Source organism: Ornithorhynchus anatinus, chromosome X2 (genome assembly GCF_004115215.2).
Source record: "Ornithorhynchus anatinus isolate Pmale09 chromosome X2, mOrnAna1.pri.v4, whole genome shotgun sequence".
Classification (NCBI taxonomy): domain Eukaryota; kingdom Metazoa; phylum Chordata; class Mammalia; order Monotremata; family Ornithorhynchidae; genus Ornithorhynchus; species Ornithorhynchus anatinus.
In genome coordinates this window covers 25,076,542-25,627,004 of record NC_041750.1, presented here as the reverse complement: position 1 = coordinate 25,627,004, position 550,463 = coordinate 25,076,542, and the positions used below count along the sequence as shown (strand labels likewise).

The following is a 550,463-nucleotide window of genomic DNA, read 5'->3' as shown; positions in this document are numbered from 1 at the left end:
ACGTGGGACAACCTGATTACCCTGTATCTACCCCAGCGCTTAGAGCAGTGCTCTGCACATAGTAAGCGCTTAACAGATACCAACATTATTATTATTATTATTATTACAAAGAGTTAATAAACATAATCGCTGCCCTCGACCTGTTTCTTCCATCCCCATGTGGCACCCTGAAACCAGTCAGTCAGCCGACCGTATTTACTGAGTGCTTACTGTGTGCAAAGCATTGTACTAAGCGCTTGGGAGAGTACAATACAACAATACAAGAGACGCACGGGGGTTGGGGTACTTGGTTTGACGTCCCCCAGTGGAAAGAGCACGGGCTTTGGAGTCAGAGATCATGGGTTCGAATCCCGGTTCTGCCACTTGTCAGCTGTGGGACTTGGGGCGAGTCACTTAACTTCTCTGTGCCTCAGTTCCCTCATCTGGAAAATGGGGATTAAGACTGTGAGCCACGTGGGACAACCTGATTCCCTTGTGTCTACCCCAGCGCTTAGAACAGCGCTCTGCACACAGTAAGCGCTTAACAAATGCCAATTATTATTATTATTACCCATGGAAACAAGCATTCAAACACAACCTGGAGGATATTTGCTTTAAGAACCAATGAAGCCAACATGAGTCACCTTAAATCGGGCTCAATCATGAGATAAATGAAATCAAAGTTCTTACACTTCTTCTAGTCACCTCTTTTTCATTTCGTTCCTTTGTGCAAATCGCATTTTATTCTTGCATTAGGTTAAAGGGCCCTCTAGTGCTCACCCGCTGAAAACGTCCAGAGAAAATAGAGGATATTTAAATTAATGGCATTTATGGAGCACTTACTGTGTGCTGAACACTTAAATAAAATATAATTAATGGTGGTATTTGTTAAGGGCTTACTATGTGCCAAGCACTGTTCTAAGAGCTGGGGGATACAAGGTGAGCAGGTGGTCCCACGTGGGGCTCACGGTCTCAATCCCCACTTTACAGAGGAGGGACCTGAGGCACAGAGAATAATAATAATAATGTCGGTATTTGTTAAGCGCTTACTATGTGCAGAGCGCTGTTCTAAGCGCTGGGGTAGATACAGGCTAATCGGGTTGTCCCACGTGAGGCTTCCCAGTTAATCCCCATTTTACAGATGAGGCAACTGAGGCCCAGAGAAGTGAAGTGACTCGCCCACAGTCACACAGCTGACAAGTGGCAGAGCCGGGATTCGAACTCATGACCTCTGACTCCCAAGCCCAGGCTCTTTCCACTAAGCCACGCTGCTTGACTTGCCCAGGAGACAGCAGACAAGTGGTGGAGCTGGGATTAGAAGCCCTGGCCTTCTGACTCTCAGGCCCGTGCTCGAACCACTATGCTTTTTGAGCGCTTACCGTGTGCAGAACACTGTACTGGGCGCTTGGAAAAGTACAATATAACAGACAAATTCTCTGCCTACAACCAGCTTACTGTCTAGAGGATGAGCGAAGTGAAGTGACTTACCCAGATGTGCTCTGCACACTGTCAGCGCTCAATAAATACGACTGAACGAAGGTCACACAGCAGGTAAGTGGCAGAGCTGGGATTAGAACCCAGGCCCTCTGATGCCCAGGCCCGTGCTGCTTTCCTAATTCTAGGGAATCGGATCTCTGATCGGAAGAGTATAAGCTATTTTTGAAACCGAAGTGTCAAATCCCAGCTGAGTCACAGCCCTTCCCCAGCTGCCAAGGCAGGCAGATTTGTTTATATTTATTTTCTATGTGGGTCTAATGTGGTGAGGGCCAGCTAGATGCTGCTTAGACACGGGAAGTCCTTGAGATCTGATCATTTTCCCTAAAACCAAATCTTTCCTCCTTCGCCCTGTTTGGTTCCAGCCTCGATCTAGGGGTGCGACTTCCTGTGCCAACCAAAATTCCTCCCCTACTCTCATCTCTCCTCCTGTTTTCGCCCTTCCCAGATAACATGATCCCAAACAGCCACCCAACTGAATTCCCTGGTTCCCTTCCATCACCAGGCTCCATAGAGCCAATTTCCATCCTTGTCGAACCCACGGAGGTAATAATAATAATAACTGTGGCATTTGTTCAGTGTTCGCTATGTGCTAGGTGCTGCGGCGGGGGAGATAGACAAGCAAATCAGGTTGGACACAGTCCCTGCCCCACACTGGGCTCACAGTCTTAATCTCCATTTTACAGATGAGGTAACTCAGGCACATGCCCAAGGTCATACGGCGGACAAGTGGCGGCGCCGGGATTAGAACCCAGGTCCTTGTGACTCCCAGGCCGGTGGTCTATCCACTGGGCCACTCTGCTTCCCAACTTACTGAGAAGTTTGCAAGTATCTCCCAGTACAGTGATACCAGCTGTTAATTTCTGACCCTGTCCTAGCCCCAGGACAAAAGGAGAAAAGTTACAGTGGTGTGTGCGGTGGGGAATTTAGCTGCTCACCTTTTTCTTCTCTTTCCTCCCACATCTCCCACCAGGATGATCAGGTCCATTTACGTCTTTGCAAAAGACACATCAAATTCAACCGTACGCTGTTTCATTCTTCTTAGCCAGACCAAGATCACAGATTCTGAAAAAGCACCAACTTGTTGGTTTCTACCATGCTCGGTTCGCAACAGGGAACATTTAGCGGAAAGAATGGAAATCGGAGATTTTTCAGCCCACTTGACAAATGCAGATTCTGGTGAAATGGGGGAATTCTGTGGCGTCCTTAGAGAACACTAGATTTAACAGATTTTCTCTTCAGTGCAGCTCAGTGAGCTTATAAAATGAATTGCTCCATTTTATGGAAAAGCCTCCCATTATCAGTTTAGGTCATGAGGTTTACGGGGCTCCAGGAAATTTTCCTTGCTAGCTTTGCTTCGAGCCCAACCTAAAGCTATAATTTAAAATTAAGTGGAACCCAAAGGAGCATTGATGACTCATCTTTTTTTTTCCATGTTTCCAATGCCAGAAGGTTCTATTTTTCAAAGGGAAATCTGACTTCTTTTACAAAAACAGTTCAGACCAAAAAAAAAAAAAAAATCCACACCAATCTTACATTAGATTTCTCCTCGATTCCAAAGTTCTCTCCCAAATGTTACCTGCAGCCTTACCAACCTAGCCCTTAACTAGTGCTTACAGTTTTCCCAACTGCCGACAAAACGGAATTCTAATCACTCTCCCTGTGTTTTCAGCAGGCTGATGTGGTCCTAACCCCAAGATCGCAGCACAGTCTTTGAGTACCCAGAGAAATTAAGCTAATGGAGCAAGTCTCTGGGATTTTAATCCTTTCTCCCCTCCCCTTTATCCAGTCCTTCGTTGGTATCGATTAGTTCCCAGCTGATATAAGTGCTCAGTACAGAGCTCTGCACATAGTAAGCGCTCATTAAATACGATTGAATGAATGAATGTAATTCCAGACACCCAAGAACTTCCAAGAAGACTGGGTGGGAAGATGGGAAGGGACTGAGGCCCTGAATCTGTCACTACAGTGAATCAGGATGAGCCAAATATTGACCGTGAAATACTATACTCTTTCAGAGGCCTGAGTGCCACCTTTTGGAGAATTAACTCTGATACCCAAGTGAGTTCTTTTATTTGGTGTGAGTAGAGAAGCAGCATCGCCTAATGGAGAGAATATGAAACTCTAATGGGTTTCTAATGGGTCTACTTGCCTGCTGCGTGATCTTAATTGAGTCACTTCTCCATTCCTCAGTTTCCTCACCTGTAAAACAGGGATTCACTACCTCTTCTCCCTTCCCATTAGACCGTGAAAACTGTATGGGGCAGGGACTACGTCTGATCCAATTATTCGGAATCTACCCCAGCACTTAGCATAGGGCTTGGCCTGTAGTAAGGCTTAGCAAAGACTATTCATTCAATCATATTTATTGAGTGCTTACTGTGTGCAGAGCACTCTACTAAGCGCTTGGAAAGTACAATTCGGCAACAGAGACAATCCCTACCCAACAACGGGCTCGCAGTCTAGAAGCGGGGAGACAGACAACCAAACAAGTAGACAGGCATCAATAGCAGCAATATAAATAGAATTATAGATATATACACATCATTAGTAAAAGACATAGAATAATAAAATAATAAATAGGTACATATATACACAAGTGCTGTGGGGAGGGGAGAGGGGTAGAGCAGAGGGAGGGAGTAGGGGCGATGGGGAGGGGAGGAGGAGCAGAGGAAAAGGGGGGCTCAGTCCACAACTATGATTAAGACTACGATGATGTGTATAGGGGTGTTTCCCGAATCGAGTTTCCTGACCCCAGTTCCCCTTAGGTTCTGATTCTCTGAGTAACCACACTAGGATTTGGAAAATGACAAAAGAGTCTGACTATTAATATGCTGCCCATCCCTGATTGAAGATTTACTCAGAATGAGGAGAGAAGACGGTGCAAGGCATAATGGAAAGAGCAAATAATGCAATTTTAAGGCTAATGCTGACTTCAAAAACTGGCTTAGGAGACAGATGCTTCCCCATTCTTCAGCCGCCAGGAAGGATCTCGGTGGACTAGAGCCCTCATCAAGATGGTGTGAATGAAATCACAGAATTGGACAAGAAAATGGGACTCTCCCACATTTCAGCTGATTGTAACGACTTCCCGGGCACCTTAGAGCCAAGCCGATGATCAAGATCTTCCATGCTGAAGACCGTGAGAACCTTTATGGATGTTGAGGTTGTAATTCAATTTCCTCTTCAAAACGACAGAGAAATGGGAAGAGTTATGATCAGGCTGGCAGCTGTGCTCCAGGTAGGAATTGAAGATCAAAAATTTTACCCAAATATATCTCGACACCCCTCCCAGAGGGCAGGGGAAATACCAAGCCATTGTGACTGACTGCATCTAATAGCTAAAATAATAGTAATAAAAATAATTGTGGTATTTTTATGCTATGTGTTAAGCGCTCACTATGTGTCAAACACTGTTTCGGGAGCTGGGAGGTAGGTGCAAGTTAATTAGGTCAGACACAGTCCCTGTCCTACGTGGGGCTCACGGTCTGAGGAAGAACAGGAGTTGAATCCCCATTTTACAATTGAGGAAACTGAGGCACAGAAAGGTTGAGTGGCTGGTCCAAGGTCATGCAGAGCAGACAGGTGGCAGATCTGGGATTAGAACTCAGGTCCTTTTGACTCCCAGGCCCATGCTCTTTCCACTAGGCCATGCTGCTCCTCATTTAGGCCAGGCTACTTCTCATATGTTAAGTGCATACTATGTGCCAAGCACCGTGCTAAGCTCTGGAGTAGATATAATAAAATCAGATTAGACCCAGTCCCTGTCCCAGACAGGGATCATGCCCCAAAGGGAGGGAGAACATCTATTTAATCCCCATTTAACAGATGAGGAAATCGAGGTACATAGAGATTAAATGACTTGTCCAAGATCACACTGCAGGCAAGTGGCAGAGCCAGAATTAGAACCCCGATGATCTGACTCCCAGGCTCGTGCTTCTGCTCATGGATGTCCGCTTCCAGGGAGGAAGAGAGAAGCAGCATGATCTAGGGGAAAGAGCCCAGAACTGATCTGGGTTCTAATCCCGGATCTCCCAACTGCTTTCTGTGTAACTTTGGGCAAGTTACAGTGTCTCTGTGCCTCAGTTTCCTCAACTGTAAAATGGGGATTCAATACCGGCTCTCCCTGCTACTTAGACTGTGAGCCCTGTGTAAGACAGGGACTGTGACCGACCCAATGAACTGGTACCTATCACAGTGCTTAGAACAGTGCTTGAAACATAGTAAGTGCTTAACAAATACCAGAAAAAAACCTTTCTCCACACTCCTCACTCACCCCCAACTTTCCCCCTCACCCCATGAACCCACACAAAGATCAGTCCGGAGACCTTTATGTTGTTGCTGTCTGGGATAGTAATTAAAACGATGTTACTTCACTTTTCTAAGGATGGAGTAAATTTGCCTCATTACAGCTGAATTTAAACTAAACAAGAAGCGGAGGATAATTGCATCCAGGGGTGCCAATTTCTAAAAGTTTGCTTTTGTTCTAGTTTTCGAAAAAGCCATTTAAAGGGCATTCTAAACTACATCTTCATTCAGTGAGCACAGAAGCTGATGTCAACATGTCCATCTCAAGCTGACATTTCACAAGCAGCTTGCACGAAGGGATCAGATTTTCTTAAAGTCACGGGGGAATACTCCTCTTCCCGAGAAGTTGGGGGAAATGAGGGGGAAATGTGGAGGAAGGAAGACTCCGGGGTTGGTTGTCAAGAAGACTTGGCTTCTGGAAAGGGAGAAAATAAAGGGGGAAGAGAGGGAGGTGAAATGGAGGGAGGGAAAGAGAGGAATAATAATGATAATAATATTTAAGCATTTACTACCAACAAGTGCTATTCTAAGGGCTTGAGTAGATATGAATTAATCAGGTCAGACATAGTTCCTGTCCCACACGGGGCTCACACTCTGAGGAGAAGGGAGAACAGGTATTGAATCACTATTTTACAGATGAGAAAACTGAGGCACAGAGAAGTATCTTGCCTAAAGACTCACAGCAGGTAAGTGGCAGAGTCAGGATTAGAATCCAGATCCTCTGACTCCCGGGCCTGTGCTCTTTCCAGTAGTTATAATAATAGTAATCATCCAAGCGCTGTTCTAAGCACTGAGGTAGATGCAAGGTAATCAGGTTGTCCCACGTGGGGCTCACAGTCTTCATCCCCATTTTACAGAAGAGGGAATTGAGGCACAGAGAAGTTATGTGGCTTGCCCAAGGTCACACAGCTGACAGGTGGCGGAGCCGCGATTAGAACCCACGCCCTCTGACTCCCAAGCCAGTGTTCTTGCCACTAAGCCACGCCGCTTCTCAAAGGAGAAAGGGAAAGAGAAGGAGAAGGAGAAGAAGAGAGAGAGAGACACAGATAGAGAGAGAGAGGGTGGGAAGGATTGGAAAAGAAAGGTGTTAGACACACATACACAAATGAGGTATCCTGGGGCTCATAGCAGAACTGAATTCCTGCACCCATTGTGTCTCTTCCCTTTGCGCAACAAAATTCAATTTAAACACCCCTCGAAGAACAGCGTCTTTCTAATTCCCATCCGGATCCTCTCCCAGAAGTTAGTACAGCACTGTGCATGCTGAGTACTTAATAAATAATCAGTTATATTTATTGAGCACTTATTATGTGTGAGGCACTGTATTAAGTGCTTGGGAGAATACAACACATCAATATAACAGACACATTCTCTGCTCATAACTAGTCTAAGGGGAGAGACAGACACTAATCAGTCGTATTTATTGATGGCTTACTGTGTTCACGGCACTGTACTAAGCGCTTGGGAGAGTATATTATAGCAGTGAACAGGTCCATTCCCTGCCCACAACAAGCATTCAGTCTTCTGGGGGCGGGGGAGAGAGACATTAATATAAATAAATACATTTACAAATAGGTACATAAGTTTTGTGGGTCTGGGGGTGGGAATAAAGGGAGCAAGTTAGGGTGACGCAGAAGGCAGTGGGAGAAGAGGAAAGGAGGCCCGAGGGAAGGCCTCATGGAGGAGAGGTGCCTCAGTAAGGATTTGAGAGCAACTGTCTGTGGATATGACAGACAGGGTCCTCTTTTGCGGTTTTTCTTCCTCATGAACTCTGCAGGCCCGATCGGAGAGAAAACAGTCCCATTTGTGTTTGAAAATCCCTCGGCAGCAACGAGAGGAAAGGAAACACAGGAGGTTGGGAGAAATGTGTCACTGCACCAGGCTAAATGCCGTTCCGGCCAACTGCAGCAATCATACGGGAAAAATCAGAGACGCACATCCCTGAAGACTCAGATGCTAGCCACACCCAGAAGGTCCTGCTGTTCACTATCATCCATCGGCCAGAACCTTAGAGCCCAAATTTGCCCTGATCCCCTGTGCCCCAGCAACTGTAGGCTGTGTGAGCTTATGAGTTTACACTTTTTTGTGGTATTTGCTTAGTGCTTGCTATGCGCCAGGCAACCGTACTAAGCATCCTATCCCGCCTTAATTACTGCGTCAGCCTCCTCGCTGACCTTCCTGCCTCCTGTCTCTCCCCACTCCGTTCCATACTTGGCTCTGCTGCCCGGATCATTTTTCTACAGAAATGTTCAGGCCACGTTTCCCCATCCTTCAAGAATCTCCAGGGGTTGCCCGTCCACCTCCACATCAGACAGACACTCCTTATCATCGGCTTTAAAGCAATCACCTTGTCCCTTCCCACCTCACCTCGCTACTCTGCAATTGCAACCCAGCCCGATCCCTTGGCTTCTCTAATGCCAACCTACTCACTGTACCTCCATCTCGTCTCTCTCACCGCCAACCTCTCGCCCACTTTCTGCTTCTGGCCTGGAATGCCTTCCCTTTTCATATCCAAGAGACAAATACTCTCCCCACCTTCAAAGTCCTATTAGAAGCACATCCCTTCCAAGAGGCCTTCCCTGACTAAGCTTTCGATTCCTCTTTTCCCGTTACCTTCTGCATCACCCTGATTCGCTCCCTTTATTCATTCCCCCTTTCAGCCCCACAACATTTATGTCCATATCTGTAATTTATTTATATTGTCTGTCTCCTCCTCTAGACGGTAAGCTCACTGTGGGCAGGAAACATGTCTGATATTGTTGTGTTGTACTCTCCCAAGTGCTTAGTACAATACTCTGCACGCACTAAGTACTCAATAAATTCCACTTATTGACTGATTGATCGGGAAGTGGGGAAGGGTTAGTGACAGACGGATAAAGAAAGATGAAAATCAAAATAGAAAAAAAAACCCTACAAAAAAAGGATAAATTTCAGCCGAACGATCTTATTTCTCCCTAATGAACACAGCAAGGAAATTCAGAGAATGTGGCAGAGAAGCAAAGATTTCCAAACTCTCAATCCTCTTTCAGTTCTCCAAGGAAAAGAGCTTTTCACCACCTCCCCCAATTCACGCTCCAGTTTGTTCATTTGCCGGCATTAACATGGTGGCTTGGTTTAAATGCACAATGAAGGAGCTTTGGAGAATGAATTCCTGACAGGATAAAAGTGGAAATAATTAATCTTAGCAGCTGTTTGTTGCTTCGGTGTGCTTCAAAATCAACAGAGATGATCCCGGGGATCGTACTAATAAACGGAAAAATTTATCTTAGGTAACTATTTCGCCTAGGTATCTCATGGGTATCTGAGTTTTTCCCATCTGTGGACCAGATTGGAAATCTTGTTCAAAATTAGTAAAAATGCATATGCGTAATTAACTAATTAAAATGCTCTGGGGCTGCAGTAGAACGAGTATAATTACAACGAAAAAGAATTACATTATTGTGCCATTTTGTGTGTAAATTTAAGTCTATAAGTCATCTGAAAACAAGTTACTTTGTCCTTTATACTTACCCAGTCACATAGCATAAATATTCTAGAAACATATCAAGCAATGTCATTTAATGAGCCCTCACAGCGCAGAGCACTGTACTAAGCGTTTATTAGAGTACAATACGACAGAGTTGATAGACTCGTTCTCTGCCCACAAGGAGCTTACAGTCTAGTAGGGGAGACAGATATTAAAATTAATTACGGCTATGTACATAGGTGAGGGTGGGAGGGAATAGCAAGTGCTTAAAGATACGGGCTCAAGTGGACTTCGTAGGAGGAGATGATTTTAGGTGGACTTTGAAGGTGGAGACCACTCCAGTAGTAAGTATTTTTATGCTGTACTCCCTCATTAAAGAATAAGCTCCTTGTGGGCAGAGAACATGTCTCTTCTTTAATCTGGATTTACCAGGCAGCTAGTACAGTGTATTGATAAATGCTACTACTATTAAAGAGCCTGGGCTTGGGAGTCAGAAGGAACTGGGTCCTAAAACCTGGCTCTGCCGCTTGTCTGCTGTGTGACCCTGGGCAAGTCAATTCACTTCTCTGTGCCTCAGTTCCCTCATCGACAAAATGGGAATTCAATATCTGTTCTCCCTTCTTCTTAGACTGTCAGCCCCATGTGGGACCTGATTATCTTGTATCTACCCCAGCCTGTACAGTGTCTGGCTCATAGTGTGCACTGAACAAATTCCACAGTCATGGCTACTATCATTCTTTTAATTTGCCAACTGCAAGAGTGCTTTATTGCCATGATCCTCTTTACTTTAAACATAGTTTCAAATCAGTGGGCCTTAATGAGTTTCATTAAAACAGGGGTGTCCAGGTTCCAGGAGTTACCACTCGCTCCCTCTTATATCACACTAAGATAAGTGAAGCAGCGTGGCTCAGTGGAAAGAGCACGGGCTTTGGAGTCAGAGGGCATGGGTTCGAATCCCAGCTCCACCACTTGTCAGCTGTGTGACTGTGGGCAAGTCACTTCACTTCTCTGGGCCTCAATTCCCTCATCTGTAAAATGGGGATGAAGACTGTGAGCCCCACGTGGGACAACCTGATTCCCTTGTGTCTACCCCAGCGCTTAGAACAGTGCTCTGCACATAGTAAGTGCTTAACAAATACAAACATTATCATTATTATTATTATAAGTCTGGCAAATCTAGGCGGAATCGTTGTTAACTCCTCGTTCCCACTTGCGCCATATCAATTAAGCAACTTTCGAAAAAGCTGGATTTTACCCCATATTTATACTTTAACCGTTTCTACAAAATGTTTCCCAGTGATACCTCATCCGTCTCTCCCCTCTGCCCTCTAGATTGTAGCTGGACTCAAAAATGAAAAAAAAAGGAAGAAAAACTGAAATCAATCAATGGTATTTACAGAGGGTTTACTGTGTGCAGAGGACTGGACTAATCGCTTGGGAGAGTACAACACAACACGAGTTAGTAGGCACGAACCCTGCCCACAAGGAGAAATGTGTGGAAAGATGATTTCTTCTACACATTTAAGACCGTGAAGGTCTGAGCAAACATGGAAAAGATGAAAAAGTGATCAGAAAATTTTAGAAAATGTGTCTGTGTTCAAAATCACTTGAGCAGAAACTAGTCCTCTGAAAGTCAATTTGGTGTCTGCGGCTTTCCACCTTCTAGAAAATTTCAGCCACAGAGAGCATAAGACAGATTTCTGGAAATCACTTTTTGGGGAGTGTTAGTAATGGAGAGAAAAGATTTAGCATTTCCTTTACAAATAATCTTAACCATCTCCTAAATGAATTTGGCTTTTAAAGACTTAAAAAGTAGGCTAGCGTCAGCTGGTTCAAAATTCAAGAGACAGACGCCGTGCCATAAATTTAGTTTAAAGTCTGCTGCTGTGATGTTTGAATACAGTATAAATTTCCATGGGAATGGTCCTGGGGCTTGGCAGAAATTTTCCAGAAGGAAAACCTAACCAGGCCCGATCCAAGTTTTTTCATTTAATCCTGCTCTGCAAAACATTATCTGGTGCCATTTTCCAAGAATGTCTTCTCTACCTGCTTCCGTCATTGACAAATGGTTCTCTAGAGAGTGTCTAGAGGTATAATGAAGAAAATATTTTAACGAAGACCTTTGTTTATTTTAGAAAATCATCTGAAAGAGTGTCTAGGAAGCAGTGCGGCCCAGTGGAAAGATCCTGGGAGTCAAAAGACTTGGGCTCTAATCCTGGGTCCGCCACTTGTCTGCTGTGTGACCTTGGGCAAGTCACTTGACTTCTCTGGGCTTCAGTTTTCCCATCTGCAAAAGGGGGATTAAATCCTACTTCCCCCAATGGTGAGCTCCGTGTGGGACAAGGACTGTGTCCAACCTGATTCCAACCTGTGTCCAACCTGTGTCCAACTCGTACCTATCCTAGTGCTTAATACAGTGCTTGGCACACAGCGAGCACTTATTAAACATCACCATTATTATTACTAAGGGTTGGAAATGTTAACGAGGAAAAAGCTTGCAAACTTAAAGCAAATTCCCTGAAGTATTTATCACACGCTCCTAAAGACAATCCAAATCAATCCTCCTTGCATGTAGGAAACGATAAGATGATCGAAGTGCTTTCGTGGGTTTTTTTTCAAAACTTCGTGGCCTCAAATATATTCATTTTGGAGGACTGTCTCAAGAAGAACTGAATTAATAAGGGTCTTAAACCAAGAGAAAATGAAAAGAGGCCTACCCTGATATGTACAGATTGTTTCCTTTGAAATAGAAATCAGTCAATCAAAACCGTTCACTCGATAGCCTAGTCCTCGATCAAAGTGAGGTTGTTCCCCAAAACCCCAACAACACAAAGTGCAGCATTGAGAAATACCGGTGGTTCAGCAGTGCATAGACACAGGCTACATAAATAAAACTGCACTGACTGAGAAAATTTAACCTCACCAATCTTCCCTTCTCAGTCTCCGTCAGCTGTTCCCTATATGCCTTGCTCCAGGCTGTGTCCCAGGGGGAACTATTTCTTCCTGGGGAATGGAAGGTGGGAATTATTGAACATCATCGGTTTTCGAGCTTGTGAAGACAGTAGAGCCTAGTGGGAAGTGCACTTGTCTGAGAGGCAGGAGACCCAGGCTCTGGCCCCAGCTTTGCCACTGGTCTGCGGGATGACTTTGGAAAAGTGACTTAACTCCTATGGGCATCAGTTTCCTCATCGGTAAGATAGGGAGAAATCTTGATCTCCCGGCTCTTAGGCGGTGGGACAAGAGCCGTGACCGATCTGATTATCTTGAAGAAGTGTGAGCTAATTTTGGATGATAGGTGTTTGCCCAGTCTCACACTGGGTAGTTCAATCCTGCAAAAGTTGACGTTTAGGGATAAAATTCCCCTGGCCACCGCTAAGACTCTGATAAGGAAAGCTGCTTCACCCACTCATGTTCCCAGTGACCATCCAGGACAGACACGTTTCCTGCCCACGCTGAGCTTACAGTCTCTACAGAACTCTCTTTTCCCTAGCCTTTTATCTTCAGGAATAAAAACTCCTGAACTGGATCCAGACAAACTCAGAATGACCAAAGAAACACAATCAGCTTCTCAATGATAAATGGTGAGTTGAAATTCCATGTGCGATGAACAAACATAGCAGAGGAGGGAGAGAGTTGCCGAGATGAAACATCAAACAGAAACAAACCAAGAGATGGATTAAAAGCACCACATATGGATCGAGACATGAGCCTTTATACGCTCAATTAGCCAGGGACAAATTGCTCTGTGAACATACAAACACCGCCCTTTCAAAGATATTAAAGCATTCTCTAGACCCACCTTCTCTCCAACGAAATGAATACGTGATCACGAACAAGTTAATAATCAAGAGAAATCCGAATCTGAAGGTTAGGCAAAACAGTACAGGTTCCCTAGTTGCACAGATAGGCTCCCAGGAGGTAAAATTATTATTATTAATAATAATAATAATAATAGTGTTTTTTGTTAAGTGCTTACTATGTGCGAAGCGCCATATTAAAAGCTGGGGTAGATAGTAGATCATCAGGTCCCATGTTGGGGGTCACATCCCAGTAGGAGGGAAAACAAGGAATCCCCATTTTGCAGATGAGGGAACTGAGGCCCAGGGAAGTTAAGTGATTAACCAAGGTCCCAAAGCTGGCTAGTGGCAGAGCCGGGATTAGAACCCAAGTCTTCCGACTCCCAGGCCTACGCTCTTTCCATTAGGCCAAGTAGTAGAAAACAAGTTCCCTCTCCCTTCTAAGACAAGGGACCTTGAATCAATTGGTCACTCCCACTCTGTTGCTTCTGGTCAGTTAATCATCATTATCATCAGTGGTATTTACTGAACGCTTACTATGTTCAGAGCACTCTACTAAAACACTTGGAAGAGCACAGTAGTGGACACATTCCTTGCCCGTAAAAAGCTTTACTGAGCACCTATTGGGAGCAGAGTTCTGAACCCTTGGGAGAGAACAAAAGTGTTAATAGCAGTAATAACCCCAGCACTTAGAACAGTGCTTGGCACATACCAAGTGCTTAAATACCATAATACAAAAAAATAACAGTAACGGTGTGTATGAAGTGCTTACTATGTGACAAGCAGTAGGGTCGAAACAAAAAATCAGCTCAGATACCGTTTCTGTTCCACACGGGGCTCCCAACCTAGGAGATGGGAAAGGAAGCGTAGGGGGAGAGAAGCAGCATGGCTCAATGGAAAGAGCCCGGGCTTGGGAGTCAGAGGTCACGGGTTCGAATCCCGGCTCTGCCACTTGTCAGCTGTGTGACTGCAAGTCACTTAACTTCTCTGTGCCTCTGTTACCTCATCTCTAAAATGGGGATTAACTGTGAGCCTCACATGGAACAACCTGATTATCCTGTATCTACCCCAGCGCTTAGAACAGTGCTCTGCACATAGTAAACGCTTAACAAATACCAACATTATTATTATTATCTCTAATTTACAGGTGTGGAAACAGATTCAGAGAGTTTAAGTGACTTGCCCAAAGTCACACAGCAGGCCCACAGCAGGGCGGAGATACAACAATTCAGTGCTCTACACAAAGTAAGCGCTCAATAGATACAATTTACTGACTGACTGACAACTGGGGCAACAGCCCAAGTTCTCCTGACACCCAAACTCGTGCTCTTTCCACTGGACCTCATTTCCTCTTTTGTCTTAGTAGACACAATCCCTGCCTTCAAGGAGTTTACAGTCTAGTCACGAATTTAACAATAAAGTCCTTACCTTTCACAACAGAGATCTCTGAACCCCCTAGCTGGGCCTTGGGAGCATGAGGATTTTTCAAAGTTTCAGCACTTCAGAGGCAAATCCAGACAGCTTTCTCTCTCTTCAAAACACATTTCCTCTCATCTAACTCCTTTTTCCTTCATTTTCAAAGCTTTCTCAGGATCGGATCGATCTTCTGGGGGCTACACACTCACCCTAAGATAACATCTTTTTAAGCCTGCCGTTGAAAGTCTTTCTGGTTCAGAATACATCTCTGTGGAGTTATTTCCCTACAGCGTTGTTCCTGTCATATTAAAATTTCCACTGAGGAAAGAAAATCAAAACCGAATGCTTATAGCTTTCCACCACACAGAACAGCTCTGTGGCTTTGGCTCCTATTAAAAACATGTGCTACATGTATACACATAATTATGCAAGTTCCAGGCCGTCAACACAGAGAACGGCCAGAGATCATATTTTACCCAATTCATGCGGGTGTGCGCGTGTGCACGAATACACACACACACACACACACTGAAACATTCACCGACCTTAGGAAAATAATGGTAAGAGTTTTGCCTAGACACACAAAATCCAGGAAATAATATTGCAATCCTCTCCTTGGCTCACCCCACGAAGGCAAAATAGTGCAAGGGTCAGCAAGCAATGACTAGCTTGACACATTACACACAGTAGGTAAATCTAAATACAATGGGGTGAGTTAAGGACACTTCTTTTTCAGGGACTATTTTGTGGATTTGGTTGACTTTAAATTACACTGTTGCCATATGGATGTGTGCGTGGAGAATTCCCCTCGAGGGGTGTTCGTGTTTGAAAAAAGGAAGGATAAAATGTAAGAGGAAAATCAATCCCCACAACGCTCATAAGAGGTGAGTGACAAATACCATCTTTGCCGAGGCCTGTAGACAGCGCGGTCTAATGGAAAGGGCTCAGCGGACCGGAGACTCTAATCCCAGCCCTGCTACTGAATGACCTTGGGCTTAATCTCTCTGGCCTCAGCTTCCTCATCTGTAAAACGGGATGAGTCCTGTGTGATACAGGGACTGTGTCTAAACTCATAACTTTGAATCTAGTATGAGTTTAATAAATCCCGTAATGACTATTATTGCAGTTGAATAATGGTAGAAAGACCGAGCAATTCTTTGAGGGTATTTGGGTGTGTGTTGCCGGCAGGGATCGTCTCTGCTAACTCTGTTATACTCTCGGAAGTGCTTAGTATAGTGCTCTGCACAGAGTAAGTGCTCAGTAAATCCTATTGATTTGTTGAACTGATGCCTAGCCTCCGCATTTATGCTTATGTTTACTCAATCGTTTTGTTATGACTATTCTGTTTGCAAATTGTTTATGTCTGAGTGTCAGCTCCTTATAGGCAGAATATGTCTCACTTCTTGGTTTTGAACTTTCCAAGTGTTTAGTACAGTGGATTGCAATGAGTAAGAGTAATAATAATTGTAGAATTTGTTAAGTGCTTACTAGGAGCCAAGTACTGTACTAAGCAATGGGGTAGCTACAAGCTGATCAAGTTGGACACAGTCCCCCGTCCCACGTGGGGTTCACAGTCTAAGTAGGAGAGAGAACAGACACTGAATCTTCATTTTTCAGATGGGGAAAGTGAGGCACTTAAACGGACCTGCCCAAGGTCACTCAGCCGGCCAGTGGCAGAGCCAAGATTAGAACCCAGGTTCTCTGACTCCCAGGGCCAGGTTTCTTCCAGTCGATCAATCAATTGCATTTACTGAGCACTTACTGTGCGTGGCTCAGTGGAAAGAGCCAGGGCTCGGGAGTCCGAGGTCATGGGTTCTAATCCCAGCTCCACCAGTTGTCAGCTGTGTGACTTTGGGCAAGTCACAACTTCTCTGTGCCTGTTACCTCATCTGGAAAATGGGGATTAAGACTGTGAGGACAACCTGATTACCTAGTATCCCGCCCCCACCCCAGTGCTTAGAACAGTTCTTGGCACACGCTAAGTGCTTAACAAATGTCATCATTATTATTGTTCCTGTGTGCAAAACACTGTTCTAAGTACTTGGGAGAAAACAATATAACAGAGTCAGTAGACAGGTTCCCTGCCCACAAGGGGCTTCAGTGGGAATCATTTAAGCGCCCAACAGCCAAGACTTCTTTGCCCAGGTCCCAACCCTGGACAGATTCCTACCCAGGCATATAATAACAAAAATAATAACAACAACAATACTTGATAAGTGTTTACTATGTGCCAAGCACTGTACTAAGCACTGGAGTAGATACAAGATAATCAGGTCCCACATGGGGCTCACAGTTCAGGTACGAGGAAGAAGAGATATTGAATCCCCATTTTGCAGGTGAGGGAACTGAGATCCAGAGAAGTCAAGTGACTTGCCCAAAGTCACACAGCAGTCAAGTGCTGGAGTCAGGATTAGAACCCAGGTCTTTCTGGCTCCCAGGCCCATGCTCTATCCACTAGACCACCCTGCTTCTCGGGAACCGGGGGGCCCTCCCCAGCTGAATCTTCCAGCTGGGGATCATCATTCAGAGATGGCAACGAGCCGCTTCTCCCAGCACAGGCCTGGGAGTCAGAAGGACCTGGGTTCTAATCCCCCCTCCACCACTCGTCTGCTGTGTGACCCTGGGCAAGTCATGTCACTTCTCTGGGCCCAGCTCCCTCATCTGTAAAGTGGAGATGCAGACTGTGAGACCCCGTGTGGGACAGGGACCGTGTCTTAACCCAATTTGCTTGTATCCACCTTAGCGCTTAGAACAGAGCCTGGCACATAGTAAGTGCTTAAATACCACATTTATTACAATTATCATCAAAACCGCACGCCTTGTCAGGTGCCCGCACCCCAAATGTTGTGGCCCTGCCAGAGGGCTTATAAAACCCTCCGCTTCTCCTCTCTTCCACCCTTGCAATCCCAACACAGTCAAGGAGAGAAGGAAACTCCAGCGTTTGAGACACCGCTGGGGAAAGGTCCCGCTCCCAGCTGCCAAGTGGAACACAAGTTGTGCTGTAACGCACACATCCACCTTAGCTACCAGGGCTGCCGCCAAGAGAAAGTCCCGACACCCGGCTGGGAGAGTTTTCCCTGGCTGGAAAATTCTGGGGCAGTTTTAAATCTGGCAACAGAAAAGGGAGAACTGTCTTCTCTGCTGCTTCTCCTCTTCTGTCTCCTCAGTGTCACCCCAGGGAGGTTTTCCCTGAGAAGGGACAGGGCTAGGGGCAGCGGGAGGGGAGGAAATGGGGTGGGGGGTGAGTGGATATGGATGGGGAGAGGGGGGGGAGGACTGGGAGGACAGTGGGGAGAGGAGGAGGGCAGGAATGGGGAGAAATGTGGGGTAGATTAGGGAGGAGGAGGAGGTAGAGTGGGGAGAGGAGGGGGTGGGAGTGGGGAGGATTGGAGGGAGGAGTGTGAGGTAGAGTGGGGAGGAAGAGAGGGGAGAAGGGGAAGGGGGAGATGGGGAGGAGGAGGAGGAGTGTGGGGTAGAGAGGGAAGACAAGGGGGCAGGAATGGGGAGGCGTGTGGGTAGAGTGGAGAGGAGGAGGAGGATGGGGAGAGGATTCCCGGGGAGGGGGGTGGGTGGGGGGGAATCTTAGCTCCCGCAGCCACAGCAGCGCTCCCCGCTCCGCAGAAGAGGGTGCCCGGTGGCCGGGGGGCCGCAGGGGGTCCCGGCCGTGCCATCCTGCCCCAAGGGGTGCCTACCTCACCACGGGCTCCAGCTGCAGCTCCAGCTCCGGCACCGAAAACCAAATCCTTCTACCACTCGCCTCCGTCCTGCACAACCCCTTCCCTCTCGCCTCTCCTTTCCTCCTCCCTCCTATCCAAGCCCTTCCCTCCTTTCTTCCTCCCTCCTACCCAAGCCCTTTTCTCCTTTCCTCTCCTTTCCTCTTCCCTCCTACTCAAGCCCTTCCCTCCTTTCCTTCTCCCTCCTACTCAAGCCCTTTTCTCCTTTCCTCCTCCTTCCTACTTAAGCCCCTTTCTCCTTTCCTCTCCTTTCCTGCCCAAGCCCTTCCCTCTTTTCCTTTCCTCCTCCCTCCCCTCTCCTCTCTCAGTTCATTCTCATTTTCTCTGAATGTAGCCCTTCCCTCCTCCCTCCAAATCCCCCTACCTGCTCCCTACTTACTACTACTAATAATGATGGTATTAAGCGCTTACTCTGTGCCAAGCACTGCTTTAATCGCTGGGGGTAGATACAAGGTAATCAGGTTGTCCCAGGTGGGGCTCACAGTCTTAATCCCCCTTTTACGGATGAGGGAATTGAGGCACAGAGAAGGGAAGGGGCTTACCCAAGGCCACACAGCAGACAAGTGGCGGAGGAGGGATTAGAACCCACGTCCTCCGACTCCCAAGTCTTTCCTCTTGCCGTTAAACCACGCTGCTACCTATCTATCCCCAACCTCCTCCCTCATCACCCTTTCCCACCTCCTCCTCTCCATTCCCCACCTCTCCTCCCTCAATCTCCACTCTCCCTCTCTCTTTGCCCCACCCCCCCTCTCTCCCTCCCTCAACCCCCTCCCCTAAAATCCTACATATTAGGCGGCAAAATTGGGTCCAGCTTCTCCAAAGGAGCAGCATCAGAAGACCATGGGTTCTAATTCCGGCTCCGTCACTCATCTGCTGTGTGACTTTGGCAAGTCACTTCCCTTCTCTGGGCCTCGGTTTCCTCGCCTCTAAAATGAGGATTGAGCCTGTGAGCCCCATGTGGAACAGGGACTCTCCAACCCGATTTTCTTGCATTCACCCCAGCGCTTGGTACAGTGCCTCGCACGTAGTAAGTACCTAACAAAGGCCATTATTATCATTTCTACTTGCTCATTAACTACAGTAATTTAGAGGCAGCTTGGCCTACTGAATACAGAGTGGGTCTGAAAGTCTGGAGAATGGAGTCCGAATCCCAGCTCTGTCACGGAGACCGGTGGGCGATTTGGGGCCTGTAACTTTTCTGGGTCTCAGTTTCCTCATCTGTGAAATGGGGATAAAATGCCAGCTCTCCCTTTCTCGAGACTCAGTCCCAGGAGGGACAAAGACTGTGTCCAATCAGCTTATCTCGTAACGACGATGGCATCTGTTAAGTGCTCGCTATGTGCCGAGCACTGTTCTAAGCGCTGGGGTAGATGCCAGGTAATCGGGTTGTCCCACGGGGGGGTGCGGGCTCGCAGTTTTAATCTCCATTTTACAGGTGAGGTGACTGAGGCACAGAGAAGTTAAGCGGTTTGCCCAAGGTCACACAGCAGACAAGTGGCAGAGCTGGGATTAGAACCCATGTCCTCTGACTCCCAAGCCCGGGCTCTTTCCACTACACCACGTGTCTTCCCTACCGACCCCAGGGCTGAACAGAGTCTTTGGCACATAGTAAGCACTTAATAAATCCTATTACTGTTAGAGAGTTGACCACAATTGCCCAATTGGAGCTTTAATTGCAGTTCAAAGCTTTCATTTTTACTAAACTGATTTTCATACCCCTCCATGGAGAAGAAAACAAGAGCCAGTTAATTTAGCTAAAGATTGCCAAATGAGAGAAATTCAAAGCTCGTCCTGAACGGCTTCATAATCCATTTGACTTTTTGAATTTTCGATTATTATATCGCCAGATACCGCATGGGTTAACAAGGCAAAGCGGGCGAGGCTGTGGATGTCTTGGCAAGGCAGCTGACACAAGATGAGGTGGAAAGCTTTTATATTAACTGATTGAAGGATGCTCAGTCATTGGCAATTCTCACTTGGATTCAGCAGGCAGTTCATAGGTTCAGCAGGGTGTGACTATCCCTAACCCTCTTCAGAGTCATTCAATCGTATTTATTGAGCGCTTACGATGCGCAGAGCACTGTACTAAGCGCTTGGAACGGAGGCAACAGATGGAGACCATCCCTGCCCAGTGACGGGCTCACAGTCTAAACCGGAGAGACAGACAGCAAAGTAAAAACAAGACAACATCATCAAGATAAATAGAATCGAGGAGATGTACACCTCATTAACAAAATAAATAGGGTAAATAATATTCAGTCATTCAATAGTATTTATTGAGCGCTTACGATGTGCAAAGCACTGTACTAACTGCTTGGAATGGACGATTCGGGCTTGGAATGTGCAATATCTGACAGATGATCACCCTCCTCACCTTCAAAGCCTTGTCGAAGGCCCGTCTCCTCCAAGAAGCCTTCCCGGATTAAATCCTCATTTCCTCTTCTCCCACTCCCTCCTGCATCGCCCCGACCTGCTCCCTTCATTCAACCCCAAAGTGCGTATGTACCTATCCGTAATGTATTTATTTATATCGATGTCTGTCTCCCCTTCTAAGACTGAAAGCTCGTTGTTGGCAAGGAACGTGTCAACCAATTCTGTGGTATGGTTTTATTGTGCTCTCCCAAGCGCTTAATACAGTGTTCTGCACACAATAAGCGCTCAATACATATGATTGGTTGGTTGATTGAAGTCACCGGTCAGGAGTTTCGGCTTGATGAAGAGAGGCATGGATAATATGGAAATAATAATCATAATGATTATGGTGTTCGTTAAGCACTTACTATGTGCCAGGCACTGGGATAGTTTCAAGGTAATAATAATAATGATGATGGTATTTGATGAGCGCTTACTATGTGCAAGACACTGTTCTAAGCGCTGGGGAGGATACAAGGTGATCAGGTTGTCCCACGTGGGGCTCACCTAGTCTTCATCCCCATTTTACAGATGAGGTAACTGAGGCACAGAGAAGTGAAGTGACTTGCCCACAGTCACACAGCTGACGAAGGACACGGTCCCTGTCCCACATAGGCCTCACAGTCTTCATGCCCATTTTACAGGTGAGGAAACTGAGGCTCAGAGAAGTGAAGGGAGTTGCCCAAGGTCACACAGCAGACAAGAGGCGGTGCCGGAATTAGAACCCATGACCTTCTGACTCCCAGGCCCGTGCTCTATCCATTAGGCTCTTAACAGGTACCGAAACTGTTATTATTATTACAACACAACCATATGACAGACCCACTCCCTGCCCACAACAAGCGGCCGAGGGAGAGTCTGGGAAAAGAGAAAGAGAAGGAACAGCTCCAGTAAAATTAGAAAAGCTGAGCGGAAAAGGTTCTGAACCAACACATTCCAAGGAGTCACATAGATAAGGGAAGCAGCGTGGCTCAGTGGAAAGAGCCTGGGCTTGGGAGTCCGAGGTCATGGGTTCGAATCCCGGCTCCGCCCCTTGTCAGCTGTGTGACCGTGGGCAAGTCACTTCACTTCCCTGGGCCTCAGTGACCTCATCTGTCAAATGGGGATGAAGACTGGGAGCCTCACGTGGGACAACCTGATGACCCTGCCTCTCCCCCAGCGCTTAGAACAGTGTTCGACACGTAGTAAGCGCTTAACAAATACCAACGTTATTATTATTATTCCGGAAGGGGAGACCTGGATATCGGGAAGACCAACGATTAGGAGAGGAAAAATAGTGACGAGGAATGGAACACACAGAGGCGGGGGCAGCAGGTAGCTGTGCAGAAAGCCAAGGTCTTGAATTCCCAGCCAATTTTTCATGGGTTCGGCTCCTGTTAAACCGTAGTTTGCGTTTCCGCAGCACCTTCCATTTGCCTGGATTATCCGTTTTAGCTCCCTGGTGGCACAGAGCCACGCGGAGGGTGCGGCAGGGGTGGCCCCCGACAGAGGCTGGATGCTGAACCTCATGCTTCAGACGCAGATAGAGCCATCTGTTAAATTCAGGGTTTGAAAATTGCCGCCTGGGGTGAGATTGAGGAACCGGAGAACGAAAAATAGGAGGGACAAAGAAAGGAGCCCTCCCTGGCACTCTGCATATCCCTCGGTTTCTCTTTCTCTCCTCAAGACTCCCCCTTTCTCTATTAAATAAATACAAATGTTGGCATTTGTTAAACGCTTACTATGTGCAGAGCACTGTTCTAAGCGCTGGGGTAGGTACAGGGTCATCAGGTTGTGAGGCTCACCGTCTTAATCCCCATTTTCCAGATGAGGTCACCGAGGCCCAGAGAAGTTTAGTGACTTGACCAAGGTCACACAGCTGAGAATTGGCGGAGCCGGGATTAGAACCCATGACCTCTGACTCCCAAGCCCGTGTTCATTCATTCATTCACAGTCTTCTTCCCCATTTTACAGAGGAGGGAACTGAGGCACAGAGAAGTGAAGTGAACCACATGGGGTTCGCAAGGCTGCTGCTCCCACTACCCCATGCTGCTTCCCTTCCCCCAGCGCTCAGTACAGTGCGCTGCACCTAGTAAGCGCTCAGTAAATACAATTGAACGAATTGAATGAATGAATGAGAGTGTGTGTGTGTGTGTGTTTTTTCCAATTGCGACATTTCCCAGTAGCTGTTGCATTCGGATTCGGTGCATTGGACGGGGCGGGCGGGAGAAATCCCCAAACTTTGAATTTATTTATTTTCCAGAAGAGAGGTTTTTCCAGGCTTCTTCTCTCCACCTCATTATCGCTTCAGAAATGGACATTCCCGCATTTCGTGTGCAATTCGTCTGGGAGTCAGGAGGAGCTGGGTTCCGATCCTGACTCCGCCACTCGACTGCTGCGTGACCTTGGGGAAGTCACTTCTCTGGGCCTCAGTTCCCTCGTCTGCAAAATGGGTTTGAAGACTGTGACCCCCCCCAACGTGGGACAACCGGATTACCTTGTACCTGCCCCCAGCGCTTAGAACAGTGCTTGGAACATAGTAAGTGCTTAACAAATACCATCATGGTTATTATTGTTTGTATTCTCTGTGCCTCAGTTGCCTCATCTGTATTCATTCAATCGTATTTACCGAGTGCTTACTGTGTGCAGAGCACTGCACTAAGTGCTTGGAAAGTACAGTTCGGCAACAGAGAGACAATCCCCGCCCACAACGGACTCGCAGTCCTGGGGGTGGGTGGGAGACTGGGAAACTTTGGGTATATATAATGATATACGATATATTAACATTGTAATATAATTATAATTGTATGTGATATTAACATATACAATAGATTAAATTAATGATTATATAATTCTAATATACTATAGAGAGGCAGCGTGGCGTAGTGGAAAGCGCCCGGGCCTGGGAGTCAGAGGACGTGGGTTCTAATCCCGGCTCTGCCAATTCTCAGCTGTGTGACCTTGGGCAAGTCACTTCACTTCTCTGGGCCTCAGTTCCCTCCTCTGTCAAATGGGGATGAAGCCTGTGAGCCCCCATGGGACAATATGATGACCCCATATCCTCCCCCCAACCCCGGCGCTTAGAACAGTGCTAAGCACTGATTAGACTGTAAGCCCGTCAAAGGGCAGGGACCGTATCTGTTACCGATTTGTCCATTCCAAGCGCTTAGTACAGTGCTCTGCACATAGTAAGCGCTCAATAAATACTATTGGATGAGTGGGTGGATGGATGGATGGATGGATGGGTGGGTGGATGGATGGATGGATGGATGGGTGGATGGATGGGTGGGTGGGTGGATGGGTGGGTGGATGGATGGGTGGGTGGATGGATGGATGGGTGGATGGATGGATGGGTGGGTGGATGGATGGATGGATGGATGGATGGATGGATGGATGGATGGATGGATGGATGGATGGATGGATGGATGGATGGATGGATGGATGAGTGGGTGGATGGATGGATGGATGGATGAGTGTGTGGATGGATGGATGGATGAGTGGATGAATGAATGAATGGATGAGTGGATGAATGAATGAATGAATGAATGAATGAATGAATGAATGAACACCCAGGCCAGAGCCCCGCCCCCCGGTCCCTCTGTGACCTTCGCAGCGGCTCCGCCCTCCGGCGCCCCCTGCCGGCAGCCGGGGCCTCGGGGCCCATCGGCGCGGCGCCCCCGGGGGGGGGGGGAGGAGAGAGAGAAAGAGGAGTCCCTCGGGCGCATGCGCGCGTCGTCCCGGGCGCCTTCCGGCCGCGCCCTCCCATTGGCTGGCGCCTTCCCGCCGCCCGCCCCCGCCGCCATTTTGAAAACCCGAAGGAGGCGGACGACGGGGTGGGGGGGGCGGGGAAGGAAAGAGGTCGCGGGAGGCCGGGCGCCCCGAGGATCCGGAGTCGTCGTCGTCGCCGCCATCGTCGTCGTTCTCTCGCCAGGTGAGGGGGGGAGGCGCCGTTGGGGGGGGGGGGGACGGCGCGCGCGCAGCCACTTCCGGTCCCCGCCGGACTCAGCCGCTTCGATCCGGTTTCCCGCGCCGGGCCGGAGGCTCCCACCCTGCGCCCGACGCTCGGGCCCCGCCTCGTCATGGCCGCCGTCCGACGGGCGAGGCCTTTTGGGGGGGGGGAAGGGGGAGGTTCGGGACTCCGGACCGCCCGGCCGCCCCCGCTAGCTTCGCTCCTCCACTAGGTATCGATGGAGCGCTTCCGCGGGGCAGACCGCCCGGAACGCAGGGCGAGCTGGCGGGACGGTTTGGCGGCCTGGAAGGGGCCGCGACGCGTGGCCTAGTGGCATCTAGGACATCCGCGTGCCGGGATGGATGGTGTGTGGCGTTTAATAGACGCCGCGGGGCCGGGATGCGTGGGCTGTGCCTATAGTGCATGCCGTGAGGCCGGTTATGTGGCATATAATAGGTGCTGCCGGCTGTAATACGTGTTCTGTGCATATAGTGCGTGCTGTGAGGCCGGTTATGTGGCATATAATATATGCTGCAGGCTGTGATGCCGGTTATATGCATATAGTGCATGCTGTGAGGCCGGTTATGTGGCATATAATATATGCTGCAGGCTGTGATGCCCGTTATATGCATATAGTGCAGGCTGTGAGGCCGGTTATGTGGCATATAATAGGTGCTGCAGGCCGTGATGCCGGTTATATGCATATAGTGCATGCTGTGAGGCCGGTTATGTGGCATATAATATATGCTGCAGGCTGTGATGCCGGTTATATGCATATAGTGCAGGCTGTGAGGCCGGTTATGTGGCATATAATAGGTGCTGCAGGCTGTGAGGCCGATTATATGCATATAGTGCATGCTGTGAGGCCGGTTATATGGCATATAATAGGTGCTGCCGGCTGTGATGCCGGTTATATGCATATAGTGCATGCTGTGAGGCCGGTTATGTGACATATAATAGGTGCTGCCGGCTGTAATACGTGTTCTATGCATATAGTGCGTGCTGTGAGGCCGGTTATGTGGCATATAATATATGCTGCAGGCTGTGATGCCGGTTATATGCATATAGTGCAGGCTGTGAGGCCGGTTATGTGGCATATAATATATGCTGCAGGCTGTGATGCCGGTTATATGCATATAGTGCATGCTGTGAGGCCGGTTATGTGGCATATAATATATGCTGCAGGCTGTGATGCCGGTTATATGCATATAGTGCAGGCTGTGAGGCCGGTTATGTGACATATAATAGGTGCTGCCGGCTGTAATACGTGTTCTGTGCATATAGTGCGTGCTGTGAGGCCGGTTATGTGGCATATAATATATGCTGCAGGCTGTGATGCCGGTTATATGCATATAGTGCATGCTGTGAGGCCGGTTATGTGGCATATAATATATGCTGCAGGCTGTGATGCCGGTTATATGCATATAGTGCATGCTGTGAGGCCGGTTATGTGGCATATAATATATGCTGCAGGCTGTGATGCCGGTTATATGCATATAGTGCAGGCTGTGAGGCCGGTTATGTGGCATATAATAGGTGCTGCAGGCTGTGATGCCGGTTATATGCATATAGTGCATGCTGTGAGGCCGGTTATATAGCATATAATATATGCTGCAGGCTGTGATGCCGGTTATATGCATATAGTGCAGGCTGTGAGGCCGGTTATGTGGCATATAATAGGTGCTGCAGGCTGTGATGCCGGTTATATGCATATAGTGTATGCTGTGAGGCCGGTTATATGGCATATAATATATGCTGCAGGCTGTGATGCCGGTTATATGCATATAGTGCAGGCTGTGAGGCCGGTTATGTGGCATATAATATATGCTGCAGGCTGTGATGCCGGTTATATGCATATAGTGCAGGCTGTGAGGCCGGTTATGTGGCATATAATATATGCTGCAGGCTGTGATGCCGGTTATATGCATATAGTGCAGGCTGTGAGGCCGGTTATGTGGCATATAATATATGCTGCAGGCTGTGATGCCGGTTATATGCATATAGTGCAGGCTGTGAGGCCGGTTATGTGACATATAATAGGTGCTGCCGGCTGTAATACGTGTTCTATGCATATAGTGCGTGCTGTGAGGCCGGTTATGTGGCATATAATATATGCTGCAGGCTGTGATGCCGGTTATATGCATATAGTGCGTGCTGTGAGGCCGGTTATGTGGCATGTAATAGGTGCTGCAGGCTGCGATACGTGTTCTGTGCATATAGTGCATGCTGTGAGACCGGTTATATGGCATGTAATAGGTGCTGCAGGCTGTGATGTGTGTTATATGCATATAGTGCATGCTGTAGTGCCGGTTATGTGGCATATAATGCATGCTACGTGCTATGATGCATGGTATATGGCATACGGTGCATGCTGTAATGCCGATTATATGGCATATAACGTCTGCTACGTGCTACGATGCGGTGTATGGCATACAGTGCGTGCTGTGATGCCGGTTATATGGCATATAATATATGCTGCAGGCAGTAATGTGTGTTATATGCATATAGTGCATGCTGTGATGCCGGTTATATGGCATATAATACACGCTGCAGGCTGTAATGTGTGTTATATGGCATATAGTGCGTGCTGTGAGGCCGGTTATATGGCATATAATGTCTGCTACGTGCTACGGTGCACGTATGGCATACAGGGCATGCTGTAATGCCGGTTATACGGCATAGAATATATGCTGCAAGCTGAAATGCGTGTTATATGGCATATAGTGCATGATATAATGCATGTTTATGGCATATGATGTCTGCTACGTGCTATGATGTGTGCTATATGGCATATAATGTCTGCTACGTGCTATGGTGTGTGTTATATGGCATATAATGTATGCTACATGCTATGGTGCGTGTTATGCATATTACATGGCCTGTAGTATATGCTGCATGCTATGATGTATGTTATATGGCATATAGTATATGCTGCATGCCACAGTGCATGTTATATGGCATATAATATATGTGGTCTGCCATGATGCACGTTATATGGCATATAATGCATGATGCGTGCTCTAATGCATGTTATATGGCATATAATACATACTGTGTGCTCTAATGCATGTTATATGGCATATAATATATGCTGCATGTCCTGTGGGCTACATGTCACAAAATCATGTCATGTTATATGCTGTATGTCATGTGATATATGCTGTGTGCCATGACATATGCTGTGTCGTGTGTGCTATGTGTCATGATGTGTGCCATGTGTCATATAATATATGCTGTGAGTCATGTGATATATGCTATGTGTCATGTGATACATGCTGTGTGCCGTATGCATGTTATATGTCATGTGCTATTTGTCATGTGGTTATGCACTATGTCACATAATGCATGCTATGTGTCATGTAAAATGTATGCTCTATGCCCCATGCATGCTATATGTCCTATGCATATATCACAGAATGCATGTTATATGTCGTACAATGCATGTTGTATGCCATTGAATGCATGCATCATATACCATAGAATTCATAGGTCATAGGGTGCATGTTGTGTCATGTGATGTGTGTTATGTGTCATGTTGTATCTTATATGTCATATAATGAATGTTGTATAATTTGAATGATCTGTTATAGGATGTGGATTAGGTTATGTGGTGTATGTTAAATGATGTGCATATTGTGTGTTGTATGTTAGATGATGTATGTTGTGTGTTGTGTGTGAGATAGCTGTAGTTGTATTTCTCTTTCTTGATGCTATCGCTGCCCATCTGCTTGATTTGTCATCTCTTTCCCCCCTTCTAGACGGTGAGACCGTCATGGGGCAGGGATGGTCCCCCTCTGTTGCCCTGTTGTCCGTTTCAAGCGCTTAGTCCAGCGCTCTGCACATGGGAAGCGCTCCATCAGTACGATTGGATTGAAGGAATGCGCTTAGTCCGGTGCTTTGCACGTAGTAAGCGCTCCATAAATACGATTGAATTGAATTATTCAATCAATAATTTGAATTATTACAAAGTCGGCTGCCTGACTTGGGGCAAGTCACTTCTCCGTGCCTCAGCTCCCTCATATGTACAGTGGGGATGAAGACGGTGAGCCCCACGTGGGACAACCTGATCACCCTGTATCCCCCCAGCGCGTAGACCAGTGCTTTGCACATCGTGAGTGCTCAACAAATACCGTCACTAGTATTATTTGTGGCCAAATGGTACTTTCCAAGGGCTTAGGACTGTGCCCCGCACCCGGTAAGCACTCGATAAATACGACTGAATGAATGAAGACGGGGATGATGACGATGGTGATGGTCTCCCCGCAGGCCGCCAGCATGTCCACTGTGGTTCCCGCGCCAGAGGAGGAGGAGGAGGACCGGCCCGTCCAGAAAACTCCCCAGGCCGACCCCCAGCCGCCCAGCAAGAAGGAAGAAAGCGAAGAGGAGGAAGAGGACGACGATGAAGAGGAGGAGGAGGAGGAAGAAAAAGGTGGGGTGACCTAGATGAAACCCGGGCCTGTGTCAGTAACCCTAATCAGTCGGAATGGGTACATTCCAAGCGCTTAGTACAGTGCTCCGCACACAGTGAGCGCTCGATAAATACGAATGAATGAGTGAACGATCTAATGATCGGGGCATTTGTTCAGCGCTTACTCTGTACCAGACGCTGTCCTAAGCAGGCCTATTCATTCAGTCCTGTTTGTTAATAATAACAGTGATGGTATTTAAGGGCTTACTCTGTGCTGAGCGCTGTTCTAAGCCCTGACACTTCTGTCAAGCACTTACTAGGGGCCTGCCACTGTTTTGTTAAACTCTTATTATGTGCCAAGCACTGGCACTGTTCTGTTACGCACTTACTGTGTGCTAAGCGCTGTTCTAAGCACTGACGCTTCTGTTAAGCACTTACTATGTGCCTGGCGTTGTTCTGTTAAGCTCTTATTATGTGCCAAGCGCTGTTCTAAGCCCTGGCACTGTTCTGTTAAGCACTTGCTATGTGCCAAGCATTGTTCTGAGCGCTAACCCTGTTCTATTAAGCGCTTACTATGTGCAGAGCACTGTGCCGGGAGGGCCTGTTCGTTCAATTGTATTTATTGGGCGCTTACTGTGGCGCTTGGGAAAGCACAACAGTAAACAGTGACATTCCTCGCGCACAACGAGCTCACAGTCCAGAGATGTGTGATCCCCAAATCAAGCTCCCCAGAAAGCCCACACCCTTTCACGGTCCCGGATCGAGAGGAATCGAGGGCAGAGAGGACCGTAAAAGCCTGAATGAAACGCGGAAGTTGGCCTATTTTTTATGTTTGGCGGGAACCCAGCATCGTAGCTGTGTTTTCGGGAGATAAGTTGTCTAAGGAGGGACTGATTGTGCGGTTTGTGACTCAGCCAGTCCTCCTGTGCTGTCTTATGGCTGGTTTCTCTTTTGGAGAGTTATGTGGGTCTTTAGGGCCAGAAGGGAAAGGGATGAATTGAAGGGGATGAGGAGAAAAGTGGTCTCCCTTGCCTTGGAGGGCCCCTTGTATTAAGGGAGGCCATCAGTAAGCGTTTGGTTTTGAATAGTTCATCTGGTTTTGAATAGTTCATCTGGTTTTGAATAGTTCATCTGGTTTTGAATAGTTTCGGCTGGTTTTGAATAGTTCATCGGACAAGGGTTTTCGAATGAGAAAGCTGAAATCTGCTGGCCTTTTTAGTGATTGTTTTGGAAGATCAGGTGCCTGGCTGGTGCGGAATTTATTACTAAACATCCGGTGTTCCGAGTTCCAGTTTGGGGGTCACACTAGAGAACTCTCTGCTGTGAAAACAGTTGGGATGTAGTAAGAGCAGATGCCCAGATCGCAGCTCCTCTCTAGGGTTGGAGGGAAACATCAAGGTGTCTGTTTAACTTCTGCGCTTTCCAAAAAATAATTAAGACCAGCTCTCTTGAGGAGATCTAAAACCATGATTTTCCTCCTAGAGTATTTCGCTCCATGTAGTGTTGGCAAACTTGCATCTTGTAGGTTTGTGATCTTGGAACCAAACACCACCGCCAGTTGACAGGGCCTTGTTTATAGGAGGGCTGTTAAAGTCCAGAGGCCCAGACCCCTAAAGAAGCGGGTTAGAGTTAGGCTGTCACAGTAAGACAAGTGAGTGGAAGAGGTGGGGTGGAGTGGAATGAGAAAAGAGAAATCGGAGAGGACACCACCGGCCATTCCGGCAGTGTGGGGGCTAACAGGCAGACTGAAGCGGCCGTGACTCTTTAGAATTTAAAGATGTGGCGAAGCAGCCTTCTAAATGTGACAGAGCCGTGTCCTTCTGGGAGACCGCAGGAGCCGGACCCACCTGGGGAGCAGAAATCTTGGGAGGCATTGCCCTCTCTGATCAACTTCGCGAAGATCTGTTTTGCCAAGAGGTAAATCGGAAACCAGATATAGGCCGATTGTGGAACAGACCCATTAGCGCAGCAAGGATCCGTCTTTAATTGTAAAAATTGCTGGAGGAATCAATCAATCAGTATTTATTGAGGCCTTACTGTGAGCAGAGCTCTGTACTCAATGCTGGGGAGAGGACAGTAGAGTCAGTAGGCACAGCCCCTGCCTTCAAGGAGTCTACAATCTCTCAGGGGTTGGAGACAAAAAAAAATTACAGGTAAGGAGAAGTTACAGAGACTAAATATTCTCTGTACTATAGGGAGAGTGAGTACCTATTTGCTGAGAAGCTAGGACTCAAGGGCAAAGGTGTCAACAGGGGTGGAAATAGGGTGGAACTAGAGTTAAGGGATTAGGCAGAGAAGGCTTCATGGAGAAGATGTGTGATTTTAGTAGGGCTTTGAAGGTAGGGAAGTCATCTGTATGTGAAAGGGGAGGTTTGACTCCATATCTGCCTTTCCAGCCTCACTTGCATAAATGGATAGGACCTCATAGTCAGATGCATCACCTTTAAAAATGAACGGGGGGGGGGGGGGGAGTGGGTGTGGGTGTGGGCGTGGGTGTAAAACTATCCTTTGCCTTCTGAGTCAGTGGAGGACTAGCCAGCCAAGTTTTTTCATCCTGGTTCCTACAGAGACCCCAAAGGCAGCTTTTTGCTGCTGAGCTCAACATCTGTTAACACCCAAAAGGTCTTTTGACACCCAGATGGGGGATTGGCTAGTCTGAAAAGAGAAGCCAAAAGGCGAGCCGTAATTCTGATGACGATGGGAAGAGCCCTTAGAAGGAAGCTCAGGCCCATTTAAACCGGGCGGAGGCTGGAAGGAGGGACTGGGATTGAATGTCTAGGGGCTTGTCTGGTGCTTGGAAACTCTTCAGCCCTCAGGATGCCTCCCCAAAGGGGGATCTGTGGGCTTTCTAAGCGTGACACAGGACGTATCTGGGGTAAGTGTCCAGATGCGCCATTGCGAGATTGTCCACGGGCTGTAGAAGCGTGTTGCACAAGGGAGGAAGTTGTAGGACCGAGACTTGAAAGGTCCCAATGGGCATTAAATCTTAACCTCGCCACTTCTCCCTCTTGGCCTCCTGGATTTGACTGTTAGTCATCCCTCTCGGCAGTGAGGTAGCCCGTCCAAGTTAATCGACGCAAAGACTAGTGTTTAAGTAAAGAAAAGGGAACTGTCAAAGCCATCGAAGCGGGGATGGTGTTTACCAACTCTGTTGTACTCTCCCAAGCACTTAATAGAGCGCTCTACACACAGTTAAAACTCAGTAAATGCCATGCATTGAATGATTGGTGGAACTTTGCCTTTTGCCCCATTTGGAGCCTCGGAGCAGCCAAGAGCCTGAAATTCAAGACCACCCGAGTCCGGGTGGGTTTTAAGATCAGCGACAAAGTGACACTTTCCAGGTTTTCAGACGTGTGAGGTTTTATTTTGCCCCCACATTACTGAGAAATTGAAATTTTTCTGGGCATAGAAATTATGACCTTGTATTCTCCCCAGGTTTTATGCAGTGTATTATTCCTCAGTAGATTCCAATATCACTAATAGACTCTGTCCCTAATTAATATATTTGGAAAACAATCATCTCCTCTGAGGATTCCCCTCTAGGTGCCTTGGGACACTTCCATATGTAGATGTGCGTGTGTGTATATAGTTCATGGGTGTCTCACTGGTAGCTCATGCAGGCTGAAATCAGCTTGTACAGTGCCTGGAATATAGTTAGCAAGAAATTAACTGGGAGGAACTGAGGCTAATAGAATATTTTCCAGTGGAAACCTGTAGTGTTCCAGCTTGAGGTGGAAGTTTGGAGCAGGCAGACAGTGATAGAGTAAGACAGTATTCTGGCGGGCTTTACTGTAACGTTAAATCCCCAGAACCTAATCTTGTTTGTTTTTTTAAAAAGAGATGGTAATATATTTGGGATCAGGTTACCTCTTGGAAAAAGAAGACACTTAATAAAACCTTGAAAATAAGCAAATTTCTAAGTGCCCGTGGCCTGAAGTAAATTTGTCCCAGAACCTGAAAAATATGCTCTGCCTCTCCTTTCTCTTCCCTTTTGTTTGGTTTTCTTGGGGATCTCTTTGCTGCAGGTAATTTGAGGAGCAGTAACAGAGCGATAGGAGGAAGAGGCACAGTTGACAGGTAGGATAAGGATAGCTAAATGTGGCCAGAGCTAATGCCTAAATGTTTTATTTTTCCAGGCCTAATGAATTTTAAAACTTAGTAGGCTAATTGAATACATTCAGAATTAGATTGGAGTCTTCAAAAAAATTTGGATTATTTTTTTCCTTTATTAAAGAGTCTTGCATGGTGGGCTAGAAATTTGGCCTGCCCAATTTTGGTCATTCCCTTGCCAGGTCTGAGAGCCGTGTTCTGAATGGCGGTTTCCGAATCTAGGTTGCTCCGTGGCCGCCCCTCTCCCCCTACCCAGAATAGGGGGGCATGGGGAGGGAATATGAACCTGGCCAAAATGGGTTTGGGCCCACTCACTACGGAACTCTTGGCTCCACCAAAAAATTCCTTTACCTTTTAACAAAATGGAATCTTTTTATTTTCTAGAAAAGAGTCTCATCGTGGAAGGCAAGAGGGAAAAGAAAAAAGTGGAGAGGCTGACGATGCAAGTGTCTTCTTTGCAGAGGGAACCATTTACAATTGCGCAAGGCAAGTTGGTCCTGCTTATCTGGCTCCATTCTCTCGACCCTGCAACTCAGTTGCAGATCAAGTCTGTCAGATGCCTGGCTCCCGGGTGCAGGACGGCTGACCACACCTGGACGAGACATTTTGGGCACCCATTCCCTTGCCTTTGTGCTGAGGGGGAAGATGTGGCCGCTGTCACTGCGCTCCAAAGTTTTCAGGGATCTGGGAGCCTCGGTTCTTGCTATCTCCATGCCCCGAAGGGCTTCAAGAGCCGACACAACAGCCTCGGCCCAGTCACCCCCTTCATGGCTTCTCGTGTAGCTGCTTTCGGGGGGGCGGGTCCGGTGATAGAAGCCGGGAGCATCTCTTTCATCAGCGTCAGTTCCCTGGCCTCTCGTCTGGCATTTGGTCGCCTTGTCTCTGTCCTACCCGTCTCTCCCTTTCCTGCCCTCCTCAACTCAGGAACTACTGTCCCCATCCACCAACTCTATCGGGAAGATTGGAAGTAGCTGTAAATCTCCCAGTTTCTTTTCTTTTCATGTTATTTAATACCGTGCTCAATCCCTTAGTGACTTTACAAAGACTTAATAACTCGTAGCGCTTCTAAAAGTGTGGCCCGCATAGGAATCAGTAACCACATTTGCGGCTCAACCGCAGAAAGGAGTTTAACGTGCCTGGCGTGGAGTCACTGTTTCTGTTGGTGCAGGTGAGCCTGCTCTTCTGAAGAGCAGCTTTTACCTCTTAAGTTCTCACTTCCCTTGAAGGAGTAAAACTTCTAATGTACATGCTCTCGGGTGTCTCCAAATATTTAGGGGTGTCTAGTATGTGTCTGCCTAGTAATCCAAGATGTGGTCTTTTTCCCTGAACGTGTCCATTGAATTTTTGTGGGGGATATTGTAAGTTTTCCATTTTGTTTCCCTTCGTATTAATTTGTAGCCAAGTAATGGACCTGTAAGTTGCAACCATCCACTTTAAATCAGTGTTGTTCCTTCTTAGGCAAGGGACAGAAACTCTGTGAAATTGAAAGAATACACTTCTTTTTGAGTAAGAAGAAAACGGATGAACTTAGAAATCTACACAAACTTCTCTACAACCGACCAGGCACAGTAAGAATTCTTTAAGCTCCCTTTATCTCTTCACACATCGGCATTTTTGAGTTTGGGCATCTATTTGATAGCCTGACGAGTAAACTGAACTAACAGTAGAATAACTGCTCTGTTGCACAGGTACCTTCTGTCGTTTCCGCCGTTTCTCTCCCTTCCCCCTACCTACTGCTCCTCACAGCCTGCTGTCTTCCTCCCCCGACTCCATCCCCACGATGACTAACTCAAGAGAAAGGGGAACTGGTTTCATTGATATGGTTCTGTCCTTTTCCCTCACTGACCCTCAACCTGACCTCACATCCCAACCTTGTGACGTGATTTTGCCGGGGACATCAGTTTGCAGGCCTAATTACCTCCTACTGGGGGGCTTCAGATCGTAGGTTGGAAGGAAGCAGGCAATTATGTGAAGGACCCCCGTCTCCAATTAGGTCAAATAATCAAGATTCTGCTGTAGTTCAAATCTGAAATTTTAGTGTCCTCCCCTGTGTGCAGCTATTTGTTGTTGTTGAACTGGTGTTTATGACTTACCCCTTAGCTCCTATACAGCATACAATCCAAAATAAATTCAGGCGCTTAGTACAGTGCTTTGTGCAGAGTAAGCGCTTAGTAAATGCGATTGAATGAATCAAATTGTTAAAATTTTCCTTTGGTCGAAAGTACAGTGTTATTGATCCAGCTTTTACATTAGCATCTGAAAAGTCGTGATTATTTTTGGATTATCATTATTTACCATGATCAGTCATGGGTTCCTTAGGCCAACTGGGAAAATGGAAAGAGTTTTTCTTTCCCTACCACCCCAAATGGAAGAATCTGATACACGTTTAAGCAGGTTTTCAAAATTCCCTGTTATAAGCAGTTGCCCTAATTCAGGTCAGCAACTAAATCAGCTGAATGCACTGAAAATGTATATGAAAAATTAAAGGAATTTAGTGAAAACCCTGCCTTGTTTAAGTGAAGTGGTATTAATTTCAGCTCAAAAAAAACTTGGGTGGTGGAGAGTATGTGGGCCTAAAAAATTTCAGCAACATTTTGTGTTTTTCATATGCCACCTAAAGTGTGGATCGATTTTTTAACAAAATGCTAGTTACTCTGAAAAAAGTTTGAAGTCTAAGAGGATAACACAGCAGAGAAGTTAATGGAAAGAATTTCACTAAGTTCTAAAAACAAGAGTGAACAGATGAGCAGGCGATCATTGAAGTATTCTAATTCTGAAAGTATATGAGATGGTGAACGTTGGCTGTAGATTTGTTTCCGTCATGTGCTGAGGTCTGTCAAAAAATAATCTATGGAATGTATTTAATGTGCATATATCTTTTACCTAAGAAAAGAACAGTAATTGACACTATTTCTAGGTAGCCTCGCTGAAGAAGAACGTGGGACAGTTTAGTGGCTTTCCCTTTGAAAAAGGAAGTGATCAATATAAAAAGAAAGAAGAAATGTTGAAAAAGTAAGTGGTAATTCTAAATATGCCATATTGTTTGTGCTTCCTAGACTTGTATTCGAGTTTAAAAGGTTTCTGTATGCCGGAAATTAACGGGACTTAAATACCAGAGTTCGACTTTTCACAAATGGAAATTGTCACTGAGAAATCTTTAATGTCAACTAGGCATTAAGGGCATTTTAAACAATTCAGTCGGAATCATTGCTGAGTAAAAGTTAACCGCTTGCTTTAAAGCAGTTTAAAGACACTGGACTTGACAGAAACATAAAGTCAAGCTGAATACACATCTTCCCAGTAAGCGGGGATCTTCTTTAGGGGTAGAGGTATTAAGTCAATCGTTGGTATTTATTGAGTGCTTACGGTGTGCAGAGCCCTGTATTAAGCCCTTGGGAGAGTACAACCCAACAGAATTAGACACGTACCCTGCCCATACCGAATTTGCAGCCTCTGAAAGCTCTGCACGTAGTAAGTACTTAATAAATACCATTGATTTATTGATTATAAGACCAGAGCAAAAGGTTTTCTAGTTCAGTCAGTGGCATTTCTTGAGAACTTACTGTGAGCAGAGCACTGTACTGAAGAGCATGGGAAGATATACTACATCAGATTCAGTAGATGATCTCCGCTTACAAGGAGCTTACAATCTACGGGGGAGACAGACATTAAAATAAATTACAGATAGGGAAATGGTAGAGTATAAAGATATTTACATAAGTGATTTAAGAGCTACGCATTCTCCTTCTGGAAGTATTTGGAGGAAAAGGCAGCAATTAAAGAACTTAATTCTTCCTAAAAACTGTATGTTAACGATGGCTTGTGACTGATTTGAAACTTAGGTTTCATTATCCAGGAATTCCAGTAAAAATGTTCGGGGTCTGGAAAATAAAGCTCCGTTCCTTACGTGTATGTGACTGAGCTCACCTTTCCTCCACTTCAGCATAACCTACTCTCGATTATGGGGTTACTCCTTTCAGTACCCCATGACACATAGTGAAATCACGTAAACTTAATGTTATTACTGTCTTTGACACTTAGGATCTGCAGTAAAACTTCAGCTCACTATCCGCACCTTCTGTTGGTCTTTCCCTATTTCTCCTTTTCCCCATTTTTAGGTTTAGAAATGCCATGTTGAAGAACATCTGTGAAGTCCTTGATTTGGAGAGATCTGGCATCAACAGCGAGCTGGTGACCCGAATCTTGAATTTCCTAATGCACCCAAAGCCATCTGGCAAGGTGAGAGTTTCTTCTGTCGTCTCTTAACATCTGCTTCCCGGCCGAGGGGAGAGGAACCAGGGCGATGCATCTGACCGAGGCCACCATCAAAATGGCGGTAACTCTCTTTTCGTCCCTTCCAGGTGTTTGGAACCCTGAAAGCAGCAGGAATTAATGGTGACCAAAGCCTTTTCTGCTCACTTCCTTGACCCTCTCCTGGGTTTATGAACCCTCCCCCTCTGAGCCGCTAATCTTGTTACGGACAGGGAGCGTGACTGCTAATTCCATTGTATTGTACTCTCATTTGATGGATGGCTTTTATTGAACACTTACTATGTGCAGAGCACTGCCCTAAGCGCTTGGGAGCAGACAGTACAAGAGAATCAGCAGATATGTTCCCTGCCCATAACGAACTTAGAGTCTAGAGGACGAGCTTTCTCTCCCAAGCGCTTAGTACAGTGCCCTGCACATGGTTTGCACTCAGTAAATACTGTGGACTGAGCCGTGTTTGGAGAGGAGCTGGCTAACTTGTCCCCAGTCTTGCTTTCCTACCTCCCCTACTTCTGGGGGAGTTCAGGAGTTTAGCTGAGTGAGATTCTGGGTAGGCAGGTGGAGATTTGAGAGTTGGGGCATTTGGAGTGGACTTGAATTTATTTACCAATCTGTAGGGGATCAATGCTGGAGAAACAAGATGAGTGTTGGAAATTGAATTGGAGTGTTTATCCCCTGATTTTTGTTAGGGGACAGGAGAGAAAAAACAGTCTCTCTTGTACAACTACGGAATTCCCGTAACAGAAAAGAGCTTTCCAAGCGAAAGCCAGGTTTAAAACTCTTGGATGTTTAAGTCCGTGTTGTGTGATTGAGGCCTTTAATTTACACAGCCTTTGCCCAAGTCCAAAAAAACCCCCAGCAAGGGGAGCAAAAAGGAACGGAGCAGCTCGGGAACAGCCAGGAAGGCCAGACGGACCAAGTGCCCTGAGATTCTGTCAGACGAATCAAGCAGTGAGGAGGATGAGAAGAAGGAAAAGGACGAGTCTTCCGAAGAGGAGGATAAAGAAAGCGAAGAGGAGGTAAAAAATTTCCTTTGTGAAATTCCTAGGCTTCAAGTGCTGTACAGGATGCCCGAAAGATCATAAAAGCTGGTCTTAAGTACCCTGATAAAAACTCGTAGATTAAAAACTAACATTTCATTAAATCGCTCTTACTTCAGCTTGGTGATGGTGTGCAGGGGTGTGTTGCTCATTGAGGCAACCAGGGCCCAGGGGCTTGGTTGGGAAGCCTAAACTTTGTCATCGGGCCCTCCCTATCCATAACTCCTTTAGAACTCGGGTCCTTCTAACTCCCAGGCCCGTGCTCTACCCACTAGGCCGTGCCGTTTCACGCTCCAGGACTCAGAGTTTGCACCGTGTAATTGTAGTGTAATAATAATAATTGTGGTGTTCGTTAAGCACTTACTATATGGAAGGCACTTATACTAAGCGCTAGGGTAGGTAGAAGGTAATTGGGTTGGACACAGTCCATGTGTGTCCTACATGGGGCTCACAGTCGTCATCCCCATTTTACAGTTGAGGTAACTGAGGCACAGAGAAGTGAAATGACTTGCCCAAATTCACAGAGCAGACAAGTGATGAAACTGGGATCAGAACTCAGGTCCTTCTGACTCCTAGACCCGTGTTCTGTCCATGAGGCCGCATCATTCCTCCAGCTCCAGTTTCTAAGTCTCTAAGCTCCCTCAAAGAGGGTAAAGTACAGAATCCTCCCCGATTCTTGGTACCCCACTGGACCAGCAGAACAATTTAAGAAAAGAGCGACCTTTTGAGAATTAGCTTATATTGTTTTTAAAATATGAGTCTAAAAGTTAATAGCCATGAAGATTATGGATTATGCCCCAGACATCTGCAGAAGTTCTCTTAGCTGTTCTAGTGTTGCTTTTTATGGAAGGGTCAAGTTGGTAGGAATTGTGTGTGTTTGCTTTCCTGTCTTTTGAGGGTGCACAAGTTTAGTTGAGAACTGGAACTTCTAAGATGCAGTTTGGAAACGGTTCTGAAAGGTTTCAGCGTTACGGAACTATAAACGAGGGCCTAAAATTCCATTTCTTTCCAGACATACACCTAACAACTTTGTACGTTTCTTGCAGACAAGGTTAAGAAGGTCTTAAGGTTCAGAAAAATTTTGTGTTTCATTGGAAGATGTTTTGTATTTTGCTTTGAGGGGAGGTTTTAAGGTACTTGTTAAGCGCTTACTATGTGTCAGGCATCGTACTAGGCGCTGTGATTATTGGTTTCTGAAATGTCAGTTTTCTGCAACTAGAACAGGAGAGCAGTTGCCTTGGCAAGCAGAAGCTAAAGTTGTGGGCTTAACCCAGATGTATTTGTGTGCCTTTTTTTTTTCTCCGATAGCCACCTAAAAAGACATCTAGAAAGGAAAAGGCAAAACCAAAAACTCCTAAAAGCAGAAAAGCTGTAAAGAGTGCTAACGTCAAGAAAGCAGACAGCAGCACTACAAAAAAGAACCAAAACAGTTCCAAAAAAGGTAAAGATTTTTCTTTATAAACTTCGGAAATTACAGAGCCATAAAGACTTTCACTAAACATCTATCTTGCAAATTTTGAGGGGATTAAATTTACAAAGGTGGGATCTGTGAGCATGCTGCGAACAAATTCGATTTGTTTGAGACTAAAGTCTGACTAAAGAAAGTAACGGTAAAGCTGTGGGAAAATAACAATTAAGCAGATAAATCAATGCTTTTTGAAATGCCACTGGACTGAAGAGAAGCTCATTTTGTTATCCGAGAAGACCTTTCCATATAACGGAATACAAATTCTGCCTTTAGATTTAGAAAGTGAGTCTGAAGACAGTTCCGATGATGAGCCTTTAATTAAAAAATTGAAGAAACCCCCAACAGATGAAGAACTGAAAGAGACTGTGAAGAAGCTATTGGCCAATGCTAATTTGGAGGAAGTTACCATGAAACAGATTTGCAAGGAGGTAAGTAGCTGATGCTCACATTTTAAAAATACGTATGGGTTCATGAATTCATCCACCCGTATCCTTCAGTTGAGCTCTTTTGGGGTTTTTATGTTGCTGTTGGAATTTTTCATCAACTTAGAGTTTATAACAGCACAAGTTGAGGCCTTTGATAGGTGAATTTTAATCACGGCTGTCTCCGAAATCAGCTTCTTAGATTGCTCTTTCAAGTGGGGATAGTCCTTGCTCTGCGCTTCTCCATTGCGTGGTTTGACTAAGCAGCTCGAGGGTGTCCTTTAAAGACAGGCCAGATTTTAGTGGGATGACTCCAGTTATTTTGAATTGGCCCATGAGGTTCTGACTCTCAGGTCGTCCCACGTGAGGGTCACAGTCTTAATCCCCATTTTACAGATGAGGGAACTGAGGCACAGAGAAGTGAAGTGACTCGCCCACAGTCACCCAGCTGACAAGTGGCAGAGCCGGGATTCGAACCCATGACCTCTGACTCCCAAACCCAGGCTCTTTCCACTGAGCCATGCTGCTTCCCATAAATACCATTGTTACTAGCGAATACACCCTGAAAGCTGTCTCAAGTGATTTTTTTTCCCCATGTGCGGCCTTCTGAAATTCACATTCTAGCTGAAGGAGTCACAGACCATCAGTAAAGTTGCATACTGGGTAACAGAAAACGTAGTATATAGCCCAGCCCATTTGTATTTATTAATGCAATACCTTTTACCTGTAAATGAAGTGCGTTCTCAGAGATCAAACCATTTAGTCTTTGCTCACTCTTGTCATATGCTGTTTCTAAGGTGTATGAAAACTATCCGGCTTACGATTTGTCTGACAGAAAGGACTTTATCAAAAAGACTGTTAAAGAGGTAAGCCGTGTGCCTCGGTCCGTATGTGTTCGCGCGTAGCTCACCTGTAAACACTCCCGTCCTACTTCTGCTCCTACTTATTCTCTTCCCCTTCTTTCCTTTCTCTTGTCACAAGCAGTTGTGGTTCATGCAGGCCTGTCTTTCCCCCATTAGACCGAAAGCTCCTTGAGGGCAAGGACTGTGGATTTTTGCCTCCGCTGTACTCTTCCAAGGGCTTAGTTCAGGTGCTCAATAAATACAGTGGATTGATAGGTACGCATGGGTGTGCGGGTCTTTAAAGGGTTAGGAAGTGGTTGGGTTTAAAAAAAAAAACAAAAACCGACAACTCTCCGTCCGGTTTGAGCTTCTCTTGAATTGGGTGAGGTAATTTGAAAGATGTGTGATTTATTGCTATTGTTCTTGTCCCTCCCTCTCCCCCGATTAGACCGTAAGCCCGTCAAAGGGCAGGGACCGTCTCTATCTGTTACCCATTTGTACATTCCAAGCGCTTAGTACAGCGCTCTGCACATAGTAAGCGCTCGATAAATACTATTGAATGAATGAATGATTTTAGGGGAGCACCTATAGGTTTAAGTTGATTTTCATAGGGTGATGATTCTTCTAGATGTAAGCGCTAATATTGTCCTTTGCTGGACAAAAACAAACCACTCTGAAGCTTGAGCTGAGGGACCTGTGGGTTTTGCCTCCTCCCTAACGCACACCTTGTAGGCAGGAGATCAGCTCGTTGTGGGCGGGGAATGTCGTAGTGTTTTCTTGTCCTCTCCCCAGCGCTTGGTACAGTGCTGTGCACACAATAAGCGCTCGATAAATACCATTGACCGACAAAAGTGTCGAGTGCGTGCGTCCCTCTTGAGAACGCAGAAATTTCAGCCGAGGAAAACTAATGGACCTCTCTCGTTTCAGTTGATTTCCTGAGGCAGAAGAGGTTTAGAGACCGCCGATTTGGCCTGTTCCCACGGGAGGCTGAGATCTGATATACACCAGCAATAAGAATGTATTTCCTTTTCTAAATCCTTATTGGAGTAATATTAAGCAGACCTGACTGCTGACTGTATCCTGAGTGTTCTGTATATTTTTGTTTTCTCCTTTTAAATTGCATCTTTATGCAGTTTTATTAGTTGGATTTTTTTTTTTTTTTTGGCATGGCAATGGATGTCCCCTGCTTTTTTATAGTTGTGTATTTTGTACATTTTGGATTTCTTTATATGATGTCATAGATCTTCGAACCAATGTAGCTTTTAGTGTGCTTAAGCCTGCTTATGAAAACTTTTAATAATCAAATAGAACAAAAGCTGTTAACTCTCAGCATGTGCACATGAAGAGATCACTGGACGATTGCAGTATTTGGTATATAGAATATTTTGAATACACGTCCAACTCTGAAACTCCCCGACCCAGCTTTACGCCGGCGTGTTCATTATATTTGAAATATACGATCTACGTGCTACAGATGGCCAGACTTCTAAATCTGAACTCTCATTCTGCATGTGCGCGCGCACTGTGCGGATTTTCAGAGCATGAGAAACTAATCGGCGTAGATGTTATTTTTGTACTTTTAAAATTTCGTTGTATATAAAATTTTCATATTTCTTTTGTCAAACCAACTTTTTAATCTAGTTCCCCGTAGACCTCTAACGTACAATGTCAGTGTTCAGCCAGTGGGCTGCGTTGGGAAAGCGAAAGAAGCAAGCGCAGTGAGAACAGTCACATCCTTGACTTTCCCCCGTTTGGCCGTGGGAGCGTAATTATAACCACCTGCAGCGGGCTCCGTCGAGAGGCGTCTGCCGATGGGGCCTGTCCCGGGGTTAAGTCGGCCTCGCAGCCACGTGCGGGACGTCCGCAGGTGCTCCGGGGAGGGCCGCAGAGTCTCGTCTCCACTTCCCGCCTCCGTCGGCGCACCGAACGTCGCAAATGAATTCTCTAAGGACGACGAGAGGGTCCCGTCGGACAGTGGGAGACGGCGCCTTTTAGCTGGCTTTACGAGCTCATTCGAGTCGCGGAGCCCGTTCCGGGGTCTCGAATGATCCCCGCCGACCGTTCCGGGCCACAGATCGACCCGCCCCCTCCTTGGCTCGAGCGGGCCGCATCCTCAGATCGGCGTGTCGTCGCGTTGGTTCTGGCGGTGACTGCCCTCTCCGCTGCAGCCAAAGTATTGCTCAAGAGCTCAGAGTTCATTTGTAAATGCCACTTTTTTATACATCGAGCGGGAGTCTTCGTTTTAAACCTCGATACTAGGATTTCAGCCAGTCAGGGTGACCGTTGATCTCCGTACTCTAAAAATTACTGCGTTGCACACGGTCCTCCGTAATGAAACCGAAAGGATCGCACGGGCGGGGTTTTATATCGAGTACCTTTAATGCGTCCGTCTTTAGCCGTATTACTGTCTCTGATGAAAACCAATTTATTCTCTCTGGTTGGAGAAGAATCCCGGTATTGTCGTTTGGTGTTCAACTGTCCTCGCACCGAGGCGCGAGGGGCGGGTAAAAATCCAAGACCTCGATTCGACCCTTTCGCCGGCAACACGGACCGTTTGCGTTTCCTTCCGTGGACGTCAGATTTGACACGGACAGAGTTCTCAAAATAGGTAAAGGCGTGCCTAGTTATCGGTCTCCTTCAGGTAGGAACCAAGATTGGCTCCTGATTTTAATGAAATTGTCAATGAAAGAAATTAAAAATTGTGACTGCTTTAACCCTCTCTTAAATCTGGTCTCTCGCTTTTGATTTTCATAAGAGTTTCCTGTTTCCTTTTTGGAAGAGTGAAATCACCGAAAGCGAAAGGAGGTTAGCACGGTAGCCATTTGCATACCGACAGCCCTGCTAGAAATCAGTAGTGGGGCAGAGACCACCCGTCCTCGCCAGGACTGAGCTTTGAAACCTTAAGCTGCCCCACCGCTGAGCTAGGAGAGCGGAAGTGTTTCTGAGAGAGAGAGAAAATCTCTGTTTCGTACCTCATCACTGAGGTAGCCTAAGGAAAAGAGCAAAAGCCTTGGGTTCGAAGTGCTCAATACATACCACTGATTGATTCTACTGAGATGGTGGGCAAATCCCTCCTCTGTAAAATGGAGGTGAAGTGCCTCTTCTCCCTCCCCCTTAGTCTGGGAGCTCCCCGGGGGAGTTTCTCAAATAGCTCGTAGCGATTGACGTACGGTAAGCATAGAATTTTTATCATTTGTTCCGGCTCTGAGGGTGGGAATGTTTGTGTAAAGGAATGCCCCAGGTCCTGCCTGATTTTGGAGACAAGTCTGCAGCTCTTCTCCTCACCCCACACCCCTCAGGTGCTTCCAAGAGTGCGAATCAACTCAAGATCACCTTTTTACCGTGTTGGGTGTTCGTGAAAAGGGGCAGAGAGATGCCGACCTTTGCTTATTTTTCACCCCGACGCTGTTAAAAATTGGAAGGGGCAGAGGTGGGGGCAAAGGCAGATGACGACGACCTTTAAATTCTGCTAAAGACCATCTCAGGCCACGTAGCTTCGGTGCTTACCACGGCTCACCTAAAGACCACATTACCACTTTGTGGTCCCTGTCAGGATTCACGGAGGAGAAATGAGAAATAGCATTCTTTCCAGTTTTATTTTGCATCCTTATTACAATCACAGTTACGATTTAACAGGTCATGCTGTGCATTCAAACAATAATATTCCATTTTCCTTTTTTTAAAAAAAGCATATCCCTTGCTTATTTACAAAAAAAGTCTTTACAGACAGGATGGAAAAACATGCTCAAAATGAACTCTGAGGTTTATGCTAAGGGATCTTAGTATTTTTCCTTAGCTGAGGAGGGCCTCACAGTCAGTTCCTAGCCCTTGAGGAGCTTACATGAATATTTAAATTGTAGTCATGTGCTATACCTCCCTCTAAGCATGTTTTCCCCACATCAGAACTGCCCCAGAGTGCAGTTTTAAGTGCCTTTATACCAAAATAATAATAATTTAGTTATTTATTATGGATTACATTTTAGTATTGACATAATGCTTGGCATTTATCTCCCTAACATTCATTTTAATGCTAAATAGCTTAAGGTGGAGTACATTCTGATTTGGTACCAGTGATTTCCCATTTAGATTTATCTTCTACGTATTATTCTTTAAGTTTCCCACATAAACTTTGGAGAAGAAACTGAAACAGTTCAACCTCAATTGCCCCTTTCCTGGGATAAAGTCAAAGCCTAGTTAAAACCATTTACAAAATGGACTGTTTTCCACAACCAGCTTTTATCATCGTCTCACCTCAGTTTCCGAAAACAACAAACCAGAAGCAATTAATCGTCGATTTAAAAACCCGAGAGCGGAGTCACGGCCGACACTGACCGATGTCTCTTCCGCCGGTCCGACGGAGCCGTGAACTCGCTCTAAATCACAACTGCATTTTTCAACCGCGGCTGACGGCAGAAGAACGGTAATTCGAAGGCCCGCTTTGTCATTTAACTCATCTTGCTGGGTTCCCGAAAGCGAATTCTTTTACTTTGGAAGGTTATAGAGTTAAAAAAGATCCTAGAAACCAATCGTCGTAACAGTTTGACTCGATTTCCTAAGATTAAACCATACGTCCCGGGAAGGGGAAAAACAACCCCAGGGTTTTAAAAAAAAAAAATCTGTAAAAATGGCCGGGAAAGTCTTCCACGTTTCTTCTGCCGTTTTCCACCGGCCCTGCCCGTGGAATACTCCGAGCTGTTCTAGCTCTAGTTCCTTCAAAAAGCTCCGTTACCCTTTTATTTAAAAATCACCACCGCCGTCACCTTTGGTGACCCTTCTTCGCTCTAGGTCGCTTCAATAGTTCTCTCCCTACTTAATGTTTCCTATCTGCCCGTGAACCTCCCGAATTGTGCGTGTTCAGAGAGGCAGAGGGCCCCCCCCCCCCATCGCAGTGGAAACCGTCCCCGCTATCTCCAGGTGGCAAAGCAGAGAAGAGGTCTTCGGGCCGGCTCCAAACGAGGAACTTTCCGCCCCGTCACCCCCGACGCCGAGGATGGGGGGGGGGGGGGGGGGCGGCTCCGACCCCTCCCAGGCTGGCTCGGCCCGGACGGAAGCGTCCAGGGCCTTTGGGTCACCCCCTTGCCTCTCCCTGTTCTAGCCGGACGATTCCCCCCCCCCGCCCCCAAGCCAGCCAGTGGTTTGGGAAACGTGTGCTTTGGAATCTCCCATCGCCGAGGAGTTTGAAAATGCCGTTCTTTTCCTTCTTTCAAACCACAGAAGGCATAAGCTGAAAGGTACGCTCCCTCCGAACGAGCAGCCGAGAATGAGGTGGTTCAGAGGGTTTTCGGCCTGTTCCCCCGAGCCAAGATGGGCGTCGGCTCCGAAGAGCGGCTCCGCCTGCCCGAGCCAACCCGGCCCGGCCGGGGAGACCATCCGAAAAGGCCCGGCTGCAAACTGAGGATTCACGTCCCCGAAGAGGACGTTGGGTTGCGCGCGGTCTCCGACTGCCTCGGCCCCTCCTCCCTTTTCAACGATTTTACTCCCTCCCGTGGGCAGCGGCCCGAGAGCCGAGTCCTGGGGCGAGAGGCGGAGGTGGGAGAGAGGTGCGAGGCCCAGCCCGGGTGCCAACGGTCCCTCCCGAGGTCAGCGGTCCCGCGCGTCGGGGGCCTCTCGACTCGGGACGTCCGGGCTCCGAGCGGGAAGGGGGCCGGCGGCCAACGCCGAGGGGGGGCCGGCCGGAGGAAGAGACCGCGGGCGGGACGGAGGGGATCCGATCTAAAAGGCCGCTATCTTGCTGGCTTCTCGGACGCCGCTCAGATACGCTCCCGTCACGGTCTGTGGAAAGTGCCTGTTGGTAGCCTGAAACCAATGATACTTCCGTTCACCGAGATCCTGCCGCCGGCGGGGATTCCAGGCGGGGAGGGGCCCGGCGGGAAAGGCCTCGAGGGACGGAGTAGCTCCCTGAGGCTAGAAGTTACCCCGGGAGAGGAGAGGAAGAGGGGAGGGCAGGGTTAACGAGAATAACCGTGCCACCTGTTGAACGCTTACTCCCGGTGCTGTACCCAGGCCCTGGGGCGCATCCAAGCAAATGGGGTTGGACGCCATCCCCGTCCCCCGTGGGGCTCCCCGTCTCGATCCCCATCGGACAGCCGAGGTAACGGGCACGGAGAGGGGAGGTGACCCGGCCCGGGGCACGGCAGAAAGGTGACGGAGCCGTGCCGGCGGGGGCGGAAGGCCAGGTGTCCGGCGGGGGGGGGAGAGGTATGAACGGAGAAGAGAGGAGGGGAGGGAAGCGGGCGAGGGAGTTGCTCGCTTGCCTGAGACCCAACCTCAGGCGGGCAGGAGACCCAGCTGAGGGCCGAGGCGAGGGAGCGGGGCCGCACGACTCCCGGCTCCGGCGAGAAGGGCCCGGAGCCGCCCCGCGCTCTCCCCCGGAGCCTCGGAAACCCGGCGGCCTGGTAGGCGCGGTGGCTCCCGGCCCACGGCCGGGTCAGGTCCGGCGCCGGAGAAGCGGCCCGGCCCGGTGGACGGAGTTCGGGCCCGGGAGTCAGAAGGACCCGGGTCCCAATCCCGGCTCTGCCGCTCGTCCGCTGGGTGACCCTGGCCGAGTCGCTCCCCGTCTCTCGAAGCAGCGTGGCTCGGTGGAAAGAACCCGGGTTTGGGAGTCGGAGGGCGTGGGCTCTAATCCCGCCTCCGCCACTTGTCTGCTGTGTGACCTGGGGCAAGTCTCTTAACTTCTCTGCGCCTCAGTGGCCTCATCTGGCAAATGGGGATTGAGACTGGGAGCCCCTGGTGGGACAGGGACCGTGTCCATCCCGCTGATCTCCTATCCACCCCGGAGCTTAGTACAGAGCTTCGCCCATAGAAAGAGCGTAACAGATACCACAATTATAATTAGCCGATCCTCTCGGCGCAGCCTCGGAGGGGAGACTCAAATCATCGGGGAGAGAAACGAGATACAGACCTCGCCGGCGAAAAAGATTGTCCCTTGGACGTCCTCGGCGAGGATGTCGTAGGCTTCCCCGCTCCCTCCCGTCTTCACAAAGCTGTAGGCCATCTGGATCCACGGGTCTTGGCTCCAGCGGGTGACGAAGAACTTCACGGGATCCGGAACTTCCTGAGACGGCCGGGGGAGGAGGAGGAGGAGGAGGAGGAGGAGGAGGAGGAGACGCACGGCACAGTTTACGGATCGACTGCCGCGGCCCCTGCGGGGGGGACACGCTCTGCCACTCACAAAAGTAAGTGGCTCCGCCTCTCGTCTGCCGTGTGACCTCGGCCAAGTCACTTCACTTCTCTGGGCCTCAGTTACCTCACCTGTAAAATGGGGACTGGGACCGTGAGCCCCACGTGGGACAGGGACTGACTGTATCCAACCCGATCGGCTTGTAGCCATCCCAGGGCTTAGTACGGAGCCCGGCACGTGGTAAGCGCTTAAATAGCATCATTATTATTAATGATCAGGGTATCCGGTAAGGGCCTGCTCTGTGCTAAGGACTGTGCCAAGCGCCGGGGTAGATACCGGACGATCAGAGCGGACGCGGTCCTCGTCTCACGGTCTGAGAAGGAAGGAGGGCGGGGATCCTACCTGCAGTCCGCGAGAGGAGAAAACGGGGGCCCAGAGAGGTGAAGTGACTTGCCCGTGGTCACAAAGCAAAGGGGGAGAGGTGACAGGGCCCAAAAGCCTGTACTTGGGCAGCCCTCAATCAATCATTTATTGAGCGCTTACTTGTGCGCAGAGCACCGTACTGAGCGCTTGGGAGAGGACGACAGTTAGTCGACGCAATCCCTGCCCTCGAGAAGCTCGCGATCCTCTGGGTGCCGAGCAATGAACTAAGTTAATGGATATTTACTGAGCGCTTACTGTGTGCAGAGCACTGCGCTAAGCACTTGGAAAAGACAACAGAGTTAGCAGACGTGATCCCTGACCTCAGGGAGCTTGCAGTCTACCGTGTGCCGAGCACCGCATCACGTCGGTCGCATTTACTGAGTGCTTACCGCGCGCGGAGCGCCACGCTAAGCGCTGGGGAGAGGCCGCTCGAGTGAGCAGACGCGATCCCCGCCCACGAGGAGGTTGCGATCTCCTGGGTACCGAGCGCCTGGGGGAGCGCGGCCGGAGAGCGAGGAGGCCCACTCCACCGAGGCCCCCCTGGGCTTCCCGACCCGCCCGACCAGAGAACCCGGGGCAGGAGGGCCCCTGACCTGCTCCTTGAACAGCTCCCGGAGGGTCGCCATGCACTCCTGCAGGACCTGCTGGTCGTCCAGGTTCCCGATGGAAGCCACGGCCTCCCCGCTCACCACGGACATCAACACGCTCGTCTGACTCTGGAAAACCCAACGGCGGGAAAGCGAGCCCGGGACGCGCTCTCCCTCTCCTTCCGGCAACGGGAGGTCCCGCGCCGCCCGGCCCCGCGTCTCCCCTCGCCCGGACGCTCACCTGGGGATCCATGTCGTAGAACACGGCGAACAGCCCGCGCTTGCTGGAGTTGGGGGGGACGTGCCCGAAAAAATCAGCCCCCTGGATCTTGCTGTCCCAAAATCGGTACGGAAACTGCAGGGCAATCTAGGGAGGCGGTCGGGGAGGGGGGGAAGAAAGACGGGGAGAGAATGCCGAAGGAGAAGAGCTGTTTGGGACGTGCATTTTTACACATATATATATATATATATATTTACATATATATACGGTATCCGTTAAGTGCTCACTCTGTGCCGGGCACCGTTCTAAGCACCGGGGTCGATACAAGCTAATCAGGTCGGACACGGTCCAAGTCGCCATACGGGGCTCACCGTCTCGATCCCCATTTTACGGATGAGAAGACTGAGGCCCAGAGAAGTGAAGCGACTTGCCCAGAGTCACACGGGGGACAAGTGGCGGAGCCGGGATGAGAACCCCGGTCCTCTGAGTGCCGGCCCCGTGCTCTATCCACTAGGCCACGCCGCTTCTGTATGCAGCATTTCGCTAAACCCCACGGAAGCGGGCCGGGAAACACAGCGGTCCAGCGGAGAGAGCCTGGGCCTTGGACTCGGAGGACCTGGGTTCTGATGCCAGATGCCAGACAAATGCCAACATTATTATGCCAGCTCCGCCGATCAGCCTTCCGTGTGGCCTCGGTCAAGTCACGACACTTCTCGGCGCCTCATTCTCCTCACCTGTCAGATGGGTTTCCCTCTTTTTTCGACTGCGAGCCCCACGTGGGACAGGGACGGCGTCCAACCCGACGGACTTATATCTAGCCAACCCCAGCGCTTAGTACAGCGCAAGGAACATAGCGCTGAACAAGTACCTTAATCATCATTAGTATCATCGGAAGCTCCCCGGAAAATGGCCCCAAATAAACACCAAAAGACTATCCTCAAACGCACGGGGTTTGTCCTTCGCGAATCCTCCCAACTGCGACCTCCTAAAGCATACACGCTTACACAGACTCTCCTATGTAGTCTTAGGAGTAGCTGTAGCAAGCTTTACTGAGCGCCCACCTAATGTGGTGCACCATACTAGGCGCTTGAGAAGTAGAGAATAAAGAGGTGACCCGTTTCCTGCCCACGGAGAGCTTTCACTCTTCACGGGGGAGACGCACACGCACACACGAAAACCGGAGCGGTCAAAAATAAACGAAGCAGACGGCCATTCACGAGCGTGAAGGTGGGTGGAAATGATTTCCCAAGCGCTGGAGTCGACTGACAGGGTGTTGTAGCTCCGAGTGGAAGGGAAATGAGTCGGGGAGGGCTCATTGGAGGAGGAGGGATTCGAACGCGGGGAGAGCTCCGGCCTGCCGGCTGTGCGGAGGGTGGGAGTCCCAAGACGGGGGGGAGAGCGCGAACGAGGGGACGGGGGCGGGAGATCGGCGAGCGAGGTACAGCTAGCTGGGACGTGGCCGGGAGGAACGAAGACGGCGAGTCGGGGAACCGTGGGAGAAGGGAGCAGATAGGTACAGCGGGGTCAAACGGCGGAGAGCCTCGACGCCCCGTGGGGTGATTCGGACGTCACGTCCCAACAGAAACGCACCGACACACGTCCTCCTCTCGCTCGGAATCGTTTCCGCTAGGGAACGGATTTCGGCCTCCCTTCTCGCGTCCTGTTTCTCTCCCTTATTTACTTATGTATTTTTTTTTTTTTTTTTTAAGCTCCACCAAAGGACCGATCCTGAACGGTGTCATACGGACCTGGCCACGGATGAAAGGTAGAAGACGTCTCCGTCCCCTCCGAGCCCACCGATTGGCTCAGGGGTGGCTCCCGGATGGGGATCGGTACGGCAAGGGGGGTGGGGCCAACAGGAGGAAGAGCAGTTGGGGGAGAGGAAGCAGGAGAGGCCGGAGCCGCCACGTCGCCGGAGGCACAGCTGGCTCTGGGGAGAGGAGAGAGCCGGGCGGCAGAGAGAGCAGGGGCCCCCGGGGGGCGGGCAGCCAGGGCGGGGAGGGGGCGGGGGCAGAGAGGGGCCATATCGGTTCCTCCCAGAACGAACCGATCCGGACGCCGTCCGACGCCATGAGATCCGAGTTCGGCCACCGTCGACGTTACCTTCTCGATGACTCCCGCCCCTAGGTTGTTGATGGCCTTGGCCTTCCGCTCCGGCAGCGGCGGGGTGAACTGGATGGCCCCTTTCTGAAGCAGGGCCAGGGGCACCGTGACCAGAACCTGCGGGAGGCGGGGAGAGCCGGTGAACGGCGGGGGCCGCCCCGTCGGCCCCGGCCCCCTCCTCGGGACGCCCTTCTCTCCAGTCGGCGAGGGAAGGCCCCCTGGGTCTGGTCTGGCCACGGCGGGATCCGATCCCCTCACAGGAGACCCTGATCCCACCCTCCCCGTTTCCCGCAACCTTTCCTCCTGCTCTCCGGGACCGTCACATCGGGCCGGCCTGCTGTGCGGCCTTGCCCGACTCCCAGGGGGAGATGCAGCTCAAATAATGATGATGATGATGATGATAGCAATTGTTAAGCGCTTACTATGTGCCAGGCACTGTACTAAGCGCCGGGGTAGATACGAGGTAATCAGGATGGAGAGAATCCCAACCCCACGTGGGGCTCACGGTCGCAATCCCCATTTTCCAGATGAGGTAACTGAGGCCCAGAGATGTGACTGATCCGTCCGGGGTCACACAGAGCAGACCGGTGGCGGAGCTGGGATCACAACTCAGGTCCTTCCGACTCCCAGACCCGTGCCCTAACCACTAGGCCACGCTGCTTCTCTACTGAGGTTAGCAGGCCACTCAATCGAGGCCCGCCCCAAAGACGCCTCCTTTTCCGCTTCCCGGCTAATAACAATTACGGCTTTAAGCGCTTACCGCGTGCCAGGCACTGTACTGAGCGCTACCAAACTGTGACCTCCGGAGCCCGGGCTAGCATTCTCTTTTTCCACGCGCAAGTGACTGGAAAAAGACTCAATCACTGAGCGCTTACTACGTGAAGAGCACTACACTAAGCACTCGGACTCCCTCGCTCCCCGCCACGTGGCCCCGGCCTCCCCGAACCGGGAAGCCCCGGCGACGCTCCCGGTACCTTCTGAGCCGTCCAAACCGTGCCTTCCGCGGTGGTGACCTGGACTTCTTCCCCGCTGTAGTCGACGCTCCGGACCTGCGGTGGATCGGCCGCAAAGGAGGACCCGCGTCGGCTGAGCCCCGCCGGAGCCGAGGACCCCCTCCCGCCCCCGGCCCCTTCACCACGGCCGAGGCTCTCCCGAGCCTTCCCGCTCCTCGCCCGGGTCAACGCTGAACCGACCCAGACCGGAGAGCCTCGGGGAAGGGAAGTCTCACCGGGTCAACGGGAAAACTCGGCGTCACTCCTCCACGGCCTCCGCGCCGCCGTCCCCCCCGGCCCCCCGCCAACCTCCTCCACCGTCAATGAAAGCAAATCCAGAAACACTCCCGGCGTGGCTGACACTCACTGGAAATTTAAGCCTAACGTCCAGACCTTCAGCCAATTTATCAATAATAGCAGAATACCCTGGTGTCAGAAGTGTGTGGTCTCCAGCGAACTGGGCAAAGAACTCGTTGTGGTCCCACGAGCGGGCAGAGACCTGAGGGAGACAACGGATGAAGCTGGGAGCTCGGCGGAAGTGCTCAATAAATAGTACCGATTGCTTAGTCCGGTACCCTGCACGTAGTAGGCGCTCGGTAATTACTACTGATCGAGGATCTAACTCTCAAGAACAGACGGGAGCCGGGGCGGAGGAACGTATAGGACGGCCACTCCGCAACACGATCCAAAAAGATCCAACTGGGCATCCCCCTCTAGACCGTCGGGCAGGGCACGCGTCTGTTATATTGCTATATTGGACTCTCCCAAGCGCTTAGTACAGTGCTCTGCACCCAGAAACCACTCGATAGATATGACTGACTGACCGACATTCTTGTCGAGGAGGGAAGCTCAAAAAAACCCGACAAAATAGAGGAATTGATATTTAGAGAAGGGCACGGTGATAAAAACCCCACTTTTATCACCGAGTCCAGATAGACCGATTCCCTACGGCAAGGCGGGAGATGGCTGAAAAACCCGATATTACGAAAGCAGGTGAATGGTGGGCCACGGAGCTAATGTGAAAAAATAAAACCACAGCAGGAGGTCAGCTGAGAGCCCGGCAACGGCTGAGTGAAAACATCGGCTGCCGTGACGGAGGGGGAAGTCATCCTTTCCACACCTGGGAATTCTTCCGAGACAGAACGACAAGACGGCCATAAAGAGCGGCGGGTGAGCTAATATGGGGAAATTAGATGAGCCAAAGAGAAGGAGATGGAAAATCCCTCAGAAGATTCTGGAACAAACAACGGTCCATTTCTCAACTACACCAAAATCAGGACGCTGAGTAAAGAACCAGCCAGGACATCAAACATCTCTTCTCCAATTAAGTCCTCTTTCGCCAGCTCGCTCTCTTTTCTGCCTCATCTGCGCGCTTGGACCCGGACCCTTTGGGCACTTGGTATTCGCCCCGCGCTCAGCCCCACGGCATTTGTGGGAAGAGCGGGTGTCTTATCCCCGTTTTGCCGAAGAGGAAACTGAGGTACGGAGAGGTGAAGTGACTTGCCTGAGGTCACACAGCAGACAAGTGGCAGAATCGGGACCAGAACCCAGGTCTGATTCCCGGTTTCGGGTTCTTCCCAATGGGCAGAAATTCAGGATTTAAATACAAATTTAAAATTTTAGTTTATATTGGAAATTTTAAGTGCAAAGTGGAGTTTTATTACAACACCCTCAGAGTAGTCCTACGCCTAAATTTCTTTAGACTCTTCCTCTTGGGACTGCCCACTTTCTCAACTTACCGAATAGATCCACCCCACAAACCCACCTGGTAGAGGTTGCTGCCACAGGCGTATTCCAGGTTACTGAGATGAAATTGAAGCACCTTTTCCTCCAGTTCACTGAACTGGATGCCCGACTCCTGAATGAAGGCTTTGTAGATCTCCTGGATCTTTTCTGGAAAGAGAAATACGCCAGCGGTAAAGAGGTACTTTTTTTAAAATCACCGAATCCGTCAGTGATCGCTCATCCCAACCGACCGCTTCCCCTATCCGTAATTTATTTGTAATTTCCTCTCTCTGTAATTATGGGGAGAAGCAGCATGGAGTAGTAGGGATAGAGCACGGGGCCGGGAGTCGTAAGGTCATGGGTTCTAATCCCGATTCCACCATTTGTCTGCTGCGTGACCTCGGGCAAGTCACTTCACTTCTCTGGGCCTCAGTTACCTCATCTGAAAAATGGGGATTGAGACTGTGATCCTCACATGGGACAAGGACCGGGTCCAACTCGATTTGCTCGTATCCATCCCGCGCTCAGTACAGTGTCTGGCACATAGTAAGTGCTTAGTAAATACCATCATCATTACTATTATTATTATTTTAAAGTCTACCTCCCCCTGTAGACTGTCAACTCCTTGTGGGCAGGGATCACGTCTGCAAACTCTGTTCTACTGTACTTTCCCAAGCGCTTAGTATGGGGCTGTGCACCCGGTCTGCACTCAATAAGTACCACCGATCGACTGAACGAGATTCTCCAAAATGGTTCTCCGGATTGCTCTCTGGCTCCGGCATCGGTGAGGGAAGAAGCAGTAGCGGAATTCACTGTCTTCTAGGTGCAGCGCACCTTACTAAACGCTTGGAAAGTTCAAAAGAATGGTCCCAGCTCATAGCGAGCTTCCACTCTTCTAGGGGAAGATGGGCATAAAAAAAAATACTTACAGCTAGTGGGATCAGAGTTCTTTAGAAAGCATCCCAGTAAGATCTGTATTAATGTTTCTTTCCTTCCCTAGATTCTTAACCGAACCTAAATCTTGTCTACAATTTTCAGCGTCCGTCTCATGACATGACTCCCTAAGGTAGAGTATAAAAGAGAAGAACTTCACCTTATTTCATTCATTCGTATTTATTGGGTATTTACTGCGTGCAGACCACTGTACTAAGCGCTTGGGAGAGTACGATATAACAGTAAACGGACACATTTCCCGCCCACGATGAGCTTACAGTCTAGAGGACTGTCGTAAGCTTCCTGGGGCAATGACCCGTGTCTAGTTCAGACTGTGCCACTAGCCTGCGGTGTGATCTCAGGCAAGTCACTTCACCTCTCTGGGCCTCAGATTCTGGCCTTCCCTCCCTGATTTGGGACGGGGATGGTTTTTACCTTGCGTCTACCTCAGTGCACATAGTAGGTGCTTAATAAATACCCTATTACTGTGCCCTGAGGGGGGTGGAAACGACTCCAGGCTGGATAAATCCCTCCTTGCCCAACTGTCACCATTTTGCCGGCCTGTGCCCGCCTACCTCCCAGAGGGACGTCCTGAAGCTGAGTCTTGTCTTTCCTCCACTCGGATACCACATCCAAGATGGCGTTAAAGTGGAAGTCCATGCGCTTGTCGAGAGTGGGGTCAGTTATCCGCCCTCCTTCTTGGATCAAATCGCACCTTTCCCCCAGTTTGTGCATCTTGATGCCGAGCTTCAAAATAGAGAGACGGAGAAAGAGAGAGAGAACAGGAAACCGATTTCTTCAGCAACACGGTCCTGTTTGGGGACTTTGCGGAAAAACGAAACCATCCCATCCGTGTGAGCTGTACAGAGGAGACCACATCTCCGTATCTTTCAAGACACTTAAGTTCCCGAGAGGAGCCTTGGGTTGATGTTCGAAAGGTGTGACTATGAGGAAGATGCTTTATGAAGCGGTAATGGTTCGTACTGAACACGGTGAACTGTATTAAGTGCTTGGGAGGTGCCACAGAAACATTAAGAGAAGCAGCGTGGCTCAGCCGAGAGAGACCACAGACGTGGGAGTCGGAAGGACCTAGGTTCTAATCCCGTCTGCTTGTCTGCTGTGTGACCTCGGGCAAGTCACTTCGCTTCTCTGTGCCTCAGTTCCCTCGTCCGTGAAACGGAAATTAAGACTGTGAGCCCTGTGTGGGACGGGAACCGCGTCCAGTTCTATTAGCTTGAATCTACCCCAGCGCTTAGAACAGTGCCTGGCACGTAGTAAGCGCTTAACAAATACCACAATTACCATTATTCTTATCAAACGTGTTCCCAGCCCATAAGGAATGTCCTCTCTGTGGTTGCTGGAGAGGGAAGTGCCGTACGGTGGCGTAGAGTTTGTCTGCCCTGTCCATGCCTAAACGCATTTTAGAACCCAGAGCTTGACTGTTGCCCTCACCCATCTGTTGGAAGAAAGACAGAAGGAGAAAGGCCCCCACCGATGTGTTGCGGGAATTTTAAGCATTATTCTAGCCTTTGCCCACTGCCCCAGCTGAAGTCTTCCTGGCAAAGAGGTCAGTAGCCCATCTCCTCGGGGTGGGAGGGAGGAGAGGGCGGTGTTTCAGTAGCCACATGGCCCCTGGACTGGGATCTCCGCGATCTGGAAGGTTTTGCTGGTGGTGCATGTGTTGGACTGTAAGTTCTTTGAGGGCAGGGAATATGTAACCTGTTACTGTCGCACCCTCCCAAGCACTCATTACAGCGCCTCATCTTCGGCAAGCATTTGCTAAGTGCCATCGACTGGCTCTGAAAACGGGCGGCAAGAGTCCGTCCGGCAAATCCCAGAATGTCCCAGTTCTCGGTCATCACTTCTTGGGAGCTGATCAGTGTGTAACTTAGCTCTCCAAAGAATCAAAATCTTTAGGGGAAGGTTGAGTCGTTTCTCTCGTCTACCCCGACGGGGGTGAGGCGGAGTTACGGCTGGTCCCATCTGACCCCCGGCAGGAAGTCACTCGTTCGGATGGGAAGCGTCACCTTTCCCCCGTCCACGCCCCACCCAGATGGATGGGCCCCTCTTCTTTTTCCTCAGAAGAAGATGGCTCTCCCTCAGAACCTACCTGCTCGCACATTAACGCCACCGGGTTGTTGACGCAGCCGTTGACGATCTGGGCCCCCCGTCCCACCGTGACCCCGATGAAGGATTTATCATCCCACACCCGGCCGCCAATTCTGTCTTTCGCTTCCAGGATCATGACCTGTGGGGACACACCCATGCCGTTCAGGAGACTGGGAATTCTCAAAAATCAAATCCAAAATCTTCCGAAGGGTCGATAACTCAAACAATCGTTCGGTTTAAGGGTTTCTTTCTCGATAAAGAAAGTGCTGTGGAAGGAGCTAGCAGGTAGAAGACTTTCATCATTTAATTCTGTCCAGTCCTGACCGATTACTTAAGGATCTTAAGATGTTACTTAGGTAACAGAGGTTACTTATACACCAGAATGTCTCCACATTACATTCAAACATTGAGAAGCGGCGGGGTCTAACGGAGAGGGCACGGGCCTGGGAATCAGAGAACCTGGGTTCTAATCCTGACTCTGCCATGTGCCTGCTGTGTGACCTTAGGCAAGTCGCTTCTCTTAGACTCAGTTCTCTCATCTGTCAAATGGGGATTAATACCGTGAGGCCCATATGGGGCATGGACTGTATTCAACCTGATTATCTTCTACCTACCCCAGGGCTTAGTACAGTGCCTGGCACATAGTAATCGCTTAACGAATACCATTAACAACAAAACAACAACAACAAATTGCTTCTCTCCGAGGACAAGCTTCAGCACCATTAGGTCTTGGGCTCAGTGGTGTTTACCGAGCGTTTACTGGGTGCCCAGCACTGTATTCAGCACTTGGGAGAGCACAATACAGCAGAGCCGTATCGGTGAGGTGGCCCCTCAACCAAGGGCTCTGCCATTCGCCGAGAGGAAGGGCCCTGGAGGATGCAGGCCCAGGGATATCGGTCCTGATCTGGTTGACCCTGGACCACGGCAAATGAGAGTCCACCGCTGGCCCCCGTGACGCGACGATCCCATCCGGAACGCCGCTTACCTTAATGCCGAAGTTTTGCAGTTGCCTAGCAGCCGCTAATCCCGAGGGACCAGCCCCGACGACGATGACGGATTTCTGGAAAAAGGAAAAACCCTCGTCAGGCTGGCCCGGGGAGAATTTTTCCACAAGGAACTAACTGCTGACTGGAGAGCTGCTTCAGCTCTGCTTTTTGTCAAATCTTTGCTAAATGTCTATTTTCCTCTGGCAGACGCGGCTTCATCGAAAACCTTTCCGATCATGGCGGTGTCACCTCTTTCCACAGACTGAGAAGATGCCGTCTGCCGTCTCCTCATCCTGACACATCAACCAGTTCCTCGGGAATCTCTCTTCGCGATGAACCTATTTACGTATCTCATTCTGACGGCGGGGTGGAGGCTATGCTTAGTTGTGATTGTGAGTACGTTAATCTATTGCTACTTATTAGTAACTATTATTAATATATTGTAATCTATTAGTAAAGCTTAGCAGCGTCACCATGTTCTGGTACGGTGTGCCCCGTTTTTACACAGCGTAGTCCCACCTTGACCTTTAAATCTCCCCCCAGGAATTCCCAGCAATGGGCTGCTGGAGTCGGAAAACTTCCTTCTCTCCCTTCCTTGTCCTCCCGCCTCTAGGCTGTAATCTTGTTGTGGGCAGGGAACCTGTCTGCTAGCTCTTTTGTACTGTCCTCTCCCGAGCGCTTAGTACAGTGCTCTACACATAGTAAGCACTCAAATATCAACGACTGATGGATCGATCCCACTCTCTCAAAGGCAAAGAGGAAAGGGATTTCAATCTCTGTAAGGGAAGGGGGCCTAGTTCCAACCCACTCCTAGCGCGAACACGGACCGCACGTGCCATGTTTTAGCGCGTGTCCTAGGTGCCAACTTTTCAGTGTGAGAATTGGGATGGAGAGGGGGCGGGGATTTTTTGGAGGATGGGCAGGGAGAGGGGACAAGGGACCAGAGCGGGTAAAACACTGCAAACAAATGGGAGGGAAAGCAGAAAACAGTCTTTTCTTCTGCCTGCCTGCAAATTCCCAGGAGAAACCCTGCCCCCTTACCCCACCCCACACCCTCTCCTTCACTAGCAACGCCAAAACCGAGCCCGAAAAAAAGACTTGAGAAAGGGGGTAATTTGGGGGGAAATCATCTGCCAAAAATAGGGATCCCGGTCCATAATATAGGTTCATAAAAATAGGGGTCCCTCTGTCCTGTCAGAGATCGGAGATGAGCGCATCTCGGTGTCCAGCTCCCAAAGTTAAGGGGGACCCAGTGCCAGAAAGAGGGGCTCCCACGCCGCAGGCCTCCCTACTGGGGTTCAAATAACGGCCACCTACGCTGTGGTAGTCTTTGGGGAGGAGATGTTGGTCGGGGCCGACCGACAGAACCCCGGTATTGATGAGCCCTTTCCTGGTCATAAAATAAAGTATTCTTTCCACCTCCTGTACACAGCGAATGCGCACCAGCCCTCGGACGATGATGTGGTGAGTGCACTTCTGTGGGGTGAGGGCTTCCTGGGTTGGGGAACAAAACAGAGCCATTAGAAGGGCCACACCCGATCGCACCAAGGGGTTGCCAATGGGTCACCACGGAGGAGAAAGGGGAGGGAGACAGAGACGGAGGGCACAGGTTCCTCCATCCTCTGCAGCGGCAGCAGTGGCGCTTGTTAAACTCCCCCTAGGTATAATGCCGTGCCGTACTAAGCGCGTGGGAAAGTACAACGGCCAAAAGTGACATATTTCCTCCCCGCCGGGGGCTTCAACTCAATGGAAGCTTTTGCTTCACTGGAACCCTGAAGCGATTCCATTCCCTAAAAAGTACCCTCAATCCCATCGACCCTTCTGTTGCCTCTTGCACGGGTGTATTTATTTCTGCCCACCTTCAGCATTTGTTTATATGGGTGTATCTGACTGAACAAGCCACTGTATTTATTCTGATTCCACAGTTGGGGGACTACGTCGTTGCCTGGCTCCGCCATTTAATAATAATAATAATGTTGGTATTTGTTAAGCGCTTACTATGTGCCGAGCACTGTTCTAAGCGCTGGGGTAGACACAGGGGAATCAGGTTGTCCCACGTGGGGCTCACAGTCTTAATCCCCATTTTACAGATGAGGGAACTGAGGCCCAGAGAAGTTAAGTGACTTGCCCACAGTCACACAGCTGACAAGTGGCAGAGCTGGGATTCGAACTCATGAGTCCTGACTCCAAAGCCCATACTCTTTCCACATTTAAGCGGAACGTGGACAGGGAACGTGTCCTGCATTTCCATTGTGCTTCTCAAGTACTTACCGCGGTGCCCCGCACCGAGGACGTGCCCAATAAACACCGTCATCACCGTTACCACCCCGACGCCGATGCAAATCTAGCCCAGTGCTCGGCACACAGTCAGGGCTTGACAGATGCCATCCTTACTGTTATTACGACGATGATAAAGAACAAGTACCGTAAAATCCATTCGGGACCCGGGCTCTTGGCGGCCGGCGCCGCTTACCTTGCAGTTCGTATACCACAGAGCGAGGATGAGGTTCCTCAGGGCCAGATAGAGGGTCGGGTCGCGGGAGTACTCCGGGAACTCATAGAGCTCGTCCAGTTCCATCACGTCGGGCCGTACGCAGAGAGCCTTCCCACACTCGTTGGGCTGGTAGAAAGGCTGAAAGTACCGGTTCATCCCTGCAACTGGACGCGGGCCCGCCGGGGGTTAGCTGAACTCGGCCGGCCCCTCGGCGGCCGCCGGGGCCCCGGCCCGTCGCACAAACCCGACGGTCCCTCGGCTCAGAACTTCCCGCCCTCCCTGCAGAGTCTCGGGCAGCGGGGAGGAAACCCAGACGGAGCGAGCTGGAGATTCTCGACATCTTTCAGCCGCTTAATCAACTAATGAGGCCTGAGGTGAGCAGCCGGGTCACGAGAGGGGATCTGCCGCTACTGGGCCCAAAAGGTGGGCTCTAATCCCGGCTCCGCCACCTGTCTGCTGTGTGGCCTTGGCCAGAGTCACTTCACTTTTCTGCGCCCTGTAAAATGGGGATTGAGGACTGTGAGTCCCATGTGGGATAGGGACCGTGCCCAACCTAATGAGCTTGTGTCTACCCCAGTGCTTAGAACAGTAATTGACACACAGTAAGCGCTTAACGAATACCGTCGTCATCGTTAGTGTTATTAGATCTGATCTACACGGGGGACAGAGGTGCGGTGTGGGAGAACGGGTCCGGGCGGAAGGAGATCGGCCGGCCAGAAAGGAGGGCTTCCCGTTCCGTTCCCGGCCGGGGGGGGGACCGACGAACCGGAGAGAGGGGAAGGAGGGCGGAGGGAGGGCTCCGGCCGTGCCTCTTACCGACCACGTTAGGGACGGCCTTGCAGTGCTCCAGCTTGATGGGGTGGCCCTCGCCGAGCAGCCGGTTCGTGCTGGTGCAGGAAGGGCTCATGCCCACGCAGTCGGGGTAGTAGGCGGAGAGGAAGGGGGCCGCCACGCTGTCCTTCAGGAGAGGAGGGAGGATGAGCATGGAGTACCACCAGTGGTCGGACACTTCGGCCACGCGCTGTGACGGAGGGGGCGGGAGGGAGGAAGAAGAGAGAGGGAGTGTGGGAATGAAAGAAACCCACCTGAAAATGCCACCTAGAATATATGCGTAACAGTTTTCCTCATCCGGACCGTCCTTCCTCCCCGTTTTCTTCTCTTTACCCCAGACCCAGACTTAACACGCCCACTCAAAGCAGTGATAGAACAACAACAAAAAATCAAACAATAGCATTTTCTGAAGGCCCGATGAGAGTACAGGACCGTACTAAACACATGGGAGATTACAACAGAATGAATGGGCCTGATCCTTGTCCTCAAGGAGTTTCCAATCTAGCAGAGGAGGCAGGTGCTAAAATAAATCCCAAGTAGGAAGAAGCATGAGAAGCAGCGTGGCTCACGAGAAGCAGCGTGGCTCACTGGAAAGAGCACGGGCTTTGGAGTCAGAGGTCATGGGTTCAAACCCTGGCTCTGCCACTTGCCAGCTGTGTGACTTTGGGCAAGTCACTTAACTTCTCGGTGCCTCAGTTCCCTCATCTGTAAAATGGGGATTAAGACTGTGAGCCCCACGTGGGACAACCTGATTCCCCTGTGTCTACCCCAGCACTTAGAACAGTGCTTGGCACATAGTAAGCGCTTAACAAATACCAACAAAAAAAAAAAAAACAACAACAATAATAACTGTAATATTCGTTAAACTCTACGTGCCAGGCACTGTACTAAGCACTGGGGTGGCTACAAATGTCAGGTTGGACACAGTCGCTGTCCCACATGGGGTTCACAGTCTTAATCCCCATTTTACAGATGAGGGAACTAAGGCACAGAGAAGTGACTTGCTCAAGGTCACACACAAGACAAGTGGCAGAGCCGGAGGTCCTTGTGACTCCCAGACCCGTGCTCTATCCACTAGGCCATGCTGCTTCAGGGACTTCTGATATGGAGATAGGCTCCCGTTTGCCATCCCAATACTTCCATCCTTCCTCTCCCAACCCCCAACCCCACCCCCCCCATGACAACCGATAGACGTCAACGGCCGAGGGCTGTTTCTCGATTTGGAAACTGAGTCGGACAGCGGTGAGACTCCAACTACTAGGTGTGTGAGAAGAGCAAATTTTGAGCCTGAATCGGGATAGGGAGAAGCAGCGTGGCGTAGCGGATAGAGCACGGGCCCGGGAATCAGAAGGTCAAGGGTTCTGCCACTGGTCTGCTGAGTGACCTTGAGCAACTCACTTCACTGGGCCTCAGTTCCCTCAGCTGTCAAATGGGGATTGAGACTGTGAGCCCCACGTGGAACAGGGGCTGCGTCCCACCCCATTTGCTTAATTCCACCCCAGCATTTAGTATAATGCCTGACAGAGTAAGTGCTTAAAAAAATACCACAATTATAACTGGGAATTAGACTGGGAAGTTCGGATAGTGAAGCCCAAAGTGGGACAGGGATCGAATCCCATCTGATCATCTTGCATTCAACCCCACCGGGTTTAACACCCCAGGGCTTAGGCACACAGAAAGCACTTCATACTGTTATTAATTTTTTGCATTATCATCGCTATTAATAGGGAACATCAGATGGACCATCAATGCAAATCAAGAGGACCGGCGGACTCGACGGGCAGATCACTTACGAGATCCTCTGGGAGAGAACACTGGTCAGGCCCCTCGATCTACAAAAGAAAATGACGACGGATTAACGCCAGCATCAGACCTGCAGTGCGGTCACAGGGAAGACTTGGTCAGTCTGGGAAACAGCGTCTCTAAAGAGGTGAGTTGGCCCTCGGACCTTTTCGGAAATCACCCTAGGGAACGAGATCCCAGGACGCACACCTGTTTCCCGCACCCAAGTCCACAGGCTGAAAGCTAACAGGCCACGGACGCGATCGCCACCCTCCTGTTACACACTCTAGACGCTTTTGCTCGGGAACCTTAAATCCTCCCGCCAATGGTGAAAGGCAGGCGAGGAGGAAGAAAACGTTGCGCTTAGGATTCGACGGGCCCAGGCACGGATTCAGCTGGCCTGCTAAGTGGCAAATTTCTAGCTGGGTGGTTCCGTGCCGTAACCGTGACCTCTCCAGATGTTGTACCCCGCTGAAAAGGGCTCACCTTGTGTTACTTGGATCCCCAACTCCGTCCCCCGATCACCACCACCGCCAAATTTCTAGCCTCCCCGGATCCCTCCTTCCCCTACATCGCATCTCCCTCAGTCTGTGCAGTTCCAAGGCGGCGGGATTCCCGGCCCTCGGCTGGGCTTACGTTCTTGAACCCCCTCCTGGAGGTGTGAAGGATTATTACTCGCTCTCTCATCATCATCATCCTCATGAGGTATTTATTTAGTGCTGATGAGGTGCAGAGCACTGAAAACAATCGTATTTATTGAGCACTTACTATGTGCACCACTTTACTAAGCGCTCAGGAGAGTACAATAGAACTGCATCTCCCCGCCCCCGATCCCACAGCATTTATGTACATATCTGTAATTTATTTATATTGTCTGCCTCCTCCTCTAGACTGTGAGCTCGTCATGGGCAGGGAATGTGTCTGTCTGCTGTTATATTGGACTCTCCCAAGCGATTAGTACAGTGCTCTGCACACGGTAAGCGCCCCATAAATACGATCGAAAGGAAAGGAAAACGGAATTAGTAGTCGCATTCTCTGGCCATAACGAGCTTACAGTCTAGAGGGGGAGGGAGACATTAATCTGAATAAAATGCTTGGGAGCATACCACAGAGGCAGACAGGAGGAAACAGCCTGCCAGCCTCCGATTCATTCATTCAATCCTATTTATTGAGCGCTTACTGGGTGCAGAACACTGTACTAAGCGCTTGGAAAGTACAATTTGGCAACAGGCAGAGACAATCCCTACCCAACAATGGGCTCACGGTCTAGAAGGGGGGAAACAGAGAACAATACAGAGCAAGTAGACAGGCATCAATAGCATCGAAATAAAGAGAATTACGGGTATATACACATCATTAATAAAATAGAATAATAAATATGTCCATATATACACAAGTGCTGTGGGGCGGGGAGGTGGGTAGAGCAGAGGGAGGGGAGGAGGAGCAGAGGAAAAGGGAGGCTGATGCCATGTAGGATCCGGTAGCAAACCCCTCTTTTTAAATGACCAGTTGTGAGCGTTCAGGAAAGCGCCCATCTCCTCTATTCCCCTTGAGAAGACAACTAGAAAATGCCCAGGGAGAGGAGAAAACCACCTCCGCGACTCCCTTCCCCACAGAGCTCCCTGAGCGGCAGCAAGCGAAGCCGGGGCGCGCGGCGTTCACCTTGACCGACGTGTTGGGTTTGGTGCCGCATCGGTACGACTTGGCCATCTGGGAGGTCAGCTGGATCTCCTTGGTCAGTTGCCGCCATTTCCCACACTCGGGTCTCGTGCACTGCACCTGCAGGGGAAGGGAAGGAACAAACCGACGAGAAGGGGAGTACTTCAACCTTCCCTTCTTGCTTCTCCCCTGAGCATCTCTTCGAGGGCTCGCGCTCTCCAGGAGCCTTGTTTTGGACCCTGCCCCCATGCAACTGGCCCTCCATCCATCCTCCCACAGTGACCCGCTTTCCCCCAATTCAACATCAGACAGGGAGCCAACAGGAGAAGTCTTCAGGTGGAGGCAAGGAGGGCTTGTTCTAGCAACAGGGCTCACCGAAATCTGCCCCACCGTGCTTCCAGAACACGGCCCGGAGCGCCACGCTCCTTACCCAATATGGAAGCTGCTGGTCAGCCATGAAAGCTTTGGGGCTGGGTTCGCTTTTGCCATTACTAGTCCAGATCCTCTTCCACGAAGTGTATTTATCATAACCGTCTTTATGGCTGAGGAGAATCCAAGTCAAATGATCAGGGATTGGAATTCTGACATGGGACACGCAGTGCTGCTGGTGTAATAAGAATCGTATTTAGCAAGGGCTCGCTGGGTGCCAGAGCACCGTGCTAAGCGCTGGGGAACCCGAGAAAATCAGAGCAGACGGTCCCGGCCCCCAAACGGGGCTCGGAGTCTAAAAGTTAAGGGAGCCGAATTGCTGGAAAGGGAGGGACGTTGGCTCCAACAAACGAAAAAGTTGGGAAACAGAAGTTAGTTGTTATGTGAACTGCTCCATGGGGGCAGGTACCACATGGGGCCAGTGGGGGATCACGGTGAACCCTTGACCAGACCCGGTGGTCCAGCACCCAAGGAAGAGATGTATTAATAATAATAATAACAATAATAATGAAAATAATGAAAACTATAGTATTTGTTTAGCACTTATTCTGTGCCAGGCACTGTTCTAAGCGCTGAAGTGTATACACGCAAATCGGGTTGGACACAGTCCCCGTCCCACACAGGACGCCCAGACTTAATCCTCATTTTACAGAGGAGGTAACTGAGGCACAGAGAAGTTAAGCGACTTGCCCAAGGTCACACACCCAACAAGTGGCACGGACTAGATTCTCCACTCAAGTCGGGGCCCAACACTCCCTAGCAAACGTTCACCAACCGATTTGTCCATTCCGAGTACTTAGTACAGTGCTCTGCACATAGTAAGCGCTCAATAAATACTTTTGAATGAATGAATGAACTGCGATCTTTGAGATTCAGATAAAAAGATCTTCGATATTCAGATGGACAGCCAAAGGCTTCTTGTTAAACTGCAAGCTCCTTGAGGGCAGGGATGGTGTCTTTTACCTCTTCTATACATTTCTTTGCTCTGCTCACAACGGCGCTCAATAAATGCCCTTTACTGGTTGATTTATATACCGCAGATTATCGGAGTCGGGAAGGATTTCAATCGTGGGCTTTGAAAATTCACGGGCGGGGAACGTGCCTGCTAATTAGGTTGTACTGTAATAGTTTGGTGCTCTGCACACAGTAAGCGCTCAATACCACTGATTGACCGCTTCACCCAGCCTTGCTTAGTCTATCTAGGGAGAAAGGCAACGAGTACACGTACCTTCGATAATAGTGGTCAAAGCATTCGTTGCAGAAGTGTTCCCCACAGGACAGGTGATACCACCGCGAGGTGTAGCCATTTTTAGCACACCTGGGCCAAGAAACACACAGACACACACACACGCACACGTGTATGCAATTAAGAAACAAAGAGCAATCCTCTCCCAGGCCAGATTTGTTTATTTTAATTGGATTATAGCAGAGCCGGTAAGACATTTTCATATTTCCCCTAATAACAAGGGAATAGAGAACGGGAACTGATAATTCGCTTGACTGCAACAATATGATACGATGAATTTTTCTACATAATTCTGCCTCAGACGACGGGCCCCGCTTCTGAACTGCTTTCCCAAGAGGAATGGAAATGTGTAGAAGTATATTCTCTCTTGGAGAGTCGCCCGGGGAGATGATTCTGCCGTGGGCGACGGTCTGATGGAACCGACAGTGGCCTGGAGAGCGGGCTGACTTGGATTCCAGCCTTGCTCATTTGTGCTCTCTGACTAAACCTGAGGGTTTCCAGTCAGGGCTGGAGAGACTCAGAATGGCGGCCGCCGGGCCTGCTTGCTCTTTGAAGCCTGGGCTCACGAATGAATACAATAATAATGACAATAATAATCCCCTCTAAAATGCTTGCGCCCTCCCCGCCCCCACACTCAAGGTGAAAAGCTGGCCCCTAAAGGAGGGCACGGGTTCTTGACAAAGTACCGTACGCTCCCAAGCGCTCAATAAATACGATCGATTGATTTCCCGCCAACCTTTCGGCCGCACTAGCGAAGCAGACAGGACACGTTGCGGTGCACCCCGCCTTCTCACACTTCCTGTACTTCTTCTCCGAGGCGTCGTCCTCGTCATCCGCTGCTTCCGTGGCTTTTTTCTTCACCTGGGGAATAGCCCGGGGAAAGAAAACCTCTCAGGATTGGGGGATGAAGGTTCTACGCGATTTTCATCATCCGATCGTATTTGTTGAGATCTTACTATGTGCAGAGGACTGTGCCAACTGTTTTTTTTGACCGGGGGTGGGGGGGGGGAGCTGAGCACGAAGATCTACGCGCTTCAGTTTCTGACCTCTGGTCTTCCAGACCCCAACCCCACAGCACTTTGGTACCTATCTTTAAAATACAGACTATAAATGACTTACTTATTCATATTAACGGCTGTTTTCTCCTCTAGGCTGAAAGCTCATTATTGGATGGGGAACGTGTCTGCTCATTCTGTTGTACTCTTCTCTCCCAAATGCTTAGGACAGAGTTGTGTGCATAGTTAGTGCTCAATAGATACGACTGAAGAGACAAAAATGAAGGGGCTCTGCAGCATGGCCAGCAGGTCGGGGCAGTTGGGGCACAGTAAGTAGGACGATTCAGGCTGCCGGTCGTCGTTGGATTGGCGACACGGTGGGCCTCTGAAAAAAGGCACTTCCAATCAAAATACTTTAAGTCCGAACTGATTTTCTCAGTGGAACAAAGGTAAAAATGCAGGATTGGTTCCTAAAACCAAAGTCCGATACCCCACTTGTACTAAAATCACCCAAAACTGTCTACTGAATCAATTACAGATAATAGAGCCACATTCAAGTATTTGTATCGTGTCCAAATGGTTCCACAGTAAGGTAGTCAACTTTTGCTTTATTGAAAGTAAAATGGACACGTTAACTAAGGACTCCGTCTGGTGGACCGGTAATCCCGCCCCTGGTCTCTCCCACTCTTCCCACCCTCCCCCTTTAAATTTACCCGCTTCTCCTAATCCTCCCACACCACAACTTTTCAAGTCGTTTCCCCATTTTCCTACTCCTGCCCCCTCCCCCATCTGAGAGAGTTAGTACCATAAAAGACTCTAGAGTTGCAAAGTTGAAATCGATGGGTGTAATGTTGAAACGGGATGTGAATTTAGAAACGCAGTAAGTGTTGCTGGTCCTGACTTGAAACCTAAGTCATTCCTTCATTCGATCGTATTTATTGAGCGCTTACTATGTGCAGAGCACTCTGAGCGCTTGGAATATATAATTCGGCAACAGGTAGAGACCATCCTGGCCCAATAACAGGCTCACAGTCTAAACGGGGAGACAGACAGCAAAACAAAACAAATAGTCTGGAGTAAGAGGTCACTCAGAAGGAGAAAGTATTTCCATTGTGAATTTTATTATGCCAGGAATTACAACCAGACTTCTTTTTTGAACTAAACTGTAATCTGACTCTGGATTAGAGTGAGTTCCGGGAACCATAATGGCGAGTCGCTGACAGGACACTCACTGGCCTGAAGGATCTGTCACACAACACCTGCAAAAAGTGACTCTACCTGTCTTCCGGAACTCCTCAATGGAAGATTGTCAGGAGACTGGTCAAAAGGGGCTGGTTTTTTCTTTGTTCGGACCCGAAGGGTTGACATTGTATCCCAGAGTCTGCAAAAACAGTTAAACGAAATGATTAAATATATATTTAATATAAATATATTAAGTGTATATATGTATGTGCGTATGTGCGCATGCGTATACACACACATGCACAAAAATATATTCATTCAATCTTATTTATCAAGCGCTTACTGTGTGCAGAGCACTGTACATGGTTGTCTTTTATTTTCAAAGAGGACAGCACTGAACGGGGTGCATATGTGATTGGAAAGGGTCCCGTGCAGAGGCCTGGACCCACCGTACACACAAAGGACAGTCCCGTGTTGTTCAGTCACGACACTCGACCCATTCGAACTCTTGAGAGGAAAGAAGGGCTACAGATCAAAAAGAAAGTATAAGTGTAAATGTTTTCTAAGGATTCTCTCCCCCCCCCCCTTGGGGTGTAAACTCCTCGTGGCCAGAGAACATGACACTTCTTTATTCTCTACTTCCCAGGGTCTTTGCACATGCTGCTGCTTTTTTTTAAGGTTGAATGGCAACCACAAGAAAGAGAGATGCTAACTGGAAAATAAAGAAGGTGGAGGACAGAAAGGAGGGGAGAAGAAAGGTCGGAAGGAAAAAGAAATGAAGGTGAGGGCACTGCACAGTAAAAGGCTAACGCAAACCGCATCAGCTGCCGGGCTCTCCGAAAGCGGGGAAGCCTTTGGGTGACATTAGAACTGTACTGGGACAGATCTATTAATTGCTTCGGCCTCTCCTCGCCCCCCTCCCTGATATGAAGGTTGGGTAGGATGGCATTTTTTTCCACAGCTCCCCCCGAACAGCTTACAAGCCACTGCACTGAAGGATCCTCGAAGGCAGGGATCAAGTGTGTCATCCCCGTTGTACTCTCCCGACACTTAGAACAGAGCTCCGTTCGGGTAAGTGCTCCCCAAATACTACTGAACGATAAGAGAGCAGAGCCTTGAATGCCCTCCCGCTTCACGTCCTTCAGTCCACCACTCTCCCCACCGTCGAAACTCTCCTAAAATCAGCGGCCTTCCCTGAGCCCTCATTTTCCCTACCCTCTGCGTCACCAATGCACTTGGCTGGGCACCACTTAAGCAATTTGATAATCACCCCAGACCCCAGCACTTAGGTACGTAACCTTATACTCTGTTCTCCCTAACCGTAATTTATTTTTACGTCCGTCTCTCCCTCTATACTCTAAGTTCCCTGTGGGCAAGGGTCGTGTCCACCAACTCTGTTAGACTGTACTCCCCCAAACGCTTAGTACAGTGCTCCGCACACAGCAAGTGCTCAGTAAATACTACCGACTGGCTGGCAGACCGCTGTTAGTCCACACGGGTTAGTAGAAACCTTAAAGTCCAATACTCTTTCTATCCTGCCAGCAAGACAAACTCTTTTGGATGGTCTGTGCTCAAAAATTCCTGGTTTCTAGATATGTTTATTATACCCTGAAAGGTCGATCAGCAGAATTTATTGAGCACCCTCTGCGAGCTGAGCACTGTACTAGGCATTTGGGAGAGTACAGAGGAGGTACTAAACCTAATCACTGCCCTCAAGGATCAGACATTCTGGCAGAATGTCATAGGTTCATGTCGCGGGTGTGGATTGTATTTATCCATTTTTAGAGAGATTTTGTTAACGTTTCCCAGATTAAAAAGCCCTCGAAGGCCGGGATTCTCTCTCCTAACAGTTTAATGCAGTGGTCTATACAAGTAGGCACTCAGTAAGTACTTCTGGTTGATGCAGTGAGGCCTCGTGGAAAGAGCACGAGCCTAAGACTCCGAGGACCTGGGTTCTAATCCCAGTTCTGCCACTTACCTGCTGTGAGATCTTGGGCAAGTCACTTAACTTCTCTGGGCCTCAGTTCCCTCATCTGCAACATGGGGATTCAAGACCTGTTCTTCCTCCTACTTGGTCTCTGAGCCTTATGTGAGACCTGATTATCTCCTATCTACCTAGCGCTTAATTCGGCGCTTGACACATAGTAAGCACTTAAATTCTCTAATAATTATTTTTCTTATCATCACTGATCGAATGAAGGCTGCCAGCAAAATGAAGATGTCTCCCCTTCACGCTTTTTATTTCAATACCTCCACACCCTAGTCATTCTTATGATACTCAGGAAGGACTTAATTCCACATGAAACCGTAGCGGGATGTAAATAGAGACTAAACACAAATTATCCTCTTTTTATTTTCAGTGTTACCAACTGCTGGACTCGGGCCAAAAATCACTGACTATATCTGCACATACCAGCAAAAATGTCAAACAAACAAGAATTAGCACAGGACAGTAACACAGAGGGGGTTATTTTAGAAGCACAGAGCTTAAGCAACACTGGAAATTCAAGCCCTTACAAAGAAAGTATCAGCACATTTCAATTAAGCCTTCAGCAGCCATTTCAGCTCCCTGTAGCATGTTATCTGTTACAACATAAACAATAATACATTTCAAGGTTCGCTTAAACAGGAAAAACAGGAACAGAAAATATCAGCCACACATAATGGGGCCAGATGAATGTCTTCCTGGGAAAACATCTTCTGATTCTCTAGTTGTTAAATTTTCAATCTTACGCTTTACTAATGGAGTGCTGGATTTTTTAAAAATTATTACTAAAGTAGTTCCCTTGAACGCGGTGGGGGGAGGGAGGTTCTTTTTGTTTTGAAGAAAACAAGCAGGTGATTTTGACTAGAAACTGAGCAGTCCCTCGGGAACTTCTCAGCCAGTCTTACTCTCTTGAGATGCCCAGGGGAATCTGACCTGGCAAATTCTGACACTCTCCTAACTTTTCACCAATTTGAAATGACCTTTCCCTAAGCCCGCCTTTCTGCCGTACTTTAAGTTTCCCCCCACACCCTTCGGCTATTGATTTAAAAAAGAGAAACGACAAAGAGAATCACCTCAATCCCCAGTCACCACCAGAAGTCGAGGCACAGATTTTTGAGCAGCACCTGCATCTGGCACAAGATGGAAAAACTAGAAACTTCCTCTAGAATTGAGCTCCTTGTGGCGAGGGAAGGTGTCCACCAACTCCGACATACTGAACTCTACACCGTACAGGGCTCTGCACACGGTAAATGCTCAAGAAATGTGACTGATGACCGACCGGGAGTAGGAAAAGAAAATCGATAGAGAGGCGGATAGACAACGTGGGGGAGAGAAATGCAAGTTATGAGCCACAGGAGGAAAAAAATGGGTGCCCGTCACTGCCCACATCATTTCAACAGGCTCCAGCTCTCTCTGTTTGGGTAACACCCAACGAGTCAAGAAGCTGCAAACAGCACCCAACTATATTGAGAAACAACAGCTCGGGTCCCGGGACTGCCCCTGCCCCATTCTTGCCCCCCAGACCCCTGACCCGTCCCCTTTGCAACCCTGTCCTGCAGACCCCCAGGCCCGTCCCAGCTCTAACCCTGCGCAGTCTCCAGACCCCCGCCCCCACGCTGCCCCCCCAGACCCAGCCCCATTCCAACCCTGCCCCAGCCCTGCCCCCCAGGCCTCCGACCCTTCCCAGCTGCAGCCCCGCAGACCCCCGACCCGTCCCCCTGCCAACGCTGCCCCCCAGAACCCCACCCCAATTCTGCTCCCCAGACCCCCCAGCCCGTCCCAGCTCCAGCCTCGCCCCAACGCTGCCCTCCAGACCCCCCGGCCGGGCCCGGCTCGATCCCAACCCCTCCCCGCTGACCCACGCCGGTCTTGTCCAGCCCTGGCCTGTCTGGTCCTGTCCGGCCCTGTCTAATCTGGCCCTGTCTTGTCCTGTCCGGCCCGGTCCTGTCCTGTCTGGCCCTGTTCTGTCCGGCCCTGTCCTGTCTTGTCCTGTCCAGCCCTGTCCTGTCTAGCCATCTTGTCCGGTCCGCCCCTGTCTGATCTGGCCCTGTCTTGTCCTGTCCTGTCCGGCCCTGTCTGATCTGGCCCTGTCTTGTCCTGTCCTGTCCGGCCCTGTCCTGTCCTGTCTGGCCCTGTCCTGTCTGGTCCATTCCGGCCCTGTCCTGTCTAGCTGTCTTGTCCTGTCCTGTCTGGCTCTGTCCGATCTGGCCGTCTTGTCCTGTCCAGTCCGGCCCTGTCTTGTCCTGGCCCGGCCCTGTCCTGTCTAACCCTGTCTTGTCCTGTCCTGTCCAGTTCGGCCCTGTCCTGTCTAGTCCTGTCTTGCCCCGTCCTGTCCGATCTGGCCGTCTTGTCCTGTCCAGTCCGGCCCTATCCTGTCCAGCCCTGTCTTGCCCTGTCCTGTCCAGTCCGGCCCTGTCCTGCCTAGTCCTGTCCTGTCGGATGTGGCCCTGTCTTGTCCCGTCCTGTCCGGTCCAGTCCGGCCCTGTCCGCTCTAGCCCTGTCTTGTCTTGTCCTGTGCAGTCCGGCCCTGTCCAGTCCGGCCCTGTCCGATCCAGTCCGGCCCTGTCCTGTCCCGCCTGGTGGGGTCCTGTCCTGTCTGTCCTCCCCGCCCCCCACAGGTCCTGTCTGACCCTGTCCGGTCTAGCTGTCTGGCCCGGCCCTGTCTTGTCTGCTCCGGCCCTGTCTTGTCCGGTCCGGCCCTGTCTTGTCCGGTCCGGCCCTGTCTGGCCCTATCTTGTCCTGTTCAGCCCTGTCCTGTTCAGCCCTGTCTTGTCTTGTCCGGCCCTGTCTTGTCCTGTCGGGCCCTGTCCGGTCTAGCCCTGTCTTGTCCTGTCCGGTCCTATCTTGTCCTGTCTGGCCCTGTCTTGTCCTGTCCGGCCCTGTCTTGTCCTGTCCGGTCCTGTCCGGTCTGGCCCTGTCTTGTCCTGTCCGGTCCTATCTTGTCCTGTCTGGCCCTGTCTTGTCCTGTCCGGCCCTGTCTTGTCCTGTCCGGTCCTGTCCGGTCTGGCCCTGTCTTGTCTTGTCCTGTCCGGCCCTGTCCGGTCTAGCCCTGTCTTGTCTTGTCCGGCCCTATCTTGTCCTGTCCGGCCCTGTCTTGTCCTGTCCGGTCCTGTCTTGTCCTGTCCGGTCCTGTGCGGCCCTGTCTTGTCCTGTGCGGCCCTGTCTTGTCCTGTGCGGCCCTGTCTTGTCCTGTCCGGCCCTGTCTTGTCCTGTCCGGTCCTGTGCGGCCCTGTCTTGTCCTGTCCAGTCCTGTCTTGTCCTGTGCGGCCCTGTCTTGTCCTGTCCGGTCCTATCTTGTCCTGTCCGGCCCTATCTTGTCCTGTCCGGCCCTGTCTTGTCCTGTCCGGCCCTGTCTTGTCCTGTCCGGCCCTGTCTTGTCCTGTCCGGTCCTGTCCGGTCTGGCCCTGTCTTGTCTTGTCCTGTCCGGCCCTGTCCGGTCTAGCCCTGTCTTGTCTTGTCCGGCCCTATCTTGTCCTGTCCGGCCCTGTCTTGTCCTGTCCGGTCCTGTCTTGTCCTGTCCGGTCCTGTGCGGCCCTGTCTTGTCCTGTCCGGCCCTGTCTTGTCCTGTCCGGCCCTGTCTTGTCCTGTCCGGTCCTGTGCGGCCCTGTCTTGTCCTGTCCAGTCCTGTCTTGTCCTGTGCGGCCCTGTCTTGTCCTGTCCGGTCCTGTCTTGTCCTGTCCGGCCCTGTCTTGTCCTGTTCGGCCCTGTCTTGTCCTGTCCGGCCCTGTCCGGTCTAGCCCTGTCTTGTCCGGCCCTGTCTTGTCCTGTCTGGCCCTATCTTGTCCTGTCCTGCCCTGTCCGATCCAGTCCCGTCCAGCCCGGTCACCTCCCCCCGTCCCCACCAACCAACGGAGCGGGGTCCTCGGGAGGGGGTGGGGAGGGGATGGGGGGCACCGGCGGGGGCCATGGGGCAGGGGCACAGGACGGCCGCCTTTTGTCCCGCTGGCCGGTCCTGCCGCCCCCGGGGGAGGGAGGGAGGGAAGGGGGAGGGAGGGAGGGAACCGGGCCGGCCCCGCCCCCGGCAGCGTCGGCAGGACCGGCAGGACCGGCGGCAGGGACCCTCACCTTCTATCCGGCCCGGTGAGGAGGAGGCGGCGGCCGCCCCTCGTCCCGCCCCATCGGGGCTCCCCCTGCCCCCCTCTCCTTCCCCCTCCCCGCTCGCTCCGGATGGGCGCTGCCCGTCACCCGCTTTGGGGCGGGCGGGCGGGGGGGGAGGGGGAGGGAGCGCGCCCCCGCCGCCCCGCGCAGCCGCAGTCGCGCCCGGCCCCGGCTAAGGAGGGGAGGGGGAGCGAGCGAGCGCGCACCCACCTCCCCGCGCAGCCGCAGTAGCGGCCGGACCCCGCTTGAGGAGGGGAGGGGGAGCGAGCGAGCGCGCACCCACCGCCCCGCGCAGCCGCAGTAGCGCCCGGACCCCCGCTTGAGGAGGGGAGGGGGAGCGAGCGAGCGCGCACCCACCTCCCCGCGCAGCCGCAGTAGCGTCCGAGAGGCGAGGGAGGGAGCGAGCGAGCGCGTACCCGCCGCCCCGCGCAGGCGCAGTAACCCCCGGCTTCAGGGGAGGGGGAAGCGAGCGCGCGCATCCCCCACCCATCCATTCCATCGTATTTATTGAGTGTTGACTGGGTGCCCTGCACTGTCCTAAGCGCTTGGAAAGTACAATTCAGCAAAAAGAGAGACACCCCCTGCCCTATAACAGTCTAGAAGCGGGGAGACAGACAGCAAAACAAACAGGCATCAAGATAAATAAGTAATAATAATACTGGTGTCTGTTAAGCGCTTGCTATGGGCCAAGCACTGCTCTAAGCGCAGGGGTTGACACGAGGTCATCGGGTTGTCCCACGTGGGGCTCACAGTCTTCATCCCCATTTTACAGAGGAGGCCACTGAGGCACAGGGAAGTAAAAGTGACTGGCCCGAAGTCACCCAGCTGACAAGTGGCGGAGCGGGATTAGAATCCGCGACCTCTGACTCCTCAATCCGGCCTCCATCCACTAGGTCACACGGTTCTTCTCAGTTATCCTATTTACTCCAGCGAATTGGAGGGAGGATTCGTGGATAAGAGCAGCCTTAGCTGCCGTGCATAATTTTATTCAGAGGTTCTCTTGCTTATAAAGGCAAAGAAAGCAACTGGTGCCTTTATCTCCCTTTTTTAGAGAGGGGCCTAGGTAGGCCTTTCCTTATTAAGGGTGGCTGGATTGCTATAACTGCTTACTGATTAACACACTGCAAATGTCTTTCCAGGAGGTGACCTCAATGGAGGATACAAGTTCAGAGAGCTTCGAGCCTTCCATGGCTGGGCCCAAATTCCAAGATCCGCCCGACACCGGAGCCCAGAAAAACAGGGTGATGACTCTAGATGAATGGCATAAGAAATGGGAGGACCACAGCATTGGATTTCACCAAGAAGAAGGACATCGGTAAAACAAAACACACCAAAAAACATTCTGGGCCCTTGCCTTGGGTAATTCAAGAATCAGGAAGCTAATCCTTGCGTACAATCCAGAATGTCGATTCGTTGTCCGTTAAATAATAATAATGATGGTATTTGTTAAGGGCTTACTATGTGCCAAGCACTGTTCTAAACTCTGGAAAAGTCCAGTTGTGCAGAAGAAGGGTCAAATTGGCTGCTAGTTCTCACTGGATCCATCAGCGGTATTTCATGTGCACCTACTGTGTGTAGAGCACTGTACTAAAATCTTGGACACTACCACAGAGTTGGTAGACGTGTTCCCTGCCCACGACGAGCTTACAATCTACGGGCTGTGTTCAGATTTTTAACTATAACTGAAATGTTTATAATTTTCCCTTTCCCTCTTGAGAATTCCCCCCAATTAAGTTGTTCCCCTGAAAAAAAGAGCTGAAAAAAGCAGTACTTTTACAATGGAGGAAATGTCAGAGTAGTAGGTTTTAAAAGGCTACAAAACAGAGGGGAGAGGGCATTGGTACAGTGCTCTGCACACAGTAAGCGCTTAATAAATACGATTGAATGATTGAATAATTTCCAGGGAAATCTGTGCCCATGTTCCCCCTCTGTGGTAGTCTGCAGGCAGGAGGGCTTTTAAGAAATTAGCATTTAAAGAACAGTGCAAGTAAAGAATTAGCATTTAAAGAACAATGTATTGAGGAAGATTAGCCTAATTTGTTTATCTGCTTTTCTTTTTCAGATTATTAAAGAAACACTTGAATACTCTCCTTAACGATAAGAATGGGCTCAGGATATTTTTTCCTCTTTGTGGAAAAGCGGTCGAAATGAAGTGGTAAGAACAGTAAAACACTAATGAATTTGTTTTTCTCGATAGGAGAATTAGAGAATTTGGGCCTTTCATACGCACAAATGTTTCATGGAGTAGATTCATTCAATTCATTCAGTCGTATTTATTGAGCACTTACTGTGTGCAGAGCACTGTACTAAGCCTTAAGCTACATAGGATACTGAAAAAACGGGAAAGCGAAAAGGGGAATTTGATATGCAAAGAGAGCCACGGGGCATGCTCGGCCAGAAAATGCTTGTCCAGAGCTTCATAAGGAAGTTTTATGGTAGTTATAAAAACTCCCCTCCTCTTGGGAATGAAGATTTGGGCTGGAGTTAGGGAATCTGGATTCTGTTCTCTAACTCTGTTACCATTTTACACCTGGTACCATTCTCTTAGCCCTGTAAAATGGGAAAAATAATGTTGATGCCCGATGAGATTTAGAAATCCGAGGTTTTCGATCAGTCGGTCGTATTTATCGAGCTCTTTCTGTGTGCCGAGAGCACTGTACTGAGTGTAGGGAGATTGCAGTATAATAGAAGGTAGATAAAAGTTCACCCCTGTGGCCCGTCTTGTTCCACTGTGAGCAGTGTCGTGGAGGAGGCAATAAGTTAAGAATAATCTAAATGGAATACACATAAAAAGTCTTAGTACGTAATTGCCCTCATTGAAAAAAAAATGCTCTTTCTTTTCAGCTTTGGTCACTCGTGACCACCGGGGTGGGGTAAGGCAAAAAGAAATTGTGGTTAGTCTGGAAATATGGAAGACTGTCATGCGTTTTTTCAATCCCAAAGAAATGCATTTAAAGCACTAAACTCCCAGTTGTTGTTATTGTTACTAATAATCATTCGTTATTATTATTAATCATGAATATTGATTAAGTGTTTACTGTGTACCAAGCATTGGGATAGCTGCAATCCAGTCGAGTCAGATACACTCTCAGTTCTAGAGGGAGAGTCTAAGAGGGAGGGAGAACAGGTATTTCATCCCCATGTTGCAGATGTGGAAACTGAGGCACAGGAAAACTAGGCCACTTGAGCAAGGTCACGCAGCAGGCAATTGGCAGAGCTGGGATTAGAACCCAAGTCTCCTGGCCTCTTTGCATTAGGCCTTGCTGCTTCCCGATCTGCTCTGACTTTCCCTGCCACCTCTAGCAGAGCCTGATATGAAACCTCTCGGGTGGGCTTGTAAGAAATCCAATCTAAACCACAAAAAAAAAATTCATGAAGACAAAGTCTACCTCTCGTGGTTGCGTGCAGGTTTGCTGACATGGGACACAGCGTATTTGGAGTGGAAATCAGCGAGCTTGCCCTGCGGGAGTTTTTCACTGACCAGAACCTTTCTTACACAGAAAAACCCGTGGGAGAAATTCCTGGAGCCAAAGTTTTTCAGGTTTGTGTTTAGGTCCCCAAGGGGACACTCCTCAGGGAGAAATGATCCTGGTAGACCTGTCTTTGGATTTGTTTAGCCCCTGCTGTGTTACAGAGCAGCAGTCAATCGATCAGTGGTATTTATTGAGCGCTAATGAGGTGCAGAGCTCTGTACTAAGTGCTTGAGTGAGTACAACAGAATTTGCCAACACAGTAAGTTCTTGAGAGCATACAATAGGAGAAGAGATAGTCAAGGAATTTAGACTTTAATAGGGAAGACAAGCAGACACCAATTGCCAAACATACCCTGAGTAAAAGAATGAGAGCGTAGTTATAAAGGATAAAAGCACTAGTGAGTAATTAGATAAATATCAGCCTGGTAATAAGACTAAGGAGGCTGGTGGGGGAGGAATGACTGGGAAGGTTGGGAAGTTCATCCAGGAATGCCTCCTGGAGGAGGTGACTTTGAAGAAAGGGATACAGGCGGGGGGAGAGGGAAGGGACTTGTCCAAGGCAGAAGACAGAGCCCCCTGAGCTGGGTGTGAGACTTGTTGCGGCAGCAGAATCTCCTCTGCCATTCCCAGATTCACTGGTGACTACCTCAGAATTACCCAGGGAGTCAATCAATCGGTCACTTGTATTTATTGAGCGCTTACTGTGTGCAGAGCACTGTACTAAGCGCTTGGGAGAGTACAAAAGAACAATAAACAGACGCATCCCCTGCCCACAACGAACTTACAGTCTAGAGAATTGGGCCCCCTGGTTTTCCAAAAATAGAAAAAAAATGGAATCAAGCATGATCTTCCCCTCCCCGTTCCTTTCCTCCCTGTATCTGCTCCCCCTCTCTCTGCCACCGTCGCCGAGAAGCCCTGTTTTGATGAAAACATTTTCATTGCAGAGCACATCACTGAACATCTCGCTCTTCTGCTGCAGCATTTTTGACTTTCCCAGGTAATTATGATCAGGAGGTCTTTTCTTTTTTGTGGTATTTGTTAAGTGCCAGGCACCGAGGTAGATACAATCAGGTTGGACACAATCCAAGGCCCACATGGGGATCACAACCTCATTTTCCAGATGGGATAAAACTGCGGCCCAGGGAAGTGAAGGTCCCAGAGCAAAGTGGCGGAGCCGGGATTAGAGGCCAGGTCCTTCCGATGCCCAGGCCCGAGCTTTATCCACTAGGCAACTCTGCCTTTCCAGACCTCACCTGGCAGCTGGGCTCCCCAGAGCTTTTCCCACGAGCAGGCCGTCCGCTCCTCGAGCGTCGCTATGGCCCTGGGGTGAGCCTCTCTCCCAGACATCCCAAAATTGGGCTCGGCGCTGATCCGGGTTGTTGTGGGCATGGGGAAGCTGCCCTGCCACGAGGCCTGGGCCGGCAACCATCTTTGTAAATGACGGAGCTGATGAAGTTACCGGGTCGGAAGGCAAACCGTCACACTGGGCGTGAGGATTCACAGTCCGCCGTCCACCATTTTCTATAGACTAGGAAGCTTCTGTCTTATCACACCTCTGAAGCATCTCAGATATTCATATCGTATTATAGTCATATTATAGTAGCGACGGGCAGGGAATGTGTCCGTTTCTTGGTATAGTGTACTCTCTCAAGCACTTAGTGATAATAATAATGATGATGGTATTTGTTAAATGCTACGTGACAAGCACTGTTCTAAGCGCTGGGCTGGGATCTGTAAAATGTGGATCAAGACTGTGAGCCCCAAGTGGGACAACCTGATAACCTTGTATCTATCCCAGCGCTTAGAGCAGTGCTTGTCACGTAGTAAGCGCTTAACAAATGCCATCATTATTATTAGTAGTAGTACAATGCTTGGCACACAGTAAGCGCTCAATAAATACGATCCAATGAATGAATGATGGTAGTTATTAAGCGTTTATTATGTGCCACGTCCTGGGGTGCTCAGATTGGTCCATGTCCCTCACAGGGCTCTCAATCAATCGGTCAGTTGTATGTATTGAGCGCTTACTGTGTGCCGAGCACTGTAGTAAGCACTAGGGAGAGTACAGTTTAACAGAGTCGATAGACACAGGCCCTGCCCGCAATGAGCTTGCCGTCTAGAGAATCTAAGAACAAGTATTTTCTCCCCATTTTACAGATGAAGCACCGAGGAGTTGATTAGCTTGCCTCAGGTCACAGGGCAGACCGGTGACAGAGCTGGGATTAGAACCCAGTTCTCCTGACTCCCCGGCCTGTGGTTTTTCTAGCCCAAGCGGTTTCTCGCTTTTAAACCCATGAGCCAATGCTGAGCCTACTGAAACCCTACAACCTTCCCTCTACAACCCAAGTGAAATTTTCAGTTTGGGCCTAAGCACTGTGACTGATACTAGATATGCAGGCCGCGTACCGTCCCCGGTACCTGGGGCTCGTAGTATAAAAAGGAGAGCATTTTGCAGATGAGGAAACTGAGGCACAAAGAACTTAAGTGACTTCCCCAGGGTCTCCCATTAGGCAAGTGGCAGAGCTGGGATTAGAACCCTGGTCCTCTGACTCCCAGGCCCGTGTGCCTTTCCACTGAGCCTTGTTGCATGTTGAAGCTTTGTGCTATTATTTTTCTTTCTAAACGTAAATGTTTTGTTTTCCACTTTGCAGAACCAACGTTGGTAAATTCGATGGCATTTGGGATAGAGGAGCGTTAGTTGCTATTAATCCGGGTGATCGAGAACGGTGAGCAATTTGACATTTTGGAGGGTTTTTTTCCCCAAATTTGTGGATGTTTTTACTGCACTTCTATTACTTTCTACACTTAGTTTTGCATCCCCAAGCTCTGGCCTGTGGTTTCTGATACTTGTGAAATTGTTTGAATCATCCTTACCAGGAAGAGGGCAAATCTGCGATGGTTACTGACTCAGATGCGTTCACTCCCATATTCAGATAGTGTCCATACGTGAGCTTATGTGAACGTAGAATCACTGAAAACAGTTGCACTTTCCATTGTATGATTACTAAAAGAAGTATTTGTGAGCTTGGCCAAAAATGGGTTAATTCACAGAACTGTAGACACTCCCACAGCCTCATGGAAAATGTAGTTTGTTTTTTTAAAATGGTATTTAAGTGCTTAGGATGTGCCGGGCACTATACTAAGCGCTAGGTTAGAGACAAGCTGTCCCACGTGGGGTTCACAGTCTTAATCCCCATTTTACAGATGAGGAAACTGAGGCACGGAGAAGTAACATAGCAGGCTAGTGGCGGAGCTGGGACGAGAACCTCGGTTCTTCTGACTCCCAGGTCTGTGCTCTGTCCACTAGGCCACTGGTTCTCTCCATCGTGGCTCCCGGCATTCCTCGAATCCCTCAGGTGTTTCTTCTTTCCCCTTTCCCCCGACTTTCTCACTGTGCTCCTGTGCCTTCTCTCCTGGGATTTCCTGTCCTGCCTGTGGCGTGTCCATCCTATGTCCTCATCCTCGCTCCGCTTCGCCCACCCTGAACCTCGCTCGGCCTATTTCCCACGCTCCCGGCGAGGAAGGGTGAGTCGGGAGGTTCGCCGGGGATCGGGCTCGGTAGCCACAGGCCCGCAGAGGCCAAAACGGGGGCCGGAACCCAAGACAAGCGACAGAGATCTCCTCCCCTCAGGCCGAACCACCGTTTGGGAAGAGCACAGATCACAACTCTTCCCTCTTCAATCTGCCGCTGCCTCGGTCTCTGAGTGGCTGAGACATTGGAGGATAAAAGATTTAACCCCACAGCCTGTTGAACCCCGAGATGGCTCTGCCGGGGAGCGGACCCTTACTCTACCAGATGCTCCCCTTCCCGCCTCCAAGGGGTTTTCCTTCCAGAGGCCTTTTCCTGAGCCAAAGACCAGGGAAGGAGAGCTCAGACACCCCTCTGAGTCAACCAGCCGGGGTGCCTCCGTGCCGGGGCAGTGGCGAGACATGCCCGGATGTGTTTTCTTGCGTGACTCACAATCCATCACCGTAACTGCAGGCTCCCCTGGGCTCAAGGCGGGGAGCTCCCTCTGAGAGACCCACCCTGTCTTCCCTTCTAGGGGGGGCCCTGTTTTAGCCGCCAGAGCCACCTTTTCTCGGGAACATCGCGTGCCATGTTTCTACCCGTCTCTTCTTGTGGGAAAACGCCTCCCCGGGCAGGCCCGAAGGGGCCTGGAACCAAGTAAAGGACCTACAGGAGAACGAGATGCAGTGTGGTCTAGTGGATAGAGCCCGGGGCTGAGAGAAAGATGTGGGTTCGACTGCCGGCTCCGCCACTCGTCTGCTCTCTGCCCTTGGACAAGTCGTTTCACTTCTCTGGGCCTCAGTGACCTCATCTGTAAAATGGGGATTAAGAATGTGAGCCCCATTTGGAACAGGGACTGTGTCCAACCTGATTTAGCTTGTATTTACCCCGGCACTTAGAACAGTGCTTGGCACAGAGTAAACACTTAACAAACACCATAATTATTATTATTATCAAGCCTGGGCCTGGGAGTCAGAAGGATGTGGGTTCTAATTCCAGCTCTGCCACCTTATCTGCTGTGTGACCTTGAGCAAGTCACTTCACCTCTCTGGGCCTCAGTTACCTCATCTGTAAAATGAGGACTTAGACTGTGAGCTCCATGTGGGAGTCAGTCAGTCAGTCAATCATAATTACTGAGGGTTTCCTGGGTGCAGAGCACTGTATTCATTCAATTCATTCAATAGTATTTATTGAGCGCTTACTATGTGCAGAGCACTGTACTAAGCGCTTGGGATGAACAAGTCGGCAACAGATCGAGACAGTCCCTGCCGTTTGACGGGCTTGCTGTACTGAACGCTTGGTAGAGTACGATATAAGAATAAACAGACCCATTCCCTGCCCACAAGGGAGTGGGACCGTGTCCAACCTGACCATCTTCTGTCTATCACAGCGGTTAATATAGTGCCTGGCACATAGTAAACACTCAGCAAATACTATTAAAAAAAGAAAAACAAACTCTAGAAGGCCGCAGAAGCCCTCACAGATTAGACAGTTCGTGGAGCGCGATTAGAACCCAGGTCCTCTGATTTCCAGGCCCAGGCTCTTTCCAGGAGGCCACACTGCTTCTCTGCATAGGTTGCTTCACATAGACTCGGGGGTATAACCTGTACTCTTTGTTATCTTTCCAGCTATGCCAATTTAATGTTGCCGCTCATGGACGCAGGCAGTCGCTACCTCCTGTCGACTCTTACCTACGATCCAACTCGGCATGGAGGTGAAGTAGTAATAGCATTTATTAAGTACTTCCTGCATGCAGAGCACTGTACTAACCGCTGGGGAAGAATACCAGCGTGGGATTTAGATGTGGTAAAGCGCTTTCTTCTGCAGAGTGAATTATAAATGTGGAAAGTGGGTTTCCTCCTTCATTCATCGCTTGCAATCAGCCAGAAGCAGCGTGGCTCAGTGGAAAGAGCCTGGGCTTTGGAGTCAGAGCTCATGAGTTCGAATCCCAGCTCTGCCACCTGTCAGCTGTGTGACTGTGGGCAAGTCACTTACCTTCTCTGTGCCTCAGTCACCTCATCTGTAAAATGAGGATGAAGACTGTGAGCCCCACGTGGGACAACCTGATTCCCCTGTGTCTACCCCAGCGCTTAGAACAGTGCTGTGCACATAGTAAGCGCTTAACAAATACCAACATTATTATTATTACTTGATTTCCCTTAAGATGGGGACGAGGATGGAGTGGGGTGGGGGGGTCCTTACCCACCCTCCCCGCCTGTGGTCTCCGGTAACACGGCCTGCGTGCTCACCTGGGGCCGGGCGGGAAGGCCTGCAGCCTCGGCTTCTATTCCCAGCCGTGGGGTGTGGTCTCCTTCCCGCTCACGGCTCTGGAATGCTGTGTCTTGTGCGTAATTAATTGGCCTGGGCTCAGGGAGTGAAATGATGATAATTATAATGATGGTACTTGTTAAGCGCTCACTGTGTGCCAACCGCTGTTCTAAGCACTGGGAGTGATACAAGTTCATGGAGTTGGACACAGTCCCCATCCCACGTGGGGCTCACAGTCTTCATCCCCATTTGACAGATGGGGGAACTGAGGCCCAGAGAAGTGAAGTGACTTGCCCACAGAAGACATGTGGCAGAGCCGGGATAATAACGTTGGTATTTGTTAAGCGCTCACTATGTGCAGAGCACTGTTCTAAGGGCCGGCGTAGATACAGGGTAATCAGGTTGTCCCACGTGAGGCTCACAGTTAAGCCTCATTTTACAGATGAGGTCATTGAGGCACGGAGAAGTTGTGACTTGCCCACAGTCACACAGCTGACAAGTGGCAGAGGTAGGAGTCGAACCCATGACCCTGACTCTGAAGTCCGGGCTCTTTCCACTGAGCCACGCTGCTTCCCAAGGTGGACGCAGTCCCCATCCCATGTGGGGCTCACAGTCTTCATCCCCATTCGACAGATGGGGGAACCGAGACCCAGAGAAGTGACTTGCCCACGGAAGACATGTGGCGGAGCCGGGATTAGAGCCCAGGTCCCCCTGACTCCGAGGCCCTAGCCACTAAACCGTGCTCCTTCTCCGATCAGACCTGGTTTTGCGGGGTCGGGCACCGTGGACACTGATATAAAGGGTTCCCCGATTCCGGACCTCCTGGGTTAAAAAAGCCCCCTCAGAGATCGGCCTGCCTCCTTCCACCGCCGCCACGGGACAGGTGTTTGGGGGTCCGGAGAAAGCGGGCGCGGGGGGCGGGGAGGCGTTCACGTGGAACAGAACCTCCAGCTCTAGTTCTGCTCCGTCAGCTGCCCCCTCCCTGGCCCAGCCCGCGGTGGTGAGGGATCCGAGGACGCCCCTCACGGGCCCGGGTGTTGGGGAGGGACCACTGAGGGAGCGGAACCGTAAATAAAAATAGTAATAATAGTATTTGTTAAGCGCTTACTATGTGGCAGGCCCTGTACTAAGCGTCGGGGTGGACACAAGCAAATTAGGTTCTGCACTCAGTTGGTACCCAGACCTTTCATTCATTCATTCAATAGTATTTATTGAGCGCTAACTATGTGCAGAGTACTGTACTAAGCGTTTGGAGTGTACAATTTGGCAACAGATAGAGAAAATCCCTGCCCAGTAACGGGCTCACAGTCTAAACGACCTGCTCCGAACACTTACTAGGCACCGGCACAGCCCTCTGCCTTTAGTATTTATTCATTCATTCAATTGTATTTATTGAGCACTTTCATTTATTCATTCAATCCTATTTATTACTGTGTGCAGAGCACTGTACTAAATGCTTGGAAAGTACAATTCGGCAATAAAGAGAGACAATCCCTGCCCACAGCGAGCTGGCAAAGCACTGCACTGAGCGCTTGAGAAAGTATAATATAACAATAAATAGACACATTCCCTTCCCACAGTTTAGAAGACTGTAGGCACCTTCCAGAGCTCTGTGCATCCGGTACACACCCGGGACAGTGCTCTTCGGGCAGCAGACACCCAGCACAGTGCTCTGCACTCAGCACCCAGTAGACTGTACACACAAGCAGTTAATAAATAGTCATGAAAAAGTGAATGAATGACCTATTGGAGGGGGAAATGGTGTCACTCTTCAAAAACCCGCCCCCACCAAGTGGAATGTGAAATGGCCGTTTGCCTTGGGTTACCAGACTACACCCTCAATCTGTTTGTCTCAACTAATCTGAGAATCAGAAGGTTCACTTTCCCCTCTCCTCATGGCATTTTTCTTTTACCTCTCTGTTTTAGGTCCCCCATTTTACGTTCCTGACAGCGAAGTGCAGAGTTTGTTTGGTGAGTTCCTGGCCTTTGAAGAGTCGGGCATATATTTCTGCAAGAAAGCATTTGGGGGAGAAGTTGAGCTTATATTTCTTCACAAAAAGCATCTGGGTAGGCCAAAGGGATAATGTCGTGGTGGCCCAGGGAATTAGATGCTGATACAGACTGAAGCGAGGTGGAATCTGCGGACCCTGGAGACCTTGGAAAAGCGATTAGGCCACCTGAAGGTACAGATTTGCCTGGAAACAGGGGGTTGGACAGGATGACCTCCTAATAATAATAATAATAATAATAATAATTATCCTGGTATTTGTTAAGCACTTACTATGTACCAGGCACCGTTTAAAGAGCTGGGGTAGATACAATATAATCAGGCTGGACAGAATTTTTGTTCTACATAGAGCTCACAGTCTTAGTCCTATTTTACAGTTGAGGGAACTGAGGCCCAGAGAAGTAAAGTCACTCGCCCAGGGTCACACAGCAGACACGTGATGGAGCCGGGAACCCATGTCCTCTGACGCCCAGGCCCGGGCTCCACTAGGACACGCCGCTTCTCATAAGTCTTAGGGCCCCTTCCAGGCAAAGAGAAACAGTTTACCCTAGTGGAAAAATAAAATATCAAAGGTAAAACACTGCACTAAGTGTAGTGAGAAGTGGAAGTTGAAGTGTTCAGAGAAATGTTAGATTTCTCCAGTCAGTCAGGAGTCTTTTTTTAAGTACCTAACACTGAGCTGAGCACTTGTGAAAATACAACAGAGTTAGTAGACACGATCTCTAGCTTCATGGATTTTACAGTCTAGCAGGAAAACCCGACGCTGAAATGATTTACGGATAGGAGGAAGATTCATTCAATAGTATTTATTGAGCGCTTACTATGTGCGGAGCGCTGTACCAAGCGCTTGGAATGTACAATTCGGCAACAGTTCCAGAGACAATCCCTGCCCAGTGACGGGCTCACAGTCCAAACGGAAGATGGAGCAGTGGATAGGTTTTGGAGTTAGCGCTTAAGTAGAAGGGTATGCAAGTGGTGGGTAGATAGATGGAAGGGTGGATTAAGGTACAGAATTGGTAGGGAAGATTAAATTAATTGGGAAGGCTTCGTAGAGGAGATCAGAAGGACTTTGAAAATGGGCCTAGTGGAGGGAGAAGGAAGGGAAGGGAGAAAACATTTTTTTTCCCTCGGAAAAATTCAAATCTTTATCACACGTGTTATATCCTACTAGACTTTGAGCCCATTGTTGGTCAGGAATTGTCCTCTCTTTGCTGCTGAATTGTACTTTCCAAGCCTACTTTACAATACTACAAGTCCCAGAATGCTCTGACGGTCCAACTGGCCCAACTTAAAGCAGTTTATCAGCCTTCGGGAACTTCAAGCCCCACGCGTCAACAGATTGGAAACAGGACTCAACCTAGAGAAGAAACAGGGCACTAATTCCTCCTCGACATACGTATGAAGCAATGCTGAAAAGTTAATTCACTCCGAGGGGTGGCCGTAACTCACTGTCATTTTGAGAAAATAAGGGGCAGCTTCACTGTTCTGAAAACCTTCTCTCGAAAGTCTTTTATTTGTCATTCTGAAAAGAAAGTTTGTCTCTGAGGATTTTTTTATCTTTGGAAAAAGTGGCAGTTTTTCATTTGGAGACACATTTCGCCAGTCTGTCCAGCGCTAACTAACCCCGGTAGTTTCAAAATTGCTCTTGAATCTTTCACTTTAACTCCACCCATTTCCATCCATTACACATTCATGTTTAATCAAATTTTTGAGTATCGCCAATTTCACGGGCGATTTTGAGTCTCACTTTCATTTGTATACCTGACTGTCAAGCTCAGTTTTGCCTATAGTTGAAAGGTTCTCAATTTTGCCCAAATCCAATGGTCTGGCCTAGGATCGTTTTGGATGCCTGTCTCCCTTGAGCTGGCTGAAGTTCTCAAGAGAGGAAAACAGTGGCAATTGGAACTTGGAACTCTCTGTGAGTCCTTTATTTAACTGAAAGACGTTCTGCATCTCCCATGCATGTGACTTTGAGACATAAGTCTGAAGCATTTCAAATATGTCTTCATATATGTCATTTTAATGGGGGATTTTTCGCCAGGCATTATGACCTGCCAGCGTTTCAAAGCATCATTCTTGGTCATTTTTCCCAATTTAACTTGCCTCTCTCATTTCCAGGCACAGCATGTAACATTCAGCGTCTTGAGAAGGTCGATGCTTTAGAAGACCGACACCGAAAATGGGGAATCGATTATTTAATCGAGACTTTGTATCTATTTACAGTGAAATAAATCAACGAGAATGGTGTCTGCACAAAACCAAGGCATCACCAAAATACTTAGCTGGATTTTTTTTTGATTGACAAATCTGGGTCATGTTAATGGAAAATGTGAGTACTTTAAAAATGATAATCTTCCAAAATAAATTACCTATCAATAGTATTTAATGAGCACCTGTTGTATATCGGCCCCTCTCAGGATGGCACCTGGGGAGTTTCCAGTACTCTGCCGGTCTTCGCTACGGGAGGGAGAGTCAAGCAGAGGCCCACCCTTCCATTCCTAGCTTGGGCAGTGGCTAGCGAGCGGAAGGCCATCTGTGCTGGGCAGCAGTGGCACGGGAGAGATTCGAGGACAGAGACTCAAAGTTTACTGTCTGGAAGAAGGCAATGGTGACCACTTCCATATTCTTACCGAGAAAACTATGGATCCACTACCAGAACGATTGCAGATGGAGGTGGGGCGTTCTGAGAGAGATACGTCCATGGAATCGCTACGGGTCGGAGACGACCCGACAGCGTAAGACGAGACAAGACCGTATAAATGGGCACTGAACTGTATTGTACGGAGTACAATAGAGTTATGTCTAGAAGGTTAGAAGAAGAAAGTGACTTTTCTTTTTGGTAACTCCTCCATGTGTTTAACATTGAAATAAGATAAAATACTTTAATCGGGAATTGTATTAGTGAGATAGAGCTAAATAACCTTAATGCTTTGTGTGCAATCTTTAGCAATGTTCCCCAAACCGTACTTCGGAAGATTTGGCATTAATTCAGGCAGATGTGAGAAGCTTAAAATCAACGTAAGCTTCTGGAGGGCAGGGAATGCGTCTACCAGCTCTCCCAGGTGTTTAGTACAATGCTCTGCACACAGTAACAATTAGTACCATGGATTGATTACTTAGAACATATTTAAGCTTTAAGAGACGTGTTATTTTGGGGAAACCACCTGTAGACCGTCAACTCGTCGCGGCCAGGGAACGTTTCTGCCAGTTCTGTTATATTGTATTCTACCAAGCTCTTGGTACGGTGCTCTGCACACAGTAAGTGCTTAACAAATAGGATCGATTGAAAAGATAGCAGTGCCGGTGGGGAAGGATTATAAACCCAGAGGAGAAGCAGCCCAGAGGACCTGGGTTCAAATGCCGACTTTGCCCTCTGCCTGCAGTGTGACCGTGGGCAAGTCAGCTTCTCTGTACTTGCTTCTTCACCTGTAAAAAGGGGATTAAATACCTTTTATCCCTCCTACTTAGACTGTGAGCCCCATGTGGGACAGGGACTGTATCTGACCTGACTGACTTGCATCTACCCTACTACTTAAAACAGAGCTTGGCACATAGTAAGTATTTAACAAATGCCATACTTATTATCAGTGCCAGTTAGTGCCCCAGACTGGCAACCAGATCATAAAGGGACTATAAAGAGCAGAGTCCAGAAGCTGGGCATACAGCCTTAGTGATTACAGCGGAAGCAGCGTGCTGGTTCCGGAAGGCAGCCGGGAGTCTGGGCTCGTTTTCCGCTTTCTCCAACCCCTGTGCCCAAAACGGACCCCCATGCTTCCCCTGGTGACCAGTTCCCTTCAGCCTTGCCTCATGGGGCACGTCAGTAGCAGGCGGGCATGCCAATTTAATAATAATAATAATAATAATAATAATTTTGGTATTTGTTAAGCGCTTACTATGTGCCGAGCACTGTTCTAAGCGTTGGGGTAGACACAGGGTAATCAGGTTGTCCCACCTGAGGCTCACAGTTAATCCCCACTTTACAGATGAGGTAACTGAGGCACAGGGAAGTTAAGTGACTCGCCCACAGTCACACAGCTGACAAGTGGCAGAGCCGGGATTCGAACGCATGACCTCTGACTCCCAAGCCCGGGCTCTTTCCACTGAGCCACGCTGCTTCTCAATCTGTGAGCGGTGACTCGGTTTACTCTGGGACTTCCAGCCCGGCATTCTGTCCCTGACAGAGGCAAAAGGATGGTCAAGCTAACACAGGGTCTGTTATTCTCAGCCAGTTTGGGGATCTCTCACAGTCTCCTTAGCGGTCTAAGAAACATGCAATTACATTCTAAAATATTGAAAATCCCCTCTCCCTTCCTTTCCATCTGTGGAATGGGGGAAATGCGGTCCTACCTGATGGGAGTGGATTGGAGTAAACCACCTCCTGTGGTCTTACGGCCGTATTTTGGCCTCGTGGCATTTTTGTGCTGTTCCACTGCTGGGAAAAAACCAGGGTCCTTCCAAGCCGGGAACCTGTCTCTATCGGGAGCCCGGCCCGCTTGCAAGAAAAGTGAGATGGCTGTTCTCCAGGACAGGGATCCCGAAAAGCCCCTTCAGCCCAGAGTCTGTGCATTTCTTAGGTGCTCTAGACTGTGAGCTCCTTCTGAATGGGAAAAGTGTCTCCCATCTCTATTGTAGCGTACTCCCCCAAACTCTGACAACGGTGTTCTGCGCACGGTAAGCGCTCAATAAGTATCGAGAAGCGCCGTGGCCTAGGAGTCAGAAGGACCTGGGTTCTGATGCTGGCTCTGCCACTTGCCCGCTGTGAGACCTTGGGCAAGTGAGCGTGAACTAGTGGGTAAAGCACGGGCCTGGGAGACAGGAAGACCTGGGTTCTAATCCGGACTCCGCCACTTGCCTGCTGTGTGACCTTGGGTGAGTCACTTCTCTGTGCTTCACTTACCTCATCTATAAAATGAGGATTAGGACTGTGAGCCCCATGTTGGATTTTGTTCAACATCCTGAACTTGTATCTACCCCGGTGCTCAGTACAGTGCCCGGCGCACAGTAAGTGCTGAAGAAATACTATCATCGTGACCTAGCGGATGGAGCACTGGCCCGGGAGTCAGAAGGTCATGGGTTCTAATGCCGACTCCTCCACTTGTCGGTTGTGTGACTAGGGCAGATCGCTTCATTTCTCTGGGCCTCAGTTACCTCAGCCGTAGAATGGGGATTAAGACCATGAGCCCCACGTGGGACGGGGACGGTATCCAATCTGATTTGCTCGAATTCCTCCCCCAACCTCCCAGTGCTCAGTACAGAGTCTGGCACGCAGTGAGGGCTTAACCGACACCACAGTTATTAAAAAAAAAAAAAAAAAATGACGGCCGGATGGACGTGAGCTCGTCGTGGTCCGGGAATGTGGCTGTTTATGGTAATGTCGTAGTCTCCCAAGTGCTCGGGACGGTGCTCTGCGCGCAATAGAAGAAGCAAATAGAAGTTGAGAAGCAGCGTGGCTCAGTGGAAAGAGCACGGGCTTTCGAGTCAGGGCTCATGAGTTCGAATCCCGGCTCTGCCACGTGTCGGCTGCGTGACTGTGGGCAAGTCACTTAACTTCTCTGTGCCTCAGTTCCCTCGTCTGTAAAATGGGGATGAAGACTGTGAGCCCCACGTGGGACAACCCGATTCCCCGATGTCTGCCCCAGCGCTTAGAACAGTGCTCGGCACATAGTAAGCGCTTACCAAATACCAACATTATTATTAATATCATCACTATCAAGTGCCGTCGAGTCATTTCCGACTCACGGCCACTCCGCGGATGTACTCTCTCCGGCACGTCCCGTCCTCCGGCGTAATCCGCCACCTTTCTAACGGTTCCTCCGCCACCGTCGTTCTGGTCTCCGTGCGTCTAGCCGCCGGGCTGCCTCGTCCACCTCCTCCCTGGCCTTTTCCCGGCTTTAGCGTCTTCGCGCACGCTGAGCGCTCGGTAAGTACGACAGGGTGAGCGGAGGGCTGAACGGAAGGAAGGCCGGATGGGTTTCGCGGGTGGCCGGCGCCCAGAAGAGGGCAGCAGATGCCAGCGCCGGCCCGGCCCCCCGACATCGGCCGGGCCCCTCCACTGGCCGGCCCGGCGGCCGGCGCCCGAGCACCGCTCGGGGACCGGCCCGGCGCAGGCCGCGGCCCTCCGGACCCCGCGGCCATGGCCGCCGAGCCTTCCGACGACGTCCGGCCGGCGCCCGGCCCGCTCGGGGAGATCCAGGTCCGCCTGCTGGAATGCCAAGTGTGCTTCGAGAAGCACGGGGCCCGCAAGGAGCGCAGGCCCAGAAACCTCCCCTGCGGCCACGTCGTCTGCCTGGAGTGCGTGGTCGCCCTGGCCCACCCCGAGACCCTCACCTTCCTCTGCCCCTTCTGCCGGAGGCCGTGCAAGAGCTCGGAGACCGGCGACTGCCTGCCGCTGCTGCAGCTCCTGGAGATCCTGGAACCCCGGTCCGCCCGCCCCGCGGCTCCCCCGGCCGAGGCGGCGGTCACCCTCCGGGCCCGGCCCCGCGCCCCGGGCCCCTTCGTCCTCCACCGCACCTTCGGGGGCTGGGGGACCCTGCTGAACCCCACCGGGATGGCCCTGGGCCCCGGGGACGGCCGGGTGGTCGTCGCGCACGACGGCCGGAGGCGGGTCAGGGTCTTCGACGCGCAGGGGGGCTGCGTGCGCCAGTTCGGGAAGAGAGGGGAGGCCGGCGGGGACGTCCGGTACCCCCTGGATGTGGCGGTCACCCCGGACGGCTGCGTCGTCGTCACGGACGCGGGCGCCCGCGCCGTCAAAGGCTTCGACCCGGCCGGCCGGCCCGGCCTGGTGGTCCGCGCCCCTTTCCGCCTGCCCTGGGGCGCGGCCGTGACCCCGGGCGGCGCCGTCCTGGTGACCGACCTCGAGGCCGGGGCCCTCTTCCGTCTCGAGGCCGACGTGGCCGCGGGGATGGTCCGGGAGGTCCGGAGGCTCCGGGCCGGCCTGCTCGGGCCCCGCGGGGTGGCCGTGTGCCCCCGGGACGGGGCCGTGGCCGTGCTGGAGCACGGCGGGCCGGGCCTCCGCGTCAAGGTCTTCTCGGCCGCCATGAGGCTCCTCGGCCAGGTGGATCCCTTCGGCCTGAGCCTCCTCTTCCCCGCCGAGATGGACGCCACCGCCGTGACCTTCGACCCAGAAGGCGACGTCGTCATCGCCGACGCCCTCCACGGGGCCGTCGTGAGCCTGGGGAGGCCGGGGGCCGCCCTGGTCGTGAGGCCCCTCGTCACCCAGGGGCTCTCTTACCCCGTGGCCCTGGGCTATTCGGAGGATAAGTCACTCCTCGTCCTTGACGGCGGGGCTCATTCCGTAGCGGTATTTAAAGCCAGCCGCCCGCGGTAGGCGAGTGATGGTGGAAGTCTCAGTTTTGCCCTTGCGCCATTCGAAGAGAGGAGAACGTCTTAGTGATCATCCCGGTCGGAAAAATAGTGGTATTTGGTTGTCAGAGAAGCAAACGTGGCGTAGTGGATAGAGACCGGGCCTGTGTCAGAAGGGCACAGGTTCTAATCCCGGCTCTGCCGTTTAATAATAATAATAATGATGATGATGATGGTGTTTGTTAGACGCTTATTGTTCTAAGCGCTGGGGGAAATACAAGGATATCGGGTTGTCCCAGGTGGGGCTCACAGTCTTAATCCCCACTTTACAGATAGGGGAACTGAGGCACAGAGAAGTTAAGTGACTTGCCCAAAGTCACACAGCCGAGAAGTGGCAGACCTGGGATCGGAGACGACCTCTGATTCCCAATCCTGCTCTTTCCACTAAACCACACTGCTTCTCTGTGTGACAAGAGCTGGGTTCCCTGCCCACAGAGAGCTTCCACTCTGATGAATAGTGTGGAGGTTCAGCGGACTGGTTCGGATGACCCTGGGCCTGGCGGGGACTGCCGACGTCCAACGATAGCTTGTGGCGATGCTGTCTCTCGAACCGTGTGATCTTCAGTAATTTGTAAACGCCGACTTCTAGCTTGTTTCTCGCTACTGGTTGCTCGGGCCGTTCCCTGGGTGTTAGTGTTACCATCCTGTTATCCTGATGATAATAGTAATAATGATCTTAGTGGCGTTAAGCTCTTTCTATCGTCAAGCACTGTACTAAGCGCTGAGATAGATGCATGATAATCAGGTCCCACATGGGGCTCAAAGTCTAAGTAGGAAGGAGGACAGGTATTGAATCCTCATTTCTCAGATGAGGGAAGAGAGGCCCGCAGAAGTGAAGTTAATTGCCACAACAGATAAGAGGCGGAGCCGGGTAAAGAACCCGGGTCCTTCTGACTCCCAGGCCCGTGCTCTATCCACTAGGCCACCTAACGAATATCTCCCTTTGGCCCCCAGCCCCCAACGAACAACCTACTTCAGAGGCTTCCCCCTGTTCATCACCGTCCTGCCATTGACAAGGGCTCGGGGTTCATGGGCATGAGATGCCACTCTCAACACCCCATTAATCTTGTTTTTCGCTCCGAGGGTTAAGGATCCCATAGAAAACAGGCTTGGGGGTGATTAATGAGGTCCCCAGGCGGGACGTCTCGAGATTTTCCCTTCTAGTGGGGCTTCACTGACAAACCACCCGCGCTGGGAAGAGCCTGGCAAGCACCCAACTCTCCCATGCTCACCCAAGGGAGCGGATCCATCGGTGGGACGCATCGTATTTTGGAAACCTCCACCGCAGCAGGGAGTCCTAGGAATTGGGGTCGACAACCAACGGGTTCTGGCTAAAGGACACTCTGAAACCCAAGCCCGGTTGGTTGTTATCTTGCTTTGTGGTTCCCGCCGGTTTTGTTTTTTTAAATTGGTATTTATTAGGTGCTTACTATGTGCCAGACACCGTATTAGTGGCTGGGGTAGGGTCAAGTTAATCAGGTTGGACTCAGTCCGTGTCTCCCACGGGGCCCGCAGTCTTAATGCCGATTTTACAGATGAGGTAACTGAGGCACCGACACATTAAGTGGCTTTTCCAAGATCACACGGCAGGCAAGTGGCGGAGTGAGGATCGGAACTCGGATCCCCCGACTCCCAGGACTGCGTTTTTTTCCGTTAGGCCACTCTACTTCTCTTGTCAGTTCCCCCTCCTGAGAGCGGCCTTCCTTGAACTTTCCGTCGTCTCTGCTGTACGGGGAAGAGGCAGGTGCCTCTGCAGACCGAGGGGTGGGTGGTCCTCTACGGGGGAAAGATCACACCGCTCGATGAGGGAGGGTCTCCTCGGGCCAGAGGAATGTGATAGGGTCTCAGACATTCCTAGCTCGAATACTTTTGGGCTGAAATCAATTGGTGTCTCTTTTCACCAAGGGGAGTCTTGGGGTAATTTGTTCCACTCTGAATGTGCTCTCATTTTACCTCTCCTTCACTGGGCATCCAAAAAAGGAAACCAGGAAAGAAGAGAGAGAGAAAGAGAGAGACACCCCCCTCAAAAAACACACCCCTTCCCCGATCCCCAACCCAAACCCCTGCCACTGTTTTAGTCGGTAACTGCCGGTAAGAGGCCATTTGGCCTAGTGGGTAGAGTGTGTGTCTGGGAGCCAGTAGACCTGGGTTCCAATCCCGGCTCTGTCACTTGCCCGCTGTGTGTTATTGGACAAGTTACTTAACCTCCCTGTGCCTCAGTTTCCTCCGCTGTAAAATGAGAAGTCAATCCTTGATCTTCCCTTTTAAGCTGTGAGCCCCATGTGGGTCAGGGACTGTGTCTGCCCTGATGAGCTTGTATCTACCCCCGCCCTTATTACAGTGTTTGGCACAGAGTAAGTGCTTAACAAATAACACAATTATTATTACTGTTATTATGATCTGTGAAATCCCTGTTGTTGGTTTTTTTTTTTTAAAAAAAGGCATTTGTTAAATGCTTACTATGTGCCAGGCTGTACTAAGCACTGGGGTAGGTAGAAGGTAATCAGGTTGGACCCAGTCCATGTCCCACATGGGGCTCACAGTTTTAATCGCCATTTCACAGAGAAGTTAAATGACACACAGCAGGCAAGTAATTATTATTACGCAGTTAGTATTATTCGGATGGCATAATCATAATTTATGATATAGGATTTGAAGATATGTACATAAGCACTGTGGGTTCGGGGTCGGGGTGAATATCAAATGGTGGGGTTGCCGATGTCCATTTCCTTTAGATAAATCATTGCTCGCACATCGGCTGGACTTGGCATTTGGTCCCAACGGTTTTCCACTCTGGGAAACAGTGAGAGTAATAACAGTAACTGTGACATTTGTTCGGTGCTTACTAGGCGGTAAGCCCCCTCCTAAGAAATGGGGCAGACACACCATCAGCCGATGTTCTGTATTCCATGCTCAGCAAGGGCTCCCGCGGTCTCCTCTAGACTGTAAGCTCGTCCTCTCGACTGTAAGCTCATTGTGGGCAGGGAATGTGTCTGTTATAGTATTGGACTCTCCCAAGTGCTCAGTACAGTGTCCGGCAGGCACAGTAAGTGCTCAGTAAATGCCACTGATTGTTCATTCCTTTCTGCGCATCTGAAAATGCCTTTAAGAGGACATTTGATTTGTTTTCGGTATGAAAACGGCGAAGGTTATCATTGTCTGAAGAGACGGAGGGAGTGAGAGAAGAATGAGACGGGCCGATGGTGGCAGGGGGTGGAGATTTTATGATTAAGTGCCGCCTGGTTTAATCAAGAAAAATACCCTTGGATTCCAATCAGAGCCTCAATCAATCAATTGATGGTATTTATTAGATAAGCAGTGTGGCTTAGTGGTGGATAGAGCACAGGCCCAGTACTCAGAAGGACCTGGGTTCTAATCCCAGCTCTGCCTCAGGTCTGTTGTGTGACTTCAGGCAAGTCACTTCACCCCTCTGTGCCTCAGTTACCTCATCTGTAAAAAATGGAGACTAAGAAGGTGAGCCCAATGTGGGACAGGAACTGTGTCCAACCGTGAATACCTTGTATCTACCCCCACGCTTAAAACAGTGCTTGGCACCTAGTAAGCGCTTAACAAGTATTATTATTATTATTTATTGAGCACCTACTGGGTGTAAAGTCCTGTCCCAAGTGCTTGGGAGAGTACAAAGAGAATACAATCCCTGCTCCCGAGGTGCTTTCAGTCGGAGAAGCAGCGTGGCGCAGTGGAAAGAGCATGGGCTTTGGAGTCAGGGCTCATGAGTTCGAATCCCAGCTCTGCTACTTGTTAGCTGTGTGACTGTGGGCAAGTCACTTAACTTCTCTGTGCCTCAGTTCCCTCATCTGTAAAATGGGGATTAAGACTGTGAGCCCCGCGTGGGACAACCTGATTCCCCTGTGTTTACCCCAGCGCTTAGAACAGTGCTCTGCACATAGTAAGCGCTTAACAAATACCAACATTATTATTATTATTTACTGTGTATACAGCACCTTACTAAGACCTTAGGAAAGTTTAAGAGAAGATATCCCCGCCTTCAAGGAGCGTACATCTAGCCCCAGCCTGGGAAAGCCCCCCTCGAGGAGGACAAATGGACATGAAGATAAGGACACCCTCCTTGGGGTGGAATTTTGGCATTTGAACCTGGTCTCTTCTAGATCAGGCCAAGCCCAAAGCCGTTGCCAGCCCATCTTTTAAGCATGAGCTCGTGAGAACACTTTTCCGTCAGCAGCAATCTGATATTTCTAGTGAAGATGAACAGAAGAAAAAGAGCAGCCGGGTCCGTGGAGATTTCCGTGAAGCCCTACCTTCAAGTTCACGATTCGTTAGAAACGAGGCAGGAGAAAAGCCATCGGGAGGAAGCCTGGGACATTTTCACTTGTGGCTTATGGCACCGATGATATACAGACCTCCAAAGGGGCCTGGTCTATTAAACTTTAAGGAGTAATTAATGAGCCAGGCTCCAAACGGAGACAACCCAGTAGGAATCCAGATACTTGCCAGCCAAAAAGAGAGGCAGGAATTGCCCACCATCTGACTTCTTTACCTCTTGAATTTCCAGCAACTTCTCTTTATTCAAGAAGTAGCCCTGAATGACATTGATTGAAGTAAATGTACAATTTATTTAGGAAAAGACTAGCCTGTATTTGAAACGTTCGATCGGATGTTTCAGAGAATGCCACCTGAATCGATCAGTCAATCAATCGATGGTATTTATTGAGCGTTTACTGTGTATTTATTGACCACTTGGGAAAGTACAATATAACAGGGTCGCTAGATGTGATCCGTGCCCACAGCGAGCTGAATACAAAGAAGAGTGGGAACGTTGCTGTTTGCTGTCGGTCAACTATATTATATTCGTATATCATTATATTAATGGCTGTCTTCCCCTTTAGACTGTGAGCTCAGTGTGGGCAAGGAATATATCAGTTTTCTATTGTTATGTTGTACTCTCCCAAGTGCTTAGTACAGTGCTCTGCACCCAGTAAGTGTTCAATGAATACGATTGACTGACCCACAATCCACTAAGCACTGTGCTGTGCAACCATAAGGATATTTCAAAAGCATTACAGATTTCTTGATGCAACTTTGTTCTTCATTACTCCACCCTTAAATCTTGTTTCTTGGGTAGATTCTTGGTTGACAAAGGATTAGTATTATTTTCATTCATGATCACGACAAAATTCAGTGATACCTGTCTACTAGGTTGTTTGGAATCGGGAAGACAGGATAAGTACATAGAGGGGTGGATTTGAAGACGGTGATTTAAAGGATGTGGAGGGGTGGTTTCTCCTCGTAAAAAGGTCCAGGTTGGGGATAAAAAAAATCTAGAGAGGCAAGAAAGGATCCCATCTGTGGTTCAAATTGCCGCAGCTTTCCCAGTGTCGTACTCCAACCAACGAAAGGGGAATTAGTGTAAGCTCCTTATGGGCAGGGAACATGTCTACCAAATCAGTCAGTTGCATTTATTGAGCGCTTACTATGTTCACTGTATCTGTAATGTACGTCTAAATTTGTGTTCTGCCAAGGTTTTCTAATTACCCAGTTGACGTGGTCAAGATTAACACCACCGATAGATTGTAAACTCCTTGAGGGCAGGGACCGTGTCTAGTAACTGTCGTACTCCCCCAATTGTTTCGTACAGTGCTGCACCCAGAAAACACTTAATGAATACCACTGGATGATTAGTACAGTGTTCTGCACTAAAAGGTCCTCGGGGGCAAAGACCATGTCTGATAACTCTATCGTATTTCCCAAATGCTCAGTACAGTGCTCGGCACACGGCAGGTGCTCAGTAAATGTGATTGATCGATGGATTGTTTTACCGATTGATTGAATTGGATCATTCAGACCCCGATGTGAAGTTTTGGACTTAAGCGATCTAGTTTGACTCGCTCCTCGGTTCACACTAACTGGAAAATTGCCAATTTGAGTCATATGGACCCAGTTGTGATAAAAAATAATTTTTCCCAAACTACCTGTCATCCAAACTCCTCCTCCTCCTCCCCGCCTCATACGAGTAAAGACCGATTTCTCTAAGAGCAGTGAATTCCCCTAGTATCGTCTGCTTCAGATCCTTTGTACAATTTCCCTGCCCTCTACTCCACCCTCTCCGCCTCCAACAAGCTCTTGTAACAAACGCCCTACACCACTGGGAAGCGAACTTGGCAAAGACAAACCCCTGAGAATTTGTTTAAACAAGTTCTTCTCTAAATAAACAAGGAACAGCAACCTATCCAGATCCTGCAAAACACCATTTGGCTTTGATTCTGAGCAAGTCATGTTCTCAGTAAACTCTCCTCTTTCTCTCTTTTTTTACAAGGACCAAAGTCACTTGGCGGGCTGTCTCTGTATTTCCTGGTGGGAAGGAAACTGTGGTCCTCAGACATGAGTTTGGATGCTAAGGAAACATCTGAGATAAAAGGCAGTGAGGCCTGATAGAATGAGGTAAAGCCTGGTAGGTAAGGTAGGGTCAAGTAGATGAAGAAGGGCCTCGTAGAACGAGGAGAGGCCTGGTGGATGGGATGGGGCCTAGTAGATGACGTGGGGTTGTGGATTAATGTATTTTTCCAGATCTAGGGAGGAGCAAGGAGCTAAACTTTTTTAGTTTAGGGCCAGTCACTTGTGGCAAGGAGAGAGAGGGTCTAAAGCTTTATTTAACCTATTCCCTTCCCTAGTAAAATTATCTGGAGGCGTTAGATGTTCACAAAACACATCGGTAGGTGAGGTAAGACCTGGTAGATGTGGAAGCCCAGTGGTCTAGGCCTCGCATTAGCCCCTCTCATCCAACCCATTCCCTCTGAGCTGTTTTGTTTTCAGGCCTGTCTGATTGTCTCCTAGCCACCTGGTTTTAGTGAACAAGAATAACTCCAGCGACTACCCTAATCCCCATTTTCCAGAAGAGGTAACTGAGGCCCGGAGAAGTGAAGTGACTTGTCCAAGTTCACACAGCAGACAGGTGGTGGGGCTGGGATTAGAACACAGGTCCTTCTGACTTCTGGACCTGGGCCCACACTGCTTGCCCTGAGTGGCCTTGATTGGGAAGGAATTTTACCGGGAATAAATGTGCTGGGGAGAGAGGAAAGGAGACAGAAAGAGAGGAAATTTCAGAAAAAAATCCGATGTGTTTTGTGAACATCTAACGCCTCCAGATAATTTTACTAGGGAAGGGAATAGGTTAAATAAAGCTTTAGACCCTCTCTCTCCTTGCCACAAGTTACTGGCCCTAAACTAAAAAAGTTTAGCCCCTTGCTCCTCCCTAGATCTGGAAAAATACATTAATCGACAACCCCAGCAGTGTTCGGATGTCAACAGCCAATCTGTCGACCTCAGCCGACCCACGAGATTGCTAAACCTCTGTTTGAGTTCATTTCTCCCTCCCAGTTCTGCCAACACAAGTTCTTTGGGTTCATCACTGCGCTCTGGGCCGTGGTATTTGCTTAGCACTTACTCGGTGTCAAACGCTCTTCTAAGCGCTCTCCATCTCCTTATATTCTGCCGTGTCCCCTACCCGAAATTTATTTTAACGTCTGTCTCCGCCACTAGACCGAAAGCTCCTTGTGGGAAGTGAAGATGTCTACCAACACTGTCATATTGTATTCTCCTCAGCCCTCGGCACAGCGCTCCGCACAAAGTAAAGTGCTCGATAAATGCCAGGCCTTCACAGGGGCCTGGGTCTATTTCCAAGATAACGGGAGTTTTCAGTCGAGCAGGGGACTTGGAAATAACTTTCGAAGAGACTTTGAACCTGGGTCATTGGAGACTGTTGCTCTATATAGTAAGCATCCTCTAGATTGTAAATTTGCTGTGGGCAGAGACCACGTCTACTAATTCCGTTGTAATATGCTCTACCAAGTGCTTAGTTCAGTGTTCCTCAGAGAGGTAGCGCTCAAAAAATACCATTGATTGGCCGGGAGGGCTTCCTGATATGTACTGTTTGCTCTCCTTTTATCTAGTAAAGCAGCAACGTTTGTAATAAACATCTAACAGATAATTTGAAAACCGGATTGGAGGACAGCAAGGAGCAGAGGCCCAAGCTTCAGAATGAGGAGTGGGAAAATCATTCCAGAAATGGGCCTCAACCCCAGGCAAGGCCTACAAGTTGTTCCCATAGGAATCAATATTAACGTTAGGTGGAGACTCGCTAAATATGACCTTTGATTAGATCTGGGACAGGAAGGGATTCGATTACTCTTTCCGTTTAAAAGCCTCAATCCACACCCAGGAGTTCCTTTGAAGTCCAAGATGGGAAGCCACACTGGAAGCTATCTGGAAGCCTCCAGGTTGGAGGTATGTTGTGAAGCTCTGAATTTTATGGCCGCTATAAAGCTTAGGGCTCATACTTCCATTTTCCAGTTTGGTTATTAAGGGGTTTTTTTATGCAGTTGATTAGATATGGACATTTAATCCCGGGATAGAGGAGAAAACCAATGGCGTGCAAGTTGTCGGATGGGTTTTCTTTTCAATCCCGGCTCCTCGTGTTTCCTTCCTGTCGGGACTCTGCCTTCCCTCCAGAGAACTTCCCTCAGTAGCGAATCAATTCTTTGATTTTTTTGGAGACGTGCTTTAACCAGGCCTCAGCCAGCTCGGGATGAAAAGAAAGGCCACAGGAATGGAGGGATGTGGGTCAGTAGGAGTGGGAGAAATTGGTAATGATGATGCCCACAGTTCCACCCAAGTGCCAGGATGCAGGCAGCAATTTTTTTTTATGGTATTTGTTAAACTCTTACTGTGTGAACTCTGGGCTGGGGTAGATGCAAGGTATTCGGGTTGGATACAGTCCCTTTCCCATGTGGGGCTCACAGACTTCATCCCCATATTACAGATGAGGTAACTGAGGCCCAGAGTAGTGATGTCACTTGCCCAAGGTCACACAGCGGACAAGTGCCAAAGCTGGGATTAGAATCCAGGTCCTCTGATTCCCAGACCCGTGCTCTACCCATTAGGCCACGCTGCTTCCCTATTGGTATTGGTGCTTTGGGATTGTCAAGCCCATTTCCCCGACTTTTACAGAACAGCATGACGATATCCAGGGTGGGGGACAGAGGGAAACATTGAAGGGAAAAGAGACTTACTGAAGTCCACTCATCCTGCCAAGAGTTTTGTCCAAGCACGAACAAAAAAGTTGCCTTAAACCCGGGGCTTGAATGCCAGGGGAGGGAAACCTACTTCTCTTTGTTAAACGAAAGTCATTAATTCAACGTATATTATTAGTGGGGAGGAGGAGAGAGCTCTACTGGTTAAAATTCAAGTCCCGAATTTGCCTCAGTCAGATTACTAATCTCACTTGTTTTCAAACACAAAATGGCACCTCTCAGTAAGGGTGTCTCATGGCTAAATCATTTCCTTCATCTGGGTTCTCAAGAAAAAACAGTTCAGTGTTCACCTAATAAGCACATTTCGATGGTTCAGAGGGAGTGCTGAAGTAGCGTCTCTATGGCTCTATCTTTTATTTTATTTATTATTTTCCCCAGTTTCGAGCAATGATGTCTCTCAGGACAACATCAATCCAGCTGTATAATAGGAGGCTTAAATCTCTCTTCTCCTCCCCTTCCTGTCCCCTCCACTTGTTTTTTTAATGGCATTTGTTAAACACTTAAACTGTAAGCTCACTGTGGGCAAGGATTGTGTTTACCAGCTCTGTAATATCATCTGCTCCTAAGCATGTAGTACAGTGCTCTCTATACATAGTAAGTGCTCATTGATCGATTGATTACCTATTTAACCTGGGATTCAAATATACCCACTGATTTTCATACCACCCTCTTTCTAGGGTTCTGGGTGACAGAGCTGGAGCCGCCTTAGGCGAGTCACCACTTCTCTATACCTCACTTAGCTCATCTGTAAAATAGAGATTAAATCAGTGAGCCCGTGTGGGACGGGGACTGATAAGCTTGCATCCACCCCAGCGCTCAGTACAGTGCCCAGCACATAGTAAGCACTTAAATAGAAAAACAAGAAAGTACCTCAGGGGGTGGGGAGGGAGAGAGGAAGGGGCTCAGACCCCCTTTTGCATTCTGGTCCTGGAGACAGGGGGCTTGGGCAACCATCCAAAACAGATTCTCTAGAAACACATTTTTGGTCCCAAGCCAGTTGTCTAGGAAGAAAAATCCTCCCGCTGGAAGAACTCCAAGGAAGGGAGAGCAGTGTCTAGGCAGTGCCTTCTCCCAGTGGGGTGGGAGAATCCGAGGTCTGGGATTTGGATGGGTAGGCTGTCTCTGGCACTCCACCCGCTCCTCTCCATTCTAATTTGGAGGCTGCGGCGGAGGCCGGAGACGAGTAGCAGTTCCCCATCCCGAGGGCTCCAGGGAGTGACGAACAGAAGATTTAAAACAGCTTGTCTGAAAGTTGACGGACGGGAGCAATAATTGTCGGCAACTAGTGGAAGGGTTGGAAATCCCACAGAGAGATGTGGAGAGAGAGGAAAAGAGACAGCCAGCCAGCCAGACAGAAGGAATTATTATTAATAATAATAATTGCAATATTCATTAAGTATTCACACTATGCCAACCATTATTACTCACTGGGATTGAGCGAAGATAATCAGGATGGACAGAGACCCTGCCCTACATGGTTCCTGTCTAAGCGGGAGGGAGAATGGGGATTGAATCCCCATTGTACAGATGAGAAAACTGGGGCTCAGAGAAGTTCAACAACTTGTCCGAGGTCACTCAGCAGGTAAGAGGCAGAACTGGGATTAAAACCCAGGTCCTCTGACTCCTAGGCCCGTGCTCTTGCCAATACAGCGTGGCTCAGTGGAAAGAGCACGGGCTTGGGAGTCAGAGGTCATGGGTTCTAATCCCGGCTCTGCCGCTTGTCAGCTGTGTGACCTTGGGCAAGTCACTTAACTTCTCTGTGCCTCAGTTACCTCATCTATAAAATGGGGAATAACTGTGAGCCTCAGGTGGGGCAACCTGATTGCCCTGTATCTACCCCAGCACTTAGAACAGTGCTCTGCATGTAGTGAGCGCTAAAATACCAACATTATTATTAATGGGCACCCAACATGCTGTTTCTGTATCAGCAGTGCCATCATAATATTGGCATCCTGTTACTTCATCCTTCACTCCATTGGGATAGTGGGAAGATGAATGGCTTCCCAAGGAGAAACCCTTGGATTTTAGAGAGAAAAGCACTAATAAATATGATGAATTTTGTTTGCATCACGGGCATATTCTGTAATCCTCAGTGGATCGATGAGCCCTCAAATATTAAGTCAGCACACTCTAACTACGTGTGGTGGAAACATGAATAAACACGTCCACACCATGTAAGGTGTTACAGGAGTATTCCATAATATTAGGCCATCATGTGACCTTGAAGAGAAGCTGACATGGTCACTTTTGAGCATGAAGAAACTCTCCAATTACAGTAATTGTTTCTCCAGCGTTGAGCAGGACAGAGTCATTAATATTTGAGGTCTTTTCGATTTCTGATAGCCACGTTTCTTAGGGCGGGGGAAGAAATCTCCTGGCAGAGATCTTAGAGCGATCATGCAGCTTCTGTTTCCTTGACGAGGTTAAAGTTAAGTCCTAATCCCCATTTTACAGACAAGATAACTGAGTTAAGCGACTTGCCCGCAGTCACACAGCAGGCAAGTGGCAGAGCCGGGATCGGAACCCACATCCTTCTGACCCCCAGGTCCGTGCTCTATCCACTAGTCCAGGCTGCTTCTCTTCCACTGCCCTGTTCAGTTGGCTTCACATACCACTCAATCCTTATGACAGTGTATTGAACTCTCCCAAGGGCTTAGTACACTTCTCTGCACATGGTAAGTGCTCAATAAACACCATCGGTTGATGGATTGATTGATTGATAATGTCAGTGAGGAGGGCTGTGTGACCTTGGACAAGTCACTTCATTTCTCCGGGCCTCGGTTCCCTCACTTGTAAAATGGGGGTGAAGATTGTGAGCCCCATGTGGGACAGGGTCTGTGTCCGACGCGATTTGCTTATATCCACCCTGGCGCTTAATTACAGTGCTCTGCGCAGAGTAAGTCCTCAGTAAATACCACTGATTGATTAATTAAGTGGGTGAGTCGGGGCTTTCCACTAGGCCACGCTGCTTCCCACTGACATTGCCGGCTCTGGAATCCCTGCCCCAGGCTCAAGCAGGCTCTGACCGAACAGAATCATGACCAATCTAGCCCAGAGGACAAGACTCGCCTGCAAAAATCACCGTTAAAAAATGTCAACGCCTTTGTACACCCTCCATGCCAGCCTCAATTACTCAGCTGGGGCTGAGTGAGGCAAACAGCTCATCCTTGAACGATTTAAGGGCATTTAGGCAATTAACACTTCCCAGCTCCAACCCAGCTCTTAGTACCGGTCTTGGTGGTTCTTGAGCACCTACCGAGTGCAGTGCACTGTACTAAACACTTGGGAAAGTACAAAAGAAGCCCGAGATATGTTCTCTCCCCACGAGGAAGTCAGACCCTAACTGGGGGAACCCACTGGGGTTCTGGAGAGAGAGTCGGAAGGACCTAGGATCTAATCAATATGTTAGTCAATCAATTGTATTTACTGAGCACTTCCTGAATGCAGAGCACTGTACAAAATCTAACAATAGAACAGACATTCCTTGCCCACGGCGAGTAATCCCGGCCCCGCCGCTTGTCTGCTGTGTGACTCTGGGCAAGTCACTTCGCTTCTCTGGTCCTCAGTTATCTCATCTGTAAAAAGGGGATTAAGACTGGGAGCCCATGTGGGATGTGGACTGTGTCTGACCTGGTTAGCTTGTATCTACCCTAGTGCTTAGTACAGCGCCCGGCACAGAGTAAGTGCTTAACACATACCATAAAAAAAAAGTAAATGTTTGAGCTGAAGGGTCTGAATCCCCAAAGATGAAAACCAGGAGGGGGTCAAAGGTGAATTTCTTGAGGTCAGGGACCTTCTTCAAAGAGCTGGGGAGTAGGGATGGTGATCTTTTAGCTGAATAAGAGGGTAGTTCCTTCCAGGATTGCATTAGGACTGTGCCTGCGACACCCTAGACAAAGTCAACAGTGTAGTGCCTTGACAGGGAAAGTTAAATTTTCATTTTCCTCCCTTTCATTTTTTTTTTTTTCAGAGGCAGGGGCTTGATGCTTCTAAACGGCAAAAACCCCTGGGTGAAATACAGTGAATGGAAGTTGAGTGGCTCTCAATCCATGTCTCCTTATCTTTTCCAACAGATTGACAGCTCTCTCGGAGGGCAGGGATTACGCCTCATCCTTGCATTATCTCCCCAAGTGCTGAGTGTAGCCCTCTGCCCAGAAAGGGCACAGTGCCAGAAAGCCGGGAGAGTCCGATCAATCGGAATCAATCATTCATACATAGCGAGAGCTTAACTGTGTGCACAGCACTGTACAAGCATTTGGGAGAATACAGTGTTACAGAGTTGATAAACATATTCCCTTTCCAGAAGAAGCTTACATTCTACAGGATGGCCTACCTCCGTGGCTATAACACCTCCAACTTACCACATCCCCTTGGTTAACCTAGTTGAAGTTACCTCTTTTTCAATGGTTTTTGTTAAGCGCTTACTCTGTGCCAGGCCCTGTACTAAGCGCTGGTGTAGAGACCAGCTAATCAGGTTGGATGCGGTCCCGGTCCCAGGTGAGGCTCACGGTCTTAATCTCCATTTTGCAGATGAGGAAACTGAAGCACAGAGAGGTTAAGCGACTTGCCCCGCGTCTCACAGCAGACCAGTGGAGGAGCCGGGATTAGAATCCACGTCCTGGGACTCCCAGGCCTGTGGTCTTTCCACTAAACCACGCTGCTTCTCGATATGAAGAGGCCAGAGGCAGGATGGGGGCGGTGAACGAAACAAAGAGCTGAAAGCAAAAATGATTCTTCACACGAAACCAGCCACCACCGGTGTGTCCAGCTCAAACAGCTGTGGGTGGCATCAAGGCCCAGATCTCTCCATCACGCCCCCGGAGCTGGCATCTCTGCTCCAGCCTGACGCCGGGATCCGGGTAGCATCTGCTCAAGGAACAGAGATCCAATCTGCCGTTCTCCCACAGGGGAGACGAAACCCACCCCACGAAGCAGAAAAAAATAGCTTCCTTCAGCAACTGTTCCATATGGAGAGTTGAATTCCTCTTTGCTCGCCTGAAAACATTTCCCCCAGGGGGGGAAAACAGAATATTCTTATTTTCCTTTCTGCTGAAAACTTTGCAGGAGGGAAACGGTTCCTGGGGAACTCACTAGAGTTTCCCTGGAGGATAGGAGGTGGGGGAGAAGAGAAGAGGATCAAAAATGGGGACCCTCCCCCCAAAAGAACGGCATCCATAGTCGTCAGAGACCTGACAGCACCATGGATTTCACTGTGGTCTTGGTCTTAGCTCCTTCCTACTTCTTCCTTCACCTCTTCTCACTCAATCAATCGTATTTACTGAGCGCTTACTGTAGACAGACTGGACTATCCACTTGGGAAGGTACTGTATAACAGATTTGGTGCATACATATATATAATTGGGATTTGTTAGATATGTTCCCTACCCACAAGTAGTTTATAGTCTAGAGAATCGTTCCAGCAAGGTAGGATGCTCAAGGACTCTTCCCTCCAAGAGTTCATTCATCCGTTCGTTTATTCAATCGTATTTATTGAGCGCTGACTGTGTGCAGAGCACTGGACTGAGCACTTGGAAGGTACAATTCGGCAACAAATGGAGACAATCCCTACCCAACAATGGGCTCACAGTCTAGAAGGGGGTAGACAGACAACACAACAAGACTTCTGTTTAATCTCTTGGATTTACATCCTTTGTTTTACAGTTGGTTTTGTGATGATGGTGGCTTTATTTCTGCTATCGTACTGCCGGCCTGTTTCCTCCCATTTAGACCGGAAGCCTGATGGAGTCGGAGCTTTTGCTTTGTATTTATCCCAGCCCTTAACACTGAGCTTCACACTTAGTAGACATTTAATGAGTGGCGATACGACTACACCAAGAAACAGCTACGAGTGATGGCTTTTTCTATGATTTCCAGAAATAGCTTCACGGTCATAGTAGTAGTAAGGCTTAGTGGAAAGAGCCCGGGCTTGGGAGTCAGAGGTCATGGGTTCTAATCCCAGCTCCGCCAGTTGCCAGCTGTGTGACTTTGGGCAAGTCACTTGACTTCTCTGTGCCCTCAGTTACCTCCTCTGTAAAATGGGGATGGAGACTGTCAGCCCTACGTGGGACAAGCTGATGACCCTGTATCTACCCCAGCGCTTAGAAGAGTGCTTGGCACATGACAGATACCCAGCACTTAGAAGAGTGCTTGGCACTTAGTAAGCGCTTAACAAATAACATAATTATGATTGTTATTATTATTCGGGCTCCGAGCTGAGACTTGGGGCTTGGCTTCGAGCTCCGAACTGGGACTTCGGGCTCGGCTTCGGGCTCCGAACTCTCTTCGGGCTCAGCTTCAAGCTCCGAGCAATGACGTCGGGCTCGGCTTCGGGCTCCGAACTCTCTTCGGGCTCAGCTTCGGGCTTCCGAGCTCAACTTCGGGCGCGGCTTCGGGCTTCCGAGCTCAACTTCGGGCGCGGCTTCGGGCTCCGAGCTCAACTTCGGGCGCGGCTTCGGGCTCCGAGCTCAACTTCGGGCGCGGCTTCGGGCTTCCGAGCTCAACTTCGGGCGCGGCTTCGGGCTTCCGAGCTCAACTTCGGGCTCGGCTTCGGGCTCCGAGCTCAACTTCGGGCGCGGCTTCGGGCTTCCGAGCTCAACTTCGGGCGCGGCTTCGGGCTCCGAGCTCAACTTCGGGCGCGGCTTCGGGCTTCCGAGCTCAACTTCGGGCTCGGCTTCGGGCTCCGAGCTCAACTTCGGGCGCGGCTTCGGGCTCCGAGCTCAACTTCGGGCTCGGCTTCGGGCTCCGAGCTCAACTTCGGGCTCGGCTTCGGGCTTCCGAGCTCAACTTCGGGCTCGGCTTCGGGCTCCGAGCTCAACTTCGGGCTCGGCTTCGGGCTCCGAGCTCAACTTCGGGCGCGGCTTCGGGCTCCGAACTCTCTTCGGGCTCGGCTTCGGGCTCCGAGCTCAACTTCGGGCGCGGCTTCGGGCTCCGAACTCTCTTCGGGCTCGGCTTCGGGCTCCGAGCGCAACTTCGGGCTCGGCTTCGTTCGGAAGATGGCGGGCAGGGCGCGCTAGGCCTCGGCGGGTAGAGCGGTGCCGGCTCCGCCCCCCGGTCCCTCCCCGTCCCTCCCTCGCCCTGCCCGGGCCGCTCCCGGGGCTTCCCCGAGCGGGGATGGACGCGGCGGCCCTCCCGCCTCCCCTTCCCCCTCCCCCGCCGCGGCAGCGGCTGCAGCGTTCGGTGCAGCGCCTGCAGCGTTCCATGCAGCGGGGCAAAGCGTGAGCCTGCCCTGCCCCCCTTCCCTGGAAACATGTCGGATACCAAGGTGAAAGTTGCCGTCCGAGTCCGGCCCATGAACAGACGGGGTAAGCGGGGACCGACCCCGGGGGATGCATGCAACCCTTCCTTCCTTTCTCTGCAAATATAGATTTCGAGGTCCTCTTTTCTGCTTCCCTCCAGAGCTGGAACTGAACACCAAGTGCGTGGTGGAGATGGAAGGCAACCAGACCATCCTCCACCCGCCCCCCGCCGCCAACACCAAACAAGGAGAAAGGTAAGGCCGCAGCGGTCAGCAGCAAGTGCCGCCCCCCAAGACCCCCACCAGTGCGTGTCTGCGGGGGTTTTGTCCCCCAGACCCCGGGGACAGGGACAAGGACCCGGCCGGCTCCTTTTGTTAAAGGACAGGCTTCAACTTTGGGCCCAACTCTGGTGCCAGGACACTGCCAGGCCAACGTCTCCGGCAGCCTTTGCATCCCCCTCTCCCATCCATCCTTCCCTCTGTGCGGAGCACTGTACCAAACACTCGGGCGAAGCCCCGCCAATTAAAAGTATTAAAGCGTTGCTGGGGGCAGAGCACTGTACTGAGCGTTTGGGGGAGGCCCTCCAAGTGATCGTATTGATGGACCATTTGCAGTGTGCAGAGCGCTGTGCTGGGCACTTGGGGGGAGTCCCCCCCAATCGTATTTATGGAGCGCTCGTTGGGTGCAGAGTACTGTCCTAAGCACTTGGGAGAGTCCTCAATCGTATTTATTGAGCGCTTGTTGGGTGCAGAGTACTGTCCTAAGCACTTGGGAGAGTCCTCAATCGCATTTATTGAGCGCTTGTTGGGTGCAGAGTACTGTCCTAAGCACTTGGGAGACTCCTCAATCGTATTTTAATTGAGCGCTTGCTGGGTGCGGAGCACTGTCCTAAGCACTTGGGAGAGTCCTCAGTCGTATTTATTGAGTGTTTGCTAGGTGCGGAGCACTGTACTAAGCACTTGGGGGAGTCCCCCTTGGTTAATCGTATTGAGCACTTGCCGGGTGCAGAGCACTGTACTAAGCATTTGGAAGAGTCCCCCTCAATCGTATTTATTGAGCACTTGCTCTAATCACTTGGGAGAGTCCCCCTTGGTTAATCGTATTGAGCACTTGCTGGGGACAGAGCACTGTACTAAGCACTTGGGGGAGTCCCCCTCAATTAATCATATTTGCGGACCACTTGCTGTGTGCAGAGCACTTGTACGAAGCACTTTGGGGGAGTCCCCCTCAATCATATTTATTGAGGGTTTGCTGGGTCCAGAGCACTGTATTAAGCACTTGAGAGAGTCCTCATCAGTTAGTCCTATTTATTGAGTGCTTGCTGTTTGCAGAGCACTGTACTAAGCACTTGGGAGAGTGCAGTAGAGCGGAGTCGGTTGACATGTTCCCTGACCCCAGCTAGCCGACAGTCTAGAGGGGAATCTGTACCGAGATTGGATACCCAGGCTCAGACCGATGCTTTGGGCAGAAGCATCAGCTGGGAGCCTCGGGAAGGTTGTTGGATGTATAGAGGTGTGTTTAGGATGGGAGATTAGGGGTATTTATTGAGCGCTTACTGTGTGCAGAGCACTGTACCAAGCGCTTGGGAGAGTTCAAGACAGCAGTGGTAATAGACGGGTTCCCTGCCCCCAACGAGCTTGGAGGCTGATGCCTTTTGGAGCCTGGCTGGTGCTTATCGGATGATTCAGTTTATTTATTTATTTCTTTTAGCCCACACGGAGTTAAGAGCATGTGCCAGTTTTGATTTGTGTGGCAACAAAGTCGTTCTCCGAGCCCTAGTCACCGGAGAAGTTGTTTAAGAGAGGGTCGGGGTTTACCAGATTGCAACATATTTGCATTCGAAAAGTGGTAACTCTCCGTTGCCTTGTTAATGATGGGCCCGGCCCGTGAAGCGGTGTGGAGAGAATGAGCCAAATCCGGTCGGGAATCTGGCATTTTAGCCGGGAAGCTCCTGAAAAGAAAGCTGTTGGACCTCCGCCAAAATACCAACGCACCAGACTGTAAAAATAGAAGGGGATAAAAATTCCCCGTCGGGAGAAAGGGATAAGAAGGGGTTCGACCGTGAGTGCGTGGGGTACCTGTGACCTGACCCTTGGTGGATTTACTTGGACAAAGTTGGTTGATAAAGAGAAGTCGGGATGGAGTAAACTCTCATGCCTGTTGGCAGAGGGAAGACATCCTTCCTGGTCTGTAATTATGTGGTGTTCGGAGGCTTGTTTTTCTAAACTCTGAAAGTGTGAGGAATTGCGTTCGCGAGGGGGGATTCTAACCGCAAAGTGGGACCTGTTTCCTCCCTCCAGACAGAATGTTTAAGAACACCCTCTTTTTTTTTTCTCTCTTTGTAATGGTGCTTGTTTATGTGCCAAGCGCTGTTCTAAGCACCGGGGTAGATACAAGATCATCGGGTTGGACACGGTCCCTGTCCCACATGGGGCTCACTCCAGTTCTTTTATCTGCACCTGAATCTTGTGGTATCACTCCGAAGCCAGACTGGAGACTATTTGGTTAAGTGGTCTTAGGTTTCCAAGACGCTTCCCTCCTTGAGCACACAAGTGATAGATAAGTTTCTTTAAGAAAAATATCTTGAGGTTCAGAATGGTTGCTTTTCACCCCCCTCCCATTGGCAACCTTTGAGTAAATTCAAGCGTTTGCATTCATTAACAAAAAGCAAGTTACGTCACGTGTGTTATGGTGGCGGTGAGCTCGATCAGTGGTATTTATTGAGCGTTTAGGAGAATACAGTGCAAATAGAGTCGGTAGATGCCATCCCTACCCACAAGAAGCTTACCGTCCAGAGGGGGAGACGGGCATTAATATAAAATGTGGAAAGGAGATATGGCAGAATGCAAGGATGTGGACATAAGTGTGGTGGGTTTGGGGGTGGGGATGGATAGTAGGCGTTTAAGGGGTACAGATCCAAGTAGAGGGGAGGCCAGCGGGGGAAACGAGGACCGAGTCTAGGCTCAGTTCTGCGGTCCCTCGTGTCTTTCTTCCTGCGGCTTCTGGGTGGCACCTGTGTGGTTTTTCACACTTACCAAGAAACCCCAGGAAGTTACTGTGTAACGTGACAGAGCCTTACCTTCAGGCAGAATTGAGTATTCTGAATGTGGAGAGAAAGGAGAGCTGTGGACAGTTTGGAAGCACGGTATTCATTCACTCAATCGTATTTATTGAGTGCTTAGTGTGTCAGAGCACTTTACTAAGCACTTGATAATAATAACGATGGTCTTTGTTAAAGTGCTGTGTGCCGAGCACTGCGGAGAAGCAGCGTGGCTCAGTGGAAAGAGCATGGGCTTTGGAGTCAGGGCTCATGAGTTCGAATCCCAGCTCTGCCACTTGTCGGCTGTGTGACTGTGGGCGAGTCACTTCACTTCTCTGTGCCTCAGTTCCCTCATCTGTAAAATGGGGATTAAGACTGTGAGCCCCACGTGGGACAACCTGATTCCCCTATGTCTACCCCAGCGCTTAGAACAGTGCTCGGCACATAGTAAGCGCTTAACAGATACCAACATTATTATTATTATTATTATGTTCTAAGCGCTGGGGGAGATTCAGGGTAATCAGGTTGTCCCAGGTGGGGCTCACAGTCTCAGTCCCCATTTTCCAGATGAGATCACCGAAGCACAGAGAGGTGAAGTGACTTGCCCAAAGTCACACAGCTGACAGGTGGCGGAGCCGGGATTAGAACCCACGACCTCTGATTCCCAAGCCCAGATTCTTTCCACTAAGCCACGCTGCTTCTTAATCACTCAATATATAGCAGTCCGGCAATCAGTCGTATTTATTGAGCGCTCACTGTGCGTAGAGCACAGTATTAAGCGCAGTGGCGAGTACCATGTAACAGAACTGGCAGAGATGTTTCCTGCCCATGAGTAGCACTGCTTGACTGATTGATTAAAGCCTTCTGGTGGTAAGCATCTCTTGGAAAGACCGATTTCTTTTTTTCCCCCCTCACATTCCTCTGGACAACATTTCTCCCCTTATTTGTCAAGGTGCTTTTATCCAGAGTCCGAGGAACAGAGCTGATTCCTTGATGAAGCCCGTGTCTCTGGTTGCATTCATTCAGTCGTATTTATTGAGTGTTTATTGTGTGCAGAGCACTGTGCTGAGCCCCGAGAGAGTGCCCAATAGCAAAAGACAGACACATTCCCTCCCCACAAGGAACTGAGAAGCAGCGTGGCTCAGTGGAAAGAGCACGGGCTTTGGAGTCAGAGGTCATGAGTTCGAATCCCAACTCTGCCACTAGTCAGCTGTGTGACTGTGGGCAAGTCACGTCACTTCTCTGTGCCTCAGTTCCCTCATCTGTAAAATGGGGATGAAGACTGTGAGCCCCACGTGGGACAACCTGATTTCCCTGTGTCTACCCCAGCGCTTAGAACAGTGCTTTGCACATAGTAAGCGCTTAACAAATACCAACATTATTATTAACTGAGGTTCTAGAGAATTGCATCTGATCTCAACCCTCACCACTGCACTAGGGTGTTCCAGGATTAATGTCTCGGCAGGGATCGAGACGGCAAATGCATTATGGTTTTCAGAATCCATTCCCGTTTCCCTTTCTTTCCCTTTGAAGCCACAGGGCTTTTCAAAATTAGATAGAGCACTTTACTTGCTGGGCTGTTGGTTTGATTAGTTGCGTTATTTGTTCAGAATTTGGGGGTTTCAGTTCCTTACTTTTTATTTGATTATAGACGCTGTGTGAGTTTCCCTGAGCAAGAGAGGATACTCATCAGTCAGGGGTATTTACTGAGCGCTTTACTGTGTACAGAGCACAGTACTAAGCGCTTGGGAGAGTGCAATACATCAGTGGTACGGTCTAGAGGAAATGCTCTCATTATTTGAGGCACTTGTTTCGGAAGCAGGAGGGTCTCTGAAGTAGTCTGGCAACCGCGTTTGCAAAGAAATTTAGAGTATTGTAAATGAAATCTTCACATTAACCATCGTGAAATATTAAGTGCTAACCATAGGACAAGCATTGTAATAGGCGCTGGGTAGATGCAAGGCCATCCAGGTTGGGCATAATCCCTGTCCCTCGTGGAGCTCACGTTCCAAGCAGGGGGAGAGGGAGAACGGGCATTTAATTCCCATTTTACAGATGAGGATACTGAGGTACAGAGGAGTTAAGTAACTAGCCCAGGGTCACGCAACAGGAAAGTGGCAGAGCCGGGATTAGAACCCAAAGTCTCCGATTCCCAGGCTGGGAATCTTTCTAGTAGACCACACTGCTTCTCTAGTGAAAACAGGAACCTCTAGGTTGAAGTGATTAGGTTCTGGAAGATTTTCAATCTTTCTCTTGGTTTCCAGGAAAAGGAACAGGCAAAGTTTTGCGCCCAAAGGTACTTTTTATGGCGTTAAAGCCAAGGATAGGTAGTGAGGTCAAAATGGATCACAGGACATCTGAGATTATCTTATTCTTGAGGTCCCCTCTTAAAATTCCCTGGGCAGCTTATCTAAGGACTAGCTGGGCTCTGTTCTGCGCCTCTCAGTGATATAAAGGAGAAGCAGCGGCAGAAGAGAGTTCTCGGGAATGAAAGATAAAGACACCGAAGGCAGGATCCACAATTTTTGGGTCCTTGGGGAACATGGACTTGGTCTTGGAGAGAAAACGGACAAGGGACAAGCCTGAATCTATCTCAGCAAATATCGCGGTGCCTGGCACTTAATCAGCGCGTAACAAATACCATAAAACAAACAAAAATAGTAAGCGCTTAACAATACCATCAGAACAAAAATGTAACCTCACTAAGGAGGTGGTCCTGGGAAGTGAAGTTACCGTCCAGGGCTTTGCTCTGGACTGGGCCTCAGCTTGGGGGAGAATCGAAGAGGCGGCCTTCCCAAACTTTGGTCTCTTTTCTTGCAACTGCCGGAAAAAAAGACCCAAGTGAGCGATCCTCAGAGATGAGTTCGGGGGGAAGCAACACGGAGCAATCGGATGCCCCCAGCGTCTCTTGTTTCCCGACCTACTCTTGCAGTCAGTTGTATTTATTGAGCGTTAACTGTGCGCAGAGAAATGTACTGACCACTTGGGAGAGTACACTAGGACAACATAACAGATTTCTTGCCTTCCACGAGTTTAGCCCTCTGCCTTCTCTTCCCCAGCTACACATTCTAGTAGTCGTCGCGTGTGAAAGGCCACGCACTGTACTAAGCGCTCAGAAGGTACGGCAGAAACCCAAGACGAGTTCCCCGTCCCCGAGGGGCTTCTACTCAGACCCCTGGAGTCCTATCAAGGCATAGGACAAGTGGCACAACGTCCTCAGAAGTTAGCAGGTAGCAGTTGAAAGCCATTCAGGGAGGAATTACTCTCTGCTTTAGCTTGCTCCCTGTGATATCAGGCAGGGAAAATGTGTCACAGAAGCGGGTGCGATTTCCATAATTAATGAACTAGAGTAGCAGCGTGGCCTAGAGGATAGAGCACGGGTCTGGGAGTCAGAAGGACCTGGCTTCTAATCCCAGCGCCAGCCACTTGACGGCTGTGTGACCCCGGGCCGGTCTGGGCCTCGTCTCCTGCAACTGTAAAATGGGAGTGAAGATTGTGAGCCTCGTGTGGCAGAGCTGTGTCCAACTTATCATGTCTCTACCTCAGCGCTTAGTACAGTGCCCAGCACCTAGTAAGCGCTTCCTGAATACCACAATTATGAGGGTGATGATGATCAGTCGAGCCATTGATACTTGTACCTCGTGTCTCCGTTGCATTTGGTGGCAAGTAGGGCTGAAGTCGGTGCCTGTTTTAAGTGGGCCCTGCTCCTCGATACCGGCTTATAATCGGGCCCGGGGCGATGTCCATTTCTGATGTACGTTTCATTGACGTGTCGTCTACAGCAGAAGCTGGTCTAAGTTGCCCAGGGTTAATTTCTTTTTTTAACCAGTAGCAATGAATGAATTCCTACTGTGTGCAGAGAATAACTACTGTGGCCTCCCCGCTAGGCCACGCTTCTTCTGTACTTCCTTCGACTTGGTTATCGCACAGTTCTGTGGTCACGGGTGTTTCCCTCCACACTTTTGTCCGTTGTGGGAGTTAAGGAATCGACCACCTCCTGACGAGGCCCGTCTATCCTCAGCTTGGCATCCGGAAGAGCGGCTTGGGCTCAGGCCGGCTGCCTCCGACACAGGTTTTCCTCTTGCCGGAACGTGGCTTCCCCCTTCTAGGAATTTTCCTTCTGGCGGATCCCAGTGATTCTGCAAGCCAAGAAAATCCCCCCTCCGGGCTTTTTACCGGCTCGGTGTTCCACGTGATCGTTCTGGGGAAGAGTGGTATTTGTTAAGGGCCTTCTCGGGGTCAAGCACGGTGTGAAGCGCTGAGGTGGAGACAACCAGGTCAGACACGGGCCCGGTCCCACGGGCTGAGGAGGAGGGAGGAAAGGTATTTTTAATGCCCATTTTACAGACGAGGAAACGGAGGCACAGGAAAGGGACTCATCCGAGATCACAGCCGAGTTTGAGAGACCAGACTCTTTCCAAAACAAGGTCAGGTCCCATTTGCCGTAGACTCGGTTTTATCGTAGCCTCCCAAGCCCTTAGTGTAGTTTTCTGCACACAGTAAGCGCCCACTAAATACCATTGATCGACTGGCTGGTGAGGAGTGTTTTCAGCTTTGGTCTTGAGCAGGGCCGGTGGGAAATCATGACTCCACTGAACTGTTAACAAGGCAGCATTTTCAGCCGTCCAGATCTCCAACTTTGATTTACGTCTCGTCGGAGGAGCCGGAGAGAAGGGGAGGAGCAGGTCAGGGCTGTAGGGAGTTTCTCTGTTTTCTTGCGGTAGCAAGTGGCTCGAAGACTCCTCGAAGGGAGTGTCGGGCGAAGGAAGGCAGCTGTGCTCGCTGTGCACATTTGGAGGAACTGTCAGTTCGGCCGGGGCTAAAGGCAGGCCTCCTTGAGGTGAGGGGTTTTGATGGGGAGAGCATTGTTTCCGAAGAAACCAAGGGAGAGAGTGTGGTCTAGTGGAAAGGGCGCGGGAACGGGTTCTAATCCCGGCAACGCCACTTCTCTGCTGTGTAAACTGGGGCAAGTCACTTAACCTCTTAACCTCTCTGAGTTTGTTGTTGTTCATTCAATCGTATTGTTCATTCAGTCATATCTATTGAGCATTTACTGTGGGCAGAGCACTGTACCGAGTGCTCGAGAGAGTACAAAATAACGATAAACAGACACGTTCCTTGCCCACAACGAGCTTACAGTCTAGTGGTTTTTGTTGTTGAGGGCAGTAAATGCTCAATAAATAAATGAGTAGGCATGTCTAGGGAGGTGAGGAAATGGCTTCCAGAGTTGGCTTGGCTGCTTGCTTCCGATTCCCTAGCCGTGTCCACGTAATAATAATAATAATAATTGTGGTATTTAAGTGCTTACTGTGTGCCAGGCACTGTACTAAGCCCTGGGTGGATATAAGCAAATGGAGTTGGACACAGTCCCTGTTCCATATGGGGCTCACAGTCCTAATCCCCATTTTACAGATGAGGTAACTGTGGCATAAAGGAATGAAGTGACTTGCCCAAGGTCACACAGCAGGCAAGTGGTGGAGCCGGGATTAGAACTAATGAGCTTCTGACTCCCAGGCCCAGGCTCTAGCCACTACACCAACCCCCCGCCAGGCGCTCCTCCCTTGGCCGCCGTTGGACGACCGGGAAATAAAACGGGACGTCCTGCCTTCTGTTGCCACAGCCCAGCCCCTCCTCTGCCCCCTTTAGAGGAAGGAACTCAACCGGGAAAGAGGAAGGAAGCCCTGGAGGAAGAGAAAACGCTCGCCCTTCGCCGTGTTGTCTTAAGAGGAGACACTCCCTGGTCCTCGGGCGAGCCGCCCGCCGAGGGGACGGGATGGAAAATCGGCCCCAGCGGAAGAGAGCGAGTTTGTAGTTGTAACTTATCGCAGATTCATTCATTCAGTTGTATTTGAGCACTTACTGTGTGCAGAACACTGTATTAAGCGCTAACAAGTAGAGACAATCCCTGCCCCCAACAGGCTCACAGTCTAGAAGGGGGGAGACAGACATCCAAACAAGTAAGCAGGCATCAGTAGCATCAATATAAACAAATAGGATTATAGATCTATACACAGCATTACTAAAAATAAATAGAATTATACTTATAAATATGTACATATATGCAGAAAGTGCTGTGGGGCGGAGAGGGCGGAGAAGAGTCGCAGGCGATAGGCACACAAGTAGCCCGCTGAAGAGATTAGACTTCAGATGAGTTTAACTCATGTACTTAGTGGGAACAAGTGGTCCGAATTGATGCTTGTAGCTACTTATTATCCCAACTGCACCGAGTGGACAGCACGATTTATGTTTCAGCGGAGTTTGGCGGTTGCTGGCCTGTTTTTTTTGTAGCGGTGTAGCGTACGGGCTACCCTGTGCCAGGCAGTGTTCGTTCATTCATTCTTTCAGTCGTATTTATTGAACACTTACTGTGTGCTGAGCACTGTATTTAGTGCTTGGGAAAGTACAATACATCAATACAGACAATCCCCGCCCAGTGGTCACAGTCCATATTCAACATGGGGCTCATAATCTTAATGCCCGTTTTACTGAGGAGGTAACTGAGGCACAGAGAAGTGAAGTGACTTAACCAAAGTCACACAGCGGGCAAGTGGTGGAGCCGGGATTAGGACCCAGGTCTTTCTGACTCCCAGGCCTGTGCTCTTTCCACTAAACCATGCTGCCTCTCTAGACCTGGGTTCGAATCCCAGCACCTCCAGTTGCCGGTTGAGTGGCCTTGGGCAAGTGACTTCACTTCTCTGGGTCTCAGTTTCCTCACCTGAAAGATGGGGATTAAGTGCCGGTGCTCCCTCCTATTTAGACTGGAAGCCCCGTGCGGGTCTGGGACCGATGCGATTAACTTGTACGTACTCCACCAGTTCTTGATACATAGTAAGCATTTAACAAATACCTTAATGATCATTTTAGGAGGGGGTGATGGGGCTGTCAGACTCATTGGCCTCTTTAGACACCCCCAACCCACCCCTCGCCTTCACATAGGCCAACCAGTTACGGGAGTGGAGACCTAACAGAGGCTTCTTGCTTCTGAGCCTGTTGGGGCATCAGCTCATGACCCAGATCTTTCTCGTTATATCTGAAGATGCCAAAATACGATGAGCCAATCTGCCAACTTCCTGCCTCTAACTTAATTTAGGAGCAACAAATGACACGAGCGTGCATTTTGTTGTCCCCCTCCCCACCACACGTCTGCCGAGCCTAATTTAAAATCACGTGTAACGCGGCAGATGGCTTCCAAACCGCCAATATACCGTGTTTTATGGAATGAGCTTCATTCGGAAGTAATGAGCGGAGAGAAACGGATCAGTGTTTCATAGCCGGATACACGGCATTATCATTTTACACCCTCACGCCTGTTTCTTTATCGAATGTATGGAAGGGCCCCTGTCGTAATTAATCCGAGGATGGGGATCCGGGGAAAACCCTTGGGGAAGACATTTCCAATCTGAAATATTCCGCACAGAGTAGCAGGAGTAGCTGAACAATCCATTGATTTGGGTGGGCGGGGAACGTGTCTACCGATTCTGTTATATTCTTCAACTTGATCAATGGAGGGAAGTTTTCCCAGAGATTTCTGGGCACCCTCTCTGGATAGAGATGGAATCGGTTTTAGTTTCTCACTTAATAAAAAATTCTGTGTTGAAGGTACTCCCCACCTAGTAAATCAGTCACTCTGGGAGGATCCTTAACTCTTTTTATCAGGGGGATTTACTGTCCCCCACATGGCTCGCCACTGGTCTGAAAGAGCCAAAGCTTCTCCCCAAGTGGCCAACCTCCCCCCAGGGACTAACCGGAGGCAGTGGGAGAATAATAATAATGTTGGTATTTGTTAAGCGCTTACTATGTGCCAAGCACTGTCCTAAGCGCTGGGAGAGATACAAGGTGATCAGGTTGTCCCCCATAGGGTTCGCAGTCCTAATCCCCATTTTACAGATGAGGGAACTGAGGCACCGAGAAGAGCAGTGACTTGCCCAAGGTCACACAGCTGACAAGTGGCAGAGCCGGGATTGAGCTGGGTGCGTTTAGGAGTGAGGTAGATATAGGAGTTTTGGGGGGTTCCTGGCTTAAATTCCTATAACCCTCAGGAAATCTGAGGTAGCTCTAGCTTTTAAATAATAATAATGCTGGTAGTGATAATAATAACGGTGTTTGTTAAGCGCTTACTATGTGCCAAGCACTCGTCTACTACTACTACTAATAATAGCAACCACAGTGGTATTTGGTAAGCGTTACTATATGCCAAGTACTATACTAACCGCTGGGGTAGATGCAAGACAGTCAGGTCCCCCGTGGGGCTCATGGTCTAGGAAGGAGGGAGAACTGGCTTTGAATTCCCATTTTGCAGATGAGGGAACTGAGGCTCAGAGAGGTGAAGTGACTTGCCCAAAGTCACTCTGCAGGGTTGTGGCAGAGACTCAGGTCCTCTGACTCCCAGGCTCTTTCTCCACTAGGCTTCTCTATCATTTCCACCTTTCGAATCCCCGGTTTCTGAAATCCTTTACCTTTTGGATCTCTTTTGCCAAGTCTCTTCCTCCTAAATCCAAGAGAAAGGCACGGGAAGGGTATCCTGTCTGGGGACTGCTGAACTGGAGATGAATTTCTTTTTGTCTTTAAATGAAGCGTGCATTTTTTTTCAAGAGTGGTGATTCCTTGGCCCCTTTCAATGACAGCACCAGGCAACACCCTTCTCCTCTGGTCATTTGGCCCGTTGGCTATTCTGTGCCGAAAAGCCTTCATTGGGTAGTATTTCTTGAGCGCTTACTGTGTGCAGAGTGCTGTGTTAAAGGCTGAGGAACGACGCGGCCTTGTGGTGAGAGCACGGACCTGAGAGTCAGGGGACCTGGATTCTGATCTCAGCTCTGCCACTTGTTTGCTGGGTGACCTTGGGCAAGTCACTTCACTTTTTTGGGCCTCAGTGTCCCCGTCTGTAAAATGGAGTTTCAGTGCCTGTTTTCTGTGCTACTTAGATTTTGAGCTCCGCTTGGGACGGGGACAGAGAAGCAGCGTGGCTCAGTGGAAAGAGCACGGGCTTTGGAGTCAGGGCTGATGAGTTCGAATCGCAGCTCTGCCACTGGTCAGCTGTGTGACTGTGGGCGAGTCACTTAACTTCTCTGTGCCTCAGTTCCCTCATCTGTAAAATGGGGATTAAGACTGTGAGCCCCACGTGGGACAACCTGATTCCCCTATGTCTACCCCAGCGCTTAGAACAGTGCTCGGCACATAGTAAGCACTTAACAAATACCAACATTATTATTATTATTATTATTATTATTATTATTATTATTATGTCTGACCTAATTAACTTGTATCTACCCCGGCACTTAGAACAGTTAAGAACTTGTTAAGCACTTACTCTGTGCCAGGCACTGTTCTAAGCGCTGGGAAAGATGCAAGATCATCAGGTTAGATGCAGACCATGTCCCACGTGGGGCTCACAGTCTTAATCCCCATTTTACAGATGGGGTAACTGAGGGACGGAGAAGTAAAGTGACTTGCCTAAGGTCACACAGCAGACTAAGCGGCAGAGCCAGGATTAGAATTCAAGAGCTGTGACTCCCAGGCCTGTATTCTAAATAATAATAATAACAGTAATGGTTTTTGTTCGGCACTTACAATGTTCTAAGCACTGGGATAGATACAAGGTTATCGGATTGTCCCACGTGGGGCTCACAGTCTTAATCCCCATTTTACAGATGAAGTAACAGGCCCAGTGAAGTGACTTGCCCAAAGTCACAGCTGACAAGTGGCAGAGCCAGGTTTAGAACCCACGACCTCTGACTCCCAAGCCCGGGCTCTCGCCACTAAACCATACTGTAGTGTTGTTAAAACGGATTCAGTGAAGAGAAGTGAAAATGGACCCTCTGCAGATTATTTAGCCTCATAGGGGCGTGTAGAAGTTGGGCTTGGGTTGGGCGATGTGTTTCTCTGGGAATATGTGGGCTAAATAGACATGAAAAACCTTCGGGGAAGGAATCCAGTGAAAACAGTCGGTGATGGAGAGGGCAGGGGGCGGGGGGGAGGGGGTGACCTTTAGAGAATATTTCCAAAGCTGTCCTAAGGTTCACTGGTGAATTTGAATTGGAAAGGTATTTTAATTTCGCGGGTTTGCATTTTGTCAGATTCCTTGTGAGTGTATTTCCCGGATTTTTAAGGAAAGATTTTTGTTTTTTTCTCTGCACAGTCAGGCATTAAAGCATCAGGGCTTTTCTTCTCTCCCCCTCCTCTGACCTCTTGGTTATCGGGTTTTGGAAAGCGCCCCCCGGTTTCTTTTTGTGAAGATACTAGTGAACGGGGCGAGCAACTTCGCTTTTGTGAAGGAGATTGTTGGGTCGCTCAGAAAGCCAGCCGTGGACGGCCCGGTCCCTTGTTCCCTTCCTGCCCCAGAGTAACCCTTTGCTGACCTGGCTCTTTGTATCGGTCTTAGGAGAACTAAGGTTGGATGGGGCTCCTCTGTTATGTAATATTCGGTTTGTCCCCACTTTCTCCCTGAAGGCCACCCCACCCCCCAGCCCTCTAGGACCCTGGAGCCCCCCTTTCCTCTTCTCCCATCCCTTCTGCGTTGCCCGACTTGCTGCCTTTTTCATCCCCCGTCCCAGCCCCACACCACTTATGAAAATATCTATAATTATTTCTATTACTGCCCGCGTCCCCCTCTAGACCGTAAGCTCGTTGTGGGCAGGGAATGCGTCTGTTGATTGTTATATCGTTCTCTCCCAAGCGCCTAGAAGAGTGCTCTGCACACGGCGCTCCATAAATACGAATGAATGAATGACCGTTGTTCCCTGCGTCTTTGTGATCTCAGGCGAGTGAACAGAGGCTACTGTGTCGCCAAGGATCTGTAGTGGTGAAGTGCCATAAAGCAGAGTTTTAATTAGATGTGATTCTTCCGCTTGCTCTGCCCCGAATCCCCAAGCCCACGATTTTGATTTCTGCCCTCTGGTTGGAGCTTTCTTCTGGGGAAGAGGAATTCTGACCTCCCCTGATCCGGGGCGTTTGATGATAGACAGAAACTTTTCATTTCTGTCTAGCAATCAACTCGCAGTGTGGCCTAGTGGATAGAGCCCTGGGCCTGGGAGTCAGCATCCGGTAAACACTCAATGATTACTACTGTGGTATTTGTTAAGCATTTATGTGCCAGGCACTGTTCTAAGCGCTGGGGTGAAAACAAGATAATCAGTTTGCATGCAGCCCCATGGGGCTCATAGTCTTAATCCCCATTTTACAGATATGGGAACTGAGGCCCAGAGAAGTGAAGGGACTTACCCAAGGTCACACAGCAGAGCTGGGATTAGAACCCAGGTCCTTCTGACTCCCAGGCCTATGCTCTTTCCACTAGGCCACGCGCTATGCTCAAAGTTAATCTTCGAACCAGGAAGGAGGCATTAAAAACAAATCTGAAACCTGTATTTAAACCAGCACTTTCCAGCCTGGTTTAAACAATCAAAGAACACTTTCAAAAAACTTTCAAATATAACTTTCAAAAAAACCAAAGGAAACACCTCTAAATCTGCAGTTTCTATCTCCTAGATAATTTAGCCTTTTTAAAAAAAAAATGCACACGCATTTCCTGAGTGACTTCTTTCAGTCTACCTTTTGTAGTGACTTTACATTTGGATGTTGGTTAGTGGTAGGTAAGGATATTTGATGTTTCACAACCTGGACTTTGAATCTGTGGCCAGATAAGAAGGTGGTGTCTAAATCAGCCTTACTTTCACAAGCAGCGAGGATTGTGAGCAGCTCATGCTACCAAGGAAAGTGACAGAAATGGACAACCTTGTTTTCGATATGCGGTCACCCTTTAGTGACGGCGGCGTATGATATAGGCGCTACTGTATTTAACTCTTCGGGATTTACAGAGAAACTGGATGGAGTTGGGGTCCCAGCTAAGAAGAGGAAGAGAAGCAGCTTGGCTTAGTGGGTAGAACACAAGCCCGGAAGTCAGAAGGACCTGGGTTCTAATCCTGGCTCCGCTGCATGTCTGCAATGTGACCTTGAGCAAGTCACTTCATTTCTCTGGGCCTCAGTTCCCTCATCTGTAAAAAAATGGGGATTAAGAGTGTGAGCCCCATGTGGGACAGGGACTAAATCCAATCTGATTAACGTGTATCTACCTCAGTGCTTTGAACAGTGCTTAGACTAGGTTTAGCGCTTAGGTTGGCATTAGAAGAGTGAAGTGTATGGGCTGGGTTGTCTTAGGAGAGCAGAGAGGTAAGGTAAGAGGAAGCAAGGGGTTTGAGTGCTTTGATTACTCACCCTCCCCCAGCACTGGAAAAAAGTCCATATCCTTATACTTTGGGGCTTCCCGTCTCTGTCATTTATGTAATATTTATTATTATTGTTATTCTAAATAATGAATATTTATTTATTATTAAAATAAAATCTGTCACATCGTCCTCCGAAGACTGTAAACTCTTTGAGGGCAGGGATCGTTTCTACCAACTCTGTTGTACTCTCCCAAGAGCCTAGTAGAGTGTTGTGAATTGATTGATACAAAGCATTTCAAATGGTGTTAAGCATTCAGTAGATAAGTGCTCCATGAGTACCAATAATTGATTTCCACAACCCATCAGTGAAACGCAAGGGGAAGTTAGAGATCACAGGGCAAAATGGTAAAATTATTTGGAAAGTCCCACACACAGGGATGGAATTTAGATAGCCCCTTCCTAAGGAAGAAGCAAATCTGAAATGCGTTTCAATGGATGGTGTTTTTTCAAAGCCAAGACTGTAAATGGTGGAGAATGGAATGAAGTCGTAAGCATCCTTTTGAGTGGAATTAAGCTATTGTTTTTGCACTCATTACAGCTCATTATGGATGTAAACTGATCGAAATGAGCTTTCAGTACCAAAATCCTATTGCTTGGTTACCGCCTTTGCACTTGAAGAGTATTCTTTAACATTTTAGCGATCCCAATTGGGAAGATTCTCCATTATGAAGCTACTCCTCACGAGCATTCCACGTGGACATTCATTTCTTCTGATGGTTAATTAGCTGCTCTTCGACCCTAATGGAAAGGACAATCCCTAATGAGCAGTGTCAGCAGTGCCATGAGAACGATAGAAACAGCGTGGCCTCCTGGATAGAGCCCGGGCCTGGGACTCAGAGGTTCTAATCCCGGCTCCGCCACCAGCCTGCCGTGTGACCTTGGGCAAGTCCCTTCACTTCTCGGTCCCTCGGGTTTCCTCACGTGTATAACGGAGATTCGATATCTGTTCGCTCCGCTACTTGGACCGTGAACCCCTTGTGGGACCGGAACTACGTCCAAACTGATTATCTATCCCAGCACTTAGTGCAGTGCTTGGCACACACACAGTAAGTGCTTAACAAATATCATGATCATTGTCACCTTATTATGATAGAACCTCCTCCGCAGAACCTTTACTCGCGGCCTAAGGGAAAGAGCACAGTCCTGCGAGTCAGGAGATCAGGGATCACTGGCCTGCCGTGTGACCTTGGACAGGTCGCTTCACCTCCCTGGGTCTCAGTGCCAACATCTGGAAAAGGGGAACGTGTCCACCCTCGAGTCCCATGTGGGACGGGGACCTCGTCCGACCCGATCACCTCGTATTTACCCTAGTGCTCAGCACCGAGTAAGTGCTTAGTAAATGAAGCAGCATGGCCTAATGGGTAGAGCATGAGCCTGGGAGTCAGAAGGACCTGGGTTTAAATTCTGACCCCCCCCACGTGTCTGCTGTGTGATCTTGGGCAAGTCACTTAACTTCTCTGTGCCTCAGTTCCCTCATCTGGAAAAAGAGGAGTAAGACTGTGAGTCCCATGTGGGACGGGGACTTTGTCAGCCCTGATGAGCTTGTATCTTCCCAGTACCGTAATTATTATCGTCATCATCAGCTGTGGTCAAGGATAGACCCCTTGTCTTCAACTCATTCATTCAGTCATATTTATTGAGCGCTTAATGTGTGCAAAGCACTGTACTAAGCACTTGGGAGAGTACAGTACAACCACAGACAGATTCCCTGCCCACAACAAGCTCATCGCTACAATCTTTCTTAGAGCGTCCTCTGTGCCGAAGCCCTAAGCCAACCACTAGGGTAATAATTCAGACCGGACACTGTCACCGCCCCACACGGGGCTCACAGATGGAGAAAAAGGTGGAGGGGGTATCTTATCCCCATTCCACAGGTGAGGAAACTGAGGCACAGAGAGGTGAGACAAGGTCCCCCAGCATGTATGAGTCAGAGCTGGGAGTACTGGTCACCTGACCCTTAGTCCCGGGCCCTTTCCAACAAACCCCACTCCTTGGGCCATTTCCCACCCCCATCCCCGATTTTGATGGCCACAAGCCGTTAGTTTTACCCACTTCTCCTTTTCACTTTGTTTTTATTTTGTTGAATACATGATCAACTTTTCAGGAACCCTGAGATCCTTTTTTTTTTTTTTTTTTTTAAAGGCAGGAGACTCCTATTTGACCAGAAGAAGTGGAAGAGACACACTCCCTGTTTGGAAAACTGAAACTGCCTCCTGCCTTCCCCCATTTAAATTTTTTTGATTTTTTTATGGAATTCCTGATGCGCTTACTATGTACCAGGCGGTGTGATAGGTACAAACTAATCAGGTTGGACCCAGTCCCTGTCCCACATGGGGCTCACAGTCTTAATCCCCGTTTTACAGATGAGGGAACTGAAGTCCGGTGAAGCGACTTGCCCAAGGTCACGCAGCCGACGAGCGGCGGAGCCGGGATCAGAACCCAGGTCCTCCTGCCTCCCGGGCCCGAGTTCTATCCACGAGGCCGCCGCTGCTCCTCCTAAACAAGCTCAGGACCTAAAGACCAGCCGAGCGAGACGCCAGCGTCACCAAAAGACGGCTTGGCAGGTCGCAAACTCTCCAACGATTTCCTTCACCTCCCTCCGGGCAGTCTTGCCACCCGCCCCCACCGACTCTGTTTTCCTGACTTTCTTCCATCTGAGAGAAGGAGTCAGGAATGTAAAAGCAAGAAGACGTTTTGAGCAAGTGCCCAGCACTTGAACGAATCTCAGTCGGGATCCGTGACCCGGCCGGAATGGACGTAGGATGCTTCCTTCCTCTGGGTGACGCGGATGGGCCGGGCCCCTGGGAGGAAGAGCGCGAGTTAATGCCATGAAGAAGTCAGGCAGAAACGAAGGAAGCGGTGACTCTACCAAGGCAGCGTGGCTTAGTGGGAGTCAGAGGACCTGAGTTCTAATTCTGGCTCCGCCACCGGCCTGCTCTGTCATTCAGTGGTAATTTCTTGAGTGTTTACTGTGTGCGGAGCTCTGTACTAAGCGCTTCGGGGAGTACAGTACAGTAATAAATAGCCTGCCTAAAGCAGCTAGGGAAAATCCCCACAGCACTTAGGTAAATATCTGTAATTTTATTTATTTATATCAATATCCGTCTCCCCCTCTAGACTGTAAGCCCTTGGGAGTGTATCTGTTGTACTTTATTCCCCCAAGTGCTTAGGACAGTGCCCTGCACACAGTAAGTGCTCAATAAATACGATCGACTGCACTAGGCCTCAACTTTCTCATCTGTCAGATGGGGATTGTAAGCTTTTTGTGGGCAGGGATCGTGACTGTGCAACTCTTGTAATCCAGGTGCGTAGTACAGTGTTCTGCACATAGTAATCGCTCAAGAATTACCAGTGATGGGGATTAAATGCTTGTTCTTCCTTCCCCTTTGACTGGAAGTCTTCTGTGGGACTTTCTGCCTGAGCTGATCGTTTTGTGTCTGCTCCAGCACTTAGCACGATGTATGATGCGAAGTAGGTACCTAACAAATGCCATAATTATTGTTTTGCTTAGATTTGGTTTTAGGAAACCCTCAGGGTTCATGTCCTGTGATTATATCTGTAATTTAATCAGTAAATATCTGTAATTTATATTAATGTCTGTCTCCCCCCAGACTGTTGTGGGCAGGGAATGTGTCTGTTTATTGTTGTATTCTCCCCAGGGCTTATTACAGTGCTCTGCACACAGTGAGCGCTCAATAAATGCAATCGACTGACTGACCGATGTCCTCCTTTGGGTAAGCCCTGCTGATCGCAGGCAAGAGAGATGACTATTCAATTCCCCTCAGCGCAGAAGTGACCGAAAGGTCAGGAACACCCAGGGTGGATTTCCACAGCCTTCTGTGTCTTTCTTTTCCGAATCTCCACTTGGCATTCTTATCTAAATAGAATTTTCTTGTAAATACAGGCAAATATTGTTTTAATTATCCTGCCCCCAGAAGTTTACGTTATGCGAAGAATCCCGTGCAGTCCAAGAAGGATTTTGAAAAATACCTCACAGGGCCCTTAAAATACTTTAAATATCAAGAAAGCAGCGTGGCTGAGTGGATAGCGCCTGGCCTGGGAGTCAGAAGGACCTGAGTTCTAATCCCGGCTCTGCCACATGACTACCATATGGCCTCAGGCAAGTCACTTCTCATGCCGTGGTTGCTTCATCTGTAAAATGGGGATGAGTGTGAGCCCCATGTGGGACAGGGACTGTGTCCAGCCTGTTTAACCCTAGCACTTAAAGCAATGCTTGGCACATAGTAAGCGCTTAACAAGTACTATTATTATTAATCGTAAGAAGAAGAGGTAGAAAGGCAGAGTTAGGGGCTAGGAACCCGGAGGAGTGAGTAATAATAATGATGGTATTTGTTAAGCGCTTACTATGTGCCAAGCACTGTTCTAAACTCTGGAATATCTACAGGGTAATCATGTTGTACCACGTGGGGCTCGCAGTCTTAATCCCCATTTTCCAGATGAAGTAACTGAGGCACCGAGAAGTGAAGTGATTTGCCTAAAGTCACACAGCTGACAAGTGGCGGAGCCGGGATTAGAACCCAGGACCTCTGACTCCCAAGCCCGGGCTCTTTCCACCGAGCCTCGCTGCTTCTCTAAGGGAATTGAAGCCGGGAGGATCACAGGGAGTATTTCGGACAAAGAAAGAGGGTGAGGTCTAGATTGTAGAATGCAGGAGTAAGGTTGGGGGCGGATCTTCGCGGACGGTTTTCCGTCCATTATTTAGGAGTTCCCGCAGGTGGGTGGCAGCAGGGGGAAGAGGTCGTCTAATCCTCAAGTATTTCTTGGTTCGACTGGAGATCTCTTAAGCAAGCAGCGATGTGTTTCGAGGTCTCTGCGGAGGGAAGACGCATTCCCAAGGTTTAGGGAAACTTGTGGCTTTGTAATTCTGTCAGACACTTGATTCTTGAGTCAACACAAGCTTTTCTCCACACTCCACGGGGGCACTCAGCAGAAGTCTGGGGCGAGAAAGGAGTCCATTCTGTATTTTTTGCCCTGTGGGATTCCTGAAGAGGGAGAGGGAAAGGGAGAGCTTTGGCCCACTGAAAGAAGTAATTACAGTGCTTTGTTTGGTGATCCATTAATAAACAATTTTAGAGCACCAGAGGAGCGTCTCTGAGTATACTTTTAGTCTCCTGTCTTACCGGCCTAGACTTTCCAATATGCAGTCGTGTCTTTTCCCCTCGGATCTCAATCAAGAGATTAATAGCTGCTCAGCCTGAAGGAAAGTGTCCTTCAGACGAGCAGAGTGGAAAGATGAAGTGTGTACTTTCCTTGACTCATTCTAGGTGAATTTAGGAAACACAGAAAGTAGAACAGAAATCTGTACCGACCGCTTGGGGTAGTACAATAGACTTAGTAGATGTGATATTCCTGCCCTCAAGGAGTTTATAATAATAGTAATGATGATGATGATAGTGTTTGTTAAGCAGTTACCGCGTGCCAAGCACTGTTCTAAGACTGAGGTAAATAGAAGATTATCGGGTTGTCCCACGTGGGGCTCCCCGTCTTAATCCCCATTTTACAGAAAGGTAACTGAGGCCCAGTGAAGTGACTTGACCAAAGTCACACAGCTGACATGTGGCAGAGCTGGGTTCAGAACTCACCTCCTCTGACTCCCAAGCCCGGGAAGTCACTTCACTTCTCAGTGCCTCGGTTGCCTCATCTGTAAAATGGGGATTAAGACCGGGAGGTGGGGCAGGGACTGTGTCCAACTCGATTTGCTTGTATCCACCTCAGCGCTTAATACGGCGCCTGGCACATAATAAAACAAGCTAATCAAGATAAGTGCCAGGCACCACATGGGGCTCACAGTTTTCAACTCCAGTCTACAGATGAGGGAACTGAGGCAGAAAGAAGAGAAGTGACTTGCCCACGGTCCCGCAACAGATAAGTGGAGAAGCCGGGATAAGAATCCTCTGACTGGTGAACCGGAGAGGATTATAAATTCCTCCCTCGGGGCCCGGGGGGCAATGAAAAGGTCTGGGGATTTCAGCAGGGTGGGACTTAATTCTGACTCCCCTCTACCCACCCCCAGGCATCAGAACCCCTAAGCCTTGGTCCGGATCAGAAACGGCAGCTCTGCACCATCCATTCACCCCCCCTAAAACAAGGGGCCTTGTTCCTCAGCTCGCCGCTCCTTTTCTGCCCCGCCTCGATGCGATTCAGTTAGAAACATGCACAGACACGTGTGATTGGCAGCCTCAGAACCAAGGAAATAATCTTTTAACTAAAAAAAAAAAAGGCAGTTTCAAAACGCTATGGAACGATCAGACCAACCAGATTTCAGGAGACATTTTCCCTCTCGGTATACATGGGGCAGTGGGCTATTATTCTGCTAAAAGAAACCTTTCCGTGCATTGTTAGAATAGTCAGTAAAAAGATAGGAAAATAGGGCACCAATTTTGAGGGTCACCTTAGCGCCTCGATCCCTGGAAAAGAGCTGTGTACCTCAGTTTCCTCATCCATAAAATGGGTGCTTAGTACCCGTTCTCCCTCCTACTTAGGCTATGAGTCCGGTTTCTGACCTGTCTGATTATGGTGTGCCTACCCCAGTGCTTGGCACACAGTAAGTAATAAGTGCCACAATTATTGCTATTATAATAATCGTCATTATCAGACCAGGGATGACTCTACTGAAGTGGGGAATAGTGAATAATTTCTGTTCTGTATTGGGAATGGATTTCAAGTTTTAGAGTCTTTGCTGTTGTCGTCATGTAGCGATCGAATTAATTTTGCTTTTTCTGTGTTATTCCCTTCCTGTGTATCTATGGTCTGTTCTCTCCTCCTCCCCCTTTTATGCTTTGAAGCCCCTGTGAGTTAGAAACTGTGTCTGAATTATGATCCATTAACTTTCCCCAGCTCTTATTACAGTGGTTTGCACACGGGGCTCAAAAAGTAATAATAGAAACATTCTGCTGTTTTCCATTTTGGTCCAAATCCACCTGAACTAGGGAGAGTTTCCATCCTGAATCACTCTGGAATAGAATCATCCTTCCAGGAGGAAGACCCAACCTCGGTCCTCTGTTTCGGGCGGGGATTAATAATGATAGCCGGATGACTTCGATAGTGAGTCACACGGCCGAATTAGATTCCCGCGTGACGGAAAGTGATGTAAGATCCAGGAACAAATCATTAAGGGATTTTAATTGTTCTTTTAATGGGGATGAGAGCTCCTTTTATGAACTGGGAAGGTGTCCTAGGACAGGGGAAATTGTACATTTTAAAACAAATTTAAGACTGGAGTGAGGAAAGTTAAAAAGGAGGGAGTGCCCTTCAAAGCTTCCAACAAAAACCCTCCCCAAGATGCGCTCGCGAGCCAGCTGACGTATATACGGACGGTGCATTTTAATTTTCTCTGGTCGAGTCTGGCTCTTCAATTACGAAACTGGGCCTGGCGATTTTCCGCTAATTGTTATTTCATTGATAAGAATGGAATGGAAGTAGGTTGATGATGGGCATTTCGCACTGTTACGGAGGAACTGACCTGCGAAGGTGATTTTGGCTGATGGAGATTCAGGGGCAACCAGTCAACAGTTGGTATTTGTTGAACGCTTACTGTGTGCAGAGCACTGTACTGAGCGGTTAGGGAAGGACAGTAGGGTTAGTAGGCATGATCCCTGCCCTCAAGGAGCTCACGGTCCAGTGAGGGAGTTGGACCACGTATTCATGGTTGGAAATGAGACTTTTTACTGGGCCAGTGGTGAACATACCTCAGAGTGTGGAATTTGGGACTGAGAGTAGGACTTTTTTGTGGCTTCAGGGCTGAGAAGCTGGAAGAAGAATTGATTCTAGTGCTCGTGACTTGTGCGGTGACATCTCACTGTCTGGTCCCGCTGGTGATTCGGGAGCAGTGAGCGAGCAGGAGGGCAGGAGCAAAACCAACTGTGCCCGGAGGGAAGCCGCTTGATCTAGCGGATAGAGCACGGGCCTGGGAGTCAGAAGGGCCTGGGTTCTGATTCCGGCTCCACTACTTGTCGGCTGTGTGTCCTTGGGCAAGTCACCTCACTTCCTCTGTGCTTCAGTTACCTCATCTGTAAAATTCATTAGTTCAGTAGTATTTATTAAGCGCTTCCTGTGTGCAGAGCACCGTACTAAGTGCCTGAAATGAGGACTAAGACTGTGAGCCCCAAGTGGGACAGAGACTGTGTCCAACTTGGCTAGATTCTCTCTACCCCAGTGCTTAGAACAGTGCCTGGCAAATAATAAGAGCTGAACAAATACTATTAAAAAAAGGAGTTTACCATCTAAAGGGGGAGAGGAACCTTAAGATGGATCGGGGATGGGTCTGGGGGAGACCTTCATCCCAAAGCGTTCCGTGTGCCAGACATTTGATCTCTGAGGGCCGGACATCTGATGGTTTAATGGCTTTCATGGGGTTGATATATTCTGGAGAATCAGATACTCCCTTCTGCTGGTAAATACAAAGGTCAGAGAGGCCGGGGAAGGAAATAGAAATAGAAATATTGTGGCGCGTTCACAAATCAAGAAACCCCCGTTAGCTGCCGGAAAAGAGTGAACTACATTTCAGTGGACTTGAGTTACACACTGGAAATTTCTGAGCCAAAGACTGTCATCTTGCCGATAAGGACGTTAACGACGCTGTCCCTGTGAGAGATAGGTGCGAGACCAAAGACCCATGAGGGAGAAATCGGAGGTGGTGTAGCCCTCAGAAATGCAATTGGAGTTGCTCTGAGTGCAGCAGAGATCAATTGCAATGACCTGGAGTAAAAATCATTTAATGATAAGGATGGTGGTATTAGGTGCTTACCGTGTGCCAAGCACTGTGCTAAGTGCTGGGGTGGATATGATGCAGTCAGTACCGACGCTGTCCCTGTCCCACATGGGGCTTAGAGTCTAAGGGAGAGAGAGATTTAACCCCCATTTTACAGATGGGGAAACGGAGGCATCGAGAAGCCACTTGCCCAAAGGTCACGCTGCAGGCCAGTTGCAGAATCCAGGATTAGAACCCAGGGCCTCTGACTCCCAAGCCCGTGCTCTCCACTGCTTCTATTTCCAGTCAAGATACTGTGTTTCAGAGGCAGGCTATGGGACATTTGGAAGTGTCCAGATGGCTGAACTTGACAAAATATTTCTCTTCTCTGAGTCGGTGCCCACAGACAGCTCTTTCTCTGGTTCATTAGGTGGCTAATTAGTCAGGAACCATTAAAAGGTTTCCATAAAAGCTTTGTGACCTGCTTGGCTTATCTAAGCCTCTAGCCGAGTTGTCTGGTGATGTCTTCACCTTCTCTGAGGAGGAGAGGAAAACTGGGGGGTGGGAGGGAACACTTGCTTCAGGAAAAATCTGTCTGGGAGCAGGGGGGGCTGTGTGAGAGGTGCTGGCCATTCTCCATCTTGGCTTCACAGTGGCTTGGCCTAGTGAAAAGAACCGAGGCCTGGGAGTCGGGAGGACCTGGGGTCTAGTCCTGGCTCTGCCCCCTGTCTGCCGTGTGACCTTGGGTAAGTCACTTCACTTCTCTGTTGCCTCAGTTACCTCCTCTGTAAAATGGGGATTAAGATTGTGAGCCCTATGTGGGACAGGAACTGTGTCCAACCCCATTATCTTGTATCTACCCCAGTGCTTAGTACAGTGCCCGATACATAATAATTGCCTACCAAATACCACTATCATTATTATTATTATCATTCCCTTGGATCAGCCAGTATCAGAGAGGGTATCGCCTGCCCTCTGAGCCGGCCCAAATTCGTAGTTCACCTCTGACCCATGGCCTCTCCCTCTTGGAGGTGTAATGTGTCCCAAGGATGGCCAACTGCATTCTCTGCCTTTTGTTTCGGCCCAGAGGTTGGAAGGGAAGAGGGAGCTCAGAGAGGACCTCTGACTCCCAAGCCCATGCTCTTTCCACTAAGCCACTTAACCTTAGTTAAGTCACTTTTGTATTGGACTCTCCCAAGCGCTTAGTACAGTGATTTGCATACAGTAAGCGCTCAATAAATACGATTGAATGAATGAATGAACTTCTCTGGGCCTCAGTTCTCTCATCATTAAATGGAAGCCTCCAGTGGGACAGGAACTAAGTCCAGCCCGATTTGCTTATATCCAACCAGTGCTTAATACAGTGCTTGGCACATAGTAAGCGCTTAACAAACACCACAATTATTATTATTATGTGGGACAGGGACTGCGTCCAACCCCATTTGCTTGTATCCACCCCAGAGCTTAGGTCGGTGCCTGACACAGAGAAAGCACTTAACAAATACCACAATTATCGTTATTATTATTATAGTAAGCCCTCAGTAAATACGATCGATTGATACCAAGGCACTCTGAAAATTTTTTATCATCTTGACAGTTGCATTTAAAAATAAAGCTCCCGTCCATTCGCACATGTTTTAGTTGGTTTGAGCAGGAGATGATGGATGAGGGCCCCTTGCTCAGGACAATTGGAGATTTTAGTGTCATGTTTTAGGTCGTATAATGCATCTCTCCTCCTTATCCCCCCTATTACTTCCCCGCCTTGGACCTTTTGTAGCTAATCTCTTCCAGGGGATTTTCCTGACCAGGCACGTTCTGTTAATCTCACTCTGATTTATCTGTGCATTTGGAGAATCAAGGGATTTAAATGGTGCCCCAGAATTTAACACCTGTACTTGAGGGTTAAGCGGAACCAAAATGGATTTATTTACCAAAATGGATTTATTTATTTATTTATTTATTTACCCTCTGATCCGGTTGACTTTTGTCCTCCCCAAAGAGTGGATTATTGTCAGAGAAAGTGGGCCACTTGGACAAGTTAAGACAAGGATTTAGAGCCGAACGAAGGTCATTGTGCAAAATGGAAACATCCTGGCCTGCCCAGAGAAGCTCACGATCGAGGGGTCCGTTCAGTCATTCATTCAATCATATTTATTGAGTGCTTACTATGTGCAGAGCACTGTACTGAGCGCTTGGGAGAGTTCAGTATAACAATAGACACAATCTCTACCCAAAACGAGCTTTCAGTCCGGAGGTGTGAGCAGGACTCAGCTTTCGGGATTTGTATTTCCAGGGTTCGTGGTGTGTGTGTGTGTGTTTGCTGGGGAAGGATGGATCTGAGGGACTGAGGGATCAAGAAGCGAGACAGGAGGGTCAGGAAGTGATGCAACTATGAAGCCTGCTTCTTCCGACCTCGCTCTGGCTTCTCCGGTCCCTCTCCCGGCCTCCTCCCTTTGGTTTCCATTGGCCGAGTCTCTGACGCTCCTTCCTGTAGGTTTCCTGAGATTTCTCCCGGTTTCATCTCCTTTACCCATGGGAAGAGGGAGGCATAAAAGGGAAATGGCAGGCGGGCGCTGATCGGTCAGGAATTCCCAAAGTAGTTTCCGATGGCCAACATCTTCACTATGTTAACAAGTATACACTATCCTTCAAACAAGAAGGCGATGCTTCACATGGGGATATACATTGGCGTCTCTGCCATCTTGATTCCTTTTTCCACATCGTTGTCTGCTAGTGCACCATTGGGTGGGGTGCTATCAAAGTAGAAGAATTGGGTGACAGATTTCACTTCTAGGTGACCAATGGAGAGACTTTGAATAATTTGCCCTCAAATACAACATCCAGCCTAAACACTGCATTAGTGTCTAGACTGTAAGGTCATTATGGGCAGGAAACATCTGCTAATTCTCTTGTATTCTCCCAAGCACTTAGTACGGTCATAGTAAGCGCTCGGTAAATATCACTGATGGGTTGATTAGTGGTGTACTCTCCAATTGCTTAGTACAATGCTCTGCACACAGTAAGCACTCAACGAATACCATTAATTGATGAGTAAATTAATGTAGTATGTTTAGAGGCAGTAGAACAGGGTGTTGAATAGTAAACCTTAAATACGTTAGCCTTGAAAAATTTCCTGGAGTAACCAATTGAGCAATACTCCCGTAAGACTTTAGCTTTTCTCTTAAAGCACAGCAGTGTAGAATATCCCTGCTTCACTAATATATGATACTTCCGATTAATTAAATCACCCATTAAAAAGATTTGCTCCAGAGTGGATCATTATCTTCTTTCTAAGAAATGCTGTTTATGAATGTCTTCTGTCATGTTCATGTGATTAATTTGAGGCAGGTGTGGAATAAGTCAGATTTTGTAGTATCTTGGTTTGGCTCTGGTTTGAACCTGAGTTCGTTGCATACAATATATAAGGAAAGGTAATGTGGAATTATTCAACAAGCATCAACGGGCTAACTACTTTTAAAGAAGGATTTACTGAGAAGTGGCATCATAGAAGGGACTAAGATGGTTCTTGTGCGATTAAGTGGCTAATTCTGGGATAGAATGAGTGGTTGTTTAGTCAGCTTCTCAGCTGAATGAGCTGCTACTAGACTCTTTAATTCGGACGGGAGCAAATGGAGGTCTCAGCGCACTCCTCTTTGGGATAAACTGTATCCCGAGAAGAAGTAAAATGCCGAAAAAAATAAATATGATGCCCAGGTAAAGTTACTGAGAGAAATCAGAAGGAATATTTTCAATTTTGGCCCTGCTAGTGCGACTCGGTCAGACTTTGTTCTCCTTAAATAAATGACTCCAAGACCACTCTGTTTAAGGAGAGAGACCCAGATTATTATTATTTTTAATAGGAGCAGAGCAATGGTGACCAAGCTGTTGGAGCCATTTTTTCTTCGTTAGTTGTGGTTTAAGTGTGGTTTTTGTTAAGTTTTGTGCCAAGCACTGTACTAAGACCCACATGGGGTCCCAGTCGAAGTAGGAGGGAGAACAGGTATCGAAGCCTCAATTTGCAGGTGAAGGAACCGAGGCTCAGAGAAGTGAAGTGACATGCCCAAAGTTACACAGCGGCAGAGCCAGGATTAGAACCTGGGTCCTCCGACTCTCCACCGGGCCATGCTCCTTCATTCCCTCCCATGTAATGTTCAACCCCCTCAAAAAAGAGAGAAATGAACTTCAATCCCAGTTGGACCCTAGCTGAGATTATTTGGATAGAATTGGGTCACGGGAAGAATTGGGTCAGGGAGGCAGCAGCAGTCTCCATTTGTGAGAGAAACTATCACTCGGAATCATTTCATTTTGTAATCGGGTTGAAGTCTAGAGAGCCCAGAGTAAGAAGGAAGGGCCTGGTTAGACAGACACTCCGGGAACTCACTGAGACGGATGGGGGTCGGGAAGCTACTCTGAAGGATTTTAAAGCGAGGCAGGCAGCTCTAGACTGAGCCACCAACCTGGGAGAAGCTTTCCATTTTGAAGATTGTGGGTCGGAGGGCGCAGGGAGGCGGGTCTCTGCGGCTTTGTGTTTCAAGTAAGATAAAAAATGGACTGAGAAATCCGCCACTGTGTTTGGTCTTTAAAGCAGCTTATATTTTTCCAATACAGTGTAATTTGCGGAAGTAATTTTTCATCTACTCGTAAAGCAGTGGGTTTTACCCTTATCAAGGCTCGTTTTAATGATGGAGGTGGTGGTGGTTTAAGCATTTGCTATCAATTAATCTGTTGCCAAATTGTAATTTCCAAGTGCTTAGTACAGTGCTCTGCACACAAGCGTTCAGTAAATACGACGAATGAATTGAATGAATTAATCAAATACCACAACATACCAAAATTATTATTATAAATAATACTCAATCGTAGTTATTGAATGCTTACTTTGGGCAGGGCATCGTACTGAGCACTCGGGAGAGTACAGAGCAGCGTGGTCTAGTGGGTGGAACATGGACCTGGGAGTCAGGCTCTAATCTCCTGTGTGACTTTGGACAAGTCACTTTACTTCTCTGTGCTTCCATTGCCTCATCTGTAAAATGAGGATTCAGACTGCAAGTCCCATGTGGGACAAGGACTGTGTCCAACGTGATTAGCTTCATTCATTCAAGCTTTCAATTGTATTTATTGAACGCTTACTGTGTGCAGAGCACGGTACTAAGTTTGTATCTACTCCAGCGTTTAGAATGGAGCCTGACAGAGAGTAAGCGCTCAACAAATTAATTTAATTTAATTTGTCTTAATTTAATACTCCATACCTATCTTTTCCCAAATCCACATATATGTCAACTGATTAGATAGGTGCCATGACACAAATGCTGATTTTAGGTTAGTGTCCTTTTAGGAATATCTCTCAAGGAAGAAGGGATGGATGTTTGTCCTTCATTCGATGAACTGAGCAAAATCAAGCAGCTTTTTTAAAAATTTGGGCTATCTTCCTCATCCTTCATGAGGCTCCTTCCTCCTTTTTAACGTAGTTTAAAACTCTAGCTTGGTGATGTGTTACCAGACTGCTGTTGGGTTGTTTGTGTGTGTGCTACTCTCTCCCACCACACTGTAAGCTCCTTGAGGCCCAGGGTCACTCAGCAGGCAACACTCTGAAGTGTTTCAAGGTCCCTCCCCAAAAGCCAGAGCACAAATAGCCGACTCTCTGTATTTTCCTCTTCCAAGTACAATTGATTGATTTTCGTGTGTGTTGTGTGTCTATGCACACATGCGTTTTGGCAAAAGGGCATCTAGGGTTCTTGCTTGCTGACAGTGGCCACCTTACTTCTATGTGGGGCGGTGGTTTTGTTCAATTGCTTTGCTTCTCTCTCAGACAGGAAATAAAACCAAGCAACCAGGCAGCGAGGGCGGAGGAAGTCTTCTGAGATTTCCAGTCGTGGTTAACCAAGCGTCTGTGTGGTGAAAGATCACTAAAAGGAGAATATTCTAGGGTAGGGAAGTGGGTACTGAGGGGTAGTCCTGAGCGGTGGGGGAAGTGTCAGCATCCAAAACCGTGGGGTGCTGTTTTCAGTTTTCAGTGGGCTGAGGAAAAAATCCTCAGGGAAGCAAATCCTTGGAGAGCAGCATGACCTAGTGGAAAGGGCACAGTCTTGAGTGTCAGGGGACCCGAGCTCTAATTCCCGCACTGTGCTTGGCACAAAGTAGGCACTGTGAGTTGGGAAAGATGCAAGATAATCAGTTCAGATGCACCCCCTGTCCTCACAGTCAAAGGAGGGAGCCCCCATTTTACAGTTGAGGAAACTGAGGCTCAGAAAAGTGTAGTGCCCTGTCCTAGGTCACACAGCAGGCAGGGGGAAGAGCTTAACTAGAACCCAGGACCTCTGCCTCTTCGGCCTGTGCTCTATCCACTAGCCCGCACTGCTCCTGAGTGTTGCCCTCAGCAGGACTCTCCCTCCCCCAAGAACTCGGCAGTTCTTTGCGCCTTTTTGAGTGTTTGAAGGAGTTCTCCTTCCTCCGTGGTTTTCTGCCAGGCACTGTGGCAGGCTTGTGTGGCTCTGGAATTATCTGGGATAAGGACCAAGAAGAACATGGGGAGAAAACCCTCTTTGCAGTGTATTTCAGGGGCTTGGACAGCTTTCGGCTGCTTGAGGAAATGAGCGCACAAATCACAGCTCACTAAGATCCGGTGAAGGGATTAAGATTTTGTTTTTCACCTGCTCATGATGTGTGGAGAAAAAGGGAAAAAAATAAAGCGTCCAAGTAAAGTGGTTTTATTGGTTAGAGGAAATTTTTCCCAGGTTGGAGAATAATAAAATTTGTCCTTTAGGACTTATGTTACTTTTTTCCCATGGGAAAAGATGATTTTAGAAACTCAGTCTGAGTCTAATATTGTACGGCAGACATTAGTAGAACAGATGCCTGATGTGGCCATGGATTTTCACATACATGCAGTGTGGCTGAGAGAAAAAGCATGGGCCTGGTGGTCAGGAGACCAGGGTTCTAATCCTGGCTCTGCCACTCTCCAGCTGAGGGAGCTTGGGCAAGTCACTTCCCTTCTTTAGGACTCAGTTTCCTCATTTGGAAAATGGGGCTTCAACACCTGTTTTCCCCCTCCTCCAGACCGTGAGCCCCATGAAACCCAGGGGCTGTCTGGTCTGACAGCGTTTGACCAATAGTAAGCACTTGACAAATACCATTTCTAATAAAATAATCGTTATCATCATTCAATTATTGGTATTTATTGAGAACTTACTATGTGCAGAGCACTGTTCTAAGTGCTTGGGAAAATACAATAGAGAATATGCAGATATGTTCCCTGCCCATAATGAGCTCACGTGATCATTATACTGTATATCTGCAGAATAGATGCGTGCTGTAAAATACAAACCCACAGACATATCCATTCAGTTGTATTTAACTCAATCGACCAATGTTATTTATTGAGGGCTTGCGGTGTGCCAATACAGTACTAATGCTTGGTAGAGAACATCTCCTTCCAGACTCTCATCTAGTGGAAGATACAAGCAGACATATTATTTGCAAACAGTGGTCGTAAGAGTAAGAACAACACTATGACTGCCTTTAGGAATATGATAGGATAGATTGATGAATATGTGTAAATCAATCAGTAATATTTACTGAGCAGTTGTTCCAGAGCACCGTAGTAAGAACTTGAGAAAGTACAGTTCAGTAGAGGTGGTAGACACAGTCCCTGCCCTAAATGAGTTGGCAAGTGTAGAGGGGGAGACATACATTCAAATAAATTATGGATATACGCAAAAGAGCTGTGGGGCTGAGGGTGGAGGGAATATCAAGTGCTTAAAGGGTACCGATCATCCAAGTGGAGATGAGATTTTAGTGAGACTTTAGAGCAGTCCTCTGCACATAAGTGTCTAATAAATACCATTCATGAATTGATTAAACTGTGAGCCCCACTTGGGAGTGGGTCTGTGTCTGACTTCCTTGTCTTGTATGTCTTGTCTTGTAGAAGCAACTTGACTTAGTGGATAGAGCCCGGGCCTGGGAGTCAGAAGGTCATGGGTTCTGATCCCGGCTCTGTCAAGTGTCTTTTCTGTGGCCCTGGGCAAGTCATTTCACTTCTCTGTGCCTCAGTTACCTCATCTGTAAAATGGGGATTAAGAATATGAGCCCTTTGCGGGACAGGATCTGTGTCCCGATTTGCTTGTATCCACCCAGACGCTTAGTACAGTGCCGGCACATAGTAACTGCTTAACAAATGCCATTATCATTATTGTTGTTATAATTACCCCTTCACTTAGTACAATTCTGGCACATAGTAAAAGCTGGATGAACGGCACATTTAAACACAAATCACCAATCAGCTTTAGTATTTCAACACCTTTGGCCCTTCTGCTCCACAATCTGCAGCAAAATGTGGGCTACTCAACTCCTTTGTACTTAGTTGCAATAGGAAGCCAAACGGCCTTTGTGTCAGTACTTGAGGCTTTCAGAAAAGTCTGGTCTGCTTCTTTTCCGGAGTCACATGGGCTGATTTAAATTTTGCTTCGTGGCTCTGTGCCATGCTGATCTAGACCTGTGGGCCTGGCTCAGACTATTGCCGCCAGCTCCAATCCAGATATCTCTAATTAATAATAATAATAATAAAAACTGTGGTCTTCGTTAAGTGCTTACTATGTGCCAAGCAAAGTACTGAGCCTTGGGGCTTAGATCATCTGGTCCCACAAGGGGCTTCCAGTCTGAGGGAGAAGAGGGATTGAATCCCCATTTTGTAGATGAGGGAAGTGGGGCTCAGAGGATTGAAGTGACTTGCCCAAAGTCACACCGCAGGCAAGTGGCGGAGCCGGGGCTAGAACCCAGGTCCTCTGAGTCCCAGCCCTGGGTTCTTTCCAACTAAGCCATGCTTCTGCTTCTCCTGCCTTATCTCTGTGGGTGCAGGTTCCCACTTCTCTTCTTGGAACTAAACATGGCTCTCAAAGCGGATCAAAGGGAGCGAGGCGTTTAAAACCATTAGATTCACAATGAAATATGCTGCGTAAACATGTGACTCAGCTGTATGATTGGCTCTTTCCGCATCAGTTTTTGCATTTTTATTTTAATGGCATTTGTTAAGTGCTTACTATGTGCCAGGCACTATTCTAGGTGCCGGAATTGCTCTTAGGCTTCATTTCGTTTGGCTCTTCTGCACAAAGAGATTGCCGAGCGAGGGTTGTGCGGGGACTGTTTTAGTGCCTGCCGACTGGAGGCTTTGGAGAGCGATATGTTTAGGGCAGGAATGTTTGGAAGTCAAGACAAGTTTCCAAACAAGTTCCCCAAAATAGATTCATGGCTCAGGCACAAGAGAACACAGCTAGTGTTATTGGGATGTTCTTCTGAGCGACCCTGTATACAGAAGGTCTGGCATCACAGGCTCCTAAAGATCTCCCCCGAGCATAAATGGAGGTGTATTAGCAGAAATAAATCCCCTCCATATCCAGCGGGCAGCCTCTGTTCTGGCTGGCGGTCGGGCGGGAACACTACTTTGATTTAATTCTGTAAGAAATTTGCTCTAGGCGATCCTCTGTAATTTATTTATTTGTACTGATGTCTGTCTCCCCTCCCTCCAGACAGTGAGCTCGTTGTGGGCAGGGAATATGTCTGTTTATTGTTGTATCGTACTCTCCCAAGCGCTTAGTACCGTGCTCTGAACACAGTAAGCACTCAATAAATACAACTGAATGGCTGAATGTATGACTTCTAGGGGAGAATTCATTAGTCCACCTGAAAGATTCAGCTGAGTCGTTACAACCCAAAGATCTCGTAGTTCTCAAAGGTCTGGGAATAACTGGGTGGTCCCGTGACTGACACACGACGAGTTCATTGATCAGTCTTTCACGTTTATTAATCACTTTGTGCAGAGGACACTAAGGACTTGGGAGGGTAAATATAACAGGTTTTTTATGGAATTTATAAAGTGCTTAGTATAGTGCCCAACACAGTAAGCTCTTAACAAATACCACATTATTAGTATTCTCACTCCCCCACCTGCCTGCTGTGTGATCTGGGAAGCCACTTAACTTTTCTGTGCTTCCATTTCTTCAACTGTAAAATGAGGATTCAGGACCTGTCCTCCCCGGTTAGACGGTGAGCCCCATGTGGGACGGGGACTATGTCCGACCCGATCATCTTATATCTCTGCCAGCGCTTAGTACAGTGCTTGATACATAATAAGTAAGTAACAAATGCCACTATTACTATTATTGATTTGTTCCTACTCAAGAAGTTTGCAGTCTAATGGTGAAGATAGAGAAAAATGATTTAAAAATAGAGCAGGAGGAAGAAAGAGGATAAAGTGAGAAGTAGCAGAAATGATCAGGATGGAAATGCGGAGTGTGTAATTGAGTGTAGGTAAGTACGTAGAAAGGCACGGAGGAGGAGAAAGCAATACAATCTTTGCTCAGTGGCTCCTGACAGGTAGAGGAGTGGGTCAGCGAAGATTAAAATAGCAGCGACAGAGTGAGCCAGGTCACTGGGAAGCGTTTTCCAGACCTGGACACTTCATGCTGATATTTATAACAGCCACTGAGTTGTTAGAGAATTATGCTGGTCACATGGACCTGGTCTCTCCGAGGTGCTTTGTGGGGGATATTCCTCCGTCGGAGTCAAGATGCCCGTGGAACGCTAACCCCATCGTATGGTCGGTAGCTGGTACGTCCGGCCCCGATGTTATTTAGACTGTCTCCTGTTTCAAGAGCCATCGGGAAGTGATTCCAAATCCTACTGAAGCTGACGCAGAGGAGCCTTTGACTTTGAGGCTCACCAGAGCGTGTGGGCAGAAAGTTAATTTGATTGGATCGGTGACTGTGATGGATGATCTATTGGAAAACATTCAGAACGTGTGTCTGATCGTCTCCTGGGAAAAGTGCCCTGGCTATGAATGGCATATGACGTAGCCTAATTTATTCATTCGTTCAATCGGATATACTGAGTGCTGACTGTGCAGAGCACGGTGCTAAGTGCCTGGAAGGGTATAGTAGAACAATAAACAGATACATTTCTTGCCCACAGTGAGCTGACAGTCTGCAGCAGCATGGCATAGGGGATAGAGCACAGGCCTGGGAGTCAGAAGGTCATGGGTTCCAATCCTGACTCCACCACTTGTCCGCTGCGTGATGCTGGGCAAGTCACTTCACTTCTCTGGGCCTCAGTTACCTCCTACTAGATTGTTTCCTTTATCGGTGATTCATTTTAACATCTGTCTTCTCCGGTAGGTTGTCAGCTACTTGAGGGCAGAGATCATGTCCACCAACTGTATTGAACTCTTCCAACTGGTTGAACAGTGCTCTGCACAAAGTAGGTGCTCAGTAAATACCACTGCTAGATGAAGTGATTGGGAACAGATGTGGATGAGCCTCTTGAGGAACTGCTTGGAGGAAGTGATTCTAATTGATTGTGTCTTTCCCAGTACCACTTACACAGGGGCACCAAACACAAGCAAGCAAGCAGGCGGAGAGGAGTGCTCCAGATGATAATTATTAATTATAATAATGGCCTTTGTTAAGCACTTACTATGTGACAGGCACTCTGCTTAACGCTGGTGTGGTTACAAGCAAATCGAGTTGGACACAGTCGTCGTTCCTTGTGGGGCTCACGGTCTCAATCCCCAGGTGAGATAACTGAGGCACAGAGAAGTGAAGTGGCCTGCCCAAGGTCACACAACAGACAGGTGTCAGAGCTAATTAGAAGCCATGAACCTTCTGACACCCAGGCCTGGGCTTTAGCCATTAGGCCATGCTGTTTCTCATGTGGTATTGCCACATGCCCTCAGAGATTTTTTCCAGAGAGCATCCACCTACAACCGAGTGACCATGGCAGAGTGCCTGGCCTGTGCCAGAATGCCATGACCCAGTGGGCAGTTCTTAAAAAAATATTTAAATACTCTCTGTGAACTGGTCACCAACAGCAGAATTGGATGGGGCAGAGGTGGAATCAGTCGGTTGCATTTACTGAGCACCTGCTCTGTGCAGAGCAATCAACTAAGCACTTGGGAGAGGACAGTGGAGGTAGACACCATCATCATCTTCAGGGCCCTTCCAATCTGGAAAACTCTATTATTTAGGATGGCTTTCTTTTAGATTAAAACGATGCAAATAAAGGCCCAGAGAGAAGGAATTTCAGGCAGATATGTTATATAGGTGTAGAGGTCATCTACAGCTTCAGTTTATCTCCTTTATACGGGTTTCTGCCTAATCTCAGGCCAACAGAATCAAAAGAATGGCCCATTCAGAGAGTCCTCCCCTTTTTGTTATTGATTCATTTGGAAATACATGCAGGCCTGAAATATTTAGCAACTCAATCCACACCGGGGTAACCTCAGAAGGCGGTTAAAAGCTGTTAAGAAGATCGTACCCTGTGGCCTTATTGGCAAAGACAAAAAAGAAAAAAACAAAAATAAAAAAGGATTAAAACTTCACCCCTGCCCTTCAGCATTTCAGAAATGCGGTTTGAAACTATTTTTCCATCTTATTCAGATGTTGGGATGATAAAAAGAGGCCCCAAATCCATCTCCCCGCTGACAAGAACAGCATAGGTAGGTGTCTTTGTTTTTCTTTTTAAAGCAATCAATCTACCTGAACAGAAAAAAAAATAGAACCCCTGGACACCATTCCCAGTAACATGATCAGACGCATGTTCCGAGTGGCTCCCGATAGATCATTCGTCATCATCACCAAAACAATCAAATTCAATTTCTGTCCACCCACACACCCTGGTGAAGACTCCACCTCAAAGGCTCCTATGCCTCAGCTTCAGTAGGATTTGGAATCACATCCCAGTGGTTCTTCAAACAGGAGACACCCTACTAAGCCCCACTTTTCCTCATCTCCCACTCCTTTCTGTGTTGCTCTGTCTTGCTCCCTTTACGCTTCCCCCCCTCCCAGCCCCACGGCCCTTATGTACTTATCTGTCTTTATATTTATTTGTATTGATGTTGGCCTCCCCCTCCTTCTAGACTTTATGCTCCTTGTGGACAGGGACTGTCACTGTTGTACTTTCCCAAGCACTTAGTACAGTGCTCTGCCCACAGTAAGACTGTGAACAGCCCCATGATGGGACAGGGACCCAATTAGGTTGTATCTACCCCAGCACTTAAACTCTTAACAGATACGATCATCATCAGATAGTGCAGTGAATTTTGACTTCAGATCCAAAAAATGGTGAGGAAGTGGGAACTCTTCCAATCCACCCTACCAGAACGAAATTCTTCTTGTTGCCACTCTCACAGTATCTGTCGGCATTATCTTCTGGTTAAACATGCGTGAAATCCACTGCTTCATCTTGACGGGACTTGCCTCGTGAAGGTGGAGAAACCCGTGCTTGAGATTTGGAGCATTTGGGAGCTTGTGTTTATTTGATTTTTTTTTTAACTTGGGAAATCAAGGCAGATGTTAACTCTCAGGAGTTCATTAACGTTGCGGGATCCTGGCGAGTCAAGTTATTTTTCCATGTCGAGAGGAAGGAGGTGAACCGTGAAATGGTTTATGTTGTCACGGCTATTTTGTGTGCCCTGTGCCTTCTTCGACATGTGTACACGTGATCCGGTCGATCACCCCCTCTCTCGACAAGCAAGTGTCGCTGGTAATGTCTTCTTGGAATACAAAAGAAGGATGACGGGATGATGGATGGATGTTCTATAAAATGACTGTAATTCTTCGTTGAAAAAGGCACCACCAGCTTATTTCCGCCAATAAGATAGACGTGTTAGAGTTGATGGTGTTTAGGGTTTGGGTCTGGGAATCTGGAGGATGGGGCTCTGGCCCCCGGTAATAAGAGTAATAATAATAATTATGGTACCTGTAAAGTGCTTAATCAGGTCAATCAGTTAATCAGGTTGGACACAGTCCCTGTCCTATACGGGGCTCATAGTTCTGCAGCTGGCCGCCTGTGAGACTTGAGGCAAATTACTGAATCTCTCTCTGGGTCTCAGTTTCCACCTGGGTAAAATAGGCATATCTCCCTTGGAGAGATTCCTTTTAGGCAAAAATTAAATAGTTGGTATGGAACCCGTTTTCAAAACTAAGGTGCTATACAGACTCATGGAATTATGATTACACTTATTCCTGAGAAGCAGCATGGGGTAGTGGATAGAGCACGGGCCTGGGAGTCAAAAGGTCATGGCTTTTAAACCCAGCTCTGCCGCTTGTCGGCTGTGTGGCCTTGGACAAGTCACTTCACTTCTGAGCCTCAGTTACCTCACCTATAAAATGGGGAGTGAGCCCCACATGGGACGGGGACTGTGTCCAACCTGATTTACTTGTGTCCACCCCAGCGTTCGGTACAGTGTCTGGCACGCAGTAAGCACTTAGCAAATACTATTATTATTACTATTATGTAATAACAAAGACCTAGTTTACATGGAAATGCTTGTCCTAATTTCTTCCACAGCTGGAGGGGGGAGTAGTAGTAAAGTCAGGCCCAAAATAAGCCTCGGCTAAAGCATTTCACTCTAATCTGGTGGACACGACCAGCACTGGGAGTTAGAGTTTGTTGTTGGAGAGTTTGTTGTGTGGAACTAGGAAAGTTAGATTATGTCAGGTCATCCCATGGGGATCTGTTGTCAGGGAGATGCGTGTCTGTTTTGTCCGCGGAGGAAGAGGACTGTAAGTCGTCATTAACTGAGTGCCCACTGGTTGCAGAGCACTGTACTGAGTGTTTGGAAAAGTACCTGCCCGAGAAGTGGTGTGTTCCCTGCCCACAGGGACGCTACACGCTAAAGGAGGAGACCCACAGAAAAAGATTGTCAGAGAGTCATCAAAATAAATAATTGAATGTACAGTTGATGAAACCTATGCCCAAGGGCCCTGAGGATTTTCCCCGTCTGCAATGTATGGTATTTCCTGCCTTCCCCCCTCTAGACTGTAAGGTCCTCATCAGGAAGAATCTTGTACAATAATCTTCACACAGTCAGCACTCAATGGATACTGTTGACTATTGATTGATTTATTAATTGACCGAGAATTAGAAAGCCCAAAAAAAGCACTAAGAAGTGGCTGCTGGATTAATTCGTTGGGGGCATTGTACTCTCCCAACCACTTAGTACAGTGCCCTGCCCGCAGTAAGTGCTCAATAAATACCATCGATTGATCGATTGATTCAACTCGGAATGCTGAAAGTTAGCATGGCCATCATCGTTATTATTATTATTACTCTAAGCGCTCAGTAAATCCCAGCTTCTCTCAGCATTGCTCGTCCTCTAGACTGTAAGATCGTGGTGGGCAGGCAATGTGTCCGTTAATTGTTGTATAGTACTCTCCCAAGCGCTTAGTACAGTGCTCCGTACCCAGTAAGCGCTCAATAAATACAAATGAATGCTTGGATTCCCAGGTTTGGGTTCACATATTTGTCGCCCTGTGGGGGTATTGTAGCCATGGCAACTCAGGCTGCACCTCCAGGAGCCCCCAGAGGCTCCGGCTTGAGATCCGTCACCGGGCACGGCGGCGGTAGAGAAGGCAACCGCTCTGTGCTCTCTCTGGGGATGGGGCGGGGAGTAGAATCTGGAGCTGTTCGCCGGCTTGCGGTGTTCAGGTTGAATAAAGCTGGGGATGTCCGTGGGCACGTGTGCCCGGGTTCCCGGGCAGTGAACGTGCCACGGGTCCACTGATTTTTTAGGAGTTCCCTGCAGGCGTTCACCAGACGTCTCACGCCATCCGCAGGACCCGGCGGCCCCAGAGCCGACCGGACGGTCCGGCCGCCAGTCGATCCCCGTTCTGGACTTGCGGCCCTCCCGCCGAAATGCTTCAGGCCCAAAAAGAAGGAGAACCACGGTGGTCCCCTTTCGTGGCCCGCCAGCTCTCTGAGCGGTAAAGAGGAAAGCCGTCTCTCCTTTTGAATGCGATTAAGAACTGTGAAATTGGATTTGTTTGCCCAGAGGAGAGAAGGGAAGGAAACACTATTGGAATAGCAATGAAGGGAGGGAGGCTTGTTTCATTAATAGACGATGGGGGAGGTAGAGGCGGGCCTGGCTGGCTTCCAAACTCGCTCCTTACCGGTGGGATCGGCCAGCTGGTGGTGGTGAGGAGAGGAGAGGCCTGAGGACCCTGAGGTGGTTTGTGCTGCACGTGGGGGGTGGGATGGGGGACGCAGCCTCGGCTCACGGTGTGTCAAGCACTGTTCCAAGCGCTGGGATAGGTACAAGCTAATCAGGTTGGACACAGTCCCTGTCCCACATGGGCCTCACAGTCTTAATCCCCATTTTGCAGAAGAGGTAACGGAAGCATAGAGAAGTGAAGTAACTTGCCCGAGGTCAAACAGCAGACAAGCGGCAGAGATGGGAATAGACCCCCCGGTCCCGGGCCCTATCCATTAGGCCACACCGCTTCCAATATCGTCTGGAGGCACCCTCCGCCGTTTCACACGACCTCGCCGTTATCTTGAGGATCTGGTTACGCTAGAAATGGGGGCCTCTCCCTATCTGGGACATCTCAACATTAACCTTTCCTTCCCCAACCAGGGCCCGAAGTCCATCGCAGCAAATCTGTCCAGTTATCTGCTTCCCCACCAGGCCCCACTCTTGGTCCCCAACAGTCACCCCTGACACTCACCCCTTGACCTTCACCCCCTCTGCCCTCCTGACGCCCCGACACTCATCTGTGACACCACCACTCCCCGACTCCCCCTTCCATTCCCCTCTCTACTCTCTCAATGGCCCCTCCCCCCCGACTCATTCATTCATTCAGTCGTATTTATTGAGTGCTGTGTGCAGAGCACTGTACTAAGCGCTGGGAAAGTACAATTCTGCAATAAAGGGAGACAATCCCTGCCTACACCAGGCGATCTCACCCTGTGACCCCGTAACCCCCCTGGATATTCCCCAGTGCTCCTTGATGAACCCTCCTTAGGGCTACCCCCACAGCCCTCCCCTCCTGGACCCTCTGCCCCCTAAAATGCTCACCTTGTGTGTCTTTTCTCTTTCATGGCCTCCTCCTCCTCCTGCGATGTGGCTGTCGGGGTGGCCGCCCTCCTTGCCGCTGCTGCTCGTGTGTCTTTTCATCTCGTTCACCAAGAAAACCACCCAAGGTAAGTGCCGACGTTTCACTTGCTGGGCGCGTCGACTTGGAGCCCAGGCGATTTGGAACAGCGTCTAGCAGTGGCCCGCTCTTGCCCGATTCAGTCATTTCTCCTTTCCTCCCTCCCTCCTTCTCTTCCACCCTTTTCTCGAGCATCCTCACTGGAGACCGAGACACAGAGCATTCTGATGACTGGCACAAGGTCGGTCTAATGAGCCGGGATTAGAACCCAGGCCCTCTGACTCCGAGGCCCGTGCTCTATCCACTGGGCCAGGCCGCTTCCCGATCGACTGATTGATTCTCCCTGTTTGAAACGTAGCGACCGACGTAAAGAGGTGGACCCACTCTAAAGCTTCCCCTTGACTATCTAAGAGTTTAAGTGAGGAGGAGAGTTTGAAGTCAGACAATAAACGCCGCAAGTATCATTATCATCATCGTGAAAGGGGAGAGAGGGACAAAAATGTGAGGAAAAGTGGAGGAAGAGGGCCGGCTTTCAGATAAGTCGGGGAAAGCCCAGAGAGGGATTCGGAAACACGGGAAGCAGCAGGACCGTTCGAGGCAGCTGTGGTTGCAGATATGAAGAGTGGCTGGATTGTGGGCGGGGACGGAGGAAGGGGAGGGTAGGGCAGGCTCGGGAGAAACCAGATGTGTCGGGCTGACTGGAGCCAGTCCACGGAGGCTGGGGACAAAAAAGAAAGGCGGCCTGATCTGGCCTGGGCAGCGGGAAGCCGGTTGGCTCGAGCCCAGCCTTTTCTGTCAGCTTTTCGGTATTGAGAAATCTCCAAAAAAAAGAGAACAGAGCTGGGCAGATGGCGTGGGGTTTGTCGGGCTGAGGGTTCATTCTACGAGGCCTGGGCCGCCGTTATCCTAATACACCGTGGGACTTGGTAGTTTTATAAGAAAGAACCAAGGGATCTTAGAGCAGCAGGGCAGTGGCAACACCGTAAAGACTTTTAGAGGAGTTGAGGTTGTCAGAATGGACAGTGGCGGGACCTGAAGGGGAGGAAGGAGTACAGGGGAAGCCGTTCCCTTTTTTTCCAACAGCGCTGCACCCCAGTTATTGCTCTTAATTGGCATCGTGAAAGTAATATTGAGCAAAGATTGTTTAAGCCTGCAGCTGAGAAGCAGGGTGGAGTAGTGGATAGACGCCAGGCCTGGGAGTCATAAGGAACTGGGTTCTAATCCCCAGCTCCACCACTTGTCTGCTGTCTGACCTGGGGCAAGTCATCCCACTTCTTTGGGCCTCAGTGACCTCATCTGTAAAATGGAGATTGAGACTGTGAGCCCAGTGCGGGACAGGGATCGCGTCCAACCGGACTCGCCGGTATCCACCCCAGCGCTTAATACAGTGCCTCATTCACAGAAAGCGCTTAACAAATACCACAATTATTATTATTATTACAATGTAATAGAGTTAGTAGACACATTCTCTCCCCACTCCCAGCTTTGAAGATCCAGTAATTCCATGACTTTGAGGCCCAATATCTAAATGCAGCAACTAGGAACATAATCTGAAATAAATCTGAGCATCAGCCCAGCCCTCCGTAGAGGCAGCAGGGTCTGTGTTGGAGCAGAGTAAGCCTGGTAGACCTTATGTCTCTTTCGGCGTTTATTGACTGGAAAATTCTCTCTTCCCTTTCCTCAGGTGTTTGCCTTTGATTACTGTTTCTGGTCCATGGATGAATCCAACACTACAAAATATGCGGGTAAGGCAGTGCTGGCTTTTTTGTTTATTTGTTTTTGGTTGTTTTTTTTAAGAGAAATAGTTTTGTCCTTACTCCATTTCTGTCTTTCCTTTTAGTTTCTGACTTCTCCCTCTTCTGGTTCAGATTTGGTCTGGGGTTACTCATCCTGGCGTTGTCACTGCTATCAGAGTTTCTTTGAGGGGGTCCTTGGTCCCAACCAGAAGGGATATGAGGCATCAGACGCTCATCTCTTGCTCCTTCCTCTCCACTGCTGGCAGGTGCGAGGGGAAGTGAGACGGATTCTTCAGGGGCAGCAGTGCTATTTATTGAGCGTCTACTGTCTGAAGGGCACCGTACTAAACCCTTGAACAGTATCACCCGTGGTATTTATTGAGCATTTCCTACGTGCAGGATAGCCAGTCAGTCGTATTTACTGAGCACCTGCTGAATTCAGAGCACTGTACTAAGTGCTCGGGACAGCAACAGACACATTCCCTCCCCACACCGTGCTTACTGTCTAAAAGATACCACGGAAACACCAGATGCCGGCTCTGCCCACAGTCGTGGGCAAGGAACATATCTGCCAACTCTGTTAGAGTGTTTTATTGTGCTCTCCCAAGTGCTTAGAACAGTGCTTTGCACATGGTAAGCACTCAGTAATTATGGTTGCTTGAGTGATTGACTAACACAGACTAAAGCTCCCCTCTCTGTAAGGCGAGAAGTATCGATCCCTCTGGTTCTCACCCCCCATCCCCCATCATCTTTCTCCACACAACTTTGTGTGCAGAGCACTGCGCCGATGTTGAAGTGTGTCTTTTCTGGCTCATTTTCTGCCAGCTTATGACCGAACTATCACCACTTTTATGCCGCTAGTGGCATTGGTGTGAATTTCACCAAGTATCACCCTCATTTCAATTTCTGGGTGTCGCTCGCTGTTGCCGGGTTTCCTGAATGTTGTTTCGGGGAACGGGGGCGGGAAGAAGTCTGGATTCTCTTCACACTCGAGCACAGAGATGCAGCTCTGCCCACACCCTGGCAGGTGGACACGCAAAGATGGACTTACTCGTGGGGAAATCACATGCAGATTTAGACACGCGTGAGTGGATACGTGGGGGAGAAAAATGATAATAGTAATTACAGTACTTGTTAAGCACTTACTATGTGCCAGGCACTGTGCTAAGCACTGGGGTAGATACAAGATAAGCAGGTTGGACACATTCCACATTCATTCATTCATTCATATTTATTGAGTGCTTACTGTGTGCAAAGCACTGTACTAAGTGCTTGGGAGAGTACAATATAACATCAGACACATTCCCTACCCACAGTGAGCTCACAGCCTAGAGATGAGCTCTCACAGGCTTAATTCCCATTTTACAGATGAGGTAACTGAGGCAACAGAGAAGTGAAGTGACTTCTCCAAGGTCACAGAGCAGACAAGTGGCGGAGCCGGGACTAGAACCCAGGTCCTTCTGAGTCCCAGACCCGTGCTCTGTCCACTGAGCCACCACCCAGATGGGAATACAAGTCCAAATAATGCACAGGATTGGACACTCTAAGCACCACAGTGCCTTCAGAACACGCGGGAGGAAATGCAAGTTCGTGCTTGTTGCATCCAGAGCCCTTCCAGACGGTGGGCTTCAAATATGAGGACAGAAAATCAGAAATTTCCAGTTAGAAAGTTTCAAGCCTGCTTCCATTTTCAGTCCTTTCCACTTGGAAAAGGTTAAAAAAAAATGCATATTTTGGAGGAGCTGGTTTGAAGGTGGCATTAGGGGAGAAAGCCCTGTAGAAAACGTGGCCAGGTTTCGATTATGTAGGTTTTTTCCATAATCCATCGTTGCTTGGGATCCTGGTTTGGTTTTGTCTCCACGGGTATTTTCTCCCATGTTGACTTGTCAGTTGGTTTCTGAAAGTCTTGGCTTTGAATACTGATTGGCCATTCCTCTTTGAAGAAAACCCCTACAGACAGAATCGTGAATAGAAAAATCTGAGATAAAAGCCATGATTCATTGATAGGAAACTCAAGGAAGTGAAGGGGAAGTGTATATTTCCTGAAACGGGAGCTGGTTTGGGCAATAAGGAATAATGGCGTCTTTGATAACGAATTAGTTGGGTCTCTCAGTGCTGCATTCAAGGCGCCGTGCGTGTGTGTGTTTGTGTGAGTCTGTGTGAGTGTGTCTGTGTCCAATCAGAGAAAGATATGAGGCGAGAAAAACAGGGAAGGCCGTTCTGTTATTTTGTTGTTAAATTTCACCCAGTTCCCCCATAACGCAGGGACTGCGTTTTTGCAAAAACCCCACGCTTAGGAAAACGCACACTGCTTCAGTCGCCAGATGCTACACCTCACACCCGGGCCCGTCTGAACGGACAACGTGCGGAGCCCACACAAGCTCACGTCTCCTGACTAGCGTTTTCTCACCCCCTAACAACGTGCTAGCCCAAGAGCCTAATGAAGACACAAGTTGCGGCAGAGCTAAGGGTACTGTCATCTTGAAAGTAAATCGCTCCTTAAAAAATACACGAAGACCATGAAGCCACCCACCCCAGAATTGTTGGTAAAAATCAGGTTTGGTGGGTAAAGACTTTTTAGTTCCTAAAGCTAGTAGGAGAGCTCTCTGGGCTGTGATAATGATAATAATTATAATTGTGGTATTGGTTAAGCACCTACGGCGTGTACCAGGGACTGTAATAGTGTTGGTATTGGTTAAGCGCTTACTATGTGCAGAGCACTGTTCTAAGCGCTGGGGTGGATACAGGGTAATCAGGTTGTCCCCCGTGGGGCTCACAGTTAATCCCCATTTTACAGATGAGGTCACTGAGGCACAGAAAAGTGAAGTGACTTGCCCACAGTCACACAGCTGACAAGTGGCCGAGCCGGGATTCGAACCCATGATCTCTGACTCCCAAGCCCGGGCTCTTTCCACTGAGCCACGCTGCTTCTCACTGTACTAAGCGCTGGGGTGGCACAATCCCTGTCCCACATGGGGCTCCCAATCTCAATCCCCATTGAACAGATGAGGTGACTGAGGCGCGGAGAAGTGAAGCGACTTGCCCAGGGTCACACAGCAGACGAGTGGCAGAGCCGGGATTAGAACCCACGACCGCCCAACTCCCAGGCCCGTGCCGTACCCAGTACGCCATGCTGCTTCCGTCCCTGGGATCCAGCGAGATGAGGCTTCCCCTAGAATCGTAAGAAGCAGCTATTCCGGACTCAAGCGTCAGACAGATGCGGAGGGGCTGGTGGCATCTTCTGAGCTCCACCGTGGTGCGGTGTGTTGTACAACGTGTTTGAGTGGTACGGAATAATCAGTCAGTAATATTTATGGAGCGCTTACTGTGTCCAGAGCACTGGACTGAGCTCTTGGGAGAGGACAGTATAAGAAAACAGACACTTTCCTTACTCACACCGAGCCTACGGTGCAGCCGCATTCCGTCTCACATCAGCCAGCTCTTTTTTCAAGAAGTATCGGTGGTGGAATGCGATCTCTAGATTCACCCGTTACTCACTGATTGTTCTGAATTGCTCTGCCGGGGGCTGTCAGGCAAACTGACCCTGTGATCAGGAGAGGAGGAATTAGGTCTCCATTCCTCCTCCGGGTTCTAATCTCAGCTCTGCCGCTTGCTGCTGTGTGACCATGGGCAAGTCACTCGGAAGCAGCGTGGCTCAGTGGAAAGAGCACGGGCTTTGGAGTCAGAGGTCATGAGTTCGAATCCCAGCTCTGCCACTTGTCAGCTGTGTGACTGTGGGCAAGTCAGTTAACTTCTCTGTGCCTCAGTTCCCCCATCTGTAAAATGGGGATTAAGACTGTGAGCCCCACGTGGGACAACCTGACTCCCCTGTGTCCACCCCAGCGCTTAGAACAGTGCTCTGCACATAGTAAGCGCTTAACAAACACCATTTTTTTTTTGACTTCTCTAGGCCTCAGTTTCTGCATCCGGATAATGGGGATAAAATACCTGTTCTTCCACCCCTTTTACTATGAGCTCCATGTGGGACAGGGACTAGATCCAGCTAGCACAGGGCTCAGCCATAGTAAATGCTTAATATAAATACTACTGTCGTTCTTGCTGTTTATTATTATCATTCCTACAAATTATTATTACTTTAAATACTACTATCGTTATTTCTATTTATTGTTATTATTATTATTATTATCATTACTACATGTACCCCGGGCTTGAAAGTCAGAAAGACCCAGCTCCATCATTTGCCTGCCGCGTGACCCTGGGCATGTCACTTCACTTTTGAACCTCAGCTACCTCCTCTGGAAAATGGGGATTAAACCAGTGAGCCCCATGTGGGACAGGGACTGTGACCAACCTGATTAGCTTGTATCCACCCCAGTGCTTAGTACGGTGCCTGGCACATAGTGGGCACTTAACAAATACCATTAAAAAAAACCCCAAAATACACGGTTCCACTTTCACTTCCCACCCAGATCTCCCTGCTCCTTTTGCACCTGGGGCAGATTTGGGGGAAGGGGTCGCCTCATTCTGACTTAGCGGATCCCAGTGCGAAGCGTAGCTGCCTGACTTGCGGTCCCTTGTAGACTGTAAGCTCTGTGTGGGCAGGGATCACATCTACCAACTCCATTGTACTTTCCCAAGCGCATAGTACAGTGCTGTATATACAGTGCGCGCTCAGTAAATACCACTGATTGATTCTCAGAAGGAAGTGGCCGGGTTCTTGCATTCTAGGATCAGTGGAGTTCTTTTTATTTTAAATGGTAAACATTAAGCGCTTACTATGTGCCGGGCACTGTTCTAAGCTCCAAGGTAGATGCAGAGTAATCAGGCTGGACACAATCCATGTCCCACAGGGGGCTCACAGTCTTAACCCCTATTTTAAAGATGAGGGAACTGAGACCCAGAGAAGTGAAGTGACTTGCCTGAAGTCCCACAACAGGCAAGTGGCGGCGTCGGGATTGGAACCTAGGTCCTTCTGACTCCCAGGCTCACGCTCCAACCTTTAGGCTGCTTCTCTTTACTGACCCAAGCGCTGTGTCTCTGGGCCTCAGGCAACTTGGAGTGACTTAGGCTGACTCACACCGGGAGGCACCAGAGGCCGTGATGAGAGAAGTTTCAAGAGAAGTTTCAGAGCCTGCAGGAGGCTGCCAGGATTGTTTTGTTTGAGCTGGGTTAGTCACTGTTTCCCTGCACTGGGCACACTGCTATTGTAAGGGTTGGTCCCCCGGCTGCCTTCCAAGGGTCCAGGTAATAAACCCCCCGGGGGGAAACGAGTGGTGTGGTCACGGCCATTAGAAGTGAGGTCACGCTGGCTCAGAGGCCTCCCTGAGCTGGAGCTAGGGAGGGGCATCCACGGCCCGGGTCACCAGGGACGGGCCCCACCAGCTTCCCACTCTTGGCTCTTAGGAATAAAACGGGGGGCGGCGGGGACCCTGAGAGACAAGCGTCACATTCCTCGGGGGTCGTCAGACAGAATGACCACGCTCTTTCGTTTCGGACCGTTGGGTGGAGGTATGCGATAGCCATCTTCTGAGGCAGAGAATCTGTCTCTCCCTGTAGACCGTAAGCAAACACCACAATTACTCTTACTGTTCAGTCCAGATCCCTTTGGTTTTGGTTTTTTTTTGGTGTTGGAGAACGGATCGCTTTTTGCATCAGCCTCTTTGAGAGGCAGTGTGGCCCAGTGGAAAGACCTTGGACCTTGAAGGCAAGAGATCCAGGTTCTAATCCCAGCTCTGCCACTGGCCTGATGTGCGAATCTCCGCCGATAAATCAGTTAACCAGCTGTACTTGTGTGGCACTTATTGTGTGCAGAGCACTGCACTAAGCACTTGAGAGAATACAGTATAGCAGAGTCGGTAGACATGTTCCCTGTCCATAAGGAATTTCGGTCTAGAGGGGGACTGGGAAACACCTGGAGGAAAATTAGTAGTCATGGTCTTTAGAAGTGAGATCAGGCTGCCTTTATTAACAATAATAATTATGGTATTTGCTAAGCATTTGCTATGTGCCAAGCACTGTTCTAAGTGCTGGAGTAGATACAAGGTAATCAGGTTGGGCACAGTCGATGTCCTGGCTTAGAATCTTGATCCCCATTTTACAGATGAGATAACTGAGGCACAGAGAAGTGAAATGGCTTGTCCAAAGTCACACAGCAGGCATGTGGCAGATCTGGGATTAGAACCCATGACCTTCGAGTCTCAGGCCCGTGCTCTTTCCACTAGGCAGGAAAGAGAGAGAAAAGAAAAGAAAATGAATAGGCACACACGTAGGTTGAGTAAAACGAGGTGGAAAGTGTGATATTTCCGTTAGTCCTGGCTTTACCCTTGTTCCAGAAACGTCTGAGCACTCTTAGTTGGGGGCCCTTGAGCGGCCTTATCCTACAGACTGCTTTGGAGGCTGTTAAAACCAACAACGTGGACTGAACAGAAAATAAAAACAAACATCGGAGAAGCCACAGTTTAGGCTGTGTTATTGTTGCCAAATGTAAATACAAATCATTCTAATCCTGTGGGTTCCGGATGGCGGGGGACTTCGGAGCAGGAGTCGACGTTTTCCAGAATCCACTGGGAGGGCTGGCTCGGGGCCAGAGGGGGAACCCGGGCTGCACAGCTACTCCTGAGGCTGGCAATTTTCAGGGGGATCCATTGAGGGAGGTGGTCGGGGGGCCGGTCTGAAAACTGGCCCTCTCCCTCCCAGTCTGGCACCTGTTTGCCGCCAAGAATGAAAAGAAAGGAGAACCAAGCTGGAGGGTCGGAAAATCCATAAATCACAGACAGACTCTGGAGAGGTTATCAATACGGTACCTCTGGTTCTTATTTCAAGGGCCGGGGTGGAGCCGGGTATATGAGAACGTGTTAATGTCCGTATGTGTGTATGGTGTGAATTTGGAAGTGTTAATAACATCTGTGCATGTGTGTTGTGTATATTTGAAAGTGTGTGTGTGTATTGTGTGTATATGAAAGAGTATGCTAATAACGTTTCTCCGCCCCACTAGACTTTAAGCTCCCCCTGGGCAGGGATTGTGTCAATGACCTCTATTTTTTTCTCTTCTCCCAAGTGCTTCGTAAGTGGTCTGCACACAGTAAGCGCTCAGTAAATTCCACTGATTAGTTATCAGCATCTGTAACCTCCAGATCTAAGTGGTTACAGTTAAAGAGCTCCACTAACGTTCTTTTGAGAAGCAGCGCGACCTAGTGAAAAGAGCGGAGGCCCGGGAGTCCAAATGGGTTTTGATTCGGCCCTGCCACTTGCCTGATGGGAGACTTTGGGCAGGTCACTTAACTTCTCCCTGGGCTTCGGTGTCCCCAGCTGTAGAACTGGGGATCATATCCCCATCTGGGGCAAAGACCGAGTCCCATCTGATTAAATTGTATCTATTCCAGCCTTTAGCACAATACTTGACACGTAATAAGCATTTAACACATGACTCTCCCCACCTTCAAAGCATTATAGAAGGCACATCTCCTCCGAGAGGCCTTCCCTGACCGAGCCCTCATTTCCTCTTCTCCCACTCTCTTCTGCCTAGTCCTCGCACTTGGATTTACTCTCTTTATCCACCCCTCTCTCAACCCCACAGCATTTATGCCTATGCCCATAATTCATTCATTTCTATTAATGTCTGCCTCCTCTAAAGTGAAACCTCATTGTGGGCAGGGAACTCGGTTTTATTGTGTTCTCCCAAGCACAATAATACAGTGCTCTGCACACAGGAACCGCTCACTAAATATGATTGATTGATAAATGGAAGAGACTATTATTGTAGTATGTTTCTTCATATCCAAAACAGAACGCACCCTTTATACCCCACTTCGTGGAGACTGCGATTAAAATCTCTACAAAAGTGGCTGTTGCTTGAAGCTGATCATTTAATGCCCTTATATTGCAGGACAAGATGTGGTGTTCAAATGCCTTGGAGATGGAATTCTTGAAAAGGCCTTTCAGGGATATAACGCTTGTATTTTTGCCTATGGACAAACAGGTGAGAAACTGGTTCGTTCCTTTCCCTGATAAAGACTCCTGTCTCTTTAATTGGATCATTAGAAAGTATAAGCAGGCAGACAAAAGTCTGATGATAAAAGGCCTTTGGCTTCACTTGAGTTGAAGAATGTGCCTAACCCCTGCTGTTCTCTCCATTTCCTTCTTTAGCGGATTTAGTGCTGATGAGCAAGTGACAACTTTTATATTTCCTCTAAGTAAAGGACAGCCCTAGTGTTGAAAGGTAGGGGTAGGGAGAAAATATTTTTTCTACTATTTGAAGGGCAGCCATGAACATTCCATGTGGGGCTGTTAGAAATAAGCCTGGGATTGAGGTAATTTTGGGGATGTATTGTCTTTGATTTTTGTATAACAACTTATTTATATTAATGTCTCCCTCTCCACCACTAAGCGTGGGCAGGGAACGTGTCTACCAACTCTGTTGCACTGTACTCTCCCAAGTGTTTTGTACAGCACTCAGCACTCACTAAATGCCTTTGATTGATGAATTGATAGATTGATCATTTATACCCTCCTTGTGCAGGAAGTATGAAAGTGTTTTGACCTCCAAAAATATTTTCCCAGTCTGCTATACGGTTAGCAAAATCCCTGCTCGTCTATTGATAGCTCCTGACCTTAAAAACATAGGGCCTTCTTACCCTGTACGTAGGGGTGTTTGTTAGCATGAGCCTGAAACTCCAAGAAGGAAGACCATGATCACTTAGATTCAAACTCAAAATTCGACATGACCCAGGCTGTTTGAAAAGCTGCATGTAGTGAAATCCAGGAAACTCTGTGTTAACTTTTATAGCGTAACCGCATTTAGTCTCTTTTTTTTTCGATGGGTGTGAGTGGGGAGAAGAGAATGAAATGACTTAATTGAAATCCAGATCATCTGTTTGAATGCATCTCCAGCATGTCCCGCTTTGTCCGGATTGAGATCGTCTGGTGGCACCCTTTGGACCAGTATCACTGACTGTATATATGAGAGTGGGGAGGGGGAGTGAGGATACATATGACCAAGGGTAGGGGGTGGTGGATGTGTATAATGGAGTCTCCCATCTGAAGAATCTTACTTGGATCTCGTCTGTCTCGTATTTATTATGTTTACTATGTGCCAGGCACTGTACTAAGCGCTGGGGTTGATACTAGCTAATCAGATCAGTCGTGGTCCGGGTCCCACATGGGGCTCACAGTCTTAATCCCCAGTTTGCGGATGAGATAACTGAGGTGCAGAGAAGTGAGGTGACTTGCCCAAATTCCCACAGTAGACAAGTAGCGGAGCCGGGATTAGCCCTTCTAACTCCCAGGCCCGGGCTTTATCCACAAGACCACGGTACTGCTCATAAATTACTCAGTAAATATGATTGATTAAATAATTGTGACTTAGTTCTCCTTCCCATCTCCTTTGTCCCCTCTCCGTTTCCAGGTTCGGGAAAATCCTTCTCCATGATGGGCAGCTCAGAGCAGCTGGGACTTATCCCCCGGCTGTGCTGTGCCTTGTTCCAGAGGATCTCCTTGGAGGAAAACGAATCCCAAAACTTTAAAGTCGAAGTATCCTACATGGAAATCTATAACGAAAAGGTCCGGGATCTTTTAGACCCCAAAGGGTGAGTCAGTGCGTTGAAATTAGCACTGTAAAAGGGCTTGACTGGGGATGATCTAGTACTCCCAGGAAGGTTAAAATCCCACTGGTAATTGAGTAAAATCCTGGTTAAAGCCCCTTTCTTTCAACACCTCTTTCAGGGTGGGGCTGGTAGATTTTAAAGCCTTGTAGTTGAAGAACTTTCCCTTCCTTTGGAGTATTTAAACTGCCTTGATGGGGGGGATTAAAGCCCACTGAACATTATTAGATAGTGACAGTGGGTCGCTTTAGCATAGATCCTGGAAGATCTTTGCCTGAATGTGCCTGAGGAGGCTTTGAAGAGTTAGGTGAAGCCTTTACGTATGTTCACAAAAAATCCAATGAAAAAATCTTTCATTATTGACACTTATTTGCCTTGCCCTTTGACCAGGTTCCTGTATTTAGTAGTGATCTCATCTTCGTTTTTTTAAAATTCTTATATTGTTTTGGTCCAATTTGTGGATCTTGGGAATGCACGGTTGCACTTAACACCTTGTTTACAGGGCAAGCGGTATGGACCTTAATGGCTGGTGGAACTGCAGAGAAGTGATGATGATGATGATAGTATTTGTTAAGCACTTGCTCTGTGGCAAGCTCTGTACTAAGCCCGGGGTAGAAACAAGATATCAAGGTGTACACAGTCCCCGTTCCACATGGGGCTCATAAGCCATAAGAGGGAGAGAGAGCAGGTTTTACGGATGAGGAAACTGAGGCCCAGAGATGTAAAGGTGGGGATCACACAGCAGGCTGGGGGGAAGCCGAGATTAGGATCTCAGTCTCCTGACTCCCAAGCCTACACACTTTCCACAAGGCCACCCTGCTTCTCCAGGAAGGGGAGGGGGAGCGAATCTGAGCCGGTGCTTTCTCCCCCATCACGGACCTCCAGAAAAAGACTTCAAGGATGTAAGGGAGGGGACTCTCCCAGACACCCTGGAGACTTAAAGTGAGCAGGGAATGTGTCTATTATATCGTTCTATTGTACTCTCAGCTATCCCTTTTGTTTCTGGATGTATTTGAAGTTCATCTACCGAAGCAAAAGTTTGGTTGGCTTGGATAGAGATTTGGGTTTTTTTGGTTTTGGTTTGGTTTTTGGTTTTGTTTTTTTGAAAAGAACAGGGAGCCATTCTGAATATGGAATGGCGTTCAGTTTGATTCGAATCTGATAAGATTTGGTTAAAATCAGAAAGGCAAATCAGGTGTAGAAGGTGTTTCAGATGGCTTTCTGTTATTCCTTTTTTGAAACGGATGCTTTAACGTGTGTTTGTTTTTGTCTCAGAAGCCATGAGGTCTGCAAAACCTGAAGTACTCAAAGTTGTTTGTTTCTTCCCAAGGAGTCGGCAGTCTCTTAAAGTTCGAGAGCATAAAGTGTTGGGTCCCTATGTAGATGGCTTATCTCAGCTGGCTGTCACCAGCTTTGAGGTAAGTGTGACCTGATGTCCAGAAAGCTTAAACCCTAGGGGGCAAGTTCCTTGAGTTTAGAGATTTAGTACAGTGCTCTGCCCACAGTAAACACTCAGTAGATACCACTGATTGATTAACCAGGTTCTAGCAGAAAAACAAATAGAAGGAGAGGAAAAAGTGTAGCGCTCTGACAAATCAGCACACGGTAGAATTGAGGATACTGACAACCCAGAACCCGTAGCTTTCTTTTCGTAACCCTGTGTGACCTCCCTAGAGGTATCTTAGGATTTCAGTATGAGGAGCAGGATTTTTGATAATGAAGAGCGTAGACATGCTCTCTAAAGATTATGCTTTAGCCAATATTATATGGTGAGAGCCACCGTGATAATTAGCTCACATTTTTTCCCTCCTCAAAAAAGCAAAAGAACAATATAGTTGAGAGGGGGAAAGAAAGCCAGATGGTGGGCTGCATATTTTTGATCCCCTGAAGACGGTGTTCTGTTGCTCTGTGAAAATCAGTTTAATACCTGGATCTCCTCCTTAGCATTTGGAGATATTTAAACACATCTAGTAGGTAGACTTGTTGGGGATTCTCTAAAAATACTGGGGGGAAAATCATCAATAATCAGAATAATAACCGGTATTTATTGAGGGCTCGTTAGGTGCCACACGCTGGTCAGGTCAGACACGGTCCCTGTCCCACATGGGGCTTCCAGTCTAGCTAGGAGGGAGAGCAGGGGTTTCACCCCCATTTTACAGATGAGGAAACCGAGGCAGAGAGAAGTCAAGTGACTGGCCCCAAATCACACAGTGGGCAAGTGGCAGAACTAGGATTAGAACCCAAGGGTCTGTGCTCTTTCCATTAGGCCACACTACTTCTCTTCAAGGAGTGGAACATTAGTCAAGGTGAACGAAAATTAGTTTACCCAACCTGTGTGTCGAGTCGGGAAGTAAGGGTGAATTTGTTGTAGCTATAACGATCGCTTGTCTAGTGGAAAGAACCCAGGCCCAGGATTCGGAGGACTTGGGTTCTAATCCCTACTCTGCCACTGCCTCCTGTGTGACCTTGGGCAAATCACCTCACTTCTCTGTACCTTAGTTACCTCATCTGTAAACTAGGGCTTAAACCGTACTGTCTCCTTCTTAGACGCTGAGCCCCGTGTGGGACCGGGACTGTGTCTGACTTGATTATCATGTCTCTACCCCAGTGTTTGGTATAGTGCTTGGCACGTAGTAAGCGCTTAACAAATACCGCTACTGTTATTATCATTATTATTAGAAGAAGGGCAGCCAGGGGACGGGGAGGAGCACGATGTAGCCAGCGGCTCAGCGAAATACCAGGTGGGGCAAGGAGCCAGGTGGGAAGACAGGATCGATGAGAAGTCAGCAAGGTCAGGCCAAGCGAATGTCTAGTGTCCGCGGAGGAGGAGGAGAAGGGGGCCATTCCGGCCCGGAGGGGACGGGCGCGAGACCGGAAGAAGCGGAGACCGTTACTCCTGGCCTTCGGGATTTTTCCCTTCAGGACATCGAATCGCTGATGTCAGAGGGCAACAAGTCGCGAACCGTGGCCGCGACGAACATGAACGAGGAAAGTAGCCGGTCCCACGCCGTCTTCAACATCATCGTCACCCAGACGCTGTACGACCTGCAGTCCGGGGTAAGGGGTGAGCCCAGGACCCCCAGGGCTGGCCGGAGGATGGGGCGCTGCGGTCCGCTCGCGGAGGGTGGAGAGGGCGCAGGGCTCGGAGGGTCTCCCGGTGACCCCCTCAGTAATCTTTCATCCACATCGGAAAGTGGTCTAGTGGAAAGAGCCCGGGCCTGGGAATCAGAGGACCTGGGTTCTAATCCCAGCTCTGCCAGTTGCTCGGGCAAGTCATTTCACTTCCTTGTGTCTCAGTTTCTTCAACTGAAGCAGTGTGGTCTAATGGATAGAGCACGGGCCTGGAAGTCAGAAGGACCTGGTTTCTAATCCAGGCTCCTCCACTTGTCTGCTGAGTGACCGTGGGCAAGTCACATCACTTCTCTGTGTCTGTTATGTCATCTATAAAATGGGGATTAAGACTGTGAATCCCGTGTGGAACAGGGCTGGGTCCAATCCGGCTTGAATCTACCCCAACGCTTAGTACAGTGCCTGGCACATAGTAAGCGTTAAATGTCACAGTGATCATTATTAAAATGGGGGTTAAAATACCTGTTCCCCCTCCTGCTTAGACTGTGTGCCCCACGCGGGACAGCGACGGTGTCCAACCTGATTATCTTATATCCACCCCAGCGATTAGAATAGTGCTTGGCACTTAGTAAGCACTTAACAAATACCTTTAAAAAGAAAATCCCTCTGGCTTTGGGTGCCGGGTGCTCCGGTTCCCAGTTGCTGGGGTGGTTGGCTGAGACGGCGCCGCAGATTTGGGATTTGGCCATGTAACAGTGGTTCCCCGACCACAGTGTATGGGTAGGCACCAGGGGCGTTCTGGAAAATGGGTTCCATTGAGGGGGCCGGGCCTGCGAGTGTCTCCTTTAGGCCGTGTCACTCTCCTCAAGCCCGCTCAACTTGTCGGTCTGTCGGCGGGGTTGGGATGGGCGGGGAAACTTTGATACTTGTCACCTCTCTCCCATCTCTTTCCAACTAGAACTCGGGAGAGAAGGTCAGTAAGGTCAGTCTGGTGGACCTGGCTGGGAGCGAGAGAGTGTCCAAAACGGGAGCCGCTGGGGAGCGTCTGAAGGAAGGCAGCAACATCAACAAGTAAGTCGGCCGGCACGGGCCACGGCCGTTCGCCAACGTGGCTCCCCGTCCAGACCGTCAGCTCGTGATGGGCAGGGAACGTGGCTGCTAGTTCTGTTGGGTTGGACTCTCCCAAGTGCTTAGTACAGTGCTCTGCACACAGTAAGCGCTCAATAAATACCGTAGATGGATTGATTGATTGACCTTGGCAGCGCAGCAGCCTGCTGGAAACCCGTCTTGCCAGTGATAGTTCCTCTGGGCCGGTGGTCAAGAAAGTGACATAATTGTGGTATTTGTTAAGCGCATACTATGTGCTAGGCACTGTACTGAGCACTAGAGAAGATACAAGGTTATTGGGTTGGACACGGTCCGTATCCCGCGTGAGGCTCGCACTTCTTAATCCCCATTTTACAGGTGAGGTAACTGAGGCATAGAGAAGTTAAGTGACTTGCCCAAGGTCACACAGCAGACACGTGGCCAAGTCGGCAATCCACCCGTGCAATAATAACAGTGATAATGGTAATGATCTTTATTAAGCACTTTGTATATGTCAACTGTTATCTAAGTGCTAGAGTAGGCACACAATCTCAGAGGAGGGGAGAGCGGGTATTGTCCCCATTTTACAGATGAGGAAACTGAGGACCAAAGGGGTCAAGTGACTTATCCAAGGTAGAACCCGGGTGTCCTGACTCCTTGCCCCGCGCTGTTTCCACTAGGCCCCTTTGCTTCCACCTGCGGCTTTGGAGACCCGTTGTCGTCAGAAACTTCTGAAACCCAGGACTGGCCGGGTTTGAATCCTGAGCTTCGAAGGGTCCGGAGCGCCTTTCAGCCCACGGGGGTTCACAGACTGTCCCTCAGCAATGAGAATTTAGTCAGAACAAGAAAAACATGGTCGAATTCAACTGCTTTTGCAGTATCACCGTCAAATACATAATTACCTGTCGCTCCTCGGAGGGTGCAGCCTTAAGGTACCTCGTTTTTTCAAGAAAGTCACCCGCCCAACCGTTCCCAGAGTTTAGCAGCAGGGCCTAGCGGATAGAGCACGGGTCTGGGAGTCCGAAGGACCTGGGTTCTAATTCCGGCTCCTCCACTCGTCTGCCAGACGGTGTCGGGTAAGTCACTTCACTCCTCTGGGCCTCAGTTCCCAATCCGTAAAATGGGGAGGAAGCCCGTGAGCTTCACGTGGGACAAGGACCGTGTACAGAGTGATTAGCTGGTATCTACCGCACCACTTAGAACTGTGCAGGCCGCGTAGTACGGGCTGAAGAAAGCGCTTAGTACAGTGCTCTGCACAAAGTAAGCGCTCAATAAATACTACTGAATGAATGAATGAACAAATACCACCATTATTATTTGCAGCTTCTGCCTCACCCCGGCCCCAGGGCAGAGCCGAACAGTGCACTTGGGAAAGTGAGTCACTTGGGCACTGGCTTCTCTCCAGCCCAGTGTGAGGTCACCACCGATGAATCTCTAAGGGGCAGGATTCTCTCTTTGTGTTCCTAAGGAAGAAATACATCCAGTGACTAAAATTCTGACTCAGCCTATGCCTCTTGAATTCCTTATTCATATTCGTATCTGTCTTCCCCCTTTACACTGTAAGCTCATTGTGGGGAGCCAACGTGTCTACTGACTCAGTTGTATTGTGTTTAGTATAGGGTTCTGCACACAATAAGTGCTCAATAAATATGACCGATTATGCAGGCATGTTTTGTCGGAAGGGTGATTTCTCTGCCTGTTCTTCCTGAAAGATGGGAGAGCGTTAAAGGAAGTCATTTCACGGCCCCGGAATGCTGACGTCCAAGCAGGGAAAGCAGCGTGGCTTAGTGGGAAGAGCCCGGGCTGGGTTCTAATCCCAGCTCTGCCACAAGTCTGCTATGTGACCTCGGGCGAGTTGCTTAACTTCTCTGTGCCTCAGTTGCCTCATCTGTAAAATGGAGATTAAGACCGTGAACCCCGTGTCGGACAGGGACTGGGTGCAACCGGATTACCTAGTATCTACCCGGTGCTTAGAACAGTGCTTATCACATAGTAAGCGCTTAACAAGTACCACAGTAACTAAAAGCATTTTCCAGGGACAATCTGGAGTCGCCCTCCCATTTCCGGAGGTTCTCCATCAAGGTGGTCAGCCTCTGGCCAGTAACCCTAGAGCTGGAGTGACCACTGTGTGACAGAAAGCGCTTCTCCCCTCTCCCCACCCCCGTTTCTCCTCCCCGACCCAGAGGCAACTTGCTTCCAGGAGACCGTACGGCTTCTCGAAAGTACTAAGAACTGGGGTAAATCGGGATAAACCGGATAGACTAAGTCCCTGTCCCACATGGGGCTCACGGCCCAAGGAAGCGGGAAGGAGAAAAAAATCCATCAGCGGCCGCAGTCCGGTTCCTTTGGAAAGTGCTCGCCGTTACGATCCGGGCTAGATTCCCCCTGTTTAAAAATGCCTTCGGGCCCCGTACTCGAACATCTTCAGTTAAAGAATCGGTGGTAATTATTGAGTTTGTACTCTGTGGAGGGGACTGTAGTTTGCATTTGAGAGTGGACAGCGGGGTTAGTGGACATGATCCCTATCTCCAAGGAGCTTGGAGTCTAGCGGAAGCGACAGACCCTGAGATAAATTACAGCTAGAGCTGGAAAATACGGATTTGAGTGCTGGGAGGATGCCTGATTCCTCCAGGGCTAGGGTGATCCCCGGTGTTAGGGTGACATCTCTTTTGGTGAGATACCTATCACCGTGGAAAACGGAAGGTCGTGCTGCTGGTCAGAGGTGAGACGGGCTTTCCTTTGGGACCCGCTAACCAGGAATTTGGGGATGTTCTAAAGTGAACCATTTTGATGCTTTCCCTTGTTCTAAACCCTGTGGCCCTCACAGTGGCGTGAACTCTGGGCTTCTACTGCTTGTCCGTGATGTGGAGATGGTATTAGACGATAAGAAAGAGAAGCAGCATGACGTAGTGGGAAGAACGTGGGCCTGGGAGTTAGAAGGTCAAAGGTTCTAACCCCGGCTCCACCGCTCATCTGCTGCGTGTCCTTGGGCAAGTCACTTTACTTCTCTGGGCCTCGGTTACTTCATCCGTAAAATGGGGAATTGAGATTGTGAGCCCCACGTGGGACAGGGACTGTGTCCAATCCGATTTGCTTGAGTCCACCCCAGTGCTTACTATAGTGCCTGGCACATAGTAAGCGCTTAACAAATACCGGAATTATTATTAAGGAGAGGAAACCCATGCCTCGCTGCGGTTGAATTCTCCCAAGCGAATAGCGCAGTGCCTGGTCCTCAGTTAATACCATTGATTTGTTGGTTGATTGATTATTGGCATTTCTGTGAATTGCTCATAATTGATCAAGTCATTGTGTTCCCTTCTGCACCTTTGGCTCACAGTGGAGTTTTTTTTTCTTCCTGGAAATTTTCACGCATACTCTCTCTCTCTCTCTCCCTCCCTCCCTCCCTCCCCTACAAATGCACCCCCCCCCCCCCCCCCCGCACACACTATTTCATTGTTTCCCCTAGGTCTCTCACAACCCTGGGACTGGTTATCTCATCACTGGCCGATCAAGCAGCCGGGAAAGGGAAGAGTAAATTTGTGCCTTATCGGGATTCAGTCCTCACCTGGCTCCTCAAGGTAAATTAACACTTCTTGGCATCTTGTGCCCCTTACTTAGACCGAGCGGTTCGGCCGGGACGTGGAAGCACAGTGTGCTTGCTTGGGTGGGTGTGTGGGTGTGTGTGTCGGGGACGGGGGATGAGTAGTTTCATCCTTGCATTTCCACGTCTTCCTGCTTATGGACTGTACCATTGGCTGCCCCGGGTTGTGGAGAAAAAGTCCCGTCACTCAGTCGTATTTATTGAGCCCCATACTGTATGCAGAACGCTCTACTAAGAGCTTGGGAGAGGACAGTGCAACAATAAACAGACACATTCCCTGCCCACAACGAGCTCACAGTCCTGAGAAATTATGGTATTTGTTAAGTGCTTACTACGCGCCAGGCACTGTACGCACGGGAGGGAACAGAGGTTGAGTCTGCTTTATTCCCGACACGCCCCCTTCCCACCCCACTCCCCCCGTCTTGCAGGACAACTTGGGGGGCAACAGCCAAACTTCCATGATCGCCACCATCAGCCCGGCGGCGGACAACTACGAGGAGACCCTGTCCACGCTGCGATACGCCGACAGGGCCAAGAGGATCGTCAACCACGCGGTGGTCAACGAAGACCCCAATGCCAGAGTCATCCGAGAACTCCGGGAGGAAGTGGAAAAGTTGAAGGAGCAGCTGTCCCAGGCCGAGGTAAAGTGGGGTTCCGGATGCTGCAGCCGGCTTCGTGGGGAGGAGGGGCGAGTGTCCGGGTGAATTAGGAATGGGTTGGTCTGTGGACATCAATCACCCGAGAGGTGTGGCATTTAAAGGCTCAAGTGTGCTAGATTTGGGGGAGTGGAGTCAAGGATCCCAGGTCTGATTCCTCCTCCTGAGTGGGGATGGCCAGTTTCAAGACAGTTTCGAGGAGCAGCGTGGCCTAGCGGATAGAGCACGGGCCTGGGAGTCAGAAGGATCTGGGTTCTAATCCCGGTTCCTCCGCTTGTCTGCCGTGTGTTGTTGGGCAAGTCACATCACTTCTCTGTGCCTCAGTTCTCTCGTGTGTAAAATGGGCAAGAAGACTTTGAGCTCCCTGTGGGACGGGCCCCAAAAGGCACCCGGCCTCCTCCCTCGGAGACCGGCTCCGCGAAGCGGCGCAGCCTAACGGAAGGAGCACGGGCCCAGAAATCAGAGGGCCTGGATTCTGATCCTAGATCTGCCTCTTGTCTGCTGTGTGACTTTGGGCAAGTCACTGCACTTCTCTGGGCCTCAGCTCCCTCATCTGTAAAACGGGGATTCGTTACCCCTTTCCAGCCAGGCACTGACTCCAGATGCTCCAAGAGGGCTCTCTAATTCTTCAACTTATTCTAGAGTTGCCCCTTGAAGCCTCCTGGTATTCGTTTATTCTACAGAGGTCCACATTCCTGTGGGGAACTAGAAAGTGTCTTCCCATCAAGTGAAAAGAACATCTTGAGTTTTTTTCTTCTTTTTTTTTTTTCCTAAATCACCGTCTGCCATCATTTAACACCCCCCAGAGTGTTCTCAGTGAACAAATTCAGGCTCAGATTACTGCCCCTCTCTCCAGGTGTCTGGTTTCTAAGTGAATAATAGCTTGCCAGTAACACCGAGTTATTACAATGAAGGGCCCAGACTAGTTTCTGCAAAGAAATTAAAAGTATTTAAATCTGTAACTGGAATGCCTTTCATCAGTAACATGTGGGTAATATCTGTCCTTGCTTAAAAAAAAAAAAATCATTCCATGTTACCTTTTTTTTCTGCTTGGCTTCTGTCCCCGCAGAGATGAACTCTCTGCATTTATCTTGGAGAAGCAGCGTGGCTCAGTGGAAAGAGCCCGGGCTTTGGAATCAGAGATCGTGGGTTCGAACCCCGGCTCTGCCACTCATCAGCTGTGTGCCTGTGGGCAAGTCACTTAACTTCTCTGTGCCTCAGTTACCTCATCTGTAAAATGGGGATTAAGACTTGTGAGCCCCACGTGGGACAACCTGATTCCCCTGTGTCTACCCCAGCGCTTAGAACAGTGCTCTGCACATAGTAAGCGCTTAATAAATGCCACCATTTTTTTTTTAATCTTTCTTCCCCTGGTCTTTAAAATAAGTGTGAAATTGAAGCTCTCTCCTCACCTTTGTGTTTTGGAATTTTTGAAAGGTAATTTTAAAATCAGGGACTAATTTCCTCCCCTCCGAAAGAGGACCGAGAAAGTTATGTAATTCGGTAGTTCTCGATCCTCGCCCCGCATTGGGTGAAGAAAATAGGAAACGGCACCTAGAAATTGAAGTCACTGCCCGGGATAAGGTGGAGTATCGGCCCCCTAACTTCCCCCGCCCCCCAGAAGAGGGGAGAGTGCTTTGTTCCTCATCGGATGACGGAAGGAAGATTTGGAGAGTGTAATGGCGGCTTTCATCTTGTCCTTAAGGCCATGAAAGCTCCAGAGCTGAAGGAAAAGTTAGAAGAATCCGAAAAGCTGATCAAAGAACTGACGGTCACCTGGGAGGAGAAGCTGCAGAAAACGGAAGCCATTGCACAGGTAAGCCCATTCCACAGGCAGCCTACGGTTCCATTTTTGAGTTTTTCTCTCTTGGACTTAATTCCCCCTCAGAGCTGTGGTGGTTTGGGTTTTTAGAATCTCCCCGACTGACTTCCAACACAGCCTCCCTGCTTGCCAGCACCTCTTGGGGCCTGTGGTCGGTGTGATTACCTCAGACCTCGTAAATACTACCAACCCTGTCATCACAGGGACAAAAGCTTACTGGGTGGTCTCAGAAGAGATAGCAATAGTAGAGGGAAGGGAGTTTTCCAGGGCTGTCTGCCAGGTTTTCCCGGATTTGCATTATCCCCCGGGCTCGTAAGAAATGGCATCCCCTGCCCTGAATGAGAAGGAAGAGAGAGATCGGCAGAGGGGCGGCGTGTCGGAAAGACCTGGATTCTAATCCCGTTTCCCGCACTGGTCTGCTGTGTGGCCTCGGGCAAGTCACTACACTTCTGTGTGCCTCAGTTACCTCATCTGGAAAATGGAAGTGAAGACTGTGAGCCCCATGCAGGAAACGAACTGTATCCAACCTGATTAGTCTGTATCTGCCCCAGTGCTTAGTACTAAGCGCATAGTAAGCCCTCAACGAATACCATTAAAAAAAAATGGGAATGAAGACTGTGAGTCCCATGTGGGACCTGAAGTCTGTCCAACCTGATTAACTTATATCTGTCCCAGCCCTTAGTACAGTACCTGGCACATAGTAAGCGCATAAAAGAAACCAAAAAGTGGCGGAGGAGTATGACTAGCTTTCACTTAACGTGAACGAAAGAAAGCTGGCATCTGGAGTTGACCCATGGCCCCCATGCCGTGCACACAGTAAGCGCTCAATAAGTACCATTGATCGACTGATACATTGATCGAATGATCGGTCCCCGCGGTCGGGTTCCTTGTGCCCACGTGCCAGTGAAAGCTTGGAAAACGTCGCTGAGCCCCAGCTCTCTCCGCCAAAGCCCCTTGCCTCCTGGATCACGCGCGGACGGGCGGACTGCCCCTTCCCTGGCACCCGAGGGTGGTCGCGTCCGCCCGTCGTCGGGGGTCCCGCCCACCCCCCGACGCGGGAGTGTCCGTCTGGCTTGTCCACAGGAGAGGCAGCGGCAGCTGGAGAGCATGGGGATTTCCCTGGAGACTTCTGGCATCAAGGTCGGGGATGACAAGTGCTACCTGGTGAACCTGAATGCGGACCCTGCTCTCAACGAGCTCCTGGTCTACTATTTAAAGGTAAGGAGGCTCTCGTCACGGAGGCCGTCCGTCGCCTCGGTTCCGTTTGGTTTGCGAGCCCAGAGCGGGGCCCGTGTAGAGGTGTCGGGCATCTGTGCCATCCAGAGGACGAACTGGGGCCCCGGGCGGTGACTGTCCCTTACAAAGCTCCCAGCTCCGGTCGCCCCCGAGGAAGCAGGAGCCGAGTTTGAATCCTCACCCGGAAATGAGGGGGCGGTCTCCAGCAGGTGCAGGGGGAAGGAGAGTGTCGTCGCGGAGCCGGTCTTAAGGCTAAGCAGAGGGTTTGGTGGTTAGACTGGTGCCCCCCTTGTGGAGGCTGGAAAAGTTTCCTCCGGGAGGTGAACGGAAGCACAAGAATCAATTTTCCTGCCAGCTGGGGGATGGGGTTTCTTTCAGAGTCCAGCAGTGTGCCCCAGACCACCGTGTCGCCAGGCTTTTAGTCGAAAATCCGTGGCCGCACCCATTCCGCTTATTCGTCGGGTAGAAAATGTTCATTTTTATAATGTCAGTGGTATTTATTGAGAGCTTACCATGTGCAGAGCTCGGTACTAAGCGCTTGCGAGGGTGCAGTGCAGCGGAGTTGGCAGTCACGTTCCCTACAACGAGCTCACAATCTGGAAGGGGAGGTATAACAAGCCTCTTCCAAGGAAACGGTGCGGAGACCGTCTGATCTGATCACCGCGTCTCCGCTCTTTTGTTTAGCATAGAATGCATAATACATTCCATTACTCTCAAACCCCGTCCCCGTCAATTTAATCTCCTCGGTTTTTGCCAGTTTATTTTCAAACCCTGCAGATTTCCCCAGGCTACTCTAAGCTAGAGTGTAGACTACTCTAGATTTTAAGCTCGTTGTGGGCAGGGAATGTGTCTGTTGTATTGGACTCTCCCACGATGGATTGATTGTAACATATCTACTAACTTTGTTCTGCTATACTCTCCCAGGCGCTTAGTATAGTGTTCCACAAACAGCGCTCAGTAAATACAGCTGAGAGTCCTGTTCTCCCTCCTGCTTATGACTGTGAGCTCCCACGTGGGACGGGGACTGTATCCGACCTAATTAGCTCGTACCTACCCCAGTGCTTAGAATAGTGTTTGACCCATAGTTAGCGCTTAGCAAGTACCATAAAAGCAACAAACAAATGCGATCGATCGATCGAAAGGTTTTGGGACAGCTTGGGTTCAGTCGTTGGATGCCGCTCCTGGACTGTAGACTCTCCCTTCTCTTCCCAGGATCACACCAGGGTCGGGGCAGCTACCTCTCAGGATATTCAGCTCTTCGGTATAGGAATTCAGGCGGAGCACTGCGAGATAGACATTGCACCAGATGGTGATGTTTCTCTCACTCCAAAAGAAAACGCAAGGTAAGAGAATGAGGGAGCAGATCAGCGATGCTGGGCCGTGAGAGAAGAGGTCACAGTACTCTGTTTCGACCAAGTTTGACGCCTAGAATGTCATAGTATCATTTTTATTATTATTATGGTATTTGTTAAGCGCTTACTGTGTGCCAGGCACGGTACTAAGCCCCGGACTGGATACGAGCAAATCGAGTTGGACGCAGTCCCTGTCCCACTTGGAGCTCACAGTCTCGATCCCCATTTTCCAGATGATGTAACTGAGGCATAGAGAAGTGAAGTGACTTGTCCAAGGTACACAGCAAACTAGTGGCAGAGCCTGGATTAGAACCCATGACCTTCTGACTCCCAGGCCCGTGCTTTATCCACTACACCATGCTGCTACTTCGTATCTGCTGGGACCTGAAAATAGAATTTCTTCTAATTTCATGGATTTGGAAGAGGCTGGGTCGTTGTGTGAATTTTTTTTCTTTTCAGTGGTATTTGTTAGGTGCTTATTCTGTGCCAGGCACTGTATTAAGCTCTGGGGTAGATACAGTCTAATTAGGTTGGGCAGTCCGTGTCCCACACGGGGCTCACAATCAATCCCCATTTACAAATGAGGTAACCGAGGGCCAGAGAAGTAAAGTGACTAGCCCAAGGTCACACAGCAGAGTAGGGGCAGAGCCAGGATTAGAACCCAGTTCCTTCTGACTCCCAGGACTGTGCCGTATCCACTAGGCCATGCTGCTTCTCTGAAACTTGGGATGTGGAAAAGAGGAGGGCCATTGTATAGTCAGAGTTAAAATTTGGGAACATACTAGGTGAAGGAATGTGGCCTAGTAGAAAGAGCCCAGGCCGGGGAGTTAGAGGACCTGGGTTCTAATTCTGGCTCCATCACTTGCCTGCTGTGTGACCTTGGGCAGGTCACTTCACTTCTCTCGCTTCAGTTTCCTCAACTGTAAAATGGGGATTCAGTACCTGTTCTCCCTCCTATGTAGACTATAAGCCCCATGTGCGACAGGGACTGTGTACAATCCGATTATCCTGTATCTACCCCCAGCACTTAGGCTAGGCCTTGACACATAGGAAGTACCGAATACTGTAATACATTTTAAAAATGATGACATTTTGTTCTTTAGATGATTTTTTTAGTGAAGTGATTTTGAAAGTATTCAGGTAGCAAATGTGCTTCAAAGGTTAGAGAAATAAAGTGCATGACTAAAGTCAAAAATATGGTCAGGCTAAAAGTTTTTTTAGAGACAGGGTGCTTCTAGTTTTTCCTGTTTGTATCCTGTTACAGGCTGGGGTTAGCTCTCGGGAGGAAAAGGGCGTCTGAATATTGAGATGAAAGACAAAAGAGAGAGGAGGTGCAAAATGAAGACTTATAAGTCTGAGACGGTTATGGGAAGAGGGAGGAGAGCATTTCAGAGTGAAAACACCACCTTCATTTTTCCATTAGTTACATAGATTAGTCCCCCTAATCAGTCCCTCTTCCTAAGTGGAAACTCCTTGTGGAAAGGGAATGCGTCGTGCTTCTGTTGAACTCCCCAAGCGCTTAGTACAGTGCATTTCATTGCATGAGCAGCAGCGGTGGCTTAGTAGACGGAACCTGGGCTTGGGACTCAGAAGGTCATGGGTTCTGATTCCGCTCTGCCACGTCTGCTGTGTGACTTTGGGCAACTCACTTCACTTCTCTGGGTCTCAGTTCCCTCATCTGTCAAATGGGGATTAAGAGTGTGCTCCCCATTTGGGACAGGGACTGTGTCCAACCTGATTAACTTGTATCTACCTCAGCGCTTAGAACAGTGCTTGGCACATGATAAGCACTTAACAAGTACCAATATTATTATTATTATTCAATAGGTGCTCAATAAATAGGTAAGACAAGTAACAACCCAAATGGACTGAAATTTCCCACCTAATGCATAATACCTTATCTGCCTTGGTACAGTGCTCTGCACACAGTAAACGTTCCCAGGAAGGGCTCAATAAATAATAATAATGTCGGTATTTGTTAGGCGCTTACTATGTGCAGAGCACTGTTCTAAGCGCTGGGGTAGATACAGCGTGATCAGACTGTCCCACGTGAGGCTCCCAGCTAATCCCCATTTTACAGTTGAGGTAACTGAGGTACAGAGAAGTTAAGTGACTCGCCCACAGTCACACAGCTGACAAGTGGCAGAACTGGGATTCAAACTCATGACCTCTGAATCCCAAGCCCGTGTTCTTCCCACTGAGCCAGATAAATAATATTCATTTGTTTTTTTTGCCTAGCCTAGCTTCCCCTACTTTCCCAACATCCATTACATCTCCTAGGTCCAGACTGTAGTCAGTCAGTCAGTAGTATATATTGAGCACTTACTGAGTGCAGAGCAGTGTACTACTAAGCATTTGGGAGAGTAGATTACAAGAGAGTTGTAAGACGTGATTCCCTCCCTCAAAAGGAGGAGACGGACAATAAAATAAATCACAGAGGAAATGGCGGAATATGAGATTAGGTTTATAAGTGCAGCGGGGCTGAGGGTGGGGTGAATATCAAGTGCGTAAAGGGGGATAGATCCTCTCCAGATACTGAAAACTCTAAAACAAGAGAGAAAGGGAAAGTTTTATTAAAATTTCTTTCCGACTTCCTGTCCAGTCTTCTTCAGACTGAACACGTGGACTTGTGCTGGAACTTTGTGGGAATACCCGAAGCAGTTAATAGTTTGGGTCTCAATTCCTTCCCCCTCAGACCACCCTGCCTCCACCCCTCCAGTCAACCATTGTCCAACCAAGTTCTCCCGACTTAGTCCAGAAATGCCCTCAGCTCTTTCCAAGTAAGGTCAGCTTTCAAATCAGTGGATAGAAAGGGGGGAAAGTTGCATGCTAGGAGGAAAATTCTACCCTGAACTTTCTTTAAAAAAAATATTCCCATCGTGTTTTGTACCGCTCTTCCCACTAGTAAAATGAAGTGCACAATTTCAAACAGATGGGACCCAGGCTTGGGAGGATAGAGTTACAGGGCTGGGAGTCGATCGTTTTGACTGGCAAGAATATAGGAAACGTGTCAGTGGAAAACTTACCTGGCAAAATACATTTTTGTCTTGGGGGTGACTTCACAGAGGTTGAGCGTGGCCTTGCAGGGGTATTTCTCATCAATGTTAGCGTAGTTCCTGGCGTTTCAACGCCATTTGATCTATCTCTTCAAGGTGAACCCTTGCTAATTGTGCGGTATTTACAATATCCCTGTGGATTTCAGAATCCACAAGAACGTCTTCTTGGGGAAAATAACAAATAAGATATTCAACTTCCCACACGCCTCAGAAAACATAGACTCGGAAGTCTGCACCCCCCCGTTTGCTGCCTTCAGTTTGAATTATTCTGGGCACAGGATAGAATTTTCTGTCTAATTTTTTTTATCAGGAGAAAGGACTCATTTCCTTAGCAGAAGGAAAACAGATGTATTGGGAAACTAAATTTGAGACAATAAGCCAGTGGAAATTTCTTTATCGAGCACATTCCGACTCTTGAATAACAATGCCTCGAAAAATCAAAGGGACATGTAAAGTAAAGTACTTAAGCATCTCCTGGGTTGGTGGTGGGGCCGTGTGGTCAGCTTCCGGACAGGCCGGGATCCAGTGGGCAGGACGCACAGAAGCCAGATTTCTTTCGCTTCAACAGCCGCAGGCCTCAAAGCTGGACACTGCCCTCCTCTTGGCTTTAGCACAGAATTGCATTTCCCTCTGCAGAGCCCAGGCCTGGATTCTAATCCCGGCTCCTCCAATTGTCTGCTGGTTGACCTTTGGCAAGGCACTTGGTGACTCTGTGCCTCGGTTCCCTCATCTCTAAAATGGGGATTAAGACTGTAAGCCCCACAGGGAACAGGGACAGTGCCTGTATCCACCCCAGCGCCCAGTACAGTGCCTGGCACATAGTAAGCGCTTAACAAATGCTACAGTTATAACTATTATTCTCGGACTCGTTCGAGAAGCTAAATTAATAGCCAGTTCTGTTGTAATGCTGCGTTTTCAGTATACAATTTAAATAGCCCCCGGTGGAAGAATTAGAGAGCATTCTGCCCAAAACGAGAATCAGCTCTGGCTCCATAAATGCCATTTATTGACTTTTGCATTTTCGTTTGTCTCCAGGTCCTGTGTGAATGGCACTTTGGTGCGCTGTGCCACCCAGCTCTGGCACGGAGACAGAATCTTATGGGGAAACAACCACTTTTTTAGGTAATCTCTCAAGCGGGGAGCTGAACCTCGATTTCTCAGGTCTCTCGCCTTGCTCTAGTGGGTAACGGGCTGACCGTTTTCTCCCTTCCAACAGAATAAACCTGCCCAAGAGGAAACGGCGAGATTGGCTGAAAGATTTTGAGAAGGACACCGGTCCTCCAGAGCAGGATTTGGATGCAGCGAGCGAAGCTTCCTCGGAGCCGGATTACAACTATGAATTCGCCCAGATGGAAGTGATCATGAAGACCCTAAACAGTAATGGTAAGAGCCTGGACCACGGAAAGGGACCGGAGCGAGGTTTGCCCCGGGAGATCCAAGGTTTTGGCAGTGAGATCTCAGATATGGGCGGGAGCGAGGAGCTGGCTTCTCTCCCCTTTCGACTGGAAGCTCCTGGCGGGCAGGAAATATGGTCCTGCTTCCATTGGACGCTCCGAAGCACTTAGTACACTGCCGGGTGCTCAGTAAATAGCACTGGTGGATCGACTGACCCAAGCCAGGAGCACGGCACAGCCGGGCCCGGCATGTCCGAGATTCTCCTTGTCCAGTTTCCTCTCGTTGAGCTGCTTTCGTTCTGGAATCGGGCGAACCCTCAGCTTGAGGTGAATCTAAAAATATCCCCCAAGATCCGCTAGGGTGGCAGAAATGCCAGTTGTGCCGGAGATGTCATCGGTCACTCGGCAGCTCTGAGTTGACACTAGGACAGCTTTTTGCTCGCAGGGTGCAGTGCTCTGAGCACAGTAAGCGCTCGATAAATGCAGTCGATTGATTGAAGGTGACATTTCCGATCTCAGTAACGATTTCCGGGCAGAGCCCCTGAGGCCATTAGGGCAGAGATTCCTACTTCCCAATGATGTGGTGTTATACTCTCCCAAGCGCTTAGTACAGGGTGCACGTAGTCAGCGCTCAGTAAATGCCAGTGATTGATGGATTGATTGAAAGCGAGTCGGGGACCCAGAGCCCTGAGCAAAGATTAGAGCCTCTTTTTCCATGTGCTTAGCAGCCCCCAAAGTGTTCTCCCCTTAGTGGTAGTGATAATTATATTTAAGTGATTATTGTGTGCAAAGCACGGTACTAAAACCTGGCTAAGAATAAGAGGAGAAGGAGGCTGGCAGCAGACAAGGAAAGATGAAACCAAAATAGCACGGAAGGAACCAGCTACAGGATTTCAGGGTCCTCCGGCTCAGATCTTCACTGATGTCCCAGCCATGGGCTGTGAGCTTTTTTTTATTTTTATGGTATTTGTTAAGCTCCTTATGGGCGGCGAATGTGTGTGCTAATTCTGTGGTATTGTACCCTCCCGAGCACTTAGTACTCTGCACTATAGTAAGCGCTCAATAATTACCATGGATCTGTTAAGCACTTACTGTGTGCCAGGCGCAGTTCTAAGCCCCGGAGTCGGGACAGAATAATCAGATTGGACAAAGTCCATGTCCCCCATGGGGCTACTGTCTTGATCCCCACTTTTCAGATGAGGAAACTGAGGCCCAGAGAAGTGAAGTCAAGGTTAAGGGCTTCTTAACTCTGACCTGAGTTGTCCCTTCCTGTGCCGCTCCCTGACCCATAAGCGAGAGGTCCCCGGTCAGAGTCGCGCTTGGAGTCGTCGTCGGGGGTGGGAGGAGAGTCATGGGGGACTTTTAGTTTTTTCTTTTCCTGGGCCTGGGCCGTTGACCCCCGCCCCGGGGAAGAGAAGATGCGCTCCCTCACCGCCGCCACCCTGTACCGGTAGATGTGTTCCCGATCCGCCTGTCGGCCTGGTGGTCTTCCCCGTGGTGGTCCTACCTGAAGATGCTCTATCCTCTCCTGTGGCTTCAGACCAAGTTCCTGCAGGAGCCCGGGGAGGAAGGTCTTTTCACCGATTGGCCCCGGCTTGGTCCAGCGCTCTTGGCCGGTGCTTGAGGGCCTGTCGTCTAACCCCGGGTGGGAAAAAGCTGAGGCCGCCTGCCCGGAAATTGCTGTGTGGGGGGGGATTAGGGTCCTTCCCTTTGTACTTACTCCTCCCCACCCCCGCACGCCTCACCCGTCTCTCTGGATTCAGGCTCAGGGCGTTGTCACCGTCAGGCTCTGTGCACAGGAAAGCGGGGATTAATCGTGGCATAATTTGTTAAGCGCTTACTGTGTGCCAAGCACCGTACTAAGCGCTGGACTAAAGGCAGCCGGCACCTGGGATCAGGCCTTTGAAGCGGCCCAGTGCGGGGATCTGGAAACAGCATTAGTTGGGGTGGCGTGATGCCTGGTTAGTACTTGGATGGGAGACCGCCTGGGAATACCGGGTGCTGTATTTCTCCAGCGCTTAGAACAGTGCTCTGCACATAGTAAGCGCTTAACAAATACCAACATTATTATTCTCCCCACTCCGCCCCAACCTCATGCCCCCCACCTCCAGCCCCCCAAAGTGATCATTGGTTGAGAACAGGCCAGCGGGTTCTCTGTCCGGAGTGACTGCCTCTTAAAGGGGGCAGCGCCCCGATAAAACATCCCACTTCATTCCGTCTTTTTTAAAGATCGTACAGTATTCAGAGCAGGGACTTCCCCAAACTTTTGTTCGCCGATTGGCTTATAATATTTTCCTGCATCTATGGAGAACTGGATAGGAAACAGCAGTGTTCAGTGGAGCCGTGTTCTGTGGAATTCCTCTGGATCCGAGCGCATGCGTGTGTGTGTCTACATGCTTCCTCGCGCTTGACTAGGAAAATTTAAGAGCAGTGAATGGATCCGGGCTCAAAACTGGCGATCCAAACTCGGCCTCCCAGAAGCCACTCGGAGTCGCTTCCTTGGCCCCGCCGGCCCCAGAGGTCACCCGGGATCGGCTCCAAAATGACGGAAAATTTTCCGAGAACCGGCGCTCCCTCCCGGGTCTGTCCAGACCGCGTCCGTTGTTTGTGCCGGCCAGCCTTAACCCGAATGCTGCGAAACCTGGAGGGGGCATCGGCTGGGGACAGCGGGTGTGTCTTAGCCCAAAACGGGAAGGGGGGGTGGTCCTCCTTGGCCTCCCCTTCCCCCTTAACCCCAGAGCATGGTCCTAACTTGTTTCCATCTCTCGACTCCCCGTCGCCGGTGTGGCGTGTGAGTCTGGGTGCGCGTCCCGTCCCGAGAGGTGTGGGCGGAGAGAAGCGGAAGAAGTTGCCCGCTAGAAAGGTGGAGGTCTCCAACTTGTGTATACCCGGGATGCTCAGCTACCTTGTGGGAAGGGAAGGGTATAAGGAAGTTCCGTTACCGCCTGGCAGAGTCGGGGTGTCTCCTCGACGCTTGTGGCGTGGAAATGAGTTCTTTTCAACTTTCCCTCACGGAACTCGTTGGACTGTCGGTCTTGTGCCGGTATTTAACCTTAGATGGAGTTCGCCGCCGGGCCGGGGTGTCGTGGCGCATCTGTCTGCCAGGACGAGGGTGGGGGCGGGGCGGGGGAGGCGTCCCCGGCCCCCGCTCACCTCCCCGCCTCCGCTCCGCCCGTGCCCCGAGCCAGACCCGGTGCAGAACGTGGTGCAGGTGCTGGAGAAGCAGTACCTGGAGGAGAAGCGCAGCGCCCTGGAGGAGCAGCGGCTCATGTACGAGCGGGAGCTGGATCACCTGCGGCAGCAGCTCTCCCCCGACCGCCAGCCCCAGCCCGGAGGAGACGACCGCCTGCTCCTCACGGCCCACGCCGCCCGGCACAAGGTGGCCCTGTGGGCCGAGGAGAGGTGAGGGGACACCCGGGTCCTCATCCCCTGGAAGACTCGCTCCGCTCTTCTGGGCTTCCTCTGGCTGCCGTCAGACTCCAGGGAAGGGAGGTAGCGTCGGGGAAGAGGTCGAGTTGGGGAGGACCGGGTATGCAGAGTGGTTCTTCGAGACCCAGGGACCCACACGACTTCGATTCCTTGCGGAGGAGGAAAGGCTGTGAGGGAAGGGGGCGTGGGAGAGATGCACACCCAGAACAATGCTGGGCTGGGAGAGGTGTGTGCGGGTGAAGGGGGTGAGACCCCAGTTCCGCAGCTCTACCATCATGGAGGCTCCTCTTTCTCACTCAAGGCAGGGGACAGAGGCCACAAGAGTAGATTTCCCAAGTCGGGACAACAGTGGAGCTCTTAAACACCAGGAATTCCCACTGTTCTCTGTAATAGAGAAACTGTGAGTTCTTTGTGGGCAGGAATCCGCTACTGGAATCTCCCAAGCGCTTATTTCAGTGCTATGCACCCAGCAAGCACTCAGTAAATACCACTGATCGATCGGCAGAGATGACAAAACTGGGGCTTGTGGGTAATGGGGAAAGGGGTAATGGGGAATAGAGAAGCAGCGTGGCTCAGTGGAAAGAGCGTGGGCTTTGGAGTCCGAGGTCATGAGTTCGAATCCCAGCTCTGCCACTTGTCAGCCGTGTGACTGTGGGCAAGTCACTTAACTTCTCGGTGCCTCAGTTACCTCATCTGTAAAATGGGGATTCAGACTGCGAGCCCCATGTGGGACAACCTGATTCCCCCGTGTCTACCCCAGCGCTTAGAACAGTGCTCTGCACTTAGTAAGCGCTTAACAAAAACCAACATTATTAGTTGTGGTGGGAGAGGGTCGTTCTGCCCCTGCGGCTTGGGATACCAGCAGCACCGGGATCTTAGGGAGAGGCTTCCCCTTTACACTGTAAACTCCCCGGGGGCGGGGATTGTATCTTTGACCTCTGCCTCACTCTCTCTAGTGTGCGGTGCGGTGCTCCTCACACAGGGCTCAGGGTTGGTGGACATCAAGCAGGGAATTGATGCCAGCCTCGCTCAAAGACCGGAGATTGGTCCCGTCCCTCTCTCGCCCAGCCCGGAAAGCCCGTGATGTCTCTAGGACCCAGGCCCAGGCGCCGCTGTCCTCTGGACAGTCACTTTGTGTCCGGTGGCCCCGTCCAGGCCGGGATGCCGGGCAGAGTAGGGTCCCCGGTCTGACGTTCTCGCCCGCTGTGCTCTCCGCAGAGACGGACTGTTCCGGCAGAGTCTGGCCAAACTCCGGGAGCAAATTGTCAAGGCCAACACGCTGGTGAGGGAAGCCAACCTCTTGGCCGAGGAGATGAGCAAGCTCACGGATTACCAGGTCACGCTCCAGATCCCAGCCGCAAACCTCAGCGCCAACAGGAAGGTGGGTAAGGGGGAGAGAAAGAGGATAGAGAAAGAGGAGAAGAGAGGAAGTAGAGAAGGGGGGAGAGAGAGGAGAGAAGTAGAGAAGAGAAAGAGGAGAGAGAAAGGTGAGAAAGAGAAGGAACAAGAGAGAGAATCTGTCTATGGACATGGATGTGGAAGGGGATGACTGGGCGAGGAAGGGGTGAATGTGTATTGTGCTGGGGGAGAGGTGTGTGTGTGTGTCTGTGTTGGTTCAAAATTCATTTTCTTTCCCCCCTGCATTTTCCTTTCTAGAATTGTGGAGGGCGGGGATGGGGTTGGTCTTCTTGAAGGGCCATTTCTCATCATCGTTTCCCATTGGGCTGCTGTGAGCCACGGAGCCTGAAGCGGGACGGGGTCCCTTCCGTGGCCCGGCCAACAGAGGGTGGGCAGACCAGCCGGGGTCGGGGCCGGCTCCCCGCCGGGCCCTTGGCTCTGGGGACCGTCCGGAGAGAATGGGGAGAGGAGAAGGCCCTGCCTGGCCTGGCACCCTCCTCGTAACGACTCCGGGCCGCGGGGCAAAAGTCATGGCCTCAACACCCGGGGTCTTCAGCCACTTCACTGTGCTCTCTGTCTCTCTCTCTGTTTCTCTCCTGTTTTCCCCTCGCTCATCCTCTCTTCTTTTGCGTCTTCTTCACCTCCCTCTTTCCCTTTCTTCCTCCCTCCCTTGTCCCCCCTCCCCTTCTATCTCTCTCTTCTCCTTCCTCCCCCCCCCATCCTCCTGTTCCCCCTTTGTCTTCATTCTCTCTCATCCCCTTCATTTTCCCTCTCCCCTTACTCTCTCCTTTTCTCCTTCTCTCTTCTCCCTCTCTTCCTTGGTTCTCTCCATGTCTCCTCTCCCCCTTCCCTCCATCTCTCCCCCGTCCTTCCGTCCCCGCCTTCTCACCTCTGCCAAGGCAGAGGGGAGCGATAGTGAGCGAGCCGGCCATTCAGGTGAGAAGGAAAGGAAAAAGCACCCAGGTGTGGACCATCGAGAAGCTGGAGAACAAACTGATCGACATGCGAGACCTCTATCAAGAGTGGAAGGAGAAGGTCCCCGAGGTGGGTTCCGGCCGCCCGGAAGAAGGCGCCCTGCCGCGGCCTGGGTCCGAGCTGAGCGGGCGGATTGGGGCCGGGCCCGGAGAGAGCCACCCTGCGAGAAGCGGGGTCGAGGGGAGCGGGAGAGGGAGCTCGCAAAGCCGGGCTGACCGCTCTGGGCCTCGGTATCCCGAGAAGCGCAGAGAAGTGCAGACATCTGCACGGGGCACTTGGACGGTACATCACCCTCGGCGATTTCCCTAGGGCAGTGGGTTTGCTCGTGAGGCCACCGGCCCGTTTCTGGGGTGAGCCGAGCGAATCTCCCCCCATCCGACGTCCTTCGTCTTTGCCCCGTTTCCTGGCCGAACCCAAACAACAGGCCACAAGGCTCTTTGGGAAGCGAGGGGACCCTTTCTACGAAGCCCAAGAGAACCACAACCTCATCGGGGTGGCCAATGTGTTCCTGGAGTGCCTCTTCTGCGACGTCAAACTTCAGTACGCGGTGCCCATCATCAGCCAGCAGGGAGAGGTGAGTGCACACAGACTCTGACCTGACCTCCCTTTTTGGTCCTTCCTAGTGGTATCTGTTAAGCGCCTACTCTGCGCCAAGCACTGTGCTAAGCGCCGGGGCGGATAGAAGCTCATCGGGTCGGACGCTGTCCGTGTCCCACGTAGGACTCACGGTCTTCGTCCCCATTGTACAGATGAGGGAACTCGGGCACAGAGAAGCCAAGCGACTCGCCCAGGGTCACCCAGCGGGCAAGCGGCTGAGCGGACATTAGAGCCGTCGTGGCGTGAGAGACGGCGTGACGGAGTCGCTAGAGAAGCAGCGGCGTGGCTCAGTGGAAGGAGCCCGGGCTGGGGAGTCAGAGGTCATGGATTCGAATCCCGGCTCTGCCACGCGTCAGCTGTGTGACTGTGGGCAAGTCACTTCACTTCTCTGGGCCTCAGTTCCCTCATCTGTAAAATGGGGATCAACTGTGAGCCTCACGTGGGTCAACCTGATGACCCTGTATCTCCCCCGGCGCTTAGAACGGTGCTCTGCACGTAGTAAGCGCTTAACAAATACCAACATTATTATTATCATTATAGAGCATGGGCACTTAGCAGATGCCACGAGGAGGAATCGATTTCAGCCCTGGCAGTTTGCCCGGCACCTCTCGCTCTCTCATCCTTGCCCGTGGGGTTCCCTCAAGGCAGGCAGTGGCACAGCGCAGGATGAGCGGGGAGCAAGCGTTCGGGGGTCCCATAGCTGACTCAGCTGACTCCGTCGAACAGTGGATTCATTGAGTGCTTTCTGTAATAATGATAGTATTTCTTAGGCGCTTAATGTGTCCCAAGAACTGTACTGAGTCCTGGGGGAGATATGAGCTGATCGAGTCGGACACACCGTCTGTCCCACACGGGGCTCACGGTCTGAGGGGGAAGGAGAATAGGCACCGGATCTCATTTTACTGACGAGGATACTGAGACCCAGAAAAGTGAAACAGTTTGCCCGAGGTCACACGGCAGGCAAGTGGCCAGAGCCGGGATTAGCACCCAGGTCCTGGGACCCCCCCGGGCCCATGCCCTTTTCACGAGGCAACACGGCTTCCCACAGCACTAAGGTCGCGGGAGAGTACAGTAAAATAGAGGTGGCAGGCACGGTCCCTGATCACACCTTCCCCATCCTCACTCCGAGATCAGAGAGTCAAGTCTAATGGCTCTGCCAGAGAGGATTTTGTTAGCGCCTACTATGTGCCAGGCACTGTGCTGAGTGTTTGGGGTAGATACAAGCCAGTCAGGCCGGATACAGTCTGCATCCCACATGGGGCTCATAGTCTTAATCCTCATTTTACAGATTAGGTAACTGAGGCACAGAAATAATAATCATGAAAACAGTTACGGTATTTGTTAAGCACTTTCTATTTGCCAGGCCCTCTATTAGAGAAGCAGCGTGGCTCAGTGGAAAGAGCACGGGCTTTGGAGCCGGAGGTCATGGGTTCGAATCCCGACTCCGCCACTTGTCAGCTGGGTGACTGTGGACAAGTCACTTCACTTCTCTGTGCCTCAGTTCCCTCATCTGTAAAATGGGGATGAAGAGTGTGAGCCCCACGTGGGACAACCTGATTCCCCTGTGTCTACCCCGGCGCTTAGAACAGTGCTCGGCACATAGTAAGCGCTTAACAAATACCAACGTTATTATTATTATTACTAAGCGCTGAGGTGGATACAAGCAAATGGGTTTGGACACAGTCCCTAAGTAAAGTGACTCGTCCAAGGTCTCACAGCAGACAAGTGACGGAGCCGGGTCTTGAATCCAGGTCTTGTGACTCCCGAGCCCGTGCTTTATCCACTAGGCCACGCTGCTGCCCGAAACAGATTATAGATTCTGTCCCGCTGCCCGGATCCTTGTTCTACCGTAACCCCCTCCCCACTCCACCCTCCCCCGGCAGTCCATCCTCGAAGTGGAAGTGGCGATTTTTAGCCCGTGTTTGGTCGGGGAAACCCCCCGTCACACTTTCATCGCAGATGCTCAGTTCCGTGCCCGGGTTCGCCGACGGCGGGGCCGGTCGCCCTGCTCCACGGTCCCCCGCGTCTCCTTCGTTCCCCCCAGGTGGCCGGCCGTCTCCACGTCGAACTGATGCGGGTCACGGGGGTCGTCCCGGAGCGGGTGGCGGAAGGGGACGACTCCTCGGAGAACTCCTCGGAGAGCGGGAGCCTGGAAGTCGCCGACGGCAACGGCGAAGTCCTCCACCGAGCCAGAAGGCTGACCTGCAGGGTGAGCAGCGGCCGCGCAAGGACGCGAGGAGGGAGGCTCACCCTTCCGACCGCTCCCCCGCCTCCTGCTTGCATTAATGTCCGTCTCCCCCTCTAGACTGTAGCACACTGTGGGCAGGGAATGTGACTGTTTACTCTGGTAGTCTAATAAAAATAATACTGTGGTATTGGTTAAGCGATTACTACGTGCCACTCACTGAACTAAACGCTGGGGTGGGTACAGTCAGATCAGGTCGGACAGAGCCCCAGTCCCCCTGGGGCTCACGGTCTCATTCAAATCAACGTCTCCTTTTTGTTTTTTGGTATTCGGTCAGTGCTTGCTATGTGCCAGGCGCTGTACAAGACTGTGAGCCCCACGTGGGACAGGGACTGTCCAACCCGATTTGCTTGTATCCACCCCAGCGCTTAGTACGCTTCCTGGCACGTAGTAAGCGCTTATTAACAAGTACCACAATTTTTACCATCGTTATTCTAAGCACTGGGGTAGATACAAGCTTATCATTTTGGACGAAGTCCTCTCCCAACAGGTCTCTGCTCACAGTGAGCGCTCAATAAATACGATTGACTGAATGAATTTGCTTGGTCCTTACTCTGGGCCAAATTCTGCGGCATCCCGTCTCCTAATTCTGCCGGTCTCCCCAGACAGCGCTTAGTACGGGACTCGGTGTGGAGTAGGCACTCAGTAAATATCACTGATGGATCGAGATCAATCCATCGTAGTTATTGAGCAATTACTGGATATTTTAACCCCACTTTACAGGTGAGGAGACTGAGGCACAGGGAAGTCAAGTGGCTGTTCAAGTTTACACGGCAGGCACGTGGCAGAGCCAGGATTAGAAATCAGATCTCCTGACTCCCAATCCTGGCCCTTCCCATCCACACTGTTTCTCCATGTTCTTTTCTCTTATAGCAGAGACACCGGTCGATCAGTGGTATCTCTGCAGCGCTTACTGTATGCGGAGCACTGTGCCGAGCGTCTTTTATTCACTCAGTCGTATTTATTGGGCACGTACCGTGTGCAAAGCGTTCACTCATTCATTCGGTCGTATTTATTGAACGCATACTGTTGCAAAGCCCTGTACTAAGCGCTTGGGAGAGTACAATAAACAGACACATTCCCTGCCCACAACAAGCAAAGCGCTGTACTAAGCGCTTGGGAGCGATTACTAAGCGCTTGGGAGCGATCAGTACCACAGAGTGAGTAGACACGCTCCCCCAGCCCACCGGGGACATCTAGACTGTGAGTTCCTTTTGGGCAGGGAACGTGTCTGTTTATTGTTACATTGTACTCCCCCAAGGGCTTAGTACAGTGCTTTGTACACAGGAAGCGCTCAAGAAATACGATTGCGTGAACGAATGAAGGAGCGTGTGGAGAAAAGAGAATTTGCACCGAGACTTTCGCGGAACTGAAGGCCGCCGGTTGTGTTTTTGCTTCTCGCCCTTCAGGTGACGATTAAAGAAGCGACGGGGCTACCGCTGAACCTGTCCAATTTTGTCTTCTGCCAATACACTTTCTGGGACCAGTGCGAATCCACGGTCGCGGCCCCGGTGGTTGACCCGGAAGGGCCCTCCACTCCCAGCAGAGAGGCCCAGTTCACTGTGACGTTCTCTCACTGTAAGGTAATCAGCAGTGGCATTGGAATCGTGGTGATAATCAAGCGCTTACTGTGTGCCAAACACTCGTTAGTAGAGTGGTGGGTATCCCCGCCAGTCACGCGGGGAGACCGGGGTTCGATTCCCTCACGGAGAGTGATATATTTCCCTCTAGACTGTACGCTCGGGGCAGTGCAGTATAACGATAAAGACACATTCCTTGCCCACAACGCTCTGTAGTCTACGATGATAATGATGATGATGCTGATGGTATTTAAGTGCTTACGATGTGCCAAGCTCTGTTTTTAAGCGTTGGGGTAGAAACAGAGTAATCAGGTGGTCCCATGTGGGGCTCACAGTCTTAATCCCCATTTTACAGGTGAGGTACCTGAGGCACAGAGAAGTTAAGTGACTTGCCCAAAGTCACACGCAGCTAAATGGCGGAGCCGAGACGGTCTGCAAGCCGAGTTACCTGGGGGGGGAGGCTCAAGGGGAGTTTGAGGGCAGCTGGTTCCCGATGCCTCCGCCTTAAAGCCGTGACGCAGGCGAGGCTTAAAAAGCAGCTTACCGGAGGGAAGGGTCAGGAGGCGTTGAGATGCATCAGCAGGGTAGGAAGCAGATAAAATGTTCCCGGCGGGTTGTTGGAGGGAAATCGCGAGGCGCCTAGACGTCCGTGGGGTCGGCAGGGAAACTACAGTAGCCGAGGCCTTCCCGAAGGAGGATGTTCAGACCCTGTCCCACCGTCTCATCCCCAAGCCACTGCAGCCTCAGGAGCCTCTGCTGCTTGACGGCTCCTGACCCAGCTCCCAGTTGGGGAGGACGACCACCGGATGGGGAGGCCCACGTGATCCTCTACACCTTGAGCTCGTTGTGGGCAGGGAATGTGTCGGTTTATTGTTGTATTCTACTCTCCAAGCATTTAGTACGGTGCTCCGCACACAGTCAGCGCTCAAAAAATACGATTGAGTGAACTGAAATGAACGGTCCGGCCCAGCGTTTACCGGCTGAAACCCGGCCCGTCTGCCGCATGTTGCTGTCTTTCATCTCCTCCCTCTGATTCTCCCCCCTCGCTCCGCCCGCCTCCGCGGGTTCCAGGACTACGTGGTGAACGCCACCGACGAGTTCTTGGAGTTCATTTCCGAGGGGGCCCTGGCCATCGAGGTGTGGGGTCACAGATGCGCCGGCAATGGCAACGCCACCTGGGAGGTCGATTCTCTGCGCGCCAAGACCAGGACGCTTCGGGACAGGTCTGTTGGGGTCGGTCCTCCCCCAAATCGTAATCGTTGTCGTAATCGTTTAGCCCCTCCTTTGTACCGAGCACCGTACTGTACTAAGCCCTGGGGTAGATACGAGATAATCAGGTCAGACACGGTCCCTGTCCCACAGAGGCTCTCGTTCTAAGGCCGGGGAGTACAGGGTATTTTATCCCCGACGTACCGATGAGGCCCTGCGAAGCAAAGTGACTTATCCGGGGTCATATACCAGCCAGGTGGAGGAGCCGGGATTAGAATCCAGGTCCTCCGACTCCCAGGCCCGTGCTCTTTCCGTTAGGCCAGGCCCGGGTTCTCCGAGGGTCAGGATCGGGTTTCATCTCCTCCCACAGGTCTCCCTCTTTCTCCTCAGGTGCCCAAAGTGTTCTCTGACACAATAGGGCCTCCGTCTTGGGGCGGTGCTGGTTTGGGTTTGGTTGTGGGGCGGGGCCCGGTGTGGCGGCCGGGCCTCTCGGAGCAAACCCCGGGGGTCAGGGAGGAAAGTCCAGGCAAATGAGGGAGACGGGCGAGCGCATCGGACGCTCCTTCCGGTCCGTGCAGGTGGAGCGAGGTCACCCGCAGGATAGAAATGTGGATCTCCATCTTGGAGCTGAACGAGATGGGGGAATACGCGGCGGTCGAACTTCACCAGGCCAAGGATGTGAACACCGGGGGGATCTTTCAACTGAGACAGGTGACGCTCTTCTTCCCCCTCGTCCCCCCCCCGCCGACCCGCTGCCCACCTGCTCCCCTCCTCCTCCCTCCAGATAACTTTTGTCCCCTCTGGGCTACATCTTAATGTTTCCCACACTCTTCCTCCCGCCCATCCGGACAGGGTCATTCTCGGCGGGTTCAGGTCACGGTGAAGCCCGTGCAGCACTCTGGGACGCTGCCCCTCATGGTGGAGGCCATCTTGTCCGTCTCCATTGGCTGCGTGACCGCCCGATCCACCAAGCTGCAGCGGGGGTTGGACAGCTACCAGGTGAGCCACCCTGGGGGACCCGGGGAGCGGGTGAGGACTGAGCCGAAGGCCGCACGTAGCCAATGCCGAAGAAATTCGATTTGCCAGCTGAATGAGCTTTACCGGCGCCACGCCTCATCGTCATCAGCGGTACTTATTGGGCGCTTACGGTGTGCAGAGCACTGTACTTTCTAAGCGTTCGGGAGAGTACAGTGCACCTGAGTTGATAGACACGTTCCCTCTGTCCATCTTGAGCGGCAGAAGGAAGCCGCTCGAGGCTGACAGGTGCTACTCGAGTCCGGCCGCCAATCAAACAGCTTTGCCAAGGACCTTCCAGGCGCGGGGAGAGGCGGGTTGGGACCGGGACTTAGAGGGAGACCCAAGGGAGATCAATAACCACGATGAGGGTAGTAATCCCTGTCTTTCGTAGAGCGGCGGGACACGGCGTGGCCCAGTGGAAAGACCAAGGGCCTGGGAGTCGGAGGGATCTGGGTTCTAATCCCAGCTCTGTCTGCTGGGTGACCTTGGGCAAAAATCTGGGCCTTGGTTTCCTCATCTGTAAAGTGGGAATTCATTACCTGTTCTCCTTCCTACTTAGACTGTGAGGGACAGGGGCTCTGCCCAGCCTGATTGGTTTGTATCTACCCCAGCGCTTAGAACAGTGCTTGGCACATAGAAAGCGCTTAACGAATACCACAGTTAAGGGGCTGACATTCCAGATCAGAATTCAGAGTACCCAAATCGATTTTTGTCCTGAACGACACCCTGGAATTAACAGGTCCGATCCTGTTAATTTGACTTTTCAGAGAATGGATGCGCCCCTTTAAGAACGTCGTGTGCTTGCATTAAAGATTTTTCTTCTCTCCCCCCACCCCCGCCCGTTTGTCCTGTTTGAGAAAAATGCATGTCCTTTGTGTTTATTTTCTCCTACCAGAGAGAGGATGAGGATGGTCATGATATGGATAGTTATCAGGTATTGCCGCTGCCTCTGCTGCTGTTGCTAATGCTGCTGTCAGTCCTCCGTGGCATGGGGCAGGTCTCTAGGCGTGCCAGCAGTTGCCGAGGGAGAGGGGCAGGGAGGAGGAAGAGAAGAAAGCAACTCTCCGATGCTTAGGGCTTTGGGCAGCTCTGGGCTCGGTAGCATTTACTGAGCGCTTACTGTCTGCGGAGCACTGTACTAAGCCCTGGGGATTTCCCTGCCTGTTCATTTTAACCGCCAGTTCAGAAGGGCCGGTTAGGGGAGACAGTTACCCCTGTGAGCAAACCAACGAGCCCTGGAATCAGAAAAACGGAAGCGTCTCGACGTCGGCTGCCCCGGGGTCTTTTGTGGATGGTGGGAAGGTGCATCTAAGAGAATGGGTTGTTTTTTTTTATCCCACAAGTCGGGCTGACCCTCCAAAGACAGCGTAGCTTGACAAAACCCGTGTGGGACCTGGAAACTGGAAGGTCCTGAGCTCTTGGGGTTACGCTCCCCGATTCGGAAAAGGTGGATTTTCCTATACCAAGTCGGTTTTAAGACCTGGGCGATCCAGATGTGAAAAAGCGCAGCACTGAATCGTGAAGTGTCACTGACGACTGGCGTTTATCGATCCCGTCCCGTTGGGGGGAGCGGAGCAGAACCAGGGTGCTCCGTGGGGTTAGAACAGCCCAAGGAGAACCAGAGACCTGGATTCAGTTCTCAGTCACGCTCTTTCTCCTCCATTAGCTCCCGGCAAGTTACTTTGCCATTCTGAGCCTCCTTAGCTGAGAAATGCAGGTGCCATCACTGGGGGAAACTGCTGGAGCCCATCTGGGGTCGGGTAGAGAGAAGGCGGGCCCGGCAAAGCATTCTGTGGGAATCTTTAGCCCAACTTAGGAGAGAAACCAGGATACCTTAGAGGGACACACCAGCGGCTTTCTGAGGGTTCGATCATCTCCGCCATACCAGTTAGACCACTAACTTCCCATGAGCTGCTTAGGCGTCATGGAGGACCTTCAGGCAGATTTCCTCAAGCATGACTGTGCGTTGGCTTTTGCATGGCAAGATTTGGGGTGGCCCTATCGGGAGCGATGGGGAGTGGAGTATTGGGGGCTGGTGTGAAGCATCCCCTGGCTAACCCGCCTTCCCCACCCGGGCAACATGAGAACCCCCTCGGCCCCACACAGCCCTCCATCCCTGGCCGCTCTGTGATTTTTGCACCCGCCATATCTGCTTGCTTGGAATCTCAGCTCCTGCACACAAACAGCTAGCTACACCTCGATCATTTTCCTAAATGAAAAGCTTAAAACCCCCCCGTCCGCCGGCACCGTTTGGGTTTTCCAGTTCTCCGGTCTAATTGTCCGTTGGAATTAAGGGCGCTCTGATTTGCAGGAAATTGCGGTCTCTGATCAGCGGGCATCGTTAATGACGCCTTCTTGCTCTCGTGCACATTAATCCCACAACACTGTTTCTCGCCTTGTCTAACGAAGAGTCTTTGCTTCAAATTACGTACGTCCCCTTACCTCCAAAGTTGATTGCAATCAACAGGATAGCGTTTTCCCTCCCTTTCCCACAGGAAGAAGATTTAAACTGTGTGAGGGAAAGATGGTCTGATGCGCTCATTAAACGCAGAGAATACCTAGATGAACAGATTAAAAAAATCAGCAATAAAATCGGTAGGTGAGCTCGAAATGATGCCCTTTCGCGAAAGGGGGCGGTGGGAATCTTTCTCCTCTGTCGGACAGTGGGATAGCATGAACCACTAGAAAGCTAGATGAATACCGGACGCGGGTGTCGCGCGGGACACACCCAGAGCTTCCGATCGGAGCGTGTGCGTGAGGATCAGAGGTTGGGGAGAGAGGCGGGGGAATGACAGGCCTGGGGGAGAGAGAAAGAGAGTAAGCAAGCGCACACAGTAAGCGCTCAATAAGTACGAATGACTGACCAGAGAGAGGTGTTGATAAGAGGCAGTAGCGGTGGGAAGGAGCAGGTCATCGGGAGAAACTAGGTGCCGATTTTGGGTCATTTTCCAGATAAGGTTTCTCTTGATGACTGGGGACAGTCCAGTAGTTCAAACGAATGAAATCTAAACCCCGGATTAGTTCAGCATCAAATCAGCCGAGTTTCAACCTGTAATTTTATCTGCGTAATAGTAATATGAGCATATGGCCATCCAGAGGGGAGATCATCCAATGATGTTCATTCATTCAGTGGTATTTATTGAGTGCTTACTGTGTGCAAAGCAGGGTACTAAGCGCTTGGGAGAGTTCGCTGCAACAGAATTAGCAGACAGGTGTCCCTGCCCATAAGGAGCTTACAGTCTAGAGAGGGAAAGCAATGTAGAACTGGCACCGTTTGGAGCTTAGAGATAAGATTCCTGGCCTTGACCCTGACTCACCCTGTCAGGGTCTTTCCTAAGACAAACAAGACTCTTGGAAGTGAAGAAAACATCCCCTGTCCCAGGCTCCTCCGATGCTCATGGGTTAGTTAACTGGGCCAGTCTCTCACTAGATATTGAAAACTTCCTTGGGCTGAAAAAGACAGCAAAGACACAAAGACAATCTGGGAGCCAGAAGTTCAGGTGTGGACAGGGGCTGTTGCCAGTCTAACTAAGAGGTGTTCCCATTCGGCCGATTTCTTACCTTCACTGAGCTTTGGTTTGCCCGACCCTCAGTGGGAGGCTGGTGGCTCGGTTGTTTCTGTCAGTGGACTAAAGGGTCTTTTGGTAGTTGTTGACTTTCGAACCGACTCGCTGATGCCCCATTTCCTGCCCCCCCTCCCCCCCCCGGCCATCTTGCCCCGCAGAGAAAACCGAGGATGACACGGAGCGAGAAGCCCGGCTGGTGGAACAGTGGGTGGGGCTGACGGAAGAGAGGAACGCCGTGTTGGTGCCCGCTCCGGGCAGTGGGATCCCCGGGGCCCCGGCGGATTGGTAAGTGCCAAGTGCCAACGGGCAGCCTCCCGCCACGGAGCCGTCCCCGGCCGCCCCCTGGGCAGTGATGACCGGAGGGAGAGCTAGCCGTGGGAGGTAGCGGAGGGGCCTCCTCGTCTGAGGTGGGAGAGGCCTAGGGGGAAGGCAGAACGATCAAAACTAGGGACGGGGCTCTCCGTCTCTGCTCCCTGCCCTTGCTTAGTTCATGTGCTGCCTGATCTTCCCGCCCTAAAGCAGAGGGAAAACTTCCAAGGACACAGAGTCCTGTCGTACACCTTCTGGGGGTCCACAGTTCAGATAAGGTGGAGAGGAAGCTCTTATTTTTCCCTTTTTCTCTCGCTCCCCCCCTTCCCTCACCAAATATATATAGATGGTTAAGAAAATACATTGCCATGTTACCATGAAAGCATTGAGGCCTAGTGGATAAAGCATGGGCCCGGATGTCAGATGAAACCGGGTTCTAATCCCAGATCAGTCACGTGTTTGCTCTGTGACCTTGGACAATTCATTTCACTTCCCACCTCAGTTACCTCATCTGTAAAATGGGGATAAAGACTGTGAGCCCCATTTTGGACCGGGATTATGTCCATGCTGAATACCTTGTGCCTGGCATATAGTAAGTGCTTACCAAGTACCATAAAAAATATATGTCTCTATTACTAGCAGCAAAGAGTGAGCAGAATACACTTACATATGTATCCACGAGTACGTGTTCACGTGTATATGTAAAATGGGTATGATGCCGTATACCCATTCACAGACCCTAGTTTAAGTGAGTGAAGCCAATCATAGCTGTCAGTAGTGGGTCTAGATGGTGGGTGGGTGGAGTATTGCTTTTCATTCATTCAACTGTATTTATGAGCACTTTTTGTGTGCAGAGCACTGTACTAAGCACTTGGGAAAGTACAGCACAACAATAAACAGTGACAGTCACTGCCCAGAACGACCTTACAGTCGAGAAAGGTCTATCTGAGTACATTAGGAACAGCGAAGTCAAGACCCTTTCGTTGTGGGAGCCAAAGCCCATAATCTTCCTAAATCCATTCAGCGCCAACTCCGCCCCCCCAAGCCTCTCTCTTCTCCCTCGTGGAACCTGTCTGCCCCTCCCCATGTTTGATATTCACCCCACCCCCACAGCACTCACCATACGTCTCTTTAAATCGTATATTATAAATCATTTATTCATATCACTGTCTCCCCCTCTAGACTGTAAGCTCGTGATGGGCAGGGAACGTGTATTCTCTCTTAGTACCTGTGCCGTGTACAGAGTAAGCGCTCAACAAATACCATGGATTGACTGATCTTTTTTCCCCCCCAGGACTCCACCAACTGGAATGGAGACCCACATCCCCGTGCTGTTCCTTGATTTGAACGGTAAATCCATAGACACTCCCTTCCCCGGGCCCCGTGGTGATCTTGCGATCAGCCAGTGCTTTGGGGAGAGTGGATGGAAGAGAAGAGAGAAGGGGAATTTTGATCCTTTCACTCAAATAAATCCCTGAACCAGCCGAGCGGGACTTGGAAAGTCGTGTTTTGGGTGACTGATCTGAGGGGTGGAGTGAGGTCAGGGGTCAGCGAGAAGCAGGTTTCTGCCGAGAATAAGTAGAGTATTCGTTCAGCACCTACGGTGCCAACCACTGTGCTGAGCATTGGGCCGATAGAGGATAATGTAGTGACAGTACTTCCTTCCAGAACTGTTTCCAGGGGCATTATGTTCGTAACGTTCCCAAAACGACACTTACGTATCTCACCACCTAGCGAGCACTTTTTTCCTGTCGTCGTCGTGGTCTGGCCAGGCCGACTAACTTTCGCTTCCCTCCTTGCCCCTGCCGCGGATCGCGTCAGCCGACGACCTCACGGCCAACGAGCAGCTGGTCGGCCCTCACGCCTCAGGGGTCAACTCGATCCTTCCGAAGGAGCACGGGAGTCAGTTCTTCTACCTGCCAATCATCAAGCACAGCGACGACGAGGTGCTACAGCGGGGAAGGTTCTTTGGGGAGAGCTGGGGAAGGGGAGCGAAGGCCTGGGCTCGCCCTCCTGGGAAGAACTGCAGTGTATCTGCAGCTGAAGTCGTCTGCCCCTTTGCCCTTGGGTGTGGAGGGTCATGGAGGTTTTAGAACGGGCCGACTCCCTTAGGTCCCGTCTCCTCGGTTCCCATTCTTCCATCTTGGACGTGGAAGTGTCGGTCGGCGGCCGGGCGACAGATAGGATTGGTGGCTGCTGGAGCTAAACAGGGACTGTGGGCAGGGAGTGTGTCTGTTACATTGTTAGAACAAACTCTCCCAGACGCTTAGACGGGGCTTTGCACGCAGTAACCGCTCAATAAATTGGACCAACTGACGGACGGCAGTGGAAGCCCTATAAGAAGTGCGGGTTTTGCCCCGGTGCCTTCTCCTCCCCTCACCCACCCTCCCGCCCAAGGGTCGTTGGTTCATTCATTCACTCAGTCGTATTTATTGAGCACTCACTGTGTGCAAAGCGCCGTACTAAGCGCTTGGAAAGTACAACTGGGCAACAGGTGGAGACAATCCCTACCCAACGACGGGCTCACAGTCTAGAAGTGGGGAGATAGACAACAAAACATAACAAGTAGACAGGGATCGAAACCATCAAAATAAATAAAAAGAATTATTGATATAGACACAATTATAGATATACACACACCATTGCGCCTGCTCCTAGTCGCCTCCCCTGTAATTCTGAGAAGCCGGAACCGGGCCCCAAAGCATCTGCCGCTCCAGGACGGAGGCCCAGCCAGCCTCGATGCCCACCCGGGCGCCGGTTTGGGGATGCAAGTCCTGTGTCAGGGGACGGTCCCACCCACTCACCGGAAACCGGCGGCTTCTCCCCGCCCCCTTCACGTCCCTCTCCCCAGGTGTCAGCCACTGCCTCTTGGGACTCGTCGGTCCACGATTCGGTGCACCTCAACAGGGTGACGCCGCAGAACGAGCGGATCTACCTGATCGTCAAGGCCACGGTCCAGCTGAGTCACCCTGCCGCCATGGAGGTGGTGCTGCGGAAGAGGATCGCCGTGAACGTTTACAACAAACAGGTGAAGCGGGGGGTCCGTCCCTGCCGCCGCCTTCGGGAGCCTCGGCTCTCCCTGAGGGGATCTTGGAGCCGAAGCTCCTTAAGGGCAAGGAACATCATGATAATAATAATAATTGTGGTATTTGTTAAGCGCTTACCGTGTGCCAGGCACTGCTCCTAGTATTTGGGTAGATACGAGCTCATCCGGTTGGACAGAATCTAACCATTAGGCAGCACCGCTTCTCCAATGTGCCTACCAGTTCTATTCAATCATACTCTCCCAAGCGCTTTTTTAATTTTTTAAATGATGTTTGTAAAGTGCTGCCAGACACGGTCCCGCGTGGGTTGTGGACTAAGTCCAACTTATTTTGTATCTATCCCAGCGCTTAGAACGGTGCCTGGAACCTAGTAAGTGCTTAACAAATACCATAAAAAAAAACCAACTGTACTAAGCACTGGAGTAGGAACAAACTAATCAGGTTGGGCACAATCCCTGTCCCACAGAGGGCTCACATTCTAAATCCCCATTTTACACGAGGCAACTGAGGTACAGAGAAGCGAAATGACTTGCCCATGGTCACATGACAGACAGGTAGCAGGGCCGGGATTAGAACCCAGCTCCTTCTGTCTCCCAAACCCTTGCTCTATCCACGAGGCCACAAGTAAGTGTTCAGTAAATACGATTGATTGATGGATTGATGTGGACAAGACTTTTCCTTCCCAGGCATGCTTAGTTAGTGTTGGTATTTGTTAAGCGCTTACTATGTGCTGAGCACTGTTCTAAGCGCTGGGGTAGACACAGGAGAATCAGGTTGTCCCACGTGGGGCTCACAGTCTTAATCCCCATTTTACAGATGAGGTAACTGAGGCCCCGAGAAGTTAAGTGACTTGCCCAAAGTCACACAGCTGACAAGTGGCTGAGCGGGGATTCGAACCCGTGACCTCTGACTCCAAAGCCCGTGCTCTTTCCACTGAGCCACGCTGCTTCTCTAATCGGATTTCTCATGGACCCAATGAGTATGAGTTAGTCTATCAAATCAGTCGATCGGAGGTACTTATTGAGCGCTCACTGTGTGCAGAACACTGTACTAACTGCTTGAGAGAGTACTATAGAGTTAATGGACCTGATCCCTCCTCACAAGGAGCTTACAGTCCAGAGGGGGAGACAGACATTAAAAGAAGATAAGGGAAATGGCAGCATTTATGGGCATGTATGTAAATGCTTTGGGGCTGGGAATAGGGTGAGTGTCAGATGCTTAAGTGTTCAGTCAAGTGCGGAAAGTCTCAATTGTTTGGGGGTGATATGGGCAGGAATGGCCTGGGTGAAGGGAATCCAGAGATGATTCCCAAACCCACTTCCAGAGTTGCAGAATCGAGTGGGTCAAGGGCCTAGTACAGTGCTCGCCACACAGTAAGTGCTCAGTAAATACCATCGATCGATTTCTAGAGTTACTGCCTTTTTCCCCTCCCCTTTCGGGGGTCCCTGGGGGGAGATACCAGAGAACAGTGAGTGAAATTCCCAGAAGGCAGAAAGGGTGAGAGTAGCTTGAGGTAATCTACTGTGCTCCCTTTGGCCAGGCTCAGGTCAGAAGTCTGTATACATTAGGTGCTCAGTCAGTCCTGTGAATTGATTAATTGAAAGTAGGAGGGCAGGGGAGGTGAAGCAACTGAGAGTTGACTGTCTTAACTTCTAGTTGCTAAGCAATTGGGTTGAGTCGGTGTCTCCCCTCCGCCCAGTGAGCGTTTGGGGGCAATCAAAGAATCTGAACTGCTTACGATTTCCACGGTCACAAATCTATAAAGCTATATGTTATATTTTGTACTTGTTCAGTGAAGGACAGACAGCGTGACCTAGCAGAAGGAGCTCAGACCTGGGAGTCAGAGGACCTGGGTTCTAATTTCGGCTCTGCCAGTTGCCTGCTGTGTGACTTCGGGCGAGTCATTTCTGGGCCTCGGTTTCCTCATCTTTAAAAAGGGGATTCAATACCTGTTTTCCTTCCTGCTTAGACTGTGAGCCCCATGTGGGACAGGGACTGTGCCCAACCTGATTAACTTGCATCTACCCCAATGCTTAGGACAGTGCTTGACACCTAGTAAGCTCTTAAATATTATAATAATAATAATTATAATTTGTGCCACTGAAAACTCTCTCTTCTCTGTCCCTCCTTGTCTCTCTCTCCCCCACCCTCCTTTTCTCGGTCTCTCTCCATCCAGAGCTTTACACAGAGTTTGAAGAGAAGAATATCCTTGAAAAATATTTTTTATTCCTGTGGTGTGACGTACGAAATCGTATCCAATATACCAAAGGTAAAATTCAGTCCCACTTTAAAGCCGGCTTCGTGCAAAATCCCTGTTCGTACACTGAGTCCCTTTTAGACCGTAAGCTCGCTTCGGACTGGGAACGTGTCTATCAACTGTGTTATATTGTACTTTCCCGAGGGCTTAGTATAGAGCTCTACACACAGTAAGAGCTCAGCGGATACCATCGATTGATCGATGGATCTGAAGTGGCCCGAAAGGCGTCTGAAGTTGATACACGGCAACCACCAATTTAAATAATTATCCGAGCAAAAGCTCTTAGTGTAGTAGACGAGATTCATCTGAAATTCGATTTTCCCAGCTGGGAGCAGTGTTTAGACTTCCCCATTCATGTTGGATTTAAGTTCTCTGCCGTGTCTGATCAGATTTTTCAGAAATGGTTCAAACCCATGTTCTGGTTCCGACCCACAGAGAGACACCGGAAACTCCGTGTCAGTTGTAATTCGGCAAAACGGGCTCACTAGAAGAAGGCCCAAATAATGTCCTCTGATGAATTAGACTCCACCGGTGCCCTACAAAAAAGCTACTCGGTCCCGTCGAGAGGGAGATGAGGCTGGGGGCTCCACTTCTGCAGAGATGGGCATTGTGAGATGGCTTAAACTACACCAATCCCGTTCTCTCACCCCGGCAGTCATGTTTCCGCTGGGGCACGGAGGGCGACGAGCGAGTAGGCGGTCGGGGGTGCAGCACGCTGCAAAGAGCCCGCAGAGGTCTTCTTTCACGAAGGACTTATTTGCAGCCTAAGCGCCCGCAACCCAGCGCCGATGGCGTTGCAGCGAGCCGTGACGTGGACCCGGCCGGCGGTGGCTTGAGCGGTTTGGCCGCTGCTGGCCCAAAAACCCGGGCTTCACCCCAACGCTCGCTGCCACCGTCATCTCTCTGACCCTTGTAGGCGACGGAAGAGATCGAGGACCGGGAAACGTTGGCCCTCATGGCGGCGAGGAGCGAGAACGAGGGTTTGTCGGATGGGGAGACGTACATCGAGAAGTACACGCGCACCGTGCTGCAGGTGGAAAACAGTCTGAGCCTTGAGCGGCTCCGGCAGGCAAGTAGCGGGGACTGATTCGGCGGGGCAAAACGATCCCCCCGTCAGCCCCTCTCCTCCCGTGAGCCGGAGGCTAATTACCCAAACCCCTCAATCGCCTGCCAAAAGACAGGCTAAACATGAGACCCTGGCAAGACTGTGGAAGCAGTCTTCCGTCCAGATGGACGGAATATGTTCACGGATTTGCCAGACGATAATGAGAGTGATGGTTATGATGATAACTGTGGCATTTACTAGGCCCTTTCCGTGTACCAAGCTCTGTGCTGAGCACTCGGTACAATCACATGAGACACGCCCTCCAGTCTCACCTGGGGCTCACAGTCGAAGAGAGAAGGAGAACATGGCTCTCATCCCCATTTTACAGATGAGTAAACTGAGAGGAGTCAGCGGGACTTGCTCCCTTTATTCATCCCCCCTCCCAGCCCCACAGCACTTATGTACATATCCGTAATTTATTTATATTAATGTCAGTCTCCCTCTCTGGAGCGTAAGCTCGTCGTGGGCAGGGAATGTGTCTGTTCTCTTGTTATACTGTACTCTCCCACATGCTTAGTTCAATGCTGCTCACACGGTAAGCGCTCAGTAAATATGATCTACTGACTGACTGACGAAGAGCAGGAATTTGTGCCTTAAATTATGAAATTGTTGTTTCCATCCATAACAAGCTTGCTCTTCTGCATTTACAGGCGGTCACGGTCAAAGAAGCGCTCTCGTCCAAAGCCAGGCATATAAGGAGGAGCATCAGCACACCAAATGTCCACAACGTAAGCCCCGGCCTCCGCCCCGCCTTGGGCCAGCCTGAATGGGGACGGCGGGGGGCTGCACCAGCCCCAGGAGTAGAGGGAAGGACCCGTCGGGGATGCTGTGGGAGAAGAGGTGGAAACCGTCTCCTCCCCAGGCCTCCGCTCCGGGAAGAGAGTAGAGGAGGATGAGAGAGGAACTGTGGGCTCTCGGTAGGAGGAGCGGGGGCTACCTTCAAAGCTGGTGGCCACGGGGTAAAGCCGTGGGTCCTCCAGGCCACGGGAGAGGGATTTCTGGACCCTCCCCACCCGGCCCCAGGCTCCTCTCTCCTCCGGACCGACCTCACTGCCCTGCCTGACTCCACACCAGTTTTGTAAAAAGGCGCCGGGGGCTCTTTGGAGGGTGGGCTTTCATCTCTCCTGTCCCCGGGGTGGGGTCTTGTCGGGGGGGGGGCAACCACGGTGAGGGACCCGGCGGGCTCCCCGTAGCTTGGCGGGGCCATCGATAGCCCACACCAGCTCAGTCGGAGCCGTTGCTGTCTCCCACAGCTCGGCGGATGCAGCTAGGGAGGGAAAATGGGAAGCGGGGCTCAGCGTGTCGCTGGTAACGAATCGCGGGGTTTTCCGAGGGCCGGCCGTCAATCAGTCGTATACATTGGGCACTTAACTGTGTGCGGAGCACTGTATGGGAGAGAACGGTATCACAGAGTTGGTAAGACTCGTTCCTTACCTACAAACATGCTTCAGTAATAGTACTTGGAGGTCAAGGATTGTGTCTGCTAACCATTATATTCTCCCAAGTGCTCAGTGCTGTGCCCAGAGGAAGCACTCAATAGATACTGTCGGTGGTATTTATGGAGCACCTCCTGCATCGCAATAGTGCCTGGGAAAATACAGCAGAAGTGTTCACTGCCTATAAAGAGCTTCCACTATACCAGTGGAGATTTATGTACGTTTGTGTGAATTAAATCCAGGCAGTCCACCCAGTCCTCCCCGAAACCGAACCTGGGCCGTCCAGGGATGCATTCGTATTGGGGCGTTTCAGCTGCCCGGCGGTGTTCCCAGTCAGTGGTATTCACGAAGCTGTTGCTCTCCCCTAGGCATCTTCCGGTCGGTTGGACCTCTCCGGCTGTGATGAAGATGAGAAGGTGAGTCGAGGCGGTTGTGGGCGAGAGTCAAGCGTCCCGGGGCTCGTCCCGACCTGGGTGTTGGGTGATGGGATCGGAAGCTTTTCCCTCAGCTCCCCTGTATCACCTGTGTGTTAAATTACATATTATATATTATAAATTATTTTTTAGGTATTCATATTAATGTCCGTCTCCTCCTCGAGACTGTAAGCTCGTAACGGGCAGGGACCCTGTCTGCTCATTCTGTCGTATCGTACTCTCCCAAATGCTTAATACAGTGCTCTGCACGTAGGAAGCGCTCAATAAATACAACTGATTGATTAGTTAAGGAAGACCCCCTCCCCCCCCACCGCCTTCCCAGGATGGCCCGCAGTGCTTGCTGACAGTGCCTCGTGCCGTATCCCGGGAGATCGGTAGTGTCAAGAAGAGAAGCGGCGCGGCCTAGTGAAAAGAGCACGGGCCCGGGAGTCAGTGTGGGCCTGGGTTCAAGTCCTGGCTCTGCCACATGTCTGCTGTGTGACCTTGAATAAATCACTTCACTTCTCTGTGCCTCAGTTCCCTTATCTGTAAAATGGGGATTACGACTGTGAGCCCCAAGTGGGAGGTGGACTGTGTCCAACCTAGTTAGTTTGTATCTCCCCCGGCGTTTAGTACAATGCCTGGCACATAGTAAGCGCTTAACGAATACCATTAAAAAAAAGAAAGAAAGGTCTCCCCTCATTCCCCGGCAGAGTTCAACTCTTCCCGCTAGACCACACTGCTTTCCTGGGTTCTCAGAGGGCAGCAAGTTTCGTGTGCATGGCTAACAGGGTGGTTTTAGTGTCTGCCAACTTCCACTGAAGCTCGGAGGACACGAGAGAAATTTTTAAGAGAAGCGACAAGAAGGACCCTCTCCTCTTTTAAGTTGCTGTCTCGGTGCTTGTTCGTATGCGGCCCCTCAGCCCGGAGCTGTTCGTCTTTGCACTGGGGGAGCTGACCCCGAGGTCCCCCGTTACCTTCGTTCCGCAGGGGTGGTCGGAGAGCCGTCTGGACTCGTCGGAGTGCACCTCCAGTTTTCAGGATGTCTCGTGCTATGGCACTTTACCCCGGGATTCACCACGCAGGAGTAGAGACGGCGGTGGTGAGATGGGCGGGGGTGAAGGCTGGGGGAGCGGGAGGGGAAGCCCTGGATTTTAAGGGCGGTGAAAGATGGGAAGGGTCAGGCTTCAAAGAGTCAAGCTAACAGGCCAGGATGCCACCATTTTGGAAGGTCTTTTGAGAGATAAGGGCGGGGGCCGTCACCCCATCCCTCCGGTCCACTCTCTCTCCGGTCCACTGAGGTCCCCTCCCCTTCGTCCCGCTCCTCCCCTCCCCTTTTCCTTTCCTTGTACAACACAAGCCATCCGTGTCTTGCAGTCTCAATCGGCTGGCGCATGAGAGGAATCACCGCGGCTTCCCAACCTCTGCTTTCGTCCTTCTCTTAGGTGCCCCGTCAGAGACTCCTCACGCCTTAAACATCAGCCCCTTTAAAGCATTCTCTCCTCAACCACCCAAGTTTTTCAAACCCTTAATGCCCGTGAAGGAGGAACATAAGAAGAAGACTCCCCTTGAAACACGGCCTCTGCTAAGCCAAGAGGTAAATGCATCGTGTTTCGGAAAGGGGGCCCAGCGCAAGCGGGCCCGAACCGTGGCCCATCAGTGATGGGGAACCTGTGTGTGTTAACTAACACGCCATTTACCGCACGTGTCAGGGTGGGCTTCATGTCCACACCCGCACGTGGGATTTGGAGTGGGGAGGACGTGCCTTTGAGAACAATGGGAGGGTGCCAGTGTTTTGAGAATTGCCAAAAGCGCCGTTAATCTTAGGTCGGGGCCGTGGCGAAATCGCCCTCGGCTTTGACATTATAAGCACCCTCGTCGGTCACGTCAGTCTCCCGTGGATGTCTCGTCAATCTGTAGACTGCGAGGAACGGCTGCCGCTTGATTTAGGCCAGTCCCGCTCGGCTCCCGGTGTACCCGTTTGGCGGGTGCGCCGGCCATCCCCGCCTTCCACGTGTGATGTGTCTGTGTGTCTTAACCTTTGCAGAGCATGTCTTCACCTCAGTTGCGTAAGGCTGGCTTGGTTGTGCCCTCGGGACGCAAGCCCACCAGCATGCCCGTAGAAAACAATAGCGTTCGTGCGGAGAAGACTGTAAGTTTTGTCTCCGTTTCTCTGTCGTGATGTCTGGTGGTGGGTTCCGGCCCTTTCCCGGGCCATTGTGCGAGAGCGCAGGCGATGAAGGTGTGCGTCAGGTGGCCGCTCTTCTCCTTCGGTCCTCCCGAGGGGCTTTTGCATGGTGGCGGCTTCCACTGGTGACGGGGACCGGTCGGGCAGCCGAGAGAAAACGGCCATGGCGGGGTCGACCTCTTCACGGGCTCGGTCCCCTCACGAAACAGCTTGGCCTTCTGGTTAAAGCCCGGGCCCGAGAATCGGGAGGACCTGGGTTCTAATCCCGGCTCCGCCACTCGTCTGCCGTGTGTGACCTTGGGTGAATCACTTGGCTTCTCTGGGCCTCAGTTACCAGATCTGGAAGATGGAGATTAAGACCGTGAGTCGTACCGTGGGACATGAATCGTGTCCAACCTGGTTAACTCGTATCTACCTCGGCGCTTAGAACTGTGCCCGGCAAATAGTGAGCGCTTAACAAATGTCATTTTTAAAAAAAGGCAAAGGAGAGAGAGCAGATGAAAGCCGGCCATCTGAAAAACCAAACCTCTCAGCGACCAAAGAATCCGAAAATTGAAATGGGGCTTTCAGCCCCGGCGGCTGCCTGTCCGGTCAGTTAGTCTTCCAGCATTTCCGACGATTTGGCTTTAGCTGCTTGGCTTTTGGTGGTTTGTGGTCAGACCGAAAAGGACAGTGGATCCTTAGGCGGACAGATGCCGGAAGTTTCTAACGAACCCGTACCTGTACCCAGGTTCTGAAGTTATTCTACCTAGAGGACTTGAGCTTCCTTGGAGTAAGTAGCCCCGCATCGAGCTGGGAGTTGGTCTGAAAGCTTCAGGCTGCCGTTTGCCTTGGCCGTTGACCCTTCCGTCCCCCCGCCAGGGTCTCCTTCATCTGCAGAACTCGGGGGCCTCCACTTCAACATGGCTGCAGGATGACTCCCGGGACTTTGGGGTGCAAATCCCCGATCCGGATGTCATCCTCTAGACCCGCCCCCGGGAGTGGGAGCCATGCTTTTGATTGAGCTTTGCTGTGTTCTTTCCCGTGTGACTACCAGGGGGAGAAATGGGCGTGGGGTCGAGCTGGCCCTTACTAAGGGGGGCTTGGCCTGCCGTAAGTAGAGGCCGGTTTCCGGGGGGGACTGTGCCACACGCTGAGCCCATGACAGGACCCTAGGCTGGATTGTTGGGAGGTCATTTTAGCAGTCCTGGGATCCGCTGCGCTGCACGGCGTTGTAGATAAACTGACGTGTGTGACCTCAGGGTGCAGTTCGGCTCCTCGGACGTTCCCAGCGACAGGGGTGGGGAACCTGAGGTGTTGGGTGGGGAAAAGAGGGGTACCGTGTCCCCCCCCAACTCCACCCTGCCACCATCATTCTGGGAGAGAGGAGCGGACGAGGCTCCATTCCACTGGAATACCCTGCCTCACATCCGCGGCCCCTCCCTACCTTAGTCAGCCCCAGCTGCCTAATCCGTCCCTCAGTCCTGACCCGGCTCCTTCCTGCCTGAGCAAACGGGCGAGGCCGAGGGGGCTGGCTAACGGAGCAGGTAAGTGGGCTCGGTCTCTCTCTCCTCTCTGCCCTCCCACCTCCACCACTCCATTCCCTCTATCTGTCTTACTCTTCCTCTGTCGCACACTTTCTCTCTGGAGATGTGAATTCATCGGGGTCAGAACCTGTACCTAGCATGGCACCCTAAAACATGGACGCTAAATTAAAACTGATTTTTAAAATATCTCATGGCAGGAAAGGTGGCGCAGCGTCAGCTCAACACCGTTGTGTCCTATCTACCATAACCTTTTTTTAATGGTATTTATTAAATGCTTACTATGTATCAGTCACTGTACTAAGCGCTGGGAGAGATAAAGATAATCGGGATAGACACAGTCCCTGTCCCATATGGGGCTCACAGCCTTAATTCCCATTTTACAAAGTAACAGGCCCAGAGAAGTGAAGTGACTCGCCCAGGGTCACACAGCAAACAAGTAGCAGAGCTGGGATTAGGACCCAGCTCCTTCTGACTCCCGGACCCATGCTGTATCCACTAGGCAGCACTGCTTCTGAGCAGCTTCCTTTAAGAACTCATTCCCGTGGGTTCTGAACTACCATGGTGGCCTGGAAGAACCTTCCTTAGAAGTCCTGAATCCCCCACACTGCAGTTTGAGACCCTTTGCTTGAGTTCCGACTCGAGTCATCCTCGGTTAATGGATTATACGCATAGTAAGCCACATAGTAAGCGCTTAACCAGTATTATTTTTTTTTTTAAAAAGATATATTCTGAATCCCCCAGACTGTAATTTAAAGCCCTTTCCTAGAGTTCTGAGGATGACTCAAGTCAGAACTCGAGGAAGGAGCATGAAAACTGCCATCTGGGGGGATTCAGAATATATATATATATATATCTATCTATAGATATATAGAGAGAGATATGTATATCTATAGACATATATAGAGAGACCTCTCTCTATGTAGGTACAGATGGATACGTTTGTCTATGGATAGATCTTTCTTTATATATTGATATGGCTAGATATATCTCTCTATAGATAGATATATCTATATAGATCTCCTCTATATATATCAGTATATGTCTTTATATAGAGATAGATATTTTAAAATGGTTCTCAGAGGATGACTCATCCTCTGTATGATATATTATACAGAGAATGACTTGTCAGAATTTGAGGAAAGGGCCTTAAACTGCCTTAATCTGGGGGATTCAGACTATATATATATATGTATATTTTTAAATGGTTAAGTGCTTACTATGTGGCAGGCCCCGTTCTAAGCACAGGGGTAGGTACAAGATAATCGGGCAGGACACAGTCCCTGTCCCACATGGAGCTCACAGTCTGAAAGGGAGGGAGAACAGGTATTGAATCTCCATTTTCACTGATGAGGTAACAGAGGCCTAGAGAAGTGAAATGATTTGTCCTAGGTCCCGCAGCAAGCAAGTAGTCGGACTGTGTTCAACCCAATTATCCTAACTACCTCACACCGAGTATACAGTACCTGGCACATAGTAAGCGCTTAACAGATACCGCAAGTATTATTAAGTGGCAGAACTGAGATTAGAACCCAGGCCTGTGCTCTTTCCACTAGGCCAGGCTGCTTTGAATTCTGTTGGATAGTTTTCCCTCAACTTTTTCTTCCCCAAGCAAAATTGTCCCAGCTCCTTTAACCGTGCCCCAAAAGCTATTTGTTATTTTCCAGCTGTCTGTGGGACTCCCCTCTAAACCCTCCTCTAACCTTGTGGCTACCCCAGCCGGGCCTGGTCGACCGGTAAGGATGGAGCCAGAGTTTGTGGGTTTGAAGGAGTGTCTTCACTGAGGTGACGCTTTTCCTCGACATTTGGATCTGTGACATTTGGTCACTTGGTATTCACCCGACCCTCAGCGAAACAGCACTCCCGGGCGCATCCGTGACAAATTTATTCATAGTGATGTCTACCTCCCTCTCAAGACGGTAAACTCATTGTGGGCAGGGAACATGTCTACCGACTCTGTTGTGTCGTATTCTCCCAAGTGCTTAGAGCAGTGCTCTGCGCACAACAGTGAGTGCTCAATAAATGAAAATTGACTGATGGATCGATTTGCCCCTGACTCTTGCTGTATAACGACTGCAGGCTTCCTCTCTAATGAAGAGCATTCCTTCGACGACTAGTGGTCTACGGTGATGCTGCCCTTTTTTTCTGCCCATAATCATAGTTTGCTGCTCATTCCACCGACCTTGAGGCATTTGCACCCAGGTCATCTTGACTCCCTGGCAGATGCTCTTCCCCTAGGTCATGCTGCTTTGCGCATGACAAAGGAGAAATATGTCATGCGCACTCCTCCCTCCAACCGTACACCGACCCCCGTTCTAATTAAAACGCGAAAAAGGTAAACACTGAAATGAATGTTGGCAAATCCCTTTAAAACTTGTGCTAGAAAAAAATCGGCTGTAGGGAGCTAATTCATTCGTTCAAGGGTATTTATTGAACACCTACTAATAATAATGATTGTGATATCTGTGAAGCGCTTACGGTGTACTGAGTGCTGAGGTAGAGACAGAGTAATCAGGTCAGTCCCTGTCCCTCATGGGGCCCCGTCTAAACGGGAGGTAGATCGGTTACTCGATCCCCGTTTTACAGAAGAGGAAACCGAGGTACAGAGAAGTCAAACGACTGGCCCGAGGTCACCCAGCAGGCAAGTGACAGAGCTGGGATTAGAACTCAGTGCACTGAACTATAGGGTCCGGAGACCGTAAACCCACAGGGAGTTTACAGTCTAAGGAGGGAGTCACAGACAGTAATCCCTTAGTAGTAATCTTCTAGTGACAGTAGAAGGAAATAATGGGATTTATAATAATGGGAGCAGGAGGAAGGTGTATTTTTTTCCCAGCGCTTAGGACAGTGCTCCGCACACAGTAAGCACTTACTAAACACTGTTACTACTATTGCTCGGTCAGGATGAAATAGCGAAATAAACAACTGAAACGAGCTAACCACCACTCTGGCCTCCCCTCTCCAGGACTCGGAAGAAGAAGACAACGAACTGGAGGCGATGAACAAGAAGCTGAGCAGCCCCCAGGGTTCCCCCCACTTCCGGCCTTACGTCCCCGAGGAGTTCGCCGACTTCAGCGTCTACAACGCCGGCCTGGAGAACCGAGAATGGTTCTCGCCCAAAGCAGACTTGGCGAACTGTCGGGCCCTGGAGAAGGAGGTCTCCCGGAGCCCGACGGCTAGCAGCATCACCAGCGGCTACTTCTCCCACAGTGCCTCGAACGTCACCCTTTCCGACATGCTGGTCCCCTCCAGCGAGAGCACGGACCAGCTGGCCGGCCACCCGGCGAGGGAACCGGACTCCACCGACCATCCCGGCCCCCCGCTCGCTCCCGACTCGAGACCTTCCCCGAACAAGGAGCCGACGGAGCCGGAGAGAGACTCGGCGCAAGGGCGGGCGAGCCCGCCGCCCCGCGGAGAAAACAGTGCCTTAGTGCCGCCCCGAGGTGCCACGGAAAAAGCTCCCACGACGCCCTGCAGGACCGCCTGGGGTTCCGGGCCGGAGCCCCGCCCCTGCCACAGCCGGCACGCGGCGGTGGGCTTCCCCCCCAGGGGAGTGACCGTGGAACGCACCTCGGACGTGGTGGAAGACCATTCGTTCACAGAGTTCATGGGGGCCTCGGACGCCAGAGGTTTTGACCGGGGGGTGGGCCCGGGGCTCCCCTCCCCCAGAGAGGCTCCAGCAACCCCTGAAGCTGAGGGGAGGCCTGCCTCGGACGCGTCCCGTCCCCCCGGTGCCTCCCCCTCCGTTTGTTCCGGTCATCCGGACCCCGGGGCCGACAGGAACCGGCTCTCCGACGCAGCCCGAGAGGCCCCCGAGCCCAGCTGGGCGACAACGGTCCCTGCGGCCCCCCGCCCCGACGACTCCCTCGGAAGGAACCACGAGGACGTCTCCGACGGGGAAGACGGCCCTGCGGAGCAAGCGCAAGCCCTCCCCGGGTGGCTGGCGGTCGGGGAGCAGGTCTGCCTCGGCGGGAACAAGAACGGAGCGGTGCGATACATTGGGCCCGTGGATTTTTTATCTGGCACGTGGGTCGGTGTCGAACTGAGTGTTCCGATGGGTAAGGAGCGGCAAATATTCGACCGTGGGTCTTTTAAGCCCGGTGCGGGGCACTGGGGTAGAGACCAGATAATCAAGTCACACGCAGTGTCGGTCCCTCTCGGGACTCACAATCTGAGGTAGCCCCATTTCACAGACCAGGAAACTGAGGGGTTGAGAGGTTAACCGATTTGCCCAAGACCACCCGGCAAAGCCAGTGGCTGAAGGACAGCAGATTTTCTGCTGGGCAAGTTGGCAGGATCAGTATGTGCTATTTTATAATCGTCTGGGGCCCGGGTGGCATTGGCTGACATCCCTAATCAATCGATGGTATTTATTGAGCGCTTACTGTGTGCAGAACACTATAGTAAGTGTTTGGGAGAGTACAATGCAACAGATTTAGCAAACACATTCCCTGCCCGCAACGAGTTTACACTCTAGAAGGTTGAAAGTCAATCAGGGGTATTTACTGAGCACTTACTGCGTGCAGAGCACAGTACTAAACGCTTGGGAAGCTACAATATAATGGAGTTAGTAGACATGTTCCTTGCCCACAACGTGCCAGCTCCATTCTGCCTCTCCTACCCCACCTCCCCACCACCGATCCTGTTACTGAGCTGGAGACCCCCCCCCCCCCCCGCCACATATCTGCTGGGTGACCTTGGGCAAGTCACTTCACTTCTCTGTACCTCGGTTACCTCATCTGTCAAATGGGGATGAAGACTGTGAGCCCGATGTGGGGCAGGGACTGTGTCCAATCTGATTAGCTTGTCTGTAGCCCAGCGATTAAGACAGTGCTTGGCACATAATAAGTACTTAACAAATGTCGTGGGGAAAAAAAGATGCCTGAGGAGCTCCCTCTTCCCCCCAGGATCCTCAGGTAGAGGGATGTTCTTTTTTCGTCACCGAGTTCCCTGGCACGAGCCGGGCTTCTCTCCCCAGGCTGGGTTGGGACAGAAGAATCCCCCCGGCCCTTCCCTTGAGCTTCCAAGATGTGCCCTTTCTCCTTAGGGAGCTGCCATCCCCGCGGCCCCGTAAGGTTTCTCTCTCCACCCCCAAAAGAGGCAGACGCCGTGTGTCCTAGTGGAAAGAACACAAGACGGGCAGTCGGCAGACCCGGGTTCTGCCGCGGGATCTTAGGACAAGTCATTTGACCTCTCCGGGCCTCAGTTTCTTCGTCGGTAAAGTGGGGATGAAATACCTGTGAACCCCAAAGTGGACAGAGATTGTGTCTGATCGAATCGTCGTGTATCTACCCGAATGCCTATTAAAAATAATAATAATAGCTTTATTATTGTTGTTGTTGTTAAACATTAAGGTAGATACAGTGGTATTATTTTTATTAGTAATAATAATCATTTATTGAGCATTTACTGTACTCCTTGGGAGAGTACAGTGTAATATTAAACACATTCCCTGCCCACGGCGAGCTCACAGTCTCTCTTACGGTAGCACTCAAATACCGTAATGCTAATATGTACCCCAATATTTAATAATAATAACGATATTTTAACTATAATCCGGTCACGGTATAGGTATTATTATTAAGCATTAGGCTAGATTTTATTGTTATTATTACGATGATATACTTGGGTGCGTACTGTGTGCCAAGCAGTGTACTGAGCCCTGGGGTAGATTCAAGATCATCAAGTCCCACATGGGGCTGACAGTCTAAGTAAGAGGGAGAGCGGGCGTGGAGTCCCCGTTTAGCGGATATTGGAACTGAGGCCCAAGGAAGCGAAGCGACTTGCCTAAGGACACCCAGCAGGCGAGGGGCAGAGCCGGGAGTAGAACCCAGCTCCCCCGACTCCCGGCCCGTTCCCCTAGGCCACGCTGCTCTCCCAAGTCCCACCGTGCCCAGCGCAGTGTCCGGCACCTGGCAAGCACTGAACAAAAACCACTCATCACTGCCCCTGGGAGAAAGGTCGGGGGGCGGGCGACCCTTGTGCGGCAGCAGCTGACCCGCCCTGGACCTCTGCCTGTTCGTTGCAGGGAAACACGACGGGACGGTGAAAGGGAAAGAGTACTTCCACTGCCAGCCCCAACACGGCCTCTTCGTCCGCCCGGCCCGCCTCGCCCCGGCCAAGATGAGGAGCGGCAAAACCCCCCGACCTCAGGGCCCCCTCGGCTCCGAGAAGAGGAAAGACCCCTCGTCCCCCGGGCCGTCCCCGGCCTCCTCCGGGGCAGGGACGGCAGCACTTAATCCATCCGGGGACACCGCCGCCTCTGCCTTCTCCAGGAAGCAGGAGAACAGGAAATCCTGGATCAACTAAAGTCCTCTCCTTCGCACTTAACTCCACCGCGCCGGACCGCTCTGACCGACTTCTCCTCATACGTTTTTAATCAGTCCCGACTGAATGTGTCCTCGGTGGAATCACGGACCCGACGCTCTAGTCTTTTTTTTTTTTATAAATAAGATATATATATATTATATATATATATATTTGAATCTGTGTATCTAGGGTTTGTCAGGAGGCAGACGAGGCTGCACGCTAAAACGCAGATAGAGCTGATCTGTAGATAATCGTAAGGTACCGGACTCTCTGTTCCAAGGCAACTCTGGGAGAGCTGTTTTAAACGAGCGAGGCAGCGGCAGAAAAAAAGTTTTTATTGCCGAAGAGAAGGGGCGCGAAGTCCCCGTGTTCGGAGACGGCGACGGTGTGCCGTTCTTTATAACCAAAGAACTTGTGTTCTGCCGAGACCCGTGCCGTCCCGTCTCATTTCTCCTGTATATATCCGTTTGAACTGCTGGCCGTACTTCTCTTCAGCAGAGCACCACACGACCTTATCTGCCCTCTGTTTAAGCACATGGAAAAGAGCTGACTGCTTTTTTATGGGGGGGTGGGAGAGGGCGGGCGAAGGGTGAAATGGGGGGGTTTTTTAAGCGTTTTGTCACCGGGCCGGCCGGGCCCCATGTGGCGTGGTTGGACGACAGTGCCTGAGGTCGCGTGTTGGACGTATGCGCTAGTAGGAATCCGGGCAGCCCAAATGCAGAGAGCGGTATTCCTCAGTGGAGGGAGGTAGGGGAGACCCGCTGTTTGGGATTTGTTGGGGGGTGGGGGTGGGGACTGGGGAGAGATAGAGACGGAGGTAGCGGTTTTTGTTTTGTTTTTGTAGTTGTTGAAGCGACTCCGGGGGGGCTGGGGGAAGTGTCAGGGCGGGGGATTGAATCAGCATTAAAATTACCCACCGGCCCCCGCTGCCCCCCCGGGCTTTGCAGGAAACGATTGGGTACAAGCTGCATCGCCACCTGGCGTGGCTTCCGCAGGGAAAATCCTTTTGGAGATGGGAATGCAGGATGTGTGCGTGTGTGCGTGTCTGTGTGTGTCTGTGTGTGTGTGTGTCGGGGCCAGCGTTGGCTAAGATTCCTCCGTGTATCTGTTCTGCGGATAGCTGTAGAAACGTCCCGAGTGTCAAACTACAAATGTCTTGCGTGTGTGTCTTTTTAAAAAAGAGAGAGGGCGAGTGTATCCTGCTGTGTCTTTCCCCGACCTCCCTCCGCCCCCGATATTTTTTCTTATAACAGTAAAATGTGTGCGATACCTGGGACCTTACTGAAAAGCTGCTGTCTGTCTTACTGATTTTGGGTCGAGCAAGATGACCGTAGTATTCTACAATGCTGTAAAGAACTGTAATTTATATTCCATTTCAGCCATACCGTATTTAATTGGTACAGAAATTTTGTGTTTTAGAATACAGTCTGTTTTCTTCAGATTTTACCAAGGTGGTTTGGTTTTTCTTGATAACCCTCCGACCCCAGGTAGGAAAAGTTTTCACGAGTAGGCTGATTCACGGTAGGAGAGAAAGAAGGGAGGTGTGAGTGGTCGGGGGAGGAGGAGGGATTCTTTCCGTGCCTTTCTTCAGCGTTCTTTGCCTTTCGACAGAAGAATTGGGTGTCTGAAACCGTGATCAGTTAATCAGTGGAATTTATTGAGCGTTTACTCTGTGCAGGGTACTGTACTAAACGCTTGGGAGGGGACGGTACGTCAGAATTAACAGACGTGTTCCCTGTCCATAACGAACCTAGAGGGGAAGGCAGACATGAATATGGAAAACAAGTAATTTATAATATATAATTTAAAGATGTTTACGTAAGTGCTGCGAGGTTGGGGGTGGGGAGAGTATCAGGTGTCCAAAGGTCGCAGATTGAGGGGCAAAAACGATGCAGAAGGGAGAGCGAGCCGGGGAAAGTGGGCTTAATGGGGGAAGGCCTCTCGGAGGAGATGTGATTTTAATGATGCTTTGAAGGTGGAGAGGGTGCTGGTCTGGCATATATGGAGAGGGAGGGAGCTCCAGGCTAGGGGGAGGATGTGGGAAAAGGGTCGGCAGCAAGATAGACGAGATCGGGGCACAGTGACTAAACCGACGCTAGAGGAGCCGAGTGTGCGGGCTGGGCTGGAGCAGGAGGTTTAGTGAGGTGAGATAGGGTGGGACCAACCGATTGAGTGCTTAAAAGGCAATCCAAAATAGAGGCTGGAATAAGGCCTGCATGCATAGGGACACTGCACTTAAGAGCCGCAGCATGGCTCAGTGGATAAAGCACGGTCCTGGGAGTCAAAAAGACCTGGGTTCTAATCCTGGCTCTGCCGTTTGTCTCCTGTGTGACCTTAGGCGAGTCATTTCACTTCTCTGGGCCTCAGTTACCTCATCTGTAAAATGGGGATTAAGACTGAGAGCCCCACGAAGGACATGGACTGTGTCCAACCTGATTACCTTGTATATACCCCAGCACTTAGAACAGTGCTTGACGCATATTAAGCGCTTAACAAATATTATCAACACTATGGGGCGTTACCTAATCAGGAGATGACAAACTTCATAAAAGTTTTTATCCAACTGTGGGTTTATTAGGGTGCTTAATTTATTCCTTTGCAAAGCGTAGGGCTAGTTCTTTCTTCCTTCTACTCAATACAATAATAATATAAAGGAAATGTGTTCAATGCTTGCTATGTGCCAAGCACTGACTAAGTGCTGGAGAAGATTTAGGATAAAATCAGATCAAATGAAATGTTTTAATCGTCTTAGCGCAAACGCCGCCGTTTTAATAACCGCGAACATTTTTTTTCCCCCATAGCACCTACCCAAGACCCGCTCAGTGCAGAGAGGATCGGCAAGAGGAGAGAATTGTCCCAGGTTTTAGTGACGGAGCCGGGAGCCGAAGTGAAGCCTAGTTATTCTGAGCACGTGCTACGCTCCCTCAGAGGCTTGAAAACCGGCTTCGGCCTCTGCTCATCTAGGCAGCTCGACCTGCCCCGGCCCGGCTCCTGGGCCAGAACGGTCACCGGCCGGCGGTTGAGGGGGGGCAGAGTGTCCACTCAGAGACAAGCCCCCATCAACGCGGGACAAGAAGCCAACGATCGGGGTGAGAGGGTGGTGCGGGCCAGAAAGTCGATCCCGGGGTGAGGAAGCCGAGGTGGGTGGGAACAGGAGTCACTGGCGATTGAAGCTCTAAGTTCGGACCGGCCATATTTTAGAGAAGGCGACTGACCAAAGTCCCCTCGAGTTCAGGAAAGTCACGTGAAGACGTCCAGGGCCCCTCTCCGGAGTGTCCGTAGAGAAAGAAGCCGGTTCTCCCTTCTCAGAACAGGGAGCGCCTTGGAAACTAGAGGCTTCTTCCAGTGAGGAGAGACGGATCCCCCGGGGCCCACGTGAAGATCAGATGCTCCGTTGCCATCCCAGTTTTCGATGCCTATTTTGTCACGCTGGTGCGTCAAAAGCATGCACGGCCCTAGATTCCTCTCCGGGGAGGCTCCTGACCCCCTCTTTGCCTCAGGTTCATCGCGGTCCCCTCAAAGGCCCCTCTGAACACGGGAGCCGCTTCCAAGCCGTGCGACTGGCGGCAGGAGACGACGAGAGGCCGGGTGCTACAGGAGGCCCCAAGTGCCAGATTTGGACCTCGGGGATGAACGGACAGATGCAAGTCAGAAGATGTGGGATCCAATACCGGCTCTGCCACGTCGTGTCTGCTACGCGACCTTGGGCAAGCCACTTTAACTTCTCTGTGCCTCAGTGACCTCGTCCGTAAAATGAGGATTAAGAATGTGAGTCCCCTATGGGGGCAGGAACTGTCCCACCTGATTATCTTGTAACTACCCCAGGGCTTAGAACAGTGCTTGGCACAGAGTAAGTGCTTAAATATTATTATTATTACTCTTAGTGAGGCACTGGTTGGGAGTCACTGTTCTAAAGAATGCCTTCCCAGGGGAGCCCCATGGGAAGGAGAAGCAGTGTGGCCTAGTAGATAGAGCACAAGCCTGGGAGTCAGAAGGACTTAGGTCCTAAACCCAGCTCTACCACTTGTCTGCTGGGCGACCGTGGGCAAGTCACGGTAAAATGGGGATTAAATCCTACTCCTACGTAAACTCTGAGCTCCATGTGGGACAGGGACTGTGTCTAACTTGATAAACCTGTATTTATGGAATAGTGCTTGTCATATAGCTCTTAACAAATACCTTCAAAACGGGGGTCAGGGATTTGGGGCAGGGGGTACTTTTGGCTTCGATGCGAACAGGTCAGACAATCACCATCTTGGGACTTTTCGGTCCTGATGGGAAACTTGTCAGAGACCGGGATGAATAAGGCTGAAGGTCCAGGTTAGGGATGGGGAACCAGGGCTAATGACTGTTATGTAAGCGTTGGCATGACCAGGGGTGGTGGAAATGAGCCAGGGAAGGGTTTTTTTAATGGCATTTGTTAAATTCATTCATTCGATCGTATTTATTGAGCGCTTACTGCGTGCCGAGCACTGTGCCGAGCGCTTGGAAAGTACGGTTCGGCGACAAATAGAGACAATCCCTACCCAACAGTGGGCTCACAGTCTATGTGCCAGGCTCTGGGGTAGATACAAGCTAATCAGTTTGGACACAGTCCAAGTACCCACAGGGACTCAGAGTATTAACCCCCATTTTGCAGATGAGGTAACTGAGGCACAGAGGAGTTAAGTGATGTACCCAAGATCACACAGCAGACAGGCGGTGGATCCGGGACTAGAACCCGAGTCCTTCTGACTCCCAGGTCCGTGCTCTATCCGCTAGGCCACGCTGCTTCTCCTGCTGGAGTAAGGGGCTCTACAGGAGGGCTTTGAAGAGGCAGAGAAAAATGGTCTGGAGGATTTGACTCTTTCACTCCCAAACTCCTGGTAAGTTATTACCGACGATGGTATTTACTGAGCGCTTACTAAGTCATCTAGGCATCTTGAGCATTTAATAATGATGATGTCAGTGGTGATGGTATTTATTAAGTGCTTGACGCAACTCAGTTAGATCAGACACAGTCCCTGTCCCACAAGAGGCCAGAATCTGAGAGGGAGGAACCTCACACCCAAACCACCCCACGTTTGGGAGCCGCTTCACCCTTTTTTGTCCCTCCTCTTCCTCCTCCTCTCTCTTTCTCACCAGGTCCTCACCACCCGCCCCAGGCCCACCTACTGCCCCTGGGCCCAGACTGTAAACCAACCTATAGCAGATTTTCTGTAGTAGCCCACTCCCCTAATGGTAACAGGCTAATCAGAGAGCCTGGATGCCGTTAACAGCTCCTTCACGGCGTCTGCAGTAAAAAGCCTCGAATGCAACCCACAGATCAGCTACAAGAATCTTAAATTTAGCAAATGATTTTCACCTCTTATCCACTTGTAATGAAGCCAAGTGGGATCATCACATTTCCCCTCCCTCCTCATCACCACTCTCTGTCCCACAGAGCAGTGAACAGAGGGATTTCCAAAAGGCAAGGAACAAGAGGAGAAAAGAAGGAGCCTGCAAAACCAGCAACCGGACCAACGAGAAGCAACGTGACCTAGTAGTGGCACAGACCTGGGAGTCAAAAGGACCGGGCTTCTAATCCCGGCTCCGTCACTTGTCGGCTGTCTGACCCTCGGCAAGTCACCTAACTTCTCGGTGCTTCGGTTAACTCACCTGTAAAATGGGGATTAAGAATGGTGAGCCCCATGTGAACCCTGATTTGTTTGTAGCCACCCCACCACTTAGTAGAGTGCCTGGCACTTAGCGCTTAAATACCACAATAATTATAATTACTACTTTTTAAAATTATTATCATCGTCATCATCATTGAGGGTTTGGTGGCTGGAGTCACAGGTTCCCCCCCGCAGCAACTCCTGGCCTGCAGAAACACCTGATTGTCACTGTCGGAGTTGCACTTTGGGGATAGAAAACCAGATTTCCGTGTCTAAGGGTCCAAAATCTCTTTCATCCCCATTTCGATAGCCCCAGGTCCTCTGACCTTTGCTTAAATCAACTACCTCTAGTATTTAAGCCTTGATTTACCCCCATCTTCACCTACTGGGGAGTTGTGTCTATATAACCGAACACTCGATTGTTCAATGATTTCGTGTCTGTTTCCCCAGGTAGAGTGTAGGCTCCTTGTGAGCAGAGAAAGTGTCTTGGGTTTTGGTTGTACTTTCGCAAGCTCTTGGGCTACCTACCCCTTTAGTCCCTTAGTACCCCTTAGTCCCTTAGTCCCTTAGTATCCCTACCTACCCCTTTAGTCCCTTAGAGAAGCAGCGTGGCGCAGTGGAAAGAGCACGGGCTTTGGAGTCAGGGCTCATGAGTTCGAATCCCAGCTCTGCCACTTGTCAGCTGTGTGACTGTGGGCAAGTCACTTAACTTCTCTGTGCCTCAATTCCCTCATCTGTAAAATGGGGATTAAGACTGTGAGCCCCACGTGGGACAACCTGATTCCCCTGTGTCTACCCCAGCACTTAGAACAGTGCTCGGCACATAGTAAGCGCTTAACAAATACCAACATTATTGTTAGTAACCCTCCTCGGGGACTCTGGTGGCTAGCGAAGTTTCTCTCTGATTCTTGATTAGACGACACCGTAAGATAATGTCATGTTTCATAAGGGAAGTAGCTTAGCCTAGTGGAAAGAGCACGGGTCTGGGAGTCAGAGGACCTGGGTTCTAGTCCTGACTCTGCCGTGTGCCTGCCGTGTGACTTGGACAAATCGTTGAACTTCTCTGTGCCTCAGTTACCTAATCCATCAATCAGTTATATTTATTGAGCGCTTACGAGGTGCAGAGCACTGTACTAACCGCTTGGGAGAGTACAGTACAACAGGATTAGCAGGCACTTTTCCTGTCCATAACGAGTTTACGGTCTAGAGGACTCTGTAAAATGTGGACTAAATCCTACTCCCTCCTAGTGTGAGACTGTAAGCCTTGTGTAAGGGACTGTGTCCAATCTGATTAACATGAACCCCAGTGTTTAGAACAGTGCTTGGCACGTAATCATAATTATGCTTACTATTATAGCCTCCATTGTTGAGTTCACCCAAACCTAGAGCTGGTTCCCTGCCAGGGCACTTTGAACTCCCAATTGCTCTGGAGTCTTTGCGTATTTCCTAAGCGCTTAGTACAGTGCTCTGCACACAGTAAGCGCTCAATAAATACAATCGAATGAATTCTCCCAAATCCTGATGGGAGGACTCCTCGAGATTTGTAAACTAATCCTGTGGGCAGGGAAGGGCTTACCAACGCCGTTATATTACACTCTCCCGAGTGCACCGACCACACTAAACACTAAATACATCTGAGTGATTGAGAAGTCAGGTGGAGCATGCAAGCTGTGGAACTCGAGGTGCCAAAAAGGAGGTTAAAAAAAAAAAGGAAGGATTTAAAAGTAGCTGGGACCATAATGGACAAGCCAGCCGAAAACCAGACAGCTGCTCTTCTTAGCGTCAACCCTGAAAAAGCAAAACGGAGGGAAAGGAAGAGCGATCACGTCACGAGGAGCGTCTTGGGGATTAATTAGTTGCTCTTTGCAAAAGGCTTTGGAGACCAGCTGGGCCGTGGTGTAGTTTGAAGGGGTGAGCGGGACCAGAGAAATCAAAGGGACTTGGGTCAGCAAAACGGATTTGGCTTACAGGTAATAAACCGGAGAATAAATGGAGTATCGAAATTTGATATACTGCACTGCTCATAACGTGGTGCTGTTCTTTAGAGGTCTAGTAGTGTGTTTCACTACTAGAGAAGCAGCGTGCTTTAGTGGAAAGAACCTGGGCTAGGAGCCAGAAGGTCCTGGGTTCCAATCCCCATTCTTCCACTTGTCTGCTGTGTGACCTTGGGCACATCACTTAACTTCTCTGTGCCTCAGTTACCTCATCTGTAAAATGGGGATTAAAAATGTGAGCCCCAAGTGGGACAACCTGATTACCCTGTATCTACCAGCGCTTAGAGCAGTGCTTGGTACATAGCGCTTATCAAATGCCATTATTATTATTATTTCACCGAGGAGAAGAATGTTACGTGAATCTCACGATGCTTAATGGAACCTAAACTTAAGTTCTCCGGGGAAGCAAGCTTCCACAGAAGGTCAGGTTTCCAAGCGCGTCCTGGGACCTGTTTGCGTCCCTTCGGATTTCCGGCCCTGCCTCTCCCCGCCCTGCCTCCTTCCTCCCGGTTATTACTGGGGCAGCGTTGCGATGATGTAATAATAACTCTTGACGCACCACCCGGTCATCTGGGCGAGACGGTCCGATTTAAAAACATCGACAATCATCCCAGTGGGTGGTTCTTGGTAGCATCACTTCAATGGAAGTAGCCCCATGTGTCATATAAATCACCAGCTAAACCCACCCCTCCTGTTATTACTGGAGCAGCATTGTGATGATGGGATAATAGCAACTGATGCGCCACTGAGTCACGAGGGCAAAACTGGACTGATTTATAAACCTCAACAATCACAGCCGGTGGCTCTTGGTAGCCCCACTCCAATCGGAGTAGCCCCCTGTGTCTTATAAATCACGGGTTAGGCTCCCCTTCCCCGCTCCCTCAACGACCACTGATAAAAATAGGGGTTTGACTGAGCACTTCTAATCTCTTTTGGAATGACGTGAAAATGCGAGGAATTGCGTCTTAGCAGCCATCATTATTCCAGGAGAGATCTTTAAATTTTCCAGCACATAATAATTGTGGTATTTAAGTGCTTACTATGTGCCAGGCCCTGTACTAAGCACAGGGGTGGATATAAACAGCATGGTGTCGTGGATAGAGTCTGGGCCTGGGAGTCAGAAGGTCATGGGTTCTAATCCCCACTCCACCACTGGTCTGCTGCGTGACCTTGGGTAAGTCACTTCACGTCTCTGGGCCTCAGTTACCTCATCTGTAAAAGGGGGATTGCGACTGTGAGCCCCAGGTGGGACAGCGGGTACCCAAACCTACCCGATTTGCCTGTATTCACCGTAGCGCTTACTACAGTGTTTGGCACATAGCAAGCACTTAACAAATACCACAATCATCATTATTAGGGACTGAGCCCCAGGCTGCACGCTGTTATGTCGTCCCCTCACAGGAGTCGCCATGGCAATAATGGGTGCTGGGGGGGAGGATTTACTTATTATTTCTAATTATTTATTATTTATTATATCCCCCTCTAGACCGTAAACTCGTAGTGGACTGAGAATGTGTCTATTGTTGTATTCTACTCCCCCGAGCGCTCAGTACAGCGCTCTGCACACAGTAAAGCGCTCAATAAATACGACCGACTGACCGACCGAGGGAGGCGTGAGAAAACTGTACCTTTGAGAGAGAAAGTCTCAGAGAGGGGCAGGAAGTGCTGGGAGCCAGAAACGACAAGGAACAGAGGAAGTTACTACAGGGAGACTCACTGAGACCTAGTTCCTCCTATAAATAAGTTATTTGTTGTTACCAAAAGGCTCGGTGACCGACTTGGTTGTGAGCGAAGGTTCTGAAAGGCGGGGAGGGGGAGGAAATGGCTGCCAGGGATGGGATGAAATGCCAGAGAAGTGGAACGAAGTGCCAGAGGAATTTTCAAGTTAGTTCCTCAGGACTAGGGCCAGGGAGGCTGCGCCCTAAAATAACAGCCGGGGCCTCGGCCTAGGGAATCCCAGAGGTGCACAAACTGAGCAGTTGAGTCTGCCTTGTCCCCACGTCTTGGTGGGGTGGGTGGAGAAGGAGAGATGGGAGGTAGAGGGGAAGAAAGGAGCAGGGAGGGATGGACAAGAGTCCTTTCCACACACTCCTAGACCCATGATAGTAATTGTCATACCAGTTAAGCGCTTTCTATGTGTCAAGCACCGTACTTGGTGGTGGGTTGGGTGGTGGGGGGGACATATGGGGCTCACAGCCTAAGAAGAAGGGAGAACACATTTGAAATACCCATTTTAGAGATGGGGAAACTGAGGGCCTAGCGAAGTGACTTTTCCAAGGTCACTCAGCCGGCGAAAGGCGGAGGCAGGATCAGAACCCCGATCTCTGCCTCAAATTACATTGAGGTAATTGGAAGTCCCCCTCCCGCCCCCCCCCCCCCAAATTCTCCCTCCAAATATGTTCCTGAGGCCTTTCATGGCTTAGTGGAAAGAGCACGGACTTGGGAGTCAGAGGTTGTGGGTTCTAATCCTGCCTCCACCACTTGTCTGCTGTGTGATCTTGGGCAAGTCATTTCATTTCTCTATGCCTCTGTACCTCATCTGTAAAAGGGGGATTAAAAATGTGAGCCCCACGTGGGACAGCCTGATTACCCTGAATCTACCCCAGCGCTTAGCACAGTGCTTGGTACATAGTAAGTGCTTAAATACCACAGTTGTTACTTTACATTTGAGCTGATGAGCCGATACGATTGATCTGTGAGTCATTTTCTGAGCCCTCCACTGGAAGCGAAGCGTTTCTTCCTTAACTTCAGCATCTGCTTTTTTTGGCTTCATCCCTCAGAGAAAGCACAAGCTGAACATTTGCAGATTGTTTCCTCCCAGATGATTAAGAGGCCACCAATTCAGCACTTTTCCCCCACCTCAGGGGTTGGACCAAGGAGTAGGAGCAGATGGGTTGAAGGCTGCTTTTAAATAAATCAGCTACCGGGTTGGGGAGGGGCGGGGGAGGGAAAGGTTGGAATTAAAAGTGTGTGCGAGGTGAAACCCATCTAGTATCCTTGACAAGTTTTAACAGATAGTATTCAGAAACCGTAACAAAAAACGTTCGCACGGCATAATCAACCAACCTAAGGCAGGGTTAGGGGAATAAGGGATTTAGACGTGCAAAGTCCCTACAGTTCTAAATTGCAACGAAATCACCAGTTGGTAATAGTGAGGCGCTTGGAGCATTAGATTACTTACTGGGCTCTTCATTATTTATGGTCTTGGTAAACAATACTCTAAGGTCCAAGAGCAGAACTGACTCATCTTCCCCTGCTTTCGCCTCGCTGTGGTGGGGGCCCGGGAAGGTGGTCTGACTTAGCCTGAGAATTGGAGTGGGGGAAATGTGAGCGGTGAGTTTGGGGTCGAGGGTCGTTTAACCGGGAGAGGGTCTTTCAGGGAGCAGGATTGAGGCCCGTGAGTTTTGACCTTTAAATTTCTTGATCTTCCTCGCTGTCCTCTCTTCCGTGTAATGCCCTTCCCTATCCCTCCTTTACTTTCAAGTTAGACTAAAACCCTCCGATCTGTCTATAAATCCGGCGTACTCCCCGAGTCAGACTTTTCTCTTTCTTTCAGTTTCCTCAGCAGCAGTGGGGTGAAAAGCGTCTGCTCTCCTCACCGACACTGTGGCCTCTTAGAAAGAGCACGGAGCTGGAATCAGAGGACTTAATAATAATAATAATAATAATAATAATGTTAGCATTTGTTAAGCGCTTACTATGTGCAGAGCACTGTTCTAAGCGCTGGGGTAGACACAGTGGAATCAGGTTGTCCCACATGGGGCTCACGGTCTTAATCCCCATTTTATAGATGAGGTAACTGAGGCACAGAGAGGTTAAGTGACTTGCCCACAGTCACACAGCTAAGTGGCAGAGCTGGGATTCGAACTCATGACCTCTGACTCCAAAGCCAGGCTTTGCTTCGTAGGAAGCTTGCAGGGGGCTTGGAGGCAATCAATCAATCTGAGAAGCAGTGTGGTCTAGTGGATAGAGCACGGGCCTGGGAGTAGGAGGAGCTGGGTTCTAATCCCGGCTCCACTGGTCTGCTGCGTGACCCTGGGCAAGTCACTTTACTTCTCTGTGCCTCAGTTCCCTCATCTGTAAAATGGGGATTAAAGCTGTGAGCCCCATGTGGGGTATGGATTAATCTTAATAATAATGATGGTATTTGTTAAGCTCTTAGTATGTGCCACACACTGTTCTAAGCGCTGGGGTAGATGCAAGGTAATCAGGTTGTCCCATGTGGGGCTCAGAGTCTTAATCCCCGTTTTACAGATGAGGGAACCGAGGCACAGAGGAGTGAAGAGTCTCGTCCAAGGTCACACAGCAGAGAGCCGGCAGAACTGGGATTAGAACCCAGCTCCTTCTGACTCCCCAGCCCGTGCGCTATCCACTAGACCGCACTGCTTCTCGGATCGATCGATCGCCTCCAAGCCCCCTGCAGGCTTCCCATTAGGCAATGCCTGGAGGTTTTGGTGGTTGATACCTAACAGCTACCATCAGGAGCCGATATATAATGACTTCCTCTCCTGCTACCCAATTATTTCCTCCCCAGAGTTGCGTATGTTCTGTTCTCACCCCTGGGGCTGCCCGCTGGCCAGATGGGCGCCGGATGATGTTAAACGGGGGCTGCGAGGGGGTCTTTGCTCCGTCTTGGGAGAGATGGAGGTGAGCGTCTTCCCGGTCATGTGGTTCTTCTGGGCGGGGAGGTGGATGAGAAGTGGGTTTTAGTCGATCCCCAGAAGAGCGGGGTCTGTCCGCTCGTCGAGCCATGTGATGACCTGTTGGAAGACAGTAAGCTCCTTGGGGGCCGGGAACGTGTCCCTTGCCAGTTTTGTACTTCTCAACCATGAAAGTGCAGCTTGTTTTACCCAGCGGGCACTCAATAAATTCAGCCACCTCTACTACTAATAATGAATGATAGTTATGGTGGTATTGATTAAGTCTTGCCATGTGCCAGGCACCGTACTAAGCACCGGGGTAGATACAAGCTAGTCGGGTTGGACACAGTCCGTGTCCCACACGGGGCTCGCAGTCTTGGTCCCCATTTTACAGGTGAGGGAACTGAGGCCCGGAGAAGTGAAGTGACTTGCCCAGGGTCACACAGCAGACAAGCGGCAGAGCCACGACTCTCAGGCCCGCGCTGGTACTAATAAGCGGGTCCTGGGAAGCAGCGTGGCTCAGTGGAAAGAGCCCGGGCATGGGAGTCAGAGGTCAAACGACTCCCGGCTCTGCCACTTGTCAGCTGTGTGACTGTGGGCAAGTCACTTCACTTCTCTGTGCCTCAGTGACCTCATCTGTAAAATGGGGATTAACTGGGAGCCTCACGTGGGACAACCTGATTACTCTGTATCTCCCCCAGCACTTAGAACAGTGCTCTGCACATAGTAAGCGCTTAACAAATACCAACATTATTATTAGAACAGTGCTTTGCACATAGAGCTTAACAAATGCCATCATTAATAATGACGGCATTTGTTAAGCGCTTACTATGTGCCAAGCAGTTACCTTTATGGCTTTTCTTCTAGTTTTGAGTCAGAAAAAAGGTGAGGGAAGCTATGTATTGCTTTGTTTGGGTCATAATGGTGTGTTGCCTTGTGGGACTAATTACATTTCTTAATGACTGATGGTGTGCATAAAAGGGTGTTTGAATGTAATCAAGGCTTGTGGGCTAGAATTAGTTTTAGCTACCTGTGACTTTGACCTGTCTGGGGTCACCTGACCCAACTTCCAGATTAAGACTCTGAACCCCGTGTGGAACAAGCTGATCTACCCCAGCGCTTAGAACAGTGCTTGGCACTAGACAAACACTGTCATCGTCATTTATAATGATTCTTCTTCTTCCATGGCTAGCAGGTTTAGCTGAGTTCTTGTCACTGTTTTATAATCATTGGTTTAATCCCGGCTCCACCAAGTGCCTGCTGTCTGACCTTGGGCAAATCACTTAACTTCTCTGGACCTCGATCCCCTCATTGATAAAATGAGCATGAAATACTTGCTGCCCCTGCCCTTTAGACTGTGAGTCCGTAGAGAAGAGGGACTGTGACCCCGTATCCACCCCAGTGGTTAGAACAGTACCGGTACTCAGAAGAGCGCTTGACACATAGTAAGCGCTTAGCAAATATCATCATCCTCATAATACTGCGCTTAACAAATACAGTCGTCGTGATTATCCTACTTTGTGGCTGTCTCAACCGTACCGTTCCAAGATAAATGAGGAACAGTAGGACTTCTTATTTCCAAGATAAGTGAGGATCAGTAGGACTTCTTATTTTCCCACCGAGCCTGCAGAATATGCTTCTCCCTCCTGAACTAATCCAAATCCCCATCACTTATTTTCCCACCAAGCCTGCAAAATACGCTTCTCCCTCCTGAACTAATCCAAATCCCCATCGCTTGCAGAACCCAGAGCCGGTTTTACCTTGTCAGGGATAAAACCGACAAATTCCCAACACCTGTGTCACGCCAACGTGACAGCCACCCTTGGCTCTTTGGCGTTTTATATCCTCACCTCCGAATGTAGATACCTATGCGTATTTCTTTGTATAGTCAATCATTCGGCTATTTCATCGTGACGTACCTGCGAATATACAGGCGTACAGCCGACTTCCATCCATTGCCCCACCCCTCTCCTACTCACCATCCTCTGCACCAGCCTCTCCTTGCCTTCAGTTGAACCACTGGTATCCACTCTTCCCAACTGCCTTGGCATCCAGCCTGCGATGATTTCGAGGGACCCTTTCACGCCCGGCAGATAAGCATCGATTGGACGGTTCTTTCATCCGGGAAGGAACCCAGGCAGCATAGATCAAGGAGACCTACAAAAGAAACCAATTCAAATGAATCCAAGATCCGAGTGGGCCAAAATCTCCCCCTCCGCTCTTAACAGACAGTTGCAAAGGGATGCTAATGGGAAGCATGGAAGTGACTTCCTGAGAGCTTTTGTCCCCTCTTACTGTCTCTTATGGCGATTCTGCTGGCAAGTGGAATCGCTGGAGATCCACAGCACTCTACTAAGCGGTCGGGAGAGTACAACAGTTCTGACAGGCCCTTTCCCTGCCCACAACGAGTTTACAGTCTAGAGAAGTAAATAAGGCCCCTCTAGGAGCGGACAGAGAACGTGTCTGCAAATTCTGTTGTAGCGTACTCTCCCCAGTGCTTAGTACAGTGTTCTGCGTGTAGTAAATGCTCAGTAAATACCGTCGATTGATCGATTGATGATGAAGCGGAGAGGTGGGTTACTCTGTTGCTGGAATAGGCCAAGTGGATGGGAGCTCTTACGCTTTCCACATTTCAATCGATAAGATTTTTTTTTTCCTTCTCCTGCCTAGAGTTTTCCAGGAATGGGATGTAGGGTTTAGGAAATTATTTCCTTCAGCTTTTAGATTGGGTTTAGATGAAGTGCCATAATTTTCCTCAGATGACGGCGGGTGCATCTGTGTGCATGCTAAGAAATCTGTACCCGGTGAAGAGCTGCTCCTGTTCACTTGGAGTGAAAATCAATTAATACATCCGTGAAATGGTGGAACACACAATGGAAGTTGGTCAGTGGGTTAGAGGGGAGGGTTATTTAGTATCTAAATGAGATAGGGTGAGGAGAAGGGCGAAAGGAGCAGTCAGGTGAGGAGCAAGTGAACCCCAACTCAAAAACCAGATCAAAATCACCCCTTCTAAGGTGCTCTCTCAAGGGAGAGGACCTTGGTCTATGTCACGCCTGTTAGAGTGGAAATTTAGTGGAAAGAACACGGGTTTGGGAGTCAGGGGACCTGGGTTCTAATCCCGGCTCTGCCAACTCTTCAGCTGTGTGACTGTGGACAAGTCACTTAACTTCTCTGTGCCTCAGCTACCTCATCTGTAAAATGGGGATTAAGATTGTGAGCCTCACGAGGGACAACCTGATTACCCCGTATCTACCCCAGGGTTTAGAACAGTGCTCTGCACACAGTAAATGCTTAACAAATACCAACATTATTATCCCGGCTCTGCCACTCGTCAGCTGTGTGACTGTGGGCAAGTCACTTAACTTCTCTGGGCCTCAGTTACCTCATCTGTAAAATGGGGATTCAGATTGTGAGCCTCACATGGGACAACCTGATGACCCCGTATCTCCCCCAGCGCTTAGAACAGCGCTCTGCACATAGTAAGCGCTTAACAAATACCAACATGATTAGCATTATTATTATTATTAAATCCCTGGGAGAGTTAGAAGATTCGATCCCTGCTCTCATGGAGCTTAGAGCGCTCTTTACCCCGGAGACGCTCAGTAAATACTGGTGGCAGCCAGCTCAGTAAATGCAATTCATTCATTGAATAGTATTTATTGAGCGCTTACTATGTGCAGAGCACTGTACTAAGCGCTTGGAGTGTACAAATCGGCAACAGATAGAGACGATCCCTGCCCACCGACGGGCTTACAGTCTAATCGGGGGAGACGGACAAAAACAAATGCAGTGACTCGACTCTAAGCTTGTTGGGGGCAGGGAACGTGAGAGCCAACTCGGTGGTATTTTACTCGCCCGAGCGCTTAGTATGGTGCTCTGCCCCTAGTAAGCGCTCAATAAATACTGTTGATGAGGACTGGGGCTTGGGCGGGAGGTTCATTCATTCAATAGTATTTATTGAGCGTTAACTATGTGCAGGGCACTGGACTAGGTTTAGAATGAGGCTGGGCAATCTCTGCCTCTTCTCTCCGCACAGCCCAGCAGGCTGATGTGCTACATAATAATGATAAAAATGGTATTTGTTAAGCGCTTACCGGGTGCAGAGCACTGTTCTAAGCGCTGGGGGAGATACGGGGGAATCAGGTTGTCCCACATGAGGCTCACAGTCTTCATCCCCATTTTACAGATGAGGTCACGGAGCTGCAGAGAAGTGAAGTAACTTGCCCAGAGTCACAGAGCTGACACGGTGGTGGGGCAGGATTAGAACCCACGAAGCAGCGTGGCTTAGTGGAAAGAGCCCGGGCTTGGGAGTCAGAGGTCGTGGGTTCTAATCCCGGCTCCGCCACTCGTCTGCTGTGTGACCTTGGGCAAGTCACTTCACTTCTCTGTGCCTCAGTTACCTCCTCTGGAAAAATGGGGATTAAAAAATGTGAGCCCCACGAGGGACAATCTGATTACCCTGTATCCACCCCAGCGCTTAGAACAGTGTCCTGCATCTAGTAAGCGCTTAACAAATACCATAATTACTATTTCCCAAGCCCGGGGTCTTTCCACTGAGCCACGCAGCTTCTCCACTTCTCCATAGCAGTGGTTCACCCTCTTTAGCAAATACGTTAAGCACTCACTATGTGCCAAGCACCGTCCTAAGCGCTGGGGCGGATACGTGATAATCAAGTCTGACACAATCAGACGAGGGCTCGCTAGTCTAGAGAAGCAGCACAGACTTTGGAGTCGGAGGACCTGGGTTCTAATCCCGGCCTCTGCCAATTGCTTGTTGTACGATAATAATAATGTTGGTATTTATTAAGCGCTTACCAGGTGCAGAACACTGTTCTAAGCGCTGGGGTGTGCAAGGTAATTAGGTTGTCCCACATGAGGCTCACAGGCTTCGTCCCCATTTTACAGATGAGGTCACTGAGGCCCAGAGAAGCAAAGTGACTCGCCCCCAGTCACACCGCTGACAAGTGGCAGAGTCGGGATTCGAACCCATGACCTCTGACTCCCAATCCCGTGCTCTTTCCACTGAGCCACGCTGCTTGGGCAAGCCTCAGTTCTTTGTGCCTCAGTTTCTTCAACTGTAAAATGGGGAGTAAATCAATCCCTGTCCCCCCTTCTACTTGGAATGATTATAATAATAATAATGTAAGCGCTTAAATGCCAACATTATCATTATCGTCTATATGTATTTAGAGAAACGTGTAGCTCTATAATTCTATTTATTTATAGTGAGGCCTGTTTACTTGTCTTGACGTCTGTCTCCCCCCTGTTAGACCTGGAGCCCGTTGTGGGGTGGGGTTGGTCTCTCTTTGTTGCCGAACTGTAGTCTCCCAATAATAATAATAATAATGGCATTTGTTCATTCAATAGTATTTACTGAGCGCTTACTATGTGCAGAGCACTGTACTAAGCGCTTGGAATGAACAAATCGGCAACAATGTCGGTATCTGTTAAGCCCTTACTATGTGCAGAGCACTGTTCTAAGCGCTGGGGTGGATACAGGGTCATCGGGTTGTCCCACGTGAGGCTCCCAGTTAATCCCCATTTTACAGATGAGGTCACTGAGGCACAAAGCGCTTACTAATGTGTAAAGTACCGTTCTAAGCGCTGGGGAGGATACAAGGGGATCAGGTTGCCCCACGTGGTGCGCACAGTCTTCATCCCCATTTGACAGATGAGGTCACTGAGGCTCAGAGAAGTTAAGAATGATAATAATAATGGTGGTAACCGTTAAGCGCTTACTAGGTGCAGAGCACTGTCGTAAGCGCTGGGGAGGATACAAGGGGATCAGGTTGTCCCCCCTGGGGCTCCCAGTCTTCTTCCCCATTTTCCAGACGAGGTCACTGAGGCCCAGAGAAGTGAGGTGACTTGCCCACGGTCACCCAGCGGACAAGCGGCTGAATCAGGATTTGAACCCTTGACCTCTGACTCCCCAGCCCGGGCTTTTTCCCCCGAGCCACGCTGCTCCTCCCAACGCATCCGTTGGCAGGCGGAGACGTAGTTAAGCAGTGTCATAAAGCTGGTCGTGGGTTCGAATCCCGCCTCTGCCACGCGTCAGCTGTGTGATTGCGGGCACGTCACTTCACTGCTCGGGGCCTCAGTTCCCTCATCTGGCAAATGGGGATGAAGACTGGGAGCCTCACGTGGGACAACCCGATGACCCTGGATCTCCCCCAGCGCTAAGTACAGAGCTCTGCACACAGTAAGCGCTCAATAAATACTATTGAATGAATGAATAGTAAGCAATGTTATCTCTCTGTTGCCGAATTGTCCATTCCAAGCGCTTAGTCCAGTTCTCTGCACGTACTAAGCGCTCAATAAATACTACTGAATGAACAAACCCCACCATTAGGATTATGAGCTTCTCTAAGCCTCAGTGACCTCATCTGTCAAAGGGGGATGCAGCCTGCATCCCCCCCAGCGCTTAGAGCAATGCTCTGCACCCGGCAGGCGCTTAACAAACCCCACCATTAGGATTTCTAGCTTCTCTGAGCCTCAGTGACCTCATCTGTCAAAGGGGGATGCAGCCTGCATCCCCTCCAGCGCTTAGAGCGGTGCTCTGCACCCAGCAGGCGCTTAACAAGCCCCACCATTAGGATTACTAGCTTCTCTGAGCCTCAGTGACCTCATCTGTCAAAGGGGGATGCAGCCTGCATCCCCTCCAGCGCTTAGAGCGGTGCTCTGCACCCGGCAGTTGCTTAACAAGCCCCACCATTAGGATTACTAGCTTCTCTGAGCCTCAGTGACCTCATCTGTCAAAGGGGGATGCAGCCTGCATCCCCCCCAGCGCTTAGAGCAATGCTCTGCACCCGGCAGGCGCTTAACAAACCCCACCATTAGGATTTCTAGCTTCTCTGAGCCTCAGTGACCTCATCTGTCAAAGGGGGATGCAGCCTGCATCCCCTCCAGCGCTTAGAGCGGTGCTCTGCACCCGGCAGTTGCTTAACAAGCCCCACCATTAGGATTAGTAGCTTCTCTGAGCCTCAGTGACCTCATCTGTCAAAGGGGGATGCAGCCTGCATCCCCTCCAGCGCTTAGAGCGGTGCTCTGCACCCAGCAGGCGCTTAACAAGCCCCACCATTAGGATTACTAGCTTCTCTGAGCCTCAGTGACCTCATCTGTCAAAGGGGGATGCAGCCTGCATCCCCTCCAGCGCTTAGAGCGGTGCTCTGCACCGGGCAGTTGCTTAACAAGCCCCACCATTAGGATTAGTAGCTTCTCTGAGCCTCAGTGACCTCATCTGTCAAAGGGGGATGCAGCCTGCATCCCCTCCAGCGCTTGGAGCGGTGCTCTGCACCCAGCAGGCGCTTAACAAGCCCCCACCATTAGGATTATATAAAAAAAAGGAAACAGAGGGGGGTGGGTGTGTGTGTGGGGTTGTGGGTGGGTTAGTGCCATTGTTCTTGTCTGTCCGTCTCCCCCGAATTAGACTGTAAGCCCGTCAAACGGCAGGGACCGTCTCTATCTGATGCCGACTTGTTCATCCCAAGCGCTTAGTACAGTGCTCTGCACATAGTAAGCGCTCAATAAATACTATTGAAAGGGAAGGGCCTCTGGGCGTGTGTGTGTGTGTGGACTCCAACTCCCGGCGGCCCCCGCGCGCGGGCGGGAGCGGACTCCAACTCCCGGCGGCCCCCGCGCGCGGGCGTCTGCGGACTCCAACTCCCGGCGGCCCCCGCGCGGGCGGCGGGCCCCCGCGGGCGTCTGCGGACTCCAACTCCCGGCGGCCCCCGCGCGGGCGGCGGGCGGGGCTTCCGGCGGGGGGGGGGGGGCGCGTCGCGGGCCGCCGAGCGTCGGGGCGCCGGGCGGTGACGCGGGGGCCTGGGCCGGCGGCGGTCGGAGCGGCGGACGACGAGGAGGAGGAGGAAGAAGAAGAAGAAGCGGCGGCGGCGGCGGAGGAGGAGGAGGAGGAGGAGGGGGTGGTTTCCATAGAGACGGGGGCGCGCCCAGAGGCGGGCGGGGGGGCCTGAGGGGCGGCGTCGGGGGCGCGCGCGCGCTCCCGCCCTCTGTCTCTCCCTCCTTCCTTCGCTCCCGCCGGCGCCGTCGCGGCCGCCATGGCCTCCGGAGGGGCGGGGGCCGGGCCCGGGCCGGGAGGAGGTGGAGGAGGGAAGATCCGAGCCCGCCGCTGCCACCAGGCCCCGGCCAAGCCCTACCCGCGGGGCCGCCGCCCGCCGCCCGCGCACCCGCCGCCGCCGCCGCCGCCGCAGGTGAGTCCCCGCCGCCCCCCGACACGTGCGCCAAGGGCGGCGCCGCCGCACCGCGGGACACACGAGGCCCGGACACGTGGGAACGGACGCCCTCCCCTCCCCCTAGGCCGGCCGGGGCCTTCTCTGGGGCCCCGTGGTCCGGCCCGAGCGCTTAGCCCAGTGCCCTGCTCTTAGCGCTCACTCAAAATGAAGGAATGAATCCCCTCCCCCTAGGGCGGGATGGGCCTTCTCTGGTGCCCCGTGGTCCATCCCCAGCGCTTAGCCCAGTGCTTTGCACTTAGCACTCAATCAGTACGAATGACTGAATGAATCCCCTCCCCCTAGGGCGGGATGGTCCTTCTCTGGTGCCCCGTGGTCCGGCCCGAGCGCTTAGCCCAGTGCTCTGCTCTTAGCGCTCACTCAAAATGAAGGAATGAATCCCCTCCCCCTAGGGCGGGATGGGCCTTCTCTGGTGCCCCGTGGTCCATCCCGAGCGCTTAGCCCAGTGCTCTGCACTTAGCGCTCACTCAATACGAATGAGTGAATGAATCCCATCCCCTTCCCCTAGGGCGGGGATGGGCCTTCTCTGGTGCCCCGTGGTCCACTCCGAGCGCTTAGCCCAGTGCTCTGCACTTAGCACTCAGTCGATACAATTGATTGAATCCCATCCCCCCCACCCGCCGTGGGGCAGGGATGGTCCTTCTCTGTTGCCCGATTGTCCGCTCCGAGCGCTTAGTCCAGTGCTCTGCACTTAGCGCTCAATCGATACGATTGAATGAATGAGTGAATCCCATCCCCCCCCCCCCCAGTTAGGACGGGAAGCCCGCCATGGAGCAGGGATGGTCCCTCTCTGTTACCCAATCGTCCGTTCTAAGCGCTTAGTCCAGTGCTTTGCATTTAGTAAGCGCTCAATCGATACGATTGAATGAATCCTATCCCCCTCTCATCCCATCCCTAATTTTCCCCCCGTCCCCCGTTAAGACGGCGAGTCCGGCGTGGGGCAGGGATGGTTCCTCTCTGTTGCCCGATGGTCCTTTCCAAGCGCTCAGTCCAGTGCTCTGCACAGGGTAAGCGCTCAATCAATACCATCGAATGAATGAATGAATCCCCCACCCCCCGATCGCTGATCTCCCCCCCACCCCCCCAATCCCCCGTTTAGACGGTGAGCCCGTTGTCCCTCTCTGTTGCCCAATGGTCAGTTCCGAGCGCTTAGTCCAGTGCTCTGCACTTAGCAAGCGCTCAACAAATACGATTGAATGAATGAATCTCCCCGCCTCCCCCCGATCCCTGATCCCCCCCCCGCCAATCCCCCCCCCCCCCCCCCATCCCACATTTGGACGGGGAGCCCATCGTGGGGCAGGGGTGGTCTCTCTCTGTTGCCCAATAGTCCGTTCCAAGCGCTCAGTCCAGTGCTCTGCACAGGGTAAGCGCTCAATCAATACCATCGAATGAATGAATGAATCCCCCACCCCCCGATCGCTGATCTCCCCCCAATCCCCCATTTAGACGGTGAGCCCGTTGTCCCTCTCTGTTGCCCAATGGTCAGTTCCGAGCGCTTAGTCCAGTGCTCTGCACTTAGCAAGCTCTCAACAAATACGATTGAATGAATGAATCTCATCTCCCCGCCTCCCCCCGATCCCTGATCCCCCCCCCCGCCAATCCCATCCCCCCCCCCATCCCACATTTGGACGGGGAGCCCATCGTGGGGCAGGGGTGGTCTCTCTCTGTTGCCCAATAGTCCGTTCCAAGCGCTCAGTCCAGTGCTCTGCACAGGGTAAGCACTCAATAAATTCGATTGAATGAATGAATGGATCCTATCCCCCCCCCCAAAATCCCTAATTTTCCCCCCGTTCCCCGTTTAGACGAGTCCGGCGTGGGGCAGGGATGGTCCCTCTCTATTGCCCAATTGTCCATTCCAAGCGCTTAGTCCAGTGCTCTGCACAGAGTAAGCGCTCAATCAATACCATCGAATGAATGAATGAATCCCATACACCCTCCCGCCCCCCCGGATCCCTGACACCCCCCCCCCCCCCCCAAATCCCTGATCCCCCCAATGCCCAGGCAGCCAAAAGATTCACCCGCTCTGTCATCTTCCTCCAGCGCTCACTGTGTGCGCAACACTCGACCGGACCTTCGTCCACTCAGCCTTACTTATTGAGCACTTACTTGGTGCAGAGCACTGGGCGCTCGTCCATTCAGTCGTATTTATTGAGCACCTACTCAGTGCAGAGCCCTCGGCTCGGCAATCGGCCGTATCTGTTGAGCACTTACTCGGTGCAGAGACTGGGCATTCATTCATTCAGTCGTATTTATTGAGCACTTAATCGGTGCAGAGCACTGGACATTTATTCATTCAGTCATATTTATTGAGTACTTAATCGGTGCAGAGCACTGGACATTCATTCAGTCGTATTTATTGAGCACCTACTCGGTGCAGAGCCCTCGGCGTTCATTCACTCGTATTTATTGAATACTTAATCGTTGCAGAGCACTGAGCGTTCATTCGTTCAGTCATATTTATTGAGCACTTACTCGGTGCAGAGCACTGGACATTCATTCAGTCGTATTTATTGAGCACTTAATCGGTGCAGAGCACTGGACGTTCATTCAGTCGTATTTATTGAGCACCTACTCGGTGCAGAGCCCTCGGCGTTCATTCAGTCGTATTTATTGAGCACCTACTCGGTGCAGAGCCCTCGGCATTCATTCAGTCGTATTTATTGAGTACTTAATCGGCGCAGAGCACTGAGCGTTCATTTGTTCAGTCATATTTATTGAGCACTTACTCGGTGCAGAGCACGGGGCATTCATTCAGTCGTATTTATTGAGCACTTGATCGGCGCAGAGCACTGGGCGTTCATTCAGTCGTACTTATTGAGCACTTAATCGGTGCAGAGCACTGGACGTTCATTCATTCAGTCGTATTTATTGAGCACCTACTCGGTGCAGAGCCCTCGGCGTTCATTCAGTCGCATTTACTGAGTACTTAATCGGTGCAGAGCACTGAGCGTTCATTCGTTCAGTCATATTTATTGAGCGCTTACTCGGTGCAGAGCACGGGGCATTCATTCAGTCGTATTTATTGAGCACTTGATCGGCGCAGAGCACTGGGCGTTCATTCATTCAGTCGTACTTATTGAGCACTTAATCGGCGCAGAGCACTGGGCGTTCATTCATTCAGTCGTACTTATTGAGCACTTAATCGGTGCAGAGCACTGGACGTTCATTCATTCAGTCGTATTTATTGAGCACCTACTCGGTGCAGAGCCCTCGGCGTTCATTCAGTCGTATTTATTGAGTACTTAATCGGCGCAGAGCGCCGCGCGTTCATTCGTTCAGTCATATTTATTGAGCGCTTACTCGGTGCAGAGCACGGGGCATTCATTCAGTCGTATTTATTGAGCACTTACTCGGTACAGAGCACTGGGCAGTCGTTCACTCGGCCGTATTTATTGAGCACTTACTCTGTGCTGAGCACTCGACTGGATATTCATTCATTCAGTGGTATTTATTGAGCAGTTACCCGCTGCAGAGCCCTGGACTGGACGTTCGTCCACTCGGTCGTAATTATTGAGCACTTATCCGGTGCAGGCCACTGGACCGGGCGTTCGTCCTCTCCGTCGTTTTCCTCGAGCGCTTACTGTGGGCAGAACGCTGTACTGGGCATTCCATCGTTCTCTCAAGTGTATTTATTGGGCGCTTACGCCGTGCAGAGCAACGTACCGGGCAGTCATTCACCCCGTTGCGCTTAAGGAGCAGTTGGTGCAGAGCAGCGATCTGGGCATTGATAAACTCAGTCGTATTTATCGAGCCCACGCTGTGTGCAGAGCCCGTGGGCCGAGTGGAAAGAGCCGGGGCTTGGGAGGGAGGGATCTTGGGTTCTGATCCCGACTCTTGCCAGCCGTGTGACTTGGGGCAGGTCCCTTCTCTGTGCCTCAGTGCCCTCATCTGTCAAATGGGGATGAAGAGTGTGAGCCCCACGTGGGACAACCCGACGACCTCGTATCTGCCCCGGCACTTAGTGCTTGGCACGTGGTAAGCGCTTGACGGATAATACCTTGATCGTGTGCCGAGCACTGGGGTGGGTACAAGCGGATCGGGTTGGACGCAATCCCTGTCCCACGTGGGGCTCACGGTCTCGACCCCCATTTGACAGATGAGGAAACTGAGGCCCAGAGAAGCGACTTGCCGAAGGTCACGCGGCAGACGAGGGGCGGAGTCGGGATTAGAACCCTCGACCTTCTGACTCCCAGGCTCCAGCCACCTCGCCGGGCTGCTTCTCTTCCTGCCTCTGTACTGAGCGCTTGGGAGAGTACCAGGTAACCGTTGGTAGACCCGTTCCCTGCCCCCAAGGAGCTTGGAGTCTAGAGGGGGAAACGGGGAAGGGAGGATTTGGCAGTTTTGTGTTCCTCTGGGCAGGGGCAGCGTGGCTCAGTAGCAAGAGCCCGGGCTTGGGAGTCAGAGGTCGTGGGTTCTAATCCCGGCTCCGCCACCTGTCAGCCGGGGGCAAGTCACTTCCCTTCTCGGTGCCTCAGTTCCCTCATCTGTAAAATGGGGATGAAGACCGTGAGCCTCACCTGGGACGACCCGATGACTCAGTAGAGTGCTCGGCACAGACTGAGCGCTTAACAGATGCCAGAATTATTAATTGTTAGAACAGCGCTCGGCCCGTAGCAAGCGCTTAACCGATACCCTCGGTTCCCTCATCTGTAAAATGGGGATGAAGACTGTGAGCCTCACGTGGGACAACCTGATTCCCCTGTGTCCACCCCAGCGCTCAGAACAGTGCTCGGCACATAGTAAGCGCTCAACAGATACCAACATTATTATCGTTACTGACATTATTATATAGGGTGCATTTCAAGAAGCCGCTGTGCTTGGGCATCTCGTGAGCGCGTGCGGCCTAGTAATTTAAGAACCATCCGCATTTCCTGATGTTCGCGATCCCGGAGTGGGAAAACCGGGCAGACAGACAGCTGTTGGGTGCCCCCCCCCCCCCCCGCATCCCCGGGGAAACCAGTCTTCTTTCTCTCGGGCCTGAGGGGTTGCCTTTAGGCTGTTGGCCTCGGGGACCGGACCGTAAATTTTTATAAACCCGGGCGCGGGGTGGGACTTGGTGCGGCGAGGACGGTATCGCTCTGCCCTTTCCCGGCCGTTGAAGTCGTCACAGGCCGGCCGGAGGTGAGATGTCTACGGAGAGTGCCTCGTTGTCAGAGGCTCGGCTTTCGGGTCTAAGTAATGCGTTTTCGTCCTCGTGACTCAGTTTACCTAAGCCCCCCCCCCGGACCCCCTTAAACCCATCTTGGGGGGAAGTGGATGGGAGGTAGCAGTTGTTTTTGACAGCGAAAGAACGGAGGGGCACCGCGAGAAGAACCGGGGTCCCGGGCCCTTTCCCCGTCCGGTCATTTTGTAGCCGGTCATTTTGTGGCGAGCGGGCGGTGTTCATAAAGAACCTCACGACGCAGAAAGTTGCACGGTTCTAGCCGCGCCTCGACCGGTGACCCGCAGCCGTGCGAAGCCATTTTTTTGTCGTCCCCCCCACCCCCCCGCCGCCACATCACGTCGCGTACGCAGAGTTGTGGTTGGTGCAGAAGAGTCACCGAACCCCCCGACAGCGCTCCGGCTCAGGCGTGCGACGGAAACCCGGGCCGTAGAGGAGCCGGCTGTAATCTTAAAATCGCAGGCGGTGCAGGTGACGGCTTTTCTGAAAGAATTGATGGTGGAAGTACCGAACAGAAGGCAGCGAGGGAGACGGCCCCCTCCCCCAGCCCTCGATGTTAGGAAAAAGGAGGAAACCTTTCACGAAGCGACTCGCCGGCTCCTCGCGGCCACTAGAGGATTTCCATGTCACCCATGCAGGGAAGAACAGAAGCCGAGAGACCCCGAGACGCGGCCTTGCCGCTTCTCCGTTTGTCGTTAAGATGCCGGCAGCGTTTCAAGCCGTGGCTACCAAAATGTTGTGGCCACGGCGAGATTTTTTTTTACTTTTTATTTCTAAGAGCCGCCGAATCTGAAAGGTCAGCGTCGCGTTTGAGGTTCAGAGAATTTGCATATCCTTTTTTTAAATGATTGAATCGTTTCCGCTCTCCACATTTCGTGGGTGCTTCGCCCACTCAGGAAAATGGCAAATCTTCATTGCAGATGGATAACAGAGAGGGCCACCGGCCCGGGGGATTTGTCCAAAGCCTCCAGGTGCCTCCGAGAAAGCAGCGTGGCTCAGCGGAAAGAGCCCGGGCTTCGGAGTCAGAGGTCTTGGTTTCGAATCCCGGCTCTGCCCCTTGTCAGCTGTGTGACTCTGGGCGAGTCACTTCACTTCTCTGTGCCTCAGTTACCTCATCTGTAAAATGGGGATCAACTGTGAGCCTCACGTGGGACAACCTGATGACCCTTGTATCTCCCCCAGCGCTTAGAACAGTGCTCTGCACATAGTAAGCGCTTAACGAATACCAACATTATTTAATCGTGGTCTGGATGGCCTGACTCAGAAAAATAACCTTGCTTCTGTCTTTAGAAAGGTAGTGGACTAATTGTTGGGAGGGGTGGATTCTGACTTCACCCCTGTCACCGCCTCACCCCGTGACCTTGGGGAAATCACTTAACCTCTGTTTTTCCCTCTCCCATCCACAAAATGGGCATAATTTAGGCTGTGGCCTGTGGCCTGCGAGGTGCTGCAAGCGGGTTTTGAGGGTAAAAGAAAACCTTTAAACTGCTTTCGGAAAGAGTTAGACTCTCCGCCCCCTGCAACGTGTTACTGACTTTTTCATTCACTTCGTGGATCATTTCTTAAATTCTTTTGTAATCGAAACGTGGTTTGAAACTCCACACAGACCCGCAATCCTGGACCCGGCCCACCCGGATTGATCCTTGTTTGAGCCTAGCCCAGGCCCAAACGAGCTCTGGCATCCTTCAGTCAATTAAGGGTGTTTATTGAGCGCTTAACTCTGCGCAGAACACCGTACTAAGCGCTTGGGAGAGGACAGTTCAGCCGGGGGTGGGTAGACATGTTCCCCGCCCACAAGGAGCGGACAGTCTAGAGGAGGGAGAGAGACATCAATAAAACATCGAACTGGAGAAGGCCCAGAACCTCTTTGCGCAGGTGAAAGCTCCTGAAAGGGAAGATTTTTTTCATTTCCGTGAAGTGCAGCGCTTAGGTTCTGGACAAGCCCCTGCCTCAAGGAGAACTTGGTAGGGTGCATACCCGGGACGCCGCCGCACCCCTGTTTGCGCACATTTTCACACCACGTTTCCTCCAACACCAGAGTCGGGCTCTGCCCAGGCAGACCCTTGGGCTCGGAAGACCCCCAGGTTCCCGACAGAGTTCTGTCCGAAAGGCCCAAGGAAACCAGGCGTTATGGTCGCTGTCTTTACTAGCGCAAATGGGGGAGGAGGGTATTGCGTATGAAATCAGCGTTCGCCTCCCCTTCTCTATAAATCGATGAGTGATTGCAATGTCTCTTGAGGCGTTGGCTGGAAAATCTTGCTTTAATAAATTCCCCAAGGCCTGCGGGCGTGTCATTTCTTATAAGACACTTTCACTACAGTTCCTCTAGACCGAAGGACATTACGGGCAGGGAGCGTGTCTGCCGATTCTCCCGTATTGTACTCTCCCAAGCGCTTAGTAATAATAATAATGTTGGTATTTGTTAAGCACTTACTGCGTGCAGAGCACCGTTCTGAGCGCTGGGGTAGATACGGGGTAATCAGGTCGTCCCACGTGAGGCTCACAGTTAATCCCCATTTTACAGATGAGGGAACTGAGGCCCAGAGAAGTGAAGTGACTTGCCCACAGTCACACAGCTGACAAGTGGCAGAGCCGGGAGTCGAACTCATGACCTCAGACTCCGAAGCCCAGGCTCTTTTCCACTCTGCACGTAGTAAGCGCTCAGTAAATACCGTTGATTGAATGATTCGTATGAGAAGCAGCGTGACCTAGGGGAGAGAGCACGGGCCTGGGAGTCAGAGGACCCGGGTTCTAATCCTGGCTCTGCTCCTTGTCTGCCGTGCCCTTGGACAAGTCCCTTAACGTCTGTGTGCCTCGGTTACCTCATCTGTGAGATGGGGATTTTTTTTTTCTGGTTTTTGTTAAGCGGTTACTACGTGCCAGGTACTGAACTAAGTGCTAAATGCAAAGTGAACAAGGCAGTCAATCCTATGTGGGACTTGGACTGTGTCCAACCTGAGTGCATGGCATATAAGCGTGTAACAAATATCATTTTATATATATATATATATATAGGTGTGTGTGTTGGAATACTCTACTCAGAATCCCAATGGCTTAGTTCTTTGGTCCTTGGTAGCATCTTTGCAGATACCATCCGATGACCATATGAACTACCTTGATGGTTCCTTTGATGGCCCTTCGTGGGCATGAATAGCAAGGTGCTTCATGATGTGGCATGTGCTTCAGGAATTTTAAACTCAACCGTGTCATAGAGTCAGGGAGTCCCGGAGTTTCTAAGTCCTTACGTTGCGGGGGAGGTGGACGGCGCGGTTGGAGGATGTTGTCCGTCTTGCCGTTATCCCGAGAGCCAAGACCAAGGAGCCCGATCTTTCCGTCCAGTCGGTAGATCCAAAAAGCCGGAGACTTCTTGAGGTTGTTTTCTAGAACTCGTGTCTTTACCACACAGCTCCAAGCACTTAGGGTAACTGCCTGGACTACCACAGCAGCCTCCTCATCGACGTCTCTGCTGCGTCCGGTCTCTCCTCTCTGGTCCATACGTCACTCTGCTGCCCGGACCATTTTTCTGAAAAAGCTTTCAGCTTATACGTCCGTACTCCGACCGATTGCCCCTCCAACTCAGTTAAACAAACTCTTCACCATCGACTTTAAGGCACTCAATCACCTCGCCTCCTCACTGATTTCCTTACCTCTCTGATTTCCTACTATAAGCCAACCTGCACACTTCGCTCCTAATGCCAACCTTTTTTTTTTTTGTGGTATTTAAGCGCTTACGACGTGCCGGGCACTGGTCTAAGTGGTGGATTTATTCTCTATCTCAGTCTTCATCTATGCCACCGCCGACCCCTTGCTTCCCTCGGTCAGGCCTGGAACTCCTGACAATCCAGTGCTCCCACCTTCCAAACCCTCCTAAAATGGCATCTCCAAGAGGCCTTTCCTGATTTAAGCTCTCGTTTTCCCCTCTCTGCCCTGCCCTTTGCGTCGACTATGCACTTGGCTGGGTACCCCTTAAATACTTTGGTACTCACCCCGACCCCACCACACTTTTATGTACTATTTCCCCTAGCTGTAGTTTATTTTAATACCTGTCTCCCCCTGAAGACTGTCAGCTCCTGGTGGGCAGAGGTGACATCTCCCAACTCTGTTGTATTTTGCTTAGTACGGGGCTGGGTGCAAAGTAGACCCTCAATATATACCCATGTTGGATTGATTTTTGCTCTCTTGAGCATGTAGAGCCACGGGACTCTTGTTACATTGTACTTTCTCAAGCGTTTAGTACAATGTTCTGCGCACAGTAAGCGCTCAGTGCATACAGTTTATTTACTGAGTTTTTCCCCATGGAAGATGCATGGTAATTCAGGATTTCTCTTACTTTCAATAGCCTTCCAGATAGAGAGTAGTTAGGCTTCTAGTGATTATCATGGTCCATTTTTCACCTCCTGCCTCTATTGACCGCAGAGCTAGAAGAACAGGAGATGAATGGCGGGCGGCCAGCGGAGACGGTCACCTCTTTTTTCCCGGCCAGTTGAGTGTAGTGACCGCGCCGCTCGGAAACATAATGGCAGTCTTTCTGACGAGGGGGATGAGGGGAGCTTCCCCGGAATTGGAGAGCTCCCTAAACCCCTGCAGAACGTTTTGTTTGGGAAAGGGGCCGAGGACCAGCAAAGTGGGGATGTGGTCGCCACTAAGCCTCCTCCTCTAACCCTTTGGTATCGTAATTAGTACCGTGCTCTGCTCACGGTAAGCACTCACTAAATGCCGCTGATAAGCTTGTTGCGGGCAGGGGATGTGTCTGTTTTTATAATTATACTGTACTCCAAGTGCCACAGCAAGCGCTCGGTAAGTACCACTGATGAATGATGGTGTAGGGGAGCTTCCTCTGCAGGAAAGGTCAGCAAGCAGAACTTCATTTACTGAAGAGGAAAGTCCCATGGGACAGCGGCGGCTAAGGACCTCCTTTATGGAGACCGGCCAGGCGGAAACTTAACGACGGGAATCGTGGAGGGGCTTTCTCTCTTGTTCCCTCCCGTTTGACCGAGGGATTCAGAAAGGTTCCCCCAGCTGCAGGGAAGAGATGGTCCTGTTAAGCCGGGAATGGGGGCCTGAGGAAATTGTTTGCAAAATGCTTTAGGCTTTCCACTCAGTAGGGCCACCCCTATGCCCCCCTCCACCTCCCTCCTCCAAATCAGTATTCTCATTTTAGGGGAAGTGAGATCCAGAGAGGTTTTTGAAGGCCAGCTACTAGAAGGTGGGAGATCGCGAGGTTCTAGGTTTTGGAGTTTTGCCCCACAAAGAGGCCACAGAGATGAACTATCCTTTCCTTGTCTGTAGGTGCTTCCTTGGGCTTGCTACTTAGTGGAGCATTAGAGTAGATGGGGCTTTATGTGGAATCTGACCTGACCGTTCCTTAGGTTTCCCTTCAGTCCACTCATGATGAGTGGTAAGAAAAGGACCTAGCTCCTGTTTAGCCATGTGTTCTCTGTTATTTTTGGTCGCGACCCCAGTTGTAAACCATATGTGTTTTCCTCCTACACCCAGACCAGTGGCCGCATCATTTGTGGCGAGCAGTTGCAGGCATCTGGGAGAGAATTTGTGAGAGAACAAGAGAATAGACGCCCGTACTCTGCCCCTAAGGAGCTCTATCGTGAATTTTTGTTTGCAGGTAGATTACTCTGAAAAAAGAGGCAAAACCAGGTTAAAAAAAAAACAGTAATCAAATCAGTGGTATTTATTGAGTGCTTACTGTGCGCAGAGCACTCTACTAAGCATTCAGCAGAGTACAACACGGCAGAGTTCCCTGCCGTCGACGAGCTTACAGTCTACGGGGGGCAGAATGGTGCTAAGCCTTTGGCAGGATGGCAATAACCAAACCATTTATATTTAAGTTTATGTGAAGAGAGTTTGGAAAAGTTGGGGAATCGATTTTGTAAAAGGGACTCTTAGTTCTTGCTTATTTGGAGGATTTCATCATTCAGTTGTATTTATTGAGCGATTAATGTGTGCAGAGCTTGGGAGAGTACAATACAACCGTAAACAGAAACAATCCCTGCCCACAAGGAGCTTACAACCTGGAGGGGGGAAACGGCAGTCAATACAAATAAATAAATTACAGATGTTATTACTATGGTATTTGCTAAGAGCTTACTATGCGTACATAAGTGCTATGGGACTGGGAGGGGTGGGAAGAACAAAGGGAGCAATTCAGGGTCTTGCAGAAGGGAGTGGGAAAAGAGGAAAGGAGGGGTTTAGTCCTGGAAGGTCTCTTGGAGGAGATGTGCCCTCAATAAGGCTTCGAAGGTGGGGAGAGTCACTGGGGGATTTGAGGAGTATTTGTTAGTTTGGAAAGCGTGACCTTTCTGGGCTAAATTACTCGGGTCAGCCCCTTATTTTTAACCAGTGTGTGTGTGTGTGTGTTTTAATATTCATCTGAATGCAGATCATTCCTATCCTGTTTATGAGTTGTTAGATTTTTATTACACCTTTCCTATAAAAGAACTTAGGGTGTGATATGGGGAATATTTAGTAGTCAAAAAATGAATTATAAGTCCAGTATTGTGAATGAGAAAACACTCACCTAAAAAACTGATCCTAGAAGAAAATGTCTGAAGCAATTCCATTTCGGTTTAAACGTGCAGTGCTTATACCTAGATTTGAAACATATTGAAAGGATAAAAATCTCTTAAATGGTTTTTTGTAATTTTAGCATTTTTGCCTCCCCCAAGGAAAATTACTGGACGAATGAAAGAACCAAGCCCTGTACTTACCGTTTCGGTCAGCGTTCGTCGACGACGAATTAAAGATCAGAACTAGTTCAAGGCTTCTCATTATTTAGTAGCTAAACTGTATGTGGAAATACAGAAGTTAGTTAAATCACAGCCTAGATTCTGTCCCAAGGCCTCAAATACAAATTTGGCAAAACAGACTCTCCTAGCCATTGGAGAAGGTTGCTCAAATCTCGGAGGCTCGATTTCTTCCGATCTGCCCTTTCTCTTTCCCTTCCCCTTTTGTGTGCGTCTTTTGTTGGGAAATGCACTTGAAATACATCTCTTCCACCCCGCCCCCCTGATCCCAGGGAAACATATGGACCGAGGAGATGTTCAGAAAGATTCTGGAGGGAGCGGGTGGCGAGCAGTGTGGGGTTTAGAGGGCGGTTAAGTGTGAGCGACAGCAGAGGCCCGAAAACAAAGGGAGCCAGCAGGCAGGGCAGGTAGGTGGGGAGGAGGAGGAAGACATCACAGTAGGAGTGGTGGCTGGGACAGTGGGCTCCAGGGGGACGTCCCCTGGAATAAGCAGCGTCACGGAGAGAAAACGAGGGGATTTGAAGGAGAGGGGGAGAATGCTTTGAGGTCCCCCCTTTCAGAAGAGGCCAAAACGTAAACCAGGGGGAAAGGGGGAGGTAGCCGGGAGAGGCAAGGACCATCTTGGGGATGTTTGAACTTTGCACCCAGAGGAAGAAAGGTAGTTTTTTTTTTTTTTAATAGAAGAAACGCGAGGCGGTGTTCGTGGTATTTGAAGGCGGGTGGAAAGGGATCTCAAATCGCTGCCATTCTTAATGAGGGGTAGAGGGGAAAGGGGGCGGTTACCAGCGGCCATATTTCAGCTCATTTGACAGCAAGTCAGGTCTGCCTTGTCTTTGGTTGTCATTGAGAACGTAAAAAATTAATCGGGTTAATGAATTCAAGGCTTTCGAGGGTCCTCAAATGGTTGAAATTGAGCCCGGAGAAGGCAGTGGAATTTCGTTAAGGGGGAAGGGCTGTGGTGAAGCTGCGGTACCACCCAAAGGTAATTAGGGAAATAAAAGAAAGAAAGCCACCGGGCTTATCGGAGAGGCCTTCCAGGGAGGCCGGGGACGGCAGCTATGAGAGGAGGGGCTTTAAAGTTTCTCGTGGAAGGAGAGGGTCCGCAAGCGCTTACTACAGTGCCCCGCACACCGTAAGCGCTCAATAAATGCGATTGAATGAATGAACCGAAGAGTTCACCTCTAAGTTGTTCAGCCCCGCGAGCCGTAAAGTGTCGACATTTTGACGCACCTTCCCTTCAAGGAGTACCAGTCGAAGGGCTTAACCCAATCAAGATGTGGTCGAGGGGAGGGTGAAAGGGGACAGTTAGTTCATTCTGCCGAGATTAACATCGGTGTGATTTCCTTCCTACGAGCTCCAGCCGTGCATATACAGTTCAGGCTACTGGCAGTTGTCTGTCTGATACTTCTCGTTCCCTCTCCCGCTCCCACCTCCCACCCTAACCAGCGCCCTGGTTTCGCTTGGTTGCTGGATGGCATCGTGAGTTTGCTTTTTCTGTTCGCTGGATTCATCATCAGTTTTGGTGCAAAACACGCAAATAGCATCATCAAAAGATTTTCCCAACAGTAGGATTTGAGGTGTTTCCCCTTCCAAATTAGTTAGATGAACATCACCCCTCGTGTCGACAGTTCATATTTATGGAGAGCCTACCGTGTGCACACCACTCTACTAAAAGCTTGGGAGAGTACGGTATAGCAGTAGAGAGACGCATTCCCTGCCCACACGAGCCAGACTTCAGAGCCTCAAGGAATACATTCCTCTGATTTGGTTTTGATAGCCCGAGAGAGGTTTTAAAACTAATTTGTTGTTTCTTTTGGATTTTGAAACTGGGGACTTTTGGAAATCCAGGTCTGAGCACTTTCCGGGGAAAGACGATTCAAGTGTTTTCGGCTCCCCCGCCATTTCTCGGACCGCAGTGTTTGTGGTGCTGCAAGATTTGTTGGTGGGGAGAGTGGGTAAACAATTTGAAAGGAATACAGAGGGTAATGGAAAGATTAGGCAAGAACTCTTCGGGGTAGCCTCCTGTCTCATCGTTCTCGGCCTGCCATTTGCCTGCCCCCACCCCCCCCAAACCAAAATGCAGATTTGTTTGCAGTTTTTCAAGCAAGACTTGCTAAGTCTCAGCTTGCTGCTGGAAAGCTTCATAGTAAATGGAAAACAGAACATGTTATTTAAAGGGGAAGCCGTGCTAGATTGACTACAACATACTGCTTTTGTCAGCCTCGAATGTTCACGATAGAATCCAGAACCGTTATCGCCATCCATGCCGTGGAAACTGCCGTCATCAGTTGCCCAGAATTGGGCGGGGAATGAGGGCTTATGGTAGGAAACCAGTACTTTGATTTAGGAACGTGGTTCTGAGGATAGCTTGGATGTTACGGGCCTTTGTTTAAGCCATTTAATGTTGTTTCCTTGTTAAGGAAATAGCGACAGTAGTGGCTGGTACCTCACAGAGATGGGGTGAAGTCCACATAGGCATATATATATATATATACATATATATATATATATATTCTGTGATGGGATCAGAAGTGACTGAAAAGTGCAAAATATAGTAGGGTTGAAAGTGGAGCGGGGGAATTAAAACCGCACAAGTCACAGACATATTCTAAACCTGAAGAATTGGAGAACGTTTTGAGATTTTGATGTTTAGCATTCTTTAAGGATGGGTCGGTACTAGCTCAGTTCATTTTGGCAGCCCCAGAATTGTTTTACCCTGTCATTAGGGCCCAGGGTCCCATAGAATTTGTGGGAAAACTATGGGTCAGTATCCAAAAAGGCGTCAAAACCAAACCCAGATTGTGTGGGGAATATAAAATTGTATTTACTGTAGATGATGGAGTGTGGAGCCAGTCTACCTGGTGATCTATATTTTTAAATGCAAGTTTAGGATGAAATCATAGTTCCCATTTTCCATTCCAGTTATGATATAAGACATTTTAAGTGTGGATTTAAAGTTGGTTTATTTCTTTTTTTAATTGTCTTGATTCAAGAGAAGCAACGTGGCCTAGTGGATGGAGCACGGGCCTGGGAGTCAGAAGGACTTGGGTTCTAATCCCAGCTCTGCCACTTGTCTGCTGTGTGACCTTGGGCAAGTCACTTAACTTCACTGCGCCTCAATTACATCATAAAATGGGGGATTAACTGACTGAGCCCCTTTGTGGAGCAGGAGCTGTGTCCAACTTGATTAGATTGTATCTACCCTACTACTTAGAACAGTGCTTGACACATAGTTAGGGTTCAGTACCATCATCATATACTATAGTTTCTTGGTTTGGTCTTTGGAGTTTCGATTGTGAAAGTTGAGAAAAGAAAGAGCATTTTTTTTTCAGGGTTTTGCCGTGATGCAGGGTAAGTTTTTTTTTTTAGCTGGCATTAGGGTGAGGCCCGTGAGCTGTGGAAGTATCTTAATGAGGCTAAAGAGTTTTGACTAAAAACCCAGCTTTGTGTATATAGTTAAGTATTTATATAATCAGTCTAACACTAATAACACATTCTAATTTAAGGACTGCTTGCCTCTGAAAAGAGTTGTGCTAACTTTTTATTTGGGTGGACTTCTCCCCTCATTTTCAACAACTAGAATGGATTTTGAAAATTTGTTGATGAAAAAGGATGCTTTGAGGATCCTCTCTAAGCCAATTCACAGACGGAAAAATTCTATTTGAAAGTTATTTCTAGAACATCTTCGTCTGCATTGTGTTAACTGCAGCAGTTCTTACAGTGCCTACAATAATATACTGCCGTGCCAGATTTTTCTAAACCTGATTTTCTCAAGTCAGTGAGGTTCTAGCGGAGGTAGTGGACTCTCCTTTGAGAAATAAAACTCCAGAAATGTAAATGTTCCATAGTTTTTACTGGGACATTGCTGCATTCATGATGGGCATTTTTGGGTCTGTACTTTCATCTATGTTGACCCACTTTCATTTGGAAATTCAGCTGTCATTTATCATTTCTTGTGTGTTTCTTTCACACACACACACACACACAATTGTCTAGTGACAAGAACAATTTTTGGCATACATTTCTGAGGGAACTAACCAGCATCGCTAGCCCTGCTCTACGGGCATTTCTTTTTTAGAATTTCGAACTCATCTCAGGAACATTGATCTTGAAGCCTGACGCTTTCACTTAAAATGTATTTGTTTCTTTGAGTCTGTTTTTGCCCAGTGAAAGAAATACAGTTTCTTGTTCCCTTTCTCTTCCCACGTAGCTCAGTCATGGCCGCTTTGCCCAGCAACGCTGATTTAGTGTGAGGTAGTAGGTTCATTCATTGTCGTATTTATTGAGCGCTTACTGTGTGCAAAGCACTGAACTAAGCACTCTGATTTTTTTCTTTGAATAGGTTTTCTTAAAACAAGCAGTTTAAGCATCATCAGGGTCGATCGGCAGGTGCTAAGTATAGGTCACAGTTTGATGAAGAAGTGTAGATTGCAGTTCACTGCCAGTTAAGCCTGCACTGCTTATTAACTAACTGTTTCAAGTTGGAAATAGCAGTTTCCTTTTGGAGCTTTTAGCAACTGCCTAAATCCAGGAGTACAAGATGAGGGACGCCCCCCCCCCCCCCCCCCGACCATTATCACCTAGAGGCTTGGGAGTCCCCGGCTAGGCGACGCCCCTTTTGTGTTTGGGGGGGGAAGAGGCTCATCGTGGGCAGGGAATGTCTGTTGTATTGTACTCTCCCAAGCGTTTAGTACAGTGCTCTGCACACGGTAGGTGCTCATAAATTCGATCAACTGAGGCTGCGGGGGGAATGCCAGCCCAGTCCAGGCCTCCTGGGGACCCGAGCTCTTGCCCCTCCCTCTAGAGCAGGGCCGAGCGAAACTCTGAAAACCAGAGCAGAGATGATCCATCGTTCACTTGGTGACAAAGTGCACCCGATTCAAGCTAATGCACTGACTGTTGTTCTTGTGGAAGTGCCTGCCCTCTGCCCGAGTGGTTGGGCGTTCTGCTTATTCTCCAAGTCTTTCTCTGCTTTTTGCCGAGGCCTCCCCCGCCGACCTGTCTCCTTGGCTCCTCGTGCTGGTCTGCGTACGTGTCCTCGGCTGGAAACCTCCATTAGAGCCAGAGAAGAGTCTCGTAGGGCTCGGCCGGGCTGTGAACAGTTCAGGCTGTTGGTGGTTGTCCGTCTCATGCTTCTTTCTCCGTCTCCTGCTCCCGAATCCCATCCCACCCAGCGCTCCGGTTTGAGCCAAAGAAGAGAGTCTTTAGGGTTTGGCGGGGCTGGTTTCAGTGCTTGACCCAGTCGTGTTCCAGTGGGTCTCAGGCAGAGGACTCCTCTTCCGTCCTCCTTTCTGCCTTTCCTGCCTTTCCGTCCATCCTCCCTTCACCACCCCCGACACCCTCCTCCCCGGCCTGGAGAAGAGGGATGAAGGAAGCCTTTACCCCTCCTTTGATCTGCTTCCTTCATCCACCGAGCCGACCCAAACGAAAGTGGAAACGAATGCTCCGCTGCCTGCTGCCGCTGCCTTCTGAATGGTCAGTGGCAGGGCAAAGCACCGGAGAGATGGTGGAAAGGGTCACAGCCCCGCTAAAGTTAGCCCACCCAGCTGTGCGAGCTAATATGAAAAACCTCAGCGGGGCAGGTTGTCTCTCCGGGCTTCAGGTGCCTTTTGGACAGGGAGGGCCTGGGTTGGAGATTCTTGCAGAGCTCTGGTCTGTCACTGCGGACGATTCAGCACGTCTGAGCGTGCGGATGCCCATTCGTCACCTGGGTGGTCCCGACGGGGTGGGAGAGGACTCTGGACGTCCAGCTCGTTGTGGGCCGGGACTGTGTCTGCTGACTGGATCGTATTGCTTTGTACTCTCCCAAGTGCTTAGTCCAGTGCCGTGCACTTGGAAAGCGCTAAGTAAGTACCAACGGGCCTCATCCCCCCCCCTACACAAATGGGAGGTCGAACAGTATCGAACAATAGTTCTGACTGAGCGCTTGCCGTGTGCAGAGCACTGGTCTAAGCACTTGAGAGAGTACAGGGCAGTAGAGTTGGTAAGCACGATCCCTGCTTGGGTCAGCCCCTTGATGGGAGGCATTGGGAAGCTGAGGGAAGGGAGGAGGGGATTTGAGAGCGAGTCTTTGGTGCCCGCTCAAGGGAGTCTTTTCCATATCCCCCAAAAAGCGGCAGGGAACCTCTGCCCTTCTGGGGTTTATATCTGCCACAGGCCCCGCACGGGCGATTCTGGAGAAGGATATTTTCCCACTTGGGAGTCCTCCGTGTTTACAGAGCTGAGGGCAGGCGCTTCCTCTCGCCTCCTCTTTTGACCAGGGAATCCGGTGGTCATTCCCGTTCCCAGGACTTACACCTGTTTCATCTGCTTCCCGTTGTTTCGTCCTTTACCTTCTTCGCTCCCTCATCCATCCTTTCACGGGGGCTTGCACCTTTCACCTAGATAGTCTGAAACGGACAGCTAACCACACCTCAACATCAATGCAGCAAAGATGCGGGCCTTTTGTAAGTCCCTGCGGCCCGGCAACCTTCAGTTGCCAAGGGGAGGTGGCTCTTGAGAGCTAGTCCCAGCCTTCGTTAGCTTCCCATTGTCCTCTCCCTGTCTCTGCTCTCCGCTAGTCTGTCCACTCTGGTCAAATCCTGTTGCGACTCGGGTTCCCTTTATTATCCCTCTTCAGAATGAAACCTCTCATCTCCATAGCAACGGTGCCATCCATTTGTCTTTTATAAACCGAAAGCCGTGGTTCTTCTTTTTCTTTTTTTTTTTCCTAACGGTATTTAAGCACTTACTGTGTGCTAGGCACTGTATTGAATGCTTGGGTAGATAGAAGCTTATCGGGTCAGACACAGTCCCTACCCACCTGAGGCTCACAGTCTTAATCTCCATTTTAGAAGCGAAGCGACTTGCCCGAGATCTTAGAGCAGACAAGTGGCGGAGCCAGGATTAGAACCCAGGGTCTTCTGACTCCCAGAGCAGTGCTCTCTCCACTAGGCCTCACCGCTTTCCCAACTTCCCGAGCTATTCTGGGGGGATTATTTTCTGGAGAAACCTTGTAGAATTTTGCATGGTTGCTACTTCTTCTGAGTTTAGATCACAACTCGGTGGGGTCCCTGCATATTATTTAACTGTGAGCGTCCGTTAGACATTTTGCCCAAATGGTGCGTGTGCCAGTTTGTGAAGTTGTTTTTGCCGCATGGGCACCGAAGGAAGAAGCCAGTAGCAATTAAAATAGCTCTTCAGGACCCACTGGTTTTATCTTTTGTCGTGGTTCTGTTTGCTGTCGAGGCTGCAAAGCATGGAGAATACAAGCCTAGAGATCATTCTTCGTTGCATTAATACGGAAGCGCCAGCCGAGTTGAGCCGGAATTCTTCTAAACGGCAGAGTGCTGACACGGCACTCCTTAACGGTGGCTGCCCGGAGAAACTTAATTGTTTCTTTTGCTCAGCAGCTGCTGCTCTGCTGCCTTAAGATCTTTGCCGACTTGTTTTTTTTTTTTTATTGGAAGTTTAAAGTTGAAGCACATCTTTTAAAGCTCTTGGCGATGAACCCACTTTGCGATTTCTGTCCGACAGGGAATCCTCAGCAGAGTGACCGAGTCTGTCAAGAACATCGTACCCGGGTGGCTTCAGCGGTATTTCAACAAGAACGAAGATACCTGCGTGTGCCCCACCGACACGGGGGAATCTAGACTTTGGCCAGAGAATGCGGAAAATGACCACCTCATCTACTCAGACGAGGAAAGCCCTGTAATACATGATGGCAGGATCACTCCTGAACCCGCAGTCAGTAGCGAAGAAGGTAACCGAAAAAAGCGTTTTTATATTTTGCTTGTCAGTGCTGGAACGGTTTTTTTGTGTGTGTTTTTCTGGTATATTTTAAGCGCTCACTTTGTGCCAGGCACTGCGATATTAGATACACGCTAATCAGATTGGACACGGTCCATATCCCTCATGAGGCTCACAGTCTTAATCCCCATTTTACAGATGAAGAGACTGGGCACAGAGAAGTGAAGTGACTTACCCAGGGCCACACAGCAGACGAGTGACGGAGCCAGGATTAGAACCCTGGTCCTTCTGAATCCCAGGCCCTTGCTCATCTGTACTAAATCCCTGCTGCTTTATTGTGTTGCTGTGTTATGCAGAGCGGGTGTTGGGTATCAGAAAGAAACTCCTGAGCATGTGCAGAAGTTGCAGGAGAGATGGGGTCAGGGCCATCTTGGTTCTGCTATCTCTCCTCCCCCATGTTCCTCATGTTCCCCCATGTTACTCCCCTCTCTGGACACAGTTTTCCCCTCTGACCCCTTCCAGAGAGCAGTTTCTAGTGGATGTGGTCTTGGCTAGGTTATTAACAGGAATTAAATAGAAATGGTTTCTTGGCATCAAAATTAGGTGTGCGTTTCCTGAAAGCCATTCTCTGAAAATACCATTTTTTCCTAGGCATTTTTTACTGTCTTCTTCACGAGGTGTAATTTTTACGCACATATGTAGTGATTGCTGACTTCGGGTTTTATGAGGTGCTAAAGCCAGGTCAAGCCTCTCCCTTGGGGTTCGCGTACACTAATGATACAAACCCCCCAAGTTTTGCTTCTCCAAATGGGATGGGATCGTACCATTTTGTCAGTGGGTTCTGATTCCACTCAGTGATAAGAAGCCACCCCGGTCAAATTGTGGGTCTCGGAGGAAAGGTTCTAGTCCCTGCTCTGCTCACGGATTTTGAGCAAATCTCCATTCCTCTTTAGGTCTCGGTTTTCTCAAAGATAACAGGCGGGTACTATCTGCCCCTCATTTATGAGGACAAAATGAAGGAAGTAATTGTTAAATAGCATTTGAGGAAGTGAAGGTCTTGTGCACATTCGCCATTCGTTAGAAGCAGGTTTTAGGGTTGCTCAGCCAAAGGCGAAGAGGAATGCTCTTCTCAGCTTCTGCGGCCTTCCTTCGCCCAACATTTTCTGGAAACGACCTTTTCAGAAATTTCTCCAAATTCATAGAGGTGCTAGAAGAAAGAGGGGCAGTGGTTGCCTCTTGGCCTCTGGATAGACAGTAGCCCCCAAGGATGCCCAGTCCGTGGGGATAGAGGAGTGGCGGAAGGGACCTGAGGTGGCCGTCTGCGGTTTCCTCCTTTCGCCCCCCTCTTTCGGGGAGGATGGGCCACCCGGAGCTTCCACACAGCACCCACGTGGGCATAGCTGGTCCATCCGGGGCCGGACCTCAGCCATCTGGACCTACCGGTGGTGGGAGTAGCCGACCGTGGATCGGAATGGCTCGCCCTCCGTCATTAGGTCGTATTTATTGAGTGCTTCCCATGTGCAGAGAACTGCACTAAGCTCTTGCCACGGCCGGGTGGGGGACCTGCTGTTAAGGGTTGAGCGTTTACTCTTTGTGAAACTCCGGGCTGAGCGTCCGGGGTAGATGCAAAACAACCGATTCAGACCCCTCCCCCACGTCCCCTTCCAGACTCCCAGTTGGAGAGGTAGGGTAAGCAGATCCCCATTTTGCGGAGGAGGAGAGGTGGGGTGACGAGCCCGGCATCACCTGGCAGGCAGATGACCAAGCTGGGATTAGAATCTGCTTCTCCCAATTCTCATTCCGGTGTCCTCTCTGCTGGGCTACCCCATTCTACCTTGTCACGTGACGTAAGTAATTCATTGACCTCCTGCTGTGTACAGACCACTGGGAGAGTTCAAAAAGAAGGAAAGGGCAGTTTCAAGTGCCCTCTGACCTTCCTCTCTCCCTTCCCCTATCTCTCTCTCTCTCTCTCTCTCTCTCTCTCTCTCTCTCTCTCTTTCCCTCATCTCTCCCCTTCTGACCCCCTCTCAACGCCCTGCCCTGCATTCAAAATGCAAAGTCCCAGCCTCCCATCCCGTGGTGCGTTTGGATAAATCCTGGATGAGAGAGATCTTAGTGCATTACTATGAGGGTTTGGGACGTTAGCTAGGACACGCAAACCCACCCGTGAGGATGGAAGACCAGGAGGGTGCCCGTAATACTATTCTTCCGAAGCACCCCGGTGCCGCCGTCAGCCCTGGGCTCTGGGAAACGGTTTTTGATGACTGTCCATTGTCCGTGACTGGGGAAGGGACAGGTGACTGCCACCTAATCAGTGGTATTGATTGAGTGCAGTCAGCGCGAAGGTCAGCACGAACACCGTAACTCAAACTATACGAGGCAAACCGCGAAGGGGGCTGTTCCATTTTTCCACCTCTGGTCCCGGGAGAAAGGGTGCTGTAGTGGAAAGAGCATAGTACTATGAATCTGGAAGCCAGGGTTCTAGTTCCAACACAGCCCTTGGCCTGCTGGATGGCCTGGCACAAGCCATTCGATATTTCTAGGCCTTAATCCTGGCTCCGCCGCTCGTCTGCGGTCTGGCCTTGGGCAAGTCACTTCACTTCTCTGGGCCTCAGTTACCTCATCTGTAAAATGGGGATGAAGACTGTGAACCCGGGGCAGGACAAGACACTGTGTCCAACCTGATTTGCTTATATCCGCCCAGCGCTTAGTAGAGTGCCTGGCACCCAGAAAGCACTTAACAAATACCATAATTATTATTATTATTGGTGTCATCTTTAAAATGGGGACTGGCTACCTGCTCACCTTCCCTCTTAGATGGAAAACCTAGTGTGGGATGGAGATTGTGTCCCATCTAGCGATCTCGCATCTGCCTAAACCCTCAATTCAGAGCTCGGCACCTAGTAAGCACTTAACGAGAGCTCTGATGGTAATGTGTTTCCTCTAGTTCCGTGCTTCAGCTTTAAAACTTCAGGGTTTGCCCCAGCCTTATACGCTACTCACCTGTGCATTAGATTCTCCTCCAAAAGAAAGGGTCGGAAAAGGCGTTTAGGTTCTTGAAGGCAAGATACTGTAGCGTGCCAGCAGTTGATTTTATGACAGAGAGAGTTCCTGTCCGAGTCGCCTCTTTGATGATAAATCTGGGGCCGGGGTAGGCAAACGAGCTCCTGAAATAGGCCAGTGAAATCAGGGAGAGAAAGAAAAATTAAACCCAGTTCCGGAGCCGCGGTTGCTAGTACGCGTTTGGAAGGACCTTTTGGTGTGATTGCATGGAGTCCTTAATAAGCTGCGAGCTAACTGGGAGGGTGATTTTCCTTTTCAGAACCCTCGACAAGTAGGTCTGCTCTAAATTTCCCCGATGTGTTAACGAGGCCATCCCTTCACCGGAGCCACCTGAATTTCTCCGTGCTGGATTCCCCGGCCCTGCACTGTCAGCCTTCCACCTCCGCTGCATTTCCCATTGGCGGTTCTGGGTTTTCCCTCGTAAAAGAAATCAAAGATTCTACCTCTCAACACGATGATGATAACATCTCAACAACCAGTGGCTTCTCTTCTAGAGCTTCTGATAAAGGTAATCTTCCTTTCCAAGCAGAGTTCGTTGCTTCCCTTTTGCAGTTGATCTCCTGCCCCGTCTTGGCCCAGAACCCCGGTGCCTTATGTGCTGCGTTTCTGTAAATTGCTAGACGTTCGACAGGTACGCTTTCTCAATCCTTGCGAGGCCAGTGGTTGGGGGAAGAGTAACGTTATTCTCATTTTACATTTGGAGAATCCGAGGTAGTGAAAACGTATCCTTTTTTCGGGTGGCATTTCTTAGGCGCTTCCTCTGAGCCTAGCACTGTGCTAAGCCCTGGGGTCAGGACAATCAGATGAAACAAACAGTCTTTGTCCCACAAGGGACTCACCGTCTAAGAGGGAAGGGAAATGGGTGTTGACTCCCCATTTGACAGATGAGGAAACCGAGGCACAGAGAAGTAGTCCCTGCCACGGTCACCCAAAAGGCAGGCGGTAGAGCTGGCATTGGATCCCAGGCCGGGGCTCTTTCCACTGGGCCATCGTGGTCCAGCGTGACTCCTAAGATGTAAATCAGTGGTGAAGCTCCGTGGAGAATGTGCGTGTTTGGGCTCTCCCGCCAAGGAATGGACGGGTCCCAGCCCAGAGTCTTCCGGACGGAGAGCCTGCAGAAGGAGGAGATGATGACAGTGAGAGTGGCTCACAGGGTGCCACTCTCGTTGTCTGGCCACCGCCGGATGTGTGTCCGCCGAGGCCTGCTGAGTGCGGCGAACGAGCAGGCGGGGAGGCCTCGCAGGTCTTTGCGAAGCCCCCGTTTAAAGCCCAGAGGATTAATCGATAACTGTGCCCCCCTGCCACAACCCACTAGGTGTTTGCTTCGAGAGTCTCTGACATCCCCGCGTGGTTCTTCGGTCAGAAACTTTCACCCCCGAGGGCACGACGGCAGTAGCCATTCCCCTACTTGCGGAGCCGAGGCTCGAAGCAGCATGGCCTAGTGGGTAGAGCCCGGGCCCGGCAGTCAGAAGGTCACGGGTTCAAATGCCGGCTCTGCCACCTGTCTGCTGTGTGACCTTGGGCAAGTTGCCTCACTTCTCTGTGCCTCATTTCCCTCATCTATAAAATGGAGATTGAGACAGAGCCCCATGTGAGACAGGGACTGTGTCCAGCCCCATTTGCTTGTAATAATGTTGGTATTTGTTAAGCGCTTACTATGTGCCAAGCACTGTTCTAAGCGCTGGGGTAGACATAGGGGAATCAGGTTGTCCCACGTGGGGCTCACAGTCTTCATTCCCATTTTACAGATGAGGGAACTGAGGCACAGAGAAGTTAAGTGACTTGCCCACAGTCACACAGCCGACAAGTGGCAGAGCTGGGATTCGAACTCATGAGCCCTGACTCCAAAGCCCGTGCTCTTTCCACTGAGCCACGCTGCTTCTCTGTATCCACCCCATCGCTTAGTACAGTGCCTGGCACATAGTAAACGCTTAACAAATATTATTATTATTATTATCATTAGAATCCAGGTCTCCCAGTCTGCCCAGCCATGCTCTTAGGACCAACAGTTGGGCTCTTAGTTCAGGAATACCTGGGTCTTGTGCTTCTTTCTGCGGAGACCTTAACTCATAGGTCGAGAGAGCGCATTTTGCCCTGGCTCCCGGTAATTTCACATTATCTGTATTTAATCATTCTCGTCGTGCATCTCTTGGCCGAAACCTTTAATAATACATTTATTTTCCAGATCTAGCCGTTTCAAAGAATCCATCAATGCCACCCCTCTGGTCCCCCGAGGCTGAACGTCCTCATACGCTTTCACAACATACTGCCGCCAGCTCAAAGAAACCAGCGTTCAACTTGTCCGCCTTCGGAACCCTCTCCCCGGTGAGCATCTATCTCACGGCACGGTTGTAATCGCGTTAACCTCGTCTGTTGTCCTCTTGGCTCATGGGCTCCCGTTGTGTTTTCCTGCAGTCACTTGGAAATTCTTCAGCCCTGAAGTCAAGTCATTTTGGCGATTCTCCTTTTTACCCCGGCAAAACAACTTACGGTGGTGCAGCCGCAGCAGCGAGGCAGTCTAAAGTTCGAAACACACCCTACCAGGTAAAGACCCCACGGTGGGGTGGCAAGCTGTGGATGACGAGGTCGGTCTGTGTAACCGATCGCCATCTAGACGGCCTTTTGTAGCTGCAAGAGCCTTAAAAGGAAAATCAAAGCCAGGTGCTCGGTGTTGTAATTGGTTTCGGTGCAGATGGCTCTCTGGGTCCTACTTAAGTCGTGGTTCAGGAAGGGACTTTGGAATAGAAGCCACGAGCGGGAACCCAGGTGAATTTAGAGGGATTTTCTAGGCAGTGGAAATTTGGGTAGAGGGACGGGGGAATGTTCGAAGCCACAGGATTCCTAGCTAGGTGTTTGAAGACCGATACTTCCTCGGCTACTGAAAGGCGTTTTCAAACTGGGCTTGGCCATCGGCGTTCCAGATTTTACGGTCCTATTTATGATTTGGCCTGGCCCCACATTTCCTAGAGAAAAAAAGCAAACAAAAGCCTCCAATATTGGTTCTGTGTGTAATTGCCAGGGTTGCATTTTGTCTGTTTGCGTTTTAGATTCCATTATTGAGCTTTTGGAAATAGATGTGGGCGGATCAATGTTTCCGTCTCATCGAGAGAAAAGCCAAGAGTTTGAAGGTGTATGTGGGAATCGCTGTGTATGTGGGAATAGCTTAGGAGTGATTTTGCACACTAGAACGTTTCCTGATTTCATTTTTAAGCTTTCCCCAGAGAAATTCGTTACCGTCCTATAAAGGCCGGCAGCTGGAAGAGGCAGTTCTGGTGGGAGAGGTGGGTTTCCTGACGGCGGACTCTCAGACTGTGAATATCTTGATTCGGGGCGGATCCTGCATTTCTAGCCTGAATTCTCCAAAGCGTGGAGTCGGACAATAGTTCTCCAAAGGGAGGTAGAAGGATGAGCCGGAGGGTCACTAGAGGCACTTACCTTGAGGACCTTGACCCTCCAGAGCTGAAAGGAGCCGGTAGGGGGTGGTGGGAAGGTCTGGGGTTTGAGTTGGAGCTCCCTGACGGACTGAGCCCGCCCCAGAGCCGCAGCATCGAAAACCACCCCCAAAAGCGCAGTGTCCCAGGACCCCCATTGGTACGTGGGGCATCTTCGGGTCCTCCTGCTTGGAGTTTCATTATACAACAGATGACTGTGCTTCCCACCTTCAAAGCCTTATTAAAATTACATCTCCAAGAAGCCTGCCCTGACTAAGCGCTCATTTCTCTCACTCCCTCTCCCTCTGCCATTGCCCCATTGCCATTGCCATTGGATCTCTACCCTGTTCAGTCAGTCAATGAATGGTACTAATTGAGTGCTTACTCTGGGCAGAGCACTGTACTAAGCGCTTGGAAGTGTGCCAATAAACAGAGTTAGTATTCCTGGCCCATAGCGAGCATACAGTCTAGAGGGACTTCATATCAACCCATCCGTACCCCTACAACACTTACCTATATATCCATTTTTTTTTTGGTGCCTGTCTTCCCCCTCTAGACTGCAGGCTCTTTGTGGGGAGGGAACATATCTACCAACTCTGTTGGATTGTATTCTCCCAAGTGCTTTAGTACAGTGCTCTGCACACAGTAAGCGCTCAGTAAATATCTTTGATTGAGTAATTGATTGGCCTAGTTGCAAGCACAAGGAGCTGTAGGCAAGATAAAAAAGCAAACCAAAGATGGTGGCCCACTCCTGAGTTGAGGTACTTTAAGGCCCCAATTTAGGAAGAAAATCATCAGTCAGTAGGCATCTTATCAATATGTCAAACAGAAGGATCAAGGAGAGTTTAGTAAGCGCTCAGTAAATACCTTTGATTGATTTCCAGGCATAGTTGCAAGCACATGGAGCTGTAGGCAAGATAAAAAAGACAGACGAAAGGTGGTGACCCACTCCTTAGTGGAGATACTTCATAGTAAAGCCCCCATTTAGGAAGAAAGTCATCAGTCAATAGGCATCTTATCAATATGTCAAACAGAAAGATCAAGGTGAGTTTAGGTAAAGCCATGGATAGTAGTTATGATATTCATTGAGCCCTGACGGTTTGCTGAACACTGCTAAGTCCTGGGGTGAAGAGAGAATAAAGAAGAACAAATTCAGACCCAGTCTCCTGGTACCCCCAAAGGAGACACACCCTCCTAAAGCCATTTCTCTCCCTGGTTCGGGTAGACTGCAGTCGGAGAATTAGGAAATCCTCTTCTGACCAACCGCTGTCCGGATCCCGAGTGACGTCACGTTGGAAGATACACTTTGCACGCTTGCTTGTGCAAGTGGGCTTTCCTTAGCATGGTGTTCTTTGAGGAAACCGCACTCACTTTAAGGAAGATGGGCGAAAGTATCCTCCCAGGCCTCCCCTTCCCTGCCCTCCATAGCAAGACAGGGTTCCAAGAAAAGCCCTTACTTTGCTTCTGGACCATTTCAAGGATTTCTCACCTTTCATGCAAGTTGACATATCCTGGATTTTGGCGGGGGTTCTGCTAGTAACAAGAGTTCTTTTTCAGGCCCCAGTGAGAAGGCAGGTGAAAGCCAAGCCAGTCAACTCGCAGTCCTATGGAGTGACCAGTTCCACCGCCCGGCGAATATTGCAGTCCCTGGAGAAGATGTCCAGCCCTTTGGCAGTGAGTGACTTGTATGTCTGAATCTGTTTTCGAGAGTCCGGTGAAACGATCGTTTATCTGATCCCCGACTTTAATATTACTTAACAGGATGCAAGACGGATTCCGTCTGCTATTTCTTCTCCACTGTCTTCTGTAAGTTAACTTGTACCTTGTTTTTACTTGTGATACGCCTGTGACTGTGCTTTGAAGAATTTTCCCCATCTCTGATGGTCTGGTCTTTTTTCAGCCCTTCGACAGGAGTGGGTTGGACACCGCGGACCTGCAATCCAAAAGGAAAAAGGTACGCCCTCCGAATCGATCAGCCTTGGGAGACGTTCATTTCTAATTCCACTAATTTGATAGTTCTACGGTGTTGAAACACTGGGAGAAAAATTCCTGCCAAGATGCTGCTCGTTAGAATGTATTTAAAATGGAAAAACTCTTTATAACCATTTGAACAGAAGAGGACACGGGGCCTCTTCGGCTAGTTTTTTATGTGATTTCTGGGCTTCCAGAGCTTCCAAAGGAAGCTTTGTGGCTGTTTGGGGAAGACAGTAAAGGCAGTTGAGGGAAGGCTGCCGGAGGGCTGTCATCCAGAAAAAAAGAAAATTGCTTCTTGTACTGACTCAGGGGTCCGGTCTCGGGGTCCAGCTGCGGACCTCGTTGACCTGCCCAGCCGGGTCACTTTGCCCTTCGGCTCTGGAGTGTGAGCGGGGTACCGATGAGCCCTTCTGGGGCCACACCTCGCACAGCACCCCCCTCCCTCCCCACAAGTCCCACCTCTCAGAAAAGCGGAGGGAAAAGAATTGAAAATGGGCACCCCATTCTCAACGGCAAAAATCGGCAGTTGGGGGAGACGTTGCCTTTGTCAGCAAAGTCAAGAGGTGAGTTGGGAGTGGGTGGTTTCCCCCTCACCCCAATCTCCACTCATGTTTGTGGCCTTAGCCTATACCACCCTGTTTAGATGGGTAGATTAACCTGATAGAAGGCACCCCCCTGGTTTCACTGGGAAATTTCAGAATTTAGACCTTCTCTGCCAGAAAGAGTAGATCAGAACTTTATAGCCCTATTCTAGCCTCCAAGCAAACCAAAGAAGAGCCCTTTTTCTTCAGCCCCTCCCTTTCCGCAAACATGCACTCTGCCTAGATGGGGGGATGGAGGGTGGGGGGTTGGAATTGGAAATTGGATTGGGGAGGTGTGCAAGACCAGGAGGCAAGTGTTTGTCCTGACCTCCCTGATGCCCCCTTCCGCCTACCCACTTGCTCTGTGGTGACTGCTTGGATGTAATATGTTGTATTGTTCCCTCCCAAGCGCTTACCGTAGTGCTCTGCCCACAGTAAGTGCTCAGTAAATAGCATTGAAAATTCCATCGATGATGGTATAATTGCCCACCTCCCCACTTCTCACCGCCAGCCCCCAGGGCACCAATCCAACAACCAAGATGATTGAATTTCTAAACTGGGATTAAACCAACCCGAAAGTCTGGCATTATGTTGGAGGAAGCCACATGAGCAGATGGTTTCTGTTCTACCCAGCCTTCCCAACAAAAGGGACCGGGCTGATTTGCTATTGCTGGAGCCTTAGGAGAAGAGGCTTCCGAAGAGTCGGCCGCTTTGTGTCCCTTCCTGAACTCACTTCAGCCTCGTTTCACAAAGTGGAACCACACTCCCGGACGTCGGCAGAGGGCTCGAAATTCCTGAAGTGGTACTCCAGATAGAAAGCCGGTCCTCCTTCAGTGGGTGGGTCCAAGCAGCTGCCCGTCGGAGATAAGAGGCAACTGGCTCTCTGGGCATCCTGGCCTAAGGACGGCATAGCCCGCTCTGCAGAGAGGGCTTTGCTGCGACGGAGCACCAAACCCGTGGCGAGGAATTAGGAAAAAGCCATGCAGCTTGACGCAGAGCCCAGGACCTGGGCCCGAAAACCAGGCTCCCAGCTGTCTCTGGGTAAAAGGAGCCTATTCATGGCCCCTTCAGTCCAGGCCAGAGTGGGGAGGCCCGGGCTGTGGTGATCTTTGGCCAACACAGTACTTTCTTCTGTGCTTTGCAGATGGAAGTGGACTGTTGACAGAACACTTGTGGACTTAGATAAAGCCAATTAGTCTGCGGTTGATAGAATATGTTGGTTCGTGTGGAGGTCTGTCTTCCTCTTGGGCCCGGTATCGTCCTCTTATCATCGGTGCCATGTAGTAACATTAACCCGGGAGAAAGTTTTCTCAGAGATGAGGACCACCATTATTTCCGCTCAGACCTCAGAAAATGAAACCCAGGCCCTGGCGTATTTCTGTAGATTTTTCTTATCGATCCCAAAGCTGGGTCGATCTAGGTCTCAGCTCTAAAACTTCTATAGTCTAGGGGCAGCATAGGCAGCAGCAGCTCTGGGCCCTAGTTTTCACTGGGCCACCCAGTGACTCAGTTTCTCCCTGTAAAGTGGGAGTGACAGAAACTGTTCTTCCAGCCTCACGGGCACATTAAGGTTAAAGCGAGATCATAGATGAGAAAGTATTTTGGGAAATGAAAAGTGGGTGGTAGAAATTGGGTTCCGGGAGACAGTGAAGGGGGAGCCAAACCTGCGGTCTGGTTTCCCAACCTGGAAAATGCAAATTGTAGACCAGTATCCACTTGGGCCGTCCCCTTCTCCGCTCGGTGCTCTTGGTCCGGACCAAACGGGAACAAGCGTTGGATTCAAGTTGTCTCTGCTTCCTCCAAAGGTGGACTCCCGCACGCCGCCTGTTCAGAGACTAATGACCCCAAAGGCAATTTCTATTGCAACCAATAGATCTGTGTATTTTAAACCGTCTTTGTCTCCGGCCACCGAGTTGAGGAAGACCAGTCAGAGAATAGATCTGAAGCACAATGTGAGTATAAGCTCGTTTTTACTAATCTTCCTTTCTCTGAGGAACGCGTGAGGTCGCCAGGTCGAGTAATATGTTGCATTATACTCTTTTCAAGTGCTTATTACAGTGCTCTGCACACAAGCGCTCAATAAATACCATTGATGATGGTATAATTGACACCTACTGAAAGAAGCCAGCCATTATAGGTTTTCAGCCCGCTGGCTGTATTATCTTTTGCTTCTGCCTTATCGTGGGCTGGAGTTGGCAGGAAACTGCAGGGGCCACCGGGTTTTAAGAATCTTTGAGGCCTGGTGTGCATTAAGAGTGGGGCAAAAATTTCCATCGTTTTACGTTTGTCATCTTTGGCATACTTTTCAGCTAATGTAGGCTAGAAAATGCAGACTTTTACTCAGCAGAGTCAATTGGAAAGCTGATGGGGTCATTTTGAAGTTACTAGGTGGAAAAGAATCAAGCTTTTCCGTGTACTGTGACTGGGCACGGGGAAAGTCCGTTTTAGGTGGAGCCCAGCTTTCTGAAACATCGGGTGACTGACAGAATTCAAGGTGGAAAAGACCTCGCCGATCTGTTCATTCTGGGGCGGAGGGTAGGTGTGCTCTAGGGATTGTGTTTTAGTGGTTTAGTTGAATAAATTCCAACTAAAATTAGGCTTAGTTATGCAGATACTGTCATTGAAATAGTTATATACCGTTGAGGAATTTACACGAACATTTTCAAATCTTTAACAGCACTTAATTGGAAACATTAGAATGTTCAATTACTCGAAAATTTGATTTTAATAATTTCAAGTTGTCCTGAAGAGGCTTCTGCCAAGAAAAACGTGTGCCGGCAGCTGCGAAAGTAATTCAGTGTAATAAGTTAATTTATTTTAATGGAATTGTGCTTTAGGCATTGGAAGTATTTTCCAAATAGAAACCGATGTTTGAACAGATCGAGAAGGCTAGAAAGAACTCTTCCCCCCCATCTTCTCCCTACGAGGTAGGAGTAGGACTCGTGAAAATGATCCTTTGGTGGCATAGGGTCTTTTAGTGGTTAAAGTTTTTTAAAAGTGCACACGCTTACACGTACACACGAACAAACATGTACCGTATATCTCTGGGGATGAGCTCCAGTGATAAATGATTTCCATATGGGTGAAGGGAAAGCCAATGTTCTTTAGAAGCATGAGAAGCCATAATAAACAATATTTATTGAATGTCACTTTTTGAGTGAAATCCCGTACTAGGCACCAAAGGAACCCTGCCTCTTCCCCCGCCTCAAAAAAAGTAAAAAAAAAAGATACGATCTCAACTTTCAATCTTAGAATTACATGCTGAAATTAAGAAATGGAAGAGCCAATCCCTTTGACAGCGTTTGCCTCTAGCAAGCTGTCAGTTGAGATGTGACCGAAACTGGAAGACCAGGCGTAGGTATTTTGATCTCATTTTGGGAGTTAGCTAGTCCGAGGCCGTCCACAGAAATAGTGAAGGGATATTTAAGGAAAGTAAATCTTCCCTTTTTGGCAGGTGGGGGAAGTGTCGGAGAGAGGGATAATGTTCTGAGTAGGAGTTCTAACCACACAGGCTTCTATTCTGGTTTTATTAGAAATCTCCTTTTATTGCGAGCTCCGTGGGGTGACCGGGACCTGTGTATTCTCTCCGAGCACTGAGTACAGTGCTGTTCACACAGTAGGTGCTTAATAAAAGACTCCAACTCCTACGGAAGTTTGGGCAAGATTTTAGTGAGCTGAACGTTATTAGAATTAGAGAAGCAGCATGCAGTAGCACGGGCTTGGGAGTCAGAGGACCCAGGTTCTAGTCCTGGCTCTTGCCAAATGCTCGCTGTGTGACTTGGGGCAAGGAACTCAGCTTCTCCATGGAGTCGCTATGAATCGGACACGACTCGACGGGACTTAGTAATAATAACCTTTCCTCACGTCCCGGCATCCCCTCTACCCCCTCGGGCTGCTGACCACCCAGTAGGATAGCTTCTCAGGAGCTGGGTGACTCCATCCCGTTTTGGAAGGAGTCCAAGCTAGACGAGCAAAGGATGGCTAGTTGGAAGAGAGTAGCGTGACATAGTGGATGAGGCACGGGCTTGGGAGGCAGAAGGACCTGGGTTCTAATCCCGGTCCTGCCATTTGTCTGTCTGTGTGACCTTGGGCAGATCCCTTCACTTCTCTGGGCCTCAGTTACCTCACCTGTAAAATGGGGATTAAGATGGAACCCTCTGTGGGACAGGAACTGTGTCCAAACCTGATCAACCCTTATCCCAGCAGTTAGTACAATGCCTGGCACATGTAAGCACTTAACAAATACCATTAAGGGAAAAAAACAGTAAAAAGCCACCCCCTTAGTAGGATTGTAAACCACGACCAAGTCTCGATCATGGACAGCGGAAGTTTCGTGTCCTTAGGGCTTCAGAACCAGCCCTCTAGTCACCTACACTGCAACATCTGCAGTCTGCCAAAAAGTGGAAGTTCTTTCCAATCGTGATTTACCTTACGAAGCCTGGTCCCGCCAGTCGCTTTCCTTGCACCCCCTCTTCTATTTTGCAGGCTACTACTGTACCCCCTTTATTAGCTTGGAAATTAAGAGTTTGGTTGAATAGAAAAGTGCTCCCCGAAACCTGGTGTTGCATTTGCCTGACATCACAAAAACCAAAATGTCCTTTATCGTGCCCGACGGCAGCAATCTGTAGCCGTGAAAAGTCGGAAGGAAGTCCAGCCTTTCAGAGAACCGTACTAGGAGATTTTGGTTCTTGGAAATTACCATATCTGTCCAATCAGGTAAAAAGTGGAGGAGTATAATGCAGTTTAAAAAAGGGTGTGTTCTCTTGTATTGCAGGTCGGGCGGGAAAAAGCTCTAACCCCGGGGCAGAAAGCAGAACAACACGAAAGGTAAAAATGACTCTGGAGTTGATGTAACCTAGCTACTGTGCCCTCGTGGGTTCCTAACCGGTTTCTGAGAAAACAATCCTAAACAGCAACCTCTTTCACCTGTTGTGAGAGAGAGGCATCTCCCTCTCACCGCTGACCTCTTGCTCACACCCTCCTTTCTGCCTGGAACTTCCCCTTCGCATCTGTCACCACTGTTCTCTCTATGTTCAAGGCCCCTCTCCTCCAGGAAGCCTTCCTTGCTCAGTCAGGCATCTCCCCACCCTATTTCTCTCTCCCCTCCCCTGCCACTTGAGCATTTCCCTATCTAAGCATTGGCAACTACTCTGTACTCTGCTAACCGCCCCCACCCCCCCACTTGTAATTCATTTTAGTGCCTGTCTTCCCCCTACTAAAGTATAAACTCCTTGAGGGCAGGGATAGTGTCTACTCATCCTCTTGTGCCCTGCTCGAGAGTAGGTGCCCGGCCGATGCCATTGATGGATGTTGCAAACCTTTCCCATTCAGTATTTTTCTTCTCTGACTCCTGGCAGCTTTTTGTCTGTGAATCTCAGAGCCACTGGGTCCGAACAACCCAGCTGGGTTCTTCACCCCTCTGCCATGGGGTTAAATTACTGAAACGAGAAGAAATTGGACCGAGGCTTTCAAGGTATCATGTCTTCTCCCCCTTAGTTCAGAGAGAGTGTCTTTTATTTGTTTTAATGGTACTCGTCAAGCGCTTACTGTGTGCCAGGCACTGGACTAAGCGCTGGGGTGGGTACAAGCTAACAGAGAGCTGAATTTTCCCTCTGGTCTTGTTGCTCTGACTGGTTAAATTTCCCAAGGGGTAGACAGAACTGGAGCCTAAGATGTGGAGCCCACCATTTAATCCTGCTTTTCCTTTCCTCCATTCAGCAATTTCTCCTACCCAGACATCAGCACGCCAGCCAATGGACTATCCTCCGGAGCAGGGGGCGGCGGCAAGATGAGGCGGGAGAAAACCCGCCCGGGGACGAAGCCTCAAGCGCCCGAGGTGAGACCGCCCACCGTTCTTCCCGTCTCTGGTGGAGGGTGGGGCAAGCTGAATGTGTGGGGAAAGGCAGAGGCAAACGCCGATTGCTTGTTGGCGACCCTCTGTTACGACGTTTAGTGTTTAAAGGGAGAGTGTGGATTTAATATCTAGCATAAGCAGTCGTGGGGGACAGTTGGCCTTTCGAAAAACTAATTGTAAATTCCAGATGCCTGGTAAAGAAACCCCTCATTGGAAGTTCTGGGTGAATGTTTTGGCGTTGCTCTAGATTCGCGGCAGGATGTTTAGGGTTGCCTCCATCTGGAGGTGGGAATATAACTGGGTTAGCGGTTGATTCGGAAATATAAGATGCCCTCAAAGTAAGACGTTTAGCCTGGAAGGAGTTAACCTCTCACAGCCTGGCATATGTGTCTGTGGGCTAAGGGATCAGGCAGTGGTATTTATTGAGCGCTCACCACGTGCTGAACATTGTGCCTAATTCACTCTTGGGGATTTTTTTATAGTGCTTAATACAGTGCTTTGCATACAAAAAGCACTTACTATCACTACTGCCGTTGCTACTCGTCCTACAACTACGTGTGTGAGTTCATTTGTAGTGAGGATGAAAAACCAATTCCAGAGGGCCAGCCTAGAAATTACACTTTTGATATCTATCACTAATAGAGTAATTTTGATCTTTACGGAGTTGTGGCTTTGTCACGGTTTTAAAATTGTCATAGGGAGGTTGCTTTAAAGTAGACCAGTTGACGTGTACAATCGAAAGCAGATTGAAGCGTGGAGAGTTTCTTGAAACCCAGGCTGGGGGGGCTCCAAGATGTTGGAGAAAAGTAGTGAAGGAAGTATTGAAAATAGGATATCTAGGCAGATTGATCCAGATCATATAGTCATCTATAGAGTCTTGACAGTTAATGTAGATAGCTCTGACTTTGCTCTTTCTTCTGCTCCAGGAAATAACAATCCAACGGGGAGAGTGCCTAAGAATGTTTAGTTAAACATGGAGGGACACTAGGTTAAATTGATCTTAATTTTAGTTTTTAAGCACATCACATGAGTTAGGACTTTTGCAAAGGCTTCTATTAACTGGAGCAGTTTTGCAAAGGCTTCTATTAACTGGAGCGGCCCCAAATTCTTCCTCTGTTTTTCGGCGTATTTGTATAAACACTGTTTACCAAAGGAAAGCTCGCTGTGGACAGGGAAAGTGTCTGCCAACTCTGTTGTGTTGTGCTTTCCCAAGCGCACAATATAGTGCTCTGCACATGGTCCTCAATAAATACCATTGATAGACATTGATTTACTGTGGAAAGGTCACGTGTTGGTCTGGAGTAAAAGGAAACTTTTCAGCAATTAGAAGATGGAGCGGTGGGGTGGGGTTCCTCTTACAGGATAGCTGAAAATCCTGGCCTGTGGAAAGTCCTTGGGTGATGTGATCATCACTCTCCCATAAATTTATTTGATGGCCTCAGCTTTTATTCGGTTCTGCTGCTTGAACTCATTTTAACTAGTGGACTGGTTATTGGAAGTTAAAAACAGGAGCGATGATGATTGAATCTAAGTAAATATAAATATATTTATACGTAAGTAAATATATAAATAAGTCAATATAAAAAACGATGCAATGAATAATTATGTTATTTCAGGATGTGGAGGTACCAGTGCTACCCAAAATCTCTCTACCAATTAGTACAGCTTCACTGCCCAGCTTCAACTTTTGTTCCCCTACTAGTTCTACTGCCTCTTCATCACCCATCAGGATGGCACAACCATCGGCAAATAAGGTAATCTTGCACACCTTGGGTGAAAAGACGAAGCAGAATAAAGCTTACCTTTCTCCCTCCCCCCCCTGCCCCTTTTATCATATATTTTTTGAGTCACTCTGAACAAAAGAATGTTTCACACTTTTATTTCAGTGAGGATCAGTCCAAATAGGCTCTTGGGAAAGAGGAAGCGGGAGGGTTTTGGTCGTATGTTCTTGGTTTTGTTTTGAATTTTTTTTTTCAGCGTGTGACTTGGGTCGTACTTTAATCAGCAGTGGGGTAATATTGGCTAGGTACTCCTCACTTCCTCCTGGGAGTAAATCTAAGAAAATTAAAACAAGCTAGTGAAAAGGGAAGCCAGTCTCGAAACGGTACTCAGAGAGGTAGGGTACAGACCCAAAGTGTAGATTCAAAATGGTAAAAGCAGGAGTTTTGCAAGCAATTCAGTTTTAAAAAATTGAGTGGGAAACATTTAGCTTTTGGGGCCTCCATTGTCTCTGCTCTCTCTTGAAGAGATAACATAAGGATATATCATTCGCAGAGCATTGATGCACTAATGCAGCATGGCCTAATGGTAAGAGCCCGGGCTTGGGAGTCAGAGGTCGTGGGTTCTAATCCCGGCTCCACCACTTGTCTGCTGGGTGACCTTGGGCAAGTCACTTCGCGTGGAGAAGCAGCGTGGCTCAGTGGAAAGAGCACGGGCTTTGGCGTCAGGGCTCATGAGTTCGAATCCCAGCTCTGCCACTTGTCGGCTGTGTGACTGTGGGCAAGTCACTTAACTTCTCCGTGCCTCAGTTCCCTCATCTGTAAAATGGGGATTAAGACTGTGAGCCCCACGTGGGACAACCTGATTCGCCTATGTCTACCCCAGCGCTTAGAACAGTGCTCGGCACATAGTAAGCGCTTAACAAATACCAACATCATCATCATCATCATCGTCTCCAGGCCTCAGTGACCTCATCTGTAAAATGGGGATTGAGACTGTGAGCCCCACGTGGGACAACCTGATTACCTTGTATCTGCCCCAGCGCTTAGAACAGTGCCTGGCCCGTAGTAAGAGTTTAACAAATACCGTTATTATTAGTAGTAATAGTATTATTAATGGACCACCTTGGGGGATTGCTTCTGAGCCGAATCCTACATGCCAAAAGTGGTTGGGAGATCAGGCTTCTGACCCCTAAAAGTGAACAGTGCAAGGTAGTGCTGTCTGACTCAAAAGGTGAGGTTGTACTCCTTGCACTGGTCAATCAGTCATTCAGTGGTATTTATTAAGCACTTACTGTGTGCAGAGTGCTCTACTGAGTGCCCGCACTCCTCCATCCTCTCTTCGTACTGCATACTGGATGCCAGCGACATTGCCAAGTAGCTGGAAGATGATAATCTAATTATCGTCAAAATTGAAAAACTCTCCCACAGCTGAATCACTCCCAGGGGAAAAATGATTCCTTCCAGGCACTGCTACGTTCCCACGAAAGGGCCATCGAACCCCGGCTGATGAACTTTCCAATCCAAAAGCGCAGATTATTCCACTGATGGACTGGGCAGAGCCTTACAGCATTTTGCTATTCCAAAGAACTCTTACAGCAGACATTCCTCAAAGCCACAAAACGAATGGTCCCTTTGGCATGTTCTTTCCTACATAGTTTCCTCCCCCACCCCTCATAAATTTTTTATTCCTTTTGAAACCCAGGTACAGGCAACCCCTCCAAGTAATCCTGGCAGTCCTGTGTTCAGATTTTCATCTCCTATAGTAAAATCCACCGAGGCAGAAGTGCTACCTCCGTCATCTGTAAGTAGCGGTTCCCGGAGCGCAAGCGATGGGGAAGGGAGAGAGATTTGTGCCAGCTTGGCTCTTGGCAACCAGCTTAGCACTTTTCCCTTCTCTTCTTCCTCGTAACCTGATTGATTTTAGTATGTCTCGTCCCTGCTAGTTCAAGAAGCTTAAGGGCAGTGATCAGTCTACTCAGGCTGTTTGCCTCTCCCTAGCACCTAATACAGTGCAGAGCAGTCAACAGGCTCTCCGCAAATAGAATCGTTTGATTTTTTTTTCCATCCACCAGAAGTTGTGCCAGCACCATACCTTCCTTGCCACTTCTCCACCGTCTTCCTACTTCCTTTAGCATGGCAATTTGAACAGTGTCCTGCCTGCCCTTGGTGTGTGGTTTTTGTGGCTTCATTTGGAAGCATTTTAGAACCTATTCGTGGTCAGTCAGGCGCACCGAGACTACATGGTGTGGGTGTGTCTGCGAGGAGGCATTTAATATGTGCCAAGGGAGTGGGTATTTATGAGCTGACAAACTGGTACTTTGCCCTAAGGGAGGGGTAGTCCTGGCCGATCCTTTCCCTAGTGAAGGGTCCTGATAACTTGTGGCGGGGATGGCGGAGAAGCAACCCACCACCCCTCTCAAAGGTTTACCATTGGACGGGTTTTTGTCATGCCCTAAGGTGGTCCCGTGGCAGATGGGGACTCCGCTCAGACTTTCATTCATTCATTCAATAGTATTTATTGAGCGCTTACTATGTGCAGAGCACTGTACTAAGCGCTTGGGATGAACAAGTCGGCAACAGATAGAGACGGTCCCTGCCGTTTGACGGGCTTACGGTCTAATCGGGGGAGACGGACAGACGAGAACGATGGCACTAAACAGCGTCGAGGGGAAGAACATCTCGTAAAAACCGATGGCGACTAAATAGAATCGAGGCGATGTACAATTCATTAACAAAATAAATAGGGTAACGAAAATATATACAGTTGAGCGGACGAGTACGGTGCTGTGGGGATGGGAAGGGAGAGGTGGAGGAGCAGAGGGAAAAGGGGAAAATGAGGCTTTAGCTGCGGAGAGGTAAAGGGGGGATGGCAGAGGGAGTAGAGGGGGAAGAGGAACTCAGTCTGGGAAGGCCTCTTGGAGGAGGTGATTTTTAAGTAGGGTTTTGAAGAGGGAAAGAGAATCAGTTTGGCGGAGGTGAGGAGGGAGGGCGTTCCGGGACCGCGGGAGGACGTGACCCGGGGGTCGACGGCGGGATAGGCGAGACCGAGGGACGGCGAGGAGGTGGGCGGCGGAGGAGCGGAGCGTGCGGGGTGGGCGGTAGAAAGAGAGAAGGGAGGAGAGGTAGGAAGGGGCAAGGTGACGGAGAGCCTCGAAGCCTAGAGTGAGGAGTTTTTGTTTGGAGCGGAGGTCGATAGGCAACCACTGGAGTTGTTTAAGAAGGGGAGTGACAGGCCCAGATCGTTTCTGCGGGAAGATGAGCCGGGCGGCGGAGTGAAGAATAGACCGGAGCGGGGCGAGAGAGGAGGAAGGGAGGTCAGAGAGAAGGCTGACACAGTAGTCTAGCCGGGATATAACGAGAGCCCGTAATAGTAAGGTAGCCGTTTGGGTGGAGAGGAAAGGGCGGATCTTGGCGATATCGTAGAGGTGAAACCGGCAGGTCTCGGTAACGGATAGGATGTGTGGGGTGAACGAGAGGGACGAGTCAAGGATGACACCGAGATTGCGGGCCTGCGGGACGGGAAGGATGGTCGTGCCATCCACGGTGATAGAGAAGTCTGGGAGAGGACCGGGTTCGGGAGGGAAGATGAGGAGGTCAGTCTCGCTCATGTTGAGTTTTAGGTGGCGGGCCGACATCCAGATGGAGACGTCCCAGAGGCAGGAGGAGATGCGAGCCCGAAGGGAGGGGGAGAGGACAGGGGCGGAGATGTAGATCTGCGTGTCATCTGCGTAGAGATGGTAGTCAAAGCCGTGAGAGCGGATGAGTTCACCGAGGGAGTGAGTGTAAATGGAGAACAGAAGAGGGCCGAGAACTGACCCTTGAGGAACTCCAACAGTTAAAGGATGGGAGGGGGAGGAGGCTCCAGCGTAGGAGACCGAGAATGATCGGCCAGAGAGGTAAGAGGAGAACCGGGAGAGGACGGAGTCCGTGAAGCCAAGGTGAGATAAGGTATGGAGGAGGAGGGGATGGTCGACAGTGTCAAAGGCAGCAGAGAGGTCAAGGAGGATCAGGATGGAGTAGGAGCCATTGGATTTGGCAAGAAGGAGGTCACGGGTGACCTTAGAGAGAGCAGTCTCGGTAGAGCGGAGGGGACGGAAGCCAGATCGGAGGGGGTCTGGGAGAGAATGGGAGTTAAGGAATTCTAGGCATCGATCGTAGACGACTCGTTCTAGGATTTTGGAAAGGAAGGGTAGTAGGGAGATAGGACGATAACTGGAGGGGGAAGTGGGGTCAAGAGTGGGTTTTTTTAGGATGGGGGAGACGTGGGCATGTATGAAGGCAGAGGGGAAGGAGCCCTTGGAGATTGAGACTTCACTTTCTAGCTTCAGGCCTGGGTTTCGTATTCATTGATGCGTTTTCTGTTCTAGGCTTTCAATTCTTATATCTACGGAGACTGAGAATGGTGCCCCATATCGTTACTTATCTGCTCTCTCTCTCCCCCCCCCCCCCCCCGCCCCCACCTTTCTCACAGATTGGATTTACATTTAGCGTACCCGTTGTGAAGTCGGCCGAACTTCCTGGCTTCGGGAATTCGTCACAGCCAACTAGAAGTAGTACAGGTAATTGGAGAAAATCCTGCCCACGTCCCCATTTGAAGCCCGTCGGAAAATAGTTTTGGGTACTTAAGCAGTCGATCTTCCTCTCTTCCCGACCCAAAAAATGGTTTTGAGAAATGCTTTACCAGCCAGAGCTTTACTAGGCATCCACCTCGGAGGCGAGTCAGTCTTGGACGCCGTAGAGCTAAACGTCCGTCGGTAAATGCGTGGTAACCTTTCTGGATGTAAGGACCGTCGGTGAAAACAGGAGTCGTACAGCCACGGATTTCCTCCCGGTGCTCACGATTGAAAGCCGACGTGGCATTTTCCCTCCCTGAGAGGAATCCATCACTTAATGCGTTTACGGGCAAGCAAGGAGCAAAGCGCACTGGCCTAGGAGGTTTTTTTAATTTGGCAGTCACCGGAGTCTGCTGTTTTTCCCTCGGGGTCCCCGCGAAGGTCTAGGGAAGCAGTGGTGGGGTCGTCTGTGGTGTTCATGGAGGTGAGAGGTGAACACCAAGTCCTGGCCTTCTGGCCCACCTGGGACTCCTCATTCCTTCGAATCTTGCAGAAGCCTCATTCTACTGCCCCAGGGCTTGAAATGCTTTCCTTCGGGGATGCTCCTCTCATCGATGGATGAGATGGCAAGTGGAGCGGCTCATTCCTAGGACTGAAAAAGAGACGGGGGACCTCAGTCTTTCCCATTTTGCAGTGGAGTGATGGGAGTATTTTTTGAATCCGTTCATAGGTTCCATCCACTTGCACGTGTTATTCTACGTCTAATCGAAAATTCTCTTCTAAAGTGACCTTGGTGTTCAATTAAGCCCCTTCCCAGCAGGCTTCTGGACCTCTTCCTGTGGATAGGTAGTCCGAAAAGTTACATCCCTCTGGAGAGTCGTAAAAGAACCCAATGGCCTTTGCGGGAAAGTGGCGTAAATGGGAGCCGAAGGGTCAGCGTTGTCTGCTGCTGCCGCTGTCCCTCTCTTAGACTATCCGCTCGTTATGGGCAGGGAACGTGTCTACTAATTCTGATGGATTGCGCTCAGTACGGTGCTCTGCACGTAGTAAGTAAAGACTGTCGACCGACCGATTGCAGAGGGGGTGCAGAGATAGCCCCAGGCGGCACCTCGAACCTGACCAGCCATCTTGCAGAACATGCAAAGAAACAGTTCCTCAAAAAATATCCCCTGAAACTTGTTGTCTGCCTCACTCTATTCCAACCTTTATTTTGCGAGGAAGGGAGCGTCACGTTCCAAAGGCGTTGGTCACTCAGCCGCCCTCTGGCCACACTTACGCGCAAAGATGGGCTCTCCCCAGACGTACAAATGCTGTGTCATACAAATGCTTGTACAGTCAGCTGTGCCATCCCGCTTCTTCTCACGACATTTTTGGACTAGAAGGCGGGCAGAGTTAGGAAGACTTGTTCTGATGAGGCACGCCTGCCAGGATACAGCGTGAGGCAGCGGCAGAAAAAGAAGAAAGCGTGCACGAGCAGACTCCCCAAGATCGCAACCCGAAACTGTGGGGCTCTGGTTGTGTGTGTAGATAGTTCAGAAAGAATGAGGTGTATGTACTACTAAGCCCATGCCTGTGAAAGAGAAAGTCAGTTCAAATCATTTCCGATCTTCGGGGAATATCAGAGGAATGATAACTGAGTGAGTAATGCTCATTAGTCTAAACAGCTGTGTTCCATTAGAACTGGGATCCTTTCCCAGATTCTTTAGGAACTCATGATGAATGGCATTTACAGAGCTGCGTGTTGCTGCCATGACAGCTCTGATTCTCACCATTTCCGTCAGTGAGATGCTGCTATAAAATATCTGGCAACGGTGTTTGATAACTCTGTGAGCGGCGAGTCCAATCCCTCCATATCCCTCCTCTCTTCTGGAGCCTCCTGAGTATAATTCTGTAATGAGAGTGAAAAGTCAGCGGATTGTTTTAACCATCAAGACTTTCTAAATTCATTTATTTTCACAAAGGGAAGTCAGAATGACTCCAGAATATCCGCAGATGCCAGGTTTTTTAGAAAGTTATTTCCCAATCAACCTCGAAACAGATTTTTTTAAAAATCATTTTTATGGCTAAAGAGATGCAGTCGCACGCCCAGTGATCAGGTTGCTTTGGCAGCAAGAAGCCGTCCAGATCTTTTGAGACACCTTCAATGGCAAAATCTGTTGGCATTATCAACCGCAAACCAGGATAAAGATCCTTTGCAATTCCTTACCCGTCCCGACTGCCCTCCTTTTCCTCCTCCCCTTTTCTGCTTCTCCTTCAATCAGTCGTGCTTATTGAGCGCTTAGTGCAGAGCACTGTATTAAACACTTGGAGAATACAGTATAACTGAGATGATAGACAGGTTCCCTGCTCACGAGTTCTTCAGCGACGTCTCCCACTCCCCCTTCCTCTCCTCCCTATACCTGAAAATTTGATGTGATGCTGGCCTCGCCCGCCCTAATTGAAACCCAGGAATCATTTTACTGGGGACAGTTCTCTCTCACCTTCTGCATCCGTTATTGCTTTGGAAGGAAGGCCAGGCAGATTCTGTGTGTCAGAGAGGATCCCAAACAAAATCCTTCCCTCTGTCTAGAGGGAAGCTCGTTCAAGCTCGTTGTGGGCGGGGAGCGTGTCTAGGGGAGCGTGTCTACCGAATCTGTTGTACTGTACCCTCTCTCCACACAGTAATCGCTCAGTAAATGCCCTTGATTGAGTCTAGGAGGAAGGTGCTTTTATCCTGATACCGTTTGGTTAAACCTCTTGAGCTCCCTGCCTGTGACAGTTCTGGAAATCCCCATCTCTTCCCGCTCCTCCTCTCCCTCCTCCGATTCATGCCCTTTAGTCAGAGGTTAAGGTTAATTACTGCAGGTAAAGGAGTAAAACTCCAAAAAGTTCACCCGCTGAAAGGCCCTCAGGGTCTGGAATAGAACTACATTTTGCATAGTGCAACGTACGCCTGCGTCTGCTGTAATTCTAGATCCAGGCCTTTCCCATTTGGAGAAACTAAGGGCAGGATTCTTTGCTTTGCAACTTTTCTTGAAAGGTCTGAGAGGGAATGTAGTTCGCCCACCCATCCCCCGGGATTTTGTGTCTTTCTCACAATCAGATTTCCCCTCGTCGATAATATTCAGTTCCCTTTCCGGGAGCTTTTGTTCCCTGCTCAGCTCTGTAGTATGGGTTTTCCCCTCAGTATCCTTGCCGCCTCCCCGCCCCAGGCCAGGGTGCTCTGTAACCCGGAATCTGCCCTCGGTTTCTCACCTCTGCCCGAAGACCTCCTCACCACGGTTCTCCACTGGTCACCTGCTAGCTTTAGCGGGTGATTTTCCTTGCAATCTATAAGCGTGTTTCCATTCCCGACAGATGTAACTGCTGTAAATAGCACAAGCAATAAGAAAGAAAATGAAGATTATGAGGGGCCTTTCAAGCCTGCAAAATCTCTGAAAGAGGGGAGTGTGCTGGATATTCTGAAAAGCCCAGGTAAGACCCAACAAAATGGCCTCGGTGATGGAAAATGCTTATATTCAGAAGTGCACTAATACAGTCCTGTACCTAATAAAAGCCACCCATCCAACGGGGTCTGGCCTGGAGTTGAAGCAGTGTTTTGCGAAGTGGGTACCGTGGTACCGTCTGTTTCTAGCTACCTGTATTCGAGCATCTTCCCGAGAGGACACAGATGTCGATCAGGGTGGGAGAGAGGAAGCCATTTGAAGAATAGAGAAGCAGCGGGGCCTAGTGGATAGAGCTCGGGCCTGGGAGTCACGAGGACCTGGGTTCTAATGCCGCTCCCGCCACTTGTCTGCTCTGCGACCTCGGGCTAGTCACTGCTCTTCTGTGCTTCAATTATGTCATTTGTAAAATGAGGATAATGATTGTGAGCCCCAAGTGGTACGAGGACTATCTTGTATCTACCCCAGCGCTTAGTACGGTACCGGCACATAGGAAGTACTTAAATATCATTTAAAAAAAAAAATGAAGAACGGAGGAGCGGATTCGGGGAGGTTCACTGGTGCGGGGAGGGGGTGGGCTACGGTTGGGGGAAGTTGAGCCTCGGCTGGATGGAAGGGTCACGGGTGCCTTACCCTACGGTTCCGTTTTCAGGCTTCACCTCTCCGAAGGCGAGCCCTCTCCCCACTGCCCAGCCCCCAGCGACAAGCACAGTCGTCTACACGAGACCCGCCATAAGTAGTTTTTCTACGAGCGGAATGGGTTTCGGAGAGAGCGGAAAAGCCGGCGCTCAGTGGCAGTGCGACACGTGCCTGTTACAGAACAAGGTCACGGACGGGAAATGCGTCGCCTGTCAGTCTGCCCGAATGCCCCCGAGAGATCCCGCCAAGCCCGGCGGAAGCGCCGCTCCCAGCAGCGAGGCCAAACCAACCCCTCCCGCCACCGGGACGGTTGGCTTCGGAGACCGATTCAAACCAGCGGCCGGAACGTGGGATTGCGACACCTGCTTAGTTCAGAACAAACCCGAAGCCACCAAGTGTGTGGCTTGCGAAACCCCAAAGCCCGGGACGGGTGTAAAACCCGCCCTCACGTTGCCGGTGGCTTCGGAGAGTTCGGGGGCCGTGACGACCTCATCCCCCAGGTGCACGGTAACCTCCGGGACCTTGGGGTTTGGAGACAAGTTCAAGAAGCCCAAGGGATCTTGGGAATGTCCAGTGTGCTGTGTGCAGAATAAGGCAGAAGACAGCAAATGCGTGGCCTGTAGTTCCGAGAAACCAGGTAAGTGGTCCGGGCGCCGTGGTGTCTAATCGGTTGGTCAGTAGTGTCGATTGAGCGTCTGGCGGGTGCAGATCACCGTCCCGAGCGTTCGTATAGCAGAGCTGGGAAACTGTCCGGTTTATCGTCAGCAAGCCTTTTGACGCCCAGTGTTCTGAGCTCCTCCAAGAGACACTGTAAGAAATGTCGAGTGGACTCTCTTCCAGCCTGGAGCTACCGGCCAACAGCAAGGAAATTACGTGAACGGGCTGGGAGCGGAGTGGTATAAATCACTCGCGGTCAATAGCTAGTCGGATTTCTTTACAGCTTGTGAAGGACTCGAGTAGAGGCCAGGGTTCCCCCGTGCGCAGCCAGCCAGAAAGAAATGTGCACGGTGGAGTGATTCATGAAGAGACCTTTGCTTTTTATTAGCAAAGTGAATTCCACCCTTCCAGCGGGAGAATGGTTGGAAGTCAGAGCCGTGGCAGCCAGCGTTCGTTTCCCTCCGCGTCCTTGGTTGGTGGGGGCGGTGCCCTCTCTTTTTCGGAGCCCGAATATGAGTCGTTTAACAGAGAACTTTGCCAGTCCAAGGGCCAGGGGAATGCGGAGGACCTCCACCTCGGGAACGGTTAACCTAGCTCAGTACCCTCATCGATCAGTCGTATTTATTGAGCGCTTACTGTGTGCAGAATACCGTACTGAGCACCTGGAAGAGTACAGTGTGACAGAGTTGGTGGACATGGTCCCTGTCCACAGGGACTTTACAGTCTAGAGGGGGAGACAGATCCTGGCTCCACCACTTGCCTGCTGTGTGACCTTGGGCAAGTCACTTTCTTCTTTGTCCTCTTCTGTAAAATGGGTGTTAAGAGCGTGAGCTCCACGTGGGACAGGGACTGTGTCCAACCTGATTATATCGTGTCCACCCCAGTGCTTAGAACGGTGCCTGACACATAGTAAGTGCTAAACAAATGCTATTATTATTATTACGTGTTAGGGATATGTACATAACTGCTGCGGGGCTGAGGGTTGGGGGAATAAAGGGTACAGATCCATGTATAAGGGCGCACAGGAAGGAGAGGGTGTAGGGGAAGTACGGGCTCAGCGGAGGAAGGCTTCATGCACCCCTTTCCATTGAGGAGGAGAGACGTTCTGATCCTGTCTCGATTTCCGAGCGGGTCAGCAGCGGGAGGTCACTTATCTGTGTCTTTGACGCCTGGCACTCTGCCACGCTACTCACATTGGGCGCCCCCCGGTACCAGGCGGTCTCCCCTGTGAATGGGAAAGCGGAATAAGGAAAGGTGGACGGGTAGCGGCCGGCGGAGGGCACGACTGAAGGAAACCCCTTCTGCCCTAGTAATATGCAGCGTCGAGGGGATCCAACAAAGCGAAGCCGGTAACCGAAAGGAGACAGACCCAAGAAACAGGAGAACGGTGGGTTCCTTCATTTGTAAGGGAGCCCCTTGGGACTTAGTGCTCGGCAGGGGCCGGCTTCTGCCCCTTGGCTCTCCGGGACGCTTTTAGGAGATGTTGGAAGTTCAGGGGTGGAACAGCTGGGAGAAAGCAGAATGGCTGGGCGGGACCACCTGGAACCACAAGTCTGTGACGAGCCGCCTCACGCGGGAAGGGGTCTTAGGGCTCTCGGTTCGAATGGGACCTGTGAAAACTGGCAGAGGGAGGCATGAAATGGAACGGAAAAGAACGAAAAGAATCCATTCATATCGAACTTATTCCAAACGCCAGGCGGAGCAAGTAGTTTTGCCACCCTAGTGCAGGAAGTGCCTCCCTGAGGCTCTCCCCCCTTCTTCTAGTTACCCCATGGGGTAGGAGGAGGATGGAATGTCGGGTGCCGTGAAGCCCCCTCTCTTTTCCAGAGAGGTAGCCGGTGGTGTTGCAGTGACGGCCCCAGGCCCAGTCAGTCATCAGAGGTCTTCACATTCTCAGAGTTTTGAAAGTTTCAGCAGCATCATCCTTTATCAGGAGAGACAAAGATCAGTTTCCAGATTTTCCGAGCTGGCAGAGTCCCCGTGAGTGGAGCTGGCGGGCCGAGGGGAAGCGGCAAGTGGCGTCCAAACGACCCAAAAAGAAACGAGATTGCTATTTTCCATGAGCAGATGTCTTGCAGGACAAAGCGGACTCCAAATTCCTCGTGCGGAAGGGCACGGGGAGCTCTTTGTTAACCGGTGGTATTTAATGAGCGCTTACTGTGTGCAGAGCACTGTTCTAAGTGCTCTGGAGAGTACAGTAGAACAACAGACAGACACATTCCCTGCCCACAATGAGCTTACAGCCTAATTGATGTGCCCTGTCATTAACACGGCACTGCTCCCTTGAGTGTGTGGTGTTGGTTGTCAAATAATTATGGTATTAAGCGCTTACTACGTGTCAACTTCTGTACTAAGTGTCGGGGTAAATACAAGCTAATCAGGTTGGACACTCTCTCGCACATGGGACTCACAGTCTTACAGATGAGGTAACTGAGGCACAGAGAAGTGACTTGCCCAGTAGTGGAATAGCAGACTAGTGGAGGAGCTAGAGATTAGGAGCCAGGTCCTTGTCACTCCAAGGCCCGTGCCCTATCCACTAGTCCGCGTAGCTTGTCTCGAAGCAGGGAAAGCAATCCGGTGGGAACGCCAACCTCCCGATCTACCCGCTTTTCTAACCCAGGCAGACGTCCCGACGCGCGTTTCATTTCTCCCCTTCTTTTCCTTCAGGAGGGTCAGCCCCCGTGGCAAGTAACAGTTCTCCTGCTGTGTCCGCCCCTTCTGGAGGATTTCTAGGATTCGAAAAATTCAAGAAACCGGAGGGCAGCTGGGACTGTGAGGTCTGCCTGGTGCAGAACAAAGCGGAGGCGACCAAGTGTGCAGCATGTGAAAGCGCAAAGCCGGGCACGAAGCCCGAGGTTAAAGGTAAAGAGTTGACAAGGCGCCGGTCTCTCGTGATTGACTGCCCGCCCTTTGGTTGGGACAGGGTGAGGCAAGAGACCGGAACCTTTTCCCTGCAGTTTCCTGGGGTGGAAGGGCAGTCCGTGGCTTGACGCTCCCTCCCTCCTGGCAGCGGGAAGACAGGATGAGGCAAAACTCTGGAAAACCCACAGTTAAGACCGGTGACCTCCATGAAAGATCATGGAAAGGCAGTCGTTGGCTCCGAGCCACTGACCCGCTGCTCCAGGGCAAGGGCTCCTTCATGTCGGGCCAGCTGCGAAAGACACGCGCTGCGTGGATTTAACTTCCTGTTTATCTCCGCGGGAGGGGAAGGGAGGGGAGTAAAGGGGTTTCTTGGTTCTCTGAAAAAAGTCTGAAGGCTTGGTAAAGCATTTGAATTGTCTGCAAGGCTCCTGGAGACAAGGCAGCGAGGCAGTCAGACTTCTTGCGTCTCTAATTTTTTGCTTTGAAGAAGGGTGCGTGGGACTTCCTGCCCAGTTAGAAAAGGGATTCAGATTTTGATCGCTGTTATACTACTTTTTCGTCCCTCCTTTTTGGAAAAACTTTTTTCTGAGCTTCCCGGATGTACGTATCCCTTTCACGACCAGTTTCCGCCCCGCTTAACGGTTCCCGAAATCCCCGTCTTCAGTATCATTTCAGAAACCGCTTCTGCCTGCATTCTGAGCCGCACAGAGCGCCCCAGCTACGCCGCTCTCTTTCCCCTTTGGAGAAAACCAAGCGGCTCGCTAATCAATTTGGCCGTAGTTTTAACATCCTAGACCGGTTAGGGTCTCGGTGCTGTCGGAAGCCAAACAAGACCAAAAGTCATCCGTGAAATGATGGGTTACCCAGCCCGGGCAGGCCTGAAAATGAAAGACGGGAGGGTCCAGAGGGCGCCTCGTGGCTAATGACCTCGTTGCTGGCAAGTTGCCATCTTGGTTGCCGCTTCCTTTAGGATCTGGCACGAAAGGGCCTCCCTCCCCAGACCCGCTTCCCGCCTAGCAGAGAATGTTGGGGATGCGATTTGGTGCCCTTTTATGATCACTGCCGGTCGGATGAGGGCCGGGAGCGGGGAGGGATCGTTCTCCGTATCGAGAAGGGTGATTGTGAGCGCCTTCGTTCTGACCCATTCGGCTGAGCGTCCATTTGTTTTTCCCCTCCGAAGGCTTCGGCACCCCCACGACCTCCTCGGCCTCCTCAGCCGCCCCGGCCCCGGCCTTCAAGTTCGGACTTCCGCCGTCGTCCTCGGAGCCGCCGCCGCCGCCTCCCACAGCCCCCGCCAGTTCGACCGGGTTCAAGTTCGGGGACCCGGGGGGCTTCAAGTTGGGCGCCTCGTCGTCCGACTCGGCCATCTCCAACCCCATGAGCGGGGGCTTTAAGTTCTCTCAGACTGTCGGGGACTTCAAATTCGGGGTCTCGTCCTCCGACTCGAAGTCAGAAGAGGTGAAAAAAGACAGTAAGGGGGACAGCGGCTTTTCTTTCGGACTGGCATCCGGATTAAGCAATCCTCCCCCCACGGCCGGGTTTCAGTTTGGGACGCCCAGCCTCGGGCCGCAGGAGAAGAAAGAGGAGCTCGGCAAACCGGCCCCGGGCGGGTTCGCCTTCGGGACGGGGTCCGTCTCCGCCGCCCCCGCGCCGCCCACCGAGAACAAGACCGGAGGGGGCGGCTTCGGCTTCGGAGCGGCGGAGGCCAAGCCGGCGGCCGCGGCGGCGGCCACCACCCCCTTCTTGTTTCCGAAGTCGGAGGGGAGTAAGGACGGAGGCCCCGCGGCCCAAGGAGGCTTCAGCTTCGGCGGCCTGGAGCCCGCCGCCCGCCTGCCCTCGGCCCCCGTGTTCGGCCTGGGAAGGACAGAGGAGAAAAAGCCGGAGCCGGTCACCTCCGCCACCGGTCTGGTGTTCGGGAAGAAGACGGGCGGCGAGGAGCCCAAGTCCCAGCTGCTGTTCTCGTTCGGGAAGCCCGAGCAAACCAAAGACGAGAGTCCAGCCAAGCAGGCGTTCAGTTTCAGCCTGGCGAAGCCCGCCGAGAAGGAAGCGGACCCGCCCGCCAAGTCCACTTTTGCTTTCGGGGTCCAGGCCGCCGCCCCGGCCGGTAAGCCGCCGCGCCGCTTGTCGAGTAACGACCGCGGTGCCCGCCGAGGATCGAGCCAACTGCCAGGGTGGATGGCGGGACCATCGAGTCGGATGATTCTAACGATTGTTATTTGTTCAACGTTTACTATGTGCCGGTCACTGTACCAAGGGTTGGGATGGAAACGAGCGAATCGGGTTGTCCCGCATGGGGCGCTCGGTCTTGATCCCCATTGTACAGATGAGGTCACCGAGGCGCAGCGAAGTGAAGTGACCTGCCCAGGTTCGCACAGCAGACAAGTAGTGGAGCCAGGATCAGAGCCCAGGTCTTCCTGACTCCCAGGCCCGGGCTCCATCCACTAGGCCACGCGGCAGTCCCTGTCCCACGCGGGGCTCACGGTTTACGAGGGAACGGAGAGCACCTGTTGAACCCCCATTTTACAGATGAGAAAACCGAGGCACAGAGAAGGTCGACGACTTTGCCGAGGTCAGGAGGCGGGCAAGCGGCCGAGCAGAAATGAGAACCTAGGTGTTCTGACTCCTAGTACTGAGGCCTTTCCCCATCCTACTGTGGAAGCATCCCGGGATTGGTGTTCCCCATCTTAGCTGTAGTCAGTCTCCCAACCTGGGATCAGATGTCGGGAAGAGGGAGAGGGTACGGTCCATTTTCCCGAGAGAAGGTGAACGGATAGGAGAAGGATTTCTGACATGAAGTCGATTTGGCTTTGTGGGGGGGACGGGAGGTGCCGTCTTCAATCCCCCTCAAATCAACCAACCGTGACCACCCCAAAAAGGGGAAAAATGACCCCAGAGAGCCGGGAAATGGCCGGATGTCTTCCGGGCAGGCAAATACAGGAAGTGTGCGTCTCCGGGTCGGGTTCCTCAGTCTCTTTCTCAGGCCCGCTGCGGACACCCGGTGGCGTGCTGGTGCCGGGGCGGACCGCGAGAGCCCGAAGAGACCCGTTTTTTCAGAAGCGCTGGGCCTCTGGGCTGCGCGGCGGGGCCGTGCTTAGTTCCGGGCTGGTGACCGTCGAGGTCAGAAGTGGAGAGAAAGCAAGCGTCCCTCCTCCGTTCACGTGTCCCGTGGTCGTGACCGGGGCCTCTCCGCAGTCTCCTGCGGGTGGATGAGCAGGTGGTTGGGTTGGGTCTTTTCTTCTACCAGCCCGGCGGGGATCTCTGCCCAAGAGGGCCGGAGGCCTAGTGCGCTAAAGCCTCCGCTTCCCGCCGAGAGACCCGCTCACTGCCCGACGGGTGGGCTTTAGAGTAGGAGCCGGAAAGGCAACCGCACCAGAGTCTCCTCCGTAGTGGGCACCGGCCCGCGGCCGGCTGATGGGATTGCTCCTCCGAGCCCTCGGGGGCCACGGGAGGAGAAGATCCTGCCCGGGGTGAAGAGGCAGACTACCTGCGGACCCGCGCTCCCTGTGGACAGGCCCTGCCTTTCCCTCGTCTGTCAAAACCCGGGAGGGCCGGGGCGTCCAAGGGCCCGCGCGAAGCACTTAGGGTAGCCCGCGCCTGTGCACAGCCGCTCCAGGTGTGCCCCCGGTGAGTCCCGGGGCCGCCGGCCACCAGCCGTTAACACGCTGCGTCCTCCCTTCTGTCTTGCAGATCAAGGAGCGGGAAAGCCGGCGTTAAGTTTGTTGAGCAGCGGCTCCTCCAACCCCAGTGTCCCGACCACGGGGGCCACCGGCACCGGCGGCGGCAGCCTGTTCGGCGGGGCCGCCTCTGCCTCCAACCCGCCCGTGGCCACCTTCGTGTTCGGACAGACGGGGAACGCGGTGAGCGGCTCCGCCTTCGGCAACCCCTTGGAAAGCGGCGCCCCGCAGCCCTTCTCCTTCTCTCAAGAGAGCAAACCGGCCGCCGCCCCGGCCGCCGCCGCCGGGGCCGCGGTGGCCCCGTTCGTCTTCGGGCCGGGGGCCGGGGGCGGCGGTAACCCGGCCACCTCCACCTTCAGCTTCGGCGCCTCCACCACGGCCAGCGCCGCCGGTACGTCTCCGAGGATTGGGGGTTGGGCTAGGTTGTGGGGGCCGCCCCCGGGGTGGACGCCCAGCCGGGGCACCGGCTCCCCGGGAACAAACCACCTCGCTTCTCGTGCGCTTGGGTTTTTTTTTTATGGTACCCGTTAAGCGCTTACTGTGTGTCAAACACAGTTCTAAGCACAGAGAGAGATTCAAGTCGATCAGTGAGTCGGTCGTATTTATCCAGCGCTTACTGTGCGCAGAGCACTGAACTAAGCACTTGGGAGAGTACAATATAGCAGTATAACACGTTCCGTGCCCACGACGAGTTTACTCTCCCTCTTGGGGGCTCACGGTCTTAAGTAGAAGGAAGAGCGGGTGTTAAATCCCCCGTTTCACAGTGTGAGTGAACGTGTACGCCGTGTTGTTTGCAAGGAAAGGGGGATTTTAAAAACATTAAAGGGCCCGGGGGGGGGGGGGCGGTGTGTGTGTGTGTTTCCACCTAAGCATGCATCCTTTGTAATAATTGTATTATTTAAGTGCTTAACTGTGTGCCAAGCATGGTTTAATCCCCGGAGTAAATACGAGGTCCCACGTGGGGCTCACAGTCTAAGTAGGAGGGAGAACAGTGTTGAATCTCCACTTTGCAGATGGGGGTATCGAGGCCCAGAGAAGTGAAGGGACTCGGCCAGAGGTCACAAAGCAGACGCGTGTCGGGTCCGGGATTAGAACCCAGGTCCTCCGACTCCCAAGGCGGTGTTTCTCTGGGACGTGGAGCGGATTGTCCGTATTAAGGAGTTCACTGTCGGGCGCGTCACCGCACGATCTCCTCCCTTCTGGGTGCTCCGGTGGTTTGACCGAGCCCGAGGGGCGGGCGGGGAGGCAGGCGGGCAGGTCGGCAGAGACGGGAGCTGACCCCGCAAGCTCCTCTCTCCGAGAGCCCGCCGAGGGCCGGGAGCGGGATCGTGACACCTCTCGGCTCCTCGCTTCCCCAGGTTCCTCCTCCTTCGTCTTCGGTTCCGGGACTGCGGCGGCTTCGGCCAGTCCGGTGTTCGGCGCCGGCCAGACCCCGACCTTCGGACAGAGCCAGGGGGCCGGCCAGCCCAGCGGCCCGGGCTTCGGGGCGCTGCCGTCGTCGACGTCGTTGTTTTCGGCCGGCTCCCAGCCCCCCCTGCCCACTTTCGGGTCCGTGTCGAGCAGCGGCCAGCCCCCGGTCTTCGGACAGCCGCCCAGCCAGCAGGCCGGGTTCGGGTCTGGCTCGGCGCCTTCCGGCTCGGGTAAGCGAGCCCCGATTCCCCTTTGGGTCATCCGGGGGGCAGGGAAAGGGAAGCGGGGGGCGGCCTTCTGGATTTCGGCACCTTCGGGTTCGGAGCCGTGGGTCCCGCTTCCGGTCGGAGCCGGCTTTTTTGGCTCCAGCCTTCTTCTGGGGCGGCCCGCTTCCTGTCGGGGGGCCTGCCGCTGGGCTTTGAGAAGAGAGCCCCGATACCCAGGGGGTGGAGCCGAGGGTTTACAGGGGAAGCGTCACCGAAGGCCCGAGGGTGGGGAAGGGAATGATGGGCACGCCCCTGCCCTCCCCCGAAACGGGTAGGTGGCGTTCGGAGCGAGTTTGTCCGGGAAGCGGGGACGCGATGCCCTTCGGAGAGAAATCAGAGGGGTCCCGGGCCCAGAGGGATTCGTCGTTGCTGGGGAAAGCTAGCAGTGCTAAAACCAGGCCCCCCGAGTACCGAGATTCCGGAGGGAAGCCATCTCGCTGCTCCTCCAAGACCACTTCGATGCCACCCGCTGGGGAGGGGGTCCCGGGCCGGGAGGGGCGTCGAGTCGGCCGGATGCGCTGTGCGTTCTTCCCGTGTCTAAGGCCCCTCTCGGGCGTTCCCCGAAGCACGGCTCTGCTTCTACCAGCCCGGCCCGCTTCCGTCTGCCCCCCCCCCTTCGCTAATTCGAGGGCTTCCGCGGGACCGGGGGACTGTATCTTCAAAGCCGGGGACGGGGCGTCCCAGTTCGTAAACCTCAGAAGGGCAAGGCAGGGGATGCCTTTTGACATGGTGAGCTCAGCCCGGGCGGGGCGGTGCCGTGAGCCCGGAGGAAATTTCTGGGTTATTCTTCCGTCCCAAGAGGCCGTCTGAGGCCTGATGTTACTTCTGCAGAGGCCCGGAACGTCCGTTCTTGGACCTCTGTTCACTCACTGTCGTATTTACTGAGGGCCTACTGTGCAGAGCGCTGTACTAAGCGCTCGGGAGAGTAGAGTATAACAAGAAACAGACACATTCCCCGCCCGCAGCAGGCTTACGGTCTCAGGGACCTTGAGAGCAACACAGTGGACCGGGCCAGCGACTGCCCGGGGAAAGCAAAACCTGCAGCGCTTCTGCCTGAACCTTCCGTAGGTGGCGTGTTCCAGTTCGGGAGCAGCACGACGAATTTCAACTTCACGAGCAACAACCCGACAGGCGTGTTCACCTTCGGTGCTAACGCCGCCCCGCCGGCCCCCTCGGCCCAGCCTTCCAGCACAGCGGGCTTCCCCTTCGGTCCGGTGCCGGCCTTCGCTGTAGGGTAAGGGGTCGCCCAGCCCGGGGGGGCAAAGGGGCACCGGTGATGGAGAGCGGGAGTGAGGAAGCGTCGTTTGCTTTTTTTTTAATGGTATTCGTTAAGCGCTAATTCATTCGATAGTATTTATTGAGCGCTTACTTTGTGCGGAGCACCGTACTAAGCGCTTGGAAAGTACGAAGGGGCGACGGATAGACAGTCCCTGCCCACCGACGGGCTTACGGTCTAATCGGGGGAGACGGACAAAGACAGTAGCAATAAATAGAATCGAGGGGATGTACATCTCATTAACAAAATAAATAGAGTAATGAAAATATATACGAATGAGCAGATGAGCACAGTGCTGGGGGGAGGGAGAGGGGGAGGAGCAGAGGGAAAGGCGGGGGGGGGGGGGAAGGGGGTTTATCTGGGGGGAGTGCGGAGAGGCGGCAGAGGGAAAAGGGGAAGCTCAGTCTGGGAAGGCCTCCTGGAGGAGGTGAGCTCTCAATAGCAGCGCTTACTACGAGCCAGGCGCTGTCCTCGGCACCGGGGCAGATACAAGCTAATCTGGTCGGACGCAGCCCGGGTCCCACGCGAGGCTCGCCGTCATAATCGATTAGACTGTAAGCCCGTCAAATGGCAGGGACTGTCTCTGTTGCCGACTTGTTCATTCCAAGCGCTTAGTACAGTGCTCTGCACATAGTAAGCGCTCGATAAATGAATGAATGAATGAATAATCCCCGCTTGACAGATGAGGTAACCGAGGCCCGGAGAAGTGAAAGTCTCCTGCCCCAGGTCACAGAGCAGACGGGCGGCGGAGCCGGGCTGAGAACGCGGTACTTTGTGACTCCCGGGCCCGGTTTTATCCACTAGGCCACGCTGCTCAGGTTTCTTCTGAGGACTGGAACTTGTCCGCGTTCACTTAGTTACTTACACACACGCACAGACGCTCTCCGTCTCTCTCTTCCCTCCTCTCCCCTGGACCCCTTTCTGACTCCGCCTTCTCTCCCGCAGGACGAATGGCAAAAACGTCTTCTCCGCCTCCGGAAGCTCAGTCTCTGGACGGAAGATAAAGACTGCCGTCCGGCGCAGAAAATAAACGTCCGAGCTTAGCAGAGACAGCCGTGTCGGCCACAGCCGGTGCCCGCGTCCGCTCCGGGCGGGGGGGGGCCGCCCAAGCCTCGGCGGCCGAGGACGTCCTTGGGGTTCCCCGCCCGCGCCCCGCCTCCCCCTTTTAAGTTTTTCTTTTTTTTCTCTTTTTTTTTTGGGATTATGTTCTGTTTTTAAATAGCTAGAGCCGGTGACAGGAGGTTCTTAAAGCAGAGTTCTTTTAGGATCCAGCAACTTTATTCACTGACTCGGCACGGCGTGGCTAGAAGCGACCGTAGCCCGAACAGCGAACGGCTTTGTATCATACCTCTTGATGTGCGCCCGGCCCCGCGGGAGGCGCCGACCGCGGAGAAGTTGTAATTATATCCGCGAGGGATTCTGTATAGACTTAGCGAATGGGGAAACGAATGGTTTCTAGGCTGCGTCCGTGCTGGTGTATGTGTGAAGTGAGTGAGGTGGATGTATTGTGCTCTACACTTTTCCGATCGAGGAAGACTGATTTAAGGAGAGCGACCCGGGCCCCGGCCCCGTTCGCTCTCGTGGCCCATTTCCTGATTAGACGCGATTTCTATCTTTTCACTCTTACGGCTCTCACCTGTCTTGCCTTCTCGTTATTTTATTATGAACTTCGTGTAAATACGATTTGGTTCCGCTGCGTCCGATTTTTTTTTTTTTTGGCATAACATAAATCTGTGAACTTGAAAAATTTAATTTTGTGTGTTAATGACATATTTTTTTTTTGTTTAGTATTGTCTCAGATTTTATTATGTAAATCCCATTATTCAAAGTTGCCTAAATCCATTTAGAAAATCTTTAAAGAAAATTGGGAATTCTTAAAGTGAGTTTATTGGCTTTTCTGATCCATTTTTGTTTGGACCAAAAACCAGTATTGTACAAAGTATTAAGTATATATTTTTATATTTACTGAAATGGACTGTGGTGACTTTGGATAATAAGGAAAAGTTTAATATTAAAGCCATGTTTATTACAGTATAATTAACATGTTAAACCATGGGATAAATGCCATCAATAAAAATTATGAAATACTTTTTGGTGAAGTTTTCACTCGGGGCGGAGTTGCCAGGCACCTCTTCGCCCGTTGGTTTTCGGAGGCGCACCCGCCCTCCCTGCCCCTGCCGGGCTTCGGCCAACGCGGGTAAGTGACCGACAACATTCATCAGAAACTAATTCTGACCCAAAGTGACTTAGGTGAGACGGCGGATCGTCCCGCTAACCTGACCCGGCTAAGCGGAGGATTCACAGAACCCCGGTTTCACGCGATGAGAGGATCTCTCCCCATCCGAGGTATTTATTGAGCATAGAACTGCACCTCAGATCCTGCAAAGAGGTTCTGCCCGCTCCAGGAGGCTGTCGTCCCCGACTCCACCTCAGAAGATTACCGGGACCCGTTCGACTTTTAAACGGTGCGTAATTTCCGTCTCTTTTGATTCCTCCGAACGGCAGCCCCGTTTTCCCCGACGGCTAGATCTTCCTAGAAAACGGGCAATTAAGACTTTTCTTGTATTAGAATCGGAGCCGGCTATTGCTTCCAGGGAGAGGACACACGCAGAACGGCTGAGGTTAGATGAGAGTTTTATTGACACGGGGTGGGGGGATTTAGTTCCAAAGCCGGGGCCCTTGGAAGGAACACTCACTTGCCTAAATCTTGGGTGCTCTCGCATTTTTTTGCAGGCTCTAGTCAGAGCAGATTCAACTGCTTTTAAGTTGACTACACACTCATTCCCTCCCCCACCCCATTTCAGCCAATTTTCAGTCTCTCCTCCGCCCTCGCAGGGGAGGCAGCTGAAGGGTTTCACATCTTTCACCTGTCTGTTCTGCGATGCAAATGTTAGCGTAAGAAAAAGTAACCGTTTGACACAACACTCCCTCTTCAATACTAGGTGGGTGATGCGTGTCTACAGTAGAGGAATCAGTCTGGTTTTTTATTTAAAGTGAACGTGACCTCGCTTAGGTTACGGTCTGAAGTTAGAGCTATTTAAAAAGTTTTAAGGACATACTGCAACTGGGGGGGTGTGGGGGAGAGACTCGGTGCTATTGTTCTTACCGTTCTTGTAATACTGGCAGAGTGACGGGATGCTGGGAAGTGGATTGGCAGGGTTTTCTCCTTGAGGGTTAGTAAAGGGCCCTAATGGTAAAAAAAGGGAGATAGAGAAAGGACGCCTTTTCTTCCTGGACCTTGGTCTGCCTCTGCACAGGCTGTTTCCAGCCCTGCCTCAATTGAAGCTTGTCATTTATTGAGCGCTTACCGTGGGCCGAGCACCGCCTGGAAGCGTACCACAGTGCAGAGTCGGTAGACGCGTTCCCTGCCCACAAGGAGCTTACAAATCGGGCGGCCTGCATCCGGCCAAGATCAATCGAACACTTGGTTGAAGAGGCTGGGCCCTAGGTTAAAAGGTGGCGGCTGCCTCTCGGGAATACGCTTATAGCGCGGGGTTTAGGGAGTTGCAGGCATGTACTTCACTCACCCGGGCCCCTTCCTGCAGAGGGTGGCAGGCTGGGGTAGCTGGTGCTAGCGGAACCCCTCTAATCACTCGCTCTACTGACCCATCCATCCCATCCTGGATCTTCCCCGTAGCAGCAAAGGACGTAGTGAGCGACCCTGGAGAAATCAGATTGTACGGACGGTGGGACGAGCTGACCGAGACAATCACAAAAAGGAAGTAGTTTAAAAACAGATTATAGATCAGACACGTGGACTTGGGCTCCCGTGAAGCTCTGGCTGCCGCTCAGTTCTGAAGCCAAACGGGGATTAGTTTTATACTAGAAAGGTTACAGAAGAGTTCGATATGCCTATCGAGGGCTTAGAAAAAATGTAAATATTTCAAGTTACATTAAACGGATACAAGTCACCTCTTCAAAACTGATGCAGTGGAGTTGGCTCGGAATTCATTTGTTGGTCACCACATACGAGGTTGACCAACAAATCAAAGTTTCTGGGGGTGAGAGAGTTGCCAATCCGCCTGGTTGCTACAACTCAATTGCCAAAAGGGGAGTAAGGAAGCCCCACCACCACGTGACCCATTTTGTCACCTAGAAATGCCTTTCAACTGCAGTACAAAATGCAAGCATTCTGGAAATCGCTGTCCTTTAGTAAGTGTGAAACTCTGTCTTTATTCAACATCGATGCAGGTCAACTGCGACTTTGACTAGGCAGCTATATAGAAAGTAAAGCTGCCTGTTTCAAATGCTGAAATGCATTAAGAACATTTTCCTCGTGCTTCAGTACACCCTTGAATATTTTATGTATTAACGGTATTTTTTAGGTGCATCAAAAGTAATTCACCATTAAGTACAATCCTTAGTGTTCATTTTAGGGCCCAGAAAACACTTGTACATCAATTTAAAATTCGGCTCAAGATTTAAGTTTACTTGTCCTCTAAAAAAGTCATCGATAAACGTAATACATAAAGTTTTGATCAGTATCATGCAAAACTCCTCCAAGTACATATTTGGCAAAAGTGTAGAGAACAGTGGTAAAGGTACACTCGTTCTGGAATAAAATGCTTAAAACTGCTTTCGGGTGAGGTAACGGGCTCCCTCTTTCCCTCTCTTGGTTCACCTTCCTCCCCTCCCACGCCCCACGGGACAACAAATACTGGCTTTAACACAATCTTCTCTGTTGGCATTTACCTTTTTAGGCGAATTCTGCAGGTGTTTACGAAACACAACTGGGCCAGCCTCCATCATTTCTTCCCAGACACCAAAGAAACTGTAGAAATTTCACCGAGTTGAAATTCCTTCCAGATAATTACCAGTTCTTAGACCGTGAGGAAGTAGGGCCGTAAAGGATTGCGAATCCACCGTCCGACGGCCCGAGGCCCGCTGCTCTCCTAGGGGAGAGTTCTTTGGCATTCCTAAATGAAATCAATACTTTCGGACAGAGCCCGGCATCACGTGGGAGTCATTTGAATTTCAGAGCTTTCCGCCTAACCCCCGGATACTGAGGACCACGTGACAAAACTGGAGTTCTGCAGCTAGTCCAAGAGAGTGGAGTTTGGGGTCACTAGGGAGGGTTGGCATCATCTAACCCCATTCCTTTTTACCACGATGGTTCCTGCCACGATGTCATAGGCTGTTCGGTTGTGCTGGAAGAACAGCAGTGTGATGAAAGCAGGAAAAAAGGAAGCAATAGAAAAATTCTTGATCAAGGCTCGTATTGTGGACCTAAATGAGTAAAAAAGAACAATTAGGCGACTCGGCCTCCTCCTAGCTTCGTACCTGCAAATGCAATTATGACTCACTGAGATTCTCCTCAGAGGATCCCAAACAGGGTTAGTTACTAGACCATCGCTATTAGTCGGTTGGTGATTTGAATGGATTTTCTCATCTTGTAGAAAGGCCAGGGGAACTCCCAGTAAAAGGATTAGGTGGCTGAACAAACATTATTAGCATTTCACAGTGTTTCACCTGATTGTTGCGTGTCTTGGCCAGAGCTATTCTTCATTTCAGGGGCTTTTAGCATCCCTTCCTGGAGAAAGAAAGCAGCCCCGCAAGCAGCCCAGGCTCTGACTGCTGCATCCAGTGCTTTTATTCAATGCCACCCTTGAAGGCAGGCTTAGAAGGAAGAGACCAGACCCTGTCTTTGGCTGCGTGATTTCTGCTTTTACACTTAATGCTGACTGAAGGTACAATTTTGGGAGCTCGTGCACTTCCGGGCAGGGCCCGGGGATGTGCCTTTTCTTTCTCATTCTGGCACAATAAACACAGCCTTCGGTTTGGGCTAATAGGGCATTTTCTATATTATCTGTCATCTATTGAGCGCACACTGTACTTCAAAGCGCTTGAGCATACAATAGACACGGTAGACACGTTCCCTGCTCACATTATACCGAAGAAGCAATTCAATTCAGCCTGAAATTGAACCAACCGTCAGAATTAATTTGAAAGTCTTGCGAATTAAACTGTGAAGATAACAGGAGACAAGTAAATGGGAATTCATTTTAAGGCCAGACTATCTCCTTTATGTAATTTATTTTAATGGCCATCCCTATGGACAGGGATCACATCTACAACCTCTACTGGACTTTCCCAAATGCTTAGTAACTGTGCTCTGCCAACACTCAATAAAAACACTTCACGCCAACCCCAAACTGCAAGCTCCATTCAGTTGTATCTGTTGAGTGCAGAGCACTGTATTAAGTGCAGGGGAGAGTACAATATAACGATAAACCGACCCGTCTCGCCCACCGTGCCGGACAGTTTGGCTTTACTTGTACCAATCTGCGAACGTTCCCCTTTCGTGCTGCTGCCCGATCTTTATCTTGGATGATCCTTTTACCATAACACTACTTACCTAGGGCTAACCACCCGCTCTCCAAGCATGGCCATGAGCCCAGGGAGGAGGTTTTCAGTCCCTCCATTATGGACCCAGACTCAGTTTCTGGCAGCTTCTGGAGGCTGGCGCAGCAGGCCTAGCTCGGGGACTTACGTTTGCTGGCTGCCTACTCTGTGTGTCTTTCCACTCTGCCATGAACAGAAAGAAATAGCTGCAATCTGGCAGGGAAAGAAGCCATCATGGTTTTTTTTTTACTGCTGTTTTGAGATGGTATAATAAGCACGTAGATCATCCTTCCTCAGAGTTCATTGCAGAAAAACTGCAGCTTGCACAATGCACAGTCCTGCCTCCTCTTAGCTTTAAATCAGAGACAGAGGACATTATGACCAAAAGGCTCCACCAAACCAAGCAAGTGGGTGTTAATCCTGAAAAACGTGTTTGGCAAATGCCCATCACACAGTTTGATTAGAAGAAAGGTGTTTCCTTAATTTACACCTTCCCTGATGTTTATATTTAAATAACTTCCATCTTTTCCCCAGTGGGAAAAACAACTAGAATGAGGAAAGACAATCCCAACTAATGGTTACGATTCACTCCATCCCAAAACATCAATGGATGCGGAACTAGAATGGATCATCTCTGTACTCTCTCCGACCTAATTAGCACTTAGAACAGTGTTTGACACAAACAAATTTGCCTAAGGAAACAGTGCTCGGCACATAGTAAGTGCTCAAGAAATACCATCGAATGATAATTAGACATTTGATTTTAAGGGCTTAGATTCAAGGTTTGTTTGGGAGGAGGAATTTGATGGGTCAAAGATATGCCAGCCAAAGACTCAAAAAGAAAGGTGCTACAGCATTTGCATAACAATCTTCATGACTTGGAACTGCAGGGCCCTTTCCAGCAACTAGGTGGTTCTGCTAAGAGATGACAGCTTTCCTCTATGAGAAAGTCACTATTCTCACAGTTTACTATTGTTTTCATCAATGATGTGTAATTTATTTTAAAGTCTGTCTCCCCTTTCTAGACAGTAAACGTCCTGTGCGCAAGAAAGGTATCTACCAACTCTGTTTTAGTGTACTCTCCAAAACATTTAGTACAGTACTCCGCAAGCACTCAACAAATACCACTGATTGATTGGTCAACAAGTATAATGCAAAGGTAGGAAGAGAGGAATCTTACGTTGTTATGGTAACGTTGGAGGAAGGAATCACTAGAACCCGGTTTGGAGCGATCAATACAGATGTGTCACACGTCACGACGCGAAGGCCCAGCAGAAATTTCCCTGGCGTGGCTCCTCCTGCTCCCCATATGCAGATGATCTGAAAAGAAAGAAAAATCTAAGCTCTGCATTTGTTCTAATGCTTCTCTCAGCTGATTTTTGACCTCAGCCATGCTGTAAAATATTTGGCCAGTATCACCTACATAATATCCCATCATATCTCAAAGACTTAGGTCACCCCACTTCAGCCAATAAATCCCACATCATTTCCTCCTTCCATAAAGCCTTTGTAAATCCTCTCCCAAGTTCTTCCACATCCCTTAGGGTACAGGGGACTAAAAATGTGCTAGTGTGCACCTGGCCAGAGCCAGATGTGGAGTTCTTCCCAAAAATATTCTGCAGATATCAAATGAAAGCCTAATGTACCATTTCTTACTCATTACTAAGAAAAAAAAAAGTTTTAGCAATTCTTTCTAGAAGAATCAAGTGCATTTAAAATTCATTTGACAAAGCTTTGTAGAGGTTTCCCACAAGTTTATAAAGAGCCTCTCCACCCTGAGACCCAAAATGGAAAGAGTATCAATAGGGTAAAAATGGCAAAAAAAAAATGGGGAAATAGATAAGGATCAGGGGGAAACTACCAGACCTTTTATTTCAGAAAAGAACATACTTGACACAGTCTCAGTTCACCAACACTGTTGAAATGAAGGGAGAGTAAATGCTAGGCACAAGGTGGCAAATAGATTTTTTCTCTCAGCCCTGACATGGAAATTGCAGGGGCCCCAGTAATCACAGAAGGTACTAATTCTGTTGTATTGTACTCTCCCAAGTGCTTAGTACAGTTCTCTACACATAGTGAGCACTCAATAAATACAATTGACAGATACCAAAGTAGGGAAAGGTAACTACTTAAAGGGATTTAGGAACCAAATATGGTGGGTGGGGACAGTACAATGAATTGGGACAGATCTGCAGTTCTGTGCTCGTGGTTCTGCCCCACCCAGATGAGCTCCTCCAGAAAGCTTTTAGCCACTGGTTCCGTACCACTTCGGAAAGAGGGATACGCCGCCTCTTTGACACCAGGAAGTGTTCCCAAACAAGGAGAGAAGTGTTTGACCAAGGGATAGCAGCAGGGAAAAAGCAGGGTGTAATGTTTATGTCTTAAATGTCCCTGATCTGAAAACATTCAAATGAGCATTTAAATTCTCATTTTTAATTTGGAGCCAACGAAATTTTACCCTGTGCGAATATTCATTCATTCAATCATATGTGTTGAGCGCTTACTGTGTGCAGAACACTGTACTATGCGCTCGGGAGAGTACAATATCACAACAAACAGACACATTCCCTGCCCACAATGAGCTTTCAGTGGGGGAGACGGACGATAGAAATAAATATGGCAAAGACTAACCATCTTTGGACATCTTGGTAACTCACCTCGTAGAAGCAAACTAGTAATCGGTATATCAGAGCCACCACCATCATTTTCTGCAAGTCTTCCATTGAAGTGTCTTCATCGATTTCTTCTATTATATAATGCATAGCGAACTTGGAAATGTCCCTGCAACAAAAGAAAGGGTGTCAATCGGGGACCAATGAGGGAACCTTTTCCCATTCCATTCTAAAAGATGACTCTCTGACCAGTTCCAGCTACCTCTTCTAGGAAATTAGGGGGCTCTCCAAGGGCCTGGGATAGGGGTGGGAGCAGCAGGGAGGAATGTGCCTTCTTCCCCGCTACTGAGGCAGCGGGGCCTAGTGGGAAGAAGGTGGGCTTGGGAGTCAGAAGACCTGGGTTCTAATCCTGGCTCCACCAACTACTTCCTGTGTGAGCATAGCCAAGTCACTTAACTTTTCTCTGCCTCCATTTCCTCCACTGTGAAATGGGGATTAAATCTTACTCCCGGCTACTTAGACTGTGAATCCTCCAAAGGAAGGGACTGGGTCCAACCTGATTACCTTGCATTTACCTCAGCATGAAGAACAATGTAAATGTAAATGCTTAACAAGTACAACAAGAATAATAATACAATTCTTATCCCAAGTCCACTGCAGACCCCAGCAGCACCTGGCTGCCATGCTGGTCCCCAGAGTTTAGCAAAATCTTCCGCTTCGGCTTCATCCCCACCAGAGCCGGCAGTGGTACCCTGAGCATGAGAGCAGGGAGACTGGAATAACAACAACAACGGTACTGACTGTGGTCTTTGTTAAGCACTTACTATATACCAGGCACTGTAACAAGCGCTGGGGTGGATTCAAGCAAATCGGGTTGGACACGGTCCCTGTCCCTCAGGGGGCTCACAGTCTCAATCCTCTTTTTACAGATGAGGTAGCTGAGGCACAGAGAAGTGAAGTGACTTACCCAAGGTCAAGTGGCGGAGCCGGCATTAGAACCCAGGTCCTTCTGACTTCCAGGCCTGAGCTATCCACTATGTCATGGTGCTACCACTGGAAGTTAGTAGGCGCTCACCCCACCTAACTGGGTCCCAAGGTAGGGGCCTGGGCAGGTGGTGGTGGCAGGACAGCATCGATCCAACAATCGGTGGTATTTATGGAGCCCCTACTGTGCACAAAGCATTGTTTTGTGTGCTTGGGTCAGTACAATACAAAGGAGTTTAAAGACTGAGGAGCAGGAGATTATCCTGGTCAGGTTGCAGCACTGAGCTGACAATGGTTTCGAAACAACTGCTTCTGGGCAGCAACTCTTTCTGTTCCTTTCCACCTTCTCACAATTCCTACTTCTGTTAGTGAGTTGGTCAGCCATATTTACTGAACAGTGGAGGGGACGGAAAGATACGAGGAAAGGTATCTAATGGTTTTCCTCCTTGGGGAATATAGGTAACATCCCAAAAGGGAAAGTTTGGCTGTTGGGTATAATAAGAAAAAAAACAACCCAAAATTCCTATCCTGTTATATTTGCACTTGAGACTCGGGGCCTATTAATTAACGAAAAAGCAACACGATAATTAAAGCCATGGCAGCTTCTAAGGAAACAAACTAAAGGATACAAAATTTGTGATTATGTACACACTTAGGCCTCTTATAGATATGTTGAACCAAAATGGCCTAAGGAAAATGGCCTAAACTCCTCTAACATTGACACCAAAAACATTGTTTTCACTTCCTGACTGGGGAGTTTAACATAATTAAGATGTGCTTGAGAAGGTGTCGTGTTTATAATAAACAGGCCTACTGGTTCAATTTAACAATTCATTGAGTTGACAGGCCATATGAGTCACAAACTATGACCATACTATGTGATTCTTAGCTACTGCTTTAAACAAAAGGCCCATTTCTCCAGCTACAGAGCTATTCTCTGTAGTCCTCAGGAAAAGAAAATAGCCACGAAGAGTAATTATATTACATATTATCATCCTGACCCTTCTTTCCACCTCCAATTCATCAACCAAAATGATAAAGAGTGCTCTCTGGAAACCTCTAGTAGATTTCAAGAATGAACTAGTTTTTACACACTCCTTCGACTTACTTTATCCCACTGAGATGCATAATACTTAGGACAATACTGGCTTTTACGAAGAAGAGAATAAAGAAATCCACCATCTCTGCTATGAATCTGTGTGCCAAGGACGGAATAGCATACTCTCGACCTGCAAATAGAAAAATACTAGTTAGGAAAATGGAATTATTCCTCTAATAAACACCTATCTGAACACCCCAGACACCTTAAATTGAGGGGTAGGGAGATACCAAATAACCCTGCTACAGCAGAGCCCCAATTTTCTAAACTAATTGGGACCAAGTTCAGGTGATACAATGTTGCTATTGACCTCAGCTGCGCAAGAGGGAACATCTTGGTGTCTGTTTCTTCCTCTCTACAAACCCCGGGTTTGTTGGAAGCAATTTCCTCTCTCTCATTTGGCTGGCAAGGTTGTTTGGTCACCTCGAAGTTTCACTTTGTAAAGGAAGTGGCAGAGAGGGCTAGAAAACTTCAGATTACGGCTTCCTCTTCCTTCCCTGTTCTGGTATTCTGCTCCCATGAGTGACTGCTCACCTATTGGCCAGGTTGTTTAAAGCGCTTTCCCTTTTGCTTACAATGTCCCCTTTGTAATTTCATTCTCTAATGTGCTAAGTGTGTCCCCCAGAGTTCTGGGCAGGCACTGATCCCAATAACACAATGCACCTGTGCATTCGGCACTTCAGCACACCTGGGTTCAGATGTGCTACTTGAGTTTTGACAGATCATAAATTCCACAGATAAATTAACTACATCTCAAGTGGATACCAGTAATAGTGAATGACAACACGAGTTAAAATTCTGAGTTAAATTCAAAGATGTATATGCATTTACTGACACCTCATATTTGTGCAGATCAAGGAATGAATTCTTGGATGAGACAACTTTGGTGTCTCTGAGAGGAAGTTCTGCAGTGTGAGTTGGTTCTCATACAAAAGAAAAAAAATCACAAGCTGGGACATAAAAGGCCACGTACAAGTGAAAGCCAGTTCCACGATGGTAACCACTAGGTTCTCACACTTGGTTGTCAAGCTCTTAATTTATTCTACCAGTGCATCTCAAATTTTTCCAAAACCCCGTTTTCAGAAGATATGTTTCTCTAGGGTTATCACCCTTAGGCCACCAAGTTGTGCCAAAACTGTGAGGTGCATGGTTTTCCTTTCGCGGACACTTTAAGAACAGAAAGCTTAATTATCAGGATGCTGAACTATTAAACAGCCATGGTGCCCCCTGCCCCTCAGGAACTCAGTGGAGAAGTGCCTTGGGGTCTGCTGTTTCCCTCCCTGCTCTCCCTCATGTGTATCCTGTGTCCTGAGCTGTCCTGGGGAGGGTTTTTTGAATCTCTAGTTCAGATTTTGAAGATCAAGCTTGGGAAGCAGGGTGGTCTAATGAATAGAGCCTGGGTTCAGAGGGCCTGAGTTCTAATCCTGCCTCTGCAATCTGTTGTGTGAACTCGGTCAAGTCACTTCAATTCCCAGTGCTCCGGGTCCCCCTTCTGTAAAATGGGGATTAAGACTGTGAGCCCCATGTGGGACATGGACTGTGTCCCATCTGATTAGGTTGCATCTACCCCAGGGCCTAGTACAGTGCCTGTAGTAAGCACTTAACAAATACCATAAACGAAAAAAGAAACATGGACTGTGTCCAATCTGATTAGCCTGTATCAACCCCAGCGCTCAGTCCGGTGCCTGGAGCATAATAAGCACTTAACAAATACCATAAACAAAAAAAGGAAACATGGACTGTGGCCAACCTGATTAGCCTGTATCTACTCCAGTGCTTAGTACAGTGCCCAGCCCATAGTAAATGCTGAACGAACACTATAAACAGACAAAAAAGAGATACAGACTGTATTTGACTGATTAGCTTCAATTTACCCCAGGGCCAGGCACACAGTAAGCACTTAAATATCAAAAACAAAAAGAGACACGGATTGCATAGAGAAGCAGCGTGGCTCAGTGGAAAGAGCACGGGCTTTAGAGTCAGAGGTCATGGGTTCAAATCCCGGCTCGGCCACTTGTCAGCTGTGTGACTTTGGGCAAGTCACTTAACCTCTCGGAGCCTCAGTTACCTCATCTGTAAAATGGGGATTAAGACTGTGAGCCCCACGTGGGGACAACCTGATTCCCTTGTGTCTACCCCAGCGCTTAGAACAGTGCTCGGCACATAGTAAGCGCTTAACAAATACCAACATTATTATTATTATTGCGTCTGACCCGATCAGCCTTCATCTACCCCAGCGCTTAGCCCAGTGCCTGGCACATGGGGTGATGGATACAGCATGGGCTTGGGAGTCAGGTGGTCATGGGTTCTAATCCCAGCACACATCGGCTGTGTGGGCAAGTCACTTAATTTCTCTGCGCCTCAGTTCCTTCATCTGTAAAATGGGGATTAAGAATGTGAGCCTCACGTGGGACAACCTGATTACCCAGTGTCTACCCCAGTGCTTTGCACATAGTAAGCGCTTAACAAATACCAACATTATTATTCCCATATCTGTAAAATGGGGATTGAAGCTGAGCCCTATGTAGGACAGGGACTGTGTCCAACCCAAATACCGTATATCTCCCCCAGCGCTTAGAACAGTGCCTGGCACATAGTAAGTGCTTAACAAATACCGTAATTATTATGGATCACAAATACCACAATTATTATTATTAGTGAGAAGCAGCATGCCTCAGTGGAAAGAGCCCGGGCTTGAGAGTCAGAGGACGTGGGTTCTAATCCCGGCTCCGCCACTTGTCTGCTGTGAGACCTTGGGCAAGCCACGTAAGTTCTCCGTGCCTCAGTTACCTCATCTGTAAAATGGGGATTAAGACTGAGCCCCAAGTGGGACCACCTACCTTGTATCTACCCCAGCGCTTAGAACAGGGCTTGGTACATAGTAAGCACTTAACAAACACCACTGTTATTATTACAAGCGTCGAGCAAACACCTTTAAAGAACCAGCAGTAACTGCTTGGTGAATATGAGATGGGGCTCAGTCTAGGGGGCAGGCGGGGAGGAATTTTATCCCCATTTTACAGGTGAGCTAGCTGAGGCGCAGAGCGGGGATGGGAGGCCACGCATCCGGTCCCCGCGGCCGCTCTCACCTGCCGGCTGACCGCTGGAACCCGGTTGGGGTGAGGGCCGGGGGTGGCCGGCCGCCCCCGCCCGAGTCCCCTGGGGGAGCCTGGCGTCCGGGCCCGTCCAGCTGGGGGGCCGGGGCCCCGCGGCGGGCTGGCCGGAGGGCCGGGCGGCGGGCGGCGGCTCGGCCGGGAGGAAGAAGAAGGGGTTGTAGTAGGGGGTCTGCGGCGGGTCCGGGGGGCTGCAGTAGCTGGGGGGGAAGGCGAGGAGCCCGCCGTGCCAGGTGAGGTAGCCGCAGTAGGCCTGCCACAGCCACTCGTGCACCTGCCGCGAGTACTCGCGGGCGCTCAGACGCTCCTCGGGACAAGGCCGGACGCCCTCCTCCGCCTCCGGCCCCTCAGGCCTCGACGCCTCTCGCTCCTCCGTGTCTGTCCCCTTAGGCCCGGACGACTCCCGCCCTTCCTGCTCCTCCGTGTCCGTCCCTTCAGGCCTCGACGACTCTCGCTCCCCGTGCCTCGGCGGCTCGAGCTCTTCCGATTCCTCCGCGTTTGACCCCTCGGGCCTTGACAGCTTGCGCTCCTCACGCCTCGGCGGCTCGAGCTCTTCCGGTTCCTCCGCGTCTGTCCCCTCAGGCCTTGACATCTCGCGCTCCCAGGAGCCCTCGCGCCTCAGCGGCCCGCGCTCCTTGGGGTGCTCCACGTTTGTCCCCTCAGGACTCGACGGCCCGCGCTTCTTGGGGTCCTCCATGTCTGTCCCCTCAGGCCTCGCCGGCTTGCGCTCCTCGTGCCTCAGCGGCTCGTGCTCTTCCCGCTCCTCCATGTCTGTCCCCTCTGGCCTCTTCGGCTGGCGCTCCTCGGGGTCCTCCTTGACGGTCCCCTCAGACCTCGCCGGCCGGCGCTCCCAGAAGCCTTCGCGCCCCTCCTTGACCGTCCCCTCAGGCCTCGCCGGCTGGAGCTCCCGGAAGCCTTCGCGCCCCTCCTTGACGGTCCCCTTGGCCGGCGCTCCCAGAAGCCTTTGCGTCCCTCCTTGACAGTCCCCTCAAGCCTCGATGGCCAGTGCTCCCAGAAGCCTTCGCGCCCCTCCTTGACCGTCCTCTCAGGCCTCTCCGGCTGGAGCTCCCAGAAGCCTTCGCGCCCCTCCTTGACGGTCCCCTCAGGCCTCGCCGGCTGGAGCTCCCAGAAGCCTTCGCACCCCTCCTTGACGGTCCCCTCAGGCCTCGACGGCCGGTGCTCCCAGAAGCCTTCGCGCCCCTCCTTGACGGTCCCCTCAGGCCTGGCCGGCTGGCGCTCCCAGAAGCCTTTGCGCCCCTCCTTAACCGTCCCCTCAGGCCTCACCGGTTGGCGCTCCCAGAAGCCTTCGCGCCCCTCCTTGACGGTCCCCTCAGACCTCGATGGCCGGTGCTCCCAGAAGCCTTCGCGCCCCTCCTTGACCGTCCCCTCAGGCCTCGCTGGCTGGAGCTCCCAGAAGCCTTCGCGCCCCTCGGGGGTCCTCCCTGTCGGTCCCCTCGGGGGTCCCGAGGCGCGGGGGCAGCTGTCCCCAAGGGCGGAGAGGAGGAGGAGGAAGAAGAGGGGAAGGAGCAGCGGGGGCGGCGGGGTCAGCAGGCTCGGGCCGGGGCTCCCTCAGGCCCCTCCGCCATGGTGGCCGAGGCCGTCTCGGCCGCGCGACCTGTCAAAGCGCGGCCCCGCCCGCCGCCCGCGTGACGTCATCGAGGCACGCCGGAAGCGGAAACCCCGCCCCTCCCCGCCGTCCTGGGGGGGGGGGGGAAGGAGCAGGCCTCTAAGCCTATTCTTGATTTTTGGCATAATAATCATCAAAATAATGATGTTGCAGGCACTGGCCTAAGGGCTCTGTGGTTGTAATAATGGCATTTGTTAAGTGCTCACTATGTGCCAGACACTGTTCTGAGAGCTGTTGTGGATAATGCTAATAATAATCATGATATTTCGTAAGCGCTTACTATGTGCCAGCCACTGTACTAAGGGCTGGGGTGGGTAATAATAATAATAATGGTATATATTAATAATAATAATAATGTTGGCACTTGTGAAGCGCTATGTGACAGCCACTGTACTAAGGGCTGGGGTAGGTAATAATAATAATGGGGATATATTAATAATAATAATGTTGGCACTTGTGAAGCACTTACTATGTGCCAGCCACTGTACTAAGGGCTGGGGTGGGTAATAATAATGGTATTTATTAATAATGATAATGATGGCACTTGTTACGCACTTAGTATGTGCCAGCCACTGTACTAAGGGCTGGGTAATAATAATAATGATATTAATAATAATAATGATGGCACTTGTTAAGTGCTATGTGCCAGCCACTGTAGTAAGGGCTGGGGAGGGTAATAATAATGGTATATATTAATAATAATAATGTTGGCACTTGTGAAGCGCTATGTGCCAGCCACTGTACTAAGGGCTGGGGAGGGTAATAATAATGGTATATATTAATAATAATAATGATGGCACTTGTTAAGTGCTATGTGCCAGCCACTGTAGTAAGGGCTGGGGAGGGTAATAATAATAATGGTATATATTAATAATAATAATGTTGGCACTTGTGAAGCGCTATGTGCCAGCCACTGTACTAAGGGCTGGGGTAGGTAATAATAATGGTATTTATTAATAATGATAATGATGACATTTGTTAAGCACTTAGTATGTGCCAGCCACTGTACTAAGGGCTGGGTAATAATAATGGTATTAATAATAATAATAATAATGATGGCACTTGTTAAGTGCTATGTGCCAGCCACTGTACTAAGGGCTGGGGTGGGTAATAATAATAATGGTATATATTGATAATAATAATGTTGGCACTTGTGAAGCGCTTACTATGTGCCAGCCACTGTACTAAGGGCTGGGGTGGGTAATAATAATAAAGGTATTTATTAATAATAATAATGATAACACTGAAGTGCTTACTATGTGCCAGCCACTGTACTAAGGGCTGGGGTGGGTAATAAAAATAATAATGGTATTCATTAGTGATAGTAATGATGGCATTTGTTAAGCACTTACTATGTGCCAGCCACTGTGATAATAATAATGTTGGTATTTGTTAAGCGCTTACTACGTGCAGAGCACTGTTCTAAGCGCTGGGGTAGATACAGGGTCATCAGGTTTTCCCACGTGAGGCTCACAGTTAATCCCCATTTTACAGATGAGGTAACTGAGGCACAGAGAAGTTAAGTGACTTGCCCACAGTCACACAGCTGACAAATGGCAGAGCCGGAATTCGAACTCATGACCTCTGACTCCTAAGCCCGTGCTCTTTCCACTGAGCCGGGTATTGTACTAAGGGCCTTGTGAGTAATAATAATAATAATGATCATGGTATTTGTTAAGCACTTACTAAGTGTTAGGCACTGTCCTAAGGGCTGGGGTGGGTAATAATGAATGACTTAATGGAAAGAGCATAGGCTTGGGAGTCAGGGGTCGTGGGTTCTAATCCCGACTCTGCCACCTGTCAGCTGTGTGACTTTGGGGAAGTCATTTCACTTCTCTGGGCCTCATTGACCTCATCTGTAAAATGGGGATGAAGATGGTGAGCCCCACGTGGGACAACTTGATTACTTGCCCCACGTGGGACAACTTGATTACTTTGTATCTATCCCAGCACTTAGAACAGTGCTTGGTTAACAAATACCAACATTATTATTATTACCCCAGTGTTTAGAACAGTGCTTGGCACATAGTAAGCGCTTAACAAATACCAACATTATTATTATTACCCCAGCGCTTAAAACAGTGCTTGGCCACATAGTAAGCGCTTAACAACTACCATTATTATTATTATTATCCCAGCGCTTAAAACAGTGCTTGGCACATAGTAAGCACTTAACAAATACTATTATTATTACAAATCCAACCCACAATAAAATCCTCTAACACCAACCTACCTTGATCTCATCTTACTTGCAACTGACACCTTGCTCACATATTCCTGCCCGTAATTCCCTCTTCCTTCGTATTCATTCAATTGTATTTATTGAGCACTTGCTGTATGCAGAGCACTGTACTAAGCGCTTGGGAGAATACAACAATAGACACATTCCCTGGGGCTCCACAGCACTGGTGCTCACGGCCTTACACTCTGCCACTGCTCCAACTGTAATTTATTTGCGTCTCTTTCCCCCACTAGATTGTGAGCTTCTTGCGGTCAGGGATTGTGCCTCCCAACACTACTGTACGTTTAGTACAATGCTGTGCACTCCATAAGCACTCAATAAATACGACAATGAATACTGCATCGTAATCTCTAAAGCGCTTAGTACGGTGCTCCACACACAGTAAGTGCTCAGTTAATACCACTGGTTGAAACACATCACAGAGAAGCTGAATAATTGAGTGAACAGATGCATATCTACCTAAAAAATACACCTGTACATGAATAAAGTACACAAGGGCTACGGGGTGGCATTGGGCTTTTATGTACGAATCTTTTCATTCTGTTGCTTCCCCCATCTGTAATTTATTTTGGAGCTTGTCTCCTCCACTGGATTGGAAACTCCCTGAGGGCAGGGATTGTGTCTGTCTATTGCAGCCTCTCTAACACTTAGTGAGATGCTCTGCTCAGAGCCGGTGCTCAATAAAAACGACTGATGGATCGACACGACTGAGGGGTTGTGAATTATTTGGGACAGGTTTCTGGGCCTTTGCTGTGCTGTCTGCCTCTCCATTAGACAAGGAACTGCTTCCCAAGCACTTAATACAGTGCTCTGCACATAGTAAGCGCTCTATAAATACCATTAATCGATTGACAGGGGTCCATCCTAGAGGGTAGGATTGCAAAAGTGAGTGAGCCCTGTGGTCTAGTGGAGAGACTACAGGCCTGGGAGTCAGAAAACCTGGGTTCTGATCCCAGCTCCGCCACTTGGACAAGACATTTAACTTCTCTGTGCCTCAGTTATCTCATCTCTAAATGGGAATTAAGACTGTGAGGCCCCATGTGGGGCAGGGACTCTATCCAACCTGAGGGACTGGCTTCTTAACATATAACTTCAGGGACCACACACAAGAAAATAAAATACAGTGCCTGGCATATAGTAAGTGCTTAATAAATCCCATTAAAAAAAAAAAAACGCAAAACTGTGGACCTGCTGTCTTCAGAACCTCTGCCTAGTTTTCCCAGTCTTATAATTATAGTAATAGTTTTAAGCACTTACCATACGCCAAGCACTGAGGTTTATACATGGTCATCAAATTAGGCACAGTCATACCAATATGGAGTTCACAGTTTTAAGAAGGAGGGATAATTGATATTTCACCCCCATTTTACAGATGAGGAAACTGAGCTACAGAGATGATAAGTGACCTCCCCAAAGTCACCCAGCAGGCCTGGGACAGATCTGGGATTAGAACCCCGGTCCCCTGACTCCCAGTCCCGTAGCCCACATCCCTTTCATGAGATTGAAAACGAGGTTAACACTAGTTTAGACGTCCGTGTTTATCTGTTTTGCCACGATTGACAAAGAAAGACAGGGAAGGGATCAGGTGTGGTGATGAGGATGCCCAAGCAGAAGAAAGTCATTTTCAGTGTTCTGGTTATGCAGGGAAAAGAGAGCAGATTCACTTTGTGGGAATGGAGATGTCCTAGTGGGTAAGGAGGAGATGGAGGTAGAAAGGCTGGGGAATAGCGGTTGACGGTGGGGTTTAACTTCATCTTTGACAGTCGGAAGCTACTGAAGGTGTTTCTAAGAGGCGGGATGGGATCAGCAAAGATGTTTGAGGTAAGTGGGGCAGGTAGGATGGTTTAGACTGTGAGTCCATCACTGGGCAGGGATTGTCTCTATCTGTTGCCGAATTGTCCATTCCAAGCGCTTAGTACAGTGCTCTGCACATAGTAAACGCTCAATAAATACTATCGAATGAATGGAGGGGAAGGAAGCTAGACGGGAATCCAGGTACAAGATGATGAGGAGTTAGGCCAGTAATACGGCCTTGACGGCTTGGGATTGGAGCCCCAAAATATTATTGACCTCGAAATGGCCGGGCTTGGTTTGTGGGTGATGTAAGAGAGGAACTCAAAAAGGCTTTAAGCCATAGGGGCGCGTGTAATTGGGGCTTGGTGCTATTGCAGTAATTGGTGCTATTTTTTGAACACCATGTTCAGAGCACTCTATTAAGCACTTGGGAGAGTACAACACAACAGAATAAGCACATTCCCAACCTCTTCCTTGAATTATTTCATTACTGACCTGGTAGTCGTCTCAATGGTGTGGCTGACTCCAAAAAGCGGGTTGGCTGCTGAAAGCTTCCTTTCGTCCTGCTTGCCCTTTGCCTATTTAATTCTTCGACAGAGGTAGTCACACGCCTCTGGTCTCCTTGTTTCCACCAAATGCACAAAACACTGAGAAGCAGTACGCCCCAGTGGATGGAGCACAGGCCTGGGAGCACGGCTCGGCTGTGTGACCTTGAGTAAGTCACCTCACTAGGCCTCAGTTTCCTCATATGTAAAATGGGGATTAGTACCGTGAGGTCCGTGTGGGACGTGGACTGTGTCCAAGCTAATTAGCTTATACCTACCCCAGTGCTTAGTATAATGTCTGGCACATTGTAAGCGCTTAATAAATACCATCAATTGATCCCGACTCTGCCCCTTGTCAGCTGTGTGACTGTGGGCAGGTCACTTCACTTCTCTGTGCCTCGGTTCCCTCATCTGTAAAATGGGGAGGAAGACTGTGAGCTTCACGTGGGACAACCTCATTCCCCTGTATCTACCCCAGCGCTTAGAACAGTGCTCTGCACGTAGTAAGCGCTTAACAAATACCAACATTATTATTATTATTATTATTATTAATAAATATCATTTAAAAAAAATCCATCCAAATGAAACCATCCAGGGCAGTCACCCCTAGATGGCAGCGCTTCCTAAAAAGTATTAATAATTGTGGACTTTAAGTCATTTGATCTTATTTATTGAATGCTTACCATGTGCAGAGCACTGTACTAAGCGCTTGGGAGAGTACAATAGCATAATAAACAGACCCATTCCCTGCCCACAACGATCTTACACCAAGCCTCGAACTAAGCCCTGGGGCAGATACCAGATAATCAGGTGGGACACGGTCCCTGTCTCACATGGGACTCAAAGTCAAGGTACTGAAAGCCAGCTGAACTCCTATTTTTCCCCACGCTACAATAAATAACAACTGTGGCATCTTTAAGCACTTATTATGTGTTAAAAGCTGGGGCAGTACGAGGTAGATGAGACTGGTCACTGTCTCTGTCCCACATGGGGTTTATAATCCATTCATTCAATCGTATATGTTAAGCACTTACTGCTTGCAGAGCGCTGGGTTAAGCGCTTGGGAAAGAACAATACAATCTGATTCCCATTTTACAGATGAGAAAACTGAGGTCTCGAGAGGATAAATGACTTGTCCAAGGTGACACCTTAAGCTTTTGAGGAGCTGGGACTCTAAAATCCAGATCTCCTCACTCCCAGCACCAGTATTTAGACAAGTGAAGGAGAATTTACTTAAAAATCTACAAAAATAGAAAGGGCTGGTGTACCCCTTTTTACTGCTCTAATTCTACTTTGATGGGGAACTGTGGACCACTGGCAAATTTTATAAAAACAATTTTCCTCACATCTTACCAGAACTTAGCAGAGAAGCAGTAGTCTAGTGGAAAGAGCACGGGCCTGAGAGTCAGAGGACCTGAGTTCTAATCCCAGCTCTGCCAGTTATTTGCTGTGGGATCTTGGGCAAGACACTAAATTTCTCTGTCAGTTTCCTCAATTGTTAAATGGGGATTAAATACTTGTTCTCTCTCCTATTTGGACTATGAACCGCATACGGGTCAGGGGCTGTATCTGAAATAATTAATTTGTACCTAACAGTGTGCATAGTAAGCACTTAAACCCCATAAAAACCTCTATAAAATCCCTAACAAAAACCAGGTGTTAAAAATACCCACCACAAGAGGCTACTACTCCCTACCAGAAAACTCCACTTTAGTTCCCCCGCAATATTTCTGCCCTTTGGGGATTTAGAGAAAACAAAATTAGTAATTGCAAATCCCAGTGGCAAATTGGGTCCTTCCCCTTCACCCTTCATGTAGCCAAACCCCCAAGACTTTGGATCCATAAAGAGTCCTTTGCAAGAAGATATTTATGATTACTGGTCCAGATGACAATATCATCATCTCACAAATAAGGCATAAAGGGGGAATCCTCAGACATGTTTTTGAGAAACCACCGGATGTAGTGAAATGCTTCATTGTTGCCCTTGGGTTCCAATCTGGAAATCAAGGGCAGTTACCACATTTTCTTTAACTCTGCTGTGGGGAGATTGGCAGAGAGTGAGGGAATTTTTTTGAAAGTAAATAGGTCCTAAATTTTATGAAAGCTCTGAGTCTAACTGCAGGTTTGGGACCCAAATACAAGACTCAGAGAAAAATTCTTGCATCTAGTTTAGAAGTTAAAGACTTAGGATCTAGTCGATTTTCCTGGTGTTCTCTGCAGTAAACAACAAAGTCATTGATTGGGGATCTTCTTTTTAGCTCTTTGAAGTTTCTCCATCCTAGGCATGGGCTTAAACAGGTTATTTCCTCCTGCTTTCTGAGCCCTAAGGGCAGACCGCCATGGCACAAAGTGTTTTGTGATTCTTGGAAGAACCGAATACACCAGGTTTTGTTACCCAATATTTGAGTTGTTTTATCCTGGACTCTACAACCAAGAGAGAGGTCATTGAAGGCATGAAAAATGGTGACTTTTTACGTGAAGTGGTCCGAAGAGTTTCTGGGGTTCTGGGTCTTTGTTCTACTTCTAGTTCCATTCCAGAAAGCTTCCTGATTTGGATGAGAACAATAATAGTGAAAATGATAGTATTATTATTACTACTAATAATGATGATGATATTAAGTGCTCACTGTGTGCTCAGACCCAGTCCCTATTCTACACAGGGCTCACAGTCTAAGCCGAAGGGAGAACAGGTATTTTATCCCCATTTTACCGTAGGGAACTGAGGCACAGAGAAGTCAAGTGACTGGAAAAAGGGGAATTTTCCTCATTTTCCCAACCTGATTCCTTGCAAAAAAAAAAGAATAAAAGTACAGTACCTGCATTTACACAAGTATAGTTTCATTTTTATTTCAGAACAAGTCTACTGTTGAAAAATGGTATGTACTAAAGCCACAACATAGAGACAAAGCAGTTAGTAAAACTTTGTTAGGTGATCACGGGTTGTGGTTGTTTAGCTTAAATCGTGATGATATTTAAAAACCTGAAGTTTGAACTTTGGGGCAGAATGTATATTCACTTTAGTTTCTGAAAGCAGAACATCGTGATTTCAGTGCCTCAAAGAACTGCATGTGAGCCAAGATGTTTGTAGATTTTCAGGATTGAGTCTCAATGTAAAAATGCCTATCATCTTGTCTAGTTTAGGCCTAAACAAGAAATAATTCCTTTAGTTGTGAGAGGAAATTTGGAAGCAAAGTGTATGGCTTTTGTGTGTGCTTTTGAAGATTGTTCTGCAAGTGGAAATGCAAAATAATTCTCCAAGCAAATCTAATCAACAACATGCAAATCTTTCCAAAATGTCATTTTCAAGGCATCTAATAATTAATGGGTACCAAATAAGACAATCCTACCTTATTCCTTAGAGGGAGAATTTAGATGTGGTAAACAAATGAAACTCCCCCTATGCATAATTAAAATCTTCAGGTGATGTTTTAGAATGTTTTGTTTTGAAAATACTTTCTAGAAAAGCCCACCCATTTTAAGTCTCCTAATCAAGCAGTTTAAAGACAAAACAGTGAAGTATAAATGCAGGCTTTCCCCACATAGTGAAGATGAGAATAACACGGCTTTTATTTTCCACTGGCAGATATGCTGCTAAAACTGGTGTTCTCGTTACAAGAGAGGAAAAGTTCAAACAATCAATAGCCACACTTCCTAGGGCAACGGTTTCACTGCATCATATATAAACTGCCTAAAAGAGGTAAAATAAACATCGAGTTCTCTCTTTTTCTTTCAGCCAGCAGAAACAAAGGAATGCAACAAAACATGATTGAATCATGCATTATTCTGGCTTCTTCGTTGCTGGGTGAAAGCCAGCCATGGGAGAGGAGTGGAATTCTACAAAAAAAATAAAATTCTACTCACATGGCATGATGTAGAATCAAAACTATAAAAGAAAGCAAATTGAGGGGAAATGGAAAGGATTTCAAAATGCTCGGTGGAGCGGGCCAGAAAACCCTCACTCCTTGGGGTGTGGAGCGGGTTCTTAAAGTCCAAATACCACCCAGCTGATGCTTGTTCTTTAACACTGTTCTTTCTCGACTGGGGCAGGGCGGAGGTGGGGGGCAAAGGGGGCTACCCCACAATTTCTGCAGGTTCGGTGACCAACTTGGATCCATCCCATGCTGTCTTGAACTGTTCAGGAACAGGAAATTCTCTCTGGTAAGAGGCAAAGAAAAACAGCACCGGTTGAGTAAGCAGAGGCTTTATTAGGGAAACAGGCACAGGGTTATTAGTGAGACCCTCCCTGGACAAAGCCTTTCTGACTTGGGCAAACTGGGATCCCAAAGAGAATAATGGCCCACCCTTTGTAAAGAGTGAATTATAGAGCTCTTTGAGTGTCCCAACCGGGTCCGTTCCCTAGCAAGAGAAGATTTGAAAAGGAACCACGATGGTGGTGATTCCAGGAGGAGAGCTTGACAGGAAATAAGCAAAGATGTTGAGAACAAGGAGCCCAGGCATCATATTTACTTCTTAAAAAAAGCTACCCCAACATTCGTGACTTCTCTGGATTTAATCAGAGTAACTAGGGCAAACTCTAAGCTGCCAATCCCAATGGAAGAATTTTCCAGGGAGAACTCTCATCTCCAAGAGCCTCAGACACAGACATGGGAATTTCCTACTGAGTGGTAATTTCCATCGGGAAGCATCTCCTCCTCACAACAGGGTTTGCAGCTCCACACAAAGCAACGTGGCACAGTAGATAGGCCTGGGAGTCAGAGGGACCTGACTTCTAATCCTGACTCTGCCACCTGTCTGCTGTGACCTTAGGCACATCACTTAACTTCTCTGTGCCTCAGTTACCTCATCTGTAAAATGGAGATTGAAACTGTGACCCGCAAGGAGGAAAAGGACTGTATCCAACTTGATTAGCTTGTATCTGCCCCAACACTTGATAGAGTACCTGGCACAGAGTAAGCACTTAACAAATAACATAAAAATGCAAATTTGGAGGGGTTTGGGTGCTGACTGAGGGCAAAAATCTGAAGACTCCACCTTTGATCCATCAAAGTTCACTCTGAGACTGGGGCCATGATCTGATAGAGGCTACCAATGATGATCAATTAATCACTTTTTGATTGATTGATTACTGTGTGCAGAACACTGTACTAAGTGGTTGAGAGAGTACAACACAACAGAGTTGGTAGACATGTTCCATACCCACAGTGAGCTCACCGTCTAGAGATGATAATCATATTTAAGTGCTTTCTGTTTGCTAATCACTGTACTAAGCACTGGGGCAGACACAATCCCTGTCCCACAGAGGGCTCACAAAATGAATTTTCCCTGTTGAAAATTCCAGATGATTCTGTTTCCTCTTGATATTTTGGAAGAAAAAGCTATCACTAGGTAGATCAGATACAGTGGGGTTCTTTAGGATATTTCCACAGGGGTTCTGTCTCCAATCAATAAGTCGAGGGTGTTTATCGAGTGCTTGCTCTGTATACAGCACTGTACTAAGCACTTGGGAAAGTAAAATATATCTGCCTTATCTGCCTAGCTGAGGGAATGACCTGAATGAATATGTTAGCTAGAGCCATATGATAAGCTTATTTAATACCAAGTTGTGTCCAGTGGTTTTTTTGGAAGCAAAAGTTGGCCTTGTTGCCCATGAAGGTGATTCCTCAATAAAAGACAACTCTTTTAAAGCAGGACCTGAGCTGTTTGACTTCTGCTTTTGACTCAGTCCCTTGATCCCAAGATCACCCTTAAATCAGTCAGTCAGCCAATCATATTTGTGGAGCACTTACTGTGTGCAGAACACTGTACTAAGCACTTGGGAGAGTACAGTAGAACAATCTAACAGATTCAGTCCCTGCTCACAATGAGTTTACAGCCTAGAGGTCAGCCATTTTACCTCTCCCATTTCTCCTGCAGAAACTGGAATGACTTTTGTGTAAAATCCTTCGAAATGCTGCTGCTACTAAGGGTATTTGTCAAGCACTTACTGTGTACTAAGCGCTGGGGTAGATATAAGTTAATCAGGTTGGACACAGTCCTTGTCCCTCAAGGGGCTCACAGTCTAAGGGAGAGGATGAACAGGTATTGAATCCCCATTTTACAGATGAGGAAACTGAAGGCTAGAGAAGTTGCCCAAAGTCACCCGGCAGGCAAATGGTGGAGCCGGAATTAGAACTCAGGTCCTCTGACTCCTGGGCCTGTGTTCTTTCCCAATAGGCCACACTGATCCTCTACGGAAGAGCTCGGATGATTCATGCAGTGTTGATAGCAGCTGTGCTGACTAGAAAAGAATATGGCAATCCTTGTTTGGCACGTGTTCTGTCTGGGAGGAATTATGTTACTTTAGCTCTTAGCTGAACAATTGATTAGTCAGATTTGCACAAAATACAATTGACGAAGAGGGAAGGCAAGAAAAGCCTTGCCACCTTTTGAAAATACACTTACATAATCACCATCCTGAGGGATAAGTATGTTCATTTCAGATGACTTGGCGCTCACAAACTCACAGTCTAATGATTCTTCGCTGAGGTAGATGTGACAGCCTTCTGTTTTATTAATTGAAATCGTTGGCACTTTCCCCATAACCTGGAGGAGAAAAAACCCCAAAAACACTTAGTTCCCACGCTAATGTGTAGCTGATAAATACAGCCTTATCAGTTCAATCAATCAATAGTATTTATTGAGCACTTACTCTGGGCAGAGTACTATATTAGGCAGTTGGGAGAGTACAATAGCTAATAGACATGATCCCTGACCACAAGGAGCTTTCGATGTAATGGACCACTGCTCGCACCATATTCAACATCCTTCTGAAATCCCATCTTCTCTGGGAAGTCTTCCCTGATTCATCACCCGTCTACCCACCCTTTAACCCTTCACCAACTGCTACCTCAGTACATCCTCACCCCCTCAACCTTTGGGTACTTAATCCCCACCATAGCACATATGTCTATATCTTTAGGTGAGAAGCAGGGAAGCCTAGTGGAAAAAGCATGGTTCTGGGCCTCAGAGGACATGGGTTCTAATCCCAGTTCCACCACTTGTCTGATATGTGACATTGGGCAAATCATTTCACTTCTCTGTGCCTCAGTTCTCTCATGCGCAAAATGCCCGTTCTTCCTCCTACTTGGACTCTGAGCCTCATGTGGGACCTGATGATCTAGTATCTATCCCTGAGCTTATTAAATACTAAGCACTAGGGTAGATACAGGTCCCGCATGGGACTCATAGACTAAGAAAAAGGGAGAACAGGTGCTGAATCCCCATTTCGCAGATGAGGGAACAGAGGCCCAGAGAAATTATGTGACTTGCCCAGGGTCTCAGAGCAGATAAGTAGCAGAGCTGGGATTAGAACCCAGGTCCTCTAACTCCCAGGTCTGTGTTCCTTACGCAAGTCCGGTTCAGTTAAAAATATTTTTACCAAAAAAAAAAAAATCCTCTGTGATGATAAATGAGTTCTTGAAGACAGTTTGAGTCTCTTGGGAAGAAGGAAGAAGAGAACTGTGGGACAGTGCCATAATGTAAGAGAGACCTCCCTCACAACTGCAGATGAAAGTCTGGTGAAAAACTGAGATTTTTCTGCCTCGAGATCCTGGGAATCAAGTTTTCGATCAGCAACAGTTGGCAGGATGGACATTTTTACCTTCCGCTCACACGGAACTCTGTCCGTCTTTCTCCCTGGGGTTGGGGCTCACCTGGATTTGAATATCCTTGCAATTGATGATTTCCACAATGCCAACAACATTATCAAACACGAGGCCAAACTTCTTGCAGTTGTCTAGGAAAGCAAACAAAAACACACAAAAAATATGCAATTGAATGCATGAAATCAAAGCAAGGAAGTCCGATGAATTATGAGGTGTGTGTGGTGGAGGTGGAGGTGGGGATTCTGCCCCCACCTTGTTCTCATACATAGGGTCTTTTTTTTTAAATGGTATTTGTTAAGCGTTTACTATGTGCCAGGTACTGTTCTAAGTGCTGGGGTAGATTCAGATCAGGTTGAAAACAGTTCAAATCCCTCATCAGGGCCACAGTCTTTTTTCTCCAATTTACAGATGAGGTAACTAAGAAATGAAGTGACTTGCTAAGAGTCACATAGCAGACAAGTGACGGAGTCTGGATTAGAACTCTGATCCTTCTGACTCCCAGGTCTGTGTTCTATCCACTAGGCCACACTGCTTCCCAGGATTGCTAAGTGGCATTTCAAGCCAGCTGCCCTTTGACCTTTCCCAGGGGAGATGGGTGACTTGTCCATGCTGACGGTGAAACCGTCAACACCGGGACAGCAGTCTCCAAGATTTTGCCCATGAGACTTTTTTTTTTAATAGTATGTGCTAAAGCATCTATGTGCCAGGGACTGTACTAAGCACTGGGGCAGGTACAAACAAACCAATCAGGTTGGACACAGTCCACGTCCCATGTGGGACTCACAGTCTTAATCCCCATTTTCCAGTTGAGGGAACTGAGGCCCAGAAAAGTTAATTGACTTGCCCAAGGTCAGACAGCAGACAAATGGTGGAGCCAGGATTAGAACCTAGGTCTTTCATTCATTCATTCATTTATTCATTCAATAGTATTTATTGAGCGCTTACTATGTGCAGAGCACTGTACTAAGCGCTTGGGATGAACAAGTCTGCAACAGATAGAGACAGTCCCTGCCGTTTGACGGGTTTACAGTCTAATCGGGGGAGATGGACAGATAAGAACAATGGCAATAAATAGAGTCAAGGGGAAGAACATCTCGTAAAAACCGATGGCAACTAAATAGAATTGAGGCGATGTACAATTCATTAACAAAATAAATAGGGTAATGGAAATATATACAGCTGAGCGGACGAGTACAGTGCTGTGGGGATGGGAAGGGAGAGGTGGAGGAGCAGAGGGAAAAGGGGAAAAAGAGGGTTTAGCTGCGGAGAGGTAAAGGGGGGGTGGCAGAGGGAGTAGAGGGAGAAGAGGAGCTCAGTCTGGGAAGGCCTCTTGGAGGAGGTGAGTTTTAAGTAGGGTTTTGAAGAGGGGAAGAGAATCAGTTCTGACCTCCAGGCCCATGCTCTATCATTAGACCACACTGCTTTTTGTAAAGCCAGACTCCCAATCATGGCTTGGAGTCAGCCCACCCCAGATTTCATCTCCTGAGTTGGGGGTCCCTTCTGGAACACAGAGCCATTCAGATAAGCCATTGCAGAGCTGAAGCTGGGTGCAGGGCTGGGGAGGGGGAAATCCAGCTCAAAATCGAATCCAAAACCACACACCACCTTACCAATTGTGATGGAATTAATCTTTCCTTTCAGTTGAAGGGTCGACTTATTGCACTGGAAAATGTAAGCCACTTGCTTCAGCTCCGTGTCTGAGATCACAAGGTCGTTTTTGTCCTCTTGATATTCCTGAGAAGAAAATAAACAGAGGGTGCAGATAATAAAGGGTGCAGAGGTTCCCATGATCCTTGGCACTGTGGTCTCTCTGCCAGAGACATTTCCTTCCCCACCTGTAAATTACTAAGGCAAATTACTATGGCAAATGACTTATCATCACTGACTTAGATTGCTAGCCCTGTGTGGAACAGGGACGGTGTCCAACCTGATCAGCTTTTATCTTCCCCAGTCCTTAGAACACAGAATAAACGCTTAACAAATACCACAGTTATTACTGTCATTTTTAGAAAAGCCGACATCATTTTAGCCTGACTCCAAAACGGGACACTGCCAGTCCTGCAGGGAGCGACACTGGCATGGAGATCCAGCTCAAGGCCGGGATTCCCGTTGATTCTTTTCCCAGAGCTGCAGGGGCCCTCTCGTGGCTAGGAGAGGAAAGGAGAAGGAAGAAAGCAGGACAAGTCCAAAATTTCCGGAAGATTATTATTATTAATAATTTCATAATAATAATAATAATAAGGTATTTGGTATGCGCTATGTGCCAGACACTGTATTAAGCGCTGGGGTGAATACAAGCAAATCGGGAAGGACTCAGTCCCTGTCCCATGTGGAGCTCATGGTCTCAATGCCCATTTTACAGATGCGGGAACTGAGGCAGAGCGAAGTGATGTGATTTGCCCAAGGTTGCAGAGCAGACAAGCTGGGATTAGAACCCATGACCTTCTGACTTCCAGGCCCATGTTCTATCCACTACACCATGGATAACTAATGCCACCCTCTCCCATCAAGATCGGCTACAAGTGGTCTATAACAACAAACTGTGGTTCTTACTGGATTTGTCTTTGTTTATTTGCTCTTTTCGATCTGATACCTGTCCTTCCTATCTCCATTTAGTTTGAAAGTCTCTTGCGAGCCAGGGTGGGTGTCTGAATCAATAGCCTTGTACCTTTCCCCAGTGCATTATGCAGCTTTCACTCAACCCTGCAATAAATAATATTAAAGTCTCCACAGTGAGTTTGAGACGGTGGTGAGGTTCCATGCTGGGGGAGAATCCCTGACAAGACCTGACTCACCAAGAACCTAAATTTTTGAGATTTAGGAAGTGAAGGACTTTTTCAGACAGCCTGGCATTCCCCTCCTAATTTTTTTTTATGGTATTTTTCAAGTCCTTCCTTTTTTTCAGGCACTCTACTTCGCCCTGGAGTACAAGTTAATCAAGTTGGACATAGTCTATGTCCATGTGGGGCTCACAGTCTTAGTCTCCAATTTATAGATGAACTGAGTCACAGAGTCATGAAGTGATTTTTTATGGTATTTTTCAAGTACTTCCTTTTTTTCAGGCACTATACTTAGCCCTGGAGTACAGGTTTATCATGTTGGACATAGTCTGTATCCCATGTGGGGCTCACAGTCTTAGTCTCCAATTTATCGACTAAGTTACTGAGTCACAGAGTAATGAAGTGACTTTTTTATGGTATTTTTCAAGTGCTTCCTTTTTTTCAGACACTCTACTTAGCCCTGGAGTACAAGTTTATCAAGTTGGACATAGTCTATGTACCATGTAGGGCTCACAGTCTTAGTCTCCAATTTATAGATGAAGTAACTGAGTCACAGAGTAATGAAGTGACTTGCTGAAGGTCACACAGCAGACAAGTGGTGAAGCCAGGATCGGAACCCAAGTCATCTGACTCATGGGCCTGTGTTCTATTCACTAGGCCTCACTGCTTCTCTAAACAAGACCCTGCTAGCTATTTCCTGAGCTGACAGAAGAGCTTACGACTGGGAAGGGACTCGGCCCTGTAGAGACCTGGGCTCAGTTGACGTTGGAAACAATCCTCCCATAATCCTACCTTTTCTAGGCTGTAGGTTGGACTGAGCCAGTTGTCTCCTGGTGGCTGATGACGGCTGACGGGCTACTTGCCCTCTGCTCCCTCCATTCCTGAAGCACAGCTTGGGTGTATTGGTCCGGGGTCAAGGGAGGACCGGGGGAAACTAACTAAACCAGGGCCGGGGTGGGGGATCCTGTCCTGGTACGGTCTGCGGCTCCTCCCCTGCCCAACTCCCACGATCCTCTGCTCTAGCCTGGCTAGGACTTTCAGACTCAGAGTTGGAGGTAGGATTGGCTATGGGGTTGACCCCGTTAGGCTATACCTACCCCAGCACCCTGTCAGTCCTTCCTGACCCGCACCACCACCTCAGGTAGAAAGCTTTCCTCGAGATACTCACCACTCTCCATTTCTTGCCTTCCAGCTCCAACACAGGGGGATGGTTCTGCTGAGGAGGAGGCTTGGGATTAGTGGGGCTCGGAGTGTGACTCTTTGTGGGGGTTAGGGTTTGTCCTTGAGCCCTCAGGTTAGGATTCTTGTGGGTTTTCTGATCGTCAGAGACATGCCGGAGGCCTAAAAGATCAGAGAGAAAATCAGGGGCGTCGGGTCCCGTGGGAAGGAGGGGGAAGGATGGCTCCCCCAGCTTGGGGGACTTACAGGGAGACTCACATTCGAATAAATGCATCTTCTATGATTGAAAACAAGTCCCATAAAACTTATGTACATATATGTAGTTTATTTCTATTAATGTCTGTCTCCCCCTCTAAACTGTGATCCCTCCTGTATAAAAGATTCCCAGATTTATGGACCTATCTTGGAAAACGAAGCACTAAAAATGTGCTTTTTAGCCTTCAGCAATCTTCAGGTCAGAGCAGAAAGGTCGGTGTGGGTGTACTACTAAACCGGGATATGCTCACTGAATAATTCCCCCCCCCCCAAAATCCTGCCACTCTACGGTCAGTCAATCACATTTACTGAGCAATTACTATGTGCTTGGGAGAGTTACTTCACTTCTGTGGGCCTCAGTTACCTCATCTGTAAAATGGTGATGAAGCTGTGAGCCCCATGTGGGACAGGGACTGTGTCCATCCTGACTGGCTTATATCTATCCCAGCACTTAGAACAGTGTGTAACCCAAAGTAAATGCTTAACACCATTATTAAACTGCAATAGATATAAACTGCAATAGATACACGGAGACTTTAACGTTTTCCCCATAAAGTTTGGTCATGGGAATGAATCCTGCGGCAAAGGTTTCTGGGTCCTAGATTTGGGGAACAGCCACTAATGAAGACTTGCCCACTGAAAGGAATAATAATGGTGCTAGGGGAATTCCACAGGGTTGGGGTATGGGGCATGAGGGGTTCAACAGTTGCCCAGCACATGGAGTGGAAAAATTCAAAGTACCCCATTGGCCCACTGGCCCCATCGTCTCATAGATACTGAATGATCTTTCTTGCATCCTCAGTGGGGGCTGGGGATTGGGGAGAATGAGCTGTTTTCTTTCACCCCCTGGGACTGGGGAGCAGGTGTGAAACTCCAAGTTCTTGCCGCCCCCCACCCAGGGATTACTGTCTCTGTTCTCTCACCTCTAGTGATTGCTTCTCCTTGGTTGAGCTGAGCAAACAGCGCAGAGCGGGATGGAGAGGACTGATCTCTTCCATTTTCACTCTCGAACAGGGGAGGTGGTCCTGGAGGTGGAGGAGGAGGAGGAGGAAGGCCTGGCCCACCAGTGAGGGTCGATAAAGCGGAGGCCAGTGATGCAACTGGACCCTGAAGAACAGAGAGATGAAGGGGGAGAGAGCGAGAGAGAGAGAGAACACATTGAACACAGTTTGCATTAAGCAGCTCTAACGAAAGGTCATCCTTGTCTGATATTTTGACGTCTTCATCTTTCCGACATGTTTGTTGCCCTTACTCTTAAACTGTGAGCTCCTAGGGGGCCAGGGACTGTCTCTATAACTCCTCCCTGAACTTTTTTACCCCAGCACTTTGTATCTTCTTTATTAGTGTCACAGTTGCTTTCGGCTAAGAAGGATTTCTTTGACTTGTGGATGTTAAGAATGGTTGGAGACATCCAGACACTTGGAATCTCTGCTCGGGTTCTGAAAAAATAGAGTCCAATACAGATTCTCAAGGCAAAAGGAGTCAGTTCCATCAATTCAGAGGTGTTTTGGGGGAGCATGAGGAAATACTGGAACAATTCAAATTCTCATAATGAAGATGCTTTTTTCAGTGGTATCTGTTAAGCGTTTAGTCTATGTCAAGCACTGTTCTAAGCACTGGGGTAGATACAAGATAATCAGGTCTGACCCAGTTCTTTTCCCATATGGTATTGATCAAGCACTTACTGTGTACAGAGCACTGAACTAAGCTTTTGGGAGAGTACAGTACAACAGAGTTGGTAGACATGTTCCCTGCCCACAAGGAGCTTACAATCTAGATGGGGAGATAGACATAAAAATAAATTATGGTAAAATGGGGATTCGACATCTGTTTCCTCTCCCCTCCAGACTGTGAGCCCCATGTGGGATAGGGACTGTGTCAGACAACTGTCTTATATCTACCCCAGCACTTAGTACGATGCTTGGTACATCGTAGGCACTTAAATACCACAATTATGAAGCTGATGATGATAACTAGTTAGCAGACATCAAGCACTTCAAAAAAAGTTTTTAAAAGATATTTATTAAAGTGCTTACTATATTTCAAACACTGTTCTAAACGCTGGGGTAGGTACAATTTAATTAGGTCTATGTGTCACAGTCCCTATCGGACAAGGAGCTCACAGTCTAAATAGGAGGGAGAACAAGGATTGAATCCACATTTTACAGTCAAGGAAACTGAGACATAGAGAAGTTTAGTGATTTGCCCAGCACTGTGCAAAGACCTAGGACCTATCACAAATGATACCTTTTAGACTGCAAGCTCCTTGTGGGCAGGGCATGTGTCTACTAACTCTGTTATATGGTTCTCTCCCAAGTGCTTACTACAAAGCTCTGCACACAATAAGAGCTCAGGAAACGCCCCATTGATACCTAGAGTGGGCCACAGGTCAGCATAAGAGGACGAAGAGAGAAAAGGGATCTGCCTTCTTTCTCTGGATTCTGCTGCAAATGATGTGGAGATTTGGCCCCAACTTGAATGGAGGAATTTTGCCCAAAAGTTCAGATTCTGCAGGCTGGCAAAGCTTGTGATCATACTCTAACCCTAGGTCAAAACCTTTAATGCATCTCCTCCCCACAAAAAATATACTTGCCAAATACTAATCAGTGATCATGGTCTAAAATTATTGAAGGTCTTTTACAAATGATAGTTTAATTAGTTTAAAAAAACCCAACTGTACTGCTAACCAAGTTCCTAAGAAGAAAACATTAAAGCAAGAGGTCTGTTCCCACTCAAGATAACAGAGAATTTAATTTTTCTGGGCCCCAAAATTGAGAAACAATTCCAAATACATTCTTACACACACACCCCCCACCTCTTAAGAGGGAACATAGCCATCTTTCTAAGCTGTGTCAGGGGCTATAAGATATTGTTTGAAAGGAATCCATTAGGAAAATTCATATGCAAATACAAAGATACAACTCTCACCCTTTATATCATCACCACGGAGTCAAAATAACACCTAAAAAAGAATCTGAGGCAGAATGAGCCCAAGATAGAATGAACCCAAGGCGGAGACTGAGATCAGGGGAGATTGAGAAAGTGGGAGATGGAGACAGGGAAGGCTGAGATGGAGGGAGACTGAGGAAGAGTGGAGGGGTATAGGGACATAAGAGAAAATAACCGCAGGAGACTGGAACTGTGTTATAACAGGCTCAGGGAACAGGTGGGTAATGACACAGACATTAGTCTTTTGTTAAGGTGTCTTTTCTGTAAGAGTAGCTTAATGGCAGCCCTACTGCCTATAACATTTTAAGCCACCTGTCTCTGAAAATTCAAAGTGCCCAGAGATATAAGTTACAAGAAGAAACAGCTGATACACACAGGCTGCTCCTTTTGTGACTTTTTTTTTGGCTTCCCCCCCTCCCCGTTTCTATTTCCCAGTCAGACTTTGTGTGTAACTCTCAATCTCCAAAACTTTCCCTAAACATTGGGGTGGAGGTCACCTGTTCTGGATTTAATGTGCTATGATCAGTTTTTTAAATGATATTTGTTAAGCGCTTACTATGTGCCAGGCAGTATCCTAAGCGCTGGGGTAGTTACACATTAATCAGATTGGGGACAGTCCCAATGTGGGGCTCACAGTCTTAATCCCCATTTTACAGATGAGGGAACTGAGGCATAGACAAGAGAAGTGACTTGCCCGAGGTCACAGAGCAGACAAACGATGGAACCGGGATTAAAACCCAGATCCTGCTGACTTCCAGGCCATGCTGCTTCTCATTTCCAGGCAGGAGAGCCAGCTTTGACTAAAACACTTACCATTCTTAAAGGCCCAATTAAAAAATCAAGGTTATTTCAATCACCACCTCTCTTCTTAGAGTACTAAAGTGCCTCACTGACTATCACCAAATTCCCAGCTCTGATCTTGGATTGTAAGAATTCAGCTCATCTTCACTCCTCTCAGGAGAGAGAAAAATAGAAGAGCAAACAAGGATTTTCCCCAAACCTTTTGGAGCAATGTCCCCTTCATTCTCTTCTCACAAAACTATTTTCTCTGCAGCCTTTTGCTTAGTTGAAGGTTCTGGTTTTCCATAATCAAAGTTAAGCATAGACTCAAGGCTATTTTCCAAATAAATCAGGAAAACAAGTTGAAGGCAAAGAACCTTTTTTCACCCAAATTAAGACTTGGCCAAGGGGTATTTTAATCCCATTGCAAATAATGCACTTACTGGAACATGTCATTAGGTTATTATAGTTTCAGAATTTTCAGATATCCTTACCCGCCCTGCCCTCTGCTGCTGGGCACTAGCTGTCAATCACTAAGCATGATGATGCTCATTTTTAAAATATTTAGAGCCGTCCGATATTCACAAGGCCAGCCTGATGAACTCAAAAATATCATGGCTCTTTGTTCTGAACCACTCATCTCTCTTCCCTTTCATATTTAATCATGAACAGGACTGCGGACACTGCCACGATTAAGCAGCGGGTGGGCAGCTTAATCAGTGGGCAGTTAGTGGAGAGGGCATGTGCCTGGGAGTCAGGAGGAGCTGGGTTCTAATCCCAGCTCGCCACATGTCGGCTGTGTGACCTTGAGCAAGACACTTTACTTCTCTGTGCCTTAGTGACCTCAGCTGTAAAATGGGGATTAAGACTGTGAGCCCCACGTGGGACAACCTGTTTACCTTGTATCTACTCCAGTGCTTAGAACAGTGCTTGGCACATAGTAAGCGCTTAAAAAAATACCATCATTAAATGGCACGTTAAGTGACTTGCCCAGGGTCACAAAGCAGGTAGGTGGCAAAGATGGGATTTGAACCCAGATCCTGTCTTCCAGGCCCGGGCTCTTTCCACTAGGCCATGAAGTCTTTGGGCCGTCTGTGTGACCCTGGTTAAGTCTCACATTTAAACTAATATTGCTAGGGAATAGAATTTTGTAAACTGCTGTCAATCAATCAACAGTATTTATTGAGCACCCACTGAGTACAGAGCACTGAATAAACGCTTGGGAGAGTATAACAGATTAAGCAGACATGGTCCCTTTCAAGGAGTTAATCTAGTGGGGAATCCAGAGAGGGAAATAACTTTCAGTTAGGAAGAAGGAAAGTGGATATTACGAATAAGCTCCTACAAAAGAAGAAAATTGCATTTTCCAATGCGTTATTTTCCCCATCCCTAACACCCCAGTCCATATCTTTACACTCTGACATTTCCCCTACCTGTAATTTCTTTTAATGTCTGTCTCCCTCAACAAGATTAAGTTCTTTTTTTAAAAAAATGGTATTAATTAAGCACTTACTTTGTGCCAGGTACCGTATTAAGCAATGGGGTAGATTTAAGCTAATCAGGTTGGACACAGTCCATGTCCCACCGTCTTAATTTTACAGATGACGTAACTGAGGCACAGAGAAGTTAAACCCAAGGGAATACAGCTGACTAGTGGAGGAGTCAGAATTAGAACCCAAGTCTTTCTTACTCTCAGGTTCTCTCCACTAGGTCACGTTACCTCTCAAGCTCCACGATGGCAAGGATTTCTATCAACTGTATTGTATTGCCCTCCCCCTAGATCTTAGTACGGTGCTCTGCACATGTTAAGTGCTCAATAAATACCCCTGATTGATAGCTATCTTATGTTCTCTGGCTGAAAGGGAAGGGGAGAAGACTAAGATTTCAGCAAGTCTAAACGTTTAATAATAATGTTGGTATTTGTTAAGCGCTTACTATGTGCCGAGCACTGTTCTAAGCGCTGGGGTAGACACAGGGGAATCAGGTTGTCCCACGTGGGGCTCACAGTCTTAATCCCCATTTTACAGATGAGGGAACTGAGGCACCGAGAAGTTAAGTGACTTGCCCAAAGTCACACAGCTGGCAAGTTTAGGAGACATTCCTCTCGATTATCCTCCAGCTGTTTGTCCACTTTGCCAGCTCACTTATGTATGTGTGCACACACCCACCCATGTCCCGTCAACATTCTGAGAGATCATTCAGAAAGTGTTACATTTCAGCAGCGACAAGCAGCAGCAGTTGCTTGGGGCAGCTGCCGATTTAATGTAAAGGACGAGAGGCAGTTCCAACACTTAACCCCTCCAAGAGGTCGCGAGTTAGGTGACATATTAAACTAATCAGTCGGTCATATTTATTGAGCGCTTACTGTGTGCAGAGCACTGAACCAACCTCTCTAATCTCCTCAGGTTATGTCCCCTAAACTGCCACCTAAATACTGGGATACTCACAGCCTTCTACAGCATTCCTGTACCTATCTTACACACTCTATTACTGAACCATTCATTCTTATCCCCTTTTCCTTCTGCTTTCTGTCCATAAATACCTTTAGCGCCTACCTTCCCTTTTAGAACGTAAGCTCCTTGAAGGCAAGGTAAGCTAACTGCTGGCAGGGAACGGGCCTACCAACTGTTAAACTATATTTTCCTAAACGCTGAGAACAGTGCTCTGCACACAATAAGTGCTCAGTAAATCCGACCGAATAACTGATCAGTGAGGGATCTGTTGGAGTCTTCCAAGTGGTTGGTGCAGTGCTTTGCATAGAGTAGGCACTCAGTAGACACTATTGATTGATTAACCGGCCACGGTACTCACAGTTTTGCTCCAGACCAAGCCTGTGGTGTGATGCTCCTTGATGTATGCTTGAAGCTCAGTCCAGATGTTCAAATACGACTTCACCCAATCAACATGGCGCAGATCACTTTGGAAAGAAAAACACATAAGAAGATGTGTATATAGGAGATGCTGATGGAAGCCAACGTCTTCCTCCGCTCCTAAATGGCAGTGATTCCTGCCGCCCGGGCCCCGTGGCCGGTTTTAAACTGGTCTTTGCGTGACATTGGAGAGATAAGCAGCACAGGCTCCCACCAGCAGCAGACAGAAAGAGGGCTCAACTGGACCTCCTTGTTGGCCAATGGAAAAAAGACAAGTAATAAAAGGAAGATGCAAGGAGAAAGAGAGGGAACTTAGATTGTGAGCCCCACGTTGACAGAGACTGTGTCCAACCTAATTAACTTGTACCTATCCCAACGCTTAGAACAGCGCTTGACACCTAGTGAACACTTAATAAATACCATAAAAACAACAACAAAAAGCAAGATAGGCGAGGCCCAGGAGGTTGGAACCATGTCCTGGCAAAATCCAAAAACATTGGCCCTTGTGGCCGGTGTAAGTTCTGGTATGAACATTCTCTCTGTTCCTCGCCCCCAGCAAGTCAGTGAACAGAGGCGGAAGTGGTAGAATGGGAGAGGTGGAGCCTTGATGCTCAGACAGTGATGGGGAAAATGGCAGCAGAACTAGTGAAGGCAGCTGGGCACCCCCCCAAATCCCAAAGATCCCAACAATTACTCCTCAGAAACCCCCTCCCCCTTTCCCGTGGCCCTGACCTTGCAAACAGATAATAGTCATGGCGTCTATTGAGCTGTAGTAAACATCGGGGTAAGGACAAGATAATTACATCATTTCAATCACTGAGAATCAATCAATAGTATTTGCTGAGTGCCTACTGTATGCAGAGCACTGTATTAAATGCTTGGAGAATACAATGAAGTAAGCAGTTATGATCAGAATCAAGGTTGGTACAATGTCTGAAATGAGTCAATCTATCAATCTGTGATATTATTGAGCACTTACAGTGAGCAAAGCACTGTACTAAGCACTGGGGTTAATACAGTTGGTAGAAATGATCTTGTTCTCCAGGAACGGAGTCACATTCAAACTTTTTTTTTAAAAAAAGAATAGATTTCCAGGGTAGTCAAGCCTAGCCCAGCTCGCAAGTTTCAAGGAGGCTGAGGCAGAATAGTCTCAACACTTAGTACAGTGCCTGGCAAATAGTAAGCACTTAATAAATACCAGAAGAAAAAACCGGTAGTGAACAACACTGTTTGAGCTACTGTAGCTATCTACCAATTCCTTAGAGTTTAGAGAAGTCCCAGGCCCATCTACGAGCGATCATGGCTCATTTCAAGTTGATTGAAATTGCAACCTAATGAATAACTGTACAGTTATTCTGACTACAAGAGCGAAGCTACTATCAACTTCAACCTATGCAGACCGTAAAATATCACAAACATACCTGTGCTTGTAGTCCTTTAAAACCCTGTTAGTGTAGAAGGTAGCCGCATCATTCATCTCCTTGACATAAGGACCTGGTTTGGGGGACTGAGAGAACAGGACCAGCCCACATGGACAGAAGGAAAAAAAAATAACATGAAACAAAAGAGAGCCAAAGGAAGAGATAAAGCAGTGCCAGTGGGGAATGTAAGGGAGAAAAAAAAGGTTATGTAAAAACTTGCTGAGAACTACATCAAAAGCGCAGCCCATCACCGAAGCAGGGATTATTTCGCCAAAGAATTCAGAGATGGGCCTCCAGCTTTACGACTGACTGAAGGGATAGTGGTAGGAGCGAAAAGGAGCAACTGAAATCTCCGACACAAGGGGCTTCCAACTGGGGCCATCCGTTGTGGCTCGGACTCACCACGGTTATCCACCCTAGGGCAGGGATGCTTTCGCTGACAGCCGACAAGTGATTGAACATTTGACTTCCACGGTTTCTCTCTCTGAAGGTCTGGATGTCGTGGATCTTTTCTGAGATTGGTTTGAGAAGTGTTGCCACATCATTCTGGAAGAACAGCGACAAGAGACGTGATAAATGCTGGTAGGACAGAGTCATGGCTAACACGGTCCTCATGGACATAATAATAATAATAATAAAATGATGAAAATGGCATCGATTAAGCACCTACTATGTGCTAAGCTGAGGGGCAGATACTAGGTTAACACACTGGACACAACCCTATCCCATACAAGACTCACAATCTATCTTATCCCCATTATACAGAAGAGGAAACTGAGGTCCAGAGAGCTTCAGTGACTCATCATGGTCCCCAAATAAACCGGGAGCGGAGCTAAGATTAGAACTCAGGTCTTTGGATTTCCAGACCCATGTTTCATCCACTCAACTAGCTGCCTCCCAATGTTTAAAACATAAACATCTCCCTCCATCTGGAACAAGTGACACTCAATTTAACCCACAGTCCAAAATCCCCCCCACAGCATTCTCCAGGAGAGCCAAAATTCTGATTTCAGCCAGGCTACTCAAAAGTGCTTCTCATCCCTCAACTTGCCAGGCCGTGGTATTTTAGTATAAATGCCGTTTTGAGAGAAGCCAGGGCAGCTGAAATATTAGGAGCAGAGCAGGCAGGCATTAAATAGATTTAAAGTCATCCTTCTTTATCTACAACCTCCCAACAACAGCAATAAAGACTGAGAAGGCAGTGCATTCTGCAAGATGCCTTTTTTTAAAAAAATATTTAATCGGTTATGGGACTAAAACCCCATAAAGATTGGGAAATCTCATTTTTGCTGGGGTTTGCAATTGTATGTAGACGATCTGTGACTAGCCCAATACAAACAAACCATCTGGCTTTCATTCAGTGCCAACAACTTTCTCCTGTCCTTTCAAGGTTTTACGTCCTTCCTCTCATCTTGAACTTTCACAGCGAGGGTTGAAAATAGCTGGAGAATATTAGTGTGATCCTAAGAATCCAGTGAGGTTGTGCAGATATGGAGTCAGAAAGTCAGTCAATCGTATTTATTGAGCACTTACCGTGTGCAGAACATCGTACTAAGTGCTTGGGAGAGCACAACAATGAACACATTTCCTGCCCACAAGGAGCTTCGAGTCTAGAGGGGGAGACAGGTCCTTTCTCTTGGCCTGCCCGAGGAATTTTCCCCTCCAGTCAGGGAGGCCAGAATTAATCCATCAATTGTGTTTATTGAGTGCTTACTATGTGCAGAGCGCTGTACTAATTGTTTGGGAAAGTACAATAAAACGGATTTAGCGGACCCATCCCCTGCCCATAATGAGCTTAGAGTTGAGAAGCCGGCAATCAGTTGCCCTCTTTTATGAGAATGTGGAGAAAGCATCGGGGTAAATGTGTCCATCCAAACCAGGGCCTGGGTGTGAGAGAACCTGGGTTCTAATCCCACTTCTGCCACTTTCCTGCTCCATGAAGCAAGTCACTTCACTTCCTGGCCCCTCAGTTCATCACCTATAAAATGGGATTAGAAGCCTTAAGTGCTTAATATACTGCTCTGCACTCAGTAAGTGCTCAATAAATACTACTGAAGGAATGAATGGATGAATTTTCTCCCTTCTAAGACCGAAAGCTCCTTATAGGACAGGGACTGTGTTTGAACTAATTGTCTCAAATCTGTCTCAGTGCTTAGTACAGTGCTTGACACACAATACTGCTTAACAAACACCACCTATCAGAGCCCCAGCCTATTTCCCAGAGGCCAGAAAATAGGCATTCCCACTTGGCTTGCCCTAATGGTGTAAATTAGGGAATTCAGTTGCCTCGGGAGTGGGACCAGGAGAGAGTTGCCATGTTCAAGGAAAAGAAAATGAACACAGGCAGAGGGGGAGTGTGGAGAAGCCTCTAAGGAATTTGGAAGCTGGATGTGGAGGCATACTGAAAAACTGGGGCGAACAGTGCTAAGCGTTTAGTACGGTGCTCTGCACACAGTAAGAGCTTGAATACGATTGACTGAAAAATAATAAGAATAATGATGACATTTGTTAAGTGCTTCCTCTGTAATAATAATAATGTTGGCATTTGTTAAGCGCTTACTATGTGCCGAGCACTGTTCTAAGCGCTGGGGGAGATACAGGGTAATCAGGTTGTCCCACGTGAGGCTCACAGTTAATCCCCATTTTACAGATGAGGGAACTGAGGCACAGAGAAGTTAAGTGACTTGCCCACAGTCACACAGCTGACAAGTGGCAGAGCCGGGAGTCGAACTCATGATCTCTGACTCCGAAGTTCTGTGTCAAGCACTGTTCTAAGCGCTGGGGCAGATACAAGATAATCAGGTTGGACACAGTCCCTGAGTTCATTAGCCACTAGTGGATCACCAGAAACACTAATATCAAGAAGGGTGTTGTCCCGAGAATCTGAATCCATTAGCCACTAGTGGGTCACCGTAAACACTAATATCAAATGATGGTTTGGTCATGTGATCCTTCCCACAGCACATATAAATATAGAACATGACCATAAAGAGTAACAGATCGTGCACTCTGCTAAGTAATTTATTACAGCGGATGCAGAATCACTCCTCTGCCAGCTGGCAATTACCTTCTCCTCTCCTGTTCTTTTCACATATACAAGTTGTTCAGATGATAGAGGCTCCGGGGGAGGGGGAGAAAGCCCTCCGAGCAGGAAAATGCTGAACTTATTAGCACGGAGTGAGTTGTAGCCAAACTCCAATTTTTAAAGGTCATAACCTTAAATGAGTCGGGGGCCTTAGGGAGCAGACTTTTCTCTTTCATTAATTTCTAGTCATTTTCTAAAAACAAGACCTCTTATTCTTCCAGCACCTTGGAACTGCTGAGGTCAGATTTATCGCAGTTAACAAAAAAATACTGGGGTCAATGATAAATGTTCCTTAGCTTAAAAAAAATACAAAGTGACCCCAACATTAGGACAGATGAAGACGAGAAAGATGTCCATTTGCAAGTGTTCTCTATCTGAGTAGCATCCATCACCATTCTAGCTGGCAACTTTGACAGGTAGTCACAAAACAATGCAAAAGACAGGGAGGAATCTTTCTTTAGCATTTTATTGGGAAGTTCCTTAAGTTTAACAGACATTACACTTCCCCTAGCGATCACTCATTACCCAAGTCATGTCTTGTGCAAAGAGAAGTGAGCCAATGCCCCTCACTTTTTTCTTTTTTTTGTTTTACTTTAAAAAAAAAGGTTGTCCAGGGACACTCTGACTTGACAGGAATTTAGTAAATCCACTCAAACTCCACAGTGCTGTTTGAATAGTTGCACAAAGTGACTGTGCCTTAATCACAATTCAATCACAGCTTTCTATTGCTAAAACAACGAGTCTAGACTGCAGAATTACGGCATCGCGCTCTATTCTCTCCCATTCACAGATACGCTGTCATCTTAACTTTTGTATTTCCCACTCTCACTGGATAGTCAGATAAACTGATGGTTGGATTTCCTGTTGGATTTCAACACTGGCTTTGTAGCCTTAGGCCAGAAAAACAAGTCAACCTGAATGTCATCTCACAGATCCTCGCCTCATCTCTACATGTTCCGGCTTTTATACTCTGCAAAGGCAGAAGTTACTGGGGTATACAGCTGTCAGTATAAATTGTTTTTTGGACTTAGGCGGACTGATGGAAAATAGAAAATTTTATTTCTAGTAATAATAATAGTAATGATAATTAAGTGCTTTCTATATGCCAAGCCCTGTACTAAGCAATGTGGTAAGAGGGAGAACAGGTAATGAATCCCCATTTTGCAGGTGTGCACAAATGTATAGGGGTTAACCTTTATACATTATGTCTTGCCAGAAATCTTTGCTAATAGCAAACCATAACCTTTCTCAATCAATCAGTGGCATCTAGTGAGTGCTTACTGGGTGCTAAGTACTATACTAAGTGCTTGGGGATTAGGCCCAAGATTATCCTTCAGTGGTGACTCCCTGTGGGGATTTCTGTCACTTGTTTTGGGTTCCCTGGCAGTTTGACCTCTGTTTGGGTGCGAGACAACCCAGCAGAACCCCAACCAGCTTCTCTGGCCGGGGACTTGCCCTTCCTTGCTGGGAGTTGGGGAAATAGGCCTAGCAGGGTTCAGGGTGAGGGAAGCGGAAAGAGGACGAGGATGTCAGACAGAAATGCCATAGACACGGGAGGAAATCCCAGGAGAGAAGCCACAGGAGTACAGTGAGAAAGTGGGGGAAAGGAGAAACACCTCAGTGATTCAGGAAGTGCAGGGAGCAGGGAGTGGAGAGAGAGCCACATTTCCCATGAGGTTGTGGGAGGGAGATCCTGCAAACTTCTCCACAACTAACTTCTAAATTAACCCATTTAGGACCCCACACTTTTTTAATTCAGGAGGAAAACAACTGCTATGGACCTGCCTTTCTCTCTAAACCTCATCCACTCTTTCCAGGATGGTTACCTTTACAGGTCATTGTATAACCCTCAACACACCTGCAGATACCCCATCTCACTCTCCTCTCTCACCCACCCCTTCCCCTCTTCCTCTTCACCCCAACACTTAATCAATCATATTTATTGAGCACTTACTATGTGCAGAATACTGAGAACTAATCTCTTGGGAGACTATGTTTCCTATTACTCAGGTGCTTCCCCTACCTGTAATTTATTTTAGCATCTGTCTCTCTGCTAGATCATAAACAATTTGAAATGCAGTGTGGCCTAGTGGAAAAAGCCCAGGCCTGGGAGTCAAAGGACTCCCGATTCTGCCATTTGCCTGCTGTGTGATCTTGGGTGAGTCACTTCACTTCTCTGAACCTGTTACCTCATCTGTAAAATGGGGATTAAGATTGTGAGCCCTATGTGGGACAGGGACTGTATCCAACCTGATGATTTTGTATCTAACCCCAAAGCTTAGTAGAGTGCCTGGCACATAACAAGTGCTTAACAAATATCATTTTTTTTTTTTTTTTTAAAAAAGCTTCACGTGGCCAGCCTTGGGGCATGACAGGACAGAGCCAGGGTGAAATAATATATCCCCCAAGGTAGGGGGATTAATCAGAATCTGCATGTGCATATATTCCATTTTCACCAGATTCCCCCTCACGCCCCAGTACTAGCAGCTTCGGAAAGAGGATGCGGGATAAAGGGCAGGCTGTTGTTCCAGGATAACAGCTGCATAGTCACCACCTGCTTTCATGCTTGCCATCTGCTCCTCTAAGCCAAGCAGATCTAGTTAGGGGGAGTCATTGGCAGGTGGGCTGGAGGGGAGGGAGGTACCACCCAAGACCACCCCATCAGGGGACTGGACAAGATGGAAAGCTCATTTTTTTAAAACGGTATTTGGTAAGCGCTTACTGCGTGCCGGGCACTGTACTAAGCACTAGGATAAATACAAACTAATCAATTTGGATACAGTGCCTGTCCCACATGAGGCTCACAGGCTTATCCCCACTTTGTAGATGAGGAGGAGACAGGCATCAATATAAATAAAAACAAATTATGGGTATGTACCTAAGTGCCGTGGGGCTGAGGGAGGAGAGAATAAAGAGAGCAGATTCAAGGACAAGGGTGACGCAGAAGGAAATAGGAGAAGAGGAAATGAAGGTATGAAAAGGAAAGCAGTTCCCCCCACCAATAAAAGGGCATGATATCCCAAATAAGCCTGCAGGAGGTATGATCGATTGCCTATACCAGAAGCCTGGCTTGGGGCACGACTCACTTCTGTGTAAACAGGAATTTAAGAGCTGTTCCCTTGGAAGCCCTAAAAAGCCACGCAGACATTTCCCCCACAAAGCATTCTCCGCAATGGGACAAGCGGGCCAGAGTGTTTACAAAGCATGAGATAAATTTGGAGATGGAATTATTGTAGCTCGGAACCTCAGATGATCCTGATAGAACAGCCGCATTAAAAAAAAAATTCGGCATTTGCGGACACCTTATCAGTCAGTAAAAACTCCACAAAGGGTGAAATCCGTCCAAGGTAAACAGCTCTGCTTCAGTTTCCCGTTATTTCTCTAAAAGGCAGGTTCTGTCGTTTCTAAGAGGACCCTTAGCATCTTTTCTTACCTCTTGGGGCTGCTGGTATTGGGATGCTAACAGGAGGAAAGCTCGCTGGGCTTCGAAAGCGCTGTGGACCATTTCTGCCTGGAACAGGAAGAAGAGGAAGGCACGTTACATCTATTTATATTAATATCCATCTCCCCCTCTAAACTGAGCTCCTTGTGGTTTGGGAACATGCCTACCAATTTTTTTTTAATGGTATTTGTTAGCACTTATTCTGTGCCCTGCATTATACTAAGCGCTGGGGTAAATACAAGCTAATCAGATTGGATACAGTGCCTGTCCCACATGAGGCTCACAGTCTTAATCCCCATTTTACAGAGGAGATAACTGACTCACAGAAGAGTAAAGTGATTTGCCCGAGGTCACCAGCAGACAAGTGGCAGAGCTGGGATTAGAACCCAGATCCTCTGACTCCCAGGCCCATTCTCAAAGTGTAGTGGATAGAGAACGGACCAGAGAGTCAGAAGGTCAAGGATTTTAATTCCAGCGCTTCCACTTATCTGCTGTGCAACGTTGGGCAAATCACTTCACATCTCCGTGCCTCAGTTACCTCATCTGTAAAACGGGGATTGCATCTGCAAAATGGGGATTAGAGAAGCAGCATGGCTCAGTGGAAAGAGCACGGGCTTTGGAGTCAGAGGTCATGAGTTCGAATCCCAGCTCTGCCACTTGTCAGCTGTGTGACTGTGGGCAAGTCACTTCACTTCTCTGGGCCTCAGTTACCCCATCTGTAAAATGGGGAAGAAGACTGTGAGCCCCATGAGGGACAGCCTGATCACCTTGTATCCCCCCCAGCGCTTAGAACAGTGCTCTGCACATAATAAGCGCTTAACAAATACCAACATTATTATCTGTGAGCCCCATGTGGGACAGGGACTGCATCCAAAGTGATGATCTTGTAACCAGCCCAGTGCTTAGTGCAGTCCCTGGCACAAAGTAAGCGTTTAACAGATACCATAATTATTATTATTTTTATTATTACTACTGCCAGGCTCAAAGGCAGATGCCCTGGTACTTCAAGAGATTCAAGACATCTGGCTCACTCTTCAGGCACTAAAGAGGCCTTCCAAACCATGCCTTTTTCTTCCGTCACTTACTTTTCCAGTGCCTGCTAACTATGCCACAGAATTACCATAAATTCTCTCCTTAATTTCAAATTTAAATGTCCATCTGTTAGTCTGTCAAGAGATTTTGCTTAATTCATTTTTTCTCTCTATGAAGAAAATATAAACTCTCATGGGGGGGGGTAGGCAGGCACTTGTGGGTTATTCTTAAAATATACATATACACAGGTCTTTAATATATGCATATATTTATTTATTCTAAGTTTAGTCCATTCTGCCATAATATATAGAGAAGAAACATGTCTAGTGGATAGAGCACGGGCCTGGGAGTCGGAAAGACCTGGATTCTAATCCCGTCTCTGCCACTTGGATGTTGTCGGACCTTTGTCATGTCACTTTTTTTCCGCTGTGCCTCAGTTACCTCAACTGTAAATTGGGGATGAAGACTGTGAGCCCCTTGTGGGATAGGGACTGTGTCCAACCTGAATAACTTGTAATTACTCGAGTGCTCAGTACAGTGGCTGACACATACTAAGCACTCAACAGATACCATTAACAAATGCATGCTTTTTACTACATGTTTTGGCTAGGAACTGGCCAGAGAATTAGGAAAAATTGGTCCACTGGGGAGAGTCTGATGGAATACAGTTCATGAGGAACTGGAAAAATCATGGCAGGTGAGTGCAATAGTAAGAATTTTCCTTTACCAGCAGTTTTGTGAGGATGCACCCCCCTTGTTAGAGAAAAGCTGTATTGTAGTATATGCAAACAGAAGATTCAACATTTGCCTTGCAATGATAATAATAATTGGGGTTTGTTAAGAGCTTGCTCTGTAACAAGCACTGAACTAAGTGCTGGGATAGATACAAGACAATTAGGTCCCACAAAGGGCTCACAGTCTAATAAGAGGGAGAACCGGTATTGAATCTCCATTTTGCAGATGAGGGAACTGAGGCACAGAGAAGTGAAGTGACTTGCCCAAGCTCACAGAGCAGACAAGAGGCAGAGCTGGGATTAGAACCCAGGTCCTCTTGCTTCCCAGGTCCGTGTTCTTTCCACTATGTCACGCTGCTTCTCATGCTGGTTGGGGGAAGGTAAAATGAATGTAGTACAGTGCCTGGTTCCTAGTCAGCACCTAACAAATACCCTTTTTTAAAAAAGTACCATTAGAACAACAAGAAATCCACCAATCGCCCATCTCTTCTCCCTGCAGGCTTAGAGGTCTCAGGATTCAAATGGGTTAGTACTTTTCTAAAGAGCCTGGGGATCAGAGAGAACATGGCTTCCCTCTGACCTGGCTCCATCCCAGATAGGCTGGATATTTTTGTCCTGGCCATTTCTCCCCAGTCCTTCTTCTACTGTTCAGGGGGTTTATTGCGTCTATCCTGGCCCTCTAAACATCAAAGACAAACAGATGCCCCTTCTGAAAAGTTCAGTTCTCACAAGCAGGATAAAGGCACTTGCCCATGCATATTAAAGGCATCACAGCAGGAAGTCAAAAACTACAACTGTTGGGAGAAGTCACAAGGGTCAGAGATGACATTAAAGGTTCTTTTGCACTACAGAGGGGTGAGGGGGCAAGTCTGATCAATGAGGACAGTTCATATCATTCATTTAGGACTTTTTTTAAACAAACTCTACTTTCTGCACGGGCACTTTGGTATCTTCTTTTTTGTTCTAAGTTTTGCAGATCAATTCTTCATCCCTCAAGATAATTTTGGGGAGGTTCAGTTTCAGAGATGGATTTACAAAGTCTGACTCTTACCAGGAGAGGGGAGTAGGTATGTCCAGGTTTAGATAAGAGTGGATTTACGCTTGTTACTATTTCAACTCTTCCGTCTTTCCATGCTATTTTTCCTAACAGTGGCATTTATTAGTCAATCGTATTGATTGAGTGCTTACTGTTCGCAGAGCCCTAAAGGATATTTTAGAAGCTACTTCTTGGAGTGGCCTAATGAAAAAAGCCATGACACAGTAAATCAATGAGTGGTATTGACTGAGCCCTTATAGAGCACTGTATTAGCACTTGGGAGAGGAGGATACAACAGAGCTGATAGGAATGTTCCCTGCACACATGGAGCTTACAGTCTAGCATAATAGCAGCTATTTTCCTACTTTCTGCCTTCCAAGTTGAAGGTGGACCTAACTGTAAAGTTTAGAAGTCAGAAGACAAGGCTGTTCTCCATGTTCGGTTCCCTCTTTCGCTGAACCAAGCTCTTTGCTAAGTCACATTATATAAATCGGACAAGACTGCATTATGAACTTTCAACTCGGGTCACCGGGCAGTATTGTGATGAATTGTTGGAAAAAGACATGAATTAAAAGTGCTTAGGAGTGAAATCATCTCATTCAATAGCCGGCTTTCGCCAACTGCTGAATTCTAAAATTCAGCCTCCGAGCAAAATCCATCCTCTTTTCAAACCCGGCCTACTGCTATCTGCCTGGGATGGGGAGAGAAAGCACAGTATTGACCCCATTTAAGATGTTGCAAAATTCACCCAGATTGATACAAGCAATTTTTCCTTTCCTGCCTCCTACTTGGATGCTTCCAGAGAAGCGAGATAAGTCTCCCTCAATAGACAGCTAACATTTTAGTTTGGAGCAAATAAAGACAATAATAATAATGATGATGATGATGGTATTTGTTAAATACTTGCTATGTGCCAAGCACTGTTCTAAGCGCTGAGGTAGATACTAGGTAATCAGGTTGTCCCATGTGGGGCTCACAGTCTTAAGTTCTCCTTTAAATCCATCTGGGTGAAAACAAAGCAGCACTACCTACTGGATAGAGTACAGGCCTGGCAGTCAAAGAACCTGGGTTCTAATCTCCTCTCAGCAGACAATGTGACCTTGGACAAGTCATTTCACTTCTCTGGGCCTCAGTTACCTCATCTGTAAAATGGGGATGAAGACTGTGAGCCCCATGTGGGCCATGGACTGTGTCCAACCTGGTAAACTTGTATCTACTTCAGCATTCAGTACAGGGCCTGGCACGCAGAAGTTTTTAAATACCATTTTTTAAAAAAAGACAAAACAGAGAAGCCAATTCTAATTAGATGGAATGTATTATTTCTGGGCAAACAATTCCTGTCCATGGAAATACAGAAGAGCAGTGGTTTGGGGCAAGCCCTGGGATAGATTGTTTGGCTTGATTCCATATTTTTCCATATTCCATGTTTCGTTTTGTTGTCTGTCTCCCCCTGCAAGACTGTGAGCCCATTGTTGGGTAGGGATTGTCTCTGTTGCCAAACTGTACTTCCCAAGTGCTTAGTACAGTGCTGTACACAGAGTAAGCACTCAATAAATAGGATAGAATGAATAAGACATATAACCATTTCTGTAGATTTGGCATCTCTGAAATTTGAGCTCCTGTGGCACAAAAGAACAGTCTAAATATAGTAAGGTCAGGTGGAAAAGCTGGGAACAGAAATAATCAAATCTTGGTTTATTTAAAAAAAAAAAGTTGGCCAAACCAAAATAATCAAAAAGAGTAGAGGATTTAAAGGCCCTATCTCACTCAAATAATGAAAAATAAAAATAATAATGATATTTATAAAGCACCCGGTGTAGAAGTTGAAGTTACAATGGCGGAGGCTTAAATGGATGCTGTCTGTTGGAATAAAAAGTGATTCTCACTGGTGAATCTTTAATGACTCTTCTTTGGAATTCACCAGATTCCCTCTAGAATGTAAAGTCTTTGTGGGCAGGGAATGTGTCTGTTACATTGTTGTATTGTAGTCTCCCAAGCACTTAGTACAGTGCTCTGCACATAGCAAGAGCTCAGTAAATACGTTTGATTGACAGGTGCTAAGTGCTCTGTCAGGTACAAGATAATCAGCATCAGTGGTAATTATTGAGCCCTTTCTGTGTGCAGAGCACTGTACTAAGCACTTGGGAGAGTATAATACAACTGAGCAAGAGTGGACAGGGTTCCACACAACATTTTATTTCCATTTTACTGAGGCTCAGAGCGGGAGACTTGACAAAGATCACAAGGCCAATCAGGGGGCAGGGGTGACCCTCAACCTCTCCTCTGTTCTGGTAGAAAGTGCGTAGCAAGCATCAGTAGGTACTAAGAGGAGACCAAAATCTTCCTTGGACTTGCGACAGTCTTTTCCCATCAAAAGACATCCCCTCTTTCTTAGAAAGCACTTCCGCCTCCCACAGTTTTCTTCATCTCCCTCTTGAAGGATTTATCATGTTTCTCAAGGCTCACAGGGCTCAGATAGGGGAAGAAAAACACAATGCATTTATAAATGATCAACATTAAACCAGCCACTGCAGTTTCTGGAACCCAGCATAAAATCTACTTTAAATAATGAACTGAATTTACTTATTCATTTATCTACAGGTCAGAGACTTAACAGAGATGGGATCATGGACATTTTCCAAGGAAGGAAAGCAGAGAGAAGCAGCATGGTGGTCTGTTCTATCTCTTTCCCACAATTTTTTTAAATTTTTCATTTTCTTACAGCTGGGAATATTTAGTTACTTCAAAGTTACTCATCAAAATGATTATCTCAACATTCCATCATTATGCAGGTGAAATACATAACTCTGTACTTACAAGCCTTTTTTCCAAGCTGCTATGATAATAATGTTTGTGCTATTCTTTAAGCTTTTACTATGTGCCAAGTACTGTACTAAGCACTGGGATAGATTCAAGCTAATAGGGTCAGACACATGGGTCTCACAGTCTAAGGGGAGGGAGAACAGGTTTTGAATCCCCATTTTACAGATGAGGAAATTGAGTCACAGAGAAGTTAAGTGGCTTAGCCAAGGTCTCACAGCAACTCCTTTGAATTTACAGAACTTCTAAGGAGTTCGAATCACTCAAACGTTTTCTCAGAAAACACACGGGAAGCCTTCTGGAGTAAAAAAGACCAAATGAAGGATTTTTGTCTCCTCGAGGGGGAAAAATGACAATTGGTTTATCAAAGACCATCCCAGAAGTCCATACTAGAAGGAGGTCCTAGGTCTCCTGAAGCCAAGGTCCAGGAAATATGACAGTACCTTTTCAGCAGGGAATGTGGGGCAGAGGGAAATGGTGGTAGGGATACCCAAAGACCCAATAGGACATTTTATTCAGTACTTTCTATGAGCCTAACACTGTGCTAAGCACTCCGGTAGGGAGTCACGGGACCTGGGTTCTACCGTGGCTCTGCCATTTGCCTCTGGGTGATTTGTGTGACAACTTTGCTGTGCCTCCGTTCCCTCATCCGTAAAATGGGAATGAAATACCTATCCTCCCTCCCCTTTAGAGTGTGAGCCTTGCAGGGGACGGAGATAATAATGATGGTATTTAAGTGCTTACTATGTGCCAAGCACTTTTCTAAGTGCTGAGCAATGTTCTAAGCGCTGAGCAATGTTCCAAGCGCTGGGGATGGCGTATCCACCCCAGTGCTTAGTATAGTGCTTAGCATATTGTGAAAGCTTAACAAAAACCACCCTTATCATAATTATTAGTAGAAGATAATCAGATCAGACTTAGTCCCTATCCCACACAGCACTCACAAACAAAGAGGTAAGGAGCCCACATTACTGTACCCTTAGATTTTGGATATCAGTAACAAATGCCACATTATTATTAGTGGCAAGCCCCACGTGGGACTCTCAAGCCCGACAGGACTAACACGGCAGGGGAAATTGGCGAAATGGTACTTTTTACTTTGAATAATGCGACCACTTAATGGAGTTTGTACTAACCCTGTTATAGTGTACTCCCCCGAGCACTTTCTGCAGTGCTCTGCACAGAGTAAGCACTCAATAAATACCACTCAAGAAATCCACTCTTGCCCTGACTCCCATTTCACCTCTGGAAAGGAAACATCGGCCCAAGTGAACACCTTCTTATTTATAGCAGTGTTTGATTTTTCAAGAACTTATTCTTTTAAAGCACTTTGAAAAAACCGTATGATGCCAAGGAGAAAAATTCCATTTGCCACAGATCTAGGCGCATATTTAGTTCCTGAATGATTTCTTCCCTCCCTGACCCTGTTTCAAGAACCTTTCTTCTGAGTGTTTCATTGCCATAAGAACAAACGCAGATTCGACTTGATTACTCACGCCCCAGTCATTCTAAATTGGAATTAAAAATACCAAGCTACCGAGCTGAAGATACATTAGAGTTGTTTTCAAGGCTTTGGAAGTGAAAGCTCGTTCTGGTCAGGGAACATGTGTACAAATTTTGTTTTACTGCACTTTCCCAAGTGCTGAGTACAGCGCTCTGCACATAGTAAGCACTCAATAGCATTGGTTGACTGAGGGGAGAAGAGTATGGAAAAAAAAGCAGAACGGAAATGCATTCCCTCCCCTATTAATATATGCTGTAGGTGAGAAAGCAAATCTTTGCGCAGGGCCTGATGTTTGCTATTTAAATCCAAAGCCACGTTGATAATCAGACTGACAAATGCTCCCTAGAGCCAGAGTTACTTGGGCTCACAGAGTCAGGTTGGGTTTGCTCTATTATTCTACATAGCTGGGTAGTGTGTGGAACTGTAGGGGAAAAAAGCGGCGGAAATCATCTAGGTAAAATAAAACTATCAAGAAGCTATTCCCTTTAGATGGAGTTAGACTTTACAGATGATGAAAATGGGGACAAAGTGGGGATAAAATACCCATTCTCTCTCCCTCTCTGTGAACCCACTGTGGGATAGGGGCTGTGTCCAACCTGATTACCTTGTATCTACCCCAGGGTTTAGCGCAGTCTTTGCTACAGAATGATAATTGGCATTATTCTTATTATGATGACTGATAGCTCAGAACTATGAGCACAGTTGGTCTTAGTTTCCCTGGTTCCGTCGCCTAGCACTAGCTCACAGTTCACTGTTTGAAGTTTTTCATCTGGCACTTTTCTGCCCATCCGCTCAGCATTCGGAGACTTTCCTGCAGTTCCTCTCCATCAGCACATTCCACCACACAGAAGAGCTTAGGGCCATCTATCAAACTGGGAGATTATTTAAATCACTAATGAAAATTCTAAATAAAATGGATTCCAGCATCTGATTCTGGGAGATTCCCCCTCATCCCCCACCCACTACTCTTTATCCTTCTTCATCCAGAAAAGCAAACATTTATCCCTACCCATTGTGTTCTTTCCAAAACCTCGATTTAAAGTCTTTGGAAAATCTAAATACATTTTGTCCACATGTTTACTGAACCCTTCCAAAACCACGAGCAGATTAACAAAGCGTGATTTTCCCTTATAGAAATCAAATAGTCTTTCTTCAGTAAGTTATATTTGTTCTCCCCTCAACAGCTTTTGTCTAAATGTTGTCTAATCGATCATCAACTAATCGATCAAGTAACTAATCACTCTTCCAAATGCCTGGAAGAGTAAATACAACAGCGTTGGTAGACAGGTTCTCTGCCCACAACAAGCTTACAGTAGAGGGGGGGAGAGAGGCATTAATATCAATAAATAATCAATAAAGGGCAATGTACTAAGTGCTTGGAAGAGTAAATACAGTAGCATTGGTAGGCAGTTTCCCTGTCCACAACAAGCTTACAGTAGAAAGGGGGAAGAGAGGCATTAATAGCCATAAATAATCCTCAACTTTATTAGCTACTTTGCCCTTTTGGCCTGAAGGAGGGAGATGTCACTTAATCCCTGCCCTGCCACTGCCTGCTGTGTGACCTTGGGCATGTCACAATCTTTCATCTGTAAAGTGGGATTAAGATGCTTGCGTTCCTTCCCACTTGGACGCGAGCCCTGTGTGGAACAGGGACTGAGTCTGATCTGATTATTTTATATCTATATGAGTAGCACCTTGTTTGCGCTTCATACCGCAAGCTCCTCGTGGACAAAGACAATGTTTACTGACTCTATTATGTTGCACTTTCCCAAGCACTTGGTATAGGGCTCTGCCTACAGTAAGCACTTAATAGATACCATCAATTATTAGTATTATTATTTCTGTCCACATTGACAAAACAGGGATTCATATCCTTTACTTATTTTATAAAATTCATGCTATGGGAGGGTTTGACAGCCACTCCTCATAACTCGCTTCATTTAACATACAACTTCATTCATTCACCCTTATTTATTGAGTGCGTACTGTGCGCAGATATTAATAAAAACAAATTACAGATGAATGACAGTGCTTAAAAATCAAGTGCTTAAAAGGTACAGATCCAAGTACATTCTCTCTTCCCTCTCCACTGGGCCACTGAAACAGTCCTTTATTATTGGCCTGACCCTTTCAGTCTTCTGCTTTGACTTCCTAGGGAAGCAGCGTTGCCTAGTGGAAAGAGCCTGGGCCTGGGCATAGGAGGTCTTGGGTTCTAATTCCGGTTCGGTCACATACCTGCTGTGTGACCTTGGACAAGTCACTTCTTTTCCTCTGTGCCTCAGTTCTCTCATCTGCAGAATGGGGCTTCAATACCTGTTCTCCCTCCCATTTAGACAGAGCCCCATGTGGGCTCTTGTATTTACTCCTGTGCTTGCCACATAGTAAGTGTTTAATAAATACCACAATTTTATTATTATTATTCCTAACATTTCATTCATCATGGGCAGAAAGGAAAGGGAGGCAGGGACCCTGATGAGTGACAGGTTTTGCGATAGGCAGCATCCCATTCCAACTTCTGACCTTACAGAACAGAGGTGGCATCATAAAAGCTGACATTTTGGGGTCGGAGTAGGGAGAGTAGTTTCCCCAGGGTGGAATTTTAAATTGGAGAGCAAATGAAAACAAAAAGAAGTTCAAATCTAGAGAAAATGGGTAGGCTTTTTATTCTTGCATCCACCCCTTCACTGTATCTTAGGGAACGCGTGTGTTTATTGTCGTATTGTACTTTCTCAAGTGCTTAGTACAGTGCTTTGCACACAGTAAGTGCTCAGCTTAGTTTTACACAGTAAGTGCTCAATAAATATGATTGAATCAGTGAATAATAATTTCTCCATCCTCAGCTCCACATCATATCTTTAATTGATTTCACTGTCTGTCTCCCTCTAGGCTGTAAGCTCCTTTCAGACAAGGAACACGTCTACGAATTCTGTTGTATTATACTCTCCCAAGTTCTTAGTACAGTGCTCTGCACACAGTAAGCTTTCAAAAAATATCATTGAGTGGCACTGTGGAAACTGACAGCCCTATAATCAATTCCTCTGCTCCAGTTCTCAATCCTGAAATCTCAAGACCAAATCTCATCCATCATCTCCTGAAGAAGAAGAAAACAATCTGCCTCCTCCCTGTCTATCCCCATCTGTCTTCTCCTGCTCCCTCTCTCCTCCTGTATTTTGCAGGCTTCGCGGTGCGTATTTTCAAGTGCAGGCTCATTTTAGAACACATCTGAAACTTGACAGGTTCTTGTCCTCTCAACTATGAAAGCAAATTAATAGCTAAAGTCGAACAGATACAACACATTCATTTCTTTTTCAGCACTAACAGGAGAGTCTCAAGTGCCAAGTTTCAGTTCTGCCTCTGTCACTCTTTCTCTGAGCATTCTGGTCAAATTCCAGCACCTCTGTCTTTCATCGGTCTGTTCCTTTAAGCGTCGGTCTCCGAACAGCCTTTCTGTCCAGCCCCCCAAAAGTGTAGTCACTCCTTCCAAAAAATTTTTTTGTTTTCAACCAGCTAGCGCTAACCCCTCAGGGCAGTACCGTGATGATCAAGTAAGTGAGATGGGCATTCGTTACTATTTTCTTGTCAGAAAGAGCATCACAATGTCTTGTGGTTCCGGGGCACTGACTCACTGAGCGTATCCCATTAGACACGTCTATCTTCTTTCTCTTTCTGCTGTGTCGCTCAGTTCTGGTGTGATTAGGTAGACCTGGCAGAAGAACAATTAATGCTTCCCGCTATCTGCACCTCTCCATGATAATAATAATAATAATAGTAGCAACTGTGGTGTCTGTTAAGAGCTTGCTATGTGCCCAGTACTGTACTAAGCACTGGAGTAGACGGAAAATTATCAGGTCAGACACAGTCCCTGGCCCAAATGGGGCTCACACTAAGCCCTCTCTAGACTGTAAGTTCATTGTGGGCAGGAAATATTCCTGTTTATGGTTGTAGTGTACTCTCCCAAGCACTTAGTACACTGCTTTGTACACAGTAAATGCTCAATAAATACGATCGATTGAATGAAAGTAGGAGGGAGGAGAGGCATTTCACCTCCATTTTACAGATGAGGCAACTAAGGCACAGAGAAGTTAACTGACTTGCCCAAGTTGCCACAGCAGGCAAATAGCAGAGTTAGGCTTGGGTTCTCCTAATGCCCAGGCCCTCGCTCTTTCCACTAGGCTACACTGCTTCTAAAGAGCCCCTTAAGTAATCCACTGTAGTGTCTGCTACACTAATAGAGTGTGAGCAATCTGCTTGGTTGCTTGTGTCCTTTACAAAACTGCTGAATCTCTTCAGTGCATGTTTTTGAAAGTAAAAAATTCCTGTTTTAGCTCTCTAGGAACCCACCAGTGATTTCCTCTCTTCATCACAGGATGAGGATAATACCTATCAGCAGGCTTTAATCACTGCTAAAAGACAGTTGAAAATTCTGTCTGGGAACAGTGACTGGAATAAAGGTCCAAGCCATTATCAGGACTTAAAGCTAGAATCACCATTTCAATCTACATTTTGTCATCCAATGAGTCTGGCTAGCAGACCTTGCTTTATGGAGTTATTCCTCTTTTTCAGGATTAAACAACTGATATGCCTGAATTATTCATTTCAGGTGGAGATGCTCCTTTTCCACAGAAAGATAAAATCTGCACATGCCTGATTCACCTGGGCCTTTTAGATAAATGGAACGAAAGACATGGGAGTAATGTGCAAGGGTGGATTAGTCTTGAAGCAGAAATGGAATTTAAGATACTGAGTGAATCCTGAATAATTCAAAATGCATTTTCTCTTAACTTTCTAGACTGTAAACTCTACTCACTAGATTGTGAATTTCTAGAGGGTAGAGATTGTGTTTACTTGACTGAATTCTCCCAAGTCCTTAGAAGGGATCATGACTTCCAGCTCTTCTTTACTCTTCCAAGTGCTTGGTGCAGTGATCCGCACACCATCAGTGCTCAGTAAATACCAATGATTCGTTAGGGCAGTACCCTTTATGCATTTTGGTACTCACTATAGCTTTTATGAAAATATCCTTATTCTCTATTTCCCCGTCTGTAATTTATTTTAATGTTTGTCTCCGCTTACCAACTGTAAGCTCCTTGTGGGCAAGGATTCCATCTACCAACTCTATTACATTGTACTTTCCCAATCACTAAGTACAGTGCTCTACCCACAGTAAGCATTCAAAAATTACAATGAATTGATCGATTAGACCAGGAACTTGCATATAGGAGGGACTCGATACATACTGTCAGTTGACATATTTTCTAGGATTCATAAGCAGAGAATGGGAGCATTTTCCCCAGTCCTGTTTTGTTCCAGATGTAATGTTTTAGGAGGTCTGAATTATTAGGTTTCTAGGCTTCTCTCGCTTAGGTCAGTAGAACTGAAATGAGGAGCGATGAGTTTCAGAATTAAAGGGCCACATCCCGTTGGTAGTAGAACATACTTTCTCCCCCTTAACCATTGTTGTCTGAGCTGTGCTTACCCAAACCGGCGGTCGATAAGTACCATCGACTGATTGAATGGTAGGGTGCCAGGAAAGGTGCATTATGGTATTTTCATGGACAAAGCGTGCCAAAGTTTACTAAAGCCACATCTCCTCCAGGAAGCTTTCCCTGATTAATCTCTCATCTCCCCAACCCTACTGCTTTATCTATGTTCTTGATTCCCTACTTCTAAGTACTTAGATTTTAAAGCCCCCTTCTCCCAAAGTACTTTTGTTCCTACCTTTAAACTCAGTGCTTCACCCCATCAGGGATTTGAGTGTCTAGATTTTAAGGTCCTTAAGGGTAAGGATCATATCTAACTCTACTGTACTCTTTTATGAACTTAGCACAGTGCTCTGCATATGATGGGTGCTCAATAAATGCCACTGATTGACTGAATGATAGATGCAGGAGTTTCTCTCTCCCCAGGACCCATGGATGCAGTCTGAAAATCAAAAGCCAACTCTACATATGGCCATGGTATTAGCAAGAAATCACGTAAGCAATAATAATAATAATTGTAGTGTTTATTTTGCACTTACTATATGTCAGGCACTGTACTAAGCACTAGGGTAGATACAAGCTAATTAGATTGGATACAGTCCTTGTCCTAGATTGGCTCACAGTCTTAACCCCCATTTTACAGTGAGATAACTGGGGTACAGAGATTTTAAGTGACTTGTTCAAGTTCATGCAGCAGACAAGGGGTGGAGCTGGGATTAGAACTCACATCCTCTGACTCCCAGGCCTGGGTTCTTTTCACTAGGCCACACTCTTGTCACTCCTCAAAAAAAACCCCAAATATTTAAATTAAGGACCATAAAATTTAAAAAAAGTGCAAAGTAATTTGAATTGAGTGTTTAAATCATGATCTTTTCAACTCATACAGAGGACATTAAACTGACTAAAATCCTATTAAAATGTACATGTATATATATGCACCCAGTATATGTGTGTATATATATATATATATACATACATTTTTAAAGGTTTGAATTTTTTAATGCCCTTTCTAGAACTACACTAAATGATGGAGAATCTCAAAGGATATGATCCTTACCCTCATCATCTCTCTCATCCAAAGAGAACTCTTTAGATTTAATCTTGTAAATCCTGCTACTTTCTCCTGTTCAGCAGAGCCTTCTAATTGAGGCAATTCGTTACCCCTTTTTTGTGGTTTGCATTGTCAATAGCCTGTTGTGTGTACAATCAACCAAGCCAAAACCAGGAGAGTACCATTTCAGCTGATGTGAAAGCATAATTCTGCTCCTATTTTACCAGTAATAGCCCCGGAGAAACAGCCCTTTAAAAGCAGGGACAGGAGCCAACTCGATGCACATTAGTGCTACTTCTTCAGCATAATACAAAAAACAACAACATAAAAACTCCCGCTTCTCAGATTTCCATCCTGTTTAATCAGGTATGCGCGCTTTTTCTAGACAACAGGTGTGCTCTCAAAAAATAAAAAGTCAACCCCCACTCTTGTTTTTTGTGAAAGACAGCAGCTGCAAGCACAATGCACACGACACGGGCACTGTAAGATGCAGAAGAAATAGGTTATTTGTCCAACTAAAGGTAGTACACAGATGGACTTCAGTAGTTCCATTTGGCCCTCTAAAAACACACTGTCTAAACTTTCAGAGGAGAGCTGGGCTTTTTGCAACACATTTTCAGAATGTCTCCAGGAAAAATCAGTAACATATAGCTTGGCTTTTCATAATCTTTTATTCTGTCCTTTCACAAATCCTTCCCGAGTAGAACTGCAACAGATACACAAACCAAGGCCCGGACAGCAAAAAACCAAGGTCGCCCACATGGTAGGTGGTTCTTCTCAGCGTGCCTTGCATTTTTAAGATAAACAAGAAACAAAACAGGACTGTACGAACCGTTCAAATGCCGGGATCTGACAATGTTTTAGGCTTCTCCTGAAATAATGTTTGAGGGCAGGAATCATGCCCACCAACTCTATTGCACTGTTCCTTCCCTGTAATTTATTTATATTAATGACGGTCTCCCCCTCTAGACAGTAAGCTCCACGTGGGCAGGGAACGTGTCTGTTTATTGTTATATTGTACTCTTCCACATGCTTAGTACAGTGCTCTGCTTGCAGTAAGTGCTCATTATAACCAGTGAGTGAGTCTATGAGCTTTTGTAAGGAATCACAAATGAGAATTATTGAAAAGCGCTGAGTAAATCCAAAGGGAAACATGAATGCGAGCTAGGGGTTCAGGATATGCTTGAGGGTCCCGTCCTGCAGGTGTGGGTGTCAGTGGGATTCAAGAGTAATCAGGGAGGAGGCAAGACTAGAGGTAGGGACTGGTCTTATAAATAATAATGGTAATAGTACTAATAATGCTGGTGGCATTTGTTAGTGCTTACTATGTGTCAAACACCGTTCTAAGTGCTGGGGTAGATATAAGTTAGGTTGAACACAGTCTCTGTGGGGATCACAGTCTAGGTAGAAGGAAGAATGGGTATTTAATCCTCATTTTACAGATGAGGAAACTGAGGCCCAGAGAAATTAAGTGACTTGCTCAAGGTCACAGCAGACAAGAAGGAGGGCTGGGATTAGAGCCCAGATCCGTCGACTCCTAGGCCCCTTCTCTTTCCACTAGGCCATGTTGATCATAATAATACTAACGATAATGGTATTTGTTAAGCGCTTCTATGTGCCAACCTCTGTTCTAAGCAGTGGGGGAGTTACAAGGTAATCAGGTTGGAAACGGTCCCTGTCCCACATGGGGATCACAGTCTTAATCCCCATTTTGCAGGTGAGGTAACTGAGGCCCAGAAAACTGAAGAGTCTTTCCCAAGGTCTCTCAGCAGACACGGGGCAGAGCCAGGATTAGAACCCACATCCTCTGATTTCCGAGTTCATACTGTTTCCACTAGATCATGCTGCTTTCCTACCCTTTTGCTTCTCTTAACTAGTGCTCTCTCAAACCTTTTGAACCAGAAACACTGGCACTTCCACCTGGACTCCATGGTTTCTCACTAAACCACCCAGAACCTACACGGCCATGCCTTGACACCACCGAGCCAACTCAGAGTTAATAATAATAATAATAATGTTGGTATTTGTTAAGCGCTTACTATGTGCCGAGCACTGTTCTAAGCGCTGGGGTAGACACAGGGGAATCAGGGTGTCCCACGTGGGGCTCACAGTCTGCATACCCATTTTACAGATGAGGTAACTGAGGCACCGAGAAGTTAAGTGACTTGCCCAAAGCCACACAGCTGACAAGTGACCGAGCCGGGATTCGAACCCATGACCTCTGACTCCAAAGCCCGGGCTCTTTCCACTGAGCCACGCTGCTTCTCTGAGTGGCACCTGAGTGATCCTCAGAGAAACAGAAGCAGGAGCTCAAGAGACCTTTTACACTGATGAATCGGATTGCCCCCATGGCCATGGTAGTGTGCAATTCTCCACCACTTGTCTGTTCTGTGATCTTGGGCAAATCACTTCCCCTCCCTGTACCTCAGTTTCCTCATCTGTAAAATGAGGATTAAATACCTCATCTGTAAAGAGGAGAGCCCCATGTGGGACAGGGACTGTGTCCAACCTGATTAGCTTTATCTACCCCAAGATTTAGAACAGTGCCTGCCGCATAGTAAGTGCTTAACAAATACCATAAAAAAAAAGTAAAAGATCCAAGATCAGGAAGTGAAAGGCTTTTGCCATTACAGTGAAAAAGCATGAATGTCTACTGTAACAGAAAAAGTGAAGGGAGAGAATTAGAGGAAGAAAGATGGAGGACCTGAAATATAATCCCAGTTTCACCACTTGCCCACTGAGGGAAGCAAGTCACTTGGCTTCTCCGTGCCTCAGTTTCTTCATCAGCAAAATGGTGATTCGACACTGGCTCTCCTGCCCCTTAAACTGTGAGTCTCAGAAGGGATAGGGACTGTCTCCACTTGGATTACCTTGTATCTTCCCCAGCACTTAGTACAGTGCTTGGCACATAGTAAGTTATGATCATAGCCTTGGCACAGCACATCTGAGGCATTTGAAGGTTTTAAGTTAAGGTAGTCTCGAAGCAGCATGACTTAGTGAGAAGAGCACGGGTCTGGGACTCAGAGTACCTGGATTCTAATCTCGGTTCTGCCAAGTGCTGTGTGACCTTGGACATGTCACTTCACTTTCCGTGCTTCAGCTTCCTCAACGGTAAAAAGGGGATTAAATCCCACTCCCTCCAATTTAGTTTGAGAACCCTATGTGGGACACGAACTGTGTCCAACCAGGTTAACTTATATCTACCCTAGCACTTAAAACAGTGCTTGAAACATAGCAAGCACTTAACCGATACCATAATCATAGCACCGTTCGCAGGAAAAATGTGATCTCATGCCACTCAAGTTAGCAGAGGTGTCCTCAGTTACGTACAGATTCTCGTGGGACCGAGGAAGGAAAGTACTCACATGTGTTTGCACATCCCCCGCGAGGATCTTACTGTTCCTCAAAAACTCAGCCACTATGCCATTCATCAGCTGATCAAACGCTTCCACGTAGGGTGCAACACCTTAAAAAGAAAGATACGGGTGTTACTTGCCTATCAGTTCAGCACAACAGCTGGTATTTCCTGGAGAGTGGGGATGAAAGCTGAACCGATTCATTCATTCATTTATTCCATCTCTCATTTACAATGCCTGAAGATCCACAGAGTGTCTGGCACCTAAGAAAAGGACCAAGACCTTTAGAGTTCAATTTTCGGCCATCTCGAAGGGTCTAAGTTCCAGCAGTGGGGCTAGGAGGGCAACGGCGGCAATAAGCGTAAGACGTTAGTGGTCGGAAAATATTTATACAGCTTCCCCTACCCACCTTCCAGGCAATCTGGCAGCATTTAACTTTTTTTAAAGAAAGAAGGAGAGTTAAGAAGCAGCTCCTGAGAAGCAGCGTGGTTTAGTGGATAGATCACAGGCCTGGGACTCAGAAGGTCATGGCCTAACCCCAGCTCTGCCACGTGTCTGCTGTGTGCCCTTGGAGAAGTCATCTCACCTCTCTGGGCCTCAGTTACCTCATCTGTAGCCTCAGTTACCTCATCTGTAAAATGAGGATTGAGACTGTTAACTCCATGTGGGGCAGGAATGTGTCCAACCTGACTTGCTTGTATTGTACCCATCCCAGTGCTTAGTTCAGTGTCTGGCACATAGTATATGCTTAACAAATACCACAATAATTATTATTAAGATCCAGAATTCTTTGCCTTTTCTCATTTCTTTAAGCCAAAGTGGCAGTTCACATGCTTTATTTCGACTTCACAAATAGCTATTCAGCTACTCACTAAGAACATAGTAATATATGCCTGGCACGGGGTCTACAGAATGCCGATAGCACTGATTTTTTTTTAAATGTTATTTGTCAAATGCTTAATCTGTGCCAAGCACTATTCTAAGTACTGAGGTAGATATAAATTTATATGGTTGGACACAGTCCCTGTCTCTCATGGGATTCACAGTCTATATTAGAGAGAAGGATTCAATCCCATTTTACAGAAGAGGTAACTGAGGTACAGAGAAGTTCAGTGACTTGCCCAAGGTGATGCAGCAAGCGATTGGTAGAGCTGCGATTAGAACCCAGGGTCCTCTGACTCCCAGTCCCAGGCTTGGGCTCTTTCCACTAGGCCACACTACTTTTCATCACACCTCCTGGAGAAGGTCAGGAGTGAAGGAGGAATTGGCAAAGAATGTTTGAGCCTGGAAAGAAGCAGTTCTTGACTGCTGAAACAGCCAACCTGCCCTGGCTTTGACGCTGAGCTCAGGGGATTTGGAATTACAGTTTAGGAGAAGGCTGTGGTTGACTTGTCACCGAGTTTGCTCGTCCACTTTTAATTCTAGCGAAGGGCTGGACTTTCCTCTGAGATCTTCTAAGGCAAACCCTTGGTGGAGATTCACAGTTTCTTTCCTCTCATCCCAGGTCTCAACTGCCCTTCGTGGAATGTACTATCCTCTTAAGCTAGTGAAAACACGCTTCTGCATAGCCGCTTACTTGGCTTTTGTATGAAACCAGAGAACATTCCAGCCAACAGAACCCTGTCCCGCTGGCCTCAGCATGAATAACACTGTTTTTTTGTAGAGCGTTTTAATTTTCCCAAAGCACTTTCACAGATTATCTCATTGGGCTCATTGTGGGCAGGGAAAGTGGCTGTAATTTTCCTGTGTTATATTCCCCCAAGCACTTAATACAGTGCTCCGCACATAATAAGGACTCAAAAAATACCACGATTGACTGTTTCCTCACAACATTCCTGTAAGGTAAGGGAGAGGCAGGTATTATTACTCCTGCTTGACAGGTAAAGAAACTGAGGCTCAGAAAGGCTAAGTGACTAGTCCAAGGCCACACAGCAGGCCAGAAGTGAGATTAGAACCCAGGTCTCCTGACTCTGAGATCTTTACACTAAGCCATGTTGAAACCTTTGCGTGTCTGTCATTCTCTCCTGCACTTTCGCTTTACAGAAGGTGGCCAGAGCCTTGGGGGTTTCCACAAATCTGACAGGAGATGCATACAGTTATTTATAGTTTGATCCCCTTTCAAGCGGATCACTCTGTGATCTAAAACAGTTGAGCAGGGATTGCATAGTTTCTGGCTCCTAGCATAAACGCGGCATAAAGCCCCAGATTCATTCTGTGCCTGAGTTGGACATTCACCAGAAGGATTTTAAAGCAGAAATATTAATGATTGAAGTTCCTACCTTGCCCGGATAAAATTCATCTTCTTCTAGATAAATCTCTAGTCATTAGACAACACAGTAAAAAAAGCATGGAGGTTTTACAGCTGATGAAACTGACATCATCTTTTGGAATTATAAAAGCTCGAATCGGTAACTTTAAATGACCACTCGACATATAAGCAGAGGCTTCAAAAACAAAAAAAATGTAAGACAGCATGGAAATACTTCCTTATGAGGGAACTTTACTGAATCTCATGTATGAAATGGAGAGAGAACCAAAAACACTTGCTGAAATTAAAAACACATCTTACCTGATCAATCAATCGATCAGGGATATTTGCTGAGTGCTTACTGTGAGTAGAGCACTGTACTAAATGCTTGGGAAAATACAGTATAATAGAGTTGGTAGACTCAATAGCTGCCCACAAGGAGCTTATAGTCTACAAGGGGGGGGGGGAGGGGAGACATGAAAATAGATTAGGAATAGAAGTGGTAGAATATATGAACATTTACAAAAGTATCGTGGGGCTGGGTGAGCATCCAAGGATTGACATAAATTTCCTTTAAATAAAATCCTTTTTCAACCCATTTAGTTTTCAAGTTCTTTGAGGGCAGAATTTCTATTACTTTCTATAGTGCTGTGCTCTGAACCCAGCTGACACCCAATAAATACCGATGAAGATGAATGAACTAAAGAACGTTTTTATTTACGCCCTGTGAATGATGGAAAAAGACCCAACAGACACCTGTCCTCATGGGTTCCTGGAGAATTATTCCTCTCAGGCTATGTGATACGAGAACCAGAAGCCTGAAATTCTAGAATCACTAATATAAATCTTGTCCTGGGAGGAGGCTTTTCGACTGCTGGAACTTTCCTCGACTGAAGTCAGCTGATAGGCTTCATGAAGGGCAGCTCACCGACTGCCAACAGAACCTGTCTGTGTGGTCCCGGGACAGCTGTCTGCCTCATGGCAGGGCCGGGATGGGATGGAACAGGAGAAAGATGTAGCTGGGGCCACCTCCTGCTGTGGGCTGACGGGAGACAGCCCGCAGCCTGGCTTAATGCATAGAACCCGGCACTGGGTGTCAGAAGGACCTGGGTTCCGATCCTGCCTCCGCCAAGTCTGCCTTGTGTGACCTTGGGCAAGTCACTTCACTTCTCTGTGCCTCGGTTACCTTATCTGTAAAATGGGGATTAAGAGCGTGAGCCCCATTTGGGACAGGGACTTTGTCCAACCTGATCAACTTATATCTAACTTCTATAGAGAAGCAGCGTGGCTAGTGGAAAGAGCCCGGGCTTGGGAGTCAGAGGTCATGGGTTCGACTCTGCCACTTGTCAGCTGTGGGACTGTGGGCAAGTCACTTAACTTCTCTGGGCCTCAGTTACCTCATCTGTAAAATGGGGATTAAAACTGTGAGCCCCACAGGAGACAACCTGATTTCCTTGTATTTCCTCCAGCGCTTAGAACAGTGCTCGGCATATAGTAAGCGCTTAACAAATACCAACATTATTATTATTTTTATCTACCGAAGCACTTAGAACACTGCTTGACACATAGTAAGAGCATAAAAAAATCTTTTTTTTTTTTTTAAGACAGCCTATAGAGGAAACTCCATTATACTGCCTCCTTCCTTCCTATTCTCCCTTCTGATAGTACTAAATAAAAGCCAGTCTCGTTACTTCTGCTAGGTCTACAATGGCTTGAGGCCGCTGAGGATTACGGCTGGGGGGAAGTCAAGGGCCAAAACCCTGTGGGACTGTAAACTCATTGTGGACAGGGAATATGTCTGTTACTCTCCCAAGTACTTAGTACAGTGCTCTGGATACAGTAAGCGCTCATAATCTGTCACTGTCTCCACCTCACTCCTTTTTCTGCTTCCCTCCTCCCCAGTCTTGGGCTTCGTAGATGCTCTCCCACTAGCAATCTTTCTGGAAGAAAATAATAGACTCTTATGCACCACTTTCATTTCATTTTGTTTCTTTTAATAATTTTTTGGGTATTTATTAAGCACTTATTATTTGCCAGACATTGTACAAAGCCCTGGGGTAGACAAAAGCTAATCAGGTTGGACACAAGCCATGTCTTCCATGGGGCTCAATCTTAATCCCCATTTTACAGATGAGGTAACTGAGAAGTGAAGTGCCTTGTCCAAGGTCACATATCAGACAAGTGGCAGAACTGGGATTAGAACACAGGACCTTCTGACTCCCAGGCTGGTGCTCTAACCACTAGACCATGTTAAATTGCTAATTATTATAGAGATAATTTGTTACCAATTTACAGGTTTTTAAAAGTGCTGACAATGAATGGATACATAAGTGGGTATGTGGTCCATCCATTAGAATGATTTTGACCTGACTGACCAGAGAAAAACCCTCTCTATTTTGAACTGTGTAAGCGCAGCCTGGGGAATACCAAGAACTCAGATTTATAAGCACCCCAAAATTGTTGCAACTTTCACGCATTTCAAAATGGTGGGGCGGGAGTGAGGATTTACAACATTCTGCACATTCCTGTGAGAAGTAATTACCTTTTTCTGACAAGCTTTCACAGCCCTGAAGATAAATTTGCTTCTGAACAGGTGAAAGGGAAAATGTAGGGCTTTACGGAGTCATATCGACTGAAGGTCCAACGGAGCTCCCGGGGTGAGGCAAATATCAAAATAGAAACTTCTCTTTTTCTCGTTCTGAACTGCTGTCAAAGTCAATGATACTTATTGAATGTTGTGTGCTATTGTACTAAGCGTTTGGGAGAATACAAGAGAGTTGGTAGACACGATCCCTGCCCACAAGGAACTCAGGGGAGAAATCCCTCATATTATAAAGGAGGCAATATAGTGTCAAGGAAAGAGTACAAAATTTGGACGATTCTGGCAATCAGAATCCCATCTCTGTGACTGGTTTGCTGAGTAACTTTGGGTAAGTCACTTCAACCTCTCTGGACCTTAATTTCCTTACCTGCAGAATGGGAATTTATGATATCTGCCTCTCTCTACCTCAAAAGGACGTTGTGAGGAAAAAATTGAGATAAGTAATTGTGTGCACACCTGGGTAATAAAAGCACTATATTAAAAAATCAAGGTGCGCTATATTAAAAAATCAAGGTATTCATCATATTATAAAGGAAAGGAGTAAAAATGAGACAGAAGAGAGGAAAAGCTTCCAAATGAGCACATGCTGGTGTGCCCAGCATCTGCACCCAGCATTGAATAGAATGATTCATTCTGCCTAGAGAATACAATCAATATTGCGTTTCTCCGGGAACAGTCATTTCTTGCTGCTAATTACTGAGGGAATCTTTCCAGCCAGGAAGTACAGAATAATGATCCAAAAATTAAAATTAACCTGTACCTACCTCACTGCTCTGAATAGTATTTGACATATAGTAAACACTGAAATATAAAAAAAAATTGAAGGAACAGGGGGTCTGGAAACCATGTATGTTTAAGAAACAGGACCAGATCAAGCCAATTATTAGGGAGGGTTGATTATTTGCATTCAAAATGCCATGTGATATTTTCTGAATTATCATTATTATGGTACTTGTGAAGTGCTTACTAGGTAGCCATATAGCAGAGCCGGAATTAGAACCCAGGTTCTCCTGACTCCCAGGCCCGTGCTCTATCCACTGCCGCTTCTCTATGGAAACTTAAGTCATTTTTCTCTCTTTCTGTTTATGAAGTCATTTTCAGGTTTCAATATTTCCCACTGGTGGAGGGGGAAAACCAGCTTGGCTGTTTCTCCCTTTTGGGACAAAACTACCCATTCACTTGCCGATAGTCTGCCAGAGAACACCCTGGGTCCCTACCTCCATTGAATCCATTGAGGACACCATATTCCTCTCGAGGTGGGCGGGAATCTGAAATCAAGGATTCCAGACGAATCACGGCTTGTTCCAGGCGTTCCATCAGTCCCTCCATGTCTGCCATCCTGGAAGGAGACAAAAATGGAGTCCATGTCAACTTTAGAGCCAGATGACAACCTGGTTTTACAACACCCCGGTGGGAAGAAAAATTTTTTAGAATACCAACCTTGTGTGTATGACATCAGACTCTCTTGTGGGTTTTGATCCCGGCTTCACTATGTCTGCTATGTGATCCTGGGCAAGCCACTTTACTTCTCTGTGTCTCAGTTACCTCCTCTGTAAAATGGGGATTGAGACCGTGAGTCCCACGTGGGCTAGGGACTGTGGCCAACCTGATTTGCTTGTGCCCACTCCAGTGCTTAGCGGCTTGACGTAATGGAAAGAGTATGGGCCTGGGTGTCAGAAGACCTGGGTTCTAATGCTGGGTCTGTCATTTACCGGCTGTTGTCCTGCAAGACATTTCATTTTCTGGGCTTATTTCCTCATTGGTAAATTGGGGAATAAAAATCTGTTCTCCCTCTCCTCTTAGACTGTAAGCCCCATATGGGACAGGCACTGTGTTCTACTTTATTATCTTGATTCTACGCTGTAACACTTGGGTGCATAGTAAGCACTTAAATACCATTGCTTAAAACTTAGGCATTCTTCTCACTTTTGGAAATTTGTAAAGCTCTACTCAAAACAGACTAATCCGGATAGATGAAACTTTGTAGAAAATGCCATGTGCAACTATTTCATATGGCTGGAAATTAACCAAATGACGTGCTTTCCCCCCACCCACCCCTCATTCATTCATTCAGTCATATTGTATTTGGGGGAGTACAATATAACAACAAACACAGTTCTGCCCAAAGCAAATTTACAATCTACACACTCACAGCATATTTATTCCTTTCAATGGGGCATGGCTATCTCATTTATCCTCACATTTTTGGTGACAACTTGCCACTAAAAGCAGTATGATAATAAAATTTGTTAAGCACTTATGCGCCAAGCACTATACTAAGCACTAGGGGAGATAGAGGATAATCAGGTTGGACCCAATCTTTGATTCACTTGGGGCTCATTGTTGAAGCCAGAGGGCCACCAGGTACTGAATTCCCATTTTCCTGATGAGGAAACTGAGGCCCAGAGAAGTCAAGTGATTTGTTCACGATCATATAGCAAACAAGTGGCAGAGCTGGGATTAGAACCCAAATCTTCCGACTCCCAGGCCCGCGCTCTATCCGCTAGGTCATGCCGCTTCCCGATTAGGCTTATGAAACCCAAATGGAACTCTTTTCTTTCTACGGCCAAGAAGCAGGTCTATTTTGAAAAGTCCCTCTGTTCTTGCCGTAGCCAAGACAATGTGGGACGATTAGTGCTGCTTTGCTGAAATTAGAATCTGGCCCCAGGAGCGTTCTGAATTAGAAAGACCTTTGGTTTATTCTCTCCTCTTTCACGTCAGAACTCACGCTGCTATTTCACTCTGCTATATAGGAGGCAGGAAGGGAATTGAGTCCTTTCCATCACTTGAAGGATGTGAAGGGGTTGGGACCAAGTAGGAAATGACGAAAAGCCTCCAGGCTTTGGAGAATGACCCATCTGTTCACAGCTCTTGGGACTCCCGGTTATCTAAACTGCCCAAATGACACAGAATGCCAGGGTCTTGGGGACAGAGACTTGGAAGGATTTTCAAAGCAAAGGTTTTGCAGACCTTCTGCAGACACACACACTCCCCCCCCCACACTCACAAGCTGTTTCAGCTCATCATTAAGCAGCTATGTTTGAAAGAGGCTAGATCCACTGGGCCCAGGATTCCACTGTCTTGATCACAGGCTCCCTGTACAGAAGGGCTACGGAACAAGGTCCAAAGAAAAGAAGGGGGACGGAAGAGCAGAGACTAGGTGAGCAAGTCAGAGGCCGAAAGCATCGATTTACAGTCGATCAGACTGTAAGCCCGTCAAAGGGCAGGGACTGTGTCTATCTGTTGCCGACTTGTACGTTCCAAGCGCTTAGTACAGTGCTCTGCACATAGTAAGCGCTCAATAAATACTATTGAATGAATCTGCATCTTGCTGAAGGGGAAGGAGGCCAAAAATCAATACAGACCCCATACCTTCTAACGATTGTTGACTTTACCCAAACCTCTGCCAGGGACACTTTGAACTCCCAATGGCTCTGGAGTCTTTGTGTATTTCCCAAGCGCACTGAGTACAGTGCTTTGCACACAGTAAAAAAAAAAATACAATTGAATGAATTAATGAAAGACTCCAAAGAGACACCCTATCTTATTTGGATTACTAACCAGTAACATTCATTTTGTAAATTCATTCACATCCGCCATGGTGTTCCCATTGGTATTTCACTAGGACCCACAAGGACATTAAAAATCACATATCTATTGAATTCTTCTTTGCCTACACAAGAAATGGAACAGCAAAAGGAAAAAGCCTTAGTATGTGACTCCAATGCCCAAGTCATCACACATGGGCTTGTGCCCGAGTAAGGCAAATGTCTTCTTTAAAAATCATTTTTCATGAGAAAATGCCAGTTTACTCAATCAGCCTGAAGCAAACTTCTCTTCAAATGTCTATGACTTGTTATTCATACGAGAACCATTGGCTTCTCTTATAACAATATTGTTATATTGTACTCTTCCAAGCGCTTAGTACAGTGCTCCACGCACAGTAAGGGCTCAGTAAATAGGATTGACTGACTCCTGCCAGCTTCTCTTGGGGAGTGTGACATCAGCACAAGGAGTGCTTACTGAGTCAGAAGCACCGTACCTTGGGCTTGGGACGGTTTGACAGAAGCAGCGAGGTCTAGTGGATTGAACACGGGCTTGGGACCAAGATGGCATTTGTTAAGTGCTTTCTACGTGCCAGACACCATTCCAAGTGTCGAATCAGAGAGGACTCAGAAGGACCTGGGTACAGATCCTGTCCCCACCACTTTATTCATTCCATTGTATTTATTAAGTGCTTATTGTGTGCAGAGCACTGTACTAAGCTCTTGGGAAAGCACAGTAAAACAAAAAACAGTGACATTCCCTGCCCACAACAAGCTCACTTGTCTGTTGTGTGAACCTGGGAAAGTCACTTCACTTCTCTGTGCCTCAGTTCCCTCATCTGTAAAATGGGGTTTAAGACTGCTAGCCCCATGTGTATCTACCCCAGCACTTAGTACAGTGAGTGCCTGGCACATAGTAAGTGCTTAAATACCACAATCATTATTATTATGCTCATTATGGGTAGGCAACATGTCTGCTCATTCTCTCATACTCTCCCAAGTGCCGAGGACAGTGCTCTACACATAGTAAGTGCTCAATAAATACCATTGATTATTTGAATCAAATGTCTAGCTACCTGATGGGCAGGGGGAATTGAAGGTTCTTCGCTTTCCCAGCCCTGCCTCCTCACCCCACCTGGGGGACCTCAGGGAATCCCTCGAGTCCAGGCTGGAAGTCAACAGAATCAGGAGATTCATTCAAGAGACCTCCCCCCCGGCCCCACCCTCCGTCAGAGAAGCACAGATTTCCAGAGTGTTCCAGAGCATTCCAGAAAGCCCAATTAGGAAGCACTGACAACTGACCTATGTGAAGGAGTACAACTCATTCTTTTCATACTCTGCTGTGCTGATTTGCAACAAAGAGACGATGAGTAAATCCCCACATCTTCAGCTGGCAAAGCAGGCAAGGTCTGGCTAGTGCCACCCAGGACATGTGGCATCTGTGAAACTTTCACAAAGAGCTGTGAAGTTTGCCCGCACAGACCCATTCATTCAATAGTATTTATTGGGCGCTTACTGTGTACAGAGCACTGTATTAAGCACTTCGGAGAGTACAATATAACAATAAACAGACACATTCCCAGCCCACAATGAGCCTACAGTCAAGACCCAAATTGGAACATCCAATCACTCAATTTCATATGAAACTCTTTTCACTTTTCTGCTGGGTGTCCTTGGGCAAATCACTTCACTTCCTTGTGCCTCAGTTACCTCATCTGTAAAATGGGATTAAGACTGTGAGCTCCATGAGGGACATGAACTGTGTCCAACCTAATTACTTGTACCTACCCCAGCTGTATGTATAGTGCCTGGCACATAGTAAGCTCTTAAATACCATAAAAAAGCACATAAATACCACAATTATTACATGATGCCAGGATTACACTCTGTGCTCCCTGCTAGTTGCCCCATTAAACACTGCTGCACTGACAGGCTTCCCCTAAAATCAATCATCCCCAGTGAGCACTTACTCTGTGCTGAGCATTGTACTGAGTGCTTGGGAGAGTATAGTACAGGATTGGTAGATTATTATTATTATATTATTTAGCAACATTTACTCTGCATTAACTTGTAACACACACACACACACACACACAAAAGTCTTCAATTTCATTCCCATATTTTTATTTCTATTTTTGAATCATTTAAATAGCAGGACCTTCTGGGTAAGAGTGTCCCCTCATCTACCCCAAAGTCAGTCATTTCTCTTACCTTGTGGGAAACATTTTATTTTACTAATCTCACACTCAAAAGCTAACATCTACTGTAGCTTGGTACGTGTGTTAAATGGGTCCCATATTTTTCCTCTGGGATAAAACATTCTGAACTTCCTTCTACTCTTCTGGTGAAACATCAACCACCTACAAATTCACCAGCAGATTCCGCACCTCGCTTTGAAAAAGGCAAAGAACAATCCTTCATTTGTCCAATTTTGCTCGTGGAGGCACTATCACGGATTTTCGCTAAGGGAAGCATGACCGTTTAGCTTAAAATAACCAAGGTGCCCTCATCAGATCAAACCTTCCCCTCTGATCCCTCTGTCTCCTTTTATGACTCCCGCCTCCGATTCTATCTTTATCCTTTGCCCAGTCCTCTCTGTGGCCAATGGACTGGAAGATTTTCTACAGCAGCGCCTCCACGGTGGCGATATATACAATTCGACTCCGCTGAATTCACAGGGAGTTAGCATGGTGCTTTTGCTTGCGATCCAGTAATTTAAAATGCTGGCAGGTGGTTTAATCATATGACACTCAGACAGTGGATGCTTGCAGGGGTGTCGGGTCTGGCCAAATCTGTCAGAGAGCAATAGGAATGAGCTGTAAAATGTTGGGGGGAAAAAATGAAATTCAACGGAACATTACTGCCAGTTTTGCATTCTTGGAAAGCTGCCCTGATCGGAAAAGCTATTCTGGAATTGGCCCAGGGAGGGCACTTGGAAGAAAATCCTCCGTGCATGTGGAGGGGCCAGGTTCTGATTGTTGGAATGGGTTCAGATGTCATCCTTGGAGCCTTGGCAGTGCCCTGACTTAGGGCCAGGGGTCCTGCTAGCCAGATCGAGCTGGTGCCACACCAGACAAAATTATATTCCCTCTAGATTGTAAACTCAGTGTGGGCAGAGACCGGACCTACCAACTCTTTGCACTGTACTCTCCCAAGCACTTAGTACAGTGCTCTGCACCCAGTAAATTCTCAAGAAATATCACTGGTTGATTGATTCGGGTGAACTTGGGCAACCTACTGGCTACTATAAACCTGCTTCAGGGTTTCCAGGGGTAAGGGTGTAACAGAAAAGCACAAGGAGAAGCCGAAAGGTCTAGAGGATAAAGCATGGGCCTGGGAGTCAGAATGACCTGGGTTCTAAACCCGGATCTGCCACTTGTCCACTGTGTGACCTTGGACAAGTCACTTCACTGGGCCTCAGTTACCTCATCTGTTAAAGGGGATTAAGGCTGTGAGCCCTGTGGAGGACAGGGCCTGCGTCCACCTGATTATCTTGTATCTCCCCCGGTGCTTAGTACAGTGCTTGGCACATAGTAAACGCTTAACAGATACCACAGTAATTATTTTTATGGGTTTCCAGCTGTGGTGGAATTGAATTTGGGATTCAACAAGTACTGATCTCAGTGCTGGGGTAGATAGAAGGTAATCAATAGGGCTCCACAGGGCTATTACTAATAATACTAATAGGGCTCCACAGGGCTATTACTAATTAATAATACTTAATTACTCCACAGGGCTTTCAGTCTTAATCCCCATTTTATAGATTGAGTAAGGTACAGAGAAATAAAGTGACCTGCCCAAGGTCACACAGCAGGCAAGTGGGAGATCCGGGATTAGAACCCACATCCTCTGACTCCCCGGTCCATGTACTATTCTGTGCATGGTTTTGCAAGAGGGGCCACGAGAGATAAGGATCTGAATTTCTGCTTCTCTTACAATATTTACAAGGCCCAGTGGATAGAGCATGGTCCTGGGAGTCAGCAGGACCTGGGATCTAATCCTGGCTCTCCCACTTGACTGCTGTATGATTTGGGGCAAGTCACTTAACTTCTCCGGGTCTCAATTCCCTTACGTGTAAAATGGGGATTACGACTGTGAGCCCTATGTGGGACATGGGCTGAGTCCAACTTGATTACCTTGTATCTACCCCAGAGTGTAGAACAGAGTTGGGCACATAGAAAGCACTTGAGAAATTCCATTAAAAAAATTACTATCGATAGAGCCAAGGATGCTCGGAGGAACACTGTAACGATGGCTTCCTTATATCCTTGAAAGCCGTCACCCCAATGATCCTCCAGGCAACCAAATGGTTAGGAACTCATCACTGAGAAGCAACGTGGCCTAGTGGAAAGAGCATAGGCTTAGGAGTCAGAGGACGTGGCTTCTAATCTTAGCTCCACCACTTGTCTGCTGCGTAATCTTGGGCAAGCCACTTGACTTCTCAGTTTCTTCATGTGTAAATGGGGATTCAATACCTATTCTCCTTCCTAATTAGACTGTAAGCTCCATGTGGGTCAGGGATTGGGTCCGGCCTGATTAACTTGTATCTACCCCGGCACGTAAAACAGTGCTCGATGCACAGTAAATGTTCAATAACACTAAACAGATCAAAAAATAGAAATGTCCAAGTAGAAGATGATTGTTTGGGTGATGGGAGTGGGGTGGTGTCGAGTTAGAGGAAGGGGCAATAACTTTCAAGGAGAATACGAGGAAGAGCCAGGTCTCATTCAGAGGAAGGAGGTTAGTGGGAAGACTAAACGTTCTGGGCCAGGATATTTCTCTCAGATACTTTCATAGGGTTGAAGATAAGGGCTTTTAAAACAGGTGATTTAAAAACAGCACAGAGTTGGGGGCATCTGAGTCTCCAACCCGGTTTCCAGGAGGGGGAACTCTGTAAACTCTTTGAGGTCAGGGAATGTCTTTTGCTTCTGTTTATTGTTATATTGCACTCTCCCAAGCACTTGGTACAGTGCTCTGCACAATAAATCCTACCGATTTACTGATTCCAATAAATACTATTGAATGAATGAATGAATGAATACTGTCCCAACCCAGAGAAGCAGCATAGTCTAGCAGAAAGACTTTAGGCCTGGGAGTCAGAAGTCTGGGGTTCTAATCCTGCCTCCACCACTTGCCAGCTGTGACCTTGGGCAAGTCACTTCACTTCTCTACGCCGCAGTTCTCCTTCCTATTTAGACCGTGATCCCCATGCAGGCCAGGGACTGTGTCCAAACTAATTCACCTGCATCTCACCCCAGTGCTTATAACAGTGTTTGACAAATAGTAAGCTCTTAAATACCGTTAAAAAAATCAAAAACAAAAGCAAAGTGTTCTGTTACCTAGAAGGCACTTAAATGCTGATGATGGATTGACACATCACAATACCCAGGGAGGAAGGATCCTGAGAAAGTAGGTGAGAATTCGAGAAATATAGTGAAGAACCCAGGTGTGAGATGAACGCTCCCGTACAGTGCTTTGCACGCAGTAAGTACTCAATAAATACAATTGAATGAATGAATGCTCTATGGATTAAGGTTCATTCTGGGAATTAGAAATCCTTCAGTAAAGGTCTGGAGCAAAACAGCATGCAACCTGTAAAACACAACTGGCTTATCCTGCACCTAAGGACCTGTTCATAGACCCAGATAAAAATAATTATAAACCAGACTGTTCCTTTCTAGGTACTCTAGGGAATGTTTCTGGGGTAAAGCCAGCTGGGATAATGCCCTTTAAAAGCCATAACAAACTAGGGGTGTCTAATAAATGTGAAACAGCCATAATAGTGCCACAAATGAACTATATACTAAGAACGAGAGTAATTGAATCAGCAGTCCTGATGTCACCTTTTCCCCCTTGCTTTCTGACACATTGTTCTCCATTTCAGGAGGTTATTTCATGGTTTGGGTTTTAACTTATGCTTTCATCATATTACTTTAGCAGGATGTTTTGTAGTTACAAGCTACAGGAAAAGGAGTAACTTTTCCTCCCAGAATGTATCTACCAAAAGGAAATTCTTTACTCCAACATAAGCAATACACCCAGTAAATAAATTTACATTTTTACAATATTTTCCTAGTTGTCTTTCCCCAAACCCAAATGTCTATATTAGGGCAATGACACACTCTCCTAAATTCCTGTGGTTTGACATTCCATCAAATGAACCAACTACTTTCGAAGGCTTCTGTAGCATCCCTGTGAAGCTTGGACCTGATCCCGGTTGCCTATTAAACCCTTCAAATCCTTACATTTATTTACTTCGAGAATAATCCCACTAAGGGCAAATGCCCGCACGCAGGCCCTGTGTGTTTGCTTATTAAATGATGAAGTTGTATAATATTTTCCCAAAAGGGACCACGGAGGGCATAGAGAAGACAGCAAGCATCTTCTCAATCCCTAGCGGCAATCTATGTGGTTTCATTCAAAATCACGCCTTCTACACTGTAAGCTCTTTGTGGGCAGGGAACGTGTCTACTAAGTCTGTTTTTCTGTACTCTCCCAAGTACTTAATACAATTCTCTGCACACAGTAAGCACACAATAAATGCCATTGATTGAATGACTGAAGCAAGGGGTGTTAAAGGAGGGTCTGCACTGGTGCTAACTGTAACATTATCAGCCATGTAATGTAGTAATGATAATTGCACAAACGCCTCATCACCCCCAATCCCGGGCCAAGTGCCTTGGTGATGTTCAACTGTAGTTTGGTCCTTACATCTCCTCAGTCCTCCTCTCCCTCTTTTAAATATTGATAATAATAATTTCCAGAATAGTGCTCAGGACTCAGGTTTTTCGTTTGTCCCGACGCTGTCCCAGGTGAGAAACCGGAGAAATCGAAGAAGCCGGAAAGCGACGGCAAGCAACCGAGCCGGCAGATGCAATGTATATATAGGATAGTATAGCATATAGGATAGCACAGGTATTTATTTCGATCTGTGGTATCTCTTAAGGACTTACTATGTGCCGGACACTGTAGTTAGCAATGGGGTAGATAGAAGTTAATCAAGTTGGACAGTGCCTGTCCCACACGGGGCTCACAGTCTTCACCCCCATTTTACAGGTCAAGTGACCGGGGCCCAAGAGAAGCGAAGTGATTTATCCAAGGTCACACAGCAGCCAAGAGGAAGACCAGGGGACTTTAGCACCCAGGCCCTTCTGACTCCCACCCCCTCGCTCTTTCCCCCAGGTTCAGCCTCTTCTCTATTGTCTCCACCACTAAACCGTCCCGCATGGCTCAGCGCCCCACACATCCACACACGCTGCGGGCATGGCCCACCCTGGGGAGGAGGGCAGAGGGAGTTGCTGGGGGAGAGGAGGTGACCCAGATAAAGGGACTTTGGGGACCCCCATCCTCCAGCTCGGGAGTATTCTTTCCCTGGATCCCCCTTTCCTCTACCTGCAGCCCTCTGCACCCCTCTCGGGGGTCCCGGGCGGCCCCCACCCATCCGCAGACACGCATGCACCCAGGGAAACCCAGATGCGACCCCCCAACCCAGATGCAACCAACCCCCCCCCCCCCAACCCACATGCACACGCCCACACGATCCTTTTCTTTCTCTCTCCACCGCAGCCGGGACCCCCGCCCATCCCAGCTCTGGCTCAACTCCAGGAGAGGACTGGGGGCGGGTCTGGCTTCTGCCGCCCCCCGACAACGAGCTGCTCTTAAATTACCTGGTCCGATGGGCCGCACTCCCGATTTCTCTGCAGGGAAAATCCGTGTCCGGCCACTCCCGGCCTCCCCCTCCTCCCCTTCTCTAGGAGAAGGGACGGTCGCCTTCCGGGACCTCCAAATACGGACAAGTCCGGGTGGGGAGAAAAATAGAGGAGGAGGAGGAGGAGGAGGAAAAAATAGCCCCAAGGGGGGTGGAGGGAGAGGGAAGGGAAAGGAGACGGCCGCTGCCTGGCTCCTGCCTCTGCTCCCGCTGCCAAGCAACCTAGGCTGGCAAAGGAAACGATGCCCCCCGCATGGGGAAGGAGAGGGGACTGTTGCCAAAAGCTTGGGGCCAGAGGTGTCTCCAGGATCCCAGCTAATAATCGGGGGAAGAGGTGCAGAGAGAGGTAAGAGAGAGAGGTGGGATGCCAAGGACAACACCTCTCCTTGGCAGAAGTCGGAGGAGAGGGAGGAGCCACCTCCCCATCCTTTTTGCTAGGAGAGATTCCGGGGGCCTAAATAGCTCAAAGCACTGGGCTTCAGGTTGGATGCTTCGTCTGTCCATCAGGTGCTGCCTCTCTTCTCCAGGGATGCTACGGGGGATGCTCGGAGAATTCTTCCGCTGCTCCAGAAGGCCAGCTTTTACAGAGTAGGTCTTAAGAGAAAAAAAGCTTGGTCCAATTTGGGGCTTTTGTTTTTTTTTTTTAAAATCCTTTACAGAATAAGTCTTAAGAGAAAAAAAGCTTGGTCCAATTTTGGGGTTTTTTTTAAAAAAATCATTTACAGAATAAGTCTTAAGAGAAAAAAAGCTTGGTCCAATTTGGGGTTTTTTTTTTTTTTTAAATCCTTTACAGAATAAGTCTTAAGAGAAAAAAAGCTTGGTCCATTTTTTGTTTGTTTGTTTTGAATCCTCTACGGGGTAGGTCTTAAGAGAAAAAAGCTTGGTCCGATTTTTTTTAAATTTTGAATCCTTTAAGAGAAAAAATCTTGGTCCATATATATATATATAGATGCTTACATATATATTTAATCCTTTACAGAGTAGATCTTAAGAGAAAAAAGCTTGGTCCGATTTTTTTTTTATTTTGAATCCTTTAGAGAGTAGGTCTTAAGAGAAAAAATCTTGGTCCATATATATATATATAGATGCTTACATATATATTTAATCCTTTACAGAATAGATCTTAAGAGAAAAAAGCTTGGTCCGATTTTTTTTTTTTTTTTGGACTCCTAATTCAGAGAATTTCTTCTCCGCTCCGGAAGGCCAATTTTTACAGATCAGGTCTTGAGGGGAAAAAAGCTTGGACCAGTTTTTTGGTTTTTTTAATCCTAATTCACTCAGAACCGGCTGGTATGCGAGGCTACTTTCTTTACTCTGCTAAACGATCAGCATTACGACACGTTTGAGAGAAAAAGGCGGCAAAGTCCTCCCGAGGTATTTGGAAAATAAGGAAAGAAAAACGCCACGATATTGTCTTTTCATGATTATCATTGTTGAGTTTAGATGGAAACCTATATCGTCGAGGGAAGGTGACTTGAGGTTATTGGATGACTGAATGCCAAGATAATAATAATAATGATGAAAGAGGAGAAAAAAGAATCGACTTGTTTTATAAAAAAGCAAAACAAATTCCCTCTCCTCTCTCTATTTCTCCCCACCCCTCAGCACTCTGTGCCCCCTTACGAAAAAAAAAAACCAAAAAACTAATGTCCTTGGTGTCTGTGGGAGGGAAGTTGAAGAAATGTCAGATAGAAACAAATTAGAGACTCTCAGTAGTAGAAGCTCAATTTTCATCATCATCACTTACCTTCCTTAAACGTTTACATTGTACAGAGCCTGATATTTAATCAGAGAAAATCACATGATTAATTAAGCCATGGTCTCTTGCCCACAAGGGGCTCACCATCTACAGGGTAAAGACAGAAACACTGAGAAAGGTCAGCAGTTAGGATAGCCATCGCTGTCGAAAGACAAATAAAAATTCAAAATTCCCATTAAATTTAGTGAGAATAAAGAGGGTGCATATACAGGAAAAGAGAATACATGCACTACAAGAATAAAAAAAGAGAGAATATAATAATAATATTTGTGGTATTTAAGTGCTTACCATATGCCAGGCATTGTACTAAGCACTTTCATTCATTGTCATATTTACCGAGCACTTACTATATGCAGAGCACTGAACTAAGCACTTGGGAGAGTACAATATAAAAACTGACCCATTCCCTTCCCACAGTGAGCTTACAAGTCTAGGGGGGAGACAGCATTAATATAAATACACGGTAATTGGGTTGGACACAATCCCTATCACTCACTGGACTCACATTCTTAATCCCCATTTTACAGATGAGGTAACTGAAGCACAGAGAAGGGTCTTGCCCAAGGTCACGCAGCAGACAGGTGGCAGATCCGGGATTAGAACCCAGGTCTTTCCGACTCCCAGACCTGAGCTCTATCCACTAGGCCACACAGCTTCCCCTAATTGTGTTTTAAGATGACAGCGGAGAGGGTTTGTTGTTTTTCTTCAAATATGCTCACCAGGAAGATACTCAATCGTTTTAGCACAAAATGAACAGAAGATGCAGAAGAACACACCAAGTGCATCAACATTTTTTTTCCCCCCCTTTGGCAGATCATTTGCGGACTCTCACCTGAAGTTCATATTCTGGATCTCTAAGAGGTAGATTTGTCTAGTGGAAAGAGTGCAGGTTTGAGATGGGTTCCAATCCTATCTTGGCCACTGGCCCACTGGGTACATTTTGTCAAGTCACTTAATCCTTCGAAGACTTAGTTTTCTCTTCTGTAAAATGGGGTGATATTCTTCATCCCCAGGCCCCAACTCTGATTATCTCGTGTCTATCCCAGAGCTTAGCACAGTGCTTGACATATAAGCAGATGATAAATATCATAACTAATCTAAACTAAGCATATGAGATTGTGTCAAAGGAAGACACCACAATCCTATCGAGCAAATTTAGCAGTGGTGCGGGGGAGAGGGAGTGCAAATCTGATCAAAAGAAACAAAGTTGAGGAAGTTATAGCAAAGGAGAAAGGAAAAAGAGAAGCGGAGGTTCATGTGAATATTTGGTGAATTGGACCAATTTTTTAAGCACTGTGTCACACAGTGTTCTAAGCACTTGGGTAGATACAAGGTAATCAGATTTGGCCACAGTCCATCACAATCTTAATGCCCATTTTACAGATGAGGTAACTGAGGCCCAGAGAAGTCAAGTGATTTGTCCAAGGTCATACAGCAGACAGGTGGCGGTGTCAGAATGAGAACCCAGGTCTTTCTGACTCCCAGGCCCATGCTCTATCCACTAGGTAACCCTTCCTTGATGTTGACCTCTTCTACTGTCTGAACCTTCCATAAGAAAACATCCAAGGATCCCCCCCTTTGTAAGAAAGGATTGGGTGGTTTTCTACTGTTTTCTCGCAATCAACTGATCAATCAATCAAATTTACTGAGCACCTACTGGGGACAGAGCACAGTACTAAGTGCTTGGGACAGCACAATATAACATCATTTAGCACAGTGCTCAGTGGGTGCATTGCACACATATATTATACTATAATAATAATAATACTATAATAATGATAATTGTTAAGCACTTCCTTTGTGCCAAGTACTGTGCTATGTACTGAGGTTGATACAATACATGCAGATCAGACAGTTCCCGTCCTATATGGGGCTCACAATCTAAGTAGGAGGGAGAATAGGTATTGGATGCCCTTTTTACAGATAAGGAAACTGAGTCACCGAGCGGTTAAGTGACTTGATCAAGGTCTCACAATAGGCAAGTGACAGAGCCAGAATTAGAACCCAGATCCTTAGACTCCCAGGCCTGAGCTCCTTAAAACAGAGTTCCCAGGCAATAAACTAATATAGTCATCAATTTCTGATCTATTTTCCTTCAGCTCACACATATTTTCAACAGCCCTAATCCCATGTTTCATTTAAACCTAGTTTTTATGAAAAATGTACATATACACAAGAAAAGATTTTGTTGAGTATATTATTGTAAGAATTAGATAATTTAGAAAATGTTCAGCAATCAGACCTTGCTTTATCTGAATTTCCCTATTCAAACATATCTAAGCTATCATACTTTTACATAGAGGTATATGTACATACAGAGATGCAATATATGTATCCAATTGTCAGAGAGTTCAAAATGGAGGGTCATATATCAATGAACTCTTGCTAAATAAATCAAACACCCTCAAATTAGTAGCAATTTAATTCTATACAGCCAGATAATGAATTTGTGTCATTAGGAATTAGAAAGACTCCATTAGGAAATTCAGATGTTCATTTGGAAAAATCAGTAGAGAGAGGTTGATCTCAAGTTTCTAATTAAATTTATTATGGATTGATACAGTTCATTCCACAATGGTCTAAGGCCCAGTCAGGCAATCAAAGCTAATCTGAGACTCTGCTTTACGGAAAGATCTCTTTCCCCTTCTTCTAATCAGAAAAATGGGGTAATATAGCCCTTTCTGTTTTTTATGATTTTTGTCACAGATTACCTCTCTCCAGATGATTCCAGCTCTTGGCACATAGTAAACATTTAAAATAATGATATTAATAGCGACTTGTCTTCTGAATGACCTTGGACAAGTTGCTTCTCTATGCCTCAGTTTCCTCATCTGCACAATGGGCATTCAACATCTGTTCTTCCTCCTACTTAGACCGGAAGCCCCACGAAGAACTGATAATCTTTTACCTACCCCAGTCCTTGACGGAATAAGTTCTGAACAAAAGCCATAATTAGTATTAATAGCTGATGAGGGGAAGGAGATAAAGATATGTGTGTGTCGGGGGGGAAGGGGGCAGAAGGTCATATTTACTAGATGTTGAAAAGTACCTTCTCAACAAGATTCATTCGGTTGTATTTACTGAGCACTTACTATGTGCAGAGCACTGTACTAAGCGCTTGGGAGAGTACAATACAATAAACAGACAAAACAAGCTTACTGTCTGGGAGTGGCGGGGGAGACAAGATGCAACGATAATATAAAAATGTAGATGTTGATCAATGCACGTAATTCACTCCTAATTCATTCATTCTTTATGAAATGTGTTGTCCTAGTAACCATTATTCCAAAATATCTAAAGCAGAATGTCATTCCAATCTTTAATGCAAGGAAACAACCTTCAAACATCAATTTAATAAAGGGAACCAGTTATCTATCTCAGTGGAAAGAGCACGGGCTTGGGAGTCAGAGATCATGGGTTCGAATCCCGGCTCTGCCACTTGTCAGCTGTGTGACTGTGGGCAAGTCACTTAACTTCTCTGTGCCTCAGTTACCTCATCTGTAAAATGGGGGTTAAGACTGTGAGCCCCACTTGGGACAACCTGATTACCCTGTATCTACCCCAGTGCTTAGAACAGTGCTCTGCACATAGTAAGTGCTTAACAAATACCAACATTATTATTAATAAGTCTAAGCTAGTTTACACATGTAGAGTTTTTCCTCTTTAAACACACACTGATTACTCTGCTCCTACCTATATTTGAATCTATTCCCTGTCCCTTGTGACTCTCAATTTTTGTAAAAAAATTTAATGTGTGAAAATCCATGCCAAGATGATAGATTTTTCCCTAGGACTTGATTGCCTAAAGAAGAAACTTGTGAAGAGAATCATGCACTGTTCATGCAGATTTCTCAGTTTTTCAGAACCATGCATACCCAGATATTTTCATGGGTTTCTTTGCATGGGTGAGTCCAGTCATTCACAGCTAATATACTTCTCCAAGACAGTCTTTACACCAATTTTGTTGTAAGATCATTAGAAACATCCTGCTTTCCCATTGCTACTCTGAATTATGCTCAATTCCTGCTTTTTTATGGTATTTGTTATGCACTTACTATGTTCCAGGCTCTGTATTGAGTGCTGGAGTAGATACAAGATAATCAGGTTGGACGCAGTCCCTGAACCACAAAGGGCTGACAGTCCTAAAACCCATTTCACAGATGAGGTAACAGACACACAGAGAAGTGAAGCTAATCACCCAAGATCACACAGCAGACAGGTGGCGAAGCCAGGATTAGAACCTAGATTCTCTGACTCCCAGGCCTGTGCTCTTTCCACTAGACTATACTGCTTCTCTTGTGAAAAGCTTATGCTTATGAAATTCTAATGTTTATGGAACTGAAAGAAACACAAAATAAATGGGAGAGGTGTCAAAGAACTTGGGAAAGACAATCTATTTACTGCAGTCTATTTACACCCCACTCTCACAAAACTGGCAAATTAGCCATAATGTCCATTTCAGACTATTGTTGCTCTCAAGTCACAGCTTTACCTGACTCGTTCTCCAGCATGCTTAATGATTACATCTAACTCCTAAAAATACGCTGATGTACTCCCACCTCTCACCAGTTTCTCTTATCACTATTGCCAAATTAGGATTAGGCTTTCATTAAAAATCAGAAGGACTCCTTTTTATTTTCCAAGTTTATCATGTAACCTTAGGAATGCCTGACCTACATGATGTCATACAATGATATCTCTTCTCAAACACTGATTTGCTAACCGATTTTATAAATCATACGCTATTGATAAACTACAGAAGCAGCATGGCCTAGTGGATAAAGCACTGGCCTGGGAGTCAGAAGGACCTGGGTTCCGATATCGGGTCTGCCGCTCGTCTGTTGTGTGACCTTGTGCAAATCACTTCACTTCTCTGTGTCTCAGTTACCTCATCTGTAAAATGGGGATTAGGACTGAGAGTCCCATGTGGGATAGGGACTCTGTCCAACCTGATTAGCTTGAATCTACCTCAGCCCTTAGTACAGTACCTGGCAAATAAGCACTTACAATACTATGAAAAAAAGCTATTTTTTTTTTAAAACTCCTCAGCAAAGACCCCAAACAAAATATTGATATTTCTTCTAATGTATGAACTTTCCTTGTAATATTACTTTACAAGGCAAATTGCAAAGGGGTGGTTTTATTGGAGAAAAATGATCCCCTGAATTGCACAAATCAGACTAACATAGTTAGCTAACCCTAACTGGGTCCATATAGTGACAGTGTTTTTGCTCTTCTGAGGAATAAAGGCTGCCAGCATGGTTGGGGAATCTCAACTGCTCTTTCTTGGCTATCACCTTGGATTTTGACAGAGGTCAAAGATGTCCTGGTGGGAAGGCTTCTCTTCCCTTCCTGCACTATCACCTCGCTGTTTGTCCAGACCAAGCTCGAGTCCATCTATCTTCAATAATTTCTGCAGGTCTCTCTTTGCTGGGTCCCTTTTCTGCTTATTGCTACGATGCAGTTTTCCAGGAGAATTTTTCTGATTAATAAAAGATATAATCCCATTTGCCAATCTTTAAGAGGATGTCTACAAGATTTAGCTGATAATCAAATAATGTGCTCTTCAACCTGAGCCTTACAGCTAAAAACAATCGATCGATCAATTGTGTACACTGTATTAAGTACTTGGGAAAGAACAATATAACCGAGTTGGTAGACATGTTCCCTTCCCACAAGGAGCTTACAGTCTTGAGGGAAAAATAAACATTTAAATGTTATGGATATGTACATAAGTGATGTGGGGTTGAGGGAGGGGTGAATAAAGAGTGCAAATCTAAGTCCACGGGTGACACAGAAGAGAGTGGGAGAAGAGGAAATGAGGGTTTAGTCGGGACAGGCCTCTTGGAGGAGATTTTAATAAGGTTTTGAAGGTAAGGACAGTGATCGTCTGTCAGATTGATCAATTAATCCATCGCATTCATTGAATGCATACAGTGTGCTGAGCACTGTACTAGCACTTGGGAAAGTGCAATAAAACACAGTTGGTAGACATGCTTCCTGCCCACAATGAGTTTACAGTCTAGAGTGGGAGAATCATTTGAAAAGAGAGGGGCGTTCCAGGTCAGAGGCAGGACATAGGCATTGGCAAAGGGCAGACCAATGAACACGACAGCTACTCATGGCAAGGGATTCTTCACAGAAGAAACCTTGGGAGTCTTTTGGATCCAAACTTAAACATTCTGATGTCACTTCCCTACATGAAACGGGTGGTCCAAATTGTTTGTTGTTTATGGCATTTGTTCAGCGCTTACTGTGTGTCAAACACTGTGGTAGGTACAAGTTAATTAAATCGGATGCAGTCTCACAGTTCTTCAGCCCCTCTCGGCCCAAGAAGTTCGGTTCAGGCTGGATTCCACAGGGACAGTGGAATCCTTGAGGGGATTGATCCAGAGGCAGTGAGATGTTAAACAGATGAGCCAACCTCTAAAACCGTTAATCACTCAGAGCATCTGCTGACACATCGTGGAAAGTTCAGGTTGCTGCATCACGGTGAGCATATTCAATTACCTCGGAATTGGGACATCTTCGGTTCGTTCTTCTCCAAATAACACATTCTTTATTAATGGAGTTCTCCCCGTGGCCATGGATTATTGATAGCATTCAATGATTCAGTCAGACAGCATGCCACTCTAGGCAAATTAGGCACTGCGAAACTTGGGCTGGAAAGACCCCTCAGTCCTCATTCACCCCCTTCAGTGACTCTACAGAAGTTGTAAAAGATTCTCACAATAGCAGGGGGCAGGTTTCCCTAGGATGGGTGACATGAGTTCTAATCCTGATTGTGCCGCTTGTCTGCCGTGTGACCTTGGGCTAGTCACTTAACTTCTCTGTGTCTCAGTTACTTCATCTGTAAAACAAGGATTGAGACTGTGAGTCCCAGGTGGGATGGAGACTATGTCCAACCTAATTTGCCTGTATCCACCCCAGTGCTTAGTACTGTGCCTGGCACATAGTAAATGCTTAGCAAACTATAATAACTATAGGTAACTATAATCCTTTGCAGAGCTCATGCTCAGTTTAACCGAAGTTTCATCAAACCTCTCATCTTGTCATAATAATAATAATAATGTTGGTATTAGTTAAGCTCTTACTATGTGCAGAGCCAGCACTGGGGTAATAACAATAATAATAATAATAATGTTGGTATTTGTTAAGCGCTTACTATGTGCCGAGCACTGTTCTAAGCGCTGGGGTAGATACAGGGTAATCAGGTTGTCCCACGTGGGGCTCACAGTTAATCCCCATTTTACAGATGAGGTAACTGAGGCATAGAGAAGTTAAGTGACTTGCCCACAGTCACACAGCTGACAAGTGGCAGAGGCGGGATTCGAACCCATGACCTCTAACTCTCAAACCCGGGCTCTTTCTACTAAGCCACACTGCTTCTCATGCTGTCATGTCTTCTGCGACTCATAAAGTCTCACTTTCCCAATCCAAAATGTGCACAACACACTCCTGGTAACTGATTTGTCTTCCTCCAAAGCCACGGAGTTGATTAGAATTTTATGGGGAATTTGCTATGCGTGTTCTTTGAGATTATTTTAGACTCACGGAAAATTAGTCTACGAAGCACAGTGACTTTTAATTTCAAGAACGCTGCTCTACAATTGGGCAGCCCGGCTTCATGTGATTAAATCAGAGATAAAAATCACCTTCGCATTCAAAGCCTTGGTTTGCTTCCTTATATAAAACAAGCTCGTTTTCTGCAGGGAACGTTGTCTATTCTGTTGTATTATACTCTCCGAACTGCTTAGTACAGTGCTCTGCACACAGTAAGCACTCAAATTCTGCTGATTGATGAAGGGTATGTGTGTATGTATGCACACACACATATGAGAAGCAGCGTGGCTCAGTGGAAAGAGCATGGGCTTTGGAGTCATAGGTCATGGGTTCGAATCCCGGCTCTGCCACTTGTCAGCTGTGTGACTGTGGGCAAATAACTTCTCTGTGCCTCAGTTACCTCATCTGTAAAATGTGGATTAAGACTGTGAGCCCCACGTGGGACATCCTGATTCCCCTGTGTCTACCTCAGCGCTTAGAACAGTGCTTGGCACAAAGTAAGCGCTTAACAAATACCAACATTATTATTATTATTATTAGCAGAAAGATAGGACAATGAGTAAAGCTTGATCGAGATCAACTTGCCCCAAAATGGCAACAACACAAATATCTCTTTAAAGGAATGAGCTTCAGACCCGAATGCTGGTGATTTTCCAGGCAAAAAACCAAACTCTTCTCCTGAAAGAACCACAAAAACCATTTGGGAAATGCGCAGCAATTAGACTATTTTTAAGGTCGTATCTGAAGGCGTCACATGGATTTCGACACGGATTTCCAAATTGGGTCGAATGAATTTCAGACAGCTGATTTTTTTGCTGGGGTTAATCTGGGGAGAAGAGGATGAATGGGTTCTATTTCCAGTCCAGCAGGGTAATCTCTGCTCTCTTCCTGGGTCAGAAATGGGGGTCAAAATCTCCCCTCTTTCCACACTCCCTGAATTCAGAGAAGGTAAATTATTTCTAGTTCTTTTTATGGGGGTCCCTGGCTGAAAAACTTTTCAGCGATCTGAAAATGTGAAAGTCTTAGATTTAGATGTGAGTTTGCTATAGAGTAGTTGCCTGGTACTAGCGAACACAATCTTCTCTTAGCCATCCCTGTATAATGGCTTGTGTGTGTTTGCCAAATAGGAGTGTTTCCTTCCTGTCACCACAGATGGGTAGCCTGCTTACCCAAGGATGGATTAATTGACAATATACAGGTAGGAGTGTTTCTTGGATTTGGCCCCAAATAAGAAAACAGAGACCATTTCCTTTTTCTATCCCTCACCCCCATTAGATCATAAGCCCCCTGTGGGACTCATTCTTCTGATATACTTTCCTGATATGCATTGCATCCATCTTTACATCAAGCGGAAACTCCTGACCTCCAGCCTTAAGGTAATCAGCTCTCTCTCCCCTACTTAGCCTCTCCTTTCCCACTGCAATCCTTCCCATACATTTCATTCATTCAATCAAATTTATTGAGCACTTACTGCCTAAAGAGCACTGTACTAAGTGCTTGGGAGAGTACAATATAACAATAAACTGACACATTCCCTGCCCACAATGAGGTTACAGTCGAGAGGGGGAGGCAGACATTAATATAAATTATAGATAGGTACATAGTCTGAAAGGGAAGGATAAATGAAGGGAATAACTCCCCTAATGCCAACCTAGTCACTGTGCCTCCTCTTTGGGTTTTTGCTGTTGACACCTTGCTCTCATCCTCCCTCCTGCCTGGAACTCTCTTCTGCTTCGTATCTGCCAGATTGCCACTCTTCCCATATTTAAAGCCTTACTAAAAATTATATCTCTTCCAGGAAGTCTTCCATCTCTAATCTCACCCCTACCTCCCCCCTCCCCCCCCCCCCACCCAGCACACACTCCCTATTTTGCCTCTGTGCTGCATCACTTATGCACTTAAGTCTGAACCCTCTAAGCACTCAGGTGCCCCCCTGGACTTATTTACATATCATTATACTCAGTTGCTTTCCCTGCATGTAATTTATTTTAATGTCTGTCTCTCCCACTAGCTCATAAACCCCTAAGGGCAGATATTGTGTCGGCTTATTCTTTTTTATTCTCCCTAGCACTTAGGAGTCCTCTAGACTGCTTGCAGTTCCCTTTAGACTGTAAGCTTGTTGTTGGCAAGGAATGTGTCTGTTCTTGCCATACTGTACTCTCCCAAGCACTCAGTAAGTGCTCAATAAATAAGACTGACAGAGTGACTGACTTAAGAGAGCGCCCAGTAAGCAGTCAGTGAATACCCTTGATTGAGCTCAAATACCATGATTGCATTTTTCCTGTCAAAGCATTCCTGGCTTCATCGGAACCACCTCAAGTCTTGATTCAACTTTGGGAATCTAGATGCTCTCTGGATTTTCCTGAAACTTTCGGTGGGGAGGAAAGAAGAGTTTCCCTGAAGACTGGAGAAGAGAGAAATGAATATATGAAGAACAAGAGGAATGTTGCTTTCAGTGAAACTTGAAACCACCCTTTTCTTCTCTGTGTGTTGGGGCAGTTGGGGGAGGCTCTTAGGGGAGCCTTTGAATTCCATTTTTGGCATGGCTAAATCCATGTGAAGAAGGGTTAGCCTTTTAGGGAGGAATCCTTTCAAAAGAGGGAGTCTTCCTGAGACAGGCTTCACTACATTTGTTTCAGCAAGAGTAGAAAGCTTTAAATCTACTATCTCCTGAGCTCCAGAATGGAATATCTTGTCTTTGACAATTGCTCCAGGGAATAATAATGATAATAATGGTATTTATTAAGTACTCACTACGTGCCTGGCACTGCATTAGACACTTGCAATCAGATTGGATATAGTCCCTATCCTACATGGGACTTTCAGTCTAAGGTGGGGAGAGAGAACAAGCATCTTATCTCCATTTGTCAGAGCAGGAAACTGAGGCCTGGAGAAGTGAAGTGAATTGGTCAAGGACACACAACAGGGAAGTGGCAAAGCTGGGATTAGAAGCAAGGTCCTCTGACTCCCAGGTTTGTTTGCAGTGTGATCTGGGGCAAGTCACTTGACTTTTCTGTGCCTCAGTTTCCTCATCCATCAAATGTTCTTCTTCCCTCGGTGAGTCCTACGGGGGTCGGGACTGTGTCCAATCTGATTATCTTTTATCCCTCTCTAGACTGTAAGCTTGTTATAGGCAGGGAATGTGCCCATAACGTATAACATATTGTGTTGTACTCTGCCAAGCACTTAGGTGAGCTCGAATCCCAGCTCTGCCACTTGTCGGCTGTGTGACTGTGGGCAAGTCACTTAACTTCTCTGTGCCTCAGTTCCCTCATCTGTAAAATGGGGATTAAGACTGTGAGCCCCACGTGGGACAACCTGATTCCCCTATGTCTACCCCAGCGCTTAGAACAGTGCTCGGCACATAGTAAGCGCTTAACAAATACCAACATTATTACAGTGTCCTGCTCACACTAAGGGCTCAATAAATACAATTGATTGAGCAATCTATCTCAGCATTTAGTATAGAGTTTGGCACATAAGGAGAACTTCTCATTATAGGAGAACAGCCAGCTGGCTGCTTTACTTTAAGACACAAATTTAACCTTCATTAAAAAGCTAAAACTCCCACAACTCTCACTCCAAACAGTATTTTAAGTGTGAAACTGTGGAATGACAAACCCTGGAAGCCCACATTGCCAGAGTAATGAGAGGATGTCAAGAGGGGCTTAATAGTTTTTAAAAGCCATTTGAAGTTTCCTTCCAGCTTTCTGAACCCAGTAGGGATTGTGGAGAACATTTAACCAACAGAGAGGATGCAACTTAGAGTCTCTCACCTCAAGGCAGACAAGTCCCATTTTTGATCATTTCCTGAAAATTCTCAGAATAAGGCTCCACGGTAGCTGAGCCGAAACAGACTCCCAGGTCGATTCATGTGGAGCTGAACAAAAACTGAGATGAAATTTTTCTTAATAGACTTCCCAGATAATTTTGAAAATGAATCATTACAATGGTTTCATTTTCCCCCTTGCCATCAGGCTGGGAGGTTTGAGCCAATTCGGCAGCTGGGGAAGATAAAAAAAAAAAAGCCCACAAACACACAAGAGGTAAGAGAGGCAGCTGAGAGATTTGATAGATGGAACTCCCAAACAGCTGAGAGGCCTTGGGCGGCCCAGAGAGGAGCAGTTTGGGATCTTGGTGGCTTTGTGTTTGCTGAAGAAGCATGCCAAAGGAGAGGAGAGAAGCAGCTGTTGTGAGAGACAGAGTTTCAAAGACCTTAAGGGCTTGGGACATGTATGCATTCTCTGTTACACTACCTGGAACAATAAAAGCTGTATGAATTCAAAGTGCTCCTCCACTGTGCCACAAATTTTGTCCTCACACCTTCCCTCTGAGATAGGGACAGACAGATATCATTATCTCCATTCTATAGCTGAGGAAACTGAGGGCCAGAGCAGTGGATTCATTCATTCATTCAATAGTAGTTATTGAGCACTTACTATGTGCAGAGCACTGAACTAAGCGCTTGGAATGTACAAATGGGTAACAGATACAGTCCCTGTCCTTTGACGGGCTTACAGTCTAATCGGGGACTGCTCAAGGTCACACAGCAGACACGACAGAGTCAGAATTAGAACCCAGGACCTTCTGACTCCTTGGCCTGTGCTCTATCCACTAAGCTATGCTGCCCTTCCCTATAATAATAAGACATTTGTCCAGCACTTACTATGTGGCTTAAATGTGGTTAGCACTTGCTATATGGGTAGCCAGATCAGACACAGTCTCTGACCCACATGGGGCTTAGAGTCTAAGGGAACGAGAGAACAAGTATTAAATCCCTTTTTTTGTTTTTTTCCTTTCTTTCTCCAACCTTTTCCTGTCCAGCATTTTAAATCTCCTCAACTTTCTCCCAGCTAGGACTATAAATGGCAGGCAAGCCCTTGACTCAACACTTGTGACTTTGTTTAAAAAAAAAAAAAAAAAAAAAAGAAAAAAACTCACCTGACTAGACAAATAGACCCCAGTGAACTTTACCAATGAGAAATTAATTAACCCAATGGGAAGCTTTAAGTTATTTTAACAAGACATTGAGGGGCATCGGTTAATATGATTAGCTGCTAATTACAACTGCAGAACAAAGATTGCACAGTCACTGCCAGCTGACTAAGCTGAAAGGAGTAACAATCTTTCTCCCTTATGCTAGGACCTTAGAAAAAAAAGGCATGCAAACTTTATGGGTGGTTTCTGATAGGGTAATTCCTTACATCTGGGCCTCTTAATTCACACATCTAGCTCTGTGGCCTCTAGACTCAAAAGCTTTTAAATATTTGAGAACTGCCTCTTGGAATATCAAAAAGGATCCGGGGGGTCAGAGTGATCATTAGGGTTCATTTTCTATGGATTAACACTACTGTGGTTTCTCCAGAAAGGACCAGTTCAGAGAAAGCAAGTGTCACTAAGGAAGGAGACTGAATGGCTGGTGCCCGGACTAAAGGTAATGAAGCAATAAATCATGGACCTAAAAGTGACTTCAAGAAGTCATCTGGTCAAGCCCCCTGCCTCCAGGAAGAAGAATAAGTAAGCCACCTAGGTGGTTGATTTTAATCATCCCCAAGGGTAGAGATTCCATAATCTTCCTGGAAGCCTGATCCAGTTTTTTCTCACCTCAGTTGGGAAGTTCTCCCTTCTGTCTAATCAAGGCTCCTTATGACTATCAGAAACAACTGGAATCTTTCTGGGCTCCCATAATGACTATATTAACAACTGTATTTATTAAGAACTTACTAAGTACCCACAAGCTGGGGTAAATGAGAGAATAAGAATACGCAGGGTGTCTTCTCCATATCTGTTTTGTAATCGAAGAGTTAGGGAAAGATAGGTAGTTTATCCTCATTTTATAGGTTAGGAAATTGAGGTCCAAAGAGGCCAAGTGACTTGCTCAAGATCACACAGCAGGCCAGGGGCAGAGTTGGGACTGAAACCTAAAATTCCTCCTCTTCCCACTGGACCACACTGCTCTCACCTGGGAGAATGTCTTCTCCATCTAAAGGTAAAGAATTGGAATCCCTGTTGGCCCCTTTCTCTCACCAACTCAGAGGCAACCACAAAGTAGAGAATTCAGATGCATTCCGGGAGCCCAATAAGACAGGACCTAATGGGGGCTATGGCTCCCCTCAAGTCCCCGGTGTGGTCATGAGAAGTGGTGTGACTTATTAGAAGGAGCATGGGACTGGGAATCAGGAAAACCAAGTTTTACACCTAGTTCCGCCAAGTCGCTTAATTTCTATGAATCAATCGTGTTTGAGAGCTTACTGTGTGCAGAGCACTGTACTAAGCACTTGGGAGAGTACAATTACACAAATGGCAGACATGTTCCCTGACCGCAACACTATGGGCCTCCGTTTCCTCATCTGTAAAATGGGAACTCAATACCTGCTCTCCCCCTTAGAGTCCCATGTGAGACAGAGATTAAGCACAGAGTACAGTGGCCTGCACACAGTACATGCTCAATAAATACCACTGATTGTGGCCAATCTGATTGTCCTCTAACTATCCCACCACTTAACACAGTACGGGGTACACAGTAAGGAGTTAGACTCTGTTTCCAAACTGTGTCCAACCCGATTATGTTGTAACTTCCCAGTCACTTAGAACAGTGCCTGGAACATAGTAAGTGCTTAATGAATACCATAAAAAAATTCCCCAGGTATTACTGTGGCTCTCAAAGATTCAACAAGTCAGAAGAACTCAGGGAATCAATATTTATTGAGCGCTTACCGTATGCCAGACATTGTACTAAGCACTGGGGAAAGTACAGAGAAAGCCTGTTAGAATGATCAAGAGTACGTCCTGCTTTCTTTGGACAAAACAAAAACCCCCCTAATGAACATTAATGAATGCCAAGCTTGAAAGCAGCTTGTGAACAGCATTAATTCAGATTCTCATTTAAGGAGTCAGACACAGATATTGGCTTTCTCACATCAAAACCACAGAAGGATAGAAATGAATAGAAAGGGAAAACACTCTGGCCACAGTTCATGTCCTAACCAAGAAAGCATTGCATGTATTACTTCTCACCGTGACAAAATGAAAAACAGCCTGTACCCTCTGACTTAATGTATTAATAGCTCAGTGGTAGCATTTTGGACTAGAGCAGTAATGACATCCATCTGCCAGAGGACAATTAAGCCAGTGGAGGGGAAGAGAAGGGCATATCTTGAGTTTTCCCTAGTGAAGATAGTGGTTAGAAATGACCAGACTCAGCTATTGAAATGGAAATAATTAGTAGTGCGGTGGAAGGGAGTGGGGGAGGACTGCCTCAAAAGCCTGGCTTTGGGCAATACCTCAAATTAGTTCTCAGCCAACCCAAATGTCCAAGCCTAACCTTTTTAGAATCAATGAGAGTGGAGTTAGGATAGGAAAAGAGTCAGTGGGTACCATTTTAAATGGCACTGTAGCCCCTCCTCACCTCTGCCACCATCTCCCTTTCACCCCTCGTGAAGCCCTCACGGGAAACTGGGAAGATCAGGCTCTTACCAAATACTTCTTTGAGATGAGTGTTTTCCATCTTCTTCATCTCTAAATTCTCAAGTTAGGGCAAAGACTTAAGATCAGGCTAGAGATTTAATACCTGGTTGGAGAAACCCCAGGACCTGCTAGAGCCCGGCTGCACCCAACTCAACTCTTTTCTGAATGCTTTTCTCTACAGGTGATTGCCATTTAAACTAGCAAGATCACCAAATGTCTCAATCAGGGCCCTCACCTGCTGTGAATTGGGAATGGGTGAGAGGGTTTAGTGTTCTTTATTGCTCATTTCCACCCCTTCCCTAATTAAAATACTGAATTTCAGTGCTGCATATCAGAGAGAAAAACTGGAGTTGGCTTGACTTCTACCTTTCCTGAGACTTCCTCAGGAATACTAGAAAGAATTGAATACTAATGGAATCTGACACTTCCATTGTTTATTTGGAGACATCAGAAGGAGGGGGGGATTTCCTCATAAATTCCCAAAGCCTAATTTGCAAGACACTGCCACTTTCTGAAGCACTTCACCCACGTGACTATTTGGGCCTAATCTCCTGAACCGTTTTTTTCCCCCCTTCTAAACAAGCAAGTATAAATTTATACTTCCTCAAGTATAAAGAAGAGAGTCAAAGTGGTCAGTGAAATCATACCATTTCCTTAAAAAAAACAAAAGGTCATCTTGATGGTAGTACTCTGAGCCAAAGAAGTAGGTAGTACATTGAAACAGATTCCACAAGAAACCAGTTGTGTACCCTAGGGCACATGACTGACAGTCAGGAGATGTGGGTTCTAATCCTGCTGCCACCACTTGCTCTTGTGTCACTCCTCCCTCTGCCCTACAGCACTTATTTACACATCTCTAATTTATTTATTTTAATGTCTGTTTCCCCCCCACTAGTTTGTAAACTTGCTGTGGGCAGAGAAGGTGTCTACTAATTCTGTTATATTGTATTCTTCCAAGCACTTAGTACAGTGTTCTGCACACAGTAAGTCCTCAATTAATACTATTGATTGGTTAAAAGAAGTTCACTCCTTGAATTTGCTTGAGTGTAGAGAAGACCACTCCCTCTCTCAGTACTGGAGAACAAGATGGTGAAAGTCTTTGATTCCAAATATATAGTGGGCTCATTAGCTGGCCCACCCCTATTTCCTCCGGTTTCAGCTATGTCTCTCCTCTCCCCTTCTTCTTTTCTCCTGGTACAGTCAGATTTACTCCAAAAGCTTTTTTTGGGCATCCAATGTGTCTCGGGCCATCACACTGTCCTGAGTACTTAGTACACTACTATGAGTGCAGAGGGTGCTCAATAAGTCCCATTGGTCAGTCAATGTTATTTATTGAGCACTTGCTGCGAGCAGAGCACTGTACTAAGAGCTTGGAAGAGCATAATACAACAGAGTCGGTAGACACGATCCCCATCCACAAAGAGCTGGGTTCTAATCCTGCCTCTGCCACTTCCCTGCTTTGTGACCTTGTGCAAGTCACTTCACTTCTTTAGCTTCAGTTATCTCATCTGGTGGATTAAGACTGTGAGCCCCATGTGGGACAGGAACTGTGTCCAACCTCAGGAGCTTAGATCCACCCCAGCGCTTAGTACAGCGCCTGGCATATAGTTAGCGCTTAACAAAAACTTTTAAAAAAAGCTGACAGGCCACAGGGGGAGTAAAATAAATTACTATTCTTAATGACTATTTGTAATAGTAATGCCAAGGGGCTTCCACAGCTTAACCATGGGAAGGAAAAGTACAGAAACAGACTTATGGGCACCTGATTAGAGAATAAATTATTCCTTCTCACCCCAGCACCGATCTTCCTCCGGTTCAACGCGATTAAATTCACTCCACCCTCCAGAGTCCCTGGGGGATCTTTATGTACCTCGGGGAACTTTACAGCTACATCACTGCAGTTCCCGTTAGTGACAAGGAGACATCTTTCCCCTTTATTGCATAATTACGCACAGTGCGACAATAGATTTTTAAAATTATATTTAATACAAGTGAATAGAGTAGAAGATCTGAAACGTTATAAAGCAATATACATACTGAATAAATAATATGCACAGGAGAGTCACGTCTACATTACATAACACTGGCTAGTATTTGGAATACTTAAAATAAATCCAGTGACTTTGGATAAGGTCCATAAAAATTCTATACGGTCTTGTCTTCCCTTGTATGAAATTGTTCAAGTATAAAAAAATCCAATACAGTGTAAAATATTCTTCAATTTAGGTTAAGAATAAAAACTGCAAGTATCGTAGTTTCACGAGGAAAGAAAAATGGTAAGCAGCATTTTAAACTACATAAAGAAGAGTAAAAAGAGAAACTCATGTATTTCTGGACAATGCCGGGGAGAGGTCCGGGAGGAGGCTGAAGTATTTAAGAGAAGCAGGAACCTAGCGATATAGTCTGTAAAAACCTAAAAAGTGTTCATGTAAGAGTACCCTCTCATACAGTGCACACATTGAACTTAAATAAATCCAAGTCAACATCTTCAGTCGAATAGGTTAATATTTAATATGCTACATCTAAAACCTACTAAATAATTTATGCCATGAGATGAATACATAATTTTACAGTGTCACGTCTAAAGTTCCTTTCTTTAGAGTGCAGCGTAGTAAAACTTCAAAATAAATATTTTTAAATAGCATTACAATTAAGGCACAGTATAAACCACAGATCATTAACCCTCGAACTGCCACCTCAGTGATATCGTCGTCTCCTGTACTGCATCCGCTAATAAATACTTTTAAATATGTCTCTGAAATAGATACGAAAATTGTACAAACCCTCTCTGAAGGAAAAAATAAATTTCCTTAAGACAGTTCTTAAAAGGTTGAAATTCAGCAAGCGTTCTTTCTGCCTTTATTCACAAGCCAGGAATCAGACGCAATAAATAGACAGAGAAGGCTGTTGTAGTAAAGGCTGATCCTATTTCGGAATCAGAATCGCTGACACCAGCAGTTAAAGTTTCCCAAAATTGAAACAGGATGGGAAGAGGGATTAGGATGTGACAAGCTCAAATGAGCACAAGTGATGTGTCTTTCCCAGAACGGTCTGGTCTGGGTTATCGTCTGCCTAGCTGCTGCCCTCCTTCGTTCCACGGTGCCACACATCTCCTGACAGATGAGAAAATAGCTTTGGTGCCTGTCCATCCACCATTTTACCACCACCATTCTTCCCAGATTGTTCGGTGCCCCTGACGAATTGTAAGAAAAAAGGACTTCCTTCCTTAAACAAGTTCTATAGGATGTACTAGGAACAACGATCAGTGCTTTCGATATTTTTTCTTAAAAAATACAAGCTACATATTGCTCACTCTGGATTGGTTTCTTTCCCCACCCTGGGTTCAATCGTCTCACTTGTAAAAGGCAGTTTGTTTCCCTGATACTGTAAAAAAAATACTTCCTTTACGAAAACAAAGTCCCACGTTCCTCTTGCCACCAATTCGTGGCAGTGCACTGTTTATTCAGCGTCTTCTAGACCGAGTCCTAAAACTGGCTCTCCCCCGGCTCCCGCCCCTTCCTCCCCTCTCGACGCGATTCGGGTTCCAAGGCAGTGGAATTAAAAAAAAAAATCTTCTCCTTTGCAATAGCATAGCTTTTTCTCTTTTTAAAGCTACTTAGTGAACGCTAAACGGTCTCTGAGCATCTACGGAAAACCGGAAGGGGAAGGGGGAGGCGGGAAAGAGGAGGAAGAGCTCCAACTCCCTTCGGCCAGGCGGTCGGTCCGCTATTGCATCCGGTCCGTCTGCAGCTGCTGGGGCTGGTACTGACCGAACGCTGCGGCCGCAGCGGCCGTCCCGGGCGCCGCCGCGGCGATCGGCTGCTGGACCGCGTAGCCGTAGCCGCCGGCCGTGACGTAGCCGGCCGCGGCCGGGGAGGCCGCGTAGGGGTATTGGTCGTAGGCCGCGGCCGCGGCCGCGGCGGCCGCGGCGGCCGAATACTGAGCGTAGGCGGCTCCGGTGTAATCGATGTACGGGGTGGTGGAGGCGGCGGCGGCCGTCGTGGGTTGGACGTGTGGGATTACAACTCCGGGCTGCACAAAGGCCTGTGGGTAGACATAATGTGCGGGGATCCTGTTGAGAGATGGAAAGCAGAAGTCAGAAGGCACTGAATTCCCGTGAGCGGCGACAGCCGGGTTCCCAAATCAAACAGACTCAATTTAGTGGTTATTACGGGGATAGGGTTGCCACAATAGCCAGGGTCGAGCGGTCCAATGAATGAAGCGTGGCTGGAGCCTCAGACGGAAGCACCGACCGTCGAGCGATGGTATTTAGCGAGCGCTTCTCGGGGGCAGGGCGCGGTGCTAAGCGCCGTGTTGCTCCAAGAAGGTTGGCACTCGAGTCAACCCAGGAAGTCGAGGAATCCTTGACCGGGTGTTTGTTCGACAAAGGCCCGGGGGATACTATCCATCGACAAAAAGGAGTCGGGACTCATAGGGATGATTAATCCACTTCGTTAAGCAGTATGCTCCACGGAGGAAAAACCAAGTGATTTTCCTCCAATAACTGACTAAACAGATTGAAAAGCTCTGGGCTGCTGCAAACATTGGACTCCAAAAGACACCTGGCATCATTAAATTCCATGGGACGGCAACAAGTCTGCCCATATGAAGTGACTCTAGGAAATACCCACGAAAGATCCGTCCTAGAAGTCAAACCACACTGATTATCGTGGCAACCCTACTTTAGATCTCTATGCAGACTCAGCACACATTAATGTCTCTGCAACCTCAATCAGCCTTATTAAAAATACAAAGAAAATAAAACGCAGGCGACAAAAAAAAAAGTTTAAGAGTTCACAGGTGTGGTACACACAGCAGAATCACACTTTCCAAACGAACTATAGTGCAGCTCACTCTTGTCACAGGAGGTTGTTGTGGAAAGCTACGGAGATGCTAAAGACATTCACGGCAGTGATTCCCAAAGAGATGTGCATCACACTTTGCAGGGACGGGGATGGGGGAAGAGATTCAGAATTCAGGGGTCAAACCTGGAGGATTATCGGGTAACTGTAGTCTTTCGGCTGGTTTATCTCTATGCAAGACAGACAGAGGAGTGTTTTGGGAAGGGGGTAGATGGTGGGGTGGCGTGGTAAGTTTAGACATACCTAGAATTACTCTAGCGCTTAGTACAGTGCTCGGCACACAGTAAGCGCTCAATAAATACCATGGGTTGATTGAGTTGAACACCAGCGGCTAGCTCCTAAAAATAATACAGGTAACATTTCCTTGCAAATCCACCAGCTACCCATTTTATCCTTAAAAGTCAAAGACGGTGCTCCTTTTACTTCACTCGTGAACCAGGTTGGACTAACGGAAGGGGGAGCGGTAGGCTAGTCACAAGGCACCATTAACCACGACCAACGGAGACGTTCCCTGTCAAGCGAAAGCAAAGACCCGTTTTCACGAATTATACATTTCCAAGTTTGTTCAAAGGTGGAGACACTTCCCTTCCTGCCACCTCATGGAAAAGTTGGAGTGCGTGTGGGAAATGAAAGCGGAGCGAGGGCTTCGATGAGGTCTAGCAACAGAGGAGAAAACAAAGTCCCCTGCCCAACTCGCTGCGGCAAATTCATAAGTCCTCAGTTAAAACATTTCAATTCAGCATTTGACTCAGAGTTTCCTCCTCTCTGTGCAGTATCAAACAAGCCACACCAGAACAGTCTCGGAAGGGAGCTAAAGGGTCTCACAAGCATGCGTGTGAACACACACCACACACACATACACACACACACACACACACACACACACCCCTATCCAGCCCGAGCAGCTCTGGGGCACTGATACGATCCTCAACAAAATACATGGTCAGCTAAATGCGCTCTCTCCAATGGGCTGATTTACCCCCATTCTTTGGGGCTTTGAGCAAATAAATACTCACAAAGGGCTGAAAAGCTGACTTATGTAGGCTCTCTACACTTTTACCTGCACTAAACCAACAACAAAAAAAAACCCCCAGATGTTGACTGGCAGTAAAGACAGTCAGAGTGAAATTCACTAGACCGCTAGACCTCTGCCTAGGTCAACATCGACTCTCGTCAGGAGGAATAACAGCCGGGATATTTAGAGGCTTCACTGTCCGTCTCGAGAACAAGTCGTGAGTGTGCCTGTGCAATTCGTCTTGAGATTTCTTTTTCCCCCTTTAAGTCGAGCGATGAGTCTCACTCAAGGAGCAGGTGGTGCCTGATGAAACTTTATCCTCTCAGCCGTCTCGGCCTCCATCAGTAGGGGCCTTCTTCACCCTAGACCCCACAGCCATGCTGTTTCACATGTGGTGATTGACAACACAATCTGCAGTGGGGCTATTTTTGATCATGTCATGCGACAAGGGTTTCCAGCAGAGTAAAATGACTTTATAAGGCCAAAGTAAACTTCTATCTGCTGCAGAAGCCAGCAAGCATGGATCTCGCTGATACTGAAACATTGACTTCTTTGTCCTCTTACAAGGCTGAGAGATAAAGGTTCTCTACAACGGAGTGCTAACTTGGACAGTCTTTCTTACGAAGAGGCAGACTCAAGTCACTCTCACCCCAGGCCCTTTTCCCACTTCAGAATTCTTATTTCTGGAAACAGCTACGTTCCCTTTGCTCTGTTTTCTCTGGTCACCCCGAGTTGCAAATACTCCTACTCTTCCCAAGTTCTGGGCTGGGCTTTAATTCTCCCTTCGCCACTTCCTTGCTAGGTCACCTGGGGCAAGTCTCTTAACTTTTCCGTGTCAGTTGCCTCATCTGCAGAATGGGGACTCAATGCCTGTTCTCCTTCTCCTCTCAGCTCCATGTGGGACAGATACTGGATCTGAACTGCTTATGTCGACCCCAGAGCTTATTACAGTGCTTGGCACATACTAGGTGCTCCACAAATAACCACAGTACCAAGCTTACCTAACTGCATCTTGCTCACATCTCTCCTGCCTCTGAACCCTTGCTTTTACTCTTCCTCTGGAACTCCCTCCCCATCACTGCACAAAATCCACAAGACCTCAGCCCTCCTAAAAGCCCACCTCCTCCATGAAGGCTTCTGGTGAATTCACAACATCCCGGTCGGACCAACCCCACGGCCACTTTGCAATGCATGAATTTTAATTCACCTCCTCAAGACTTATGTATACACGCCAATTTTTACTTGTGTATTCAGTTATTTCATCCCAATATAGCTGTACTACTGTTATATCCTGGGGCTTTCTCCTGCACCCATTTTTTGTAATTCTTTTTTTGTCTGCCTTCCTACTTGTAGGCTCCTCTGAGTTCACTGCTTTGCACTCAGGAAGCGGCTCAGTAAGTATTACCGGCTGGCTGACTGACTGTAGCAGCAAGTTGGCGATTGGGGATGTGGGTGATTGAGGTTAGACCTTCGGGGTTGGGGGAGAGGATGTGCCTGCAAGCCACATCCTAAATCTGGGAGAAGAGGAAGCAGAGCAAGTTTGGATTGGCCTATGAAACCAAATTGGTTCCTCTATGAAGGGGACCGTTTTGTAGCCCAAGCCTGTGTCCAGTGGCCTACTAGCCAATCCAAGGGCCTTTTCCTTCCATCCCGGTCTAGCCTGGGTGTTAACAAAAAGGGAAACACCCACTTTTTAGCCCTCCCCTCTTTCTCTTTCTGCTTCTTGTCTTCTTCTGGCGTCCCAGCCCCAAACACTGCTCTCCATCCTTGCCCCTCCATGACATTTCTAGACCTTCTCCCTCACCTTCCTCACACTCAAATCCAGGGAAGGAAAAAACTTCCCGCAGACTAATAGAGTTGTGAAATGTGGAAGTTGAGCTCCTGACAGACCACACACGTGACTTCCTTGGCCCTGGGGGCCTCCACACTGTTGATTCCTATGACACTGGGTTCTACCCAGGCAGGCTGGGCATTGTCGGAAGAATATGCCCTAATTTCCTAACCGGAAGATGGAGTGAAAACACCCACTCTGGAAGACCTGAATGGAGAACATAAAGTTATCTGATACCTGACTCTGTGAGATAATAGAATGATATTTATTAAACGCTTACTTTGTGCAGAGCACCGTATTATGCACTGGGAAAGAGTATACAGGTTTGTGTCCGGCATCCCACTGATTTCTGTCAGAGAGATAAGCCAATGAGAGGCAGTGTGGCCTAGGGAGAAGTGCACAGGACTGAAAGCCAGGAGACCTGGGTTACATTGCCGACTCTATCCCTTTTTTTTTTTTTTTAAATGATATTTGTTAAGCACTTACTCTGTGTCAAGCACTGTTCTAAGGGGTGGAGTAGATACAAGTTCATCAGGTTGGACAAAGTCCCTGTCCCACATAGGGCTCACAGTCTAAATCGGACTGCTGGGTGATCTTGAGCAAGACACTTAACTTCTCTGTGCCTCAGTTTCCTCATCGGTAAAATGAAAATTAAATATCTGTTTTTCCCTGTCCCTTAGACTGTGAGTCCTGTTTGGGACAGGGAGTATATTGGATTTGATTACCTCGTGTCTACCCTGCACTTAGCATAGTGTTTGGTATATATTTCTATTATTAAGTTCTTCAAGGCAAGAACACTGTGAGTGCTGATGTTAAATAAGACAGAAGGATTTATTCAGTGTACTTTATACAACCGCTAAATAAAGGATTTCAAACAATTCTTGTTTCACCGATTGAAGGAGATAATCGGGGGGGGGGGGGGGCGACTAGGTTTATGCTACTGTTTGATATATTCTCACTTTGATTTATATAATAATAACCATGGTACTTGTTAAGCCCATACTGTGTGCCAAGAACTGTCCTAAGCGTTAGGGTAGGTACAAGTTAAGCAGGTTAGACACAGTCCCTGATCCACATTTTACAGATGAGGTAACTGAGGCCCAGAGAAGTGAACCGACTTGCCCCAAATCACACAGCAGAGCCACGGAGGAGCCGAGATTAGAACCCAGGTCCTTCCGACTCCCTGGCCCGTGCTCTACCCCCTAAGCCACTGACGGTAACTATTCCCCAACTTCAGAGCAGAGCTGAAAGTCTCGGTACGTTTTACTCAAGAACTAGCTAAGCATAGGACGCGGGGCCAATCCTGAGGCCCTCGCTCTCTCCCCCATCCCCGCCAAATTGGACACTTGCTTTCATTTCAAAGGCATGAGAGGCCACTGCTGTCCCTTTCAGAGTGAACTAGGCACACCCAGTTCCCTCTGGAACCTGGACGATATCCGTCATTCGGATGGTCCATTCTCCCAAGGACCATTAACTACTCAGTCATCTCTAACCAGTAAGAGGTCGCCAATATGAAGAGCACCAAAACAAGAAGCCACAACCTCCCACATCCTCAATTTCGGGTGCCCGCATCCGGTCCAGGGCAGAAGGCAGAGAGTACTTGGGGTGGTCCCTGCCAGGACACCTCACTTGAATTTTGTAACTGTTTCAAAACAAGCGGTGGCCCAATGTGACTAGTTATGTCAGATCTCAGAGGCGCTTGCCCCAGCTCCTGCCTTAACTCTTAACTAACGAGACGGATTACTTAACTCTTAGACTTGCACAAGGAGTGGGACTTATCGGTTCAGACTCGGTTGCCCGAGAGCTTGGGTCCCTTACCATTATTTCCCAGTCTCTTGGAGGAAAGGTGGCCCTACCGTGTTGGAGAGGAGTTGGGGAGAGTTGTTTGTGAAAAATGCAGTTGTAGTGGCGCTGTCTGGCATGTTGAATACAAGATTACACCCAGAGGCTTAAGGAGTACATCTGATTCAAACACTCTAGTCGGTCGCCCGAGTTTCCTCCGGATCCCGAGTCAGGGACAGGGAAACGGGTCTGTTAGTGGGCAGCGCGGAGAGAACAAAATGATTCTTAACGACTAAAGGACTAGGGTGGTTATTAATAAGATCGCCCCGTGGCATCCCAGTGGCAGGAATGTTGACCAGGAACGGAATTCCTATTCTGAAGGAAATCCACCCAGCAGCTGCTAAATTTAGAGCTGGGTCATATCACTCCCTTATCACGGGTGAAAAGGGAGGCAGCAGGTTAAACAACACCACCACCACCACCACACCCCCGCCTTCCCTCCCCCCCACCTCAGTTTCCACTAATCTGGGGCCCTGGATCTCGTGAAAGAGGGAGCAGCTGTTGATTTAAATGTCCCTTCTTAAATGAGCAAATCTAAACGGACGCACATGGTTAATAGAAAGAACCCCATCCCCTGGAAAACCAACCCCAACATGCAAGCATGAATCTGTTTTCTTACAGAAAGAAGTCACACAATTTAGCACTCACTACAAAAATGTGGTTAAGAGGAAGACACAGGCCACAGCTTAAAAGCAAGAAAAAAAGGCCCTTTTGCTCCCCATGGCAAGGTCAACACCGCTCAACACCACCAAAAACCAAAAAAAGGAATCCTCACCCCGCCACCCCACAAAGGAACAAAAACCAAAAGGAAAAACAACAACAACAACAACAACAAAAAAAACTTTTCACTACAGCTCTTCAATTAAGTCAAAAGCACACAGTTTAGCTATCAACACCACTTCATTACCGTAATAAAATAAAAAGCACACGGAGGTCTATGGACTATTATGAAAAACGGCAACAATAACACCACCACCAACATACATGCATCGTTAATCACCATCTTAGCTCGTGTGTTTGAGTCTACCGGTTACAGAGTTTAATTCCAAACAGAACTATTCCACCTCTTATCATCATAGCCTTCTGATCAGTTATCTTAACTGTATACGATCCCTGTCAGATTAGAAAGAGATAAATAAAATTGAGTCAAGCTGAGCAGTAAAAGTAACTGGGGAGGGGGAGGGAGGAGGGGTCACAGTGGTGTCGGACACGAGTCATACCTTGCTCTTTTAATCATAAAGCTCAAAAAATGGGTCTGGATTGGAGAGCTGGGTGGTCACGAGACTTGACTCACAGCTAAAAATATTTATACATTGCCATAAAAAACGTAACAGGTGGTTTTTGGAAGTCGGGAAAGTTCAACAGCCCAATGATTTGGCCTGATTTAAAAATAAAAAATAAAAAGGTAGGTTAAAGCAAGTTATATACGTTCGGAGGACCTGTGGAATTGACTTACCCAAAAGGCCTCTGTATAAGAGCTGGGTGAAGCTGCTGAACACCAAAGGCAAAACCTACCAACAAAACACATCATATTCTCTATATGAGCATTCCAGCAGCTACTTAGAATCGCTACAAACTGTATCAAAAACATCGCAACTCTTCATTTGGAGGTCTCAGCAAACACTATCTTTCAACCAGGTAATTTGGAGAGCAGAGAAACGTATTTTGGAAAAGGGAAAACCCCAGAAGCCGAGAACACTCTTCTAGAAGGGAAAAAACGAAACCCTGAACGAATAGCTTTTGGCCTTCGGGATTTACTCTAAGAGTACGGCACTGGGAGCAGAAAGCGAGAGTTTGGAGTTTCCCGGTTTTTAACCGATACTTGTAAACTCTGAGTGTACGAAAGGGAAACGGGTCCTGAGGAAAAAAAAAAAAAGGACCTCATTCATAGCCCTGGGATACTTCAAACTGACAACTACAGAACTCCACGTTGTCATTTTCCCCCACTGCTCTCTCTGTAATCAAAAAAGTCAAACTGTGTTTCAAGATTTGTGATCATCGATTTGGAGGTTTTGGTTGTTCGACACTCCAGAGGCTGGCTCGCTTTCCAGTTAATGTAAAACACAAAAAGCCCACGGAGCAAATGTCATTCTCTCTGCTCTTTCTTTTGGGATGTACACCCATAATTTATCCGACAAGATATATATTTTCCACTCTGCAACGAGATAAATGGATCAAACCAAATTATTTATGGACCAGTTATTTCCACTCAAGGGATACTTGCTTAGCGATGGTCCGTCCTTGGCAAAGAAGAGGACGTCGTGGACGGACGCGGAAAGAGGCCTTTTTTGAGATTTTAAAAAAAGCTACGTGTGTTCGGCCTGAGCCCTTTAAAAGGAGGCAAATGATTTCTCCAAAGGGGTGGGGGGATTGCACGGGGGGACTGGGGAGGCAGAGAACTCCGGACTCTTCAAATAAATCATATTTCTTCACCTTAAAAGGTTTGAGATATGGAGGGGGTGAGGAGAGCGCGTCTGGGTATACAGACGCAGAGACCCGATCTCACGTCTTCTATTTATATACCCCCGGAGATCTTTGGTTTAAAGGAATGTCTCAACAGCCTAACCAGATACAGTGACACATGACAAAAACCACGGACAGGTTCGGGGGGACGGCTGGGCCGCGGCACCGGCATCCGGCCCCTCCTCGGCAGCCCTCCTCACCTGGCTGCATGATCCTCGGTTTGGCTCCCAGGTACGCCAGGTTGACGTTAGCTTTCCTGCCGTCGATGATGGGGTTGGGGTCCTTGCAGGCCCGCTCGGCAGCGGCTCGGTCTGCCATGGTGACCTTAACGACACATACGACGACACGGGTTATGACATCGGAGGGAAGAAAAACAAAAACCCAGATCGGGAAGGAAGAGAAACCAAGTCCTCTTCCCTTCCTACGTCTCCCCCTCCCCCTGACCCACTCCCCACATGGGCCGGGAGAAGAGTCTCACCTCGGGAAATTGACTTTTCTAGCCAACGGGGAGGTGCCCCCTGAGGGCGACAAGATCCGCTGGCTTTCAAACCATTTACGGTTTAGAAACGCAAGCACCTTGAGAGTACGGAAGGTGCCGCTCTGTTCCGTAACAACAACGGCGAAGCGCTTAATCGATACCATATGGTATGTGCCAGACACTGAGTTAAGTGCTGGGACAGAAGCAGCCCGATGAGGAAATCACGGGGTTCCCAGTCTGAGAGGAAGGGGGAAATGGGTGTTTTCTTCCCCGCTTCAAAAGGTGATGGCATTTGTTAAGCGCTTACTATGTGCCAAGCACTGTTTTAAGCGCTGGGGGGGGGAGACGAGGTCATCAGATTATCCCACGTGGGACTCACGGTCTCGATCCCCACTTTACAGATGCGGTAACCGCGGCCCAGAGAAGTGAAGTGACTTGCCCAAAGTCACACAGCTGACAAGTGGCGAAGTGGCATTAGAACTCACGACCTCTGACTCCCAAGGCCAGGCTTTTCCCACCGAGCCAGGCTGCTTCTCCGATTAAGAAACGGGGGTTTAATCTGAGGTTGAATTTAACTTGAGCGATTTAGGGGACTTGTCGAGGTCACGCAGCAGGCCAGCGGGCGGGCCGGGCCTAGAACCTACCGCTCCACACTCGCGGTTCGCCCCTTTGCACTAGGCCACCCTGCCTCTCATCCTTAAAGAACTCTTCGACCCTCCGAGCGCTTACGACAGTGTTGGTACCCAGTGAGTGTGCAATGAAAGCTTTTCCTGGTACCTCCGGCGGCGTTTGGAACCAAAGCGACCGTGACCTAATAATAATAATAATAATGTTGGTATTTGTTAAGCGCTTACTATGTGCCGAGCACTGTTCTAAGCGCTGGGGGAGACACAGGGGAATCAGTTTCTCCCACGTGGGGCTCACAGTCTTAATCCCCATTTTACAGATGAGGTAACTGAGGCCCAGGGAAGTGAAGTGACTTGCCCACAGTCACACAGCTGACGAGTGGCCGAGCCGGGATTCGAACCCATGACCTCTGACTCCAAAGCCCGTGCTCTTTCCACTGAGCCACGCTGCTTCCCTCTCTGGAGTTGTCTTGTCCTCGACCCTCTCGGGTGACGGGAAACCCAATCTATTTTTTAAGGCGCAGCTCAATTCCCTGCTAGTATTTTAGGAAATGTAAGTCTGAAGGGCCCTCGTTCTCACCCTCCCTCCACCCCCCAGGAAAAACTTTCTCCCTCCACTCCCAAACACCCAGCTCTCCCCAGGGTGCGATGCCTCCGAGCCACCCCTCTCCCCAGCCACAAACCCCACAGATCTCAGTTTTTACCCCGGGGATCCTGGCAGAGTCATTCAGTCGTATTTACTGAGCGCTCACTGCGTGCAGAGCACCGTACTAAGCGTTCGGAAAGTACAATTCGGCAACCGATACCCGTGTCCCGCTCCTTCCTTCCTCCTCCATCCTCTTCCCAGGTTCAGGCTTCCACCCGGGCCCCTTCCCATCAATCAATCGTATTTATTGAGCGCTCACTGTGTGCGGAGCACTGTACTAAGCGCTCGGAAAGTACAATGCAGCAACACATATCCGTGTCCTCCCCCAACCTCTTCCCAGGTCCAGGCTTCCACCCGGCCCCCTCCCCATCAATCAAGTGCCGGGCCCCCAGGGAGCGCTTAGCAAATCCCCTCTTTATCACTCAGTGGGCGCTTAGTGTGTGCAGAGCACTGTCCTAAGCGCTTAGAAAGTACAATTCAGCAACAGATCCCCTCATTATTATTCAGTGGGGGCTTACTATGGGCGGAGCACCGTACTAAGCGCTCAGAAAGTACAATTCAGCAACAGATACCCTCCTTATCACTCAGTGGGGGTTTAGTGTGTGCAGAGCACTGTACTAAGCGCTCGGAAAGTACAATTCAGCAACAGACACCCTCCTTATCATTCAGTGGGGGCTTACTGAGTGCAGAGCACTGTGCTAAGCGCCCGGAAAATACAATTCAGCAACAGATCCCCTCCTTACCATTCAGGGGGCGCTTAGTGTGTGCAGAGCACTGTACTAAGCGCTCGGAAAGTACACTTCAGCAACAAACACCCTCCTTATTATTTACTGGGGGCCTAGTGTGTGCAGAGCACTGTACTAAGCGCTCGGAAAGTACAGTTCAGCAACAGATCCCCTCCTTATCATTCAGGGGGCGCTGAGTGCGTGCAGAACACTGTACTAAGCGCTGGGAAAATACAGTTCAGCAACAGAGCCCCTCCTTATCATTCAGGGGGCGCTTAGTGCGTGCAGAACACTGTACTAAGGGCTCGGAAAGTCCAATGCAGCGACAGATCCCCTCCTTATCACTCGGTGGGCGCTTAGTGCGTGCAGAGCACTGTACTAAGCGCTCGGAAAGTACAGTTCAGCAACAGATCCCCTCCTTATCATTCAGGGGGCGCTGAGTGCGTGCAGAACACTGTACTAAGCGCTCGGAAAGTACAATTCAGCAACAGATCCCCTCCTTATCATTCAGGGGGCGCTGAGTGCGTGCAGAACACTGTACTAAGCGCTGGGAAAATACAGTTCAGCAACAGAGCCCCTCCTTATCATTCAGGGGGCGCTTAGTGTGTGCAGAACACTGTACTAAGCGCTCAGAAAGTCCAATGCAGCGACAGATCCCCTCCTTATCATTCAGGGGGCGCTGAGTGCGTGCAGAGCACTGTAGTAAGCGCTCGGAAAGTCCAATGCAGCGACAGATCCCCTCCTTATCACTCGGTGGGCGCTTAGTGCGTGCAGAGCACTGTACTAAGCGCTCGGAAAGTACAGTTCAGCAACAGATCCCCTCCTTATCATTCAGGGGGCGCTGAGTGCGTGCAGAACACTGTACTAAGCGCTCGGAAAGTACAATTCAGCAACAGATCCCCTCCTTATCATTCAGGGGGCGCTGAGTGCGTGCAGAACACTGTACTAAGCGCTGGGAAAATACAGTTCAGCAACAGAGCCCCTCCTTATCATTCAGGGGGCGCTTAGTGTGTGCAGAACACTGTACTAAGCGCTCAGAAAGTCCAATGCAGCGACAGATCCCCTCCTTATCATTCAGGGGGCGCTGAGTGCGTGCAGAGCACTGTAGTAAGCGCTCGGAAAGTCCAATGCAGCGACAGATCCCCTCCTTATCACTCGGTGGGCGCTTAGTGCGTGCAGAGCACTGTACTAAGCGCTCGGAAAGTACAGTTCAGCAACAGATCCCCTCCTTATCATTCAGGGGGCGCTGAGTGCGTGCAGAACACTGTACTAAGCGCTCGGAAAGTACAATTCAGCAACAGATCCCCTCCTTATCATTCAGGGGGCGCTGAGTGCGTGCAGAACACTGTACTAAGCGCTGGGAAAATACAGTTCAGCAACAGAGCCCCTCCTTATCATTCAGGGGGCGCTTAGTGTGTGCAGAACACTGTACTAAGCGCTCAGAAAGTCCAATTCAGCGACAGATCCCCTCCTTATCATTCAGGGGGCGCTGAGTGCGTGCAGAGCACTGTAGTAAGCGCTCGGAAAGTCCAATGCAGCGACAGATCCCCTCCTTATCACTCGGTGGGCGCTGAGTGCGTGCAGAGCACTGGACTAAGCGCTCGGGAGGGCGCCTTAGAACGGAGTCGGCGGATGCGAGAAAAAGGGGACCTCCTCCGTCCGTCCGTCCGTCCGTCCGTCCGTCCGTTCCGGGCGCTTAGTCCAGTGCCGTGCCCGTCGTAAGCGCTCAATCAATCCTGCCGAACGAACGACTCCTCGCCCCTCCTTTCCGGGGCTCTGGGTCCCTTCCAGGGGCAGAGGGTTTAAGCGGGAGGCGGGCACCGCGTCCGGCCGACTTACGAATCCGTAGCCCCTGGATTTGCCGGTCTGGCGGTCGGTGATGACCACGGCCTCCTCGATGTCCCCGAAGACCTCGAAGTACTTGCGGAGGCTGGAGTCGGTGGTGTGATAGGGCAGCCCCCCGACGAAGATCTTGGTGTAGGTGGTGTCCTTCTGGGTGGTGTGCATCTTGGCGCTGCGGCTCCCGCTCCCGCTCCTGCTCTTCTCCCTCTCTCGCCCGGCCGGGGCCAAGGAGGGGGAGGAGAGGAGGAGGAGGAGGAGGAGGAGGAGGAGGGAGGGAGCAGGGAGGAGGAGCAGGAGGATGGGGATGATGCGCCGCTCGCCGGCAGCCCTGCCCTGCGGGCCGGCGCCGCCCCCTGCCGGCGGCCAGGAGCACCGCGCCCTCCCCCCGGCCGCCCCCTGCCCAAGCCCCGCGGCGCGGAGAGCGGGCCTCCCATTGGTCGCCGCCCGCCCTGGGCCACGCCCCCTCCTCTAGGCCACGCCCCCTCCCGAGGGGCGCCTCCCATTGGCCGCCGCCCGCCCGGGGCCACGCCCCCTCCTCTAGGCCACGCCCCCTCCCGAGGGGCGCCTCCCATTGGTCGCCGCCCGGAGCCACGCCCCTCCTCAAGGCCACGCCCCTTCCCCCCCCCCTCTCCCATTGGTCGCCGCCCCTCGGCTCCTATTGGTCCGCGCCCGCTGGGGCCACGCCCCCTCCTCTCCCTCCCCCCCCCCCCCCCGGACCAGCTGCTGCAACAGCTGCCTCGCCATACTACATGTTCTACTGCTCATCATCATCATCATAATGTTGGCATTTGTTAATAATGTTGGTATTTGTTCAGCGCTTACTACGTGCCGAGCACTGTTCTAAGCGCTGGGGGAGATCCAGGGTCATCAGGTCGTCCCACGTGAGGCTCGCAGTTAATCCCCATTTTACAGATGAGGGAGCCGAGGCACCGAGAGGTGAAGTGACTCGCCCACCGTCACCCAGCTGACCAGTGGCGGAGCCGGGATTCGAACCCGTGACCTCTGACTCCGAAGCCCGGGCTCTTTCCACTAAGCCACGCTGTTTCTCAATACTAATGTTGGTATTTGTTGAGCGCTTACTACGTGCCGAGCACTGTTCTAAGCGCCGGGGGAGATCCAGGCTAATCAGGTTGTCCCACGTGGGGCTCCCAGTTAATCTCCATTTGACAGATGAGGTCACTGAGGCCCAGAGAATAATAATGTTGGTATTTGTGAAGCGCTTACTATGTGCAGAGCACTGTTCTAAGCGCTGGGGTTAGACATAGGGGAATCAGGTTCTCCCACGTGGGGCTCACAGTCTTCATCCCCATTTTACAGATGAGGTAACTGAGGCCCAGGGAAGTGAAGTGACTTGCCCACAGTCACACAGCTGACAAGGGGCAGAGGCGGGATTCGAACCCATGACCTCAGACTCCCAAGCCCGGGCTCTTGCCACTGAGCCGCGCTGCTTTAATCATGATGTTGGTATTTGTTAAGCGCTGACTATGTGCAGAGCACTGTTCTAAGCGCTGGGGGAGATACAGGGTTATCGGGTCGTCCCACTTGAGGTTCACAGTTAATAACCATTTTGCAGATGAGGGAACTGAGGCACGGAGAAGTGAAGTGACTTACCCACAGTCATTCACTCATTCATTCGGTAGTATTTATTGAGCGCTTACCGTGTGCAGAGCGCTGTACTAAGCGCTTAGCACTGTACGAGCAAATGGGGTTGGACACAGTCCCTGTCCCATGTGGGGCTCACGGTCTCGATGCTCATTTTACAGAAGAGGGAACTGAGGCACAGAAAAGTGAAGTGACTACCCCACGGTCACACAGCCACTGGTCAGTGGCCGAGCAGGGATTAGAACCCAGGACCTCGTGACTCCCAGCCCCGGATCGATCGATGGATTGGAAACGGTTTTCAGATCGGTTTTCAGATTTTGTGGCCCACCCGAGGAGCCTTCCCATCCCCTGGTCTGCAAATTTAGTTATCTGAGCCTCTATATTATAAACTATTTATTTATAGTAATGTCTTTCTCCCCCTCTAGACTAAGCTCCTTATGGGCAGAGAACTTGTCTGCTAATTCTACGATATTGTACTCTCCCAAGCGATTAGGACAGTGCTCTGCACATAGTAAGTGCTCAATAAATGTCATTGACGGGGCCTAGGGATACATTGAGTTTGGGGGGGGGGGGGTTTCTCCCCACCGGAGCTGCCTAAGGTCTACCACCCTGCAGCGAAAAGGAGATTCTGATTTTAGATTTTAGGTGCCCTGGCAGCTCTTCGACCTGACCTTTCTATCCTAGCAGCCTCTGATAAAGGAGCCCATTTAACATTCCTCTGCCCAGAGGCACAAAGCCCCTTGACGCCCCTTCTCTTTTTAATTATCAAATGGTCGATCTTTAAAAAATGGTCATTGTTAAAAAATACCTTGATTACAGTTTGAACTTACTTTGAAATCTACCCAACACAATGCCCGAACTTCCTCTGAGCAGAGGAACTGATATTTCAGGGGATCGAAGACGCATCTTTTTCGCTTAAAACATAAAAAAAGAAACATCTGTCTTTCTTAGGAGGCTTTGACACTAGGAGTCAAACTCGCAGAGGTGAAGAATTCTGCCAAGCCATCAAACCTATTTCAATCAACTGTATTTATGGAGCGCTTTCCGCGTGTAGAGCACCGTACTAAGCGCTCGGAAGAGTTCAGTACATCGGAGTTGGGAGGTAACATTACCTGCCGTGGTTTACTTTTTGTTTCTTTATGGCTTTTAAGTATGTGCCAGGCTCTGTTCTAAGCCCCTGGATCGATGCAAGGTAATCACGTTGGACAGAGTCCCCGTCCCAAGTGAGGCTCACAGTCCTTAATCCCTATTTTGCAGATGAAGTAACTGAGGCGCAGAGAAGTTGTGATTTGCCCAAGGTCACACAGCAGACAAGTGGAGGAGTCAAGATTAGAACCCCGGTCCTTCCGACTCCCAGACCTGTTGTTGCAAAGTGCTTGCCTAAGTGCACAATAGAAACGACAGTTGCAAAAATGCTTACAGGTATCTTGAATTGTTGGGGGGCAAGTTTTTTTTGGGGCAGGGAGGGAATTGCTTCCTTTCAACCCCACCTCCCCAACTGCTCTCCTTTTCATCATGATGTCACTCGGGGGGGCCTCATTAGGGATTTAGAGGTTGGAAACAAGGTCACAAGACCCTCACCATTACCACCAAGTTTCATTAAACTGCAAATGAATAAAAACATCTTACCGGTCTGGCCCGAAAGGCAGAAAGTGAAACTACGTGGTCTGATTACTTTGCCCAGAGAAAGTGTTACTTCAAGTGGAACCAGTTAAAAATATTTGTCAGGGGAAAAAACAAAACTAAACAAAAAAAACACCAACTTCGAGTAATTCCGAGCAGGACTTTCTCTGAGACTTTTACTTCTCCAACATCTCTTTAAAAAACCGTCACACTACGAAATTACTTGAGTGAACCCCCTGGGTGCAAATGCGTCTTCTTAGGACATTGTTTAATAATGTCTCAGGGAGGAGAAAATGGTCCCCTAGTCTGCTGATGTTTGTTGTTTCGGTTCTTTCAGAGCTATCAGTAAATATTTTTCTGCACCTAATTTCTGAATGTGTTTTGTATTTTAAAAAAATCAGGGTGATGATTGTCTTTTCTGATGGAGTTAGAAAAGATCGGAATGGCCTTAGGATGTTAGAAGATACAGTTTACATACGTCAGGGTAGCTGTCCTAGGTGTGATTGCACAAGTGTTCTGGGACATTCTGGAACAGATCGTTTGCTCAAAAGAGTGGACTCCTCTGAGGCCTCTAAGCCTACTTCCTCTTGGGATTTACGAATCCAAACCATTACTCCGTGTAACCTTGGGGCCGCCAATGTTGTCTGAATCCAGAGGGTCAAGGTTATTAAATAGCAAATCTTTTGGTACAATTTCCCTCAGTGAATCAGGTTGGAAAAACAATACCTGGATCATTTCTTTGCTTTCTCAGCTGCTTGTGCAGAAATGTTTGTATATTCCTGCCTGCATGTGGTGTGATTAATGCTTCACAGGAGTGAAAAAGAATACCACAAAGCATTAGTTATACTCTCCGAGCTTGGGCCACCTACAGGGTAGATAAGATTCATATTGAACCTTCGGTCCCTTCCAATCTGCCTCTAAGATGATCTGCATATTATAGCACTTTATAACGTGTATTTCTAGATAAAGAACTGAGTGTGCAGTACAGCGCCCTGCACACAGTAAACACTCGATACGTACCATTAATTGACTGATGGACGACAGCTTCTGAAGACCACTCCCTTCACCAGCCCCACTCATTTTCTAACCAGTAAAAACCCTTTCCGTTCAACCTCAGTGCCCAAATGAACTGCCAAACCTGGGGATGGATGGGATAAATGTAGTTCAGGGAATCTTCGACGGGCACAAACCAGGGTGGTTTGGTCTACCAGCTGGGTTCATCTACCAGAGACACACCCGACCCCTTCCCCAGAGCTGCTCACTGGGGAATACGAACAATCTGTGGGTGTTTACATTATTTAGATCACTTGTATTTAGAGAAAAGTGCAGAGATTTGGAGTTGGAGAACATTTCCTATCGGGAGGCAGCATGACCTGGTGGAAAGATCCTAGGATGGGCGTCAGAAGACATGGATTTTAGTCCTGGCTCTGTCACTTCCTCTAGACTGTAAGCAGGGAGTGTGTCTACTGACTCTGTTATAGTGTATTCCCCCAAGAGCTTAGTATGGGGCTCTGCACACAGTAAATACGATTAATTGATTGATTGCCTACTGTATGACTTTGGGTAAGTCGCAACCTCTCTATGCCTCAGTTTCCTCAGCTGCAAAGCGGAGATTAGATTCCCCACTGTCCCTCCCTCTTTAGACTGTGAGGCCTCTTAGGGTATTGTGTATATGCCTGGATTTATCTTGTACTCAACCCGGTGCTTGGCACCTAGTAAATGCCTATTAAATACCATCACCTGTCTTCTTGTTATTTTGGTAGGCAGCGCATTTCCAACAAGCCCACAGACCATCAGCCACGTGTTCTAACTTAAGGTCTCGGATGGTCCTTCCAGGCTGGGTTCGGCCGCCAGAGTTCAGCCAGGTCTGTTGCCCTGGGCTGGGAAGTGGGGTCTACTGGGGCAGGGAGCATCCAAATCCTAGAGATGGGATAGGAGTCTGAGAGGCAACGTCCTCCCCCTTTGGAGGACAGGGCATCAGGGTGAGGTACGGTAGGGGGGAATTCTCCCTGCTCTCTTCACCCCCTGCAATCGAGTAGAGAGCAGAGAGTTGGCCACTGCCTCCATTCCCAGTCTTGGTGGTCCCCTGAAAATGGTAGCCTAGTCTGCCTCAGGCAACCAGGCAGATTGGCCCTGACCAAGAGGTTTGAGGTCTCAAAAGAACTCAGATGAGCAAGACTTTGAACTCAATCTGAAGATTTACGTGGCCTGGATGGTGTCCCGTTTCAGGTTGCTATAGTTCCGGGCCTTCAGCTGCCATAAGACTGGTTTAGGTTTAGATTTAGGGTTTAAGGGGAGACTGGTATGTTCAGCGACTCACTCAAATATTTATATTTTAAAAAACGGAGCCACATCCCAGAATGATTATGATTGACGAGAACGGATTAGGTACCGTACTTGGGACTTAGCTGGGAAAAAAGACCGAAGCAGTTATGACGTCAGCGGAGTCCCTCTTTTGTGGCATCCAGCTTGTCCCCTCTCTCGAGTATCTGGCAGCGACACGACCGAAATCGTCATTCTGGCTGAAAGTCGCGGTCTCCACTGGGGCCCCAATCTGTGTTTTTCACAGCCTGTGGGGGCTTCAAAGCAAGGCCAGCGGGCTTATGGCCTTTGGAGAAGTCTTATGACCAGCTGCCATTTGCGTTACTCTATCTCCACGGCCGAGAACAAGCCAGCGCGCAGTAGGTTATGCTGCTATTTCAGTACAAAGAAGAGTTGGCAGGCACATCTCTGGCCGACACAGATCGGAAACTTTGAACTCTGGGAGAATTCTCTCCCTGATGTATTAGCTGAGCCTGAGGCAAGCGCTTCCAAATGGGAGAGGAGGGTTTGGCTGAAATTGCTTGTCTATGGGGAGCTAAAGAAAGTAGGAAAGATAAGGTATTAAAATAATGCTATTTATTGAACATCCCTGTGGGAAAATGCACTGTACTAAGAGCTTGGGAAAGTCCAGCAGAAGCAGAAGGCGTGTGTACCCTGCACCCAGTGACCCTACACTCTAACAGATCCAGATGTCCTCGTAATGTATCACATGGTCTCCCTTTTAATAATAATTATGGTATTTATTAAGCCCTTACGATGTGCCAGGTACTGTACTAAGCACGGGCTGGATACAAGGAAATCCGGTTGGACACGGTCCCTGTCCCCCGTAGGGCTCACGGCCTCGAGCCCCATTTTATAGGTGAAGTAGCTGAGGCACGGAGAAGTGAAGTGACTTGCCCAAGGTCACACAGCAGACAAGTGGTGGAGCTGGGATTGGAACCGATGGCCTTCTGACTCCCAGGCCTGTGCTCTATCCACTACGCCATGCTGTTTTTACATTTGCCGACGTTCAGGAATCAACCTGGCCTGGAGATCAGAAGACCGGGGTTCTAATCCCAGCTCTGTCACTCGTCTGCTGGGTGACCTTGGGCAAGTCACCTCACTTCTCTGGGTGGCAGCTACCTCACCTGCAAAAGAGGGATTAAACCCTTCTTCCTTCAATTTAGATTTTGAGTTCCATGTGGAACAGGGTTTATATCCAACCTGATTATCTTGTATTTACTCTAGGGCTTAGCACAGTGGCCTGGTGCATTTTAAGCACTGAACCAGTACCATAAAACAAATAAACAAACAAAAACAGAGTCGGTAGAGGCACCCCCTGCCTGCGAGGAGCTTCAGAGGAAGTTCCACAAATCTGGTGAACAAACAGTGGTCTGACAATAATCCCAGTCTCTACCTTGACCATGAACCCCTTCTGAGTCAGGATTACGGTGCTGGTTATAACTGAAAATAGTAAGTGCTTGGCAAGTACCACTAAAAAAAGAAACAAAAAAACCTTTAGAACATAGTACAAATGTTCTTGGTCCTTGTTTTGATTGAATCTAGCCCAGCACTTATCCTTCAAATCAACGTATTCGATCCCCGGCAGATTCTTAAAGTCTCACGAAAGGTAGCCACATTTTTCCCCAATTCAATTCAAGTACTTAAAAGAAAATTTGTCAAAGTCACCACGGAGGGAACATCTTTCATCTGCAGAACTACTAGACTCCACTCCACTGCATAGGTTATTTTGGGAAATATAGCCATGCCATCCAGCTATTTTGTGAAGCATACTAAAATGTGGAGAAAATAAATGTGGAAAGAATTATTTGGGGAAGAATATGTCCTCCGGGTCCCCCATGAGTATGTTCAAGAGGAAGCTAGCGAAGAACTGAGATCCGCCAAATCCTCCTCCCTACCTCATCTTAAGCACTGTGAAGCAGTGTGGCCTAATGGACGGAGCAAGGGCCTGGGAGTCGGAAGGACCCGAGCTTTAACCCTGGGTCCTCTGCTTGTCTGCTGTGTGACCTTGGCTAAGTCACTTCACTTCTCTGTGCCTCAGTTATCTTATATGTAAAATGAGGATTAAGACCGTGAGCCCCATGTGGGACACGGACTGCGTCCAACCTATCTTGTATCTACCCCGGCGCTTAGTTAAGTGCCTGGCACCAAATAAGCATGCAACAAATACCATTAAAAAAACAAACTCGGGGACCCCAGACAGACCCGTAGTCCACCCAACCCAGGATTTTGTCTCCAAAGATGGCACAAAAGGGTGCTTGAAGGAACCATCTGATGAGCGGATGTGTCCTCGTTGTTATCCAACCACATGACTAAAGATGTACCTACCTCCTACCTCTAAAAACCCATTATACTCCTCTTGTCCATTAACCCTCTAGACTGTAAGCACGATGTGGGCAGGGAAAGTGTCTACGAACTCTGTCATAATGTACCCTCCTAAGCGCTTAATACAGTGCTCTGCACATAGTAAGCACTCAATAAATACAATTGATTGATTGATTGATAATCTATCCACCTCCTTCCTACACCTACTGTGATTTTTGACTTGGACTCCATCTAATAGAGATAGTACTTTGATCAAAAATCTTCATCGCTGCTGGCATAGTCCAGTAGACAGTACGGAGATTAGAACCCAGATCTCCTGATTCCCAGAGCGGCAGCGCTCTTTCCACCAGCCCAAAAGCAGGGTTCCATACTTACTACTTGGTGCTTTTACTAGTAGTAGACCAACTATTACTACTATTTCTTCTTCTACTACTATTAATGATAACAATAATAGAGGTATCGGTTAAGTGCTCACTCTGTGCCAAGCACCACTACATGCTTTAGTACAATCAGAACACAGTCCCTATTCCTCATGGAGCTCGCTAACACTGTAAATGTTCGCTCTGAAAAATGGCCGAAGTAGGTAATCTTTCCCTACCATAGAGAAGCAGCGTGGCTCAGTGGAAAGAGCACGGGCTTTGGAGTCAGAGTTCAGGGGTTCGAATCCCGGCTCGGCCACGGGTCAGCTGTGTGACTTTGGGCAAGTCACTTAACTTCTCTGTGCCTCAGTTACCCCATCTGTAAAATGGGGATTAAGACTGTGAGCCCCACGTGGGACAACCTGATTCCCCTGTGTCTACCCCAGCGCTTAGAACAGTGCTCGGCACATAGTAAGTGCTTAACAAATACCAACATTATTATTATTATTCCCAACTTTGAAAGATGCTCTTCGAGTCTTTTCCACAGATTTTCCGCTGTTGTAGTTAGTGACCCTTAAGAGGATGAAACTGAAATTTACTTCTTTTCCAATTTTGTCTCCCGTCTGTTGTGCACACACATACTTCTGGGTAGGAGGCTGGCATTGATGTATTCTTAGAAAGAGCATTGAGTTATTCTGCTTGAAAAACACAGAAGCACAAACTCTCCCAGAATGCCTTAGGCTTCACAAATGAGAAACAAGAGGGAAAATGTTGCCAGGCAAATTAGAACTGGTCTTCGAGCTGAAGAGTTTTGTTTCAGTGCTATTTGTTAAACACCCACTATGTGCCAGGCATTGTACTAAGCTCCGGGGTAGATACAAAACAATCAGGATGGACACAGTCCACGTCCCCCGTGCGGCTCATCGTCTTAAGCCCCATTTTAGAGATGAAGATAACTGAGGCACTGAGAAGTGAAATGACTTATCCACAGTCACACGGTATCCAAGTGGAGGAGTTAGGATTAGAATCCAGGTCCTTCCAACTTCCAGGCCTGTACTCTATTCACTATAGGAGGCCATGCCGCCTCTCTAAGTTCAGGTTCAGGTCCACTGGGGTTCAGACGAAGTTTGGGAAATGTCAACTTTAATGCTTGACATTTTTAAATAAAAACAGAAAATATGGCCCCAGAGCATGCCTCAGTCACCCACGACACATATTTGTATACAAATCTCTTGATGTTAATGGATGGAATCTTATGAAATTGTTGCAGAAGTTACCTCAGGCCAATCCAACAGCTGTCTTTAGTAATTACATATTTGATTCCTCTCCACAGAATTAATGTTATGTAATTTATGCATATTTTTCCTTGGATTTTATTTGTGTATTCCATTACTTCATTTCACAAGTGAACTATTTCCTGAGATACACTTTTTTCATCTTGCTTTCTTTATTTGTAAAAAGCTTTTGTCTATTTCCCCATCAGATTGTAAGGTAGGGAACATATGTCTTGCTTCTGTTGTACTCTCCCAAATGGTACATACCTTGTTTCACACTAAACAGGCACTCAGTAAATACTACCAATTGAGATGCCCAGGCAGGAGCGGCCTAAATCCAGAATGCTTTATGGAACCGCTACAGACTTTACCCTCAGTCCCCTGAATTTCCCCAGAACGCAGCAGCAGACATAGATATAAATATTCCCTCGTGCTTTTTCTCACACTCTTGTCTTGTTAACTTGGTCCAGACAACTGGTTTCCCCATCTTCAAGGCTTTGTAAGTACCTTAGTCCCTCAGTTCTTGGCCAAAGGATACCTCATCTCTAAACTAAAGGAAACCAAAGCCCCTTGATTCTGGCTCCTGGATACCTTACAATAATCACTTCGAAGGTTCATCAATCACCCATCTCCTTCACGTATGAATCGAGGATCCCTTTGTAGCTTCCCTTTTGTTAGTCCATTTTATCTTCTCTATGGTTAACTTAAACATTTTAATCTCCTCATGGTTCAAATTAAAGGATGAGGAGAGAACGAGGAGCTATAATGGAGACTATTATATTAACTATTAAGGAGAGGTTGAAGAGGTGGGATGGGAACCAGATGAGAACTTTGTTAAACAAGACAGAGAGAGAAAGAATTGGGGGGTGAGGGAGACAAAGAGAAAGAGGGAGGGAGATAAAGAGATGGAGATAAATAAAGAGAAGATGTTAGTTTTAGGGAGAAGGAGGAGGTCAGTAAGGATGATTGGAAAGTAGAACAGAGCATTAGATTTGGCTAAGAGGAGATCGTTGGAGATTTTAGCGTGAGTAGTTTGGGGAGGCTAGATCCATGTGATATGGCAGTGGTTACATTAATTTTAGGCCAGTTATTGTGGGCACTCTGTCATGCAATGTGAGAAGACAATTAGCAGAACTATTTTAGGCCAGGAGAAAAAAATGTGCAAACCCATCATAACCACGGCAACTGAAACACATGAAGACATCCTCTGAAGAACTGGGTGAAAATCAAATCTTCTCAAACGCTAAATGGCAGCTGTTAAAAAGAAAGAGCTGTGTCCTTTTCCATGAAGGAAGCAATAATTACCTAATGACATCCATTGAGGCCAAGACAAAGGTGAAGGACAGGGTTATACAGAAAAGCATGAATCAATGGCATTTATTGAACGCTTACTATGTGCCGAGCACGTACTAAGTGCTTGGGAGAGTGCTATACGACAGGGCTGGTAGACACGTTCCCTGCTGCCCACAACAAGCTCAGAGTCTAGTGGATACCATGAGTCATGTCCGTTAACTCCTGTGGCTCTTGGTACAGTGTTTTGCACATAGGAGACACTCAATAAATGATATTGATTGAGAAAGGGTGCTCTGAAGAACAATTTAATCCTCACTGGAAGCTTTTCCCTTTGAATGCCTTTTATATTTTGCACTGGAAGGAGGATGTTGAGGGTGGTGTTTGTCATTTTGATTTTAATAGTTTGCAGAAAGTTATAATTAGTAGCACTGTGTCAAGCCTGCCGGACCGTGAATAGCTCCACGCTGAGATCCTCTATTCCCAGGCTGTTGCTATTTCTTAGGGCCCTTCCCACTAACGACTGATTGAAGATTACCTTGAAGTATAATTTAAATAATTTATCAGCCTACACCTATGGCACAAGTTAAAACCTAACCCAATCTTTCTTTGGGGAAATCCAATAACAGGGTTTATGAACTGAAAGACAACCAAAGGCTATCATTTACCACGAATAGATTTTATGGGGTTGCTTTATTTTGTTCCGACTTCCAGGATGAAGAGAGGAGCGGACAGCTTGCCAGCTTACCAAATGTTACCAGTTCCTGAGTTCCATGGTATCGACGTAATTATATCGTCAGCCTTTTTATTTATTGATAAGCACCATATGCCTGTCATGACAGGGATCAGGGGGTAAGTTGTAAAGAGAGCATGATTATATTGATTATATTGCACTTTGTTCATTCCTGACGGTCTTTCCTTCTGAAAACACTGAGTCTCTGGGGTATTTAATTCAATTAGTGTTTCCTTGATGGTTAAACCCTCCTCTGTGCCACCATGCATTCATTCATTCATTCATTCATTCAATCGTATTTATTGAGCGCTTACTGTGTGCAGAGCACTGTACTAAGCGCTTGGAAAGTACAATTCAATCAGTCAATGGTGTGCTTACTATGAACAGAGTACTGTTCTAAGGGCCTGGGAGAGTACAATAAAACAGAATTAGCAGACATGTTCACTGCCCATAATGAGCTTATCATCTAGAGGACATGGTATCATATTTTCCTTTCCCCAGGCATGGGGAAATCTGTCTGAATGACCCTGTTGCTGCTTGGGATTGTGATCTGTGGTTGTAACAGGGAGCTGTGACCATATATTTATTCATACATTTATTTATTTATCTGCCTACTTATTTATAATAATGTCTGTCTCCCCTTCTAGACTGTGAGCTCTTTCTGGGCAGGAATGTGTATGTTAGTTGTTATATTGTACTACTCCAAGCACTTAGTACAGTGATTTGCACATAATAAGTGCTCAATAATTATGATTAATTATGATTATGATGATGACCATGCTCAGTGTGTTTTTCAGTAACCAGATATGGCCCAGGGTAGAGGTGGGTAACTTCTTCACACACCCATTATGTTGCACTGCAATGGAACAATTTGCTTCTGATGTAGCCTTATAAAATAATATGGGAAGCAGCCTAGTGGAAAGAGCTCGGGCCTGGGAGTCAGAAGGACTTGGGTTCTAATCTCAGCTCTACTACTTGTCTGTTGTGTGACTTTGGGCATGTCACTTGACTTCTCTGGGCCTCAGTTACCTCCAATGTAAAATGGGGATTAAGACCGTGAGCCCCCTATGGGGACATGGGCTCTGTCCAACCTGATTAACTTGTATCTATTCTAGTACTTAGAGCAGTGCCTGGCACAATGAAAGTGCTTAATAAATACCATAAAAAAGCCCTAAACCAAAAAAAAAAATATTAAGCCAGAGATAACAACTGAGAATAAATTGGGATGTCAAAGCCAAGATGAACCACACCTGTGTTTAGACTGAAATCCTTGGGTAGAGGGCTAGCCTGGGAGTTCAGGAAATCTGAGAAGCTTCTCCATTTTGCTCTCACTTACTGAGCGACTTTGAACAAATTTATGGGGTTAAGATACCTGCTCTTTCTCCCCCAAAGACTGCACCCTTGTCCCCTGTTCCCTCATCTGTAAAATGGGGATTAAGACTGTGAGCCACATGTGGGACAGGGACTGTATCCAACCTAATTTGTATTCACCCCAGCGCTGGCACATAGCAAGCGCTTAACAAATACCACAGTTATTATTATTATCTGATATCTTGTATCTTACACAGTGCTTAGTATAGTGCTTTGGTGCCTAGAAAGCTCTTACTAAATACTGTCCTAAGTACCAAACTCTTTAACCCAATTTTGTCACCACCTTATTCATGTCAGAATTCCCAAGGGACTTTATGAGAACTCTGGTCCAGCCTCAGGCAATGTGCAAGAAATACTCTCTCCCTGACATTCAGACTCCCCCATAACAACCTCACTGTCAGCAGAGTCGTGTCTGAACTGAAAGACTGGAAAGGTTTTCGAGAGAAGCTGAATGGAAAAGCACTTCGTCAAGTCATGGAAGGGTAGAATTATCCTTAAGGAACTAAGTGATTTTTTTAGTCTTCAGAATGTCACCATGACTTTACCTGTGGAAAATAAAAAAGTATTTGAAACTCGGGAAAAACCAGGAATTGAATGACATATAATCTCCAAAGCATTAAAAATGTGATTTTCATGTCGAGATGTTAGACCAGGATAAAAATATGGTTAGGACTGAATATTGTCTCTATGCATCCTGGCTTACTAGAGCAAGAAGAACTTTTATTATTATTGTATTTGTTAAGTGCTTACTATGTGTCAAGCATTGTTCTAAGTGCTAGGGGTCAGTACAAGTTAAACAAGTTGGACACAGTCCCTATCTCAGATCTCCTGACTTCCAGTACCACTCTGTTTTCAATCTTTCCTCTAGATTGTAAACTCGTTATGGGCGGGGAACATGTCTGCTAATTCCCTTGCATTGCCGTCTCCCAAATGCTCAGCACGGTGCTCTGCACCTAGTAAGCATTCAATAAATCCAATTGATTGATAGTTTGACAGGTGCACTATCTCTTTGACTTCTCCCTTCAAGGTGCCCTATGCTGGCACGTGGGCTACAGAGACACATGTGGGATATACGTGTCGATTATATATGGCAAGGGACTATACTAACAGTTTGAAACTGTTAAACATCCAGACAATTCTTTTGGCATCCAGTTAGTGACTCTGTCACATTCAATCCCCAAAGGGAAGAGGCTCTGTCCCCGTTGAACTCTTCAGAATGGTGATCGTTCGATGGAATGGTTTAATAGTATTAAATTACCTGCCCTGCAACGTGACAGCTGAAGCCTTAATAACCTCAGGTAAAATTACAGTAGTTTTAACCATAGGAACCCAAAACATTGCTTGACTGGGAAGGGAGGCCTCTAGGATGTGTCTGAGTTGCAGCTGAAGGAACAAGTACAGTTTGTACCCTACAACTTAGACGCAATAATTCAGAGTGTTAGTGAATTTAGGGGCACGTTGAGGGCTGTAGAGTTGAAAGGAAAGATTGGGTAATTGCATTTTTCAAGGTATTTTCTTGGAACAATTGGCAATTGGTCCTCCGGCAAGAACCGTTCTCCTTCATCTAGGGGAAGAACCCCCAGGAGGCTTTTTTTCATAATGGTATTTAAGCGCTATGTGCCGGGAGCTAGACTAAACACTGGGGTAGATATAAGCTAATCGGGTTGGACACAGTCCATGTCTCACCTGGGGCTCACAGTTTTAAAGCCCCATTTTATAGATGAGGTGACAGAGACAAAGAGAAGTTAAGTCACTTGCCCGAGGTCACACAGCAGATAAATGATGGAGCTAGGATTAGAACCCAGGTCCTTCTGATCCCGGGTCTATGCTCTTATAACGAGGTTCTGGAGTGCTGATTGCAAAAACACAGAATCTGCCTGAAACGCGAGCAAATTTAGAGACAGTGCAAAGCAACTTTTTTCTTTTTACCCAGTGAGCATGCCTTGTTTCCATGGGATGTCTGATGGCATCAGTCTATTTACTGCTGTTGATGGCTTTCTTTTCAATTTCATCATCTTGGAAACCCAGGAAGGACATGAGATACCAACATGAATAAAACAAGATGGCTTTTTGATACTCAAGCTAGACTGAAGAAACTGTATCCTCTGGCCGTTTACTTATTGATGACATCCCCTGTCCAACTAGATCCATTTGGAAAGCTGGGAGATTGATTTTGGAGAGATTTTTTTAATGATATTTGTTAAGTACTTACTATGTGTCAAGTACTCTTCTAAACCCTGGAATAGATACAAGATAAGCAGGTTGAATATAGTCCCTGTCCCACATGGGACTCATAGTTTAAGTAGGAGGGATAACAGGTATTGAATTCCCGTTTTACAATTGAGGAAACGGAGGCACAGAGAAGTTAAGTGACTTGCCCAAGGTCACACAGCAGGCAAGTGGCTGAGCCAAGAATAGAACCCAGATCCTCTGACTCCCAGGCCCATGATCTTTTTATTAGGCCATGCTGTTTCCCAAAGGATGGGGCTTTGTGGCATGATTCTTGCTAGTCACTGAGCCCAACTAGAATGAGCACAGGTGTGGGAGTCAGAGGACAAGGATTCTAATCCTGCTTATGCCAGATGCTTCTAGACTGTAAATTCTCCTCTAGACTGTAAGCTCCGCGTGGGCAGGGAACATATCTACCAACTCCAGTATACCGTACTCTACCCAGCACTTCATTTCAGTGTTCTGCACCCAGTAAGTGCTCAAATAAACACCACTGATTGATTGCCTGCTGTGTAACCTTGGGCAAGTCACATAACTCTTCTGTGCCTCCATTACCTGATCTGTGAAATGGGGATGGGGTACCTCTTCTCCCTCCTACTCAGACTGGGAAGCCCCTCTTGGGGCAGAGATTATGTCTAATCTGATGATCTCCCACTAAATTGTAAAATTCTTGAAGGGAGGGATTATGTCTTCCAACTCTACTGTATTGTACTTTCCCAACCATCATCATCCGTGAGAGCTGACTGAGGGCAGCGCAATGTACTAAGCGCTTGGGAGAATACAACAGAATTGGTAAACACATTCCCTGCCCACAGTAAGTTTATAGTCTAGACAGGGGCTTGGATGTTAATATAAAATAAGTTATGATGTATAATTTAGAGCTAACTACATAAGCGCTAAACAAATACCACAGTTATTATGTTTCCTCCTAGAATGTCACGGTGAGCTATAATTGTTGTCTTCATTGAGGGGATGGACACTGCGTTGCCCTTCTGGGGAGTCTTAGTCTTTCTCTGAACTTGCTTGTAAAACCCACCCAAGTTCACTGAGCCTCAAGACACTGTGTGGGGGAAAATGTACTCAAGAAAGTCAAAGAGAGTTTGGAATTGATGCCCAGGTTGACCATCTATCCTATGGCGTTTACTGATAACTTACAATGAGCAGAACACTGACCTAAACGCTTGGGAGAGTAACAATACAGTAGAGTTGTTAGATTCAATCCCTGTCCACAAGGAGTTTACAGTCTAGAGGGACTATCTAACTGGGACAGACCTAAACTTTGATCAGTTGTCTAGTCTGAGGATTTCACCCTTGAAATGTGGGCCTGACACTGCAGACCTTCCTTTTTTCCTTTTCATTCCTTTCTTTCTCTTTCCTTTCTTCCTTTCTCTCTCTCTCTCTTCCAGTGAGATCCTTGGGCCTCCCTGGAACCAGTAGCCATGTTCGAAGCTTGAAAGTGAACTGTTCTTAGGAGAGTTATTTCCTTTTCCTTTTCTTGTTTACCTAGTTTGCTTCCCTCTCCCAATCTGATTTCCACGCCCATTCCTAGGAGATTTACCTCTTCTTGTCTCTCCAGCATCTCCTCCTTCAACTCCTTCCACCACCACCAACCCTTCTAAGAAGCCCTCCTGGAAGCTCTCTGAGTCAACCGAGTCTTGGATCTTTCCTTTATGATCGCTTTTGCCCAGCATAGAGGAACTGAGTGAGAGCAATGCTCGGGAATAACGGATTTTCAATTAAAGCGGAAAAAAAAGAGTAAATAGACAATCAGACGCCACAGGCATGCAACAATTCTGGGCTTTCTGCTGAGAGAATGCAAAAATACATGTGTGAGATACTGGTTCCCATGGTAACCACAATTGCAAGACTTTTTTTCCTTTCCATGAATCTGAATTAATAACTGTTTATAAATAGCCCCCCAAGTTGGGTTACAGGGAGTGAAAAGGGCAAGACCCCCATAACCCTGGATATTGGGGTACTTGTCCTGGGAGCAGAGGGTGATAATTTCACACAGGAATCAGAGCTCTCTGACATCATATTTCTAGTATAATAGCCCACCTAGAAGATGAGAGCTGAAAAGACAACCCATTCATGTGCTCAGGGTCAATAAGGGATTCAAGGTGAGCGCAGATTAAGAGCACAAAAACACAATTTATTAAAAGAAGCAGCGTGGCCTAGCAGATAGAGCATGGGCCTGAGAGTAATAAGGACCTGGTTCTAATCCTGGTTCTGCTACGTGTCTGCCATATGACCTTGGGCAGGTTACTTAACTTCTCTGTGCCACAGGTATCTCATCCTTAAAATGGGGATTAAGGCTGTGAGCACCATGTGGGATATGTCTGACCCGATTAGCTTGTCTCTATCCCTACGCTTAGAACAGCGCCTGGCCCAGTAAGCTCTTAATAACTACTGTTAAATTAAAAATGAGCACTCACTAGGCACGGAGTACTGTGCTAAGCACTTGGGAGAGTACAGTAGAGTTGACAGAGATTATTCTAGCACTTGGAGAGTTTCCAAGCCAGTGGACGAGTTCAAAATCTCACTCCTGAAGCGGTTTCACTAGCACCACCTACGAGCCATACTAAATGGCCAGAGAAGATTACCAGATCCAAGATCTTGGTACAGTTGGCTAATCGGCATCGAAGCAATTCTTTGAACAATCCAGTTCCACTGGGAAGTTCACGGTAGGAGGATGGATGACAGCAAGATACCAAACAAACTGCCGTGTGGGAAACTGGATTGCAACTGCAATTCCCGGAAGCTTTAAAGACAAGGTGGAGCACGCTCTCAAAATATATGGATGAAATCCTGGCAGCAGACAAACCAGCCTGAAATACAGCAACTGGGAGAGGAAGTGCCCTCCTCGGAAAAGGGTTTGCAGAGATCAGGATACCAAAAGGCAGGCTTGACAACGGGAACAGGCATTACATGGGACAAACCAGCGATCCTTCAATGCAAATAATTCTCCACGGTCTCATGTTGAGCCACACTCACCCACGTGCATGAGATCTCCCTGTAAGTAGGACCACCTTGGAAAATGGAAGACAGTTCCACCGTTTATGCTGCCATCCACAAATAGTCCCCTTTTGGTTTGCAGGTGTTAATTCTGTCTTCAAAGGGCAGAATTTAGTCCAGGGACTTCAGTTTGCTCATCTGTAAAATGGGGATTAAATACTGTTTCTACCACCCTCTGACTGTGAGTCCCATGTGGGTCACAGACTGTGCCTGACCTGATTAGCTTGTATCTGTTCCTTTGCTTAGTACGGTTCTTGGCACATAGTAAGTGCTTAACAAATACCACAACTATCGTTATTATTATTATTAACAGGCCCTGGTCTTGTGCTTCATATTTGTGACTCCTCACTGCTTAACCCTGTTGGAAGATAATAATAATAATGTTATCTTATTACTTTATATTATATATTTATATTATATAATTATTAAGAATGAAAACTGAGACAACATCTATCTCTGGATTTGGGATTAGTGGTGCAGATTGGGTTGGTGCCCAGAAAAAAAAAAAATCTAAATACCTTCCCTTGGGGAGTTTGAAGGAGAAACTCCATTGAGCTCATTAACCCAGAAGGGAGAAGATAAATCACTTCTCACTAATCCCTGTAATTTCCCCTTTAGCTCATTTAGCACCATTGTAAATATTCTCCTCCCTTTTTTATGGCTTTTGTTAAGTGCTTACTGCGGCCAGACACTGGGTTAGATACCCATCAGGTAGGACAAAGTCTCTGTCCCACATGGGGCTCACAGTCTCAATCCCCATTTTACCGATTAGGTAACAGATGCACAGGGAAGTCAAGTGACTTGTCCAAGGTCAACCAGTAGACAAGTGGCCGGGTCAGGATTAGAACCCAGATCCTTCTGCCTACCAGGCCTGTGCTGTATTCACTAGATCACCCTTTCTTCCTTTGGTTAAACCTCATGTTTCCACTTGGCAAGCAAGTCATTAAAGGACACCAAGTTCTTCCTTAAACTGGTAACTTTAGATTATAAAATCATTGTGGGCAGGGAACATGTCTACCAACTCCGTTGTACTGGGCTCTCTCAAGCACTTAATACAGTGCTCTGCACACAGTAAGTGCTCAAAAAATAATTGATTGATTAATTGAAAACTTTCTCCTCTAATAATAATAGACAGTGCTCTGCACATAGTAAACGCTCAATAAATACAGTTAACTGACTGGCGGCCTCCAACTCAATCCCTTGGAGCAGCTGACCCGGTGCTTGGGGTTGAGACCTGCTGGGATTACCCTGGCAGAGGTGCCACGGAAAGATGGGTGCACAAACCCAACCCTGTGGACGTCATCCCCCCATTGGGGATCCTCCTCCCTGTCTGGGGCAGAGGTGCCATGTGCCACTTGGCATTACTTCCTACCTGTTCACGCTCGTGCTTTAATAACAGAAGCCTGGAAAGGAGGAAGAAAACCCACCCTGGTGGTTGTTTCTCGGGTTGCCAAATCCCCAGATCAGGCTGTCGCAGGCATTCGCGAAACCCATTAAGCACACACTGGATGGGAAAGCAATGAGTGGGTGGCACGGAGCCTTCCCAGAGCTCCGGAGCTCGGAGCCGAACGCTGGCAGCGGAAAGGAGCCATCTGACAGAGGTGATCGCCGAGGGAAGCGATAGAACGGTGGAAAAGATGCCCATCAGGACGGGCAAAACATCTGCCACTCCTTCCCAGACCCAAGTTTGGGAGGGGAGAAAGAGGACGGTGGACAGGAGAAGGACACTCGAGAGGGACGATAGAGCAGCTGCTTGCAGAGCCTGACTGCGTCGACAAAGCAGAGGGCTGCTGTGCTGACTTGGAGCTGGCAAGGGGAGGCCAGGTGTCAGGTGAGTGGGCAGGTGTGACAGAAACGCACCTGCCCCGTTTCTAGAGGCCGCGAGCTGACCTTGGCCACCTGAGAGATGCACACATTTCATCCCGTGTTTGCTTTCTGCTCTGTTACATCTCAGAGGCCAAGCTTTCTTCATTCTTTGTATTTCCCTGGGGCTGCAACAGCTCTGGGGCTTTGGAAGATTAGTAAGCAGCCGTGATAGGCCGGCAAGTTTTAATTTCAGATTAGGAGTTAATTCAGGTTTACCGGGTGGCCTAAACCTAGTTAATTAGCCTCTCTCTCTCTCCCTCTCTCTCTTTTTAGGGTACTTATCAAGCGCTCACTAGGTGCCAGGCACTGTAATAAGTACTGGGGTAGATACAACTTAATCAGGTTGTGAGTCCACTTGGGGCTCCCAGTCTTAACTTCCATTTGACAGATGAGGGAACTGAGGCACTTAGAAGAGAAGTGACTTTCCCAAAGTCACACAGCAGACAAGTGGCAGAGCCAGGATTAAACCCCGATTAAACAGTAAGTGCTTAACAAATACCATAATTACTTGACTACTATCAGTCTCTCCCCTCTCCAGTGCATGCCTTCTTCTGCTGGGAAGATCACTGTCCTAAAAACTCATTCTGCACCTATCCCCGGACTCCTCAAAAGCTTTCAATGCTTACCTGTTCCCCTCTGCTTCATCGATTCTACTGATCACTGGTTTTAAGACACTCAATCAGCTCTCTCCCTCCTGCTTACCCACTCCATTCTGCCGCCACACCCCCTGGTTCTCAATCAATCCAGCGATGGTATTTTCTGAGCGCTTACCGTGTGCGGAGTGTGTACTAAGTGCCTTGGGGATTACAACACAGTAGAATTCATAGACACGTTCCCTGCCCACAAGGAGCTTACAGGGTAGAGACTCTTCATTCCTCTTAAACTAACCTACTCACTGTGTCTGCTTCTCGTCGCTCCTTTTCCTTTCTATTTTCCCTCCCTTCTGTGTCACCTGTATCTGTTTCCCCAAAGTACTTCAGTACTCAGTCCACCCCCACCCAGTCTCCTTACACTCTGCCACTGATCTCTCCCTGATCTGTAACCTATTCAAGGTTTGTCTCACCAAACAACCTGCAAGCTCCTTGTGGTCCGGAACTGTGTTTACTGACTCCATCGTATTGTACTATCCCAAGCATTTAGATGCACAGCGTGGCACAGTGGAAAAAGCCCGGGCTTGGGAGTCAGAGTTCATGGGTTCCAATCCCAGCTCTGCCGCTTGCCAGCTGTGTGACTTTGGGCAAGTCACTTAACTTCTCTGTGCCTCAGTTGCCTCATCTGTAAAATGGGGATTAAAACCGTGAGCCCCACATGGGACAACCTGATCTTCTTGTATCCACCAGTGCTTAGAACAGTGCTTTGCACATAGTAAGCGCTTAACAAATACCACCTTTTTTTTATTTTTCAGTGCTTTGCATGCAGTAAGCGCTCAATAAACGCCACTGGTTGAGAGATGGGTCTTGTTCCCTTCCTCTCTTCTCCCTGAAACTTCGACCTCCTTCACCTCTGGCAGGCAGATGTTCTCCCCCATCCTCAAAGTCCTTCTAAAATCACATCTTCCCCTGGAAGCTTTCCCCAGTTCATTTCTAATTTTCCCAACAGCCATTTCAGCATTTCCAGGTACCTAAGCATTCACAACCCCAGTAGCCCTTACGTACACCTCTTACTCTATTACTTCTTCCTATCTGTAATCTATTTTAGTGTCTGTTTCCCCCGCTAGACTGTAAACTTCTTGAAGGCAGGGATCCTGTCTACTAAGTCTATTCTGCTCTCCCAAGTTCTTAGTCTAATGCTCCCGCACACCCTAGACACTAAATAAATACTATTGATTGATTGATTGTTTTCAACTGTCTCGCATAGTGGATAGAGCACGGGCCTGAAGTCAGAAGGATCTGGGTTCTAATCCCAGCTCCACCACTCGTCTGCTGTGTGACCTCGGTGAAGTCACTTCGCTTCTCCGTGCCTCCGTTACCTCATCTGTAAAATGGAGACCGAGACCGTGAGCCCCACGTGGGGGAGGGACTGAGTCCGACCCGATTTGCTCATATCCAACCCAGCGCTTAGTACAGTGCCTGGTTTACAGTAAGCACTTGAAAAATACTACAGTTATTAAAATAGCAATTCAATCATGAAAGGAATCTTTATGCCTCTACCGTTTTCCCCACCTTGACCATCCTGAGGGGGATGAAGAGGTGGGATGGGGAAGAAGAAAGGAGGGAAGGTCTCCATTTTCGAAGGGGCAGATTTGGGTTTGGAGCTGCTTTGCTTCTGACTTTGTTAGTGAGGGAGGTCGCCGTTCAGCTGTGCTCTAGGCTCCTAATTTAGGCTGCGCTTAGCAACGCGGCCAGAGAATGCGAGATTGGCAGGACTCTCGGGAGCTTCAAAGGACCCGGCCTCGGAGAAGAGAGGGAGGATCGAATCAGGCCCTGGCTTTGAAATGAAAGAAACGGTTTCGTTCCGAGCCGAGCGTCGACACGAGTGGGTCAACACGAGTGGGTCAACATGCGTGGACGCTCTGCCACCTACGGTGACCTCGCCGGGTCCCTCTGCTCCTCAGGAAGCCCCCGGGGGGAGACAAGGCCACAGCGCCACCTCCGTCGAAACCAACATTCCGACCTCTGACCCTCCGTTCTCTGCCGAAGAATACCCACAGCCCTTAGAAAAATAAACCACAAACAATAAATCTCCAAGAAAATATCTGGCTCAACCGGAGCACAACGGTTTCTGAGTTTTCCTGGCTGGGAGCTTAGATCACCCCCACTTTTGATCACCCCTCCTCTTTTGCTCTGGTCTCTCCCCTCAGCTCCCTCCTGAAGGGTTGTGAGACTCCCTTCTCTGAGGCCGGCCAGCAGCAAGTTAAAATAATCTCATTTTAAGTATGTGACAAAAGCACAAAGAATCATCTGAAGGTCTAATGGAAAGAAAAATTGGCCGGAGCCTGCCAGGACTCCTTAGATGGTCATGAAGACACCCAGGCTAACTGCTGGATTTTGATGCTTTTCTAGGGAAAGACAGTGTCCAGGCTCATTGTGGACATGGAGCCAGGCAGGTTGCCGACTAAGGTTAGATGAGATAAGGGACAAGAGCCTTTGAAGGAGAGTCTCTGGTGGAGTTGTGATTTTTTAACAGTCTTTTTTCTTCCCTTGTCCCTCAGACCTGGTGATTTCCCTGGACCCTTCCTCTCATGTGGGTTAGAAAAGGTTCCAGTGCCAAAGAAAGACTTGGCAGCAGCGAGTCTGTGAGATCTGATATGAATTGGGCCTTGGTTGTTATTATTTTTCCTGGCGCTTTTTAATCATTCAGTCAATCATCGGCATTTAAGGAATGCCTACCGAGCACAGTACTCAATATTTGGAAGAGTATTTACTTAGAAAAGCAATCACGTGTTCCCTGCCCTCAAAGGGCTTACCCTTTAAGCTTTATATTTGCTACTCTATTCTGAAAGAAACAAACCCTCTGTGAGTTTGCTGGAATTTCAGAGGACTTTCAGAGGGCTCAAGTGCTGGGGTAGATGCAAGAAGTTCATTTAGGATGCAGTCTTTGTGTCTCCAGTCCAAAGGGCTCACAGTCTAAGGAGGAAGGGCAGGGAAAATACCCCTTTTCACCAATGAGAAAACTGAGCATAATGAAGTTAAGGGAGTCATATAGCAGCCAAGTGGCAGACCCGGGATTAGAACTCAGGTCTTCTGCCTCCTGGTCCCATGGTCTTTCTGCTAGTCCACACTGCTTCTCTAGGTTTAAATTCTGGCAACCTCAGCCTTCGCTCCTCTCCTCAGCTTCCACTCGGCTGGCCTTCTTTTGCCTTTCTTTTGCACTTCTGAGTTTAGATATAATCTATTGTACTGTCTCAATTATTCTGACTATCTGTAAATATTTTTGTCTGGGTCCCTCATTAGAGGGTCTATCCCTCTTGCTTCTCTTGCATTTTCCCAAACAGTTTAATACAGTGCATTGTACCCAGTGGGAGCTCAATCGATCAAGCAAATCAAATTTATTATTTACTGAGCTCTTACTGTGTGCAGAGTACTTACTATGCACTTCGGTAAGTACAGTATAACACAGTTGGTAGACATGAGCTAGCAGTCTAGCTCAACAGATACCACTCCTTCAACTCCTCTCTCTCTTTTTTTAATGGCATTTGTTAAGTGATTACTTTGTACCACCCTATGTACTAAGCTTTGGGGTAGACACCAACTGGTCAGGTTGGGCACAATCCATGTCCCCCCATGGGGCTCACAGTCTTAATCCCCATTTTACAGATGAGGCAAACGAGGCAAAGAGAAGTGAAGTGACTTGCCGGAGGTCACACAGCAGACAAGTGGCATAGTCAGGATTAGAAACCAGGTCCTTTTGACTCCCGGGCCCATGGTCTATCCACTAGGCCACGCTGCTTCTCCTCCTCCTGCTCCACTCTTCCAAAGCCTCAGGATCTCCTTCCCAATGCCCAGGGTCGGAGATTATGCCCAATTATGCCCTCACTAGATCTCCCAGTGTCTTTTGGGTGACCTAAGAGCGTGATTTATCCAGAGGTGGGTCAGCTCTTTCTGCCATCTGCAAGCTGCACACTGTCTATTCCGCTCAGCACGGGACCATTGGATCGATTGGTGTTGGAAGTAGCAGAATGCAACCTCTCAGGGCTGTGGTTAAACTAACCTCCTCATACCCGAGTTGGGGACTGTGAGGAAGTCCTTATAATGGAACCAAAGTGGTTTGAAAAATGCTTTGGGTAGAAGACACAAACAAAACCTCAATGGGAGACTCTCTCCCAGGAAAACCACTTTGGCAGACACAGTGGGAGGGAAACATTCAACGACAAGGAGGAAGAGTCTCATTAAGTGGGAGAAATGGTATATCGCTTGTTAGAGCGAACTCCAGAAAGCCATAAACAATATCGTCAGGAGGAAAGGCCGAAGAGATCTTCTATTAGAGTGGTAGCTGGCCCAGAGGCTAGAAAAGCTGAGCGAAAGCTTAGAGACAAAGCCCAACCCAGACGCAGAGCTGCTAGAAAACAAAGTGGGAGAGAGGAGAGAGAGGGGCAGGAGATGAGGCGGGGAGAGGGAAAGGGGAAAGGAAGAGGAGAGAGAAAGGGAGAAGAAAAACAGACGATGTTCAGGATAACAGAAAGGGCAGAGACTTGAGTTTCTCCCTTCACCTTTCTTTAAAAATAGTATCTGTTAAGCACTTACTACACGTCAAACACTATTCTAAGCGCTGGGGTAGGTTCAAGCTAATTAGGACGGACACAGTTCCTGTCTCTTATGGGGCTCACAGCCTAAGTACCTTTGAGAAAAAGCAAAAGCAAGTCTTAGGAGAGGATTATGTTTACTGATTCTATTGCTCTCTCTCTCTCTCGAGGGTTTAGTACAGTGCTCTGCCCAAGATAGACATTCAATACTAATGATTGATAGGTTAATTGAAAGTTGGATAATGAGCCCGGTCTGAGAGAAATCAGGAATAAGGAGGCTAGGCTTGGTCAAACTCCCAATGGGGCTGCCCTCAAAATACAACCAGCTGCCCACCACCCAAGCGGACACCCCTTCCTCCAAGCCCAAGGCCACTTGACCTTCGGCAGGTGTTCACACAAATACAACACAGACCCACGAAGAAGACAGGCAGAGGGAAAGGGTGAGGGGCTGAGAGAGGGACATACCAAACCCCAAAATTGGGAAGTCACAGTTCAAAGCTACCCAACAACTCCAAGAGAAGGAAGAGATTAGATAATGATGATAACAATGGATTTTTTAAAGTACTTAACTATGAACTAAGCACTATAGTATGCAGTTTGATGCTTCTAATTAGGTGAGAATGCAAGCTCTTCAAGGGCAGAAACCACATCTTACTCAACTCTTTGTGGACAGATCTTGGGAAACAATTATGAGTAAAGAATCTTTGCACTTCACAGGGTGGTTTAGTAGAGTAGGCCCCCAGACTAAACCCCCCTTTTCCTCTGCTCCTCCTCCCCTCCCCATCCCCCCCGACTCCCTTCCTCTGCTCTACCCCCCTCCCTGCCCCACAGCTCTTGTGCATATATGTACATATTTATCATTCTATTAATTTTATTAATGATGCATATATCTATAATTCCATTGATTTATATTGATGCTATCGATGCCTGTTTACTTGTTCTGATGTCTGTCTCCCCTCTTCTAGACTGCGAGCCCGACGTTGGGAAGGGATTGTTTCCGTTTGCTGAATTGTACTTTCCAAACGTTTAGTACAGTGCTCTGCATACAGTAAGCGCTCAATAAATATGACTGAATTAACGAATGAATGAATGGAATCAGGAGGAGCGGGGCTCAAATCCTGGTTCTGCCACTGGTCTGCTGTGGGACCTTAGGCAAGTCACTTCACTTCTCTGTGCCTCAGTTCCCTCATCTGTAAAATGGAGATTAAGACTTGAGACCACTGTGGGACCAGGGATTGTGTTCAACCTGATTACCTTATATCTACCCCAGTGCTTGGCACATAGTAAGTGCTTAACAAATACCATTATTATTATTATGGTCACCCACTCTATTTTGCCTCCGCCAATTAATTCCCCTCTCCCATCACATGCAGCTTCCTGGTGTCCCAGAACCTTCCATGTGACTGGGATCTGCCGGAGTCCGAGAGGCTTAATGAGAGATCAAATCGGAAGAGAGAATGAGGTAGGACACCTCCAAAGATAGTCTGGCCTTTTGTAGACAAGGCCAAAGACTTGTATTAGTGAACCAGTCAAGCGGCACAACGTATCACCTTACAATTTGATAATGTCACAGACAGTCTCTTTGGTAAGCTAAGAACAGGTCTCTAAATAAGACATGAGGTCCCTGTTGTGGGAGGGAGATTCAGTGGTCAGAGACTGAAGGCTAAAATCCTCTCTTTTTTCTCCATCCAAGCAGCTACCATGTTAATCCAAGAATTTATCCTATCCTGCTTCGATAGCTGCATCAGCCTCCTGCTGACCTCCCTGCCTCCTGTCTCTTCCCACTTCAGTCCATACTTCACTCTTCTGCCTGGATCTTTTTTTTTTTTTAAAGTTTAGTCCATGTTTCCCCACTCCTCGAGAACCTCCAGTGGTTTCCCATCCACCTCCGCATCAAACAGAAGTTCCTTACCACTTTTATTTTGTGAAATTCCCTGTGCCTGCAGATTTGCCTTGGGCAGAAAATCCATGATGCCTTTGGATGGATCAGTTTGGGGGGTATTTATTAAGCACTTCCTCCGAGCCAAGCTCTGGCGTAGATCCAAGATAATCAGACAGTTCTTCCCAAACGGGACCCGCGGTCCAAGGGAGGGCAGAGTTCTTAGCCCCATTTTTCAGATGAGGAAACACAGGGTCACCCAGCAGGCCACAGGGCAGAGCCGAGACTAGAATCCAGAGCTCCTGATTCCAAGCCTCATGCTCTTTCCAGTCAGCCAGTCAATCATATTTACTGAGCGCTTACAGGGTGCAGAGCACTGTGCCAAGCGCTTGGGAGAGTACAGTATAACGCTATAACAGACACATTCCTTGTCCACGAAGAGCTTACAGTCTAGAAAACTTGCTATCGGCTTCTGTTGGTTTGGTGGATTTCCCAGCATTCCCACTATATCCCAGCATGTCTGTGTTCCTTGGAAACCTTTTCCCATCTGGAGAAGGCAGAAAAGGATGTCCTGAACAGGGTCAAAGGGAGCCAGTGGTCAGAGGAGGGCCATCCACCCGACCTGAAGTTTGTTTGGACCAACATGGGGTCGAGACAGATAAGCAACTTGTGACCGGGCATTGTGCCACGGCGTCACATGGGCGTAAGTAGCAACATCCAAGAAACAGCTATGAATGTCAAATGCATCACATTTGCTGAGACGGGAGACACTGAACCAGCCAGACCTAATAATAAAATAATGATTGTGATATTTGTTAAGCGCTTACTGTGCGCCAAACCCTGGGCTAAGCAGAGCCCACAGTCAGATCGAACACAATCCCAGTTGTAGATGGGGCTCAGCCCACACTATCGGAAGGAAGACACAGTTGTGAATTCTTCTGGGTTTCTTCAAGGCCCTGTTTTACTAGACGAGAGACCTCCACCAGCCATAGAAGGCAAGTCATTTCTTCCTTTCCCGGTTCTCCTTTAAAACCGTCCTAAATCACATCTCCTCCAAGAGGCCTTCCCAGATTAAGCCTTTTACTTTCTCCATCTGCTCTCCCCTCTAGGTCAACTCTGCCCTTGGTCATGTATCCCTTTAGTGCTTTAATACCCCAGCCCCACAACACCTAAGTAAATATTCTTATAATTATAATAATAACTAGGGTATTTCTTAAGCGCTTACTACGTGCCAAACACCTTTTTAAGCAGTGGGGTAGATACAAGGTAATCAGGTTGGACCCAGGGGCTCACAGTCTTAATCCCCATTTTACAGAGGTAACTGAGGTAAAGAGAAGTGAAGTGACTTGCCAAAGATCACACAACAGACAAGTGGAGGAGGTGGGATTAGAACCCATGATCTTCTGACTCCCAGGCCCGGGCTCTAGCCACTAGGCCATGCTGCTTCCCTGATCTATTTTACCCTCCCCCTCTCCACTGTAAATTCCTTGTGGGCAGAGATTACATCTATCAATTCTGTTGCATTTCACTCTTCCAAGTGCTTAGTACAGTGCTCTGCATTCACTTAAACGTTCAATAAATACCACTGACGGTTTGATTGATTCCTTGTGGTGTTCGCTCCACTAATATGTCAAGCGGAAGAGTCTAAGGGCAGAAAAGCAACTTAACCTAGTGGATAGAGCATGGGTCTGAGAGTCAGAAGGACCTGGGTTCTAATCCCTGTTCTGCCACTTGTCTGCTGTGTGACCTTGGACAAGTCACTTCACTTCTCTGTGCTTCAGTCACCTCATCTGCCAAATGGGGAATGAGGCTGTGAGCCCCATGTGGGTCAGGTACTCTTTCCAATCTGATTAACTTCTATCGACCTCAGAGCTTAGTACAATGTCTGTCCCGTAATACGCACTTAACGATTGCACTCACACACAAACACACAAAAGAGAGTGATGCTGGGTGTTGAGTTTTTCCATCTTAGGCTGAAAACACACATTTTTCCCAAGGAAGCAAGAATCCACTCCCAGCCCTGGGGCCATGCCCGGGACTATTTCTGCTGAGAAAAGACAGGAATACATTGGGTCTTATTTTGGCCTATCCATAAAAATAGACTTAATTCTTTGGGATTTATTAAATACAGTCATACACACAGATGTATGCATACACACTCAGTTCTGCCATAACCTGCATTTTTCGCTGGCCCTTATGTGCTCAAGTGGTTAGGGAATTAGGCTATGTTCACACTTTCACGGAGCTATTCTAGGTGGGAGATGTGAAGAGAACGAGCCACAGCAGGAGACCCAGACAACTGTCCTACGGAGAGATCAAGTGGGGAAACCAGAAGAGAGGAGGGCAGAGAAAGGGTTTTAAGATAACGGTAAATGAAGCCTCTGACAACGTGAAAACTGAAAACTGGGAGTCAACTGCTGAGGATAAACCAGTAGAATAAACAGCTAGCGAGAATGGCACATCTTAATCAATCTCTCCTCTAAGAGGCCTTCCCCGATTAAACCCTCTTTTCCCCAACTCCCTTTCCTTTTTCATCACCTGTACACTTGGATCTGTGTCCTCTGAGTACTCAAAATTCACCCCTCCCTCAGCCCCACAGCACTTATCCCCGTAGCTGTTTTTTATTTATTTATATTAGTGTCTGTCTCCCCCTCTAGACTGTGAAATTCCTTGCTCACCGACTCTGTCGTATTGTTCTCTCCCAAAGGCTTGGAACAATGCTCTGCACAAAGTAAGCGCTCAATCGATCCCATTGATTGATTAAAGGAGCAGCTCTCTTTATGCAAAATCTTTGAAAGAGACACGAGGAGGCAAAATAATAATAATAATAGTTGGGGTATTTGTTAAACGCTTACTATGTGCAAGGCACTGAACTAAGTGTAAGGGTGGATACAAGTAAATCGGGTTGGACACAGTCCCTTTCCCGTAGTCCCTTTCTCACCGTCTCAATCAAGAAAAAACAACATTGTCAGGTGTTACAGATGTTAAGCACGACAACACAAGGGACAACTATTTTGCTTTCACAATGTGGCCCGGACAGTGGATCTCGCACTGGTCTTTTCAGCCATGCACATGCTCCTAGGCGAACCTCACTAGAGGTGGTGTCTTCTTTGAATACAAAGGACAACTAGAGAGAGGGAATTAGGAAACTTTTGTCCGACAACGTGAGGTTGGATGGATCTCCCAGGTCTGCCCCAGGATCTGTGGACAGTGGGTGTGGGGCAGGTGACCCTTTCGTCCATCCCCACCCACGAAGGGGAGAATCAGATTCATCCTGTGAAACGCCAGGGTCAGCTTCAGTGGAAAATAATCGATTCTATTTAGTTGCCATTGTTTTTACGAGATGTTCTTCCCCTCGACTCTATTTATTGCCATTGTTCTCGTCTGTCCGTCTCCCCCGATTAGACCGTAAACCCGTCAAACGGCAGGGACCGTCTCTGTTGCCGACTTGTTCATTCCAAGAGCTTAGTACAGTGCTCTGCACATAGTAAGCGCTCAATAAATACTATTGAATGAAATAGTGCTTCTGAAGGGGCACTGTAGGAATAATTCTGGTAACCTTCCGCCGGGGAAAGAGACTGCATCTACCCAATACGATGGAAACCCGCAATACCTGGGATAGTGCCACACTGGGTAGAAAAATGGTAGATTTCGGTAGAATTAAAGATGACAATATTCATTAATTTATTTAAAGTCTGTCTTTAGACTGTAAGCCTGTTGTGGGCAGGGAATTTGTCTACCGATTCTGTTATACTGTACAGCTATCTGCACACAGTAAGCACTTAATAAATACGATAGACTGATTGATTAATTGCTGATAATGACAGTGAGATAGAATCTATCCGTTCCCCAGACACAAGCAGAGAGTGAGACAGGCTTTCCCATAACGCCATCTAGTGAGCTAGCCAACTCTAATTCACGATCTCTCTCCGAATCTGGTCAATTTTTGTCAGATGATAATAATAATAATACTATTTGTTAAGCGCTTACTATGTGCCAAGCACTGCGCTAAGCACTGGGGTAGATACAAGGTAATTAGGATGTCCCACGTGGGACTCACAGTCTTAATCCCCATTTTCCTGATGAGGTAACTGAGGCACAGAGAAATGAAGTGACTTGCCCCAAGTCCCACAGCCGACAAGTGGCAGAGCCTGGATTAGAACCCAAGACCTCTGACTCCCACCCCCGGGCTCTTTCCGCTAAGCCACACTGCTTCTCAGTTATAATTGTGGTACTCACTATGTGTCGATTATGTGCCGAGCACTGTGGAAAGCACTGGGGTCGTAGTAATCACGGTAATAGCATTTATTGAATGCCTACAGGACGCATTAGTCTGTACCTAAGCATTTGGGAAGTACAAAACAAGCAAGGGACCCATTCCCTGTCCACAAGGAGCTTACACTCTAATGGGAAGAAAGGCATGAGAATATTTACAAACAGAATAGATAGAATCAATCACTGAATAAACAATGGAATAAAACATATTTGGAATAATTAAGGAACTTGTTAAGTGCTTACTATGTCCCAAGCCCTGTTAATCAGATTGAGCACCGTCCCTGTCCCACATGGGGGTCCCAGTCTTAATCTCCATTTCCCAGACGAGGGAACGGAGGCACAGAGAATTGAAGTGACTTGCCTAAGGTCTCACAGAAGACAAGTGGTGGAGTCAGAATTAGAACCCAGGTCCTTCTGACTCCCAGGCCTGGGCTCTATCCACTAGACCCTACTGCTTACTGAGGATAGGTATAAATAGGTTCTGTACAGAGCTCACGAATCTCCAGTGGTTGCCTATTCCTCTCCACATCACCCAGACACTCCTAACCACTGGCTTTAAGGTATTCAGTGATCACTTATCCTCCTTCCTCTCTCACTACATCCAGCTGACACACTTCACTCCTCTCAAGCCAACATCCTGTGCCTTATTCTAATCTTTCTCTCTCACCTTCCAATAATAGCAGTGACGATGATGATAATAATTGTGGTATCTGTTAAGTGTTTACTCTATCCCAAACCCTGCACGAAGCAATGGGGTCGGTACAGGGTAATCAGGTCCCGCTTGAGGCTCACGGTCTTAGTAAAAAGGACAGATATTGAATCCCCATTTTGCAGATGAAGGAACCGAGGCACAGAGAAGTTAAAAGTGACTTGTCCAAGGTCAAATACACAAGTGGTGGAGGCAGGATTAGAACCCAGATCCTCTGTCTCCCAGGCCCGGGCTCTTTCCTACATCCTACATCCCTTCTGACTGGAATTCACTCCCCCTTCATATCTAGATGACCACAGCTGGCCACATCTTCGAACTCCTTTTGAAATTGCATCTCTTCGAGGCAGCCTTCTCTGATTAATCTCTCATCTCGGTATCTCATTTTAGTTCAACTTCAGCACTTCTGGAATATCTAAGCAGTTAAGTTCTTTATCTTTAATATCTCTATTACTTCCTCCTATCTACTTTATGTACTTAAACGTGTGTCTCCCTCACCAGACTGTAAACATCTCCAGGGCAAGAAACTAATTCTTATTGCTAATTCTATTGTATTCTTCCAAGTACTTAGTACAGTGCTCCGCACACAGCAGGCACTCATTAAATGCTACTGATCGACTGATTGGCTTCCTAACAAGCCATTATGTTTAGACAGAATTTTCTTAGAAACTCCTAGAAAAGCAGGCTTAATGGATAGAGCAGGGGCCTGGGAGTCAAAAGGAGTCTAATCCTGACTCCGCCACTTGTCTTCTGTGTGACACTGGGCAAATCGCTTCACTTCTTTGGGCCTCAGTTACCTCATCTGTAAAATGGGGATTAGGACTGTGAGCCCCACGTGAGTCATGGACTGTGTCCAATCTGATTAGCTTGTATCTAATGATTATACAGTGCCAGCACAGAGTAAGCACTTAGCAAATATTTTATTTATGTTGATATATATATATATATATATAAAGATATGAGGAAGTAAAGAACCCATCAATTGCATTTATCGAGTGCTTACTGTGTTCAGGGCAGTTGGGAGAATACAACACAGTGGTATAAAGGCACGTTCCCTGCCCATGACAACCTTACAGTCTAGAGGGAGAGACCAGCATTAATATAAATTACTAAATCATTGATATGTACATAAGTACTTTAGAGCTGTGGGGACAGGGGTGGTGAATGAAGGGAGCAATGTTCAGTGATGAATAAAGGAAAGCATTGTCTTACGCGGGTATGACGTAGGCCTCGGTTTCTCCTCCTGGGGAAGGTTTCGCAGCAGCCCACGAGGACGCTTTCAGAACTACCTTGCGCTGACCGAGGTTTTTGAGCCCTGCCTATGTCAGGGACTAAAAAAGCCCAGAGAACTATTAACCGTTCCAGGTGGGGGAAGTCAAGGACTTAAAATAATTTTCCAGGATTCAGCCGCGGACCCAGTCCAAGGAGAGAAATAGAAATCAATTCCTCTGCTCTTCTTCCGCCTTAAGGTTTGATTCCTGCCCCCATCTAAGAGGGAAATTTCCAGGGTAAAACCACCAAACCCAAGTAGCATCAGCGAATCTAAGCACGGAACCTGTTAATCTCTGCCGTTGGCTGGCTTGCAGTGGCATCTACTGGTGCTGGATGGAATCTGTGCCTTTATAGATGGGTTTTGGTCTGCAGGACAACGTTCTTGCCTTTTTTCTCTTTTCATGGTATGCGTTTAAAGCCCTTCCTGACCTGCTTTCTAACCCCGGATCCCTCACTTGCCCCCCTCTCTGCGAGTTCGGGCAAGTCATTTCAGTTTTCTGCGCCCCTGTTCCTCATCTGTCAAATGGGGATTCAGTATCTGGTCTCCCTCCTATTTAGACTCCCAAGAGGGTAATAGACTGGGTCCGATCTGCTTAGATGGTATCTATTCCAGTGCTTGTCACATAGTAAGCGCTTAACAAATACAATTATTATTATTATGATGTCACCCCAGTGAGTCATCAAACCCACACGTGGTTCAATCTATCCAGTCCCAAGACGTCACCACATTCATTTTTCATTCGATCACACTTATTGAGCGCTTATTGTGTGCAGAGCACCGTACTAAGTGCTTGGGAAGGTGCAATAAAACAATAAACAGTGACATTCCCTGCCCACAGTGAGCTCACAGTCTAAAGTGGGGGAGACAGACATCGGTACAGATAGATGAAGTGACCGATATGTACTTCAGTGCTTTGGGGCTGGGATGGGGGAAGAGCGAAGGGAACAAGTCAGAGCAATGCAGAAGGGAGTGGGAGATGAGGAAAAGTGGGGCTTAGTCTGGGAAGGCCTCTTGGAGGAGATGGGCTTTCAATAAGACTTTTGAACCCTCCCATCAATTCTCACTGAAGCTCTTTTTCAGGCGTCATTTTCATTTTTTTTACGGTATCTGTTAAGGACTTACTTTGTGACAGGCACTTTTCTAAACGCTGGAGTAGATACAAGATAATCAGGTTAGACACAGTCCGTGTCCTTCACGGGGCTCACATTCTCAATCCCCATTTTACAGATGAGGTAACTGAGACCCAGAAAAGTAAAGTGACCGGTCCAAGGTCACGCAGCAGACAAGTGGAAGAGCCAGGATTACAACCCAGTTCCTTCTGACTCCCGGGTCTGTGTTCTAGCTCTGCTTCCAGTCCCGCTGCTCTGCCACTTGTCAGCTGCGTGACTTTGGGCGAGCCACTTAACTTCTCTGTGCCTCAGTTACCTCATCTGTAAAATGGGGATTAAGACTGTGAGCCCCACATGGGACAACCTGATTACCTTGTATCTACCCCAGGGCTTAGAACAGTGCTTGGCACATAGTAGGCGCTTAACAAATACCAACATTATTATTCCAGTTGCATAAACAATGAAAGCCAGAGCCAGACCCTTTTAAACTGGGGGGATAAGTTAAGAGCAGGAGGAAGGAATGGTGACCTGGGTCAGCCCAGCTGCCCACCCAGCCCAAGGCTCTGCCTGAGGCTAGACAACGACACCCAGACAACAAGGACAGGGTAACCCGGGCTTGAAGAGATATTAGTTCAGAAGGTTGTGTCATTTGAGCAGTTGAAAGATACGTCAGACTCCAGAACGCAAAACCCCTCAGCCTCATAATTTGTCTCATCACTTTCAAGTGCACATCCTCCACCGTGCAAACGATTGTCTTCTTCCAGGACGGTCTGAGTACTTAAAGCTTGGTGCCCTTCTGTGGCTGGAGAATCCATCTTGCCCAAGTCAATGGGGGCCCAAAAGTCAATGGGAGCCCAAAGTCTGTCCCTCTTCAGTCTTCTCTTGGACCCTTCTTCTTGGGTCTGTAAGTGACAGGAGAATGGAGTGCCCCTCTGTGAAATGGGAACAGGAGAGATGGGGAGGCGACCACGGCTCCAGTTTACTGAGGAATAGAGGAAAGGACCTTGAGAGGCCATCGGATCAATCCCTCTGCCTCCAGGCTGGGGCACATTAAAAGCACACTAGAAAGACTGCTGCCAACGAGGGGAGAATACGTCAACTCCGCTTCTGTTCCAGTGACTCACCACCCTTTCGACAGGGTGTTTTGTCTAACCTGGAGCCCTCTGGCTGCAGTGCCAGGCTCGTCCATTGCTAACCACAGGAGGATCCGTCCCGACTGTGATTGTTGGGGTAACTCTTTTTTCCTTAGCTCCCAGGTCCCTTGAGGGGCTCCTGGATTCCCCAGGAGAATTCGCCCTTAAACTGTAAGCTCTTTGCAGACAGGGAACAAGTCTACCAACTCCATCCCTAGTGTTTGGTCGGTGTTGTGCACGCAATAAGCATTCAATTTTTTTTTTCTTTTTTCTTCATTCATTAGTATTTATTGAGCGCTTACTATGTGCAGAACACTGTACTAAGCGCTTGGAATGTACAATTCGGCAAAAGATAGAGACAATCCCTGCCCACTGACAGGCTCACGGTCTAATCAATAATGTTGGCATTTGTCAAGTGCTCACTCTGTGCCAGGTACAATACTAAACACTGGGTGATTAGATTGGACACAGTCCCTCGCCCGAATAGGACTCACAGTTCAATAACATTTATTGATTGATTGATTGGAAGGGGCTTGGTCCTGTAGGCATCCTCATGGGCCAGCAAACTGCTTCTGGAGGAGGCCAGAGAGGACACAGATGGCTGGGCAATCAGTGTGGCACGGGACAACCTTCATCCATCAATCAATCAATAATATTTATTGAGCATTTACTATGTGCAGAGAACTGTACTAATCAGCATAGCCTAATGGAAAGAGCACAGGCCTGGGAGTCAGAGGACCTGGATTTGAATCCTGACTCGGCCACGTGTCTGCTGTGTTGTTGGTATTTGTTAAGCGCTTACTATGTGCCGAGCACTGTTCTAAGCGCTGGGGTAGACATAGGGGAATCAGGTTGTCCCACGTGGGGCTCACAGTCTTAATCCCCATTTTACAGATGAGGGAACTGAGGCACAGAGAAGTTAAGTGACTTGCCCACAGTCACACAGCCGACAAGTGGCAGAGCTGGGATTCGAACTCATGAGCCCTGACTCCAAAGCCCATGCTCTTTCCACTGAGCCACGCTGCTTCCACGCTGCTGTGTGACCTTGGGCAGGTTGCTTCACTTCTCTGTGCCTCAGTTACCCCATCTGTAAATTAAATCCTACTCCCTCATTCATTCAATCGTATTTATTACTTAGACTGTGAGCCCCAAGTGGGACAGGGACTGTGACTAACCTCATTAACTTGTATCTTCCCCAGCACTTAAAACAGTGCTTGGCTCATCGTAAACACTTAACAAATACTATTAAAAAAAACCTAATCATTTGCAAGAGTACAATATAACAGAGTAGGAGAATCTTGCTGTATCTCTAGGTTGTAAGCATAAAAGCCCACCGTGGGCAGGGAATGTGTCCATTTATTGTTATATTGTACTCTCCCTGGCACTTAGTACAGTGCTCTGCACCCAGTAAGCACTCAGTAAATATGATTGAATGAATACCACTGAGGATTAAGCTGGTTAGAATGCCAGCATCTTGTGGGAAGGGAGTGTTTGTCGTAATTCTTGTAAGCATTTCCCAAATGCTTAGTTCTGCGCACTGCATTTTGTAGGTTCTCAATAAATACCATGTGTCTGTTATACTGTACTCTCCCAAGCGCTTAATACAGTGCTCTGCACACAGTAATCAATAATGAATAAATAGGATTGACTGACAATTACTCCTACTAAGCTGGTGGCCCCTCTTGCCAAATTTAAGACAACCCCTGTCAAAGCACTGCCTTAGTTGGATGGGGGCCTACTTTAACTTTCTGTTGAAATGTTTTGGCACAAGGTTGTTTGCCTCCTTAGACTTCAAATTCCCAAGTTCAGGATTCTTGTTTGTATCCAGCCTCTGTGGATTCACACATAAAGAAAAACTCCCAGTGTTTTGCCTAGGAGAGTGGTATTTTGCTTGTTGAAATTGTACCGCTTGAAACCCACGAAACAACCACTTCATGGCTTTACTCCTTTCCCACAGGCCAGACCCAAACCACTAAAAAAATGTGAAATCCCTCGCTGATATAAAAACATCCGCCCATTAGACGCTAGACCTCCCCCCCCCCCCCCCCAAATTCTGGATTTCTCTTAAAAGGTCAACAATTCAAAGTTCAAGTTCAAAGGGGAAACTATTCTAGCAGCTCCATCAACTACCCTTGTCATACAAAAATCACGGTGTTACCTTCCACCTCTCTTCGGCACCCTTCATTTCCTTCTCCAGAACACTGACTGCGGAGCTGTGGTCTTGCTTCTCGGCCTTGAGTTTCTTTAGTTTAGCTGGGGGCTTCCGGAGTGGTTCCTCCATGTTGTTTCCCTGGAGAAACAGACCTTGACTGTGAACATGCGGAAGGGAAGGAAAGAGAGAGGAATCATACACCCACACGGGCCCACACCCTGATCGCTGAATCGCGGGATTCTCCAGCTAAGCTGCACACAGGAGACACTTCTGATTTAGCGGTGAGAAAACCTGCTTCTATTCTGCTGCCTCCTACAGCACCATCATTATCATCCTTTATTCATTCAATTGTATTTACTGAATGCTTCTGTATGCAGAACACTGTACTAAATGCTTGGGAAAGTACAACACAACAACATACATATTCAGTGCGGCTCAGTGGAAAGAGCCTGGGTTTGGGAGTCAGAGGTCAAGGGTTCGAATCCCGACTCTGCCACTTGTCAGCTGTGTGACTGCGGGCAAGTCATTTAACTTCTCTGTGCCTCAGTTACCTCATCTGTCAAATGGGGTTGAAGACTGTGAGCCTCACGTGGGACAACCTGATGACCCTGTATCTCCCCCGGCACTTAGAGCAGTGCTCTGCACATAGTAAGCGCTTAACAAATACCACCGTTATTAATAATGTTGGTATTTGTTAAGCGCTTACTATGTGCCGAGCACTGTTCTAAGCGCTGGGGTAGACATAGGGGAATCGGGTTGTCCCACGTGGGGCTCACAGTCTTAACCCCCATTTTACAGATGAGGGAACTGAGGCACAGAGAAGTTAAGTGACTTGCCCACAGTCACACAGCCGACAAGTGGCAGAGCTGGGATTCGAACTCATGAGCCCTGACTCCAAAGCCCGTGCTCTTTCCACTGAGCCACGCTGCTTATTATTATATTCCCAGCCCACAACGAGTTTACAGTCCAGAGTAGGAGAGACAGACTTTAACAGAAAAAAATAAACTACAGAAATGTACATAAGGGCTGTGCAGCTGGGAGGGGAGAAGAACGGGGGGAGCAAGTCTAGGCCATACAGAAGGGTGTGGGAGAAGAGAAAAGGGGGGCTTAGGTAAGGCCTCCTGGAGGAGGTGTGTCCTCAATAAGGCTCTGAAGCACGGGAGAGTGATTGTCTGTCGGATTTGAGGAGGGAGGGCTTTCCGAAGAGAAGCAGCGTGGCTCACTGGAAAGAGCACGGGCTTTGGAGTCAGAGGTCATGGGTTCGAACCCCGGCTCTACCACTTGTCAGCTGTGTGACTTTGGGCAAGTCACTTAACTTCTCGGTGCCTCAGTTACCTCATCTGTAAAATGGGGATTAAGACTTTGAGCCCCACGTGGGACAACCTGATTCCCCTGTGTCTACCCCAGCGCTTAGAACAGTGCTCGGCACATAGTAAGCGCTTAACAAATACCAACATTATTATTATTATTATTATTATTTCCGGACCAGAGCCAGGACGTGGGCGAGGGGTCGGTGGCGAGTTAGGCGAGATCGAGGCACAGTGAGAAGATTAGCATTAGAGGAATGAAGTATGTGGACCGGATTGTAGTAGGGGAATAGCGAGGTGAGGTAGAAGGGGGCAAGGTGATGGAGTGCTTAAAAGCCAATAGTGAGGAGTTTTTGTTTGATGAGGAGGTGGATGGGCAAAGCCTAAAGTTTCCTGAAGACTCGGGTAACATGACCTGAACGCTTTTGTAGAAAAATGATCTGGGCAGCAGAATGAAGTATGGACTGGATACTTCATCAATCAATAAATCGGTGGTATTCATTGAGAGCTTACTATTTGCAGAGCACTGCTAAGCTCTTGGGAGAGTATAACAGAGTTAGTAGATACATCCCTGGTTAATGAATCAAAGTCATACAGCTGAGAAGTGGCAGAGCCGGGATTAGAACCCACGACCCTCTGACTCCCAAGCCCGGGCTCTTCTAGCCTGTGAGCTCCTTGTGGAGAGGGAATGTGCCTACCAATTCTGTTGCACTGTACCTTCCCCAGTGCTCTGCACACAGTAAGTGCTCGATAAATACCACCGATCGATTAGCCGATGCTTTAAATCATTGCAGGGGACTTGCCGTGACGTCTTCGGCGCCTCTGTTTCGTGATGCTTGACTCCGACCCTGGATTATTCCTTGAACAATGAGTTCCTCCAGGATGTCTGATGAGGTCTGCCTCTCCCATCTCTGCAGGGGCTGTGGCTTCGAGATTAATCTGCCGATTGCCGGATCTTGAAAAAGACAAACCAACAAAATGCCAGAAAAAAAATGAACAAGTGTGGAGACTGTAAGCTTGTTGTGGGCCGGGAACGTGTCCACTAACTCAGTTTTGCTGCACTCTTCCAAATGCTTAGCACAGTGCTCTGCAGACGGTGAGTACTGAATAAATACAATTGACTTATTGATTGATTGATTGTTACTGACGCTAAAACCAAAAAGAACAATGTCTAACTTCGCTGGTGTCAATTCCCTCTTAGCTCTAATGTTGCAGTTAAACACATCATGTGGTAACTTGGTAATTCTGTTTTTAAAGATCCCTTTGAGCTGGTTCAGATTTCCCAAACGATCAGAGTGAAGGGACTAATTAACACAATGCATCCTCTATTTCATAGCCCCTTATTAAAAAAAACAACCAACCTCTCAAGTGCCGCTCTGTTCTACTTTATTGTTATAACAACACTTGGTCCTATGCACAGTATTGCCTGCACTAATTATGAAACTCGACTGCTACTAAGAATAAGCAATTCTTCTGGTAAACCCTTCTGAGTCGCAGTTTGGTTTCTCTGCTTTGGATACAAATGATAAACAGCGTGATGTTGCCAAGACATTTCTAGTTTTGCAATCCTGAGTTTACAATTACACCATCTGCTCAATCTACATTAGGAAGAAAGAGTCTCTGGACCAGATCAGAATTAGATTTCCATGTCACCCACCAATCTTTCGTGAGTGGCGTTAGAGACCACTAGAAAGACACTTTTTGTTTTTTACGGTATTTCTTAAGCGCTAACTCTGCGCCAGGCACTGTACTAGGCGCTGGATTAGATAAAAGCTAATCAGGTTGGACACAGTCCACGTCCCACATGGGGTTCACAGTTTTAATCTAATCCCTCTTTAACAGATGAAGGAACTGAGAAATTAAATGACTTCCCTAAGGTCAAAGAGCAGACAAGTGACGGTGCCAGGATCAAAATCCAGGTCTTTCTGACACCCAGGCCCGTATTCTATGCATTAGGCCATGCTGCTTCTCGGCTTTGCTTCTCAAAGATCCCTTTGTAATTTGCCCAGATAGAGAAGAGACCTTCCAAAAATCATCTGAACTTGCAAATGAGGTATATTTTGAAGCTTTCTTTCAATATTTACTCTGCTCATTTATTTCGGTCCATTGCGATTTAATTTCAGTTCTCCGGGATGATATTTCACAGGGCACCAAGAACCGAGCTGTCGGAAATTCTGCCGAGGAGCAATTCTGCAGGATTTGTCCTATCTCCGCTTGGCGGGGATTCTGTGGAAAAAAATCCTTAGCTTTACTGGTCAGGAAGACTGAAGTCCTGCTCGACTGTGGAAAAGATACCCGCCACCCCAAACCTGAGATTGCCTCTACCTGAAGGTGGTCAGGAGTCTTGGGCGGCCATCTTTACTGGCCCCTTGTAAGGGATCGTGAATAATGACACTGCCTTCCTTATAACACCTTCTTCAGCAATTGTTTTTCTAATTACCAGCGAGACACTTTCAGCCCATTCACAATTCAGACGTGAACAAATCCTCTGCTTCTGAGTCCATTAGAAGGTTTTGTTTACATCTCGAAGAGCCAGTTGCCCAGGTTACAGTAATTAGAGGCGCCTGGAACACCACAAGACATCTCAGTCTATTTGAATGACTGTCATGAGGACTCCCTTTAGCTCCGCCTGCCAAGTCTTCAGTTCGGCCATACGGCAGTTGGAGATGCAGCCAGCTTTGAGCCATACTGGCTGCCCCCTGGCACGTAGAGTTACTTTCCCTTGGGAGACGGCCATCGTGTTTTTCTTATAATTAGTTAAGGAAGAAAGGAAAGAAACCGGAAAATTCACTGTACTCTCTCACTAGAGCAGAGCGGGAGACAAGGTCAACCTTAACTAGCTTGCCAGGCTTTCCCAATACTCTTTCTTCCTGCCTCGACCTGACCCGTTTATTTATGTGCCCACCTACTCCATGGATCAATCAGTCGTATTTACTCAGTGCGCACTGTGTGCAGAGCACTGTACCAAGTACTTGTGAGAGTATGATATAATCAAGTTGGTAGACATGTTCCCTTTCTTCAAAGAGCTTACAGTCACCGATGTTGATTCTGGTCTGACTTTCAGATTGTAAACCCCTGTTTGGGTCAGAGACAGAGTCTAATCGATCCTCCAGTCTGCGGTTCCCCAGAACTATTCTGTGTGTTCTGCACCTCATTGGCACTTAATTGCTGAATGAAGGAATTTTTTTTTTAATGGTGTTTGTTAAGCACTTACTATATGGCAAACACTCTTCTAAGTGCTGGGATAGGTACAAGTTAATTAGGTCAAACACAATCTCTGTCCTAGATGGGGCTCACAGGTTAAGTAGGAGGGAGAACAGCTATTCCCATTTTACAGTTGAAGAAACTGAGGCACAGAGAAGTAAAGTGACTTGCCCAGGGTCACCCAGCAGGCTATTGGAGGAGCTGGGATTAGAATCCAGTTCCATCTGACTCCCAGGCCCTTGCTCTCTCCACTAGGCGATATTGCTTCTCAAAATTGCAAAATATCCCCAGCCCATCTGACGACCAGCAGAAAACGCAGAATGCAGATGTGCAGGGTCGTCTAGGCTGTTGAGTAAGATGCTTCACTTTCAGTGGTCAGTAGCAGCCAATCAATCAATCTATGGTATTTATTGAGCATTTACGATGGACAGGGCACTATTCTAAGGGCTAATGAGAGAACAACAGAATTAGCAGATACGCTCTCTGCCCATGAATGAGTCAACACAGAGAAAAGTCACACACGTTGGCCCAGCACACATCCCAGGGTGCTAAGAATGCTGGTGATGGAGATGAATGAAGGGTTATCCAAGGGGACCAGAGGGTTTTATTTCTTTCTATTAATGTTTGTCTCCCCCTCTAGACTCTAAGCTCGTTGTGGGCAGGGCATTTGTCTGTTTACTGTTCTATTATTCTCTCCCAAGGGCTTCCTAGAGCGCTCTGCACACAGTAAGCTCTCAATAAATATGATTGGATGAATGAATGAATCTGCACCATCCTTTCCCTCCCACACCTGCTACTTCACTAGTCCCAAGGAGGTGAAGGTAAAAGCCTCTCTGGGCCTCAGTTTCCTCATCGATAAAATTGGGATAAAATGGACAGCGAGGCTTGTGAGGGACAGGGATTGTGTCAGATCTGACAATCTGTAAATTGCATATTTCCTAGTGCTTCCCAGTAACCGTTTATTATTATTATTATAGTGCCAAAGTTTCAGGACAAAAGCATAGTCCAATCTAAAAGTGCATCTTTTCCTAGTTCAATCAACCAGTGATATTTATGGAGTGCTTATTGGGTGTAGAGCACGGTAGTATAAAGTAGACAGAGTCCCTGCCCAAAAGGACCTTATAATCTAGTGGGGGAAAGGGAGCTAAGTTTTGTGTCATCCGGGACAAATAGGAATAGCAAAAAAAAGAGATGATAGCCTAAACCAGAGGTAACACGGAGGACATCTGTCCGGGATCAGTCAAGTTCAATTTCAAGTTACTCATGAAGGGATTAAATACAATTTCTCATGCCAGTAGATGTGGGTAATTAAAGATAGGGGAAATTATGCCGCAGGATTGGATTGCAAGTCATTTCTAAATAACACATATACTAGGACTTAATTAGTCCTTCTGTGTGAAATTTGAAGCTGATATTTTGACTGTGTTTTTTTTAAGAGCCACATAGATTTTGAAGAGTTTAAACAATGTAAATTTCTTTTTTCAAAATATTTTTTTTTTAAAGAGGAAGAATCAAGTCAAGCTACACCACCGCCCATCCAAAAACGATAGGCATTGACTCATCCATCCATCAACCGACAGTTGTCAAAGACAGTTCGATCGATCAATCAATCCTATTAATTGAGCGTACCGAGCGATCAGGAGAGTACGATGCCACAGAGTTGGTAGACACGTTCTCTGCCCACAGCGAGCTTACAGTCTAGATGGGGAGACTGGTCAAGAACTGATCAAACCATCACTGACAAGATGGGGCTGGCCACCTACCTTTTCCATCCCCAAAAGAGGGGTCAGGGAGGATAAAAGTTCCACGGGTCATCAGGGCCTCCTTACAAAACTCTCTGCACCAGGGAACACCTCCAGCATTGAGAGAGAAGACCCCCATTGACCAAAAGAGTGGGTATCAAATCCGATTGGAGACTGATTCTGTTCATGCATATGTAATGTATGTACAAATCCCTAATTTATTTTAATGTCTGCTTCCCCTTCTAGAAGGTGAGCTCCTTGTGGGCAGGGAATGTTCCTACCAACTCTTATTGTGTATTGTGCTCTCCCAAGCCTTTAGTTCAATGTCCTTCACACGGTAAGTGCTCAAAAAATACGGCTGAAAGATTGATTGATTCATGGATACTGGAGGAGGCTTCCAGTGAGGGATCTCTAATAACAGTAAACAACAGTAATAACTTGAAATTCACATAGCACTTGCATTTTTTTTTCAAGGCATTTGACCTCATTTGGTTCTCACGACTTCCTTGAGAGGTAGAGGCAGGTATTATCGTCATCATTGCCCAGATGAAAAAAACGGAGGCCCAGAGAGGTTAGGAACATGACCAAGGTCACTCAGCAGATCAGCAGCAAGATCAGGACTAGAAACCAGGGTGCCCAAGCCTCAAATCTGGAGCCTTTCCATTAGGACCGCACTTTGGACAGAGCTCAGAGATGACCTCCAACTGGACAGTCAATCGGTGTCAGAGGTCAGATTCTCTCTGACCGGTGGACATCTCCCTTCCACTATCGAGGATAGCTATCCTCGGCGTCTGGTCCAGAGGGAACCTTATTTAATTTGCAGCAGCTGGTCCAATGATGTGTTGCTAATGGAGTTGGCCAACAAGGGAATCTTGACTTTTTTTTCAACATTGTGGAAGGTTGGCACCCACTACTGATTTTTTGTTTCCTAATGGTATTTGTTAAGCGCTTACTAGGTGCCAAGCACTGAACTAAGCTTTGGGATGGATACAAGATGACACGGTCCCTGTCTCACATGGAGCTTCCAGCTGACTGAAAGTTTGTTGTTTACTTTGGGATATTTTGTCACTCTATGGCAACCTAAAAGGAGTCTCCAATGGAGATTTACTCCTCTCTGTTTATAAAAAGGCAAAAAGAAAATGTTCATTTAAATAACTTAATTAGCATGCAACCAGAAAGGCTTCTAGCTACCAACTATTATTTCTTCAGACCTGAGCAGTCGTCAAAAGAAGTTACATCCGAAGGCTGGAGGGATTGGGGTTGTACCCCTGGCAGCATAAAGCCCCTAACACCACTGGGAACAACCACACAACCCCAGTCCCAGTGGGGAAAAATTTCATTATTCATTTTTTTCATGAACATTCATTATATGCCAAGCACTGTTCTAAGCACTGGGGTAGTTACAGGCTTATCAGGTTGGACACAGTCCCTGTCCCAACTGGAGCTCCCAGTCTTAACTGGAGGGAGGAGGATTTGATCCTCTTTTAACAGTCGAAGAAACTGAGCCACAGAGAAGTTGAGCGACTTGCCCAAGGTCACACAGCAATCAATTGGCAGAGCTGGGTCCCAAGCCCGGGCTCTTTCCACTAGGCCTCCCTGCTTCTCACTTCAGCCGCAACACTTAAAATTAACTGCAGTTAACTCACTTTAGGTGGTCAGATCTGGTTGTTCTGTACCTGCGTTGATTCGGTGGTGCTCAGTCACAGGGCAGCTGTTCCAGGCCATCCCTTTCCATCCCACACCACTGCTCGCGGGATCTCTGGAGGCTTCTGACTCATCCTGAAAAGGAATGCTCACTTCCGGGCCAGATACAACCTGGGAGAGAACCAGCAGGGAACTGTTTCAAGAAAAGAGGCCGTTTCCTACACGGGGCAACTTTAGGATGCGGCTTTTTGAAAATAATTACCATTATTAGTATTACTAGAGTAGTAGTAATGCTTTTATTAAACACTTTTTAAGTGTCAAAACATTGTACTAAGCGCTGAAGTAGATATGACAATCCCACCGTATACCTACCCTTATATTCTGCCGCTTTTCCTTATCTGAAATTTATTTTAATGTCCGTCTCCTCCACTAGATTGTAAGCTCCTTGAGGGAAGGGATGGTTTCTACCAACTCTACTGTACTGTCCCAAGAGCTTAGTACAGTGCTCTGCACACGGTAAGTGTTCTAATCATAATAACAATTGTGGTATTTGTTCTAAGCACTGGGGTAGACGCAAAATAATCTCTACCTCTGTCCCTCTCAAGAGGGGTATCTCTGTCTCTACCTCTGTCCCTCCCAGGAGGGATGTCTCTGTACCTCTCTTTCTCTCAAGAGGGGTATCTCTGTCTCTACCTCTATCTCCCTCGAGGTTACCAGGCTCGTTCTCCCATCGCACGCGTATTTTTTTGGTGCAAAATCTCTCGGGCGGCTTCTCAGTTATTCATGTAATAAAAACATATTTTTCACACAGAGGCGATTTCCAGATGCTTTCCTACACATCAGGCGCAATTCCAAAACGGCTTCTTCTCGTAGCTCCGCACATGCCCCAGATTTGGGCAGGGATGAGAAGGACTTGATGGGAGATGCCAAGTTAAATCCCATCCTCACAGTGCCAGGGGTGAAAGTAGGTGATGATAGCGTTTCCTGTGGAGGAATCTTACTCCTTGGGTAATAATAATAATAATAATGTTGGTATTTGTTAAGCGCTTACTATGTGCCGAGCACTGTTCTAAGCACTGGGGTAGACATAGGGGAATCAGGTTGTCCCACATGGGGCTCACAGTCTTAATCCCCATTTTACAGATGAGGGAACTGAGGCACAGAGAAGTTAAGTGACTTGCCCACAGTCACACAGCCGACAAGCGGCAGACCTGGGATTCGAACTCATGAGCCCCGACTCCAAAGCCCGTGCTCTTTCCACTGAGCCACGCGGGGTACTCTATCGTAATCTCCTAAGTGTGTAGTAAAGCATTTTGCATGCAGTAGGCACTCAATAAATACCACTGACTGACGGACTAAGACACTGCATTGAGAAATTGGGGAACAGAGAACAAGTTAATAGGACTAAGTGAACATAGGCGCAGCACATGGTAAAGGATCCTTGACAGTTTTTAAGAGCAGCACCCTGTTTCAGCCAGAGGTTAGAGAAGTAGCATGGCTTAGTGGATAGAGCAAGGGCCTGGGAGTCAGAAGGACCTGGGTTCTAATCCCAGCTCGGCCACCTGTCTGCTGTGTAACCTTGGGCACGTCATTTCACTTCTCTGCCCCTCAGTTCCCTCATCTGTAAAATGGGGATTAAGACTGTGAGCCCCCTGTGGGTCAGGGACTGTGTCCAACGTGATTACTTTGTATCTACCCCAGCGCTTAGAACAGTGCCTGGCATATAGTAAGCCCTAAACAAATACCATAAAAAACAAACAAAAAGATAAAAACACAAACAAAATGGCCCACTCCCCCAGCCCTCAGCTCCGGAGTCCCAGTGCATACCCTAGAAACCCCAAATGCAGCAGGCACAGGATTTCATGCATAAGATTGTATGATTTGAGCACATAACGTGTGCAAAGCGCTGTACTGAGCACTTGGGAAAGTAGAATATAACAATCAACGGACACACATTCCTTGCCAAAAATGAGCTTACAGTCTAGAGGGGGAGATAGACATGAATAAAAATAAATTGTAGATATGGACACAAGTGCTGCGGGGCTGAGAGCGGAGATGAATAAAGGGAGCAAGTCAGGGCGATGCAGAAGGGAGTGGGAGAAGAGGAAAGGAGGAAGCAAGGTGCCTTCGATAAGGCTTTGGGGGGGGGGGCAGTAATTGTCAGACATGAGGATTTGAAAGATTCTGGGGAGAAGATTCTGGCACGGAAGAATCGGAGTTACCTTGGGGTCCTCTTCCCAGCCCTTCCTGGATTCCGGGAGGGGCCGTGGCTCCCTGGCTAACTGAGAAGCTCCGCAGCCCATGGAGGGGGCCCTCCAACTTGGCTGCTTTGGCTGCCTTCGGGTTCAAAGGCCGCGTCCAAGCCCCCCGACCCTTCCGGCCCCACGGCAGCCGCACCCTGGGCCCAGCTCTCTGCCTGCAGCTTCCCAACTTCCTAGAGGACTGTCGCCGAGGCCCTGGGCCGTTGCTACCAACAGAGGAGCCGTCCAGAGTCGGACCCGTGGCCTCAGAGCTCGGCCGCGGGATCCTTGGCAGTCGGTCATCTGGTCGATCCTGTTTACTGAGCACTTACTGTGTGCAGAGCACTGTCCTAAGCGCTTGGGAGAGGACATTAGAACAATGTGTGGGCACATTCCCTGCCCACAACGAGCTTAGGGTCTCGAGGACGAGCTTTGATGGGGAGGGCCTGTCGGTCCCGGTCTCTGCAGGGTCCGGCGGGCCACCGAGCCGCGCCCTCTTCCCCGGCCTCCCCACCACAGCCTAATTTAACCCTTCTCCCTCCACCCCTCACCAAGACCAATTAATTTTGTGTCAATTGGAGGACAATTAGAATTGAACAGCAATCAGGCTGTTTGATCCCTTCAGTGCATGATAAAATCCAGTGATGGGGGTCAGCTTTGAACTGTGCATTCAAGGGACTACTCCACAGACCCTCAGGCCTTGCTGTAGACCGAATGAGGCTGGGAGTCCAGTCCGGAAAGCGGCTTTAGTGACTCTGCCCCCTCAGAAAGAAACCCATGGGGGCATCCGGTTAGCGGTTCAGGTGGCAGGAAATGGGTCTGTTTATTGTTATAGTGTACTCTCCCAAGTGCTTGGTAAAGTGCTCTGCACATAATAAGCCCTCAATTAATACCAATTACTGACGGGCTCAGCCAGGTGTGGGGCGTGAAAACGAACCCAGTCATTCATTCAGTCGATAGCTACTGTGTTCCCAAGGTCTCGGGAAGGGAACACTAAGCCTCTGGAAAAAGGGAACCCCCCTCCAACCCAGGTTCTTTTTTTTATGGTATCCATTAAGTGCTTACTATGTGCCAGGCACTGTACTAAGCACTGGGGTAGAGACAAGCTAATCAGGTTGGACACCGTCCATGTTCCACAAGAGGCTCACAGTCATTTTCCTGATGAGGTACCTGAGGCCCAGGGAAGTGAAGTGACTTACTTCACTTGGAGCAGGGATGAGAACCCAGGCCGGTGTTCTATCCACTAGACCACACCGCTTCTCCTTCCAGGTTCAGGTTTAACCGGACGGACCCCCGCTAAATGGTGCATATGATGTCATCACGCTATGCTGCAACACATGTGATGCACGTGCGGTTGGGTCTGGTCGTCTTCCCCCTTTCCCTTTACTCCTCCCCCTCTCCCGTCCCATCCCCTCAGCACCGTACTCGTCCGCTCAACTGTATATATCTTCATCACTCTATTTTGTTAATGAGATGTACATCACCCCGATTCTATTTATTTGCTATTGTTTTAATGCGATGTTCTTCCCCTCGACTCCATTTATCGCCATTGTTCTCGTCTGTCCGTCTCCCCCGATTAGACCGTAAGCCCGTCAAAGGCCAGGGACTGTCTCTATCTGTTACCGATTTGTACATTCCAAGCGCTTAGTACAGTGCTCTGCACATAGTAAGCGCTCAATAAATACTGTTGAATGAATGAATGAATTTAGTGACTCCGCTAGGCGATATCCAGGAGGGTGTGCCGGCGGCCAACAGGGCTTGGCTTCCCTTGGCTTCCTCAAGCCCCCGTGGCAATCAACTCTAGATCCTGAGCAGCCCTAGTGACTAGTTTCTCTCCTGGGGGCCTGAAACTGTCAGGACCACATTTAGAAATGTCCAGCTGCAGGGAGGAACTTGTATTTCTGAAGGGACTGAACCCTTGTCCTCATAAACTTGGCCCAGTAGCTTCAGTCAACAAACTGATGACGCTTCCTATCCATAATTCATTTGTTATAGCCATAATTCATGTATTATACCCATAATTTATTTATTATATCTGTAATTCATTCATTATATCTGTAATTTATTCATTATATAGGTAATTCATTTATTGTATCCGTAATTTATTCATTATATCTGCAATTTATTCATTATACTCACTAGTTATTCCTTACATCCGTAATTCATTTACTATATCTGTAATTCATTTACTAGATCCGTAATTCATTTATTATATCCATAATTTGTTCATTATATCTGCAATTTATTCATTATATCTGCTATTTATTCCTTATATCCGTAATTCATTTACTACATCTGTAATTCATTTACTAGATCCGTATTTCATTTATTATACCCGTAACTTATTCGTATCCCCAATTTATTCATTATATTTGCAATTTATTCCTCATATCTGCAATTCATTTAATATATCCATAACTCATTTACTAGCTCCATAATCAATGTATTAGTTCCATAATTTCTTTATTATATCCAACATTTACTATAGCCATAATTTCTTTATTATATCTCTAATTTATCATATCCATAATTTATTCATAATATCATCTGTTTCACCCTCTAGCCTCTAAGCTCACTGTAGGCAGGGAACAAGTCTACCAACACTCTTGTATTTTACTCTCCCAAACGCTTATTAGAGTGCTCTGCACTCAGTAAGCTCTTAATGAATACAATCGATCAATCGATCGATTGATCACGGAGCATCCCCTTAATAGGAAGATGACTTGGCCTTTCCCCCCGTTCTTCATCTCGTGTCTGCATCACGAGGAAGGCCAAGACTCCTAGAGTGAGGAAGGCCTCCCCAGAGCCCACACGCAGTCCAAGCAGCTGGGATTCAATCGTCCACTGGAAAATCCTGACACGATTCTGGCTCCTAATGGCCCATCACCCCATTGATCGCTTGCGCACGGAGGTCTTGGAAAGCGATTCTTTCCAGAGTGCTCTCATCCCTGTTCTCAGAGGAGAGGAGTCCCTGAAGTTTTAGTCTTTGGAATCCTAGTGGGGAAGGGGGTTGTCATGGTAACGGGGCCGGCGCCTTTAGAAGATTCACAAATCCGCCTGTGAACTTTTGCGTTTCAGAAACGAATGAACACTCGCAGAAAATCGTAGCAAGATTTCTCGCCTTGCCCTGAAAAATCAAAACGTCCACCCGGAGGTTCTGTGGGAACCTGTGGGCTGAGTTCCCACAATGATCCCGGCAGGGAGATAAAGAGACTGGAGTTCAAAGCGGGAATGCTGAAGACTTGAGGGGTTTGGGCATTCCTGTTTGGACAACGCGGTCCTGGCTGAAATAAACAACTATATAAATGTGCACGAGGACGATCATCTGCCAAATCCCGGCATTAAGCCGCAGACTCGATGTGCGAAGGCAGAATAAATACTGTGAGAAAATACCAATTTCAGGCTATTAACTCAGGAACAGGCCACTTACCATTGCATACGGTTTTAAAAATCTCCTAGAATTGTGCTAGTCTAATTCAGAGCTTCCATAAGAATGGCTATTAAATCACATTAGGACATTAAATGGGTTTAATGCTGCACAATAGGCTTATTTGGAGATGTGTAGAGTTGAACAATGCGTGCTGAATGTCTGGTGGAAAGGCGTCGGCTTGTTACTAAGTACACTGGGGAGTCTGCCCGCAATTAAGGAAAAGTAATATTTAAATTCTGGTTTCCATTTTCAGCCCTGTGAACACAGGCACGATTGCAGCATTTTCTGGTGGCTGTTCCCGGCTGATCCTGACAGAATTTGTTTGACTCTCTAGGGGTGTTCGGTTGAGTGAAAACATGCAGAGGCAGGGAGGAGACGAAAGATTGTAACAGGATTAAGTCTTGGCTCACAGAAATACAAAGGAAATTCTATTCACTGTCTTCCGGTAGGATTTTTTTTTTTTGGTATTTATTTAGCACTAACTATATGCCAGGCACTCTACTCAGCGCCGGGATGGGTGTAAGCAAATCTGGTTGGACACAGTCCCTGTCCCACATGGGGCTCACAGTCTTGATCCCCAGTTTCCAGATGAGAGACCTGAGACCCAGAGAGGTGAAGTGACTTGCTCAAAGTGACGCAGGAGAAGAGTGGCAGAGCCGGGATTAGAATCCAGTTCCTTCTGACTCCCGGGCCTGGATTCTAGTCGCTAGGCAATGCTGCTTCTCTGGTATTGTTGTCCCTGAGATTACTGGGAATTGGAGTCCCCACAGCCGAGGACATGTGTGGAATTTCGGCAGTGCACCTTGAGTTTTCTGAAATGGTGGGGACGAGGTTAGGAAGAGGTTCTTCCAGAGACTTTGGAGCTGCCAAATCCATCTGAAACTCACTGGATTTATTAGAATTGGACTAATGAGGCACAGTAAGCACTTAATACATTAACAACAACAACAATAATCATAAAGCCCCTCTCGACTGTAAACTCACTGCGGGCAGGGAATGTATCTATTTATTGTTATATTGTACTCTCCCAAGTGCTTATGACAGTGCTCTGCACACAGTAAGTGTTCAATCAATATGATTGAATGAATGCTCCGCGCATAGTAGGCATTCAATATATGACCGATTAATAGCGAGGGAGCCAGATGTTAGTTTGAATAAATCATCAAGCGAAAGATTAGGAGCAAATGAATGAGTTCGATAAGAGATTTAGGCAAATTTGGATAGCTTCTGATCTTCTGGAAATCACTGCTCAAGGAAAGCAATCCCTTTCTTAATGGTAGTCTGAGGACAGATTTTTTTGGTCTGCTATTGTCATAGAGAAGCAGCATGGTTCAGTGGAAAGAGCATGGGCTTTGGAGTCAGAGGTCATGAGTTCAAATCCCAGCTCTGCCACTTGTCAGCTGTGTGACTGTGGGCAAGTCACTCAACTTCTCTGTGCCTCAGTTCCCTCATCTGTAAAATGGGGATTAAGACTGTGAGCCCCACGTGGGACAACCTGATTCCCCTGTGTCTACCCTAGCGCTTAGAACAGTGCTCTGCACATAGTAAGCGCTTAACAAATACCAACATTATTATTATCCAACCAGTGGGAAATGATGAAAATAGTCACCAGGGGGCAATACAGTCTCAGTGATCTTGTGGTAATAACCCTATGGGCATTTTATTCAAATCAATCAATGGTATTTATTGAGCGCTTACTATGTGCAGAACACTGTACCTAGCGCTTGAGAGAGTACGATGCAACAGAATTAGCAGATATGCCTAAAACGAGCAAATCAACTACACGTTTCACCTTCGCTGAGGTAAATTGTAAACAGGTCCCACACCATCAATAAGTTATTGCGGGATTGAACAAGCAATCCATCAATCAAGGGTATTCATTGGACACTTACTGTGTGCAGAGTCCTGGCTAAGCACTTGGGAGAGTACGATACAACGGAGTTAGTAGACACTTTCCCTCCCCAAAACAAGCTTACAGTCTAGAGAGAAAGCAGACATCGCGATAAATTACAGATGGACATGTTTATACATGTTATGAGAGTGGGCAACATGTTCTATTTAAAGTATCTTACATCTGCTAGATGTTGTTCCTTGAGGGCTGGGATCATGTCTCAGTTTCCTCTTCTGAAAAATGGAGACTCAATCCTACTCCCTCTTATTTAGAACGTGAGTCCCTTGTATGACAGAGGCTGTGTCTGATTAGATTATCTTGTATCTAACCAGTGCTTGGCACACTGGAAGCATTAAACAAATACCAGTTTTCCTAATTGTTCTTGATAATGTTATCGATCAACTGATGGATCTTGCTCTAGCCAAGAATGGCAATCAAGAGTAATGTATGGTGGTGTCAGTCAATCGGGTATTTACCCGATCGCTTACTTTATGCAGAGGACTGTACTTGGGATTGGGAAAGTACAATACAACAAAATTAACAGACACATTCCCTCCCCATAACGACCTTACAGTCTAAAGATGAGCTGTTATTATTATCAATTTTTAATCAAAGACCTTTGAATACCTTGATTTGGGGGACTTGTTTTAGGTGATCAGAAATTCTGGGTTCACCATGAGCCTGACTACTCTTACATTGAAAAATCCAATTTTACTCTAACTCCAGGATGTGCCCAGTCCAGAGGACCCCCAAACAGATGACTCCTGGTGGTCTTGGGGCAGAGTACTGGTCCCCAAACCTCTTTGGATCCATGAGAATCCTCAAAGTGGGAGGAGAGTTCCCGCCTCACCCCACCCACCTGTAGCATCCCCCAAGGTCACACAGATGGTATGTGGCAGAGTAGGGTTTAGAACCCAGGTCCACTGACTCCTAGGTGCATGTTTTTCTCACCAGGCCACATTGCTTCCCTGCCAGATCGTCTCAGGCAGGTTGTGGCTGTGAGATGGAGATAAAATGATGGCTACCCAAATTCTGGGTCTGTCTGGCAGTACAAACTTGGAGTGCTTTTTGGTTTTTAATGGCATTTGTTAAGTACTTACTATGTGGCAAGCACTGTTCTAAGGGCTGAGGTAGATAGATACAAGTTAATCAGGCTGGATGCAGTCACTGTGGGCTAGTAGTCAAGTAGAAAGGAGAACAGGTATTGAATCACCATTTTGCAGTTGAGGAAACTGAGGCATAGAGACGTTAAGCGTCCAAGGCTGCAAAGCAGGCAATTGGTGGAGCCGGGATTAGAACCCAGGTCCTCTTGCTCCCAGGTTCATGCTTTGTCTACTAGTCCTTGCTCTTTCAATTAAAAGGGTGGCCTAACTCTCAGAGATGTGTTGGCTACTTAGGATGATTAAACAGATTAAACCTCTCAACAATAGAGGCTCTGTAGGAAGATGACTTGACGGCTAATCATCAAGAAAAGTTAACTGCATAAATCAATAAAATAAAAAAAAAGTTCCCACAGTATCCTGGTTGGAACCACTTGGTCACTGGCTGGCGGTGAATTCTCAGCATTTCTATAGAGGAATACTTGCCTCATGAATGTAATCCCTAGGAGTTTTCCAAATGCTCTCAAATAAATTCCCTCCGTTCCTCGATCTAAATGCAATTTTCTCCCAGGAAACTAACTGGAATAGACTCACAGGCTACTGCTTCAGACAGACAGAAAAGAATCTCTCTCACATCTTCCTGAGAACCTCTTCTTTGCTACGTAATCTGGGTGTCAAAGGTCCAACCTTATTTTTGCATTAGGCCTCCGAGCATTCTCTCTGACGGTAGCTATCCTTATGGGTACAGAATGGTTGCCTTGAAACTACGATTTATCCTCTTCATCCTGCTTCTCCAAGACCTTAACTCTTAACCCTTATTAGCTGGCATTTAAATATTTTAAATGACATTTGTTAAGTGCTTACTACATGTCAGGCACTGTACTAAGTGCTGGGATATATACAAGTTAATGAGGTTGGACACAGTCCATGTCCCACATGGGGCTCACAGTCTTAATCCCCATTTTATAGATGAGGTCAGTGAGGAACAGAGAAGTAAAGTGATTTCACCAAGGCTACAGAGCAGACAAGTGGAGAAGCCAGGATAAGAACCCAAGTCCCTCTGACTCTGAAGTCCGTGCTTATCCAGTAGGCAGTGCTGCTCCTCTAAAAGATTAACCCCAACTTCTCCTGGCACTCTACTGAACGGATCCATATAAACCCACCACATCGGACCAGTGGTATTCACTTGGGCTGGCAGTCAGTAAAGACTACTGAAGAATAAATCCAGTGTGTCTGGGCCAGTTAAGAGGTTGGTCTTCCCTGGTAGCCAGGATTTCTGTGGGACATTGCTATTCTGAGGATATAAAGAGCTGGGCCAATGGAAATGCGTCAGAGCTGAATCCTTCAGAAATTCTCAAATCAAAGCGATGATGATCCACTCTGCTCCTAATTGCTGGCTCTACCCAGCTCCTAATTATCTCATTAACTACCACTATTTAATATGTCTAGGATTCCCTCCAGAATTCCCCATAGGAACCTTCTTCCCTGAGAAAGTTTTCCAATTTTTAATGGTGTCTAATAAACTTTTAGGATTAATTCATTTGCCTAACTAAATAATCTCCCTCCCACGTTTTTTTTTAAAGCTTGAAAAAAAAGCTCACAGGTGATAATTTGCTCAGTCTCTGATACACCCATTTTGGGGTTCAAACAAGGAATATCTTACTCCAACTTCTCAGGTACAGCCTCCATTTAGAGGCTAAAGAGTCTGGACATTTTCATAACTTTCCATCTATAATTTTGCCTTGGCACATTTTTGAAAGGTGAAATAAGTTGTTAACCACTTAGAGGAGAATTAATAGTCCACATTTTGTTGAATTTACTAAATTATAAGTTGGTAATGGGTAAAGGGAGTGGAAGAGAAGCAGTGTGGCTCAGTGGAAAAGCATGGGCCTGAGAGTCAGAGGACCTGGGTTTTAATCGCGGCTCCCCAATTTGCTTGCTGTGTGACCATGGGCAAGTCACTTAATTTCTCCATGCTTCAGTTACCTCATCGGTAAAATGGGGATTAAGACTGTGAACCCCATGAGGGAGATGGATTGCGTCCAACCTGATTAGCTTGTATCTACCCAAGTGCTTAGCACAGTGCCTGGCACATAGTGAGCACTTAACAAACAGCATTAAAAAACAAAAACAAAAGCTCTATTAACCAACATCTTGCCTATCACCTCTATATGGAAATTGAGGTCTATGATCCTTTGTGGAGAGGGAGTTTACAATGGTTGAAATTTCCTTGAGGGACATGTGACTCTCTCTTGGCCAATCTGATTAGCAAACACCAATCGTATTCTCCATCTCTCTCTAATAACTCTTCCTTTGCTCTAGTTTTCCACAGTTCTAATACAGTTGATTCTTCTATGGTTGTGATCCACACACAGTACCCTCCCTTCAGGTTCAGTCAGTGGAATTTATTGAGGGCTTACTGTGGAAAGAGCCCGGGCTTTGGAGTCAGAGGTCATGGGTTCGAATCCCGGCTCGGCCACTTGTCAGCTGTGTGACTTTGGGCAAGTCACTTCACTTCTCGGTGCCTCAGTTGCCTCATCTGTAAAATGGGGATTAAGACTGTGAGCCCCACGTGGGACAACCTGAATGCCCTGCGTCTACCCCAGCGCTTAGAACAGTGCTCGGCACATAGTAAGCGCTTAACAAATACCAACATTATTACTGTGTGTAGAGCACTATATTAAGTCCTTGGGAGAGTACAATACAACCGAGTGGTAAAGAAGCAGGTGTAGCTTTGTGGAAAGATCATGGGCCTGGGAGTTGGAGGACCTGGGTTCCAATCCCAGCTCTGCCACTTGTTTGTTATGTGACCTTGGGCAAGTCACTTAACTTCTTTATGCCTCAGTTCTCTCATCTGTAAAATGGGGTTTAAGACTGTGAGGCCCATGTGGGACAGGGACTGTGTCCAACACGATTATCTTGTATCTACCCTGGCGTTTAGTAAAGTACTTGGCACATAGCAAGTACTTAACAAATGCCATGAAATGAACGAACAAAAATAACAATAGAATTGATAGAGACATTCCCTGCCAACAAAGAGCTTCAGAAAAAGTTCCACAAATCTGATGAGCAAATGGTGTTGTGATGATAATCCCAAACCCTACTTTGAATGTAGGTCCCTGCAAAGTCAGGACCACAGTGTTGGGCATAAGTGCAAAAGCCAGGTCAAGAGAACTAAGCAACTGCTGTTTGCTGAAAGGAAACTGGGCAACCACAAACAGGGCGGGTGGAAGAAATTTCTGAGCTGAAACAGAACCCGACACACATGGGTTTTCAATAAATATGGAATCAATCAATTAACCCACATATGGCTCTGGCTAGGACCAGTTGTTTTTGGATGGTCTCGGATAACACTTCATGGAGAAAGCAGTCATCACTTCGAGATGATTCCCACATTTTGCTAACCAAGTAGCAGAAAGGTTATGCTTCCCCCAGGGTGAGTGAGAGAAGGAAAGAGATGTATGTTGAGGGTGAGGAGGGCAGCCAGAGGGAGGCAGGGAGAGGACAGAAGGGAGAAGCTGGTGTGAAGAGACAAGGAGTGGGAATCAATCAGTCGATCCACAAATCAGTGGTATTTATTGAGTGCTCAGTCAGTGCAAAACATTGTACTTGGGAGGGTTCAGTACAACAGAGTTAGCAGACACGTTCCCTGCCCACAATCAGCTTACAGTCTAGAGGGGAAGACAGACATTAAAATAAAGAATATTTAATTGAAGAATATATACATAATGGGAGAGAGGATGGTGAAGAGAGGTGGACAGAGACAGAAGGAGACCCAACAAAACATAAAAAATCAGAACTTGACTGAGGCCGTTGGAAGGCCAGACGAAAGGCCCATCCAGGTGGGTATCCTGCCTGCAAAATGGCAACAGGATGCTTGGCACAGCCATGCCACTGTTGTCCTCCTAGATAAGGGGGCAGCTTGGGCTAGTGGAAAGAATTTGGATTTGAGAGAACCCTAATGGAGACCACCCATTGCCCCTAGGAAGACAGAAACCCATCGGGCTTTAAATAATAATAATAATAATAATGATAATAATGGTATTTTGTTAAGCTCTTACAATGTGCCAGGCCCTGGGGTAGATACAAGGTTATCAAGTTGAATGCAGTCCCAGGCCCAGTCCCACAGGGGGCTCACAGTCCTAATCCCCATTTTACAGATGAGGTAACCGAGGCACAGAAAAGTAAAGGAACTTGCCCAAGGTGCCACTGCTGACAAGTGGCAGAGCCAGGGTTAGAACCCAGTTTCTTCTGGCTCCCAGGCCCCTGCTCCATCATTACACGACACTGCTTCTCAGGGCTTTGTGGGGAAGTTCACTGTGGACAGGGAACATGTCTACCAACTCTGTTATATTGTACTCTCCCAAGTGCTTAGTACAGTGCTCTGCACACAGTAAGTGTTCAATAAATACCATTGATGATTGACTGATTGATCCCCAGTCACTCAAGAGGCAGATTTGCTCACCAAAGTCTGGGTGAACCGATCATAGGCGGGGGAGGGAAGGGCAGGTTTCCCACCAGTGTTTTAATCAAAGGGATCCAAAAAGCCAAAGTTGCCTGGAGGCCATTCACTATCCAGACAGTAGTACATTAGCAAATCATGAACCTTATGGGAGAGGGAGTCATGGACAGTTAAATCCAGACACAATTCATACTGCATCTGACCTGTCCCAGTCTGTGGTCTAGTCTACCCCAAATTCTCCAAACAATCACTCATCTCTTTCTTGCAACTGGGTAAATTTGGCCGTAGAGATCAAAGTTTATAATTGCAAGCTTAGACCATAATGAAGAAAATGAAGACAGCACATACGGACTGATGCCCAGTAGATGGAACACAGGGCTGGGAGTCAGAAGGACCCGTGTTCTAATCCCGGCGCCGCCACCTGTCTGCTGCATGACCTTGGGCAAGTCGCTTAACTTCTCTGTGCGTCAGCTACCTCATCTGTACAGTAGGGATTACGACTGTGAGCCCCATATAGGACATGGACTGTGTCCAGACTGAATAGCTTGTATCTACCCCAGTGCTTTGTACAGTGCTTGACACATAGTAAGTGTTTATCAAATTCAATAAAAAAAAAGAACTAGAAATGATGCTTTGCTTTTGGGGATGTTGCCTTGTGACAAGCCTACAGTTTTGCTCGTATTTAACAGCAATTTACTTCCTGCAAAATTTGGTCAGAGGGCAGGTGAACAATACGTCTTTATCAGAGATATATCATTCCTGCATAAAAGGAATCTGGGCAGCTTCCAAGTCAGCTGGGAACTTTCGAAAGCAGAAACCCACGGCTAAGAAAAGCCGGGTATCCCTAAACAGTGTGGACGGCAAAAGGAGTAATGAGAATCACTCATATTAACTGCTGAAGTGCCCCCATCCTAGACAAAAGATTCAACAAAGAACAGGATATAGGATGAGAAAGAATTATGTTGTATCTTTAAATGATTTGAACGGTTAAACACCTCAGAAGGGTGTTTTACTCGTAATGATAGAACAGAGAAATAGGGCAGGCATTCTCCAGTGGGATTACATAAAGAGAGAACTTGGTTTGTTATTCATTCTCTAAGCAGTGAGCTTTGTGATCATAGCCTCTTTGCATTGAATTGAATCTTGCCTTCACATACACACGTGCCATTCCAAGATGTTGAAGGCAAGATGGGAGTGCATGGAGTGAGGTGAGCATTTTGGTTTCATTCTCCTCATAAAAAGCACTGTTTTAGTCTCTCACCTCTCTCCTTCTGCGCTTGTAAGAAGCACAGAATAGGTTCAGATGGAGGAAAACGACCCGATCGATTCTCTTTCTCCACACTGACTCGCTTTGAATTTACTTCACAAGGGGTTCTATCCAATGACCCAGCTGGCTAGGCAGGGAGTGTTTATTCATGCTAATGACTTCCACTTACACTATCCATGAGTCATAGTAGAGAGAATGTATGACTAAAAGGTGCAACCCATGCTAAAGTTTGAAAATAAGTGGAAAGACTGAGAGCCTAATGCCCTAAGGGGAAAGCAAAACTGGACATGACACAATTTTCAAATCCTGTTCCACGGCTTTCTCAGCTTTTAAAAACTGGGCACTCGGACTAGCTCTGGCATGAATAGAACGTCCTGTCTTGGACTAATCAAGATGAAATCCTTTGGCTTAATCTGAGACTCCGCACTAAGTCCTCTCGCACTCCCGTGTAAGAATCCCTGCACCATTTTGAGAAGCAGCGTGGACTAGTTGATAGAGCACGGGCCTGGAAGTCAGAAGGACCCAGATTCTAATCCCGGCTCCGCCACTTGTCTATTGTGTGTGACCCTGTGCGAGTCACTTCACGTCTCTGCACCTCAGTTCCCTCATCTGTAGAACGGGGTTGAAGACCGCAAGCCTCACGGGGGACAGGGACTGTATGCAACTCACTTTGCTTGTGTCCACCCTAGAACTTAGTACAGTGCCTGGCACATAGTAAGCACTTAACAAATACCACAATTAAAATTAAAATCAAATGAATGAATCTGAAGCTCACAGTGGGCAGGGAATGCATCTGTTATATTGTTCATTCTTTCAATCAATCAGATTTATTGAGTGTTTACTATGTGCAGAGCACTTACTAAGCACTTGGGAGAGTACAGTTTAAGAATAAATAGATTCCCTGCCTACATCAAGCTTACAGTCTCTCCCAAGCACTTAGTACAATGCTCTCCACACAGTAAGCACTCAATAAATTCAATTCACCAGGCCTTCCTGGTGACTGAACCCTGCCTCAGTGTTCAGACATGACCAAAACCCACCTGACCAGGAGCGAATAAACCACCCCCACTTTGGGTCAAAGCTGCTGCTGCTCTAGCCAGTTCTTGTCAGAAATGACCACAGGCCAAATTTCCATTTAAAGCATTGTTCAAGGAGGGGGAAATGGATCCATTCAAGTCAGTTTATATATTTATATTAATGTCTATCTCCCCCTCTAGACTGTGAGCTCATTGTGGGTAGGGAATGTGTCTGTTTATTGTTCTATTCTACTCTCCCAAACGCTGAGTACAGTTCTCTGCATACGATAAGTGTTCAATAAATACGATTGAATGAATGAATGAATGTGCCCAGCACTGTTGAAGAGCCGGAGTTGATTCATGTTAATCAGGTTGGAACACAGTCTCTGTCCCACAAGGGCCTCACAGTCCAAGTAAGAGGGAGAATAGGTATTGAACTCCCATTTTACGGAGAAGCAGACCGAGTGACAACGAAGTTAAGTGACTTACCCAAGGTCACTCAGTGGAGCCAAGTTTAGAACCCAGGTGTTCTGACTCCCATGCCCATGGTCTTTCCACTCTGCCTTGCAGCAATTACTGTGGACGAAAGGGTTTGGTATCCAGGAAGTAAATGTCATGTTCACTTCTAATCATCTGGAAAATGGGGATTAACAACTGAGCCCCATGTGGGACAGGGATTGTGTCCAACCTCAATAGCTTGTATCTACCCCAGTGCTTAGTACGGCGCCTGGAAAATAGTAAGCATTTAACAAATGCCATAAAAAAGAGGAGTCTGGCTCTGTTATAATCAGTCGTGCAAAATTCTCGTCGTCTACCTGGGAGCCGGTCTGCATTTTAGAATGGGGTTGTGATGTGATATAAAATTGGGAGCCAGCCATGGGGCCAGATCATTATACATGCAGCTACTCTAAATTTACACCCTTTATTCACCCCTCCTTCAGTCCCCCAGCCCTTATGTCCATATCCACAATTTATTTATTTAGTGACATTAATGTCTGTCTTCCCCTTTAGACTATAAAGTTCTTGTAGGCAGGGAACGGGTCTACTAACTCTGCTGCACTGTACTCTCCCAAGCACTTAGTACAATGTTCTGCACACAGTAAGCCCTCAATAAATGCGGTTCATTGTCTCAGAATCCCTCATTAGTTATGATGAAGTGAAGACTGTTAAAATCACACTCATGTCTCCCCCGTCTCTGACTTCTGATTTTTCTTGCCTGTTCTAAGGTCAAACGGCTCTATTAGCCATGAAACAAGAAAGTATGGAAAGAACCCTTCTTCATTAAACTGCAAACTGCTCTCTGTACTTTACTCCCCAAACCGCCTTTGCCAACACTTTCTTCAAGTGAGGTACTATGTGTGCAAAGCCTGAATAATTTTTAATGGATTAGGTACTCTTCCATCACACTTTTCTATTTACACCTCTCTCAAGCTGGTGTATATATATGTGTGTGTGTATATATATAAAATCTGGGTATGTTTATAATATGGGGGCATATGCTCATAAATATTCATAAGTCGGTTCATACATAAGTGAATAAATTAACTTCTCTAACATCACCAGAGTCTGTTTATAGAATTCCCCTGCAGCCTCAGTTGCGTTTCACCTCATAAAGTTCCTTTAAGACACCTTTTCTCAACTAACACTCTGCAGAGACGCTGCCTGGGCTCAATGTAAAAGAGAAAATTAGGTACGGTCAATGTAGATGAAGGGATCGATTTGCACGGCCTAGTGGAAAGAGCCCGGGCCTGGGAGTCAGAGGACCTGGGTTCTAATCCCAGCTCTGCCACTTGCCTGCTGTGTGACCTTAGGCAAATCGCTTAACTTCTCTGTGCCTCAGTTTCCTCATGTGCAAAATGAGGATCCAATACCTATTCTCCCACCTATTTAGACTGCGAGTTCTATGTCTGACCTAATTATCTTATATGTAGAGTTTAAAACTGTGCTTGGCTCAGAGTTAACACTTAATGAATACCACAATTATTATTATTATTATTATTTTTTTAATGGTGTTTGCTTAGTGCTTACTTTGTGCCACGCACTCTACTAAGCACTGGGGTAGATAAAAGTTACTCAGGTTGGACATAGTCCACGTCCCATATGGGGCTCACAGTCCTAACCTCCATGATGATTTAGATTGTGAGCCTCATGTGGGACATGGATGGTGTCCAACTTGATTAACTTGTATTTACCCCAGATCTTAGTGCATTACCTGTCACGTATTAGACGCCTAACCAATTCCATAAAAAATAGTGTTGATTGAGCCCTCTAGACTATAGGTTTGTTGTGGGCAGAGAACACAGCTGCCAACTCTGTTGTACCGTACTCTACCAAGTGCTTCGTACAGTGCTCCGCACATAGTAAGTGCTCAATAAATACCATTGGTGATGAAGATGACAAGCACTTCCTGAGTGCAGAGCACTGTACCAAGTACTTGGGAGAATATAATACAATAGAGTTGGTAGGCTTGATTTGGGATCATTTAATAAGGACTTTGCGTCTTTGCAACCAAGCTATTCAGAGGAATTACCAACTGACAGCTAGTCCAGTGTGCTCCTCCTCTGCCTGGTAAGGGATGCTCCTTGCTAGATCTTGGGCTTCCTTTTTTTTTTATGGTATTATGTGTTTACTATGTAATAATAATACTAATGTTGGTATTTGTTAAGCGCTTACTATGTGCAGAGCACTGTTCTAAGCGCTGGGATAGACACAGGGTAAACAGGTTGTCCCCCGTGAGGCTCACAGTTAATCCCCATTTTACAGATGAGGTAACTGAGGCCCAGAGAAGTTAAGTGACTCGCCCACGGTCACACAGCTGACAAGTGGCAGAGCCGGGAGTCGAACCCACGACCTCTGACTCCGAAGCCCAGGCTCTTTCCACTGAGCCGCGCTGCTTCCCTGTCCTAAGTGCTGGAGTAGATCCAAGCTAATCAGGTTGGACACAGAGAACTGAGGCACAGAGAAGTGAATCTCTCCGTGAATCAACATGACACAACAGACAAGTGGCGGAGCCAGGATTAGAACCCAGGTCCTTCTGAGTCCCAGGCCCGTGCTCTATCCACTAGGACACACTGCTTCCCTCCTGTGGATTCGTTCTGGAAGGAAGGATTGATTGCTCAGGTGAGTCTCCCGCCCTCCCAGCGAAGACAAACTCCCACCTCGGTGGGGCACAAATGTTGGGAAGGTGAGGGAGGTTTAGTCTTCTAAGCCCTTCCGCAGCAGGCTGTGTCCGCAAGTCCCGGAGATAGAGGCTAGCCCTTTCCTTTCCATCCAAACTCCTACCACGTTGATCCAAGCACTTATCCTATCCCATCTTGATTATTGGATCAGCCTCTCTGCTGACCTCCCTAGCTCCTGTCTCTCCCCGCTCCAGTCCATACTTCACTCTGCTGCCGGCATCATTTTTCTACAAAACCATTCAGTCCAAGTTTCCCCACTCCTCAGAAACCTTCAGTGGTTGCTCGTGCACCTCCACAACAAACAAAAACTCCTCACTATTGTGTTTAAAACATGTAATCACCTTGTCCCGTCCTACCTCACCTCACTACTCTCCTACTACAACCTAGCCAACATTCTTGGCTCCTCTAATACCAACCCTCTCACTGTACCTTGATCTCGTCTATCTTACCGCCAACCCCTGGCCCGAATCCTGCCTCAGGCTTGGAATGCCCTCCGTCTTCGTATCTGACAGATGATTACTCTCCCCCGCCTTCAAAGCCTCATTTCTTTTTTTTCCCATTCTCTTCTGTGTCGCCCAGCCCCACGGCACTTATGTGCATATCCATAAACTACTTATTTATATTAATATCTGTCTCCCTCTCTAGACTGTAAGCTTACTGTGGGCAGGGAATATGTCCATTAGATCATTGTGTCGTATTCTCCCGATCACTTAGTAATAATAATAATGTTGGTATTTGTTAAGCGCTTACTATTTGCAGAGCACTGTTCTACTGGGCCCTGTGTGCAGTGAGCACTCAGTAAATGTGACTTATTGATTCCCTCACACCATTCTTGCCAAAGCACTAAATGAAAATATGCATTATGGCCAAACTGAGTGAACCACTGATTGAATGATCAGAAAACTGAAACATTTGGAAGGCGAGGCAGATTACACATCCTGCCTCACTGGGATTCAAGTGGAATAAAGCATGGCTCAATGGAAAGAGCACGGGCTTTGGAGTCAGAGGTCATGAGTTCGAATCCCAGCTCTGACACTTGTCAGCTGTGTGACTGTGGGCAAGTCACTTCACTTCTCTGTACCTCAGTTCCCTCATCTGTAAAATGGGGATTAAGACTGTGAGCCCCACGTGGGACAACCTGATTCCCCTGTGTCTACCCCAGTGCTTAGAACAGTGCTCTGCACATAGTAAGCACTTAACAAATACCAACATTATTATTATTATAAAGCAAGAAAGGTGCCATGAGTTTAGGACTTGAACTCAAAGGGACCCTTTAAGTAGTGTCAGCCTTCTGTCAATCACGAGTGAGGGAAAGAGAGAGGGAGACAGAGGAAGGAAAGAGAGAGAGACATACAGAGAGAGACTGAGAGGGAGGAAAGCGTGCGGAAGAGAGGGAGGGGGAAAGACAGAGACTGAGAGAGAGAAAGGAAAAGGAGAGGAAGAAGGAGAGACTGAGAAAGTGATGAGGAGAGAGACAGACGAAGAGACAGAGAAAGGAAGGAGAAGAAGAGAAGCGAATAGGGCGAAAGATGAGATGGAGAGGTCTAGAGAGAGACAGAGGGAGATAGAGATGTGAGAGGACAAGACAGACATCCAAAGGAGAGACGAGAGAGAGAGAGAAAGGAGCAGAGATAAAGACAGAGAGGGGACTAGAGACAGACAGAGGAAGAGAAGGCGAGAGAGAAGAGAGAATGGGGAAGGAAGCACACAAGAGAGTGTCAAGGTTGGTTTTAAAATAAGCAGTGCTGAGGTCCTAAAATATACCTTTGCCTGGAAGGGCCCTGCAGGCCTATTTCAGCACTTGGAAAAGTTTCCATAATTCACCCCATCTCTTAGAGAATCCCTGCAGTCTGGCATGGGCACAGGGCAGTGGAGCCCCTGACACAGCGAACTAGCATTTTTACAGGGGTGCTGGGTGTCTTCAGAGTCATGCTTAGGAAAGTTAAGCATAAATCTTAAAGCAGCATTTCAAAAACAGCGGGGCCTCCCCTACTCGACTATAAGCTCATTATGGGCAAGGAACATGTCTGCTAATTCTGTTGTACTCTCCCAAGTGCTTAGTACAGTGCAGTGCACATTGTAATCACTCATTAAATACCACTGATTGATTGACTGACTAGTCGGTAGAGCACGGGCCTGGGGGTCAGAAGGCCCTATCCATCAGAAGGACCTAGGTTCTAATCCCAGCTCCTCACTTATCTGCTGTTTGACCTTGAGAAAATCACTTCATTTCTCTGTGCCTCAGTTCCCTCATCTGTAAAATGGAGATTAGGATTGTGATCTCCATGTGAGACAGGGACTTTTTCCAATCCGATTGGCTTGCGTCTACTCCAGCGCTTAGAACAGTTTCTAGTACATAGTAAGTGCTTAAATACAATGAAAAAAAATCAGATGAGTGTACTGGGGCTCAGTGGTTTACTGGGCCACCTATTGGTTTATTGAGACCTTTGATCCCAGAGGGATTTCCTAATTGAGGCTTCCGGGAGAATGAGACAGTTATTCTGTGAGAAGCTATGCAGATAAGCTACTGCCTCGCTACTGGCTTGGTAACGGTTTGCACTCTGGCAACCAATTTATCAACTGAGCAACGGTATTTTCTGAGGACCTACTGCATGCAGAGCACTGTCCTAAGCATAGAGATAGCATATAGAGGTGAAAGACAGTCCCTGCCCTTAAGGACAGTCAAATGGGAAAGATAGAAGTACACAAGGTCCTAATCCCCCAGCATTTTCCCTGTGCAAATCTCCTCCTCTTACCCTCAGAATTTCATTTGACTTTCCCAACCCCATTTTATCTGCCTATTCATTTTTATCGATAAACCTCTTAAACAAGGTCTGAGCCCACCTCCGCTGCCCTTATGGGTATTCTCTCTTCTTCTTTCTTCCTTTATTCTTTGAGATACTTATTAAGATCACTTATTACGTGCCAAGTACCGTTTTAGATACAGGATAATCAGGTTGGGCAGGGTCCCTGACCCACAAGGTACTCACAGTCTCAGCAGGAGGGAGATCAGGTATCAAATCTCCATTTCACAGATGAGCAAACTGAGGCACAGTGAGGTGACTTGCCCAAGGTCACCCAGCAGACAAGTGGCAGAGATGGGATTAGAACCCAGGTCTTCTGGCTCCTAAGCCTGCACTCTTTCCACGAGGCCACGCTGCTTTGCCATTTAACACCAGCAGCAGAAGAGCACCGTGGATGGAATGGATAGCCACATACTGTGGATCTGTTTGTGCCTTTAGTTTAACTCAAGTCAATTTTTTTGTATATTATAAACCATCATATCTTAACGTACTCATTTTCCAGGCACTGGTAAAGTTCGGTAATGGGTACGCCCAGGGAAGGAGCCTGGGGTGGAGGGCATAAGTCTCGGGTGACTCAGATGGGCTCTTCAAAGGGTAGTTAAGCTGGAAAAGAATAATCACCGCTTTCTTTCCCCTAGAGACCCTTACCAGTTTCCAAGTGGGCCAGAATTACTTGCTGAACAGTAGAAGTGTAAAGCAGATGAGGAGCTGTATCTGCTTGTTTGTGTTTTGATCATTTGGCTGCAAGTTATTTAGGAAATGTATCAGCCAGATTCTCCATCACTCAGTGCAGTCAGCATTCAGACGAAGAGAGGGAGACCAGGTGTTTTATCCCCATATTAGTGGAAGAAACTGAGGCACAGAGAAAGTAAATGACTTGCCCAAGGTCACTGAGCAGGCAAGTGGCAGAGCTGGAACTCAAACCCATGCTTCCTGGATCTCTCGAGATTTCCTGCCTTTTGAGACAGTCGGGCCACGGGTGATCCTTAAAATGGCAGAGAAGCAGTGTGGTCTAATGGATAGAGCACGGGTGTGGGAGTCAGGAGGACCTGTGTTCTTATCTCAGCTCTGCCACGTGCTTGCTGTGTGACCCTGGACAAGTCACTTAACTTCTCTGGGCCTCAGTTACCTCATCAGTAAAATGGGCATTAAGACTGCGAGCCCCATGTGGGACATAGACTGTGTCCAACCTGATTAGCTTATCTACCCCGTTGCTTAGTACAGTGCCTGACGCGTAATAAAGGGCTTATCAAATATTAAAAAACGCCCCACAAAAACCAAATACAAAACAGTGTTGGGTCATTAATTCACCTCAGCAAAGTTCTTCTAGAATAGACCTCCCTTTCATTTTGCCGGAGATTGAAGGAGGACGCCAGGACTGAAGGGTGGCTTGGTCCAGTGGAAAGGGCACAGGACTAGAAATCAGACTTGGGTTCTAATCCTGCCTCTGTCACGTGCCCTATGTGACAGTTTTCTCATCCGTAAAATGGGGGTTAAATATCTGTTCTCTTTCCCCCTTAGACTATGTTCCCCAAGGAAAAAATGCAACTCAATATGAATGATTATATGAATATTTATGAATCCCACTAGACTGCAAGCTCATTATGGGCAGAGAACATGACTGCTAATCCTGTTGTATTGGACTCTTTCAAGCACTTAGTACAATGCTCTGCACATAGTAAGCGCTCCAATATCATTGATTGATTGAATGAAATTATATATAATATGAATACGAAACAGCATAAACGACAAAGTTTAGAGGTCAGCAAGTCTGGGGACAAAGAGGACAAGAAGAGACCTGGGGGTGCTGCCATATAAGTCACCCAGAGTCCACTACACAATCGAAGCTTCTCTCCCAAGCACTTAGTACAGTGTTCTGCCTCCAGTAAGCGCTCAATAAATACCACTCATCGACTGACTGAAATGACTGAGACAAACCCTGCTTGACGGTGTTCACTGACACATACTACCATTAATCCATTCAGTTGTATTAACTGAGTGCCTACTGTGTGCAAAGCACTCTCCTAAGTGCTTGGGAGAGTACGGTACAACAACAGACACATTCCCTGTGCACAACGACCTCACAGTCTAGAGTGGGGGACGGATATTAATACGCATAAATAAATACATGAATGAATGAATAAATTGCAGATCTATACATATGTGCTGCAGGGCTGGGAGGGAGGATGAATGAAGGGAGCAAGTCAGGGGGATGCAGAAGAGAATGGGAGAAGAGAAGAGGGCAATACTAAGCACTTACACACCAAAAAAAAAAAGCAAAATAAATAAAACCCTGTCAGCTCTGTTGTATTGTACTCTCCCAAATGCTTAGCACAGTGAGTGCTCAGTAAATACTATCGATTGATTTATTTCCCTGTGTTGAGGCCAGGCCCTAAGACATTGCGCCGTGACGAACACCTTCGGGGGACACCCACAGGCCCAGATCTTTCCGGACCATTGGAAGTTCTTTCCTTCACAACCCAAGCAGCTGGGATAAGGAATGGTTTAATTACAAGATATTTTAAAAAAATTAAAAACCTCTCATCAACACCTCAAGGAGTTTTGTCTCTCTGAGGGAACGAAGGTGTGAATGCTTGGAGTTGCCTGCTGTTAGATCAAGTGAGCTGCCGGCCACACTTTGGAAGATGAAATTGGCAAAGTTCTTCTGGGGCCTCGAGAAAATGAGATGTCTATCTCCCGTCCGATCCCCGGAAGCCAAACCCTAAATAAAGCCCAACCTCCTCTCTCCTCAGATTGCTTTGTGTTCACGATTCACAAGTCTTGTTTCTGCTTGTTTTCCTTAAGTCACATTTGGCATCTTCCATTTCGGCATCCTACGCTGTATTGTTCACTCGCCTGCCTCCTCCCTGTTATTCCCAGAGTGTCTTCCTTAAGTGGCAAAGATCAAAATTAAAGGGGAGGCCGGGAGGTGCTGCTGCTGTTGTTAACGAAGGAGGTTTAACCAGGCCCACCCTTGAAGAACATGAGCTGTGCATCGTCACAGCATTTACTATGTGCCAAGCACTCTGCACTGGGATAGACACAATACAGTCAGATTAGAGACAGTCCCTGGCCCGCACAGGCTCTCAGTCTGAGGGGACATGGAGAATGGGCATTTCATTCCTATTTTACTGATGAGGAAACGGAGGTGCAGAGAAGTTAATCGTCTTGCCCAAGGTCACACAGCAGGCAAGCGGTAGAGTGGGGATTAGAACTCAGGTCTCGAGTCCTGTGCTTTTTCCACTAGGCCACGCAGCTTCCCTCGATATCCCTGTTTCCGAGTTTGTAAGATGGCTGTCCCCCAGGGGTTGACGTGGGCTGACCTGTTACTTAATACTCGGAAAGCGCTTTGAGAATGGAAAACTCCAGAAGGGCCCCAACTAGCACAGTTTTAAAGACTTTTTCTTCCCCGCAATCTCCCTGAGGTTTCCTTTATTACTAAAAGAAAAATGTTCTCTTTCAACCTTCCATCCTGCCTACACCCTATTTCTTTCTCCGGCAAAATCCCTGGCTGCGTTCTAGGTCAGATGTGTTTGATTCATCCCCTTCCACATTTGGCTTGGTGCCTTTCACCAGGGCAGCTATGCCCAGGCTGACCATAAGGGCAAGTCCTGGCATCCCTTTTCATGCTACCGGAGGGATCTGAAGGTCAAGAAACTCATATCTAATGACCCCAAATTGGGGCACCCTCCCTCCCTCTCTAAACTGCTTCTTGTGGGCAAGGAATGTTTCTGTTTATTGTTCTATTGTACTCTCCCCAGGGATTAGTACAGTGCTTTGCACACACTAAGCACTCAATAAATACGATTGACTGACTGGAGAGGGAGAGAGCCTGCGAGAAGCAATGTGGCCTAGAGGACAGCATGGCTATGAGAATCAGCATGGCTTAGTGGAAAGAACACGGGTTTAGGAGTCAGAGGTCGTGGGTTCTGATCCCCCCTCTGCCGCTTGTCAGCTGTGTGACCTCGGGCAAGTCACTTCACGTCTCTGTGCCTCAGTTACCTCATCTGTAAAATGGGGATGAAGACTGAGCCCCACGCGGGACAACCTTGTATCTACCCCAGCGCTTAGAACAGTGTTTGGCACAGAGTAAGCACTTAACAAATACCAACCTTATTGTTATTATTATGGGCCTGAGAGAGAGATCTGGGTTCTAATCCCAGCTCTGTCAATTGCTTGCTGTATGAACTTGGGTAGGTCATGTAACTTCTCTATGCCCCAGTTTTTGCAACTATAAAATGGGGATACCTCTTCTCCTTTCTACTTCGGCTGTGAGCCCCACACGGGTCAGAGACTGTGTCTGACCTAATTAACTTGTATCTACCCCAGCTCTCAGTGTTTGACACATAGTAAATGCTTAACAAACACTATAAAAAAGTAGTAACATAAAAAGCTATCTCACAGCACAAACCCCACCAAGCCCCACTGAAATAGTTTTTTGTCAGATGGCTTTTTGGCTTGCATAGCATTTTCGGCTTATTTTAATGGATGAGATTACCTGCTTTTCTTCCTTTTCCATTTTCATTGCATTTTTCAGTGTGTTTCCCCTCATTTAATGCTGGGTGGGATTCTCATGAAGCTTTCCTTTCCTTAAGGTTTCACTGTCTTCTGGCACATTCCTAATTTCCCTCAGTGGTTTTGTAGCTTTTATTTGCAGTGCTAATATTTATATATACACACACACACACACATTCATTTATCCCAGCAACTCCACAACTTGACTGCTATGTGACCTTGGGCAAGTCACTTGAATTCTCTGTGCCTCAGTCTCCTCACTGAATACGGAGATGAAAAACCTATTCGCCCTCCTACTTAGAGTGTGAGCCCCATGTGGGACAGGGACTGTGGCTGACCTGTTTAACTTATAGCTACCCCAGCACTTCAAACTGTATTTGTCACAAAATAAGTGATTAAGGAAGGTCATAATAATAATTAGGGATTACGACAACAGCACAGAAATCCGTGGTCTTGACCTGAGGTCAGAGAGGGCAGAACCTGCCTGTCCCACTCTGATCTGATTTGAATTCTGATTTCAAGCGCTTAGTACAGTGCTCTGCACACAGTAAATACTCAGTAAATACGACTGAGTGAAAGAATGATCGTTTTCGGCAATATCTTTAGATAGCACTTGGCTAGAGAAGCAGCATGGCCTAGTGGAAATAACATGGACCTGGATGCCAAAGAAGTTGGGCTCTAATCCTGTTCCGCTACTTGTCTGTTGTGTGACATTGGGAAAATCACAATATCTCCGTGCCTCGGTTACCTCATCTATAAAATGGGGATCAAGACTGTAGGCCATGTGGGACGGGGACTTTGTCCTACCTGATTATTTCCTCTGGACTGTTGGCTAATTGTGGGCAGGGAACGTGTCTGCCAAATCTGTTGGATTGTACAGTGTTCAGCACATAGTAATCGCTCAATAAATACCATTGATGATGCTGGTACTTCCACCTGCAAAATCATCCACAGTGGACAGCCCAGTCATCACCGGTATAGACCTTAACCTTTTTATATTCTTCTCCTGTCTTCAGTGATTTGTTCCTCAGCTCTGCTTCTTACTTGTCATCAGTGACATTTTCCCGATCCTGTAAACATTCCTTGGCCTTTTCAACTTCTCAAATATTAATGGCTATCTAGTAGGTAAGTCCCATGTTAATCTTGGAACACTTCCTATTTCCTCGGCAGCTTTCTTTCCTCCACTTTATCCTGTTTAATTTCCCTCAGCACCACCACACTCTCTCAACATTAGCTCCTCTTGAAATTGAATGTCTTTAGTTCTCCTTTTGGGCTTCACCTCAGTCCTCCAGGTATCAACTTCAGTACAAGTACAATCACCGCCTCTGGCAGATTTCTCTGCTGCCACATCTCTGTTCTCACTCCCCCTTTCACCAACCGCTTTAATGATCCCCGGCCCCGGATGGTGGACACAAACATATCGCTCGAACACTTCTTTGTGGCTAAGAGTGGCCTAGTTTACCGTTCAAAGTGTGAGTCCAGATACCTGTTCCCCTTTGTGACATTGTCAAATATGTGTGAACTGCCTCCATGATGACAGATTCCTCAGCAGACCGATAAAGTCTCTTTGCGGGAGGTAGCAAAGGAAATGCAAAAAATAAATTCACAGAGGTCTGGAACACACTGAAGATTCTGTATGTCAAGACCTTAAATGATGGCTCCCAAGCCTGTTAACTTTTTGAAGCCTGAATCCACTTCTCACCCTCCACTAGGAAACTCGGTAGGACCATTTAATGAGAGTGAGAGATTGTGAAATTGGGAAAGAGAAGGGGACGGGGGGGAGAGATTGGGCGAGAGTGAGAGCAGGCATGTGGACACACCAGGATAACCTCAAGAACTTGGCTTCTGGGATGGCAAACGTGTAATTGTTTTCTTGGCCAAAATTCCAATTCCGTCTGTGGTACAGAGGAGAAGCTTTGGTGCGCTGCCAAGTAAATGGAGTCAGGTCTCTGCTTGGAGAAGCAAAGGGAGAATAAACCACAACAAAGTTCTCTTCCAGGACAGGTGGAGCTCCCGAAAGGCAGGCTGGGAGTGCAACGTCTCTGCACAGTTTTCCACTCTGGAAAAGGCAGTGATGAGGGCCGGGAATATCGCTCCCCACAGCTCCCCAAGTAAGAAGAGCTCTCTGGCTGAGGTGAAGATTACTCCTTTCACTGGGTTCACCCACATCGTGTCACACTTATAACAGTGGACAGAAAGGCCAACCAGGACTTGGACTTAGTCTTATACCTTGTTCCTTTCAAGGTCCAACTTCCTGCTCTTCCTATTATAAAGTTCTTTGAATCCTCTTTCCTCCTAGGGCTATTATCTCTGGACAAGGGTCTGCCTTTGGATGGGACCTCGCCTTGTTGGATGCCAAATGAAGCTTGTCGACTGCAAATGCTACCCTGAGATTGGGTGTACAACACAATGGGTGTGTTAGAAGGCCAGGTGAAACATGTAATCCTGGACTCAGTTTAGCCACTAGTTAGCAGTAAATCCCCAAAGTGATCACACCTGTTACAAAAGGATAATTATACACGTACAGACACGCACACACAAAAACATGCAATCAATCTCTCCCCCCGCCCCCATATATTCCAGTGATTCTCATTTTCATTGCTGCCCCTTTTATGTTCTGGGATTCTGAACTGTTTTTTTTTTTTCCATTTGAGTTTCACATCTGTTTTAGCAGCAGCACTTTGACAACCAGAAAACAGAACTGTTTATTGGGTTCCAGCTGCCGCAAACCCGGGGGGGTGAGGGGAGGAACCAGCCAGAAGCGACTGCTTCCTTGCTTAGCTCATCCCACCCAATGGAACCTCCACAGGGTTGGTTGAAAGTTTGAACTGGAGTACTATCAGCAGCCCCCCCACAACTGTGACATTCTCAGAGTCCAGCCTTCCCAGACACGTGCTTCCAAACAACCTTTCGAAGAGCCTGCGGTTTGGCAGGGCTGGCCTTTGCACTTGCAGCAGAAACCACGCCTGCTCCGGAAAACTCTGGCCTGGAGCCTACTGTTTGAGGAGTCCAAATAACTGGTGGTTAATGTAAGGGAATGGAGTTTTCTTGGGCTCCAAGTGGAGTCGAATCTCTGCCTGGTCCCGGCTGCTCTGCAAATAATAGACAAGGGCCAAGATGGGCCGGGGGCGAGAGAGTAAGAGAAAAACGGGGGCGGGGCGGAGAAGGGGACAGAGAACAACAGAGAGAGAAAGAGGAACAAAGGAAAACTCAAAGAGAGGAAGGGGGCAAACAAATATATACATGTTCACACACACACACAAATCACATCCCAGCATGACTTCAGCTTCAGCAAGGTCCAGCTGTAATAATAATAATTACGGTATTCGTTAAACCTTTACTATGCGCCAGACACTGCACTAAGCACTGGGGTGGATACAAGCAAATGGGGTTGGACACAGTCCCTGTCCCATATAGGACTCACAGTCTCAGTCCTCATTTTACAGATGAGGTAACTGAGGCACAGAGAAGTCAAGTGACTTGGCCAAGGACACAGCAGACAAGTGGGGGAGGCAGGATTAGAACTCACAAACTTCTGTACATACCATACAGGTGATTAGGGTGGGGAGATGAGAGGTTAGTCATGGAAGCCTTCTCGGAGGAGATAGGATTTTAGTAGGGTTTTGAATATGGGGACACCGGTGGTCCATCAGATGGGGAGGGAGTTCCGACTTGGAGGGGGGATGTGAGCAAGGGGTCTTCTGGACGAGAGATTAGATAGAGTCCTTTGTGCCCCCACCTAGTAGTTATGTTATTTATTCAGCGCTCTGAATAAACACCCTGACAGATACAAAAGAATCATAGTGGACATTATCCACCCTAAAACAGGATTCACAATTTAGGTGGTAGGGAGCTCAGATATCTTAATCCCATTTTAGAGATGAGGAGATTGAGACCCAGAGTGTCTTGCCGAACGGTGGGGTTAGGGGGTCCTCCCTCCAACAGCTCTCTATAAGTTCTGTGGAGATCTCACTAGGAACTTTTCCGTGAGTCATTCATTCAATCATATTTTTTGAGCACTTACTGTGTTCAGAGCACTGTACTAAGCGCTTGGAAAGTACAACTGAGCAACAAATAGAGACAATCTCTACCCAACAATGGGCTCACAGTCTATGAGGCCATCTGGGTTTCTGGTTCTATCAGAAGGCAGCTGTTGTTCTCCGATACCCTCAGGGTCAATTCGAGGAAGACAAACCTGGGCACCGGAGACTGGGGGCTGATAGGCCTAGTACAGTGCCATGCACCTATTACAGTGGTTAGCACACAGTAAGAGCTCAATAAATACCCACTGATCGACAGAATGATTGATAACGGTTCAGCTTTCCTTTATTGTGTCCTCCTCTCTCTTCTGTGACCTCTGGACTTTCCACTGGTCATCTTTTTCTTAAAAAAAATAGCTAGGCTTGGGCCTCTACATGTTCAGAAGTTAGGTCAAAGCTGAGTAGCTTGGAAAGTTTGAGTGTAGTGGTTGTGTAATTTCTCCATTTCATAAAGTCTGGGCTGGCTAGCCAGCAGAGGGTGGGGGGAGGTTTGTTTGATTGTTTTGGGGGTTGAAATTTCGTGTTTAATAATCTCAGCTGAGTTAAGATTTCCCTTCCCAATCAGTTAAAGCACAGTTAATGGTAAACTGCTGTCTCAGCTAAAGGGTTTTGTCTCTTTGGAAAACCCGACAGTAAATGTCATGACATTAATAAAATTCAAGGTGGAGCGGTTCAATGTTATATGGATATGTAACGGGCTCATGCACATTACCATCCCCTCTAGCTTGGAAAAATATTAATACGTACACAGAGAACCAAGTCAGAAAACCCTCTCATGTAATATTCAATAACCAATCTGCCCAGTTTTAGGGTTGGAAATTAAAACTGGCTAAAAGTCCCTTATCCTTTGTTAATCACCAGGAGGATATTCGCTTTTCTTCTAGGGATCAAAAACATCTGTTTCTCAAGCTCTCTCTAAACCCTTTCTTCTCTCCTCTCTTCTCCCACCACTCTGCAGCTCAGGCACTTTGTCACTCTCAAACAAACCTAAAGCCTTCTCGCTTATGACTCTCACCCTCAGACATCCTCTTCCCTCAGCTTTGCTAAATTGCCACCCTCCCCTCCTTCCTATAATTCTCCCTGGTGCTCGGAGGTGATGTCACTAGAGATGAAGCTTACCTCTGCAGAGACTCGCTCAAAATGGCAGTCTCGATAGGCCGGGATTCAAAGCTGGGAATCTGGGCAGTATGAATTTGTGACATAAACAGATTTGGAAAGTGAAAACTCAGTGACATGTCCCCTCCTTCAGTCAGTCTCCTGGGGATAGGGATGATGAAATGAGGCTGGGTAAGAAAAATGACTGTGGCCTTGGTAAAGTGCTAGCTATCTGCTAAGCACTGGGGTAGATACCACACAGTCAGATCAGACACAGTAGCTGTCCCATATGGGTCTATACGCTTTATCACTCCCTTCTCCCCCATTTAAACTCTTAGACTGTGAACCCCGCAAGGGAAAGGAATGATATTTAATTCCGACTGGTGTATTCTCTCCCAACACTTAGAATAATGATCTGCACGCAGGAAGTGCTTAATAAATACTAATTCAACAACAACAGCAATTATTACTATTTTTACTATGGTGACGGGGCACTGTGGAGTGGCATTTTGGATCCTATATTGCCTGCTGGGGCATACTGACTAAATCTTTTAACCCAGAGGGTTAAAAGCCAAGCAGTGGCAGAGGCTTCTGAAGAAACTTCTCAGGAGCAGGAGAGAGTCACAGTAGAAAAGTTGTACAAAGTGCTCTGTGCAGGAAAACTGTCAGTCACTTGGGGGACAAAAGACACAGCACTTAAGAGCTGTCAGTCATCTCCTTAGAAAGAGCCAAGAAACATCTCTCAGGAGCGTTACCGATATTTATAGGTGCAAAAGGGAAAAAAAAATCCCAGGGAAGACACTGGCAAATGAACTCAGATTTAATAATAATAATAATAATAATAATAATAATAATTATGGTATTTGGTAAGCACGTGCTATGTGCCAGGCACTGTACTAAGTCTGGGGTGGTTACAAGCAAATCGGGCTGGACACAGTCCCTGCCCCAAAAGGGGCTCACATTCTCAATTGCCATTTTACAGATGAGGGGAGTGAGGCCCAGAGGAGTGAAGTGACTTGCCCAAGGTCACACAGCAGATAAGTGGTGGAGTCAGGATTAGAACCCATGACTTTCTGATTCCCAGGCTCATACTCATCTCCTATGCCATGCTGCTTTGCCATACTACGTAAACATATCAGATCCTGAACGCCCAAGAAATGGTATTGCCAGCTTAGACCCCATGACTCCAGCAAAACCTACCTCCCAAATTTATGAAAATCGATATCGATCACTCTTAATGATTTTTAAAAACTGCCTTTTTCTCCTCTATTAATTACTTCATTTAGGTGCTGCCATTAATTGATATAAGAAGATAGACTTGTCCTTTGGTTACTTTCTTCAAACTGTAGGTATTCAAATGATTATTCATATTGATGTCTGTCTCTCCCTCTAGACTGTGAGCTCAGTGTGGGCAGGAATGTGTCTGTTTGTTTTACATCGTACTGTCCCAAGCGCTCAGTACAGTGTTTTGCACACGGTATGTGCTCAATAAATACGATTGAATGAATAGATGAATGAATGAATCTCCCCCTCTAGATTGTAAACTCCTTATGGGCAGGGAACGTGCCTGTTAATTCTGTAGTATTGTACTCTCCCAAGTGCTTAGTACAGTGCTCTGCAAATGGTACACGCTCAGTAAATACAAGAGAAGCAGTGTGGCTTAGTGGAAAGAGCACGAGCTTGGGAGTCAGAGGTCGTGGGTTCTAATTCCGGCTCAGCCACTTACCAGCTGTGTGACTTTGGGCAAGTCACTTAACTTTCCTGAGCCTCAGTTCCCTCATCTGTAAAATGGGGATTAAGACTGAGCCCCCTATGGGACAGCCTGGTTACCTCGTATCTACCTTAGCGCTTAGAACAGGGCTTGGCGCATAGTAAGCGCTTAACGAATACCCTTATCATTATTATTGGGCAGATTATTATTATTGGGCAGAAATGTCACTTTTCCTCTACATTTGAAGTACCTAAGACAGCCGAGTTTGCTGGAGCATCAAGTGATGTCTTCAAGTGGAGATTCCAGGGGGGCGAAACTGACTGGGGGTGGGGCTCAAAGGAGGCAGGGCCAGAGATCTCCGCTCCCTCTCCTATTTATTTCATATTCTATCTTCTTACTGGCGCGTCCCTCTCTATAATTCTATTTAGACTGATGCCTGCCTGCCTGTTTTTGTGGTCTGCCTCCCCCCTCCTGGACTGCGAGCCCGTTGCCGGGGGTCGGGATCGCCTCTGTTGGCGAACTGTACTTTCCAGGCGCTCCGGGCAGAGTAAGGGCTCAGTCAAAACGGTGGAAAGGATGAAAGGACGATGACAGAGGAGGGGACAGAGCCAGGCCTGGGATCCGCAAACCCGCCGGGAGGCAGCAGTGGCAGTCACCGGGGAGGGCCACTAGAGGTCGCTCTTTAACACGCATCGCCCCCGCTCTTGGCCATGCGGAGGAGAGAGAACGAGGGCGGCTGGAAATGGGGCGATTTGATTATTTATTTCCCATCCAACGCGGCCTCCGGCCACCAGAGCCTCCCATTCAGACCCTCCCCCTCCATGCCGCACCAACCGGAGAATGAAAACACCGCAAGGAGTCCAGCTGAAATCTGCCCTCGGCCTGCAGTGGCCCAAATCCACTTTTCCAGAGGGAGGGGGAGATCTGTGTCGGTGCAAGGGTGTGCCTAGGTGGGTGTGGGTGAGGTCGGGTGTTGATGAGGATCTGCGGATTGGGAGTGGGGCTGGGGGAGGTTGGGCCCGTTGGGTGTTGAGGAGGATGTGTGGATGTGGATTGTGTGGATTTATTGTATTTGTTAAGCGCCTACTATGTGCAGAGCACTGTTCTAAGCGCTGGGGGAGATACAGGGTAATCGGATCGTCCCCCGTGAGGCTCACGGTCTTCATTTTCCAGACGGGGGAACTGAGGCACGGAGAAGTTAGAGAAGCAGCGTGGCTCAGTGGAAAGAGCACGGGCTTCCGAGTCAGAGATCACGGGTTCGAATCCCCTCTCTGCCACTTGTCGGCTGTGTGGCTGTGGGCGAGTCACTTCACTTCTCTGTGCCTCAGTTCCCTCATCTGGAAAATGGGGATTAAGAGTGTGAGCCCCACGTGGGACAACCTGATTCCCCTGTGTCTACCCCAGCGCTTAGAACAGTGCTCTGCACAGAGTAAGCGCTTAACAAATACCAACGTCATTGTTATTAAGTGACTTGCCCAGAGTCACACAGCTGACAAGTGGCAGAGCCGGGTTTCGAACGCATGACCTCTGACTCCCAAGCCCGGGCTCATTCCACTGAGCCACGCTGCTTCCCGTAATGCTTGCCATTGTTCTTGTCCGTCCGTCTCCCCCGGTAAGACCGTAAGCCCGTCAGAGGGCAGGGACCGTCTCTATCTGTGGCCGACTTGTCCATTCCAAGCGCTTAGTACGGTGCTCTGCACATAGTAAGCGCTCAATAAATACTATTGAATGAATGAATGAATGTCTGTGAGGTGTGTGTAGAAGGGGGTGTTGTCTAAGTGTTCTGTGTGTTGACATGAGGGGTGGGGGTATGTATGAGTGGGGTGTGTGGGTGCCCGTTCTCCTGGCTAAGTGTGAGTCTTTCTCTGTATGTGCAAGTAAGGAGTGTCTGATGTGGGAAGACCCGCAGTATTCGACAGCGCTTTTGTGTCGAGGGTGAGGCGGTGTTCCTGGGGGGTGGGGGGGCGGCCTGGACGCCCCTGTGGCTCTCACCGCTGCGCCCGAATAACGCTGGGCTGAGCCTCACCCACAGGCCCCCAGATAGGCCACTGAGAGAGTAGTCGCCACTCCAGAGCCGGACGCTAGCAAATCCGGACGGGAGGTGGGTGGGGGGAAGGGGCCGCTGAGGCTTGATGGGGACACAACGAGGCGCGAGCGGCCACGGGCTCCGTGGTCAGTCAGAGACGGGATCCAGCTGGGAATGAGCCTCCTTGGACTTCCTGGTTTCCAGTTCTCTACGAGAATCTCCCAAGCGCTCACCTCAGTGCTCTGCATGCGGTAAGCGCTCAATAAATACCGTTCCTTGATTGCGTATAGGCTGCATCTGGGCCGTCGGAAGATGCTCCCAGGTCAGCTTGTGTCTGGGTAGAGGCCTGCGTCCCTCACCACCACTCGCAACATCTTCCTTCCCTCCCTTTGACACACACACACATGCTTTCTTTCTCTCAGACATCCCTGCAGCACTTAGAGAGACGGTAACATTCTGCCGTTTACAAACCAAAGCTTCCACTGAATGGACCAGCCAATTCCTCCCAATAGGTCACTACCTTCAAACCACTTGCTGAATCTTCTCAAAATGCCTTTTTTTCCAAAAAAAATACGTATGTGTTAACTGCTTACTGTGTGCCAGACTTGCTATTAAGCTCTGGGGTGGATGCAGGGTTGGACACAGTCCATGGCCCATGTGGGCCTCCCACTCTCAAACCCTATTTTACAGATGAGGAAACTGAGGCACAGAGAAGTTAGCTACTTACTCAAGGTCACCCAACAGACACATGTCAGAGGCGGGATTAGAACACAGATCCTCTGACTCCCAGGGCCTGTGGTCTCTCCTCTAGGCCACGCTGCTTCCCAAGAAGTGGTTCTTTGCTCTGAAGAACCAGATTGGAAGAAGGCTTCCTCCAAGGAGGGACTATTGCTACGTGACCTCTGGTAACAGGAGAATCCAGAAATCTCCCGTTCAAGCCGGTGGGCAGACCAGCCTTTGCCGAGGTGACATCTGTCTACCTGCAGTCGGGGTCCCGGACCAATTATTGGGCTTCTCGACTCACCTATCAATCTCTGGGCTGGTGCTGGCGGGAATTCCTTGTTACTCTGCAATCTGACTCCCCAGGAACAGCAAGTGCTGAGCAGGGGAGGCTTGGGTCTGTGCTGACTTAGCTCAGGCAGAATCCTCCAGAGCTGGATGGACAAGGCAAGTCAAAAGTCAAGACAGAAGTGGCATGCGGAAGGTTGAACGACAGGCCAGGGAAAGGAGAATTCCCCTCTGGACTGTAAACTCATTTCAGGCAGGAAACATGGCTGCCAACTCCGTTTCTGCTTATTAATAATAATGGTATTTGTTGAGGGCATACTATGCGTCAAGCACTATTCTAAGTGCTGGGGTAGATACAGGCTAAGCAAGTTGGACACCGTCCCTGTCCCACGTGGGGTTCACAGTCTTAATCCCCATTTTACAGATGAGGTCACTGAGGCATGCAGAAGTTAAGTGACTTGCCCTAGGTCACACAGTAGACAAGTGACAGAGCCGGGATTAGTACCCGGGACCTTCGGACTCCCAGGCCTGTGCTCTATCCGCTAGGCCATGCCGCTTCCCAAGCACCCAGTAGAGAGCTCTCCATGCAGTAAGCGGTAAATAAATACTTTCAGATTGCTCTCGAGGGAGGATTGCGAATCACTTTTTTCATCAAGTGTAAAGCGTTGAGGCAGTAACATAGCTCGGCTGTGTGACCTTGGACAAGTTGCAAGTCACTTCTCTGGACTCCAGTTTTCACTTAACCTCTCTGGACTTCAGTTTCCTCATCTGTAAAATGGGGATCCAATACCTGTTCTCCCTCCTCCTCGGACTGCGAGTCCCACGGGCAAAAGGGACTGACCGATTTGGCCGTATTGCGCTTGGCACAGTGCTTGCCACATTCATTCATTCGTTCAATAGTATTTATTGAGCGCTTACTATGTGCAGAGCACTGTACTAAGCGCTTGGACTGTACAATTCGGCAACAGATAGAGACAATCCCTGCCCATTGACGGGTTTACAGTCTAGTCGGCACTTAACAAATGCCACAATGATCATGATTAGATATCTGCTATGGGGTGACCAGTCAATCAGTGGTACTTATTAAGTGCTTACTCTGTGCAGAGCACTGTGCTAAAGTGCTTGGGCAGGTCCAGTACTAAAGAGTTGGTTGACACGTTCCCTGCCCACAACGAGCTTACCGTCTACAGGGAGAGACAAACATTAATGTAAATAAATTACGGATATGTACCGAAGTGCTGTGGGGCAGAGGGTGGGAGGGGGGGAATAGCAAATAGCTGTTTGATATTCAAACAATATTGAATCACTGCTTTTCTCCCGACAGTTTCACTCCCTGCTTCCACCCATCCCCCATTACACCGCCTCCCTCCATCTACACATATAGACCAGAAAACATTTACAGCTTGTGAATATTTCAAAAGGGAGGTTTTAAAAGGCCCATTAAATGCATTCTAGCTGGGCAGCTTCTTAGATAATGTTACAAGATCTCCAAAGAATCCTTCCTATTAATAAACTCTCAGATAAAATGGAGCGTGCGAATCCCACTGCTTCTCGAAAAAGAGAGCAGTATTTAAAGGGTTAGAACTCGCTTGCTTTGGGGACAACACTGGAAGCCTGGCAGGTTGGTGTAGGTGAAAAACAGAAACTAAGAAAGCCAGTGAACTGTCGGGAGCGTAAGCTTGTTGAGGGCAGGGAATGGGTGTCGGGCTTCTGCTATCTCCGACAGATGATCACTCTCCCCCACGTCAAAGCCTTATTGAAGGCACGTCTCCTCCAAGAGGCCTCCCCTGACTAAGCTCTCCTTTCCTCTTCTCCCACTTCCTTGTGCAACTCACTGACTTTATTTATTCATCTCCCCTCCCACCCCCTACAGAAATTATTTACATACCTGTACTTTTACTTATTTCTATTCATGTCTGTCTCCCCCTCTAGACTTGTAAGCTCACTGTGGGCAGGGAATGTGTCCTTTATATTGTTATATTCTACTCTTCCAAGCGCTTAGTACAATGCTCTGCACACAGTAAGCGCTCGGTAAATACGATTGACTGACATATATGGAGGTCGTGGGTTCTAATCCCGGCTCCGCCGCTTGCCAGCTGTGTGACTGTGGGCAAGTCACTTCGCTTCTCTGTGCCTCAGTTACCTCATCTGTAAAACGGGGATTAAAACTGTGAGTCCCACGTGGGACAACCTGATCATCTTGTATCCCCCCAGAGCTTAGAACGGTGCTTTGCACGTAGTAAGCGCCGAACAAATACCACTATTATTATATATGGGCGAACCCAGACTCAAATGATGCGACACGGTAAAGAATGGTTGGAAGCTTCAGCCGGAAGGATGGAAATCAGGGGAACGGTCGCTACCCCACCGTGAGGTTTTCAAGAAGCCTAGGCTGTAAAGAGGCGTTCTGAAATAGAGCCGGGCCTGATGTGGGATGGTTTTTTTTATGGTATTTGTTAGGTGCTTACTACGTGCCGGGCACTATACTGAGTGCTGGGATTCCAGTAGAGCAACAGTTATTTGACCTTGGCGATGAACAAGCTATTAGTATGCCTGGGTAAGCAAATCCTCACCGTAAAAGCTGTAGTCTGTGGGAGGGCATTCCAGGCAGGAGGGAGGGTCTGAGCCAGACTTCGGAAGTGGGAGAGTCGAGAATGAGAAACAGTAAGTTGGTCTGAGAGGAACGAAGAGAGCGAGCTGAGGGTGGAGTGGGGGAGAGAGTAAGTAGCAGGGAGAGAGAGGTGATTTAGTGCCCTAAGTAGCATGGCCTAGTGGATAGAGTGCGGGCCTGGGAGTCAGAGGGACCTGGGTTCTAATGCCGACTTGACCACTTGTCTGCTGTGTGACCTTGGGCAAGTCACTTCACCTCGCTGGGCCTCAGCTACCTCATCTGTAAAATGGGAATTGAGATCATGAGCCCCACTGGGGATATGGATTGCCTCCAACCCGATGACTGTATCTACCTCAGCACTTAGAACAGTGGCTGGCACATAGTAAGTGCTTCACAAATACCATAAAAAAAATCGTTGGTAGAGGATAAGTTGTCTTGTGGGCGAATGAGCCACGTTTCACCTCTCCACTGGAGAAGCAAGTGAGAAGAGCGCCCTTCGGCCACTTCTACCTCCTCTTCCTCCCCTTCTTCTCCTCCTCTTCTTCCTCCCCTTCTCCTCCTCCCCCTGCCATCCCAAGCCTCTCCTGACTAACACCTCATGGTAACTGTGTTAGTTGAAAAAAAAACCCCCATAGTTTAACAGCAACATTGATTCATACAGGAAGTAGGTTTTGCCTTGTTTTAATGAAAACAGTCTTCGAGCGTGCATACACAAAAACCACACATGGAAAATGTGTGTAATCTCCTTGTACCTTAGCCCAGAGGAAAATGTTGGTGTTATGTCATAGTTAGGTACAAATTGAATCAATGTTAAATCCCCAAATGATTTTCCTTTGCTAGTAGGAGAGGAATACAATTTACTACTCATAAGAGCAATTGGACAACAGCAACCCGATCTTCAGTGACTTGGCATTTTGGTTCACAAGAGTGAAACGGAGTCGGGATTAGATGTTCGGGATACGGAAAGGGGATGGTTTAACCGCGTGAACGTGATCCGGGCTGAGATAAACCACGGTAACGTTCCAACTCCCCCGGCGCTCTCGCTGGATTCATCTCAACGTTCATAAATAATGGTAATTCTGACGGGAAACTAAGCAGATGAGAAAGGGGACAGGAGTGAACTCAGCTCAGCGAGCCAAGACAGGTTTCGCATGTGGCAGGCTGTAACTTTACTATTCAGAATATGAAGACCTGGGCAGGAGTCCCAGAACACTTCCAACTCTCCTTCTCTGGATTGCAGTTCCAGTGATTTTTTTTTTTTCTGGAGCCACGTCAACTCGAGAAATCAGGAGAACGTGACTTGCCCACTTCCTGGTTTTAGCCATGGTTATCGCTCGACAAGCAGGCACCACCGTGTTTAGCTTCTGCATTCATTCTTTCATTCCATTGTACTTATTGCGCACTTACTGGGTGCACAGCACTGTACTAAGCGCTTGGGAGAGTGCACTATAACAAGAAACAGACACATTCCCTGCCCACAGTGAGCTTAATGGGGGGTGTGGTGCGTTGGGACACGAGGCACGCTCAACATCCTGGTTCCCATCTCCCCCCCACTCTGAATATCAGAAAATCCGGGAGCAGGGGGACGGGAGGGAGGGGAGTATAAAACCACAAGGATTTCTGGGAATCTTGGTCCCAGTGACAGAGCATGGACACCGGGAGCAACTTCAACTACCTACACACACGCTCCAAATCCCCATCATGGAAGCCTGGCTGTTAGACCCTGCTGAGAAGAAGCCATCTGTCAACCCCCTCCTTCAGGGGGGAGGACAGGTCCATCCACAGTCCTTTAGGACCCTCAGACCCCAGAAGACTCGATGGTTGGGCCAACCACCAGAAAGAATGGGCTTCCTTAAGACCCTCCGGACCTGACGCAGGCCCCTCATCTCTTCTGGTGATACTTCTGGATCTGATGTGGTGCATACAAAGGATTCAAATACGATGACCAGAACAGTGCTCTGCACACAGGGGAAGCAGCGTGCTCAGTGGAAAGAGCCTGGGCTTCGGAGTCAGAGGTCATGGGTTCGATTGCCGGCTCTGCCACTCGTCAGCTGTGTGACTGTGGGCAAGGCACTTAACTTCTCTGTGCCTCAGTTCCCTCATCTGTAAAATGGGGATTAACTGTGAGCATCACGTGGGACAACCTGATTACCCTGTATCTACCCCAGCGCTTAGAACAGTGCTCTGCACATAGTAAGCGCTTCACAGATACCAACATTATTATAGTAGGTGCTCAATAAATACCATTATTTGATTGAATGATTAAATTGACCACTGGCTCATTATTCACTGATAGCTTTAGCAAACCCAAAGTCCTGGGATGCACTTATCCATTTTTGCAAACCCAGGTCTTTTATTGGCTGAGGCACAGGCGTATCATTTTTTCTACGCCAATCACATGCTCCAGGCCACTGACAGTTAGCTATTATACCAAAGCCCACTCTAACTCCACTGTATGAGTAATTAGATGGGCAGCAGCCAGTTAGTGGTATAAAAATAAAATTCCTTTAATAGAACACTGATTTGGAGGTTCCGGCAATTATTGCTCATAAGTGCTCTGGCATTTATCCATCTTCACAAGGCCAGGATCCTGCGATAGCAGCCAGAGCCAGTAAAATCGCTGGCAAACCTAGGGGTAGATGCGGGATGAACGGGCAAAGAAGCCGGGGAATTATGTACCTTTAAGTGGAGAGAAATTTAAATGAAGTAATTTCTGCTAGAACTCCCTCGAAGGGAATTGAGAAGCAGCACGGTCTAGTGCAAAGAACGTGGACCTGGAATCGGGAGATCTGGGTTCTAATCCACTTGCCTGCTGTGTGACCTTGGGCGAGTCTCTTAACTTCTTTGCCTCCTCATACGTGAAAATGGGGATATCTGTTCTTCCTCACCTTTAGACTGAGGTTCAGGGACTGTGACCCATAATGATAATAATTGTAGCATTTAAGTGTTTACTGGGAGCCAAGCACTCTGTTAAGCACTGGGAGAGATACATAGTAATCTTATCAGAACAGTCCCTGTCCCACCTGGGGCTACAGTCTAATGGGTGTGGGGGGGGGAGGAGAACAGGTATTGCATCCCCATTTTACAGATGAGGAAACTGAGGCAGAGAAGTCAAGTGGCTTGCCAGAGATCAACGAGCTGGCAAGTGGCAGAGCCAGGATTTGAACCCAGGTTCTCTCCCAGGTCCATGCTCTTCCCACTGGGCCACACTGCTGATTCCATCTGTTTATACTGTAGTTTCCCCAGGGATTAGCACATACCTTAGCGCAGAGTAGGTGTTCAACAAATACCGTAATTATTAATACCGTTTCTTTTATTATTACTGTGCCTTGAAAAGTCATCACCCAGCATCAGCAATCTACAGAATCCCAGCCCGAAAAGACAAAGTTGAAGTGGGGACCCGAGCTTTCAGGGAAGAGGGAGAGAGCGGGGCTTCTGGCCACAGAACCGGTGCCCCTCTCTTTCCCCTCACCTATTTGACCACTCCCACTCTCTAGACTGTAAACTCCTTGTGGGTGGAGATTACCTTGGTCTAGTTGGATAGACAGTTGGATAGCTGGGAGTCAAAAGGTCGTGGGTTCTAATGCCAGCTCCACCACTTGTTTGCTGTGTGACCTTGGGCAAGTCACTTCACGTCTCTGGACCTCAGTTCCCTCGTCTGTAAAATGGGGATAAAGACGGTAAGCCCGACATGGACTGTGTCCAAGCTGATTTGCTTGTATCCACCCCAGAGCTTAGTATAGTACCTGGAGCATAATAAATGCTTAAATGCCCCAATTATTATTATTACTGTTATTATTGTTATTCGTATAAGCTCTTGGGAAAGTACAAAGATGTGATCCAAGGGGTTTACACTCAGTCAGGTAAGCTCTACACCAACATATTTTGCAAATAGGGAAAAGTGACTGGCACCCGAGAACATTTCAAGTTAGTCTGGTCCGTTAAAGCTAAGGAAGAAACAAAGCAGAAACAGGACACCAAAGATGAGAGAAGAGAAGGGAAGCTGCATGGCCTCGTGGCAAGAACACGGGCTTGGGAGTCAGAGGATGTGGATTCTAATCCCGGCTCTGCCACTGGTCTACTCTGTGACCTTGGCCAAGTCATTTCACTTCTCTGTGCTTCAGTTACCCCATCTGTAAAATGGGGATTAAGACTGTGAGCCCCACGTGGAACTACCTGATTACCTCGTGTATACCTCAGTGCTTAAAACAGTGCTTGGCACATAGTAAGTGCTTAACAGACACCATTATTATTATTATTATTGTTATGAGGTGGAAATAATCAGCACTAGGATCTCTGCTTGCTAATTTCAGAATAATCACCAATTCTTTCAGTGGCTTTGTCCCAGTCACTGAATTGCTTTTGGAAATCTGAGTTCCTCATTCGTGAAAGGATGGTAAGAGTAAAAAAATTCCCAAGAGAGGAAAGTGAGGGGATTGGCAAGGGGTTTAGATTGTATGAGGGAGAGGACAGGAAACATTACCTGACTAGGAACTGGAAAACTGCTGTGTGAGCTTGGGCAAGTCACAACTTCTCTGTGCCTTGGTTTCATTATCTGTAAAATGGGGATTCAAAACTCATCTTCCTTTCCACTCAGACTGTGAGCCCCATATGGAAAAGGGGCTGAGCCTGTCCTGGTTACTTGGTATCTATCCCACCTCTAAGTACAGTGTTTGTCACAAAGTAAGCACTTTTTTGCCACAGTAATTATTGAAAAGCTAGGGAGATATTAACTGTAATATATAAATACTGCAAGCTATTAACAACTTAGAGAACCAGGAGACAACCCTTTTAAGAAGCTTCCTTTTTTTTATTCCCTAGGATAGGGATGTTACTGCCAATTTTTAATTTAAAAATAGATAAAAGAAAAGGAGGCACCCCTTACTGGCAAGAAAATCCTGAAATATCCTGTCACCGATGTTCAGGGATCAGAGGGTCAACCTTCATCTCTCTTCTGAAGAAGCATCGACAGAACCCTGAGAGGTTCGAGAGCTGGCTTTTACGTAACATCTGGTCAGGTGTGAGAACCAGTCATCGGGCTTCAAACCTGGATTAAGACCGAGAAATGTGAAGCTTTTGGAAAGAATTTTAATCAAACCAGCCGGTACAGTGTTTCTAAATTCAAGAACGGCTGTTGAAATGACAAAAGTCCCTTTGAGGTAAAGTTGCTCATGGCTTGCAATGAGATCCTAGAAGAAAAAATCCCCAACTAGTCAGTTTAATCGGCTCTGTCGTTCCTGGGGTTCGTTAAGTTCAGGCAGGGACCTTAAAACTCATCTCCCCAGGACAGAGCTGCTGCTTTGAAAGCCTCCCTCGGGTTCAGGTGAAGATGAAGCTTCCCTTTGTTTTTCTTTTATGGTATCCGTCCTCTACACTGTAAGCTCATTAAGGGTAGGGAACATGTCTGCTAATTCTGTTGTATTGTACTCTCCCAAGCCCTTCATAGAATGTTCTGCACATAATAAGCGCTCAGTAAATACCTCTGACATTCATTTGTTAAGCCTTTACTATGTGTCAGGCACTCTATTAAGCACCAAGGTAGAAACAAGCTTATCAGATTGGACACGGTCCTTGTACCACACGGGGCTCACAGTCTGAATCTCCATTTTACAGATGAGGGAACTGAGGCCCAGAGAAGTGAAGCGACTTGCCCAAGGTCACACAGCCAACAAGTGGCAACGCCGGAATTTAAACGCAGATCCTTCTGACTCTCCTGCCTGTGCTGTATCCCCTAGGCCAGGCTGTTTCTCAATTACTGTTATCGTTGTAAGTCTGAGAATCCACATGAAGGAACTGATTGTAGGGCTGGTGGCTTACACAGTGTGATTTGAACTCTTTCAGCCCTTCCAGCTCTGGTACCTATGGACACAAGCTGCAGCAAGAGAGTAGAAGACCCCACAAAGGTGTTTTTCCATGCAGGACCTGTTCACAGCCAAACTAATCACAGCACAGCATTCCCCTACTTGAAGAGCTAGAACAATTCCCTTCACTTCTCTGGGCCTCAGTTACCTCACCTGCACCATGGGGATTAAGACTGTGAGCCCTGTGGGGAACAGGGACTGTGTCCAACCTGATTAGCTTGTATCTACCCAGCATTTAGAATGGTGCCAGAGTAAGCACTTAAAAAATAGCATAAAAGAAAAAAAGGATCCTTTGATTGATTTTGTTAGCAAAGGAGGCAGCTCCGGCATCAAGGAATTTCAGCAGCAAGCCAACAGTCTCCGCCCTGCCAAAGAAGCAGTGTGGTTTAATGGATAGAGGACGTGCCTGGGAGTCGGAAGGATTTGGATTCTAATCCCGGCTCTGCCACACGTCTGCTGTGGCAAGTCAGTTAACTTCTCTGGGCCTCAGTTCCCTCATCTGTAAAATGGGGATTGAGAGTGTGAGCCCCATGTGGGACAGGGACTGTGTCTAACCTGATTAACTTGTATCTACCCCAGTGCTTAGTACAGTCCTCGGCACATAGTAAGCGCTTAACAAGTACCATCACTAATACGAATGGCATGGGCTACTGCCAGAGAGCGGGGTCCCTGTCCCCCACCCCGGGTTTCAAGGGAAGAAGTCGGCAGATATTTTCTCCCTCCTATCCAGGACACTCCTGGTCTTTTAGGCTCCTTAGGAACTGCTTAGCTGAAGGAGAGACTTGCCTGCAAGGATCCTGAGACCCGTTCGGTTGACAAACCCTAAACAATAGCTTCTTTCTTGAGTCTTCCATTTTCCAGGTGGTTAGATACCATGAGAACTGCCTTTCACCAGTGCCAGGCAAGTTTAAATAATCATTTAAATCATCTTCATCTCCCTTCTTTGGGCCTCTCTTCAGGAAATGCCACTCACAAAACCCCAAATAAGCTTGCATCTGTATCCTCTAAGCACTTGATATACCCCCCCCCCCAGCTCTTATCAATCACTCCATCGTATTTTTTGAGCACTTACCGGGAGCAGAACACTGTACTAAACACTTGGGAGAGTTCACTATAAAAGAGTTGGTAGACACGCTCCCTGCCCCAAATCAGCTTACAGCCTAGAGGGGAAGACAGACATTAATAGAAATAAATAAATTACGGATATGGACGTAAGTGCTGTGGGACTGAGGCAGGGTGAATAAAGTGAGCAAATTAAAGTGCAAGGGTGACAGAAAGTGAATGGAAATAGAGGAAATGAGGGCTTAATCAGGGAAGGCCTCTTGGAGGAGGTGTGCTTTTAACAAGGCTTTGAAGGTGAGGAGAGTGATCGTCTGCCGGATGTGCCAAGGGAGGGAGTTTCAGGCCAGAGGCAGGACATGGGTGAGAGATCGGTGATGAGATGGACAAGATCAAAATACAGTGAGTAGGGTTTTTTTAATGGTACTTGTTAAGCACTTACTATGTGACAGGCACTGTTTTAAGTGCTGGGATAGACCCAAATTAATCAGGTTGTATGCAGTTCCTGTCCCACATGGGGTTTACAGTCTTCATCCCCACTTTGCAGATGAGGTAACTGAGGCACAGAGAAGTGGAGTGACTTGCCCAAGGTCACACAGCACACAAGTAGCATAGCCAGAATTAGAACCCAGGTTGGCATTAGAGGAGCGAAGTGCGCCGCCTTGGTTGTAGTAGTAAATCAGGAAGATACGAGGGAGCGAGGTGATCGAGTGTTTTAAAGGACCTGAACCCCAGCATTCTGGAGGCCCTGAGGATAATAATCTCATTAACTGAATTACATACTTCTAAGACGCAGTCACGCCTCACACAAGTTGGCCAAACATCTGTGCCGAGATGGAGAAAAACACGGGAAAGGCACCAAAGAGGAATATTTCGACAGAAACGTGGGAAGCCGGTGCACACCAGCTTGCAAATAGCCTTCTGGACGGCGTACCATAAATTAACACAAGATAAATTTATACATATTTACACCACCTAGTCTAAACTATATAAATCCTCAATACTCAGACTTGTGTGGTAGGTGAAGAGAAGGGTCCATATGTTGAATCCGTGTTCCGCGAAGCTCTACAGACTCGGGATTGTGGGTTGTTTTTTTTTTTTTTGGAGGTTTTTGGGGTTTTTTAGTTGTTTTTTAAATAAAGGGCCCCTTAAAGGTGATTGCGAGGTTTTTCAAAGAAAATTACGGTCTACTTCCAAAGCTTTGGTTCTCTCAGCATCTGGACCTACAGCCATTTTCAAAAACAATTACAGCAAAATGGAATTTAGATTATTTTTAACTTCATGTTTACACAGTCTTCTCATGTATGCGAAAGATTCTGTAAACATTAGTTCATCTTCAAAACATCCATCTGAATGGAATCTCATTTAACCGATGGAAAACCAAACCACAACAAATTCTCTTTAATTTGGACTCCACAGGTCAATCGATGGTGTCGACTGAGCACTTACCGCACGCAGAGCACTGTACTAAGCACTTAGGACCGTACTGGTTGACAGTTAGCCATCATTTGGACCAGAACTTATCCCCTGATTCCCCTTTCTATCCCCCTGCCATGCTGTAAAAAAAGACAGGCTGGGAGTTAAAGATGGAAAAGGTGATTTCTACTGGGCCTAACTGGATCTAACAAATCTCCAGTTAAGCTGAAAGTAGCAGGAGATATATTCCAAGGTAATACTCATGAGTGACAGCTGATGCCAGAATATTCTGGCATCGCTGGTCCTTCCCTCTTTAATTTTTTTATGATATTTGTAAAGCACTTACTTTGTGTCAAACACTGTTCTAAGTGCTGGGGTGGGTACAAGTTAATTAGGTCAGATTCAGCCCCGTCCCGCTTGGGGCTCACAGTCTAAGCAGGAGGGGGAACAGGGATCGAATCCCCATTTTACAGTTGAGGAAACTGGGAGGCCCAGAGAAATCAAGTGACTTGGCCAAGGTCATACAGCAAGCATTTGGCAGAGCTGAGATTAGAACCCAGATCTTCTGACTTCCAAGGCCTTGCTCTTTCCACTAGGCCAAGTTGCTTTTCACTTCCCTCCTTCTCCCCTCTTCTGTCCTCCCTGTCTCCCTCCCTCTGCACTCCACATCAATGCTAGAGCATTTTCTGAAAGGGGATAGAAAGTAAAAGAGAGTATCCTTTTGCCGTTGGACAAGACGCTGATCTTACATGCAGTTCTGGTCATTCACTTAAGATAATAACCCCAAGATAATAATACCCCAGCACTTAGAACAGTGCTTGACACGTAGTAAGTGTTTAACAAATACCATCATCATTATTATTATATCCTGTCAGAGATATCCTGTGACTTTCCCAAGGTCACACAGCAGATGAGTGGCAGAGCCAGGATTAGCACCCAGGTCTTCTGACTCCCAGGCCCTTGCTCTTTCCACTAGGTCACACTGCTCTTCAAGCTGCTACTTGTGAGTGGGGAATATGTCTACCACTCTGTTATACTGAATTCTCCCAAGGGCTGAGTCCAGTACTCTGTATACAGTAAATACTAAATAAATACAATTGATTGATTCTGTGTCGGTGCAAGGAAAATGGAATTTTCCACTAAAAAAAAAACCCCCAAAACACTTTCACCAGATGGATACCCACATCCAAGAGTGTCTAGTTCATGGGTAGTCTCCTGTCTCCTATAGTTTTTCCAGAAAGAACCTCTAGTCCAGGTCCTGCGGGTTGAGAAAAATACTTTTCACAGTGGTCAGGCATATTGCAATATCGTTTGCCTGCCTGTTTTCAAGCAGGCTGTGTGTGGGTAGGGATTGTCTAGCTGTGCATCTTGGACAGCTCTCAGAACAATGTGTGCACTTATTAAATAAGGAATTCAAATAAGAGACAACATTATTGAGAAATGGTTGGCTAATCCAAACTCGACAGTCATTTTTGAACATGGCCGCAGTCAAAATGATGTCAAGCTTACAGTGTGGGCAGAGTTTCTCTGATTCAGAAGGCATGAAAAGATCAAAATGAGTTGTCTCCTAGATACCCCAAAACAGCTCAGGGGAACTCCTCATTTTCCCACCCAAACCTTATCCTCCCCCTGACTTTCCCATCACTGTTCTGTCAGCACCACAGTCCTCCCCGTCTCATAAACCCACAACCAAGGCATTATCCTTGACTCATCTCTCTCGTTCAAAACACGTATTCAGCAAAACAATATTCCGATGTGGAAACTGAGGCGCAGGGAAGTTAAGTGACTTGCCCAAGGTCACACAACCGGCAGGTGGCAGAGCGGGGATTAGAACCCAGATACTATGACTTCTAGGCCCGAGCTCTTTTCACTAGGCCTCGCTGGTTCCCTAGAAAAATGAAGCGACTTCCCCCAGGTCACACAGCAAAGAATGGGTGGAACTGGAATCAGAACCCAGGTCCCCTGGCTCCCAGGGCCATGCTCTTTCCTTTAGGCCATGCCACTTCCAAACAGTGCAATGGGTAAGTAGGCAGAGTAGGTAGGGCACATTGCAAAATTCGTGCCAGATTTTCAGCATTTTTGACCAGCACTGTGCTTGGCCCATTGCAAGCCCTTAAATATCACAATTACTATTATCACACAGCCCACTGGCAGCCCGAATGACTCCATCTTAGTGCCAGTGCTATGCCTCAGAGCCATAACTCTAAGAGCAGTAAGCATTTAATAAACCTCAGCATTTGAGACAGCATTCATTCATTCAATTGTATTTATTGAGCGCTTACTATGTGTAGAGTACTGTTCTAAGCGCTTGGAAATGGGTAACAGATAGAGACAGTCCCTGCCCTTTGACGGGTTTACAGTCTAATCGGGGGAGACAGACAAGAACGAAGGCAATAAATAGAGTCAAGGGGAAGAACATCTCATTAAAACAATAGCATATAAATAGAATCAGGGTGATGTACATCTCATTAACGGCAGCAGGGATACCGCATAGTTTAACGGAAAGAGCATGGGCCTGGGAGTCAGAGGACCGGGGTTCTAATCCCAGCTTTGTCACTTGCCGGCTGTGTGATCTTGGGCAGGTCATTTCACCGAGCCTCACTTTCTTCATCTGTAAAGTGGGGATTCAGTACCTGTTCTCTCTCCTGCTCAGATTGTGAGTTCTATGTGGATCTGTGTCTGACCAGATTATCTGGTTATTTATTTTAATGTCTGAAAGCTCCTTGTGGCCAGACAGTGCATCTACCAAATCCGTTATATTGTACTTTCCCAAGTGCTTAGGACAGGGCTCTACACACACGGGGAAGCAGCGTGGCTCAGTGGAAAGAGCCTGGGCTTCAGAGTCAGAGGTCATGAGTTCGACTCCCTGTTCTGCCACTTGTCAGCTGTGTGCCTGTGGGCAAGTCACTTCACTTCTCAGTGCCTCCGTTAACCTCATCTGTAAAATGGGGATTAACTGTGAGCCTCACGTGGGACGACCTGATTACCCTGTATCTCTCCCAGCGCTGAGAACAGTGCTCTGCACATAGTAAGTGCTTAACAAATACTAACAACATTATTATTACAGTTAAATGCTCAATAAATATCACTGATTAAACTACTCCAGCGCTTAATGTAGTGGAGGGCACATAGTGAGCACTTAACAAATACCGTTATTAACATTAGAAACAGTAGACTCATGACCCACAACAGAGTGGATGAGCTAGGATCTGGATTTAGAGTTTATTTTTAAATGGGGTTGGATTAGCTATCCACCTGCTAATTCTAGAATTCTCTAGAGGAATTCTGGAGGTCCTCCTGAAACGTCCGTGGCAGATAATGACCCTGTTATTGGCTAGGGATCATCTCTATCTGTTGCTGAATTGTACTTTCCAAGCGCTTAGAACAGTGCTCTGCACACAGCAAGTGCTCAATAAATACGATTGAATGAATGAAATACGATTGAATGAATGAATAATGGCATATACGTTATACGCCATGAACGTCTCAGAAGGCCTAGCCAGAATAAACATCGACATAGCTTATTTATATTAACATCTGTTTCCCCTTCTAGACTGTACGGCAGGGATCGTGCACGGTACTCTCCCAAGCACTTAGTACAGTGCTCCGCACACTAAGCGCTCAATAAATTCCATCGCTTGAGGGCAGCTTGTTGAATTCTGCATTAACCCCAGGGACCTCTGGGGATGAGGGGAGAGGAAATCCAGGGCTGGAGCTACCGTTCCTGGTGTCCACGGGCAAGACGGTCCAGACCCACCTCTCCGAGAAACCATCTTCTGGGCTGGCTTCTCTCCGAGACTCACCGGGGAGGGCAAAGGAGGTGGGAATTGAAAGGCAGCCCAGCCCATATGCTCTGGAAACATCTAATTGCAGCAACACAGAAACATTCAACGGGAGCCCCCTTCAAACACGCTGTCAGTTGTCCCCTTCAGTGTTCAAACCGGCAGAAATAGAAGCCGGGGCCAAGCCTGTTGTTTACTGCCGATCCCAGCCTTGGCAACGCTGCAGCGCTGAGAATCAACCAGAACCGGGGGAGTGGGTTGAGCGACAGCTCTCTCTCTCTCGCTCCGAATAATAATCACTGTAGTAATTATTAAGCACTTATTAAGTGCAAAGCTCTGTACTAAGCACTGGGGTAGAGTCAAGAGAATCAGGTCAGACACAGAGCTTGACCCCGCGTGGTGCTCGCGGCCCAAGTTGGAGGGTATTTCCTCCCCATTTCCAGATGAGGAAATGGAGGCCAAGAGAACCGAAGCGACTTGCCCAGGGTCAATCATTAGGATTAGAACCCAGGACCTGTGAGTCTCAGGCCCCTGTGGTTTTCTCAGTCAAGACTAACTGGGTCTTTGAATCCACATCCCTGAATCTCCAGCCCAATTTCAAGCTCTTGACCACTGGCTTTGAGGCATTCCACCAGTGTCTTCTCTCTAAGCTGCCTTCTCCTCCCACTGTACCCCAGCTCACACTCTTCATTCCTCTCAAACTAACCTACCCACTATACCTTATTCTCACCTCTCCGTCCCCCAACCCTTCTTTCCGTGCTCTTCCCCCTGCCTGAATTCCCTCCCGCTTCAAATCCGACAGACCACAGTTCTCCCCAGCTTCAAAGTCTTTCTAAAATACTACCTCCTCCAGGAGGCCTTCCCCGATTCATCTTTCTTGTCCCCACGTCTTATGACCCTACTCCCGCCTCAGCAAGTCAGTGCCAGCAATCGACTTAGTAGGTACTCACAAGCCCCGTAACACTTCTGCATCTATTGTTGTATATATTAGACCGTAAGCCCGTCAAAGGGCAGGGACCGTCCCTATCTGTTGCCGACTTGTTCAATCCAAGCGCTTAGTACAGTGCTCTGCACATAGTAAGCACTCAATAAATACTATCGAATGAATATACCCTCATCTACTTATCCAATTTACCTTTTACGTCTTCCATCTGTAAACGATTTTGTGTCTCTCTCCCCTCTAGATTGCAAGCTCCCTGAGAGCGGGGATCCTGTCTTCCAATTCTATTCCCCCCGCCCCCCTTCCCAAGTGTTTCGTACGGTGCTCTCCACACGGTAAGCGCTCAATACATACTACGATTTGATCCAGTTCCAAGGCAACGAAAGGGCAGTTCACCATCTGAAACCCAAATGAATCAAGGCTAGCTACTTTGCAGTCAGTTCAGGCATGCGGCTGTTTGCGTCTATTATGGGTCTATTATGAATCCAACTATACTTGGAATATCTGTGAAAGAGTGTGTGAAGCTTTCCTGCAGAACAAAAAACCCCCACAATACCACCCATATTCAGGGACTGGGATATTCTGAGAGAGCCATATGCGACTATTGGGTCTTCAAAATATTCTATTCAGTGGGTCTGCTTATAGGTTTAGGGAATTTTGATTTCTTGCCCTCCGCTGTGCCGGAAGATTAAAGATGGGGCAGCTCGGATAGTGGCGCTTCGAGTGCAAGCTGGCAGGGGAAACCGTGGCCTCCTGGAAGAGTTCACTTCTGCAGCTGGCATCCACACTCACTCCTTTGCAGATGCCAATCGGTGGGTTCTCGTCTGACTGTCCAAGAGCTCGGGGGGTGACCGGAATCCTGGTCAGGGGATGGATCCAAAGAGAAAGGGGAGGAGAAGGGAGAAGTGCTGGGGAGGACTAGTCACTCCCCCCATTTCCCTCTGCTCCTCCCCCTCTCCCTTCCCATCCCCTCAGCACTGTACTCATCTGCTCAACTGTATATATTTTCATTACCCTATTTATTTTGTTAATGAAATGTACATCGCCTCGATTCTATTTAGTCGCCATCGGTTTTTACGAGATGTTCTACCCCTCGACTCTATTTATCGCCATCGTTCTCGTCTGTCCGTCTCCCCCGATTAGACTGTAAGCCCGTCAAAGGGCAGGGACCGTCTCTATCTGTTGCCGACTTGTTCATTCCAAGCGCTTAGTACAGTGCTCTGCACATAGTAAGCGCTCAATAAATACTATTGAATGAATGAATGAGTCAAAAGACCCTGGGAGTCAGAGGATCTGGGCTCCGCCACATGCCACCTTGGGCAAGTCACTTCACTTCCCCAGATCTCAGTTCCTCATCTGTAAAATGGGGATGAAATAGCTGTCCTCCCTCTTATTTAGACTGTGAGCCCCAACTAGGACAGGGACTGTGTCTGACCTGGTCTTGTGTCTGCTCAGGGCTCACAATGGTGTTCAGCACGTATAGTTAACTCTGAACAAATGCAGTTATTATTATTATGATTAATAATAAATTGGGATATGTGATCGCCACGGCCCATCCGCAGGACTTGGAAGGGCTATCGATCAATCAATCCATCCACGGGAACCCAAGTTAGGAGCGGCAGCGGGGTGGAGGAAGGACCGCCTAGAGTTTGTGAGTTTCACTCAAGGCTTAGAGGTGAGGTTTGGTATGGATCCCCACAAACACTTATACAGCGAGGAGGCCCATAGTACTCTAATGTGTTTAGCATCGTTTTGTGAGAACAACCAAAACAGTGTAGCCTATTGGATAGAGCACGGGCCTGGGAGTCAGAAGGGCTTGGGCTCCAATCCCAGCTCTGTCGCTCATCTGCCGTGTGACCTTAGTTAAGTCACTTCTCTGGGTCTCAGTAACTTCATCTGTAAAATGGGGATTAAGACTGTAAGTCCCATGTGGGACAAGGACTGTGTCCAACCTCATTAGCTTATACCTGCCCCAGCGCTTGGTACAATGCCTGGCACAGTAACGGCTTAACAGATACCATGAGAAACACCAAGAACATTGCTTTAAATTGCAGTCCTTCCCCTGTAATTTATTTTAATGTCTGTCTCCCCCGCTAGACTGAAAGCCCTTGGAGAGTGGGGATGGTTCCTACTTTGTTGTACTCTCCAAGCACTTAGTAGAGTCCTCTGCCCAGAGCAGGCACTCAATAAATACCATTGATTGAGGTGATCAGACTCATTAAGCATGGTCTAATCAGCCTTATTGGGGTCCCAATATCAGAACACAAATTCAATAAAATCCACACTCCCTGCCGGCCCCTCCCAAATCCCTTGATATTTTGAGGATGAACGAGGGTTTCTAACTTTAAGAAAGTACGGATAGTTTCTGTTCCAAAGAAGTTTATCAAGATATAAGATGGAGCCATGTATTTATTTAAGTGCGTAGTGAGATGTATTATCCTTTGTTCTTTCAACAGGTTAGTAATTACAGGAGCAGTAATTAGCCTTGAAGGAGAGTACACAAGACAATAGATGGATACTGTGTGAAGTAGTGAAGAGATATATAGTGCCAAGTGGATTATTTTCAGTCAGAGCTAATTATTCTCTTCATAATACGTGACTTTTTTTCTTGAATTGTAAGTGGGAAACTGCTGAATAGAGGTTTTTTTTTCCTCCATAGCACCCTGAACCAGGGAGAGAAATGGAAATCAAATACAATAAAAGGCTTGTTAAACAATGAGGAAGATCATGTATAAAGGGATTCTGAAGCAATGTTCCCACTTATCTCAAGTTATAGAAATGAACAAATACTTCTCAGAAAAGGATCTCTTCTGCCACACCATTGGCATGAGTGCAACAAGTAAACGTACCTAGTTTTGGTTCTTGAGGCAGAGGTTAATAAGCGATAACTTTGACAGAACCTCTAAACTCTGTCAACAAGAACTACTGTTAGAGAGGTCTGATGAGGAGGCAGAGAGAGACTGGATTTGACGCTCATACAATAGCTGGGGGTTGATTGATTGAGCTACTTTAACCCTCACTAATTCTTCTTAATCATATTTGTTAAGCGTTTATTATGGGCCAGGCACTCATCTAAATGCTGGGGTAGATCCAAGATTGGACACAATCCATGTCCCACAGGGGGGTTAGCAGTCTTAATCTCCATTTTACAGATGAGGTAGCTGAGACACAGAGACGCTAAGTGACTTGCCCAAGGTCACACAGCAGACAAGAGGTGGAAGCGGGATAAGAACCGAGGTCCTCTAACTCCCAGGTCCGGGCTCTTTCCACTTAGCCACAGCGCTTCTCTCATGAGCCAAACCTCTCAGAGATGGAAACTGCAGATTACTGACAGGACCAGATGGCAAAGATGACTGTAAACTCACTATGGGTAGGGGACTTGTCTACCAACTCTGTTGTACTCTCCCAAGCGCCGAGTACAGTGCTCTGCACACATTAAGTGCTCAATAAACACCACGGATTTATGATCTTGAGTGGCCGATGTAGGATTGGAGTTTTCCAACCAGTCATGGAATCGCCTCCCCCATTTTTCCCCCGGTTGAAATATTGTAAACAAGCACGACTCCCCAGATGGTGTGGTACTTTTGGAAGCGCGGTACTGAAACGCGGCCCCAGATCCTCCCAGAACCTTCCCCTCTCTGCTTCTGCATCGCATGTGTTTCAGTGAGAGCCATTGATTTGTGGCACAAAATACCAACCAGAGCAGAAGAGGGGAGATGATTTCAGTATATAAGGAAGAGTCCAACCGCTAACATGGCTACTATTATCGTAACTGTGGTCTGAGTGTTGGAAACGCTCGGTTTCTGTGGTTACTGCCAGTAAGCCACAGGAAAAAAATGTAGCCGGATCCTTCCCTCCAGTCACAGTGTACTCTGGAATGAAGATGTTAAGTCAGATAATCCAAGAGAAAATTTAGAGATTCCTTCCTTTTGCTTTTGTCAATTAGCATTCCCATGATCCTCTCAGGGTTGCAACTGGAGAGTTTCCAGTACTCTACCAGTCTCGGCTATGGGAGGGAGAATCAAGCAGAGGCCTACTCATTCCATTCCTAGCTTGGCCAGTGGCTACCGAGCGGAAGGCAATCTGCTACAAGTCAAAACTCTCCCATGCTGTGCAGCAGCGTGCGAGAGAGTCAGGGGCGGAGACTAGAGCTGACTGCACGGAAGGCGGCAATGGTAAACCACTTCCATATTTTTACCAAGAAAACTCTATGGATACGTGACCAGAACGATTACAGATGGAGAACGGGGTGTTCTGGGAGAGATGTGTCCGTGGTGTCGCTGCGGGTCGGACACGACTTGACGGCATAAGACAAGATTCCCATGATATTACATCTCTATTTCCAGTTCTTATTAAAGCAGTTTGGGGGTGGGTAAAATGGGCAAGAACAAAAAAGTGTGGGGGTGGCTCAAGTCTCACAAACACTCCGCCCCATCCCATTAGTCAGTAGTAATTGAGTGCTTTCGGTACACAGACCACTGTATTAAGGACTCGGGAGAGTTCAAGCGTTGCCTAGTGGATAGAGGATGGGCTTGCGAGTCACAAGGACCTGGGTTCTAATCCCAACTCTACCACTTGTTTATTATGTGACCTTGGGCAAGTCATTTCGCTTCCCTGTTCACTTCCGTCATCTATAAAATGGGGATTAAGACTGTGAGCCCCATGTGGGGCGTGGGCTGTATCCAAACCTCATTAGCTTGTATCTACCACAGCTGTTACTACAGTGCCTGACATACAGTAAGCACTTAAAAATTCCGTAATTTTTTTTTAAAGTGTTTGGAGAGTACAATAGCTAGTGGATACTATCTCTGCACACAAGGAGCTTACAGTCTATTTTCCAAAAATTCTCCACCCACTTTTCCCTAATCAATTCACGTCCCCAGGTTGCTTAACTTTGCTGCATTTACATGCTCTCCTGATCTGAAAAACTCCAGAGGAAGCATGGCAGACACATGCAAACAGAGGCACCAGCAGCTGAACCGGGGCTTCCCCATTCCTAAGAAACCATTCACACCATCAAATCCATGCACTTGAATATTCTCAGACAGAGAAGTGGATCCCTCTTAGGGGCTTAGGCATACCAGCCCAGTCAGCCAGATCCCCAAACTGTAATGCATTGTGTTCCAATCTAACCCTTCATTCAGTCTTGGAGACCTTAGGCTCACCATTCCGGTTTAGTTCATACCGTCTGGAATCACAGTAGGCTGTCTCGGGCCATTTGAGAAAACTGCACCAAATGTCCCCAGATTGGAACCAATTTGGCTGAAATGATCAATCTTCCTCTTACCAAATTTCAGCTTCTTTTGCTCCCTTGAAATTCTTGGATTTCCACCACCCATAATACCCCACGGGCTCAATGACTACCATTGATTGATTGATACAATGTAACACAAGATGACACTCTAGAGGACATCCCTTGGCCACCTGTCCCCCCCCGCTACACACATATGATTTCAGGGCTGAAACAGATGAAAAATGGATTATATAACCCAAATGATCACCCTCTAGCTCAACAAAAGGAATATAATCAAGCTACCTTGGCACTTCCCATACAAACCATATGTGAAAATTCATTAATTCATTCAATCATATTTATTGAGTGCTTACTGTGTGCAGAGCACTGTACTAGGCACATGAGAGATTACAATGTAACAATAAACACAGTCCCAGTCTACAGTGAGCTTACTGTCTAGAGGGGGAGACAGACAAAATATAAATAAATTACAGATATGGCTGGGAGGTGGGATGAATAAAGGAGTAAGTCGGGGTGATGCAGAAAGGAGTGGGAGAAGAGGAAAGGGGGCCTTAGTCAGGGAAGGCTTCTTGGAGGAGATGTGCCTACAATAAGGCTTTAAAGAAGCAGGAGAATAATTTGTCTGCCAAATTTGAGGAGGGAGAGCATTTCCGCTTCCCAAGTATTTTATCCCTGCATTCAGCGACTCTGAGAAGCTGAGAACTGATGACAGGCATACAAGGAAGTTGAACTTCTTTAAATATTTTATTTAAGGGCAGGATATCGTAAAGTCACTAAATCCCTCCTGCAGAAATGTGGAACTTCAAATGAGCACCTCAAAAAGTGCAGTATTATGAGCCTTCAGCTCCACCCCCCCCATTCTGCTCCCCAGATTGGAAAAAAAGTCTGCCCTTGCCAGATTTTTATTTCACTGCGAGCACACCGTTTTCAGGAAAAGAAATCAATTCCATACTATTAGAATGCTTCTTCTCATTTAGGATGCATAATATTGAAGACTTCTATAAATACTTTGATCATATACACTATGGTCAAAATTTTCTAGCCTGAATTTATATTGCTGAGCTCTAGCGTGCTCTTATTTAAAACTACAATCTCAGTCATTGAGATCAGCATATGTAGAAGGCATAAATACAAAATGAATTCTAAATGAAAGGGAAAAGCAGTACTTTCTCCAGTTAAAGAAATGCACAACCCACATGTAAGAAGTAAAAGTTACTAGAAATTAGACTTAGCCTAACCTTAATGCATTGCATAAGGAGGATCACATTATCCTCGGCGCACAGAGAAGTGCAGAGTATGTCAGTCAAGAGTCAGGCAATACAAACTGACTTACTAGAATGAGCCTGGGAGTCAAGAGACCTGGGTTCTAGTCCTAACGATATCACTTGCCTGCTGTGTGTCCTTGGGGAAGTCACTTAATCAATCTATGGTATTTACTGAGAACTTCGTCTGCAGAGCACTCTATTAAATGCTTGGGAGAGTACAAAAGACCCGCTATTCTTGCTCACAAGGAGCTTATAATTTACCTTCTCAGTGTTCAGTTTCCTCACCAAAATTTGGGATTCATTTTCTCCAACTCTTCAACTGTGAGTCCCATGTAGGATAGGGACTGTAGCTGATCTTATAACACTAATGATTAAAAAAAAAGAGATGATATTTGTTGAGCATTTACTATTTGACAAGCACTGTTCTAAGCACTGAGGTATTTACTAGAAATTCATGGAAAATACATTCCCTGTCCTACATGGGGCTTCCAGTCTAAGGGGGAGGGAGAACAGGAATTGAATCCCCTCTTTACAGTTGAGCTAACGGAGATATGGACAATTCAAGGAATTTTCTCAAGGTCACATAGCAGACAAGTGATGGAGCTGGGATTAGAACACAGGCCTTCTGGGTTTCAGGTCTGGGCTTTTTCCACTCTCTGCTTCTCATCTTGTATCTTGCACCTACTCTAATTTTCACAGTTACGTGTTCAATAACCACCAATAGTATTCACTATTTTAGCACTTGGGAAAGTACAGTTTAACAGTACAAAAGACACATTCCCTGCTCACAGTGAGCTGCAATCTAGAGAGGGATTGGTAATAAGAAGGGTATTGAGAAGCAGCGTGGCGTAGTGGAAGGAGCACGGACTTGGGAGTCAGAGGACGTGGGTTCTAATCCTGGTTCCGCCACTTGTCTGCTGTGTGACCTTGGGCAAGCCACTTAGCTTCTCTGTGCCTCAGTTACCTCATCTGTAAAATGGGGACGAAGACCGTGAGCCCCTCAGGGGACAACCTGATTACCTTGTATCTATCCTGGTGCTTAGAACGATGCTCGGCACATAGTAAGCGCTTAACAAATACCATCATTATTATTATTAATAAATACCATTATTATTACTAGTGATTACTAGAGGATCCCCAAACACCTGAAAATCCAATTTTTCTGATAAAAGAGAATCCACTTGACAGTTCACTGGATAAACTCCACCTGAAAGAGTGAATGAAAATCTCTGTGAACTCCTTCAGAAGGGTCAGAGTTAAATCATGTCAGCGGAATAACTTCTGTCATCATTAGACTTTTCAGAAACTGAAACATCATGTAGGGGGATTCGTCTCTGCGGAAACTGATGGGTTTTGTTTTGAACATTTCTCAACTCCGGAGCGATCAATTCTGTTCATGCCGTTTTGGCGTTCGCTTGGCAGAGTGGCAAGCCGCTATCAGCTATCATCCATTGCGTGAGGCAATGGAGGAGAGTTCCAGGAAGTGCACTTAGACATCCTGGTTTTAGCAGGGCCTAAGTAGCTATCACTCTCCTGATGACACCAACCCCTACTTCTCCTTGATCTTCACCTTCCGTCCCCTTTAGTGGAACAATTACCACCCCCCTCCACTGCCTTTGACTGTGGCTCTTTGCTCCCAGAGTAGCTAATGTAAGGTGTCTTTTCACCAGTAATAACTGTGGTATTTCTTAAGCGCTTACTCTATGCCAAGTGCTGAACTGAGCAGTGGGATAGATACAATCAGATCAAACATAGTCCCTTTCCCACATAAGGCTCGAAGCCAAACCCGGTGGGAGAACAGGTATTGGATCGCCTTTTTACTGATGAGGAAGCTGAAGCACAGTGAAGTTAAGTGAGTTGCCCAAGGTCACACAGCAGGCAAGTGGTGGAGCCGGGTTTAGAACCCGGATCCCTTCATTCCCAGGCTAGGGCTTAATACACATTTATTATTCACTAAAATGAATCCCCTGATATTAGACTAAGTGTGTGGTGGGTGAAAGCGGCCACTGGCTCCTTCTCAAGGCACACTCCATCCACACGTGTAAATATCTACGAGCTTAGTGTATTAATGAGATGTAAGACCTCCTAGTACAATGAAGATGGGACTTCAGAAGAGTCTTAAAGATGGAGAGAGTAGCGGTCTTCCGGAGGTGAATGGGGAGAAAATTCATCCAGAGAAGAGCATTCTCAAAAGAATAGGCAGCATTTACATTTCAGCTTCGTTCAGGTAACCGAACAGAAGCTTAGGTAAGAGTTGTTTCTTAAAAATAGCTTCTTGAAAAAACAGGTTGACTATCATTCTGTCAGTGGGCCCATTCTCCACAGCTCTCTGGTATTCAGAATTTGGGCTGTGGAGGCTAATCGTAGTTTTTGCTCCTGGAAGCCTACGATTCAAGTGGAATTCTGCAGTCAGAGGGTTTAGATCCTAATCTCAGGTCTGCTACTAGCCTGCTGGTTGACCTTAGGAAATTCACTTAATTTCTCTGGGTCTTAGTGTCCTCATCTGTACAATGGGCTAAGATACCTGTTCTGTCTCAGACTAAGTGTCACAGGGTGACTCAGAGCAGGTAAGTAGTGCAGCCAGGCCTAGGACAAACAGCGTGGTCTAGTGGAAAGATCCCGGGGCTGGGAGTCAGAGCATCTGGGTTCTAATTCTGACTCTGTCACTCATCTGCTGTGTGACCTTGGACAAGTCACTTCACTTCTCTGTGCCTCAATTCCCTCATCTCCTAAATGGGGATTCAATACCTGTTCTCCTATTTAGCTTGGGAAAACCCTGGGCCCTGATTATCTTGTATCTATCCCAGTGCTTAGTACAGTGTTTGATACGTAGCACTTAACAAATGCCATTATTATTACTAATCAAGATCTCAACTCCCTATTCCACACTCTTCCCCCAGGCCACAGTGCCTCAAAACTATACTCTGCCTCTTGCAGCTTTTGGCCGCTTATTCGGCTTCTCTCCCTCGGCTTCTCTCCCTGAATGCTAAAGAAGCAGTGTGGCTCAGTGGAAAGAGCCCGGGCTGGGGAGTCAGAGGTCAAGGGTTTGAATCCCAGCTGTGTGGCTGTGGGCAAGTCACTTAACTTCTCTGTGCCTCAGTTACTTCATCTGTAAAATGGGGATTCAGATTGTGAGCCTCACATGGGACAACCTGATTACCCTGTATCTCCCCCAGCGCTTAGAACAGTGCTCTGCACATAGTAAGCCCTTAACAAATACCAACATTGTTATTATTATCAAAAGCATAGAACAGTGCTCGGCCCACAGAACACAATCAGTGCTGCCAATAACGCAGGTATCATGAGGGGACCAATCCATGCATTCCTTGGAACAGGAGTAAATAACCTGGAAAGTTATCGAGATGCTGTTGCACACTGAAACTTCGTGGTCTACTAATCACCGAAGAACACACTCTCTTTAGCATGAGATTTCCCCTCCTTCCTGTTCTCGGCTAGAAATACCATGAGAACAGACTGTCTCACCGTGTTTTCAGATTTCCACTTCCAGCCTCTGCCAAAAGCAGGAAGTGCAGGAGTGGGTGAGGATTTGCTTTTTTTTTTTTTTAAACATCTTATTGAGTTTTTGTTGATTTATATAAATCTCATTAAGAGTCTCAAATGTAAGGAATAATACCTGGCATTGTGTAGCAGCTCTCCTAGGGCAGTCAGAGCTTCTCTTCTCACATTTGGCAAAGTGGTAAATGATTATCCTCATTTTAAAGGTGGGGAAACAGACACAGACTTGTCAGTCACACAGGCAATGGAAGAATTTTCCCCCTCTAGACTAAAAGCTTATTGTGGGCAGGGAACGGGTCTACCGACTCAGTTGTATGGTACTCTTCCAGGGGCTTAATACGGTGCTCTGTCCACAGTAAGTGCTTGATAAAAAACACACTGATTGAATTTTATGAAAATTCAAGTCTTCAGGCCTCTCCCTGCCCCTTTTCTTGGATCTGACATGCTGCAAGGTAGTAATATTAAGAGTCTTTATAGTATTTATTAAATGTTTACTATGCGCCGAGCACATTACTAAGCACTGGGAGAGGATACATAGCAGGGAACGTGTCTACCAACTCTGCTATACTGGTCTCTTCCAAGCACTCACTATGGTGCTCTCTATACAGTTAGTGCTCAACAAATATGATTGCTCGATAGGTGAGAGTTAGACATTTTCCCTACCTCTCAATGGGCTCACAATCTAAAATGTCATTTAGATTGTGCCAACCTGTGATCTGAAATCAGATTATGATTCCAGGAATTTAACAATATTCTTAAGTATGTGGTCCAAAAGTACTCTGGATAGGACCTTTCTAGTATTGGAGAGTAATGAGATGGTTTGATAGCTGCCTTTACTTGAAGATGATGGTGATGATCTTTTATAACCTGCGAAATCACCTTAGAGGAAAATCTGAGTAACTTTTCTAAGTCTTAGCAGCATAGAGAAGCAGCAAGGCCCCGTGAAAAGAACACAGTCCTGGGTGTCAGAGGACCTGGGTTCTAATCTCAGTTTAGCCAATTACTTGCTATGTCACCTTGGGCAAGTCACTTATCTTCTCTATGACTCAGTTTCTTCATGTAAAAAATGGGGATTAAATACCTATTCTCTCTCCCACTTGGATTGTGAGCCTCAGGGGGAACAGGGGCTGTGCCCAACCTGATGAACTTGCACCTTCCCCAGTGCTTAGAACAGTGCTTGACACATAGTGAGTGCTTAACAAATATCATAATTATTACCATACAGATGTCGTCAGGTTCAGGTGGCTGCCACTTTCTTGGTTCTGATTGCTATAACCACTTCCTCTCTGGTTGGGACAAGTACCACACCTTGACATCAATCAGTGGTATTTATTGAACATTTACACTGTACTAGGCACTAGGGAAAGTGCAGAGTTTTTTCTTTAATGGTATCTGTTAAGCACTCTGTGCCAGCCCTTGTACTAAGCCTCCCCTCGTGCCCCCCAACCATTTGCTCGGCTGTTTCTCTCTGGGAGGGAATAACTGGGTCAACCATTGATTGGCGTTGCATCAAACAGCGGTACAGGGGATGGAGTCTCTGACCACCAAATCATATCTGTGTGCTGGGTGGGGAGGTGTGTGTATGTGTGTGGTGGGGATAACTTTGGAGGCCCAGAGGTTGAACGGTTTTCAGTTTGCAGGGCACCATTCCCCTTCAGAGTCCTCTACTTTTCTCTCTCCCCACCACAGGAGGGCCAGAGAAACCATAAATACAGAGGCGACTCCAAACTGTAAGTTCACTGTGGGCAGGGAATGTGTCTACCAAGTCTGTTGTTCGGTACTCTCCCAAATGCTTAGTACAGTGCTCCCCAAACAAAAAGTGTTCAATAAAGATGACCAACTGAGAACAGCATGAGCTAGTGGAAAGCTCAGGGCTCCTGGGTTCCAGTCCCAACTCTACCAGTTGCCTGCTGTGGGGCCTTGGGCAAATCACTTCTCTGGGCCTCAGTTTCCTCATCTTTCGAATGAAGATTAAATACCTCTTCTCCCTCCCCTTACACTGTGAGCCCCAAGAGGGGTAGCGACTTATATCCTGAGGTTTAAAACTACTTGGCACATAGTAAGCAATAAACAAATACCATTATTATTATTTTGTTACTAGAGGTACTGTAAAAACAAATCTCCTGTCCTAAGAAAGCACATTTTCTCCAAGAGGCCTTCCCCAACTAAAGCCTCATTTCTTCTTCTCCTATTCCCTTTGCATCACCTTTGGATTTGTATCCTTTATCACCCCTCCCTCAGCTTCACATCATTTACATCCATATCCTTCCTTTATTTATATTAATGTCCATCTCCCCCTGGACATTTGGAAAGTATCTTACTCTTTGGAAAGTATCTACCAAATCAGTTCCATTGTACTCTTCCAAGTGCTTAGTACAGTGCACTGCACATGGTAGGCGCTGAATAAATACAGCTGATTGACAAATAGGAATGGCAAAAAATGCTCATCCTGTTGGATTCTCAGCTCAGCAACTTCTCCAGCTACCTTCATTCAAGACTTATTAAAAATGGAGTTCAACCAGTGAAAATAAAGCATTCCTACATGAATGTTCAAAGCTTACTATGGCAGGGCAGACTTTGAACCTGTCAAGTTGTCCACAATAAACAAACAAGCCCAAGCAGAAGTTGTGTGTGCGCAACGCTTTCTCAAGGCAAGGCGTATTCCAAATATTTTTCTTCCTCCAGGTTCCAAGCACGAGGTCAGTGTGAGCAGCAGATCAGTTTTAAGATCTGAACTCTCAACTAGGCAAACAAAAGTCTCTAAAAGACAGCTATGAACACAGGTACCCTGGGGCTTTTGGAAGTATATCCCATAATTGATTGATTGATCCCATAAAACAATGAATGGCCACAAAATTTAAAATACCCATCTCATAAATTCAACAACAATATACATTTTAGATCTACCCCTGAACCTTGCCCAGACTAAGCACTTAATTCCATAAGTATTATTAATCCAAATGAGACTAAGAATTCCAAGTCTCAAACAAAAAAGTTAATATTGGAAGGGGAAGGTGTTAGAATCTGTTATCATTTAGTGATTAGAATCTGTTATTATTTTAGTGACATCATAACATATCCATTTCACCATACAGCAGAGCACAGGGAATCCCATTAACACATCTACCTCTACTGTCCTGCCAGACCCCTGAAATAAATTTGGCTATTTGCCTAGAACTAATTTTTTTTCCGGCCAATTTTCACCAATTTTTATTGTTGACATAATATTCCCCTATGCAACCCAAGGAAAATACGCAAATAAGGTCCCCAAGTGAAGTTGTATTATGTATCGTTGTATGGTGTGTGGCTGACACTATGGCTGACATAAGAGATGTCCTCAAATGTGCCTTCCAATGACTCATTATTTTCTTTAAGATTTGTTGGTTTGGGTCAATGAAATACCCAAACACACTAACTACAAACTTTGAACTCCTAATATGACTGGATTTAAGAAATGGTAAAAATCGAGGTCTTGAAGTAGATGATGAGGTACTTCAAAAAATGTATGCTTCCAAGTACAACTTTTATTTAGATAGGTATTCGTGGGGAGGGGGAGATTTTCAGAGCCACACTTCACAAAGCTATCTAGTTGTTCTAGGCTACTTCCCTTCTTTGATATGAACGTAGCAAAACTACGATTGTGATGTTCAGCTCTTTCCTCCTCTTGGCTTAAAAAAAACACACACACCAGAAATTAAATGCAAAAACATGCAAATGTAACACTGTTTGCAAATTTAAAGTAAAAGTCTCTGTCGAAAAATGCAAAAGTTCCCATAGCAACATTAGCTCCCATCTTAAATCTTTTCAATTCTATTAAGCCAATCAAAGCAGACTCTAAATGCAAGCAGTACATGCAATATGGATGATTTAAGATCTTTTTTAAAAAGGATAATTTTGTTCTTCATCTTTGCCCTCCAATGCCGAGCAGTTCTTATTTTTCATGAATGCAGTTTTTTAATTTTATATCGCTACCAATTATTTCATGAACTCTGTGGAGGAAAATCCCACATGGTCCTGAACATTTCTTTAAAAAATAAAATAATGATTGTGAATTCTTGCAAGCGATTTGGACGATGTTTATTTTTCCAAAAACCCGTGAAGCAGATGGGAATGGTAACAATGCTAAGAGACTTCCATGAATTCCCCTAACCCGAAACGGTATTGGATAGTTCTGGACATCTGGAGCAAACATGGGGGAGGGAAATGAAACATTTCTTCAATGTACTCTAAGTCTAAAATAGTATCACAGTGTTGGAGCCATGAAGAAACCCTGAATGAAATGCAGCAATGGATACAGCAGAAAGCTTAAAGTGAAACCAGCTTGCTCGATTGGAGCTATTTATAGTGTTCTAATGAAGAAAGCAGCTGGGTTGAGAAAGCATGCAACTCTCTGCTTGCAAAACCAACTGGTCATTTCTCTGGGATTCATTTCTAGAGAAAAACCTCCTTTAGTCTCTTCTGACAGGTGGAGCCTGAAAAAAAAAAATCACGATGTTTTGGGCAGAACAGGGGAGTTTCCTTAAAATATCCTTCGACAGCTTGGTCAGAAAGCTGGATTTTCTGGTAACAGTGAAAAGCTCAGAAGTTTGACACAAAAATTAGGGCTGTAGAGGGGAAAGGCTCGGGTTGTGGTGTGATCCTTAAATGAGAGGGTAGGTGTCCAGGAGAGTAGGGGACCTCACTATTCAAATCAATCCATAGTATTTATCAATTGCTTGCTCTGAGTGGATTTGCCCAAAGTCACCAAGTTGTTCCCAAAATCAAACAATACTCTATTTCCCCTTTTCCATGTCTGAGAATACTTTTTTTTTTAAGTAGGCAAACACTGGACCCAAGTTGGTTGGGTTTTATTTAGTGGGAGTCCACTCCCCATTTTATTCTGGGGTTATTTCCCTAATCTGGAAGCTAAAGAGAACCTTAAAGAGATGCCCATCCTGGAAGAGGGAACAGGAGGGTCATTACACAAGTTATATTTGCTTTATTGCTGGATCCAGGTTAGCGTTTCTGCCGTTCTAACCCTCATAATCTTGGTTCTTACATGCGAAGCCAGGCCGTTCTCATCTGCAGTTTGTGCTGTTTGTTTTTCCTTGCTGAACTTCACTCTGACCCGTCTCCAACTTACCAAGCAATCATCTTCCCAGAAACTGGCCACCACTGTCCTTTCTCTCACCCCACCAGTCCAGATGTCTTACCTAAGGGGCAATGGATTCTGAACTAGCTACTTCCTTGGTAAAAACTTTTGGAGAGTCTGGGTCACCTACTAGCCCTAGCCAGGAGAATAAATGGGCAGCCCCTCCCTTGCTACTGTGTGGGCACCTATTCAGTTATGCCAACAGTGTATGTGTGTGTGTGGGGGGGAACCAACCTAAAACCATCAGGCATTAAAGGCCAGGAAACAAAGGGAAGAAAATCATTCTATGATAGGGTTGCTTTTTTTTTTTAAGTGGTATTTGTTAAGCACTTACTATGTGCCAAGCACTGTGCTAAGCAGTTAAGGTTGGGTGAAAGCTTAAAAATACAACCTGATCAGTGTGGACCACTTTTCTGAAATTTTTCTTAAAGTCGGGACAACCGGTAGAACTCTAAAGCAATGGACCCAGAGAGACGTGAGACGTCGTGGGTTGCGCCAGAAGTGAAGTTCACTTAATGCGGTTACGCGTGCCGTGTTGCGGAAATCCGCTAGGTTCACCAAACTTGGAGAACTTCTCCAGGGGAGGGGAGTAAAGCCCTGAGACCACCCACCCATTTGCTCCGGGGCCCTTTCTTGAGGGATTTTGGGAGAGCCATTGATCCTACTAAGTAACTGTTTCCTCACTGAAAAAGAGCAGGATTCCCTTCTCTTCACCCTTTCAGCCTCACCCTGCCTTTGGGGAGTCTGACGTTCAGTCCTGTGGGGAAATGAAAGGAAAACTCTTCTGTTATTATTACTCGCTAACACTGATCGGACCAGGAGATGTGCTAGGCACCATGTTGAACAGCATTAAAGACAATCCTGTCTAAAAATGAGTGCAAAGCCCCTGCTTCGTGCGACAGAAATAGTGTTACTAATGAGAGCAAAGTTAGAGAACTCTGAGGGCTAAGGCCCCTCCCGCAGGATCTCCATCCCCTTCTCCAGAACAAATACACCCTCCTCCAACTCTTTGCTTCACTGGCCTAGAGCAAATAGAGGACATCTTCTCAGCGATGAAATTCCAACTTCTAAATGCAAGGAGGGGGTAGCGGGAGAGGGAGAGGTCGTCACCTCTTTCCCAAAGAAATAGATGCTGAATCTGGGGTTGAGGGAGGAGGGCAAGGAAAGCTCTAATTGGTCTCGGACTTCTAAGCCCGACTCAGGCTCTGAAATGCGATGTGACCTTGAGCAAGCGATGAACTCCTCAGTCTCCTCGTGAGGAAACTCGGGTTGCTGTTCACCTACCTCACAGCCGTCAGCGGTGCTTGTAAAGTGCTTTGAAGCTCTGTAGTGCTTTGTAAGTGCTGAGGGTTATCATTATTAGAAGGAAGCCATTTGAAACTAGATTGGACAACACATTAAACTATGCATGTTAACTAGAACCCTTCCTGGCTGGCACTGGGGTCAACCAGGTGACTTGGAGCACTTTGGCTGCTTCTTTGTGATATTTTGAATTAAAGCCAGTAAAAAAAAAGCTATCATATTTTCACGATTTTTTTAAAACCTTTTAGCACTGAGAGATTAAATGAGAGCATTAAAGCGCTGAGGATCAGGTGGGAAATTATGGGAAAGAAACAGACTCTCTAGCTCTAAAAGGGGCCAGCTTCACACAACGAATTCACCACCCCCTCCCATTTCACACGGTGTCATTAAGTTATATTCTCACACCAGCAATAATAATAATAATAATTGTGGTATACGTGATGCAGTTTGTGCAAACACTGAACTAAGCATTGGGACAGACACAACAGAATAAGAGAACACAAAGTCCCTTTTCCACATGGCGCTCACAGTGTAAGTGGGAGGGAGAAACTGAGGCAAAAAATATTAAATGACTTGCCCAAGGTCACACCGCAGGTAAACTGTGAGAGAGGTATTGGAACTTGGGTACAGATGACAAAACAAAGCCCTTTTGAAGGCCCTAACCTAGAGAAACCCAGCCCCCTAGTCCACCCTCCCTTCCCCTTTACTACCTTACTCGAGTGACAGCACGTTCCTCTTGCAGATGCGTGTTCACAAAGGGCCCAGCTCAGGTATTGCTTTCAAATCCTTACCAGCTGGATGCACTACACTGTACTAAATGCTTGGGGAGGGAGACAGACATGAATATATTTTTGGCCTTTTCTATGTCTTCCCACGACTGAGTGGTCTCGAAATGACCAGGGTTGCCTACAGTTACAGGATCATCCCCTCTACTCATCTTTTGGAGTGTGAGCTCTTTGTGGAAAGGGAATAGGTCTGCTTATTATCATACTGTACTCTCCCAAGCTCTTTAGTACAGTGCTTTGCACACAGTAAGCACTCAGTAAATACGACTGAATGAATGACAAGGAGTGCAGTGTAACACAGTGATGCTATACAGAAGTCGGACCAAAAATAACAACATAATGGCTTGCAAAGTAACAACCCCTTGGAAAGTGAAATTTTTCTGGTCATCCTCTAGACTCTAAGTTCATCTTGGGCAGGGAACGTGTCTACCTACACTGTTCTATTGTATTCGCCCAAGCGTTTAGTACAGTACTCTGCACACAGTAAGCATTCAATACCTTTGATTATGATCTTTTGTTAACCGGACAGTTGGTGGTTAACCAGCCCAACATGCAGATCATTTTTGAGAAAATATATTAATGTGTCATGGTGCCCAATCAGGGAGTCTCCCAGCCCTGCTTCTTGGGAAACGGGATGGGGGTGGTCTTCTTCAGAGTTCCCAGGGCAAGTTGGGTCAAGGCAATAGTAGCATCCTCAAATAGCACCTGTCAATCATCAGTAGTATATGATTTCTGCGTGTGGAGCACCATATCAAGCACTTGGGAGAGTTCCAAAGACTAAGCAGACATGTTCCCTGCCCCCAAGAAGCTCGCAGTTTTGTGGGAAAGGCAATGAACAGTTACAGTTAGGGGAAGGAACCAAGTATAAAGAGATGTACATAACTGCTGTGGGGATCTGAAGGGGGGTGATTAGCTAAGTGCTTAGAGTCAGTCAATCATATTTAATGAGCGCTTACTGCACGCCGAGTCCTGTACTAAGCTCTTGGGAGAGTACAAAACAACAACACATTCCCTGCCCACGACGAGCTTACGGTCTATAGAGGGAGGCATTAAGATAAAAGGAAAATCAAGCTTTCTAAAGTAACATACTCATAAGTCAGATTCCCTTAGAACCATTAACGTATAGGCAGAGGGTGAGGGGAAAAAAACCCACTGAACTTATGGCTGTAGTCCTGTTACTTCAATGAGATAAAACTTACCGGAGGGTACAAACGGTCTGGTCAGAGGTGAAAATGTGAAAATCTGTCTCTGGCCAATTCTTCTTTTCATCATGGAACTGTACCCTGTGATGGAGGAAAATAAAATTTAATGATCTCCAAGCCCTCTCGGTTCAGTGAGAGGTAAGCCACGGGACCCAATTTTTTTTCCCTCTTCAGGATCCAGCAGAGAATGAGGGTGCACCCCAAGTTCTGAAGACCACCCACCTCCCACTCCCCAGCATTTCCAGCCTTCAAAGCCTTATTGAAGGCACATCTCCTCCAAGAGACCTTCCCAAACTAAGCCCCTCCTTTCCTCATCTTCCACTCCCTTCTGCGTCACCCTGACTTGCCCCCTTTGCTCTTCCCCGCTTCCATCCCCACGGCCCTTATGTACATATATGTCATTTTATTTATTTGTATTGATGTCTGTCTCCCCTCCCTCCCCAGACTAAGCTCACGGTGGGCAGATGATGTGTTTATTGTTGGACTGCACTCTCCCAGTGGCTTAGTACGGTGCTCTGCACCCAGTAAGCGCTCGATAAATAAGACCGAATGAATGAATCAGTGAATTGGAGAGCTGGTCAGAGAGGCCCCCTCATCTCACAAGAGAATGTATCCTGGGGTGAGGAAACAAGCCTCAGTAGGGTGAGAAGTCGATGGCCCCATCACTGGTAGGGGAAATAAACCGGCTGGGGAAGCAGTGTGACTCAGTGGAAAGGGCATAGGCTTGGGACTCGGAGGTCATGGGTTCGAATCCCGGCCCTGCCACTTAACTGTGTGACTGTGGGCAAGTCACTTCACTTCTCTGGGCCTCAGTGACCGCATCTGTAAAATGGGGACTAAGACTGTGAGCCTCACGTGGGACGACCTGATGACCCTGTATCTACCCCAGCGCTTAGAATAGTGCTGTGCTTACTATGTGTATACTATGCACATAGTAATAGTGCTTACTATGTAGTGAGCGCTTAACAAATACCAACGTTATTATTATTATTAAAAAGTGCAGGCTGCTTGGAGCTCCTGAGAGATGATGTCAGAGTTATACGGAGCAGGATCTCTCCTTGGGGCCGGGAGATGGCGCTTTGATAGCAAAGCCTTCCTGAGCGCTTGAGAAATTTCACGCTGCTTTTGCAGCTTGCAGAGACCCCATTTGTAACCCCAGACAGCACCGGGGCTTTACGTTAGGACTCTTTTCTTCGTTTGAGCAGTAACTTCGGCAGTCTACCCCCCCCCACCCCCCCCCCAAAGGCTTATTGGTTCAATAACAAGGTTGCATATGCTGCTGGTATTTTCCACCCTAGAGAAAGGGATTTAAAAGAACATTATCACATTTTTCATGTCACCTTTTTTTTAAAAAAATAACACCCGGTATTTGTCATGCGCTTACTATGTGCCAGGCAATGCGTTAGGGTAGATAGAAGGTAATCAGGGCGGACACGGTCCCCGTCCCACATGGGGATCACAGTCTTAATCCCCATTTTACAGATGAGGTAATTGAGGCACAGAGAAGTTAAGTGACTTGCTCAACATCACGCAGCAGGCAAACGGTGGAGCTGGAATTAGAACCCAGGTCCTTCCGACTGCCAGGCCTGTGCCCTACCCTTTAAGCTACGCTGCTTCTCCGGTCAGTTCTGCATAGCACCCTTCCAATCCGCTCCACCTCCCTCCCCTACTAGATTGTAAGCTCTTCAAGGACAGGAATCACAACTCACTACTGTACACTCCCAAATGCCCACTCTGGTGCTCTGCACACAGCAGGTGCTCGGATAATATAACCGATTGGCTCACAAGACACCTTTACCACTCTGACACTCACGCCCAGTGAATGAGCAAATAAAACAGTTGCTACGGTCTTGTCATAGCCAGATGGATCTGCCTTTAAGGGCCTATTGGTGTCCAGAGAAGAATACCAAGTGCTAAGCGATAAATCAATCGGTGGTATTAAGTGTGTAATCAGCGCAAAGCTCTGTACCAAGCAGCTGGACAGTGCAGTACTAGTCATTTATTTATTTATTTAGTCACCTTGTCTGACTCCCCCTCTAGACTGTAAGCTCACTGTGGGCAGGGAATATGTCTGATTATTGCTGTTTAGTACTCTCCCACCTGCTTAGTACAGTGCTTTGCACACAGTAAGCACTCGGTAAATACAATTGACTTAACTACAACACAAATCAGGTGGCCCTCTGCCCTCAAGGAGATGACAATCTAATGGTGTTCACCTTTGTGTCCAGGAAAAGGAATGCTGAAGTTCCTGGAAGACCCCATTAGAAGTCTTGGAAAGCTTTTCCTTAGGACCTGGAGGGGTGGGGGTACGATCTGAGGAAACCCAGAGCATCTTGCAGGGATGGTGGCTTAAAATTAGTGGAGGACCGTGACACTGTTTTTGGTTTCACTCCCCCCTTCCCCCCTCCAGGTCACACTATTTACATTGCCTAGCACTTCACATCTGAGAAGAAGAGGAAAAAAAAAAGTTAAAGATTAGCTCAACTCTTTCAAGCTGTGGTAATGCCAAGTAACAAAGGGGCAGAGACATAAGAAGAAAGCCAAATGTAAACATGTGTAGGTTTTTTTTCCCCCCGGCTGCCCCAGAAGGCGCAGGGCTAGAAGGTACTGGAACATTCTGAAGTGAAATGTGTGTGAAACTAGAATAGCAACTTCATCTTTTAGAAACATGCCCCTCAGTAGTGCTTCATGGTTTTTCTTGTCTTCCACCTCCATACGAGACTGCAGTTCTGCTCTGTAAGCCTTACTGAATGTACGTCGCATACATCCTTCTGCTCTAGTTCCCTTCCCACCAATGAACCTAGATACATATATATATATATATATATATATATATATAGGTGCCATTTATTGAGCATCTAGTGGGTTATTGGAAAGAGTGGAGCCTCTGGAATCAGAGGACCTGGATTCTAGTCCAGCCTCGTCTAAGACTTTGAAGACAGGGAGAGTGGTGGTCTGGCATAAATGGAGGGGGAGGGAGCTCCAGGTCAGAGGGAGAACTTGGGGTAAGGGTCAGCAGCGAGGTAGACGAGATCGAGGGACAGCACGCGAGCTGGTGCTACGGGAGTGAAGTGTGCGGTAAGGTAGGGTACCTCTCCTATACATGAACTGCTAAAATGACCAAATCTGGAAAGGTTAGGCAATCGGTCGTATTTATTGCAGAACACCATACCGAGCGCTTAGGAAAATACGACATAACAGAGTCGGTAGACACGTCCGCCGCCCACCGCGAGCTTCCAGTCCAGTTGGGGAGACGGACATTGATAGAAATATATGAATCGCAGCTATGTACAGAAGTGCCGCGGGGCGGAGGGAGGGGCGAATAGAGGGTGCAGATCCAAATGCAAGGGTGACGCAGCAGGGAGTGGGAGATGTTGGCAAAAATCTTGGCTCACGGGAGACGGTTCTTGTTACTAGAGAACGTATAGTGCATCTGACTTTAGTCACTTGATGGCAGCGTCAGAGTTTCTGGAACACTTCCGTCAACATGATTTGGGGCCTGTGAGTTCGTTAGCAAGTTAGTGTGGGCCTGGGATCTTGTTTCCTCTTGTCCACTAGATGGCCCTTTTCCAGTTTCCTTTAACAGCCCAGGACAACTCCGCTGTTTCGAACAAACATTTACTCTGTCGAAGAAAGAGCCTTCGAGTGACAGGAATCCAGTAGCCAGGGCGGCTTTTGACTGTTTCCAGTCAGAAGTGCAGAGCCCGGCAGTTTTCTGGAGACTGATATCCAGATATCCACACATGGAAGTCAGCATGACCTAGTGGAAAAAGCCCAGAACTGGGAATCGGAGGATATGGGTTCTAATTTTTCACACTGGCGCTAAAGCACTGAGTCAGCTAGCCCCAGTCTTCTTCACCTCACCGATCTCCTACTACAGTCCGACCCACACACTCTGCTCCTCTAACGCCAACTTACTCACTGTGCCCTGGTCTCTTCTATCTTGCCAATGACCCCTTTCCCACATCCTCCCGCTGCCCTGGAACCGCCTCCGCCTCCAAATAGGCAAGACCACCACTCTCTCCACCTTCAAAACATCGTTAAGGTCACATTTCCTCCAAGAGGCCTTCCCTGGTTAAGACTTCTTTCCCTCAGCTTGCTCTCCCTTCTGCGTTGTCCATGCACTTGGATATGATCACAAATTCTCTGGGCTTCAGTTCTCCCTTCTGCGTTGTCCATGCGCTTGGATGTGATCACAGATTCTCTGGGCTTCACTTCCTTCCCGTCAAATGGGGTTTCAAAACCTTTTCTCCTACCTTCTTAGACTGCGTGCCACATGTGGGACCGGGACTGTGTGGCAGCACTAGTATTTATTAAAATGTCTGACTTGATTAATTTGTATCTACCCCGGAGCTCAGAACAGTGCTTGGCACATAGTGCGCATTTAACAAATATCACAGTATGATTATTATGATTATTACTAAGAGAAGGAAAAGGAATTCATTTATTTGGAAGAGAGAAACCATGAATGGCAGTGGTCAAAATGGCAGGCAGGGAGGAAGGGGCTGAGAGGATACTTTAGACTGTAAACAGTGTGGGGAGGGAATGTGTTTATTGTTGTACTGTACTCTCCCAAGTGCTTAGTATAGTTCTTTGCACATAGTAAGTTCTCAACAAATACAACTGATACAGAAGAAAGGCACCAGAGAGGGAGGAATGGCAACTGGGGGGGGATGAAGCTATAGGAATTTGATTAACAGTCCTCCCCAGCTTGGCTGATTTCTTGTTTGCCATTAGATTATTGCAGAGTGAGAAATGAACAGGAGCTGTTTTCAGCTTCACGTTGTGGGGAGGGCGATGAGGAATACCTCCTAATGCTGATGGCAAATATGGGTGGAATGCTTAATCTAGGCACGGACTAGTGGAAAGAGCATAAACCTGTACATCAGGAGACCTCTGCCATTACCTAACCCTACTGTGGGACCTTAACTTTTTTTTAAATAGCATTTGTTAAGCATTTACTAGGCACCAGGCTCTGTACTGAGCACTGGGGTAGAGACAAGCTAATCCGTTTGGACAAAGTCCCTGTCCCACATGGGGCTCACAGTCTTAATCCCCATTTTTACAGAAGAGGTGGTTGAGGCACAGAGAAGTGACTAGCCCAAGGTCACACAGCAGACAAGTGGCAAAACTGGGATTAGAACGCAGGTCCTTCTAACTCCTAGGCCAGGGCTCTATCTACGAGGCCACATTTCTTTATCTTCACCAAGAATAATTTCCCTATGTCACAATTGCCTCATCTGTAAAATGGGGATATGACACCTGCTCTCCCCTTCTCATAGACCCGGAGCGAGAGGAAGACTGTGTCCGATTGCATTACCTTACATCTACCCGAGTGCTTAACATAGTTGTTTGACACAAAGTAAGTGCTTTACCAATACGGTTATTGCTATGATGACTACAGGGTGAGACTTTTGGCCCTTCAGGTCAGGGGTGTGAGGCTGATCGGAGTGAGCAGAAAGCAAAACCTGACCTCTCACAAGAAGCTCTGGAGTCGAAAGTAATAAGGGGGTGGAGGGAGAAGAGGGGGAGAGAGAGACAGAGAGAGAGAGAGGAGAGAGAGAACAAGCATACTCTGGTCACATGTCCTGGGAAGTTTCAGGTAACGAACATTAACTGGCTGTTAAATCAGGTTCCTTAGAGTCACAGACAGGACCCCGCCAGCCTCTTTGACTGCATCCCTGATGGCAGCCGGCCAGGGGGCTCACGGCTCAAGAATAGCTCCCCAGTGTTTGGGCCCCGACTCCTCTCGCAAAAAGCACTCGGTCTCAGTCGGACCACTCACAGAGCTGCTTGCTCTTAGTGGGAAGCAAAAAATAACCAAGCTGACAGAAGGGAAATAAATCTAAACCAATAAAGCCATTTGCTTTCTGACGTTTTTCCATTTTTGGAGGTGGGGCCGGGCCGGGGAATGGGATCGATTGAGGAGAGGCGGGCGGGGAAGGGTGTGGGAGGAGGAGGGGTGTCACCCGGGAGATCCAGAATGAGGGAACGGGGTGAGGGGGCGGCGGGGAGATACAGGTTCCAGACATTCTGCCACCATTTCCATCCTCCAGTACTGAAATCATCAACCCACCTCAGGACCACTGAAAACCAACAGGGCACAGAGCACTGTACTGCTGAACTAGGGAAACACTCGCAAGAGTAGACATTGCCCTTATCTTCCAAGAGACTACAGGCCCCGGGAGAAATAGAACAGACAAAATAGAGACAAACATACTCAGCATTTATATGTGCATGCAAATCTATGCCACAATTACAACAGTGAGAGGCAATATGGTCTCTTGCAAAGAGTCTGGGCCTAGATTTTAGGGGAGCTGGAATCTAGTTCCAAATCTGCCACTGGCTTGCTGACCTTGGGCAATCACTTAATCTCTTCATGCCTGAGTTTCCTCATTTGTAAATTAGGATAGCCCCAGCTCCGCCATTTGTCTGCTGTGACCTTGGCCAAGTCACTTCTCACTGCCTCCATTCTCTCATCAACAAAATGGGAATTCGTTATCTTTTCTCCCTCTTACTTAGATCATGAACCCCATGTGGGACCTGATTATCTTGACGTTACCCCAGCACTCAGTACAGGGCTTGACACATAGTAAGCACTTAATTACTGCAAATACTATAGCCGCACACCGTACCTCTCAGACTATGAGTCCTGCGTGGGACAGGGATTCTGAGAATTTCTATCTGTCCCAGCATTCAGCACATAGAAAATCCTCAAAAATCATATTTGAAATTAATCGGTTGAGGTAAGAACAATTCTAGCCTCTGCTAGCTCATAGAAAATTGGTGGTGGAAGGGGAGCAGAAACTGGGAAAGATTTCTGAGAGGAGCTGTACTTTGAGCTATAATTTAAGGAGATGGGCTATAAAGTAAGCATTGTAAACTGTTTTGTTTTTTTAAAAAGAGTACACTACATCTTTTCCCATCCTCTTAAGAAAAGCAGCATGGCCTAGTGGAAAGAGCACAGACCCAGAAGCCAGAGGCGCTGGATTCTAATCCCACCTTTGCCAGTTGACTGCTAAGTGACCTTGAGGAGATGGGCCTTCATTAAGGCTTTGAAGGGGGGGTAGTGGGGAGAGTAATTCATTTTAATATCTGACTCCCCCTGTAGACTGTAAGCTCCTTGGGGTCAGGGATTGTGTCTTCCAACTCTATCACATTGCATTTTCCAAAGCTCTTAGTACTGTGTTCGACACCCAGGAAAAACTGATATAAAAGTTGAATGATTGAAAAATGGCATTTTAAAAAGAGAGACCATTCTCCCCTTAAAGTTGGTTTTCTCACTTTTCAAGTTTGATTTAAATCTCAAACGCACCCAAAAGCAGTCTACGTCACTCTCAGTCTGTGAACTGTAGCTGCTCTGAATTCTAAAAGACCAAATGAACAGGCCTAGAAAATCAGCCCATCAATTTGAGACTACCTGCAGAAGCAGCATGGCTAAGTGGAAAGAGCACGGGCTTTGGAGTCAGAGGTCGTGAGTTCGAATCCCAGCTCTGCCACTTGTCAGCTGTGTGACTGTGGGCAAGTCACTTCACTTCTCTGTGCCTCAGTTCCCTCATCTGTAAAATGGGGATTAAGACTGTGAGCCCCACGTGGGACAACCTCATTCCCCTGTGTCTACCCCAGTGCTTAGAACAGTGCTCTGCACATAGTAAGCGCTTAACAAATACCAACATTATTACTACCTGCCCCCCATTTGCTTTTTCTGCTTCCTAATGAGGTACAGAGAGAGGTCATTAGCTGCAACTGCAGGCCCTTAGGTAGCTCGGAATTAAGATCATTTTAAGGTGATGAGAATTCTGTTTTTAAAACTTTTATCTTCTTGGCTAACACGTGGGGGTATCTTAAGAGTAGAAATATTGCAGCATTTCACCCTAAAGAGCCCTGAGTGTAAGTTAACCATGGATATGAAAGTGGAGGGAGAAAACCATCTCTCTACACTGAAGAAAAGTGTAAGGAAGAGTTTATTACTACAAAACAATCCCATCACTGGGGACTGCTTTGAATCCAGCTACAAGGGAGTGCAGGAGTGGTGGAGGGGTTGCTTCCTCAGTAACTGGGAGACGCCCCCCCCCCAAAAAAAAACTGTCAACTGCACTCTGAGCCCCCTACCTGTGCCTCAGTTCCCTCATCTGCAAAATGGGGATTCAGTGTCTATTCTCCCTCCTGGACTGTCAGTCCCATGTAAGATCTGATTACTTTGTGTGTGCCCCAGCGCTTAATACACTGCTTGACGTTTAGTAGGGGCTTAACAAAGACTATTATTATTATTATTACCAGCCACCATGAACATATACAAATCTACCAGCAGATAGCAGAACATATGAATTCAATAGTATTCATTGAGCACTTACTCTGTGCAAAGCACTGTACTAAGCACTTAGTACATCTCCCAGACAGTGGGGGAAATCAAGGCAGACAGCAGTTTTTCCAAGATTTGTTTGGGTCAGAGAGAGTAAAGTAGCAGGCTTTTCTGGATGTCCTACAATCCCACCAACTTTCATTCATTTAATTGTATTTATTGAACACCATGTGCAGAGCACTGTACTAAGCACTTGAGAGAGTACAACAAGAAACAGACACATTCCCTGTCCACAACAAGCTTACAGTCCAGAGGGGGGAAACAGACATTAATAGAAATAAACTTTCTCTTCATAACCCTTTCCCACTCCCAAACTAACCTTAGACAAATGGACTTTCCCCAGACTTCTGTGGATCCTTTCACAGAGCAGAACGTGAACAGTGTGGAATTAGGGATTGGGAAGGTGGGAGGGTCAGGCTGTCAATCAATCCAATCATACTGATTGAGCACCTGTGTGAGGAGCATGCTAATAATAAATGATTAGCTTGTATTTATCCCAGTGCTTAGAACTGTGCCTGGCACCTAGTACGTGCTTAAGAGTATCACAATTATTATTATTATGCTATGTACTTGGGAGAGTACAATATAGGTGAAAGACAGGACCCTTATAGTGGTAATTTACAGGATAGTGCAAAAGAGAAAGGCACAAAATAAGGCTTTAAAAACTCTCCTTTGAACTTCTCTAACCCAGGTGTTTACTCCTATTGAATACTAGCATTTACTGAACATCAACCTCTTGTAATTTCCACTTAATGAGGAGCCAGAACTATGGCCTGCTGCCTGTATATAGGAAAAAAATTTTCCTAGTAGGAGGCTTAAAAGACAAAAAAATGCAAAGGAGAAACTGGCTTATGATAGAAATTGTTCCAAAGTGCTCTGCCGGCACTTCAACAATCTCTGCTTTTCTCAATCTGGAAACTGTAAATAACTGCAGCCCACATTGGCCTCTGCTCACCATCAGATCAGCAAACTCCTGACCCTTGGAGGAACCCAAATGCTTTCAAACCACCTCAGGGTCTTCAAGGGCTTCCCAAATTTGGAGACCACTTAAATAGGAATGCCCCAAAAGTAGAAGCATTGTGGGCTAGTGGAAAGAACACTGGCCAGGGAGTCAGAGATCCTGGGTTCCAAATGTGGCTCTGCCAACTGCTTGCTGTGTCACCCAAGTCAAGCCCCCAACATCTCTGTGCCCCAGTTTCCTGGGGATACTTGTTCTCCCTCCTACTTAAACTGTGAATCCCATGCGGGACAGGGATTGGATTCAACCTGATTATCTTGGGTCTACTCCAGCCCTTAGAATAGTGTTCAACAGATACTAGGTGCTTAACTACTACTAATAATAAAGAGGTAAAACATCACATGTGCAGCTTTTCTCTAATGCCAGGCTGTGGTCTTATAATACTTGGTGTTAAAGATAATTCAGGCTGTAGCACTCACCTGATTCAAATGCCACATCCATGCACAGAAGCAGTTCATTCAATAATGCAGCGTGCTGGGCTCAATCAGACTTGCATTGCCCAAGGAACACTCTATTCCAGTCAACTGGCTATCTTTCTCCAGACCAGCTTCTCAGAGGCAGCGGGCCCCCTTTGAGCCTTATCGAAGTTCCAACTTTTGCTAGACCATGTAAAAGTGGTTCTCGAGAAAGTTTTCTGAGAAAAAGGAAATTTGGAGGAGAGATTTGAGGGAGGCAGTTGTTTTTCTCATACCCCACAATTCCACACCAAAGGATGTTCAATATAACCCTAGATGGCAGTTCGTGAAAGTAAGTCAACCAGTGAAAATGGTCAAGAGGGCAGGGGAGGATTTATCATTGTTCTAAACTCCATTCAACTTTTTAAATTTAAAGCACTAAAAGTTAAATTCGGTGGTCCAATTACTTGAGCCAACATGTCAACCTGGAACTTGCCAGGTGAAAAACACAGGATGGCTCATCAAGGGAAAGGAGAGCCTGTTCTCTTAAACCTTAAAACCCCTTCCTGACTGGCTGAGCTTCTCTATTGTTTTCTATCACTAGAGCCACCTCCTCCAAGATGGTTTTATCTTCCAATGGATGCTGGGAAATGGAGTTTTTTATGGTATTTGTTAAGTAATTATTCTGGGCCAGGCACTGTACTAAGTGCTTTAGGTTAATACAAGCTTTTTGGGTTGGACATAGTTCCTGTCCCACACAGGGCTCACAATCTTAATCCCCATTTTACAGATGAAGTAACTGAGGTACAGAGAAGTGAAATGACGTGCCCACAGTCACACATTAGACAAATGGTGGATACAGGAATAGAACCCAGGTCCTTCTGACTCCCAGGCCCATGATCTACCCACTCTGCTTCTGGTAGAGTTCTTCAAAACTCTGGGGAAACAGTCCCCAGCAGGGAATAAGTTAAAACAATGCACTCTATTCTCCACTATTTCCAGACTCACAGGATGGGTGGCTACTAAAATGCAATGTGTGCTTTTTTATTTTGGGGGGGGGCCAGAGGACGTTATACCCAATGAAAACTACTTATTTTTTCAAATTGGGAGTTTAATAGAGTTTCTTCTGGAACAATTAGCAAGGTTTGTAAGGATCCAATTTTGCCTTCCATCTGTCTAATGACCAACCACCAAAAAGCCCAAGAACAGGACATAGCCCTGATAAAATTAGCATATGGTATTAGTTAAATCTTGGAATGTGTGCTTAACTTTCAGGTGGATTCCTAATTACTCTGTGACCTGTTTAGCATTGCAGACTCATTTATTTCAGACATGTTTAAATAGCATTCAGTTGGTCTTGACATATATATATATATATTTGCATATTGAATTTTTAAAATAAATGCTGAGGTTAAATGGATCATACAAATGGCTTTTTATTAGCATACTAGCTGGGAAGAAGGGAAAATAAGGCAGTGCAAAAAGAATGATCATTTCTCTGCAGTGCACTAGAGCCCCACACAATTCTACATATATGTGTTTTCATTTTCAAAGGAAAAATAGATTGCAGATTAAAATAGTGCTTTGCCAAGGTTAAAAAGGAAACGATTTCAGTAACTGTATTGAGTTCTCTTGATTCTTAGACTTAAAAAAAAGTCCTCTTCCTTTTCAGGCAATTGCTATAGAAAGTTCCAACCACTCCCTTTTTCTCCAAAGTTCTGTTTGTACTTCCATTGTGATGAAACACCAGTAATATGACTTTTGCAGGAAAGACCCACATTTTGCTTTGCTGTACTTATCCCCTTGATCCAATATTATCAATCAATAGTATTTATTGAACCCTTATTGTGTGCAGAGCACTGTTTTAAGCCTTTAGGAGAGCACAGTAAACGAGAGTTGGCAGGTTAATTCCCTGCCCACACAAGCTCATAGCTTAGAGGAGGAGACAGACATTAATATAAATAAAATAAGATATGTACATAAATGCTGTTGGCCTGAGGGAGGGGTGAATAAGGGAGCATTTGGAGTGGGAAAAGAGGAAGTGAGGGCTTAGTCAGGGAAGGCCCCTTGGAAGAGATGTGCCTTCATTAAGGTTTTGAAGGTGGGGAGAGTGATGTCTTTAGGATTTCGCAGAGGGAGGGCATTCTAGGCTAGAGACAGGATGTGGGCTAGAGATCGGTGGTGAGATAGATGAGATAGAGATACAGTGAGTACGTTGGCATTAGAGGAGCAAAGCATACAGACTGGATTGTAGTAGAGCTGAGGTAGGAGGGACAAGGTGACCGAGCGGTTTAAAGGCGACGGTAGGAGTTTCTGTATGATGCAGAGGTGGATGGGCGACCACTGAAGGTTCTTGAGGAGTGGAGAAACATGGACTGAATGTTTTTGTAGAAAAATGAACCAGGCATCAGAGCGAAGTCTGGACTGAAGTGGGGAGAGACAGGAGGCAGGGAGGTCAGCAAGAAGGCTGATAGAGTAATCAAGACAGGTTATGAAAAGTGGTTGGATTAACAGGGGAGCAGTTTGGAGAGGAAAGGGGGGATTTTATTGTCTTGTATGCTGTCGAATCGTCTCCGACCTGTAGCGACGTCATGGACACAGTTCTCCCAGAATTTCCCACTTCCATCTGCAATTGTTCTGGTTGTGTATCCATGGAGTTTTCTTGTTAAAAATACAGAAATGGTTTACCATTGCCTCCTTCCGCACAGTAAGATTGAGTCTCCGCCCTCGACTCTCTCCCATGCCGCTACTGCCCAGCACAGAGGAGTTTTGAACTGTAGCAGTTTGCTTTGCACTTGCTAACCACTGCCCAAGCTAGGAATGGAATGGATAGGTTTTTGCTTGATTCTCCCTCCCACAGTACTGGGAACTCTCCAGGTGTGATCCTGGGTGTTGGGCAGCGGGGGCATTTTATCCTAACCATTTTATGATTGATGTGGTTGTAGGGTACTGACTGTTGCCTGGAATTTCCTGGGTCCCATCAGCGAACAACACTCGACTCATTTGACATTTATCATTTTGTGGCTTCCAGGTACTCAGGCAAGATATTGAAAGGTTGACTGTTGTATAGTTACTCACCCCTAAAGCCTGCAGGGTAGGATGCTTTTGGAAGCCGTAACTACCTCTGTGTTCTGAAATATCACACGTACATTCCAGCGGAATCTCTCTCCCTCTCTTCAATTCTCTTCTTTTCTCTCCCCTTCCTCTTTCATTTACCTACTGGAGTCTGTCAATATTAGAAAGTTATCAGAGCAATGAATTCTCAGGGAAGGTGTTTATTTTTTTTTACTGGTATCTGTTAAGTGCTTCCTATATGCCAAGCACTATGCTTGGTCCCTTCAAGATAATCAGGTTGGACATCGCCCCTGCCCCAGATCGAGCTCACGGTTTAAGTAGGAGGGAGAACAGGGATTGAATCCCCATTTTCCAGTTGAGGAATCTGAGGCACAGAGAAGTTAAATGACTTGCCTAAGGTCACACAGTAGGCAAGTGATGGATCAAGATTAGAACCCAGGTCCTCTGATTCCCAGACCCCTACTCTTTCCACTAGGCCACTCTGCATCCCAGTGGTTCATTTCATTTGTCACAAAACAGATGACTGAGAAAATTAGACCCTAATCTGTCAGACTCCATAAATCATTTTCAACTAATCCACTTGATACCCTGTTATTTTCTGGGAAGTAGCATGGTCTAAGTGGAAAGAACATGGTCCTGAGGATCAGGAAAGCTGGGTTTCACTCCCAGCTCTGCCACTGGCCTTCTGTGTGACCTTAGGCAAGGCATTGAACCTCTCTGTGCTTCACTGTCACTATTTGTAAGATGAGCCTAGGGTACCTTCTGTATTTATAAGGTACTTTTGAAACTGTGAGCCTCAGGAGAGATAGGGCTGAACCTGATTATCTCGTATTTAGTGTAACATATAGGCTGTGTTTGGTATTTAGTGAGCACTTTATAAATACCATGATTATTATTATTATTATTTTTAATAATCTGATAAAATACCCACCGGTTGTTGGTGCCGAAATTTAGAATCAGATACAGGGTTAGAGTAAACCAGTGTGTACTGTTGGCATCCTATTCTTTGCTTCTCTGTACTAAATGTTTAGTACAGTGCTTTGCACACAGTAAGCGTTCAATAAATATGATTGAATGAATGAACGAATGGATCCCAAGGTCTATTAAACAGTAAACCTCTTCCTGGTGTCAGGTTCTGGAACTTCATTCATTCATTCATTCATTCAATCATATTTATGGAACACTTACAGTGTGCAAAACATTGTACTAAGCGCTTAGCTTTCAGAAGGGCTATGTTTCAGGAAAAATGAATCCCAGCAGGTCCCAATACCTGTGGCCACATAGATCTGTTAGGAATTTAATTAAGGTTGGATTTTTACCTTTTATGACAGGCTGTGGGAGTATCAGTCTATGATGTGAAACAGCCTGGCCCAGCTGAACAAGCACAGGCCTGAAAGTCAGAAGTATTGGGTTCTAATCTCAGTTCTGCCACTTGCCTGCCACATGATCTAGGGCAATTCATTTAGCTTCTCTGTGTTTCAGTTTCCTCATCTGTAAAATAGGGATGAAACACCTGCTTTCCCTCCCCCTTAGATTGTGAGCCCCAAGTGGGACATGGACCGCATCTAACTTGAATATCTTGCTTGTGTCTACCCCAGTGCTTAGTGCAGGGCTTAATAATGATAATAATAAAAATAAGAAGAAGAAGGGTATTTGTTAAGTGCTTACTACGTGTCAAGCACTGTTCTAAGTACTGTGGTAGATACAAGCTAATCAGGTGGGACACAATCCCTGTCACACATAGGGCTCACAGTCTTAATCCCCATTTTACAGATGACATAACTGAGGCACAGAGATGTTAAGTGAATTGCCTAAGGTCACACAGCAGACAAATGGGGGAGTCAGAATTAGAACCCAGGTCCTTATGACTCCCAGCCCTGTGGTCCATCCACTAGGCCATGCCGCTTCTGCATGAGTCGTGTTTGACACACAGTGAGTGCTTAACAAGTACCACAGTCACTATGTGCATGTGTGAATATATAAATTAGAGTGAATGTGAGTCCGGCGTAGGCAGGTATTTTTAAAGTCTGTGTTTGTGTATTGCATCAGGGTACGTTTCTGACCTCTGGGTCCAAGTTGGATATTTACACACTTCGGTTTGTATTTTTCTGAGAGTTGACCCTTGGAAGCCCTGCTCCGTAGAACCCTCTGACTCAGGGTTAGCTGGGAATCTATGAATTCTGAGGTAATAAGGAGCAAAGAGCTGAGTAAAGGTCATGCCCCACCACCACTGAATTCTCATTCAGGTTAATGGATAAGCCACGCTGGCTGTTTGACCAGGAGAACAATCAGTCCTTGTACAGGTAGAAACGGCAAAGAGGCCGTCTGTTCCAGCTTGTCTGTCAGATGTTTGAACAAGGCCAGCACCGTGATGCGGCTAGCTGGTAGCGGGTAGTCTCCTGGCTCTCTGCTCTTAAAAGATGATCAACAGAGCATGGGCCTAGAAGTCAGAGGGCCTGGGTTTTAATCCGTCCTCTGCCACTGGTCTGCTGTGTGACCTTGGGCAAGACATTTCACTTTTCCGGTCCTCAGTTAGGGAACTGAAGAAACTCATCTGCAAAATGGGGATTAAGATTGTGAGCCCTGTGTTGGCCAGGGACTGGGTCTAATCCGATTATCTTGGATCTACCCCAGCCCTCAGTAGAGTTCCTGGCACACAGTAAGCGCTTAAATATCACAATTATTTTTATTAGTGATAATATTTTCCTCCAGTTCTCTGACTGGTGGACAGTCTCAACCCCCTTTTCAGGCCCCAGTGCCTGTGCTGAAAGGGAAGCCCTCCTCAGCAGAGATACCTGCAAATGACCTACTTTGAAACTGGTGTGAACTAAGGTTCACAGATCATCTTAGAAGGGTGCCAAGGAGTAGCTTTGCAAACGTGCAGCATCCCAGAGCTCCTGTCTAAGCAGAAACTCTTTTGTCTCGAGACTTTTCCGAGACCCAGAGTAGATACTTTTTTTCCCCGGACTCCACGTTCCAATTCATCGTTAGGTTCTGGAGAGCAGTGAATCGATTTAACGGGCTGGTGTGCTATGTCAGAGACACCCCCCCCCCCCAATCAATTGGAGTAGGAGTCCTCTATGTCTCTCTCTGGCAAAACAGCTGAAGGAGCAACCAAGATGAATGTGTAGATATCAGGCAGATCTGGCCCATCAGAGAAGCAGCATGGCGTAGTGGCTAGAGCACAGGCCTGGGAGGCAGAAGGTCATGAGTTCTGACCTCGGCTCCTCTACTCGTCTGCCGTATGACCTTGGGCAAGTCATTTCTGGGCCTCAGTTACCTCATCTGCAAAATGGGGATGGAGACTGTGAGCCCCACATGGTACAGGGACTGTAACCAACCTGATTCGCTCATATCCACCCCAGTGCTTAGAACGGTGCCTAGCACATAGTAAGTGCTTAGCAAATACCTTAATTACTATTAACTCCAGGTCAAAGTCAGGGCTAAGAACCTGATAACACGATGGCCGCATTTACGCAGATTATCTGTTTACAGACAGAGTAACCTAGATACCTGGAGCGGCCAGAAGCCAGACCCGTTTGATGATTTTCCCTTTTGCCCGCTGGCATTTGGAAACCTACAGGGATCAGGGAGGAGAGGAAGGGGAGACTCCTTGGGAGGGGATCTCCCCTTTCTGGCTCTTCCCGAGAGCCCATTGGAGAAAGGACCCCACTTAGTTCTGAGCAATTGTCCAGTCGGGAGCCAGCTCATAAGATGACGCATTTTTTTCCACCGCCCATTCTTAGCAAGCAAGGCCCTGGTGTTTGCTATCTGATAAGATACTTAATATCAGGAACAGGGTAAAGTATTTGTACAAACACACATCAAGAGATTAAGATCGAGTATATCAGCTTGTCCCCAGCAGGACACTTGCATTATGGTTTGCTGGATCCGTGAGGGCTTTATCAAATGAGGAAGAATGGAATTTTACTTGAAAAGCTAAAATAGGCCACACAGCCTCACTCCCTGGCAGCTGATAATAATTGTGGTATTTGTTAAGCCCTTACTATGTACTTAAGCGCACTAAGTGCTGGGGTAGTTACACGATGCCCTCTAGACTGTAAGCTTGATGTGAACAGGGAATGTGTCTGTTATATTGTTAAGGGCTTAGTACAGAGCTCTGCACAGAGTAAGCGCTCAATAAATACAATCGACTGGCTGACTGACAAGACGATCAGGTCTTTCGTGGGACTCACAGCCTAAGGGGGAGAAAGAACAGGTACTCAATCCCATTTTACAAATGAGGAAACTTAGGCCCAGCAAAGTCAAACGACTTGCCCAAGTTTGCATAGCAGGCAAGTGGCAGAGGTAGGACTAGAACCCAGGTCCACTGACTGCCAGATCTGCGCTCTTTCCACTAGGTCCACACTCCAGATCGTGAGCCCTCCCGGTCCCGACCAAGGGTCAGGGACCAAGCCTAATTCCCACCTGCATATTCTCTCCCAGCATTTAGTCCAGTGCTCCGCACACAATCAGCACTTCAAAAAATACTTACTACAACTTAGAGAATTGCAACAATTCAGACTTGCTGCTCGGCATATTTCTTTCTTGTTTGTTTTTCAGTTGTAAAGACATCTGTTCCCCGTGGCTTTTCGCTTTGGACACGGTTCAATTTCCACTGACTCCCAGGGAGCTCTGTTACGAAACCCACCTCCCCACCATTCCCAACCCGGGGCTCGCTCAGATGGAGGGGCAGAGGAGACAGAGTCCAGAGAGGCAGAATAGTCACCTGTCCCAGAAACCAGTGCAGAGATAAAAGGGAAATGGTTTCCCTCCAAGCCTGACAGAGGTGGGGACATCCAGAGCCGTGCTATCGGAGTTTAAAAATAGGGAAAGCTGAGACAAAGACCTTTATCCGTTCTAAAAGGAGAGCATTATCTGCTCTATACAGTATGGACGCTATCCGATTGGCCGCTAGTCTCTTTCCCGGTTCTTCATTGGCTAAATTGCCTGGGCGTGGCTGCGGGGGGATGAAATAAGAATGGGAAAGGCAGACTGATGTCTGATGTTGGGTGGTCTAGTTCCCCCAGAGGTTGATCCAAGGACAAGGCGGCTGTTTCGGCTCCGTCTGGAGGGAACCCTGGCCTGACAGGAGAAATCAGGCTTATTATGGGCACGGATCGTCTCTCTTTACTGTTGTATTGTACTTTCCCAAGCGCTTAGTGCAGCTCTCTGTGCACAGTAAGCGCTCGATAAATACGACTGAATGAATGAATGATTCAGGGCCATAGCAGGCTGCTGGTCTACTATCAACGGCATAAGCCACAAAGCCTTAGCCAAGGGCTAGGTTCTAGTTGCCAAAGCTAAGTAAGGAGTAAGTGATTAGTACCGTGCTCTGCACACGGTAAGTGCTCAATATATGTGATTTAATAAATGACTGTTGGTCTGTGAGTTGCTACTATTTCAGAAACATAGAAGCCAGACTGGAGTGGTTGGAATGAATAATAATGATAATGGTACCTATTAAGCGCTTACTATGTGCTAAGCGCCGGAGTGGATGCAGAGCATGAGATGGGACGCTATCCCAGTCTCGCACCGACGTTCACGGTCTCTCTTATCCCCAATTTCTGGATGAGGAAATTAAGGCCCAGAAAGGTTAATTGACTAGCGGCTACCTAACCGGGGATTCGATACCAATCAGTCAGCGGTATTTATTGAGCGCTTACTGTGCGCAGAGCGCTGTAGTAAGCACTTGGGAGAGTAATAATAATAATAATAATAATGTTGGTATTTGTTAAGCGCTTACTATGTGCAGAGCACTGTTCTAAGCTCTGGGGGAGACACGGGGGAAATCAGGTTGTCCCACATGGGGCTCACAATCTTAATCCCCATTTTACAGATGAGGTAACTGAGGCCCAGAGAAGTTAAGTGACTTGCCCACAGTCACACAGCTGACAAGTGGCAGAGCTGGGATTCGAACTCATGACCTCCGACTCCAAAGCCCATGCTCTTTCCACTGAGCCACGCTGCTTCTCCGCAGCGTGTACAATTCAACGGAGTTGGGAGACATGGTAGCTGCCCAGCAATCTAGATGCTTCTTTCCCTCCTACTTGGACTGGACGCCCCATGTGGGACAAAGACCATGTCCAACCCGATTATCTTTATTCATCCCCCCTCCCAGCTCTGCGGCACTTTCTTTACGTATCTATAATTTATTTATTTCTATTGATGTCCGTTTACCTTTCTAGCCTGCAAGCCCCTCTAGCCTGCAAGCTTGTTGTGGGCAGGGAATGTGTCTGTAGATATATTGTACTCTGCTAAGCACTTAGTACAGTGCTCTGCACACGGTAAGCGCTCAATAAATACGATCGACTGGTTAGTGGCGGAGCTGGAATTGGAGGCTGTGTCTTGGCACTCAGTCCAGTGCTTTCCCCACTAAGCTTCCCCCGTTGCCTCCCCCAAGGCTGGAGGGGTGGGTGGAGGGACAAGACATTGCAGTTGCAACATTAGGGACAAATGCTGACCGAGGAGAAAACAAATCTGTGACTACGAACCAAGCTTCACCCGGGAGGATACTTCCAAGAAAACTTTCCAGTTAGAAGGAAAGGGAAAAAAGTCCCTTGTACACAATAGCACCAGAGACCGAGGCAAACTTAGTTTTTCTCTCTTCCCCTCAGGAGGCCTGCTAATGTCATCTGGCCATGAATTCCAGCCTGTTTCTTTAACCCCTGCCAGCCTTCAATGCTCACTTCACGCATCAGGGAGAATTATGGGCAGGAAGGGCTTTAGCTTCAGGCCCCAAATCCACCCCAATCCTGTCTGAGAAAAACCTAGAGATAGCCTGACTGGTGTGCCAAACAAACTTGCCTGTAAAAAAAGTGCTGGCTCTTTCGGTCTCTCCCTCTACCACCAATCCCTCACCAACCCTGTTCCCCCTGCTTGGGACACCCTCCCTTCTCTAGTAGCCTGGGAAGCAGAAGGTCATGGATTCTAATCCCAGCCCTGCCACCTGTCTGCTGTGTGATCTTGGGAAAGTCACTTCACTTCTCTGAGCCTCAGTTACCTCAACTGGAAAATGGGGATTGAGACTGTGGCCCCACGTGGGACAGGGACTGTGTCCAACCCGACTTGCTTATATCCACCCTAGTGCTTAGTACAGTGCCTGGCACGGGGTTAAGTACTTAAGAAATGCCATAATTATAATTATTATTATGATTAGTGGAAAGAGCAGAGGCCTAGGAGTTAGAGATCCTGGGTTCTAATCCTAGCTCTGCCACAAGCCACATACTGCTGTGTGACCTTAGGCAAGTCACTTTACTTCTCAGGGCCTCAGTTACCTCATCTGTAAATTGGGGATTAAATCCTAGTCCTTCCTATTTAGACTGTGAGCCCCATTTGGGCCAGGGACTGTGTCCAACCTGATTAGCTCATATCCACTGCAGTGCTTAGAAGAGTGTGTGGCACATAGTGAGGGCTTATCAGGTATTACTATTATGATTATTATATTTGACAGCCCAGGTCTCTATCCATATTTCAAGTCCTTCTGTAGTAGCATTTCCTCCAATAATCCTGCCCCAATAAACTCATAGGACCCCATATAAAAACACATCAACAAAAATCCTGGGTTTTTATACTGGTTCTGACACTTAACTGATGCTTCGGCAAGTCTCTTAACTTCTCTGTGCCTCGGCTCTCTCATCTGCTAAAATGCGGATTCAATATCAGTCAATCAGTGATAGTTATTGAGTGCTTAACTGTGTTCAAAGCATTTTGGAGACTATAATACAACAGAGTTGGTAGACATGTTTCCTGCCCATAACAAGTTTACTGTCTAGATGCCTCTACTCTCTCCTACTTAGACAGCAAACCCATACGGGGCATGGACTGTGTCCAACGTGATCAGCTTGCCTGGCACATGGTAAGCAATTAACAAATTTCATTAAAAATGCAATGAGAAATCAATGAAGGATTCTTAGGAGTAGGAAACCACTCTCTAAGAGGAGGAAGACAAACCCTGTGAGAGATCCAGGTTACCATTGGTGACCTGAAAGATGTCATTCAAGAAGTGGTTTTTGGAGACCATGGAGTGCCTCCTTTAGCTCCCTGAACTCAGAGACAACTTGGACTTCCCTTTTTCATTCCCTAAGTGCTTATTTCAGGCTCTGTGCTTAAGAGGAGATCAGTCAATCCGGCTGCTACTGATAAGGTTATGTTTATGAAGCCGTGAGAGGGTTGCTCATCTGGGGATCTCTCCAGGAATGGTCCTGTGCAAATAATTTAGCAACGATAGGGTTGACGGAGGATAAACTCGGTCATTCCAGGGTATGAACTCCGGCCCTTGAGTCTGGGACCAGCAGAACAGCTGGGTTGAGGTTTTATAAGAATTGGTCTACTATGAGGAATTCTACGCTACAAGAAGCTACTTATCCTCAGGATTGGAGGAAGAGTAGAAGGTAGTGGGCAGGTAACGTGTCTACCAACTCTGTTATAATGCACTCTCCCAAGGACTTAGTACAGTGCTCTGCACACAGTGAGCGCTTAGAAATTCTTACAGATCTGTAAGAAACCCTTTTTGAGGTCTATTCCACCTGTGTGAAAATCTGTCCCCCTTCACATCTGATCATTACTCACCCCATCCTCAATGCCTTACTAAAATTTAAGCTCCTCCAGGAAGGGGTCCCTGACTAATCTCTCATCTCCCTATTTTTATTTTATTTTTATGATATTTGTTGAGTATTTATGATGTGCCAGGCACTTTACTAAGCACTGGGGTAGATACAAGCTGGGATTAGAACCCTACTGCAACATCCATGCACTTAAATTCACTTTACCCCAAATTACACAATATTAATGTACATATATTTATACTCAGCATGGCCTAGTAGATAGAGCATGGGTCTGGAAGTCAGAAGGACTTGGGTTGTAATCCAGGTTCCACCACTTGTCTTCTGTGTGATCTTGGACAAATCGCTTCACTTTTCTGGGCCTCAGTTCCCTCCCCTGTAAAATGGGAATTGCAACTGTGAGTCCCATGTGAGACAGTGACTGTATCCAACACAAATTGCTTGTATCCACCCCCATCCTTGTACAGTGTTTGGCACAGAAAGTGATTAACAAATACTACTATTGTTATTTCCCTCACCTTTAATTTCTTTTAATGTCTTTCCCCCACTACATTGTAAACTCCCTGAGGGCAGGAATCATGTCTACATACTCTATTGTACTCTCCCAAGCACTTAGTACAGTAATCTGCACAAAGCAAGCAATCAATAACACTGACCGACCCTTAGAGGGGTTAATAAAAGGTGTGGGGTTTAATTTCTGAAAAATACCAGAAACCTGGGAGTAAAGGGAAACAGGTAGTTCAAGAGAGTGGATATTTTGCTTTGAATTATAAAAATATGAGCCCCTCAATACAATATGGAAAGCAGCATGGCATAGGGAATAAAGCACAAGCCTAGGAATCAGAAGATCATGGGTTCTAATCACAGCTCCGCCACTTCTCTGCTGTGTGACCTTGGGAAAGTCACTTCACTTCCTCTGTGCCTTCTTTACCTCATCTGTAAAATGGGGATTGGGCTGTGAGCCCCACATGGGACAGGGATTGTGTCCAACCTGATAGGCTTGTAACCACCCCAGTGCTTAGCATAGTGCCTGGCACATGGTAAGTGCTTAATAAATACTGTAATTGTTATTATTACACCACTCCACCCCTGTTAGTAAGACCAGCCTTTGCGCATCTGAACCCTTCGTCCTGGTAAAGATATTAATTACACTTTGGGGAGAGTTAATAAATAACTTGAACCCTTCTATGAGGTCCCCAAGCTGCAGGAAGGATATTCCTCTCCCTGAGATTCTGTACAGAATTCCTGCTGGTGCTTTGCATTAATATTAAATTACCAACACACCACTCAGACAGAACTTACGTTCTATAAAAAGCTCACATTATGCCATAAGCCTTTTATTACAAAATAATAGCAGTCGTGAGGTTAAAGTTTGTTCATACACTTTTCTATAGAACATCTGTACAATTTTCGAGGGGGGATGGAAGCTATATTCCCTGTGTATTTTAGTCTTGAAAAAGCAGAGCGACTGGTTCATTATTTAATTTTCTTCATTTTCCCCCAGCAGTAATGTTTATAGAGGTTTTTCCAAGAGAGCATCACAGGGAGATTGGTTTGGTGGTTTTTTTCTTTCTTTTTTTTTTTGCTTAAAGAAAAGCGAGCCTTGACTTAACCTTGATTATGGATGTTATTTGTAGTGGAACATGCTGGCACCGTGACTCAGCATGGTCCGGCCTCCAGACCAGAGGGGAGAGCGAGTTTGTGAGAACACAAACCGAGCATTAAGGATTTTTTTGCCTGAAGTGGAGGAGGTATAAATCAGAAAATCCTTCAGTGGAATTAATCTAGGTGCCCCACACTATAAAAACTAGCGGATCACGGGATACGAGGTCATGGCTAGGTTCCTTGGGATTCTGTCCTGCAGAGACAGGACTTCATTCGTTCATTCATTTAATCGTATTTATTGAGGGCTTACTACTTGCAAAGCACCGTACTAAGTGATCAGGAGAGTACGATACAATTCCCTGCCCACAACGAGCTCATGGAAGCTTTTACAATAGAAGGAAAAAACGGGGGGTTTTGTTGCCTTCCATGCAGTGAAAGCTAGATTGAGATGGGTTTTCCTTTTTCTTTTTTTTTAAATATTTTTATTGAATCTGGCCCCGGGGTGAGCAGAAGAATGTTATAATCAGAGTGCTGTGTAACAATGAGCCAGAGAACTTCCTTTCAATATTGGAGTGATATGGTGGGAAAGCTTAGCCCTAAATATAATCCTGGCAGCCGAGCTCAGCTGAGATTTGCCTGTGAGTAAAGCTAGCTGGGAGCCTAGGCAGCTGAGAATCACAGTAATGAATCAGATAAAATGAGAGCATAAAAACCGGAGAGCACAAACAGCTCCTCTGTTCTTCTAGTTCTCAGACTCTTATCAAGTACGGAGGCATGAGCCACCTCCATATTTCTTTTTCCTAAAGGGTCTCTAGACGGTAAACTCGTTCCCTGACCACAACGAACTTACAGTCTACAGCATGTGGCTTAGTAGATAGAGCATGGGCCTGGGAGTTAGAAGGACCTGGGTTCTAAGCCAGGTTCCATCACGTCTGCTGTATGACCTTGGGCAAGTCACTTAACTTCTCTGTGCCTCAGTTTCCTCATCTGTAAAATGGGGATGAGTGTGGACTGTGCCCAACCTGACGAACTCGTATCTACACCAGAGCTTAGAAGAGGGCCACACTCAGTATTATTATTGTTATTAGAGGGGAATGAGGGTGGAGGTCCTGTGAGGCAGAGAATGGCCCCTCTGACCTCTCTTGTCCGTCTTATGCTGCCGAGTCGACTCCGACCCATAGCGATGCTTTCAAAACATCTCTCCCAGAACGCCCCACCTCCTTCAGTGAACGTTCTGGTAGCGTATCCATAGAGCTTTCTGGGTTTACCATCGCCTCCTTCTGTGCAGGAAACTTGAGTCTCCGCCCTCGACTCTCTCCCATGCCGCCGCTGCCCAGTACAGATGAGTTTTGACTTGTAACAGATTGCTTTCCACTAGCTAGCCACTGCCCAAGCTAGGAATAGAATGGATATGCCTCTGCTTGATTCTTCCTCCCATAGTTGAGATTGGTAGAATCCTGGAAACCCTCCAGGTGTGGCCCTGAGAGGGGATCTGACCTTTCTAGGTCAGTTCGGTTCATGGTACACGTCCCCACACCATCTTCCAGAGGTAACCTGGGGTCAGAGCTGCACCCAGAATGCCTTAAAATGAGAGGGGTAGCAGATGCTCTGATGTTGAATTGGCAAGTCCTCAAACTCCTGGACTAAATCCTGCTGAACTCTCATGGTTGAAGCTGCTTTAGGATATTTGGGTGTCCCAGAATACCAGGGCCTCTGCCACCTATCTTTATGATAGAAGCTAAGTTACATTTCCAGTTTTAGTTTCATTATCTCTAACCCAACCTGGGAATAACGGTCCTGCTGACGTCAATAGCTTAAAAAGAACACCGGGTTTCATAAATTATTCTTTCATTCCTTCAGTCGTATCTATTGAGCCCTTACTGTCTGCAGAACACTGTACTAAGCATATGGGAGAGTAAAATATAACAATAAACAGACACATTCCTTGCCCACAGTGAGCTTACAGTCTAGAGGGCTGATATTATGCTCTTTGTCGGGTGGATATCGGCACTGTTTGAATAGAGGCTAGGTGCTATTATTCGCTAGACTATAGCTTGCTGAGAGCATAGATCATGTCCATTTTTTTTAAGGTATTTGTTAAGCATCTTCTTTGTGCCAAGCACTGTACTAAGCGCTGGAGTAGACACGACTAATCAGGTCGGACACAGACCACATCCCACATGGGGCTCACAGTCTTAATCCCCAATATACAGATGAGGGAACGAAAGCGCCGATAAGTGAAGTTCGACAGCAGACAAGTGCTAGGGCCCGGATTAGAACCCAGGTCCTTCTGACTCCCAGACTCATGTTCTATTCACTAGGCCACACGGCTTCTCTTGGAGTAGTTAATAAAGTCTATTAGCTCTACTGAACTCTCACAAGCACTCAGTACAGTGGTCTCTGCATGGTAAATGCTCAAATATACTACTCATACTTTCCAAGCGCTTAGTACAGTTCTCTGCTACACAGTAAGCGCTCAATAAATGCAACTGAATGAATGAATGTTCTTTATTACTGAAGTTATGATTCTACTGCTTGTGTTTCAGCATTATTATTTCCATGCCTATAGCCCAGGTGGCATAATGAATAATACCCTGAAAACGCCCTTCGTTGCAGCTCCGGGAATTGAATGCATCAAATCGTTGAACCCAAGATGGTTCACCCGTGGAATCATATAAACAGTTCAATAATAATATGGGGGAAATCAAAGCAAGCTAATAATATCTCCTCAAAGCATAGTGCAGATGCCTTTTTCCACAGCTGAAGAGTCAGAAGGATGATGTAGTATTTGTTGATTCTGTCATGTGACTTCTTGAAACAAAGATGTTAAATGACATGGTAATTTGGGTTGATTTGGCTACTGCTACACATGGAAGTCACAATAGCACTAGTAGTGATCTGTAGAATGGCATAATTATTATCAATTTTAAAACCCTGCAACATTTTTGAGATTTCTGCTGCCAGTGTTTCCTTTATGGTGGCCTTTTCTCTTTTTCCTGAATATCCGGAGACGGGTGGAATAAAAGTCTACTTAACCCCGCTTATGAGGCCGAACTATTCCTGCAAAAAAATGCTTTTTCGAAAATGTGCCGTCAAATGCTGATTTTTGATAATGCGTGGAGTGCCAAATTCTGCCTAAATAGTCGCACTCCAAGACAGATTCTTCGGTATAAAAATAGACGCGGTGGAGTTAGTAATGGAAAAGACCTGTTACTCTACCCAATCAATTACTTTTGCTAGTCTTAATGGAGTCCTCCGGGACAGGAGTCATAACTCCTTTGTTTCTGCTCTGCTGAACAAGCCTTCGGGCAAGTGGACAAAAGAAGAATAGAAAGATTGAACAGAGGTGATGTTTGCGGATCTCATGCCTTTGACACAAATCTTCCGAAAGGGAGAACAACCACGTCCACTAATGCAGGCAGCTGCTACCTTTGCTTCACTCTAGCAGGTTGTTCGGCAGGCACTTGGGCACTGAGTTTTCTTCTCCATTTTATATTCTTCCTGTGTCAGTCTCCTTCATTTGTCCTCTAAACTACAAGCTCCTTGAGGGCAGGGAACGTGTCTACCAATTCTATTTTTTTCACTGGTATTTGTTAAGAACTTACTATAATAATAATAGTAGTAATAATAATTGTGGTATTTCTCAAGCATGTACTATGTACCAAGCACACGCGTCACACTGGGGTAGAAACAACACAGATTTGTCTCAGCTGAGCTCACAGTCTAAAGGTGAGGGAGGAGAGGATTTAATCCCCATTTTACAGAGGAGATGACTGAGGCCCGGACTAGAAAAATTACTTTTCCACAGGCGACACAGCAGGCAGGTGGCGAATCAGGAATAGAACCCAGGCTTCCTGATCTACTTGATCCTGTGGTCTTTCTCTTTAGTCATGGAGCTTCTCATAGGCCACGCTCACGGTTCTCGCAGTTTTAATGGCTGCTTAGCTAACCGTGCCTCAGACAGACAGTTTCATTAGTTCCCCTGGGAAAGGCATTAAAATTGCTCCCATTAAAATTGATGTCACAAATCAACCAATTGGTTACCGAGCCCCTCCCGGGTGCAAAACACTCTGATAAGTGCTTCGGAAAGTAGAACGGTGGCAGGACACACATTCCCTTCCCCCAGAGAACTTACAGTTTAATAAGACAGAGAAAAGCTATTTGTAAATAGAGGGAGGAGGAGGAAGGGCAAGGAAAATTAGGTTATGGAATGAAGAGACTAAGTTGAAAAATCAGATAAAATCAGAATTAAAAAACTGAAAGGGCAATTGAAAATACGTATTTACCAAAACACAGATGATGGTATAAATACCTGTCGGTCAATTGTATTTGCCGAGCGCTTACTGTGTGCGGAGCGCCTAGATGCTTAGGATGACTGAGGGTCGGTCGATTACTGAGCACTTACTGTGTGCCGAGAACTGAACTAGGTATTTGGGAGAGTACAATATGACAGACACATTCCCTGCCCACAAGGAGCTTGCAATCTATAGGGGGGATATTCTTGCAGCAACCTGCCTTTCCCCACAGTTGAATGATCACCCAGCCGAGTAGTTTGGATGCCTCTTTGTAATACCTCGGCTTTATGGCGTGTGAGAGGTAATCCCTTATTAATGTAGCAAGCGAGGACCAGTCCCAAATTTGGCTCACACATAGAGGCAGTGATAAGAGCATCCTTCCATTCTCACTTTTGGACGACGCTATAGTCAATAATGTGTCTCTGCTTAAAACACGGCTGCATCCGAGATGTCTTTCTCTTCCTTGGTAACTGTAAAATCGTACCGGTGATTACAACATGCCGGTCGGGCATGTTCCCTGAGCAGGAGAAAGCGTACGGATATTTAACTTTCCCTTCCCATGTGGTCCAGTGATTTTTTTTTTTCAGGTTTCAGCGTCGCTGTCTTCCAGGGCACTGAACTCTGCCACGATAATCAGCTTGTCAGATATTGGCAGTATGGCAATCAATCTTTCTAGGGCTGTATAGAATCTTTCTTTCTCCTCACTGGTGTCACTCATGGTAGAGGCTCATGCCTCGTTGATTCTGCTTTGAGTTTTGAGCCACTGTTGTCTTCAGGTAAATTAGGAATCTTGAAATGAGTGTTGTTGCAGCATGGCCCAGCGGAAACAGTATAAGACTGGTGAGTCAAGAGACCTGGGTTCAAATGCCGCCTCAGCCGCATGTCTGCTGTGTGACCTCAGGTAGCTCATTTCACTTCTCTGGGCCTCAGTTACCTCATCTGGAAAATGGGGAATAAGAGTGTGATTGTGGGATAGAAACTGTGTCCAACCCGATTCACTTGTATCTACCTCAGCGTTTAGAACAGTGCTTGGCACATAGTAAGCCCTTAACAAGTACCATAATTATCATGATTACTGTTATGATTAATCCAGATCCTCTAACTCCAAGGCCCGTGCTCTTTCCTCTAGCCTCTCATTTGACATAATCTGATACGAGCCATGATCCTGAGTCAGTCCTGTTGTCCAAACGGGTCACTGGTAACACCAGACGGTTTCCCTTCTCTCCCTGCCCAAAGGACAGGCCAGAGCTACCAGGAAGCACATTTGGGTCTGAAGCGGAACTGGCAGAGGATTTCAATGGAACGTGGATTTTATTTCAGAGAGTCATGGGAATCCGAGGATAAAGCTGGCATCCAGCCCCAGGGAGAGCCCTTGACCTAGAAGGGAGAAGAGTTTCAAAAGCTGAACATAACATAGCCGGCGCTTTAATTACGGATGAAGCCTAACCTGGATTCTTCCTACAAAAGAAGGATGAAAAACTCCCTAAAACTTTACCTTCTAAGCAGAAAGGGGGAAGCAAGGCCTTCCGCACCTAAGGCCCCCACAACTTTTCACAAAGCGGTAGTTAGTGAATGGAGAGTTTATTTTGGTCCTTTTTTCTTTTAAGGAGAAGTCGCCTGCACCGCAACTCAAAACAGCCTTGATATTGATTGGCTCCACGTACGGATAAAGCAAGCCAACAGGATAGCAGAGGTAGCTCTCTGAACGTGCAGTGAAAATCATTTTTCCTCTTTTTCTACCTCCAAGCTGGAACGCTAAAGGCCTGGAATCTCCCAGGTGACATCGAGCTGGGGAACAGAATTTGGAAACACGGGCATGAAGGCCCCCAGTCTGTTCACTGTAGCAGCACTCGTAATCAGACGAGGTGATCCTGCATCAATAAAATAACGGTAATGGCATTTATGAATCAATTGATCATATTTATTGAGCTCTTTTTGTGCAGAGCACTGTAATAAGTGCTTGGGCGAGTACGATATAACAGAGTCTGTAGACATATTCCTTGCCCACATTGCCAGCTCCTGCCTAATGCTAAGCTGTGAAGGTAATAATAATTTTGGCACACACAATCATTCATTCATTCAGTCAGTCAGTCATATTTATTGAGCGCTTACTGTCTACCGAGCACTGTACTTAGTGCTTGGAAAGTACAACTGGGCAACAAATAGTGACAATCCCTACCCGACAACGGGCTCACCGTCCAGAAGGGGGGAGACAGACAACAAAACAAAACAAAACAAGTAGACAGGCATCGATAGCATGGGAAAATGGGAAAAAATGGGAAGCAGTGTGGCCTAGTGGATAGAGCACCGGCCTGGGAGTCAGAAGGACCTGGGTTCTCATCCCGGCTCCACCACTTGTCTGTTGTGTGACCTTGGGCACGTCATTTCTCTGTCCACAGTTACCTCATCTGTAAAATGGGGATTAAGATGGTGAGCCACACACGGTACGTGGACAATATACAGCCTGATTAGCTTGTATCTACCCCAGTGCTTATAGTACAGTGCCTGGCACATAGTAAGCACCCACAGATACAACCAACACATGCAGGCAGACCAGGACAAGGGACAGATTGCGAGCCTGGAAGCTCATTATGGGCAGGGAAGGAGTCAGCTAATTCTGTCGTATTGTGCTCTTCCAACCACTTACTACAATGCTCTATACAAAGTAAGCACTCAATAAATATGATTGATTGATTGATTGAGGGGGAAAAAGTCAGAGGACAACATTAAGAGGAAAAACAGAGAGAAGAAGGGAAGAGATGAAAAGGAGAATAAGAAGAGATACATCAACTAACCACCCATTGTAAAGACCAGGTATTTCTGCTATAGAGTTCTGTGATTGGGCCTTATTCATTTTAATGAGAGTTTTCTGTAAGCTTTTCCTGGGTATTCAAATCGGCAAGTCTGTTCCACAAACAAAAGGCTCTCACTGCATAATGACAAGTGCAGAAGGCTTCTCTCTGTAAAGTGATATAATGAAGCAATTGCTGAGATCATGTGCAAAATCAAACACACCATAATGCCAATTACATTTGCCGGAATTTATTAGGGACTGTGTGAGGATTTTTAAGTCAGCTGGTGAGAAGCCCACTAATTAAGATTCCAGATGATTGGAATGATAGACGCTTCCCAAATCGCTGATTGTGAAACCTCTTTTATTAATGACATCAGAAATGAATGTAATGAAAAAAAAATCTCTCTCTAGAGAAACCTCTTTGGCTCAAAAAGTCCATTTGGCTTAAAAAACAATACATGTAGTCATGTGGAAAGTAAATGATATGTCAAAATAAAGAATTCGTTTTAACCAAACAATGCGGTCAGAAATGTTTTTGTTCCTTGTTTACTCAGAGAAGGTAAGTGCTGGTCTCGCTACAAAATAGGCAGAATAAGGAACTGTCGGATGGTTCTCAACAGGGTCCTCCCCAGCCCCCTCTTCCGGGAGGTTTTAGTCTTCCCTTTTACTCCCTTTTCAACTGCCCCATCCTCGCTTTCTTTTTAAACGGTATTTGTTAAGCTCTTACTATGTGTCAGACACTGTACTAAGCACTGGGGTAGACACAAGCTAATCAGGTTGGATGGAGTCCCACAAGGGACTCATACCCTTAACTCCCATTTTCCAGATGAGATAATTGAGGCCCAGAGAAGTGAAGTGGCTTGCCCTAGGTCACACAGCAGTCAAGTGGCGGAGCCGGGATGAGAGCCCAGGTCTAAAAATTGATTAATTAATTAAGCATGCAGTTGAAGTGGCTGAGACTTGAAAGAGCATTCTTTGTAATGTATTCTTGCAACTGCTTGGTACATTGCTCTGCACACAGTAAGCACTCAATAAATACCACTGACTGATTGACTGTCTGGGTTGTTTTGAAGCATGACGGGCAAAAGGACAAGCTCCAGGAGAAATGGCAGGAACAATTTTGGAAGTAAGATGTGGGACGGAAACCCCTCCCCACACCACCAGACCACCCTCTTTCTGTCAGCCTTTGCACCATCCCGAATTTCTGTTGAAAAAAACAACAACTAGAACTACTATTTGGTTCAGGGGCGAGCTATTTAAGGAACCTAACACAGTGGGATGAATGTGCCCAGTCCACCCTGTATGACAGAAGGAATTAAAAATGTATTTACCATCTGCTGATAGTTTCTTTGCCGTGTCCTTTTCCTCCAAATACCACGTGCACATCTTTTGCTCCCTACCTCACAGAGCCAGCTCCTTCATTTTCAACAGCTCTTCTTTCCCCTGTTCTCAACGGGACCGTTGGTCTTTGCTCTCTGCTTCTTGAGTGGCTCTTCAAATGTCATGTGGGCTAGGAGTCGATCACGTGCCGGAGGTTCGTCCTGAATCAGAGGGGCCGGGTCATAGGGGTGATGCCTGACACCTGTCGATCAATCAGTACTTTTTATTGAGTGCCCACTGAGTGCCAAGCAGGAGCAGTGTGGCTTAGTGGAAGGCACTCGGGCTTGGGGGTCAGAGGACCTGGATTCGATTATAATCTCAGCTCCTTCAATTGCTTGTTGTGTTACCTTGAGGAGGTCACTTGTGCTCCAGTTTCCTCAATTGCAGAATGGGGGTTCAAAATCTGTTCTCCCTCCTACTTAAAACTGTGAGCCTCCATGTGGAACAGGGACTGTGTCCAACCTAATTAACTTGTACGGTGTTTGACCCAGAGTAAGTGCTTAACAAGTACCATAAAACAAACAAACACACAATACTGAGTGGGAGAGAACAACGGAAACAAAACCTTCAGTACGAGGCCCTCAGAAACTTACAATTTCCCTTCCACAATCACACAGGGGTGAAGAAATGGTAGCCGCTGCAATACTGCCTCCCCATTAGTTAATCGATCAATCCATCCTATTTATTGAGTGGTTACTGTGTGCAGATCACTATAGTGAACTCTTGGAAGAGTACAATGTAACAGATTTGCCCGCAGAGAACTTACAGTCTAGCAGAGTAACATACAGTTTAGATGTTAAAAACATGAACCCAAAGTAGGCAGCTTGGGGTTTTGGGTAAGCCCAAGTTGGACCTGGGAAGACTGTTATCTACTTGAACTGTTTCTCAAGCTCCTTATTCATTTTTATCATTCCCTCTCTAGACTGCAAGCTTCTTGTTGGCAGGCAACATGTCTATCGACTCTGTTATGCTTCGCACGC

The 550,463-nt window shown here is 48.0% G+C and overlaps 10 protein-coding genes, 2 long non-coding RNA genes and 1 other non-coding gene across 32 annotated transcripts; 6 read left to right on the top strand and 7 right to left on the bottom strand.

Annotated features, from left to right (window-relative positions):
• Positions 1–24,410: 24,410 nt before the first annotated feature.
• On the top strand, positions 24,411–43,819 carry DEK (DEK proto-oncogene). Of its 2 annotated transcripts, none has more exons than XM_029052961.1 (11): positions 24,411–24,516; positions 28,801–28,963; positions 33,437–33,538; positions 34,511–34,620; positions 35,970–36,064; positions 37,171–37,291; positions 38,152–38,340; positions 39,670–39,802; positions 40,103–40,257; positions 41,049–41,117; positions 42,021–43,819. In XM_029052961.1, the coding sequence occupies exons 2-11, from the start codon at positions 28,810–28,812 to the stop codon at positions 42,030–42,032; spliced, it is 1,140 nt and encodes a 379-aa protein (XP_028908794.1). In that variant the 5' UTR covers positions 24,411–24,516; positions 28,801–28,809; the 3' UTR covers positions 42,033–43,819. The 2 variants fall into 2 exon arrangements, with proteins under 2 accessions (XP_028908794.1, XP_028908795.1); XM_029052962.2 differs by lacking the exon at positions 24,411–24,516 and adding an exon at positions 24,745–24,766.
• Positions 43,820–44,670: 851 nt separating this feature from the next.
• On the bottom strand, positions 44,671–75,037 carry KDM1B (lysine demethylase 1B). Of its 7 annotated transcripts, none has more exons than XM_029052955.2 (21): positions 74,962–75,037; positions 69,006–69,108; positions 67,469–67,593; positions 66,715–66,804; positions 65,488–65,599; positions 65,061–65,177; positions 63,410–63,448; positions 61,602–61,806; positions 60,765–60,949; positions 59,609–59,785; positions 58,291–58,365; positions 57,307–57,444; positions 55,772–55,943; positions 54,304–54,431; positions 52,906–53,037; positions 52,521–52,595; positions 51,547–51,663; positions 49,465–49,590; positions 49,230–49,352; positions 47,995–48,147; positions 44,671–46,889 (listed from the first exon to the last, which is right to left on the bottom strand). In XM_029052955.2, the coding sequence occupies exons 2-21, from the start codon at positions 69,093–69,095 to the stop codon at positions 46,806–46,808; spliced, it is 2,463 nt and encodes an 820-aa protein (XP_028908788.1). In that variant the 5' UTR covers positions 69,096–69,108; positions 74,962–75,037; the 3' UTR covers positions 44,671–46,805. The 7 variants fall into 7 exon arrangements, with proteins under 7 accessions (XP_028908788.1, XP_028908789.1, XP_007664628.2 ...); XM_029052956.2 differs by lacking the exon at positions 74,962–75,037 and adding an exon at positions 71,970–72,262; XM_007666438.3 differs by lacking the exon at positions 74,962–75,037 and adding an exon at positions 69,359–69,434.
• Positions 74,901–88,632, top strand: TPMT (thiopurine S-methyltransferase). 3 transcript variants are annotated; one of them, XM_029052965.1, is made up of 9 exons: positions 74,901–74,976; positions 76,134–76,309; positions 77,057–77,149; positions 78,403–78,535; positions 79,412–79,464; positions 81,119–81,193; positions 83,604–83,689; positions 86,170–86,214; positions 88,475–88,632. In XM_029052965.1, the coding sequence occupies exons 2-9, from the start codon at positions 76,146–76,148 to the stop codon at positions 88,480–88,482; spliced, it is 657 nt and encodes a 218-aa protein (XP_028908798.1). In that variant the 5' UTR covers positions 74,901–74,976; positions 76,134–76,145; the 3' UTR covers positions 88,483–88,632. The 3 variants fall into 3 exon arrangements, with proteins under 3 accessions (XP_028908798.1, XP_028908797.1, XP_001508456.4); XM_029052964.1 differs by having other exon boundaries at positions 88,370–88,632; XM_001508406.5 differs by lacking the exon at positions 74,901–74,976 and adding an exon at positions 75,498–75,640 and having other exon boundaries at positions 88,370–88,632.
• Positions 88,633–92,258: 3,626 nt separating this feature from the next.
• On the top strand, positions 92,259–93,698 carry NHLRC1 (NHL repeat containing E3 ubiquitin protein ligase 1). The gene has a single exon (XM_001508335.4). The coding sequence runs from the start codon at positions 92,259–92,261 to the stop codon at positions 93,576–93,578; it is 1,320 nt and encodes a 439-aa protein (XP_001508385.2). The 3' UTR covers positions 93,579–93,698.
• A 13,676-nt stretch (positions 93,699–107,374) lies between these two features.
• Positions 107,375–215,417, top strand: KIF13A (kinesin family member 13A). 7 transcript variants are annotated; one of them, XM_029053549.2, is made up of 40 exons: positions 107,375–108,002; positions 110,077–110,170; positions 150,840–150,852; positions 152,488–152,548; positions 160,386–160,478; positions 161,904–162,084; positions 163,430–163,517; positions 165,022–165,156; positions 166,127–166,239; positions 169,721–169,832; positions 170,284–170,496; positions 172,217–172,327; positions 173,417–173,551; positions 174,782–174,912; positions 179,013–179,099; positions 179,194–179,360; positions 182,560–182,773; positions 184,019–184,181; positions 185,102–185,242; positions 185,598–185,747; positions 187,815–187,979; positions 189,425–189,598; positions 190,667–190,818; positions 191,383–191,515; positions 191,657–191,803; positions 192,717–192,755; positions 194,317–194,416; positions 195,546–195,672; positions 196,991–197,046; positions 197,518–197,642; positions 198,548–198,724; positions 200,917–201,009; positions 201,914–202,066; positions 202,753–202,830; positions 203,907–203,954; positions 204,942–205,053; positions 205,397–205,548; positions 205,999–206,103; positions 210,628–211,720; positions 213,691–215,417. In XM_029053549.2, the coding sequence occupies exons 1-40, from the start codon at positions 107,882–107,884 to the stop codon at positions 213,969–213,971; spliced, it is 6,033 nt and encodes a 2,010-aa protein (XP_028909382.1). In that variant the 5' UTR covers positions 107,375–107,881; the 3' UTR covers positions 213,972–215,417. The 7 variants fall into 7 exon arrangements, with proteins under 7 accessions (XP_028909382.1, XP_039766522.1, XP_007664627.2 ...); XM_007666437.4 differs by lacking the exon at positions 107,375–108,002 and adding an exon at positions 109,580–109,982; XM_039910590.1 differs by lacking the exon at positions 107,375–108,002 and adding an exon at positions 109,910–109,942.
• Positions 215,418–216,718: 1,301 nt separating this feature from the next.
• On the bottom strand, positions 216,719–228,397 carry LOC114807335. Its single transcript, XR_003755377.1, has 3 exons — positions 228,221–228,397; positions 226,159–226,361; positions 216,719–217,593 (listed from the first exon to the last, which is right to left on the bottom strand). It is a non-coding gene; the product is annotated as an uncharacterized LOC114807335 (long non-coding RNA).
• Positions 228,398–234,245: 5,848 nt separating this feature from the next.
• On the top strand, positions 234,246–291,601 carry NUP153 (nucleoporin 153). The gene is made up of 22 exons (XM_029053217.2): positions 234,246–234,415; positions 253,919–254,144; positions 257,454–257,702; positions 259,380–259,519; positions 259,610–259,738; positions 262,183–262,299; positions 262,387–262,431; positions 262,526–262,579; positions 264,986–265,132; positions 267,955–268,007; positions 268,899–269,016; positions 270,651–270,788; positions 272,458–272,556; positions 275,227–275,314; positions 278,645–278,761; positions 279,383–280,006; positions 282,694–282,888; positions 284,069–284,992; positions 286,576–286,953; positions 287,921–288,202; positions 289,307–289,472; positions 290,460–291,601. The coding sequence occupies exons 1-22, from the start codon at positions 234,293–234,295 to the stop codon at positions 290,542–290,544; spliced, it is 4,497 nt and encodes a 1,498-aa protein (XP_028909050.1). The 5' UTR covers positions 234,246–234,292; the 3' UTR covers positions 290,545–291,601.
• Positions 276,491–278,674, bottom strand: LOC114807411. The gene is made up of 2 exons (XR_003755493.2): positions 278,543–278,674; positions 276,491–277,196 (listed from the first exon to the last, which is right to left on the bottom strand). It is a non-coding gene; the product is annotated as an uncharacterized LOC114807411 (long non-coding RNA).
• A 530-nt stretch (positions 291,602–292,131) lies between the features above and the next one.
• Positions 292,132–304,456, bottom strand: FAM8A1 (family with sequence similarity 8 member A1). Its single transcript, XM_001508046.5, has 5 exons — positions 303,641–304,456; positions 300,561–300,681; positions 298,514–298,637; positions 297,037–297,176; positions 292,132–294,740 (listed from the first exon to the last, which is right to left on the bottom strand). Exons 1-5 carry the CDS (start codon positions 304,431–304,433, stop codon positions 294,596–294,598), a joined length of 1,323 nt encoding a protein of 440 aa, XP_001508096.2. The 5' UTR covers positions 304,434–304,456; the 3' UTR covers positions 292,132–294,595.
• An 8,237-nt stretch (positions 304,457–312,693) lies between these two features.
• On the bottom strand, positions 312,694–386,395 carry CAP2 (cyclase associated actin cytoskeleton regulatory protein 2). Of its 4 annotated transcripts, XM_039910536.1 has the most exons (14): positions 369,313–369,774; positions 359,541–359,650; positions 359,318–359,439; positions 353,260–353,360; positions 336,229–336,306; positions 330,113–330,256; positions 329,711–329,796; positions 328,231–328,336; positions 322,614–322,797; positions 321,425–321,597; positions 319,087–319,210; positions 317,525–317,607; positions 316,275–316,415; positions 312,694–314,027 (listed from the first exon to the last, which is right to left on the bottom strand). In XM_039910536.1, exons 3-14 carry the CDS (start codon positions 359,436–359,438, stop codon positions 313,944–313,946), a joined length of 1,425 nt encoding a protein of 474 aa, XP_039766470.1. In that variant the 5' UTR covers position 359,439; positions 359,541–359,650; positions 369,313–369,774; the 3' UTR covers positions 312,694–313,943. The 4 variants fall into 4 exon arrangements, with proteins under 4 accessions (XP_039766470.1, XP_007664625.2, XP_007664624.2 ...); XM_007666435.4 differs by lacking the exons at positions 359,541–359,650; positions 369,313–369,774 and adding an exon at positions 386,152–386,395; XM_007666434.4 differs by lacking the exon at positions 359,541–359,650.
• A 1,712-nt stretch (positions 386,396–388,107) lies between these two features.
• RBM24 (RNA binding motif protein 24) lies at positions 388,108–402,790 on the bottom strand. Its single transcript, XM_007666431.4, has 4 exons — positions 402,470–402,790; positions 398,356–398,479; positions 397,149–397,203; positions 388,108–390,214 (listed from the first exon to the last, which is right to left on the bottom strand). Exons 1-4 carry the CDS (start codon positions 402,635–402,637, stop codon positions 389,869–389,871), a joined length of 693 nt encoding a protein of 230 aa, XP_007664621.1. The 5' UTR covers positions 402,638–402,790; the 3' UTR covers positions 388,108–389,868.
• A 34,492-nt stretch (positions 402,791–437,282) lies between these two features.
• STMND1 (stathmin domain containing 1) lies at positions 437,283–549,714 on the bottom strand. Of its 2 annotated transcripts, XM_039910549.1 has the most exons (7): positions 549,435–549,714; positions 527,795–528,009; positions 517,993–518,076; positions 448,120–448,258; positions 442,301–442,452; positions 440,197–440,328; positions 437,283–437,807 (listed from the first exon to the last, which is right to left on the bottom strand). In XM_039910549.1, the coding sequence occupies exons 4-7, from the start codon at positions 448,166–448,168 to the stop codon at positions 437,538–437,540; spliced, it is 603 nt and encodes a 200-aa protein (XP_039766483.1). In that variant the 5' UTR covers positions 448,169–448,258; positions 517,993–518,076; positions 527,795–528,009; positions 549,435–549,714; the 3' UTR covers positions 437,283–437,537. The 2 variants fall into 2 exon arrangements, with proteins under 2 accessions (XP_039766483.1, XP_039766484.1); XM_039910550.1 differs by lacking the exon at positions 527,795–528,009.
• LOC114807536 lies at positions 503,497–503,634 on the top strand. The gene has a single exon (XR_003755595.1). It is a non-coding gene; the product is annotated as a small nucleolar RNA SNORA7 (small nucleolar RNA).
• Positions 549,715–550,463: the final 749 nt, after the last annotated feature.

Coding starts and splice junctions, on each gene's coding strand:
- DEK (XM_029052961.1), top strand. CDS start 28,810: ATGTCCACTGTGGTTCCCGCGCCAGAGGAGGAGGAGGAGGACCGGCCC. Junction 28,964..33,436: donor GGAGGAGGAGGAAGAAAAAG/GTGGGGTGACCT, acceptor TTTATTTTCTAG/AAAAGAGTCTCATCGTGGAA. Junction 37,292..38,151: donor ACCCAAAGCCATCTGGCAAG/GTGAGAGTTTCT, acceptor TAATTTACACAG/CCTTTGCCCAAGTCCAAAAA.
- KDM1B (XM_029052955.2), bottom strand. CDS start 69,095: ATGTCAACCCTTCGGGTCCGAACAAAGAAAAAACCAGCCCCTTTTGAC. Junction 65,600..66,714: donor TTTGACCACTATTATCGAAG/GTACGTGTACTC, acceptor GATTCTCCTCAG/CCATAAAGACGGTTATGATA. Junction 57,445..58,290: donor TGCAAAACTTCGGCATTAAG/GTAAGCGGCGTT, acceptor GTGTCCCCACAG/GTCATGATCCTGGAAGCGAA.
- TPMT (XM_029052964.1), top strand. CDS start 76,146: ATGGAGGATACAAGTTCAGAGAGCTTCGAGCCTTCCATGGCTGGGCCC. Junction 77,150..78,402: donor AAAGCGGTCGAAATGAAGTG/GTAAGAACAGTA, acceptor GGTTGCGTGCAG/GTTTGCTGACATGGGACACA. Junction 78,536..79,411: donor CTGGAGCCAAAGTTTTTCAG/GTTTGTGTTTAG, acceptor TTTTCATTGCAG/AGCACATCACTGAACATCTC.
- NHLRC1 (XM_001508335.4), top strand. CDS start 92,259: ATGCCAGCGCCGGCCCGGCCCCCCGACATCGGCCGGGCCCCTCCACTG.
- KIF13A (XM_029053549.2), top strand. CDS start 107,882: ATGGATTTCACTGTGGTCTTGGTCTTAGCTCCTTCCTACTTCTTCCTT. Junction 163,518..165,021: donor TGGCTGTCACCAGCTTTGAG/GTAAGTGTGACC, acceptor TTTTCCCTTCAG/GACATCGAATCGCTGATGTC. Junction 191,804..192,716: donor GGGGGTTGGACAGCTACCAG/GTGAGCCACCCT, acceptor TTCTCCTACCAG/AGAGAGGATGAGGATGGTCA.
- NUP153 (XM_029053217.2), top strand. CDS start 234,293: ATGGCCTCCGGAGGGGCGGGGGCCGGGCCCGGGCCGGGAGGAGGTGGA. Junction 280,007..282,693: donor CTGTAGTTCCGAGAAACCAG/GTAAGTGGTCCG, acceptor CTTTTCCTTCAG/GAGGGTCAGCCCCCGTGGCA. Junction 286,954..287,920: donor CACCACGGCCAGCGCCGCCG/GTACGTCTCCGA, acceptor TCGCTTCCCCAG/GTTCCTCCTCCTTCGTCTTC.
- FAM8A1 (XM_001508046.5), bottom strand. CDS start 304,433: ATGGAGGAGCGGGAAGAGCACGAGCCGCTGAGGCACGAGGAGCGCAAG. Junction 300,682..303,640: donor TTCCAGCGGTCAGCCGGCAG/GTGAGAGCGGCC, acceptor TTCTATTTGCAG/GTCGAGAGTATGCTATTCCG. Junction 294,741..297,036: donor TCCAACGTTACCATAACAAC/GTAAGATTCCTC, acceptor TTACTCATTTAG/GTCCACAATACGAGCCTTGA.
- CAP2 (XM_007666435.4), bottom strand. CDS start 359,438: ATGGCAGACATGGAGGGACTGATGGAACGCCTGGAACAAGCCGTGATT. Junction 330,257..336,228: donor AATACCAGCAGCCCCAAGAG/GTAAGAAAAGAT, acceptor CTGTTCTTCCAG/AATGATGTGGCAACACTTCT. Junction 316,416..317,524: donor GCAAGGATATTCAAATCCAG/GTGAGCCCCAAC, acceptor TTTCTCCTCCAG/GTTATGGGGAAAGTGCCAAC.
- RBM24 (XM_007666431.4), bottom strand. CDS start 402,637: ATGCACACCACCCAGAAGGACACCACCTACACCAAGATCTTCGTCGGG. Junction 398,480..402,469: donor AATCCAGGGGCTACGGATTC/GTAAGTCGGCCG, acceptor TGTGTCGTTAAG/GTCACCATGGCAGACCGAGC. Junction 397,204..398,355: donor ACCGAGGATCATGCAGCCAG/GTGAGGAGGGCT, acceptor TTTTGTTGGTAG/GTTTTGCCTTTGGTGTTCAG.
- STMND1 (XM_039910549.1), bottom strand. CDS start 448,168: ATGGCCTGGAACAGCTGCCCTGTGACTGAGCACCACCGAATCAACGCA. Junction 442,453..448,119: donor GCACCACCGAATCAACGCAG/GTACAGAACAAC, acceptor GTCTTTTTCAAG/ATCCGGCAATCGGCAGATTA. Junction 440,329..442,300: donor GAGGCGCCGAAGACGTCACG/GCAAGTCCCCTG, acceptor CTGTTTCTCCAG/GGAAACAACATGGAGGAACC.